At 44.5% G+C, this 553,731-nt stretch overlaps 5 protein-coding genes and 2 pseudogenes across 14 annotated transcripts in view; 3 read left to right on the top strand and 4 right to left on the bottom strand.

The window, feature by feature from the left end:
• Positions 1-12,669: 12,669 nt before the first annotated feature.
• Positions 12,670-51,062, bottom strand: LOC136649439 (quinone oxidoreductase-like protein 2). Its single transcript, XM_066626054.1, has 10 exons — positions 50,925-51,062; positions 43,558-43,714; positions 37,844-37,940; positions 31,723-31,781; positions 30,610-30,675; positions 28,189-28,298; positions 25,967-26,048; positions 25,403-25,584; positions 23,835-24,063; positions 12,670-14,703 (listed from the first exon to the last, which is right to left on the bottom strand). The coding sequence occupies exons 1-10, from the start codon at positions 50,999-51,001 to the stop codon at positions 14,635-14,637; spliced, it is 1,128 nt and encodes a 375-aa protein (XP_066482151.1). The 5' UTR covers positions 51,002-51,062; the 3' UTR covers positions 12,670-14,634.
• Positions 51,063-85,715: 34,653 nt separating this feature from the next.
• RASAL2 (RAS protein activator like 2) lies at positions 85,716-421,930 on the top strand. 7 transcript variants are annotated; one of them, XM_066622767.1, is made up of 19 exons: positions 85,716-86,345; positions 209,940-210,067; positions 227,171-227,297; positions 294,654-294,760; positions 320,013-320,122; positions 353,463-353,616; positions 356,689-356,787; positions 360,676-361,230; positions 363,953-364,097; positions 369,836-369,980; positions 372,146-372,382; positions 373,439-373,640; positions 377,525-377,718; positions 379,755-380,592; positions 394,932-395,066; positions 407,183-407,385; positions 407,924-408,011; positions 409,781-409,839; positions 415,743-415,758. In XM_066622767.1, the coding sequence occupies exons 1-18, from the start codon at positions 86,168-86,170 to the stop codon at positions 409,799-409,801; spliced, it is 3,666 nt and encodes a 1,221-aa protein (XP_066478864.1). In that variant the 5' UTR covers positions 85,716-86,167; the 3' UTR covers positions 409,802-409,839; positions 415,743-415,758. The 7 variants fall into 7 exon arrangements, with proteins under 7 accessions (XP_066478864.1, XP_066478860.1, XP_066478862.1 ...); XM_066622763.1 differs by having other exon boundaries at positions 85,717-86,345; positions 409,809-409,839; positions 415,743-421,930; XM_066622765.1 differs by having other exon boundaries at positions 85,717-86,345; positions 377,546-377,718; positions 409,809-409,839; positions 415,743-421,930.
• On the bottom strand, positions 161,327-161,446 carry LOC136650592 (5S ribosomal RNA; annotated as a pseudogene).
• PSMD8 (proteasome 26S subunit, non-ATPase 8) lies at positions 196,938-204,468 on the top strand. Its single transcript, XM_066622978.1, is given in 3 exon segments — positions 196,938-196,986; positions 196,989-197,123; positions 204,044-204,468. Coding segments are annotated over 3 exon segments (609 nt in total).
• Positions 421,931-446,381: 24,451 nt separating the features above from the next.
• Positions 446,382-446,503, bottom strand: LOC136649931 (5S ribosomal RNA; annotated as a pseudogene).
• A 68,792-nt stretch (positions 446,504-515,295) lies between these two features.
• LOC136648423 (uncharacterized) lies at positions 515,296-520,673 on the bottom strand. The gene is made up of 2 exons (XM_066624533.1): positions 519,530-520,673; positions 515,296-515,677 (listed from the first exon to the last, which is right to left on the bottom strand). Exons 1-2 carry the CDS (start codon positions 520,671-520,673, stop codon positions 515,652-515,654), a joined length of 1,170 nt encoding a protein of 389 aa, XP_066480630.1. The 3' UTR covers positions 515,296-515,651.
• RALGPS2 (Ral GEF with PH domain and SH3 binding motif 2) overlaps positions 519,998-553,731 on the top strand; it is a 193,099-nt gene continuing 159,365 nt past the window's right edge. Inside the window, exons 1-2 of one of the 4 annotated variants that reach the window (XM_066623551.1) lie at positions 519,998-520,329; positions 524,002-524,095. The gene's annotated coding sequence lies outside the window, so the exon portion shown is untranslated. The remainder of the gene's footprint in view (positions 520,330-524,001; positions 524,096-553,731) is intronic. The other 3 variants (XM_066623548.1, XM_066623550.1, XM_066623549.1) reach the window with 3 other exon arrangements.

Genomic DNA, 553,731 nt, shown 5'->3' on the forward strand with positions numbered 1-553,731 from the left:
ATTATTCACCATCAAGAGGTCATTTTGCTAATCAAAAAGCAAGGAAATTCTCTTGCCCTCCTGGTTCTTTGTTTACCAAAGGCTGGTCCAAAATCTCCCACCACCTGAGCTGGCAGACCAAACGCCATGCCTTTAGCCAGTGCCTTTAGCCAGTGCAGCACCAGCCACTGCCTCTACCACTGAGTAGAATTCCTGAATTCACAAAGAAAGCGAAGAACAGAGCAGCAGAACTGTGGAAGAGAGTGATGGGCTTAGAGCTTCAGGGATATGATCCTCTTCTTTTTCTAATAGAAAAAAAGGAGAGCAAGAAGAAAAGGAGAGGTGGAGGCAAGCAGGCAGTGACCTCCCTCAACCTACTGCCTGAAGCAACTGCCTCAGCAGGTTTTATGGATGGACAAGCACTGCACTTCCTGCTACTTCACTTCTTGCCCAGACATTCCAAGTTCTTTTAAACTCTCAGTGATCTGGAATTAAAGCAATACCATTGAGTCACTTGTTGCAAAACATACTGTAAAGACCTGCATAAATATTTCTTTGCTGTATGTTGAACCTGCAACTTGAAAACTTGAATTTTGACATGATTGATACAGAGTACAGATCTGTACAGAGTACAGATTGATACATGACTGACCCAACATTTGTAATAAATAATAGCTACTACAGAGGAAGAGGAGGAAGACTATATCACGGCATTAAACACAGCTGCAAATATCTCCAGCTGGCCAAGTTTTGTTAAGACTGGTAAGCATTCAAACAAGATTTTTGACCCCTCTGAGCATTTTTTTTTTCTTCACAGTCCCATCTCCATGACATGTCTGGACCTTCTATACCACCCGTCTTTATCTTCCACCTTTAACTGGAAACATCTGACACTGACAAATGTTATAGATTGCATCTAGCCTCCTCTGAACCTGTCTATACAACTTTTAACTTAAATAACTTTCCATATATTTAAATCTACTTCACCCTACCCCTGGCAAATGGCAAATAAGCAAATGGGTTTCAACATAATTCTAAAATATTTTAGATAAGTTGCACAAACAATAATATTCCCATTGACACATGCACGCACACACACCTGTTTAAATGTGACCATCAATCTCAGCTCTCTCTGCCTGGCATCAGCTCTTACCCCTTCCCAAAGGCTGCTGTCAAAGTCCACCTGCCACATCACTTGCTGATGGACTGATTTGCTGCCTGCTCTGGGTCAGCTCCCCCAGATTTCTTTGGTGCCAAAGTCCCATTCCATGTCACAACGCTGATTGAGGAGGGCAAAGAGCACCTTGTCTGCTTGCTTAAGGTCAAGCTTGTCAACAGAAAGTGATCAAAGTGATCTTTGATCAAAACACCAGTCCAGAACAGTCAAAGGCTTCCTTCCTAGCATGTTAAGACACATGCAACTGGAATGTGGAGAATTTAAAAAACCAATACAGGATTAGGATAGGAAATGGTTCAACACTCACAGTTGCATCAAAAAAATAATAAATTTGCCATCACATGCCTCTACAATCATGCAGGTCATTCCTTTTTTTAATGAAAACCAAGATGATCAGATAAAATTGCATAGAATTGCCACAAACTGCCCACCCTGCCCACAAACTGCCCATACCAACATAAAGATAAAACTAAAAATATACAGGAAAGGTTGTATCAGCAATTTGGTGATAGGTGGCCACTATCAGGGAAAGGGGGGGATGAGAATGAAAACTAAAGGTTTTCCACCTACAGGTTCCAACTACAGGTGGAAAGGTTTTTCCACCTCCAGGCTTCACCTCCATGAGTCCACAGATGAGAGAGAGAGAGAGATAGAGAGAATTTCCTAGTTCTTTGCTACTACTTTGGTTTTGTTCCAAAACCAAACACAAATAACACCGAGAGATGCTAAGATCACTTATCTCTTCCAAGTTGCCAGGAATGGCACAGGTGTGGGGAGAAGATTATTTATTTCAGTTTGTGTGTGCAACAGTCAGCAGGTTAAAGGGCTGCAGAAAAAATAAATGAAAACGCTAAGTAAGCAGACAACCCACATTCTAGTACAGGATTCCCTTTCTTGAGTGAAATTAGAGACTTTTCCAGAGCAATAGGAAGAAACTGCTAACAGCATCAGAAACTGGAAGTGCTCCAGGATGAATGTGTCACATCCCCCCCCCCCACTGTTCAAACTACAAACTGGATTTCTCAGCTTTCATCTTTGTCCATCCTCATCTCGGCAAGAGGAGTGTTGCCTCTGCCTGCTTCCTCCAATTCCCACAGCCAAGTTCTAACAACGCTTATACACCAACTCCTAAACTTCGTCCAGGATGATCTGTAGATCCTCCTGGTCAATGCCTTCCTCAATGCCAAGAGGGTGGCCGAAACTCCCTCAGGGTACCTGTACCTGGTTAGAGCCTCCCATTCAACCTCTAAGCTGTCAGTTGGAACACCCAGGTTGAAGGTGCTGTAGAGGGCCCTGTGTGAACAGGTCTGACCTCAAGGGTAGCCTCCAGCTGGAGAAAGTTCAAAAACCATGGGCATCTGGGCCAGAGCAGTGCGATCACCTCTGCCTGCTTTACCCTGATATTTTTCAGACCTAGTCTGCGAACTATTTCCCTGAAGATCTGGAGATGCTATGGCCACTGTGTTTTGCTTACGTGCTGCCTGCTCAGCCATTTGGTGGCTACGTCTGTCGCCCCTGAGATATGCTTGGCCCTTAGAGAAGCCAAGTGTTCCTCTGCCCATAGCAGGAGCCATGATCTTCCTGGAGCGAGTACTGCCCTGGCGGCTGACAAAGGCCTTGGCAGTCATCGAGTCTGTTCTGATTAGCCCATGCCTCCCTGTTATCACTGCTTGGAACCTCTGTGGGGTCATGCAGATGTCCCTCAGTTCTCTTTGCCAGTCCAGGTTCCCTGTGCCACATTCTGATCCTTACATGCACCCCAAACCATCAGACTTGCTTCCGTGGTGACAACAATACAAGGCAGGATCCCCAGATTGGCCCCCTGGGCAAAGTCCCTCCAAGGCCAGCCACCAGCCTAAGTTCAGTCTCAGGTACTCTGGGAGCTTGACCTGGATCTGGGCCCTGCACTCTATCTGATGGAGGTGAGGATATCCTAAAGATATCGTAATCTGAATTGGGACCATGAGATGACGGCCTATCAGAACACCAATGAGCCCCTGTAGCCTGGCCAGAGACATGAGGTCCATCTTGTTTGCCTCCCTTGTCCTGTTGACCAACTGGGACAGTAACTGTTAGTACTCTATAGACAGAGAAGCCAAGAATGTCCTCATGTTGATCAGGAGACCTAGTTATCCTATTGCTTGGGTGGGGACAAGCGAGCTCTGCTTCTCGCCAACCACAAGGAGACAGTCTAGGGTGATCCTGACCAGTGGCGTAGCTACCCTTAGGGGTGCAGGGGATAGCAGTTGCACCAGGCATCAAGCTTTAGGGGGATAACAAGCTAAGCTTGACACTAGTGACCAAAATTATGAAACTCTTGGTATGTATCATCATGTTATATATCATTGGAAAGGTAATTTAATGCAGAATGCAATGAAATAAACTGCACTGGAGTATCTGTATTCTATCAACATAACAACATGTTATTATGTTATTGACATGTTATCATGATAAAGCATGAAACCAATAAGATGTTAATCTGTCAGCTCTCATTTCCATGTATCATAATACAATTACCCCTGCTAACTAGGTAAAAAGGCATGTTTTTCAAGTGGTGCTCCTCTTATATTTAGCAGTGGGGAAATAATCATCCCTCTTCACCCCAGCACAGTGTGTTGAACCCATCAGGGACACAATTTTCATTTATTTACTTAATTAAACCTGCTTTTTTCTGGGAGAGGCTACAAATCTTCTATGACTCCAGGTAGCAGATAGATGCCTTAGCTATGCCACTGAGGCAGCAGAGCAAGTGGGTGGTGAGCTGCTGGAGGAAGGAGATGGGTTCCTCCCAGTTTTCACTTTTTAAAAGCCTGGATGTGGCATCACTGCCAGGGTTACATTTTGAGCTTGGCACAGGGCTACACAATCATTAGCTATGCCACCGTTATGCTCTATGACCTGAGATTCTGTGGGGGACCTGATCCAGAGGACATCCAGGTAAGGAAACAGTGAAATGCCATGAAGGCGCAGATGAGCCACCAGGATCTTGGAGAAGACCTCAGGTGCTGCAGTTAAACCAAGTGGCATCAATCTGTATTGGTAGTGCCACTTGCCATAGCAAAAGCACAGAAACTTGTAGTGGCAGTGCGGGAACTTGGATGTATGTTTCTGTCAGGCTGGATGCCAGAACATGTTGTTCCTTGAGGGCCGCCACTACAGACCTCCAGGACTCCATCCTGAATTTCCTTTTCTTCAAAAACTTGTTTAGCCATTTTAGGTCCAGGATGGCCTTCAAGTCCTTGTTCTGATGGGAACCAAAAACAGAATATACCCCCTTGACCCTCCACTTGGGTGGCACTATGTCGACAGTTCAGATGCCAAGGAGATGTTTGATGGTCATCAACTTCTGATAGTGTTTCACAAGATCCCTTGATACTTGCCAAAAACACTCTCAGAGAATCCTGATAAACTCCCGGGCAAATCTCCATGACACCATCTGATGGACCCCTGCATCAGAGGTGGACCCTAGCCGGTGGTCTGCGAATGCCAGAACACAGCCACTGATGGGGATGGACTCATCTCCAGGCGTTTCTCTGGTCTTTACTGGATCTTTACTGGGGGTTTGTGAGCTGGCAGAGCCAGTTCCCCTGTCTCTAGGAACACCCCTGGTCCTGTTCCACCTGTTCCTTCCCCTCTGTGAGGACTCTCCAGCACAGGGACCTGAGGAGAAGGGCTGAAAGGAATGAGCCTTGATTTTGGTGGGTTCCTTCTTCCCAGAGGGTAACCTTGTGCTTGTCTTTAGTTTCAATTAAGAATGGATCAAACACTTCCCCCAAAAGCTTGGAGCCTTGGAAAGGGACTCCTACCAACCTGGCAATGGACGCTGAGTCCCCCTCCCAGTGTCGGGGCCAGATATTGTGTCTGGCCATCAGGTTGGCGGCCATAGCCCTAGCCCTCAGCTGCATGGAGTCAGAGGACAAGACAGCGCAGAAAGCAGCCGCCAGTGAAAATTCCTTCAGGCAATTCTTTGCTGTCTTGGGAAGCTTATGCTCAGAAGCAGCTGGTTCTTCCATCCCTACAAAGGTAGCACATGCCATGATGGAATTAGCTGCTGCCGCCCTGAGAACCTGTGCAGACGCCTCAAAGTTTCTTTTAAGGGAGGTGACCACCCTCCAATCGCAGGAGCCCTTAGGTCCCCCTCCCCCTCAGATAAAAGGACTACCACAGAAGAGATGGTTATGATGGGCCCAAGGGGATCCTGAGACACTGCACAGTCTTATCAGGCAGGGTGTATAACCTGTCGAAGATACTGGAGGTGTGCTTGGGATGTATGGGATGGGCCCACTTATCCAAGACACACTGAAGGGCTTGGCTTGGCTGGCCCCTGAAGAAAAAACAAAAACAACAGTTATGCCCAGTATGCAGCTCCACAAGCAGAGGGTTGCTGAGCTGAGCCTGCTTGGAGGGCTTAAGATGAAGGGCCTGGGGGTATTTGACCACACCCTGAGAAAGATGAAGAACAGTCTGGCCAATTATGAGACTCAGATTCCTCTTCATCTGCCCCTTCCCCAGACAATTCCCTTTCTTCCAGTTGGAGGGTGAAGGAGTGGAGCTAAGGTCCAGAGGCCATTCCTTCTGTTTGTATGCGAAGTCTTAGGTTTAGGCTTGACTTTCCACATCCACCCCTTGGGGAGTTTAGGGGGAAAGGGGATGAATCTGCTTCATCAGAGGAGGAGGAAGCCTCTGCATTTGCTGGAGCATCTGCAGGGTCCCACAGGCCTCCCGCTTCTGTTGGGAACCTATTGAGGCCAGTGCTGCGAGGTGAAATGCGAAGTCCGCAGCAAACTTCAAAGCAAACTTAAAAAGTAAAGTTGACTCAAAATGGACTCGGTAAGCAAGAATGGTGATCATCTGCAAGCTTTATTCATTGCCAGCAATGGCCTCTCAAGAACATCTGTTCAAAATGGGAGCACAGAGAGCTGTGTAACTCTCAGTGCCTCCAGAGAATAGCAGCGTTTCAATGGGTGTCTATTGCTTAAATAGTCCTGGTTCCTTTGTCTGAAAAATCTCTCTGCCATTGGCAGAGAGTGGCATTGGGTGGGTGACATCAGAAATGGAGCTTCTCCTATTTAAACAAGCTTTAAACATCTGGTCACAAGCTTTAAACATTTGATTGGTTGTGCCATATATGGAAAATACATTTTCGGAAGGTGGCACTGTTTCCAACAACCTGTAGGTGGCACTGTGTAATTTTAGAGGCTTCTAAAATTATTCAGAGCTAATTTTTGAATTCTTCTCTATTATTTAATATAAGCCTCTTAAAAACTAAATCTTAGGTTCTTTATGATCCTCAGTAGATGTGTAACTTTAATTTGATACCAAACAATCCAAATTCTGCTTAAAAACAAGGGTTTTTAAGTGATTTCTTCCTTTGCTAAAGTCTGCTTTCTCTGTTAATTTTAGAATGCAGGCAGTGTTTCTCTGGAATATTTGTGTTAGGTTTGGGCCCCTTATGATATTCTCCAGATGCCCTTGCTAATCGATTCTTGTCAACTAAGATTTGTCTCTTACCAAGTTCCATATCTGTCCTGTCAACCAAAATTAACTATTCTCTCTTTAAAAATGCTCTTGGCGTCTACTAGGCGCCAGGAGAAAGTCATTAATTGTCTAATCCCTCCTTAATATCTGGTTCCATTAAGTTGACAGGCATGATATTTATGCTTAGAATTTATGCTTAGATATTTATGCTAAGAATATTTATGCTTAGATAAGAATTCCAGATCCATGGGCTTGTTTGTATTACCTAACTGTGCTGCATCTGTTTTTCAAGACTATAGGGATATATCTGAGACTTTAAGTCTTTTCCTATTTAGCTTTCCCCCATTCTATGTTTTCATGCTCTGATCAAATTAATTTTAACAACTAGAATCCACTCTCTCATTTATATTGTTAATCCTACTTTACAACTATTAACTTTCTGACTACAACCATTAACATGCTGACTTTCATGATTTCTGTGAACCTTCGGTGTGCCTTTAGCAGCTTCCAGATATTTCTTTCTGTTAATACACAGTAGCCTGCTAGTAGCAGGATCTGTAACATCTTCCTAATTTATTGTTTGTTTACTTGCTGCAGCTTCAGAGACCATAAATGCTCTTATTCTTATTCTTAAATTCAGCAGATCTTCTGTTCAGAAGATCTTTCTCTCTATCTGTTAAAAGCAGGCATTTCAGTTTGCAGCCTAGCTTCATCCATCACTCTTGACACCTGGTAATTGCAGTCTCTCTTTGAAGCTCCTTATCTAATCACCGTGTCAATTTGTTTTAAGACTTGGAGGCCTCATGTACCATCTCAGCAACTGCACTTCTTACATCAGACCCTTTCAGAGAGAGAGAGCAAAATTGCTTTTCTGGTTCTGAATTTAAACATGTGGGCTTGCTTAAGCATCTGCTGAACCAATATGTTTGTGAACATATGAACATAGCAATTTCTTTATTTCTTAGCTAATTCACTCATTCATTGCATAAGTAAATATTTGAGCACTTAAGCTTTTGTTTTAAACTAATACACTACATTCCTAAAACTGCCAATTTGCCTATACTTGTAATTTCAGATTTTTTTTTAGACTCAGAGATGGATTTTAGCTGGCTTCTGAACATGTGATGTGATACACTAAGCATTCAATTTCAAACATATTCACTAAGCATTTGGTGTGTCAGCATAAGTCTGTTTGTGTGTGGCTTTTACCAGCTTGCATCAGCCAGTAGGCCTGAACTGAGGCCTGTAGGTCCCAAACCCTCTGTGCCAAGCCTGTTCCTGGCTAAGGAGGGAGAGGGAAGAGGGAGAGGCCAAGGCAAGAGGGAAGGAGAAAATGTCTTGCGGTGGGGGGGGCAAGGCACTGCCTGGCATGCTGTAGTGATGTCCTGTAAGTGCTATTGTGAGTCAGCTCCCTTTTCCATGCATCAGAGCTAATACTCAAACTCCTATTCAGTTGTGTGAGTATCATCAAGAGGGCCATTGTTTTTTGGTTCATTACTGATTGGTTGGGTAACCTTTACTGCTCTGTAGTAAAATAAATAAAGTTAATGCGTTTGACACCATGAGTTACCAGACTGGGTGACACCAACCCTAGTGAAGCTACTAGTGGGAAGGTTGGGTGTTGTTGTGCATTGGCTTTTAAAGTGGATTCTAAACATTCATGTTGTGTAGCAGTACAATGCTACTTGGGAAGCACCCAGGGTTTAGAACCTTGCTGCCTGAGGGAGAGTGCTAAAAGCAGAAGCACTCTGAGGGTTTGAAAGTTAGAACTAGAGCAGCAAGGAGTCAGAGCAATGAATGAGACACAGCAGACATTCAGAGGGTTGATGCAGGGAGAGCTGAGCCAGAAGTAGGACGGTATGAGATTGAGAGAGAAGTCCGTCCTCCCAGATAGCTTTCTAGCAAAGAATAAAACGACAGACATGTATAGAAGCAAGATGCAGAAGGAAGGCCGCTGGGATTCAGCCTTCTCTGGCTTTTATTCCCTCTCAAACAATACACATCAGGCTGGGGTTTTCCATTCTCTTATCTTGTTTACATATTAAGCAATGAGTCAGAAGTCTGCGGCTTCTACTTAACGAGAACAAGGCAGAGGCTTCTAGATGTGTCCAGATGCCAACGCAGGTGTGCCTGCACTTGTTGCCATGTCTCTAAAGCTTAATGTTCTGTGCATTTTCCTACAGTTGGACTATTAAGCACTATTAAGTAGTAATTAAGCACGATGGCTACATTGAACCTCCAGATGCAGGGGCAGGCACTAATGTTCATCCATTGCTTGTGGGGAATATTCACTGCATTTATTTTCTGGTCATTATTATTATTAATTTCATTTCATGACGATTACTATGTCTCAGGGTTGTGGTGAGGACCAAAGAAGGGAAGCAACCATGCACACCACCCTGAGCTCTTTAGAGGAAGAGGGGTATGTATGTATGTATGTATGAATAAATAAATAAATAAATAAATAAATAAATAAATAAATAAATAAAACGATTTTGCCATATGAGGATTGGCAAAAATGTATGGGCAAATGAACTAGCTATGCCATTGGGGGGAATTACTCTTCTGTGCCGATGTCTGCTGCCTGCAGTGCTTATCTTTAAATTATTTATTTAAATGCATTGCATAGTGAATTGTGGATACCTTTTAAGTTGCTCAAAGGGATTTTTTTCATAAATGATTCAACTGCGCTATCATTCAATAAATATTGCAGTGCTATTTCTCTTATAATTTATTTCTCCTATAATTTTATAGGAAGAGTGACTTAAGGAGGAGGTTAGAAGTACCAGCACAGTGCCACTGGCAAAAAAAAGAAACAAAGATGGGTGATAAGGTGACTGCTCATACTGATTTCCAGTCCTGGAAATTGAGCTGGAGCAGAATAAACTTTCCTCGACTGCACTGCATTTACATTTATTCTGCTCCAGTGCAATATTCTTTTCTTTGGAACTTGGCATGGGATAAAGTTTCAAGTTCATTTATTTTGATGCCAAATTCTAAGGGCTTGAGATGGGTCAAAGCATGGACCAAATATATTTTGAAGTAATAGAAAGAAAAAGAAGCTGGGTCTACCCTTACTGCAGAATAATTACTGTAGAATTACTACTGGTAGAATGGACTGTACCATTTCCAACTGCAGGTTATCCAATTCCTCTTTGTGCTCTCCCATGTATAAACAAATTCCAGCAAGCAGAAAACTAATATAGCAAGCTGATTGAGAAGATACCCTGAGAGTTGTGGAGAGTTGAGGATAATTACAAGTAGTATTCCCTCAGTAGTCTTAAGAGGTACAGCCTTCTCCACCGCTTCAAAATTTGACCACCTCATTCTGCTGTACAGACAAATCCAGAGCTTCGCTGGATATAAATTGGCAGGACTGTAGTCACTTTATACCATACCAGATGAGCATCACCCTCTATGCACAAATATAAGCAGAAGTTCATAATACCCCTCCAGAACCAACTTTATACTTTTCTCTGAATCTTTAATGAAAAAGCACATTTCACTTAAAGCCCAATCCTGGGCTCTGTGTCGTGGCTCTGTGCTGCCATAAGGCACGTTTGTGAGTCTCACTCTCGGGCTCCCGCCTGTGCTAGCCCAGTGTCGGCAGTCTGTCCCCCAGCCTCCATTGCTCGGCAGTCTCATGGACCACCAAGCCATGGCATGGTAATTGGCAGGTAATTGGCAGGGAGGAGGTGTGCCAGGGGAGGGAGGGTGGCGGGTCCTTGGAGCTCCGCTCTGCAGGATCCAAGGTGTTCACGGAGGGCTCAGCGCCCCACACAAACGCCTTTATTGGTGGTAAAGTGAGTAGCCCCATTGTGGGGCTGCTTACCTTACCTGGGAGAAGGGGACAAATCCCCTTTTCCTGAGGTGCTTCCCATGGTAGCCCGGGGCACGCAGAATCCGGCAGCAGCTGTTCTCGGTGCTGCCGAGGCTGGGTGCCCCAGGCTGCTCAGGATTGGGCTGTTAATTGAGCCCAATTAACACTGAGGATTGAGCAGTTGCATTTTTACGATGCATTCTGTAATTAAAAAGGTTCCTTTGGGGTACAAAGTAAGCTAAAAGATCTTGGCACAAGAGCATACATAATTTAAGAGACTACATTAGTTTGGCATTCTCCTTAAATTTTAAAACTGGTTTAAAATGGGAATAAAACTACACCATGCACTGCTCAACAGCTGTTGGTTAAAATGACCCCCTTTATTCTTATCACTTGAAAGAAACCTTGGAAAGTGATGCCACCACCTGGCTACATCAGCAAATGAGGTGAGACAGCATGATCCTTTCCACTGGCTCAGTACAGACAAACTGAGCTCAGACAGTCTTTGTCCATCCACAGCCATTCCACTTGGCTGCATCTTAAAGAGAACTGAAATAGCAAGGTCCACATCATCAGTCTAGTTAAAGACAACTATCACTTGTTCCTACTAGAATTGTCACAAGCAATGGTCATTGCACTCTGGCAGTGGGTGTGCTATAGACTCTTGCAGCCTCTCTGGTCTAGTTTTAAGTAAGAAGATTTGTCTGGGTGTACCACTTCGGACTACACAGGAGAGGGCTCACATGTTCAACAATGTCTCCATAGCAAAGCAAATAAAAAACTTCCATAAAGAAAATTAGGTGTCAGACAAAAATTTCTCACCTAGATATTTCCTAGCTGTTTGGTATGGTGGGCCATTCTATTTATTATTATGCTTTTCAACAAAGACATTCACAAAGCAGTTTACAGAGAAAACCAAATAACTAAAGCTCCCTCCCCCAAAAGAACTCACAATCTAAAATATGCACAAGAAACACCAGCAAACAGCCACTAGAAAAGACATAGTGCTGAGGTGAATAGGGACAATAACTCTCCCCCTGCTAACTATATGACTGTACACAACCTCCAAGTTCTAGCCTATCTGTGAATGCCAGGTAAAAGAGAGTAGCAACAGGATACAGTTTTTGTATTGTGTGCTTGCTTGTGTGCTGGTGAGCCATTGTGAGATTCAGGTAGCTGGACTAGATGAGCCCTTGGCCTGATCCAGCAAGGCTCTTCTTGCGCTCTTATATCTGAAACTTAGCAGATATAGCAGTCTGCAGTGGTACAGCCCACACATGAGCTCACTCCTTCAGTGACAACTAGGCTTCTGTGTCTTTTTATAAGCAGAAAGCTAAAGCCTAGTTCTCACAAACAGCAGCACTGTGTACTACTTCAGAGTACCCATTCATGGGCTTATAAAGAAGAACTGGATAGAAAGAGCCCCATGGGTCAAATTCAGCCATCTCCCACTGCCTCTGTATATATGGTTCCCACCCAGGCAATCTCCCTTCCAAGCCAGGCCTGTTTAGCTGCAGCAGATGATCTGCCTCATACATTCTCAGCCCATACTGTATGTCAATGGTCTGGGCTTGCATACTTTAGGGATATGTTCTGCTGGACAAATGTGCACCCGGATTTGTACACTGACCATCAAAACTGCTGATCCACCAACACTTTCAAAAAAGCCAGGAAAGAGGAAGTAAAACCAGAAAAGGGCACAGCAATCAAAAGTGTTGGATTGTCTGGTGGAAGTTATAGCAATACAGTCGTGCACCACTTAACGACAGGGATACGGACCAGCATACCTGTAGTCAAGTGGGGCTTGATGCTATGTGAAGCCTCTGAAGGTGAGGGGAAGCTCCACTCCCCTCGCCTCCGGGGGCTTTTATGCGCCTCCCAGAGTCTCAGAATGCCAGAATTGCGTGAGAGACGCAACTTCCTGTTTCCTTTGCACGCTGCCTCTGGGAGGCTAATGAAAGCTCCAGGTGGTGAGGGGAGCAGAGTTCCTCTCAGCTTCTAAGGCTTGGGGGATGTGACTTCCTGATCAGTGGTGGCCATTACATATGCAACCTGTCACGGGCTGGAAGGTCATTAAGGGGAGCACAACCTCTATTGGAAACGTAAGATGGTCAAGTTCCAATGGCACTTATCTGTTCTCATTGTCCCAAACTGCCCAAGTCACTTAGAGAATAATGTGGAGATTTCATGGCAACAGTCTCTCTCTCTCTTTTTTTTTTAAATATTTTATTTATAAAGGTAAGGACACAGGTTACACATGAGGGTACTGGCCCTAGATTACAACACGCATAATTCAAATAAAAAAACAAACACAATAATCATCAATACAAAGGCTATCATATTTATCAATATAAAAATTTGGATTTACCGAAACACTCAATATTGTTTAACTAAAATTATCTATCCAGTCATAAAAAGACTTCCAATATTTTCTTACTCTATATAAATCTCTTTCTTTCATTCTTTCTGTTAAAACTTCAATTTCTGCGATTTCATAAATTTTGTCTATTAAATTTTCGCTAGTTGGCAGATTTGTAGATTTCCATTTTTGTGCAAACAATATTCTTGCCGCTGTACCTTATGTACAATAAGGTATTTCTTACATTGGTCTTTAATTTCTGATGTCACATTTAGGAGGAATATTTCTGGTTTGAATGGTAATACACAATTCAGTATCTCTTGCAACAATTTATGTATCCTTTTCCAGTATTTCTTTGCTTTTTCACATGTCCACCACATATGATAAAAGGTTCCTTCAACCTCTTTACATTTCCAACACTTATTTGATAACCCAGAATACATTTTTGCTAATTTCTCTGGAGTTAGATACCATCTATAAAACATTTTATATAAATTCTCTTTAAAAGACACTGTTTTAGTTATCTTAATATTTATATTCCAAATTTGGTTCCAGTCATCCATCGATATATTATATCTGAAATTTTTTGCCCAACGCACCATTGCACCTTTAACTGTCCATTCTTATCTCATTCTTATCTCCATTCTTAACTCATTCTTATCTCATTCTTAACTCCATTCTTATCTCAAGGAGAAAATTGTACATTTTTTTTATATACTTCCCCTCATCAATCAAAAATATTTATCAAAACTTTTATCTTCTTCATAAAAACCTATTTTTTGGTCTTCTCATAATCTTGTTCTTGTTTGCATTTTGTTCCACCAGTCCAATTTTATTCCTTTCTCTTCTAACTCAGGCTTACTTAGGATCTCTCCTTTAATATTCAGCAGATTGCTGTATGATTTATTTTGGTCTTTTTAAATCCAGTTCGGATTAGTTGCTATTTCAAGTGGTTTTATCCATCTGGGTAATTTAGAATATATCTTGTATTTTATCTGATCCCATATCCAAATTAAAGATCTTCTTAAAATGTGTTTAAAATATCCATGCTGTTTGACTTTATCATAAAACAGGAATGCGTGCCAGCCTATTTGTAGATCATGTGCTTCTAATGTTAAAATTTTCAAATTTGGTATGAGTCCCCAATCTTTTATCCAGTTTAAGGCTGCTGCTTGATAATATAGTTCCCAGTCTGGTAAACCGAATCCTGCCCTTTTTTTTATCCTCTTGAAGTAATTTCAGTCTTATTCTCGGTTTTTTACCTTGCCAGACAAATTTTGTAGTAATTTTATTCATTTCTTCAAAAAAGGTTCAATTCAAAATAATCAGAATAGTCTGGAATAAAAACATTAATTTTGGTAATATTTTCATTTTCAGTAGAGCTATTCTTCCCATTAGGGATAGTTGCAATTTATTATATTTCTCTAAATCTTTTTTTTTCTTTCATTAATTTAATATAGTTGTCTTCCATTAATGTACTTGTCTTTTTGGTAATTATAATTCCTAGATATTTTACTTTGTTTGTTATCTGTAGTCCAAATTCTTTTAATCGTTCTATATTTTATATCTGTCTTTTATATTTTTAAGTATCATTTTGGTCTTCTGGTAATTTATTTTTAGGCCTGCTACTTCCCCATATTCTTTTAAGTCTTCTATCAAAAATTCTATGGAATTGAGTGGACCTTCCAGGATAAATACCAAATCATCCACAAACGCTTGTAGTTTGTATTCTTCACTTTTAATTTTGAACAGTCTCCTTTCTCTTCAGCAGGTTGTACCAGCAGTAAGGAGCAAGGGCCAATTTTTCCCCAAATGGAAGGTTTAACTAACTGAGATGACAATCTTTCCCACAGATTTACGCTGGCTCACATGTGCAAAGGCTTCATTTACCTGCAAAGCAATAAAAACAAATAAGTATTTAGGAATTTTTCAAAGATACCAGTGTATACACGACTCTTTAGTGACACCTAAACAAAAATAGGGCAATAATGGACAAAAGAGATTACAGCTATGAAGGTAACCTGTGAAATAGGACTGCATAGGGCCTGTTTTCAGGTAGAGTGGCTTTCAGGATAGCTTACTACATTTCTGGAAAGATACATGATTGGTGCCTTTAGTTTTACAATAATAATAATAATAATAATAATAATAATAATAATAATAATAATAATAATAATAATAATAATAATAATAATAATACATGTATTTATATACTGCCTTTCTTGGTCGTCAGATTTCTCCTCAGACTTTATTCAAGGCGGTTTACATGGGCAGGCTGTTCTAAATCCCCGTAGGGATTTTTACAAAGAAAGGTTCTATCTTTCAAGAACCACAACATTTCAGCTGGATCTTTTTGATCTGGTATCACATTCTGGCCTCCGATTTCCTCCCACACAAGCTGACAGGCAACTCCTTCATCTCTCATATGGAGGGCAGCCAAGACGCTTCTTTGCTCACACCAAAGAACAGGTGGAATAAGGTGGCTCAGCTTATCAGCTGCTTCAAGGTCTCACCATTCACGGTGCCGGTGGCCTCGAACTGGCGACCTGCAGATGTTATCTTCAGGCAAACGGAGGCTCTACCCTCTAGACCAGACCTCCTGCCCAAATGGCCTTCCAAATGAAGTGGAGACCTAGTCCACTAGGCTGGGGAAGCCGAATGTCACCTCATTTTTTCCGTGCTGCCAGTCATGGAAATACCTCTTTTATATGCCAGATGACAATTAATGTCATTAATAACTGACAATTATTAATTAATAATTAATGCCAACTTCTTTGGATAAGTAGCCCTGATTATACAGTCAAGAAAGTCACCTCAGAACAAATATTGCACAAAATCTAGTGAAAGGCATTTTGGTTTTCTAAAAGGAAAATCATTTTAATAATGAAAGTCAAAACAATGGACAAGGACATTGAGACATCGACCCAGATTAAAGTGGTTGGTTGGTTTGTAATTATTTAATGTGATAGTAATAAGAATTGGAGCGTTTCATCAGAGACAACAACAGATGGCTCATTAATTACAGGCTGCACCAGCTCCCTTTGTCACTTTAAGGGCGCTATCCTAACTGCGTTCTATGCCGGCTCAAGTCCCTTGGGCCGGCCTGGGAGGGTCGCAAACGTGCCATAAATGTTTGCGCCTCCTCAAGGGGAAGCCGGGCTAGTGCTAAGAGAAGCACCGGCCTGTGGAGGCTGACATAAGTTGGCTTTCTCCCAGCTTCTTGCGTCGGCTCGGATGAGCAGATGAAAGGTAGGTGTGGGGGAGGTGGGGAGGAGGAGGGAGGGAGGTGTTCCTGAGCAGGGGAAGGGAGGGCGATGGGCGGCCATTTCTGGCACTACAGCAGCCCCATGCGTTGGGCAGCTCAAGATTGGGAGGGAAGATGGCTGGCCAGGAGAGTTGATTGGGAAGGGGTGGAACCAACAGAGGCAACAAGCCTCAAAAGTGGCAGGATCGGGGATGGGTGGGGATCTGGAAGGTGAGAAAGAAGCAGCAGAGGATATAACGAAAGGAGGTAGTGAAAGGAGTCTTTATAAGTCTTTATCCTTATAAAGAAACAAGTTGAAGGGGAACAGAGAGGGAAAGAAAGAGAGGGAAAGAAGGAAGATGGAAAGCAGGAGAGACCTAAGAAGGACGGGGGTGAGGGGGAACAGATGGGGACCTTAAAAGAGAAGCAGGAAGAAAGAGAGGAGGATTCAAAGTAGGCCCAGAAATCAGAGGAAGAAGCATAAAGGAAGAGTGTGGTTCTCTTATGCTTCTTCCTCCTACCTCTGGCCCCAGAGATCAGAAGAAAGGGTTGGCCTCGGAGATTGGGAAAGGGCTGCCCGGTAAACATCCCAATCCCAATCTACCACCAATGGCAGGGACAGCAAGACCTAGATTACTGGCTTCTTCTCTGGCAATTTTCAAAATGGAGAAAGGTGAAAAGCGGTGTGCTCCAAGAATCTGTCCTGGGACCAGTGCTTTTCAACCTGTTCATAAACCCTGGAGACAGGGTTAAGTAGTGAGGTGGCAAAGTCTGTGGCTGACACCAAACCTTTCTGAGTAGTGAAGACCAGAAGAGATTGTTGAAGAGCTCCAGAAGGATCTCTCCAAACTGGGAGAATGGGCAGCAAAATGGCAGATGCACTTCAATGTCAGTAAGTGTAAAATCATGCACATTGGGGCGAAGAATCAAAACTTTACATATATGCTTGGTTCTGAGCTACCTGTGATGGATCAGGAGAGAGAGAGAGATCTTGGGGACAGCTCAATGAAAATATCAATCCAATGTACAGCAGAGATGAAGAAGGTTAATTCCATGTTTGGGATCATTAGAAAAGGTATTGAGAATAAAATGGCTAATATTATAATGCTGTTGTACAAATCGATGGTACAGCCACACCTGGAGTACTGCATCCAGTTCTGGTCACCACATCTCAAAAAGGATATAGTGGAAACAGAAAAGGTTCAGAAGAGAGCAACCAAAATGACTACTGGGCTGGGGCACCTCCCTTATGAGAAAAGGCTACAGTGTTTGGGGCTCTTCAGTTTAGAAAAGAGGTGCCTGAGGGGGAACATGGTTGAGACACAAAATTATGCAGGGGATGGATAGATAGAGAGATGCTCTTTTCACTCTCACACAACACCAGAACCAGGGGACATCCACTAAAATTAAGTGTTGGGAGACTTAGGACAGACAAAAGAAAATATTTCTTTACCCAGCGTGTGGTTAGTCTGTAGAACTTCTTGCCACAGGAAGTTGTGATGGCATCTCGCCTTTAATTGGCGAGATGGCATCTCTGGATTGGACAGATTTCTGGAGATTGTTGAAGAGCTCCAGAAGGATCTCTCCAAACTGGGAGAATGGGCAGCAAAATGGCAGATGCACTTCAATGTCAGTAAGTGTAAAATCATGCACATTGGGGCGAAGAATCAAAACTTTACATATATGCTTGGTTCTGAGCTACCTGTGATGGATCAGGAGAGAGAGAGAGATCTTGGTGGACAGCTCAATGAAAATATCAATCCAATGTACAGCAGAGATGAAGAAGGTTAATTCCATGTTTGGGATCATTAGAAAAGGTATTGAGAATAAAATGGCTAATATTATAATGCTGTTGTACAAATCGATGGTACAGCCACACCTGGAGTACTGCATCCAGTTCTGGTCACCACATCTCAAAAAGGATATAGTGGAAACAGAAAAGGTTCAGAAGAGAGCAACCAAAATGACTACTGGGCTGGGGCACCTCCCTTATGAGAAAAGGCTACAGTGTTTGGGGCTCTTCAGTTTAGAAAAGAGGTGCCTGAGGGGGAACATGGTTGAGACACAAAATTATGCAGGGGATGGATAGATAGAGAGATGCTCTTTTCACTCTCACACAACACCAGAACCAGGGGACATCCACTAAAATTAAGTGTTGGGAGACTTAGGACAGACAAAAGAAAATATTTCTTTACCCAGCGTGTGGTTAGTCTGTAGAACTTCTTGCCACAGGAAGTTGTGATGGCATCTCGCCTTTAATTGGCGAGATGGCATCTCTGGATTGGACAGATTTCTGGAGGAAAAGTCTATCATGGGTTACAAGTCATGATAGGTATGTGCAACCTCCTGATTTTAGATGTGGGTCACCTCTGAAGAAAAGAAAGGAAAGACAAAAGATAGTGTGCGTGAGAAATGAAATGGGAAAAAAGGTTTATAAGGATAGCCAGATAAGAGAGATTTCTGAAAAATTTTATAGCAATTTATTTAAAGCCAAGGAAGGGAAACAATTTGATGAAGTTATAGCTAATAAAATTAAGGAAGAGGATTTGTTCGTATTAAATGATGATTATATTACACAACAAGAAATTTTGAGTGTTATACAGAAGTTAAAAAATAGGAAGTCACCGGTTTAGATGGATTGACAGCAGAATTTTATAAAATGGTTGGAAATTTAATAGCTCCGGAACTACAGAGTTTGTTTAATAAGATATTGAGGGGAGGGAAAGCACCAGATTCTTGGAGAAATACTGAAATTATGATAATTTTGAAACAAACAAAGGACCCGGTGGATCCTAATTCTTATAGACCTATTAGCCTGGCAAATCAGGACTATAAAATTTTTGCAAAAATCTTAGCAAATAGACTGGAGAGACTGCTCCCAAGGTTAATAGGAGAGGATCAATATGGTTTTGTAAAGGGAAGATACATTGGACACCCTATAAGGAATGTTATTAATACTTTATATCATGGAAGTATTGATGGAAGGTTTGCCTTCTTGAAATTAGATGTATATAAGGCATTTGATACATTAGATCATGGGTATTTAGTTCAAGTATTGGTTTTGAAGGTTTTTTTTTTTGAATGCTTTAAAAGAAATCTATAAGGAAGGCAAAGCCATGATTAAAGTTAATGATGGTCATACTAAGGAAATACAAATTCAGAGAGGAGTAAGACAGGGATGCCCTTTATCCCCAATGTTCTTTGTCTTAACGATGGAGCCCTTAGCTCTGGGGTCTGCAACCTGTATTTTTAGAGCCGCATGCGGCTCTTTCAGCGGTCTGCTGCGGCTCCCAAGTGCGGGCTGGAAGCGGGGCGCCTTCCCCGTGGCCGCCACCCAGCCAGCCTAGCCCCAAGGGCGCCTCTCTCCGGCGCAATGTGCTGCGGGCGCTGGCTGCTGGTGAGTGCGGGGTCGGGGCACCGCCCTTGCCCATAGCAGCTCCTTCAGCAGGCAGGGGCAGCGGCGCTCTCCCACACCTGCTCTCCCCGCGCCCCACTGCAAGCAGACGCCGTGGGACAGGGCCGCTGGTGGTGGGCGCGGGGGGCGCTTTGCAGGGACCCCTGTGGCCGGGCAGGGAGAACTGGCAGCGCTGGCATGGCCGCGCATGGGCTCAGCGGGGAAGGGCATCAAAGGAAGGGGCAGCGGCGCTCTCCTGCACCTGCTATCCGTGCCCCACTGCGAGCAGGCACGAGGGGCAGCTGGGCACCTCTTCCCTGCGCCCTTCCTTCCTTCTCCCTGCAGCGGGCAGGGGGCTGAACCACGGGACAGGGCTGCTGGTGGCAGGCGCGGGGGGCACTTTGCAGGGACCCCTGTGGCCGGGCAGGGAGAGCTGGTGGCGCATGGGCTAAGCGGGGAGGGGCGGGTGAAAGTGGGTGAAAGTGGCAAAGGGGGTGACAGAGCACCTCTCTGTCACCCCCTTTGCTAAACTAATTACTATGTTAAAAATACAAAGGCATTTCCGAGGCAGATAAGCTGCGCTCCGAAGCCTCCTCTGACCCCTCCCTGCAACTTGGAGTGCTCAGCCCGAGGTGCGCGTGCGCCTCCCCTGTGCCCAGGCTGGGCTCTTCTCACCCTGGCGCCATTCCCCCCCCCCCACACACAGAGCAGGCAGGGGGATCCTTCGGCTCCATCCCTTTGAGTCTGGCAGGCTTCGTGACGCCCTTTGCCTTAAAATTGCCCCCCCCCACTGCAGAAGAGATGGGGTGACCGACCCTGGAGCTCCCTGGAGTGCGCCTGCAGGGAGTGCACACTTTCCTGGGAGTAAACCCCATTGAACTGAATGGGACTTACTTCTGAGTAGGCATGCTTAGGATTGGGAGCCGACTCCGGAATCAGCCCCTCTGCCCTTCGTGCGATTTCTCTCCTGGTCAGTGCGCCTGAGCATGGAAGTCAGTCCCTCTGAAACTGACAGGGCAGACATCCCAAAAGAAGTCTGAGGGTGGAGGATGCGATCCTAATACTACACACACTGACTAAGGAGGGAGCCCCATGGAAATCAGAGAGGCACTTACTTCTGAGTAAGCCTGCATAAGTCTTCCCATTGCTTCGATTCAGCGCAAAGCAGCATCTGTCAGTTTTTTTTCCCCTCCCCTGACTCCACTTTGGAGTCAAATGAAATCCCACTGATTTTAACACACTATAGTTTTTTTATACATAGCATAAAGGTAAAAAAAACTATATATGCAGTGTTATCTTCATTTTAGATGTCAAGAGGGTTTTGTGGCTCCTGAGATTTTTTTTTTCTCCAGAAAATGGGTCCAAATGGCTCTTTGAATGTTTAAGGTTGCTGACCCCTGCCTTAGCTGATAGAATCAGGAATAGTATTAGAATACAAGGATATAGGGTAGGGAAGGAGGAAATTAAATTGAATTTATATGCAGATGATATATTTTTGGTTCTTGGGAATCTTCTGGAAGCGTAGAGAGAATTAATGATAATTTTAGAGGATTTTAAATCATACTCTGGGTTAGGGGTAAATATTGAGAAATCAGAAATAATGTTTAGGAGGATAGAGTTAAAGGAACAAGAAGAAATAGCAAAGTTAACAGGTATGAAATTAGGAGTTAAGAGAATTAAATATTTAGGAATAATAATAACAAAGAACCCCAAAAACTTGGTGGATGCAAATTATAAAACAACATGGAGGAAGGTACAAAAAAAATTAAATCAATGGAATAATAGATATTTAAGCATTTTGGGGGAGATAAGGGCAATTAAAATGTTCATTTTTCTAAGATGCTATATCTATTTCAGGTGCTTCCAGAGTGGATTCCCAGGAACCAATTAGTTATATGGGATCAAGAAATAAAAAATTGGGTGTTTGGGAAGAAGAAAGCTAGAATTTTAAGGAAAGTTGTATATTCACCACAGGAAGATTTAGGATGGGGATTGCCACATTTGGAAAGTTACTATGAAGCTTTTCAAATTAAGATGTTGATGGAAATAGATGCAAAAAATTTGGATAAATGGGTGAGATGGGAAGATACAATAAATAGAGGAGGAGGTAATTTTGGAATATTTACACAGAAAGTGAAAAAGAAAATTAAAATTACAATAGGACCAAGACAGTTAGCATTAAAAGTTTGGGGGAAAATGCAACCCAATTGGATGCCAAAATTTTCTAAATGGACCCCACTTGAATTTTTTTAAATGAGGAATTTAAAAACATTGAAAAAACTTTTGGGGAGAAGTTAAAGGAAAAGGGTTATTTTAGAGTGAAGGATTTATACAATCCTCAGGGGATATTGACTCCTATACAAGAATTATTGGAGAAAGTGGGAGGAAAATACTGGTTAAGGATCTTGGCTTTATCTAATATTTTAAAACAAAGATACTCCCGAGTTTTGAATGAAGAGGATACTCAATTTGAAAAAATATATAGTCTTAAAGAGGATAATAAAAAGGGTATGGCAAAACAGTTAAACAATTTAATGAATAAAGATAGAGACTATATGATTAGGTTAATACAAATTAAATGGGAAAGAGAGGTGGGAATGTCAGTACAGGAGATAGACAGAATAATAAAAGGAATATTGGAGATTAGAATGGAAAAATTTAGAGAACTGGAGATGAAATTAATATTGAAATGGTATAGGACACCTGCCCAGCTGGCTTATATGATTAAGGGAAGGAATTCAAATTGTTGGCACTGTAGAAAGGTAAAGGGTTATTATGCCCATCTTTGATGGGAATGTTCTAAGGTAATTGATTTTTGGCAATTGATATTTGAAAAGGTGGAGGAATTATGTAACCTTAAGCTGGAGCTCTCTGGGAAAATGTTATTTATGGGAGTTTGGGGAAATAATAAAGTAAAAAAATATAATCAGGATTTATTCAAAGCTATGATTCTAGCTATCCATGGAAAGATGCATCAAAATGGACTGTGGAAAAATGGAACTGGTATTTATATGAATGGATACAATCAGACATAGTATCAATACTGAAACAGGATAAGACATGGGAAGATAAGAAAACCGAGATAAAAAAGAAATGGTTGAGATATATAAGATGGGTAAGGGAAGGGGGGGCCAATACTGTTATAATGGATAAAATCCAAAAGGTGTGCTTATGGCTGCAGATATAAATACTTAATGTTAATGGTCGCTGTTCATGGGGGGAGGGGAAAAAGGGGGAAAAAGATTGTTGATCTATGATTATGTAAATATAAGTGGAATGTATACTTTAAAAAATTAAACATCAATAAAATTAAAAAAAGAAAAAAAAGAAAAAAGAAGTGGGTCACCTCAGAATGCCAGATTCAGGGGAGGGCACCAGGACACAGATTATATCTGTTGTCTTGTGTGCTCCCTGAAGCAATTGGTGGGCCACTGTGAAATACAGAAGCTGGACTAGATGGGCCTTTGGCCTTATCCAGTGGGGCTCTTCTTATGTTCTTGCCATAAGGTTGCCACTTCCATAGCATCCACCTGGGCACATCCTTTCCTCTCAGGCAACTCCAATCATCTGCCCCAAATCAGTATATAGCCAAACTAGGCTATAAATCCTCAACGAGGGTAAGTAGGGACAAAGAATAATAGCCGAGAGTGAAAAGCACAGACAAATGCAAATTACATGGACCAATAAAACCCTGCTACAGCATATATTGGTGCAGAGTGGTCCCTGGAACAGCAGGAACACCAAGTATATCTTACCCCACGCCATTTGATGTTGAACCCCTGCTAAATGGGTAAGAAGCACTTTTTCAAGTGGGTGCTTCTCTTTTATTTAGCAGGGGAAGAGTAACTGGCACATCTCACCCCACCAGTGTCTTTTCTAGTGGCTATTTGCTGATGTTCTTTTATATCTTTTTAGATTGTGATCCCTTTTGCAGCCAGCAGTTTGATTTTCTCTGTAAACCACTGTGTTAACTTTTTGTTCAAAAAGTGAACAAAGCAGTATATAAAAGCGGTTCACAAAGCAGTATATAAATACTGTTATTATTATAACTTCCCCCATGGAAGGGGTGAAACTGCCTTCACTGGAGAGGTCACTTAAGCAATTCAACCATTCAGAAAGAGTACATAGAACGGTCATTCTTGGAACTGTACTGCCTTGCTTTGTAGGTTGTTACTGTTCCCATGTCACAACCTTCCTGAATGCTAGAATGTCAGAAATAAGCACTTATGGGACTTACTTCTGAGTAGGCGTGTCTACTGTTATTATTAAGAATACTTATAAACTGATTTTCTACAAGAGTAGTTCACAAAGTGGTTTACATAAACAGGTACAAGCTTAGGCTTGTTTGTCTATCAGACATCTCCCAAGCCATTTCTTTCTTACCTCCTCCAGTCTGAACACTGCTCCTATGTGAGGTTGGATCCGTCCCTCGTGGCAATACTGAAGAGCAGAAGAGAGTGCAGAGGAAAAGACTGGGAAATCTTGGTCCCTGTACCGACCCCAGTACAGTCCCATGGCAGAAATGTTCTTCAGAAGCAGCAAGTTGGCTGGAATAGAAGGGATTGTTCCTCCAGCAAAACCAACCACCACAATCCTGCCTTCCCAAGTGAGGCTGAAAATAACAGGCAGCAGAAGGTATGAGAGATCAATAGCTGGACCATCTATCCAGAAGCAAAGCAGCTGGATAAAACTTAGAATGCTTTTGCAGAAGACTGCTGGGGTGGGCAACTCATGAAGGTTTATAACAAAACACAAGGTCTGGATAAAGTGGATAGCAAAGCTTTGTCTCACAGAATGCTAGAGCCCAGGATTATCTAATGAACTTGACTGGCAATGGAAAATTAACTTATGGAATTCACTATGACAAAAAGTGGTGATGGCCACTAACTTAGATGGCTTAAAAGGGGGAATTAGACAAATTCACAGAGGTCAATGACTATTAGTCATGATAGCAAATGGGAACTTCCAGATTCAGAATATCACATAGTAGGGAGGAACTCCGAGGAAGGCCGTTGCCTTTATGCACCCCCGTATGCTAGAGAGGGTATACGGGGCAAATGCCGAAGGCAACGACCCTCCTCAAGCCTCCCCCCGCTGCCCGCCCACCTGGCTTTTTCTTTAAAGGGAGAGAAGACAGCAGCTCCGCCCGCTTCTCCCTTTATAAAAAGAACCTCCTCCTGACGGAGGAGGGGCGCCCAGGAGCACTCCTGGAGAGGCAGCAAGAACTGCCCCCCCTTAGGGCGACCCTGCCTGCTTGCTTCCTCCAGAGAGGCCTCCAGAAGCGAGAGGGCGGCCTAAAGCATCAGCTCTGATGCTCTAGCCCAGGCGCCCCTGGTGATAGGCAGGCGTCCAGCAGCCAGAAACCGCTGCAATGGAGAACTGCACGCCACTTACAAGCAGCGCATGAGACTCCGTCGGGGCCTTGGCTGCCTCCTTTGTTCCCCCTTTTTTCCAATGGGGGAACAGAGGAGGTAGGCGCACGGAAGTCATTGTGGCGACGATGACGTCATCACAACTACTTCTGGGTCACGGGTGGGGGTGTGTGGAAAAGGGTGGGGAGCAAGGGATGTGGGAGGGAGCAGAAAACTAGGGGTTGCCCAGGGCACCAGGTTCGCCACTGCCTTTATGCCCTGGATGTCTCAAAAGCGTCTGGTAGGCCATGATGTAAACTAGGAAGCTGCCCTAGGTAGAACTGTGGTCTGATCCCACAGGGCTCATTTTATATTTTTATGTCCTTGGATGGACATAAAACAGTGCTGTCAAGGTGAACAATAGACTTTTCTGAACATAAAGGAACTGATGGGTCTGGAGATTCTGGAGTACATGTTCTGATGAAGTCTCAGGTTAAAGTAGGGAGCTCTGGGCCAGATAATTCTTCAAGAATTTGCTGGCAGAGCAAACTGACATCTGTGCAAGCCTTGCAGGTGAAATGAATCATGACCGAAGCCCACCTGTGCAAAGCTGCCTTGAAGATGTCCCCACCAACTGCATCAATGACCACGTTGACTCCCTTGTTAGTCGTCAGTTTCTTCACTTCTTCCCTCAGGTCAGCCCAGCTATAATTCACACTCTGGAAAGCCCCCTTCTCAAGTGCCAGATTGCATTTCTTGTGAGTTCCTGCTGCTGCTATTACCTGTAATCACAGAACCCCCCTCCCCAACATTGTAGAATTTTCCAGTTAAGAAGATTGTGGTCTGTGTGCTTAAGTAACAGCAGGTGAACTATTTGCATTTGTTCTTACTCTGGAATAAACTGAGAAGAATGGAAAACTGCCCCCTTCAATAGGAAAAAAAGATCACAAAATAAAAATTAGAAGTTGAGAGATTTGTAAATCCTACATAATTGTGGTTGGTTTTTGAACATATTGCCATCAGGCATATTGGCCATCAAGGACATTTTTCTCCAGCTAGATGAACTATAAATTTTTTTTAAAGAAGAGATTTTTCAAGATTCCTCTATGATCCTGAAGATCAACTATTGCTCATCCCAATGGACACATTTGGAAGGGAATATACCTTTGCCTTAAGCACATTTGTTGCAACATCCACAATTGCAAGTCCTGTGGCACCAGCTGCTGCCGTCACCAAAACAGTCTCCCTGTAACCGATAGAACCACCGCAATGAAGCAAGAGAACGTAATGTAGTGTAGCTTAATGTAAGAGCCTGGCTATAAGTTTATACTTGCGTGAGATGACCAGGATCTCACTGTCAAGAACTCTGAAGGTTTCCCTGGAGACAGGCAAAGGACGTTGGAGGGTACTCTAGAGCCGCTGGCTATATTTCTCTGTTGTTCATCTAAGCTTATCTTTATTCTCCTTAACAGTTATCTGTCCCCACTTCTCCCCATCCTGCCACAGAACCAATTAGCTGCTAAGGAGATCAGCAACAACAGATAGAAAAAGGTATTCATGGCTCTACAATCCCCTCCACCTTTCTCTGTCTTGCACTTTGAAGCTCTCAAAATTATATTCAGAGTAATATTTCCATTTATCCAGATTTAACATTATTGACAGATAATACAAGATAATACAATATAGGAAACCAATAGCAAAGGACAACTACATGGCCAGATACCATTTGTGTTCATGAAATGTCCCAGATTCCTTCAGTAAAAACCTAAATGCCTTGATTTGGAAGCACCCTCAGTTTCTGTGAAGCTTACTTCCAAGTAAATATGTTTCTGAGAATATTAAATGTGTAACTGTTGCTGCCAGAAGTGGTAGCCCTGCATTTAGCTCCCCATTCTGTCTAATCTAATCTAATAGTACTAATACATCTAATATATCTAATAGTACTTTTCTTCCGTCCTGATGTCACCATGTTCCATGTTCCCCTGCACCAATTCTACATTACTGGCTGTCGAAAGTAGATAGGAAAACAGGGAATTACTTGGCATTGTGGCAAAAGATAGATGCTGCTTTGATATTATGGAAAACGATACAGGAACTAGAAAGCAGCTGCCGTTTTCACATGTTTAGGCCTATTTTGGCCCCAAGTGTTTCTCTAGCTCCCAAATTTCTTCATACCTCTCCTAATCCTGTTCTGGCAAGAAAAATGTGCCTCCTTAAAGGCTACTGCTGTCAAATGAAGAGTTGAGTTACTCCTAATGCACCATGGGGGTAATGAGAGTGATATAACAAGAACAGTACACTGCAAGTCATAGAATCATAGAATTGGAAAGGGCCTAATAGGTTATCTAGTCCAACCCCCTGCCTTTGGCAGGAAATCCTCCTAGAGCATCTCCAACAGGTGCTTGTTGAGCCTCTGCTTGAATATCTCTAGTAAGGGAGAGTCTACCACCTCTCTTGGCAATCTGTTCCACTGCCGAACCGCAAATGCCGAACTTTGCATTTATCCCTGTTGAACTTCATTGTATTCATTTCAGCCTAGTATTCCATTTTGTCGAGGTCTTCCTGAAGGCTTCTACTGTCATCTATTGTGTTTGCTACTCCTCCCACTTTGGTGTCATCCACAAATTTAATGAGGCTCCCTTGTATCCCCTCATCCAAGTCATTGATGAAGATATTAAAGAGAATCAGGCCCAAAACAGAGCCCTGGGGTACTCCACTTGAAACTGCCCTCCAGGTTGACGCAAAGCTATTGACAAACACCCTCTGTGTACGGCTGTCCAACCAGTTGCGAATCCATCTAATGATTGTATCATCGAACCTGTATTTTACCAACTTGCTGATTAGGATGTCATGTGGGACTTTGTCAAATGCTTTATTGAAGTCAAGGTATATTACATCTACCTAAAGTGCTAAAGAGTAACCAATTCCAACTTGTTCGCCTGGCCCTTTGAGTGGTAGAAGGAGATTACAGTCACTTGAAACTTTATCATGACCAGTGCATGATATGCACAAATAAACACTAAAATGGTTCCTCAAAAATGTCTTGAGATTGAAATTGTTGTGTCCAACACCTTGAAAGTGTGAAAATCACACTTTGTAAAAAGAGTTTTTCCTACAGAAAATCCTACTAACCCGCCCCCTCCATTCACATGAGAACCTTGGTATTTCTAGTTTTTGTAAAAACAAACAAATGAAGGCAGTTTTACTTATATTTCCTGGAATGCATCTCAGCTCAAGCATTGTTCTAGACTAGCAACAGCCCCGATCTATACTCAGAGCACTGCACTGGTTTGGATACTGTTCTCCACCAAGGAAAGGCAGGAAGGCAACCACTGCAATGGGATACAAAATTTTGCTGGTCAGGCAACCTAGGAGCCGCCACTCACCCCAGCTGTGTCTGTGCTCTGTGTTGAAGAGCCAAGATGGCTGTCCCATAGGAGACAGGAAGAGCTGCAGCATCTTCATAAGAAACTCCCTGTGGAATTGCCCAGAGCAGCTTCATGAAAAAAGGACAAAAAAGTCATGAACTTCATTTTGAAGAAAGATTACAGGTTGAGTCTTGTTATTTGCAAGGATTCCTTTCCCAGAACTCATGTGGGTGGCAAAAATCGCACTAAAGCACATCAATTTAAAAACGATGTCCTTTTGCTCAGCCATTTAAAAACAGCCTTGCTGACCTTTTGTAATGCACATGGAAGCAATCAGTCTCTCTCCAGGTACTTAGAAAGGCTTCACTCTGCCCTTCACAAAGGGCAGAGACCCCTCCCTTCCCCAGGAGCTCAACACAGGAAAAGAATGGAGGAGATGATAATGACTTGCATTCTTACTGTCCTCAGGAGGAGGGGAGGGGCTGCTTGTCTTGGAGTGAAGCTGTTCTAAATGCCTGGAGAGAGAATGATGAATGGATTGTCAGCTGGCTGCCCTCTCTCGCATTAACAAATTGGTAAACGACTTCTTTCCTTTACTTGAAAGGGCCCTCATAGCATTGAGATAAAACCGCAGGTGAAAAATCCATGGATAATTAGGTTGTAGTTGTATTTCTTTATAGAAGCCTTGCAAACTCTCTGTAAAAAAAAAGTATGTGCATTTCACTTTGAGACAGAGCTTTTATAAAACCAAAATTCAGAATTAAAGTCATGTTTGGAACCCCATCAAAGCTGCACATGAAGTCCCCAGATCCCGACAATGTATGCACCCAAGGCACTTTCAAAGCACTTGTGACATTATTTATTTAAAATAAATAAAGGACGCCCAAAGCGGCTAACAAAACAATAAAATAAAATAAAAATAAAAAACAATATAAAATACACTGCAAAGTTGCTGACAAAGTCAGTTGCTGTGCTTAAAACTATGATCATTTTAACAGGTCCAAGCTTTCCTTTTTTCAAAAGGCACCCATACTAAATTGAGTCGAGATACAAACTCCTAGAACAGCATTGTAACTGTTGCTTGGGAGTAGAGCCCACTATGTCTTATTTTCTTTGCATGAAATTCACTGAACAAACACCAGTAATCATAATGAGAAGCAGGCTCTAACTTAAAATTATGCTTAGAAGGGACACTTCCTATTTCAAATGGCTTTAAAATTCAGAATTGTGTCAGTGTGAAAATCCCACAGATCTGATTGCTGTTGTCTGAGAGCACAGATCATCAGGTTATTTTCAATGCACTGCATTATTCTCTGTGGTACAATGCAGGGGTGACCTTGAAGGAAAGTGTGGGGAAAGAGCAGAGCTGTTGATGTTCTTTTCTGGTCTCTTGAGGGAAAAAAAAACCTTAGCAGAGAAGAAGCATCAGGCTCAGCAGAAGGCAAACTAAGAAATATGCCTAAGGGCCTACATCCAGACCATCATCTTTCTGTTACATTAAGGTTACAATCCTATGCAAATTTACCTCAGGGCAAGTCCTATTGAACACAGTGGTATGATTTCTTAGAAGTGCTTCTTAGAAGTGTTCAATAGGGCTTATTCCTATGTACATGAGCAAAGGTTTGCAGACTTAGGGCGCAATCCAGAGGCCCTTGGGAGGAAGCTGGGCCGGCACTTAGTGGTGCACCGGCCTGTGGAGGCTGACACAAGCCTCTGCACTGGGTTCTTCTGTGAGTTTTATATCGGCCTCCCTGAGCCGACGCAAGGTTCTGGGGTGGGCGGAAGGGAGTCGTTCCTGGGCGGGGGGAGGGCAGGGAGTGGATGGCTCTGGGGGGGCGGGGAGCAGGGCTGGGACCCGGCAGTTATGCCAGATCCCAACCTCCGTTCCTTGAAGACGCTCTGCTCTCCTCAGACTTGTGCCACCTCAGGAGGTGGTGCAAGTCTGAGGAGACCCATTGGGGCAAGGGTGCCCTACCCAGGGGTAAGGGGAAAAGTTTCCTTTTGCCTCTGGCTGAGCTGCCTTGGGCCCTCTCCTGTGCTAGATACAGTGCAAGCCTCCTGGCTTGCCTATTCCATCGCAGGGTAGACTGAACCCTTAGTCAATTAATCAAATCAACTTGGTTCAACTAATCAATTGATTAACTCTGTACTGATTTGTCATAAAGATAATTGTTTAAAAGAATAATTTATTTTGAAGGAAAAAAGAAAAAGTAAAAGGAATTCTCTTCTGTGTGAAAGTAGAATAGGCTATTCTAAGATGGTACCAGTTGCCCACAAGTACTATGCATGTACCGTATTTAAAATTGTCTTTTTAGTTTTAAAAAATCTGAAGCCTAATTAACCAGGGCACTTTCCTAATTAAAAAAAAAAAACTTTTTGATGGATTGGCTACATGTAGTATAGTGCAATATCTACGTTTTTTCATCCAAAGGCACCTACCTTTTGATCTGCAATGTACTCTTCAGCCAGAGCTTTGGTGTTGGCCACGCCAATGACACGATCTCCCTGTTCAAAAGTCAGCACCAGACAGTCATTAGGACCAGACAAATTCTTGCCCATTCCTGCTGTCTCCAAAATATTCTAGATAAAAGGTTTTTCCATGCTGAAAACAGCATGCTTGATATGCTTGATTGTGTCAAACCCCACACCCACCAGCACTCTCCAAAAGATATGTTTCTATTTGATGGAATACACTTGAATTTATTTTAATTTAAAGCAAGGTATTAATGAATAAAATGAATGAATGGCAGACCCAAGGCTAACAGGATCAGAACAAATAGCACAACCCATGTGTTGGCATCCTTCAGTCTCGGAAGACTATGGTGTCACACTGTGAATGGTAGCTCTGGAACAGAGTGTCCTCTCCAGTGCGCGAAGTCTGGGTAAAGTAGGTATGGAGGATAAGGCTGTTACCCATGCAGCAAATCCCCCCTCTCCACGTCGCTGAAAAGGTCCAATGGAAAGGCAGAGGCCAATACGGTTGGTTCCAGTGGCGTCGCAGGAGTTGCCAGAACGTGACTGTGTTCAGCCATGAACTGCCTCAGGGACTCCGGCTCCGGATTTTGCCTCGAGGTTGACTCCTGAAGCCTTTTCCATAACTGGATGTAGCCACAAGGCAGTGGAGGTTTGGGAGCAGAGTTTTCCTTCTCTCAGATGAGCTGCCTTCCCAGGCTAACAAGTCCCATCTACCCGGTGGCTGTTTAGTCGCCTCTTATGACAAGTACAGCCAAACTGGGGGCCTATTCATATCCTCAGCCCCCAGGGGAACACAACCCAAGAGGCAGCAATTTCAGCACAAGACTCCCACATCAGCAGATACATCTTCCTTATGGGTTCTCTTACTTTTGGCTAAGTGCTAATGTGCTAAATCTGCCCTGAAGAAAGCTCTCGCCTGGATGCCACCTAAATAGTTTATTTTGCTTCTCTCATTTACTAAAACTGTCAGCAGACCAGCGAGCAACTGAACACATTTTCCTCCATCTCAAACCAAGCAAGTTTACCAGCAAGAACAAAATTAACTTTTGCATCTCACGCATAGTACATTCTTCTTACCTTTTTCACACTGCTGACAGCCACACCTGTCTCCATCACATCCCCTGAAAATTCCATCCCTAAAGGGGAAGAACATGTTTGGTGTTTTCCACAGATATAACCAGCCATGTCTGCACCTATAGTGGACATTGTTCTACAGAATGAACATATGGAATACACATGCTAACTCTGGGTTCATGGTGACTTGCCTGCCTGGTGCGAAGGTTGCGGACATCACTTCTCGTCTAGACAGGCTAGTAGACAGTGCTGGGGGAGAGGTAGCGGCTGTGGTGCATGTCGGCACCAACGATGTGGGCAAGTGTAGCTGGGAGGTCCTGGAGGCCAAATTTAGGCTTTTAGGCAGGAAGCTGAAAGCCAGGACCTCAAAGGTAGCGTTCTCTGAAGTGCTACCTGTTCCACGCGCAGGGCCAGCTAGGCAGGCGGAGATCAGGGGTCTCAATGCGTGGATGAGACGGTGGTGTAGGGAGGAGGGGTTTAGATTCGTTAGGCACTGGGGAACGTTTTGGGACAAGCGGGGCCTGTACAAGAGGGACGGGCTCCATTTGAACCAGAATGGAACCAGACTGCTGGCGCATAACATCAAAAAGGTGGCAGAGCAGCTTTTAAACTGATCCCTGGGGGAAGGCCGACAGGAGCCGAGGGGCATCCGGTTCGGGACTCCTCATCCCTATGGGATGAGGATGGGGAGGTTAGAGAACAACAAGACAAAGGCAGGGTAGGAGAAGAAATTGGGAAAGGTAGGGTGATGGGATGTGATAGACGGTTTGGCACAATGAGAGGATGCGGGGACAAAGGAGCGAATAAGCAGCCCATCCTGGGGCATTCCGTGTATAAATGCTTTTATGCGAATGCCCGAAGTCTACGAGCAAAGGTGGGAGAACTGGAATGTCTGGTGACAAGGGAAAATATTGACATAGTGGGCATAACGGAAACCTGGTGGAATGCGGAAAATCAGTGGGATACCGCAATCCCGGGCTATAAACTCTACAGGAGGGACAGGCAGGGGCGTGTTGGAGGTGGGGTGGCCCTTTATGTTAAGGAAGGGATAGAATCCAGCAAAGTAGAGATTGAAGGTGGGTCCGACTCCACCGTAGAATCTCTGTGGGTTAAATTACCAGGCTTGTGCAGCAATGTAATACTGGGGGCGTGCTATCGTCCTCCAGACCAGAAATCTGATGGGGACCTTGAAATGAGGAAACAGATCAGGGAGGTGACAAGGAAGGACAGGGTTGTAATCATGGGGGACTTCAATTATCCTCATATTGACTGGGTCAATTTGTGTTCTGGTCACGATAAGGAAACCGGATTTCTTGACGTGCTAAATGACTGTGGCTTAGATCAGCTAGTCAAGGAGCCCACCAGAGGACAGGTGACTCTGGATTTAATTTTGTGCGGTACGCAGGACCTGGTTAGAGATGTAAACGTTACTGAGCCATTGGGGAACAGTGATCATGCTGCGATCCGTTTTGACGTGCACGTTGGGGGAAGAATACCAGGCAAATCTCTAACAAAAACCCTTGACTTCCGACGGGCGGACTTCCCTCAAATGAGGAGGCTGGTTAGAAGGAGGTTGAAAGGGAGGGTAAAAAGAGTCCAGTCTCTCCAGAGTGCATGGAGGCTGCTTAAACAACAGTAATAGAGGCCCAGCAGAGGTGTATACCGCAAAGAAAGAAGGGTTCCACTAAATCCAGGAGAGTGCCCGCATGGCTAACCAGCCAAGTTAGAGAGGCTGTGAAGGGCAAGGAAGCTTCCTTCCGTAAATGGAAGTCTTGCCCTGATGAAGAGAATAAAAAGGAACATAAACTGTGGCAAAAGAAATGTAAGAAGGTGATAGGGGAGGCCAAGCGAGACTATGAGGAACGCATGGCCAGCAACATTAAGGGGAATAATAAAAGCTTCTTCAAATATGTTAGAAGCAGGAAACCCGCCAGAGAAGCGGTTAGCCCTCTGGATGGTGAGGGAGGGAAAGGGGAGATAAAAGGAGACTTAGAGATGGCAGAGAAATTAAATGAGTTCTTTGCATCCGTCTTCACGGCAGAAGACCTCGGGCAGATACCGCTGCCCGAACGGCCCCTCCTAACCGAGGAGTTAAGTCAGATAGAGGCTAAAAGAGAAGATGTTTCAGACCTCATTGATAAATTAAAGATCAATAAGTCACCGGGCCCTGATGGCATACACCCAAGGGTTATTAAGGAATTGAAGAATGAAGTTGCAGATCTCTTGACTAAGGTATGCAACTTGTCCCTCAAAACGGCCACGGTACCAGAAGATTGGAGGATAGCAAATGTCACGCCTATTTTTAAAAAGGGAAAGAGGGGGGACCCGGGAAACTATAGGCCGGTCAGCCTAACATCCATACCGGGTAAGATGGTGGAATGCCTCATCAAAGATAGGATCTCAAAACACATAGATGAACAGGCCTTGCTGAGGGAGAGTCAGCATGGCTTCTGTAAGGGTAAGTCTTGCCTCACAAACCTTATAGAATTCTTTGAAAAGGTCAACAGGCATGTGGATGCGGGAGAACCCGTGGACATTATATATCTGGACTTTCAGAAGGCATTTGACACGGTCCCTCACCAAAGGCTACTGAAAAAACTCCACAGTCAGGGAATTAGAGGACAGGTCCTCTCGTGGATTGAGAACTGGTTGGAGGCCAGGAAGCAGAGAGTGGGTGTCAATGGGCAATTTTCACAATGGAGAGAGGTGAAAAGCGGTGTGCCCCAAGGATCTGTCCTGGGACCGGTGCTTTTCAACCTCTTCATAAATGACCTGGAGACAGGGTTGAGCAGTGAAGTGGCTAAGTTTGCAGACGACACCAAACTTTTCCGAGTGGTAAAGACCAGAAGTGATTGTGAGGAGCTCCAGAAGGATCTCTCCAGACTGGCAGAATGGGCAGCAAAATGGCAGATGCGCTTCAATGTCAGTAAGTGTAAAGTCATGCACATTGGGGCAAAAAATCAAAACTTTAGATATAGGCTGATGGGTTCTGAGCTGTCTGTGACAGATCAGGAGAGAGATCTTGGGGTGGTGGTGGACAGGTCGATGAAAGTGTCGACCCAATGTGCGGCGGCAGTGAAGAAGGCCAATTCTATGCTTGGGATCATTAGGAAGGGTATTGAGAACAAAACGGCTAATATTATAATGCCGTTGTACAAATCGATGGTAAGGCCACACCTGGAGTATTGTGTCCAGTTCTGGTCGCCGCATCTCAAAAAAGACATAGTGGAAATGGAAAAGGTGCAAAAGAGAGCGACTAAGCTGATTACGGGGCTGGGGCACCTTCCTTATGAGGAAAGGCTACGGCGTTTGGGCCTCTTCAGCCTAGAAAAGAGACGCTTGAGGGGGGACATGATTGAGACATACAAAATTATGCAGGGGATGGACAGAGTAGATAGGGAGATGCTCTTTACACTCTCACATAATACCAGAACCAGGGGACATCCACTAAAATTGAGTGTTGGGCGGGTTAGGACAGACAAAAGAAAATATTTCTTTACTCAGCGTGTGGTCAGTCTGTGGAACTCCTTGCCACAGGATGTGGTGCTGGCGTCTAGCCTAGACGCCTTTAAAAGGGGATTGGACGAGTTTCTGGAGGAAAAATCCATTATGGGGTACAAGCCATGATGTGTATGCGCAACCTCCTGATTTTAGGAATGGGTTAAGTCAGAATGCCAGATGTAGGGGAGAGCACCAGGACGAGGTCTCTTGTTATCTGGTGTGCTCCCTGGGGCATTTGGTGGGCCGCTGTGAGATACAGGAAGCTGGACTAGATGGGCCTATGGCCTGATCCAGTGGGGCTGTTCTTATGTTCTTATGTACCAAGGAAAAAAACAGTCTCTCTTCCCTTTCTACCAAATTATTACGAACACTACGCACAGTACATCTCATGAAATGCATCACTTTGACAAAAAGCAGTGCTGAGCAGTGGCCAGATGGTGTCAGTGTAGTACAAGAAAGAACTCTGAAAAGTAAAATAGGATGAAAGGAAAGATTTCTGTTAGTTTTGTAAATTCTTCCCCTGGCACCTTTTGTATTGTGTACAATTTCTCTATTTTAAATATTTTTGCACTGAGAAAATCATAGCTCGGTTGGAGGCTTCATGTTTTTCATATATACTCCCTCTTTGCAGTCAGACACAACGTGGTATATGGTTTGGCGGGAAAATCCGCAATCACATTGTGAATCACACCAGCCCCCATTTAAACATCGAGTCCTGGCAAACACTATGGATCCTGTTCAAAGTTTTCCAGTGCTGGTAAGGCAAGTCAAAACCTTGCACCTTAAGTGTAGGATTGTCTATATACCTACCTGTTTCTGGGCATTCGACTGCCCATTTAACTTTCCATTGGACAATTTAATGCTGAAATTAATAATGTTGAAATTATTGTGCGAGTGCCAGAGAAGGCTTCCTGGATTTAAGCCTACCAATTGATAGATGAGGATTGATAGATGAGGATTTTAGAATTCTTTGAAAAGGTCAACAGGCATGTGGATGCGGGAGAACCCGTGGACATTATATATCTGGACTTTCAGAAGGCGTTTGACACGGTCCCTCACCAAAGGCTACTGAAAAAACTCCACAGTCAGGGAATTAGAGGACACGTCCTCTCATGGATTGAGAACTGGTTGGAGGCCAGGAAGCAGAGAGTGGGTGTCAATGGGCAATTTTCACAATGGAGAGAGGTGAAAAGCGGTGTGCCCCAATCCTGTCCTGGGACTGGTGCTTTTCAACCTCTTTATAAATGACCTGGAGACAGGGTTGAGCAGTGAAGTGGCTAAGTTTGCAGACGACACCAAACTTTTCCGAGTGGTGAAGACCAGAAGTGATTGTGAGGATCTCCAGAAGGATCTCTCCAGACTGGCAGAATGGGCAGCAAAATGGCAGATGCGCTTCAATGTCAGTAAGTGTAAAGTCATGCACATTGGGGCAAAAAATCAAAACTTTAGATATAGGCTGATGGGTTCTGAGCTGTCTGTGACAGATCAGGAGAGAGATCTTGGGGTGGTGGTGGACAGGTCGATGAAAGTGTCGACTCAATGTGCGGCGGCAGTGAAGAAGACCAATTCTATGCTTGGGATCATTAGGAAGGGTATTGAGAACAAAACGGCTAGTATTATAATGCCGTTGTACAAATCTATGGTAAGGCCACACCTGGAGTATTGTGTCCAGTTCTGGTCGCCGTATCTCAAAAAAGACATAGTAGAAATGGAAAAGGTGCAAAAGAGAGCGACTAAGCTGATTACGGGGCTGGGGCACCTTCCTTATGAGGAAAGGCTACGGCATTTGGGCCTCTTCAGCCTAGAAAAGAGACGCCTGAGGGGGGACATGATTGAGACATACAAAATTATGCAGGGGATGGACAGAGTGGATGGGGAGATGCTCTTTACACTCTCACATAATACCAGAACCAGGGGACATCCACTAAAATTGAGTGTTGGGCGGGTTAGGACAGACAAAAGAAAATATTTCTTTACTCAGCGTGTGGTCGGTCTGTGGAACTCCTTGCCACAGGATGTGGTGCTGGCATCTAGCCTAGACGCCTTTAAAAGGGGATTGGACAAGTTTCTGCAGGAAAAATCCATTATGGGGTACAAGCCATGATGTGTATGTGCAACCTCCTGATTTTAGAAATGGGTTATGTCAGAATGCCAGATGCAAGGGAGGGCACCAGGATGAGGTCTCTTGTTATCTGGTGTGCTCCCTGGGGCATTTGGTGGGCCGCTGTGAGATACAGGAAGCTGGACTAGAATGGGCCTATGGCCTGATCCAGTGGGGCTGTTCTTATGTTCTTAAACCTACCAATTAAAGGATTGGTAAGATTTAAGCCTACCAATTGTTGGATTCAATTACCAATTGATAGAAAATCCCCAAATTTTCCAGTACATTTATAACAGACCTGGGAAAGCAAATCAGTTAATTCCCACCATAGTCACCAAAGACACCAAGACCCAAATAGCCCAGAATACTACCTTTACAAAAAACAAACAAACAAAAAACCCCACTGCCCTCTAGTTGAACACAAAAGCAGGTGTTGTTACCTTGTTTTTCTCTTGCTTTAGTGGGACTCACAATAATGAAGCTTGTGATCCTCCTATAATAGATTCATAAGATCATGCTCACCTGGGGTGAATGGAAGGGAATGCTTTTCTTGGTAAAGACCCTGACAAGCCAGTATATCAGCAAAGTTTACTCCACAGCAATGAACATGAACTCTGACCTGCAAGAAAATGGGGACAACCACAACTCTTTCAGAACAGATGCTTTTTAAAGTAAAAGAAGCAAAGAGTTAGAAGGAACTATCCCCCATCTAGTCTTTTCCTAAACTGGGATATACTGGTTGAAGTCCACTATGCAGTTGTGCTGGTTATCACACTTGCAAATGATGACTTGCCCAGTCACCTGCAGCGTGTAAGAATCACTCCAAAGTGACCATGTAGGAAAACTTTTGCAAGACCTATTTCTTCACTTTCAGGTTTTTTGAAGATTTCTTACTGAAATCATTTGTACAGGTATCATTGGGCCATTTAAAAAAAAATACACAAAAGAGTATGATGACCAGTGCTATCTCTAAACAGCTTGGCCACACAGCTCTAATGGAAGCCATGTGCAGCTTCCCTCTCAGCATTCTGAAGTTCAGCAATGACTATAAACATTGTTGGGTACTCCTTACACAGCTGCATAGGGTTGGGTTGCAACCTGATGATCGCTGTCATGCCACAAAGCATTACTGGGAGCCACTGGAGGTTGGCTCCATGGGCCCCAAAATGCCTTGCAAAAGTGACCAGAAGCAACTGTAACGACCCACAGTTTGAGAAACGCTGCCCTAGTGGCATGGGACGAAGTAGTACTGCAATAGCTCCGATACTGCCATAGTGAGGCAACTATCAGAACTCAACAACAGAAAATGACAGCTCAGAAAAACAACTCCTGCTGGCTCACACTGAAAACATTCAAGAATGAAAGTCAACAGTAGCCAACTACTGTGGTATTTTGCAGAATACTTCACTGTTAAAATAGTTCAAATTCGTTCCAACTTGGATTGTATTTGGAGAGCAAATCCTGTTGATGAGCTTCTGGTGCCTGTTTATCCTATTGAGATGAATAACATTAAGCTTATTCAGCCTGAATATGGGGGCAGGTTGCCTGAATGTTTGCAGCCAACCATTTACCTGCTTGACCCTTGCCCTACTGCTTGTAGAAAGCACATTTTGGGGTATAATTGTTATACCCCAAATCTTATATTGTAAGATTATATGTGTATATATACTGCTACAATGCAGAGTGCAAAGTGCCTTTAACCATTGGAACCCTAGGATGCACGTAGCAGTGCGTCAGTAGAAAAGAAAAAAGATGGGCCCCTAGCTGCAGCCTAGTCAGCCTTGTGAATAACACGGCCCTGCCAAACAATGTTGGGCAACTGAGCTGACATGTCCACCTAAACAAAACAGTTTTGACTAGGTGGCAAGAGTGGCAAGGAGGAGGCCAGATTTGTCTCTCATATTAAATGGAGTGGGAAGACAGGTTCATATGGGGAGAGATGTTCCTTCAAGTTTCCTGGTCCCAGGCTGTTAAAGGCTTTAAAACCTTTAAGAGCATTATCCTAACTTCGAGTTAGGTCAACCCAAGTCCCTTGTGCCAGTTTGGGAGGGTCGCAAACATGCCATAAGGCACGTTTGCGCCTCCTTGGGAGGAAGCCAGGCCGGCGCTCCCAGAAGTGCCGACCTGCGGAGACTGACGGAAGCTTCAGCGCTGGCTTCCTCCCATTGCCTTGCATCGGCTCGAATTAGCAGACACAAAGATGAAAGGTAGGTGTGGGGGGAGGAAGGAGGAAGGCATTCCTGGGCAGGGGGAGGGTGGCGGTGGCAGGCCCTGAGGGTAGATGGGCAGGGAGAGGGAGGTGGGGCTTGGATCTGGCAGTTATGCCGGATCCCAACCCTGGTTCCCAGGGAGAACGGAGTGGCTTGGACTTGTGCCATCTCCAGAGGTGACGCAAGTCCAAGGAGACCCATTGGGGCCAGCAGCCCTTACCCAGGGGTAAGGGGAAGAGTTTCCCCTTGCCTCTGGCTAAGCCGCTTATGGCTCCTATCCTGCGCTGAAAACAGCGCAAGTCTCCTGGCTTGCCTGTGCCAGCACAGGATAGGATTGCACCCTAAGGCTGTTAAAGCTTTAAAGCCAGGTTATTACCAAACTGTGTACCAAGCCCAAAAACATGGCGCAATAAGAATTTTTTCTACTGGCCCAATAAGAATTTTTTTAGTACAAAAACATACTACTACTCGCACAATAAAAATTATTGTTCAACTTGTGTAATAAAAATATTTTTGAAGGGGGCGGAGCCAACACTAGGCGGCGGAGTGTCAAACACTAGGCGGCGGAGTGTTGAAGGGGGCGGAGCCAACACTAGGCGAAGTAGCACCTCGGGGGTTCCCGGGGGAATTGCTAAATAGATGTGTTTTTCATGTGCCTCAACAACTAAGGCACGCTTCGGTGCCAGGAAGACGGTATGAAGAGCTTAGAGCTTGATGGGGGAGTCTTTTGAAACAGGCAATTTCAAGGATTTTTCTCCGTTTGCTCTGTAAGCTGAATCACATCTATCCCAGTCGCCATATTGGAGATACGGAAAGCCAAGAGCTTCCCCTCCCATGGCCTAGATACATGGGAAACAGCGACATAACATAACAACATAACCGCGAAAAAAGATTTAAACTGTGAGTAAACTTGCTTATTAAAAGGCTTTAACGAGAACTGCAGTCAAGGCATCAGAAGGAGGCAGAGGTAATTAAGATTATTTACGTTGGCCGGTAGCCACCCAGAGGGGAAATAAGCGAATTTGGATTTCCCCTACTGGAGTAACACAAGATTACTTTGATGGTATGCACCGAAGAGAAATAAATAAGAGGAAAAGAAATGACTAATTAATATTCAACGGCTCAAAAGGGAAAAGAAGAAAAAGGAAAACACTTTTACTTTCACTTTCCCAGCAACAGGCTTGAAATCTGTCCTGCTCATTTAAAGGCATACTAACCTACTTTGACTCTGTTATTGTTCTGGATTATTGATATACCCTTTTTGGAAGAAGGCAGCCAAGATAAAGATTTGGATGACTCTTTAATGTTTTGACTGATTTGATATTGAGGATTTGGAATATTGACTTATATTTTTTGGATATAAAAATTGGAAAGTAGCCCTATAACAAGCGGCTGGACGATGCTGACAAAAATGGCATTTCAAAATCTAAAGGGTGTTGGTAACAGCCAGAACTTATTAAAGGATTTCTTGATGGATTTTATAAGAGAAATGGAACAACAGGTCAGAAAACTATCTGAACAAATTAAGCAAACAAGCTCCTCTCTTATAAGCACGCAGGAGGGTGAAACTAAAGAAGTGGACTATTTTGAAATCAGACAGGAGACGGAAGAAGTAATTGTTCCTATAACAATTAAGAGTCTTAAGGAAGAAAAAAGAGGAAATGTGCAGGGAGCAAGCTGTCTCAAGAAGAGGAAGAATTTATGGATCAAAAACAGAATGAACAACAGAATGAAGAAGAAGAAAGAAAAACAGGGAGAAGTCAAGAAATTTGAGAGATTCAGGAAGAAAAAGAAAAAGAAGTGGAAGAAACAGTGGGAGGAATAAAAAGGAGCACTGATAAGATAAAGCAAGCATTAAGACAGAAAGTTAAATTGGTTGAACAACAAGTAAAAAAAATTTTTTTAATTCATATTCAAAATAGATGTAAATGAAAATTTGAAATATTAATTTGGTGAAAATTAAGTGGTATTAAGATAAATAAGGAGTATTTTTTTTTTAAAAAGAATTGTAGACAGAGAACAAAGTAAGCACTAAGACAGAAAGTTAAAATGGTTGAATAATAAGTAGAAATTTTTTTAAACTATATTAAGTCAAAATAGATGTAATTGAAAATTGGAAATATAAATATTGTGAAAATTAAGTGGTATTAAGATAAATAAGGGATATTTTTTTGAAAAAGAATTGTAATTGGAGATTTTTTTTTTAGATGTGATATTAGAAACTAAGAATTTGATAAGATATTTTATTTTAGATGTTAGTTTAGTGGTAAGAAGAGTTTATAAGTGAAATTTTGAAACTTTTATGATTGGATAGATATGGAAAATGATATGGAAAATGATATATAATATGTTATAAGAGACATTGAAGTGTGTAATACCATGGTAATTGAAGGTATTCCTTTTAGATGCGATATTAGATATTAAGAATTAGATAAGAAAGATTTTATTTTAGAGATTAGGTCAGTGGTAAGAAGTTTGTATAAGTAAAAATTTGAAGCCTTTTTATGATGAATTAGATAAGGTTAGAGGAAAAATATTGATTGTTTTATTAAACTATTAATCAGCAGATTAATTAATATGATAATCTTTGTATTGATGAATAAATTCGTTTGGATTAATGTATGTTGTAATCGATGGCCACCACCTTGTGTGTAACCTATGTAGTCCCAACCCTAAGTCATTTTCCTTACCTGTAACTGTAATAAATAAATAAAACATTATATTAAAAAAAATTTTTTTTGAAAATTGTGAATAGAATTCTTCAGGAGCCCCTCAAAATGGATACAGTAGTCCAATACCTACCATACCACGGTCAGGCTGTTAGCTATAGCGCGGTGAAAGACTGAAGTGCCAAAGGGGGCCCAACATAGGCCCTCAGGTGAAAGCCTAGAGGCCTGGCAATAGGTTAATATGGCCTTGGTGTTTGGTGTTCTTTGTATTCTCAGTTCAGCCTCAGATTTTGTTACACTATTCAAATTGTTTTGGTTTTTATTAACAGCCCAATCCTATCCAACTTTCCAGTGCCAATGCAGCCCTGAGGTAAAGGAACCTCCTTACTTTGAGGAGGCTTTTGCCACTTTAGAGGCAGAAAGGTTAGTTAGGAGCCCCCAAATAAATAATTAGCTCTTTCTGTTCATGTTTCTATGGTGGGATTTGAACAGGGTGTGATATTTATTAGAGATTGACTCAGAATAAAAGATTGTGGTCTTCTCTGTGTGCCCTAAAAGCCAGGTCACGTTACTGTTCTTACATGTAAATAGTTTCTGGGGGAAGAAGAATCTGGCTGGCCACTGTGAGGTACAGGAAGCTGGACTAAATGGGCCCTTGGCCTGATCCAGCAAGGCTGTTCTTATATTTTTATGGAGTGGAGCGTTATCTAAAACCACAGTGCCCAGGAGCGATTTGAAACCGACAGCACAGTTGGTACTTTTTTTGGTACATTTAAATTACAAAAAAATGTAGAAAATAATGAAAACAGCTATATATTATTCTGAAAATCGATGTTCCAGTAATCAATAAATAGACTAAATTTTTCTACAAATTTCTCTGCTGTCACTTCTTCCACTGATTGCTTAATTTAAGTGAGTTTCAGAATAAAAGCCATTGACCATATCTTACAGAACTACTCAGAGACAGGGCAAGGGTCACAATCTTTCCACTTTACTGCTACATACATTAGCAGTACAGTACTGCTACAGTACAGTATGTACAGTACAGTACAGTACATGCAGTAGCAGTATCTTGTAGTACAGTAGCAGTATCTTGCAGATACCAAAAGACAAGTAACAGATTTTTCAATTATCTCTTAATACCAACAACTTGAGGTAACCAAACAGCACAAGCTTGGGACTGTACAGAAGAGAATATCCAGTAATATTTTGGATGTTTGCTAAATTGCTTTCCAAAACTGTAACATTGATGAACATCCCCCTAAATGTGCATATGCTCAAAAGTTATAAGTATGGTTCAAACACACTTATAACTTTTGGTGATCTTCAAATGTTTTCAAATGTTGTCACCTTTTACCTCATCTCGCTTCAGCGAAGGGGATGGGATGTCTCTAAGAATCAATGGCTTTGTCAGCTCAGTGCAAAGCGCGGCTCGATAGGTCCTTTGTGTCTGGAAGATGATGATGCTGCTCAGAGAGACAGGACTCAGAAGCTCTCGGCCACAAGCATTCCTCCTACAACAAGACAGTGTATACCAACATCATCACATACCCAGTGACTCTTTGCCTAAGCAATTTTACCTGAAGCATCTTTCATTAGATCAATAAACGGATGTGTGGTGGGTGGGAAGTCAGGTGAGGCAGAGCCTCCACACCAGAGTACTTTCAAAAGCGCTACCACCGTGTGAGGCGCCCAAGCACCCACAACCCATGTGCTCTGGGTTGTGGGTGCCTCACACGCGCTTTTCGAAGGACTCAGTCTCACTGCCTCCCCAGTGGCGGATCCAGGGGGGCCATGGGTGCACAGCCCCCCCCAAACTGTCACAGGCCAGCTGAAGTTTTCCAGCTGCCACACACAGACAGTTTCCTATGTGGGGCTTCGCTGGCTGCCTCCTGCTTCTCCTCCTGCAGGGACTTTCCCTGGCTAGGCAGCTCCCCCCCATTTCTCTTCCCCTCTTCCCAGCACGTTGTGCTGTCTCCCTGGCAGTGAGTGGTTGTGTGGTTGGGGCTGCAGCTGGTGAGAGAGAGAGCGAGCAGTTCCCCTGTCCCCTGCACGTTTGTGTCAGGCTGGTCTGGGCGGATGGGGAACGAGGCCGGTTGCTGAGGAGGGAGGTTGCTGGAGCTTCAAGGGGGCGAGCTGGGTGAGGAGGGGAGACTGCCCACTGCCCTGGGCTTCTGTTCTCTGAAACTGCATCTGAATTAAGGCTATGATCCTCTTCACACCTTCCCAGGACTAAGCCCCATTGACTGAGTTTATGAGATGTGCAAAGTCAAGTGAGCTATTCTACATGGTACTTTGAGGGACTAGTGATTCCCAGATTAGATCACACAGCATGCACACAAAAAGCTCCAGGTTGGACACAAGGACCTACCTGTAATGCATCTGCAAATTCACTCCCATGTGAAGTGATGGGGACTGGTGGCTTTAAAGGGAGATTAGATCAGCGGTTCCCAAACTTTTTAGCACTGGGACCCACATTTTTAAACAACAATCTATCAGGTCCCACCTAGGCTTATCAGACTTTTAAAAAAGAAGATCCAGTAAGATATTAGTTACCTTGCAAGCTGGAGGAGCTGAGCTCTTTGCAGCTCTACTGCAGCTACAGTATCCAATTTTTGAGTTGCTTGAGACAAGTACAGCACAATCCTATCTTGCAAAGGAACAGGCAAGCCAGGACTGTATCCAGTGCGAGATAGGTGCTTACAGACTGGTTTTACCTTATCACTCTGATTTAAAAGATACCGATGGTATCTCTGCAGACAAAATGCTACACCACAGTTAATGCTGACTGAGGAAGGATGGGGTGGTTTGTGACAAAGGGAACGGGATGAGGAAAGGAACTTACTGCACCCAATTTCCTAGCCACATGTCAATCACCAGCATTCTCTGTAATGCCAGGCCTTAACTGTGAGTTTCAATAATCAATTAATAATTCAAACCAGAAGCACAGAGTTGCTAGAGCAAAGACCTCTTTTATTCTTTGGGAACACCGAGAGAATGTTTGGCACCAAGATATCCCTTCTAGGAATGGGATCATCACTAGATGAAATGCTGACCTCCAAATCTATATCAGTCTCTCAGGATGGAAATCTTCTAGATTTTTTTCCATGCTCTTTCTTGGTATGTGTTGCATTACTTCCTGCCATAAGCCAGTTTTACTTTAAGTAAGTAGTTTATTTAACGGTCTCAGATCAGCATAAAAGTAGCAATACAGCTTTACAGACATATCGTAACATAATAGTCATAACCAATCTCAAGGGCAGTTTAAAAAGAAAAAATTGATTAGCTATTTCATCAGAATACACTTAAAAATGAACTAAGACTTGCTATGGTTAGTAAAACCCTGTAATGCTAAATTAATAAACTAAAACTATAAACATTATAAGACATTCATCCCATTTATCAAATCTGATAGATAGAAAATTCTCACATGCCAATAACTCCTGGGCTAAATAAGGGAGGCATCATTCTTAACCATCATTCTACGGATATTTATTGCTGCCACGAGGAATTTCGCAACCATGTATGTAGTGGTTTGATTGGTATCTGATAGAAGCAAAGTATTGACTTGTGCGGCCTGGTAATCTGTTCAATAGATAAACTAAGCGCGGATGTCTTTATAAAAGGAGCATCTCAATAAGACATGTTCGATAGTCTCTATTTGTAAAGAAGGGAAGAATAAATGTAGGGCACAAGCAAAAATGAGGGAGTCAAGGTTGAGAAAAGACAAAGGGCCAAGGAGGGAGCTCCCAGTGGGGATAATGGTCCCAGTTGCAGGGGGATGCTGGAACAACGATGGGGTCAAGAACCTAGCTTGGGAACAGTGCAGGATACAAGATCTGAGATCCTGCTTGGGCACAAAGACCAACTGGGAAAGGGTGAGCCAGGGAAAAATTAGGAAGGATTCCTTAAACCTCTCAGAAATGACAAAAAGAGAGGATTTCAGCAATCAAATGTGTAGAGGTGAGAAAAGTTGCACTCAGTGAAGTTGCCCCTTCTACACAACTATTAGGAACAGTAGCTCCACTATCCTCTTTTGCATCTGGTTACCTCAAACTAAAGAGAAGATACAAATTATAGGGAGGCCAAGAATCTGCAGCAGAGGTGCATGAATGAGGCTAAGCAGAACCCCCCCCCTCCTATCTTTAAACTAAATTTGGAGACTGGACAAATGTAGCTCCACTAAGAGATCAAGGATTTAATCAAGAGGAGGGAGAGATAAGGATTGAGGCTGTGATTCTGTGTTTACAGAGGTGTATCTAGGGAAAATGGAACCCATGGCAAGCACTGAAATTGCACCACTATCAGAACACCTGAAACCCATCTTTTAGATCAGGGTGTCCAAACTTTTTGGCCAGAGGGCCGCATCAAATGTCTGGCACGGTTTTGAGGGCTGAAAAAAAAATTTAAATATAAAATTTATATAAATAAATTAGAGATGGAACTTAGATATGTGAATAAATGGGCTCATTCATTCAACCTCTCTGGCCCTTAGAACACCCTCCAGATGGAACCAGAGCATAGTTCCAGTCATGTTCAGCAAAGGTTGGCCACGGGGTGAATAGAGGCTCACTGCAGGCTGCATCTGGCCCCTAGGCCAGGGTTTGGAGACCCCTGTTTTAGATAATGCTACCATAATATCAAAATACAAGTCAAGATTGTTAAACTTTTTATTAAACTTCAGTGAGTTTCCACAAAGTAATTGCAGTCCCTCTTCCACCACCTTGGTAATGTCACCCCTTCCAGGGCCAGTAGCATTTACTGCATACCAAACCCTAACCCTCCCCCCCCCCAGCACTGCCACTTATAGTATATACACACAGGAACCAAATTCCAGGAACTGATTAACTCTGTAGCTTCTACAAACACCCAAGAGAGAGAGACAATGCATAGGATGTCAGCAATTAACCCCTCATTAGCATCCCTGCAAGAAACCAAAATAGCAGCCTTAATAGCAGCCAGTCAAAATAACATTCACAAATAACATTAACAAAAGATCACACTTTTGAAGTTTGTGAATTATCATATACTGAAAAGTCAGTTCCCTAGGACTACAACTCCCTGGATCAACTTTTATGAGGGGAGAATGAAAAAGGGGGAGACATAGTTTCTCTTTTCTGTGAGGTCGAGTAAAGCAGCCATAGCATGACTAACAGCCCAACCCTATGCATGTCTACTCAGAAGTAAATCCCCTTACAGTCAATGGGGCTCATTCCCAAGTAAGTGTGGATAGGACTGCAATCTGAGGAGATGGGGGAATTACTCTGGTAGAAATGTGTTTTTCTGCCAAGATCACTTCATGTTTTATATAACAAGTCATAATTATTTGGTTTATATAATGATACCTTAGATTATTTGGTGTCCTGATTTCAGGATAGGAATTGTTGTCAGAGGATGCATGAACTGGAACTTACTGGATGGATGCTGAAACCAGGGATCCAGCTTGGTGACACATCTGAGATTTTGTGGGATCAAAACTCTGAACCCCTCCCTTCACAAGGAGCCAGAAGAGCTCCACTGGTCTTTTATAAAAAGGATTCACTCATGTAGTTGTAACATGTAACAGTGTGGGAGGGTAATGTTGACTGTGGGACCACTTTCTGTATATTAGAAAAACGTCCTAAGATTGTCAACATTTGAGGAATGCATGTTCTTGGCCAGCACAACCTTTTCTATCTTTCATCTCTATTAATTTATGCCGTCAAAAAGCAGCCCCCTTTCTGGCAGCTTTCATATGCAAAATGTCATCATAAGAACATAAGAACAGCTCTACTGGATCTAGGCCATAGGCCCATCTAGTCCAGCTTCCTGTATCTCACAGCGGCCCACCAAATGCCCCAGGGAGCACACCAGATAACAAAAGACCTCATCCTGGTGCCCTCCCTTGCATCTGGCATTCTGACATAGCCCATTTCTAAAATCAGGAGGTTGCACATACACATCATGGCTTGTAATCCGTAATGGATTTTTCCTCCAGAAACTTGTCCAATCCCCTTTTAAAGGCATCCAGGCCAGATGCCATCACAACTTCCTGTGGCAAGGAGTTCCACAGACCAACCACACGCTGAGTAAAGAAATATTTTCTTTTGTCTGTTCTAACTCTCCCAACACTCAATTTTAGTGGATGTCCCCTGGTTCTGGTGTTATGTGAGAGTGTAAAGAGCATCTCTCTATCCACTCTGTCCATCCTCTGCATAATTTTGTATGTCTCAATCATGTCCCCCCTCAAGCGTCTCTTTTCTAGGCTGAAGAGGCCCAAACGCCGTAGCCTTTCCTCATAAGGAAGGTGCCCCAGCCCCGTAATCATCTTAGTCGCTCTCTTTTGCACCTTTTCCATTTCCACTATGTCTTTTTTGAGATGTGGCGACCAGAACTGGACAGGTGTGGCCTTACCATAGATTTGTACAACGGCATTATAATATTAGCCGTTTTGTTCTCAATACCCTTCCTAATGATCCCAAGCATAGAATTGGCCTTCTTCACTGCCGCCGCACATTGGGTCAACGCTTTCATCGACCTGTTCACCACCACCCCAAGATCTCTCTCCTGATCTGTCACAGACAGCTCAGAACCCATCAGCCTATATCTAAAGTTTTGATTTTTGCCCCAATGTGCATGACTTTACACTTACTGACATTGAAGCGCATCTGCCATTTTGCTGCCCATTCTGCCACTCTGGAGAGATCCTTCTGGAGCACCTCACAATCAATTCTGGTCTTCACCACTCGGAAAAGTTTGGTGTCGTCTGCAAACTTTGCAACCTCACTGCTCACACCTGTCTCCAGGTCATTTATGAAGAGGTTGAAAAGCACCGGTCTCAGGACAGATTCATGGGGCACACCGGCTTTTCACTTCTCTCCATTGTGAAAACTGCCCATTGACACCCACTCTCTGTTTCCTGGTCTTCAACCAGTTCTCAATCCATGAGAGGACCTGTCCTCTAATTCCCTGACTGTGGAGTTCTTTTAGTAGCATTTGATGAGGGACCGTGTTGAACGCCTTCCGAAAGTCTAGATATATGTCTACGGGTTCTCCCGCAACCACATGTCTGTTGACCTTTTCAAAGAATTCTATAAGGTTCGTGAGGCAAGACTTACCCTTGCAGAAGCCATGCTAATTCTCCCTCAGCAAGGCCTGTTCGTCTACATGTTTTGAGTTTCTATCTTTGATGAGGCATTCCACCATCTTACCCGGTATAGATGTTAGGCTGACCGGCCTATAGTTTCCTGGGTCCCCCCTCTTTCCCTTTTTAAAGATCGACGTGGCATTTGCTATCCTCCAATCTTCTGGCACCATGGCCGTTTTTAGGGACAAGTTGCATATTTTACTCAAGAGATCAGCAACTTCATTCTTCAATTCCTTAATAACTCTTGGGTGGATGCCATCAGGACCTGGTGACTTATTGATCTTTAATTTATCAATGAGGTCTGAAACATCTTCTCTTTTAACCTCTGTCTGACTTAATTCCTCGGTCAGGAGGGGCCATTTGGACAGCGGTATCTGCCCAAGGTCTTCTGCCGTGAAGACAGATGCAAAGAACTCATTTAATTTCTCTGCCATCTCTAAGTCTCCTTTTATCTCCCCTTTCCCTCCCTCACCATCCAGAGGGCTAACCGCTTCTCTGGCGGGTTTCCTGCTTTTAACATATTTGAAGAAGCTTTTATTATTCCCCTTAATGTTGCTGGCCATGCGTTCCTCATAGTCTCGCTTGGCCTCCCGTATCACCTTCTTAGATTTCTTTTGCCACAGTTTATGTTCCTTTTTATTCTCCTCATTAGGGCAAAACTTCCATTTACGGAAGGAAGCTTCCTTGCCATTTACGGCCTCTCTAACCGTAAACTTTAAATCATAGAGTTTAAAGAGTTCTGCACAGTAAAAATTTCTTATAAATGTGGGAGCAAGTTGGGGGGGGGGCTGATTATTGTCCTTTGTAGCCATGACCTGAGTTCGAGCTTCCTGCACTACACAGCAGTGGGGAGGGGAAGTGACTGACCTCCCTGCCGCCTCCCCCAGCTGCCTGACTGTGATCAGCAAGACAGGCAGCCTCCTGTCAGTGAGATTTACAGCTTCACCTACTTCAAGGCGAGGGGAGTGGCGGGGGGCCGCACCAGGGGCCTCTCCCACCTCCTCAGGGCAAATATCCCAACTGAGAAAACATTCTGTACAAGTCCATTCAGTGCATGCACACTTCTCCCCCAAGGGACCTGGCGGGGCAAAGGAAGGCTTGCTGGCTTAATTTGCCTGAAGACGTGCCTCCCGGGCCCCAGTTTCTTGGAGTGTTTGTGTGACTCCTGCTCACTAAGCCCAGAGGCAGCTGCGCAGCTGGGAAATGAACCGGTAAGAAAAAGGGCCGCGCTGGCGTGAAGAGGGGAAGTGCCGCCTCCTGCGCAGCACAAGAGGAGCTCCCAGCCAGAGGGAGCGGACGAGCAGGCAGGTCCCCGCCCGGAGAGCCTGCAGACTCTCAAGAGGAAGTGATGCCAAGCGACAGCAGCAGATCCTCGCTCGCTCGCAGGCACTTCCAAGTCTTGTTCTTGCCGGGACAGCAGGCGGGTGGGGTGGCAGAAAAGCCCCTGTCAATTCCATGAAGCCCTCCAGTTCCCTCCCCTCCTCCTTCCAGGTTCCCTCCTGAGCCCTCTGCTGGCCCCAGGAGCCTCCCCTCCCCCGCCCACCTCAAAAGGGGCTTCCGGCTGGCTGGCCCAGGAGGAGAGCGAGCGGCGGTCGCACCTGCAGCTGGCCGGTCGGAACACGCTCCTGGCCCCCAGGCACCCTCGCAGCCCCGCAGATCCGCTGGCGCCCGCCATGCCGCGCTTGCCCTGCGCCCCCTGCCCCGCTCCTGACCACGCGGGTGGAAGCTTCCCGCCAGCAGACTCCGCCCCGGGACGAGAGTCTGCGGGGCTTCCTGTCCTGTCCTCCCCGCTTCGATCACCGCCCTTCCGGCTCCAGCATCGTTTTAAGTCTCCATCCAAGAGCGCGGAAGGCTCGAGTGCAGAAGGCAGTCCGGAAACACGCCCAGGATCGAGTCGTGACAGTGTGGGGGCGATCAGGATGCGACTGGGGTGTTCTAATATGCCCCGGCGATGTGCATTTTGGGAGTCTCATATGGGCCAGGCGTATCCCATTTTCCAGTGCTGGTGCAGCTGTGCCAGTGGGGTGTGCACTGCAGGCTGTGGTGGAGGGGCAGCCACAGACCTTCTCAAGGGATGAGAACATGTGCTCCCTTACCATGGGGCTGCATTGTGGCTACACCAGAGCTCAAAAGTTGGAGAGGATTGGGCCCTTATATCCCGCCTTTCCCATGCCAAAGCAAAAGCCCAAGGTGATTTACAGCCCAATCCTATGCCTGCCTACTCAGAAGTAAGCCCCGTTAGAGTCAATAGGGCTTATGATGGGGCTGTCAGGAAGCTCCATAGTACAAATGAGTCCATTACAATAACTGTTCTACAGGCAGCTTGCAGAACCCTTCTCTTCCAGATGGACATCTTCAAGTATACTCTTTAGGGGGGCTTGCATATCTTATAGGATACACTGGCATTTTAAACTGAAGTATTGCTGTACTGTTGACAAAACAACACTCACAGAGGGCTTTAACTTACAGCCCTGTGTATCATCCCTTAAATATATTGCATTCAGAACAGTTGATGGTCTAATACCTGCATCATAGATATCTGGACTAGGAAGGCCTCTGTTTTGTCCAGATTTAATTTCAGCTTCTTTGCCCTTGTCCAATGAGACACACTTATTTCCAACAACATGCTCATATTAATCAGAGACTGAGGATTGCTCAAAGTTTCATCTCTTTGCCATGCATCACATTCAATAAACATACAATCTCTGTACACTCAATGTTCAGATGATTGTTCATCTGCATGCACCCTTATTCATGCATATTATCTGTATTCTACATTTTTGTGGGAGGGGAATCCAGTCCCTGTGTTGACATTTAAAATGAATAAGTGTACAGTAATTCACTCAAAAAATTGAGCACACATAGGCACCAATATGGTGAGCATGTAGTAAATATACATACACAGGCACTAAGATGTCTTAGCATATTTGGCATCAAGGACAGTCAGGCACACCTGCGCAGTTGGACACACTCAACTGCCCTTGAAAATATGTTGGGTCATTGAACTCTGTGCCTGTGAGCAGCAGAATGCTAGGAAGAAGAATCTTATCTAGGAATGTGTTTGCAGTGAAGCTAGAACTAGCTAGTAGACAGCCGGTATGAAAAGTAGTATCCTTGTGGAAATTTCCCAACTACGTAATCTTATATTATGTGTTTTGAGACTTAATAAAAGGCTGGGTCAGGAGCTGGGAGGGAGCACTTTACTTTTCCCTTGATTTCATTCTTGCTCCTGCTTCCAGCACTTTCAACCTCTCTGAAACCTGTGTCTGTTGTCTAATTCTTGCCATGGCTTTTCTGCCACACCAACGCAGCATCTCAGGCTGCTCCTCAAGTAGCACCAAAATGCTACAGAGCATTATGAATAGTTGTCACCTATCAAGTGTATACTTGGTCACAAATCTGGGTTTGCTTTATGGAAAGAGTGAGTTGCCATTTATAGAGAGAATATGTTTTAATTTAAAATAGTTTTCCCCCCATCTGGCCACTAGAGGGACCACAGAACTCCCTGAAAAAGCAGCATGCCATATGGCACAAGGCATAGGATAGGCACACTGAAGAGGCACACTGAACAGGTCTCCCAGCCTACCCTGAGCCCCTCCCTGACACAGCAGCACAACCGTTCCACTAAACCTGGCAGTTTCCTTTCAGCTGGTAGATACGCCCCCAAGGCTATAAACCTTTGTCACAGAGGGACTGCGTACTTTGTTTTACCTCCTGGCTGCCCTCTTCCAAAGGAACTACCTTTCTATACTTGCTCTTCTCTTCTCAGAAAGGTATTCCTTGTGTTTACATGGGAGGATAAGGGGACCTGAATTCCGTACAGGGATTCCTAGCAGGTCTTTGCATTCACCCCTTTGCTGCTGACACCACTGCAGCTTCTTATACAGGTAGGGGTGTGTGTGTGTGTTCATTCGTGGGGCATCTCAACACTCCTGCCAACGGTGTTGCTCATTTTAGGCATCACCCACTGCATTGGCTGCACATTGTCCTTGGAACCGAGCAATGCCCTGCTCGGTTCACCTTTGTAGCACTTCTCTGGTCACCAGAGTTGGGGCTGGATGGATGTGATGATTGGCTCCTTGGACACCAACGGCATACAGATGTCACACTGATGATGCACTGACCTCAGAACACCACTGAATGAGACTATTAATGCTTTTTGCATTTAGAACTGAATTAGGTCAAGGATGGAATATTTGCTACCTGGAAGTGTTTGTTTCTCTCTCTCAAGTTGTATTTGGTAGCTTACATGCTAGCACAGTGCTCTTTTTTGTTTTTACTGTGATTACCCCTATGGAACACAACCAAGCAGATTCTGAAAATAACTTCTCAGCTCACTAGTCTTCTCTCCAGGGTGGTTGTGTTTGTTGTCATTTCACAATACATTCACAATACATTTGCACTTGTTCTCAGAGGTGTGAAATGGCCTTCAGTCTTTGCAACAGCACCATTTTTAGATGTGGCTTCCTGGAAGCACAGAATCATTTAATGAGGCTGGTTATCCCTGTTGAGCCTCCAGGAACAAATGTTCCTTGACTATACCTTTTGTTATGAACCCAGGGGGTTTCCTTTGCCCTCATGACAATTCAACATAGGGGGCCTCAAAGAAGCACCCTGTAGCATTCTTGCTGTTCTCATAGCCTGGGTGTGAAGCCCGGACTTTGCATGGACTCCACTGTACCACTTTAGACATGGCTGATGAAGATGCAGGTGGGAGAATATTTGTGACATAACAAGTGCTCCTGAAGAGAAGTGAAGGCCAAGGAGGGGGAGAAGTTCAGGTGCAATTTGAAGATGAGAAAATGCTGGTTTAGATGTTGGTCTGCAAACAATTCTGCAGGTGAGCCAGGGTGGTGTAATGGTTTGGGAGGTGGACTTAGACCTGTAAGATCCAGGTTCAAATCCCCCCTCAGTCATGAATCTTCCTGGGTGACCTTGGGCCAGTCACTTTCTTTGGGAGTCACCTACCTCACAGGCTTGTTGTGAAGACAAAAGGAGGAAAGCAGCTGTGTATACCGCCCTGAGCTCTTTGGAAGAAGAGTGGTATAAAAATATGAAGAAAAAAAAATGTGGGCTTCCCAGCAGTCCACTGCATTCCATTCTCAGTCCTGCCAAGACCCACGCTTTAGCTTCCTGCTACCTGTGGTGCAGAGTTAACAAGGTGCAATACACACACAAGTATGCCACTTCCACCCACCAGTTGACTATAGAAACACTACAGAAATAGAAACACTGATTATAGCATGAAGTTCTCAACTTGTATATTCAAGAATGTTGATGTTGCACTAAAAACAGAGCCCTGTGGTTCCTTTCACGACTAACAAATATATTGCAGCATTAACTTTCAAAAGGCAGAGCCCACTATGCCAGGTGATGAAGGCTTGTACATGTTGTCCCCTTTATTATAATTCAGACATGTTCTGTGGAAGGCAATGGGAGTTTGACCTTTACATCAGGAAAGGAGCATGGGGAAACCCTTTTCTCTAGAGCTTAGAGAGAAGGCTCAAAAGAGCAAACAGCTATGAGTTTCAAAGGCATACTGCAGTCTGTTTTGTGAGTTAGAAATTCAGAGTGAGAGTATATATGCTGCAGACAGTAGGCAAGAGATGAAGGGGGAATGGCACATGGCAGCAGCTATGGAAGAGACTTGGCTTTCAAGTGTTTAACCCTCTCTGCCACCAGTTGGCTTGCATATCAGTCTCCCTCCTAGTTCACAGTGTTTATTTTCCCTTGGAGATGGCAGATTTCAATATCCTGAGCTTTAAGTCATGCTGTGTCTGCAAATGTCTTACTAAATGAGTAATAATTGTGACTTTCTCCCCAACAGAGTAATTAAGATTCCAGAAATTGTTCTGCTTGTCACTGATCTCTCTTAGGGTCAGCCTCTTTATTCTCCTGATGCACAAAAGTAAGCAGAACAGCAATCTAAAAGCTGATTGACACATGTACATTTATAGTCTGAGAATTACAGCACCATGTGAATCTCTTGCATGTGTGAATGAGACTCAGCAGATAAAATGTCAGTCTGAATTTCCATGCACTCAAACACTTGCAGTTCACACATACAGCTGTGAGTCATTGAGTGATGAGAAATCAAGCAATTACCAGCCAAATCCTAACCAACTTTCCAGCACTGATGCAGCCACTAAGCAGCTCCAAGATAAGGGAACAAACATGCTCTTACCTTGATGAGGCCTCCATGACTGCCCCCAGCACCAGAGGATGCAGTGCGCACCCAGCTGACATGGCTGCATCGGCACTAGAAAGTTGGTTAGAATTGAGCTGTACAAGCATATGCAGATGAAATAAGAACAAGTGTCCAAACCAATTGGAAGAGATATTTTTGTGGTTAAAGCCCTTTGCACAATGCACATCTCTCTGTGCATCTTGTGCTAAGTTTCTTTTCCCTGTTCCTCCCACTTGGTCCCCTACACCGGACTTTCCATAACAAATCTGAATGGCACATTTTCCAGCAGGACTGAAAGGAGAAAGGGGCTGCCACAGCTGCAAACCTCTTCTGACCTGATGTCAGCAAGTCAGAAGAGGATAGGAGCACCCAATGGAGTGGCAGCTTAGAGAGGGCAGTGGACAAATGGACAGTTCGCTGCCCCCCACAAGGGCGCTGCGCCATGCTACCATTTCAGATTGCCCCATGGCAGGGCTGCCCTGGTCAGAGAAAGATGGCAGATAGGAAGCCAGGTTTATTTACAAATGTACAGGCTGAGCAGATGGATAGAAATCATAGACTTACAGAGTTGGAAGGGACCTAATAGGTAATCTAGTCCAATTGCCTGCCTGTAGCAGGAAATCATCCTAGAGCACCTCCAACAGGTGCTTGTCAAGCCTCTGCTTGAAGATCTCCAGTGAGGGAGAGTCCACCACTTCCCTTGGCAATGTGTTCCACTGCTGAACTGCCCTTACCATCAGGAATTTTTTTCCTGATGTCCAGTTGGAATCTCTTCTCTTGCAGTTTGTACCTGTTGGATCTAGTTCTATTTTCAGAGGTGGTTGAGAACAAATTTGTCCCTTTTTCCATTGACAGCCCTTCAGGTATTTGAAGAGAGCTATCAGATCCCCTCCTGCTTCTGTCAGCCAGAAACCTCAGCAACCTTTTCCAGTGCTAAGAGTATGAGGTCACTCATATTTTTTGTTAAAAGGGATTAAGTGTTTGCAGTTAAAGGATATATGGCAGATCCAACATCCAGATGAAAAATTTTATCTTGCTTACCAAGGTACATCATAGCTACTGGCAGACAGATGTTTTTGCTTTCCTCTCAGTTGATTAGCAAAATTCTTCAAGCAGAAATAGGAAGTTCATTATAAGCAGATGAACTGCCTTAAGCTCCAGCTTTCTTTCTTTTGAACATGTACAAAGACCTTACAAAACATTTGCCTATGTTTAGCCTCACCACAGCATGCAAGCAGCTCCTCTCCTCCCTTTGGAGCCATTGGGAGGGGGGGGGGAAACAGAGGCAAATGGTTCCCAAGGGGAGGGGCCGCTTGCACACTGCAGGGAGGCTCCCTGCAAAACTTAGTGCCCCACCCTCCCTCTAGCTATGCCAGTGCATCCCTCCATATAATAATATTGTAGTCAGATAAAGCTCTTCAGAGAAAGACTACAGAAGCTCTTCCTGTTTCTTTCCAGACTGGAAAACTGTACTGCTTCCCTTCTACCCTCTTAATTTTGGGGAGAAGTAAGAGAATCTCAGGGAAACACAAGCTGCACACACAAGCTGGGGCCACAAGCTGAAGCCCAGACTTCATTTAGGCTAGGGTTTCAAGCACCCTGGAGTAGCACCACTTACATTTTCAACTTTTAAATATCCCATCATGTAGATTTTAATTGATTCTGAAGAAACCACTGATTTCCCAATGATATTTGATGCCCTCCTGTGCCTAAGGTGACATAGCTCATTGCCTTCACCATCCCCCATTGTGCTGGGCCTTTTCTTCCATAATAGAGCCTGGCTCTGTGTGCATGCCAGGGCAGAAGAGAAGGTGCTCTATCACCCCTTCAGTTGCCTGCTCTTTCCACTCCTGCAATTTTAAAAATATAGAGGACGCAAAGAGGAAGCATTTGGGGGACATAAGAGTTGTGAGCCAGAGCATCTCCTGGGATTCCTAATATTCTTGGAAATAAGTCTCACTAATTTCAACAGGGCTTATTCCAATCACAACTGAGAATAATACTTCTTTATCTAAACCAGTGGTTGCCAACCTTTCAAGTTCAGGGCTCCTGGAGCTTTAACACTTGGTGGAGAACAGATAATTTCAGCAAGTGCAGATGACAAGCTTGTTGCCTGGTGCAATTGCTACCCCCTGCACCCCCTTAGCTACACCATTGAACATGGGACCCAGCTTCAGGAGCCAGCATGAGAAAGGGCTGTTCAAATGAGTGGCCAGACTGACACAGGTCCTCTTCCGTCTCCTTTTCTTGATGTCAAATGACATTAAATCAGCATGCACTGCAACGGGCAGCCCAGTCTTAAGACACACTGCAGTGTGGCCACATGGCCTCCGCTGTATTTAATGTCATTTGTCCGCTGATTTAATGCCATGTGAAAAATGGAGCAGTGGCTAAGCCATCTGCTACCAAGGGTCAAAGCCTGCTTTAGAGCAGGCTGGAGATCTCCTTGAGGTAAGTGGATGTTTTTTTCCTTACCTTGAGTAACATCCCAGCCTTCCCTATGGAGCTACTTGGACCTGCACCAGCTAAATAGCAGGTACAAGTCCAAGCAGCCCTGTGTAAAATTGGGAGGGCAGGGAGAGGGTAGGGAGGAGACGTGCCAGGGGGAGAGGAAGGAGCAGGGCGGGAGGGAGACAGGACCTGTATCTGATCAGGCCGCCCACCCGACACAGAGGCTCTTTATTCTGTGCCAACCCTTGGGTCACTGAAGAATCGAGTAGCCGCATTGCAGGGCTACTCACCTTACAAGGGGGAAGGGGGACAATAGTCCCCTTCTCCCAAGGAGGCAGTAGCAGCTGCCTGGGGCACGCTGGATGTAGCGGCAGCCATTTCCAGCCAGGCAGGTCAGGATTGGGCTGCAAGACTACATTTCTTTAAATATCTTCATATTAGAGTTTTGTTTATTTAAAAGAAAAACACTGCATAGTAAGACCTGTTAACAGCTTTGAAAAATTAGCTACAGAGGAATAAAAAAATGTCTTCTCTAATCTAAAATGGAGTATATTTTGTTAGACTTCTATAGAGAATAACCTTGTATTGTGAAATAGGGCAAAGATATATATGACATACCTAATACAGCTTGGCAGTTTTTCCTTACCCAAGGGCAGGGCTTTTCAAACTGGGGCATTGCGACTCCTCAGCCTGTGAGCCCTGTGAGCCCTGGCCTCTGCCCCCTTAAGGGGTGGGGGCAGCCTGGAGGCAGGGAGGAGGCAGCGGTGTGATCTGGTGGGTCAATTTGTGTTCTGGTCACAATAAGGAGACCGGATTTCTTGATGTGCTAAATGACTGTGGCTTAGAGCAGCTAGTCACGGAGCCCACCAGAGGACAGGTGACTCTGGATTTAATATTGTGCGGTACACAGGACCTGGTTAGAGATGTAAATGTTACTGAGCCATTGGGGAACAGTGATCATGCTGCAATCCGTTTTGACATGCACGTTGGGGGAAGAATACCAGGCAAATCTTTCACAAAAACCCTTGACTTCCGACGGGCGGACTTCCCTCAAATGAGGAGGCTGGTTAGAAGGAGGTTGAAAGGGAGGGTAAAAAGAGTCCAATCTTTCCAGAGTGCATGGAGGCTGCTTAAAACAACAGTAATAGAGGCCCAGCAGAGGTGTATACCGCAAAGGAAGAAGGGTTCCACTAAGTCCAGGAGAGTGCCCGCATGGCTAATGAGCTAATGAGCCAAGTTAGAGAGGCTGTGAAGGGCAAGGAAGCTTCCTTCTGTAAATGGAAGTCTTTCCCTAAAGAGGAGAATAAAAAGGAACATAAACTGTGGCAAAAGAAATGTAAGAAGGTGATATGGGAGGCCAAGCGAGACTATGAGGAACGCATGGCCAGCAACATTAAGGGGAATAATAAAAGCTTCTTCAAATATGTTAGAAGCAGGAAACCCGCCAGAGAAGCGGTTGGCCCTCTGGATGGTGAGGGAGGGAAAGGGGAGATAAAAGGAGACTTAGAGATGGCAGAGAAATTAAATGAGTTCTTTGCATCTGTCTTCACGGCAGAAGACCTTGGGCAGATACCGCTGCCCGAACGGCCCCTCCTGACCAAGGAATTAAGTCAGACAGAGGTTAAAAGAGAAGATGTTTCAGACCTCGTTGATACATTAAAGATCAATAAGTCACTGGGCCCTGATTGGCATCCACCCTAGAGTTATTAAGGAATTGAAGAATGAAGTTGCAGATCTCTTGACTAAAATATGCAACTTGTCCCTCAAAATGGTCACAGTGCCAGAAGATTGGAGGATAGCAAATGTCACGCCTATCTTTAAAAAGGGAAAGAGGGGGGACCCAGGAAACTATATGCCGGTCAGCCTAACATCTATACTGGGTAAGATGGTGGAATGCCTCATCAAAGATAGGATCTCAGAACACACAGATGAACAGGCCTTGCTGAGGGAGAATCAGCATGGCTTCTGTAAGGGTAACTCTTGCCTCACGAACCTTATAAAATTCTTTGAAAAGGTCAACAGGCATGTGGATGTGGGAGAACCTGTGGGCATTATATTTCTGGACTTTCAGAAGGCGTTCGACATGGTCCCTCACCAAAGGCTACTGAAAAAAACTCCACAGTCAGGGAATTAGAGGAAAGGTCCTCTCATGGATTGAGAACTGGTTGAAGGCCAGGAAACAGAGAGTGGGTGTCAATGGGCAATTTTCACAATGGAGAGAAGTGAAAAGCGGTGTGCCCCAAGGATCTGTCCTGGGACTGGTGCTTTTCAACCTCTTCATAAATGACCTGGAGACAGGGTTGAGCAGTGGGGTTGCAAAGTTTGCAGACGACACCAAACTTTTCCAAGTGGTGAAGACCAGAATTGATTGTGAGGAGCTCCAGAAGGATCTCTCCAGAGTGGCAGAATGGGCAGCAGAATGGCAGATGTGCTTCAATGTCAGTAAGTGTAAAGTCATGCACATTGGGGCAAAAATCAAAACTTTAGATATAGGCTGATGGGTTCTGAGCTGTCTGTGACAGATCAGGAGAGAGATCTTGGGGTGGTGGTGGACAGGTCGATGAAAGCGTTGACCCAATGTGCGGCGGCAGTGAAGAAGGCCAATTCTATGCTTGGGATCATTAGGAAGGGTATTGAGAACAAAACAGCTAATATTATAATGCCATTGTACAAATCTATGGTAAGGCCACACCTGGAGTACTGTGTCCAGTTCTGGTCGCCGCATCTCAAAAAAGACATAGTGGAAATGGAAAAGGTGCAAAAGAGAGCGACTAAGATGATTACGGGGCTGGGGCACCTTCCTTATGAGGAAAGGCTATGGCGTTTGGGCCTCTTCAGCCTAGAAAAGAGACGCCTGAGGGGGGACATGATTGAGACATACAAAATTATGCAGGGGATGGACAGAGTGGATAGAGAGATGCTCTTTACACTCTCACATAACACCAGAACCAGGGGACATCCACTAAAATTGAGTGTTGGGAGAGTTAGAACAGACAAAAGAAAATATTTCTTTACTCAGCGTGTGGTCGGTCTGTGGAACTCCTTGCCACAGGATGTGGTGATGGCGTCTAGCCTGGACGCCTTTAAAAAGGGATTGGACAAGTTTCTGGAGGAAAAATCCATTATGGGGTACAAGCCATGACGTGTATGCGCAACCTCCTGATTTTAGAAATGGAGGGCACCAGGATGAGGTCTCTTGTTATCTGGTGTGCTCCCTGGGGCATTTGGTGGCCGCTGTGAGATACAGGAAGCTGGACTAGATGGGCCTATGGCCTGATCCAGTGGGGCTCTTCTTATGTTCTTATCCCCAGGATCGCGCCCACCAAAGGGGGCTGCAGGGGCTTGGGTGCTCTTACCCAAGCCTCCTGCAACCTCCCCAGGCTGTGGGGAGCCCGGTGCGACCTGCAGCAGGGCTCCCCACAGCAGTGAAAGTAAATGTGGAGTGATTGCACCCCACCTCCGCTAAAGCTATGAGACTATGAGATTCATTACCTTATGCCCTTTCCTCGCAAGATTGACTTTTCCCAGAGATTAGGAAGTACGTAGAAAGAACAGATGGCTTAAGAAACTGGGGGACTTTTAAACTTTGGCTAAGCTCACAGGTTCCGAAAGATTGTTTTCACAATAACAAATGATACGAAATTATTGGAGGAGAGAAAGAGAGAAGCAGGCAGGGGCTTCAATAAGCAGCTTTGCATTTGTCCCATTTCTGCCTTGCTCTGCTTCATGTTGAACTCTCCCCACTTCTCCTCATCTTCAGCTTGACTAGATCTAGATGTAAACTAACATCCCCTCCCTTGGCCAAAATTGAGGACAGGACTTACTTATATGATTATCTACATTTTCACACCATATACAATGATGACATAATAATAATAATAATAATAATAATAATAATAATAATATAATGTCATACAGTAGTCATATAATGATACAGTAGTCATTCAGTCAGTGTCAGGGTCAAGAGCCAAAGGCATCCTTTGACATAAGCATACATGCCCTTTGGTGGATGATGTCACCATTCCACCCTTTTTGTCAAGTCATGGTCACTGGGCATTCTTACCTGACTTCAGACCCTGGTCAGGTTGGCAAGGCTACCAAATCTTGGCTCTCCAGTAAGAAGGATGCACTAAACCAATGCCTTCTGGGATGAACAATAGACCAAGTGGTAGCTTCTAAGGGTGATAATCCTAAAATGTCTACTATCAATTTTGGCACAGGGGAAGAGGGGGGAATCCAGAAAATTTTGCCACTCAGTGATGTACAATTGTAAGGTTGTTGCAAAGGCAGACGCAGTAAAGACTGACATCCGCAATACCACCAGTACCCCATCCTATCCAGTATGTCCAGTACAAGTTACAAAGGTATATTAAATACGTGTAATAATGTTACAACTTCACTCAATATCAAAATCCTATTGTACCTGGCCATTGAAAATAATTTGGAATGTGCTCTAGTTAGTGACAGCAATTTTGGGGGGGGGGAGCAAATGGGCTGCAGGCCCACCTCTGCGGCATGCTATTAAGAGGTTAAGGAATTTAGTGCTCTAGACAACCCTACAAAATCAGTGCAAGGACAGTTCAAATCCCAGCATGGAGAAAACCATCAGTGGGGTCAGTGAAACAGCTGGGCTTTGGAGACTGCAGACTCCAACCCCGTCCTATTGTGCAGGTGGGTATATTAAAGCTCCAGTAAGAAGGATCTTCTATACAACAGTAGTTTTGAAATTTTTTGTCTCTAGGGAACCTTTTCTACATCAGCTGCTCTGCCAAGCAGAGTTACCAGGTGGTCAAAATGACCTTTTTTTTCCTCCAGCTATTTATGGGCACCAAAAGCTCGAGTATGGGGGGCTGGCACTAGGCTCTCCCTTCCCCCCCCCCTTTTACCACTGGACTCACCACTGTTCTGTGTGAACTGAGAGTGAACATATCTAGTACCCCCACGTAACATGGAAATTCGGCAGTGACAGACAAACTACCTTTCAGGGAAGGTTATCTTGCTGTCTTCTCAGAAAAGATTGCCATGACAAGAGAATTCATCTTCAAGAAATGCGTAGTTCACTTATGTTCACTTATGGAATACACTGGCACAAAATATGGCGATTGCAATAGATGGCATTGAAAGGGGGGATTAGACAAATTCACAGATGAGAATGGGCTTAACAAAATTGTGATACCTAAACAGAATCTCCAGGTTAAAGGTACTGTATCTCAGAATACCAAATGCTGGGGGGCAATACTGGGGGGAGCTGTTGCCTTCAAGTTCTACCTGAAGACTTCCACACCAGGAAGGAGAATGCTGGGTTGGATGGACCTTTGGTCCGATCCTTTGGCAGAGCTCTTCTTATGTTCTTAGAGACAGAACTGTGGCAGCTCTGTGTCTTTCCCAACATCTAGTTCTGACCTCAGTTGGTTCTCCTATGCAGTTAATATATCTGAACCCTCAGAACTACAGGACGGGCCACTCTTGTTGACCCAAACTCCAGTGCTACTAAAAGGGAAGGGATGTAGGGAGGAGGGGAGACCCCATCTTAAGGGTCTTCTTTCCATCCTTTCTGGATAAATGGACACTGGTTAAAACAACCCCAGTGGCCCCTAATAGAGAAAAAACAAAGGAGCCTCGTAGGGGAACCCAACTCATGCTGGAAGGATGAGGGAACATCAAAGGCACCCAGGATGGTTCAAAGCTTCAACTTTAATTGTCAATTAAGCATGCATAACTTATATGATTATCTACATTTTTACACCATATACAATGATGACATTATATTATTATTATTATTATTATTATTATTATTATTATTATTATGTCATCATTGTATATGGTGTGAAAATGTAGATAATCATATAAGTAAGTCCTTTCCTCAATTTTAGGAAAGGAAGTCCTTTCCTAATAAATAATAATAATAATAATAATAATAATAAGCTCAGTGTGGTCCTTCCAATGCCAGCACCCCTTGATGGCATGTTGAACCTTCACTCTCTCCCCTATTTACTGGTGAGTAGAGAGGAAGGTGGGATGGGTAATAGGTAGCAGCTCTTCCCCCTCCCACCATCTGAGAATGAAGGAAGAGCGGCTGCACCAACTGCAAAGTCCAAATTATGCAGGGGATGGACAGAGTGGATAGGGAGATGCTCTTTACACTCCCACATAATACCAGAACCAGGGGACATCCACTAAAATTGAGTGTTGGACGGGTTAGGACAAACAAAAGAAAATATTTCTTTACTCAGCGTGTGGTTGGTCTGTGGAACTCCTTGCCACAGGATGTGGTGCTGGCGTCTAGCCTAGACGCCTTTAAAAGGGGATTGGACAAGTTTCTGGAGGAAAAATCCATTATGGGGTACAAGCCATGATGTGTATGTGCAACCTCCTAATTTTAGAAATGGGCTATGTCAGAATGCCAGATGCAAAGGAGGGCACCAGGATGAGGTCTCTTGTTATCTGGTGTGCTCCCTGGGGCATTTGGTGGGCCGCTGTGAGATACAGGAAGCTGGACTAGATGGGCCTATGGCCTGATCCAGTGGGGCTGTTCTTATGTTCTTCAGTGGCTTTTGTGGGAGCTCCTTCCCCTTCCAGTAATCTCTCCCAAAGACCCCTGGGGCAACACAGGGGCCTTTGAGAGAAAGTCCTTTTTTTATGGAGAGGGTGGAAGGAGGATCTGCAATATGAGTATCTTGGTCAAGGGACCTACTGAGTGGGCAGGCATGGGCCCAAATCTGGCTCATCTCAATGAGCCAGAGTTGGCAATGCTCTGTGTACAAGAGTTTCTCATAAAACTGGGTGGTTACAGTGTTGCAGGACTTGCAAGTCAAGCAGGACTGCTTTTGCTTCTTACAGACAAGGAATTTCAGGCATGTAACTTGCTTGGCTATAAATAAGAGTTGCCTGAATGAATCCCCCACTCCTTTACTGTTGGTGTGGGACCTCCCAGGTCAGAAGAACAGCTGAGCACAGAAAAATGAAGCCCTGGTATCTCCAATTTCGAAAGCATCTTTTTACTATATATGCTACTGCATCTCTTAGACTTGCAAGGTTACACTTTTAAAAATATTTGCCTTTGCTTACATCTTTCCCAAAATAACAGTAATTACCATTGTCATCTTTCCCTGGCAGAGAGAGAGAGAGAGAGTGAGCGTGTGTGAACAGTTTCCTGGCAACAAAGAGTAATACTGTACTTTGATTGTAGCCCAATGATTTGCCCTACAGTCTTTCCTTGGAAATGCTGCTGTATTAACTGGTAGCATTTTATCAACAACAAACAACAACAGTATTTATATACTGCTTTTCAACTAAAAGTTCACAAAGCAGTTTACAGAGAAAAATCAAATAACTAAATGGCTCCCTGTCCCAAAAGGGCTCACAATCTAAAAAGATGCTAAAAGAATACCAGCAGACAGCCACCAGAACAGACACTGCTGGGGTGAGATGGGCCAGTTATCAGGACCACATTCAGAACTGGTGAGTGTGCACTATTCTTCAATTAAAGACTGTAAGGCACGTGCTGGTGTCAAAAAAGAAGATTCTGCCAGCAAGATCCAAGACATTTACTCACTGTACTACTGGGATCACTTACCAAAAGAGGGAACTGCTGGCCTGTTCTTCACTGTTCACTTCACTGCTACCACTATTGCTGGCTGGAAAGTGGTATTGCAGCTATCAGCTAAACACAGGGTAAGGAACACGAGGAGCCAATAAGAACCCATCTGCCCAATCAAGTTGCTGACAGAACTGTATTCAGGCAATCCAGTTCCATTTTCCTGCCTCTGGCCTTATTATCAGTGCCAGCCCTGTCCAGGTCTCCAAGGACAGGAGCTGGAGCTAGGAGAAGATACTGCTCTGAGGACCAAGCAAGCGCTCCACTGTCAATGTTTCAGGCATGGTTCAAGAGGCAAGGAAGCTGGGCCAGAGACCAAGGTAGGTGCAGAATCCACAATGGGTGGCAAGGCAGGCAAGTCAAGGTCATAAGCAGAGAATTGGGAAACAAGACTGGAGACTATTGGAGGCAGGAATACAGAGCTATGGTATAGCTGAAGCACACAGCCTGGACAAAGGCTTTCCAAAGAGCTCTCCAGGTGAACTGGTTGGCCTGAACTGAACTACTTATATAGGACAGGAAGCCCCATCCCTTGCTAGAATTAACCAAGCATGTATTCCCCTGTCTCCCAGAAAGTCCTATAGATAGTAAGTCCTGGACAGCCAGGTGAATGATCTGTTGATATGCTCATGCTGTACAGAAATTCCTCAGTAGGAGGAAGTCCCTCTGAGCCTTTCGTCTCCATATGGCTAGCAAATCTTTTATATCTATTTTATTCTATTAGAAGAGCTAACACTGGCCTTGATTTCCTTTGGCAAATAGCAGCTGGGTTGTCCCACCCCATGAACTAAGTGTGGAAGAAGACCTGGCAAGGTTTATCCTGGTGCCAAATTCATGCCACTTTGGTACATTCCCAGCATATATGAACAAGATTAGCACCAGATGTTTGACAATACTAACAATTATCACATTCACTGTTTTGAAGATGGTGAAATGCAACTGGGTATCACTGAACATAGACTGGAGTAATGACGAACAAGGCTAAGGCCCAAGTGTATGTAGCCATCCTAATATTTCAGTTAATTCTGAAGCTGAAACATTTTAAGTGACATGCATATTTCCTGATTCCTCCAGCAAAGAACATGATCTAGCATTTGAGTTTATTTTAAACTTTGCAAATTTGCAAATCCAGTATTTGCTGGATGGACTAATACTGTAATGTACTTTTGAACTGTGCAAGGATCTCCCTAACATAGGTGCTAAAAGTAAAACAAATGGGGATGTTGTATATCAACAATAATACTTGACCTGGAAAAGCTAAATAATCCTTCAAAACAAAGAAGAAAATGCAACTACTGCAGATACCCAAGTATAAGTCAATCGTATAGATAGGATCAGAGCAGATTTTTTGAATCAGAAAATTTTCTGTGTCACTTGAATAAGTCAGGGGGGAAATAGGGAGGGTGTCCAATTATAATTTTGTCTTATTATAAGCCAAGGCCGTATCCTAAAAAAAATAACCTACCAGTAATTGTTACCTATGAACTGTACAGTCTCTAAGAGACCAATCCTATGCAGTGTGCATAGGTGCAAGTGCTAGCTCAGAGCTGCGCTAGTGCTGGTGAAGCACCAGCTGTCCACCACTTGGTGGTCATGTGGATCACCGGGCAGCAGAGAGGTAGGTGGGAGTGGGGCAGGTGGAGCTTTGCTTCACTGGATCCTGAGCCTCCGTGTTCGGCTGCCTGCCCGACATTGAGACTCTTAATTCTAAGCCATCTGTTGGGTTGTTGTAGAATCAAGTAGCCCCAATGCAGGGCTACTCGTCTTACCTGGGGGAAGGGGACAAAAGTCCCCTTCTCCTGAGGAGCCACTGGTGCTGTCTGCAGGATGCAATGGCAGCCATTTCTGGTGCCGCTGCAGCCCTGTGCACCTGGCAGCTCAGAATTGGGCTGTAATTTATTAAACAAATTACACAGTCAACAAAAAACAGAAAAAGATCATAAGATACTTTAGTTAACTTTTAAAATTCTGGTCTTCACAACCTTTTTGTAAACACTATCAGAGTAAGTGCACTGGAAACATACCAGTAGAACTATTAATTAAATCTTCTTTAAGATGCCTGGTGTGTTTAGCTAGATGCTCTACATATAACATATAACATACAACATATAATACAAACTGGAAGTGTGCAGTTCAATTCACAGCAGAGAGACAAGCGACAGGGACTGAGCATGAGCAAGTGCAGCTACACATAGTTGCAACCCAATTTACTCAGAAGTAGACCCACTGCTTTCCATAGGTGTTATTCTTAAGTAAAGGTGCGCTGAATTGTAGCCAGGGACTTTGTTTCAGATGGAAATGAGGATTACATCCTGTATAAAAATGAGACCTCTACCAAACATTTACAAAATAGAAAGAGGGTGCAGAAGGGTGCAGGAGGATGTGATCCTGCCAAAGAGAATGAGGTGTGCTTGATTTAAATAGAAGCATTGAGCTCCTGCTTACTTTTTTCTCAGGAGGAGTGAAAATGTTAACTTTGGCTACAGCTTGTCCTGGAGCCTTGTTGTCCTGGAGACTAGTTGCCCTGTAGCCCAATTGTAAGGGAGAAGAATCTGAGCCTCACCACTCTTTTTGAAGAGATCAACAAAGTACAAAGGGCCCAATCCTATCCAACTTTCCACCACCTATGCAATTGTGCCAAAGAAGTGTGTGCTGCATCCTGCAGTGAGGGGACAGTCACAGATGCCTCCTCAAGATCAGGAAATGTTTGTTCCCTTACCTTGGAGTTGCATTCGGGGTTGAATCAGTGCTGGAAAGTTGGATAGGATTGGGCCCTTAAGCAGTACTGTGTTCTATTCCCCCCCTTCTGTGTAATGGAATGGCCTGGGGGGAGGAGGAGAAGACTTAGCAATGAAGCTCTGCATTCTTCTCCATGTCTTCTTGCCCTCCTCTGGGCTTCTTCTGGCAACATGCCTGAACAGCCCCGACCCCTGAGTGATTCACAGATAAGGCAAGTTTATTGACTGAAATTTCTCACCTTATAGGTGAATATCTACAGTAAATTAAAATTGGATTATAAACCATTTGGCAGGATAGGTGGGATCCAGTTACACTACTTCCTAGAAACAAGGAAGCAAAACAATGTCAACATGGTGTTTAAAAAAAAAAACCTCTGTCAAGGAAAATACAAATAAACCAGGGGCATTTTCAGACATCATGGGATGCTACCCTGAACTCTAGAAAATTATGGGCAGTCCAGGCATTCTTGCATAAGTGGGGCTTTGCACAGCTCATTGCAACACTGTATAATCATGGATTCTCCAAAACAGTAATTACTTTCATTATTAAATACCCTGTTGGAAAGCAGAACAGTTATGCCTAATGGTCATTACAGCCCCTTATTATCCAACACAGTAATTTCAATCTTCGAGTGGGCAAAAATAACATTATGCATTATACGACAGTGACACAACCTACATTGCATTGATGGCAATGGAAACTTACCTCTACTGTATACAACTTTGGGCTCAATCCTATCCAACTTTCCAGTCTCAATGCAGCTGCAATGCAGCCCCAAGGTAAGGGAACAAACATTCCCTTACCTTGCTTCTGCAACTGCCACCTCCCACCAAAGGATGCAGCACATACCCTGTTGGTATGGTTGCACTGGGAAATCGGATAGAATTGTACCCTAAGAATTTTTGCCTTCCTTTTCTCAAAATATTCAGACTCATTTAACACTGCACCTCAATGTCAATAATATATTTCTGCTGTAAATAAATACAACCCTTCACAGACTTCTGATGTATCGTTATCTTAATGCATATTTTCTTTCATTGATTCTGCTGCCTGATTGATCAACCTTAGGCACTGTGTACTTACACAGAGAGCTGGCTATTGAGATGGGAGTTCTGCAGGCTGAAAAAAGAGAAGGGATGGGGAAAACCCAGTGCAGCTTGAGTCGAGTTGAGCCCCCTGCAGCTCGACTCAAAAACTAGGCATAACAGAGGCACTTTCCAAGTCGACAAGTCACCCTTTAGTGCAGGGGTCTCCAAACTTTTTGGCCAGAGGGCCACATCAAATATCTGGTGTGGAGAACTGGAACAAAAATTTAAATATAAAACTTAAATAAATAGAGATGGAACTTAGATGAGTGAATAAATGAATGAATTGGCTCATTCATTCCATCTCTCTGGCCCTCAGAACACCTTCCGGACACAATCAGAGAACAGTTCTGGTCATGTTAAGTTGAGTGGGCCAGAGGCTTTCAGGGGACAAGAGGCTGGCTGCGGGCCGGATAGAAGCTGGCTGTGGGCTGTATCTGGCCCCCAGGCTGTGGTTTGGAGACCCCTGCTTTAGTGAGTCTAAAAGACTTGAGTCAATTCGCCCACCTTTAAAAAGCCCGCCATGGCTCCACTGAAAAACCAGGGCTGCTACTGGGTGTGTGTGTGTGCATGTGCGTATGCAGGGGTGTTCACTTTAAACATTCCCCTGATGACCCCACCCATCTGTAAAGAGGGCAGGAGGGGTGGGAGGGACAGCAAGACAGCAGGGATGGAAGTGGCAAGAGGAAGGAGGGTCAAGCGCAACAGCTGCATGGCTTACCAGGATGACCCAATCTTTGGTAGCTCTACTCAGCTGTAGAGGTGTACCCACTGTAGCCAGTTACTCAGTGCTCAAGATGGCCTGGGCATCAGAGCCCTGGTGTGCACATCTTAACAGGTAAGTGGTCAGAGGACAAGAGGAAGTGCTCAGAGAAGAAGGGAAGGATAAAGGGTTAGGGCCACACCCCACAAGGATCACAGAGAGAACAGGTAGAAAGGTCAGAGTCACTGGGCCATAGCTTGACCCCTTCCAACACCTTCCTCCTTTCCTCTCCTCCTCCCTGGGCTTCTGCAGCCAATAGCAAGGCAAGAACACCCTTGGCTCCTCCTCCTGCCCTCTCTCAGCTAAAGACAATATGAGAACACCTATCCTTTGTCCATTGATAATACAGGTCAACACACATTTTGCTTCCTCAAACGTTACACCAATTCCTGGGTATATTTGGGGTGCTGATTCCAAAAATGGCATCTGTTTTGCTCTATCACATCTAGTTTTGGAGACATGGCATAGCCTCTTTAGTGCATGGTTCAAGCAGCTTCCTCATGAGGAAGCCTACACCATGGGGTGTGAGAAACCCCACAAGGTTTCTCACACCACAAAAACAGTAGGCAAGCACACCCAGACACAGGCAGATTCAAGTCAGCATGCATGGAGATAAGGGCAAAGTTAGGGGGGCCCTGACTTGAGTCTTTTTCATAGTCTTCCACATGTGTGACTCATGAGTCACAAAGTCAGCAAAGATCACCCATTTTCACAGCTTTAGTCCAAGTCACTGACTTGAGTTTCCAACCCTGAAAAAGATAGATTAGAAGTAATAACAATCCATGGTTTAGTTTAGCATTATGAGAATGAGTCTTATAGGCACACATTTCTTTCTGCTCTTATACACTCCAATTTGGGTATGGTCAAAGCAGTTGTCGGCCTGCCAGGTGAGCTTAAAGCAGAATGTGGATCACGTTGTCTTTTTATATCCAAATACAGCTTTTGATCTGGCTCTTCTTGACCATGGTCAAGAATACTTTTCCACTGTGCCACCCAGGGACTTACCCTGGGTGGTGATCCACAGCTGAGGGAGGAGGAGCCCAGCCCAAAGAAACCCCCAGGGGACTGCCCGGGGGGGGGCACGGAGCCACCCAGGGAGAGTACGGCTCCAGGGCTACCACTACAGACAGACTACTCACCCATTGGACCGAGCAGAAGCCTCCCAAGAGACAGGGCAGCCCAGCCGCAACTACCCCTTTTAACAGGTAGGGCGGGGCATGCAATAGGAAGACCAGAGATCTCAGGACCAGGCAGATCAGGAAGAGGTGGGGCCTGAAGGGCTGATCATGAGAATAAGAAGGGATCAGGCAGCTACAGCAAGAGGGAGCACCTTCCTGAGCTCTGTCAGGGTGGAGAGAAGCAGCGTGGAGGAGTGGAGAAAGGCCTGGCTTCCTGAGGAGGGAGAGGCTGCAGCCTGGCAGCAGCTGCACACAGAGGAGGAGGGAAGAAGAAGGAGGAACCTGCCTAAGGTGTAGCCTGGCTTGCTAAGACAGGAGATCCTTCCCAGCATCCTTCCCTGGAGGGAGCCCTGGGAGCACTTCCAATCTGACCCCACTTACCTGACTACTCCCATCTGTTGGGACAAGGAACCCAATGACAGCCGGGCAGGAGACAACCTGTGGGAGCGAGAGGGGGGCGACAGCACAGCCACAAACCACTTGAAGCCAGCCTCAGTTCCAAGGGGACCACCAAGGTAGACCTACCAGCCAGAGGAGAACCTGGTGCAACTCCAGGTGAGAAGATAAGTGAAGTAACTGGTTCCTTTTTGTGGACTTTATTGTGGGCTTTATTTGTAACCATAAACAGGGTATGCCCCGGGGAGCCCTGTGACGGAACAGGGCCTCAGATGAGTGTGAAGTCCTTTACTAACTTAAAAAGGGTCAGAAAACTTGCAGCTCCTCTTTTTTCCCACCGGCGAGGGAGGACCTGGACAGTCTGGAATCTTACAGCAGACCCTGCACCCCTTGACTCCGCCCCTAAGATGGACATCACACACTATCATATCCAAAATTGCCCCTTGCAATCTTTGCCCCTAGTTGCACCAATCAGCTCCTTGCTACAAATTTTTGGTATGAAAATGGCTCAGGGAGAAAATGTCGACAACAACCCACATGAATCAGATCAAGGGTCTTATGGTTCTTTGGGGAGCAAAATGGTATGTTACAAGAATGCACCACTTGTTCTGCCAGATTCGCAGTCCAAGCTCCGCCTGGAGAATTATGCCCACTAATTAGTTATTACTAATTAACTCCTCCCACTTACTGTTGGAGCCATTCTAGACAGTGACAGCAACACACAGGAGCTGGCCGAATCAAATAGCTTCTGCTGCTACTGCCACCCACCCACCAGTAAGTCATGGTGGGGCTTGCAGTTCACCATGCAATGAAGGCCCAAGGCCCATACCTGCCCCAGGTTCCAGTCCTCCTTGTCACTCCTGCCTCTCAACCTTTGCTCCAGCTTCAACCTTCCAAGCAGCATCCTGCAGAACTTATGCCCACTTTAAGCTAATTAGTTCCCCTTCTTTCCCCACCAATGGCCCTAGTTTTGCACTGCTAGACCCCAACACCAGAATGGCTCACCTGTTCAATCTGCAGAGGTCCTCCTTCCTTCTCTCTCACACCAGCTGCTTCTCTGGCCACCACAGCAACACCTTGGTTCTCAGCAGCTCTTAAGTATGGCAGCCACACACTAGTCTCCAGCAGTCTCTGTTCCAGCAGTTTCCCACACTCTCCATTCATTCATTCCATCAGTTAGCCTGTCCATCCATTACTCTGTCCTCTTTACTCCAAGCCCCTTTCTTCAACACCTCCTCATCTTTTCCAAGGCCAAGAGAAGCAGACTGTGTTAAGCAAAACCAATTCCATCTGTCTCATATATACATATCATTGAAGTCAGCTTTGCCTGGTGCAGAATTTGGATTCCTTTGATTCCGTCCTGCAGAGCGCGCGCGCGCGCTCTCTTTCTCTCTCATTTGTACAGCACTTATAAGTATTTAAATGAGTCACATTTATTACCTCACTGCAATCCTTATGTCTGCCCTGTAAAATATTATCTGTATATTACAAATGTGGCGCTAACAGATTGCTTTGCCTAAGGCCATCAGATGTGTTCGTAGCAGAGATCTGAACCATTCATAATAGATAGCTCAGGCGGTAACCCTACATACACTTCACTGGGAGTAAGTCCCATTGAAGTTAATGGGGCTTACTTCTGAGTAGAGATGCATAGGCTTGTGCTGTAGGGTTGCACTCCAATGCATATTTTCCTGGGACTTACTTCTGAGTAGGCTTGTGCACAGGCTTGTGCTGTAAGTCTCTTAACCAATATGCTGCACCAAGCCTCAAAATACTTTGAGCATACCTTGCTGCTACTATTGTGCTACATTTATTCTTCACAGTGTGTCAGAGTTAATGGGGGAGCAGCTTCCCAAGTGGCATCAGAGTCCCAAGATCAGGAGGGAGCAGCAATTCTGCCACCACACCTTGCCTTCTCTAACGCCAAACTTGCTGAAGGATTTACAGGCTGAACTATGTTACCCAGAGGCACCTACCTAGGCAGCATGAGGACTGACAGCCCAATCCTGAGTTGCCCGTTGTGCTGTGATTGCCATGGTGCCAAAACATCACCCTTGCAGCTGCATGCACCAGGGCAACCACCAGCAACTCCTTGGGGGAAAGCAAGTAGGTAGTGGGGTCTACAAGACCTGCAATGGGGTTACTGATTCTGTGGCAACCCTTGGGCTCCGTCCCAACTTGCTCCCTCCCCCAGTACTCCTTTTCCCCACCCTCTCTCTGCCCTTCCCGCCCCAAAATGCCTCCTTCCCACCTCCCCCCACACCCCCACCTACCTCTCTGCCACCTGGTAGTTTGGGCAGCCGCACTAGCTTACCGCACGTTTGCAACACTCAGCGCCAGTGAAGGACCAGCAGTAAGAGCTCAGCATTGGGCTCTTAGCCCCTGATCAGGTGACCCCATGTGGTTCTTCCTGGTCCAGTTTAGCTTCTGTTGCAAGGCCTTGCTCTTCCATATGAGCAGCATTTTTCCATGCTGCTTGTCTCTGTTGTTCCTCCTGGCTGGCAGCTTGAACAGAGACATGTAGCATAGTCCAAGTGAGTCCTGATTCCTGAAGCTGCAGCTACTGTGGAGATAGGCCAGAGGCATGCACTGAGGTGCAGGCAGGCTCAAGGGTTAGAGTGTGAGGAAGGCTGAGGCCAGGCATTTCATCTGTCAGGATTTTCTCATGTGGATAAAAAACTCAGCCTGGAAAGCAGTGCCTGGAACTGGAACTATATAAGGCACATTGTCACCTGACCAGGGGCTTATGCTGCCCAGTTGGTACCTTTGTGTACTGTGATTCAGCCTGCAAATCCTTCAGCAAATTTGAGGGGACAGGAGGCAAGGTTTTCTAGCTCAGCTGCTGCCCATCCTTGTTCCAGTCCCATTTCTTACAGGATATCAAAGGTTTAGCCTCTCCGATCTAAGACTGAAGTTAGGAAGTTGCCAATAGGTAGTTCAAGGCTCCAGTAGCATTCCCTAATTTTAAAGATGGAACAGGGGTTGCTACTGACATGTATCATATTTTAGAGTTTTAAAATACCGTAGATACTCACCTACAGGGCAAGACATTTTTGTCAGGAAATCAAGCTTAGATCATCACCTTGCCTTATTTCTGAGGTCACTTGGGTGGCAGAGCTTTTCAACTTCAGAGAAGTTGCTTTTCAAATGGCACAGGTAATGTAGAGATAATTAGAGGCTGAATTTCCAAGGCAACCAAGGTTGGAAGGCAGCAGCCAAAGTTAACCTTTTCACTGCTCTTGAGACTTCCCCTGAATTCCATTGAATTGAAGGCAGCCTGCTTCTCTAAATTTACAGAGCCTGCTGCATCCTTGGTCTATTTTGCAAATTTGCATTTTGCAGAGGCCTGTTTTTTTTAAACATCAGGATGTCATCTTCATTTCCTTTTAAAACAAAGTCCCAGGCTACAATTCAGTGTACCATTACTTAAGAATACAGGTCCAGCCTTGTTATACACAGATTTGACTCAACACGAATGGCCCCTGCAACTGAGAAGGAATGTGCTGATCCCTGGAGAAGGGGAAAAAATGTACCCCTTTAAAACCACAGTTTAAAAAACGTTTTACTGTTGCAGTCATACAAGTGAGTACAATCATACAAGAGATTACAGGTATAACCTAACTATCCACAGATTTTTCTGTCTTAAAGTTGATGAGAAAGGCCTTTTAAATTAAAGGAAAACAATCCTTTAATGCCAGCGAGGGCAGCTAGCTGACAATCCATCAGTCATTCTCTCTGCAGGCTTCAAGCCTCCCTTCCCCCTGAGCACATGAAAGAAGGCTAAATGGCAGTGATTCACCTCCTGTCACCTCCTCAATTCTTTCCCCCTTGCTGGGGCTCCTGGTGAAGGGAAGGATTGCTGCCTCCTAAGTGCCTGCAAACAGACTGATTGCCTCTGCATGCATTCTGCATGCCTCTGCATGCCTCTGCATGCAAAAGGTCAGCAAGGCCAGCAAGGCTGTTTTAATCACCAAAGCTTTGTTTTTTAAGTTGCTATAGTGCAAATATAGTTTTTTGCCATCCTGAGTGGAACCCTTTCGAATAATGAGTCTTGACCTGTAACACCCATGGAAAGCAATGGATCTGATTCTGAGTAAATAGGGTTGCAACTATGTGCAGATGCACTTACAGTCATTCCTTGTTGCTTGTCTCTCTGCTGTGAATTGAATTGCACACTCCCAGTTATGTGTTATACATTGTACATTATATGTTGAGCCTCGGGCACCTTAAAGAAGGATTGAATTCATGGTTCTCCTGCAGTGATGGAACAGGGGTTCCATCTCCTGCATGGTTCTCCTGCAGTTCTTCAACCTTTTACACTTGCATATCCCTTGGCAGCCCATTTCCATAAACTGTATTAAATTGTAAATGTTTGTATTTAATATTAATATAAGCCCTCATCTCCTCCATATGAAAATCCATACTTCATGTATTTATCACATTTTCTCTTTTCATCTGTTTGAAGAACAAAACTATGAACATAAGAACATAAGAACATAAGAACAGCCCCACTGGATCAGGCCATAGGCCCATCTAGTCCAGCTTCCTGTATCTCACAGCGGCCCACCAAATGCCCCAGGGAGCACACCAGATAACAAGAGACCTCATCCTGGTGCCCTCCCCTACATCTGGCATTCTGACTTAACCCATTCCTAAAATCAGGAGGTTGCGCATACACATCATGGCTTGTACCCCATAATGGATTTTTCCTCCAGAAACTCGTCCAATCCCCTTTTAAAGGCGTCTAGGCTAGACGCCAGCACCACATCCTGTGGCAAGGAGTTCCACAGACCGACCACATGCTGAGTAAAGAAATATTTTCTTTTGTCTGTCCTAACTCTCCCAACACTCAATTTTAGTGGATGTCCCCTGGTTCTGGTATTATGTGAGAGTGTAAAGAGCATCTCCCTATCCACTCTGTCCATCCCCTGCATAATTTTGTATGTCTCAATCATGTCCCCCCTCAAGCGTCTCTTTTCTAGGCTGAAGAGGCCCAAACGCCATAGCCTTTCCTCATAAGGAAGGTGCCCCAGCCCCGTAATCATCTTAGTCGCTCTCTTTTGCACCTTTTCCATTTCCACTATGTCTTTTTTGAGATGCGGCGACCAGAACTGGACACAATACTCCAGGTGTGGCCTTACCATAGATTTGTACAACGGCATTATAATACTAGCCGTTTTGTTCTCAATACCCTTCCTAATGATCTCAAGCATAGAATTGGCCTTCTTCACTGCCGCCGCACATTGGGTCGACACTTTCATCGACCTGTCCACCACCACCCCAAGATCTCTCTCCTGATCTGTCACAGACAGCTCAAAACCCATCAGCCAATATCTAAAGTTTTGATTTTTTGCCCCAATGTGCATGCTTTGCACTGTTTTGCACCAGAAGTGTCCTGAGAAATTCTTGGATCACTTTCCATATTATGTTTCAGCTTTTTTACTGTGCTGGTTTTCAATCACTGATTGATACACGAGTTCACCCATGGCAGCTGCTGGGACTAACCCAGGATACATTGCCCTGTTTATGTGGGCAAGTGCACAAGAAGAGAAGTGGGGGGAAATGAAAATGCATCACAACATTACATAGGAATGAGGAGCTGGGAAGAATGACATTCAGATGTACTGCTTCATAGCCCTGCTCACCCATTCATTAAATAAAAAGTTAGATAAAGATAAATGAATCTGTTCAACTACTTTTCAGTGCTCAGTTTGAATGTAGCAGGGAATCGGAGCACTCCTGTGTGTTGTTCCTAATACTGTACTGTAATTGTCCTTAGCACTATTATGAAGTAGAATGGAAATTAATAAATAATAATAATAATAACTTTATTTTTACCCCGCCTTTCTCCCCGAAAGGACTCAAGGCGGCTTACAACAGGTTAAAACAGATTAAAAACATAATTTAAAAACAGATAAAAACATATTAACATATATCATAAAAAACAGTAGTCAAATAAAAAGTAGTCAGGTAGAAAGAGTATAGAGCAGCAAATCATAAAAGAATCAGGCCTGTAACCAAGTATTTAAAAATATTAAAAGATGTTGAAAAGATGTTAAAAAAGGCCGAGAACTCAGAAGTCTTGTTTAAACAGAAGGGTCTTCAGGCCTCGCCGAAAAGTCTCAAGAGAGGGAGCCATTCTTAAGTCAAGGGAAAGGGAATTCCATAGTGTTGGTGCCACTACTGAGAAGGCCCTATTTCTTGCCGCTGCCCCACGTACCCCTAGGCGGCGGCACTTGTAAAAAGGCCTTCTCTGATGACCTAAGAAGACGAGCTGGATTGTATGGGAGTAGGCGATCTCTAAGGTACCGTGGCCCAAAGCAGTATAGGGCTTTAAAGGTCAAAACCAGCACCCTGAATTGGGCCCAGAAACGAATGGGCAGCCAATGCAGCCGCTGGAGAAGCGGACTGACAGTCAACCCGCCTACCTCCAGCAACTACACGGGCCGCCGCATTCTGCACTAATTGCAGTTTCTGAACCTTCTTCAATGGCAGCCCCACATAGAGCGCATTACAATTACCTTGATGTCACCGTGGCATGGATCACCGTGGCCAGGTCTGCACGATCCAAGTATGGCCGCAGCTGGCGCACCAGCCCCCCTAGCCAAAGCTGCCACCTGGGAATCCAGGAGCAGCTGCGAGTCCAGGTGGACCCCCAAGCTGCGGACCTGCTCCTTCAGGGGGAGTGCAACCCCATTCCGCACAAGCCGATAGTCCAGCACCTGCATCTGCTGCTGCAGATTAACTTCCATTAATCCCCCTCTAAATCTTTTTTTATGGATTTTGATACTAATATTTGCTGAATATTCAGCAATCTTACATCTAACATTCCAAATCAATATTCAACATCTTACGTTCCACAGTTTTTCACAGCTGACAGGCCACAGCATATGCTATAACGTTTGCATTTAACAGTATTTGATATTTGATAGCCATTGGTATTGAACATTAGGTTTTCAATCTATTTATGCACAAATACTAACTCCACATCTACTGCCAGTACAGATGTGATCGTCAAGCACTTAATAAGCTCTGACAAATTTTGTTCTGATGTTGCCTGAAAGCTTTTATTTCAGAGACAGCAGGAAAAGAATTACACAAGGGCTAAAACTAGTACTCACATTGAATAAATGTCACCCCTAAGCACCTAACTATTCTCCAATCCAAGCAGTAGAATTGCTTCCATTCTATGGGATCCATAGGTATAATGACAGGAGAGAACTTTTGGCAATTTGGAGTGTGTATTCATTTATTCCATCCCATTAGTAGACATTAGGGATGGGAAAAGCCAGCGTGGCTTGAATCCAGTCATGACTTGACTCAAAAAAGAGTCCTAATGGGGGCACTTTCCAAGTCTCCGAGTCATCCTTTAGTGACTCTAATGGACTCAAGTTGCCCCTTCCCATTAAAAAGCCAGCTGTGGAAAAAACAGGGCTGCTTCCGCTAAAGCGGAAGTGGAGCGCGATTGCTCTGCTTTCACTTTCACTGCTGCGGGGAGCCCTGCCAAAGGTTGCGCCGGGCTCCCTGCACACCCGCGAGGCTGCAGGAGGCTTGGGTAAGTGCACCCAAGCCCCTGCAGCCCCCTGAATGGCGCGATCCTAGGGATTGCGCAACTGCCTCCTCCCTGCCTCCAGGCTGCCCCCACCCCTTAAGGGGGCAGAGGCCAGGGCCCACAGGCTGGGGCGTCGCAATGCCCCAGTTTGAAAAGCCCTGCTTTATCCATTCATCCGTTCCTTCCTTCCTATCAGAGACTGTAAAAGAGAGCCCAGTCCTGCCTCCTCTCTCCAGCTCACATTAACCCTTTTTTGCCTCCAGGCTGGAACTCCCTGCCGGTCAGAATTATGACCCACAAGTTTTTCCACATGTCGATAACAGTAAGCAAGCACTCCCAGACGCTTGTATTCTCAAGTCAGCACACATGGGGATGAGTGCTGAGTTGGGGGGACCTGACTCGAATCTTTTTCAGAGTCTTCCATGTGCGTGACTCACGAGTTGCAGAGTCACCCAAAATCACGCATTTTCGTGACTCTAGTCCAAGTCACCTGACTCCTTCCCAACACTAGATGTCAGTCTCCAGTTCCAAGAATCTTCTCACTATCTACTCAATCTACAGTCTCAATTCTATCTATTCTCTTAATCTATACTACCCAATTTCTCTCTCAATGAAACATCCTATCTGAAGAACACCCTTCAAATCTAAAGTGCATCTTTTAATTTTTAAGGAGATATATAAATAATTAAATGCACATTCATTCATTCATTGTAAAAGGTCAGCAATTAATTGAATGGTAACAAATACGAGCCTTGTGTGAGCCAAGTGTAAATATGTATTCCTGGTTCTGCTAATAAATAATACAAGAATTCCAGTTCTGAACAAAATGATTCCTATTCACTAATTTAAAACATTTGTCCTTGTGTTTCAGCCAGCTGGCCCATAAATTAGGCTCATATGAAATTATCAAATGAGAAATCATTACAAAAGCAAAAGGGTGTGGGTGGGTAATGTGTCTTCAGCTTTTCCTCCCATCTTCTCCTCACAGAGCAGTTAGTGTTTTTATAGGCCCTGTGAGAGGGAATGAGCACAGTTTCAGTATAAAAGGCATTAGTTGGTTGCTTCATGATTAGGTTTATTGAATGCAATTCATTGATATGTACTAAATACACAGGTGGAGCATTGTTATTTGTGAGGGTTCTGTTCCTGGAATCCACATGAATACCAAATTTTGCGTGAAACCAAGTCACATGAAATTCGGGCTCCATCAAGCTCCAAACACAACCAGAGCTGTCCTTAGGCCTGTGGTAGCAGCACACAGCCTCTATGGGCCTCAAAATAGCCTTCGGAAGTCCTAGTACTTCCGATTTTTGGGCGAAAACTGGAAGTGCCCTTCTAGGGCCTCCAAAGCCCTTTCCGAGGCCTCTGAAAGCCTCGTAGGCCAGTTTTCCAGAGGTCCGAGAGAGGCACTTCTGGTTTTTGCCTGAAAACCGGAAGTGCCTCTGTAGGACCTCCAGAGGCCATTGTGGGGCTAAGGGTTACAACATTTTGGCACTGCTGCACCTGGCAGCCCCACTGGGGATAGGATTGGGCCAGTGGCGTAGCTAGTGAACATGTAGCCCGGTGCAGAGCTCAAAATGATGCCCCGGAAGTGATGTCACAACCAGAAGTGACATCACACTTGGGCTTTGTAAAAAGTGCAAATTGGGGGGAAACCTGCCTCCTCCCCCCAGCAGTTCACCACACACTTAATCTGCCATCTCTCCCCAGCCAGTGGCATAGCTAAAACATCTATCTGCTACCTGGGATCAAAGAAGATTTTGTAGCTCCTCTCCATGACAAAATAAAATTTAATTAAGTAAATAAAAGTGTGCCCCTTATTGGTTAGAGACATTGTGCTGGGGTGAAGACAGATGGTTATTCTCTCCCTGCTAAATGTAAGAGGAGCACCACTTGAAAAAGTGCCTATTTACCAGTTAGCAGGAGTAGCTGTGTATATATGGAAATGAGAGCTGACACATATTAACTCCTTATTGGTTCCATGCTGTATCATAAGATTTCATTTCAATAAGACATTTCATTGGCTCTCAGAACAATCAGTCTCATGGGTCAGTTTTGAGTTAGGAAAATCCACTTTTTGTTCCATAAGGCGTTTTTGTTTTCTGGTTAATTGGCCATAACTTTTGGTAGAATACAGATATTCAAATGGGTTTCTTTCATTGCATTCTGCTTTAAATTACCTTTCCGATGATATATAACATGATGGTATTATTCGTACATACCAAATTTTTTTCGCAATTTTGGCCACTGGTGTCAAGCTCAGCTTGTTGCCCCCCTAAAGCTTGTTGCCCAGTGTGACTGCTACCCACTGCACCCCCTTAGCTACGCCACTGGATGAGGCTGCCTGTCTTATATGGATATTGTCTCCAGAATTAAAGAGATCTAACTCAATGTTGCTATTAAATTCAAGATCAAATAGAGATGGCTTATAGCACAATCCTATGTATGCTTAATTAGACATAAGTCCCACAGTGTTCAATGGAATTTTTTCTCTGCAAGTATGTACGGAATTGAGCCTAGACCAGGGGCGTCCAAACTCTTTGGCAGAAGAGCCACATCATTTCTCTTATACTGTTGGGGGACGGGGAAAAAATATTAATTTACATTTCAAATTTGAATAAATTTACATAAATGAATACATTAGAGGTGGAACTTATATGAATGAATGAAGGTCTTGCAATAGCTTATGGCCTATAAAAGGCCTTGGACAAAGCAAGCAGTGGAGGGAGCCCTCATCTCACAGCTCCCACGAGTTGGCCGTCACGCTGTGAGCAGTTGTGTTGGGCCAGTCTGGGCTTCAGCACATCTCCTGCAGGCCAAAGCTCATTAGAGATTGGGGGCTCCCAATTGGGAGCCCTCGAGGGCTGCAAGTGGCCCCAGGGCCAGGGTTTGGGCAGCCGTCCCAGACCTATAGCAGATTGTTAAGTGCAGGAAAGCATTTATAATGCTTTGTACAGTATCACCTCTATGACTTTATTGATAAAAGAGTTTGTAATTTACATAATAATTTCTATGTATTTATATCTCACATTTCATTAGATTGTCCGAAGGCAGTTCATTATCAGTTATAAGCTATAATTATTTCTATGTATATGTATTGTGACTAGCTAGTCACTATTCCTTGCTAGTCCTCAGGTTGCCAGTTCCCTATAGTTTGGGGGCAGCAAGATGGGCTCACCTACCCTGCCTTTTTAGTTGCAAATTATGGTGATCATGGGATATGGTTTTCTAGTTGTAAAACCCACAATCTCTGTAAGGAAATGATGCCTGTTCTGCATTGTAGTGTTTCCTGCTTCCCATTATCCCCTTCCCCAATAAGCTTTCCCCTCTCTGGGGGAAGATGGAAAGGGGGCTAGATAGGTGACATTGAACCAGTCCAGATAATGATTCCTATACTATACTCTAGTCATACAAGAAAAGGAAGCATGCTGGGGTTAATGATGTGACAGATTCATACCTTGTTTTGTTCTAAGTGAATACTTAAAAATGTACCATGTGCTTGTAAAAAACAATCAGCTCAAGATCTCACACCTGAGACAGGACACCAAATGCTGCCTTCCCTTACTCAATTGCTGCTGCTTCTCCTCTCACACTTCATGGATTTGAAAATAAAGAGGAGCAAAGAGTGGAAGTCTAGAGGAAAGTGTTGGGCAAGAGAGTCTCCTGGGAGTCCACCACTCTCCCCTGCTCCACTTCTTCTTTTGCTCCATCACCTTTCATAACCCATCACAACCCATTCTTTTGCTCCATCACCCTTTTCCTTTCATAACCCAGCAAGTATGGGGAGAGGAGTAGGAGATAGTGCTCCCACAAATCTGCCAGCTGAGCCAACCACTTCAATTGTCCAAAGGTGGCTTATTATAAACTAGACTGGCTGACTTTTAAGTAGTTAGGAAGACTCTGCTCTTCTAGTTTGCATAGAAAATGGTAGAATTCAGGGAATGATAGACAGCTATAATGTATCAAAGAAATAGCAAATATAAAAGGAAGGGAGAAGGACTTAAGAGGCAAAAGATTTTGAGCAAGGGAAAACAAAGAGACACAAATTAATATTGTATTATATAGCAAAATTGATAGTCACGGTAAGAGGGGAATGACCATCACGGAATTGATGGTCATTCCCAGCCACAAACATCAGTGACCTTAATGTTACCAGAACAGCTACCTTCTTCCTTCTCTGTCTCACAGGACATTGAGCATTTCAAATCACTAAACATGCCACATTTTAAATCTCTGATCAAAGATGTAACTCACTGAGCGCACCAACCAATCTATTAATGCAATCAACCCAGTAGGAATTGACTCAAGCTGAATTTTTTTCAAATTCAAAGGAATTTTTTCAAGCTGAGAAAGGGCATTTAATCTGGAAGTGTTCGTATCTTCCACCCTGCTGCATATAAGCTTGGCTTTGTGGAAATATGGGCAGAAACTGGTTATAATGAAAATGGACATATTCATTGTACTCTGCTGCAAATCAGGAAAATAACTAAAGACCAAATCCTAACCAACTTTGCAGCACTGGCATAGCTGTGCCAATGGGTCATGTGCTGCATCTTGCAGCTGGATGGCGCTCATGGAGGCCTCCTCAAAGAAAGAGAATGTTTGTTCCCTAACTTCAGTGCTGCATCACCCTTATGTTGGTGCTGGAAAGTGAGTTAGGATTGTGCCCTAAGATCTTCAAATGTCCTGTGGAATTTGAGAAAAGTAACAAAAATAGAAATGTTTGTCTCCCTGCCTTTCCCTTCTCCAAATCTCTTTCTCTTCCTAATTGTCTTGTTGTTGAAATAAAACAGAATAAAACAATAATAGTGATGCCAGTTGTCTGACTGCATTCGATCTGGGTACAACTCAGTTGTTGGACATGATCCACCAGCTGATGCTAAGAGAAACAGGATGTTCCTACTGGGAAAGGATTGATGGCATTGCTCTAATATTTTTTTTGGGTCACCCTGTATGAAGCCAGATGGCAAAAAGTAGCCACACAAAGAATCTGGTACTAAAACATAGGAGGTGGGCTACTGTTAATTATTTTGTGCCTAGGAAGGCCAAAGCCTGAAAAAAAGGTAGGGTGGGAAGAAGGATCTAGACCAGAGAAGGCCAACTTCTCAACACTTGTGGGACAGATCTGTGGGGACACATTTTCTCAGGGTCCCATACATAATATTACTTCTATCTGTTGGGCAGCCGAATCCTATCCCTTGCGGCTCTGCCGGGTGCAGCAGCACCAAAATGGCTACTGCTGCATCCAGCAGCACCACCAGGGCCACCAGAGATGTCCTGGAGGGAAGGAGACTGGGAAAGCCTCAGCCCCACAATGGGGCTTCTCAAGTTTGCACTGGTTACTTTGCAACCCAACACAGAGGATAGGATCCAGCAGAGAACAGCTCCATTGGTCCCATCTCCCTCCTGAGTTCATCCCCCCCTGCCTCGTTCCACCCATTCCCCACCTCTCCCATGCCCCCAAAATACTCACTGCTGGCTGGCGCTGCAGGAATGCTGGTCAGCCCTCTATGCAGCGCTGAGCCTCAATGCCAACATTTTCAAACGCAGACAACCTTTGTGTGCTGAGGTGTATGGCATCACCTTGCCAGGTTCCTCCCTCCTCAACCTCCACACGTTCATTGCAAAATCTGGAAAGAGTTCCACATGTACAACTGGGTGTGCAGAGTGCTTTCTGGGCACAATCAGGACCACTCCTTTTCCAGCATTCTTAACTGAGGATGCTGTCTGCACAAGGGCTCTTTTCTGACTGCAGAATGAACAGACAGGTTGGAGGCAGAGCTTGCCAGCAGGGTCCTACGCCCCCCTTTTGTGTTCACTGACCGGCAAAAGGCCAGAGAAGGGCCAGGGAAGAGGACAAAACGGAGAAGGCAAGGCAGGCACGCCGGACGTAGGGCCGTGGGGGGGGGGGAGAGAAGCACTTTACTCCACAATAAAGACTTCCCTGGCATTTCCTCCCTCAAACTGCACCAGGTCACTCCCTTAGAGCCCCATCCTGTGCCTGTCTACTCAGAAGTAAGTCCCGTTAGAGTCAATGGGGTTCACTCCCAGGTGAGTGTGGACAGGATTGCAGCCTTAGGGCCCAATCCACCCTGCTTTCCAGCGCGGGGCAAACTCAACGCAGCCCTGAGGCGGGGCAGAAATGTTCCCGTCCCTCGAGGCCGCTCCCTCCCCACCAAGGGCCCAGCCTATCCCATGTTCCAGTGCCGGTGCAGCTGTGCCAGTGGGCCAGGCGTCTCGTGGAGGGGCAGCCCTGAAAGTACGGGAACCTTTGTCCCTGCCCTGGGGCTGCACTGCGGCTGCCCCGTGCTGGAAGACTGGGCGGGATCGGGCCCACAGGGGGCGGGGCGCGCCCCACTGGCACAGCTGCACCGGCGCTGAGAATGGGGAGGGCGGCCGCGCTGACCTCTGCTGGAAGTCCGCGGGAGGAGGCAGGCGCGGAGGGCGAGGCTCGAGGGCCGCTCCTGAAGCCAGTGGGGGGGGCAGCCGGGCACAGTCCGGGGCAGCCGGGATCCGACGCGCTGCCGCTCGGCTGCCGCGTGCGCGTCGATGGGCGATTGAGGGAGCCTGGCCGGCGGCTCCTTCCCGTCCGGCCTCCGCGCGTCCACGCCTGCCCGAGGCGGGGAGACGGTGCGGCCCGCGGCTCGGCGATCCATTGCTCCTGCCTATCTCCCTGGGATGCCGCCCGTCGCCGCCGAGGCTGAGAGAAGCGGCGGGCGGGACGTGGGAGCGCCGGCCGCGGAAGTGGAAGGGGAGCCGGCGGGCGGCCTCGGGATGGAGCCCGAGCGGACTCGCGCTCAGTGACCGCCGGGCGAGAGCGGTCGAGCGACCGAGGCTGCGGGAGCCTCGCCCGGGCTGATCCGATCGCAGGGCAGCGGCATTGGTGGTGGCGGATGGAGCCCGTCGTGTCCTCGGCGCGGCCGGCCGGGGAGGAAGGAGGGGGAGGCTCCTGCTTGGAGCGCCTGAAGAACTCTCTGCCGGGACCCGCCGACCTGGCCGGGGCGGCCAGCACGCTGGAGAGGATCCTGCGGGAGTCGGTGTGTCAGCTGCAGGGCTGGCTGCGGGTCTACGGTAAGGAAGGAGAGACTCCCGCTCCCGGCCGCTCTCCCGGAACGTGCCCCCCCCGCCACCCACCCCCCTTCCTTGGCTGGGGGGAGCCGCTGCGGGACTCGCCTCTGAGGAGACTGCCCAAGACTCCTCGCCCCCCCCGTTTCCTCTCCTCTTTCCTCCTTGGGGGAGGGGTCCTGTCTCTGGCAGTCGCGACTCTGCTCCCTGCTTGGGAAGTGCTATCACGTGCAGACCTCGCCCGACACACGCGTTCAGCGACGTCCTTGAAAATGTGGGGGTTAAGCCTCTTCCTTGCATCCTTTGGACTCCTCCGTCTCTGTCAATGCCAGCGGTGTTTAGGGGCTGACTGTGGCTCTTGCACCCCCTCCAGCTGGACTGCTCTTTGGCCTCTGGGGCGTCACAGCCATCTAGATGGTGCTCCCCATGTCTCTTCATCGTCCCAACCAGGTGTCTCCAGACTTGCTGCTTTTTGGAACACCCAGAAACGTTCCCAAGGGGCAAACCTTGGAATGTGAGGCTCTCTCTTGGCACACTTGTGAGTCTTATTCCCTGATTAGGCAGCCAGTTTACTTGAGCAGGGGTGGGAAGAGGGGACACGTTGCCCTGCCGCTTGTTCAGGGAGCGGGCTCACATGTGCTCTCTCACCATCGTTGATTCTTCCTTAAGAGTAGCACAGATTTGTTCTGGCAGACTTGGCTTCTTGGTCTCTTGTAACCCAGTGGCAGGTTCCAACCCATCATTTTTGTCTTCATTCCATTGAAGTAGTACTCAGGGACAATAATTACTGCCTTATTGCTCCCCTCATCTTTTCTCATTCCATTTTCAGGCAGCATTTCTGCTCAGATTTGTTTCTCTCAAATTCTCTTGTTTTGCTCAAATTGTGTGCAAAGGCTGCCACAACGTTTCCTTCATTGTCCCTCAAGTTCAGTGTTAGTTGGATAAATAATACAAACAGTTCCCCGTATTCCACCTTGTGCTTCTGGACTGAGTAGTGAACTTCACTTTTGACAGGAATGCAGTATTTCCTCATGGATGATGATGACGATAAACTTTGGTTTGCAACTTTTGCTCTATCTTGGACCTTTCATAAGTAAGCCTCCTGTCACCCCTATTTCTGTCTTCACAAGAAGGGATTTCCTGCCCTCCCGCCTTTTCAAGTCATTTCAGTGGGAAAAGTATACTTATTATTATTATTAATTATTAACAGTATTTATATACCACTTTTCAAGAGAAAGTTCACAAAGCGGTTTACAGAGAAAATCAAATATCTAATGGCTCCCTGTCTCTAAAGGGCTCACAATCTAAAAAGATGCAAAAGAACAGCAGCAGACAGCCACTAGAAAAGACACTGCTGGGGTGAGGTAGACCAGTTACTCTCCCCCTGCTAAAAAAAGGAGCACCCACTTGAAAAAGTGCCAATTAGCAGGGGTTACTTTTGTCTATGAAACCTCTCCTCTGTTCAGGTGTTGGTCTTGCTCTGTATAACTGTCTCAGAAATGACTGGTCACCAGTCAGAGAATTAAAAAAATGTCTTTGCCAAAAGAAGAACTTAAAACAAAGTAACTTCATGTGAGTGTGAGGGATGTCCACCTCCTGGCACAGCCTCTTCCCAGTCCCCCCATCTCAATAAGAATCCTGTTAGCTGAAAAACTCCCACAGATTAAGTTTCAGAATGTGCTATTGTTAACTGTCCCATTGTCAAGTCTCTGGATATCTATTCCACCAGACCCAGCCATAGGTTTAAATACTGATGAATGGACAAAAATGTTTTGTGTTTGGGTTTGCTTTGAGCTTGGGGAAATTGCAGCCACAGTTGAATTGTCCCAGGGTAAGATTTGTGAGTAATGTCAGTTTGAAAGTGTCTCATTCACTTTAAATGTGTAGGCTGTAAAGAAAACTCTGCAACATAAAAATGTGCTGTTAGGAAACACTACCCTGTGGTTATTCTACACATGTTAAAATGTCAAGATGTTGATAATTATTGCAAGCTGCCCTTTCTGCTAATTTTGTATAAGTCAACTACAGGGAGCTCAACTGAAAGCACCCCAGGACCTAGCAAATGCAAAAACGTGAAATGCTATCATTCTGTAATCTTTATTTGAACCCTTTTGTGCTTGCAAGGAATCAGAACTGGTCACAGTATGAGTAAAGCTTCATTTTCTTTCTTCAATCCAGCTGGATTTTGGATGACTATTAATGAGTTGCTAGAAGCCTAGAAGATACTGGCATTGTTCATCTTGTGGTTTTGTACTTACTGACTTGCATTCAGCTGGCATTCTTATTTATAGCAAAGGTTGATGAGTGGCTGGAAAAAGGATGTTAAATTCTTTAGTGATCTGGCTGATGTACAAGACTTGTTGTTATTTCCTATTTCTTTCTGAAACCCTCCCTGGTATGTAACTGCCTAAAATAAATTTGTATCAGTACGCCCTGCCTATTCCCAGGCTCAGATATTTTTTTAACTACTATGTTCTCTAATATAGAAATGTATTGTGACATGGTCTTAAAACAAGTGATTCAAGACAGAATATAGGGATTGGATATTTTGGTCATTCTGTGTGCTTGTCTATTTTTCTTTAAAGTGTCATGTACTGGGTTGTACTTGGCCTCTGAGGAAGCAATCATACATTGTCTTCCTTCTCAGGTTAGGTTTCCTAGTTCATATCTTTTCCTGAGCACTTATGTGTTGCTGGACTTCAGGCAAAGTTTCTTCTTAACTGTGGACAGTTGCCACTTCAACTCAGTGCTAAAAGAATACACTGCTATTTGTTATTGGACTGGTGTCGGTTAGTGTAGGAGACAGTGTATTAATACTACATATGATACTAGACAAACTGCCTGTGAAATTGTTTGCAAGGTGTCCAACATTATGATAGACTACATTTGCTTTGTCCTGTGAAAATGAATGTTTCTTCACTTCTGTGGAAGAAACTTGTGTAAAAGGGCTGCAAGCAATGACCTCATTAATGCAGGATCTCAAAGCATGTCAATGATGTTGTCCATTGCTAGTCCTTTTCGTTCTTCCATTGAGCTGAATAGTCCTCACTGATATCTGGGACAAAAGCAAGTGGGTAGTTGTTTTGCATAAGAGGTAGGACAGAAACTATTCTGTGCCAGGCAGTGGTGGCTCTACTATCTGGGATGGGGTGCTTTGCCATCCATAGTCTTCCAATTGTGGTCTTTTGTGTATAGTATCTCCCATTGAAGTCAGTTTGTGCCACTGAATATTTCTATGGAAGAAAGAGAAGATCAGTGAGAACTCTGAGGGGTATTGCCAAACAAGGGGCATCAGTGTAATTGTGTGTGGTATATACAAAGAACCATTGCTTTCTCTTCTGCTTCATTGTCTTATTGGATGTCTAATGCTTGTGCACATTAATGGAGGCTCAGATTTTTTTTTCTACAGCATGACTTATATTGGTATAGTATAAACTACAGAGGAATCTGAAAGAGGAATAAGAGGAATAAGAAAGAGGAATCTGAAACATCTCATGTTTAGAACAAAAGTTCTTACATGAAATTTCCTTTGCAAGGTTTGTTTAGATGTCAGAGAAGATGTAAGTGCTTTTATATTTCTTACTACTGTGTATGACAATTGGATTTGAAGCCAAATTGTCTTTTACTTCCCCAGAAAAGAACAGTGCTCAAAACAATACTGTACTGCTGCGGTTTTCAAACTCCCAGGGAGTTTGAAAGCCACAGTAAGTTCTTGCGGGGGGGGGGGGAACGGTGGCAGGGAGAAGGCAGCAGCGTGATCCCCAGGATCATGTCGCTTGGGGGGGGCTGCAGGGGCTTGGGTACACAGGGGCTTGGGTACACTTACCCGAGCCTCCCGGGGGTGCAAGGAGCCCTGCGCGGCTGTCCGCAGGGCTCTCCGATGCTTCACAAGTGAAAGTGGAGCGATCACCCCAGGATCGCGCCACTGCCTCCTCCCTGCCTCCTGGCTGCCCCTGCCCCTTAAGGGGAAACAGGCCAGGGCCCACAGGCTGGGGCGTCATGGCTCCCCAGTCTGAAAAGCCCTGCTATACTGGTTATTCTACTCCTTGTATTAACTGTTTTTGGTAGATGCTTTATTTCCTTAAGATTCCTCTCCCAAGAACATGATGGCTACTCTAGGCCTACATGATCTCTGCTTCCTCTATTTTCTTGTGGTGTTATTGCTATAAGCTCTCTTGGTAGTGAGCAAGATGAGCATGGTTAGGCAATACTCTAGTCCAGTGGTTCTCACACATTTAGCGCCAGGACCCACTTTTTAGAATGAGAATCTGCTAGGACCCACTGGAAGTGACATCATCAAGCAGGAAAATTTTTCACAATCCTAGACTGCACACTTAACTATCCATACTTAATCAGGAGTAAGTCCCATTTACTATCATTGTTAAAAGAATACACAGAGTAGCTTGTTAAAAGTACGACGTGTAACATTTCCACAAATGCAGTCACATTCCATGGTAGTATTGTCTAATATATTAAAAATAAAATATTGAAGTGAATGGGGACCCACCTGAACTTGGCTCACAACCCACCTAGTGGGTCCCGACCCTCAGTTTAAGAAACACTGCTCGAGTCATTCTTGAGGAAGTTTTAATTGTGTTTTTGCCTTGGGGAGGCTTGCTGTATAGAGACTTGCTTACTTCAGAGTACAGAATTTATAACCTGAGTGAGAATCTGTTTGGTGGAAAATGTGTATCATCGGGAACCCTCAATTAAATGAACTAATGAGAGGAAGTGATGCCTGTTAAATTAAATGCATTTGTCAATGGGCATGTGCATGTGCAAAATGCATTTAACTAGCTTTTTAATGAAATAGGAAATGCCAGTTATTCTAAAGACTGTTCAATTGAGATCTGTTAAATTAAGGGTTCACTGCACTCATGTACACACAAATGAAATTGGGCTTGGATGAAGCTATTAGAAGATGTAATGTTAAGGACTTACATAGAGATAGATAAAGTCTACAGTGTAATACTGTATTTTGCAGACTGTAATGATTTTGATTGATAGCTTTATTCCCCAAGAGCAAACTGTTGAGATGGCTAGTTCCACTGTTCCGATAAGGAAAGCATATACTTTCTTCCCTCCGCACAGGATGCTGTTGTGCTTAAGTGGTAAGGATAGTGAAGTAAATGTTTTAATTCCATTCTTGTCTTGCAGAGATTGACCTGGATATGTTCTTGTGAATTTAATCAAAACTAAACAATTCCATGCTAGTACACAACTAAATGTAGTTTCTAAGAATGTTGTATGTAAGGCATGTAATGCCATCAATATTTGTAGAACTGAGGAGCTTTTCATAGTTGTTAAAAGTACTCTGCTAGCGTAGCAGAGGCAAATAGGAACTTGAGAGACTGGGCTTGTGGCCTGTATTGCCTGGAAGGTATTGGGCATGGTGAATACCAATTTTTGCCATAAATGATTCTGGAAGTCTGCCTTGCATGAGAAAAGTTAAGTACCACTTGTCTAGCATTGCAGTCAGGGGAGCTATTAATATAATGGCCACCCAAGGTTCATTATTCCCTGTTTGTCCATATAGACGCAGAAAGCTTAGTGTATTTTTAGATTGCTGGAATTGAAAGCCACTTAGCTGTAAAGAAGACTGGTTAGAGGAAACAGTTATTTAACTTGAAATAAATTTGTTGGCCGTTTCTCAAATCTGATTAATTTTGCACATCCACGTTCTAAGAACTCTATCATTCAACTTGCATCTGTGTGGGGAGCTTATTCAGGGACATCACAGGAAACTAGTCCAGTTGCAAAGGCTATATAGCTATATATATATATAGCAAAGGCTATATAGCTTGCACTGGAGAGTGGATTTAGAAATAATGTATCATAATAACCAACTGCTGTGGCAGGCAAAAGCATAGCAACGATGGGTTCACTCTCAAATGTACTTTCAGTGTGACTGTGAGATCTTTCCCTGTCTTCTGTTGAGATCCTAAGGGCGCCACTGGCGGGTCTAGCCATGGGGCAGATGGGGCAAAAGCCCCAGGCGCTGAGGCCAGGCAGCCTGGAGGGGGTGCTGAAGCTGAGTGTCACTTTGAAAAACATCGTCCCTGGCAGCTCCTTTGAGGCTTTTTTCAGAGCCTCTTGTGTGGGGTGGGCAGGCTGGCTTCCCTCCGCCCCCTGAGCTCACTGCCCACCCCCCAGCCACTGCCCTCCTGTCCTGTCACTCCCCCCACCCCCACCTGCTTGACTCTTTGTTCCCTTTGAATTCTGCAGGGCCGGCTCAGCCAATCACTGCCCAGCAGGCTCCTGGCTTTTTCCTCTTGGAATGGCTCAGGGCCCTTCACTGGCTAACCACCAGCCAGTCCTGAGCTGCCCTCCTTCTCAGCCATTGCGAACCTTTGCAGCCCTTTCCGTGAGCAGTTCCCCACTCAGCACCAGGAGAGGCTTTTCTGCCACAGCAGAGGAGACAAGTCCTGTGCGTCTACTCAGAAGTAAGCCCCATTATAGTGCATGAGGCTTACTCCTAGGAAAGAGCGCCTGGGATTGGAGCCTGCTCCTGTGCATGTCTACTCAGAAATAAGCCCCATTATAGTGCATGAGGCTTACTCCCAGGAAAGAGTGCCAGGGATTGGAGCCTTAGAGCCTGCTGCTGTGCAAGCTCTTGGTTTTAGAGGCAGTCTGCCTGTGATTGCCAGATGCAGGGCACCAGGACGCAGGTTGTGCTGTTGTCTTGTGTGCTCCCTGTAGCATTTGGTGGGCCACTGTGAGATACAGGAAGCTGGACTAGTTGGGTCTTTGGCCTGATCCAGATCTTGGGGTTGCTCTTATGTTCTTAATAATAGAAGCTACTAAACATTCATAATCTGCTGAGAGGCAGGGAATTGGGTCTATTATTACACTGTTATTCTGTGCTACTGCTAATACTCGTAATAATAAATATATATGCAGTAAAAAATGAAGACCTGAACTTAATGAGTACTGCTGCTGATGCTTTATTCTAATGCTCTAACTCCAATGCTCCTTACTGTTGTTTTACATAAACAAATCATGCATTTGCTTGCTGTAGTGCTGTGTTCACTAATATGCTATTGTGCTATCTTGGCCTTCACTGTTATTTAGTGTTATTTTACTTAGGCAGCTATCTGTGGGAAATGGAGATAAAGAAAGCAGGACTAAATTGACCTTGACTTAGGTTGATTCACACATGTCTCTTTTGCTGGCCTTGTGGTTTTCACCATGCCCAGATGTATGGGTTTGCTTGCTACAGTGGTATAGCCTTGAAATCATTTATCAGATGTGAGATAGCTTGTGCTGCTTCTCCAATGTAATGTGTCTGCCTTATGCTGCTTTCTGTGGGAAACAGAGATGCAGAAAGCTGGGCTAGATAGACCAGGGCAAGGCTAGTTTCCAGTATGGCTTGTTTCCATGCTCTCTTGTGAACCACTCACACAAGTCTCTTTTGCTTTCAGTGAACTAACATGCACATGTCTGTTTTGCTGTCAGTATCTCACTAACACTGCAAATGTGCTCTTGTGGTTTTATGCCATAAATATCTATGTTGCTCTTAGTGTGTTCAGCAGGATTCTTTCCTATGCTCTCAAGCAGTCCAATGTTGCAAATCGAGCCTTCTGTGCGACATTAATGTGCTGCTTGTTCAATGTGGTGCTGTCTATCTTAGGCAGCTGTGTGTTAGGCAGCTTTTTAAAATCACATAGTTTTGCAAATAATAAATTAAATAAATTAAATTAAATTGTGGAGGGGGGGTGCCAAAATTTTAGTTTGCCCCAGGTGACAGATGGTCTAGGTATGCCACTGAAGGGCGCAATACTAACTAATTTTCTAGTGCTGGCATTTTCTAGTGCTGGCATAGTGCTGGCATGCCCAGTGGGGCATGTGCTGCATCCTGCAGTTGGGGGAGCAGTCACGGAGGCTCCTCAAGGTAAGGCAATATTTGTTCCCTTACCTTAGAGTTGAATTGCCCTTACCTCAGTACTGGAAAGTTGGTTAGGATTGTACCCTAAATCAACTTACTAAGGAGTTTTTTGTCCATTTCTTCATTTGCTCTTTATCTTTTTGACCTTTACATGATCTTTGCTAGTGGTTGATTACTACAAGTGAATGAATAGCTTATGTGGATCACCTTGGATTTTTAAAAATCCATTGTGTGTGTGTTTCCTTAGGCATGGGAAGGGGTTATCTGTTTTAGAAATTTTGTTCAGCTGGTGGTAGGAAAGGACAATCTTCTTCTGAATACCTTTATGGAACACAATCATGCTAATCCATGCACAGTCATGGTTGATTTGTGGTAATGAGCCTGTTTCAATGTCCTTTTGCCTTTCCCAAGCTGCTTCTTTCTGCGGCAGCACACAGTCCATTTTTAAAGCAGTACACACACACATATGGAGGGACCAAGGAGGGCTGTCAATCAGCTCAATTGCTGTGGTGGCTTACAAGGGACAAAACAGGCAGGGATGCCTGTGTGAACCAGGGAGAGCCACCTCAATTTGCCCAATTATAAAAAAGACAGTGCTTGTGTCATCAGTCTCTGAGGAGGCATCTGGAAGTATTGCCTCACACAGGTTGGGCTGTATTCATAGCTAGCTACCAAAAAAAAAAAACAACCCCAGAAAAAACCAGGTCAGCTGGCTAGTCAATCATAAAATAGAAGGATGCCTGCATCATCAAACTCTGGGGAGGCAGCTGGAAGAGTTACTTTTCTTCTGAATAAAAATAAAAAGCTCATGAAAAAAGCAAGGAGGAGGTAATAATGGACCAGCTCCGTTCTCTAAGCACCAGGAGCAGCCATTTTCTGGTTGCTCCAGGAGGCCTGTGCTGAGCTCTTCCCAGCTCAGAGTGGGGGGAGAAGAGGTGAGTGTTAAAAAAAAATTATTGAGGGATGGGAGAGAGTGTTCCAGAGACTGAGCTTTAATTGTTTTTTTGGGGGGGAGGAGAGTGTGTGTTGCAGACAGTGGCGTCGCTAGGGGGATGCGGCTGGTGCAAGCTGCACTGGTTGCAAGCTGCACAGGGGGGTGTTGCCCATGGGGGGTGACATGCTAAAATTGCAGTGGTTAGCAGTAATACTGTCATGTTATATACCGTTGGATGAGGAATTTCTAGCTGAATGCAATGCAAAAAACCAGAGTGAAATATCTCCTTTCTATCAAATGTTATGGCCAAAAAACAGGAGAACAAAAATGCATGGAGCCCTCTGGAAAGTGAAACTGAGTGGTATTGCGCATTTACTCGCGAGTAGGAGAACTTGCCTTAGTCCGTCGGAAAGGGCAGGATGAGAAGAATCCAAGGATACCAGAATGGTCCTGATCCAATGAATGCAGCCCCCCAAAAGGAAGTCCTTCCCTCCAAACAGACAAATGTATCGACCCCTATGGAAAGCGAAACTCAGCCTCATGGTTGCGTTTACTTGCGAGTAAGCAAATGTGTCTTGGCTGGTGGTCAGGCCAGGCAAAGGGGAATGTGAAGCCACCAGAATGGTCCTGATCTGATGGAACTGGAGCTCAACAAATACTGCAGAAGGCAGCCTCCCCCACCCCACTAAAAAGGATCAAAACCGAGGCTTCAGCTGATAAGGTGAGCTTTTTGGAGACTTGCAAAGCCAGGTGGATCCTGACAGTGATCTGGTTTAAACAGAAGTTCTTAAATTGAAGTGGGCACTGGGTAGGGCTGAAAACCTTACTGATTTTGGAGGGGGGGGGGGTGTTATTGCAGGCAGGCTACAGAGGAAATTCACTTGGTGGACCAGGACTGACTTATTATCCTTATTTATTTTAATTTGCCTGATGATGTCATAAGAACATAAGAACATAAGAACAGCCCCACTGGATCAGGCCATAGGCCCATCTAGTCCAGCTTCCTGTATCTCACAGCGGCCCACCAAATGCCCCAGGGAGCACACCAGATAACAAGAGACCTCATCCTGGTGCCCTCCCCTACATCGGCATTCTGACTTAACCCATTCCTAAAATCAGGAGGTTGTGCATACACATCATGGCTTGTACCCCATAATGGATTTTTCCTCCAGAAACTCGTCCAATCCCCTTTTAAAGGCGTCTAGGCTAGACGCCAGCACCACATCCTGTGGCAAGGAGTTCCACAGACGACCACACGCTGAGTAAAGAAATATTTTCTTTTGTCTGTCCTAACCCGCCCAACACTCAATTTTAGTGGATGTCCCCTGGTTCTGGTATTATGTGAGAGTGTAAAGAGCATCTCCCTATCCACTCTGTCCATCCCCTGCATAATTTTGTATGTCTCAATCATGTCCCCCCTCAAGCGTCTCTTTTCTAGGCTGAAGAGGCCCAAACGCCGTAGCCTTTCCTCATAAGGAAGGTGCCCCAGCCCCGTAATCATCTTAGTCGCTCTCTTTTGCACCTTTTCCATTTCCACTATGTCTTTTTTGAGATGCGGCGACCAGAACTGGACACAATACTCCAGGTGTGGCCTTACCATAGATTTGTACAACGGCATTATAATACTAACCGTTTTGTTCTCAATACCCTTCCTAATGATCCCAAGCATAGAATTGGCCTTCTTCACTGCTGCCGCACATTGGGTCGACACTTTCATCGACCTGTCCACCACCACCCCAAGATCTCTCTCCTGATCTGTCACAGACAGCTCAGAACCCATCAGCCTATATCTAAAGTTTTGATTTTTTGCCCCAATGTGCATGACTTTACACTTACTGACATTGAAGCGCATCTGCCATTTTGCTGCCCATTCTGCCAGTCTGGAGAGATCCTTCTGGAGCTCCTCACAATCACTTCTGGTCTTTACCACTCGGAAAAGTTTGGTGTCGTCTGCAAACTTAGCCACTTCACTGCTCAACCCTGTCTCCAGGTCATTTATGAAGAGGTTGAAAAGCACCGGTCCCAGGACAGATCCTTGGGTCACACCGCTTTTCACCTCTCTCCATTGTGAAAATTGCCCATTGACACCCACTCTCTGCTTTCTGGCCTCCAACCAGTTCTCAATCCACGAGAGGACCTGTCCTCTAATTCCCTGACTGTGGAGTTTTTTCAGTAGCCTTTGGTGAGGGACCGTGTCAAACGCCTTCTGAAAGTCCAGATATATAATGTCCACGGGTTCTCCCGCATCCACATGCCTGTTGACCTTTTCAAAGAATTCTATAAGGTTGGTGAGGCAAGACTTACCCTTACAGAAGCCATGCTGACTCTCCCTCAGCAAGGCCTGTTTGTCTATGTGTTTTGAGATCCTATCTTTGATGAGGCATTCCACCATCTTACCCGGTATAGATGTTAGGCTGACCGGCCTATAGTTTCCCGGGTCCCCCCTCTTTCCCTTTTTAAAAATAGGCGTGACATTTGCTATCCTCCAATCTTCTGGTACCGTGGCCGTTTTGAGGGACAAGTTGCATACCTTAGTCAAGAGATCTGCAACTTCATTCTTCAATTCCTTAATAACCCTTGGGTGGATGCCATCAGGGCCCGGTGACTTATTGATCTTTAATTTATCAATGAGGTCTGAAACATCTTCTCTTTTAACCTCTATCTGACTTAACTCCTCGGTCAGGAGGGGCCGTTCGGGCAGCGGTATCTGCCCGAGGTCTTCTGCCGTGAAGACAGATGCAAAGAACTCATTTAATTTCTCTGCCATCTCTAAGTCTCCTTTTATCTCCCCTTTCCCTCCCTCACCATCCAGAGGGCCAACCGCTTCTCTGGCGGGTTTCCTGCTTCTAACATATTTGAAGAAGCTTTTATTATTCCCCTTAATGTTGCTGGCCATGCGTTCCTCATAGTTTCGCTTGGCCTCCGACTGACAATCAGCCTGAAGAAAACACAGGTCATGGTTCAGGATGTGGACTCACCTCCCTGCATTACAATCTCTGAGCATGAACTGGAGGTTGTCCATGACTTTGTGTACCTTGGCTCAACGATCTCCGACACTCATTCTCTCGATACCGAGCTAAACAAGCGCATCGGTAAAGCAGCTACCATGTTTTCCAGACTCACAAAGAGAGTCTGGTCCAACAAGAAGCTGACGGAACATACCAAGATCCAGGTCTACAGAGCTTGCATCCTGAGTACACTTCTGTACTGCAGCGAGTCATGGACTCTTCGCTCACAGCAGGAGAGGAAACTGAGCGCTTTCCACATGCGCTGCCTCCGACGCATCCTCGGCATCACCTGGCAGGACAAAGTTCCAAACAACACAGTCCTGGAACGTGCTGGAATCCCTAGCATGTATTCACTGCTGAAACAGAGACGCCTGCGTTGGCTCAGTCATGTCGTGAGAATGGATGATGGCCGGATCCCAAAGGATCTCCTCTATGGAGAACTCGTACAAGGAAAGCGCCCTACAGGTAGACCACAGCTGCGATACAAGGACATCTGCAAGAGGGATCTGAAGGCCTTAGGGATGGACCTCAACAAGTGGGAAACCCTGGCCTCTGAGCGGCCCGCTTGGAGGCAGGCTGTGCAGCATGGCCTTTCCCAGTTTGAAGAGACACTTTGCCAACAGTCTGAGGCTAAGAGGCAAAGAAGGAAGGCCCATAGCCAGGGAGACAGACCAGGGACAGACTGCACTTGCTCCCGGTGTGGAAGGGATTGTCACTCCCGGATTGGCCTTTTCAGCCACACTAGACACTGTGCCAGAACCACCTTTCAGAGCGCGATACCATAGTCTTTCGAGACTGAAGGTTGCCAATACAATACCATGTTCCTTTTTATTCTCTTCATTAGGGCAAGACTTCCATTTACGGAAGGAAGCTTCCTTGCCCTTCACAGCCTCTCTAACTTGGCTGGTTAGCCATGCAGGCACTCTCCTGGATTTAGTGGAACCCTTCTTTCTTTGCGGTATACACTTCTGCTGGGCCTCTATTACTGTTGTTTTAAGCAGCCTCCATGCACTCTGGAGAGACTGGACTCTTTTTACCCTCCCTTTCAACCTCCTTCTAACCAGCCTCCTCATTTGAGGGAAGTCCGCCCGTCGGAAGTCAAGGGTTTTTGTTAGAGATTTGCCTGGTATTCTTCCCCCAACGTGCACGTCAAAACGGATCGCAGCATGATCACTGTTCCCCATGACATGTCACTTCCACCATGTCACTTCCACCATGTCACTTCCACCATGACATCACTTCTGGTGGGTCTTAGACAGATTGTCATTAGAGTGTTAGACCCACTCTAAAAAGTGGGTCCCAGTGCTAAAAGTTTGAGAACTGCTGCAATAAGGTGTTAGTAAGTTGAGTAAGGGTAATCACAATTGAGTGATTGTAATTGAGTAAAATCACAATTTGGAAGAATAATACCATAATGTTATATATCAATCAATGTGTAATTTCATGCAGAATGTGTTCTATCTTTGTTCTATCAAGTGTTAGTTGGCAACCTTCAGTCTCGAAAGACTATGGTATCGCACACTGTTCTATCAAAAGTTACAGCCAAAAAACAGTGGGGGTGGAGTGATGGTACATCACCATCTGGGGTGTTGCCCACTGCATGGGGGGGGTGGCACACTGGCATCCTGCACCAGGGTGGCTCAAACCCTAGTGACGCCACTGGCTGCAGAGACTGAGCTTAAGGTCCAGCTATAGTGCAAAAACAGAAAACTTGTTCTTCATAACAGAAGGGAAGCTCTCTTAAGGAAAGACAGATAGCAATTAAGGGATGTACAGTTTTTTCCTTGACTTCAAAAGGTTCACTGTGACAAAGCTTTCAAGAACTCTGCATAGGGACTAAATTACCTGCAGAAGAAACTACTAAAGGAGATCTAGAGCAGTGTTTCTCAAACTGTGGGTTGAGACCCACTAAGTGGGTTGCAAGTCAATTTTAGGTGGGTCCCCATTCATTTCAATATTGTATTTTTACTAGTTTTTAACAGCAGTTCTCTCATGTACCCTTATGTGGCTACATAAGCATGTGCTCAGAATCTATGGAGGACATCCATGTGTACAGGAAACTATTCCAGAGACCACAGTGTCTCTGACATGACAGGCAGGGAGCATGGGGTGAGGGAGGGGTTTTGCCGAAAGAAAATGTAATGCAGGGTGTGGGGACTGGGATGGAAAGGGCTGGAGGAAACCTCCAACCCCTCCTGCTTTTCCAAGTCCCCGTTCCCGTTGCATGAGCTTTCCCATTTTGTGGTGAGGAATGACAGAAAGAGAAAAAGATGGAGGCAAGGAAATAGTACCTTACCTCTTGTTTCCTTCCTTTCTTCCTTTTATTTTTAACAGGGGTACATTTTAATGCTTCATTCATTAATATCTGTGTGCTTATTAAATTGTTGGCAGGAAGATTGCCTCAGCATACCTGCTGCTGCCTAGCTCATAGCTGTATGCGCCCCACACTAATGGCTGCTGTAATGGATCAAGAGCCAAATCCTAAGCATGTCTACTCAGATATAAGTCCTATTATGGGATAGTAGGGAGTAAAAGCTCCTACAATGGGGCTTACTCCCAGGAAAGTGTGGATAGGACTGTAACCCAGGGGTGTCCAAACATTTTGGCAGAAGGTCCACATCATCTCTATCTGGGTTGGGGGCCGGGGGAAAAAAAGAAATTAATTTGCATTTCAAATTTGATTAAATTTACATAAATGAATATATTAGAGATGGAGCATATATGAATGAATGAAGGTCTTGCAGTAGCTCACAGTCTATAAAAGGCCTTGCACAAAGCAATACCAACCTTTCCTTCACTGCCACTGCTGAATCACAGATGTGAAACAGCAAGTAGTGGAGGGAGCCCACAGCTCACAGCAAATTTGGCATCTTTTGTAGCCATTATTTCTTCAAATGGAAATAATACTGCCTTGTTTCACAGTAGTGATTTAAAAGAAAGCATTGTTTCTACAAAAGATGCCAAATTTATTTGTACCTCCAATAGTTGTCTAAATACTCTTTAGCACTTGGTTTTTCCCAATTTTTCAGTCCCCCACTAATCTAGATATGAAATTTGATATAGAACATACTATGAAGGAAATTTATTTTTTGGTGCCTCCCAAAGACAATACACTGAAAATGCAAGGTTAATGAGCCAGTACTCTATGCATGTTAGATGCCTTTTATATCTCCAGTACAATGAAGTTTCATTTACTGTACTTCCCTCTGTTGCACATCACAGAGCAAAACAGAAGCACCCTTAAACAGAGATTATCCTGAAACTGGTACTGCCAACATGTCCGGCATCAATTCATAGGTATTTGACAGCCCAATCTTGAGCTGCCTGGAGTGTGGGGCTGTAGCAGCACTGACAACGGCTGCTGCAGCATCCAGCATGCACTGGGAAGCTGTCACCGCCTCCATGGGAGAAGGGGACGTTTTGGAGCTGCTGCAGAATTAGAATTCTGTGTCGGGCCACATGGCCCAACACAGGGCTCCGAATCCAGTGGAACAGAGCTCTGCCAGTCCCACTCCCTCTCTCACCCCGCTCCCTCTTCCACCACACCTCCTCCCTGCCTTCCGCTAACCCTCTCCCCCCACCCTAGAACACCTCCTCCCTGCCTTCTCCCACGCCCCCACTCACCGCCACCCGGAGCTCAGGATTGGGCGCTGAGATCCATTGCCAGTGGGTAGCACATCTATATTGAATTCTGTTTGCCAGGAGTCTTCACTGACAGCAATTATGGTAGTTTTCTGCATTGGTTTGCATTTTGTGTAGTCTCCTTTATAAGCTCTGTAACGAGTAAGAAAACTGAAGGCTTATTGAGTAACCTGAATTTCTTGGTCATTCAGGCAAACTGAAAGTACCTTAAAGTAGTTCAGCAGTCACATAGTCCTTGTCCCAAACAAGAGATTGGTACATAGTGAAGGTTATTTTCCTTAAAGCAGCGGTTCTCAAACTGGGGAGTCACGACCCACCAGTTCATGTAAAGCTTCCCCTGTCCCTTTAAGGAGTGGAGGAAGAGGAAAAGCAGGGAAGCGACCCCCAGGATCATGTCCCTAAGGGGGATGAAGGGGGGGCTGCTTGCACTTACATTTAAGTTGTTAGGGCTGCTGGATACTGCCGGAGGTGCAGGGAGCCCTGTGCAACCCTCCCCGAGGCTTGGAATGTTCAAATGGAGCTATTGTGAAGCTGGAAGTACTTTGCAATCACTCAGTTTGAGCATTTTCAAGCCTCAGGGAGCCCTGTGGAGGGCTGCACAGGGCTGCCTGCACTTCCTGCAGCCTCCAGCATCCTTAACGACTTAAACATAAGTGTAAGCAACTCCCTTTGTCCCCTTGAGCAACACGATCCTGGATATTACTTCACTGCCCTTTCCCCTCTCATGTAAAGACTTACTAGGGGAGTAAGTTCCCTCAAAGCTTGAGAACCACTGCCTTAAAGAAATGCATCTGGGAATGGCAAATATGTTCCTCTCTCATGTTTGCTCACCAATCGGCAAATACTTGGTAGCCCCTTTTGTGAATTGTGAGTAAGACAAATGGCTGGGATGTCCTTATGCTGCCTAGCAGCTTGCCACCAAGTCAGGACAGGATGCTGGTGACAAATGTGCATCAGCTTATAAACTTTCACACATGGTAACTTTTTCCTACTTAAAGCTGCTTCTACTTTGCTGAAAATTTCTTCTAATACAGTGGTTCCCAACCCTTTTTCATTTGTGTACCCCTTGGCAACCCATTTCTATAAATTGTACTTCTCATATTGGGTAAATGTTTGTAATTAATATAGTTGCTGTAATTTCAGATTTATATTCTTGTTTTTTTTAAACTTAACTTGAGATTCTCAGGTGTACACTTGAGTACCTGGTGGTATTGGCTTATTGTGGGAAAGTCAGTTAAAATAAAACTGTCTTATAATATTTAGCTAATTCATGGAAAATTCAGTTATCTGTAGATGTCTTTGTTCTTCATATGATCCTTTTTAATAACACTTGGGAATTATTTGCTTCAATTCAGTTATCTTTTAAGAGATGTACAGTCTCAAATTAGAATTTTTTTTAAAGAAAATTCATATTGCTCCTTAGTGAAAATGTCATGAATAAACTTGTAGTGGTAATACAGATTGGTTGCCATATATTGTAGGGATAATTTGTTGTTGGTTGAATATATTTTGGTAATAGTCATTTGCTTCTACAACTATCATAGCATATGTCCATTTTAATTTTGGGACCTTGATTTTGAAGACCTGCTTTGCATTTATTTCATTAGTTGTGATGATTTTGTTGTATATCAGCAGTGCCTCATCTATCTTTGTCTGTAATAGGCAATACTGGCTGAATCTTGTGACTTGAAGAAAGTTTCGGCCTCTTAGCAGGTTGATCTCTTGTGCCTCTTGTTACTGCTGATTGCCTGATTGGAAGTGTCAGAGGAAGGGTAATTAAAAGGACACTTTATGGTCTGTTTTGTTTTTTGGACTCTGTTCCCCTACCTCCACCCAGTTTTCTCCTATCTTCTTTCAATCATGACTCACTTTTTTAGCTGAGTCACTACTGACAAAAATGAAGAAAACTTATTTTCCTATGGAGGGGATTCCCTCCCATTCCTATTTGGGACACTTAAGAGTTGTGCGTGTGTGTGCATCATATACTTTATGCGATATGTAATTTCAGCTGCATAGTCATAATGTAGACATCGTTTTTTAGAGTAAGGATACTGTATGCAAGTGACTACCAGTTAGCCCTGTAATTTTAAGGTGCTTTAAAACCTGCTGCTCCCTACTCCTAATGGAGGACTGAATTGTGTCTGATAATAGTAATGATATTACTGTTACAGCAGTTTAAGACTTCAGCAGGGTTGCTGTCTTTCTCAGGTGCCTTGCCAAGAGGCAAGGGAGACAAGGGCCACGTTAAGTTCTACTAGGGTTGGTTCACTGTCAAGCTCCTCCAACATAGGCAGGCACTCAATGTTGTTCAGTGCTTCTTCAGTTACTATATTTTTTCTGGAATATAGTAGTGCTGCACCTCGCGTTCCATCTGCTGCGCTCAGTCCAGGATGACCTCACCTGTGGCAGATTTCAGAGGGGCAATTTTCTTCTGTGTTGGACCTAGGGCCTGCTTGATACCATCATACATCCCCTTGATGTTGCCCGTGTCAGCTGCTATCGGTATCTGGGAACAGAGCTGGAGCCAGTAGTCATTAGCACATCTCCTGGCAATCTGCTGGACTTTGCTGTGAGCAGCTTGGAGGACCTGCAGGTTGCGCTCACTGGGACAGGCCTTGTATGCTGCTTGAGCTCTCCTCTTTTCCTCAATGACTGGTTGTAACTCCTCAGAGTGGGCTTCAAACCAGTCTGCCGTCTTGTTGGTCTTCTTGCCAAATATGGACAAGGCGGTGTTGTAAACAGCATTCTTGAAATGTTCCCATCTGTTGGATGCATTTGCGTCAGCTGGGCCTGGAAGAGATTCTTCAAGAGCTTGTGCAAATTCCTTCACTTTTCTCTGATCCCGGGTCTTGCTGGTGTCAATGCGAGTTTCACTCTGCTGCACACCAGGGAGCGGTCAGTGTCGCAGTCAGCACCCTGATAGCTGCGTGTAATCTTGATGCTGGGAAGGCTGGAGCATCTGGTGAGAATCAGGTCGAGCTGGTGCCAGTGCTTCAATCTTGGGTGTCTCCAAGAGACTCTATGTTGGGGCTTCGTGTTGAAGAATGTGTTGCTGACGCAGAGACCGTGATGACAGCAAAACTCTAGCAGGCGTTGGCCATTTTCGTTCATCTTCCCAGTGCCAAACTGACCTAAGCAAGTGGGTCACGAACTGTGATCAGCAACTACTCTAGCATTAAAATTGCCGAGGATGAACAATGGCTCTTTCTCAGGGATTTTCTCGATAGTGATGGTCAGGTCGTCGTAAAATTTGTCTTTAGCTTCTGCTGGAGACCTCAAGAGTCGGTGCATATGCACTGATGAGAGTGACCAGTCCTGCTGATGATCGGAGCTGAAGGGGCAAAATTCTTTCATTTCCCGCAGTAGGTGGGATGATGAATTTCAGCAGGGTATTTCTGACCACAAAGCCAACGCCATTAACCCTGGTCTGGTTTAGTGGTTTTCCCTGCCAGAAAAATGAGAAATTTCTCTCCTTGACAGATCCTGAATCTGGCAACCTCATCTCTTGAAGGGCGACGATGTCCATCTGCAGTCTGCTCGGTTCTATGTCGATGACAGCTGTCTTGTGTGCATCATCTATTTCTTGCAGATCATCAGAAAAACCAGGTGTCATTGTCCTAACATTTCAGGTGGCCAGATTTAGGGCAGGAGTTTTCTTTTTTCTGTTGCATGGTGCAGAGTTATTGATCCGCTTGTCGGTTTTCACCCTAAACCCCATGCACCCCATGAGGTTAATGGACTGTGGCAAGGCAGCACCTTACTGGCTGGGGACTGCCAAGCTTTAGGCAGGCGGTAGCTGCCCAATGAGATGCAATGACCTCCCCCACCATTGGAAGCAGCCCCTGGCATCACACTGTATGCGAATCGAGCGAAGACTTATAACCAGTAAACTGCAGCTTCCCGTGTTGTGCTGATGCCATATGGTGAAGTTGGAGTGTCCTCTCCATTGCCCAAAGCCTGGGTAAAGTAGGTATGGAGGATAGACTGTTACCAATGCAGCAAATCCCCCCTCTCCACATCGCTGTAATGCTTCAATGGAAAGGCGGAAGCCAATACGGTTGGTTCCAGCAGCGTCGTGGGAGTTGCCAGAGCATGAACTGCCTCAGGGACTCCGACTCCAGATTTTGCCTTGAGGTTGACTCCTGAAGCCTTTTCCATAACGGGATATAGCCACAAGGCTGCAAAGGGATAATTGCCACTGGGCTGCATGAAGACCTCTGTTTCTACTGGAGAGAAGGTGGAGTACCACAGGATATGAGGGATGCAAACATTGTCAGACTGTACAAGAACAAAGGCGACAGTGGTGACTGCAATAACAGTCGCGGCATCTCTCTCCTTAGCATTGTAGGGAAGCTGTTTGCCTGAGTTGCACTGAAGAGGCTCCAGGTACTTGCAGAGAGCGACTACCCAGAATCGCAGTGCGGATTCCGAGCCAACAGGTCCACCACTGATATGGTATTCTCCCTTATGCAGCTACAGGAGAAATGCAGGGAGCAACGACAGCCACTCTTCATAGATCTCATGGAGGCTTTCAACCTGGTCAGCAGGTATGGCAGCCATTTTCATCCACTGTGCTGTGGCACACTAGTGTGCCATGAGTGATTCACAGGTGTGCCACTGGAATTTGGAGGAAGGTCATTTATTAGTAGGGCCAATGGGGATGTGAGCCCCCTACTGGCAGCATGGTGTGCCTTGTCAATTGTAAAAAACCTGATGGTGTGTCTTGACAATTTTAGTGTCTTGTCAGTGTGCCATGAGATGAAAAAGCTGAGGTATGGCCACTTGAAAATCACTGAGGTATGGCCACTTCAAGATTCTCTCCAAAATTGGATGTCCACCCAGGCTCCTCAGCATCATCAGGTATTTCCATGAGGATATGAAGGGCACTGTAGTCTTTGACGGCTCAACATCAGACCCCTTTGACATCCAAAGTGGAGTGAAGCAGGGCTGTGTTATTGTGCCGACCTTGTTTGGGATTTTCCTCACTGTTCTGCTGAAGCATGCCTTTGGAACTGCAGCAGAAGGCATCTATCTCCAGACCAGATCAGACTGAAAGCTCTTCAATCTCTCCAGACTGAGAGCAAAGTCCAGTTGAAATGTCTGCATGACTTCCTCTTTGCCAACGATGCAGCTGTCACCGCCCCCTTACGCCTGCTTTGGCTTGGTCATGTTGTGAGAATGGACGGTGATCGCATCCAAAGGATCTCCTCTTTGGAGAACTAGTGCAGGGAAAGCGCCCTACAGGTAGACCACAGCTGCGATATAAGGAGATCTGCAAGAGGGATCTGAAGGCCTTAGGAATGGACCTCAACAGATGGGAAACCTTGGCTTCTGAGCATCCCGTTTGGAGGTAGGCTGTGCAGCATGGCCTCTCCCAGTGTGAAGAAACACTTGCCTAACAGACTAAGGCAAAGAAGGAAGGCCCGTGGCCAGGGAGAAGAACCAGGGACAGACTACCTTTGGTCTCGGTGTGGAAGGGTTGTCACTCCCGAATCGGCCTTTTCAGCCACACTAGACGCTGTTCCAGAACCACCATTCAGAGCATGATACCATAGTCTTCCGAGATTGAAGGATGCCAACAACATCATTACTGTTACATTACAGCAAGTAATGTTATTACTTTGTTGCCAAGAGTAAGAAGGAAAGCTGGAGGAGCCTCAGTCTCAGAGAGGGAGGACATGTTTCACCTGAGCTCCATCTAAAAAATTTATTTTCTCCTGTTTATGTGTGCCTTATTATGACATATCCTGTTCTGTGGCACCTTTGAATGTAGGTCTGCAAGCCAAGTGTTTTGGTTTGCAAATGTCCTTGGTGGGGATAAGAAATCAGTGTTTATCTGTTGGTATGAAGAAACGAAGCAAGCGACAGAGAACCAGCCCAGCTGCCTCCGGGGAAACCATCCTGAAAAAGAAACGCAGTCTCAAGGTTTCTAAACAGCTGCTGCTATCTGAATGCCCACTTAATCATGTAAAAGTGAGTAAGACTGTGGAATTAACTTCAGAGGGGGTCGAGGAGATAGAAGAAGGGAGTCAAACATCGAGTCATCCTGGAGAAAGGAGTGAGACGCCATTATCCCCCTGTGTACTTAAAGGGGCAGTGAAACCCAATTCAGCGTGCAATGTAGCTACTAATACAGACAATTTGGAACTGATAGGTCTCAAGGAACTGAAAGCCTTGTTTGGTAAACAATGTGCTCTCTTTTCACAAACTCTGCATACTATCTTTAGAGGCCAGCAGTCTATGGCCTGCAAGTTAGAGGCTTTGAGTAGGCAGATGAAAGCACTCACAGTGAGGGACAGGTCTCCCTGTGGGGGGTGACATTCCTGCTGTTTCCTCAACATCTGAAGTAAGGATGAGAAGAAGACTGCAACCTTGCAAGATCTCCCTCTCCATTTTTCAAAGCCAGTTAAATTATGGCAGGTGGCATACAAAATTCAGAGCAAAATCCTCTCTGAGCAGTCTTCTACGCTGTGATTTGCATGAAGTGGACCTGCTGAATGTGACTAGGTTAAGTTCTTCTCCCAACTGGCAAAATATTCTGCTGTCTTTTCGCCAGGATATAATACCTCAAATGCTTTTTAAGTTATCTTCTCTTTTATATCGTTTTGGAATACGACCTAAGAAAGTCTATTATGAACCTCCCATTATTGATTTTACCCAATCTTGGGGAGTTGGACATCCTGATACAGTTAGGGCAGAGGCTTCCCTTACCAGGCCTAGAACCTCTGAGCATATGGACTCTCAACTTTTGGACCCCACATTCGAACTTCAGCTGAAAGAGTCATTTTCAGAGCTAGCTCTGTTAGAACAGGAGCGTTTGATCTCAGCTTTGAAGGAACTGGTGCAAGACTTTGAAAACATACAAGATACATCAGTTTCTACTCTACTCCAGAAGCAGGCTGCCCCTACAGAAGATTTGATGGAAATGGATGTACCTGTGAAACAAATACCTCCTTCTAAGATCGTTCATCCAGATCTACAGTGTCTAATGGACTTTAAAGAACAGTTAGTGGCACCTTCTCTTTCTTCAACCTCTCTGCTGCTTCCTTCTCAGGTTGGAAAGAGTACTTTGGAAGAAGTAAAGTCTGCTTCTGTTGCCCATGGCCGGGCGCTCTTGTCTGCACAAAGTGGATGTCAAACCCCTGGAATAACAGTAACTGATGTTTCACAACAAAGTTATCTTTCTAGTGAACTGACCATTATGGAGGTTGTTGAATCTTCATCTGGTAATGACCAGACAATTTTGGATTGCCCAGCGCTGTGTACTCGTTCTTCTCCAAATACTACAAATTTGTATCCAGCTGTGAAGTTGGGCTCAAGCCCAGTTGGGATTCAAAGAGTCTCCAAGGGGGTTCCATATAGAAATGTGGGGGCTGAGTCCCCTGTACTGAATCCCTGTGTGGCAGATGATATAAGTTTTACCATCTCTCCTTTTGCAAATAGTCAGGTCCCTTCAGTGGGTATTTGACCCAAGTGCAGCTAATGTATTTCATCTTGTTTCATGGAACGTGGCGGGGTGGGCGGGGAAATTAGGGCAGTCTGATTTTTTGGATTTTGTCAAGAAATGGGATATTTTATGTTTTCAGGAAGTCTGGTTCTCCTCTCCCCCCCAAGTAGATGGCTTAAGAGCCTTTTTAACTCCAGCAGTCCCTGGTTTGGGAAGGGGTAGACTTAAGGGGGGATTACTCTCATTGATCTCTACGAATTTGTCTATTGCAGTGGAATCCCTGCCTGCTTTTGACCATTATACTCTGGTGGTAAAACTTAATTTACAGCCAAGTCCCCTAATTTTGGTTAATGTGTACTTCCTGCCACTTGTGGGTTTAGTCACTATAAGGCAAATATGGACCAATTTTGAGAAGCATCTTGGGGAGATTCAAGAGGCTCAGCTGGTCATTTTGGGGAATTTTAATGCAAAAATGGGCAGAAATTATTTTGAACTCTTTACAAAATTTGGAGCTTTTCCTCCACCTTTTTCTGACCCTTCTCCATTGTGCAAACGGGTATCAAATGACTGCAGGTGTAATCGTCAGGGCTTATTTTTGGCCCAATGCTGCATAAAGCAAGATCTAATAATTCTTAATGGCTCATGGCCTGAGGATCACCCAGCTGTGTGCTCCTTTTGGAGGGGGGCTAAACCCTCACTTCTAGATTATGTGGCCATTTCTAGGTCATTGCTCCCAGATTTGCTGAATTTCAGGTTACTTAGTAGATCAGAGAGTGATCACCTCCCTTTATCGCTCAAATTTTCAACAGCTGGGCAGTTTAAGTCTAAAGAGATCCATCACCCTACTGATCATTCAGGTCCTGTGACAAGATGCGTGAAATGGACCAGTCATGTCAGTGTTAAAATTCAGGGGCTTCTGAGTTGTGAGCGGGTAATGGGCTTTAGGGATGCGATTATAACTAAGGAGGGTGACCCTTTATCGCATTATAATAATGTTGTTGCTGCCTTAAAACCTTTTTTAAGTAGTTACACGCGCAACAATATCAGTCTGAGACACAGATCTTATGATTGGTACGATTTTGAATGTAGGATCCTGAAGAAGCAGGTTACTGCTGCTTTGATTATGGCAAGAGAATCTCAATTGGAGGCTCATTATGTGCGTCTAAAAAATTTAAAAAAGCAATTTAAGGAAACCATCAAACTTAAGAAGGAAATCTTCATAAAGAAAAATTGGGAAGTCTTAATTAGTGCGGCCATTCAGAAAAATACTTCTCTTTTCTGGCATACTACTGAAAGTGTATGCCATACTACTGAAATCCACTACTGAAAGTGTCTCCCTCGGGAGCTTCTAATCATATTACAGCATCAGAATGGGTGGAACACTTTCAGGGGATCTATGCATTGGAGGAACCCCCCTGTCCAGATTTAAGATCAAAATTATTAGCTGAAGATCTTCCATCCTGGGAACCTGTAACTAGTGAGGAGGTTGTCTCTCTTATTAGGAGAGTAAAAAGTGGAAAAGCTCCAGGGGAAGATTTTATTAGGAGTGATTTGCTTAAAGAACACCAGGATTGGTGGGCTCCAACTTTGGCTGCTTTATTTTCGTATATCGATGAAACTGCTAATATGCCTTCAAATTGGGGTTGGGCAATTATAGTTCCCATTTATAAGAAAGGAGGTCATGAAATTCCCTCAAATTACAGGCCTATTAGCCTGCTAAATGTTATTAGCAAACTCTGTGCTTTACATCTAAGAGATAAGCTATTAGCCTGGATGGAATCTCAAGACATTATAGCTGATATTCAGGCAGCCTTTTGCCCTGGAAGATCACCCCTTGATCAGACTTTGGTGCTGCAATTCCTTGTCGAGAAACATCTGGCCACTAGGGGCTCTAGACTTTTTGCAGCCTTTGTTGATTTTAAGGCTGCTTTTGACCTAATCCCTAGATCAAGGCTATGGGATAAGTTTGCAGCTTCATCTATTGATCGTTGTTTATTGTTGCTTATGGTTAGCTTATATAGCAACTCGGGCATAAGGATTAGGTGTTCATCTAGAGGTCATTTAACGAAACCAATTTTTGTTAATAAAGGGGTCAGACAGGGCTGCGTTCTTGCCCCCCTTTTATTTAATTTTTATATAAATTCACTGATTACCTCCTTTGATGATCTGGCTTTACATCCTCCAAAGCTTGCTGATCGTCACATCCCTGTTCTGGCATATGCTGACGATGTACTTATATTATCGAGAACACAGGTCTGCATGAGGAGGGCCCTTCGCCATTTAGCCCTGATTAGCTTACAGGAGAAATTGATCATTAATTCTGATAAAACAAAGGTGTTGGTTTTTGCCAGACGCTATAAGGCCCATCGATGGCTCCTAAATGGGAAACCCATCGAGCAGGTTAAATTAATAAAATACCTGGGGGTGATTTTTCACTATCAAGGTGGCCGTTTGGCCCATAAAAACTATGTCGGTCAATCAGCACAGAAAACATCTGGTGCCATTTATCGTTTTTATTCATCCAAAGGCGCCAAATTTCTCCCTGCGGCTCTAAGGCTGCATAATGCTAAAACTAGGGCTCAATTGCTTTATGGTTCTGAGATTGCCCCATATTTAAACACCAGGTCTTTAGAGGTGATCCAGACTAAATTTTTGCGTCAACTGATGTATGTCCCCCGATGTGTGCCGAATACCGTGGTTAGGCTGGAATCTGGTACCCCAAGTATAGAGATGTCGATGTGGCTAAATGCCTTGCATTATTTCTTGAAGATTCTCTCAAGACAGTGTAATTTTACTCATTTGATCTTTTTGGATCCCTTTATAGGCTCCTGGGAAAAGAGGTGCCTGGATTACTTTAATTTTTGCAATCTTTCCCCTGAGTCTTTAACAATGATGAACCTGGGAGACGCAAAAGAAATCTTGCGTCAGAGGTTGGTGGATCTTGAAATGAGATCTGCGAGAGCCAGACTTTCTACATATGTTTTTCTTGGGGATCAAGCTCTTATGCTTTCTCCTGCCAGGTATTTTTATAACATTGTTATTCCAAAATTCAGGATTGCTTTTACTAAAGCCAGGTGCAATGCACTCCTATCAGCAGTTCTTTTGGGGCGTTACGCAAAGCATCCTTATTCAGAGAGACTGTGCCCCTGCCATAATAATGTGGTGGAGACAACTGCCCACATTATTCTGCAATGTCCAAATTATGATGATTTGCGATATAAATTTATTTCCCCGGTTTTTGGCGCTGTAACGGGAATGCAGGTGGAGGAGCAGCTTGCCTTTCTGCTGTCTGATGTAAATCCTGATATATCGCTCAGGGTGGCCCGTTTCTGTCATGCTGCACAGTTGATAAGAAAGAAAATTGAGAGTATAAATTGATGATTTTATGATTTTATATATGTGTAAAGGGATGTTGGTTTTAATTTTGTGTATTTTGTTGTGTTGTTTTGTGACTAGCTGGTCGGATGACCGTTAATAAAGTATCTATCTAAGAAGGAAAGCTACTGTTTGTGCTCTTTGAATTTAATGAAGATGTAAAATAGGTGATGCAATATCTTTTGCTGAATCCACGTCTGATGGTTTAATTCAGGGCTTTCCAAACCGAATCCAAGGGCTGAATCCAGTGCCCATGCTAACCCCTCCCCACATGAATGGAGCATACCATTACACGGGGGAGCCTCTTAATCTTCACACCCTATCTCCCCCCAACCTCACACTCGCCAGCCTCTTCTGCTTTTTTGCTCCAGCAGGCTTTGCGCCCATCTGGCTGGTGCGAGGTTTGGGGGAGATCGGGAATGAAGATAAGAGGCTCCCCACAGAATGGTAAGCTCCAGTCATGCCAGATAGACTGTTTTTGGCATGCAACAATCTCCAGTTTGGAGGCTACTGGTTTCTTTTTAATATACCTATATGGAAATGTAGCTAATTTTAGCCACAGGGAGAAAGAAGTGCTTCATCATACTTATATAATGCCCTATAAGACATCTCTCAAGATTTAAAAACAAAAGTATTTGAAATTAATGATGAGACTAGAAAGGACTAAAGAAGGAAACAATGTTAAACATTTTAACAGTACAGGTTGAGACTACTTATTTGCTTGGGTTCTGTTCCAAGCACTCACGTGGATGGCAAAAAACACACTATAGCAAATCAATTTAAAAAACAAAGTTTCTTGCTCTGGTGATTTAAAAACAGCCTTGCTGACCTTTTGACTCAAAGATAAGAGTCATTAAGAAGACTCATCAACCAGTCCTCCTCCAAGAGCTTAGAAAGCTTCACTCAGCCCCTCCCTTCACCAATGCAAAGCAATCACCTTTCTTTCATGTGCTCAGGGAGAAGGGAGAGGCCCCACTGGAGAGAGAAGGACTGATGGATTGTCAGCCAGCTGCCCTCTCTCTTTCTCTCATTAAGGAGGCTATTGTTAAAATCAGTTTAAAAAACTGAACAGTCCTTTAAAGGGGTGTATTTTCCCCTTCTCCAGGGATCAGCACGTTCCTTCTCATTTGCAGGGGCCATTCCTGTTGAGTCAAATCCGTGTATAAAAAATCTGTGTATAAATAGGCTGAACCTGTACAGTAGTTAGCATTACTGAGTGAGAGGATTGGATTTGTATTGTGATTGGGAGGAAGGCTAGGGCACAATGGGTGTCCAGTCTGCATCTTTATTATGGTGGGGGTAGCGGAAGAAGGCAATGAATTGCATCATGCAGTAATATGTAACAACTTGAAAAGAGAACTTGTAGGTCTTCAGTATGCCAAATCTGAGTGTTATTGATAGAGAGAGATGTTGTCAGGGTGGGGTACTTGGCATTGTACAGATTTTAGAATATTCTTATCTTGGATTGTGGTTTAATTTTAGGATGCTAGATGTTTTGGACTTCAGATTGGAAATTCAAATTCTCACAGTTATTAGCAGAAAAAATTATTTGATTCTGCTTGTAGGAAACTAGTTTGTGCTCTGTAATACCTATAAGTTTGGTGGTAATACCCTAGTTGCTCTTGTAGCTGTCTCACAGCCCATTCTTGTCCACACTTTACTGGGAGTAAGCCTCACTGGCACTAATGGGACTTACTTCTGAGTAGACATGCAGAGGATTGGGCTGTCACTTGGTGGGTGGGTGGGTGGGTGGGGGGAGGAACCTCTTAGCTTTTAAGCCTTGAGAAGAGTTTCTTAAATTGTTGACTGCAACAATAACTAGCTCATTTGAACAGACACACTCTATCTGAATAGGATTCCTGTCTGTGGAACTGGGCTCTCTCTTTGGTCTCCTCTTCCCCACCCACCCCCACCACATTCTACATAAATCACTGGCGTGCCTGGAGGGGGCAGACAGGGCAAATGTCCTGAGCGCTGACCCTCCGGGGCACCTCTTGGAGCCTCGCCCCTGCCCCCCAGCGCCCAGGAGCGCTGCGGAGAGGCGCCAACTGAGCCGCCTCCCTCCCCTCTACTTTTATAGGAGGATAGGAGACAGGTGCCCTAGAAAGGCACTGACTATAAAGGAGGAGGGGAGGGGGCAGCCCAGTCAGTGCCAAGACGTTGCCTAGGAGGCAGTTCCCCGCTGCCCCCCAGGAATGCTCCTGGGCGCCCCTGCTCCGCCTCAAAGGGTGTCCCTCTGAGGCGGAGGGGACGTTCCCGGCCCGGGTTGCCCCTGCTCTGCCTCGGTGTCCCTCCAAGGCGGAGGGGAAGCAGCACGCGCCCCCTCCGACTTCGGAGGAGATGCGTGCCGCTTCCTGGCCCCCAGGGAGCCTTCCGCACAGCTTACAAGCTGCAAGGAGGTTTCCACTGCAGTGGTCTGGGGCCTCTGGAAGCAGCCCCAGACCGCTGTCATGGAGACCCCTGTGGTGCGGAAGGCTCCGTGGGGGCCTCGGCTGCCTCCTCCGTTCCCCCTTGTTTTCAAATGGGGAACGGAGGAGGCAGCTGTGCGGAAGTAATTGTGGTGATGATGACACCACCACAATTACTTCCGGGTCAGGTGCGCAGGGGGAGAGAAGGGGGGCGAAACGGGGTGTGGGGGTATGGAATACTGGGGGTTGCCCTGGGCACAGGGACCCCCAGGAATGCCACTGGCATAAATCTAGCTGGAAGTGGAATAACAGCCTGCTTTCCCGGGGTCTGTTTTTGTAAGGCTGGGAGCCTTGGTAAGCCTGGCATCACTCTGAAGAGATGGCCACATCTACATGTGTTTCTTTTTGGAAACATGATTTAAAAAAAAAGGAAATTCCTTCCTTTGTTGTCATTATGTCCAAGGTTTTACTTCTTCATAGGAAATAGCGGTCCTGGAGCACAGTATGGAGGCTGCTGTGTAACTCAGAACTGATTAAAGAGAATATTAGAAGTGAATATTTTTAGCCAAACACAAGTAATACATTCTTGATACATTTCCTATCGATTTAATCTAATAAGAGGTAGGTTTATGAAGCATAAAACCATAAGTGTACATAAGATGTTAATAACTTCATTGGTTTGGAAATTTGCTTTAGCTGGCAGTTTCTGCACGAGTGATGAGTTGTAAAGGGATCACCCGGGCAGGTGGGTTGGGGTTGATATGTTTGATAGCTGGAAGGAGCTGCTATAACCCTGTGGCCACAGGGTATCTCCTGGTTACTGACCAGAAAGCCCTCACTTTGGTGTGCTTCTTGGGAACTTATTCCAGCTTTACCGCATAGATACAGATGTGAGCAAGCCCCTCCACAGGCAACCCCTGTTCTGTAGGCTAGAGGTTATTCTGCAAGTTGTTATGTAGTTAGAATTTTTTATTTTAATTGTTGAGATTGCATTTGTATTGTGTCCTTTATGGAAACAGGGGAGAGAGATGATTGCATTTCATATTTGCAGCAATGCTGTATGGTAGGCTTTTGTATTGGCAACCTTCAGTCTCGAAAGACTATGGTATCGCGCTCTGAAAGGTGGTTCTGGCACAGTGTCTAGTGTGGCTGAAAAGGCCAATCCAGGAGTGACAATCCCTTCCACACCGGGAGCAAGTGCAGTCTGTCCCTGGTCTGTCTCCCTGGCTATGGGCCTTCCTTCTTTGCCTCTTAGCCTCAGACTGTTGGCAAAGTGTCTCTTCAAACTGGGAAAGGCCATGCTGCACAGCCTGCCTCCAAGCGGGCCGCTCAGAGGCCAGGGTTTCCCACTTGTTGAGGTTCATCCCTAAGGCCTTCAGATCCCTCTTGCAGATGTCCTTGTATCGCAGCTGTGGTCTACCTGTAGGGCGCTTTCCTTGTACGAGTTCTCCATAGAGGAGATCCTTTGGGATCCGGCCATCATCCATTCTCACGACATGACCAAGCCAACGCAGGCGTCTCTGTTTCAGCAGTGAATACATGCTAGGGATTCCAGCACGTTCCAGGACTGTGTTGTTTGGAACTTTGTCCTGCCAGGTGATGCCGAGGATGCGTCGGAGGCAGCGCATGTGGAAAGCGTTCAGTTTCCTCTCCTGTTGTGAGCGAAGAGTCCATGACTCGCTGCAGTACAGAAGTGTACTCAGGACGCAAGCTCTGTAGACCTGGATCTTGGTATGTTCCGTCAGCTTCTTGTTGGACCAGACTCTCTTTGTGAGTCTGGAAAACGTGGTAGCTGCTTTACCGATGCGCTTGTTTAGCTCGGTATCGAGAGAATGAGTGTCAGAGATCGTTGAGCCAAGGTACACAAAGTCATGGACAACCTCCAGTTCATGCTCAGAGATTGTAATGCAGGGAGGTGAGTCCACATCCTGAACCATGACCTGTGTTTTCTTCAGGCTGATTGTCAGTCCAAAATCTTGGCAGGCCTTGCTAAAACGATCCATGAGCTGCTGGAGATCTTTGGCAGAGTGGGTAGTGACAGCTGCATCATCGGCAAAGAGGAAGTCACACAGACATTTCAGCTGGACTTTGGATTTTGCTCTCAGTCTGGAGAGGTTGAAGAGCTTTCCGTCTGATCTGGTCCAGAGATAGATGCCTTCTGTTGCAGTTCCAAAGGCCTGCTTCAGCAGGACAGCGAAGAAAATCCCAAACAAGGTTGGTGCAAGAACACAGCCCTGCTTCACTCCGCTTCGGATGTCAAAAGGGTCTGATGTGGAGCCATCGAAGACAACAGTGCCCTTCATGTCCTTGTGAAAGATCTGATGATGCTGAGGAGCCTGGGTGGACATCCAATCTTGGGGAGAATCTTGAAGAGGCCGTCCCTGCTGACCAGGTCGAAAGCCTTTGTGAGATCTATGAAGGCTATAAAGAGTGGCTGTCGTTGTTCCCTGCATTTCTCCTGCAGTTGTCTAAGGGAGAATACCATATCAGTGGTGGACCTGTTGGCTCGGAATTCGCACTGCGATTCTGGATAGACGCTCTCTGCAAGTACCTGGAGCCTCTTTAGTACAACTCGGGCAAACAGCTTTCCTACAACGCTAAGGAGAGTGATGCCGCGGTAGTTGTTGCAGTCACCCCTGTCACCTTTGTTCTTGTACAGCGTGATGATGTTTGCATCCCTCATGTCTTGAGGTACTCCACCTTCTCTCCAGCAGAGACAGAGGATTTCATGCAGCTCAGTGACGATGATCTCTTTGCAGCATTTTAGGACTTCAGCAGGGATGCTGTCTTTTCCAGGTGCCTTGCCAAAGGCAAGGGAGTCCAGGGCCACGTGAAGTTCTTCTAGGGTTGGTTCACTGTCAAGCTCTTCCAGCACAGGCAGGCACTCAATGTTGTTCAGGCAGGCATACAATGTTGTTGTATGGTAGGCTAGGTTACAAAATAGTGATTTATGTCAGTACATACAAAGAGTTTCAAGGATGAGCACATAAAGAAAGACTTATATGCCAATTCCGCCATTTTATCCTATATGCAAGCCACTGTGACCTAGTCCTGATCTTCCCATCTCCCACTGTGGTTACGTCTTATGCTTCTAAAGCTTGTAGTGGAGAAAATTCTTCACTGATTGTACTTAAAGGCAGTCATAAACCAGTGTTTCTCTAAACTGTGCAACCATGCAGCTCACAATCAAGCTCTTTAGAGTTCGGTGGCCCAGAGGTTGCAATGACATAGTTGCTGAGCATCTGGAGATGCCCCCACACAGTTATAGAAGGGTTTCATGCATCAGTGTGAAAAATCAAAGCAAATACTGATCATAAAGCTTAAACTTTGTATTGATTTGGAGAGAGCATCTGGGTAAACATTAGGGGGGAAAGCAACAAAATGCAACATTGTGGTGGGTGTCTACTAGAGACCGCCAGGCCACGGGGAGGAGGTGGATGATGCTTTCTTGAAACAACTGGCAGACATTGCTAGGAAACATGAGGTAGTTGTAATGGGGGACTTTAAATATCAGGATATCTGTTGAGAGACTAACTCAGCCAAGAATGGGAGTGCCAATAAAATCCTGTTGTGCCTGGAGGATTCGGGTTCAAGTTATCTATCTTTATACATTTGCCTCAGATCCGTAGAGCTTTTACCTTGGCCAGGTTTAATAACATGCCTACGAACGTGCTGAGAGTAAAGTTTAATAGGTCATTGGAGAGTTCCCAGTCACGTTCTTGTGATGTAACCTCAATTGACTCTTTGACCCATGTGTTACTTTATTACCCCCACTGTACTGATCTACGTCATCAATTCCTATTTCCATTTTTGGAAAACTTTCACGGATCGGATATTGACACTGTTCAATATCTGCTGGATGGGAAAAATGAATGTTGCTTGTTATATATTGCAAGATATTTGCACTCAGTGTTGTCAAGGTGTAAATTTTTATGTATTTCTGTTTCCCTACGTAGTGATCCTGAACAAGGGTGGTTTAAACGTTAGTTGTTTTTATTCCTCTGTTTATTGTATTTATGTTGATATTACTATCATTTATTGGAAATTTTTTATGCCAATAAAGGTAGAATAAAGGTAGAATGAATAAATGATAACTTTATTTTCCAGAAAATGGAGAAAGGAACGAGGGGAGAGGCTATCCTTGACCTGAATACACAATAAATGAATAAGGAGGAATTGGTTGATGAGGTTAAAGTAAAAGGAACCTTAGTGGAAAGTGATCATAAACTGCTAGAATTCTCAATCTTATGGGAAACAAAAGGAATATGCAGTGAAACCAGTACTTTGGAATTCAGGAAGGATAGTTTTAATAAGCTTAGAGAAATGATAGATAGGATCCCATGGGTTGATGAACTAACGGGAAAAGGAACCCACGTTGGGTGGGAGCACCTTAAGAAGCAGCTTCTACAGGCGCAGTCAAACAATTCCTATGAAAAAGAAAAGGGGAAGACATCTCAAAGAGCCAGACATCTTATTGTCAAATTGAAGATTTAAAAAGACATGTCGAACCGTAGCTTCCATGTCAGGGGAAGTTATAATTCTGCTTTACTCACCTGGACTGCTATGTCTAATTCTGGGCACCTCACTTTAAGAAAGATGCAGCCTCAGATCCTTGGAGCGGATTCAGAGGAGAGTGATGAAAATGATCATGGGGAGAACAAGCTGTATGAGGAAAGGTTGAGGGAACTTGGTATGTTTAGTGTGGAGAAGAGAAAGCCGAGAGGGGATATGATAGTGCTCTTCAAATATCTGAAGGGCTGTCATATGGAAGAAGGAACAAATTTCTTCTTAACTGCCTCTGAAAGTAGAACTAGATCAAATGGGTACAAACTACAAGAGAAGAAGTTTTGACTGGATATCAGGAAAAAATTCCTGGCTATAAGGGCAGTTCAGCAGTGGATCAGATTGCTGAGGGAGGTGGTGCACTCTTCCTCACTGGAGATGTTCAAGCAGAGGCTTGACAAGCACCTGGTGGAGATGCTCTAGGATGATTTTCTGCTACTGGTAGAGAGTTGGACTAGCTGACCTTTTAGGTACCTTCCAATTTTATGATTTCAGTTTGTTTAGTGAATGTATACATACTTCTTTTCCCTACAACAGTGTCCAAAGTATTTTATGATAAGTATTCATACTTGACACCTGCATCTATGCCAGGTTTCTGGTCTTCTCTACTTGTTAGGATCTTTTGCTTGCTAGAGTTAACCCAGCAGGTGCTTCAGTGATTGAAATAAGGTACAGCTAGCTCAAATTCTTCCAAGCTTCAGTTTCTAATTTAGAGGATGAGCAATGTGCTAAAAGTGGTATTTCTAACTACCTTCTTGCAAACTTTTCTCTCTTTTCTTGTCAGTTTGGATGAAGTAACAGAAGCAGCAGCAACAGAAAGCTATAAAAATGTTGAGATGTAACAGGAAATTGTGTCTTCATGCTCTCTCTCCTCTTCCCCTTTCTGTGGAGAGGGAATGCTTTTACTTTCACTTCGAAGTACTCCACAGTTTCTGAGCTTGGGCGGAACACAGAACTGTGGCGTACGTCAGAAGAAAAGTGTTATTTTTTTTTAAATTGGAGGAAGGGTGCATTCCTTAGCGTGGATTTGCCCCTGTGTTGCTAGGAGGCAGGGTCTAATCAAGTCACATAACTACCCCTGCACAGATGGCTCTCATGTCTCAGATCAGCCCTGCCTCGCTGGTGAGAGACAGCAAGTTTTGCTGCTCTCTCATTTGAGGAAACTGTTTCACTCCAGCCTTCTGTTTTCACTGAAGTAAAACATTTTTCTTTTTCTGTTCTCCCTCCTCCCCTTTCGTAGGGGCTATGTCCTTTAAAAGACTGGAGGGAAAACAAGGTGAAGCTCCCTCAAGGGCTCCACTTTGATGTTGGGGATCTTAAATTTTTCATGAGCTGCTTTTGCGCTGGGAGCTTCATGACTCACCTGCATTATTTTTCCCTGAGTCTGTCAAGCGGCAATGGCAGCAGCATTCCAGAGAAATCACACTGCCAGCTGTGGGGTTCCTGGCAGCTGCACCTCCCACTCGCCTGCACCCGGCTGGTCCTCCCCGTTGCGATGGAAGCTGTGGAGCCCCTAAGGAGGCAGGACATGCAGAGGCAGTGGCCTGTTAAAACTGCAAAAAGAAGTTATTTACTTACCGTTCCGTTGAGTGTATATTTACAGCATCTGATTAGGATCAGAGGTTCAGCTAACACTTAGAGATAGCAAGGCCCTGGAGCTGCCTTGCCCTGCATGCCTTATGCTCAAGATGGTGTGGGCATCAGAGCCCTGGTGTGCACATCTTAACAGGTCGGTGGTCACAGGAAAAAGGGGATGTGCTCAGAGGAGAAGGGAAGGATAAAGGAGCCACACCCCATAAGGATCACAGAGAGAACTGGTAGAAAGTTCAGGGTCACTGGGCAATAGTTTGACCCCTTCTGGGCAGCATCCTACCCCCCTCTGGACAACAGATGGAGTTGAGCCAGCTCCAACACTTCTCATCCTGTAACCTGTCTTGTTCATCAACTTTACCTGATCTTGCATACTCATATTTTTTGTTAAAAATTTTGTTTTCTGTTTATTAATTTTAATACCTGCTAATGCTCCAAATTTTTTCAATTTAATTATCAATAACTCTATCTCTCAAGGGATTTTCTAACTCAATGTAAAGGCTTCATTTTTAATTCTCACCCGTTTTGCCTGATATCTCTTTCAGTACAGGTCCAGCCTTGTTATACATGGATTTTTTAGACATGGATTTGACTCAATATGAATGGCCCCTTGGATTGAGAAGGAATGTGCTGATTCCTGGAGAAGGGGAAAAATGCACCCCTTTAAAATCACAGTTTAAAAAACTGATTTTTACTGTTGCAGAGAGACAGTCGTACAAGTGATTACAGGCATAACCTAAGTATCCACAGATTTTTCTGTCTCAAAGCTGATGAGAAGGGCCCTTTAAATTAAAGAAAAACAATTGTTTAATAATGCCAGAGAGGGCAGCCAGCTGATAATCCATCAATCATTCTCTCTGCAGGCTTCACTCCTCCCTTCCCCCTGAGCACATGAAAGATGGCTAAATGGCAGCGATTATCACCTTCTGCATTCTTTCCCCCTTGCTGGGGCTCCTGATGAAGGGAGGGATTACTTCCTCTAGTGAAGCCTAAGCTCCTGGAGAGAGACTGATTGTCTCTGTGTGCATTACAAAGGTCAGCAAGGCTGTTTTTAAATTGCTAGAGCAAAGAAACTTTGTTTTTTAAATTGATTTGCTATAGTGCGTTTTTTTGCCATCCACATGAGTTCTTGGAACGGAACCCTCGGAATAATGAGACTCAACCTGTACTTCCAATACCAATATAAATAAGAGTGGTGATAATAGACATCCGTGCCTTGTTCCTTTTTGTGCTTCAAAAGTTTCAGCCACCCCATCTGCCCATAAGCTGATCTCACAGATAAGTCGAGGGCAGGCTTTGAGAAAAAAAGTTATGGAATTTTCTATGACCCTTGGATAAGTCAGGGGTTAAACTTGGGTGTGTGTGTGTGTCTAAATCTGACTAATTTTGTCTGCTTTTTACCTGAGGCCAGATCCTGAGAAATAACCTACCAGTAATTGTTATCTAAGAACTGTACAGTCTCTAATTTTTTAAAAACATAGCAAGCAAGTATTAAAAACACAGCATACATACATGGTATGTGTATATATAGCATAGTAAAAATAGTATTAAAAACATAGTCTCTAATTATTAAAAACTGTGATTTATCTCATAGATCATAAGATACATTTTTATTGATTAGCTTTTAAAATTGTATTCTTCACAACCTTTTTCTAAACAGTATCAGAGTAAGGCCACACTTTCTTGGAAGTAAGCACCATTGACTTTAATGGGACTTACTTCTGAGTAGACAAGCCTAGGATTGGGCTCTAAGTGCACTGTAAACAGCATACAACTATTAATTCAATCCTCCTTTAAGGTGCCTGGTGTGTTAAGCCAGAGGCTCTAAATATAATACACAACATAGAACACATAACTGGGAGTGTGCAATTCAATTCACAGCAGAGAGACAAGCAACAAGGAATGACTGAGCAAGTGCAGTTGCACATACTGTAGTTGCAACCTGATTTACTCAGAAATAGACCCTTTGCCAGAGAATAGGTAGTGGTGCCTTCTCCAGGCCTCATGTGGGGTTTCTGGCAGCTGCACCTCCTACCCGCCTGCGCCCAACCCCAGTTGCGCTGGGAGTCGGAGGACCTCTGAGGAGGTGGGATGTGCAGAGGCACCCTGCTGGCCTGGCACTCCTCTGCGCCCTCTCAGAGCCCACCTCATGCGATGGGGGGACTGGTCGGGGGCAGGAGGTAGAGCTGCCAGGAACCCTACATGAGTTCCACAGGAGGTACTGCTCCCCCCTGCAGAGTTTTGTCCCCCCCACCTAGGCCGGGTGCAGATGGCCCCCTCTCTGTCTGGTGACTGCGGAGATAAGGCAAGGGGTACCCATGATTTTGGGGTACAAATTTCTTGCCTTATAGGCGAGTATCTACAGTAACTTCCATTTACCACCACACGTGCTGATTGTAAAGTATAAATTGATTTTATCCATTTCAGAAAATTACAAACTTGCAAATGTTCTTAAGGCAGTTGTTGATTCTGAGCTAATGTTATCTGATTAGTAAACGCAGAGCGTAGATCAAAAAACACTTGCCAGTAGGAAGCCACGTTCTTTGAACTAAAATAAATTTATTTATACAGGTATTTATATACCGCCTTTCTTTGGTCATCAGATTTCTCCTACATAGGCAGGCTGTTCTAAACCCCCGTAGGGATTTTTACAATTGAATAGTTCTAGTCTTTCATAGAACTCCTTGTTTCAGCTGGATTCCTTCCCGGTTGGTCTCTCTCTGGCCGTTCATCTCCCACACTCCATTTGATGGCAACTCCTCTCTGCCACCAAGGGTCAGGTCATCAGTATATCAGTGCGGTCAGTTCTCGGGTACTTCCGGTTGTTTCGAACTGGCAGCCTCAGATCTTCAGGCATACAAGGCGGCAGCTCTACCAGCTGAGCCAGACCTCCTGCCCTTAAATCCTTAACTGATCAATAACTGATCAAATAAATTCTTAACTGATCAATCAAGGGCCTTGTTACATAGTTGCCTACTTTGCTGGCTTAATTAATGTGTGTTCTAATTATTTTTCCTTTTCATTGATTATTGAGGCTTGTCCTAGATTAGACTACGGGGCAGGCCTTTTACTACATTCTGGAGCACAAAAAATAATGAAGCCTCAATGTTGCTGTGTGGGCACCTTAATAAAAATCACAAATACATAAAGATCTTTCTAATGTGGCTTTTCACTGCAACTTATTTTAAAAATAAAATCTTTATTCAGTAATTCTTTAAGCAGCTCACTCTTTTACCTTCTCAATTTGTTGTTCCTCAGTGCCTCCCTTCTTAATTTTGTTAATTCCTGTCTTTTATTAAAGTCCATGAGGTATAGGGTGCTTGCATGGAAGCAAGCAAGCATGCATGTGTGTATTTGTTCTTCAGATTGTGAAATCCCTCTGAGATCTATATTTAATCAGATGCATTTAAAGTAAAATTTAAATAACATATTCTTACATAGCCAATCACCTTGTCAGTGATGACATTCAGGCTACAAGACAGTTACTAAGTGAGGGAGGAAGTAGAATCATTTAACAAAAATTCCACTAACTTGTCAGGAAGAATTATGTTGTCAGTTGGCTCTTTAAAGGGTGCCCATTGTTTTGGGACAAAGTTCACTGAAGGATGTGGGGGCAGAACATTTGATAGGCAACAATGTACTCTGATTACAAATCCTGGAATGGAAAACTGTTGGAGATATATATTGGAATGTTTGAGAGAGTTCTAAATGTTTGGTTTGGGCTGCAAGATGTTTTGTGTTGCTTTGAGAATAACAGTTTCAGACTGATATGTACAGAACAAAGTTGTAGTGATGTCAAGTTTTGGAATTGGAGAGTCAGAAACTAGGCTCCTTAATCAGGGGTGCAAACTATTCTATTCCAATTTGTTAATAAGCTTAGTACTTTTGTACTAAGTTTATTTATAAACTGGATTAGAATCTCTTCTGAATGTCCTCTCAGTTTGTATATAACCTTGTTCCCATTCTGAGCTGCTCTTTTCCCCAAAAGTTGTCTTACAGGAGCAATGAGTGGGAGGGAGGCATGGAGGGAAGGGTACCTGCTCAGGTCTTCGTTAGGCTATAAAGGCCTTACCAATAGGAATTTCCTAGCACAAACATCTTAGGGAATTATTACTTGTCAGGGATGAAGGTTGAGGTTTTTCATACCTAGTGGAGCAGGCCTTTCCTCTCTACATAATCACTGCTGCTGGGGGCAGAGGTGAAGGGGGACTTACAAGGGAATTGGGTAAGAGAATTAGGGTGGGGGTTTGGAAGCCACCTTTTTGCCTGGTTTCCCTCCTGCCTTCCCTCTTGGAGTTTGAAAAAGAGATTGATGAGGGATAGCAAATGGCTAACAAGGAGCTCTTGAAGGGGTTTGAGATTTCAGAGAACTCTTGGAAAGATCCCAGCTTTGTCTAAGAATTATCTGAAAAAGGTTGGAAAGAATTAGTTTACTCCAGGTTGAAATGAGTAGGTTTCATGCATTTTGTTTTAAGAAAAAACTGCTTTTATAAGGAAGGAGAACTTTTCGCTTATAAGCATTGAATGTTTTTGGTGTCAACAGAGCACTAGGTGTTGTGTGGATTGGAGAGATAGTTATAGTCCTTGCTTAAATTATAAGCATGATTCAAAGGATATTGACGTTGGGAAGTGGATCAGTAAGAATAGCAAAATGGGTAGACTGAAGAAGAGCTTTGTGGAGGGATGTCACAGGATGGTTTAAAGAAAGGATGAAGTTAGTTGACTTTACAAAGAGGAGGGGAGAGGTTATACTACATGGGAGTGAGATGTGAGAACCAAGTGGTTTTATCTCCCCATTTCCAACAAGAGAAGAAAGATGAGTATAGGTGAGAATAACAGTAAAAGCACAACAATAAAGGTGGTACACAGCACAACCAAAACACATCCAATTACCTATCCTTGCTAGACTGAAAAAGCTATCATGAATTAAAAAAGTATTCAACCCTGGCAGAATATATCTAAGGAAGGAAGGGACAACTCTTAAATTGCAAGGGAGTGAGTTCTATAACTGTGATGCCACCATGGAGAAGGCCCCACTTCCTGCTACCACCTCTCTAGTATCCATCAAGGACAGCCCTTGCAGATGGGCCTTCTTATGTTATTTTGGGGTGAGCCAGAATATATGGAAGCAAACAGTCCCTCAGGTACCCTGGTCCGAAGCTGTAAAGGGCTTTAAAGGTTAAAACCAGCACCTTAACTTGTGCCTGGAAACAAATTGGCAGCCAGTGTAGCTACTGGAGCACCACCAATAAAGCTCAAGTGCCTGCACAGGCCACTGTATTAGTTACATCCAGTCTGAAGAAAGGCCCAGCTCTTGCCTGGGCCTCCCATGCCTATAGACCCCTACCCAAACTCTGCCCACAACCCTCCACCATGAGATTGCGGGTTGGAAAAGGAAAGTGAATAGGATCCTTGCTTTCGATGCTCACCAAAGGAGCAAGTATGACAAATGTATATCACACAAGCACACTCACTGGGTAGCCAAGATTGGCTCACAGTGACAAACCCAGGTTTTCCATGTGCAGCCTGTGAAACAGCCCTTGAACTACTCAAACACACTCTGTCAGGAGTACTTTCAATATAAATTCTGGTGAAATTAATTGCGCAAGCACAATTCCTGCTGACCTGAATATCTCCACTCTTTTTAGATAGAAATCCTCCTTTTCTTCTTACTTTTCTCTGTCATATGAGGGACTGACTGTTGCTTCCTGGCAGAGGAATTACATCTGTATCTCTAAAGGAGTTAAGAACTATTCTCTACTTTCAGAAGCTGTAAAGAAACACAAATTTCTTTTTTTTGGGTGGGGAGAACTAAAATATGATCAGTGAACCTCCCAGGATGACAAAATCTTTGTTTCACCCACTGTGTCGTCTCCTCATCGCCTTTATTAGATTGTACTGAAGACTTGGTTGAGGACTCTGAAGTATTGAAGCAAATGGATGTGCCTTGGTTCCATTATAAAAAACACTGCTACCTTCACTGTGAGATGTGGGACCTGTTCACCCAGGCTCTTGCTTTCCTCTTGTGCATAGAACAAATGGAATATTTTTAAAGCCCTTTCCATTGTCCATTTTCAATCTAAATGAAAACAAAGCTTGCAGCTTTTGGTTGGCCTCCAGTAGGTTTCATGTGTGCCTTCTGTTTGATTCGCTCCTTTAACATTTGAGGCAATTAGTACTGTGTAAAGGTCTCGCCTCCAGAAATTGGGCAATGTGAAGTTGGCACATATTGCCCTGTGCCAGCTTTGGATTCTTTTCAGCACTTGGTGAAAAGATTAATTTGCACTGTTCTCCTTTCTTTTCCCTCCAGGGCCACTTTGTAAGATTGTCTCCCCATTTATAAGTTTAATCTTCAGCCGCTGCAGTGATTGAGGTTTGAAGCTTCAAACAGTTTTTTTAAAGACTTGTGTGGGAGAACTAGCTGAACTTAAATGTTTTGTGGAGGAGAGGCTGTGAGAGATTTAACTTTAAACACTTTCTGTTGCTATCATGTATCTGTTTCCCTAAGGGCGCAATCCTAACCAACCTTCCAGCACTGACATAGCTGTGCCAATGTGGCATGGACTGCATCCAGCAGTGGGGAGGCAATCAAGGGGACCTTCTCAACGTAAGGGCATGTTTGTTACCTTACCTTGGGGCTGCACTGTGGCTAGGTCAGTGCTGGAGAGTTGGTTAGCCCTAAGGTTTAGCTTTCTTTTTTTTAAGGTGGCGGTAATGTCCAGAGTTAAATTGTGCTGAAAGACAATACATGTTGGACCTTGTCATCTGTGGATTTGACTCAAAGTGGGTCCACTGACCTGCGTTGAGATCTGACCTGTACCCTTCAGATGTGACCCGAAGCAGTTCTCCAATCATACCTGGAAGGTGTTCTTTTTATCCCCAATAAAACAAAATGTGTTTTGTATTAGGGCTGTGGTAAAATTCTATAGGAGTTGTTAGAAGCAGAGACTTTTCATAAAAATTGTAAATTTTTTAAAATAAAAATATCAAAGATTGAAACATACAGACTTGGTAAATTAAAAATACAAAGTAGAAATAAATGAAAATAAAAAGGGAAAAAATAAAAATAACTATTGACAGTTGTGTGGTGGGTGCAGTGTTCTCAATCTGTGTTTCTTCGTTCTACAAAATCATGTAACATATTGGTTTTCACATCTTAAATGGTCTGACTATTCTAAAATAAATTTTTAAAAAGTTATATATTCATTGTCTACTCATCTAATCCATAGTTCATTTGGCCCATTCTCCCCTTTGCATGCAGGAAGTTCATGAATGGTTTCCAAGTAAATTTTTACTGACTTGTCTTTAAGAAGGATTTGTTGGAGTTGGTGCAGCTGCTTCTGCTGTCCAGAAGGGGTCAAGCTATGGCCCAGTGACTCTGACCTTTCTACCTGTTCTCTCTGTGATCCTTGTGGGGTGTGGCCCTAACCCTTTATCCTTCCCTTCTCCTCTGAGCACTTCCTCTTGTCCTCTGACCACTGACCTGTTAAGATGTGCACACCAGGGCTCTGATGCCGAGGCCATCTTGAGCGCAAGGCATGCAGGGCAAGGCAGCTCCAGGGCCTTGCTATCTCTAAGTGTTAGCTGAACCTCTGATCCTAATCAGATGCTGTAAATATACACTCAATGGAACGGTAAGTAAATAACTTCTTTTTGCAACTTTAACAAGCCATTGCCTCTTTGTCTTTTTTATTGATTAGCAATCAGCTGGGTGAGGGAGGTTCCCTTGGGTGATACCCAAAGGGGGGGTCTGCTGCTTAAGATACTCTGCTTCCCCCCAAAAGAGGAAACTATTTTTAATTTTCTGCAACACCTTCAACCACTATTCTTCCACTGAAGGTATCTCTGGAACCTTCCAGTATTGAGCATACAGGTTGAATCTCGTTATTCATGAGGGTTCTGTTCGCAGAGCTCACATGGATGGTAAAAATCATGGCAAATTCATTTAAAAAACAATGTCCTTTTGCTCAGTGATTTAAAAACAGCCTTGTTGATCTTTGTATTGCACAAGGCAGATAATCAATCTCTTTCCAAGTGCTTAGTAAGGCTTCACTCCTAGCTGGGGGGGGGAGAATGGAGGAGGTGATAATCACTTCCACTTAGCAGCATTCTTTCAGATACTCATGGGGAAGGGAGGGGTTGCTTACCTTGGAGTGAAGCTGTTCTAAGTGCCTGGAGAAAGAATGATTGATGAATTGTCTGCCAGCTGCGCTCTCCCAAATTAACAAGGCTATTGTTAAATGACTTTTCCTTTAGTTGAAAGGGCCCTTCTCATTGCATTGAGATAAAACTGCAGGTGAAAAATCCGTGGATAATTAGGTTATTAATCAGGCTTTAATTAATTAATTAAATTAATTAAGAGACCTTAATTAATTAGGTCTCTTGCGGCAGTTGTCATATATAAAAATGTGATTTCAGACTTTTTCTGAATTGAATCATCCAATATTCCCAACAAAAAGCTTCTGGTTTCATTTGTAAATTTACCTTAAGTATCAATTGCATTTGCTGGTGTATCAAAATCCAATACATTTTCACTTTGGTACAAGTCCACCACATTTGATTAAACATTCCTTCTTGTCTTTTACATTTCCAACATCTATTCAGTACATTTTCATACATTTTTGCTAATTTAGCAGGTGTCAAATACCATCTATACATAATTTTGTAAACGTTTTCTTAAGATTTACATTTAATGTAAATTTTAATCTTTTGATCCACAAGCTCTCCCGTTGCTCCATTGATATCTCATGGCCAACTTTTCTTGCCCATTGTATCATAAACTCTTTAACCTGTTCCATTCATATTTTAACAATAGCTTATACATTTTGGTAATGGCTTGTTCTTCTAAATATAGTTGACGCTCCAATATAGATTTATAGTCTTCAAAACCATACATTTTCTTTTTAAAAAAACTTTATTGTAATAAAAGAGAAAAAAGAACGCATACAATAAAATGAAAAGAAAAAGAACATTAAAAATATACAGAGAAAGAAAACCTCTAATAATGTAGCATGAGCAAAGCTGAATATTCTAATTACTTAAATCTTTAAACCTGCTCTTTAAAATCTAATCTTCAAATCTGCAATTCGCTAAAGAGCCCAATCCTGAGCTTGAGGCGCTGGCTTATCGGTGCGCACTGTTGTAAATGTGCCATAAGGCACATTTGTAAGGCTTACCGCCAGGTGAGCTGGCCAGTGCTGGGCTAGTCCCAGGTAGGTGCCTAACCTCCACCACTCAGTGGTCGCACAGACCGCTGTGCTGTGGTAAGATAAGCAGGGGCGGGGGAGGAAGTGGGGAGGAGGCATGATGGGGAAGGTGGGAAGAGGGCAGGTGCAAGGCATGCATGGGGAAAGGAGTGGGGAGAGAGGGAGGCAGGTCCTGTGGAGCTCTACTACACCGGATCCAGAGCATTCTTATGGGCTCAGTGCCTTACAACAGGGGTCTACAAACCCCGGTCCGGGGGCCAAATGCGGCCTGCGGCCAGTCTCTATCAGACCCGTGGCCAGCCTCTGATCTACTGAGAGGCTCTGGCCAGTTGTGGGGTGGGGGAATGGGGGTCTGTTTAAGTGTGTGCTTTATTTCTTGGGCTGTGTTGGTGCTTGGAGAAATCCTGGGCATTTGAGCCCATTCATTCATTTACTCATTCATCTAAGTTCCATCTCTAATGTATTTATTTAAATTTTAGTTTTTTATTCTGGCCCTCGACAGTGTGTTGATATTTGATGTGGCCCTTCAGTCGAAAAGTTTAGAGACCCCTGCCCTACACGAATGCTTTTACCTCATCGCCGACCTTTTCGTCGGTGGTGAATTGAGTAGCCCCATTGTGGGGCTACTTCCCATACCCAGGAGAAGGGGGCGAAAATCTCCTTCTCCCGAGGTGCTGCCTGTGGTAGCCTGAGGTGTGCAGGATACGGCGGCAGCCGTTTTCGGTACCGCTGAAGCTGTGTGCCACGGGAGCTCAGGATTGGGCTGTATTATTCTCTGTTTCATGCAGAAAGTCAACAGTTGGTTTCCAATTCTTCATAAAATTTTCTGTTGATTTCTCTTTAAGGAAGGTCATCAGTTTGTCCGTTTCTGCAAAGTCCATAACCTTCGTCCACCAGTCCTCTATTGACAGAGTGTCTGTAATTTTCCAGTATTGTGCATAAAGTATTCTAGCTATACTACCATATGTAAAAATAAAATTTTGAATTTTTTTCGTCATATTCATCTATCATACCCAACTAAAAGACTTCAGGTTTCATTTGCACATTTGTTCTTAAAGTCAGCTGCATCTCCGTGTGTACTTTTTTTGCTTTATTTCATGTCCACCACATATAGTAAAAAGATCCCTCCTGTTTTTTACATTTCCAGCACTTGTTTGACATATTTTTGTATATTTTAGCTAACTTACATTATATCGTATACCATCTATACATCATCTTATAAACATTTTCCTTGATATTGACATTTAAAGTAAATTTCATATGCTTTTTTCATAAATTCTCCCATTTTTCCATAGAAAATGCATGACCCAAAATTTTGCCCCAACGAATCATACGTTCTTTAAGCTGTTCTTCTTCCGTTTCAAATTTCAGCAACATAAATCTTAGAAATTATCTGATCTTCTAATTTTAATTGCTGTAGTCAATCCAAAGTGGTGAAGTTGATAGAGGAATTTTACTGTAAAACCTATTTTTATATCTGTTCCATATTCTCCACAATGCATGTCTAACATAAAGATTCTGAAATTCAACATTTACTTTCACTTTATCATACCATAAGTATCCATGCCAACAAAATCTTAAATCATGTCCTTCTAGATTCAGCAGTTTTCTATTTTGCAATAACCACCATTCTTTCATCCACAAAAAACAGTATGATGCATAGTTAATTTTCAAATCTGGCAGCCCTAGAGCTCCTCTTTCTTTGGCTTCCTGCTAAATCTTAAATTTTACTCTTCATTTTTTCACTTTCCATATAAATTTTCTCATATCTTTCTGCCATTCTTTAAATGGTTTATTGGAGAGTAAAAGTGGTATAGTCTGGAAGAGAAACAACATTTTCAGTAATATATTCATCTTAATTACAGAAATCCTTCCTAAAATAGATCATTCTTTCCTATCTTACAAAATCTCTTTTGATCTCATTCCAAACTTTGACATAATTGTTTTGAAATAGCATACAGGTCCAACCTTGGTATGCACTGATTTTTTATACAGATTTGACTCAACACAAATGAAAAGGAATGTGCTAATTCCTGGAGAATGGGAAAAATTTATCCCTTTAAAATAGCATAAATGCTTTTATGCAAATGCCCGAAGTCTCCGAGTAAAGATGGGAGAACTGGAATGTCTGGTGACAAGGAAAAACATTGACATAGTGGGCATAACGGAAACCTGGTGGAATGCGGAGAATCAGTGGGATGCTGCAATCCCAGGCTATAAACTCTACAGGAGGGACAGGCAGGGGCGTGTTGGAGGTGGGGTGGCCATTTATGTTAAGGAAGGGATAGAATCCAGCAAAGTAGAGATTGAAGGTGGGTCCGACTCCACCGTAGAATCTCTGTGGGTTAAATTACCAGGCTTGTGCAGCGATGTAATACTGGGGGCATGCTATCGTCCTCCAGACCAGAAATCGGATGGGGACCTTGAAATGAGGAAACAGTTCAGGGAGGTGACAAGGAGGGACAGGGTTGTAATCATGGGGACTTCAATTATCCTCATATAGAGTGGGTCAATTTGTGTTCTGGTCACGATAAGGAGACCGGATTTCTTGACGTGCTAAATGACTGTGGCTTAGAGCAGCTAGTCACGTAGCCCACCAGAGGACAGGTGACTCTGGATTTAATATTGTGTGGTACACAGGACCTGGTTAGAGATGTAAATGTTACCGAGCCATTGGGGAACAGTGATCATGCTGCGATCCGTTTTGACATGCACGTTGGGGGAAGAATACCAGGCAAATCTCTCACAAAAACCCTTGACTTCCACGGGCGGACTTCCCTCAAATGAGGAGGCTGGTTGGAAGGAGGTTGAAAGGGAGGGTAAAAAGAGTCCCATCTCTCCAGAGTGCATGGAGGCTGCTTAAAACAACAGTAATAGAGGCCCAGCAGATGTGTATACCACAAAGAAAGAAGGGTTCCACTAAATCCAGGAGGGTGCCTGCATGGCTAATGACAAGGAAAAAACCAAGAGTCAAGTTTTTGCAGAATGTGGAGAGAGGAGGATTAAAGGTACCAGACCTGAAGCTATATCATACAGTATGTGCCTTTATTTGGTTAAAAGAATGGTTGTTATGAAATAGGAGACTGCTGAATCTAGAAGGTTTGGATATAAGTCTGGATACCATGGATGGTATGACAAATTAAAAGTAAATTCAGAATTTAAAAATCATTATGTTAGACAGCTCACACAAGAGGTTGAACAGTTGGCCGTCACGCTGAGAGCAGTTGCATTGGGCCACCACAGGCTCCAGCAAGTCTCGGAGCGCCAGAGCTCATTGGAGACTGGGGGTTCCGTGAGGGCCGGATTGGGAGTCTTCGAGGGCCTTCGAGTCTTTATCCTCTGCCTCACATCTCTCTTTTCCTTTCATTTTGCCCCCTCCCTAGCACTCCCAATTCTATCTCTCTCCCCCATCCACTCTTGTGTCAGGGGGAGAGTCATTGGGGCGACCAGATGCCCTTCTCCATGCAGGCCTCATCAGCCCATTCTGACCAGGAGGCCTACACTGCTTGAAGCAGAAAGAGTAGGTGGCAGAGGAGGCAGGTGCAGATGAGTGCATCCCACTTGGGAGTGTTGCCCATTTCCCACCTATGTGTCCAGTGGTTTGGCATGGCAGTTGCCCTGGCCCTAAGCCGTTACCGCACCATTGCAGGTAGTGGAACGGCAGAGCAGCAGAGTGCAGGAGCAGCCACAGGCACATGGGGTGCAACCCCATTCTGTCCTCCACTGCCATTTCAGGTATAGAGGAGGCTGGTCCCTCTAAGGCAGAGGTTCTCAAACTGTGGGTCATGACCCAATTTTGGGTGGGTTGCAAAAAGGTGCACAGCGCCATCTTGGATTCTGTCAAAATGTGCTGGCGGCACAATCTTGGATTCTGGCAGAGGTCGCCGCCATTTCCCAAGCCTGCATCAGTTCTGGGAGAAGCCTCTCTCCCTCGGGTCTAAAAGAGCGGCATGCACAGGCGCAAAGGAGCAATGCAGCACCTGTTTCATCTCTCCAGTGAGCATGGCTGTATTGGCAGAGCATAGCCTGTCCCTTGAATTTCAGGTGGGAGTCTGAAGCTGCCCCTTCCCCACCCTTGCCTCGGATAGGTTCCTTTGAAAAGATTCTTGCACAATCTTTTTTGTTTGGGAGGGAGGATTCAGGGCTCAGAAAAGGATCTTCCTCCCATGAAGGATTCACTTGGGGAAAGTTTTGATGTGCAGCAAATACAGAAACTAAAGCACTGAGACACCCAGGAGAGGGAGGGGTGGGGGAACTGGGACCGAGAGAGAGGGTGGGGGGAACTAGGGTGAGTGGACTGAGCATGTGGCTGATCTGAGGGCTAGGAGAGATGGGGTGGGGTGAATGGACTGAGTGTGTGTCTGCTCTGGGGGGCAAGGAGAGATGGAAGACTCCTGTCTTATAGGTGTGGAGAGAAGTCTGGTTTTGCTGGATCTGTAGGAGGCTTTAGGTTAGTTTGCAAGGTGCCATGCACGCTGATGGCCATATTCAAAATATATCAATGCCATGCTCAACACTAGCAAGAAGCAAGCTCACCCTTCCCACACACCTCATTACAAGAAGCATATTGAATTTTACAGGTGGAATGCTTGGTAGCAATGGTAGCATGGGACAGAGAATTGGGAAAAGCTTCTGTGTTGGAATATTTTCTCTTGTCATTTGAAGTTTGAGTTCCTAGGTGAGAACCTGGAAGTAATGTCACTTCCTGCTTAATGACATCACTGCAGGCATCAGCACCACAGTGATGTCCTTCCTGCTTGATGTCACTTCTGGGCATGACATCACTCCTAGGTTAATGACATCATTTCCGGTGGGTCCTGGACAGATTGTCATCATGACAAGTGGGTCCTGGTCTAAAATGCCCGAGAACCACTGCTCTAAGGGAAAGGGGGGAGGCTTCCCTTTCGCAGACTTCAGGGGCAAAGGGGAGTAAAAAGGGGGCTGCCATTTCCAAAGCGCAATTAAGTGAAATGGTGAAGAGGTGGAGGGACTTTTCCAAAGCAGGATTGGGGATATTGTTAAAACGTGTAAAACCCCTGATTTCCCCCACCCTCCCTCACAAGCCTAAGTGTAAGAAGTCTCCTAGTCCTCCTGGCCAGCCTGCTTCCCCCACTTCTGACCCTGGTTCTGAGGGATCTTCACCCCTCCCATGAGAAGGGTTGAAGAGAGGAATAAGAAGTCATCCATCAAGCTTTTGGGTGATCTTAGCTCAACCCCCTGTTCTTCAGACAGGGAGGAGAGGTCGGGAGATAATGGGGAGGAGTAGGAGGAAGCTCAAAAGATGGATAGACTTTTTCCTACTGATTTGTTGCCAAGGGTAACTTACAAGGCCTCTCAAGCCCTGGATTTGACCCCTTCCACTGATCCTCCCAAAGATTCAGGGTCCAAGGCTAAGGCAAACTATCTGTTTCCACAAAGGTTTGCCAAACCAGATGTGGTCCCCTTTCCTGAGACATTTGAAAGGGTCCTGGACCTTGAGTGAAAGCAACCTATCAATGCCAAACATAGCTCCAGGATTGTCAATAGGTTCTATACCCTTCCTTAAGGTATTATGAAATGACTCAAAGTGCCTATTGTGGATGCCGCAGTGGTGGCCGGACTCAAAGTGCCTATTGTGGATGCCGCAGTGGTGGCCGTTTCTTCGTCAGCTCTGCTACCATCAGAGGGGGAAAGTGGGTTCAAAGGACAGTTGTGATAAGAAGGTGGACAGGTTCCATTCCTCTGGCTCAGGCTGTTGCAGTAAGGACGCTACCCAATGCCCAAAGCTTAACTGGAACCGTAACAGAATGCTGTCCAGAGGCAGAAAGCCTGGCTCCATTAATTCCAGTACCTCTAGGTCAGGGAAGGAAAAACATACAGCATGACACCAGTGTGGGAGCTGACTCCTTGCCAGTAGGAGCTCGACTCTTGGCCTGTGCAGAAAACTGGCAGTCTATAACCTTGGATGCCTGTGTTCTTCAAACAATGTTCAGAGGTTATGTGTTGGAGTTTTGGTGTTCTTCCTGGTTCCCAGTGGGGACATGAGGGCCATTCTAGATTTGAAATGGCTGGATACCTTCCTGGTAAAGAAGAAATTAAGGCTGGAAACGTGGAAGTCAGTAGTGGCTTTTTTGGAGAAAGGAGATTTCCTGACCTCCACAGAATTGACAGAAGTGTATCTGCATGTTCCCATCCTGAAGAAACATCGACAATACCTCCAGTTCTGTTATGGAAGTCTTCCAGTACAGATCAGTGCCTTTCGCCCTGAAGGCAGCTCTTTTGTGAAGGGTGTTCACAAAAATCTTGGTGTTGCACCTGCGCTTTCAGGGTATTGCCCTGCACCCCTACCTGGATGGTATTTTAATCAGATCTCTATCCACGGACAAGGCACAGGTGGACCTCCAGGTTACATTGGATTGCTTGCGCAGACATGGTTTCGTATTGAACAAGGAAAAGAGCTTGTTCACGCTGGATCAACAGATAGAGCACTGCTTCAGACACTCATTCACATGAGACACAGCACTCAGGTGGATCTGATAACTCTAGCTAGGTTTGCAGGGACTAATGGTATCTTATCAGAACATAGCCCCTTGTTCCCCATTCAGACTCCATCCGTTGCAGTGGCTTCTGCAACCATGTCTCCTCAGCATAGAACAGAGAAGATTCATTCAGATCAAAATTGCACAAGAAATACATAACAATGAACTGGTGGCTAACACTGAACAGAGTGTCGCAGGGTGCCAGCATGCTTATGCCGACTTGGAAAGTCCTCACCACAGATGCGAACCTCTTAGGTTGGGGGGCAAATCTGGACAGTGTCCTAGCACAGGGCAGGTGGACACCAGAGGAGGCAAAACACAGTATGAGCTGGTTAGAACTGAGGCTATCAGTTGTTCAGGAAGTACAGATATGGTAAAAGGGGAGGTGGAGTGGCATTATATGTCAAAAATATATACACCTGCTTGGACGTCCAACAAAACAGTTCTGGTACCCCTGGGTGAATGTCGTGGGGAAAAGCAACAGGCACAACATTGTGGTGGGTGTCTGTTATAGACCACCAAGTCAACGGGAGGAAGTGGATGATGTTTTCTTGAAACATCTGGCAGACATTGCAAGGAAACATGAGGTAGTTGTAATGGGGGACTTTAACTATCCGGACATCTGTTGGGAGACTAATTCAGCCAAGCATGTCAGCTCCAATAAATTTCTATTGTGCCTGGAGGATAACTTTACCTTCCAGAAAGTGGAGGAAGGAACGAGAGGAGGGGCCATCTTTGACCTGATCTTAACCAATAAGGAGGAATTGGTTAAAGAGGTCAAACTAGTAAGAACCCTAGGAAAATCGATCACGAACTGCTGGCATTCTCACTCTTATTGGAAACACAAGGAACATGCAGTGAAACCTGTGTGTTCCTTTCAGGAAGGCTGATTTTAACAAGCTCAGAGAATTGATAGGTGGAATCCCATGGGTTGATGAACTAATGGGAAAAGGAGCCCAAGATGGGTGGGAGCTCTTTAAGAAGTGGCTTCTACAGGTTCAGGCAGAAATAATTGCTATGAAAAAGAAAGGGGAAAGACACCTCAAAAAACCAGGATGGCTCAACAAGCAACTCAGCAGTGAGTTGAAGATTAAAAAAGACATGTATAGGAAATGGAAGATGGAACGGTGTTGGGGAATAACAACACTGAGTAGTGGTTATCAGTTGAGTATCTGGTTCTTTATAATTGAAATTGTATGTGGTCCCTTTAATGGTCTTTCTAAAGGGTGTGTCTCCTTGCTGATTCCTCCTTATGTATATATAGCTTCTTGTTTGCTGACCTTTGTAGAACAGGAGAGTGTATTTTAATCTCTGTTTTTAACTATTATTATATTTGCATGGGCAGCTTTTTAGGGCTCCTGGTCTTCCAGTTTTTAGAATCTTGATGTGAGAAAATGTTTGTATAAGTCTGCATCAGATTGTGAGTAAGCTGCCTTTGGTCTTAACTTTTGGATCGGAGTTTTTGTGCCTTGGTTTGCAAGCAGCCTGGGTAGAAGACTTTAAGAGTTTTTGCCTGAACCAACAAACTGATCACCAGGGAGGAGTACAGACAGGTAGCCCGGTCTTGCAGGGCAAGGGTCAGGAATGCTAAAGCCCAGTACGAGCTAAGCCTGGCCAGGGATGTCAAGAATAACAAGAAGGGTTTTTTAAGATATGCCCATAGAAAGAGGAGGAGAAATGAGGGGGTGGGATTGCTCCTGGACAAGGATGGTCAATTCGTGTCTGGAAACCAAGAGAGGGTGGAGCTGCTCAACTCCTACTTTGTGTCTGTCTTCTCTCAGGAGAAGGATTGTGCAAATGTGGGTGCTGGGTCCTTGGCTGATGGGGGATATGCTTACATCCCCAAAGAGGTAATGAAAACCTGGACAGCACAGGACTGCAGCTTAGAATTGACAGGGAACTAGTTAAAAAGTAGTTAAAGGACTAGTTAAGCCACTTACTTGGCCTAAAAGTATTCAAGTCATTTGGAGCAGATTAACTGCATCCTAGAGTGCTAAAGGAACTTACAGATGTACTTGCAGAGTCTCTGTCAATTATCTTTGAAAAATCCTGGAGGAAAGGGGAGGTGCCACTAGACTGAAAGCTGGTAATGTGGTCCCAACGTTTAAAAAGGGGAAAAAAGGAGACACTGGGAATTACAGACCTGTCAGTCTGACTTCAATACCAGAAAGATATTAGAACAATTCATAAAGAAAAACCAGCACACATCTGGACAACAACTCGGTGATCAACATGGATTTGTCAAATATAAATCTTGCCAGACAAATCTCATCTCCTTTTTGGATCGGGTTACTAGCTTACTGGACTGTGGGAATGTGGTAGATAATAATAAACAATAATAAACTTTATTTATATACCGCCCTTCTCCCCAAAAGGGACCCATGTATACCAAGATGTAATATATCTTGACTTCAGTAAAACATTTGACAAGGTGACATCCTAATCAGCAAGTTGGTAAAATACGGGTTCGATGTTACAATCGTTAGATGGTTGGATGGCCATACATAGAGGGTGTTTGTCAATGGCTTCGCATCAACCTGGAGGGCGGTTTCAAGTGGGGTACCCCAGGGCTCTGAAGGGCTGTCATATGGAAGAAGGGAATAATTTACTCTCAACTGTCTCTGAAAGTAGAACTAGAACCAATGGATTCTCCTCTCTGAAAGAGAGGAGATTTTGATTAGACATCAGGAAGAAATTCCTGACCGTCAGGGCAGTTTGGCAGTGGAACAGATTGCTGAGGGAGGTGGTGGACTCTCCCTCACTAGAGAGATTCAAGCAGAGGCTCGACAAGCACCTGTTGGAGATGCTCTAAGAGGATTTCCTGCCTAAAGTAGGGGCTTGAACTAGATGACCGATCACAGAACCGATTCACCAATGACCGAACCTTGAGATCACAGAATCATAGAGGTGGAAGGGACCTAAAGGTTTCTCAGGTGGACCTCTTCACCACAGAGACCAAAGCGCAGCTCCCAAAGTTTTTTGCGAGGGCACTAATGGGGAACAAAGGGAGTAGATGCCTTACAGTTTTAGTGGCCGGGGGGGGGGGGTTTGCTTTCATCTCGATACAGCTAATGTTGCAATTTCTAAAGAAAGTGAAAGTCTATTAATTGGAAGTCATCTTGATAGCTCTTTTTTGGCTGAGATGCCCTTGGTTTTCAGAGATTCTGTGGCTCAAAAAGGGGGAAGAGTGGCAGCTTCCATTCAGGCCAGATTTATTGTGACAGGGTCCACTGCTATATTTGCAACCAGAGCTGTTCCAGTTGACAGCATAGAAATTGAGAGGCAAGCGTTAGCCAAGAGGGGCTATTCTGATAAGGTTTAGTCAACCCTACTACCTTCCAATAAAACATCAACTAAAAGAATATATGGGTCCATTTGGAAGAAGTTTAGAACCTGGTGCCTCAACAGAGGCCTATCCCCCCGAAATAGATTTTGGAATTCCTGCAGGAGGGTTTAGATATGGGTCTCAGTACCAATACTTTGAGAAGGCAGGTAGCAGCCCTCAACAACACTCTGGGGACAGGTCTAGGGAATAGTGCTCCTTCTCACCTTCATATCAAAAGGTTCCTGAAAGGGGTGGCACAGATAAATTCGGTTCACTGATTTCTGTCTTGGAATTTGTACCTAGTGCTATCGGCCCTCATGTCTTCTCCCTTCTATGGCTATGATCAAAGGCTGTGATTCCTCTAAGAGAGCTGATGTTGAAAATGCTTCTTCTGATAGCAATCACTTCAGCACGTAGGGTGTCAGAGTTGGGTTCTCTTTTGATCAACTCTAATGTATGTGGTTTTACAAGGATAGGGTAGTTCTTCATCCAGACCCTGCCCATACCCAAAATTAACACATGGTTTCATAGGGCTCACCCTCCTTCTGCCCTAAACCACTTCATCCCAAGGAACGGACCTGGCATATGCTGGATGGCTGTAGGGCTCTCTGCTTTTATATTGATCGTACCAAAGAGTTTAGAAAGACGAATTTCTTTTACATTCTGTTCCAGGGCTCATCCATGGGCAAGAGGGCTTGGACCACACTGTCCAAGTGGTTAAAGCTGTCCATTGAGTTAGCCTGCAGGGCAGCTCATTCCATCAGGGGTGCAGCCACGTCAGCAGCCTTTGAGGGAGTGGTTTCCCTCAAGGAAATTTGTAGGGCCACCACCTGGGTGACACCTTCCATGTTTACTAAACACTACCGAATTGATCAGGCTGCCTCAGCTGAGGTGTCATTTGGCAGGAAGGTGCTACAAAAGGCAGTGGTGTCATAGGGATGCCGTGTCTGGTCCCACCCCTTATATAATACAGCTCTGTCATATCCCATGCTGTGACAAGTGCCCTCCCTCCCTCCCTCCTACAAAGAAAAATGAATTATTACCTGGGAATCTCCTGTTCTTGGGGGAAGGAGGAAGGGCACTCAACCCACCGCATCGAATCAGTTATTGTCCCTTAAGGACACAATGCAAGGGTGGTGGTTCTGATGTAGCCGTTGGGGATTAGAGGTCAGTTAGCTTCGTATATGTTCTCCATATTTCTTCCAACCTTCCTTTTCAGCCTCCTGTTGCCAGTTCTCTGCTTGGTTGGTTTTAACGGTTATGTTTGTTGAGTTATCAGGTTTCTGGTGCAATCCAGGCTCTGGTGCAAATTTCTGGTGCAAATCCCCTGGGGGCTAGGGGATAAGAGTAGGCCCTCAGTTTGGCTGTACTTGTCGTAAGAGGCGACTAACCAGCCACTGGGTAGCTGGGACTCATTAGCCTGAGAAGGCAGGTCATCTGAGAGAAGGAAAACTCTGATCCCAAACCTCCACTGCCTTGTGGCTATATGCAGTGGTGGAAAAGGCTTCAGAAGCCAACCTCGAGGCAAAATCTGGAGCCAGAGTCCCTGAGGCAGTTCGCGGCTGTATACAGTCACATTCTGGCAACTCCTGCGACGCTGCTGGAACCAACTGCATTGGCTTCTGCCCAGTGGTGTCACAAGGATTTTTGTCACCCCATGTAGTGGGTGGGGCAATGCCCCAGGTGGGTGTGGTGATGTACCATTGCCCCACCTCCACTGGTTTTTTGGCTGTAACTTTTGTTATAACCCAGGTATTTCAGTGTGGTTTGTTCATTGCATTCTGCATGAAATTACACATTGATTGATATGTAACATGATGGTCTTATTCCTCCAAATTCTGATTTTAGTGATTTTGAAAACTTGTAGGGTCTCTCTCTCTCTCACACACACCCACACACACCCACCCCTACCTGTTTCAACTTACTAACACCTTATTGCAGCAGTTCTCAAACTTTTAGCATCAGGACCCACTTTTTAGAATAACAATCTGTCCAGGACCCATTGGAAGTGATGTCATGGCCAGAAGTGACATCATCAAGCAAATTAAAATAAATAATTATAAATAATTAAAATAAAATAATTAAATAAGGAGGAGTCCATCCTGTTCCACCAAGTGAATCTACTCTGAAGTAAGTCCTATTGTGGTCAATGGGGCTTACTCTCAGGAAAGTGTGGGTAAGATTGCAGCCTGTGAGCCCAAGCCTATGCATGTCTACTCAGAAGTAAGTCCCATAGTGGTCAATGGAGCTTACTCTGTAGTCTGCCTGCGATAACAACCCCCCAAAAACAATCAGTGAGCTCTTCAGTGCCCAGTTCAAAGTTTTTCTATTTCAGGCACATCAAGATAAAACCCCTCCTGGCTTCACAAGTGCAAAATAGAAAACTTTCCCCTCTTTTCAAGCCTCTTTTTTGTTCTTTTTAGGGGGGGACGGGACGCTGGCTTCTGGATCAGCTCCATTCGATCAGGACCCTTCTGGTGTCCTCACATTCCCCTTTGCCTGGCCTGACTACCAGCCAAGGCACATCCGCCCACTCGTGAGTAAACGCGACTGTGAGGATGCTTTGCTTTCCATAGGGCTCCATAGACTGGGAGTGAGGCAGCTGAGAGGGAGGAACCTCCTTCTTTAGTGTTTTTGGGGGCTGCACTCATTGGATAAGGACCATTCTGACGTCCTTGGAGCCTCTCAGCCTGCCTTGACTAAGGCAGGTCCGCCTACTTGCGAGTAAATGTGACCACATGGCTTTGTTTCTGGCTTAGACTTGCAGCTGGGAGGGTGTTCACCGCAGCTTCTCTGGTGTTTTTTGGGGGCTGCATTCATTGGATTGGGACCATTGTGGTGTAGTTGGATTCCTCTCAGCCTGCCCTCTCTGGCAGACTATGGCAAGTACGCCTACTTGCGAGTAAACACGAGATACGGCTCACTTTCACTTTCCATAGGGCTCCATGCATTTTTTCCTTCCAGTTTTGTGGCCATAACTTTTGAACGAAAAGAGCTATTTCAGTTCTGTTTTTTGCACTCCACTCCACTGGCCATTCCACATTCAACAGTGTATGGCATGATGTGGTAGCTCCAAACCCCACGATTTTAGTGTGTCCTCCACCAAGGGCGTGTCACCCCTCCAGCGTGTCTCCTGGTGCAGCCCATACCCTCCGCACCCCCTAGCGATACCAGTGCTTCTGCCTTTCCATTGGACCATTCCAGCGATGTGGAGAAGGGGGATTTGCTGCATTGGTAACAGCCTATCCTCCATATCTACTTTACCCAGGCTTTGCGCACTGGAGAGGACACTCCAACTTCGCCATATAGCGTCGGCACAACACAGGAAGCAGCAGTTTACTGTTTATAACTCTTCGCTCGATTGGCATAGAGCGCGATGCCAGGGGCTGCTTCCGATGGTGGGAGAGGTCATTGCATCTCATTGGGCAGTCCCCAGCCAGTAAGGTGCTGCCTCGCCACAGTCCATTAACCTCATGGGGTGCATGGGGTTTAGGGTGAAAACCGTCAAGCGGATCAATAACTCTGCACCATGCAACAGAAAAAAGAAAACTCCTGCCCTAAATCTGGCCACCTGAAATGTTAGGACAATGACACCTGGTTTTTCTGATGATCTGCAAGAAATAGATGATGCACACAAGACAGCTGTCATCGACATAGAACCGAGCAGACTGCAGATGGACATCGTCGCCCTTCAAGAGATGAGGTTGCCAGATTCAGGATCTGTCAAGGAGAGAAATTTCTCATTTTTCTGGCAGGGAAAACCACTAAACCAGACCAGGGTTAATGGCGTTGGCTTTGTGGTCAGAAATACCCTGCTGGAATTCATCATCCCACCTACTGCGGGAAATGAAAGAATTTTGCCCCTGCAGCTCCGATCATCAGCAGGACTGGTCACTCTCATCAGTGCATATGCACCGACTCTTGTCGTCTCCAGCAGAAGCTAAAGACAAATTTTACGACGACCTGACCATCACTATCGAGAAAATCCCTGAGAAAGAGCCATTGTTCATCCTTGGCAATTTTAATGCTAGAGTAGTTGCTGATCACAGTTCGTGACCCACTTGCTTAGGTCAGTTTGGCACTGGGAAGATGAACGAAAATGGCCAACGCCTGCTAGAGTTTTGCTGTCATCACGGTCTCTGCGTCAGCAACACATTCTTCAACACGAAGCCCCAACATAGAGTCTCTTGGAGACACCCAAGATTGAAGCACTGGCACCAGCTCGACCTGATTCTCACCAGATGCTCCAGCCTTCCCAGCATCAAGATTACACGCAGCTATCAGGGTGCTGACTGCGACACTGACCGCTCCCTGGTGTGCAGCAGAGTGAAACTCGCATTGACACCAGCAAGACCCGGGATCAGAGAAAAGTGAAGGAATTTGCACAAGCTCTTGAAGAATCTCTTCCAGGCCCAGCTGACGCAAATGCATCCAACAGATGGGAACATTTCAAGAATGCTGTTTACAACACCGCCTTGTCCATATTTGGCAAGAAGACCAACCAGACGGCAGACTGGTTTGAAGCCCACTCTGAGGAGTTACAACCAGTCATTGAGGAAAAGAGGAGAGCTCAAGCAGCATACAAGGCCTGTCCCAGTGAGCGCAACCTGCAGGTCCTCCAAGCTGCTCACAGCAAAGTCCAGCAGATTGCCAGGAGATGTGCTAATGACTACTGGCTCCAGCTCTGTTCCCAGATACCGATAGCAGCTGACACGGGCAACATCAAGGGGATGTATGATGGTATCAAGCAGGCCCTAGGTCCAACACAGAAGAAAATTGCCCCTCTGAAATCTGCCACAGGTGAGGTCATCCTGGACTGAGCGCAGCAGATGGAACGCGAGGTGCAGCACTACTATATTCCAGAAAAAATATAGTAACTGAAGAAGCACTGAACAACATTGAGTGCCTGCCTATGTTGGAGGAGCTTGACAGTGAACCAACCCTAGTAGAACTTAACGTGGCCCTTGTCTCCCTTGCCTCTTGGCAAGGCACCTGAGAAAGACAGCATCCCTGCTGAAGTCCTAAAGTGCTGCAAAGGGATCATTGTCACTGAGCTGCATGAAGTCCTCTGTCTCTGCTGCAGAGAAGGTGGAGTACCACAGGACCTGAGGGATGCAAACATCGTCAGACTGTACAAGAACAAAGGCTGTAGAAGAACAAAGGGGTGACTGCAACAACTACTGCGGCATCTCTCTCCTTAGCGTTGTAGGAAAGCTGTTTGCCCAAGTTGCACTAAAGAGGCTCCAGGTACTTGCAGAGAGCGTCTATCCAGAATCGCAGTGCGAATTCCGAGCCAACAGGTCCACCACTGATACGGTATTCTCCCTTAGACAGCTGCAGGAGAAACGCAGGGAACAACGACAGCCACTCTGAAGCCTTCCTAGAGGAGGAAGGAGGAGCCTTCACGAAGGCTTTTGACCTGGTCAGCAGGGATGGATTCTTCAAGATTTTCCCCAAGATCGGATTTCCACCCAGGCTCCTCAGCAACATCAGGTCTTTCCACGAGGACATGAAGGGCACTGTAGTCTTTGATGACTCTACATCAGACCCCTTTGACATCCGAAGCGGAGTGAAGCAGGGCTGTGTTCTTGTGCTGACCTGGTTTGGGATTTTCTTCGCTGTCCTGCTGAAGCATGCCTTTGGAACTGCAACAGAAGGCATCTATCTCCGGACCAGATCAGACGGAAAGCTCTTCTACCTCTCCAGACTAAGAGCAAAGTCTAGCTGAAATGTCTTCATGACTTCCTCTTTGCCAACGATGCAGCTATCACTGCCCACTCTGCCAAAGATCTCCAGCAGCTCTTGAATTGTTTTAGCAAGACCTGCCAAGACTTTGGACTGACAATCAGCCTGAATAAAATACAGGACTCACCTCCCTGCATTGCAATCTCTGTGCATGAATTCGAGGTTGTCCATGACTTTGTGTACCTTGGCTCAATGATCTCCAACACTCTTTCTCTCAATACCGAGCTAAACAAATGCATCGGTAAAGCAGCTACCACGTTTTCCAGACTCGCAAAGAGAGTACGATCCAACTAACAGAACATACCTAGATCCAGGTCTACAGAGCTTGTGTCTTGAGTACACTTCTGTACTGCAGTGAGTCATGGACTCTTCACACAAGACAGGAGGGAAGCTGAATGCTTTCCACATGCACTGCCTGCTACGCATCTTCGGTATCACCTGGCAGGACAAAGTTCCAAACACAGTCCTGGAATGAGCTGGAATCCCTAGCATGCATGCACTGCTGAAACAGAGATGCCTGCGTTGGCTCGGTCATGTCATGAGAATGGACGATGACTGGATCCCAAAGGATCTCCTCTATGGAGAACTAGTGCAGGGAAAGTGCCCTACAGGTAGACCACAGCTGCGATACAAGGATATCTGCAAGAGGGATCTGAAGGCCTTAGGAATGGACCTCAACAGATGGGAAACCTTGACTTCTGAGTGTCCCGCTTGTAAGCAGGCTGTGCAACATGGCCTCTCCCAGTCTGAAGAGACACTTAGCCAACAGACTGAGGCAAAGAGACAAAGAAGGAAGGACCATAGCCAGGGAGACAGACTAGGGACAGACTGCACTTGCTCCCAGTGTGGAAGGGATTGTCACTCCTGAACTGACCTTTTCAGCCACACTAGACGCTGTTCCAGAGCCACCATTCAGAGCGCGATATTATAGTCTTCTGAGACTGAAGGTTGCCAACTCAAGGTGCAAGTTTGGCGCCCTAATGGAGGACTCCTAGGTACCAGCTCGACAATACCAGACTGGGCTCAAGGGCTCCCTCCTCTGGAAGGAGAAGACATAAGTAAGTCTGGCCTGCCTCTTGAGGAGGAGGGGCAACTATGCTGTGATGAGTGTCCTCACTCCCCCCCATAACAGGAGATTCCCAGGTAAGAATTCCTTCTTCTGTGAGGTGCAGCAACTCCTTTGGTAGGGATGCAGGATCAAGGGAGTGCTCTGTGCATAGTCTGATTTTATGTTTATATGCACATTACCATTGGGCTTGTTCTGAAGAGGTTACGGAGCTTATCTAGGCCCTTTTCTTCTTAAGACTGGCAAATAGTGGGCTGGATTTGAGCTGTGGCTAGGCATCATGGCAACAGTAAAAATAATTTCCAGCTGGTTGTTTGGTAACTCTCTAAAAGGGTGAGCATTTGCAACAAATTACTTATTGGCGCATTGGCTTGAGCAAGGCAGGCTCAATTACTTATGATTAGAGGTCTTTGATCTGGTAAGGTGGATTACAGCCTAAATCTTACTTAACACAGGGTGCAGTGCTAACCAGCTTTCCAGCACTGACATAGCTGTGCCAATGTGGTGTGCAGTGGGGAGGCAGTCAAGGGGGCCTCCTCAAGGTAAGGATATGCTTGTTACCTTACTTTGGGGGTTGCATTGCGGCTAAGTCAGTGCTGGAAAGTTGCTTAGGATTGCGCCCACAATGACCTTACTTCTTAGTACAATAAATAACACTATTTTCAAACACCTCTACTTATGATAAACTATGCATTTGATACACAGCTCCAATAATATGGCGTTCTCCAATACAGAAGACTGAAATCGGGTCTCTACAAATCAACTTACCAGCTCACCAAAAGCAAATGCGCATGTGCCTCTAATCAGGATCTCTGCTTAACAGAACAGTAATTTCTGTCAGAAGAACATAAGAAGAGCCCTGCTTGATCAAGCCAAAGGCCCGCCAGGTCCAGCTTCCTGTATCTCACAGGGGCCGACCAGATGCCTCTGGGAGCCAGTTTTGCTCATATAATGCTGGGCAGAATCCTATTCCATAGCTTGGTGCAATATGAGAGGCCTCTTCTCTAGTACTGGGGGGATAGGAAATTTTCCATGTCAGTCTAAACATTTGTAGTAAGCGCAAGTAGACTCAATATTTCTGCCTCTTCCACAGCCCAGTATGATATGGAATACCCCCTCTCATTCTAGCCCTCACTTCTTTGGCACATACAGGGAGACCCCTGTATCTATGGATTCACTTATCCATTGATTGGGGACCATTGGGGACCCCCATGGGGCTCCCCTGCACGTATTGCCTCCAGAGGGTCCTCTGAGCCCAGCAGTTAAAAAAAAATGCAGCTTCCTGTTTCTCCATGAAACTGGAAGTGACATTTTTATGTCTAAAGGCATTAGGAGGTCTGGGGAAGCTTCCTGTATTGAAGGAAGACAAATGGGGGAGAGAGGAAAGGAAGGAGGGAGAAAAGACATACTCCTTTCATAGGACATGGGAATGGTAAAGATGGGATGGAAGGAAGAGGGGCCCCAGAGCTTGTCTGGTGGTTTTTGTTTGTTTGTCACCCCAATGTTGAGCTTTCCCTTTGGGGAGTGATCAGATTCTGATCATGGAAATCTAACCAGATGCCATTGTGACCTGAGAAAATCTAGAGTTTGGCTTTGCCTGGTTAACGCCTGTTTGCATGACTAGAATAGTATCTGGTATGTCCCGTGGCAGGATGGTATCTTGCTTTTGGTGATTAGGTTCCTTCTAATGGAATCATGATTAGAAACAGAGGATTCTCTCTCCTCTTTTCCTGCCTCCCCCAAATTTCCTGTTTCAGTACCAGAAATCTTACATTACTGATGATTTTATTATAGAACATTTTTTCCCAGGCCTCGATCCTTTTTTCTCTTTCAGAAGTTAATTCAGGGTTTCTGTGGTGCTTTTTTGCCTTTGGTTTGTCATTTTGGCCTGTTTGTGGGAATTACCAATACACACATATCCAAGCAGTGATGCAGAGTTTGAAACCCTTCCAAGCACATTGGCAGCCTCCAGTTCCAAGACATCACGCTTCACTTTCAGGTCAGTTCAGATTCCTGTGGCCTGTCTCACTCGGACAGCAGTGTGAAAACTGCCACACTGAGAAGCTGTCTCAGAAGGAGAAGCTGGAAGCTGCTGCACACTAATTGGCTGGAACAGTGCATTGATGGGCCTTAAAATTTGCTGAATTGTCTCCTTTCTTTCTTTAAGTTTTATTTTTAGATTTGGCAGTAAGGTTTTGCACATCATTTTAGTCAAGTCACTGACTTGTAGAGCTTGTTTGAGTTTGTTAACTGTCTTATTTCAAAAATTAAACTGTTAAGAGATTCCTTAGGTTGCAGCTACTGAAATATTTTTAAACTTGATGCCTGTTAGATTTGGATTATAACTGTAAGGAAGAAATAGAGTTTGGACTATCTCAACATTTAGATACAATCAAATAATGTCTGCAGCAAGCTGAAGGGAGAGCGTTAAGGGTCTCTTAGACCTTGCCTGATGGCCTGCCATTCCTCTGAGGAGTGGGAAACTCTGAATAAGAGATGCATCCCCTAGAATTTCTGCCAGTCAGAGAAGAAAGTGAGCAACCTGAAAGAGAGAAAGTAGCAAGGTGTGGTGGCAACAGCTTCACAATGCATCCCAAGTTCAATAAGTGAGAGAGAAGGGCAACAGCAGAGACATCCAGTCTAGTGAGGAATCCCTGTCCCCTTGGACTGTCAACTTCTGGGAATGGGGCATTTCCCTGGCCTGGCTTGCAACCCTGCCAGCCCCTGTCAACAACAGAGGACTCATGTACCAGCCCTCTGCTTAGCTGCAAGGGGAAAGGTGGAAAACAGGGTAAAACCATAAGAACAGCCCCACTGGATCAGGCCATAGGCCCATCTAGTCCAGCTTCCTGTATCTCACAGAGGCCCACCAAATGCCCCAGGGAGCACATAGGCTAGTGGTGATGGTAGCAACAAGCAGCAATGAGAGAGGCTGCCAGCTCAGTGGAGAAGCCACATCCCGTTGCTTCAACTCCCAGGGGTTGGGCCTTTTCCCCTAGCTAGCTCATGGTGCAAGTTGCCACCAGCAGGTTGGTATCAAAGGAGGTCACCCCTTTGTATTGTCCTTTGGGGAAACTACAAGGGTGAAAGCCTCCACTTCTGTTCCAGTTAATTAAACTAGAGTGAGGTGGATGTAAAGTTATAGGGATGGAATGCAGACCTTCATGAGAGAATAGTTGTCTTTTTTTTCTATTTTCCAACAGGTTACAAGAACCCAGGTGTTGTGTGGGTCATAGCTGTTGGGGTTGCTGTGTTGCCTTTCTGCTGTTGTCTTGTTCTTCTCTTCTTTAGTTGGGGTGTGCTTTATTTTGTTGCTGGTCATGGAAGGCAAGAGGAGAAAGATGTGTTGCCTAAACAGGGAGGGAATGGAGGAGGGAAGACTGGCATTGCCAATGTAAGAGTGAAGGTCAGAGGAGGGTATGGTGGTGAGTGGATCTCTCTCAGCTTTGTCCATCAGGTCTCCAAGTGATGCAGCAGCCACAGCTTTGGGATGGGGTGGTGGGTTTATGACAGTCTGTCATGATGCCAGCCCCCGACCCAGGAGTCCTGTGCAGCAGTACTCTATATTTGAATATCTTTATCTAATGCAAAACAGAATTGGGTTTCTGTTGATGTACCACCCACCCTGCTACCCAACAGTATCCTTGCCTGGATGATTTTGAACAGATACTGCTTTTTGGGGTTGGGAGAAGGAAATTACAAGGAAAGACCATTGCGATATTTTTTTATTTACCTGGGACCTGTCCTATCCTGAAGGCTTGGAGAAGAAACAGAATTTAGACCTGGCGCTATGATGGTAGAATTGTACTAGGAGGCAAAGTAAGTTGTGTCTTGGTTCAACTGCGCAAGCAGCAGGCCCATTACCAAAAAAAGTAATAAACAACTTCACAGTTGTATTACAAAAATTCCCAAGCCTCCGAAGGAATTTTTGTTGCTCTGCTAGAAAGAGAGGGAGAGAGAGAGACGTCCCAGCCCACCTGGCCAGAAAAGAAATGGAATGTCTGAGGAGCAGTTGAAACTAGTAACAATATTTATGAACTGACCAAATAAAGGTCAGTTCATAAAATATGAAGGAAGATAAATGTAAAGGCTTGGAAAGGTAAGTACAAGAATAAGTGAAACCACTTCCTTTCTTTCAGAGCAACCCCATCTAATTACCTGAGGCTAGGCAGCTGCTCAGATAAGCCTGTTACAGCAATTGGCTCTCTGCTACCTGACTCTCAATGATTGACTCTCCAATATAGCCAGGCTTCCCCTTTTAGGGAGCTCTTCCAACATTCCCCACTTTAGGTAGTTCCCCTTCATCCAACAGTTGGAATCTAACTGCCTTCTGCACCATTTTGAAGACTTCTGCCTACTGTAATTGAAGGTGAAAGTGCTGAGTTATATGGAAGAGTGAGCAGCATCCCTGTTGAACCTTTACATTTCAAAGGTTTGAGAAAGCAAGGATGTCAGGAGGGGCTAAAAGGTATGATTTCTTGGAGAAAACTTGAACCTAGGAAGGAAATATTAGAATTACAGGTGATGCCTCGGTATCCACCATTTGACTCACCATTGATACCGGGGACCACATTTAAATGCCTTGTAACAAGGAAAAAGAAATCCAATTTCCTACCTTCAGGCCGTCAAACATGATGGTTCATCTACGGTGAACCAGGAAAGGCTATGGCATTTGGGCCTCTTCAGTCTAGAAAGGAGGGGGGACATGATTGAGACATACAAAATTATGCATGGGAAGGATAAAGTGGATAGAAAGATGCTCTTTACACTCTCACATAAAACCAGAATCCTGTTACATGACTTCTGATCTTCTCTCTTGTCCTCCGAAGTCCTCTTGTTCCTGTTCCTCCTGTTCTTTAAATTTCTGAATAAAATCTCTTGCCTTTTGAACTGTATCCAGCCAGTAGATTCTTTGTTGAAATCTGAAAATAACACCCTCCAGCTTTCCCCATCTAAACATAACCTTCCTATTTTTCAGCTCCTCTGTCAAAAATACATAATCCTTCCACTTCTATGGAATTCTAAGAGGGATCTCCTTGAAGATTATAATAAGTATTCCTTCAGTCTGCAGACTTGTTTTTGCATGTTGCTGTAACATCTTATCTCTCAGTTTCCTCCTAGTAAAATGGATCAGAATATCTCTAGCAGATTTATGTGGCAAATCTTGTATTAACTCTATAAACCTGGTCAACTTCTGAATCAATTTGTTCATCTGTTAGCAAATACTTAGCTAGAACTTGTACCATTCACTATCTCAAATCTTCTCCAGGTCCTCCAAAATTCTCTGGTGCAGCTCTGAATCTCAATATCTTTTCTTTATTTGCTTGCTCCATCAGAGATATCATATCCAATGTTTTCTCTTGTTCTGAACTCGGGACTTCCATTCTACAATCAATGACATTGACTCTGTTCTGCATGTCTCTTGTTTGATATGTTTGACAGATTCTTCCAGCTGAGCCATATCCTTTCGCTGTAAGAGAGAAGGGGGGCATTCCTCACTGATGGGGTAGTCCCTCCCACTGCAAGAGGCAGGGCCGAAACGAATTTGGTCTCCTCCCAGGGGGAGGGCTTCCCAGTCCCCAGTTTCTGCCTTGCCTTGCACAGAGCAGGTCATGTGGAAGCTGAGCTCTGTCCAGCTCAGCAGTCTGCTCCGGAATTCTTCAGCATTTTCACCTTCCCTCTTGCCTCGACCGCTCCTCTCCCTCCTTAGCCAGGAACAGGCTCGGCACAGAGGGCTTGGGGCCTACAGGCCTCAATAAAGCCTACAGGCCTCAATAGCTTCCCAACTGAAGCAGGAGGCCTGAGGGATCCTGCAGACACTCCAGCACAGTTCCATGAATTGGCAGCAGCAGTTCTCGGCAGAGTGAGGCCTTACCGGAAGAGTGCGGATGAGCGTTGCCCCTAGGGCACGCCGCTGCTGCTCAGAGCCTCCCAAAGGTCCAGAGTGGCTGAAACACCCTCAGGGTACCTGCACCTGGTTAGAGCCTCCCATTCAACCTCCAAGCTGTCATCTGGAACAGCCCAAGTTGAAGGTGCTGTAGAGGGCCCTGTGTGAACAGGTCTGACCTCAAAGGTAGCCTCCAGCGCTCTCTCCCTTCTCCAGCCGGAGAAGGTCCAAAAACCATGGGCATCTGGGCCAGAGCAGGGTGATGAGAATCACCTCTGCCTGCTCTACCCTGATATTTTTTAGACCTAGTCTGTGAGCTATTTCCCTGAAGACCTGGAGATGCAATGGCCACTGTGTTTCGCTCACGTGCTGCTTTCTCAGCCGTTTGGTGGCTAGTCTGTCACCCCTGAGAGATGCTTGACCCTTATAGATGCTGTTCTGTTTAAATTCTTTAAATTTACTTAATTGGCAGTCTTATCTTGAATATCCAAACAACCTCTATAAATCTTATAAAACTTCTCTGCAAAAGTGAAAGTAATAAATTTCAGGGAACCAGTCAGGCTTTGTCTCACCACTGAAGACCCGAGCTAGAAGTCTGTCCTACTCTTCTGTTGTTGAAACTAAAAAGGGGTTCCCCAGCCTTCGACAAAAATCCTAAAGGAGCAACCTCTGAAGAGTTGTAGGTAATCTCTTGTTTTCCCTTTGACCCAGGATTCCTCATCTGCAAGCTGTCAACAGCAGCCGGGTTTAAGTCTCCTGGTGCCTTCCCAAGCTGGAAAGTTCAGCCTGCCATGTTGACTCCCCCAGATTAATTAACGTTTCATACTTCCTTCTTCTTTTTGTTTTTCTGCATGTTCACCTGTGGGAATTTAAGTCTTCAAATTCCCTATAATGCAAAATATGCTATTCATTAATCAAGAATACTCTTGAGTTTGTGCCTTTCTCACTAAGCCTACCATTGTTTCATTTCCCCTTCCACCCTTGATTTTTGTCTGCAGCTATTTTCTGCCTCTTCAGGCTCTTGTTATATCAATCTGAAAAGAGAGGGACACAAATAGGTTTACTGCATTCATACAACAGAGTGGGCTTACAACACTTATGTGCATGAAATCTCGCATAGAGACATTGTTAGTATTGATCCCAGGTGTGCAAGAGATAAGAAATAATGTAACTCAGCTCTGTGCACTCAGTGTGGCTCTTTCAGTCAACATTATGGATTGTTCTGTTCTTCCCGTTACACACTATCTAGATATTGTCTTGCAGCTTCTGCTAACTAGATGACCTCCTGTTCACCTTTCCAAAAAAAAATTTCTGCTATCCATTTTCAGAAGTTACTCAGGTAGCAACCCCATGAGTATGTAGCCCCTATTTAAAATACTGCAAAGGCCCTGTGCAATTTTTAATGAGATGGTTTATTAGCTGCAGTGTACCTCTTGCTTCAAGGCATCTGTTAAGTTCTATACTGTTAATAAGGTCACCGGTGCCCTTGGGTTTTGAATTTTGAGGCTTACTAGTTTTGAGCAAAACAGCAAATTACAGAGGTGTGTGGCAAGGTAGGAGGAGAATTAAGCAACTGGAAGCTGGTGATTGCCCTGACATACCATATGTTTTGGATCACTATGCCCAAGTGATAGAAGGTGGAGTGAAAAATCCAGGGACAGTGCTATAAAGTAGTCAGATGCTTGTGATTTCGTAGACTGTGGGTAAAAATGTAAAAATAGCAGAAGTGAAATTCTAAGCCAGGGGTCGGCAACCTTAAACACTCAAAGAGCCATTTGGACCCGTTTTGCAGAGGAAAAAAAAACCTTGGGAGCCACAAAACCCTTTTGACATTTAAAATGAAGATAGCACTGCATATATAGTTTTTTTTACCTTTATGCTCTTGTAGGTCCCATTTTTATAATGTAGCCCCCTCCTGTAGCTTTTAGTTAGTTTTGTCATACATTCTTGTCCTGTGTTTTCAGATGCCTGGTCCTCTATGGTGTTTTGCCTGATTCCAAGGCCATTCTCTGCCTGGAGAGTTATGTCTACTTTAAGCAAATTAGCTCCCCTTCTTTCTCCCAACAAATGACCCTGGTTCTGCCCTGCAGTCCTGCTGGACCCCACCTCCAGGGTAGCTCGCCTGTTCAACCTGCAGAGGTCCTCTCTCCTGCCAGCAGCCTCCCACCACTACAGCAGACCCTGGGTCGTCAGCAGGTCTTGTGCACAGCAGCCACACTTCAAACTCCAGTGTCTCCAGCAGTCCATTAGTCACAAAGTCAGTCAGAGTATCCAGGGCAGAGTCCAAGGTCAGATTCCAAAGTAAGTCAGCATATCCACGTCAATAAGGCAAGTCAGTCTCCTCTCCAACCCACACCTCCTTCCTGCCTCAGGTGCTCTTTATATCCCTGAGGGCCCTATTGCCTTCAGGTGGCTGCAGCTGTGCAGCACACTCTGCTGGATGCCCAGGCCTTACCCTTAAAGGGGCCACTGCTGACACCACATCTACCTCCTCACCAGATCTTCCAGGATTCCAATACATATGTTGGTTATGACATCTGCTTATCTTACATGGATACTAAAGAACTCCCCCCACCTTCCAGAGGCACCCTGCTGGAAGGAAAAAAGGACACAGACTCCAGAGGTGGGGAAGAGAAGAAGCCAGAGCTGGGGGGGAAGGTGGGGGGGCAGCCACAGGCCAGCTTCTGCCCTGCCTGCCTGCCTGCCCTCCCTCCCTCCCTCAGGCTGCAACCCTCTCTACACTATCCTGGGAGTAAGCCCCATTGACTACAATGGGACTTCTGAGCAGACAAGTTGGTTGGAGCTCTCAGGTTGCAGTCCTCTCCACACTTTCCTGGGAGGAAGCCTCACTGACTACTTGTGAGTAGACCTGCATAGGAGGGGGCTGAGGCTGCAGCACTCCACACCTTCATGGGAGTAGCCCAGGGACTACAGTGGGGCTTGCTCTCGAACAGACCTGCCGGGCATGGACTCCCACTCACCTGTCCTTGTGCTTGGCCTTGAGCAGGCTCCAAGGCTGCAATCCCAGGCACCCTTTCCTGGGAGTAAGCTTCATCCTCTGTAATGGGGCTTACTACTGAGTAGACACACAGGGTGTCTCCTCTGCTGTGGAGGAAAAGCCTCTCCTTGCACTGAGTGGGGACCTGCTCAGGGAAAGGTGGGCTGCAAGGGCTCACAGTCGCTGAGGAGGAGGGCGTCCTGCTGGAGAGTTGGGGAAGGGAAAAACAGGGAGCTTAAGCCTGCAGAGCAGGCAAAATTGAAAAGGGAAACCAATGCGGGGCAGGTGGGGGTGAAGGGAGAGGAGGGCAGTGAGCTCAGGGGGTGGAGGGAAGCAGCCTGCCCTCCCAACACAGGTGCCTCTGTGAAAGAGCTGCATGTGGCTCCAGAGCTCCAGGGGTTGCAGACCCCTGTTCTAAGCTAAAGAAATTATGTAATGAGAATAAATTAACAGTTGCATCCTTTATTATATCAGCAGTCTGGGAATATATTTTTAGTCAAAATTGTGGCTAATATTTCTGTCATGCAGTTGAGATAGAGAGTTGGATTTATGCATCCTTGGTAGCTGAGGCAGATGGTTTGAATGCTCAGCAGGATGAGAAAATGTCATCCACTGACCTCCAAAACTGAGCTTGTTCTGGGATAGTTTTCTAGATTTTTAATTGGACTGTATTTTTCTCTTTTGTGTGTAGCTGCAGTGGTGCAGTGTCTAGATTCCAGTCCATATAAGTTGATAATGGCGAAGAATGCAATATGCTATGCATCTACCCAACTGGTGCAGAAACAGAAGGTGGGCATGAGTTTAGACAGAGGATTTTTGATTGGAGATTGTTACACAGCAGGCGAATAATTATAACACAGCAGGTGGACCTTACCTATGAATATGACTGAAATGTTTCCATCTTTAGGCTATAATAAAATGCACTTCTTAGTAACACTATTAACCAAGGTTCATCACAGTGCTCTTAGAATTTGGGATCATGCTGGCCACAACATGACTCAATTTTTCCCCCCTGTAAAAGACAGTTTCACAGTCTCTTATTTGACTACTTTGTACTTATGAAGAGTACATGCAAATTATGGGAAATGTCTGTGAATAGCTAACAGATGCACACAGAAAACACTGTATTTGGAGTTAGGCAATTTTATTGCGTTTAGGATGAAAAAGATTTAACTGTACTGAGCAGCTAAATATTATTTGAAGGTAGTGTTGTACTTTCTTACTTCCTAAATATAGTTGGAGATTACCCTGCAGTTGTTGCTTATGAACAGGAAGCTCAGCCTTCCTCTTCCTACTTGCAGCCAGCACTGTTTGATGTCAGCTGTACGATGTCCTGTTAGCCTGCTGTGTCTTTTAATAGCTTCTGTTTGAAATGGAGGCTGCCTGCATTGGCAAGCCTTTTCCATTTGATAGATTATTTGTGTAATATGTGTTTGGTTATTGCTGTGTGAAATGAGATAGGGAGGAAAAGGGGACTTCAAGACATAATTTGACATGTTTCTTGAGTCTTTAAGCCACTAATTAAAGCACATTGTAGGATGCAGTCCCAATGTTTTCCTTTCAGCTGCGGAAAGCATCTTCAAGGGTTACAAAAAATTTGCATCCTCTCAACTCCTAGCTGACCACCAGCTTAACGGCCAGTTCCTGCTTTCCAGTACCGACATAAGGGCAGTTCAGCTCTGAGGCAAGGGAACAAACATTCCCTTACTTTGAGGAGGCCTCTGTGAGTGATGCCCAACTGAAGAATGCAGCACACATCCCATTGGCACTGCTATGCCAGTGCTGAAAAGTACTGACATCAGGGGTTAGGATTGTGCCCTTAGACTTCCAGCAGATGTCAGAATAGTTTAAGTCCCCCATTAGTGCTATGACTTGCTTCTTGGATTGTTTGGTATTCTGATTTAGGAAAGCATCATCTGTTTGGCCAGGTGATCTGTAGTAGACTCCCATGATGATATTACACTTGTCTCTCCTTTTATTCTTACCCAGTCCCTTTCTATCCAGTTTCTATGATCAGGTAGGTTCCTAGGTTTCCGTGCAGATATATACGTTCTTTACGTACCAAGGCATCACCCATATCCAATGAACCTGTATCTGTGGTTTCAGTTACCCAAGGTTCAAATTTTCCTCCCATTGCACATATGACTTACCTACCTGTGATTGTAGTCATAGAATCATAGAGTTGGAAGGGGCTAATAGGTCATCTGAACCCCTTTCTGTAGCAGGAAATCCTCCTAGAGCATCTCCAACAGGTGCTTGTCAAGCCTCTGCTTGAAGATCTCTAGTGAGGGAGAGCCCACCACCTCCTTCAGCAGTCTGTTCCACTGCTAACCACCTTTTCCATCAGGATTTTTTTCCTTATGTCCAATTGGAATCTCTTGCAGTTTGTACCCATTGGATCTAGTTCTACTTTCAGAGGCAGTTGAGAACGAATTTGTCCCTTCTTCCATATGACAGCCCGTCAGGTATTTGAAGAGCACCATAATATCCCCTTCTCAGCCTTCTCTTCTCCAGGCTAAACATACCAAGTTTCCTCAATCTGTCTTCATAAGGCTTGTTCCTCCAACTACTCCTCCTGTTATTGTCTCCTGCATCTTGCTTGCTGGCTCTTAGTTGTCTGCAAATACTAGCAGGAAGTGGGTTGGAGGGCTGAAAATAATGCGAATCTAAGCATTTGCAGATAGCAAAGGGCCAGTGAGACTAGTGGTGTCAGTAGGGTTTGCGTCACCCAGTGCGGGAGGCCAACGCATCACCCTATGCAGTGGGCGGGGCAACAATCCCACTGGTTTTTTGATTGTATCTTTTGGAAGAACAAAGATATTTTAATGCTATTTGTTTCATTGCATTCTTCATGAAATTACACATTGATTGATATATAACAAGGTGGTATTATTCTTACAAACTGTGACTTTAATGATTTTGGTCACTCGTGGTGTCACCCCCCCAGGTGTCAACTTACTAACACCTTATTGCAGCAGTTCTCAAACTTTTAGCACCAGGACCCACTTTTTAGAATGACAGTCTGTCCAGGACCCATCGGGACCCATCAGAAGTGAAGTCATGGCCAGAAGTGATATCATCAAGCAAATTAAAATAAATAATTATAAATAATTAAAGTAAAACAAATAATTAAATAAGAGGAAGCCAGCCTTGTTCCACCAAGAGAATTTTCCCTGTAGCCTGCCTGCAATACCTCTTCCCCCTAAAAAAAAATCAGTAAGATTTTCAGCCCTACCCAGTGCCCAGTTCAATTTAACTTTTTCTGTTTAAACCTTATCACTGTCAGGATCCATCTGGCTTTGCAAGTCAAAAAAAGAAAAAAGTTAGCCTTACCAACTTGAAGCCTCTGTTTTTATCCTTTTGGGGGCGGGGCTACCTTCTGGAGCATTTGTTGAGCTCCAGTTCCATCAGATTGGGACCATTCTGGTGGCTCTTTTCGTGGCCTGACCATGAGCCAAGGCACGTTTGCGTAATCGCAAGTGAATGCAACCATTTGGCTTAGTTTTGCTTTCCATAGGGCTCAAGCCATTCACCAGCTTGAAGGGAGGGACCTCCTTCTCTGGTGTTTTTAGGGGACTGGCATTAATTAGATAAGAACCATTTTTGGGTTGTTGGATTCCTCTCAGCCTGCCCTTTCCGATGTACTAAGGTAAGTTTGCCTACTCACGAGTAAACACAAGGTATGGCTTGGTTTCACTTTCCATAGGGCTCCATGCATTTTTTGTTTTCTGGTTTTTTGGCTATAACTTTTGATAGAATGGAGATATTTCACTCCAGTTTTCTCATTGCATTCTGCTGTAAATTCCACATCCAGTGGTATATGATGGTATTATTCCTAATGACTACAATTTTAGCGTGTCACCCCCCAGTGTGTGTCACCCCCCGCATGTCACCCAGTGCGGCCTGCACCCCCCTAGCAACGTCACTGAGTGAGACACAGGAGACAGCAACAGGAGGGCTGCAATCCTGAGCACACAAGTCATTTGCATGATGGGAGCAATTTTTGAACCACTTTTGGTTGGGTTTGTTGCTATCCCTGGTTTTTGGTATCTGTGGAACCTACTCCCCCACAGGTACAGAAGGGATGCCTGTTGTACATCTTTTTGTTGGGTCTATTTCTTTTTGAACAAGTTATATCCTTCAAGTATTATGTTTACTCATGAGTTCCAGTCCACCAAATTTCCATGTTACTTATCAGATCATATTTGCCTTCCCAGACTAGGGTTCCTGGTTTGTCCTATTTGTCATCATAGGGCTGGCTCCAGTTTTGAGGGGGCTCTATATAATAGGTCTTCTGCTGAGCCCACCACGTACGTCTTTCCTCAACTATCTGCCCTGAGGAATATTACGTATTTTACAACCCTTACCTCACCATACTTTTTAGTAATGTTGTGAAAGGTTCTTGAAGTCTATGGGCCTAGATTCTCTTAAAGATTCTCTTCTTGTTCACTTAAAAGTCCTTACACCCAGTGGCATAGCTAATGGGGGGGTGGACCACCCCTGGTGCCACCCACGGGAAAGATGACACCAATAGTGACCAAAATCACTAAAATCGTGACCATTGGGAATATTGCCATCATGTTGTATACCATTCGATGCATAATTTACAGCAGAATGCAATGGAACAAACTGGAGTTAAATATCTCCATTCTTATGGCCAAAAAACAAGGAAAAAATGCAGCTGCCTTATGTAACAAAAAGTACAATTTCCTTAACTCTGATTAGTCCAATGAGACTGATTGTTCAAAGAGCCAATGAGATTTTACTATGACACAGCATGGAACCAATAAGGTGTTAGCAAGGGGACACCCTAGGGTAGTGACACCAAGGGTGGATCCAGTGTTTGTTGGGGGGCCATGAACAGTACCTTAACTCCAGAGCCCAGGTCAACCAGACAGGTAGACCTGGGCTTCCTGTTGAACTTTGGCCTTTGTGGCCAAGGTTTGCTGGGCAAGTAGACCTGGGCTCCTGTTCAGACTTTGAGCCCAGATCTACCCGCTGGGTAGACCTCGGCTCCCATCCTGACTGCCCTCTGGAACCACCTCTTCCAGGTGGGTAGATCTGGGCTCCCAATCCTACTGGTGCCCAGTTTTGCTCCCCATCCTGGCAGGCAGGCACCCTTATCCATTGACAAATTAATTTTGTCAGATGGGGAGGTGACAAACTCTATGCCACTGCTTATATCATCCTTGTTTTTTGCTCTAATATTCTGAAAATAATCCTTCGCTTGGATGCAGGGAAGGAAGGAAACCAGCTCAATGAAGATGAGCTCAGATAGAAAGGAGTAATAAAATTGCTTTCTGGTATTGTGTAAGTCAGCATTAGCTAAATCTCAATTGAGGCATGACATTTCTGGTTGGCAACCTTCAGTCTCGAAAGACTATGGTATAAGCCTACAGCACCCAGTATTCCCAGGTGGTCTCCCATCCAAGTACTAACCAGGCCTGACCCTGCTTAGCTTCCAAGATCAGATGAGATCAGGCATGTGCAGGGTAACAGTTGCTGTCAGTGGGGGAAGTGCAAAGTATACAGTTCTTTGGGTGCTAATTACACCCCTAAAACATTAGTACAGTAGTAATGGAGACACACCTTAAGCTACTGAGTGCTGGAAAGTTGCTATTTTGTTACATCAGCTTTGCCTCCCCTTTTCCTATTCATGTCAGTGTTTGAATCATCAGTTTATAAGGTCCATGAGTCAGGATCCTGATTTTTGACTGCGGTAGCAGAAGGAACCTTCTCCTAGTGGTTTGTGTGTGTGTGTGTTTTTTTTAAAAGAAAACTTATCTGTAGTATACAGATATATCTTTAACTGCCAGCTTATGTAAACAAATTTAATCAATTTTATGTTTATTTCAGTGAAAAGCTACCTGTCATCTAATTCCTATAACTTTGGTGTTTTCCAACCAAATGGAAATAATTATTGCTGGCATTGTAACACTCTTTTAAGGGAAATTATCTGAAAATTTTAAGAGAAATTAGATATAAGGAACCCCACACAGTATGGGGTTTTTACAACTAGTTTTCCATCCCAAGTCACAGTGAGGACAATTCTCTTTGTACCACTTACTGACACCACAAACCCCATCTTACATGGGTTAATATGAGTACATGTTAGGAATGTGCTGAGTATTTTACCTGTTTTGATATGTGACCCAAAAGTAGTAATTGCACGAGTGTGCTCTCTCTCTCTCTCTCTTGCTCTCTCTCTCTCTCTCTCTCTCTGTGTGTGTGTGTGTGTGTGTGTGTGTGTGTGTGTGTGTGTGTGTGTGTTTGAGGGATTATTTCCAAGGAACTACTCTTAAATGATGCAACTGCTCTTTCAACTCTCTCCCCCCCCCCCAATTCCTGTTTTGCTGCTGTTTCTTCTTTCTGCCTACTATTTTGGTGTAATTTTTTCCCCAGGTAGTCTTCTTCCTAGGAATAGTCATGGGGCAATGCCAATTTTGGTTAATGGAATGCATTTGAAGATACCACAATGCCAAGTTACTGGGGAACCTGGGGCAAAGCCCTACATTTACTTTGTAGGAGCCCTTGGCTCCCCCATTCATCTTCAGAAGGCACACTGAGCACTTCCACTGCCAGCAGTATTGAAGATTAAGGAATTAGCCCAGCCAGGTGGGCTTTGAGAAGCATGGGGCCTTGGCCAGTGCCCAACCTAACCAATGCCAACACCCGCCCCCCCCCCCACATACATAGCCAATCAGATTTGGCTTGTGATGATGTGACTGAGGGCCAATGAAGAAAACTGAGAGCAAGGACAAAGCTTCCTAGGTCGGTATTATGCTTACTCTGAAAGGGTGAACACCTCTGCTCCCCTTCAGAACAATCTCTGAAAAACTGCTGAAGGGAGCTGCTTCTTGATGTTGCCAATTTTTTTTCCCCATGGAATGTTTCATTCTCCCAGTTTTAATCTAACAACATACCATTTTGATAATGCTAATTGTGAAGTGCCATGAAGGTATATGTACCTGAAGGTATTATATCAGTAAATAAAAACATTGTTACCAAAAACCAAAAAATAAAAAATTCCAGCTTGGCAGTAATATTGAACTTTTATCTTAGTTCAGCTAACTGTTATAATTCATTTAGCACCATATTTAATTTATGTCAAAGGAAGTGAAATATCAAAGGTTTCTTGGTTATGGGATATCAAGAAGCAAAATAATAAGTTGATGATGAAGACTGAACTAGACTCATTCCACCATCTGTCTCATTAAAATACTCCACTGTTCTGCAGTATGTGTCTCTTCCTGAAAATCAGCTTAGCTTCCTGATTTGTGCAGAAATGCTGTTACATCCTGTGACTGCTTTCAAATGAATTCAGTCTATGAATGTGTGTAGGGACCTTCCCCTGGAGGGGCCTGGAACAGGCTTGTTCCTCCCCAGGGAGGCCTCAGATTGGCTGGAGGGAGAGGGGGTTCCAGCACCCTTGTCCTCCTCCCTAGCAGAGCTGCCAAACCTGGCCTAGGAGCAGGAGCTGTTGACCTCACAGCTCCCTGCTTCACACTGACTGCCTCTCATCCCTGGCCTCCCTGTTTTATGGAGCAAGCCTGCCCCCTTTGGCCCCTCCCCTTCCTCCAGGTGGGGCAGAAAAGGCCTTTCCTGTTCCTGGCTTGTTTCCTTCTGTGTTCCTTGTTTGCCCTGCCAGCCCCTTCTGGCTGGTTGAGGTGAGCCAACCCGCTTTGCCCCCTTTGGGGGCAGTGAAACCTCCCCACCCTGGGCAGGGGGTGCCTGCTACCAGGTAAGTCGGGGGTCAGGGCCTCTGGGAGGAGCCCTGACAATGTGATTTCTTAGTTATAGTGATTTCTTAGCACACCCAAGGGCTCATTATTCTGGTGGTATGCACACTTTGCTGGCGTAATATGCTCTGTGGCTGTTGGGAGGGGGTGGAAAAGGGCTGGTGTGGCAGATAGGATGGGGAGGAGAGCAGATTGAGCCTGGGAAGGGGGTGGGTTCAGCTATGGCAGCTGAACCCTCAGAATCCTAATCCCCTTCCTGGGCCTATTCCACCTTCACTGGTCAGCGCGGACTTGTGTCAGCAGTATGGCACAGATTCGAGTTGACCCATGTCAGCAGTGGGAGCTTACCCCAGGAAAAAGGAACAAATGTTCTCTTCCCCACCCAAAGAGATTCAACATGCCAAAACTCCCCTGTGAGATAAAGGAGACACCACACTGGCGCCACTGCATCAATGCACCGGGACTTGTGGTGAATTGAGCTGTTAGCAACTTTATTCTTAGTGCACAATTCATTCAAGATTCTGTTGCCTTGTATTTCACCTCTGAAATCTGACCAGTTCTTGCCCAACTGACCTTTTAGTGCCAGTAGCAGAGGGAGATATGTTTTTAAAAGACACTCTTGCTTTTTTCTCTTTTTCTATTGTAAGTTTCATTTTTGTTGTGAAGCAACAAGTAGAGCATATCAGGTGTGATTTTTCTAGACACTGCTCCAAGAAGCAATCTTACCTTCAGGAAATACCACAGCAGGAAGCAGATGGACCCATAGATAGGAAGTGGATGTTATGTCATTAATTACCATGCATGTAAACAATACAAAGTCTTCTAAAATACGTGTCCTGACACCTCATGTTTAAGTTTTTCTTGTTGGGTGTAGCAAATAATTGAATAGCATTTTGTGATTTCTACTAATTTATCAATCTTTTCAAATTGGGTTACTGTATCATTCCAGGGATAAGACCAGTATTTTGGGAAGTGTGGCTTCTACAGAATCCAGGCTGCGTGGTCAGAACCAATCTGTCAGATGCTAAGACAGTGATTTTCAACCTTTTCCATCTCACAGCACATTGACAAGGCACTATAAAGGTCAAGGCACACCACCAGATTTTTGACAATTGAGAAGGCACACCATGCTGCCAGTGGGGGCTCACATCTCCCATTGGCCCTATTAATAAATGACCTTCCCCCAAATTCCTGTGGCACACCTGTGGACCACTCACGGCACACCAGTGTGCCACGGCACAGTGATTGAAAATGGCTGTAATAAGGAAGAAGAGAAAAGACCAAATTTATTTATTTAAAAACACTTGTATTCCGCCTTTCCTTCTAAAAAATGAAACACGCAAAGCAGCTAGTGATTAAATAAGATAATATGATATGCAAGGAAAGAACCTGCCTCAGGTTAAGTTGAGGGTCATTCTGAGGGTCATGTATTTCCCTGAAGAGATGAGATGGGTTTGAATCAGTTTACCAAATTTTTAAAAGCTGTATTTGGCTAAAATGCCACCATATTTGCATATAAACAATGGATATTTGGAAATGTTGGGGTCATAGGATAATTTTTTTGGGGGGGGTAAGCTGTGTTGAGATCAAGTTTGAATTTCCTTTTGAAAAACCAGGTTCTTTGTCTACTGCTGTTTGATGACAAATGCTGCTTATTTTTCTGTAACAGGAGGCACAAATGCTGCATGTGATTTGGAACCCAATACAAATCTTAAGTACACATGCTCCACTCAAGTACACATGTGGGGTACACATAGCCCCACATATCTGAGGGCTGAGAGCATCCTGCTTTCTGCCTTGCCTCCCCCCAGTTTATGTATTAAGAATGCTTCAGAATCTGGAATTAAACTGCTTTCCTGTAACTTTTCGGCAGCTTTCAGGAATCCTAGGTTCTGATACTCCACAATTCTGATAGCATTGCTCTGGTCAAAACTGGTAGATTTGTTCTCGAGGACAACCATTCATATGTTACTTACCTTGATGCATTCTTAACTGATTTTTTTTTTTTAAAGTATCTTGGAGGGTGTTTGATTCCAAAGGTTCTTGCATATAAATACAACTGTATTGCACAGGAGTCCTTAACAATGGGTTTTTCTACATCAGGGGTCTCCAAACTGTGGTCTGCAGGCCAGTTGCAACCTGAAGGGACCCCCAATCCACCCTGTGCGGAGCCCTTGGTCTCCGACAAGCCTCTGGCCTGGTGGAGACCTCCACCTGCACTTGCCGGCCTAACTCAACTACTATCTGTGCAAGGGCTGAGTAGGAGTCCAACCTCTTGCGAGACCTGCAGAGGGAGAGCAAGCGAGTGGGAAAGCAGCGCGAGGGAGCTCTCCAACAAGACTGCAGCTTCATGCCTTCCATGGTTGCTGCGCATGTGCTCGCCTGCAGGGCTGCGGCCAGCATACCCATGGACTGAGCAGGAGCAGGAGAACAGCAGAATGGACCTCTCCAATGCCTCCAGCATATAAACCATGTGATCTGAGGTATCTGTTCTTTTCATTGTCTGCTTTCCAGTTTCTTTCACTCCCCTTCACCCCCTTCTGAATTTGTCTCTCTGCTTGGTGAAATGAAAGCCCTTGTACATCTGATCCTCCTAGATCTCCCCATGGGTGCAGCGTTTCTCCCTGGGCAGGACGTGTGCTTTCCAGTTTTTCACTCCTCTTCCTTCCTCCTTCTGAATTTCTCTCCCTGCTTGATGAAATGAAACCCCATATGCACCTGATCTTCCTATATCTCCCCATGGGTACAGTATTTTTCCCTGGGCAGGACATGTGTTTTTCTGTTTCTTTCACTGCCCTTCCACCCCCCTTCTGGATTTGTCTCCCTGTTTGATGAAATGAAATCTCATGTGTTTTTAAGAAAGAAGAATACCTGTATTAAAGTTCTCATGTGTTTTGTATGAAAGTTCTTAAGTTCTTGTGTCCTCTCTAGTGTCATAAGCTTAGTAAAATGCATTCATTCATTCAAGTTCCATCTCTACTGTATTCATTTATGTAAATTTTATCAAGTTTTGAATGTAAATTAATTTTTTTCCAGGCCCCCAAAACAATGTCAGAGGCCCTACTGCCAAAAAGTGTGGAGACCCCTGTTCTATATAATTGTAGCAGACAGATTGTACTTTCATTTCACTTTCAAGTGGCAAAACTGCTGTTTTTCACCAAGGCCTTTTCAGTCCCAAAGAGGACTGGAACCAAAGATTATTTCTTCTATCTCAGCTCTGCTCTTTCTGCTGCATTACAATCACCTTGGCTTAGAATCATAGAGTAGGAAGGAGCCTAATAGGTCATCTAGTTCAACCCCCTGCCTTAGGCAGGAAATCCTCTTAGAGCATCTCCAACAGGTGCTTGGAGCCTCTGCTTGAATCTCTCTAGTGAGGCAGAGTCCACCACCTCTCTTGGCAATCTGTTCCACTGCTGAATCACCCTGACCATCAGGAATTTCTTCATGATGCCTAATCGAAATCTCCTCTTGCAGTTTGTACCCATTAGTTCTAGTTCTGCTTTCAGGACAGCTGAGAATAAATTATTCCCTTCTTCCATATGACAGCCCTTTAGGTATTTGAAGAGAGCTCGCATATTCCCTCTCAGCCTTCTCTTCTCCAGGCTGAACATGCCAAGTTCCCTCAACCTTTCCTCGTAGGGCTTATCCTCCAGCCCCCAGATCATCCTTGTTGCTCTCCGCTGAACCTGCTCCAGTTTGGCTGCATCTTTCTTAAAGTGGTGTGCCCAGAACTGCACACCGTACTCCAGGTGAGGTCTAACCAGTGCAGAGTAAAGCAGAACCACAACTTCTCGTGACCTGAAAGCTACGGTTCTGTCCATGCAGGCTAAAATTGCATTTGCCTTCTTTGCAGCCGCATCACACTGCTGCCTCATGCTCATCCTGTGATCCACCACAACTCCAAGATCCCGCTCACATGTAGTGCTGCCAAACCATGTAACTGCCATTTTATACCTGTATCTTTGGTTGTTTTTGCCCAAGTTCAGATCTTTGCATTTATCCCTGTTGAACTTCATTGTATTCATTTCAGCCCAGTATTCCATTTTGTCTAGGTCTTCCTGAAGGCTTCTACTGTCTTCTGTTGTATTTGCTATCCCTCCCAGTTTGGTGTCATCTGAAAATTTGATGAGGCTCCCTTGTATCCCCTCATCTAAGTCATTGATGAAGACATTAAAGAGAACTGGGCTGGAGACAGAGCCCTGGGATACCCCACTTGAAACCGCCCTCCAGTTTGTTGCGAAGCCTTTGACAAACACCCTCAGCGTACGGCCGTCCAACCAGTTGAGAATCCATCTAACAATTGTATCATTGAACCTGTATTTTACCAATTTGCAGATTATGATGTCATGTGAGACCCTGACATGTCATGTCATATGACCCTGACATATGCTTGAAAGCATATGCTTCTGTCTGTCTTCATCTCAGCTGTAGCTTCTCAGCAGTGAAGCCTGATGCAAAAAACAAGGAGCTTCATTTGACTTTCCTCCTAAGGGCATAATCCTACCCTGCACTGGAACAGGCAAGTCAAGAAGCTTGCGCTGTATGCAGCGCAGGATAGGGGCCCAAGGCGGCTCAGCCAGAGGCAAGGGAAAACTTTGCCTCCCTTGCCCCTATGAGTCCCCTTGGACTCACGCTACATCCTGAGGTGACACAAGTCTGAGGAGAGCAGAGCAACTTGAAGCCGTTCCGATCTCCCTGGGAACGGGAGTTGGGATCCAGCATAACTGCTGGATCTCAGCCCCGCTTCCTGCTCCCCACCCATCCACCCCTGGGGTTGCCCACTGCCTGCCCTCCCCTCCCCTCTTCCCACCCAGGAACACTTCCCTCCCACCCATCCCAGAGCCTTACATCGGCCCAGCGAGTAAGCCCCCACAGAGGCTGGATTCAGCCTCCATGTGTCGGCTCACCTGCGTGTGCTGACGCAGCTTACACCTGAGGAGGCGCAAACATGCTTTACGGCCTCATTCTCATGCAAATACATTCTCAGGATTGCGTCCTAAGTTGGTGAAAGTTTGTCACTGCTTTTTGCTTGGTTCCAAGTTATTCCAATGAATATTACATCATGAATAAACACTGGTTTTCTTATCTTCAGTTTCCATTTAGAGTTTGAGTAGCACCTATCTAAGCAAAGGCATGGATTCATATTGAGTGTGTTCTCATATAGAAAGAATGACTTCATTCTTGTTGGAAACTGGCAGTACGTGTTTCTTTTGTTATACAGTGGTTGGATAGCAAAACAATTACAACTAATGCTGCAATCCTATGCTTTGAAAGTAATGTTGCTTCAAATGTAGCATTATTAATGCAGAGCTTACACATGTCTAAGGCCCTGTTTCTAACCTTCTTTTCCAAAGTCACACAGACATATTTTCATGTATCATTTTTTGGTTCTGAGTAATTAGACTAACAGTGCAATCCTGACTGCATCCCTTGCGTCGGCCCAGGAGGGTTGCAAATGTGCCATAAGGCACACTTGCGCCTCCTTGTGAGTCGGCAAGGCTCCGTGTGCTGGCCTGTGGAGGCTAGAATAAGCTTGGCCGACGCAAGACTCTGGGGTGGGCAGGGAGGAGGCGTTCCTGGATGGGGTAGGGCAGGTTGTGGGCGCCCCCAGGGGCAGGTGGGTGGGGAGTGGGAGGCAGGGCTGGGATCCTGCAGTTATGCTGGATCCCAACCCCCGTTCCTGGGGAGTTCAGAGCGGCTTCAAGCTCCACTCTGTTCCCTTTGGACTTCTGCCACCTCAGGAGGTGGCGCAAGTCAGAGAAGACCGATGGGGCCAGGGTACCTTACCCAGAGGTAAGGGGAAAAGTTTCCCCTTACCGCTGACTGAGCCACTTTGGGCCCCTATCCTGCACTGGATACAACACAAGCCTCTTGGCTTGCCTGTTCCAGTGCAGGATAGGACTGCACCCTGAAGTGGATCTCAGTGAGACCCAAATGAATTACTTTCAGAATACTTGCAAGCAAAGATTTCCCAGCAGTTCAAAGATGCCATGACAAATGTGAATTTTCTCATTTGTTTGATAGCCTTTGACTATTTATTAAGCAGGTTTGGCTTTATATTAAGCAGCTTAATATGCACACAAGTGAATACTGAAGATTTGGGTTGTTCCTGCTAGCAAGACTAGCTTGAGAATTTTCTCTGCCCATTTTCATAGTAATCTTATTTGTACACTACTTTTTTTCTCTTTACAAAATGTTGCACTTGAAACATTAAAAAGGAAGTCTGTTGTCTAGAATCCATCTAGACAGATGTTGTCTAGAGTCCTCCCATGGCACAATGTGGGGGTCTTGCTTTGAAGAGACTGTCTTAATTCTGCGGCATCACTACATAGCTGACAAAAAGGGCAGTTACTCAATCTGTGATGGATTGGTCTGTTTTTATTAGTCTGCCAAGCTAAATCATTGTTTCAAATAACCAAAAGTCATTTTGATTGTCATTGCTGCAGTGTTTGCCAAGGGCCTGTCAGCATTTCCATTTTAAACCCTATATTTTCTAGGATTTTGTGAGCACATTGTTTAAGTTTGGTCTGATCCTTGGCTTGCGTCTTTTAGCAGATATGTTTTCTTTAGCAAATTTAATATAGTCAGCTGTTTCTTAACTTGTTGAGGTGACCGTTTTTCTTTTACTTAACTAGATAGGAATATTATTTTCCAGTCTACTGACTCCAATTAGATTTATGAAAACAAACCCCCTACTCACTTAAAAAATATGCACATTTCCATGTTTCGCTTGCCACAAGATCTGGCCTCAAAGCAGTCTGTTTCTTTGCATTGGTCAGTGATTGACTAAACACCACCTCCCTCCCTCTTAGTTTACTCCTCCTATGTGCATATTTTCCTTTAGCGTGTTTGCAATATTATTCCTTTCAGCTGCTGCTTCCTTTCTTTTGCTGCAGTCCATTTGTATGCTTCTTTGAAAGAATTGCTGCACTGAGCTTTCATGAATTTGGCTTTTCTTCTGCTCTGTACTTGAGGATAGTTATGGGTTAACATCAACTTATTTTAATTGTTCTGGAGATGAAATGCCTTCAGCCACTGTTGTCGTGCAGTCCTCTTTGGTACATCTTATTTTTAAAATCAGAACCCTTGTGGTTGTGAGTTTTAGTTCTAGGTAATATTGCTGTGTGGAAGCTTAAGGTACTTTCATATTCTATCTTAACTTGCTGTTGCAAAATGAGGCTGAAACACAATTGGCCCAGTATTTAATTTGTGGGGGATTTTTTTGTTGATTAAAAAGGAGTTTTGCTTTGTAACTTCCTGAACGTCTGTTGCAGAAATGTGACAGTCCAGGAACTGAAAATTGACTTTCCAAGATCTTTCTGAATCTTAATTTCAAAATGGGCCTTATGTAGATGCTGATTCTACTTCAGTGTAGACACAGAGTTAATGGAAGTTGGTGTGAAACTGAGTCCAAGTCACACTTGTCCAGTAGGAAGTCTTCAGGAAGGACATCTGCTACCATTGTTCAGAAGGAAGTAGCTCAGATGATCTCAGTAAGTAGGAGCATATGCAGTAAAGTAAGTGGAAGTTAAGGAACTTGAAAGTGAAAGGTAGAAAATGAATGTGTTTAAAAAGCATCCTGGTCCTTCACCTGCAATCTTTCAAAGATCTTTGTCAGAGCAGGATGGTGATTCTACAAAAATGAGAGCTAGCTTGAAGGACTACCATTGGTGTTACCAAGCAAAAAGCAAGGGAATGTATGAAAAAGCAAGTTTGGATTTAGAGAATCTACTTGGAAAGTACAGATGGCAGACTCCTTCCAGACTTCATTGGAAATTGACCAAGAGAGCAGATGTACTAAAGACTGAACAGCCTTTGAAAGTGCACAATTTAATTGCTGAAGGCCACCAGGAAGACCCAGAAGAGAAAGCTGTCATGCCAGCAATCAGGCCATTTCGGGTTCCGTTCTGCAGATCTGTATCAGAACCTGCAGCACATTGGAGAGAAAGAAGCACAAAATCGGAGGGTGGTGAGCAGCAGGAGAATTATTTCATCCGTGGCTTCTTCTCTACACTCTCTGGTAGCTTTTCAAAAGTGCTTAATCGAAAAGGGGAACAGAGTACAGCAGCGATGAAGGAGGGAGTGGAGAAAGATCACATGGATTTGACTTCAGGTATTCTAATGTTTTAAGGTTGAGTAGAATTGCTAACTTTGTAGTGGTAGTTAAAACTACTTTGCCTGTTTAAACTATTTTAAAAAGGTTGTTTTCTGCATTTGCCGTTCACCATGGATCTTTTGAGGTCTCTAATAGCATGAAGAACCTGCTATTGTGTTTTCTGGTGCATCTATTGCAACTAGATTTTCCCCTCTGAAATGTGTCATTTTCTCAGTAGAAGTTCAAATTGTCTGTAACCCTGCTGGCCCACTGGAGTAATAGATACCAAATAAGTGAAATGATTTTTCATAGTAGCCAATCTTTATACAACTGGAGAGCTTTTACTTTCTCCCCACTCTTAATCTGTATTGAGAAAACCGTGGCACATTTGGTTGTCTATGTTGAGGGCTTTTAGCTGGGTTTGCCTCCATTGCAACATAGGTGGCTAACTGCACATGATTAATTCAGTGATTTTTAAGCTTTGCAGCATTGAAGACTATGCTGTTGATTTTCTGGACCATTGCATCTTGTTGGTATTGGACCATTGCAGGGGCCAATACCTGAAAGCTTTTTGTTGCAATCCAGTAAAGCTCTATGTACAGATAGAGAAGAACTATATGTGTAGTTTCTTTAACTTCTCAGTATAGCTACTTGTCTTGCTAAAGTGGCAAGCTGCTTTTCTTATTTACTTAAACTGAAGATAAGACTGAAGATAAGTCTGTCTTATCTGAAGATAAGACTGAAGATAAGACTGTCTTGTTGACATGTAAATACAGTCCTGAAAGAAACAACACTTCAGCATTTCCCTCTGTTGTTTTCATTGAGATTTCATGGACTACCTGAAAGTGTATCAAGAGCAGCTAGTGGTTTCTGGATGATCATTTTTAGAAATTCTGGCTTGTGCCCAAGGTCCAATTAACACTTTGCTCTTGCTTTTGTATTCAAATAACACAGTGGCTAGCTAGCTCATCACCTCTTTTGTGTAACAAACCTGTTCTGTGTGTGTTCTGATCCTTGTGGGTTCAGAACGTTCTTATGTTGGTAGGATCATTACATTTTCCTTATTCTATCTATTCTTGGTTTCTTACCCTTCCACACATCCCACTTAATGCTGTTTTTATGCAAAGAGAGAGAAGTGATTACAGTTGACCATATGCTTAATGTAAATGCTTAGAACTTAAACTGAAGCTGTTGAGAAAGTACTAGTTCTTTGCCCAACAATTAAAAAATTAGAACTCAGTGTCTTAAAGAAGAGCAGATGCCTGAGATTTGTAATGACATCATGGCATTTCAGACGTCTACTGAAAAGGCTCTAAGCACAGAGGAAAATACAGCTGTCTTTAAACCGCACCTCAGGCAGGATCCAGTTAGATTTTGTTAGATCCAGGATCTAAGATTTATGTGATCAATCAGCAACTGTGATCAGATTTATGTGATCATACATGCTAAGATGCCAAGACCTGTAGATGCCAAGACGTGGGTTTGAGGTTGACAGACATCATAATTCCAGATCCTGGGATTTCAGGTACATCTTCTCCACTGATGACTGTAAGACTATTGTTCAAGAGATCACATTCTGAGTTTTGTTCCCCATTTAGATCCCTGGTTAGACAATCTTAGTGTGGCTACTGATTTAGCTGTGGAAAAATGGTTTTAAACTCGTCCTTTAAACACTTCCCGAAATGGTTCTGATTATCACACTAAACCTCTGGAAACATCTGGAAGCCATTGAGCCCATTGCTGGACTGGCCCTCTGCAATCAGAAACCCTCTTATTATTATAACCAGGCTATGCTGACGTGGGCATCTAAAACCTCTTAATCACAGTCTAGCAAAGCTTTCCTATGGGGTAACCCTACAATTACTAGAAACAAAACAGTAACTATTTAAACCAGATAATTAAGCTGTACTTGAAAGGAAAGCAAGAAAGCATGCTTCTCTTTTGTTACTAGTGGACATGAGGTTCTCTAGCATTGTAAATACTGTTAGAACCAATTTTCTAAATGTTGGATAGGGAGCTGAAAATCAGAATTAACAAAATTGCAGAATTCAAATTTTGTTCTAAAAACCTTCAAGCTTTTGCTGTTTAAATGCTCCTACACCTCATCTGTTGAGAAGGGAGAGCTCTCGGGGGATGGTTTGGAACCTGGACAGTAGGGCTCCCGGCATTTTGTCCCTGAGCAATTCCACAAAATGATTTCAGGCATCCTTGAGGTTCTGGAACTACAGAAAGACCAGGCACTAGCTGATGGCCCCAGTCCTAAGCCCAAATGGGCCGCTTCTGCCATCTTTCCCAACCAGTAGGAGTCACTCCAGTGGTTCCCCATGCCCCCCCTTTTAAGCAGTTAATCAATAAGGAGTGGGCCAATCCAGCCAACACTAGCAGGCCATCCACCAGATTCTGCAACCTGTCCCTGGAGGACATGGCGTGGCTTAAGTTGCAGTCTTGGGTGCCTATTCTGTCCTGCCTGCAGACAGTGATTGCCTGCCCCCTAAGCACCCCACCAATTAAAGGGTCAAGCTGGTATCCAGAAGGACCTTTGAAACCTACTCCTTTACCCTAAATCAGGGCTGTCCAAACTTTTTGGTAGGAGGGCCACATCATCTCCCTGACACTGTAGCGGGGGCCAGGAATAAAATTTGAATAAATTTACATAAATGAATATATTAGAGATGGAGCTTATATGAATGAATGAAGGTCTTGCAATAGCTCAAGGCGGATAAAAGACCTTGCACAAAGCAAGGCAGGTGTTTCCTTCTCTGCTGCTACTGCATCACAGATGTCAAACAGCAAGCAGCCCTTGTTGCACAGCTCACGTGAGAGGTCAAACAGTTACCCTCACACTGAGAGCCATTGCGTCGGGCCAGCGTGGTCTCCAGCAAATCTCTGGAGGGCCAGAGGTTCACTGGAGACTAGGGGCTCCCCGTGGGCCAGATTGGGAGTGCCTGAGGGCCGCAAGTGGCCCCCGGGCCGGGGTTTGGGCACCCCTGCCCTAAATGCATCCCTGGCCACTTCGAAAGCCATGGTCCTGTGGGTGCAGGAATTCATCGGGAAATACTCTCCCCTCCAAGATGCACTTTGACCTTAGGAGGATAGCCTCCACTGCCGCCTTCATGGCAGATGCCACGGCCGAGGCAATGCAGTTCTTTGCCAGGTCCTGTGGTCCTGTGGGTGCAGAAATTCATCAGGAAATACTCTCCTCTCCAAGACCTGGTCTGACCTTAGGAGGATAGGCTCCACTGCCGCATTCATGGCAGACGCCACAGCCGATTCAATGCAGTTCTTCGCCAGGGCTATGGCTGCTGGGTTGGCTGCCAGGTGTAGCATCTAGCTACGCAATTCAAATGTGGATGCTTCCTCACAATCTCGAGTTCTCAGTGTTCCTTTCTAGAGAGGCAAGCTCTTCAGTGAAGCCCTGGACTGGTGGAGTCAAAGGGGAAGAACAACCGGGGCCAACCAGGGACAAGCCTGCAAGGAAGCCTCAAAGGCATCAACATTGGCCTTTTTGTCCCTCCAGGCAACCTTCATCCAACCCCCTTCTGGGGGTTACTACAGAGGACAGCACCCCATGTGGCAGCCGTGCAAGCCTTCCTCCAAGCCGCGCAAACCAGCAGCTCCAGCACTTTGGCTCCAAGGGCACAAGCCCCAGTGACGCCCAGCAATCCTTGTACCAATCAATAGGAGGAAGTCTGCAACACTTCGTCAACAGATGGGACAAAGTCACCACCAACAAATGGGTCCAGGACACTGTGTGCATGGGCTACTCTCTGGATCCCTCAAGACTGCTTCATTCAGGTACATCGACCCAGCTGTGCCCTGAAACACGCTGAGACCCTCGCAGCCGTCCAGCATCTCCTATGGTCAGTGCCATAGAACTGGTCCTGAGGGACCAGCAGGGCTCCGGGGTGTACTCACACCTCTTCACAGTGCCCAAGAAGCCCAGGGACACCAGATCCACCCTGTACCTCAAATGGCTCAACCCTGTGGATGCACAGGCAAAGGTTCAAGATGGAGACTCTCTGATCCACCCTCCGCACCATTAGGCGAGAAGACTACATGACCTCGCTGGACCTCCAGGAGGTGTACCTGCATGTGCCCATTCTCCCCACCTGCCTCTAGTTCCTGCAGTTCTGCTACCAGGGGGAGCACTACCAGTACTGGGCCCTTCCATTTGGCCTTTTGTCAGCACCCACACAAAGATCCTCATCGTCCTGATTGTGCATCTCTGCAAGGGACATGACTGCTTTCCTGTACCTGGACAACATCCTTCTCAGAGCGAGGTCGCTGGAACCTGGGGCTCAACACCTGCAGCAGATCATCCACTGCCTAAGTCACCATGGCTTCATTGTGAGCCTGGACAAGAGTCACCTGACACCTTCACAGTCAATGGAGCACCTGGGGGCATACATTGACACTCACCAATTCAAGGTCTTCCTGTTCCAGGAGGTCAGGGACTAGACAGACGCCCTGATCTCATCAACACTTCAGTCCTCCAGACCAGAGATCCTGGCCCTGGTGGGATTGCTTGGTATGATCACCTTCTGCCAGGACATCATCCCCTGGGCCTGAGCCTGAACCCGTTCTCTCCAGCACCTGCTTCTTCTCCTCCAGGACTTTATCACGTCAAAGGAGTAAGTGTATTAGGCTGAACCCACTGACAATCTCCAACCTCCGCTGGTGGATGCGTCCACGCAGACTGGACAAAGATTCAGATACACTGCAGAACCACTCTGTGAACCTGCAGGGCTGGGGAGCCCACACCGAGGGTGCAGTGGCACAGGGGTGCTGGTCTCCCAGCGAGAGCATCAACCTTCTCGAATTGGCCCTGAAAGCCTTTGCCCAGCAGATCAGATGCAAAGACTTCTTGATCTACATGGACAACATGTCCACCAGAGCGAACATCAGGGACGCATCAGATTGCCCGACCTCCAGAAGGAGGCTCGCAGTCTGTTCCTCTGGGTAGAGAAGATCATCAGCTCCATCAGGGTGGAGCACATCATGGGCCTGGACAACACGAAGGCAGACTGGTTGAACTGCCAGGAGCTGGACCAGTCGAAGTGGAGTCTTTGTAGCCATCAATCGCAGCTTTGGCCAGCTGGTCATGGACCTGTTCACCAGCAGCCTCAACCACCGCCTTCTGAGGTTCTTCTCCCGTCAGCACTGCCTGAACGTGGAGGGGATTGACTCCCTGCATCTCCCCTGGCCCAAGGGCACCGTGTACGCATTCCCTCCCATCAGGCTCCTTCCAAGGGTTCTCATAAAGATCAGACTCGAGCAGGCCAAGGTCCTTCTCATAGCTCTGATCTGGCCCTGCCATCCTTGGTATGCAGACCTGAGGGAGATGGCAGTGGAACCGCCCATGCCCCTGTTCCAGCGCCCAGACCTTCTATCCCAGGGCCCCATCCTGCACCCTCAGTTAGCCATGCTCCACCTTGCTGCCTGGAGGTTGAGTGAAAAAGCTGGCCTAGCTGGCTGAGCTAGGCTATTCCCTTTGGTGCTTGCCACCTTACTAGTTGACAGAAAGAGATCCACCAATAGAGTCTACAGTGGGACCTGGCGGGCCCTGGTTGACTGGTGTGCTCCACACAGGTCCCTGAAAAAGTTTGGGTCAAAGACTTCAGTTCGGCCTGAACAAGGGGCTCAGCGTGGCCACCCTCAAAAGGCAGGTATCTGTCATTTTCTTGATTCTGGGATTCCCCAAGGGCAGGGCTCTGGCAACTCATCCCCATGTACTAAGTTCACTCTCACCCACACCCTCACCCAGAACACAGCCTTCGTAGTGGGAGTCACCTCTGCCAGGAGGGTGTCCAAGTTGGCAGCTCTTTCCATTGCCAGAGACCTTTGCATGGTCCAGGAGGACAGAATCATCTTCTGCATAAACCCAACCTTCCTGCCCAAGGGGAAGTCTGTCTTCCACAGGTTCCAGGAGGTGATCCTTCCAACCTTTTGCCTTAAGCCCTCCCACCCCAGGAAGCGGGACTGGCACACACTCAATGTGCGTGGGGCTGTAAGCTTTTACCTGTCCAGGGCCATCACTTTCAGGCAGAGTGAGGCCCCATTTGTATCCTACAGGTGTAGCAACCAGGGCAAGAAGATGTCCCCTTCCACTTTCTCTAGGTGGGTTAGGGAGGCTATTGCTGAGGCCTACAAGGCCACTGGCTGCAAACCCCCAAGGGCATAGTGGCGCACTCCTTGTGAAGCAGCACCACTTCGGAGGCATTCAAGGTACACCCCTTGCTGGAGGCAGTATGCAAGGCAGCCACCTGGAGCTCACCCAACATATTCAGCAAACATTACAAAATCGTCACCTTCACTTCAGGGGATACAACCTTCATTAGGCACATCCTCCAGAGCGTGGTCTCACAAGCTCCTGGCAGCTCCCACCCAGCTTGGGCATGTCCCAGATGCTATGATGACCCTGACATGAATATCCCACTGGAGAATGGGAAGATTTGTACTTACTGTGAATCCCCCTTCTCGTTGGTCACCATGTCAGGGTCAGTTAGCCTTCCCCCCACAACCTGAAGCTTGTGAGAAAAAAAGCGGGGAGAGGGACGAAGGACAGATAGTTAGTCCAGGCCTTTGAGGAGAGAGCAGCTGGAACTGGAAGGATGGCTGTCTAGCAGAGGCTGCAGACTCGCCCCCCCCCCCCGGGTGGGTGGCTGGACCGTTGCCATGCTGTTATCACCAACAGGAGCTGCTATTGGAGGAGGTCCCTTTTTTGTGAAGCCAGAGATCCACACACTCCATATCAGAGGCAGCAAGTCTCCAGGGATCTATGCCCTCCATCAGCACCTTAGCAGGCATACATCCTGTCCCAACCTGGGGAGGGGCCTTAGAGGCTTGGACAATTCTTCTCCTCTCAGGAAGACTTTCACTTGACCTGTCTACCTGAGTGGAGGAGCTACCCAGATGCTATTACTGATCCTGAAATGGAGACCACCAAGAGGAGGATTCATGGTATGTACAAATCTCCTCATTTTCAGAGTAAACCAAACCGCCTTTCCCTCTGCATTCACTACACAGGATCAGTGCAGTAAAGATGAACAGAGACATTGAGCATCAGAAATGCTTGGCCACCAGCCCTTAGAAATGCTAGGATCCAGGAATTTGGAACAGGAAAGGAACTGGGTTGCAGAAATAAAGTGCATAGTCCTTTAAGGAACACACGGGGAACAAGATCAGTGGACAGTTATTGTCCGTTGCTCTGGGGTGAGGCGAACAATCTGTGGTTCTCACTTCTAGTCCTTTGAAAATGCCCACCATAGTTGTGGGTGAAACATTAGGAAATGAAATGTTCATAGACCATGGTCAATAAGCCCGGACGGTTAGTACTGCAACACTATCCTGGTGCAGTTTTTCCACCAATCAAATTTGTTCATTTTGTTGGTTGTGTTTCTTGGAACCAATTCACAAATAGGTTTTCACCACTTGATTCACAGCTGGGGTGACCTGAATGTTAAGATGAATCATCTGTTTGTAACACACTCAAAAAAGCACTCTCTGTTTGTTTGTTGGACCCAAAGTAAATACCTTTGCCTTTTCAAAGATTCTGGTGTGAGCTACAGTCAGACCTCAGTATCTGAGGGGGATCTGTTCCAGGACCCTCTGTGCATACCAAAACCCACAGTTAAGTGAATCTGCGGGTCGGTCCAATATAATCTGCTGATGTGCTCAGAGATGTTCTGAAGGCCACAGGGGCTACATGCTGCCTCTGTGGGCCTTAGAAATGCCACCAGACGTGCAGGAAAGGCACTTCTAATTTTTGTGCATGGCCTCTGTGGGCCTCAGCCTCTCAGATGCCTCCACAGAATATGTCTGATCTCACCTGGAAGTTCAGGTCCAACCCTCCTCTGCGGGTTCATGAGTTCAATCCATGGGTCCCAAATCTGCAGATAAGGAGGATGGACCTGTATATTCTTGCTCATCCTAGTATTAACTTAAAGCAGTCTTTGCTGACTTGTACACCAAGTGTAAACTTTGTGTAAGCTGTGGTTAGAGCTAGCTGTAGTTATAATCTACACACAAACTCTATAGGAATGAATGGTAGTTGGTTCAATTGTCAGTTCAGCCCCTGTGGCTAATCCCTTCTCTGCAGTGGCATTGCTATGGGGTGCAGGGGGTGTGGGCCACAACAGGTGATGCGCACTGGGGGGGTGACGCGCACGGGGTCACACATGCTAAAATCAGGTGGTTAAAAGGAACCCCATCGTGTTATATACTGTTGGATGTGGAATTTTGAGCAGAATGCAATGCAAAAAACCAGAGTGAAATATCTCCTTTTTATCAAAAGTTATGGCCAAAAAACTGGAGAACAAAAATGCATGGAGCCCTATGGAAAATGAAACTGAGCCATATTGTGCGTTTACTCGTGAGTAGGTGAACTTGCCTAAGTTCATCAGAAAGGGCAGGCTGAGAGGAATCCAACGACACCAGAATGGTCCTGATACAATGAATGCAGCCCAAAAAAACACCTGAGAAGAAAGTCCTTCCCTCCAAGCAGACAAATATATTGAGCCCTATGGAAAATGAAAGCCTCATGGTCGCGTTTACTCGTGAGTAAGCACACGTGCCTTGGCTGGTGGTCAGGCCAGACAAAGGGGAATGTGAAACTACCAGAATGATCCTTATCTGATGGAACTGGAGCTCAACAAATGCTCCAGAAGGCAGCCCCCACCCCACTAAAAAGGATCAAAACAGAGGCTTCAGCTGGTAAGGTGATCTTTTTGGAGACTTGCAAAGCCAGGTGGATCCTGACAGTGATCTGGTCTGGCTCAGCTGGTTGAGCTGCCGCCTTGTATGCCTGAAGATCTGAGGCTGCCAGTTCGAGACAACCGGAAGTACCCGAGAACTGACCACACTGATATACTGATGAGCTGACCCTCCGTGGCAGAGAGGAGTTGCCGTCAAGTGGAGCGTGGGAGGCAAAGGGCCAGATAGAGGCCAGACCGGGAAGGAATCCAGCTGGAACCAGGAGTTCTATGAAAGACTAGAACTATTCAATTGTAAAAATCCCTATTGGGGGGGGGGTAGAACAGCCTGCCTATGTAAACCGCCTTGGATTAAAGTCTGAGGAGAAATCTGATGACAAAAGAAAGGCGGTATATAAATACCTGTATAAATATAAATAAATAAAATAAATTGAACTGGGCACTGGGTAGGGCTGAAAACCTTACTGCTTTTGGAGGGGGGTGTTATTGCAGGCAGCCTACAGAGGAAATTCATTTGGTGGACCAGGGCTAGCTTCTGCTTATTTAATTATTTGTTTTACTTTAATTATTTGTTCTTATTTTAATTTCCCTGATGATGTCACTTCCACCATGACGTCACTTCTGGTGGGTCTTGGACAGATTGTCATTCTAAAAAGTGGGTCCTGGTGCTAAAAGTTTGGGAACTGCTGCAGTAAGGTGTTAGTAAGTTGACACGGGGTGTGTGTGTGTGTGTGTGTGACTCTACAAGTTTTCAAAATCACTTAAATCACAGTTTGGAGGAATAATACCATCTTGTTGTGTATATCAATCAATTAATGTGTTATTTCATGCAGAATGTGTTCTATCTTTGTTCTATCAAAAGGTACAGCCAAGAAACCAGTGGGGGTGGAGTGATGGTGCATCACCTGGGGTGTTGCCCTGCCCACTGCATGGGGGGTGACGCGCTAGCATCCCGCACCGGGTGACATGAACCCTAGTGATGCCACTGCTTCTCTGGGGAGTTTATTGTCTCCGGGCCCTCTAAGTCACCCTCAGCCACACAAGTTCCAGCTGACTGTGTGGAAGTTGAGAGGTTAGAATTTCAACTCTTAGGGTTTTCAGAAAGAGTGATCTTGACCATGTTGTCTTCCAGATGACCCTCTATCCGAAGAGTGTATAGAACTAAATGGAAAAGGTTTTGGTCTTAGTGTAGTGAAAAGTCTTTTGACCTTTCCTCTCCCTCGGTGTCTGTGATTCTCAATTTTCTCCAAGACGGCTTAGATAAAGGCCTTAGACTTCGACCTTGTCACGACAAGTCACTACCATTCAGGAGACCTTGGGTGCAGGGGGCTACCTCTCCTTTAGCGAATCCTCTTTTAGCGAATCCCCATGTTATAAAAGGTTTCTCAAGGGAGTGGCCTTGATTAATCCTCATTCACAGGTTCCCTAACTGGGACCTGAACGTGGTGCTTTCAGCTCTGACAATTGTTCCCTGTGAACCCATGGCAGATGGTTCCTCTAAAGATCTTATTGGTTAAAACTACCTTTTTGGTGGCCATCAATTCTGCTTGGAGGGTTTCCGAGTTGGGAGCATTATCTATTTATCACAAGTTGTGCGTTTTCCATAAGGGCAGTGTGGTTCTTCAAACTGACCCCTCCTTCTCACCTAAAATAAATTCCATTTTCCGTTGTCAACAAGAATTGATTTTACCATCTTTTTGCCCTAATCCGAAACCTGCTAGGGAGAGGTCCTGGCACATGCTGGACGTTCGATGGGCTAATAGGTTTTATTTGAAACACACTAAATCCTTTAGGGAAAATGGATGCTCTCTTCATGGCTAGCCAAGGGCAACACTGGGAGAAAAGTTTCTCCTGTCACCTTAGCTAAGTGGTTGAGATCCTGTATTTCTATAGCTTATGAAGCATTGGGTCTACAGCCCTCAGAAGGGATCCTAGCACACTTGCTCAGGAGTGCCACTACCTCGGCAAACTTTGATGGCATAGCATCCTTGTCAGAAATTTGTCTGCTACTAGGTCTTCCTCACATACCTTTCTGAAACATTACAAAATCAAATCTCAGGCCTCTGCTGATCTGGGTTGCTTCAGGAGGACCTTCAGAAGGTGCTTAAAGATTGACTCGTATTGTGTTTAGTCCCACCCATAACCGGGGATATTGCTCAGGGAAATCCCATCTGTATAGGAATGCCCCCATCTCCACCAGGGGAATCTGGAGTTTGGCTTACCTTGATAAGTCCTGCTCCAACTTAGCTGCATCTTTCTTAAAGTGGGGTGCCCAGAACTGGACACCGTACTCCAGGTGAGGTCTAACCAGTGCAGAGTAAAGCAGAACCACAACTTCTCGTTACTTGGAAGCTACAGTTCTGTTAAAGGAGGCTAAAATTACATTCACCTTCTTTGCAGCCGCATCACACTGCTGACTCTTGTTCATCCTGAGATCCACCACAATTCCCAGATCCCGCTCATCTGTAGTGCTGCCAAGCCATGTATCTGCCATTTTATACCCGCATCTTTAGTTGTTTTTGCTCAAGTGCAGAACTTTGCATTTATCCCTGTTGAACTTCATTGTATTCATTTCAGCCCAGTATTCCATTTTGTCTAGGTCTTCCTGAAGGCTTCTACTGTCTTCTATTGTATTTGCTACTCCTTCCAATTTGGTGTCACCCACAAATTTGATGAGGCTCCCTTGTATCCCCTCATCCAAGTCATTGATGAAGATGTTAAAGAGAATTGGGCCAGAGACGTAGCCGAACAAGAATTTGAACCTCAAGTCTTCCCAGACTAAGATGAGCAGTCTTATCCACTACACTTCATTAGCTCTTGTGTATATCTTTTAATTTAAATATGCTTTTAAATTATATACTGGTCGCATATTTGGCCCTGTTGGACACCAAAGGTATGTTGCACAATTTCAGCAATAACCAGTCACCATCTAAATTAAAATTTGATTGAAAAAACTTGCTTGTTTTTGGTTCAAAGTGATGAGAACCAAAGTCTTCTGGGAATTTTTAAGGAGAAAATTTCATTAGCAGACAGTTCTGCTGTCTGAATCTGGAACCTGCTAGTTTTCTTCCTGGTTATTTGTATATAAAGTGGTCACTGGGACATGTGTGGACATGTGCAAAATAGAACCCCTTAGCATTGGTTGCTGCAGTACAACTGTAGGTGTGTGGTATGAAGAAATATGTTTAGGTTAGGTGAGAGAGGCTGCACAATTGTAGAGAGAGTGTGGGTAGAAAAAACAACAGTTTGAGACTTTCCCTGTCCAAAGAAGGCATATTACCACTGCCCTTTAAACCTCATTGAAAGATTTCTTTGACACATCCCAGTTATAATTGATGCTCTTTTGAGATTGCCTTCTGAGGATCTGAGCCATGTAATCTTTTAAGCCTCTTGTGTTTAATAATTACTTCTGCTTGATGAATATGTTTTGTAATATGTACAGTACTTCACAAGTTGACGGATAAAGGCATTAAACAGATAAGAGATGAAGACACATTTTTATAGCCCCAGGTGAATGATGGAAGTATGGGTCAATTGACGCAGCCACTTCTGAGCTGGAATAGTATCTCGGAGGTGTTCTTTTTCTCTTCAGTTTTGTGTGTTCATGAAAAATGGATTCAAATAGGCAAGGTTGCCAGTGACATATTGTGAATGACATCAAAATGGAATTGATGTTGACTGCATGGTGATGGTTTCTTAAAGGTATGTTAATTTTCAAGTAATCAAGGCCAACCCATGGTGATGTTATTGTAGTGGTGACTTTGAAGTGAAGCTTAGGAGCTCATGACACCACCCCACTCAAGCCACACACTCATATTTTGCCATGTAAACTCTTTGTGAGCTTTTTTGTTGTTGAAAAGCAGTATAAAGTATATGAATATTCTTATAGTCACTTTAAAAAAAACAAACTTGTGTCCATTTTTAAATGAAATTATCATAAACTGCAGACTTTAGAATTATCACACCATACCCAGCTGCCTTCTGCTCTCTTTTTGTTTTGCTTACTGGCAAGGGGAGATAATAGATTTTCCAAACTTGAGGCAACATCACAGAGCATTTAAGTTTATTTCAAACAGAAGAAAAGAAAAAGAATTTGGGGATAGCATGCAGTCAAGGCAATTAGCTTGGGAGGAACTAGGCTTCCAGGTTTGTAAGAAGGGCAGCTCTGTGTGTGTATGGAAAAGATGCCAGTCTCAGAGAGAAAATGCACCCCCCACCCCCCAAAAAAATACCTGCCTGGAAATCCCTCACATACCTTTCAGGCACATGCACATCCTAGTCCCTGTCTTCTGTGGGGGCACCTTCTGTCATCGCATGTCTCCTCTTCTGTGGGGAGTATCTGACTCCAGCACACACCTCCAGAGACATACCCCATCCCAGCCTATGGATTTTTTGTTGTTCCTGCTGCACCATTGCCACTTCATGCCTGTTCTTCTGACTGGCAGTATTTGGGTGCCCAGAGCTGGGTCCTCCTTTGCTGAAGCACTCTACCTGATAACATCAGCATGCTGCTGCCGGTGGGGGGAGGGGTACTCTGGTGTGCCTTGACACTTCCTCATCCCTAGTTCTGTCTCAGAAATAATAGTGAGCATTGACCTTGAAGGGGTGGGGAGGTCCAGTTGGCACACTGGATAAAGACATTCTGAGGTTCTGAATGACTGGGTTATTTCAAAGTTAGAGAATAGTTTGCACCTCTGCAAGAGTCCACAGATGTTGGCTGGCTTCAACAGCCAGCCAAAACATGTGCCCTCCCCCTTTCCTTTCCCAGTTCAGAGAGGATCAAGCATTGTATTTTGATGTCATGTTGTGCTTTGGAGGCACTTGAAAGCAGCTAGGAGTCTATAATGTCCATTGACTGTGGGGGTGAGTCACTGCCTGACTTGAGTTCCAAGTTTGGGAGAAGGTGAGGGGATCATTCCTGCTTTCATGCTGAACTTCTGAAAGCTTCCAAACCCCAGTACAAGATCAGAAACAAACCTCAGTCCCTCTCTCATCACTATGCACTGGGACCCATTCTAGATTAAAAGACTGTTCTCCATATGAGGAGGGGGCAACTGCAGGGATTGAGTTTATGGCTGGGGTGAGATTTGAACTGGGTCTTGTTAACTCGCATTCTTAGCCATCACACCAGCTTTATTTTAAATTTCTGCTTGTTGGGCTATGACATGAACTTTTGTTTATATCCGAAGTCTCGGATTCTTCTCTCTCTGTTTTGTGAACCTTGTGTCCATGATTGTTGGTGCCTGCAGATTTCTACAAGAAACTCTGAGGGAGACTGATGACAAATGGAGATTATTGACTCTTTTGAGTTTAATAGCTATGTAGCATTGTAAGAGGCTTACAGGACTCAGCAGTATTCTGACTAATTGCCCTGCTTTAAAACTGCCATTAAGATCTTCTTCACCTTTTACTGAAGGGAGCTCTGTAGTCAATTAAGGGCATTTTGTTTTAACTTGAAACAGTACTGTCATACTGGGAACTGAATTTCCTGGCATAAAGTGGGACTGTCAGCATTGGCAGACCAACAACTGTCAGATAAGATTTTAAAAGTTAGGCGAAGGCCCTGGGTTGAAGCTATTCTTTTTTGAAGCTGTTTATATGCAGGAGAACCGAAGAATCATGTTGCTGTGACTGTATACGCACCCTAGACACCCCCCCATGCACATTGCTTGAGTCATAGGGCATAGAGTGGGTATGTACACTGTTTTGCACAGTAAGGCTTCCAGTCTCTCCCCAAGTTGCCAAACTCCTATGCTATCTTTGTTGTTCAGTCGTTAAGTCATTTCCACACTCTTCATGACCCCATGGACCACAGCATGCCAGGCCCCCCTGTCTACCACTAACTTCGGGAGTTTGTCCAAATTCATGTTCATTGCCTCTGTGACACTAACCATCTCATCCTCTGCCATCCCCTTAGCCTTTTGCCTTCAGTTTTTCCCAGCATCAGGGTCTTTTCTAAGGAGTCCTCGCTTCACATGAGATGACCAAAGTATTTAAGCTTCAGCTTCAGTATCTGTCCTTCCAATGAAGAGTCAGGGTTGATTTCTTGTAGGATTGACTGATTTGATCTCCTTGCAATCCAGAGATCTCTCAAAAGTCTTCTCCAACACCATAATTCAAAAGCATCTATTCTTCTGTGCTCAGCCCTCCTTATGGTCCAGCTTTCATGGCCATACATTACTGTTGAGAAAACCATACTTTGACTATACGGACCTTTGTCAACAAAGTAATGTCTTGGCTTTTCATTGAGTTGTCTAGGCTTACCATAGCTTTCCTCCCAAGAAGCAAGGGTCTTTTAATTTCATGGTTGCAGTCTCCATCTGCAGTGATCTTGGAGCCCAAGAAGACAAATTCTGTCACGGCTTCCATTTCTTCCTCTTCTTTTTGCCATGAGGTGATGGAACTGGATGCTATGATCTTAATTTTTTTAAATGTTAAGTTTCAAGCCACAGTCATTGGCTTGACTTACGGCCCTTTAATGACTTTAAGTTGTTCTCATGTCCTGAAGGCTCAGAAGGAGTAAGTGCCATAGTTTTGAGTTTCCAAAAAAATGGAGCAAATAACAAACTGTGTAGACACAATAATGCATAGGACCTAAATAGAGAAATGCTCAGCAAAGGTTGGAAATGTCCTTGGAACACTAGCAATTAAGATGAGTTGTAGTTGAGTGGACAGAGTGTAGTTCATTTTCCCTACTCACAGCTGACTTTCCCTACTTTCCTTAGCTTCTACAGTTCTTTGTTTTTTATATACCTCAGTTCCTTCACCTCTCAATCCACTGTCATCGTCCCTCCCCAATTGATTACTGTTCATTATTCATATTTCCTCTCCACAGTATTAAATAAAAATAAAAACTGCATTCTCATAAAAAGAATTGAAGAGGGAGGAAGTGTATAGAAGGGAGTTGGGACTAAGTTTCAATGAATGGGCATGAAATTTAATCAGAAACATTTTCTGTGCTGTAATTATCAGTTTCAGTTTCAGTCTCTGCTTCTGCAGCTACTCTGTTGTGTCTGTCATTATCACAGTTATTATGAACTTCTAAAAACCGAAGGTTGGCCCAGATTGAAACCAGCTTCTCTACCCTTTCACATGTCAGTTTATTTCTTGATTTAGTGTGAGTGTTTCCAAACATAAACCAGATTCTTTCACATGCTGCAGAAGATGGAGGAATCTGAAGGCGAGAAGCAAGAGAAGTCAGAGGCTGGGTTGTGCAAAGACCTTGCCACCATGTTGCAGGAGGAATATGTCTGGCAGAATCCCAGATTGCATTCCTGGACCAAATCCCTGAAGATGTTCTGGAACATTTGAAAGTACCTTCCCAACCTCAAGTCCTAAATGTGATGCTTGTTTTGTAATCCAGTCAAATGCAGTAACAGTGCTGTCATCACTTCTATTTCCACCTTTGAATCTTGGATCCAGCAGATTTGCAGCAGCATGAATTGAATGGCAACAAAATTCTTCCCTTTTTTAAATAAAATCTTTCTCTTTACTTTCTTCTATAGTTGTAAGTGGAGATATACTGAGATTTTCAAAAACAGTTGTTTTATCTTGGTCATTAGATAAGGAATTTCTGACAAAAGTGCCCTTTCTGATTCAGATGCAGTGATTGCTACAGCAATTGGCTTTAGAATCTTCAGAGAATTTTGCAGCTGAACCCAGAAGATATCCTGATAAAAAATAGTGTTTCTTACACTCCTGGGTACTTGAAGATCTTCAACTATTACTGTTTCTTGAAGGGCTTCTTTTTTTTAAAGTAAACTTTCAAAGGAGATCACCAGCCCACCAAGTTTTACTATAGAGCTTCAGTGTCACTATTTTATTCTTTGCATTTTTTTCTACTTGCTTCTTCTTGAAAACCGCAGATACAATATGAGTACCTTTTACATGTTTTATAACTTCTTTTTCTCATCTATAGATCATTTGAAGGGTGTCCAGTTTCATAATATTATTCAGAAGCAAGTTTAGCCCATGAGATGCATATCCTATTGCAGTAATATGTGGATACTTCTCCATTATGATCTCCCATGCTGCTTTCATATTTCTGGCATTGTCAGTCAGCAAAGCAAATGCTTTACCACTCCCAATTTTCTGTAGGACTTCACATGTTTTACAGCTGATATACTCTGCAGTATGGCTGTTCTCTTCTGTTTTAATACTTTTGTAAAAAAATGGGTTGAGGTGTTGTTATAGCAAAATTTATAATTCCTTCTCCTCTCACATTTGTTCATCCATCTGTAAGTAGTGCAAGACACAGCACTTCATTAATTTTTCCTTGCACAGATTCCATTACACGTTCATATTTCAACTCCAAAAGAGGCTTGCTCAAAGAATGTCTGCTGGGCAAATAGTATGATGGGCTTAGTAATTTCAAAGCTTCCTGCCAATCTGTATTTTCAGTTATTGAAAATGGTGTTTCAGAAGAATTTTTTTTATTTATTGCTCTTGCGAGAGCATGATCAGTTTTTTCCGGATCTTCAGGTGTCAAGTGAAGTTATTGTATAATTTTTGGATGCAGCTGTCTTCAGTATCTGTTCACTTTAAGATGCTTGCTGATGGGACTACACTTTGTGTTGCTGCTGATGTTACAGATGGGGTAGAAAGAGGCTTCTTGAATGAGAACGTTGAGAAACACTTTGTGCATATTCATCACTATGGTCTTCTTCACCATGAAGAAGATGAAAGATGAAAGAAGATGAAGATTTTTTCATGAAAAAATCCATGAAGGATTTTTTAAATATCTACAGGACACTTGTTACATACAAGAATGTGTTTTGTCATCCTGGTAGCATTTGGAAATGCATATTTCATGTGACAATATTTGCAAATCACATTTTCTTCTCAGAAGAACTTGTAATGTGAAAATGCCTCCATATGCTAGAAGTTGGTCTCACCATTTTCCTGAGGGGAGTAGGAAAGAAAAATAATTTAATGGCTAGTTTGCAAAAAAAAACACTAATCTATGGTTGTGGGTGGGGGAAGTAAAGAACCAGATTAGTAATAATTAAATTATTATTGATACAAAGGTTATAAAGATAAACTAATGTAGCTAAATGATTCAGTTTTCTGGAATCAGATAAATGTAAATTCTTACCTTTTTAAGTTAAGTATATACGTACAGGTCCTTTTTGTTGCTCTGTATTTTCTACCAGTTGTTTGAGGCCTAGTGAAGAGGACAGAACAGAACAGAACTAAACATACCCACCCACTTGCAAAAACAGAACTGAAACCTTTTTTTTGTGACTATTGCAGCACCTCCTAAAGGGGGAAATGCATCTTGTTCTTGCATTGGAGAGTTCAGTCTGTAACCTAGAACTTGCTTGTCCTCAGTGCACAGAAATTAGAATAATCTGATACCATACATACTTTTTAGAAATGTTTTAGAAAATATTTGAACAGCTTGTCTTAAAATATTTTATTCATCATGTTGAAATAAAACATTCCATAATCAATTCTTTTCTTTTTCTTTCTTTTTTCAAATTTTCCAATTTTTTGGAAAAAAACAAAATAGGCTTCAGGAAAAAGTTGTTTTTCCCAATTTTTCCAGTTTTTTTCCAGGACTTCACATCTCTAGTTTGTACCCATTTGTTCTAGTTCTGCTTTCAGAGACAACTGAGAATAAATTATTCCCTTCTTCCATATGACAGCCCTTTAGGTATTTGAAGAGAGCTCTCATCTCAGCCTTCTCTTCTCCAGGCTGAACATGCCAAGTTCCCCAACCTTTCCTCATAGGGTTTTTCCTCCATCCCCCAGATCATCCTCGTCGCTTTCCTCTGAACCTGCTCCGGTTTGGTTGCATCTTTCTTATAGTGGGGTGCCCAGAATTGGACACAATACTCCAGGTGAGGTCTAACCAGTGCAGAATAAAGTGGAACCACAACTTCTCATGACCTGGAAGCTACAGTTCTGTTCATGCAGGCTAAAATTGCATTTGCCTTCTTTGCAGCTGCATCACACTGCTAACTCATGCTCATCCTGTGATCCACCACAACTCCAATATCCCGCTCACATGTAGTGCTGCCAAACCATGTATCTGCCATTTTATACTTGCATCTTTGGTTGTTTTTGCCCAAGTGCAGAACTTTGCAGTTATCCTTGTTGAACTTCATTGTATTCATTTCAGCCCAGTATTCCATTTTGTCTAGGTCTTCCTGAAGGCTTCTACTGTCTTCTATTGTGTTTGCTACTCCTCCCAGTTTGGTGTCATCCGAACTTGATCATCCTGGATTTGATGTCTTCATTATATTTTTGTTTGAGTTTGATATAGTTGATTTTTTTTTAGTATCAATTACATTTTCTCCACAAGTTGAAAGAATGCAATTCATTATTGGAGTGACTGTAGTGGTTGGATGCTTGATTGGTCACTGCAATGATTGGATGCTTATTTGGACTAAGGGCGCAATGCTGAGGCGCCCATGGGCCAGTGCAAGTCCCTTGTGCTGGTCTAGGAGGGTTGCAAAAGTGCTGTAAGACATATTTGCCCCTCCTCGGGAGGAAGCCAGGCCGGCATTCAGAGGTGCACCGGTCTGCGGAGGCTGACACAAGTCTCTGCGCTGGCTTCCTCTGCTTGCTTTGCGATGGCCCAACTGGGCCGACCCAAGGCTCTGGGGTGGGCAGGATGGAGGCAGGAGGTAGGCGTTCCTGGGCAGGGGGGAGGGTGCACAGTGGACAGCCCCAGGGTGGGTGGGTGGGTGGGGAGCTGGAGTTATGCCAGATCCCAAACCCTGTTCCCAGGGAGATCGGAGTGTCTTGAAGCTGCCCCACTCCCCTTGGACTTGCGCCACCTCAGGAGGTGGCACAAGTCTGAGGAGACCCATTGGGGCCAGGGCGCCTTACTCAGGGGTAAGGGGGAAAATTTCCCCCTGCCTCTGGCTGAGCCACCTTGGGCCCCTATCCTGCGCTGGATACAGCGCAAGCCTCTTGGCGTGCCTGTTCCAGCGCAGGGTAAGATTGCACCCTAATTCTTCGTATTTGTCCCAAATTTTGAGCAAGTTGGTGATCAAAGGTGTTTGTTTACACATTTTTAAAATATTTTTTAAATACTCTTTTAAATTGGTCTAAAAAAGAGCTGTATTCTTTTACCAACTGTACTAGATTTGTTCTATTTTTTTAACATGCTTTTTTAACATTCTATTTTTTTTTATGTTCCTTGTTTTTCTCTTTTCCCTATTTCAGAGGTTATCAGACTGGGGCATTGCGACACCCAGCCTGAAGGCCCTGGCTTCTTCCCCCTTAAGGGGCGGGGGCAGGGAGGAGGCAGCAATGTGATCCCCAGGATCGCACTGCTCAGGGGGCTGCAGGGACTGGGATGCACTCATCAGTCCCTACAGCAGCTTTCCTTGGGTGAGGGGAGCCCTGCGTGAGCATCTGCAGGGCTCCCCAGGTCAGCAGAAGTGAAAGTGGAGCGATCATGCTTCACCTCCACAAAACTGGAAGTGGAGCACGATTGCTCCACTTCCACTTCTAACGGGGATGCAGGGACTGGGGAGCACTCAATCTGCCGGAGAGTTTGAAAACTGCAGCACTATTTGATCTTGTTCCTTCTTTCATCCCTCACAATCAAGCTATTCTGGAAGACATCTGTATGTGAATTTTGATGTTTCTTTCACAGGGAACAAAGGCTTAACACACAGGATGATCAAGGGAAAGTAAAATAACAAAAGGGAGTGCTAATTTTGCCCATACACAACCCATGTGAATTTTCACAGCATTAAACTGTAGAATTTAATATTGAATTAGCCACTGATAGGGGCAATTTATGTGTGGAAGCTTCCACCAATAAATACATCTCCAGTAATATACAAGTATGCACAACACTTAATTTTTTGTGCTTCATCTGCAGTCTGTCAGCTCTCAAACCATTTTAGAAACCTTGTACGTCTTCATAATGGTTTGTCTAGTACCATTCTGTTTTAGTCTGGTGCTCACAGCTCTCCTAGAAGGTAGTTGCATCTTTAAAATGCAGGTATAGCATATGCCTTGCATTATACTACTTGTCTCAATTTGTTTTTGAACAGACATTTTTATTTAGGTGTAAGCAAGCAGACATAAAAGTTGGCTCGTGGTACACACAATGGATATTATCTTTCACAAAAGATTAGAGATACAAGTATCAATTCACACACGGTAATATTTATTCAGATAATACATTTATAATAAAGGAAGAGAAAAAGAAAAGTGTGATTTGTAACAAATGAAAGCAGTTTTCTAAACAACTGTACAGTATTGCTAGCATTACTGAAGTGATGTCATATAGTGTCTTAGAGAAAGGGGAAGCTGGAGATATGGAAGGAGTGATGCTAATGTCTTATGCAGAATAGTCTGCTTACTCAGAGGAGTCAAGAGGTTTGAAAAGGACATGCAGGTTCCTGATCTGAATGAGAGGAGGACAGAGAAAATCTGGAAGTTTGGGGAAAGAAAGCAGAAATTTATGCTGAGATGTGAGACCATAACTGCGACTGGAATTCACCCTAACTCAGAGCTATTCAAACTGGGGCATTGCGATGCCCCAGCCTGAGGGCCCTGGCCTCTGACCCCTTGAGGGGCAGGGGGAAGGCAGTGACGTGATCCTGGGGATCCCCAGGATTGCATCACTAAGGGGGGCTGCAGGGACTGGGATGTACTCACCAGTTCCTGCAGCAGCTTGTGCAGGGTGCAGGGAGCCCTGCGTAAGTGTCTGCAGGGCTCCCCAGCCTTCTAAAAGTGAAAGTGTTGTGCTCCACTTCCGGTTTTGTGGAAGTGGAGAGCGATAGCTCGACTTTCACTTTTGGAACGTCGAGGAGCCCTGCAGATGCTTGCACAGGGCTCCCCACACCCTCCACAGGCTGCTGCAGGGACTGGTGAGTACATCCCAGTCCCTGCAGCCCCCCTTAGCAACGCGATTCTGGGGGTTGTGTTGCTGCCTTCCCCCCGCCCCCACTGTCTCCCTCCCCTCCTCTGCAAGGATTTACTGCGGTCTTCAAACTGAGAGTTTGAAAACCACAGCCCTAACTTGAAACAGTGCCTAGAGGCAAGAAGTAAGCCCCTTGATGGGTTATAAAGCACCACTCATTTGCAGTGGGCAAGCCAGTCTCTACCGCTGTACAATTACAGGTGCTGAAAGGGAGCTGATGCATGCATTTTTTGATTAGCTGCTGTGTAGGGGAATAGCATAGGTTTCCTATCCTTTTGGTTATCATCTTAACAAGTTGAAAAGATAAATTTAGAGTGTCCCAGGCTCAGGGCTCCCCCTGCACTAAACATAGAGTGTAGAAAAAGTCACTAAATGTAGTGCAGCATACCTTGGAGTAGGGAATTCATTCCCTTACCCATGTTGCTCGGCAGCTGCCCCATGGGGCTACTTGGATCTGCGCCACCTAAATAGGTGGCGCAGATCCAAGCAGCCCAGTGTAAGGCCGGGCCACCTTGGAACGGGGTTAGGATCCGGCCTAAGTGCCAGATCCTGGTCCTGCACCCCTTCCAGGCCTGGTTCTTCCACTGGCCCACCTGCTTCTCACCCTCCCCCCACCCCTGATAGCCCCTGAAACACCCTCCCCCCTGCCCTTCCCAGCCCCCCACACTGGCCTGACTTAGCCAGCGTGAACTCACCTGTCCGCCGGCGCAGGGGAGTCGGATTCAGCCTCGACTCCTGCAGTGGTGCAAAAGTACTTTATGGCACTTTTGCGACACCGCCGGGCTGGCCCAAGAGCACATCTGGATTGTACTCTAAGGCTACTATGAAATGTAAATGCAGAAAATAACAGTGCTCAAATTTATTTTTGGAAGCAAATTATTCTGCTGTAATATTATTCATGAAGGACCAGACTCCATTTCTTTTATTGGAATAGAGTGTCATCAAGAGATAATGGGGCACAAGAATGATATTTGAGATTAGAATTCAGAAGCTTTGTTATAAAATGCATGCCATGGAAGTATATACAGTATGATAATTAATGCCCTCTTGTGAATCTAATTTTGTCTTGATCTGTTCAGTCTCAAAAATGATACCAACTTTGTCTTTGGTTTTTATTTAGTACTTTATGTATTTTCTCTCTTTGTCATGGTGTCAGGGTACTCTCTTTTTCTTGCTTAGTTAATGTACGATTTGTTTGCTAAATATTTTATATTTATAACAAAGAAAATTATGAATAACAAAGGCTTACAAATAAAAATGGGAGAAGACAGCAAGTTGATAAGAGATGAACTTGAGGAAAGACTTGTAACTTGATTTGAAGAATAAATAAATCAAGGTACTCAGAAAAGTTAAAAGTCAGAGCTAAAATGTTGACTTTAACAAAGAGCTAGCAAGATCTTCATAATGGGGAGTGAATTCAGCCAGTAGTATCTGGAGACTGAAAGGCAATATGCATGTTTTAAAGTAAACAAAATAGAAAAGGCTTGGGGCTTGGGTCTCCATGCTTTCATATCTATTTATACTTCTTTTCAGGGCCATACCTGAAATATTTAGCTTTTCTTGAACTTCCTTCCTAGAAATAGGCACAACTATAACTGCATTTACCACCCCCTAGTGGCAAAATCATGTTTAAATGCCACATTTCTGCCTTTTGTTACTGTGCATATTCTAGAGGACAGGGAAACATTATGGAATGTTTGCGATTTACAGAGTACTATAACCCAGATTCTGCAGAATAGCTTTGAGGTTGTTCTCATATACATGCTTGTAAAAAGTCAACAAAACGGATGTGCATTTCTTTCCATTTTTGTACTTCAGTGGCAGTTTTATGCCAATCCATCAGTTTCATGTTTCTGCCTTGTATTAACATAAGTTTCAGTAATAAGTCTTTTTGTTTGTTTTATAGAAAGATATAATGCACCATTCCGCTTTAAAGTGTTCTAAATGATTCACAATAATCAAAGCAGCAAGGGTAGTAGCAGTCTATGAAACAGGGCTTAACATTTTTTTTCTTTTGAACCAGACCAAAAAAGTTAGAAGCCAGAACATTTTTTTCCAGTTTTCAAGGTTTTGTGTTTTATCAGCAGTCAAAATTTTTTTTCACTTGCCACTAGTGAATGAGATGAATTGGATTTTATTTGAGCGGGAAAAGAAGATCCTGCTTTGTGCTTGACACTCTGCCTTCCTGCCCAATCACAATTTTGAAATAAAAATCAGGTGTGGTAAATCCAGTGTGGCCTGAGTCGAGTCATGAGTCTTCACCCCCCGCAACTCAACTTGAAAGTGGGGCACTTTCCAAGTTGCTGAGTCACCCTTTAGTGATTTGATAGGACTTGAGTTGGGTCGCCCCTCGACTGCCTGCCATGGCTCCATGGAAATATCTAGTGCACTTTCCAAGTCTCCCGGAGCATTTTCATGGCTTGAAAAGACTCGAGTCTTGAGGAGTTCCATTTTAAAAATCTGCTGCAGCTCCACAAGAGAAAATGGGGCTGCTGCTGGGCTTTGTGTGTTTCAGAATTTCCTTTAAACACTCCCCTGCAGGGACACCTGCCCATCCTATCTGTCAGCCATAGTGCAGAATGCGCCAATCCTTTCCCTTCCCACCCCAGCTGTGGCAAAACCTATCCTCACATCAGGGGCACAGCAGGGAAGATGCATTCCAGCTCGGCAAAGCAGGAGCGCACAGGATAGGATGGAGGGGAGCCCAGGAAAGCCCCTGTGAGCTTAGCTTGCGCAATGAAGGCAAGGCATGTGACCCCCTTGGACTTAGCAGCACAGGCAGGCTGAATCAAGGGAGGCTAGAGAGGGAACATGCAGCTCAGACACGCAGTGACTGACAGTTACTGTTCGGCATGTTTTTAGAAGAAAGGAGGGGGTGTTGTGTGGAGCCAGAGTACCCACTATCCATCCAGATGTCCCATAATAACAGCAGTCTAACAGGCTGGACGTGGTAGATTAACCCTTTGCATGTCAAGTAAACAGCATACAGGCAGTGAGGAATGAAATACCTTAGTTCTGCAACCCACTTCATCTAAGCTGCCTGGCCATGAGTTGCACTACTCAGAGACATACCTGACCTGTACTGTGGACTGGAGGTGTCAGAGGGTTGCTTAACCCTCCCACCAAACTGTTGTCTCTAAACATAACATATGCTGCTATAGGTGCTGCTGCTTGCTTGAGCAAAGCCTGGCTTCTGGATTGATGCAAGAGGTTTTTTTCACTCAAGCGAATGGCGACTCATGAATTAAGGGCCCTAACTAAAGTGTTTTGCCTTTGACTCGAGGCTTCATGAGTCAGTGAAAAATGCTGATTTTTGCAACTCAGACTCTAGTTACCTGACTCGAGTCCACATTCCTGATAAAAACTCTGAGCCTGCCTCCATTCGGGTGTTCAGCCTTTCTCCCTAAACAGTTTTTTCCCCCTTCTCTTTTTACAAATGGTAGTGGGGGCACATGATGCTGTCTGTTGCTTGATGAGAGAAACCTCATCTTGCTGCTTGCCATTCCACCCAGACACAGTTCCCCCCCCTTGAAAACAAATCTAGTCATTTCTTAGATATTCATGATGAAATATATAAAAATAGGAGCATAGTGGAACATCCTGAAGAAGGACATCTTTTTTTCAAGAAATCCGTAGCCCATCTCAAGAGCTACTCCCTTGATTACAAGGATGAATTACTAGAGTTGGCCTACAAACATCAGGTGCTGGACTTGAACCTTCTCTCTTTACTGTCCCAGAACTGCATGCTGAGTTTCACATGGAGTTCTTTAAAAAAAAAAATCATTTTTTTATATTACTAAAAGAAAAAGTACAAGGAAAAACACACTAAAAGAAGAAGAAAAAGGAGAAAAACAACACAGACAAGAACAGCGTGGGTGATACCAAATATTCTAGTTAATTACAGATTTCTACAGGGTTGGGAACTTTAGTCAGTGACAGCCTCAAGTTGCAAAAATGCGTGTTTTTTGGTGACTTGTTGACTCATGAGTTGTGCACGTGGAAGACTGAAAAACACTTGAGTCAGGGCCCCCCGACTCGTGACTTGCATTCCACTGCAACTCAAGTTGCGTACCAACTAACACGGGTTGCACCTCCTCCCTCTCACAAGAAGAAGCTCTTGCGTTCATTTGGGAAGTCTTTTTTGGCACGCACAAGCTCCAGCGCCAGCAGCTAGCAGGGTACACTATGTTCAGAGATGGACTGGAGGGGGGGGAGTGAAAGGGTTAACTTTTTTTGTTTGCACTCCAAAAAATTGACTGAGCCTTGTGATTCTGTGCTTTCTGCAAAATGTAACAATTTTACCTGGGTTTTGCACAGAACCCTGGTGGCAAGGTGCCTCCGCTGGTAATCCACTGCAACCATTGGCCAAAGGATGCATCTCCAGAGCATCTATTGACTGAAGGACATGTCTCTGGGAGAGGGAGGGGGTGAGGGGGGCAACAGCAGCCCTTGTTCCCCATATGGAAAAGTGGGTTTTGTGAGCAGATGGAGGGGTGCAGGAAGCTGGAACAAATGAGGGGAGGGTTGTTCTCGGAGGGTTGAAAAGCAGCACCCCAAGCCTCGCCCCCTCATTCCATTTGCATCAGCTGAAACAAGCAGTTGTGTCACATGCGTTCTCTCATGTTCCCAGCTCAGACACGTAACCTTTCTAGTATTTGAGCAGGCAGGCAGGGCAAAACATTGTTGGTCATCAGGATAATACTTCTGCTGCTGCAGCAGCCATGGCAGAGGTGATTGTTTTTTTGGGGGGTGCTTCTTATTCTAATGGGAAGGGTTGTTTTATTCTACTCAGGAGTGGCTTAGCGGTTGCTTACAGAGTTCCAAAAAGTATTTTGTTAGCAGCCAGATAGGTTCAGGCTAGCTTTAGCTTATATGAGTTTCCTGGCATCCAGTACTTTCAAGATTTTCTTATCATTCATCTGCCAGCCTAGGCAAGGATATAGACTAGAGCAGTAGTTCTCACACATTTAGCACTGGGACCCACATTTTAGAATGCGAATCTGTCAGGACCCACCGGAAGTGGTGTCATGATCAGAAGTGACATCATCAAGCAGGAAAATTTTTCGCAATTCAAGGCTGCAATCCTACCCACACTTATCCAGGTGTAAGTCCCATTTACTATCATTGTTAAAAGAATAGACATAATAGCTTGTTAAAAGTACAGGTCTATAACATTTCTCCAAATGCAGTCACATACCATGGTAGCATCAAGTCTAATATATTAAAAATAAAATATTGAAATTAATGGGGACCCACGAACCCATGAAATTGGTTCGTGACCCTCCTAGTGGGTCCCGACCCGCAGTTTGAGAAACACTGGACTAAAGTATCAGTACAGGTGGAGCCTATTTATCCACGTTAGTTCCGTTTCGTGACTCGGCGTGATTAACAAAAAACGTGTTGTGCTAAATTCCATAGAGTTACGCAAATACACTGCAGCCTGACAATTCCGAATGGAAGGAAACTAAGGCAGCTGTTATCAATCCCCTCTCCTCCGCTCTGTACTCAGCCCTCCCCGTTGCCAGTTGCCCTGCTTCTTTCACATGGGATGCTGACCTTTTAAGAGTCCAGCCCTATGCGTTTCTGCTCAGAAGTAAGCCCCATTCCAGTCAATGGGGCTTGCTCCCAGGAAAGTGTGGAGAGGATTGTAGGCTATGTCTCATGCTTTGCTTGGTGGGAAGGCTTGCTTGTGTCGGTGATCTCAGTGGGGGGGAATTTGGCAGACACTCCCTGAGTTTTTTAAAGCAATCCCCTCTGTTGCTACCACACCTACCCCTGTGTGAGTGAGTGAGAGAGAGAGAGAGAGAGAGAGAGTGCGAGTGCGAGTGCGAGCGTGCTCCACCTTGCTGCAAGTGTTCTGGCTACAGAGATTTTCGGGCCCCCTTCCCCTCTTTAGTCTCTTTGCTGGCTCAGGGGAGCCAGGAGTGTTACTGTTCCTTTGCAAGGGGAACCTCTTCCAGGGCTCCAGGGCTGTTTCCCTGCCTGGGCAAGGCAGAGCCTTTTTGTAGTGTTTTGGGTTGCCTGGAAATGGAGTGAGATGCCAGTGCAGGGCAAAGGTGTGTGTGACTTTCGGTTCCCCCACCCCATTCGTGTTGAGACAAATCAGCAGATAAAAAATCCATGGATAAATAGGCTGCACCTGTATACTAGTACATTTCCTTTTAGAGATTGACTGCAGTAGGCAGGCAAAGTTTGAACTCGAAAGATAGAAGATAGTGTTAATTATTATTATTATGTTCGTTTACAGCTCCATCAGACAGTTTTCTACTGTGCTTTCCTTTTCTAGCAGCCAGACAAGCTTTCTGATTCAGGGTGTGGGGGGGTCACTCTCATAGTATGCTTTGCACAGCTACAGGGCAGAACTCTAAGAAGTTACTGTAGTCTGGAAGAGAAAGTCAGATTGCTACAGCAACTCACCACCTCACCTGCTTACTGTTCAGTTGTTATAATATTGTTTTACCTGTTGGAGCACCCACCTAGCAGCACTCCCTCTTCTGCTCTAGCGTGGTCCAGCTTTGGGGGGAGGCAGGCAAACTTGGTCCCAGAACACCCCTCCGTTCTTCTAGAAACATGCCTGGAAAGGAACTTCCAGTCATTGTGTGTGAGCAGCATGTTGCTCTCCCCCCCAGCCACCTGCATTCAGCGTGCCTGTGTGGCTAAGCTGACAGGAGCTTACCTGTGGGCTTCCACTGGGCTTGTCCACTCCCTCCCACCTTGCCTGCAGAAATATACAAGAAATATACTTGCCTGCATATATTGCTCCTATGTAAAACTCAGTATTTCTGTATAGTAACCATTTATCTCCCTGTACTATACCTAGACCAAAGTATGCTTTTTGTAGTGAGGTTGATAGTGGAATTTTACTGTAAAACCTATTTTAGTATTGATTCCATTTCATAAGAACATAAGAACAGCCCCACAGGATCAGGCCATAGGCCCATCTAGTCCAGTTTCCTGTATCTCAGCTGTTGGCATCCTTTAGTCTCGGAAGACTATGGTATCGCGCTCTGAATGGTGGCTCTGGAACAGTGTCCTCTCCAGTACGCGAAGCCTGGGTAAAGTAGGTATGGAGGATAGGCTGTTACCCATGCAGCAAATCCCCCCTCTCCACATCGCTGAAATGGTCCAATGGAAAGGCAGAAGCCAATACGGTTGGTTCCAGCGGCGTCGCAGGAGTTGCCAGAACGTGACTGTGTTCAGCCATGAACTGCCTCAGGGACTCCGGCTCCTGATTTTGCCTCGAGGTTGACTCCTGAAGCCTTTTCCACAACTGGATGTAGCCACAAGGCAGTGGAGGTTTGGGATCAGAGTTTTCCTTCTCTCAGATGAGCTGCCTTCCCAGGCTGACGAGCCCCATCTACCCGGTGGCTGTTTAGTCGCCTCTTACGACAAGTACAGCCAAACTGAGGGCCTATTCTTATCCCCAGCCCCCAGGGGGTATCCCGGTACCCCCAGGGGGTACCCAGGGGGTATACAGCCCCCAGCCCCTGTATCTCACAGCTCCCAAATGCCCCAGGGAGCACACCAGATAACAAGAGACCTCATCCTGGTGCCCTCCCTTGCATCTGGCATTCTGACATAGCCCATTTCTAAAATCAGGAGGTTGCACATACACATCATGGCTTGTAACCCGTAATGGATTTTTCCTCCAGAAACTTGTCCAATCCCCTTTTAAAGGCATCCAGGCCAGACGCCATCACCACATTCTGTGGCAAGGAGTTCCACAGACCAACCACACACTGAGTAAAGAAATATTTTCTTTTGTCTGTTCTAACTCTCCCAACACTCAATTTTAGTGGATGTCCCCTGGTTCTGGTGTTATGTGAGAGTGTAAAGAGCATCTCTCTATCCACTCTGTCCATCCCCTGCATAATTTTGTATGTCTCAATCATGTCCCCCCTCAGGCGCCTCTTTTCTAGACTGAAGAGGCCCAAACGCCATAGCTTTCCTCATAAGGAAGGTGCCCCAGTCCAGTAATCATCTTAGTCGCTCTCTTTTGCACCTTTTCCATTTCCACTATGTCTTTTTTGAGAAGCGTCAACCAGAACTGGACACAATACTCCAGGTGTGGCCTTACCATCGATTTGTACAATGGCATTATAATATTAGCCGTTTTGTTCTCAATACCTTTTCTAATGATCCCAAGCATAGAATTGGCCTTCTTTACTGCCTCCGCACATTGGGTCGACACTTTCAGGAGTGGGTCGGGGGGGCCGTTCGGGTAGCGGTATCTGCCCAAGGTCTTCTGCCGTGAAGACCCTCCTGGATCCTCATAGTCTCGCTTGGCCTCCCGTATCACCTTCTTACATTTCTTTTGCCACAGTTTATACACAGTTTATATTCCTTTTTATTCTCCTCATTAGGGTAAGACTTCCATTTATGAAAGGAAGCTTCCTTGCCCTTTACAGCCTCTCTAACTTGGCTCGTTAGCCATGTGGGCACCCTCCTGGATTTAGTGGAGCCTTTCTTTCTTTGTGGTTTACACCTCTGCTGGGCCTCTATTACTGTTGTTTTAAGCCGCGTCCATGCACTCTGGAGAGATTGGACTCTTTTTACCTTCCCATTCAACCTCCTTCTAACCAGCCTCCTCATTTGAGGGAAGTCCGCCCGTCGGAAGTCAAGGGTTTTTGTGAGAGATTTGCCTGGTATTCTTCCCCCAATGTGCATGTCGAAACGGATTGCAGCACAATCACTGTTCCCCAATGGCTCCGTAACATTGACATCTCTAAGTCCTGTGTGCCGCACAATATTAAATCCAGAGTCACCTGTCCTCTGGTGGGCTCCATGACTAGCTGCTCTAAGGCACAGTCATTTAACATGTCAAGGAATCTGGTCTCCTTTTCGTGACACAAATTGACCCAGTCTGTATGAGGATAATTGAAGTCCTCCATGATTAGAACCCTGTCCCTCCTTGTCACCTCCCTGATCTGTTTCCTCATTTCAAGTTCCCCATATCCTTGCTCCCCGTATCCATATCTCTTCCTCCATATCCTCCACAGATATCCTCCATATCTAGCGTAATGATTTTTATATTCAAAGAGCTTGTTGCATATCCTCTTGTTCTTCCAATAATCTTTCTCCTTCTTTTCTGCCTTCTTCAGGTTTCCTCATAAATTCTCTTGCTTTGTGAACGGTATCCAATCTAAAAGTTCTTTTCTGAAATTAAAAAATAACACAAATATAACACAATTGGCCCCATCTGAAAACCATCTTCCTCTGTTTTAACATGTCCACTAAAAAGCCATAATCCTTTTCCTTAGAATTCTAAGTGGGACCTCCTTCAACGTGATGATTGGTACTCCATCTACTGTGAGCCTTTATTTTGCATGTTGCTGTAAAATCATATCTCTTGTTCTTCTCTGTATGAAATGCACTAGTACATCCCTAATGAGATTCCTCTATCTTACAAATCTTGTGTTTACTCTACAGACCTTATCAAGATCAATCTCCAGGTCTTCCACATCCAGTTGAAGAAATTCTGCTAAAATATCTCTCATTCTTATTAACTCCTCTCCCGTCTGCTCTGATATTGCCCTAAATCCTAAAATTTTATCTTTTTGTGCCTGCTCCATCAATTTAAGCATTTCTTGTCTTCAACTTCCAAATCCTTAAATTTTGCCTCATGGGCTTTCATTCTGTCATTTATCCCTTTTATCTCTGGCTTTCTTTCTTTCTTTCCACATTGCATCTAAATGTAACATATTTTACATCTGGGTTTTCATCCATTGTAGTTCTTGGTATAATGCTTTAAATTTCCCATCTATCTTCTCTAATCTAATTTCCATCTTTTCCAGTAGTTTTTGGATACTATCCATATTTATCTTATTATCGATTTAGGAGGCGATTTCCCTTTTTGTAGCTGTTTGTGTGTTAAGCCTTCTTCTTGTAACCACTGTTTCTTTGTTTGTAATTTAGAAATTTGAACATTACACACAACTTGAAGTAGCTTAGTCCCAATTCAAACATTTCTTTTTTATTTCCCTAACTCGCCACTAGATGTCTGTGTTGCTCCATCTTGAATGTCTGCTGAAAGAAAAACATGCCAGACATAAACAGAGGTGAATTTTTTTTTTTCTGGAATGTCCAGAAACCACAAGAATGGTAAACAAGTGGCCGAGGTAGTCTTTCCGTAGTTCACAAATTACCAACAGCAATCTTTAAAAACGCCTCTCACATCCCTTTTCTTTTGATTCTCAGTATTTGAAATCACTGCTGGATAATTAAACTTTACTGCATATCATCTATTCTGTGAGTAAACTCTCTCCTTTACTGTAGTCTCATACTGGAGTTACTATATTTTGATAGTTCTTTAATTATTTCTTATCCCAGCTGTTAGTATCCCTTTTATCTTTTAAATCCACATGCTTTCTCTTTATCTACTAAATCCATTCTCCGCTACATGCCCCAGAAAAGCAAGCTGCGTGGAGGAGGTCAGACTTACTTTCCATCTGCTTCTTGAGCTCGATGTTTTCCTTCTCCCTTGTTCTAAACTGAATTAGACCCATGGAGCCTTCACTCTAAGAGGATGGAACAGGAGCATTTTGGGAAATTTTTGGTTTTTCTCATTGTATACCCTTTCCATCCAGGGGTATCTTGTTTAATTCTGCAGATGTACCCTGCCAATGCGGAGCTAGAAGTGAGATTGTCAGCCTACCATTCCTCCTGACCAGAAACCGAGTTTCACATGGAGTTCTAAGGGCTGCCAGCAAATGACATCCAGACCAATGTCCTCATCAAGCACCCTGTATCGCTGGAGCAGTACCTGATGAACAGCAATTATCACTCGGTTTTCTTAGAAAGTGGGACATCCCAGCAGAAAGTTATTTTTTCTTCAATAACATGTTATGAACACACAGTCAGGGATTAAATCACCTGCTGCTTTGAGAAGATATATGAGAAGATCCTGCTCAACAAAGCCTCTTGGATGCATTTCTCATCCTTCATGGGCTATGCCAAGAAGCATGATTAGGTTGTAGGCCCAAACAACCACTATTGTTTTGTGGATAAGCAGCAGAAAACCAAGTATACCAGGGCTGGCCCAAGACCTCCTGATATAGCATGCCAAAGGAACAGAGGCTGGCACATCATCATGTAAAGGGTGATGATGATCACCCTTTACATGATGATGTGCCAGCCTCTGCTACTCCCACTCACAGGAAGGATAGTTCTAGCTCCTCCCACTCACAGGATAGGATAGTTCTAGCTTAGTGCTCCCCTCCCCTCCACATTTCCTTCTCTCTTCCCCCCTTCGTCTCCAATCCAGGGAGTAGGCGGAGGAATAGCAGCAGCAGTGGAGACAGGTAGGCAAGCAGAGAAGGGCACTCCCTCACCAAACTGCTACTTGAGGTGACTGCTTAGTTTGGCCTTATGGATGGACTGGCTCTGATCCTAACAAGTTAGCTGTATTCAACTGGCATCTGGAAATGTTCTAGTCTAGTGTGTCAACACCATCATGACCTGGGACTGTTCCCCCCCCCCACTGCTTCCCTACTTTAGACTTTTTGACTCAAGTTGCTATCCAAGCAGCAGTTTCTTTACACATATGGAAATGGTTGGGTGTTTCATTGTTGTTAACATCCCTCATTGTGCAATTTCTGTCATGACCTTGGTGTGGTGGGAAAGGGTTAAATACTCCCTCTCTGTGTGCTTCAGTCCCAATCCTGATTGAACCCTCCTATGGCTACTATTTAACTTAAAACATGTAGCTTGGATATGTGTGTTGGGTTTTCATTGTTTTAGCATGTAGTTTGGCTTCAGTATATTAACTGTGCTTGCTCAGCCTCTTCCCTTCCATCTGCAATGTAGCAATGATGATGATACTGATTTGCTTGTGGGGTTGTCAGAATTGCTGCAGTCCTGTATGATAAGCATTTTGAAAGCTGCAGCAAGGTACAAATGTTAGATGTTATTAATTTTTACTGCTGCTGTTCAGAACTGTCTGCCATGAACCATTTGAATGCATGAATATGTCTCAGCCCTAGTTTCCATTTGTAAAATAGAAGTACCGGGGAAGACCCACATCGGCGGATCCTGAGAACATAAGAACGCTAGCTTCACTGGATCAGGCCATAGGCCCATCTAGTCCAGCTTCCTGTACTCACAGTGGCCCACCAAATGCCCCAGGGAGCACACAAGACAACAAGAGACCTGCATCCTGGTGCCCTCTCGTGCATCTCACATTCTGACATAGCCCATTTCTAAAATAAGGAGGTAGCTCGTACACATCATGGCTTGTAACCCATGAAGGATTTTTCCTCCAGAAATTTGTCCAATCCCCTCTTAAAGGCATCTAGGCCAGATGCCATCACCACATCCTGTGGCAAGGAGTTCCACAGACCAGCTATATGCTGAGTAAAGAAATATTTTCTTTTGTCTGTCCTAACCCTCCCAACACTCAGTTTTAGTGGATGTCCCCTGGTTCTGGTGTTGTGTGAGAGGGAAAAGAGCATCTCTCTATCCACTCTATCCTTCCTGTGCATAATTTTGTATGTGCCAATCATGTCCCCCCTCAGGCACCTCTTCTAGGCTGAAGAGGCCCAAACGTTGTAGTCTTTCCTCATAAGGAATGTGCCCCAGCACAGCAATCATTTTGGTCGTTCTCTTTTGCATCTTTTCCATTTCCACTATGTCCTTGTTGAGATGTGGCGACCAGAACTGGACACAATACTCCAGGTGTGGCCTTACCATCGATTATTATTATTATTAACAGTATTTATATACTGCTTTTCAACTAAAAGTTCACAAAGCGGTTTACAGAGAAAAATCAAATAACTAAATGGCTCCCTGTCCCAAAAGGGCTCACAATCTAAAAAGATGCAAATGAATACCAGCAGACAGCCACTAGAACAGACAGTGAGATGAGGTGGGCCAGTTACTCTCCCCCTGCTAAAAAAAGGAGCACCCACTTGAAAAAGTGCCTCGATATGTACAATGGCATTATAATATTAACCGTTTATTCTCAATGCATTTTCTAATGATCCCAATCATAGAATTGGCCTTCTTCACTGCCACTGCACATTGGGTTGATACTTTCATTGAGCTGTCCACCACCATCCCAAGATCTCTCTCCTGATCTGTCACAGACAGCCCATTAGCCTATATGTGAAGTTTTGAGTTTTTGCCCCACTGTGGATGATCTTGCACTTACTTACATTGAAACACATCTGCCATTTTGCTGCCCATTCTGCCAGTTTGGAGGGATCCTTCTGGAGTTCCTCACAATCGCTTCTGGTCTTCACCACTCAGAAAAGTTTGGTATCGTCTGCAAACAGCCACCTCGCTGCCCAACCCTGTCTCCAGGTAATTTATGAACAAGTTGAAAAGCACTAATCTCAGGACAGATCCTTGGGGCTTTTCACCTCACTCCATTGTGAAAATTGTCCATTGACACCCTCTCTGTTTCCTGGTCGTCAACCATTTCCCAATCCGTGAGAGGACCTGCCTGCTAATTCCCTGATTGTGCAGTTTTCTCAGTTGCCTTTGGTGAGGGACCGTGTTGAATGCCTTCTGAAAGACCGGATATATAATGTCCATATGTTATCCCTCATCCACATGTCTGTTGACCTTTACAAAGAATTCTAAAAGGTTTGTGAGGCAAGACTTACCCTTACAGAAGCCATGCTGATTCTCCCTCATCAAGACTTTTTTTGAGATTCTATCTTTGATGAAGCATTCCACCATCTTACCTGGAAGAGACATTAGGCTGACCAACCTATAGTTTCTGGGGTCCCTTCTCCTTCCCTTTTTAAAGATCGGTGTGACATTTGCTATCTTCCAATCCTCTGGCACCATGGCTGTTTTAAAGGACAAGTTGCATATTTTAGTCAAGAGATCAGCAACTTCGTTCTTCAGTTCCTTAATAACTCTTAGGTGGATGTCATCAGGGCCCGGTGACTTATTGATCTTTAATTTGTCAATTAGGTCTGAAACATCTCTTTTAACCTCTATTGAACTTAATTCCTTGGTCTGAAGGGGCTGTTTGGGCAGCGGTATCTGCCCAAGGTCTTCTGCCATGAAGACAGATGCAAATAACTCATTTAATTTCTCTGCCATCAATGGGTCTCCTTTTATCTTCCCTTTCCCTCCCTCGCCATCCAGAGGGCCAACTGGTTCTCTGGCAGGTTTCCTGCTTCTAACGTATTTGAAGATGCTTTTATTATTCCCCTTAATGTTGCTGGCCATGCGCTCCTCATAATCTCTCTTGGCCGCTGGTATCACCTTCTTCCATTTCTTTTGCCACAGTTTATGTTCCTTTTTAGTCTCCTCAATAGGGCAAGACTTCCATTTACGAAAGGAAGCTTCCTTGCCCTTTACAGCCTCTCTAACCTGGCTCATTAGCCATGCGGGCACCCTCCTGGACTCACTCAAGCCCTTTTTCCTTTGCGGTATACACTTCTGCTAGGCTTCCATTACTGTTTCAAACAGCCTCCACGCACTCTGGAGAGATAGGACTCTTTTTCCCCTTTCAACCTCCTTCTAACCAGCCTACTCATTTGAGGGAAGTCCGCTTGTCAGAAGTCAGAGTTTTTGTGACAGATTTGCCTGGTACTCTTCCCTCGATGTGCATGTCGAAACGGATCGCAGCATGATCACTGTTCCCCAATGACTCAGTAACATTTACATCTCTAACCAAGTCCTGAGTACCGCACAATATTAAATTGAAGTCCCCCATGATTACAACCCTGTCAGACCTTGACACCTCCCTGATCTGTTTCCTCATTTCAAGGTCCCCTTTAGGTTTCTGGTCTGGAGGATGATAATATACCCCCAAGATTACATCTCTCCTCAGGCCTGGTAATTTAACCCACAAAGATTCTATGATGAAGTTGGACCTGTCTTCAATCTCTATTTTGCTGGATTCTACCCTTTCTTTAAAATAAATGGCCACCCCACCTCCAACACACACCCCCTGTCCCTCCTGTAGAGTTTATAGCCCGGGATTGCGATATCTCACTGATTCTCCGCATTCCACCAGGTTTCCATTATGCCCACTATATCAAAGTTTTCTGTATTCACCAAACATTCCAGTTCTCCCATCTTTGCTCTGAGACTTCGGGCATTTGCATAACAGCATTTGTACATAGAATCCCCCAAGATGGGCTGCTTATTAGCTCCTTTATCCCTGCAACCTCTCATTGTACCAAAACATCTATCACATCCCATCATGCTACTATTCCCAATTTTTTCTCCTAATCTGACTTTACCTTGTTGTTCTCTAACCTCCCCATCCTCGTCCCATAGGGAAGAGGAGTCCTGAACCGGATGCCCCTCAGCTCCTGTCGGCTTTTCCTCAGGGATCAGTTTAAGAGCTGCTCTGCCACCTTTTTAATGTTATGTGCCAGCAGTCTGGTTGTATTCTGGTTCAAGTGAAGCCCATCCCTCTTGTACAGTGATGCTTGTCCCAAAATCTTCCCCAGTGCCTAACAAATCTAAACCCTTCCTCCCTACACCACTGTCTCATCCACACATTGAGACCCTCAATCTCTGCCTGTGTAGCTGGCCATGTGCATGGAACAGGTAGCACTTCCAAGAACACTACCTTTGGGGTCCTAGCTTTCAGCTTCCTACCCAATAGCCTAAATTTGGCCTCCAGGACCTCCTGGCTACACTTCCTCATGTTGTTGGTACCGACATGCACCACAACTGCTACCTTCTCCCCAGCACTATCTATCAGCCTGTCTAGACAAGAAGTGATGTCCGCAACCTTCACACCAGGCAGGCAAGTCACCATGCGGTCCTCACATCTGTCGCAAACCCCCCTCTCTATGTTTCTGAATCCTGTATTCGCAGATTCACTTTTCTGCAGATCAGGTCTGTGGGCCCTACCAGTGTACCCCCCCTCTGGAGGTGAGGGAGGCAGAGCCAGAGGGTCCAGAGGGTCGTCTGGGCCCTGCAGAGGCCATGGATGTCTGCCAGGCTCAGACTGAGTCCTAAAGGTGAAAAAACATCACTTCCAGTTTTTCATAAAGCCTACTCCATGGCTTCCTCATGAAGAAGATGCTTGAACCATTCAGTAAAGAGGCTATGCCGTGTCTCCAAAACTAGACGTGATCGGGCAAAACGGATGCCATTTTTGGAATCGGCACCCCAAATGCATATCAAACCACCATAATGTTTGGGAAAAACTTTTCTGACCCTCAATTTTGTAGGCCTGTATTTGTTGTTGTGTACCTTTATGTTTCAAGCCAAGGGAAGTTCAGAAATTTCCAGCTTAGAAGAGATTAACTTCTAGGGCTGTAAAGCTTTTGTACCTGCCAATGTCATCGCTGTCAGGAGGAAGATATTTGAGTGGCATCTTTATTTGTTTCTTGACCTTAACTACATCCATACTGGTAATTATGGTATGGCTGTGAATTATAGTAATGACTGACACGTTGTGTCCATGGAGAGTGGTTTTCAATATACTTTTTTTCTTTTTGTAGATATGTCAGTAAGTGAATCTTATCATAATACCTGATCTTTAATGTGAGAAATACTCTTCTTCAGTACAAGAAGTACTGTTGCAGCTTCCTTCACAAGAGGCTCCTGAACACACAAACCATTTCAGTTTTATTCTCTTTTTTTCAGATGTGAAAGGACCACCAACCCATAGGCTATCTTGTGGGCAGTTCTCTGATTCAGAAACTATAATATGGGAAACAAAGTACTCCATTCTGACAGACAGCCAGCTTGTGCTGCTGAACAAGGAAAAGGAGGTAAGAGACTAAATATGCAAGAATTTCCTTGTTTCAAAGAGTATTTTGGCCTCAGTAGGGATTAAACTACTTCCAGTTTTACTGCATATGTGATGGGAAGTAGAAAAGTTTTTTTTTAATTTTTATAAAATGAAATACTGTAATTGGCCTTCATAAGATTTTGCAAATAGCCAGTCTTTAGAAATTTTCACTTTCCTAGAGTTCTGGTTTAAGTAGTTAAGTACATTAACAGAATTATTCCACATTTTTTTTAACTCTATCGCTTTAATTTTTAATTTAATTTTTAATAAACTCTACCGCTTTTTAATTCCCCCAACCCCTCTTGCAGTCACATGCAGAGCCCCATGTTCTCATACTCATACTTTTCTTTCATCAGGCCGGTTCACAGAAAGCTGCTTGGGCAGGGAGGATCTGTTGGTTGGATGGGGGAAAGAGGAGGAGAAACTGAAAATGGTTAAAAGCTCCCATGTGGTCAGAAGGTCGCTAGGCGGGTACGGGAGGTGTGGACCACACTGGGTGACGCGCCCTGGGGGGATGATGCGCTAAAATCGCGGCTTTAGGAGCTACACTGTCATGCCATACACTGTTGGATGCGGAATCCCCAGCAGAATGCAATGCAAGAAACAGAATTGGAATAGCTCCTTTCCTTCAAATCTTATGGCCAAAACCCCAGAAAGAAAAAATGAATGGATCCCTATGGAAAGTGAAAGTGAGCCGTATTGCGTGTTTCCTTTTGAGTAGGTGTACTTGCCATAGTCTTTCAGAAAGGGCAGGCTGAGAGGAATCCAACGACACCAGAATGGTCCCAGTCCAATGAATACAGCCCCCAAAAAACACCTGAGGAGGTCCCATCCCAATCTATTGAACCCAAAACGAAGCCACGTGGCCGCGTTTACTCGCGAGTAGGTGAACTTGCCTTAGTTCGTCGGAAAGGGCAGGCTGACAGGACTCCAACAACATCAGAATGGTCCTGATCCATTGCAGTCCCCAGAAACACAAAAGAGAGAAAGAGGTCCCTCCCTCCCAGCTGCAGTGTATTGAGCCCTATGGAAAGCAAAGCAGCCTCACGGTTGCGTTTACTCGCGAGTAGGCAGACGTGCCTTGGCTGGTGGTCAGGCCAGGCAAAGGGGAATGTGAGGACACCAGAATGGTCCTGATCAGATGGAGCTGGAGTGCAACAAATACTCCAGAAGGCAGCCTCTCCCCCCACTAAAAAGGACAAAAAAGAGGCTTGAACTGGTAAGGGGAAAGTTTTCTATTTTGCGCTTGTAAAGCCAGGTGGGTCTTGATCTTGATATTCCTGAAATAGAAGAACTTTAAACTGGGCACTGGGAGGGATGGAAATCTCACTGATTCTTTTTTTTTTGGGGGGGGGGGTGTTATTGCAGGCAGACTACAGGGTAAGTTCCATTGACCACTATGGGACTTACTTCAGAGTAGACATGCATAGGCTTGAGCTCACAGGCTGCAATTCAGAGTAGATTCACTTGATGGAACAGGACTGGCTCCCCCTTACTTATTTCTTTTATTTTAATTTAATTATTTATAATTATTTATTTTAATTTGCTTCATGATGTCACTTCTGGCCATGATATCACTTCCAATGGGTCCTGGACAGATTGTCATTCTAAAAAGTGGGTCCCGGTGCTAAAAGATTGAGAACTGATGCAATAAGGTGTTAGTAAGTTGACACGTGTGTGTGTGTGTGTGACTCTACAAAATCACTAAAATCAGAATTTGGAGAAATAAGACCATCATGTTATATATCAGTCAATACGTAATTTCATGCAGAATGCAATGAAACAAACCACATTGAAATGTCTGTGTTCTAACAAAAGGTACTGCCAAAAAACCACTGGGGGCGTGATGATGGTACATCACCATGCCCACCACCTGGGGTGTTGCCCCGCCCACTGCATGGGGTGACAGGCAGGCCTCCCGCACCGGGTGATGCGAATCCTACTGACGCCACTGCATGTGGCTTCTGCTTCTCTACAGCTTTTGTAGTTAGCAAAAGCAATTTGGGAGTTTGCAACATTAAACCTCTACTACTTGAAAGAGAGTGGCTCTGTCTGCTGCAGGCAGTGACGTAGCTAATGATCGTGTAGCCCGATGCAAAGCTCAAAATGTTGCCCCTGAAGTGATGTCACAACCAGAAGTGATGTCACATCCGGGCTTTTTAAGAAGAGAAAATTGGGAGGAACCCACCTTGCTCTGCTGCCTCCCCCATTCAGTGGCATAGCTAAGGCTACCTGGAATCAAAGAAGATTTTGTAGCTCCCCCTCCATGACAAAATCTGATTTAATTAATTAAGTATAAGAACATAAGAACAGCCCCACTAGATCAGGCCATAGGCCCATCTAGTCCAGCTTCCTGTATCTCACAGCTGCCCACCAAATGCCCCAGGGAGCACACCAGCTAACAAGAGACTTGCATCCTGGTGCCCTCCCTTGCATCTGGCATTCTGACATAGCCCATTTCTAAAATCAGGAGGTTGCACATACACATCATGGCTTATAACCCATAATGGATTTTTCCTCCAGAAATTTGTCCAGTCCCCTCTTAAAGGCATCCAGGCCAGATGCCGTCACCACATCCTGCGGCAAGGAGTTCCACAGACCAACCACACGCTGAGTAAAGAAATATTTTCTTTTGTCTGTCCTAACCCTCCCAACAGTCAGTTTTAGTGGATGTCCCTTGGTTCTGGTGTTATGTGAGAGTGTAAAGAGCATCTCTCTATCCACTTTATCCTTCCCCTGCATAATTTTGTATGTCTCAATCATGTCCTCCCTCAGGCGTCTCTTTTCTAAGATGAAGAGACCCAAACGCCATAGCCTTTCCTCATAAGGAAGGTGCCCCAGCCCAGTAATCATCTTAGTTGCTCTCTTTTGCACCTTTTCCATTCCCACTATGTCCTTTTTGAGATGTGGCGACCAGAACTGGACGCAATACTCCAGGTGTGACCTTACCATCGATTTGTACAACGGCATTATAATATTAGCCGTTTTGTTCTCAATACTTTTTCTAATGATCCCAAGCATAGAATTGGCCTTCTTTACTGCCGCCACACATTGGGTCGACACTTTCATCAACCTGTCCACCACCACCCCAAGATCTGTCTCCTGATCTGTCACAGACAACTCAGAACCCATCAGCCTATATGTAAAGTTTTGATTTTTTGCCCCAATGTGCATGACCTTACACTTACTTACATTGAAACACATCTGCCATTTTGCTGCCCATTCTGCCAGTTTGGAGAGATCCTTCTGGAGCTCCTCACAATCACTTCTGGTCTTCATAACTCGGAAAAGTGTGATGTCGTCTGCAAACATAGCCACCTCGCTGCTCACCCCTGTCTCCTGGTCATTTATGAAGAGGTTTAAAAGCACCGGTCCCAGGACAGATCCTTGGGGCACACCACTTTTCACCTCTCTCCATTGTGAAAATTGCCCATTGACACTCTCTGTTTCCTGGTCTTCAACCAGGTCTCAATCCAGGAGAGGACCTGCCCTCTAATTCCCTGACTGTGTAGTTTTTTCAGTAGCCTTTGGTGGGAGACTGTGTCGAACGCCTTCAGAAAGTCCAGAAATATAATGTCCACGGGTTCTCCCACATCCACATGCCTGTTGACCTTTTTAAAGAATTCTAAAAGGTTTGTGAGGCAAGACTTACCCTTACAGAAGCCATGCTGATTCTCTCTCAGCGAGGCTTGTTCCTCTATGTGTTTTGAGATTCTATCTTTGATGAGGCATTCCACCATCTTACCCGGTATAGATGTTAGGCTGACCGGCCTATAGTTTCCCGGGTCCCCCCTCTTTCCCTTTTTAAAGATTGGTACAACATTTGCTATCCTCCAATCCTCTGGCACTGTGGCCGTTGTGAGGGACAAGTTGCATATTTTAGTCAAGAGATCAGCAACTTCATTCTTCAATTCCTTAATAACTCTTGGGTGGATGCCATCCGGGCCCGGTGACTTATTGATCTTTAATTTATCAATGAGGTCTGAAACATCTTCTCTTTCAACCTCTATCGAACTTAATTCCTTGGTCAGGAGGGGCCGTTCGGGCAGTGGTATTTGCCTGAGGTCTTTTGCTGTGAAGACAGATGCAAAGAACTCATTTAATTTCTCTGCCATCTCTAAGTCTCCTTTTATATCCCCTTAACCTCCCTCGCCATCCAGAGGGCCAACTGCTTCTCTGGCGGGTTTCCTGCGTCTAACATATTTGAAGAAGCTTTTATTATTCCCCTTAATGTTGCTGGCCATGCGTTCCTCATAGTCTCACTTGGCCTCCTGTATCACCTTCTTACATTTCTTTTGCCACAGTTTATGTTCCTTTTTATTCTCTTCATTAGGGCAAGACTTCCGGTTTATGAAAGGATGCTTCCTTGCCCTTTATGGCCTCTCTAACTTGTCTGGTTAGCTATGCGGGCACCCTCCTGGACATAGTGCAGCGCTTCTTCCTTTGCGGTATACACTTCCGTTGGGCCTCTATTACTGTTGTTTTAAGCAGCCTCCATGCACTCTGGAGAGATTGAACTCTTTTTTACCTTCCCTTTCAACCTCCTCCTAACCAGCCTCCTCATTTGAGGGAAGTCCCCTCGTCAGAAGTAAAGCGTTTTTGTGAGAGATTTGCCTGGTACTCTTCCCCCGACGTGCATGTCGTAACGGATCACAGCATGAGCACTGTTCCCCATCGGCTCTGTAACATTGACATCTCTAACCAGGTCCTGTGTTAATCCAGGATTAACATATTATATCCAGACAATATTGAATCCAGAGTCACCTGTCCTCTTGTGTGTTCCATGACTAGCTGCTCTAAGGCACAGTCATTTACCATGTCAAGGAATCTGATCTTTTCGTGACCAGAACACAAATTGACCCAGTCTATATGAGGATAATTGAAGTCCCCCATGATTACAACCCTGTCCCTCCTTGTCACCTCCCTGATCTGTTTCCTCATTTCCTCTTCTGGTTTCTGGTCCGGAGGACGATAGCATGTCCCCAGTATTACATCGCTCCTGAGGCCTGGTAATTTAACCCACGGAGATTCTGTGGTGGAGTCGAACCCACCTTCAATCTCTACTTTGCTGGATTCTATCCCTTCTTTAATGTAAACAGCCACCCCACCTCCAACATGCCCCTGCCTGTCCCTCCTGTAGAGTTTATTGCCCGGGATTGTGGTATCCCACTGATTTTCCGCATTCCACCAGGTTTCCGTTATGCCCATTATGTCAATGTTTTCCCTAGTCACCAGACATTCCAGTTCTCCCATCTTTGCTCAGAGAATTTGGGCATTTGCATAAAAGCATTTGTACATGGAATTCCCCAGGATGGGCTGCTTATTCGCTCCTTTGTCCCCGCATCCTCTCACTGTGCCAAACTGTCTATCACATCCCATCATGCTACTATTCCCAATTTCTTCTCCTAATCTGACTTTACCTTGTTGTTCTCTAACCTCCCCATCCTCGTCCCATAGGGAAGAGGAGTCCTGAACCGGATGCCCCTCGGCTCCTGTCGGCTTTTCCTCAGGGATCAGTTTAAAAGCTGCTCTGCTATCTTTTTAATGTTATGCACCAGCAGACTGGTTTCATTCTGGTTCAAGTGAAGCCTGTCCCTCTTGTACAGGCCCCGCTTTTCCCAAAATGTTCCCCAGTGCCTAACAAATCTAAACCCTTCCTCCCTACTCCACTGTCTCATCCATGCATTGAGACCCCTGATCTATGCATTGAGACCCCTGATCCTAGCTGGCCCTGCGTGTGGAACAGGTAGCACTTCAGAGAATGCTACCTTTGAGGTCCTGGCTTTCAGTTTTCTACCTAATAGTCTAAATTTGACCTCCAGGACCTCCCGGCTACACTTGCCCACGTCATTGGTGCCAACATGCACCACAACCGCTACCTCCTCCCCAGCACTGTCTACCAGCCTGTCTAGACAAGAAGTGATGTCTGCAGCCTCGCACCAGGCAGGCAAGTCACCATGTGGACCTCACGGTCCTTCTCTGCCTGCCTCTGCTTCTCCAGGTTGGTCACCAAGGCTTCAAGGGAGCGGACGCGTTCCCTGAGTCCCTGGAGCTCCTTGCACTGAGGACGCACCCATGATTTATGCCCCAGAGGCATATAGTCATACATGTGGCTCTCGATGCAAAACACTGGATAGCCCGCACCCTGCTGCTGGCTGTCTGACTGCATAGTTTTTTTGTTTGTTTAGGGGTACCTAAAAACCCTTCACTGGTTTGCTGCCCTCTTCTCAAGGGAAGAGAAGGACAGTGTTTGGGTCCCTGGCCTCCTCGCCCTGCTGCTGAACTCGCACTGAGGCGAGTGGTTTACACTGTCCCTTGGAAGTAGTCAACTTGACTTTGTTTGTAGGATGGTGTTCTCCATCAGGACAGGGGAGAAGTCACTCCTAAGCTGCCTACTATTAGCTCCAGAAGTAATCCATGTCCTTCCTGAATTTTCTGCCCACTTGCATCTCAGTGGTTTGAGTGTTTGTGTGTCCTCCCTGTGCTCAGAGACCCAGTTTTAGGTGCCAACCCAGCCTTGTGTGGAACATACTGAGCTGACTGCACTTCTTAGGTTGCACTGTGTGTGTTAAAAAAAAATAAATGCCATCCCTGATCTAGATGTGCACAACTTGTACCTTTGAATAATATGTAACTTACAAAGAGAGAGAGAGAGAGAGCTCACAGGAAAGTTGGAATGCGGAGAAGCACACCTTTCTAATCCTTGTTCCTGAAAAATATGCTTGAAAGTGTCTGGCTAACGCCTGCTGAAATTCAAAACCATAAGAATTGCTGAATAAGGTTCCCTGTGGTCAGGATTGAGGCTTCATTGCCTGCAAAAACCTTGCAAAAACCAGAATAAATTATGCAAATAATATACATTATTTTAAACATTCTTGCCTTCTGTTGAGCTGACACGACTCCCAGAGAGACTTAAAAAGGATAAAAACAGCAAATTGTTAAAACAATAAAAAGTGGTTGGGGTCCCTGTATATACAGGTTGCAGAGCTTGGTTTTACCTTGGCTCTGAGTCTTTTTGGTATGTTTATTTTAGCGCAGAGCACATGCCACCTTAGCTATAGTTCTGCTTATGACTTTGGGTGGCTATGTAATGTTCCTGTTCCAGTTGTGTGTTTATCGGTACAGCAAATCTTTTTTTAAATTGGATCAGTTAATATTTGTGTGGTTTTCCAGCTGAATGGCTGTAGAGCATTCCAAGAGACTGAGTGAAGCTGAGCTTTGATGGTTACCTGGTTTTGGACATTGTTAAACTGCAAAATGCTTCAAGAGCTGTTTTGTAGACCTCTTTGGGGCCATCAGGAGAAGTTAACCAGACAGTTGGCAACAGCTGTTTGCTAATTCTGTAACTGAGCTGAGGGGTTACTGCAAGGGATTGCTCAGGCTTTCAATTACAAAGCCATTGTATGTGTAGGGAGGATACACCATTGTGGCTTCTCCACAATGGGTTTAGTCAGCAAGATTTCACTGCTTGCCTTATTCATAGTAGTTTCTCATTTTGCCCCAAGCAAAGACTTGTAGTATGTTTACTCTGGAGCTTCTGATTGTGAATTCTAGGTGTTACAGAGAAATGCAAGATAATTATGCCAGTGGTGTAGCTAATGATCGTGTGGCCCGGTGCCAAGCTCAAAATGTTGCCCCAGAAGTGATGTCACAACAGGAAGTGATGTCACACCCAGGCTTTTAAAAAAGTGAAAATTTGGAGGAACCCACTTCCTCCCCCCAGCAGCTTGCCATCCACTTGCTCTGCTGCCTCCCCTCTTTCAGTGGCATAGCTAAGGCATCTATCTGCTACCTGGGGTCAAAGAAGATTTGTAGCCCCCCCTTGACAAAATCAAATTTAATTAAGTAAATAAAAAGTATGCCCCTTATTGGTCAGAGACACTGTGCTGGGGTGAAGAGGGAAAAGGGATGGTTATTCTCCCCCTGCTAAATATAAGAGGAGCACCACTTGAAAAAGTGCCTTTTTACCCAGGGATAAAAAGCAGGGATAAATGTATTATGATGCAAGGAAATGAGAGCTGATTCATAAAAACACCTTATTGGTTTCATGCTGAATCATGATAACATTGTCATTGCAACATGTCAATAACATAATAAACATGTAATTGTCTCTCAGAACAATCAATTTCATAAGTCAGTTTTGAGTTAAGAAAATCCACTTTTTGTTCCATAAGGCAGTTGTGTTTTCATTTTATGGTTAATTGGCCGTAACCTTTGATAGAATACAGATATTCCAATGTGGTTTGTTTCATTGCATTCAGCATAAAATTACCTTTCCAATGATATATAACATGATGGTATTATTCATACATACCAAGATTTTCACAATTTTGGTCACTAGTGTCAAGCTCAGTTTGTTGCCCCCCTAAAGCTTGATGCCTGGTGCAACTGCTACCCCTTGCACCCCCTTAGTTATGCTACTGAATTATGCAATAATAACATTTTAAATACTAAAAATATTTGGTGGGGTGTTTTGGTATAACATACAGAACTGGTTAGATAGCTGGAAAACATGTTTTGTTACCTACTGGATGGAAGGTGTGGAAGTGCTAATCCAGTTTAGTCTATTCTTACTGTATACTGTTCTTTTTAGTTCCCTAAAAGAACTAAAGTTTTAGTTCCCTAAAAGAACATTTATATCCTATCTTTCTCCTTTCTAACAAAAGGCTCAAGGCAGCTGACAACAAAATTAAAACACTAAAAACCAAATAAAAAACAAAAGCCACCACAAAAAAGGTAACATAATAATTATAGCAGCAAGACAAAACCAGAAATCATGTCTTAAGCCTCTGCTAGAAGGCTAACTGGAAGAGTTTAGTTCTTACTTCAACTAGGAGTTAGCTTTGTGGTTGTGACACCACTAGGGAAAATGCTGCTCCCACCAACTGAACTTCGGATACTGGCAGCACATGTAGGAGGGCCTTCTGGATAACCTTGGGAGAAAAGTATATGGAAAGAGGTGATCTTTCAGATTCCTCAGCCAAAAGCTGTGAAGAGCTTTAAAGGTCAACACCAGCACCTTAAACTATGCCCAGAAACAAACCAGCAGCCAGGGCAGCCGGAAGAGTGGCAGTCTCACAGAGCCAAACTACCTAATGATAGTAGCATTCAATTCTGGTACTACAAGCTGCAACAGGAACATGGTGCCCTGGGGCTATATGTTGCAAGGAATTCCCTTTGTTCAACCCAGTTCCTTAAAGTAGTGGTGGCGGTCTGAAGCTTGTTTGGCACTGTATACGATTGGCACAAGCCCTGTTCCTGGACTTGCAAGTGAAAGGGATGTATAAGACACATTCAGGAGGGGAAAGAGAAAGAGAGGTCATTTGGAGAAAGCCAGATAAATAGATGTTGTCCTAAGGAGACACTGAAATGCAAAAACGGAGGCAGTCTCTTTGGTGGATGGGCATTCCAGTGGGAAAACTTCGGAGCTGGGTTAAAGGAAGGGAAAGATTGGGTAAATAACAGAGTTCTAAGTCATTGACATAAAGGTGGTATTGGACCACGATAATGAATTGTGGGACCAAGAAGTAGAATGGAAAGAGTAGAGAGAATACAGGTATGGACCAATACTTATCACTGAGGAACTTGTACGGAGACAAGAAAAATGAAGAAATTAAATAATTGAAAGGGCCTTAGGTTAAAAAATATGATTGAAACCATAACAAGACATTGCTTGAAAAAACCTGGAGAACTAAGAAGGGGGGAAGAGAAATAGCGGTCAGCTGTATCAAAGACTCAGAATATAGTATTCTATAGTACAGTATAGAAATTAAGCCATTAACATTTGTTCTAGGAAGTTAATGGAAAATGCCAGTTAGAGCAGACTCACAGCCCAATCCTATGCATGTCTACTCAGAAGTAAGTCCCATTAGAGTCAATGGGGCTTACTCCCAGGAAAGTATGAATAGGATTGGGCTGTCAGTTGATTGAAGAAAACGGGAAAGGATGACGAGAACTTGTCGTGAGAAAAGTAAGACATTGAGAATGACATTGAGTTCTTAAAAACTTTGGGGTGTGGGGAAAGAGAGAGAAAGAACAATAGGTAATTGATTATTGATATTGTATTTATTGATAGTGTATTAAGTTAATAAGAAGTCATCTCCACACATAGTACAGAAGACATAATGACTATGATGGGCAATGTCATGTCTTCTGTTTGCATCATGACAGTTCTCAATTATCAGAGAACTAGACTACACAGGTGCTCACCCCTCCTACATGCAGCAAAGAGGGTAAATACATACCCTCTTTGTAAGTACAAAGAGGGTAAGTACATTATGATGTATTAATTTGCTGCAACACCAGAGGGATGTGAGTAATATCAGCCCTTTTGTTGTGAGGTGTGAAGTTGTTTCCGCAGCAAACTTCAAGCAAGCTCAAATTTGAGCTTCAAAAGCAAAGCTGAAAACAAACTCAGAATAGACTCGGTAAGCAAGCATGTCGATTATTAGCAAGCTTTATTCATTGCCAGCGATGGGCTTCTCTTGGTGGTTCAAAATGGGAGCACAGAGAGCTGTGTTCTCTCAGTGTCTCCTGAGAAAAAGCAACTTTCAATGTGTGTTTTAGTTTATATAGGTCTTTTCTTTGTTCTAAAAATCTCACTATCATTGGCTGAAGAGCTGGTGATGTCAGAAATGGAACTTCTTTTTTGATTGGCCACAGGCTTCTAGCATCTGATTGGTTGTGCCATATAAGGAACATGCATTTGAATATCTCAGGTTACTGCTTGTGCCAAATATGGTAATTGCACTTCTCTCAAAATCCTAGTAGGTGGCACTGTTGACCCTTTTTGATTCAAAGCTGATTTCCTGAATAATTCTCTATTCATTTATTTATGCATCTTACATACTAGAGTTTAGATTCCTTTTATTTGTCTTGGGATGTACTAACTTATTCTAATCTTGAACGGTCTAGTTTTTTAAGCGTTTTCTAAGTCTTTGTTTCTCTATTAACTTTAGAATACAGACTGTGTTTTTTAAAGAATATTTTCAACCTGGGCCCCTTCTGACATTCTTCAAATATCTTTTGCTAATGGTTTTCTTGTCAACTTAAGATTTGTAGTTACCTAATTATCCACTAAGTTTCATATCTGTTCTGTCAACCAGGATTTACTATTTTCTTATTAAAAATACTTTGGCACCACCAGAAAGTCATTAATAGTCTGGTCTTCCCCTTAGTTCTCTATATGTCTTGTGTCTTATCTGTAAGCTATAACTTCTCTAGAGTCTCCTGTCAAACTCTTAATTAACTCCAGGCTGGCATTTGTAGTTGACATATCTGAGACCTAAGTCTTTTGATTTTAGCTATTTTCTTATTTAGCTTTCTTGCTCATTCTATGTTTTGATATGTTTTAATTCAAATAATTCTAAAAGCTAGAATCTACCTTTTTATCTATATCTTCAATTGTATTCTTTAACTAGTGAAGAATTCAATATACTTGCTGACTTTCATGATCTAATTATAAGTCTGTACCTACAGAGTTTTCTATCTGTGGCATGCCATAAATTCTGGAACCTTTGGGGCAGGCTGAGACAGATCTGCTTGTTAGCTGGCTAAGTAAACTTAATAGCTTTTCTCCTTTCTTGTGGATTTTATATTCTGGCTTCTAATAACATCAGCAATCAAACTTTTATTCTTGACTTATACTGATTAAGAATATCTGCAAACATCCTATGTATTTCATACTGCATTTAGTTCTAAGGAAACTTGAATGCAAATCACTGGCTCTCTACTTAGTCACAGGGATTTAAGTTCAAAAGTGTCTTTAAAAGACTGCTTTGTTCAGTCTACGTTTTAATCCATTACTTTTGACAGTTTAACTGGTAACTGCTAATTGCAGTCTCATAAACAGTAGCTACAAAATACAATCACACACTATGTTGTTGCTGTGGTACCACATGAAACTTTTCTTGATGGTTGTACACATTTTGGGTTTCTAAAGAAAGTTTCCTTTAAAATCCAGCATATTTAGTTATATTTAAAATATTGGATTTGTTTAAATCCTACTTCTCTTTGTCTAAGAGCAGTTTTGGAATTGCATTCTTAACTTTCTTTTGAAGCCGCCTCACTCTCATTTATCACTTAATTAGCCTGACAGTTACTAACTCTTATCTCCTCCTGTCTGATTGTTTTATGACTGGTGCCTCTTGTATCATCCTAGTTTTATTACCTCTGCCTTCATCCAGCTCTGACTCAGAGAGGTAACACAGAGTTCATTTGATTCTCCTGTATTTCTTAATCCATATAACTATTTCCCATTGCATTATTAAACATTTGTTTTATACTTATTAAATGACTTAGGTGTTCCCTGCAATTTTGTCTTTATAAAAGATTAAGAGGAATGTATTTTGTTCCCTGTTTCCTTTCAAAGGAATCTCTCTCACATTCCTTTCTGATGACACCCAGCCGGTAATTTGCAGTTTGCATCTTTTACAGCAGACACTAGAACTCAGTGAAAGGCCTTTGTTCTGAATCAAACATATTTCAGACTTCAGAGATGGTTTTTAGCTGGTTTTGGTCATGCTAAATACATATCCTTTTCCCCCTAGTTGGCAACCTTCAGTCTCGAAAGACTATGGTATCGCGCTCTGAAAGGTGGTTCTGGAACAGCGTCTAGTGTGGCTGAAAAGGCTGATTCGGGAGTGACAATCCCTTCCACACTGGGAGCAAGTGCAGTCTGTCCCTGGCCTGTCTCCCTGGCTATGGGCCTTCCTTCTTTGCCTCTTAGCCTCAGACTGTTGGCCAAGTGTCTCTTCAAACTGGGAAAGGCCATGCTGCACAGCCTGCCTCCAAGCGGACCGCTCAGAGGCCAGGGTTTCCCACTTGTTGAGGTCCACTCCTAAGGCCTTCAGATCCCTCTTGCAGATGTCCTTGTATCGCAGCTGTGGTCTACCTGTAGGGCGCTTTCCTTGCACGAGTTCTCCATAGAGGAGATCCTTTGGGATCCGGCCATCATCCATTCTCACGACATGACCGAGCCAACGCAGGCGTCTCTGTTTCAGTAGTGCATACATGCTAGGGATTCCAGCACGTTCCAGGACTGTGTTGTTTGAAACTTTGTCCTGCCAGGTGATGCCGAGAATACGTCGGAGGCAGCGCATGTGGAAAGCATTCAGTTTCCTCTCCTGTTGTGAGTGAAGAGTCCATGACTCGCTGCAGTACAGAAGTGTACTCAGGACGCAAGCTCTGTAGACCTGGATCTTGGTATGTTCCGTCAGCTTCTTGTTGGACCAGACTCTCTTTGTGAGTCTGGAAAACGTGGTAGCTGCTTTACCGATGCGTTTCTTTAGCTCGGTATCGAGAGAAAGAGTGTCGGAGATCGTTGAGCCAAGGTACACAAAGTCATGGACAACCTCCAGTTCATGCGCAGAGATTGTAATGCAGGGAGGTAAGTCCACATCCTGAACCATGACCTGTGTTTTCTTCAGGCTGATTGTCAGTCCAAAATCTTGGCAGGCCTTGCTAAAACGATCCATGAGCTGCTGGAAATCTTTGGCAGAGTGGGTAGTGATAGCTGCATCGTCGGCAAAGAGGAAGTCACGCAGACATTTCAGCTGGACTTTGGACTTTGCTCTCAGTCTGGAGAGGTTGAAGAGCTTTCCATCTGATCTGGTCCGGAGATAGATGCCTTCTGTTGTGGTTCCAAAGGCATGCTTCAGCAGGACAGCGAAGAAGATCCCAAACAAGGTTGGTGCAAGAACACAGCCCTGCTTCACGCCGCTTCGGATGTCAAAGTGGTGTGATGTGGAGCCATCAAAGACAACAGTGCCCTTCATGTCCTTGTGGAAGGATCTGATGATGCTGAGGAGCCTGGGTGGACATCCAATCTTGGGGAGAATCTTGAAGAGGCCGTCCCTGCTGACCAGGTCGAAAGCCTTCGTGAGATCTATGAAGGCTATAAAGAGTGGCTGTCATTGTTCCCTGCATTTCTCCTGCAGTTGTCTAAGGGAGAATACCATATCAGTGGTGGACCTGTTGGCTCGGAATCCCCACTGTGATTCTGGATAAACGCTCTCTGCAAGTACCTGGAGCCTCTTTAGTGCAACTCGGGCAAACAACTTTCCTACAACGCTAAGGAGAGAGATGCCACGGTAGTTGTTGCAGTCACCCCTGTCGCCTTTGTTCTTGTACAGCGTGATGATGTTTGCATCCCTCATGTCTTGAGGTACTCCACCTTCTCTCCAGCAGAGACAAAGGATTTCATGCAGCTCAGTGATGATGATCTCTTTGCAGCACTTTAGGACTTCAGCAGGGATGCTGTCTTTTCCAGGTGCCTTGCCAAAGGCAAGGGAGTCCAGGGCCACGTGAAGTTCTTCTAGGGTTGGTTCACTGTCAAGCTCCTCCAGCACAGGCAGGCACTCAATGTTGTTCAGCGCTTCTTCGGTGACTACATTTTCTCTGGAATATAGCTCAGAGTAGTGCTGCACCCAGCGTTCCATCTGCTGCGCCCGATCCTGGATGACCTCGCCTGTTGCAGACTTCAGAGGGGCAATTTTCTTCTGTGTTGGACCTAGTGCCTGCTTGATACCATCATACATCCCCTTGATGTTGCCCGTGTCAGCTGCTATCTGTATCTCGGAACAGAGCTGGAGCCAGTAGTCGTTAGCACATCTCCTGGCAGTCTGCTAGACTTTGCTGCGAGCACCTCGGAGGACCTGCAGGTTGCGCTCACTGGGACAGGCCTTGTATGCTGCTTGAGCTCTCCTCTTTTCCTCAATGACTGGTGTCAACTCCTCAGAGTGGGCTTCAAACCAGTCTGCTGTCTTGTTGGTCTTCTTGCCAAATATGGACAAGGCGGTGTTGTAAACATCATTTTCCCCCTAACATAACATCATTAAGCTTATGAACTATAATGTGTGATAATGATATTACATTGTATTAGCTTCACTGAACACAAGCAAACACAAACACCTAAATACTTCCCCCCAAACTCCCTAGACATTTGCTCTTGTTCAGCATGGCTACAGACATTCATGGCTTTGGTATTTCTTAGCATAAGTTTGGTTTTACCCAGCCTGCATTACTTTGGTTAGAAATGCTAAGATGTGGGATATACTGTGAGTTGAATACGTTGCTAGTATGAGATACTGACTTCTGATAAGAACTGCTAGACAACAAACTTTTATTATTGGGCAGCTCAATTATTACATGGGATTCAGAGTCCTCTTTTTGCATGGTGGCACTTGTGTTGCCAGGACACTGTATTATCTCAGCACTTCAGCAGCCATATATTATTTTTGAGAAAATTCACTTGCTACCAGCACCCCACATCCCATTATTTAACTACTATGTGTAATGTGGTTGAACAAGTGTAATGGGAGCCTATTGGACAGTGCCTGTCACATCATTGTGACAAGTTACACAGCTCTTCCACTCATATCCCTGCTATTTTGAGCCTTTATAACAGTTTTCCTATACAGGTTGAGTCTCAATATTCTCGAGAACTCAGGTGGATGGCAAAAAACACACTAAAGCAAATCAATTTAAAGAACAAAGTCCCTTTCCTCTGGTGGTTTAAAAACAGCCTTGCTGACCTTTTGTAATGCACATAGGCAATCAGTCTCTCTCCAGGCTCTTAGGCGTCACTTGGGGCAGCAATCCCTCCCTTCACCAGGAGCTGCAGTGAGGGGGAAAGAATGGAGATGATAATTGCTGCCATTTAGCCTTCCTTCACATGCTCAGGGGGTAGGGAGGGGTTTGCCTTGTGCCTGGAGAGAGAATGATTAATGGATTGTCAGCCAGCTGTTCTCTCTCGAATTAAGGAGACTATTGTCAAAGGACTGTTTTCCCAGATAAAACCTGAAGCATTCTAGGACAGAACATGAAGTGAGGAGCCAAGTTACTGGCTACCTTCCCACATCCCCCTTGTCACCAGCTGAAAGGTCCAGATCACTGTCTCCTGTAGTCAATTATAAAGGACTTGGCTACAAATCAACACTGAAGTCAGTAGAACCATGTAGGTGAGCAGTGAGCCAATTGGTGGTCACTTGTAAGATCTGGCCCATGATCCACTAATCCACCCCCATGATCCCCCCCAAATATAGGAGGATGGGCTTCTACAAAAAATAATCCACTGAGAAGACGGGCAGCCTGAACCTGAGCTGTCACCTTCTCAGGAGGAGGGAATTTTTGTCACCTTCCCACAAGTAAGGGAAGTAGCCCCACAATGGGGCTACTCAATTTTGCCGTGGCTCTTGAGCCAGCGCAGAATCGAAGAGTCCTGTGTCAGACCATGCAGTCTGAAATGGGGCTCTGGATCCGGTGGAACCAAGCTCCACTGGTCCTGTCCCCTCCCGCCCCGCTCCCTCCTTCCGCCTCTCTCCGTCCTGGAATGCCTCTTCCCTGCCTCTCCCCACACTCTCACACACCTCTCCACTGCCCAGCTGTCCAGATGACTGCTGCGCGGTGGAACACAGTCCCAGCACTGGAGCTGGCCCAGAGGAGGCTTGCGCTGGGCTAACTTTGGTGCTTGGCTGGTGCTAACCCTCACAAATGTGCTTGGTCACATGTTTGCGATGGTGCGCGTCAGCAGTAAACCAGTAAAGTGGTGCACACTGCCAAGCTCAGGATTGGGCGTTTAGTGTTGTATACCTAATTCTGGTGGTGCCTGAAAATCCAAACCTACAAATTAATCTAGTCAATGACCAGAAATTTTGAAGGGAATGGGTGTGGTTTTTTGCATTTATGTACTGCCCTTCCTCCAAGGAGCATAGGACAGTGTACATGGGTCTTCCTCTTTTGATCCTCACAATAAACCTGTGAGGTAGATGAGGCTGAAAGACGGTAACTGTCCCAAGGTCACCCAGTAAACTTCATGCCTGAGTTGAAACTGGAACCTGGGTTTTCCTGGTTCAAATCCAACGCTCTAACCGCTACTCCATACTGTATCTGAGATGCTTCAGTAAAAACTAGAATGTGAGTTATTCTTTTCAAACCATGAAATTTCAGTTTTTGAAAACCTGTGCTACTTTGGAAAAACAAAAATTGGTATGGACTTCTGAGTTGCTGTACAGGGCAACTTCTTGTCTCTAGCTCCAAATTTTGAAAAAAAGAGAAAATTATAATGTGACCTTTTTGTGTGTAGATGACTGTCGAAGGAGGACAAGAGCAGTTGACGGAGTCTATCAAAGGGCGTTGTCTACGGCGTACTGTGAGTGTTCCTTCAGAGGGTCAGTTTCCTGACTATCCACCAGAGGGGGCTACTAAGCTTGGTAAGTTGCACAGGTAGACTAGTCAATGTAGCATTCTTCCCTGTTCCAGAAATTGTATCCTGGCCAGCAGCGCTGTAGTCCTCTTATTTGAATTGGCAATCTTTTGAGGGTTTTCCAGTGAAGGTCATATAGCAGCAACCTCTTTGATTAATGTCAAACAGCTCAATTACTTCAAAGCTTAGGATTTATCTGAATATTAGTGAAGTTTATGTTGTGTTCCCAGGCAGGGGGCTGTTATATAACACTGAACCGTTCGTGTTGGAGGCTACTGAGCAGCCCTGAAATGTGTAGCCATTTATCCCAGCTTGTGTCAGTTGTGCAGCATCTTTTACAGTCAATTTAAAGTGGCTCCAATCCCTTGTTTGAGCTGCTGAGTTACAATTTCATCAAGGTTTTGGTTTTGCTAGGACTCAGCTGCAATCTGTTCTTAGATAAACGACTTTCATTGGTCATTGCCACAGTGCCCCCCACCCAAGTCAGCATAAAACCTCTGGAACCTCACCCACGTCATCTAGTAAATCTATGATAAAAGCATTCGTGTCCTGCAAGGAAAAGAGTGGAAAGTGTCTCTCAAAAAATGTGAGGGGGGAGCTGCATTGAAACAAAAAGATCAGATGGCCAAAGGTCCCCACAGCTTGGCTTGGCTGTGAGAGCCTCACCCTCTCTGACCAGCTCTCATAGTGGTACCATGCATAAGGAGCTGGTGTCCAAGGACTATGAGTTCAAGCCCCTTCTGTCAAATGTCTTGCTCTTCATTCTGGCAAACAAGATATTGTACAGGCAGTCATGTTTGCTGTTTGTATGAGGTCTGCCTCATTCCTGTGTAAAACAAAGCTAGGAAGCAGTTCATTTTTAAAACAGCCTAAGTAACTAGTTGCTAAGAACCAAATGGGAGCAGCCATGTTTTTCTGTTGGCACACAAAGTGATGGGTGAAGGTTTGGTTTTTAACAATAAAAATGTGCACAGCTAAATCTGGAAGCAGTCATTGGAAGCTGAGGTAGACATTTTTAGCATTGATCAATAAATTCTGTCCATCCCCTCACCTTAACTTGCCACACTCACTTCAGGCACATTTTTCTCCATTCCGGCTCATTTCTAGTACTGGATGTAACTCAGACTAGGCAAAAATGTAAGGAAGGGGAAGGTTCAGTTAACCTAATCTGCATGCACTTTTTGATTTATAAAAGAACACAGCCATCTCCACCTACCACTTATATGCAGACACGTAAATATGGCTGGCCTCCTCTGCTCACACGTGAACCTTTGCAACAGATCTCCAGTCATCCGCTTCTACATATTTGTCAAACACACATGCACAGCACACACATGTGCTCTCCCTGTGTGTCCTGTTTGCCTGCCACCTGCTTCTACTCAAGTAACTGTTGCTATGAATGGCCCTTCCTCTTGGAAATGACAGCACAGAGTGACTCCCTTGAAATGCATCCAAATAAACTCCAAGGGCCCTTGGATCTCTGCTGCTAAGAGACACCACTAGACAGCAGTCACTTTCTGTGGTTGGGAAGAATGTACAGAAGAGGTTGTTGCACTCCAGCTTTGCTTTTCCATGAACCTTTTAATCAACTATCATCTGAGTAAGAAACTGCAGTTGTGGAGTAGAAGCATACTTGTAGTTTCGTAATTAGCAAATTCCAATAATAGTAATTGTGGCAGCATTTTTTGAAGCAACTGCCTTGTGTTTCTGTTAACAAGGTACTCATCTCCATAAGCATTTTTCAGAGGCAGATTCTAGGCACTGTTGAGAGAATAAAGTGCCATCTTGATTTTCTGAGATGGAAGTCAAGAGGCACAGAAATACAACTATTAAGTGAAATTTGGTGTTAAGCTGGGTGGAAAATGGGCCATATAGCTTTACTAGATCTATTAAAAGATATAGAAAGAAAGCACTTGTTGAAGTAAAGAATAGGAAGTTACTAAAAGCTAAGCAAACTAAACAGGAGTATAAGAAAAATGCTATAAAAACAAGAACTGAAAGGTGACACAATAAAACACTATATGGCCAATATATGGAAAAGATCAAAGACAAAATAGATAATGAAAAAACCTGGCTATGGTTAACATCTGAAACCTTAGAAACAGAGTCCTTAATATTAGCAGCCCAAGAGCAGTCTATTTGAACAAATGCAATAAAGGCTGGAATTGAAAAATCATCAAATGATGCAAAATGCAGATTGTGCAAAGAAGCCAAAGAAACAATTGACCATATACTTAGTTCCTGCAAGAAGATCGCAAACGAATTATAAATCCAGACATAATACAGTGGCTCAAATGATCCATTGGAATTTATGCGGAAATTACAACATCAAAACAGTCAAGAATTGGTGGGAGCATAAGCCAGAAAAAGTGACAGAAAATGAGAGCGTGAAGATCTTGTGGGATTTTCGAATACAAACTGATAAAGTTTTGGTGCACAACGCATCAGACATCACATTAATAGAAAAAATAAAGTGACCATTATCAATACAGCAATACCTGGTGATAGTAGAACTGACAAAAAGAACATGAAAAAATTAGTAAATATCAGAATTTAAAAATTGAAATCCAAAGATTATGGCACAAACCAGCAGTGGTTATCCCAGTGGTGATTGGTACACTGGGTGCACTTCCAAAAACGCTTGAACTGCATTTGAAACATCTGAACTTTGACAAAATTACTATCAGTCAAATTCAAAAGCTACCCTGCTTGAATCAGCACACATTATAGGTATATAATGTATTTACATTATGATGTCCTAGGCCCCTTGGTGGCGCCAGACTAGTAATTAACACCAAGTTCAGCTAAAGAGTGAGCAGCTGTGATATGCAGAAGGATGGTGATGATGCTGATAATCGAGGTCCTGTACCCCGAAGCTGCTAGAGACTTTATACGTAGTGTGTGTGCATGTAAATGTTTGCTAGACTCTCCTTAGAAATGGAGTTGAAGGACTTTTCCTCCAAACCTTTACAGTCATTCTAGGGTACCCAGAAGACTGAACTGGAGAGCAAGATGTGGAGTTAGGGACTTCCAGGCCATACAAAAGGCTGAAACTAGGTTCACACATGATCTACAGCATGCCAATTACTAGAAGTAATCAGAAAATGTGACATTTTAATTTGCGGGCATGAAGATAACCTTGTACCACAGGTTAGCATTCCAGCCATGAGAACGTTCTCTCCATCTGGATTGCCCACTGCTGCAATTTTCTTCTGCAAACTGAGCAAGGGTGCTTGTAAATTTTTTAAAAAGTATTTCAGAAACTTTTTGTGACTTACCAAAAATTGGCTCACGACCCACTAATGGGTCCTGACCTACTGTTTGGGAAACACTGCTGTAGTCCATTGACTTGAGTGGAGAATGTGTAGTAGGTGTGCTCAGCAAATTGTATCCCAAGTATACTTTGCTTGCATCTGTGATATTTGTCCCAGTCAGAACTGCAGAACCATTTGTACAGAGAGTGAACAATATTTTAATCCATTACTTCTAATGACAATTTAATAAGCTGCCTAGAGATTGAGTGTTGTCCTAAAAACCTTGTTAACCTCCTTGTTGATCTTGTTCATGTGTACAGCTTAATTGGAAAAAAGTCTACTGAGATAACAGAATAATCTGTTTTTGGCTACATATTTCATTTGGGTTATTTAAAGGCTTGCAGTGCTAATAATGCATCCAATATTATCGGACACAAGATCTTTTAACAGACAGTGCTTTGACAGGAAGGAACGAGCAGACGGGATCCAAGTTAAAGGAAAAGACTTTGATTTGAAGGCCAAGGCTTTGGATCTCACTATTTTTTCATTTATTTTAGTTAGTTCCTGATAAGTTGCACATAAGAATCTCCCATTGGCTGAACATTGTACCTCACAGTGGGCTGGATGCTTAAGCGCCTCTCTTAAAAAACAAAAACATTACAATGAGAGTTGTTATCAGAGAGTACTGGACACGACTGAAGGGAAAAGAGAAAACAGATGGCAGCCAGCGGTATGTGCTACCAGCAGTCCAGGCAACAGCCACACTCAAAATAGCTTTGGAATGGACACCAAATGCTGAAAAGCCCAAGAGGGTGGATAAAATAGCCAGGAGAGAAATAGCAATACAGAGATTCCCCCCTCCTGTGCCCCCTGTCCTGAAAGACACAGAAATAAAAATCTGACTTGTCTTAATAAATGAGCATTATGTTTTATGAAGGATGACAGCTGAATTTATTATCTTGATTATGAAGTGCATAATTCTGTATGGGCCAGTGGCCAGGCTGTTTAATTTGGACCTTGCAATCCTGGGTTCAAATCCGTACTTAGTAATGAATTTGGCTTTGGATAAGTTAGGATTTTAGGATCATTCTCCAAGCACCAGGCACGCAACCCCATCTTCCATTCAAAAGCCCCGCAACCACCCTTCTTTCTCCAGTAACAGCCCAGCATCCCAGGAGATCTTCCCATTCAAAAATCCCACACCCCCTCTCCTGCTTTCCCCAGCAACAACCCAGCATCCCAGGAGATTTTCCCATTCAAAAATCCCACACCTTCTCCCCCTCAGTGCCTGCCCAACCCCGATACAAAGCAAACTCAATGCAGCAGCATTCAGTCCCGCGCCTTCTCACCCCCATCAGCCTCAGCTGGGGCCTCCCCAACTCCTCCTATTTGGATAGGTGGGGCTTCTGCAGAGCGGGAAAGCTCTGCAGAGTGTGCCTTGCCCTCGCTGCTGCCACTGCAAAGACACTGACACTGGTCGCGTCAGGTCTCCAGGTCTCCAGCGGGCTGAGTGCCCATTGGAAATGGGGGGCTCCCTGGGGGGCCAAACTGGGGATCCCCGTGGGCCGCAAATGGCCCCTGGGCCGGAGTTTGAGCAGCCGTGCTATAAGGTATTGGGAGGCCTGAGGAAGTTGCCTTACACACAGGCGGACACGTGCGGCTTCTGAAGGCTTCAGAAAGCCCTCCCGAAGCAACCAGAGTGCAACTCCAGTCACCTTCAGAGGCTTTAAAGGGGCCGGAACAATGGATTTCGGTATATGCAGGGGGTCCAAGAACAGACACAAAGGCCCCACCTGTACTCCCATTTCCTTCTTTATTATCAGCTGCATGGCTGGGGAAACTGGCTGGGGAAAATTACCAAACTGCAAAAACTTTGCATTTGGTTATTTTTAGGCTATGTTTACACCATATGGTTATAAATAGGGGCCCAGTGTTTGTCAGCCTTAGGGCGCAATCCTAACCAACTTTCCAGCACTGGGATAGCTGTTCCAGTGGGGCATGTGCTGCATCCTGTAGTTGGGGGGCAGTCATGGAGGCCTCCTCAAGGTAGGGCAATTTTTGTTCCTTTAACTCGAAGTTGCATTGCCCTATATCAGTGCAGGAAAATTGTTTAGGATTGCTGTCTTATTCTTGAGCACCTGTTCCTCATTTTAATGACATTTGGCTTCAGGAGTAAGTGTCCAAAACCACTTAATAATTCATACAACAACAACAACAACAACAACAACAACTTTATTTTTACCCCGCCTTTCTCCCCGAAGGGACTCAAGGCGGCTTACAACATATTAAAAACATAATTTAAAAACAAATAAAAACATATTAACACATCATAAAAAACAGCAGTCAGAGAAAAAAATAGGTAAAAAGAGCATAGAGCAGCAGCAAGTCATAAAAGAATCAGGCCTGTAAAAAATATTAAAAGATTTTTTAAAGATGTTAAAAGGCCGAGAACTCAGAAGGCTTGTTTAAACAGAAGGGTCTTCAGGCCTCGCCGAAAGGTCTCAAGAGAGGGAGCCATTCTTAAGTCAAGGGGAAGGGAGTTCCATAGCATTGGTGCCACTACTGAGAAGGCCCTATTTCTTGCAACCGCCCCACGTACCTCCCTAGGCGGCGGCACTTGTAAAAAGGCCTTCTCTGATGACCTAAGAGGACGAGCCGGATTGTACGGGAGTAGGCGATCTCTAAGATACCCTGGTCCAGAACAGTATAGGGCTTTAAAGGTCAATACCAGCACCTTGAATTGGGCCCGGAAACGAATGGGCAGCCAATGCAGCCGCTGGAGAAGCGGACCGACAGAGTCGAACCGCCTACCTCCAGTAACCACACGGTCCGCCGCATTCTGCACTAGTTGCAGTTTCCGAACCGTCTTCAAGGGCAGCTCCACATAGAGCGCGTTACAGTAATCTAATCTCGATGTCACCGAGGCATGGATCACCATGGCCAGGTCAGCACGATCCAAGTACGGCCGCAGCTGGTGCACCAGCCAAAGCTGAGCGAAGGCCCCCCCTAGCCAGTCGCCACCTGGGAATCCAGGAGCAGCTGCGAGTCCAGGTGGACCCCCAAGCTGCGGACCTGCTCCTTCAGAGGGAGTGCAACCCTCTTATACTTACAATGTTGGTCATTGTCCCCCATGCAGGAGGATTTTTGTTCTGGTTTGAAGCCTGCTGTATGTTTTCCTGTTCTGCTTCAAGGAATTGTCATATGAAAATAAAACCAAAATTTTTAGAAACCCCTTTAGAAAGCTCTTTGCTCCTTTGTTTCTACCAATTCTTCAACCCATAAAATCCAAACAGTTTGCAATTTAGGCTGTCCTATAGAAACCTTCCTGTATGTAAGCCACATTGAATTCAATGTGACTAACTCTTGCGTGCAAATGCATAGGGTTGCCTTGTTATAATATCTATCCTTCATTAAGGATAGAAAATGAAATCCTCATAATCTTTCCTTTGGTGTTGGAGAACTTCTGGAGTTTTTTAGACAACAACAAAAGTTATTCCCTAGAAACTATTAAAAGTGTAAAAAAGTGTGATAGAAGCCGATGAGTCTCTTTAATGAAGGCCTCAGTTACCAGGAAAGAAATAACATACCAAAACAAATCTGTTATTAGTAACAACACAGCCTGCCTTCTCTCTAACTGGAAGGAAGACAAAACAAGACTTTGGGATGACCTTCTACTTTGGACAGCTGGAAGTATTACACATGAGAGAAAACCTCCTTAAAAATGAGTCCTTAAGAAGATAAATTAAATTACTGTGGCCTATCAAAGGGAGTTTACCTTTTCCTCATCTTTGTATATTCTGAATGTCAGTGTTCATTCATGAGGGGCTGACAGCTCTAGCTGTCAAATGGAGTGAGAGCAAAAAGGCAAATGGAGTGAGAGCAGGTATTGCAAATCTTCTGCTTGACACAAGTTCCTCAAGGTTTGTTAGCCCAGCAGCCCATACCAAAGCTAAACACCTTAGTCACTGTGCCTTTTTGATATGGATCTTCCTACCTGGGAGGGGGCACTATTTGCTGTCCAGATGCTTGCAGGTTAGGAGCTGTCTCAATTTTCCAAATTAATAGGCAAGCTAGCAGAAGATGTTTGTTTTCTAACCTCTCTGGTTTTAATCCTATTCCCTGTTTTTGTGTCTGTTCCAGTAAGTGCTACATTGGCAATCTTCTCTGATTAATTTGCTCCCCATAAAACTTTCCCTTCCACTCAGCTACTCTCCCTCTCACTACGAGATAAAGTAGTTGGTGGGGACCATTTGAAGTCACGTTCATTGGATACAGAGAGAACAGACTGTGTTTGCTTATACATACCTCACATATTGATATGGAATTGCAAACGAGACAAAATTAGCAGCAAACTATATTGGAATAAGCAGAAAGCTCAGAGGGCTTTTTTAGCTCAGCCCACACCAGAGCTAAGCATCCAACTTTTTTTTTTTTTAATGTGGATCTTACCACCTTGGAAGGAGGCACTATTCTGGAGACAAAGCACCTCTCCTTTTCCAAGTATGTCAGTTGTGAAAGTTTTCACTTTGGAATGTGAGCAGTTCAACAATTGTTGTGCACAGTTTTTGAAATGTTACAGAAGGAGTGGAGAAGGGTAAGGTTTTAAATCGCTTCCCTGTTGTTTTGCATTTTGCAATATGAAATGATGCCATAGAAACATTCAGATAACAAAAAAATGTACCAGTGTTCAAAAACTGGAAAGTGCACTCTGTGCCACAGGAAAGTCAGAAATGTTCCAAAGCAGGTTTAAAAAAAAAAAAAAATCCTTTTACGTCAAGTGTTGTATTTTATAATCACAGTTATACTGTTCAAAGTCCACCTGTAGCCAAAAACACATTGTGGATAATTTCTCCAGTCCTGCTCTGCCCTGTTTTTTGTATTTCATTTTGAAACAAAGTTTAATTCCACAAGCAAAATAGGAGATCTACTAACTCAGTGGTTCTCAAACTTTTTAGACCGAGACCCACTTTTCATAATGGCAATCTGTCTGGGACCCATTGGAAGTGGTGTCATTAACCTGAAAGTTATGTCATGCCTGGATGTGACATCATCACACAGGAAGTAACATCACTGTGTTGCCAATGCCAGAAGTGATATCATTAAGCAGGAAGCGACATCACTGTTTTCACCTAGTAACTCATAAACTTCAAATGACAAGAGAAAACATTCCAGCACAAAAGTTTTTCCAGTTCGCTCTCCCTTGCAAGCATTGCTACCAAGCATTCCACCTGTCTGCAATCACAGTGATACAAGAATAAAAATAAAAGATTTGGAACGAAATATATTTGTGTATTTACAAGTACTATTTTTATTTACAAAAAATTCAATCTACTCGTAATGTGTGAAAGGTGAGCTTGCTTCCGGCTAGTGTTGAACCTGGCATTGATATATTTTGGATATGCCCATCAGCATTCATGGCACCTTGCAGACTAACTAACCTGAAGCCTCCTGCAGACCCAGCAAAACCAGGCTTGTCTGCACACCTATAAGACCAAGTCTTCCAAGACCAATGTCTCTACTGGGCATTTGCTTCCATTCATTCCTTATCACCCTTGAACCTTCCTCCCCTCCTTCTGTTGTCCCCTCCACTGTCCAGAGTTAGACTGGAAGCTCTTCGGGGCAGTAACTTCTCTTTCGGTTCTGTTAGGTAGTCTGCAAGATGCCATGAACACTAAGGGGTAAATCCAAAATAAATATCTTATTGTAAGCTCTTGGGGGAATGCTGTCCCATTTCACCCTGAGGATCACCGAAATGCTCAATCCACTCACCCCAGTTCTTCCACCCCATTTCACATACCTCTGGTGATCACCAAATCACTATTTTATTCCCGTAAGTACCGTAGATACTTGCCTATAGAAATTTTTGCCAAGTAATCAAGCTCAAATTATCACTTCGCCTTATCTCTGGGTCAATCAGAGGGCAAAGCCTTTCAACTTTTTTTGCGTTGATTTTTTTTGTAAACCGCTTTGGGAACTTTTTGTTGAAAAGTGGTATATAAATACTGTTAATAATAATAACTCTGAAAAGTTTTGTTTCTCAAGCAGCAGACAGGTACAGCTCCTTAAAAGCAATTTGTTAACCTTTTATTCTCTTTCCTTCCTGCTGCAGCCTGGTTCTGCTTTGCAAATGCTTGCAAAGCAGGCCTGTTTTTTGAAACACCAAGATGGGAATCCTCCTTTTCATTTGAAGCAGGCTACAGTTCAGTGCACCCTTACTTAAGAATAACACCCATGGAAAGTAGTGGGTCTACTTCTGAGAAAAAGGGTTGCAAATATATGCAGCTGCCATCTCTCTGCTGTGAATTGAATTGCACACTCCCAGTTATGTGTTATGGGTTGTATGTTGTAGGTAGAGCTTCTGGCTTAACACACCAGACACCTTAAAGGTGGATTTGATTCATGGTTCTCCTGCAGTGGTTCCCAACCCTTTTTACTTGCATCCCTTTATATGCATCCCTTGGCAGCCCATTTCCATAAATTGTACCCTTCATATTAGCAAAATGTTTGTAATTAATTACAAGCCCTCATCTCCTCTATATGAAAGCCCAGACTTCATGTATTTATCACAGTGTTTTCTCTTTTTATCTGTTTGAAGAACAGAAGACTCTGCCTTTGCACTGTTTTGCACCAGAAGTGTGCTGAGAAATTCTGGGTGATTGATCACTTTCCATATTATGTTTCAGCTTTTTTACTGTGCTGGTTTTCAATCACTGGTTCATACATGAATTGATGACCAAAAACTAGCTATTGGTGGGGCTTTCACAGCCAACTAGCTACCACCCTTCCTGCCTTGCTGGCCCTTGCAAGGCATTCCTGTCTTGCAAGGCATTCTGGAGCATGACCTGCCTTTTTCTACCATTATTCCATTCTTTTTCAAGTACCCCTAAAGGTCCTGTTGAGTGTCCCTGGGAGTACATGAATACCAGATTAGGAACCACTGTTCTACTGGTATGTTGTTTACAGTGCACTTACTCTGATAGTGCTTACAAAAAGGTGGTGATGACCAGAATTTTAAAAGAATAAAAATGTATCTTATGATCTTTTACTACATTTTTAATAAATTAGAGACTACAGTTCTTAGGTAACAATTAGTGGTGGGTTATTTTTCAGGATCTGGCCTCGAGTAAAATCAGACAAAACTATAGTCAGACACCCCCCTAAGTTTAACCCCCGACTTATCCAAGGGTCATAGAAAATTCCATGATTGATGGCGCAAAACCTTCCCTCGACTTTTCTGTGGGACTTATAGGCAAGTATCTGCGGTAAATCCACTGTCACATTTTTTTACAAGAATCTTCTTCACCTCCTCAGAAAATCTGTTTGCAAATGTGTCCAGACTTGGAAGTCTTGCTCCAGTCCTAACTACAGAGCTGACTACTAAGCTAAACCATGAGGTAAAGGCACTTTGTACATGCCCAGAATAACACCCCTGGATATCATTCCTTCTCGTTATTGATTGTTATTTACCACACATTCTATAGACAGGCTTGAGCTCCGGAAATAAGGATGGCACGTCCCTGTGTACCTCCTTTCCGATGGAAAACAAGCATGTCAGGGATAGGCTATATGAGAAATCTCTCTCTCTCCCCCTTCCCTCTTCTGGGTGTGCTCAGTGCTTTAGTTTCTACATAGGAAGAAATGTACTTTTCTACATTTCACTGCATATCAAGACCTTCAACAAGTGAATCCTTTGTTATGGGAAGGAAGATTCCTATTCTTAGTCCTAAATCTTCCTTTACCAAACTTTGTTGGACAAATCTTTTCAAAGGAGTCCAGCAAGGAAGGGGAGGCTCAACCTGTACTGTCGTACCCCTGCCCCGAAGGGCAGCACCAGTTGGTAGACAGGGGTGGGTTCTGTCCAGTGCCACTGAGACCGAATAAGCAAGACACTGAAAGGTGGAAGGCTATGAAGGCTGTTTATTGTTTCAGCAAGGCATGCCTGTGGCCTCTGGGAGCCTCAGCTCAAATCCAAAAGGCACCCTTCAGTTGGGTGGGACACTTTTTATACATTTCAGTTGTAATTCAAACAAAGCGTCTCCCAAAAAGGGAAGTTCCCGTGGTAACTTTCCAATGTCTCTCTCATGCACTCACCCCCTCCGCTGTCCCTCTCTTGCACTTGCCCCCACCTCACTCTCAAGGGAAGTAGACCTGTCTTGTTTTTGACCATTTTGCGTATGTTTGCTTTTCTAATTTTATAAGTGTCTGAAGGATATGTCTGGCTTGCGGTTTTAGGCACTTTGTTAACTTGTCAGTAAAAAGGTTTGCCATTGATAAGATTAGCAAAGCAGTAAGTTTTAAGCTTTCCCCCTAAGTTCATACTTTTCCTGTCTTTGTTTGTTTCTGCCCCCTCCCTCTTTGTTACTCTGTATTGATGGTTGCTACAGGTTCTTGCTTTGGAAAGAGAGAAGGGGTCTGAGACAGGTTCACAGGCGTCCGTTTAATGGGGGTTCCACACACAATGTAACACTGTACTGTTTATGCTACTCGTTGAGTCAAATCCATGTATAAAAAATCTGTGTATAACAAGGCTGGACCTGTATAAATAGACCTATTTATCCCTGATCCCTGGAGAAGGGGAAAATGCATCTCTTTAAAATCAGTTTAAAAAACTGAACAGTCCTTTAGCAATAGCCTCCTTAATGAGAGAGAGGGCAGCTGGCTGATTGATGGATTGTCTTCTTAATGACTCTTATCTGACATCACAAAGGTCAGCAAGGCTGTTTTTAAATCACTGGAGCAAAGAAACTTTGTTTTTTAAATTGATTTGCATATATATAGATATGCATTTTTTGCCATCCACTTTGAGTGCATGGAAAGGAACCCACAGGAATAATGAGGCTCAACCTGTAATTGTTTTTCTCACTGAGTGCAGAAAAATAACCCCTCAGCAAAACTAGAGACCTAGGTCGGCAAAACTAGAGAGCTTACCCTGGCCTATAGCCTGCCTATAGCCACAGCTGCCCCTCAACTCTCTGCAGCAGGAGCATGGAGGAGTTGCAGAAATGTGTGCGGGAGGGAAGAAGTGGGAAGGAGCTTGATATAGCCTTGAATTCCTGTACATCCCTGTACATTAAAATGCAGTCAGTTTCTGGTGTCTTTTGCTGCACCATTTTGCCAACAAGCTCACAAGTTCTAAGCTTGGTATTTTCCAACTTTGTTCACTGAATGCAAATTCTATTTCTTGCTGTAGAAGGGGGACATGATAAAACAGAGCCATTGGTTCATTCAGCTGCCATATCCATACTGTTTGGTATCGGTGGTCGGCTGGCTCACAGAAACCCTGCCTGAATGCTAGGGGAAAGAATCTCTCTAGGGGCTGGGGACAACAGAATAACATTAAATAATGGTTCCTGTTTCTTGGAGTGTGTGTCAAAAACCCATTTCTGTATGCTGCACTCCTAGCTGGTGGCATTATTGCATCGAGGAAGTGTACAGCAAATGCATCTCTGTAAGATAAAAACTAGGCAGGAGAGCAGTCACTTGAAAGCTGTTTAGCAATATTTCTGAAGTGTAAGATTCTGTGTTATCTGGAACAACTAAAACTGAGTTGTGCTCCTTGTTTATTCCAGCAGAAATTAATTCTTAATGTTACGAATGAATAAGCTTGCAAGGCAATAGATTTGCTGTGTGGGTGCACTCAGATGCTGTAATCCTTAGCTGTGTGATGCATTTATGTCTTAAATGACCAGCTGATAGAGGGATGGAACTTTGCCTCACTAGAAATCAAGCCCTTTTTCTGAAGAGATACTATCTGTGAACCCTGGTCAGTGAAGGCATCTGCAATGCACCAGTTGGGTTAAGTCAGCAGAAGGAAAAAAGCCAACTTTTTGAAACAGTAGTATTACATGTGCAGAAGTAAGAAGATACTTCTCTTCACACTGTTCCACATCAGTACTGTTTCTGGAAGTGGACAGGAGCTGTAGGTTAAGGCACCTGGTAAGCCAGAGAGTTGAAGTTTTTTGTTGTTGTTTTTTAGGTGCCATTCTGTTGTCATGTTTGTTGGCTTAGGGAGCAAAGATCTCTAATTTTTGTCAAGAGTCAAGCCCACATGAATAGGAGGTTAGGTTTCTGTGCTAGGCTATACAGCATCACATAAATAAAAACAACCAGTCCTCTTGGGAAACCTAGAGCACATAAAGTTAATTTAATTATCTCAAACTGATTGCAAATGTCATAGGAGCTTGTGGGGCTGCTCAGGATTTTATCATCAGACATAGGTGTTCACTGTGAAATGAAATAAAATGAGATTGCTCTGACAATAATTTTTTTTTATAATAAGTATCAATAAGAGCCAAGGAGTTGCCAGAACGTGACTGTGTTCAGCCATGAACTGCCTCAGGGATTCCGGCTCCGGATTTTGCCTCGAGGTTGTCTCCTGAAGCCTTTTCCATAACTGGATGTAGCCACAAGGCAGTGGAGGTTTGGGATCAGAGTTTTCCTTCTCTCAGATGAGCTGCCTTCCCAGGCTGACGAGTCCCATCTACCCGCAGGCAACTCCTGCGATGTCGCTGGAAGCAACCGTATTGGCCTCTGCCTTTCCATTGGACCATTTCAGCGACGTGGAGAGGGGGGATTTGCTGCATGGGTAACAGTCTATCCTCCATATCTACTTGACCCAGGCTTTGCGCACTGGAGAGGACGCTCAGTTCCAGAACACTGTTCAGAGTGCGATACCATAGTCTTCTGAGACTGAAGGATGCCAAGAGCCAAGATATCTTTTGTTGTTGTTGTTGTTGTTATGATTGACAACATTAGATTTGCAATCCTAGTAGAAAAAGAGAGCTGAGTGCCTTTTCTAGGAGATGTGGGCAGGTTAGAGATCTTTTAAAATGGATGTTAAAAATGTTTAAATCACATTAAACTCACATGTAGCCTTGAGGGGAAATGAGATTGAGAGAGAAAGCAGCTGTACCTGGTGTATTTCTCAGTTGTTCCTTTGGGAAGTTTTAATATTGTTGCTGAAACTGTGTGGGGAAGGGGGAGAGAATAAATGATGGTTCTAAAGTAATCATTCATGAAGATTGTGAAATCTACAATTAATAAATTACAATATATGAACATTTGTCATTGCTCATATGTCTCTTGAAGATACCATGTAGATGTGGATCTGTATTCTCAGTGCGGTTCTCCCTCTCCCTCTTCTCCTTCCTTTACTGCACCTTTGCCTTATTCCTAGAGGTGTTTGTTTCCAGTGAGTAAGACAGGATCTAAGTCCTACTGAACACAATGGGTAAAATAAAAAACACCATTTTCACACACCTCTAATTATTTATCAACACTCCAGTTTCCCAGGTATCAACCCTCTACAGTCCAAAGCACTTAAACTGTGAGTTAAGTTTCTGCCTGACATTTGACCAATGAAAAAGTGTGGTGTAAATCTAATGACTGAATAGTTTTGTCATCTCTGTATGAAAGTTCCTAACCCTATTCAGGGCTTTTCTGACTGAAATGTGTATTTAATTGGTGAGTGAAACTGGAGCCTACTTTAAGCTGTAAACAGTCCAGCTATGGAAGTAGCCTATATTTTCATTTCACATTTGAGTGTAGAAATTGGAACTCTCCAGTGTTCTGTTTCTCCCCATGCTTAGATTCCTGAAGAGTCAGTCTCACACACACTCATCCAAAATAAATAATTGTTCATTGGTGTTTCACAAAGCAGATACATAGCATTTAGAAGGGGTAAGGGTGAGAAAAGCAACACTGTTATTGTTAATAACACTATTATCTGTGCTTAATAATAACTTCTGAAAGTCTTTCAGGAACTTTTGGTGCTCTTTTTAAGACCTAAATAACTGCCTCAGGTTTCTCGAAGTTGCATCCTCCAAGGCTAAAATCGATGCATCTTGTTTCTAGTACATATATATGTGAATGCACACACATCAGCATTATGGCACCATAGTGCAAACAACCATTTCACTCTAAGTGCTGGTGCATATTCTGTTGATAACACATTAGAAAGACAATTATATTCTCCAATTGTATCTTTAACAGGGAGGAGAAAAAGGCCCTTCACATTTAAATCAGTGGAGTAGAGGTGCTTGAAGTATAGAAGTGCAGTAGAGCTTTTTGCAATGTGCATTGCAGGGCAGTTGGGCAGAGTGCGAATGAGGATTCAGATGTTGTAAGTAATATCCCTGTTTTGATCATGTGAATGTTGAAGGGTGTCCTTCTAAATCCCTGCCACCTTAATAATCACATAGAGCCATTAACTTTTTTGTATTATATGCTATGCAGTGGAAATAAATATTCCTGGCTACAGTCCCTGAGTACCTAATGTCAAGTTTGGGCCTGGAGCAAATTTATCTGTTTAAATTGTAAATCTTTGTACAGCAAGGATTAACTAGTGTGTGGACACATAATCTTAACTCCCAGTACATTGGACACATAATCCCTGCAGTTTTCTTCTTAGAAAAGCATTTACCATCCCATGCTAAAACAAAAACAAAATCTCCTTAGAACAGTGGACTTTTAGCACTGGGACCCACTTCTTAGAATGACAATCTGTCTGGGACCTACCGAAAGGGATGCCATTAATCTGGCAGTGATGTCGCGGCTAGAAGTGACATCATCCAGCAGGAATGTGTTCCTGAGAATGCAACAAGTACTGAAATTACCCATGGCAAGCACTCAAATTGTGTCATTTTCCCTAAATAGGCAGGCTATAAATAAATTAAAATGAATAATTATAAATATTTAAAGTAAAACAAATAAGGGGAGATGGGATGGGAAAGCGAGCCCTGTTCCACCAAGTGAATCCGCTCTGCATTAGCATCACTAGGGGGGTACGGATGGTGCAGGCTGCACCGAGTGATGCACACTGGGGGGTGACACGCTAAAATTGCAGAGGTTAGGCGTAACCTGATCATGTTATATACCGTTGGATGCGGAATTTCCAGGAGAATGCAATGAAAAAAACCGGAGTGAAATATCTCCTTTCTATCAAACGTTATTGGCAAAAAACAGGAAAACAAAAAATGCATGGAACACGATGCAAAGTGAAACCAAGCCATATCGCACGTTTACTTGTGAGTAGGCGAACTTGCCTTAGTCCGCCGGAAAAGGCAGGCTGAGAGGAATCCAACAACACCAGAATGGTCCAAAGAATGTAGCCCCCAAAAACACCCAAGAAGGAGGTCCCTCCCTCCAAGCTGGCGAATGTATTGAGCCCTATGGAAAGCAAAACTAAGCCACATGGTTGCGTTTACCCACAAGAAAGCAAATGTGCCTTGGCTCCTGGGCATGTCAGGCAAAGGGAAATGTGAAAATGGTCCTGATTTGATGCAACTGGAGCTCAACAAATGCTCTAGAAGGCAGCCCTCCCCCCAAAAAAGAATGAAACAGAGTCTTGACAGGGTAAGGTGAATTTTTTTCTGTTTTAGGCTGCAATCCTATCCACACTTTCCTGGGAGTAAGCCCCACTGACTATAATGGGACTTACTTCTGAGTAGACAGGCATAGGATTGGGCTTTCAGACTTATAAAGCCAGTTTGGTCCTGATGTTGATATGCTTGAAATATAATAATGGTCCTCACACATTTAGCACCCGAACCCATTTTTTTAGAATGAGAATTTGTCAGGACCCACCGGAAGTGATGTCATGACTGGAAGTGACATCATCAAGTAGGAAAATTTTGAGCAATCCTACCCACACTTACCCAAGAGTAAGTCCCATCTTTGTTCATTGAAATTCATTGTTAAAAGAATATACATAGTAGCTTGTTAAAAGTACAGGTCTGTAACATTCCCCCAAATGCAGTCACATACCATGGACTTCCCATATGCATTTCCCATATCCTCCCATCCTCCCTTTACGTTCAAAAAAAGTGCCTTTGTCCAAATTATGTTATTCTTATCTCTTGTTCTGCTGCTGAGAGATTCCCTGACATCCTGCCAATTTTTGCTTGCTTGCAGTTTCAAACCAGAGACAGTTTTTTTCAATTTTCAAACAGAGACAGGAAAAATGGCTTTTTAAGCTTTTCTTAAGCATGTGAGCATCTTTAAGCTGTACTAATGGTATGACTTTCATTACCCTGTATTATCTCTGCTGTGAATTGAATTGCACACTCTTAGTTACGTGTTATGTGTTATGGGTTGTATGTTGTATGTAGAGCTTCTGGCTTAACACACCAGACACCTTAAAGGTGGATTTGATTCATGGATCTCCTGCCATGGTTCCCAACCTTTTTCACTTGCATATCCCTTGGCAGCCCATTTCCATAAATTGTACCCTTCATATTAGCAAAATGTTTGTAATTAATAATACAAACCTTCATCTCCTCCATATGAAAGCCCAAACTTCATGTATTCATCATATATTTTCTCTCTTCATCTGTTTGATGAACTGCCTTTGCACTGTTTTGCACCAGAAATGTTCTGAGAAATTCTGGGTGATTGATCACTTTTCATATTATGTTTCAGTTTTTTTATTGTGGTGGTTTTCAATCACCGGTTCATACATGAATTGATGACCAAAAACTAACTATTGGTGGGGCTTTCACAGCCAACTAGCTACCACCTCCCTTCCTGCCTTGCAGGTCCTTGCAAGGCATTCCTGCCTTGCAGGGCATTATGGAGGACAGCCTGCCTTTTTCTGCCATTATTTTATTCTTTTTCAATTACCCCTAAAGGTCCTGTTGAGTGTCCCTGGGAGTACATGAATACCAGGTTGGGAACCACTGTTTTACTGGTATGTAGTTTACAGTGCACTTACTCTGACAGTGTTTACAAAAAGGTGGTGAAGACCAGAATTTAAAAAAGAATAAAAATGATGATCTTAAAAGATTAAGAATAAAAGAAATAAATAAAATTAAGAATAAAAGGATCTTATGATATTTTACTATGTTTTTAATAAATTAGAGACTACAGTTCTTAGGTAACAATTAGTGGTAGGTTATTTTCCAGGATCTGGTCTCAGGTAAAATCAGACAAAACTATAGTCAGACACCCCCTAAGTTTAACCCCTGACTTATCCGAGGATCATAGAAAATTCCATGATGGTTGGCTCAAAACCTGCCCTCAACTTATCTGTGGGGTCAGCTTATAGGCGAGTATCTGCGGTGAATATTTTCTGTGGAAGTATCAAGTTATAGCAGGTGCATATTTTTGTGTTTTATAATAGCTTATTATTTGAAGCGGTGATATTGGATCCTTTAAAATCTGTCAAATTGAATGGCAGCCTCCCCTCTGGAACATACATTATGAACATCCAGTTTTGATGAACTCCATCCCTGAGATAGCAGGAGTAATTACTGGCATTTGTAGCTATACATTAGCTGTTGGAATGCTGTTTTAAATGCCAGGCACAGCCAGTTAGCACTGGTAATAGAGCAGTGCCTGGAGTGATGCTGAGACCAAAGTATAGTGAATCTGTCAAGCTTAGTCAGTAAACCATACCAAGTTTTGCCTTCCTAGCATGTCTGCAAGATGGTGAGAATTTAGGCAGCATATTTCTCCCTCCACCTCCCCTGTTTTGTCCTAAGAAACAGTTATTTTCTTATCAACCATGAAGTTTACTAGATAACTTGAGGCAAGTCTCTCTCTTTCTCAGTCTGTCGTAACAGGCTTGTTGTAAGCAGTGTTTACATGCTGATGTTTTAGCCTGGAATGTTCAGGTGCTCAAATAACAAAGCAGTTGCAGTCTAGCTTCAGCGAGGGAATATTGACAGTTTGATTGGGATTAAAGTGCCATACTGGAGATGGTTGAGGACTGAGAAGAAGTCCTGGGATGTAGGGAAATAAAGGGACAGGATGACCGGGGCAAGACAGCTGAAGAAAATCTACTGATGAAGCAGTGGGCTAAGAAAGAAGAGTCTGAAGAAAGATTAGTGGAGGTGGCTTGAGTAAAAACAATTGAGAAAGGGAACTGAGAGATCTGACCACAAAAAGGAGCTCTGAAGAAACTTCAGGCATTTGTGATTGTGAGAGCCTGCATGATATGGAGCAGGGAAGAAAGAGAGGAATTCAGGGGAACTTTTTAAATTACAGAATAAGAACATGGGACAAAGTGACACACGGACTGAAAACAAGAGCCTTGGGAAACCAGAAGGACACTGGAAGCATGATAATGAAGTAAGAAGATAGCAGAATGAGGCAAAACTATGCATAAGGCCTAGAGACAGGAGATGGACAGGAAATTCTGATAGGTGGCATTGGGAATCCTGCTCATTGTAACATCTAGTACCACTGAAGCATTGTGATCTGGCAGTTGTAAGGACATAAAACCTTAGGACTGTCAGACCTACTGCCTAAATGGCATTAGATCTCAATGCCACAACTTAGAATAATAGAATCATAGAATTGGAAGGGACCTAATAGGTCATCTAGTCCAACCAAGGCAGGGGCCTTAGGCAGGAAATCCTCTTACAGCATCTCCAACAGGTGCTTGTCGAGCCTCTGCTTGAATATCTCTAGTGAGGGAGAGTCCACCACCTCTCTTGGCAACTTGTTTTTGAGCTAACAATTCTTTGGCTGAACATTTCTTATATACTTTTGTTTTGGGAACTTTTGCATGCCTACCTCTGTAAAGTAATGTCTACCTCTGTAAAGTACAGGCATGCATTGCTTAATGACAGACCACATATACGATGGTGGTCAAAGCACAACAAAGAGGCTCTTAATGAGTCAGTCAGGACCAGTGGTGTAGCTAGCGGGGGGTGGGAGCGTTTTGCCCCGGGTACCACCCTTGGGGAGGTGACACACCACAAATGCCCCAACATCGCTAACATTGTGAAGGTTTGGAGTACCCCTGTCATGCCATATACGAATGGATGTGGAGTTTCCATTGGAATGCGATGCAAAAAACTGCATTAAAATATCTCCTTTCCATCAAAAGTTATGGTCAAAAAACCGGAAACAAAAAATGCATAGAACCCTATGGAAAAAAGAAACCAAGCCATATCACATGTTTACTCGCGACTAGGCGAACTTGCCATAGTACGTCGGAAAGGGCAGGCTGAGAGGAATCCAATGACACCAGAATGGTTCCTATCCAATGAAAGCAGCCCCCAAAAACACCCTAAAAGGAAGTCCCTCCCTCCGAGCAGATGTATTGAGCCCCATAGAAAGCAAAAGTAAGCCACAAGGTCACGTTTACTCATGAGTAAGCAAACTTGCCTTGGCTCCTGGTCAAGTCAGGCAAAGGGGAATACAAGGCTGGATGCATGGTCCCCATCTGATGAAAGTGGAGCTCAACAAATGCTCCAGATGGCAGCCTCCCCCCTCCCAAAGAATAAAACAGAGGCTTCAGCTGGTAAGGTCCATTTTATTTGTTTTTACACTTGTAAAGCCAGGTGTGTCCTGATAGTGCTATGTTTGAAATATAAGAATTTACACTGAACTGGGGAGGTTCAGTGGGGAGGGCTGAAAATCTCACTGATATTTTTGTGTGTGGGGGGGGGTGTTCTTACAGGCAGGCTACAGAGAAAATTCATTTGGTGGAACAGGGCTGGCTTCCCCTTATTTAATTATCTGTTTTTCTTTAATTTAATTATTTATTATTATTTTATTTTGCTTGATGATGTCACTTCCAGCCATGACATCACTTCTGGTGGATCCTGGACAGACTGTCATTCTAAAAAGTTGGTCCCAGTGTTTAAAAGTTTGAGAACCACTGCCTCAACTCAAAACAGGCCAGTGACACATCCTGGGGGGGGGGGACACCCTAGTGACCAAAACTCTAGGAATCGTGGCTTTTAGGAATAATTCCATCATGTTATATACCATTTGATGCAGAATTTCATCCATTGCTTGTGGGGAAATATTCACTGCATTTATTTTCTGGTCATTATTATTATTAATTTCATGTCATGACTATTACTATCTCTCAGTCTCACCTACCTCACAGGGTTGTTGTAAGGACAAAATAAGGGGAGGAACCATGTACACCACCCTGAGCTGCTTAGAGGAAAGGTGGTATAAAAATGTGAATTAATTAATAAATTATAAAATAATTTATAATTATTATATATAATATAAATATAAATAATAAAATAATATAAGTAATAGAATTAATAATTAATTAATTATGTTGTATGGGGTGACAAAAATTTATGGGCCCCGGGTGTCAAATGACCTAGCTACGCCTCTGGTCAGGACTCCCAAAGCCTGCAGCACTGTCTGTTTATACAACAAATAGGCTCTTAATGCAATGAAGAGGCAGTCTATCTCCAGGAGCCTATGCAGCCAGCTAGTATCTGGCAGGGAGTGTCTCTGTACACAATAAAGGCACTAGATTGGGCTGAATGTTTGCTTAAGGACCTAATCGAATGTATCCCTGCATGTATCATGAGCATGTGTCTACAAAGTTGCATCTTAGAGTAATATTACTCACTCTGTTTTATAGTGTTTTGATCGCGGGAAATTGTACTATTATAATGTGTACACCTTTTTGGGAAAAGCAGTCTGAGAGCAGAGTGAGCAACATAGCAGAAAGCAGTTGTTCTTGGTACCTGCTCTGGTGTTTGATGCACTAGAGCAGTGGTTCTCAAACCTTTTGCACCAGGGCCCACTTTTCAGAATGACAGTCTGTCCAGGACCCACCAATAGTGATGTCATTAACCTGGAAGTGATGTCATGGCTGGAAGTGACATTATCAAGCAGGAAGTGATTTCCTGGGAATGCAGCAAGCACTGAAATTGCCCATGGCAAGCACTGAAATTGCACCATTTTCCTTATATGGGCGTGCTGTAAATAATTAAAAATATTAAATCAAAGTAAAACAAATAATTAAATAAAGGGGAGATGACATGGGGAAGCCAGCCCTGTTCCATCAAGTGTATTCTCTCTGTAGCCTCCCTGCAATAACCCCCACCCCCAAAATCAGATTTTCAGCCCTACCCAGTACCCAGTTCAATTTAAATTCTTATATTTAAACCAGGTCAGAGTGATTTTGGACAAAATCATTTTTTCAATTCTATGTGTTTTTTGTTTGGGCTAGATTGAGATTCAGAGTTTCCTTCTTAACACCGTTAAAACCCCAGAGTCATGAGGAGAGGAAATGAAGCTCCAAAGAGGGGAGGGGAGTCTGGAAAAGACAACTACCGTTTCCAATAAAGCAGTGGTTCCCAAACCACTGAAACCCACTTTTTAAAATGGCAAACTATTAGGACCCATCTAACTTTGAATGACTGAAAAAGAAAAAAGTTTCACCTTATCAGCTGAAGCCTCTTTTTTTTAAAATCCTTTTTATGGTGGGAGGGCTGACTTCTAGAACATTTGTTGAGCTCTACATTCATCAAATCAGGATCATTCTGATGGCCCTGCATCCCCCTTCCCCAACCCTCAACACACGCCAAAGCATGGTTGCTTACTCATGAGTAAATGCAACCATGTAGTTTAGTCTTGCTTTCAGTAGGGCTCAATACATTTGTCAACTTGGAGGGAGGGACTTCTTGGGTGTTCTTTTGGTGCTGCACTCATTGGATTGGGGCCATTCTGGTGGTGGTGGATTCTTCTCAGCCTGCCCTTTACAATGGACCAAGGCTTGGTTGTCTACTTGCAAATAAACGCATGTTGTGGTTCAGTTTCACTTTCCATAGGGCTCCATGCATTTTCCTTCTCTCTTATCAGTTTGTCAGTTTCACAACTCACCAGCAATGGGGTTGTGACCCAGTAAGTGGGTCGTGATCTACAGTTTGAGAAACCCTGCACTAGAATGAAAATAACCCATACCGGGACTCATAATAAGCCTGCGTTCCTGGCGAGCTTGATTGCGCTGCAGATCATCTGGGGTTACAGCACAGTGTGCAATTGTGGAATGGTCTGTTATTGATGCATAACATTTTAGAAGCGGCTCTAGTGCAAACTTTGCCCTAATGCCCCTCACCGAATTCCCTGTGCTGAATTTAATACATATGCATATGTTACATTTTGTAATCTTCTTTGATAACTTTTTTTTTAACAGAATGGAGCAAACATGCATGCATGCTTTTTCTGGGTGTAGAAAGTGTGACATCTAGGTCTCCCTTGTATAAAAGTTTTGTAGCTAAATTTCTAATAAGTGCACCTTTAAAAATGTAAAATGTGATGCCACAAGCACACAAATAACATATAACTACACCAATCAGGGAATGGTGATTTGCTGCTGCTTCATTTTGAGAAAGCATGAAAAAAAAAGAAAAAGAAAGTTTGAGAAAGATAGTTTCTGACTACAATCCTATCCACACTTTCCCAGGAGTAAGCTCCACTGACTATAATGGGACTTACTGAGTAGACAAGCATAGGATTAGGCTCTAAGTGTAATGTGTTAAGTTGTCCATAGTCACAGTATGGTTTAGGTACACCTGCAGTTTCCTTTAAGACAAACCAAGCAACTCTCTGTTCCCTGCTTGTCACAAATATTGTTATAGGGTTCCTTTTAGGCACTATAGGTCTTGTAGACCTGTCAACTATTCATATCTAAGTAAGAATTACGAGTTATTCACTAGGTTGAACAAGGTGAACAAGGTTGAACTAGGTAAACAACCTCGTAGTTCACTAGGTTGCTATCCTGTCTGAGCCTGTCTTCTCCACTATTCACCAAGCATCATCTGCTTGAGAGAGGGGGGTAAAGGGGGTCGTTTGTTCCCGGTCCCAGGAGCCAAAAAAGGGCTCAGAAATTTCCTGGAATCTTAAATTTTCCTCTCTACTCATACTTGTTGCCCGCACAGGATACTGGGGACACTACCATGATTGCAGCTACTGGCAAGATGCTGGGCTGAGAATGCATACATGACACTCCTTAACAGTGTCAAATCTGGGAGGAAACTGGACTATTACAGTAGCTCTTTGGCTTGTGGATCTCCTTACCATGAAGGAGATACACAGGAACACAGCTGCAAGGCTACAGCTGCTGCAGAAGCAAGTTTTGGTAAGCACAGGACACTTTCCATTCTAGTATGAGCTTAAGTACTATGATGCTAATTTTCTGCCTGATTTTCTATATTTAAAAGATTTTAGAGAGACTTAGCAGTGTGTTTAGTTTTCCATATTACTGTATCTAACTGCCAATGCCACATGGGAGACCTGGGATCCAAAGACTTTTCCAGCTGTCTCCACCCTCTTCCCCACCCTGTTTCACCCCTTCCTGCCCCATCTACTCACCCATCACCATCCTCCCCTGCTTTGTTTCCAACCCGAAGGAAACCCTTTTCCAACCTCCAACCTTCCAACCTTGTTTCCAACCTCCTTTCCAACCCGAAAGAGGGCCCAAACGAAACTTTGTACTCCCTGATAAAATTCCTCTCAGAGGTCCTGTCTGTACATAACCATCTTGGGGTGCTGTCCATGAGCAGATTTCTGTTTTGAATGAACAGTTCTGTTGACAGTATTTGTGAGGAAGCTTTGACGTTTAATTACCTGAGAGTAGGGTTTTTGTTTTTCTGGAGAACTTAATATGGCTTATCAACAGCCTTTGCATTTCCTTTTCTACCTTTTCCTCTCAAGCTTGCCCCAAGTCTTTGTGCTCATTTTGCAGTGTCTGGAATGAAAGGCTTTGTGTTGGATCTTTGGACCCTCCACAACATGGCTCTATTCCCTATTGTAACTTGATTTATAGAAAGCTATCTCCACCCTCCACCTGAAGTGGAGTATGTTGAGAAGATTCAGTGGTATTTCAAGAATCCCCCTTTTCATTGCAGATTAGGGTTGACAAATGGAATTTTTCAGCCTCTCAGATTACTAGAAAGTGGTTCCATTAAAACTGACTTAACACAGATGAAACTAGAGTTTAACTCATTCCTTTCTGTAGTCTGCAGTATTTGTCTGGGAAGGCCATAGTCATGGTGTATGGAGGATTTACAGGTAGATGTATCAAGAGCAGTGTTAGGTTAACTCATCTCCTGAAGATTACAAAATAGCTGCAGCTTTTTTAGTTTTAATATATGAACTCCTGATCAAATTCTCCAGTGCACTTTGAATTCATTCTTGTTTTCAGTACATGTGAATTCCCGAAGCATGCATTGGGAATGTTTGTATCGTAGCCACTGTCAAGTCAACCACACAACTTTTCTTTCTCCATGCCTCATGTCCATGTCATACATTGCAATGAATCAACCCTTGATTTGCCTCAATCACATTCTTGTTTATCTCTGAAGTAAATATGGCTCTCTGGCGGAGTGGTGACTGTAAGGGAATGGGCAGAAATATCTGCCATCTGAGAGGAGGGGCCTCCAGATTTTACTTAAGTAAGGCATTTTCTTCTACAAGGGCATTGCTTTGATTTCAAGATGTGACAGCACAATCCTTTGTTATCAAAAGTAAATTTCATTGTGTTCAGTGTGTATAGGATTGCAATCTTAACAGTATTTTAGAGTTGGCAGGTCTGAAAGACATTTTCATTTGACTTTCATTTTGTGTTAATAATGAAATGATAAGAACTCCTGGAGTTTGAGTTCAGGGCTCTTTATACAAATGGGAATTTCACACAGTGTAGAAGGTTCATATAGAGGCATTGTGGGTTGGGGGGAGGGTAGGATGGGGGAAGGAACTGGCCTGGGAGGATGATGAGACCGGCGGAGACCTCCTCCATTAGATCCTATCCTCCATATCAGGCTGAAAAGCCCAACATGGAGGTTCTCAAGTCTGTCTCAGCAAAATAGCTGATGCAAACTTGAGAAGCACCATTGCAGGGCCTGAGCCCTTAACTCAGGGGAAATGTATGAACATCTCCATCTCCCAAGGAGATCTCTGACAGTTTCCCGGATACAGTGGTCACCACAGGATACAGTGGTCACCATTTTGGCACCGCTATTCCTCTGGGCACCAGGAAGCTTAGGACGGGGCTGCCTGTAAGAGGAGGGACAGAAACAGTGGAGCACAATTCAAGGACTGCTAATAGTGGAGGAGAGAGTTGGGGGAGTGCCTTGTGGAGGGGAGCCATTCAGACCCCATCATGTAGTTACATACTTGGGGCATGACAAACTTTTAAGTTTCAGAAGTAGGCTTAGAAAACTATATTTTTCCTGTGTGTGTTGAGGAGGCAGAAAAGATCTTATTAGCTGAGCTTCATTCCAAATCTTGTAAAGGAGAGTTCATCCCTCAGTACTTGGCGTTAGAAGTTTTTAGTCCTGTGGAGCAGTTCATAGTGGAATTGTTGGCCACAATGGTCAAAAACTATGAACAATGGCCACAACCATGGTCTGTCAATTCAGATAATATCCCAATATAAACTTCTTTAATCATATTTTGGTTTGATGTCTGAATTGCAACATATGCTGGCCCAAGGTTAACAGTGAGCTTCACAGTGTAGTTTGGACTTGAATCCTTCATTTCAGCAATCTGCCTAGCTCTAACATGCGGGCTCTAATTTTTGTGTTGGTATAATTAGTATTTCAGAGGGAGATACTTTCCAATCTGTACTTATCTGCCTTGGGAGCTTTATATGCCTGTACTTTCAGCATCCCAAGATCTGTCCCAGGGCTTGGATTTCCCTCATGAGCCATAGCAGATGATTGGATAATCAAAACTGCTATTCCTGTGAGGAGGGGGGGGGAACCAGTCTGAGGATATAAGAGCTGTTGCATAAGAGGCAAAAGAACAGAAGCTTGTCACAAGTGAACACAGAGCAATGCATGGATTACTAGAGAAACAGCACAATGAAGAAATAATGTTATCCAGGGAATCAGAAGAAAGAGAATATGAATACCCAAGCTTTGAAAAACACTGCAAAAGGCGTGGGCAGGGAGAGGGCAGAGAGTGAATGAAAGAGGGTCTGTGCACATGCATTTATTCACTGTTTCTCCAGCTTGTGGTTAAATTGCAGCAACAGGCAAGGAATCGTCTTGTGTGTGTTTTCTTCTGGTCCACATAGGTAGCTGGGAATCAAACTGAAATTTAAAAGAATGGATGAAATTGACATTCTATCCTTAGCAGTGACATTATCATTTCTTTAAAGCAGTGAGTCACAAGCAGAAGACTGGGGAAGGGTAGATTTCTCTGAACTAACTTCTTTCAGCGCATTTGAAAAACAGAGGCTTTCACTCCTGTAGATCAGCCATTTTTAACCACTGTGCCATGGCACATTGGTATGCCACGAATGGTTCCCAGGGGTGCTGTAGAAATTTGGGAGAGGGTCATTTATTAGTAGGGCCATTGGGGGATGTGAGCTCCCATTGGCAGCACAGTGTGCCTTGTCAATTGTCTGATGAGCCTTGTCAAAAACTGATGAGCCTTGACCATTTTAGCACCTTCCCAGTATGCTATGAGATGAAAAAAGTTGAAACTCACTGGTCTAGATGATGTGCATCAAAATGTTACTCCCAGGCTTTTTGTAAAAAATAAGACAGCAGGGGTGTTCCCAGACTGCTTCATTTAACTTTTTTTAAAGCACCTGTTCAAAACTCATGATCAAGCTGGGTAAGTTGCCAATGCGTTTGTCAGCCTTTCACTTATTTTGTTGGGAGTTGTTTTCCCCTGAGTTGTAGAAGAAGTGCTGAGTTGGGAATAGATCTCTCTTCAGTTTCATGTGAAACCTTTTGACATGCTGTTTTGTTTCCTATTTACAAGCCTGGTTACTTCTTACTTCGAATCCTCCTCCATTCATTGTGATGATGGCTTAGAAGACTTTGCATTATTTGAATTGCAGGACATGAATTGTCAAGCAGCAATCTAAAACAAGCTGATCTTTCATTAGCTGAGCTCATGTTTTGGCTGCCTGAAGCCGCCTGCTGTTCTTTGCTTGCCCACACCCCTTTTTGAAAGAGGAAAATGAAACGTCTATCCTGGTTAGTTTGCCTCCTTCACACACAGGGATTCCAGCACACTCCCATGCAGTGGAAGAGAATGCAAGCATGAGAAAGGACAACTATTGTTTAACTGTCCCAAGCCAGGAACTGAATAAAGAGGCTTGGCCTTAGTTTTTGTGCCAGCTTTTCTGCATTCCAAACTGTCTGAGGCAGAGGACGGGTAAGGAGCCTGGCTGCTGAAAGTGGTGCTGTTAGACTGGGGCAGGTATGCTGACAGAACCATGATTGAGGCACTAGCAAGATCACAGCATGCAGGTTTCAGGTAAGGTCCCCTTTCTTGTGGAGTCTGCACCTCAGTAGCACTGCAGTTGTGAATTCTGGGAAGGCTGTGACCCAACAAGAGTGAATGACTGTCTTTTGAAAACATGAGTAAGTTTTTGGCTAAAAGGATTGTTCTATTTCTCTTTTGTAAAAATAGGTGCTTTACTAGTTCATCACGATGCATAAAAGTGCTCTTTTTCTTTCATTTGTGTCTTTTTTATTTGTGTCTTTTATTCTTTTATTTGTGTTTATTTGTATGCTAAGGCAGTGGTTCCCAACGTTTTTTCACTTGTGTTCCCCCTGGCAATCCATTTCTGAATGGGGAGGGGAGAGTTCTGGCTTCTTTTGCAAGAGTCAAGGGTGTGGTGCAGGGGCCAAATTTATAAAATGTCAGGTTTTGCAAAAACTTTCTGTGTCCTCAGTGCTGGAAGTTTGATCAGTAGAAAACGTCACATTATTTTTTCCGGATGTGTTCAGTTCCTGGTGCTATCTCTTGTTAGTACTCTAAGGTGTTTTTTTGCAAGTGACACTTAAACTGCTTTCAGCATTTACCATATCAGTCAGCTGAATGAAAAAGTTAAGACAAGTGCAGTTTATATTTAACATCAAAACAGTTTTTTGTACCTCATTAGCTACATTCTCATTCTAGTTTAAAGCATGTTAACCCTAAGATAAAACATGTCAGTTTGTTTCTTTTAAAAAGGATAAGTAATTATGTGTGTTTAAATCATGACAAACCTTTAAAATAGCATTTTTAACTCCAAATTCCTTCATGGTTGGAATGTAAAAAGGTAAAAATGCACCTTTTTACCTTTAATACAAATACATGCAATTGCACTCAAAACATGCAACCACGAGCTGGCATGATTAACTTGTAGTTGGTGTTGAATTGTAACCTGTGAGGCTTCTTGCTCTTCTGGGAAGGTGGAAAAATAAAAGCTTTCCCATAAGTTGCCAAGTGTATAGAAATATGAAAATTCAGGTATATATTTCTTTGCAGCCTGTGTCATGACAAAATAAAATTCTAGAACTTCCCTATCAGATATATTAGAATTTGTCATGCGTGTATGTTTGACCTTGAGAGATCTCAACTCACACTAAATTTTTAGAGGTAACTAAGGCAATTTAGAAGGTAGGTACTGTAACAGCAAAATGGCTGCCTCTGTCATATACTGGAATGCTGTTCTCTTCAAAACATGCAACCACATTAAGTTTATTTACTTAATCATTTCTATGAGTTAAATGGTAAATCTAGAGCTTGTTGGGTGTAAGATCCTGTTCCTAAAGCAGGAGAGTAAGGAATATTGAGGGGGAAATGACCACCTTGTACAGTCTGCCTGAAAAGTACTACCTGTCTTCTGGCTATCTTGGGAAGTGTCCCCCTTCTTAATAAAGCCCCCAAGTGGTACTGCTGCCATGGTGGTCCTGGTGGTGTTTTTGTACATACTGGCTTCCTGTCTACTCCCGTGTCCATTGTGTCTACTCCTGTGCTTCATTTTCGGAGCCCTTCATGACCTAGCCCCTGTTATCTCTGCTTTCATCCTCTCATATGCCTGCCTGTGAACTTTGCTCCTCTGACTTCTTTTCTCTGCCCTCTCTCCCTTGCTACCTCTGATGCTTGGAACCCCTTCCCATAACATTTGCATAATGTTTGCATAATGTCTTCAAATTCCTCATGAAGAAAATTCCACTTTTTCCCTGTCCCTGTTGGCTAAGTTCCATCCGTCCTCATCCCTGACTGAAACAAAGCTGTAAATATATACAACCAAACTAAATGCACATTTTCTACCTGTGTACCCTCACCACCATCTTTCTGCCTTTCCTCTCTGGTTCCCCATTGTTGAACTCTATATTGTAAGCTCCTTGAGGGCGGGAGCCAGTGTCTTCTTTGGTTACTTTTTAAATTGCCATGTGCATTACTGACGCTATATGAACAATATTGCAGCTCCTCCCATCCCTCTGGCAGAAAATCTGCTCCAGCTACTGTACTATGTAGCTACTAAAGACAAGCAACAACTGGCCCATGCTTAGGTATATGAGTCCACCTGGGTACAGGCAGTGAGGCAACTGATGATTTCTCCAACCCTGTGTGCTCTCAGATTCTGTAGCTTCCTTTTTTATGACCCTGCAAAGCTGCAAATGTGTTAGTAGGTTGGGAAGGGGATGGACACCATCATCTCATCTGTACCAGTGGCCAGGAGTTTTCCAGTGTTGTTGTGAGTCTCCCTATCTGCAGGAAAAACCTGTTTGAGCTTTCCCAGGGCAAAGTTAAGTGCAGAAATAGTGAGTTTGTTGTGGACATCAAAGGAGGGAGCAGGGCTACTGCCAGATGCATTCTATGACAAGAACAAGGGAGGGGCATCTGGGAGCACATGGATGTGCACATGTTGGGTGGTGCACATCCTGTGTAAGCCTGTCAGCATTCATGCCATAGGCTCTCTTCTGCTTTACAAAAAAGGCTTTCTTTGTTTTGAAAAACTGGAGGATTGGCTGGTGCTCTTCAGTATCCCTTTGTTTAAGTTCCTAACTTTTCTGGATGCCTGATTTATATTTACATAGTCTGACATAGCCATAGGGTGTGTATGTAGATTAATTATGCTCAAGTGACAAATGCCCTATAGACACTGTTCCTTGATCTAATATCTGTTTTTTCTAGAGATCAGAGGCCCAATTCTTTTACCCAGATGCGTTCTGAGGCTGGTAAATCTGATCTGCAACACTGACTTTTACTGACCCGCTCTGACTATTATGATATTTATCCCTGCATTCTGCTGCCCTGTCTCTGCTAGAACTTAGGAATTCTGGGACTTGTAGTTTCAAAGTCAAAAAGTGTACCACCTTATGTGACATGCTGTCCCCAAAACAATCTAGCAGCACATTAAAGATTTAACCACTAGATTTCAACATAAGCTGAAGTAAGTCAATGAAAACGTGTCTTGGATAAATTGGCTAGCCTTTAAGGCAAAGGTTCCTAAACTGGGGGGATTGCAATGCCCCAGCCAGGGAAGCCCTGTCTCTTCCCCATTAAGGGGCAGCAATATGATCACAAAAATACAGAATTGTATTCTGCAGGCAGCAATAGAAAATCCATGTATGTTAAGAGGTCTTTTGGCCCTATCAGCTGAAGCAGTTCCTTGAATATATTGCATCTTCTCTTTTTGAACATTATGTTTGTCAAATTTGACATATACTCAACACCTTGCCAATGTTTTCAGTGCGATAGGTATGCAGACTCCATATTATCTTTCCTTTATGTGCCAATGTAAATATGAACAGGAAGTACAGGTGTATTTACCATACTTTTTATTGCACCAAGTGATATAGAGAAACAATAAGAAGTCAGGGAGTACATTATGCACAGGCTCATCTTAGCAGAATGTCTCTGTGAAAACTGTAAATATGGTGCGGGGTTACCTGGCTGGTCCCATGTGTTGAGGGTCTACAATGTTCTATTAGCAGATCACATACCTAGATTATCTGATTCACTTTATAAATGGTATGAATTGCAGCAGTGTTTCTCACACTGTGGGTTGGTACCCACTAGGTGGGTCACGAGCCAATTTCAGGTTGGTCCCCATTCATTTCCATATTTATGTGACTGCATTTGGGGAAATATTACAGACCTGTACTTTTAACAAGCTACTATATATATTAACAATGATAGTAAATGGGACTTACTCCTGGGTAAGTGTGAGTAGGATTGCAGCCTAGAATTGTTAAAAATGTTCCTGCTTAATGATGTCACTTCTGGTCATGACATCATTTCTGGTGGGTTCTGACAGATTCTCATTCTAAAAAGTGGGTCCCAGTGCTAAATATGTGAGAACCATTGAATTACAGAGTAAGAAAGAGTTGATGAAAAATGGCAGTCATATAATATGTTGCGATTCCCAGAGATGGGTAGAACCCTCAGTAGGGATTGGTAACTTGGACAGCACCAAGACCATGATGAATGCAGCCATAAACCAATTGGTTACCACATAATCAGTCACTCTTCAGTGGCAGGGACGTAACGTTCTGTGATGTTCCAAAGCCCCACTGAGTCCCCAGAAGTCAGGGGATGCTCTGGAATGGTAGCCATTTCAAGATACCTCGCAGTGACATGATCACTAGACACCTCAGGGAGAAGGACCCTGGTTGACTTCCATAGTTGCTATTGATAACCCTAGCCTTTGTAAAAAGTGGACTAATTGTGTGGAGCCACCTTTGCGTGGAGTGGAAAGGTGATGCTGGCAGCCATTTTCTGTGCACTGCTGCAAGATGCTGCAGCACAGGAAGAAGTCTGTCAGACTGCCACACCACAGGTACAGGTAATCCACCAGTGAGGCAGGAGGTAGGCAGAATGGGGTCGGGAGCCCTCTGGAGGCCCGGAGAGGCAGCGCACACCCTCCCCGACCTTCTGAAGGCCTTGTAAAGGCCTCGGAGGGCCAAAAAACATAACTTCTGGTTTCACTAAGGAATCTGGAAGTGGTTTTAATGCCCCTAGAAGGCATTCTGAGGGCCAGGGAAGCCTCCCAAGCCCTCAGAAGGCCTTCTGAGGGCTTAATAACATCATTTCCAGTTTCCTCCATGAAATCAGAAGTGATTTTTTTCAGCCCTCTGAGGCTTTTACGAGGTCTTTGACGGGTCAGGGAGGCATTGCAATGCTTCCCCGGCCCTCAGAATGCCTCTGGGCTTTTTCCCTGAGTGGCGCAAGGGGGATGCCATGGGGGATGAATGCTGGCCCAGTGCTGCCCCCAGCCTGGCACCCAGGACTTTTGTCCCCCTTGCCCCCCTCAGGTATGCCACTGAGGCTATGTGAGAGAAGCATTTGGGGCTTTTACATCTCCTCCTGTAAGGGCATATTTCTCCTGCCAGTCAGTTTCAACCTACTGGTGTGGCCTCTCAGCCCACTTTTCCCAGCAACAAGTCCAGTCTACTTTGGGATATACAGTATACATACAACACTGGCTTCAAAACTCCACTCCAAGATGTGTAGTGATGAGGTGACTTCTGTTGTTAAGATCAACATGTAGGTGGAGATTCCCTTCAACGCTAGTCCTTCATTAACCAGGGAGTTTGTGTTATGGCATAAGGGCACTTCTTTTTCCTTTTATTTGCCTGAACCTGTTTCATGCCAAGCAGATGGATTGAAAGACTGATTTTTGTGATGTGGGTGCCAGCTCAAAAGAAGTGAAACTAACTTGGGTAATGCATGGTGGATCCATTTGTCACTACAATCCAGAATTAATAAAGCACTACCTAAATCCTTGAAAGTAACGACCAGTAAGAAGAAGAGCCCCGCTGGATCAGGCCAAAGGCCCATCTAATTCAGCTTCCTGTATCACACAGTGGCCCACAAAATGCCCCATGGAGCACACAAGACAACAGACACAGCCTGTGTCCCGGTGCCCTCCCCTGCATCTGGCAATCAGTGGCAGCCTGCTTCTAAAACCAAGAGCTTGCACATACCTACTGTGATTTGTAACCAGTAATGAACTTTTCCTCCAGAAATCTGTCCAATTCCCTCTTAAAGGCATCCAGGCAAGATGCCATCACTACTTCCTGTGGCAAAGAGTTCCACAAACTAATTAACATGCTGAATAAAGAAATATTTTCTGTCTGTCCTAACTCTCCCAACACTCAACTTTCATGGATATCCCATGGTTCTGGTGTTATGTGAGAGGGAAAAGAGCGTCTCTCTATCTACTCTGTTCATCCCCTGCATGATTTTGTATGTCTCAATTATGTACCCCCTCTGGTCTTTCCCATTACTTTCCCAGTCTTTCCCATTACTGTGTTGACACTGCCCTAGAACTCCCCACATAATGGTTTTAATCTCGTGATGAGCTGGCTGTCAGTAGCCATGGGCCCCATAGCAAGCCAAACATCACTGCTTTCTTGAATGTCTCAGATTGAGGGAAATGTAGGAGGGGGGCATTTAGTGCACCATATAGTCAGTGGATACTGGTTACTGTTTCTCCAAACAGTTGAAATACCCTGTTACAGCAATGGTTCTCAAACCGGTGGGTCGCGACCCACCAGCTCGTGTAAAGCTCCCTTGGTCCCTTTAAGGAGCGGGGGAGGGGCGAGGGCAGCGATGTGATCCCCAGGATCACATCACTAACAGGGGTGAAACAGGGGTGCTTTCATTTACTGATGTATGCAGGACTTTGCAGGACGAGCAGGGAGCCCCGCACAGCCCTCCGCAGGGCTCCCCAAGTCTTAAAACTTTGGAAAAATGTGAGTGCAAAGCACTTCCTCTTTGCATTCACAATGAGGAAGTGTTTTGCGCTCACGTGTTTCCATCCGGAAAAGTTTTGGCGCTTCCTAGTGTGTTGGGTGTCAAGGGAAGTTTTGCAGCTGGCTTGCTGGCCCTTCATCTTGTGGGTGAGGAGGAACCGAACCAGAACTGGGTGAAGTCCCCTTGTTTCAGTGTTCTTATGGGGACATGATCAAATCCCAAAGCAAGCAGGCAGCCAAGGAGCAACTTCAACCAGTGCTTCAACCAGCACTTTGCAGAAGTGCTGCTGGGGTGTCTCTTTAAACTTTCCTCTGAGCCAAGACCAGTTTGTGAGGACCCATGAGGAGCACAGCATGGCAGGGGGAAGGGAATTATGCAGGGGATTGATAGAATGGATAGAGGGATGCTCTTTTCCTTCACACAACACCAGAACCAGGGTCAATCCACTAAAATTGAGTGTTGGGAGAGTTAGAACAGACAGAAGGAAATATTTCTTTACCCATTGTGTAATTAGCCTGTGGAACACTATTCCTCAAGATGTGGTGATGGCATCCAGTCTAGATGCCTTTAAAGGGGATTTGGACAGATTTCTGGGGGAAAACTCCATCACAGGTTACAAATCATGGTGGGTATGTACAGTCTGAGATTAGCTGGTCACTCATTATGAAGGCTGGGTAGGAATTTTTTTCTGTCATCCAAACTGACTGTGGATGGCAGTTTTTTCACCTACCCCAGACTGGCAAGGGAGCGAAGGTATATTCAGTAGGTTTCATGCAATAAAAATTGGTCACTGTGTTTAACAAAGTGGCACAATTGCAATCTGGTGTCTTTGCTGGGGGGTGTGAGTGTAAATAGAATGCTGGATGCAGGGAGGTGGCAGCAAGATGCAAGTATCTTGTGGTCTTGTGTGTTCTCCCTGAGGCATCTGGTGGGCTGCTGTGAGATACAGAAAGCTGGACTAGATGGGCCCTGGGCCTGATCAAGAAGGGCTCTTCTTATGTTCTTAAGGGAACCACAGGGCTTTAGGAAAGCAAGCCTCCTGTGTGTGTGTGTGTGAGAGAGAGAGAGAGAAAGACAGACAGACACCAGCAGGAACCAAGGTGGCTGTGCTGCAAGGTGCCAGGCAACTCCTTCCATGGGGTAGCTTCCATAATGGAGGGTGAATGGGGGGGGGCGCAGCACAATCTGGAAATAGCTTCCCAAGTGCCTGGATACTGCCCACCAGTTTCCTGCTCAAGGTAAGGGATGCTTCCCCCCCACACACATTTATTTCTTGTTGAGAAATAAATGTTTCTGTGATTGTATTTTTCCCAAAGCTGTAATTAAGAAAGAAGCCCTGATGATCATCAAAGTGTGCAACTGTCCCCAGATGATTTGTAAACTTTCTGTTAGGGCCATTTCATATATTGTGCTGTAGCAAATGGAGGTTAGCTGCCAAGTGCATATTCAACAGGGAGCTGCAGCCAATCATGCCCCCCCCCCCACTAGCATATCATACATACAGACTCGTTAGGGAGATGTGATTGGTGGGCTGCAGCTCTCTATTGAGTACACAAGTGGCAGCATGCCTAGGGTTGTCCTGGCACATTGTTGTCAGGGATCCTTACTTACAAGTCAAACCTCCTTATGCACAGGGGTTTCATTCCCCAAACCCCTGCTGATAAAAAAAAATGCATGTGTAGCTAAACTAGAAATGACATTTTTCCAGCAGTGACAGAAATCTGCTGTAAAAACTATGTTTTCACCCCCATACATTGGGTGTAGGACCATAGAAGAGGAAACCCTTGGACTATTTGCAGGGCTTCAGAGACTGACCCTTCTGGCACATGATTGAAAATGTAAACAGTAAAAAAAATTGCAAGAAGAACAACAGAAAGTTTGCTCGAGATCACCACTTAAGCACTCTGAAATCAACCATGCCTGCTCAGGAAAATGTGACTACTTCTAATCTTGTTCAGGTTTTCCCTCACATTGCCCTGAGTTCATCAGTTTTCATATTATCCCCATTTACACAAGGGAAAACAGAGAAAGGGAAACAAGTGCCATGTGGTGAGTGTATGCCAGTGTTCTCCCATCAAGAACTGATGCAAAATTCTCCAGTGACTGTCAGAATAAATACTTAAACGGAGCAGTCTGAAAGAGCATGAAACATCTATCTAACATACATAATAAAATTTGGAGAGACTATTTCTGGCCTGTTAAGCTCAAATGTAGTAGCTAGAGCAAACTCTTATCTTGTTTGCAAAGGCATCTGGGTGGTTGACATTGTCTCTGGGGAAAAAAAAACCTAGAAAATCATAATAGATTTAGAATATCTAAATCTCTTTGAAATGTTGTGGGTCAGTATAGAAGTGGATTAATTTAATACTATTATTAGCAAAGATGTGGAATTGGGAATCATGGGGGGGAAGTGAGGCCTGTCTTGGTCTCTGTGCTATGAAACTTTTTCAAGGGTTTTTTTTTTTGGGGGGGGGGGGTGTCATGGTATTAAGACATAGAAGGCATTTGCTTTTTCCTCAAAAAGCAATGTAGAGCAAAAGCTGCTCTACATTACTACTGACGCAGTCTGTGCCTTTCTGATCGTTGCTGCTGAGCCAGTTGTAGCACAGCAAAGGAGGGACTTGGCACTCAGTTCATTCTAGCAATCCTGTAATTTCCCCAGCATCTGAAAGGAGCAGGCAAGGACTTCAGGGCTGGAGCAGAGATGATGATTGACACAATGTCTCAGCACTACGGGCGGAGAACTTCATGTGCCTCATTCAGAGTAAGCCAACGAGTTCAACTTGTTATGTGTATATTAACAAACATTGGGTCTGAAGGAAGTGCTTTAAAGCATAACATATTCCTTTGTGGAAATATAGTAGGTAGCTGAAGACTGATGGGTTTTTCAGATAATACAAAAGCAAATGTAGTCAATGCAACACGACACAGCCACAGTGGGACTTTTTGAGAACATGGCCTCTGAATTTGGGTTTAGGCTGAAATGTGTTGGGTACATTTTCAGACAATTCTTAGTTTCCATGAGAACTAGAAACTTGCTGATTCTTTGTTTTCTTTTAGGGCTGTTTGTTTTTTCTTCACTTAACTCTGGTTGCCACCAGGGTTACCCCCACTTTGTGTTTCATATTTCATATTCAGTAGAGTTACTGTTATGGTGCAGATCCCTTGACCTCCTGTCAGTTTTCCATTTAGAACATCGGTTTCCAACCTGTGGTCTATGGACAAGAGGAGGTCCACAAGACCCTGAGAAGTGGTCTGCAAGAGGAAAAAAATTTCACTTTCAATCACTTCCAGCATCTTGCCAAGCAAGCACTGCCCACCACAGATAACCAGAGAGGATGGGGAATGGATTGCCCACAACTGCAGCCGGCAATAAAAACAGCAACCCACAAATCTTCTCTATAAATAATAAATCTAATAAATCACCTCTAATTACAGGATTACAAATTTAATTGTATTTTTTTGTATTCAGAGGGTGGGGGGTTTGCTTGGGGTCCGTGATGCTTTCCATTTTTGTCTCAGTGGTTCATGGGCTCCTAACAGTTGGGAACCATTTAATTTTAGACCATCATGAGGCATTCTTAGCTCAGCCTGCTCATCTACTTGTTGGAGTGGGTGGAAGCAGACCATTTCCAGTACACTACATATATCACTTTCCTGCAGCACTCAGTTTGCTTCAGACATTTTAATAAGAATGACTTCAGTGATATTGATTATGCATATTGCTATGAGAGGAGTCACTGACTAATAAGGCTGGTCAATCAAGACCCTTGGAATGGTTTGAGTCTGAACCACCTTCTGACGCTTGAATATCCAGAATGCTAATATGCTTTGATTTACAATATTAGCATTTCTTCTTTCTGTGCATACTTACATCTCTCTCTCTCCACGGCTGTGTTTGCATACAATATGAATGATGATTTTACTAGATTGCTTTATGAAAAGCTCACACTCCAACTTCTGTGAATCTGTATCTATCAGGAATATGAATTCTAAATCCATAGGTTGGCAAAAGCCACTTAGTTTCATAGGTTTCACTTGTGTAAATTTCCTAATTTATTAAAGTCACTAATTTATTAAAAACATAGTATTAAAAACACAGTATACATACATGTATACATAGTATGTATACATACATACACTATTTTTAATACTAGTCTACTATTAAAAATAGTCTCTATTAAAAACTATGATCTATCTCATAGATCAGGGGTGTCCAAAGTTTTTGGCAGGAGGGCCACATCATCTCTCTGACACCTTGTCAGGGGCCAAATTAATTTACATTTCAAATTTGAATAATTTTACATAAATGAATATATTAAAGATGAACTTATATGAATGAATGAAGGTCTTGCAGTAGTTCAAGGCCTATAAAAGGCCTTGCACAAAGCAAGGCTGGCCTTTCCTTTCCTGCTGCTACTGCATCACAGACGTGAAACAACAAGCAGTGGAGGAAGCCCTCATTCCACAGCTCACTCGAGAGGCCAAAGAGTTGCCCTCACGCTGAGAGCAGTTGCATCGGGCCAGTGTGGGCTCCAACAAATCTCTGGAGGGCCAGAGGCTCATTGGAGGCTAGGAGCTCCCTGAGGGCCACATAGAGAGGCCTTGAGGGCCACAAGTGGCCCCCGGGCCGGGGTTTGGGCACCCCTGTCATAGATAATAAGGCACATTTTTATTCACTAATTTTTAAAATTGTATTCTAACAACCATTTGTAAACACTATCAGAGTAAGGCCACAATCCCATCCACACTTTCCTGGGATTAAACCCCATTGACTTTAATGGGACTTACTTCTGAGTAGACAAGCCTAGGATTGGGCTCTAAGTACACTGGAAACAGCATACCAGTAGAACTATTAATCAAATCCTCCTTTAAAGTGCCTGGTACCTTAAGTCAAAGGCTCTATGTAGAACACAGCATAGAACACACAACTGGGAGTGTGCAATTCCGTTCGCAGCAGAGAGACAAGTAACAAGGAGTGACTGAGCAAGTGCAGCTGCACATAGTTGGACCTGATGTACTTGGAAGTAGACCCTCTGTGGAGGAAGGGCAGTGGCGCCTCCGGGCCTCATGTGGAGTTCCTGGCAGCTACACCTCCTGCCAGCCTACAACCAGCAGCTCCCCTCATCATTCCTGGAACTGGAGGAGCCAGGGCTTGCGGGCAGGCTCCGTCACCCAGGCAGACGAAGAGGGCCATTTGCACCTGGGGGGACTTAGTAGGAGGATGGGCAGCTGCGCCTTCCCCCAGCCTGCACCCGGCTTGTGGCGCCTGGAGCCTCGGAGGAGCCCTAGAGGGGGCAGGGCATGCGGGGACAACCTATCAGCCAATGCTCCCTCACCTCTCACAGCCCTCTGTGCCCTCTGTCTGCACTCCCTGCCACAGTCCTGCTGCTTGCGGGGGCAGGGAGTGGAGCGGGAGCGTCCTGGCTACTGCCGCTGGACCAACGGAGAGCAGAGAGCACTCGGGGAACAACCTGCACTGCCCACTCTCAAGTGCGTGGCTGCGGCCAGCAGGGAGGGAGGAGCTGCGGAGCCGCGGAGCACCTGGCAGGGAGTGAGCAGCACAGGATGATCCCTGCGTGCTCCCTGCCCTCCATTGCTCTGATGGTGGCGGTGGCAGCTAGGACACCCTCGCTCTGCTCCCCCCCCCCAAAAAAATATCAGTGAGATTTTCAGCCCTTCCCAGTGCCCACCTTACCAGCTGAAGCCTCTGTTTTATTCTTTGGGGGGGGGGGGTGCTGCCTTCTGGATTTGTTGAGCTCCACTTTCATCAATTCGGGACCATGCAGCTAGCCTTGCATTCCCCTTTGCCTGACTTGACCAGGAGCCAAATTACATTTGCTTACTCGCGAGTAAACATGACTGTGGCTTAGTTTTGCTTTACATAGGGCTCAATACATTCGTCTGCTTGGAGGGAGGGACCTCCTTCTTGGGTGTTTTTTGGGGGCTGCTTTTATTAGATAGGAACCATTCTGGTGTCTTTGGATTCCTCTCTGCCTGCCCTTTTGGAAGCATTAAGGCATGTTCGCCTACTTGCAAGTAAACACGCAATATGACTCGGTTTCACTTTCCATAGGGCTACATGCATTTTTTTTGTTTCTGGTTTTTTTGGCCATAACTTTTGAAGGAAAGGAGATACTTTACCCCAGTTTTTTTGCATTGCGTTCTGCAGGAAACTCCACATCCAAAGATATATAGCATGATGGGGTTACTCATAACTTCTGCAATGTTAGCATTGTTGGCTCATTTGTGGTGTCACCCCCCCTTAAGGCTGGTACCTGGGGCGAACCCCCCCCCCGCTCCTCGCTAACCACGCTGCTGCTCAGGACATATTTTTCTGGAAAACTTGTTTTCAGACAAAGGGTGATTAAGAAAATTTGGAAACAAGTATATACGGAAAGCAAATGGTTTAAAGAAAGATTTTAAGTTTTATTTCATCACATGTAATTATACACTCAGTTTTAGTGGATGTCCCCTGGTTCTGGTGTTATGTGAGAGTGTAAAGAGCATCTCTCTATTCACTTTATCCTTCCCAAGCATGATTTTGTATGTCTCAATCATATCCCCCCTCAGGCATCTCTTTTCTAAGATGAAGAGGCCCAAACGCCATAGCTTTCCTCATAAGGAAGGTGCCCCAGTCCAGTAATCATCTTAGTTGCTCTCTTTTGCACCTTTTCCATTTCCACTATGTGCTTTTTGAGATGTGGCGACCAGAACTGGACACAATACTCCAGGTGTGGCCTTACCATCGATTTGTACAACGGCATTATAATATTAGCCGTTTTGTTCTCAATACCTTTTCTAATGATCCCAAGCATAGAATTGGCCTTCTTTACTGCCGCCGCACATTGGGTCGACACTTTCATCGACCTGTCCACCACCACCCCAAGATCTGTCTCCTGATCTGTCACAGACAACTCAGAACCCATCAGCCTATATGTAAAGTTTTGATTTTTTGCCCCAATGTGCATGACTTTATACTTACTTACACTGAAACGCATCTGCCATTTTGCTGCCCATTCTGCCAGTTTGGAGAGATCCTTCTGGAGCTCCTCACAATCACTTCTGGTTTTCACTACTCGGAAAAGTTTGGTGTTGTCTGCAACCTTTGCCACCTCACTGCTCACCCCTGTCTCCAGGTCATTTATGAAGAGGCTTAAAAGCACCTGTCCCAGGACAGATCCTTGGGGCACACCGCTTTTCACTTCTCTCATTGTGAAAATTGCCCATTGACACCCACTCTCTGTTTCCTGGTCTTCAACCAGGTCTCAATCCAGGAGAGGACCTGCCCTCTAATTCCCTGACTGTAGTTTTTTCAGTAGCCTTTGGTGCGGGACCGTGTCGAATGCCTTCTGAAAGTTCAGATATATAATGTCTATGGGTTCTCCCGCATCCACATGTCTGTTGACCTTTTCAAAGAATTCTAAAAGGTTTGTGAGGCAAGACTTACCCTTACAGAAGCCATGCTGATTCTCCCTCAGCGAGGTCTATGTGTTTTGAGATTCTATCTTTGATGAGGCATTTCACCATCTTACCTGGTATAGATGTTAGGCTGACCAGCCTATAGTTTCCCGGGTCCCCCCTCTTTCCCTTTTTAAAGATTGGTATGACATTTGCTATCCTCCAATCCTCTGGCACCATGGCCTTTTTGAGGGACAAGTTGCATATTTTAGTCAAGAGATCAGCAACTTCATTCTTTAATTTCTTAATAACTCTTGGTTGGATGGCATCCGGGCCCGGTGACTTATTGATCTTTAATTTATCAATGAGGTCTGCAACATCTTCTCTTTCAACCTCTATCTGACTTAATTCCTTGGTCAGGACGGGCCGTTTAGGCAGTGGTATTTGCCTGAGATCTTTTGCTGTGAAGACAGATGCAAAGAACTCATTTAATTTCTCTGCCATCTCTAAGTCTCCTTTTATCTTCCCTTTCCCTCCCTCACCATCCAGAGGGCCAACTGCTTCTCTGATGGGTTTCCTGCTTAATTGTTTCCCTTAATGTTGCTGGCCATGCATTCCTCATAGTCTCGCTTGGCCTCCCATATCACCTTCTTACATTTCTTTTGCCACAGTTTATGTTCCTTTTTATTCTTCTCATTAGGGAAAGACTTCCATTTATGGAAGGAAGCTTCCTTGCCCTTTACGGCCTGTCTAACTTGGCTGGTTAGCCATGCGGGCACCCTCCTGGACTTAGTGGAGCCCTTCTTCCTTTGCAGTATATACCTCCGCTGGGCCTCTATTACTGTTGTTTTAAGCAGCCTCCATGCACTCTGAGGAGACTGGACTCTTTTTACCTTCCCTTTCAACCTCCTTCTAACCAGCCTCCTCATTTGAAGGAAGTCCGCTCGTCGGAAGTCAGGGGTTTTTGTGAGAGATTTGCCCGGTGCTCTTCCCCCGACATGCATGTCAAAACGGATTGCAGTTTCCCCAAGGGCTCTGTAACATTGACATCTCTAACCAGGTCCTGAGTACTGCACAATATTAAATCCTTTGGCTAGCCTGCTTTTACAACCCTTTATCAATCGGGAGAGACCATTCCCATTTTGAGTTTTGCATAACTGTTTATGGGCAGAAGAATCTCCCATTGCTTTTATACAGCAAGTGTGACTCTTGAAAGAGATTTTTAGATGCTTCTAAGTGGTTGATAGATGCTTTAAACATGAAAAAGATATTTTCTGTCTCTGTTCTCCTGGAACAATTTGGTTTATAAACTTCAGGCAATTCAAACTGAGTAAGAATCAAAACAACTTTGATGAACTGAAAGTTGGAAAGTTATTTAATGCTGTCATTTGTGTCTGGCACTGATTAAAGGGAGACTCTTTAAAAAGCAGATTGGTTTGATAATCTTCTAATAGTTACATACCAATGTGGGGAAAAGAATTACAAAGTTGTAATTTAGCAAAGACATAAATAGAACCTAATGGTTATAAAAAAAAGAAACAAAACAAATTACTAGAAGGGAAAAGGTGAAGGTTTTAGAAGGTGATTTAGTTGTGAGAGGAGCTTACCAAGCAGTGAACTGACTGCTCTTTTGTTAAAATTCTATACATCATACATTGTTGCCTTGCTGACTTGGCTGTGGTAAAACAGGTCATTTATGAGCAGGCAAGGCAGCCTTGCGAACAAGCCTACAGGAGAGCTCACCCCAGGAAAAAAATTATTATTAACATAATTGTTGCCACTTTGTCAGCCAGTAGGGTGGGGATTTTTCTCCTGCCAGCAATCCCTTCAGCCCGTTGGTCAATTGGAAAAAAGCAGTGGTACTCAAACTTTTCCAGCCTGTGGCTCCCTTGACCCCCCAGTGGCTGTTGGCCGCGGCTCCCCATCATGTTCCTGAGGGCTGGAAGTGACATCATTAAACAGGAAGTGGCCAGAAATATTAACTATATTAATGTTAATTATATTAATCATATTATTAATTAAATGCAGATCTTAAAAATATATTATTAATACACAGCAATATACATGCTTTATAAATGATCAGCTGCACTGCTGATCACTGTTGGAGACAGGATGCTGGAGTAGGTAGATTTTGTCTGGTCCAGGAAGACTCATTTTTTTAAACTTTCTAAGTATACTTGTAGTAATTAGAGCAGAAGCGCTGGGCTTTGAAATGCTTTGGCATATTTGGCAACAACAGCAGGCACGCCTGCGTTGCGCAGAGCACACTATGCTAGCCTTGGAACTATGCTGAGTGTCCAAGCCCAGTGCTGTAAACAGCATTAGAGATAAGGAAGCAGTCAGATCTAGGAATGTGTTGTGGTTAGCTAGAGCCAGCTAGTTGTAGTTAGTGTTATCAGTAACCCTCAGTATTGTTTTGTACTGCTTGAGAGTCAATAAAAAGCTTGGTGGAGGCTGGGCAAGGGCTCTTCCAGCTTCTGGCTTCCTCCCTGCATCCACATTTGAATCCTGCCTGCCGTCTCATTCTTTGCTCCTTCCCTCAACCCTCAGAGTGCTTCTGCTCTTTGCACTCCATCAAGCAACAAGGCTCTAAGCCTTAGGTGCTTCCCAAAGCAAAGTAGCATCTGCTACATATACTGGCAGAATTGTTTTATCAAATGAACTTTGTGAACAACCAGTCTGACCAACATTACACACACACACACACACACACACACACACACCCATCCAACTAGTCATTTCTCCCATTCTCCTTGGATAGGATTGAACCCTTTATTAATTAAATGCAATTAAATTTTTCCAGCAGCTGGTGGGGAAAACAAAAACAGACCATGAAAATATATCAGAGCTGATAAGGGTTTGGTTAGGAGGCTGATTTGTCTCCTCTAGTAGGAGATGCACAGCCCAATCCTGTGCATGTCTACTCAGAAGTAAGTCCCATTAGAGTCAATGGGGCCTACTCCCAGGAAAGTGTGGATAGAATTGGACTGGCAATCACTTAATCAATGGCTGATAAGTATTCCCTTCAAATAGCAAGATTCATCACTTTAAAAATACTGCCTTTCCTCTTCAGTCAAACAACAAGATTAATAAATCACTTTAAATACAGTACCCTTTTTCTGCTCCTGGCCAAGTAAAGTGTGTGCTTGTCTCTTCTCCCCCCACCCCCCCCACCCTTTGCCAACTGCATGGAAACAACTTTAAGACCCTTGGTGACTGGTAAAATAGGAAGCATTTTATTTGGGGAGGGGGAGGAAAGGGGGAAGGTTTGGAGATCAAAAGGGGGGAGTGGAAGGGGGGGGTTGGAAAGAGAGATTTCACTTTGATGAGAAGAGATCCCAGGCTGGGAACTAGGAACCAGCCGGACAAGGATCAAAGAGGGTTTCTTTCGGACAGTCAGCAAGGGCAAGGACTGCAAACTGAGCATGCTCGGTACTTGCTAGATGGGGATTGGAGTCGAAGAGCTTTGGAAACAACATGCAGCGAACACAGAAGGCGGCAGCCTCGGAGAGGAGGGAGAAGTATTCCCTTCAAATAGCAAGATTCATCACTTTAAAAATACTGCCTTTCCACTTCAGTCAAACAACAAGATTAAGTGTTGTTGAAACAACAAGTGGCAGCAGCCACTCTCGCAGTCACTCTCAGAGGTAGCAGCTGAGCAACTCCCGTTTCTTCTGCTTTAAAAAAAAGCGCAGAAGATGGAGGGGCTCGTATTCTGCCCAGGGGTGTGACTGTATTGCTGTGAGAGGACATTCCGCGCCACCACTGTGCATTTGTGGTGCCTCTCCAGGGAGCCCCGCCTCACAATTTGAAAAACAATGGAAAAGAGGAAGGAGCATGCATAAACACACAAAATTCACATTTGCTCTTTCCCCTTTTCTTTCCATCTATGAGATCATTTTTGCTATTTGAGCTGGTAGCTTGTCAGTTGGAAAAGCTGACGCAGACTCGAGAAGTTCCATTGTGGGGTTTAGGGCTTTCCCCGGGGAAGGGGACGAAAGTGGATGCAGTGGTAGTCATTTTGGCACCACGTTGGCGCCACTAGGGATAGGATAGGGCTATCTTACTAAAAGCCTTAAAGGAGGCTTACCAAAAGAAGGAGAAGGTAACTCCTACTTAACTGTACTATATATGTTCGTAGGTTTTCATGGCCAGCAATAATCCAACAATTTAACATATATTTATTCAGGTGACAAGATCATGGTTGTGTCAAAGAAATAGAATCCATGTTATTAAAAAAGTCCAACGTTTCGTTCTGTTTTTTTTCAGAACTTCATCAGGGAAAACGTGCCTAGTTTGCATTCTTAAAGCAAACTCAGCCTAATCACAGTATCCCATCTCTGCTAGAAACCTCTTCCTTGTAAAGCTCTTTAATGTCTGTTCTTTTTAGGACGAGAAGCCAGGTATTGCTAATATGTCGATCCTCTTCTTTTCTGTTGATGTTTTGGGGATGTTTAACTATTTCGATTGCTTCTCTGTAAAGCCTTGGGAAATAAAATCTATTACAGGAAAGAACCTGTGTGGCTTGACCCATTTCTGTTGTGTGTGGTGCTATTGCTGATTAATCCAGGTGCATTAAACGGCAGTGCCTCTCATGTTCTGCAAGTCTGGTTTTTATAGAACATTTGGTGGTTCCTGTGTAGACACATACGTATTAGCAATACCTGGCTTCCAGTTCTAAAAAGAACAGACATTAAAGAGCTTTATAAGGAAGAGTTTTCTAGCAGAGATGGGATACTGCAGTTAGGTTCAGTTTGCTTTAAGAATGCAGCAGTGAAAAGGAACTCTAAGCACCTGGAGGGTACTGGTTTTTTAACTGCTGTTTCTGGCTTGCTCTCCAGCAACGTGTCCCATCTAGGCACATTTCCCTGATGAAGTTCTGAAAAAACAGAACGAAACATTGGACTTTTTTTAACAACATGGATTCTGATTCTTTGACACAACCACGGTCTTGTCATCCGAATAAATATATGTTAAATTGTTGGATAACTATACTGTCTTTATCAGAAAGTCTGCGGCCTCTGTATATAAACAAGCTGCTTCTAGATTTGCACTTCTTTAAAGGGAAACAAGTTGCCTTTGAAATCAGTGTAGATTACATTACGGGAAAGGGGAGAAAAGATACTTATCTCAAGATAGTTGAAAAGCTGGAAAGGAAGGGGGAGAATCAGATGTTTGGGCTCTGTTTTTTTCTAGTTAAAAGCCCTTAAATTCACTCTTAGGCCTAAAAGTTAGTCAGCCACCAAGTTATCCAATTAAATCAAGATTTTTTTATTTGTTGGACATTCAGGCAAGTTTCCTACAGAAACTGGCAGCATAATGAACACCTAAATTCTCTTGGGAGGAGGAAGAAGCATATTAGAATAGCCAAGTTTGTGGTTTTAGGGCAATATACTTGTCATCTCCACTATCAGAACTTCTCCATTGGCGCAAGAAAGCCATGAATGTAGCTTCAGTTCTGCAGTGGCACTCCCACTTCTTCAGCAGTGTCCTCACCCTACCCCCATTTCCTCATTAACTGTGGAGTTTGCATAGTGTCAGCTGGGATGGTGTTTTATGAAAATAACTGCCCCATACCCAAATAGCATGGACTACAGAATGTTGAAGTAATTGGAATTCATTTCCTGCTGGGCACTGATGCCATTTCCTCCTCCTCTAGAGCTTTGCTAGGCTGAATGAAATTCTTTGCTTTGCTGATCTTCATTTTTCTTTTTTAATTCCCTCCGTGCCATTAAATTGGCCACTTTGCTTCTCCTCCATATTTTTGCTACTGAGAAGCAGTCAATAATTGCAGCTGAAGGCAACATAGCATCTGGAGAACTTTTTTTTTTTTTAATATGGCTTTGCTTAAAATAATAATAAAGGGATCCTGTTCCTTTAAAGAGAGCAGCTTTACTCAGAGCATCAGCCTGGTCCCTGAAGACAAAGATGTTTTTGATATGTGGGGCCCAGGCGTCCCTCATTTGTCAGAGCTCGTCCTTGCTTGCATTTGTACAAACCTGGGAAGTGACCCTTTAGGTCATACGAAATATCTTCAGAATCCTCGCTAGCTAGCAGTGCTCCCCATCCTGTGTTGCAGAGGGACATTGTGAGTGCCTGCTGCACAGCTGCAGGCCACTGGACATGCTCGCTGATGAGGGCAGACTTGTTATGCTCTCTTCTTTCATCAATTAAACGGATTCTCTTTTGGTAGTTATGGCTCCTTTTGATTTCTCCTCACAAGACTCATTTCTCCTGACCCCTATTTTCTTGTCCTCCCTGAAGGGTGGGGGTGAGCCCTTATTAACTCTGGAGGCTGAAGTCGAGCTGGGCTCATGTTGGCTGCTTCTCATTCTGATCAAGAGAAGCTGTTCTAATATTCTTAATGCTGCTGTTGGCAGTCAGAAACAGATTCCATTATTGTCGATCAATGCAGCCGCCATGCAGGAGGGGAGAGGCAGAGGGAGTGGGGAGGGGTGCTTCCTATTCACAGATTGATCAACCTGCCATTGCATGAGCAAATGCGTTGTAAGAAGGGCTGGGATGCTATTGTAATTGCTGGTGCAGGAAAGGGACTGGTGGAGATGCCGGTCTCTTTGTTTGTTACAGGGTTTTAAGCAGTCTTTAAGCTTTCTTTGGAAAGCTGAAAGAAAAACCTACTGATGTTTTATTTTACTTTTCTTTCTTTAAAAGGAAGGCAGTTCTGGGTGGCTTGCTAATCTTTCCTAATTTGGGACCAGTTTCTTTTGTCTTTCCTGTTATCTTTATGTTTTCAAATCCTGTTTAATCATTATAGGCCACCCCATCACAGTATTTTTTTTTAATCTTTCTGTTTGACCTGAGAAACGGGCATCAGATCTTTTCCCTGCTCCCACCCACGCCTCCTTCGTCAGAAAGGTCTGTTATCTAAAGTGTCAAGAGTAGGGCTAGGTTGCCCTTCCCTCCCCCCTTTCATATTGATCTCTCCAGTCAACCACCTAAGTACTGGACTCCCAGGACCATCTGCACTTTCCCACCTTCCCTTCCCTGCTTTGTTCAGCCATTGCCTTCTGTATGGAAAAGTTTTCTGGCTGGAGAATGAGTCTCCTTTCTCCTGGGGACGCGGCCGAGTGGCTGGATAGCACCACTGAAGATGAGAGAAGCCTCCTGTCATTTCTTGGTACGGTAGGCTTGTAATTCTTCATTCAAACACTTGATTGGCAGAGACTTTTTAGATGAATTTGTTTTTCACTCGGGAATAGACAAAAAAGGAGTATGTTTAAGCATGTTCTGTGATAAGATGTTAGTTTTAAAGTTGGGCTATAGATTAATATTTCGTCATTAAATCACATAGGCAAAAGTTGAAGTGGTAGGTTTGGAGCACAGTGGTACTTACACGGTCTTTTAATAATCAGATAGCTCTATTTACTCAGCTCCTATCTAAATCTGTTGGCCTACTACTACCTGCTAATTTGAACACTTTCTACCTGTGAAGACATATTATTTTGCTGATTGATTAAATAAGGTCTCTTTCACGTTTTCCTCCCTGCACTGAAATTCCTGGATGACTTGTTGGGATATTGAGCATTCTACTTTCCACTATATATTCCTTAATCCAGAAACGGAACTTGGATATGAAATATAACAGTAAAGTAGCAGATAATGGCTTTTGGCTGCTTTTGACAAGCACGAGCAGGAAATTTATTCAACTTAAATTTTTTTGTTGTGAAATGTTGCCTTGCATCTACCTAGCATCCATTTAGTCTAGTGAACTCTTTCCAAAAGTAGCCAGTCATGTGCTTTTAGGAACACACACGTAGGGTGTGAATGATCTGGCCTACCGTGTGATTTCTCTCAGATATATGGTATCCTGAATAAAATTGCTTTGTTCATCAAGGTGTCATTTAGTTATCATGGCTAATGTATATGGAAGGCCTATTCTTCATTACTTTGTTTGAAGTCTTTTAAAAAGCCATGAGAATTTCTTTCTGCATCGTATGTTTTGGCTCCTTGGTGTTCTTATGGTATGTGCAGAACATAGCTGTTCAATATTATCATAGGTTTGGAATTGAACTCCGAAGTACTGTTGTGATTATGTTAACATATAATGATTGCTCATAGTGTATACCAGTGCCTTTCAGCCAGCGATTCTTCCTGGTATGTGACAGCTGATACTTGGCTCTACTGCCATGGTGACCATGTCACACTGGAAGTGGTGATAGCTGGTGTGGTGGTACATCAGTATGCAAGATGTGGCTATGCAGCTGCCTGATTCGTCAAAAGAGGCATATTCTGAGGAAGGAGGGCTCAGGGGTATAGAGAGACCAGGAGGCAGTAGCAGCTAAAGAAGCTTTTCTGTTGCTGCAAGAACAGCTATGAGGCAAACCATCCACTCCTGTATGCAGCAGCCATGTCTGTTAACAGTGGTGGTACAGTCAGGTTGCATCATATGCACATTTTACTTACATAAATTCAAGTACAGTGGTGCCTCGCAAGATGAAATTAATTCGTTCCGCGAGTCCTTTCGTATTGCGAAAATTTCATCTTGCAAAGCGTGGCTTCCCATAGGAATGCATTGAAATTTAATTAATGCGTTCCTAAGGGCAAAAAAAGTCAGAACAAAGTCAAATTTGGTTTACAAAGTGTTTATTAAGTGCTCTTTAAAGGCATACCGTATTTTTCGCTCCATGTAAAGTGAACAGCAGTCAACAGTGGCATTAAGAACCATTATCACTGTCATTAACAAATGGAGAGACTTAAAGGTTTGAGTACTCTAGTTTTCTGGAAAACCCAAGAACTCATCATCGCTAGAGTCAGAATTTATGAAGCTCATTTGCTCACAATCACTGACATCACTTTCTTCGCTGTCTTCCTCCCCCTTCCTTATTGTGAATGTGAGCATAAACTGGCATGAAGATCCCCCCTTCCTTAGGGTGAATGTGAGCATAAACTGGCATGAAGATTCTCCCCCTTCCTTAGTGAATGTGAGCATAAACTGGCATGAAGATCCCCCCCTTCCTTAGGGTGAATGTGATCATAAACTGGCATGAAGATCCCCCCCCTTCCTTAGGGTGAATGTGAGCATAAACTGGCATGAAGATCCTCCCCCTTCCTTAGGGTGAATGTGAGCATAAACTGGCATGAAGATCCCCCCCTTCCTTAGGGTGAATGTTAGCATAAACTGGCATGAAGATCCCCCCTCCTTAGGGTGAATGTGATCATAAACTGGCATGAAGCATAAAAAAAAATTCATCTTGCGAAGCATGGTCATTAAAATTCGTCTTGCGAGTCACCAAAAAATCGCAAAACGCTTTTGTCTTGCGAGTTTTTCGTTGCGCGAGGCATTTGTCTTGCGAGGCACCACTGTATATGCATTTAGCAAGAAAACATTGGAGAGAAAAAAAACAGTTTATATGGTGTGGGCGATTCCACCTGCCATTTCACTGCTGAGTATACGCCCTGGAGTAAGTATGAGATGGGGGAATGAATCTGCTGTTCCCTCATAGTTCCTGCATGTCTCTCATAGTATGATTTTAGTTTTTAAAGAGATGGTATATTTTTTTCAGATTTAAGGATAATTTTGACTAATATGCAATTTTCATGTTACTTGCTGACTTCAGAACTATGTAAGCGTTGACTCATGTAAGATGCAACCTGATTGTACTCCCAAAAGTAGTACCTGCATAGGTGGTATTGTCAAGCAAATTATATGGATAACTCACAAACATGACACATGAATATTGTTCATGGCCCTCAAAGGCCATGCCAGAAACTGTACTGTGGCTACAAAGTATTGCATCAGAACATTTTTAGATCCTCAAAAATGAGTAGTCAAAATACAATAAATGCGGGAAATTTTTCATTTATATTCTGCTTTCTTCATCTCTTAATTTCATCTCTTAATTTCTTCGATCCCATAATTTTCAAGCTTTTTGCTGCAACCATGAAGCTTTGAAAAACACCTGTAGACTCAGGTAAATGTGCAGGGACCATACAGAAATCTTGGAACTGCTCAGTGGTTTGTGTAGTTGTTGTAGGCTGTACCTCAGTTGCATGATTTTGGTTCAGAGCAAAGACTTGTTGGGTGCTGTACTTTAAATGAAGCATTTCTATAAGTAAGCATATTTGATGCTCCAAAATTGCAGCTGTAACTTTTGAAAAGTCAGGCTTGTTGTGCAGTGTCTGGCAGTTGTCATTTTGCCATATTTTAACAGAATTTCACCTTTTATTCTTTTATCATATATTTATACCCTTTTACCAGGGAAGTCAAGGTAGTATATATGGGTTTTTCTCCATTTTATCCTCATAACAGCCCTCTGGGGTTGATTAGACTGAGTGTCTTGGGAGCTCATCTTTTTATATGACAGAGAATTGGGCTGAATCTCAACAGCTGATACATATTCCACATACCATGGGTCCTAGGTTCAATCTTTGGCCTTTCTAGCTTAAAAGGATATTAAGTAATAGATCCAGGAAAGACTTCTGCCCAAGAGCTTGAAGAGCTGCTGCCAAGTGAGCAGAGGAAACTGAGCTATATGGACCTGTGATCTAATTTAGTATTAAGCCTGCTTCACATTTTCCTATGTTGTATTACGCCTCCTTTGGTTAAGGAGATAATAGTGCAGTGGCAGTGAATAGTATTGAGCTAAAGAATTGTCAGCTGGGTGGAGTGGGGTGTGAGGATAAAATAGCCCTTATACACCCACACCCATTTGTCCTTTAATTTGCCTTTCTGTAACTGTTCGCAAACTTTTCAGCCACAGGCGAAGCCAGTTTCAGCGTAATGCATGCAGAAAGAAAGGGAAGTGTCACTTTTTGTTGCTTAGGCAACACTGAGATGTGCTCTCTTCTCCTGTAGTGAGGCCAACTTTGCCCATCTTCAGAGTCCCCCTCAAAAGCATTAATGAAAAGAAGGTGAAACACAGTCCACGAATGAGACTACAAAGTAGCAGAGAAGTATTTTGCTTTCAGGAAAATAGTTGCCAACCCTGGCGTCTCCACTTAATAAAGGATTTCAAGTGAGAGGAAAAAATCACACACACACACACTGGAGGAGAACCACTACCAGTCAGATCATTAGTCTGACTTGGAATAAGGCAGCATGTTCACCTAGTGATGGGCTTAGGTCAATCTGGTGAGGCCAATGAATAGAACTTGAACCTGGATCTCCGAATGTATGAATAGCAGTCTAATCACTTCACTGTTCAACGCAATGGTTTCTAACCTTGAAATTGGAACCTACATTAGAACCTACATTTTATCTATCAAATAATGTTTTGATAAAGTACTTCACCAGCAGATTTGTTTGGGATGCAACTAGTCATCCAAAACCTTGCAGGCTTTGTGAGGCTGCGTGTGCGTGTGTGTTTAGGATACTTTAGTAATTGTACATGTTTAAATTACACTGTCTCCTTGAAATTAGTAAGCTATCATGGAAGAATCATTATCCATTTAAACGTTCACTTTAAAAACCTGTATGATATTTCTGAAGTTTGAAGAATTCTGTGCAAGGGCACTGCTATCTTATTTACACACACATTTATTTTCTCTATTGCCCTCTGATATTCATTCTTTGACTTTGTACAGGGGCATAACTTGTGCTGAAGTAAGGGATAATGTAACACAGAGCTTGAGAAAATGAGTGGATATAACTATTTTAGGGAAAGAAAAATGTGGGTACACATGCAGATTATTATTATTATTATTATTATTATTATTATTATTATTATTATTATTATTATTATTATTAACAACAGTATTTATATACCGCTTTTCAACGGAAAGTTCACAAAGCGGTTTACAGAGAAAATAAAACAAACAACTAATGGCTCCTTGTCCCAAAAGGGCTCACAATCTAAAAGGATGCAAAAGAACACCAGCAGACAGCCACTAGAAAAGGCAGTGCTGGGGTGAGGAGGGCCAGTTACTCTCCCCCTGCTAAATAAAAGAAGAGTACCCACTTAAAAAGTACCTCTTACCCAGTTAGCAGGGGTTATCTGTGTCTATAACTCAGTTATATTCCCATGTTAAAGCACTTTGGCTGAATCCTATACACACCCTTGCCTGAGTGTAAACCCCATTGAACACAGTGAGATGTCCTTATTGAAGTTCATTGTATAGGATTGTGCTGGCTAGCTGCCAATTTACAATAGGCCCCAGTTCAGACAAACTCCCTTTTAAATTCTCTTTTAAAGGAGATTGGATAGATTTATGTAGGTAAAATCCATCACAGGTTACAAGCCATGATGACTATCTGGTTTTAGAAATAGCCTGTCTGAGAACACCAGATGCAAGGGAGTGGCAACAGGATACAGACATCTTGTTACCTTGTGTGCTCCCAAAGGCACAGTGGACCTCTGCAAACTAGATGGGCCCTTGGCCTGATCAGCAAGATTGTTACTATGTCATTAAAATGGAAGCTCGTTTATTTTCCTTAAATTGGACTGAACATTATGTCCAAACACTACCCTGTTAAATTTTCTCACTTGCTATAAACCTAGTTTGAGCCATTTGTTTGTAGGTTCTTGGTCTAAGAATGTTACTAATTTTTCAGCTGTTTTTATGCATCTGAATAGAGCTAACACTGGTTGTGGAGAACCCAGGTAGTGAGAGGAAGCCACAAAGGTTAGCTGACGAGCCTGCACTGGCTCAGTGGCTTCAGTTGTGCTCAAAGGGATAGAAGGAGAAAAAGAGTAGAAAGGAAGGGGGAAGCAAGATATTACCAATTCTGGCATGATGTCCTTGGATACTGGCTGGAATGGGATGGCTTATTGTAGCACCAGTGGGTTAATGTTCCACAAATGGAAGCAAGGCAGGATGAACCATTTATTGATTTATTTTATTGTATTATCTGCTGTGTGAATTACTTTTGCTGAAAAGTATTATATAAATATGCTTATTCTTGATAAGAATGATGATGAAGGTGAAGGTGAATCAGGAATTGGGAGAACAACATGTCGGGAAGTGAAGAATTCAAGGCTCTGGTGCCTTGAAGGTTTATCGACTCTTTCCCCATAAAATCCTATGGGATCCTATATGGAATGAGCTAATCGAGGAAGTCTCCTTTACTAGTTAAAGACCTCCCTGGTGGGTGCTGCCTTGTCTTTTGCACCACACTGAGGATGTGGTGGCTAGTTCAGAAGGTCCATTAGCTCATTAACATGCCTCTTCAATTAAGTTTAGCCATGGAGTTAGTGAGGAGTAAAGAGTTACAGAGCCTTCTTGTGTTAAACTTGTTTTCCCAAAGTCAGGATCTGTTAGGAGGTGGCTGTGGTCACAAGGTATAACTGTGCTGTTCCAGCAGAAGATCTGAATTTTAGAACAGACACAACTTCATTAGTTCTAGCATGATCAAAAAAAGGGGGGGAAGGATGACTACTTAGCTAAGCAGCAATATGGTCTTTTTGGCTTGTTGATCTGAGGCCTCTTGCCAACATCATATTACTGATCTGGGACACTCATATTACTGACCATATAAACACTCATATTACTGACCTGGGACATGCTCTCCTGGCAGGTATGCAGCATCAGGTACACATGTATGTATTCATGTGTCCTGCCTAGAATGTGATTTTTGTCACACATGCATGTCTCTGCTGTCTCTATTACTCTTAAGGTATTCCAAACAGGTTTCTTTCATTGATGGACGAAATGCACTATGACAGTTTGGACACTAAGAATTCTACTTAGAACTGCACCACAATACCAGTTACACAGAATAGTAATGTCCTGAAACAGAACTGCCCGAAGTTGTCCTTTGCTGCTTGAATTATATTTTGCTTTCAAATAACCAGCACCAATTAAAATTTTTTAAAAGTTTTAGCCGTGTCAAGTCATCTTTCTTCTCAGAAAAATTATGTGAATAGGAAGTTCCATTTGCAGAGTTCTAAAAAGCAAATACATTTTTAAAGACTTCACTCATGGATAGCATGTCTCATTGTAGGGTATCCTTATAGCTGAGCCAGAGGGATACAGCAATTGTAGTTCATCTGGGAATTGGGGAAATAAAATGTGCAATACACGAGGGTCCATGACTGACTCTCCATCTTTTTATTAACAGTTTGCCTAGCAGCCATGAGGGTGCCCATATCTGATTTGAGCTATTGGCAGTGGATGGACTACCTATGCATCCCCTACAGTGTGAATAGTTGTGGTGTGGGGTGGAAATTAAAGGGGGAAAATTACATGAGAACACCCCCCCCCGCCATTGTCCAGTTGGATTGGGGGTCTTTTTTGACCAGAGCTGCTATTTAAGATCAAGAGAAAGTGGGGGGGGGGGAACAGTAGAAGGTCTAATGCTGGACCTTCCACTGTTGCATCTAGCGGTACCTTGAGAGATGTAAATATTTTGGTTGTTTGTTACATTTTGTGCCACAGGATATTGCCATAATTGCTGTAAACCTCAGTGGTTTTTCTGCACTGAACTGGAACTCAGAGTTATCTCTTTAGCCTCCATGCCAAATGCTTCAACTTCTCAGCCATGGTATTTACTCCTGTGGTTCGCTGGGCTAGGATGGGGGGGGGGCCCTTTTCCTTGCTGCAGGCCATCCTGGGCTGCTGTTTCCAGATCTCTGTCACCACGAGCAGCCCTAGCCCTTAGCTTCACCAGATCCTAGCCCTGGATCACCAAAGGACAGATCCTGTTCACCCACCCCATACCTCACCATTGCTGCTGCCTTATCAGACCTTGCCACACTTTCCTCCTCCAGTTTGGGGATTATTTGAACTCTACCTGGCCCTTGCCTTATTTCTCTGCCCTGCAGAACCTCCATCCATTCTTGTACCTGAGTATCAGGAAGCATATGACTCTGAGAACTGAAAGTCCTTCCCTCTCCTGTTGCAATAAAAGGGCTGCCCTAAGAAGCCACCTAAGTTCGGTGCAGATGTAAAACTCCTAAAATGCTAACACTCATTTGGTCATAAAGAGCAAGCTCATGTGCTCCCTTACTTTTCACATTCTAGTACCTTCTGCCTCTCTTAACCCATGGCTTGGCATTCAATCTAATCATTGCTAACTCTGATACTTCTAAACTCAAGTTTGGAAAGGAGGGGATGTAGATGCCCTGTCAGAATAGCTTTAGCCCTGTCCATAACATTGAACTAAAGCACTCATGGTTGCAGGAGGTGTGGTCTGGAGTTTGAGCTGTTTCTCTGCCTGAAGATGCTAAGTAGGATCAGCCTTGGGTTGGCCTCAAATGGGAGACCAGTAGTTGCTGACAGAGCTTGCACAGGAATGCATGGAATGTGGTGGAGTCAGCTGACAAGAAACAGATAAAATCTTGAGAACTGGCCTAGATGTGATCTGCTACTGCCTGTAAAGGCTCAGAAGGTGTTGGAGTGCAGCCAAGTTAAAGACCACACATTGAAAGCAAGAGATCTGGAGGAATTGAGGGTTCTACTAATAGTATATAGAACAATAATTGTAAAACCCATTTGAAAAAAATGGGGTTTATGAGCATCCTGCCAATTTTAAACTGTCTTGTGTCTTGAGAAATCTTGAGAAAGGTGGTATAAATATCTTGATTGATGTTTGTCCATCGTTTTCGAAGAGTCCTTGACATCTAACAGGTTGTAGACTGTCCACGGTGTGTCCGCAGGTGGCTAATAAGGCCGATATGAGCACGAAATCGATTTTACGATTTTAAATATCTATTAAATAAATAAATACATCAGAACACTTATTTGCATGGAATTCACATTCCTAACGGACTGGACCTTTTGAAGAGGGTTGATAGAGTGTCACTTGGTGCTCCAACGATTAGACTCTAAGAACTAAATACAGTGGTGCCTCACAAGACAAAATTAATTCTTTCTGCAAATCGTTTCGTATTGCGAAAATTTCGTCTTGCGAAGCGCGATTTCCCATAGGAATGCATTTAAATTTAATTAATGCGTTCCTATGGGCAAAAAAAGTCAGAACAAAGTCAAATTTGGTTTACAAAGTGTTTATTAAGTGCTCTTTAAAGGCATACATACTGTACAGAGGATTTCAACAATTTCAAGCACAAAACTTCAACTTTTTAATTTTAAAAATTTGTCTTGCGAAGCATGGCCATAGAAAAAATTCATCTTGCGAAGCATGGCATAGAAAAATTCGTCTTGCGAGTCACCAGAAAAAATCACAAAAACGCCTTCGTCTTGCGAGTTTTTCAGTGTGCGAGGCATTCGTCTTGCGAGGCACCACTGTATCATATCCATATTTTATCACTGCCTTTTGCTGGAAGCATTTTTATGATATGGTTATAACACTTTGAGTGAAAGAAAACAGCTCCTCCTTGTTTGCTCCTGACCTGTAGTGAGTAATCTGTGAAGCCCCTAGTTCAGGTTTCACCTCTGGTGGTGTTGGGCAAGCAGCTATGTCTCCCTCCCACACCATCATATGGAAATAATTGCAATGATCTAAATTCCAGGGCTAAGGAAAACATTGATATAGTGGGCATAATGGAAACCTGGTGGAATGAGGAGAATCAGCAGGATGCAACAATCCCAGGCTATAAACTCTATAGTCAGGCAAGAATTCTACCGCTAACCTACCAATGCGCTATAAACACTACAGGAGGGACAGGGAAGGGAGTGTTGGAGGTGCGGTGGCTATCTATGTTAAAGAAGGGGTAGAATCTTGCAAAGTAGACATTGAAGGCAGGTCCCACTCCGCCATAGAATCGCTGTGGGTTACATCACCTGGCTCAAGGAGCGATATAATACTGGGGGCATGCTATCGTCCTCCAGACCAAAAACCTGAAGGGGACCTAGAAATGAGAAAACAAATCAGGGAGGTGTCAAAGAGGGATAGGGTAGTAATCATGGGGGACTTCAATTATCCTCATATTGACTGGGTCAATTTAGTGCTCTGGTCATGAAAGTGAGACCAAATTACTTGACATGCTAAATGACTGTGCCTTAGAGCAGCTGGTCATGGAGTCCACCAGAGGACAAGTGACTCTGGATTTAATATTGTGTGGTACTGATTTGAGATGTAAAAGTTACTGAGCCATTGGGGAACAGTGACCATGCTGCAGTCTGTCTTGCCATGCATGTCGGGGGAAGAGTGCTGAAAAAATCTGACAGAAAAACCCTTGACTTCCAAAGGGTGGATTTCCCTCAAATGAGGAGACTAGTTAGAAAGAAATTGAAGGGAAAGGTAGAAAGAATCCAATCTTTTCAGAGTGCGTGGTGGCTGTTTAAAACAATGGTAATAGAGGCCCAGCGGACATGTATACTTTAAAGGAAGAAGGGCTTGACTAAGTTCAGGAAGATGCCAGCATAGCTAATGAGCAAAGTTAGAGAGGCTGTAAAGGGCAAGGAAACTTCCTTCCATGAATGGAAGTCTTGCCCTAATTAGGTAAATAAAAAGGAACACAAACTGTGGCAAAATAAATATAAGAAGATTAGGGCAGTCCAAGAAAGACTTTGAGCTGCACATGGCTCCTCAGAGGGAGGGAAAGAGGGGACTTGGAGATTGCAGCAAAGTTAAATGAGTTCTTTGCATCTGTCTTCGCAGCAGAAGACCTCAGGCAGATACCGCTGCCTGAATGGCCCCTCCTGACCAAGGAATTAAGACACACATTGGTTAAAAGAGGAGACGTTTCAGACCTAATTGACAAATTAAAGGTCAGTAAGTAACAGGGCCCCAATGGCATCCACCCAAGATTAAGGAACTGAAGAATGAAGTTGCTGATCTCCTGACTGTAATATGCAACTTGTCTCTTAAAACTGCCACTGTACCAGAGAATTGGAGGATAGCAAATGTCACACCAATCTTTAAAAAAGGAAGGAGAGGGGACTCGGGAAACTATAGGCCTAAAATCTGTTCCAGGTAGATGGTGCAATGCCTCAACAAAGATAAAATCTCAAAACACATAGATGAACAAGCCCTGCTGAGGGAGAATCAGCATGGCTTCTGTAAGGGTAAGTCTTGCTTCACAAACCTTTTGGAATACTTTGAAAATATCAATTGACATGTGGATGCAGGAGAACCTGTGGATATTACCGTAGATACTTGCTATAGGGCAATAAATTTGTCCCAACAGATCGCTCCTGAATCAACCCTTCGCCTTATCTGCAGGGCCACTAGGGGTCAGGAATGTTGGTGCTGCTGGGGAGGGTGACGTGCCATGCACTCCCCCACTGCGCGCTTCCCACCTGGAGCAGGGAGCCTGATGGAGCTGCTTGGGTTGCCTGCCACTCCCTCCTCCTTGCTGCTCCTGGGCATTGCAGTCCCACCTGCTCAGGCTCCCCAGCCTGGTCTCCTTGGCTCTGACTTCCTCCTCCTCTGTCCCTGCTAGTCTTCAAAAGGACAGGAAAGGGGAGCGGGAGCCTGGAGTGCATGGGGTCAGTGGGGCTTACTCCCAGGAAAGTGCACATAGGATGGCAGCCTTTGAGCCTTTGAGCTCATACTTTGAGCCTTTGAGTAGGCCTGTGCATGCCTACTCAGAAGTAAGTTCCATTATTGTCAATGGGGCTTACTCCCGGAAAAAGATTGTAGCCTGAAGATGGGGAGAGAAATGGGAGGACTGCTTCTTTATGCAGAGTCTACAGCTCTGCATCTGCTTCTTCCAAGTGAGAGGGAGGAGGGGAGTCCCCCACACAGCCTCCCTCCTGCCCCCCCACTCCTGCACTGCCTGTGTCTCTCTGCCCTTCAGCCCCAGCCCCTCTCTTCCCTCCACCAGCCTTCACTCTGTTGTACTGCTTTCTCCCCCTTCTCCTTGCCAGCTGTGCCTCTCTTCTCCCTTCCCAGCTGTCCCTCTTTCTCTGCCCCCTATTTACAAGCCATGCAATCAGGGAAACTGACCAGGAAACCGATCAGAGCAGCAGACAGCAGTTTCCATTTGCACATCCCCCCAAGACAGAGAGGAGAGCTCCCCAGAATCACCCCACTTCTTTAAGAGTGAAACCACCCTGATAGCCTTGATCCTGCTGTAAATCAAGAGGAGGAAACAGCCCTCAGACCAGGTGAGGGTGGGCTTGTTGCAGCTGCAGGATGCACCTTCCCTGAAAGTGGAAACACTCCCATCAAATGTCTCACAAACTACAATTCAGAGTACCATTACTTAGGAATAACACCCAGGGAAAGCAATGGGTCTGCTTCTGAGTAAATAGGGTTTCACCTGTGTGCAGCTGCACTTGGTCACAGCTATTTGCTGTTGCCTGTCTCTGCTGTGAATTGAATTGCACACTCCCAGTTGTGTTCTAAGTTGTATGTTATACGCATCGGTAAAGCAGCTACCACGTTTTCCAGACTCACAAAGAGAGTCTGGTCCAACAAGAAGCTGACGGAACATACCAAGATCCAGGACTACAGAGCTTGCGCCCTGAGTACACTTCTGTACTGCAGCGAGTCATGGGCTCTTCGCTCACAACAGGAGAGGAAACTGAACGCATTCCACATGCGCTGCGTCCGACGCATCCTCAGTATCACCTGGCAGGACAAAGTTCCAAACAACACAGTCCTGGAACGAGCTGGAATCCCTAGCATGCATGCACTGCTGAAACAGAGACGCCTGCGTTGGCTTGGTCATGTTGTGAGAATGGATGATGGCCGGATCCCAAAGGATCTCCTCTATGGAGAACTCGTGCAAGGAAAGCGCCCTACAGGTAGACCACAGCTGCGATACAAGGACATTTGCAGAGGGATCTGAAGGCCTTAGGAGTAGAGCTCAACAGGTGGGAAACCCTGGCCTCTGAGCGGCCCACTTGGAGGCAGGCTGTGCAGCATGGCCTTTCCCAGTTTGAAGAGACACTTGGCCAACAGTCTGAGGCAAAGAGGCAAAGAAGGAAGGTCCATAGCCAGGGAGACAGACCAGGGACACACTACACTTGCTCCCAGTGTGGAAGGGATTGTCACTCCCGAATCGGCCTTTTCAGCCACACTAGACGCTGTTCCAGAACCACCATCCAGAGCGCGATACCATAGTCTTTCAAGACTGAAGGTTGCCAACAACCATATGTAGAGCATCTGGCTTAAGAGCAGAAGACTCTGCCTTTGCACTGTTTTGCACCAGAAATGTCCTGAGAAATTCTGAGTGATAGATCACTTTTTTATGTTATAGTTTTTTTCCTGTTCTGGTCTTCAATCACTGGTTCATACTTGAATTGATCACCAAAAATTAGCTATTGGTGGGGTTTTCATAGTCAACTAGCTACCTCCCTTCCTGCCTTACTGGCCCTGCAAGGCATTCTGGAGCACTGCCATTATTCCATTCTCTTTCAAGTACCCCTAAAGGTCCTGTTGAGTGCCCCTGGGGGTACATGAACCCCACGTTGGGAACCACTGTTCTATTAGTATGTTGTTTACAGTGCAGTTACTCTTTGATAGTGTTTACAAAAAGATGGTGAAGACCAAAATTTAAAAGTTTATGAATAAAAATGAATCTTATGATCTTTTACTATATTTTTTAATAAATTAGAGACTGTCGGTTCTTAGGTAACAATTACTGGTAGGTTATTTTTCAGGATCTGGCCTAGGGTAAAATTAGGCAAAACTATAATCAGACACTCCCCCAAATTTATTACCCTGACTTATCCGAGGGTCATAGAAAATTCTATGATTCTTGCCTCAAAACCTGCCCTCGACTTATCTGTGAGATCGACTTATGGGCGAGTGTCTGCAGTGTATATCTGGATTTTCAAAAGGCATTTGAAACGGTCCCTTGCCAAAGGCTGCTGTGAAAACTCCACAGTCAGGAAATAAGAGAACAGGTCCTCTCATGGATTGGGAACTGGTTGACAACCAGGAAACAGAGATTGGGTGTCAATGGGCAATTTTTACAATGGAGAGAGGTGAATAGAGGTGTGTCCCAAGGATCTGTCCTGGAACTGGTGCTTTTCCACTTGTTCATAAATGACCTGGAGACCGGGTTGGGCAGTGAGGTGGCCAAGTTTGCAGACAACACTAAACTTTTCTGAGTGATGAAGACCAGAAGGAATTGTGAAGAGCTCCGGAGGGATCTCTCTAAACTGGGAGACTGGGCAGCAAATGGCAGATGCATTTCAGTGTAAGCAAGTGTAAAGTAATGCACATTGGGAGAAAAAGTCAAAATTTTACATACAGGCTAATGCAGTGGTTCTCAAACTGGTGGATCACGACCCACCAGTTCATGTAAAGGTTCCCTGTCCCTTTAAGGGGAAGGGGAAAGGCAGGGAAGTGATCCCCAGGATCGTGTCCATATGGAGGGCGAGGAGGGGTGCTTTTGACTTACATTATGTAGGCAGTGCTGCAGGAGGGTGCAGGATGTGTGGAGATCTGTGTGCAGCCCTCCGCAGCGCTCTCCAAGGCTTGGAACATTCCGAAAAAGTGGGCGCAAAGCACTCATTTTGCAGGAAGTGCTTTGCACCTGCTATTTGAATTTTCCAAACCTTGGGGAGTGCTGCAGAGGGCTGCGCAGGACTCCCTGCACCTCCTGCATCTCTACATCGTTCACAGTAAGTCCAAAGCATCCCCCTCGCCCCCCCCTTAGCAATGTAATCCGGGGGATTGCATTGCTGCCCTAGTCCTTCCCCTGCAAGAATTTACTGAGGGAGCAAAGCTCCCTCAAAGTTTGAAAAACGCTGGGCTAATGGGTTCTGAGCTGTCTGTGATCGATCAGGAGAGAGATCTTGGGGTGTTGGAGGACAGTTCAATGAAAGTGTTGACCCAATGAGCTGCTATGGTGGAGAAGGCCAATTCCATGCTCGGGATCATTAAAAAGGGGATTGAGAATAAAGTGGCTAATATAATGCCATTGTACAAATCGATGGTAAGGCCATACCTTGACTATTGTGTCCACTTCTGGTTGCCACATATCAAAAGATATAGTGGAAATGGGAAAGGTGCAGAAGAGAGCAACCAAAATGATTACTGGGCTGGGGCAGCTCCCTTACAAGGAAAGGCAACAGCGTTTGAGGCTCTTCAGTCTAGAAAAAAAGAGCCTGGGGGGGGCACACATGATTGAGACATACAAAATTATACATGGGATGGATAGAGTGATATTCTTTTCCCTCTCATGTAACACCAGAACCATTACACATCCACTACAATTGAGTGTTGGTACAGTTAAGACAAAAGAAAGATTTCTTTACCCAGCAAGTAATTAGTCTGTGGAACTACTTGCCACAGGATGTGGTGATGGCATCTGGTCTGGATGCCTTTAATAGAGAATTGGACAAATTTCTGGAGGAAAAAGTCCATCACAGGTTACAAGCCAGGCTGGGTGTGTGCAAGCTCCTGATTTTAGAAGTAGGCTACCTCAGAATGCCAGATGCAAGGAAGGGCACCAGGATGCAGGTCTCTTGTGTTCTCCCTGAGGCATCTGTTGGGCCATTGTGAGATACAGAAAGTTGGGCTAGTTGGGCCTATGGCCTGATCCAGCAGGGCTCTTCTTATGTTCAGGGTTTTTGTAAGGATGACTTACATGGATCATGAAGAACATTGAATACTCAAAGTCCTTTTAACAAATTATTAGTACTGTTTGCCCCAACACGTATGTTAAGACGAAAGGGGCATGTATTTGTGTGTTTTGTCTTTGAGAGCTTTAGTGATTTATAATTATTTGAGTTAGCTTCCAGCTTACTAATGTTGCTTTAACAGCTAAACAAATATTTGTAGCAATATTAATATTTAATATTTATTGCAGAATATTAATGTCTATACAATGTTAATGTGTTAGTAATTTTAAATTTTCTATCTAAGTAATAATGACAAAATATCAGTATTTTTCACTGTAATATGTTTCCACAGTGAAAGTGTTTGTGTGTAATATATGCACAAACACTTCCATTGTGGAAACATGCACATACACACATGCATGGTGAGTGTGGAGGAGTTGCATTCTTTTATAGCTGCTGAGAGAGAAGAGATTAAAGGTTCTGGGCTCTTATTTTGTTAACTGTATTGTGATCTGTGCATGAGCTTTGGCCCTGGTGAGTGACTCATGCAGTAGATTGTGGTAATTTAATATTTAAGATGGAGAGATGCATTGATTTTTACAGCAGGTGAAAATAATGCAAAAGTATAGTGTAGCATGCATTGGAAGAAGAGGGCAACAATCTAATTTTGACCTTAGTGGTAACAATTTAGATTTTCCACCTAACTCAGCAGAAAATCCATTTTAAGGGTACAGAAGCTGCATCTGCAGTACTCTTGGCATGTAGACGTGCAGCTAGAAGTACAGTACCTGGGATATCTAACTGCAGTTGTCTTAGTTTGCTGTGCCTTGTGGAGAAAATCAAATCCTGAAGTTTCCTCTCATCTTTCACTGTCTAGAAGCATTTTCTTCCCCCCTTTAATTCATGAAGCACTGATTAATACTATGGTCTATGGCTGTTTCTGAAATCTGAAGCTTACAGATAGAAGCTTACCCTACTGGTTTATCTCAAGGTCACTTATCTCTGGCAGGTGGAAGTTGTGAGCAACTGTGGATTTTCCTCTACTTTTCTCTTGGCTTCATAAGTTTGATCTAGCTCTGTTTGCCAACTATTGACTTCTATGGCTGAGAATGTCAGGAGGATTCAGACGTCTTTTCCTTCATTTATGAGTCAGCAAAATCTAGCAGACTGTTAAATTACTGAAGCTGCTTTAAGATTGGGAAGAATTTTCCTAAATGGTAACTATGCAACAGGACAAATTGGGCCTTATTGCATTGCTTGACTGTGCATGAATTGGTTAAGATATGTACTTTGGTCTTTTTCTCTGCGAAATAAACAATTTTGTTCTTTTTTCCCCAAATGGTAAAATAATGGCTGAGAATATTATCCAGTGTGCTGCCTACAAGAATATTTGCTTAAAAAATTTTCAGGGCTTAACACTAGCAACCTCTGCAGAGGAATTTGAGACTCAAAAAAGAGTAATGCTGAAATGAGGAAATAGCAAAGAGCATGTGCATTTTGAGTAGAGTGCCCGGTGCCAGTTTGTGCTAAAGGATTGTTTATAGTTAAAATCTGCATCAGAGCTCCTTAATAGATTTATTCCACGTGAACAGAGATGTCTCCCCTCTGGCAGCTTAAATTTGGTATCTTGCTCATTTTTGGAATTCTACTTTTTTTTGGCTTCTAACCCAAGTAATTTTGGAAACTCTACCAGCTGGGTGTTTTGGCCCCCTTGCAGAGTGGTTAGAGAGTTGAAATTGCTCCTCAAACTTAAAGGAAGTACCTTCCAGTGTGAAGCTCTTTGCAGTTCAGTAGGATCCAGTTTTCTCATCCTAGCTTTTATTATGCTAAATTTTTTTCTCTTTGAGCCTTTGTGGATGCATTGTGCAGTAGAGCTGGTAAAACCAGAAGCTGTTATTCACAAGCATCACAAAAAGATATTGCAGATGGCTCTTGTGGGAATTTCTTTTGGCTGAAGAAAACCTTGCTCTCTGGAACCTGGCTGGCTTGCACCGTTTTTGGTGCCTTGGATCAGAATAGATAGGGAAATACTCTGTAATTGAGAAGAGCTGGCCATTGGGTATCTGTTAATAGCCTGAAAGTAACTGATGAGGAGGATGTGCATTTGGAACAATTGATTGAATAGCTGCAGTCTTCTCTCATGCATTTCCTCCTTGCTCTCTGCAAGGGTGGGGGCAAGGGGGGAAGAGTGGGAGAAAACCGGCTTTCTCTTAAGTGGAAGTAGCACGGATCCCAAGGGCCAGGAGGCCAGAAATGGAAGTTTAAACTGCATCTGTGTCTTAAAAGGAGAACAGCAGGAGTAAAAATTGCCAGCTTCCAAATTCATAGTTTGTTCATTTCCTTTTCAATCTAGAAGATAACAATGGATTTCTTTTTGGGGTGTGATTGTTCCTTTTCTGTGTGGACTATCTTCTAGTTAAGCTGGATTCCTGTAAGCTTAGTTTTTTTAACTGGAGATGGGCGGCAGTTGTGACAAAGGTAGATGTGTTTTCTTTCTGTGAAATATGTGCAAATAATATTGTGTTAAAATCAGGTAAGAAGCTAGCTTTTCGTCTAGGCAGATTATTGTGATCACAAAGTCATAGCTTAGGTCATGCTGTCAGTATGTACAAGGAGAAAGTGACCTATTTTTTCCTATCTGCAGAGAGATATTTTTTATAATATATTATGCACCATCAAGTGTATGAATCTTTTGCTGGCCTTAAGCTACAGTCCTATGCATGCATAATTTGAAGTAAATACTACTGAACATAGTTTGACTTATGAGTAAACATGCATATAGTCGGGCTGTCACTATCTGAAGTAGCTATTCAGACCATATCATTTGCATGAGACTGAACTTTAACCTTTATTAAAGTGTGTTCAATCGTAGCTTAAGTTATAATCTTCTCTATCACAGACTGCATTTGGCAGAATTAACTCTTTGCATTCCTGACTCTAAGCAGAGTATTTCTGATTTGCCAGCAGTATATGTGTGTTGTAACTTTGCCAATTGAGCAAAGCAAAATCTTTTAAATTGCCTGCTTGTTAAAGCCAGTGTTTGATTCTTACTTTGCAAACAGGAATAAAGTTTCCATAACTTGTAAATAGTGGGCAATGTGTCTGCATTTTGAGGTGAGACATACACTTAGGAACTGTTTCATTTTTCTCACCAATTTTCTTTTTCCTCCCTATTCTTTCCCCAGAGGTCCCAGCAGAGAGGTCTCCTCGCAGACGGAGCATCTCCGGGACCAGCACATCAGACAAGACCAACCCCATGGATGCATCAAACACATCTCCATTCAAAGTACCGGTAAGAATTTCTTTTTTTTTGAAGAGGAAGATTTTTTCCCCCCTATCTGAACTTGGTATGATTAAAGTTGCTCATCAGATATTTTTTGTCAATCTTGGCCTGAGAACTCAGAGGGCTACAAAAAGGCAGGCTGTTGAAATTTATCAGATAGTTTATTTATTTATTTATTTATTTATTTATATCCCGCCTTTCTGTCCCAGTAAAGGGCACTCAAGGCGGCTTACAAAAGAAATCATATAAAAACATAAAATATATAAATATGTATAAAAATAAAACATTTCAAAAACAATAAAACTTGGAACCCAAAATTAAAATAAATAAATAAAAATTAAAAAATCTTTATCTTCTGATGGGTCTCACATTTTATCCTTGGAGATTTTTTAAGCTTGACCTAAAGCAATAAGTGTCTTCAAAGCATGTGATAAGGCTTTCTATGGACAGATTTCAATATTATTGAAAAAACATCTGAGGTGGCTGTCTTGACATTGTAGTAAATATATGACCCCTTTGCCAGATGAAAAGGTGAAGTTAAACAAGAGCCTGGATTTTCTTTCCAGCATTTTTGACAGTATATGATGAACCAAGTTGACAGCATAGCCATTCTCAGATTTCTGTGCTTTTTCTATTATGATACTAAAGGAAAAGGACTCAGTTACAGCACAAATCACATTAAATCAGAAGTGCTTTTTATACAGTACACCACATAGAATTATACTTTTCAAAAAGTAGCATTCAGTTACAGTATGCGAAGTGGTTATTTTATTATCCATTTAATGATCTGAAAAAACTGAGGAAAGGACTTGTTCACAGAATGTTGAGACATTTCAGTTGAATGACCATAATCTCTCTTTCTCTACCCAACCCCCCCCCCCAGTAGGTGTTTCTTAACCAGCATTTGTGTTTCCTCTTCTTTATTCTTAATTTTGAGTACACTAGATTTTCGCTGTTGTTTAGCTAACTGATATTTATATTCTTGTCTATTAGGTCTTTAAAAAAAAATTTGCTTGTTAAAAATGTCATATGTAGCTAACTAGTCACGATGAATTCCATTTTTATTTTAGTTTACCTCAGGGTGAATCAAGCTTTAATTAAAAATTAGGTATAGAGTCTAAGCCAAGCCATAAACTCAAAATTTGAAGCTTTCTTAAAATAAAAGCTGTGGTAAAATTAATGGTAGCTCCATTTCAAACAGATTTGAGCACTCAGTTGCCCCATTCAGACATAGTAAGAAAATGACAATACACGCACGTAGGTAGAATGAGAGCTTCCACTTTGGTTTAAGCCACAATTCTGCATTCCGTATGCACTTGTAACTATGGTTTCTGTGTATCCCAGTTAAGTAATCAGGATACAGTACTAGTCCCCGAGTTTCATATGTAACATGGAAATGTGGTTTAGTTTAAACTGAAAGTGGAAGCTTTCACTTGTGTGTGAAAGACAGGGAAGGCAGTGTTCTCTGAAATTTGTTAGCTGATTTGTTAGTTTCTCTTCTCATAGCAAGAAATTCTAGTATCCCATTAGTTTCCCACTTCCTGCATCTTAGGTTTGGCTTATCCAGGGGTGCTCACACTTTTTTGGCTCAAGAGCTACTTTGAAACCCAGCAAGGCCCGGAGATCTACCAGAGTTTTTTTTACAATGTTCGCGCCATCATAACATATAACATTTATGTGTACAATGTATGTTGGTGTACCTTGAGCCCCACTGAGTATAACAGGACTTACTCCTGAGTAGACATGCCTAGGATTAGGCTGTGAGGCTGCAATCCTAGCCACACTTACCTGGGAGTAAGCCCCATTGAGTACAATGGGCCTAACTCCCGGTGTTTCCTCCCAGAGGCACCTGAAGGGGGGGGTCGGCACTCCGTGATCTACTCGTTTTGCCTCGCAATCTACCGGTAGATCGCGATCCACCTATTGAGCACCCCTGGGCTAATCCATATGTGTATTGAGAAAGTGATGGATCTACATATCAGGTAGGTTGGCCTGTGGATCTTATGTTGCAACATGGAGGGCAAGTTGAGTAGGACAAGACCCTTTTATCCCCTCCTGAGAATACATATTTGAGAATGGGACCATCCTTCGACCTCTTTTTTGATGCTCTGCGCTGCATGGGGAGCCCTGCTGAGGCTGGCGCTGGGCTCACCTGACCCCCTGGGAAGCTCCTGCAGGCAGCGGTGAATGGCAACGCGCCCCTGCACCGGGATCAGAGGCTCGCTGCTGATCTTGTTCGCATCTCCGCCTTCCCCCCACCCCCACTGCCTGCAGCAAAGACTTAGTGGCTCTCAAACTCTCCCTTAGTTTGAGAACCACTGCCTTACATGATGATCAGTAACTTTGAAGATTAGTACTGAGTAATTCATACAATAATTTTGGAGGGACAGAAGCTGCAGGATGTCCTAGTCTTGCTTACCCAAGGCAACTTTATGTGTTTATGTAATGCTACATCAATTTTCAAGTAATTTCAATATTACACTGTACATTTGGTCTCTATATAGTGCAAACAGTGTTTGAAGCAGTAGAGGCTGTCCACATAATGTGACTTCTTACACACAGGAAATTGCCTGAAACGGGATACATTTGCTTGAGTGGCTCATTTGTTGGTCGGGCTTGTGAGTTGCTGTTCATGAGGCTGCTGAGGAGTAAAGCCATCATTGAGCTATTTGCTCAACATTTTAGATTGTCAGTCTTATTTCAAGAATTATTAGCAAAAGTCATCCCCTGTCTAGAAATCACAGTACCAGAGACGTGACCTAAAACTCAAAGGTCCCCATTCACACTTTGAAAATTCTGCAACACCCTGCATGTGATAGGCCAACAGCCTCACATCCGTGCCTTTGCCTGTCTATAGATGAGACATGCATGCAGCTGCATGCTTGGTGCCCCAGATTTCCATGATGCTCCTCTGTGAGTTTTTTAGGGTTGTATATCATAGGAATGAAGCCTATGCACATAACAGATATGGGCCACTCTCCACATTTTCACAGATTTCAAACATATCCTGATGGTTTCATGGATTTACTTCCTTCATCTGTTTGTTTGCTCTTCAGCATTAGTGTCAGTTACTTGGTGTTTCCCCACAGAGTATTTAAGAAGCTGGGGGCTATTTGGGAGAGTGGTGTACATGCCCTTGGTTCTGTTGAGTTCTAAGTGTTCTGTAGCAACAGTGTTCAGCCAACTATCTTGCAAGAGCTAGTTCATAAATAGATGGCCAGCCAGAGTGCTTGGGAGCTGTTGCCAGGAAAACTTTGAAGAAGGTTCCCAAGAATACATGCCAGTCTTTGATTCTCAGGAATACTGCCACTTGTTTTGAGGCTATTTGGAATACCTTAACTTCATTTTTGTATCAATAGCTTTGCATTCTTGTGGTCTTATTGACAAGGGTGGTGAGTCTATTTTGGTGTAGGGCAGGGGTGCCCAAACCCTGGCCACTTGTGGCCCTCAGGGACTCCCAATCTGGCCCGCAGGGAGCCCCCAGTCTCCAATGAGCCTCTGGCCCTCCAGAGACTTGCTGAACCCATGCTGGCCTGACGCAACTGCTCTCAGCAAGCGGGCAACTGTTCTACCTTTCATGTGAGCTGTGGGATGAGAGCTCCCTCCACTGCTTGCTGATTCATGTCTGTGATGCAGCAGTGGTAGCAAAGGAAAGGCCAGCCTTGCTGTGTGCAAGGTCTTTTATAGGCCCTGAGCTATTGCCAGACCTTCATTCATTCATATAAATTCCATCTCTAATGTATTCATTTATGTAAACTTATGTAAATTCATTCAAATTTTAAATGTAAATTAATGTCTTTTTTTCCCCAGCCCCTGACACAGTGTCAGAGAGATGATGTGGCCCTCCTGCCAAAAAGTTTGGACACCCCTGCTATAGAGAGATAAATGGCATCCCTGTCATCAGATGGAAATCAGTGATGTAGGGGAATCTGGGACTGGAAAGGTTTGGAATACAAACTCTCCCAGTTTGGAATGCTATGCTGCATTATGAGCCAAGCCCAGATTCATCACATTCAGGGTTCATTGCCTGTCAACCTTTCCAGTTCTCCCCATTCTGTGTGCACACAAGCAAATTTACTTTCACAAAAAGGAAGGGGAAACTGGTAGCAAAGTTACTAGAGTTAGCTGGAGAAAGTTGTCTTTAACTGATCTGGATGCTTCTGAACCTGCTCAGGAGTATTATTTTGGGATCAGGAAACTACTGTGCACCTAACGGAAAACCACTCTGTCATAAGTATCCGGTCAAGTTAAAGATGCAGGCTGCAAGCCCTCACTGTTGCCAAATCTCCTTGGTGCAAGGGAGAGAGGGAGGACTCTGAAAAAGCCACTTCCTACCCCTTCCTCTGCCAGGAAAGTGGAGGGTAAGGGCAGAATCCTAACTGGCAGTTATGCTGGTATAGGTGGCCCTGGAGGGTCACAAATGTGCCACAAAGCACATTTGCGCCTTCTTAGGCGGGAGCTGCGTCGGTGCATTCAGATGCGCCGATGTGCAGATGGAGGCAGAAGCCTCTGCCGTGGCTCCTGCGCTGCCGCTTGTGTTGGCGCAAGCGCACCGACATAAGCAGCAAAGGTAGGCGTGTGGGGTGTGGGGAGGGGGCGGGAGCAGGAGGGGGCATTACTGGGTGGGGGGAGGGCGGGGTAGGGGAGACAGGGGCGAGGCTGGGACCCAGCGGTTATGCCAGATACCAACCCCTGTCCCTGGGGCGAGCGGAGCGGCTTCAAGCCGCTCTGCTCTCCTCTGACTTGCGCCACTCTGGAGGTGGCGCAGGTCCGAGGAGACCCATAGGGGCATGCAGCCCTTACCCACGGGTAAGGGGAAGAGCTTCCCCTTGCCTGTGGCTGAGCCAATCCCGCGTTGGATGCAGCACAAGCCTCCTGGCTTGCCTGCTCCAGCACACAGGTTAGGATTGCGCCTGAAGGTAGTGATGCACATTATTTGGAATCCATTGTGCTCCTAATGATAGCAGCAGCAGTGCAACAAAGTTCAAATTGGGTTCAGACTATTTTCTGATTTATTGGAGGAAGGATAGAATAGTTCAGTTTCTACCCCAGTTTCAAAATCAGCTAATGAGGGATCACCCCCACTAGATAGCAGATTAACTATTAACATTTCTATTAACTATTAACATTTCTCTGTACAGCTCTGTTTTAATGAAATTAAATTGGAACTTCCATGTGCAAAAATGTTATCAAGCTTTTCTTGCTTTCAGATTCATTTAACTACAGCCTAAAATACGTGATTTTTTTTTTAATTAAAACACTGGCTTGTCCAGGCAGAGGAGCATGTCTCTGTCCTGCAATAGGTACCACATGGATCATAAGTAGCCTGCTTCTGGCAAGAGAAAGATTCCTGGTTTCTGGCAAGAGAGATTATTTTGCTGAGTCCCCTGTTCATCACAGGACACCCAAAGTAGCCATGGGGAAAGAAAACATTTTATTAGTGTTTGCAAGAACTTTGTATAATTTTCGTGCTGCAAAATACCAGGAAGATCTAGATTCAGATCACATCTCAGCACTGAAGTTCTTTGGATGATTGTGGTTGACTCACTGTGTCTCAGTCAATGTGTCCTCACCATTACTATAAAATGGAACCAACTTGAAGCATCCTGTTTGGAGGATGGACCAAGATTTAAAAAAACAACTGATACACTGAAAATGCAACCCTTTCCTGGGACTTAAGCACAACATATAATATCCAGGAACAAATTAAGTCTCAAAGTAAAAATTTTAAAAATTAAAACTAAATTGAGGGCACGTGCACTTTAATTTTTACAGCCAAGCTATTTTTAAAACTCAGTTCTGAATAGAACATTCATTTCTCACACATTCCCTGCTGTTGTCCATCAACACTTCAGATAGTGGCATCCATACAGAGAGAGCTGCTCAACTGTACGATTGTTAATGGGCCTTTGTCCAGCACTTGGAACTTTGATTTACAGTGATGTAATGTACTGCAAGTCAATGTGTTGTTTTTCCTTTTCTTTTTAGAAGAAATTCTTTAAATAGCCTCTCAGGCTGCTTGAGAACCGTGCCTATTTAAGGGACTGAAATTTTGAAAAGCAGTTTCAAAGAATCATGGAATCATAGAGTTGGAAGGTACCTAATAGGTCATCTAGTCCAACCCCCTGCCTTAGGCAGGAAATCCTCTTAGAGCATTTCCAACAGGTGCTTGTCGAGCCTCTGCTTGAATGTCTCTAGTGAGGGAGAGTACACCATCTCTCTCGGCAATCTGTTCGACTGCCGAACCGCCATGACAGTCAGGAATTTTTTCCTGATGTCTAATTGAAATTTCCTCTCTTGCAGTTTGTACCCATTTGTTCTAGTTTCCCCTTTCCCCTTTTCCCAAATATTCCCCTAGTTTCCCCTTTTACCAAATATTTGAGGGTACTTAAAACATAAGGGCACAATCCTAACCCAGATTCCAGCACCGACAATGTAGCTCCAAGGTAAGGGAGCAAACATTTCCTTACTTTGAAGAGGCCTCTGTGAATGCCACCCAACTGCAGGATGCAGCACACATCCCATTGGCACTGCTATGCCAGCGTTGGAAAGTTGGTTAGGAATTGGGCCTAAGTCTGCTTATTATTGCTTGAGTATCATCTAATGAGCTTTTAGTACCTTTGGTTCTTTTTTTGGTCTAGTCCTTTCTGCATAGGGTGCATTTTAATATCTGTATCAGCAGGCACAAATCTGGAAAAAAATGTATTTTTGTTTGCTTACAAAATAAAGTGAGAGTTAGTGTACTGACTGCACTGAAAACCAAGAGTCTTAAGTTGAAATTTTGCCTCAGTCATGAATTCATTAATTGCCTAAGCAAGAAAACACCTTCCTCCTTCAAACGCATTCCATCCGAAAGACTAGAGATACTAAAGCTGGTCTACTTGCAAGCTATTGTATTTGTAAGAGGGGATAAAATAACAATAAGTACAGGTACCCCCTCTATCTTATCTTATCTTATCTTATCTTATCTTGCAGGAATTTGCAAGATAAAAAGGCATTTGCTAGCTAAAAAAGCATTGGAAGCAACATTTGTAAACTAAAAAAAAGACTGGGTTCTGCTTTTCAACATTGCTCCGGCCCCTAACCTATCAAATGAGCAGGGTATGCCTGTAGTATAAAGTGCTGGTAATGGTGATTACCAGCTTGGACAGAAGACTAACAGATATTTCAGAATTGTGTGATGAGCAGTGAAATCTGTCAGCATTTGTGAATATTGCAATTAATTAACATTAGATAATAGGGAAGTTATTGGAGGGAGGAAATTAAAAAAACACAAGCCCAACAGGTATCTGGAGGGAGGAAATTAAAAAACAAAACACTAACAGGTATCTGTTAGTTGTTTTTTTTTTAATTTCCTCCCTCCAATAATTTCCCAACTATTTATGGTTAAATAATGGCAATATTCACAAATGCTGACAGATTTCACTGCTTATCACAAATTCTGAAGTGCCCAGGCTATAGAAAGGATGGCTAGAAAACTGGTAAAAGCATCATTTTAAAAAAATTATTGGAATACCTTTGTGTGAGCTATAGTGAATATGAATATTGAGGTGTAGAGAGGCAGGAAAGAATGCCTAAAGGCAGATGTGGTGTTTGGAGGGTAGGTTTAATGCCAGTTAATCCTTCCTATATACACGTGCAAGTTTCTTAACTTCTGTAATCCTCTGTGTCGGATTTGTGCATTTATTTTGAAATGCTGGGAATACCAAAATTTAGCAGCCCTAGCCTCTAGATTCATAGTTAGCCCCTAAATATAAGCTCTTCAGTCTGGGATTATAAATGGGGGGACATATTATATCTCTTCCATTTTTCTGTCCCTGTCCATTCATCCCTCCAATGAACAGTTGATCTAAATAGGAAGTAAACTGAAAGAAGGTATTCGTTTAGGAGCTTTAACGGCAGTGTCAATCCTTGAGAGCTGGCTTCCTCAGTTGGGTTTTCATTTCAAAACATTTGTCTCAAGAAGAGTGCTTGTCTGCCTTTTAGCTCTCTGAGGTATTCTAAGTGAAACAAAAAACGACCAAGCATCCTAATTGAAGGTCAAACTTTGGTGACCTTTGGTGAGTATCGCAACTACTCCATCTTGTTTTGTATTACATTCAAGAAGAACACTGGCCCTCTGGAGTATTGTGTCCTTTTGTAGCATTTTGTATCTAGAAGGCATTTCTGATCTTTCCCTGTCACCTTTCCCTCTGGACTCCACATAGCATGCATTATAGGTCTAGGAGTTTTGTATAACAGGTTCATTTTGAACTGATAGCTGCTGCATTTATATGTTAAAATATCTAGCTCGGAGAGAGCCAATATGAGATGGAGAGCCTTAGGAATGTTTGTGTGTGTGTGTTTAATTTATTCCTGGTAAAGTATTTGTGTCGTACTTTAGGTGATTTAGGTGAATACTGTTAATTTACAATAAAAGATTATCAAATATCAGATCATCAAAATGCAAGGAACGTAAAGCACAATATAACTAAAAAGAAGCCCACGAAGCTACCAGTAACTGCTGTAGGAACTGCTGTAACAAAAAGGAACTCTGGTTTAATTAGCTAGCCTTGATACTCAAAATAATAATGCCTTTGCTTGTCAAAAGAGATGTGAACTCAAATCAAGTGCTCTAGAAAAAAATTTGGCACCACCATAGAGATAGCTAAGGGTAGCAACTCAACACGCATGTGAAATAAATGGAATATGCATCAGGACCTTGCTAGATTATCCCAGTTCTAGCATTACTGTATTTTGTAGTTGCATACAATATCATGGAAGTTGCTTTTAAATGTCTCGTTTTACAAGGCTTTTGTTGCAAATAGACCTCAAAGCTTTGAGGTTTCTTGCCAAAGGTAGAAGTTAGATGCAGTTTAGAAGCAGGCCAAGAGATGGCCAACAAGAGGTTGTATGATAAGCATCAGGAGCAGCATCAGCCATTTATTGGGGAAAACACCAGGTGCAGGGGCAGTTATTGAGGCTTTTCAAGCACAGCCTTATGCAGTCATGATGTGGCAATTCATCTGCGGTCTGATCATTACAGGAGCACAAGGTTCAAAAGATCACATGTAGCATCCACCCTTAAACTGCCTACCCTTGGTTTACACATACGGGTATGGCAGAAATTAAATAAATGCATAGAAGATTGTTGCACATAACTTGACTGTAAATCTGCCAAAAGGTCCAGGACTTCCAGTGGTAGTAAAGTGTGAATCTTTGAGTATATTTTTCACTGTTTGATCATGAGGCTGGTGGCATAGTGTATAGCATTTGAATAAAGACCCTGCTGTCCCTTTATAATATTCTGTGGTGCTATTCTGAAATACTGTTTTGCTCATACCTTCAAAAAGTCAGGGATGCAGAAGACATGACATATTGTTTATCCTCCCAGCTGGTATAACGTGGTTCTCTATCTGACTATTCAGTGGAGAATTCACAATAAAGAGCACTTTTCCTTTTTTTTTCTTGCGAGGAGCTGCCATCATCTAATGGACCATAACATTAGGAAATCTTTCCAGACATGTAACCTGAATTTTTCTTTCAATATGCTACAGTTACTAATTTGTTGCAGCTTAGCATCTTCCTCTTGCTTTGATTTCATGCCTTTCAGATACAGCAGAGTTGATCATCATCCACCACATCTTTAATCATAGTTTTACCAAGCAGAAAGCAGCCTTCCCAAATTAATTTTTCTACCTGTTTAATTATTTGAGAAGCTGTTCCCTGAATTTCCTCCAGCTCACTGGCCTTGAAGTTCCACACTACTTGGAGCTTTTGTGCATGAAATCTGATTATTGCCTTATGAATCAGCAAAATCTTCCTTCTTTTTGCATTATATATCTTTGCATGTACCATATGAATAAAAAGAGCACATGAACTTTTGTTTATTCAAATTACTCTGCAAGGATTTTCCTGTTACCTTTTTCAGTCTTACCCTAGTACTTGCCTGTTTCTTTAGTGGTTTTTTTCATTTTCCAAAGTTGAGTGAATTTAATCATTCCTTTCGGTTGGTGGCTCCACAGAACCCTTGAGTCAAAAGTATTTTTTCCCCTCCCTCCCCTTTTTAAGCGGATATGATTTACTTAACTTTTTAGATCTTCTATAGTAATGTCCCACAGGTCTGTAATTTTCTGCCCACCTTCTCCTTGAACCCCTTTGATGGTGCGAAAGGGAAAAGTACAGGCAAAAAGCATAACGGAGATAGAAAGTAATAGGCTGTGAGAGCAATCGAAACCTGCACTGGAACAGGCAAGCCAGGAGGCTTGTGCTGCATCCAAGGCAGGTTTGTGGCCAGCAGCGGCTCAGCCAGAGGCAAGGGGAAACTCTTCCCCTTACCCCGGGTAAGGGCTGCTGGCCCCATCGGTCTCCTCTGATCTGTGCCACCTCTGGAGGTAGTGCAAGTCTGAGGAGAGTGGCTTGAAGCCGCTCCATTCTCCCCAGGGACCAGGGTTCCGATCTGGCACGACTACCCCGCCCTCGGGGCCACCCATCGCCAGCCCTCCCCCCACCCAGGAACGCCTTCCTCCCTCCTCCTCCCTGCCCCCCCATACCTACCTTGTCGATTGCATCAGCTCTCAGGGGCCAATGCAAACAGCCGGGAGGGGGCCGGCACAGAGGCCTCCGTCGGCCTCCGCAGGCCAGTGCTTCTCAGAGCACCGGCCTGGCTTCCTCCCACAGTGGTGCAAATGTGCTTTACGGCATGTTTGCAACCCTCCTATGTTGGCCCAAGGGACTTGGGCTGGCCCAAGTCATTGTTAGGATTGCACCCTATATTTGGTAAACCTTTCACCCAGAAGATAAACCCCAAATACCTCATTGCCTTAGCAACTGCTGGGGAACTATCACTGATTTAGGGAGTCACTACTGCTTTTATGAAATCAGCAACTATTACATATTCCTGGGGCAGTACATGCCTTCACACCATCTGAATGTCACCCCGAATGTCACCTCTGCATGCGTGCACACTCATGTTCATTCACATATAAGCATCAAGTAGGTGGGCAAAAGTAATTTGGGACTGCTGCGGATTTTGTTTTCCTTGTCCTCTAGTAGCACAGGCGAGAGAAGAAGGCTGCTGCAGTCCTCTTCCAGCCTGCTCTCAATAAGTTGGAAGAGGATCAGAGCTCTCAGTGGAGCAGCAGGTTGGACAGGGTGGTTGATAGGTGGGCTGGGGACTCATCTGTTTGCCATCTCTCCCAGAGTTCTGCTCCGTGCAACTGTTTCAAGTCACCTTGTAGCAGGGCTGGACCTGCCTAATATTAGGCTTATTTACATGTCTAGCAACTAGCAGTCCTCAAACTAAGGGGCAGCAAATGCTCCTGTACTTGATAGACCTGGAAGTAAAGGGTCAAGAATGAGCTTGAATATGCAACAACCAGTCCAGTTCATGCCTGGAAACTAAACTTCCTGGAGCATCAGGGACACATTCTCCAAAGTTGTTGTGCAAGAACTTGCTCATGTCAAGGGTAGATTTTCTTTGTTTAAAAATATTTTTGTCCTACCCTTAAGCCACAGTTCTCAATATGTAACTTCTACCTTTTGGAGAGGGGCTGGGACTGGCTGCAGCTGAATAGGCCAGAAAGGAAGAAAAGGAAGAAAAGGAGGAAGAAGGTAAGGTTGCAAGGGATGCTGAAGTCAGTAGAGTAGCTTGTCCACTCATTGCTTCTGTGCATTTGCAAGTAAGATTAGAACAAATGGTTTTGGCAACAGGCCTTATTATAAATACCTTCCCAGTAAATTTGGCAATTCATACTAAGATGTTGGGCTCACAGTCCATGAAGGGAACCAGCAATAAACTTGTTAGTCGCCTAGTAAAACAGGTGCGATTTGTTAAAGTTTTTGGCACATTGTAAATAGCTACATCAATAAGAGTGTCACTTCTTTGCATTTCTGAGGTACTTGAGGCATAAAAGTACAAACAGAAATGCAGGGTTAAACTGATACTTTGCATCTTTGTTCTAAAAGTCTTTCCACGATGACATGTAGCCAACAATGTTTTTTATAATTGGAAAAAATCCCCAAACAAACTTTTAGTGCCAGGAAGTTTATCTTCCATGTCATTATTATTATTATTATTATTATTATTATTATTATTAACAGTATTTATATACCACTTTTCAACTAAAAGTTCACAAAGCGGTCCACAGAGAAAAATCAAATAACCAAATGGCTCCCTGTCCCAAAAGGGCTCACAATCTAAAAAGATGCAAAAGAATACCAGCAGACAGCCACTAGAACAGACAGTGCTGGGGTGAGGTGGGCCAGTTACTCTCCCCTTGCTAAAAAAAAGGAGCACCCACTTGTCATATCCTAGCAAGCATCATTTTCCCTTTTCATCAGCAAGCTGGGTGGATGAAAGTTTAGCTTTGAGCATGTGCAGAATGACTCTTTCTCTCCCCCCCCCCCAATACAGAGTTCACCTCAGCTAGTTCCCACCCATTTAGTATTAGGGGATAGCATTTCTGGCACTGAAGCAGTGAGCCATGTTGGTGCTGCACAGGGATGTCCCAACTGAAACCAACACCTGATGCTGGTCCAATCCATCACCAGCACCACATGCCCCCCCCCCTTAAAAGTCCAGAAAAAAATAAACAGCCATTTACCTTCTTCCTTCCCATGCAATCCTTTCAACAAAACAGGAAGTGCAAGTCATGGTGGGGACTCCCAGCATGTCCCACACTTTCTGTTTGATTTAAAGGGATCACAAGGAAGGAAAGAGGAGTGGATCATTGCTGGTTGCACCCTAAAAAGCCACATAGGCAGCGGCAATCTGCATTGCTCCCTCCTTGTGTGGTTCCCTTAAACTTACACTTTAAAATGGTGCTGCAACTGGTATTCCCTGGGAAACCAGAAGTAATGTTTTTATCCCTTTTAAAGCATTCTGAGTTCCAGGGAAGCCCTCTGGGGAGGATTCGATCTCAGACTCCCCCCCCCCCATTGATACTGAAAATTGCTGATGTGAAACTGATTTTCGGCCCCTTGTGCCCTCTAAAGGAGACCAGTGCTGCACTCTGGTCCCCTTTGGTGGGCTTTCTGAAGCCCACAGGGAATGTGCGTGTCTGCCTGCTGTGTCTGTGGGCTTCTGAACGGCCCTTAAAGGTGAAAAATGCCACTTCCGTTTTCCCTGGGCTTCCCTGAGCCTCAGAATGCCTTAAATGGCATAAAAACCTCACTTCTAGTTTCCCTCGGGAAACTCAAAGTAGAGTTTTTCGCCTCTGTCAGTTATTCTGAAACCCACAGAAGCAAGTGGGTGGATGCACGTTGTCCCTGCGGGCTTCAGAAAGCCCACCGGAGCGCTCTGGTCCCATTGGAGGGCATAAGGGGCCAAAAATTGTGGATTTGCTTATCAGTGATTGTTGGTATCTGCAGGGGGTCCAAGGATAGATTCCCCATGGATACCAAGGCCCCCCCTTAAAAGGTTCTCCTTTTGGTTTATATGTTATAAAGGGGAGAGGGTGAGCCATTGTTGCATTTGCTAAACTAGATTCTAAATTGTTTTAACCTTCCTTTGAATTTAACCCATTTGTGCCAGCCCTCCAGCTATACACATTTGATCCCTGTTGCATATATGAAATACTGAGCAAAAATGGCTCAATATTGATAGAGCAATACAGTCCCCCCCCTCAGATGGAAAATGCAGCCTAAAGTGAAACATGATTGTATTTATATTTTGCTTTGCTTTTTGTAATTCTATCTCTTCCCAAATGCATACAACCTTCCTGTCCTCTTCTCCTGCAGTACATTGATCAAGCTGCTTCATAGAGATGTTTACGCTTCCTTCTAATAATATTTTAAAATGAAATTAGAGGTTCAATAATTACATATCAGTATGTGCCTATAGTTTATTTCATTTTGTCCAAATCTGCTTCCATGCTATCATGCAGGTGTACCTGGTGAGTTTCATCTGTTTTTATCTGCCTGATCAGCTAGTTTTGCTAAATGCCTCCTGTTCTTCCTTCTAGTTTTGTAGACTCCAAGAAAGTTGTCACTCAGCAGATTTCTTTACCTTGCACTTTTCTTTCAGTTAAGGTTAAGGTCTGTGTTTTGTAGCACTAATTTCTGGGAGAGCCTTCCCTCCCTCCTATTTTTGCTTGTTCATTTCACCTTCTTGTAGTTTGAGAACTGATTGTTCTCTTCCCCTACCCCATGTTGTACATCTTTGTGGATCTCAATTCTGTGACATCCTCTGGAAAAAAACTACCAAAAATTTCCTTCTCCAGCAACCCCTATGCCTAAATAGTAGTATGGACATGAGATCAACTCAGAGAAGCATCAGCTTCATCATAGGCACAGCTCCTCTGACCTCCAGCTTAAGGGTCTCTATGCCGTTCCCTTCATAGTCTCCTTGCTGTTGTGCCATGAGCACCAGCAGTGAAAGGTGGCAGGAAGGACAGGGTTCTTGCACAACTTGTGAGTCACTAAGTAAGCACAGTCCACTAGACCTGTGGAGCCTATGAGACACATTTCCACCCCTCTTCTTTTGACAGTCATAATGGCCAGAAAAATTGGTTTGCTGAGCTACTGCTGAGCTGCATTCTCTTTGGATCAGAATTCGTTCAGACTTGGCTGAAGTTTACAGTGAGACACACTTAGGACATGATGGACACAATCCCAACTGGCAGTTATGCTGGTATAGGTGGCCCTGGAGGGTCACAAACATGCTGCAAAGCACGTTTGCACCTCCTTAGGCAGGAGCTGCATCGGCGCATTCAGATGCACCGATGCGTGGACGGAGGCAGAAGCCTCTGCTGCGGCTCCCGCACTGCTGCTTGTGTCGGCGTGAGCACACCGATGTAAGTGGCAAAGGTAGGTGTGGGGGGCATGGGGAGGGGGTGGGAGGGGGCATTACTGGGCGGGGGGAGGGCGGGCCTGGGGCGGGAGCGCGGGGAGCCTATAGCTGCCTGCTATCCCTGCAATATTAAAGTCATTTTTAGCACAGTTTTGCTTTCACAGTTCTTGCCAAAATGCTGGCAGTTTTAATCATAGAACTTACATTATTTAACAACAGAATAGCTGCAGGAATCTAATATGCAGGTGAATCCTTGTTACCCTTGGCTTCCGTTCCTGTACCCCTCCTGGATACTGAGTTCCACGTGATATCAAATCAGGCAGATTTTGGGGTCCACTGAACTCCGAATGCGACCAGAGCTCTGGTCGTGTCCGGAGCTGTTCTGGGGTCCTAGAAGGGCACTTCCAGTTTTCTGTCAAAAAAAAAAGTTTTCTAGGACTTCTGTCTGTTTTCTGTCAAAAAAAAGTTTTCTAGGACTTGGGGGTGTCGTATTCTTTGTCACACTCCCAGGGTTTTGGGGTGCTCAGAGTTGTTGGTTCTGAACCCTAGAGCCCTCAAAGATCCCTGTTCGGTAGTACTGCCACCACCCTGTAAGAGCCAGTGTCTCAGTCCAGGGATACTGAGACCCTCTAGGCTTAACTATATCCCTTGTAGGCACTGAGCACTTTCTTTAAGGTCTCAGTCCTCAAGTTACTAGTCCACAGTGAGGATTTTTGGTAGCTTGCTGAACGGCTAGGCAGGATTCTGAACCTTTGTCCCCAACAGACAATAAACCAACATGGTAAAAGGATTTTTACTTTATAGGGTATATAGGGTTACAAAAAGTTACAAAAGGCAGCAAATGCTAGAGGCATAAAAACTTCTAGGAAACATATCAGCATAAAATAATAAAGCTAACTGGCTATCTCTATTATTTCCTAACTCTCACCTGGGTCAGCTTCTTTTGTAGATCCTCAGTTACCTATGAGGCCACATGGTCCTGGCGGGGCAGGATGTGCACCCACCACCTTTTCCACCAAGAGACAAAGACCCAAGACAAAGACAAAGGGCACCCTTTTGGGCTTTTCTTATACCTCTCATGCTACAGGATGATGTGACTCTGTACTTTTTTTGAACTGACCAATCAGAACTCTTGGGGACAGAATCTTCTCGAAGTGGGGCTGGATGCTAGTTCTCTTAGTTCTCCCCCTCCCCACTGGGGATTCCTGGGCGCCTCTCTGGCTACTGAGATGCTACATTTATCACCTTCCATTGAGTTGTAAATTCCTTGCAGCTAGGACTCAAGCCACTTCTATGTTACTGGGTTACTTTGGTTCAGGCTTTGCAATGCTACTAGCCCTAAACTGCACATATTCATGACAGGGGGCCCTTTCTGAGGCCTGTGGATGCTGCGTGTGGCCTCCAAGAGCCTCAGAAAAGCCCCCTGAAAGCATCAGAAGGCAAAACCAGAAGTCCGCCTTCCTACACCTTTCTGAGGCCTGTGCTGGCTGTGCACAGCCTCCACGGGCCTCAGAAAGACCTTCAGAAGTCCTAGAATTTTTCACCCCAAAACCAGAAATGCCCTTCTAGGACCTCTGGAGGCCACTCTGAGGCAAATGGAGGCTGTGTACAGCCTCCACAGGCCTCAGAAGAGCCTTTGGAGGTAACTGGTCACCTCCAGAGGCTTCAAGTTGGGCTGAATATGGCTCAATGGGGGTCCTGAGGACCCCAGTTGATCCAAATCTGCTGATCAAAAATCCATGGATAAGTCAACCTGTATTCTTCTCCAATCAGATAATATTTTGCCAATTGTTAAATATTCACCCTCATCCTGTCTCTTTGCTAACCAGAACTGTCACACTTGTTTATCTTGCTCTTTCACTACAGAACTCATTTAAATAGAATTTTCCCGTTTTATCCATCGCAGTTTGTTTTATTGATGTATTCCTGAATTGAGAAGGTTGTACTTAGCTGTATGTAAGGGAAGTATTAAGCGTACAATAGTAAAATATGTTGATTTGTTTCATATATTTATCTAGGGTTTCTTAGTGCCCCATGTTTGAGCTGAAACAATTACCTATCTTTAGTTAATGAGGTTTTATCAGATATTGATTTTGACTATCAACCAGGGCAGTTAAAGTCTATAAAATCTGTATCCCCAACTTTATTGCTTTTAAACTTGCAATCACAATTACACAGCAATCTATCTGTCTGTCCCATTTCTTTTCAGCTTTCAAATATTTTCCAGGAAATGCAATCAAAGCCATTGTCCAATCTCCATGAAAGGGAGATTACTGGAGAATATGCTACTTTTCATGTCTTTAATCTTATATAAGGGCTGCATTAAGTACAATCAAGAAAATATAATATTAGGTTTGAGCAGAAAGAGAAAGGCTTATGCTACCAAACAAAACATCACTACCAATGGCATTGAAAGAGCCAATGTCTTTTGGTAACTTTCCAGATATTGTTATGATCGGACTGAGAAAGTGTTCAACCGTTTTAAAAACGAATATTTCAAATAACGTCTTTAAAAATTCAGTCCATGGGCGCAGGACCCATTTCCTCTGGGTTTGGGATGGCCCTGTGTGAAGAGAGCTGGTGATCTGCAGGCTGTTTCATGAATTTTGAAGCAGTGTTCGGTATATTCACTTTTTCATATTCTTTTATTGCAAAACAGCCTTCTCACAATGTAAGTACCTGTGTTTTTAAAAGTTTCAATTTACCAAGGTTAATTGGATGCAAAACCAGTGTACTGTAGCAGCTAGGAGGCTGGTCTACAATTAGGAAGTTCCCATTTTTGGTCTTGACTTTGCTGTGAACTCAGATGTCTGTCTGTCTGTCTGTCTGTCTGTCTGTCTCTCTCTCTCTCTCTCTCTCTCTCTCTCTCTCTCTCTCTCTGCACCTCCTATTACTTCATGGGGATATTTACAGGGTTGTGGTAAGAATTACAAAATTATGTATGTGAAATACTTGGAACGCTTTATAAATATTTTTATTTTTCTCCTTAGTTGTTCCTTTTTCATGCAGTCTCTTATGTACCTTGACCTTTCCTTTACAAAAGTACCTTGATTATTCTAGCTGAGTTTTACCTCTAGTCCCGAGAGAGCCTGAACCGGGTATTATTATCTGCCTTTTAATGGCACTTTCAAAGCCTCTCCCAAAAAGTCCAGCATGCTGGACTGAGTGTCATGGCTGTAGATGCACCTCAATGAACACAGCTGCCATTTCTTCTTTATGGATTCCCACCTGATACATCCTCATTCCTTCCCACCTCTCACAGCATTTTAGATGAGAGGACATCTTCTCCTCTGTATTCTCTTATCACCTGTTCTGGCTGTTGTTCGGTTTAACAGTCTGAGCCCAAGCCATGAATTAAAGCACTGAATTTATGTGAGAGCTGAAATTTATTTTCCTTTTTACCCCACTTTAAAAGGCCCTCAAGGTTGGCTATGGTGATGATAATAAAATGCTTTAAAAAAAATAATGAAATTCTTTGAAAAACAATAATCATTATGTTAAATGAGGAAAAAAGTCCACCACTTAAAGCAAGCACACACCTGGGGCATCAAATGAGAATGTAATCTTGAATTTATGGCACATTGCTGGTGGAGTTTCTTCTTTCTACAGTGATGTGGGATTGATCACAAATAGACGTTGGTTGCAATTTGATGTAGTGGTACTGAATCCTTTGGAGTCTACAAACCAAAGCAACATATGTTAACTCAACCGATTAAGGGCCCAGTCCTATCCAGTTTACCAGTTTACCAGTTTACCAGTACTGGTGCAGCTGTGCCAATGGGACATGCACTGCATCCTGTGGTGGGGAGGCTATCATAGAGGCCTCTTCAAAGTAAGGCAACTGTTGTTTCCTTACCTTGGGGCTACATTGTGGCTGCACCAGTGCTGGAAAGTTGGATAGATTTGAGCCTTAAATTAGGCAAATTAATCTTTCTCCATAAACCGAAAACACAATTGCTCAGAAATATATTTGCTCAATTAGCCAGGCTGACCTAGCAATAATGCTGACCTAGCGTAGGAAGTTGTATGTATGCAGTATGCACAGCAAGGTTCTGTGTGTGTGTATCTTTTCTTGAGATGTGGTAATTCAACCCAGTGAAATGTTTTTAAATAGCCTCCTACAGCACAAACTTGCTTGCTTAGGCCAAAATGCGTGCATCTGTGTACACAATAGAAATCTTTTGGCAACGTGCTTCTCGAAGGGCTTTTCTTTGAAGAAGTAAGTGACATGGACCCCTCAGACTGGGAGCTCACACTCATAGTGTTTAAAGAAGTAAATAAGGCCAGGTGTGGTTTCAGAAAAAAAATGAATAGGGCAAACAGAGAAGGGGGCACAGTAGTTTCTTGTAGGATGAACTATACCTGTCCCAGGGACAGGCCTATATTTCAACTTCTGTAGGTTGTATCCTAAGAAAGTTAGTCATAAGAACATAAGAACAGCCCCACTGGATCAGGCCATAGGCCCATCTAGTCCAGCTTCCTGTATCTCACAGCGGCCCACCAAATGCCCCAGGGAGCACACCAGATAACAAGAGACCTCATCCTGGTGCCCTCCCCTACATCTGGCATTCTGACTTAACCCATTCCTAAAATCAGGAGGTTGCGCATACACATCATGGCTTGTACCCCATAATGGATTTTTCCTCCAGAAACTTGTCCAATCCCCTTTTAAAGGCGTCTAGGCTAGACGCCAGCACCACATCCTGTGGCAAGGAGTTCCACAGACCGACCACACGCTGAGTAAAGAAATATTTTCTTTTGTCTGTCCTAACCCGCCCAACACTCAATTTTAGTGGATGTTCCCTGGTTCTGGTATTATGTGAGAGTGTAAAGAGCATCTCCCTATCCACTCTGTCCATTCCCTGCATAATTTTGTATGTCTCAATCATGTCCCCCCTCAAGCGTCTCTTTTCTAGGCTGAAGAGGCCCAAACGCCATAGCCTTTCCTCATAAGGAAGGTGCCCCAGCCCCGTAATCATCTTAGTCGCTCTCTTTTGCACCTTTTCCATTTCCACTATGTCTTTTTTGAGATGTGGCGACCAAAACCGGACACAATACTCCAGGTGTGGCCTTACCATAGATTTGTACAACGGCATTATAATACTAGCCGTTTTGTTCTCAATACCCTTCCTAATGATCTCAAGCATAGAATTGGCCTTCTTCACTGCCGCCGCACATTGGGTCGACACTTTCATCGACCTGTCCACCACCACCCCAAGATCTCTCTCCTGATCTGTCACAGACAGCTCAGAACCCATCAGCCTATATCTAAAGTTTTGATTTTTTGCCCCAATGTGCATGACTTTACACTTACTGACATTGAAGCGCATCTGCCATTTTGCTGCCCATTCTGCCAGTCTGGAGAGATCCTTCTGGAGCTCCTCACAATCACTTCTGGTCTTTACCACTCGGAAAAGTTTGGTGTCGTCTGCAAACTTAGCCACCTCACTGCTCAACCCTGTCTCCAGGTCATTTATGAAGAGGTTGAAAAGCACCGGTCCCAGGACAGATCCTTGGGGCACACCACTTTTCACCTCTCTCCATTTTGAAAATTGCCCATTGACACCCACTCTCTGCTTCCTGGCCTCCAACCAGGTCTCAATCCATGAGAGGACCTGTCCTCTAATTCCCTGACTGTGGAGTTTTTTCAGTAGCCTTTGGTGAGGGACCGTGTCAAACGCCTTCTGAAAGTCCAGATATATAATGTCCACGGGTTCTCCCGCATCCACATGCCTGTTGACCTTTTCAAAGAATTCTATAAGGTTCGTGAGGAAAGACCCTTACAGAAGCCATGCTGACTCTCCCTCAGCAAGGCCTGTTCGTCTATGTGTTTTGAGATCCTATCTTTGATGAGGCATTCCACCATCTTACCCGGTATGGATGTTAGGCTGACCGGCCTATAGTTTCCCGGGTCCCCCCTCTTTCCCTTTTTAAAAATAGACGTGACATTTGCTATCCTCCAATCTTCTGGCACCGTGGCCGTTTTGAGGGACAAGTTGCATACCTTAGTCAAGAGATCTGCAACTTCATTCTTCAATTCCTTAATAACCCTTGGGTGTATGCCATCAGGGCCCGTTGACTTATTGATCTTTAATTTATCAATGAGGTCTGAAACATCTTCTCTTTTAACCTCTATCTGACTTAACTCCTCGGTCATGAGGGGCCGTTCGGGCAGCGGTATCTGCCCGAGGTCTTCTGCCATGAAGACAGATGCAAAGAACTCATTTAATTTCTCTGCCATCTCTAAGTCTCCTTTTATCTCCCCTTTCCCTCCCTCACCATCCAGAGGGCCAACCGCTTCTCTGGCGGGTTTCCTGCTTCTAACATATTTGAAGAAGCTTTTATTATTCCCCTTAATGTTGCTGGCCATGCGTTCCTCATAGTCTCTCTTGGCCTCCCATATCACCTTCTTACATTTCTTTTGCCACAGTTTATGTTCCTTTTTATTCTCCTCATTAGGGCAAGACTTCCATTTACGGAAGGAAGCTTCCTTGCCCTTCACAGCCTCTCTAACTTGGCTGGTCAGCCATGCGAGAATCCTCCTGGATTTAGTGGAACCCTTCTTTCTTTGCGGTATACACCTCTGCTGGGCCTCTATTACTGTTGTTTTAAGCAGCCTCCATGCACTCTGGAGAGATGGGACTCTTTTTACCCTCCCTTTCAACCTCCTTCTAACCAGCCTCCTCATTTGAGGGAAGTCCGCCCGTCGGAAGTCAAGGGTTTTTGTTAGAGATTTGCCTGGTATTCTTCCCCCAACGTGCACGTCAAAACGGATCGCAGCATGATCACTGTTCCCCAATGGCTCAGTAACGTTTACATCTCTAACCAGGTCCTGCGTACCGCACAAAATTAAATCCAGAGTCACCTATCCTCTGGTGGGCTCCGTGACTAGCTGATCTAAGCCACAGTCATTTAGCACGTCAAGAAATCCGGTTTCCTTATCATGACCAGAACACAAATTGACCCAGTCAATATGAGAATAATTGAAGTCCCCCATGATTACAACCCTGTCCCTCCTTGTCACCTCCCTTATCTGTTTCCTCATTTCAAGGTCCCCATCAGATTTCTGGTCTGGAGGACAATAGCACGCCCCCAGTATTACATTGCTGCACAAGCCACAGAGATTTTACATTTAACCCACAGAGATTCTACGGTGGAGTCGGACCCACCTTCAATCTCTACTTTGCTGGATTCTATCCCTTCCTTAACATAAAGGGCCACCCCACCTCCAACATGCCCCTGCCTGTCCCTCCTGTAGAGTTTATAGCCCGGGATTGCGGTATCCCACTGATTCTCCTCATTCCACCAGGTTTCTGTTATGCCCACTATGTCAATATTTTCCCTTGTCACCAGACATTCCAGTTCTCCCACCTTTGCTCGTAGACTTCAGGCATTCGCATAAAAGCATTTATACACGGAATGCCCCAGGATGGGCTGCTTGTTTGCTCCTTTGTCCCCGCATCCTCTCATTGTGCCAAACCGTCTATCACATCCCATCACCCTACCTTTGCCAATTTCTTCTCCTACCCTGCCTTTGTCTTGTTGTTCTCTAACCTCCCCATCCTTGTCCCATAGGGATGAGGAGTCCCGAACCGGATGCCCCTCGGCTCCTGTCGGCCTTCCCCCAGGGATCAGTTTAAAAGCTGCTCTGCCACCTTTTTAATGTTATGCGCCAGCAGTCTGGTTCCATTCTGGTTCAAATGGAGCCCGTCCCTCTTGTACAGGCCCCGCTTGTCCCAAAACGTTCCCCAGTGCCTAACGAATCTAAACCCCTCCTCCCTACACCACCGTCTCATCCACGCATTGAGACCCCTGATCTCCGCCTGCCTAGCTGGCCCTGCGCGTGGAACAGGTAGCACTTCAGAGAACGCTACCTTTGAGGTCCTGGCTTTCAGCTTCCTGCCTAAAAGCCTAAATTTGGCCTCCAGGACCTCCCAGCTACACTTGCCTACGTCGTTGGTGCCGACATGCACCACAGCCGCTACCTCTCCCCCAGCACTGTCTACTAGCCTGTCTAGACGAGAAGTGATGTCCGCAACCTTCGCACCAGGCAGGCAAGTCACCATGTGGTCCTCACATCCGTCGCAAACCCCCCTCTCTATGTTTCTAATAATCGAATCCTCCACTACAAGAAGCCCCCGACCCCCCTCCCGCCGAGGAGTATCCCGAGTGCGCTCGGATAGGGGCCCATCCCCTGGAGAAGGGATCCCCCTAGGGGATTGTTTCCCTCCTCTCCAGGATGACGTCCTCCAGTCCCGAGACTTCCCACCCGGGCAGCCGAGGAGCTGCACGCCTGAGGTTGGGACGAAGCCTGATCGTCCCCGGAAGTCTCCCCACAGTCCTCCTCTGGCTGCCTCCGCTTCTCCAGGTTGGCCACCAAGGCTTCAAGGGAGCGGACGCGTTCCCTGAGACCCTGGAGCTCCTTGCACCAAGGACACACCCATGACTTATGCCCCAGAGGCATATAATCATACATGTGGCACTCGATGCAGAACACTGGATAGCCCCCACCCTGCTGCTGGCTGTCTGACTGCATAGCTTTTTTGTTGTTGTTGTTGTTGTTTTATTTAGGGGTCCTTTTAAAAACCGTACACTGGATAGCAGCCCTTTTCTCAAGGGAAGAGGAAGGGCAGTGTATGGGGCCCTGGCCTCCTCACCCTGCTGCTGAACTCGCCCAGATGCTAAACTCTCGTGCCTTACCTGGCACTTAGTTCCCGAGGCACTGGGTTCCCAGAGGCCACACGCGTCTGCAGAGAGCCTCACGCGATGGCCCGCCTAGCTTTATACTCCTGGCTGGCTCCTCCTCCCTCCTTCCTTCCTGATTGAAAGGGGGCTGGCCTTCCCAGGTGAGTTTACAAAAGCTCAGGAAGGCAAACGGCTGCTGATGGGCATGACCTACTCTGCAGGCTCCTGAATGGACTGCTTGGATTAGCCTAATGGGGCTCTTAATGGGTTGGGAATTGGCCCTTCCTAGGTTCTTTCCCTCCTAGTTCTGTTCTCTTAGGCTGGACTGTTTTTGTAACCTCAAGCTAGTTTTTATTTGGGTTTGTTTAATTATTTATTGCTCTCTAGATCCTGTGTCCCAATTTACTGACCTGTTTAGGTTATGTTCTAACTTAGATTAAGTTTAACCTGGGTTAAGTATAGGTTTAATTTAAACAAGTAGAAAAACCTGCTTTCCACTTTATCCTCCTCCCTTCCTTCTATTAGGTGCTACCTTAGGTGCAGCTAACTTTCAACTTTGATTTAAATGCCTGACCCTTGGGCTCTTACTCACGAGTAGGACTCTGCTCTTACAAGTAGGACTCTGCTCTTACTCACGAGTAGACCTATGTACCTCCCTTAGGTGCTAACTTTCAATTTTGATTTAAGGTTGCTTTAAAGGTAAGGTTAAGGTTAGAAGACAGGGAGTTAGAAAGACAAAGCGTTAGAATGAGTACACTTACCTCCTCCTCCTGCTCCTCCTCCTCTCTTTCTCCAAAACTCAGAGGTCTCCTTGCCTTCTCCTCGCCCAGATGCTAAACTCTCGTGCCTTACCTGGCACTTAGTTCCCGAGGCACTTGGTTCCCAGAGGCCACACGCGTCTGCAGAGTCATGATTAAGTCATGATTAAGCAATATTCATGATTAAGCAATAGTCATGATTAAGCAATATTGAAATCAACAGGACAAGTGAGTCATGACTAATCAGTCCCATTGATTTCAATAGGACTCAGAAATCATGATTTTTAATTCAAACACTGTATTGGTAAGTAGATAATATGGTTAGTATTTGCCCATGTTTCCCAACACCATCTGTGCAAAAAGCCAAAGAATCAAGGAATGGCTAATGAGGTACCAATGTCTCTGGATTGCACCACAAACTCCAAGTGGGCAATTGCATGATTGAATTCTTACCCATGAAGAAACATTCCTGTGCACGGAAAGCTAACTGCTCAAGGAGAAGGATAGACTAAAACCCTTCTTTCTGGTATACTGTGTTCGTACATGTTGAGGATTTTTTTTGTATATAGGAACATTCTTTCGTGCAGATCTCCATGTGCAGTATGAAGTGCCACAGGGTGGACACAGGATTACCAACTCATTTTCTAACCATAGGACTTTATTCTGACTTTATTAAACGGCAAACATTACTGCTAAAATGTTCCAGGCTGTTTGCGGGGCCCTGTTGTTGACATTAACCTTTTGCTTCCTTAGACTTTTTATTTTACGTGTTTAAAACACACCCTATTCCTTCCTTCATTCCCCCTTCCATTGGGCTGGATAGGTCAGCCCAACTGTCCTTATTATGTGTAGGTAGTGCAAACTATATTTCATCTTTGAGGACCTCCCTGTATCTTGCATACTAAAACATTTTGTCACAAAGGATGCCTTATATGATCACCAAGCTAGTTATTACCCAATGACTGCTCCTTTAGGTGAGCAGCCACTTAGAAAAAAAAAAAATTATTTTCACTGTTTCATTTCCTGTGACTTTCTTTCCCCCTTTTAGGGCTTCTTCAGTAAACGGCTCAAGGGCTCAATAAAAAGGACAAAAAGCCAATCAAAGTTAGACAGGAATACCAGCTTTCGTCTTCCATCCCTTCGACCTGCTGATGACAGGTAGGAAACCAAATGGAGAGCAAAGTGGACCTTGTTTCTCTTCTTCCAAACATTTGACAAGCTGCATTAATCTGTGTATGCACACATATTGCATAGAAATAAGCCACACTGTAACTAAGATACTTTCTGTGTTTTTTTTAGCAGAAACATCCATTTATAGTACTAGAGCCCCTTTAAAACCTAGTGATACCTGTATGACACTCTCCCATGTACGCCTGTCCCTATAGTCCAAATGGCACATCTCATCCTTTGCCATAATATTATTCCAACCACGTGGGTGGGACAACGTATGAGAATTGTGGGAATCTACTATGCATGCCACAAGAGCATATGTAATGGTGCAAGGGATGGCTAAATACCAGGGCTGTCCACCACTACTACATTGGAACTACTGGTGAATAAAATTGAACATGGGATCTCCTGTATCCTGGGTAGTTTAAAGCTATTTAAGGAGGTTTTTATCTTCTGAGATCAAAGGAGAATTGTTCAGATGACTACAAGATCTCCCAGTTGAGTCATTCACCTCATCCCAAGGCAGAGAGTGTGGGGAAAAGAGTTTACAGGCCTGAGGACCAGCTGCTAAGCAGTCCCCTGGGACCATTCTGGATTAAAGTATTACTAGAGCCACATCTTGGCAAACTGCTTGAGTTTTCACTTTAAGAAAGATGCAGCCAAACTGGAGCAGGTTCAGAGGAGAGGGATGAGGATGATAGAGAGCTGGAGGACAAGCCCTACGAAGAAAGGTTGAGGTAACTTGGTATGTTCAGCCTGGAGAAAAGAAGGCTGAAAGAAGCAACAAATTGTTCTCAACTGCCTCTGAAAGTAGAACTAGAGCCAATGGGTACAAACTGCAAAAGAAGAAATTTCAATTGGACATCAGGAAAAAATTCCTGACGGCAAGGGTGGTTCAGCAGTGGAACAGATTGCTGAGGGAGGTGGTGGGCTTGACAAGCACAGTCTCAACAAGCACCTGTTGGAGATGCTCTAGGAGGATTTCCTGCTATAGGCAGGGGGTTGGACTATTTGACCTATTAGGCCGCTTCCAACTTTATGATACTATGATTTACAGTGTTGTTGTCTACTATTTTCGCCTTCTAATCAGAGCCAGTTTCACTATTTGGCATGGTCATGCTGTGCTGCCTCAATCAATAGAACTATCTTTTTTGTTTAAAGAGCTGCAAAGTAAAATCATGGTGACAGAAAAGCTTTACAAACATCTAGCTGTCTTGTTAATTCTGTGATTTATGGAGATCCTGTCCACTGGTTGTGACTCTCAAAGTGGATTGCATTGCTTAGTTAATCACTATATGATCACTCATACTGTCACAACTACAGGTGAACACCTGTTAGAGTGGGGCTTATAATTGGACTATTAAGAGTGATTGCTATGGTTTCGCTCACAGTCAACAAGATAGATAAGAAAGTTAACTACTGAATTGGTTTTAACTTAATGAGGAACAAAGAGCAAGTGTGTTTGATAAATATCTTTTTGAACCAGCTAGCAGGGGAGAGAGACAGTTCTGGTTTTACAGGTAGGCTTGAAAGTGAGGGACACCCTCTGTTTCTTTAGGAACTGATGCTGTTTTGCATGCTAGCACTGTCTGTATGTGCACCTGTCTGCTTCCCCCAAATTCAGTGTGTATGTTTATAAATAAGCAGATAAGTGGCCACCTGTAAGGAGCTGGGTAGAGGGCAAATGACTCTCTTATTCCTTTCTCCAACAGCAAATTGATCACTAGACTTCAAGATATCTTCCTCTGAGTCCATTCTTTCTCACAGTGGTTGCTTTGGAAACAAATGGAAAGCCCATTCTTTCCTCTCCCCATGGTGGTTCAGATGCAATGGGAGGGCTTCCTGCCATCTCTGTAACTCCACGCTAATGGTCTCTAGTCAGCAGAGACCGTCTTCTACCCTTTCCTCCCATTTAGGCCCTCGGACTCTCTACACAGACTCTCACCTCACCCCAGCACTGTCTCACCTCACCCCAGCACTGTCTGTTCTAGTGGCTGTCTGCTGGTATTCCTTGGCATCTTTTTAGATTGTGAGCCCTTTTGGGACAGGGAGCCATTTAGTTATTTGATTTTTCTCTGTAAACCGCTTTGTGAACGTTCAGTTGAAAAGCGGTATATAAATACTGTTAATTAAATTAATTAATTAATACACATGAACACCTGAGTTTAATCATACAGATTACAAATGGCATCACAAAGGTAGTTTGCATTTTCATTAAAAAAAGAAGTAAAAACCTATTAAGATGCTTGTGGAACTTTTCTGGGAAGCTTCTTTGGGAAGCTTAAGTTCATTAAGCTTCACTCTCCAAAGTAACTTTTTAAAAATAATGTTGCATGTTCAGGCTGATTTTGATGCTTGATTCAACTGTTCATTAGGATGACAGAAAAGAGGAATGTTAGGGCTTTTTCTTTGTAATGTGGCCTTGCTAGAGGAATCAAGTTACTGAATTCCACTTAAAAAGCAATAAGAAAAATTTTACACAAATAGTTATCCACCCAACATGTCTTTTAGAAATGCTACAGCACAATCCTAACCTGTGTTGGAACAGGTAGGCTGGCGAACCTGTGCTCTATCCAGCACAAGTGTGGGGCTGACTTCTGACCAGCCTGGGGCAAGGACAAAAAATTCCCCTTACCCAGGTAATGCTGCAGCAGTCCAATGGGGCTACTCGGATTCATTCCACCTAAATCGGTGGTACAAATCAGAGTAGCCTGGGGCTGGCCCAGGCTGCCTGGCAACGGGGCTAGGACCTGGCATAACCGCTAGTTCCTAGCTCCACTCCCTGCCTGTCCTCCCCCGCCACAGCCATTGTGAATTTTTATTGAAAAGCGTATATAGATACTGTTAATAATAATGGTAGGCCCTTTGTTTGAAATGGCTTTGGTATTGTTCATATTTTTGTCTCTTTCTTTAAAAAATAATTGACATAATTAGCCAATGTGATGCACTTGGAAGTTCAATTGGCTTCAGTAAGGGACTGTTAAATATGTGCTTGTCAGAGTCTTTGGCCCATGGCAGTTTTGTGTCTTGGTGTGTCCACTTAACGACAAGGATACGTTCTCCAATCCCCTTTGTTATACGATTAGGTCACTAAGTCACATTCAATGCAATCTATTGCCTTTGTTGTGTACTCCCTGCCAGATACTAGCTGGCTGCACAGGCTACCAGAGATAGATTGCCTCTTTGCATTAAGAGCCTTTCTGTTGTGTAAACAGACATTCTGCTGCAGGCTATGGGTGACACGATTGCTTCATTAAGAGCATCTTTTTGTGCTTTGACCACATATATGTCATATATGTGGTCCATTGTTAAGTGAACAATTGTTAAGTGGTGCTTGCCTGCAATTGTAATGCAATAAGATTCTATAAAACTATTGTGGAAAATTGAGAGGAATTCAAATTCTACACCCGATATCAGATTTCTCTCAGTATATACCTGTGTGTTATGCCAGAGTCATGGACAAATGCAATCGTGGTTCCAATTTTCAAAAACGGTGACGGCTTCAAATTATAGACTGGTCAACTTGTTCTTGACTATAGGGAAATTGTATGCTAAATACTTATGTGCCAAGCTTATCTTTTGGATATCTGACCAGAAGATTCTGGGCCCGGAGCAGGTGGGATTTCAACAGGGTAAATCTACCCTGGACCATTGTACCATCCTTTCACACTTTTTTGAGAAATGTGTTAGAAAGACAAGATCTAGGTTTTACACAATCTTTCTAGACTTAAAAGCAGCCTTTGATTCTATAGATAGGGAGATACTTTGGAATAAATGAGAAAAGCTACAAATCAACAAGATACTACTATTCCTTATAAGGAGACTCCATCAAAACACCACATGCCAAATAAAGTGTGCCTCTGCGTAGAGATGTAAAATTTTCGGAAAGCTTGGAAAAGAACCCGTTTTTTTTCTAAGAAAATGGAAAAGAAAACGGAAATTTTTGGAAAAATTGAAAAAATGCTACATTAGCACTTTTTTTTCTTTTCCTGATTGAAAGTCATTCTGTTACTTTAGGAACATAAAATATGACTATGGACAATTTGACTTGGCATAAAATTATCACAACTAGCATATTAAAAATATAGTGTATCCAAACAGAATTTACTTTTTAAATAATATTTAAACAAATGGAGCAACAATCTCCTGAACTGTTTACTAGTTTATGTGGAACAGACAAGAAAACCTTCACAAAACAATTTTTAAAAATCCAGAAGTAACAATTATTCATATTTCCTCTCCACAGTATTAAATAAAAATAAAAAACCCATTGTCATAAAAGGAATTGAAGAGGGGGGAAGTGTATAGAAGGGAGTTGGGGCTAAGTTTCAATGAATTGGCATGAAATTTAATCAGAATCATTTTCTGTGCTGTAATTATCAGTATCTGTTTCAGTCTCTGCTTCTGCAGCTACTCTGTTGTGTCTGTTATTATCACAGTTATTATGGACTTCTAAAAACAGAAGGTTGGCCCAGATTGAAACCAGCTTCTCTACCCTTTCACATGTCAGTTTATTTCTTGATTTAGTGTGAGTGTTTCCAAACATAGACCAGATTCTTTCACATGCTGCAGAAGATGGAGGAATCTGAAGAAGGCGAGAAGCAAGAGAAGTCAGAGGCTGAGTTGTGCAAAGACCTTGCCATCATGTTGCAGGAGGAATATATTTGGCAGAATCCCAGATTGCATTCCTGGACCAAATCCCTGAAGATGTTCTATATTCTGCAACATTTGAAAGTACCTACCCAACATCAAGTCCTAAATGTGATGCTTGTTTTGTAATTCAGTCAAATGCAGTAACAGTGCTGTCATCACTTCTATTTCCACCTTTGAATCTTGGATCCAGCAGATTTGCAGCAGCATGAATTGGATGGCAACAAAATTCTTCCCTTTTTAAAATAAAATCTTTCACTTTACTTTCTTCTATAGTTGTAAGTGGAGATATACTGAGATTTTCAAAAACAGTTGTTTTATCTTGGTCATTAGATAAGGAATTTCTGACAAAAGTGCCCTTTCTGATTCAGATGCAGTGATTGCTACAGCAATTGGCTTTAGAATCTTCAGAGAATTTTGCAGCTGAACCCAGAAGAAATCCTGATAAAGAATAGTGTTTCTTACACTCCTGGGTACTTGAAGATCTTCAACTATTACTGTTTCTTGAAGGGCTTCTTTTCTTTTTTTTTAGTAAACTTTCAAAGGAGATCACCGCTCCAGCCCACCGAGTTTTACTATAGAGCTTCAGTGTCACTATTTTATTCTTTGCATTTTTTTTTCTACTTGCTTCTTCTTGAAAACTGCAGATACAATATGAGTACCTTTTACATGTTTTATAACTTCTTTTTCTCATCTATAGATCATTTGAAGGGTGTCCAGTTTCATAATATCATTCAGAAGCAAGTTTAGCCCATGCAATGCACATCCTATTGCAGTAATATGTGGATACTTCTCCATTATGATCTCCCATGCTGCTTTCATATTTCTGGCATTGTCAGTCAGCAAAGCAAATACTTTACCACTCCCAATTTTCTGTAGGACTTCACATGTTTTACAGCTAATATACTCTGCAGTATGTCTGTTCTCTTCTGTTTCAATGCTTTTGTAAAAAACGGGTTGAGTTGTTATAGCAAAATTTATAATTCCTTCCACTCTCACATTTGTCCATCCATCTGTAAGTAGTGCAAGACACAGTGCTTCCTTAATTTTTCCTTGCACAGATTCCATTACACATTCATATTCCAACTCCAAAAGAGGCTTGCTCAAAGAATGTCTGCTGGGCAAATGGTATGATAGTAATTTCAAAGCTTCCTGCCATTGTGTATTTTCACACTGAAAATTATTGAAAATGGTGTTTCAGAAGAATATATTGCTCTTGCAAGAGCGTGATCCATTTTTCCTGAATCTTCAGGTGTCATCTTGTCTACAACTGAAGTTATTGTATAATTTTTGGATGCAGCTGTCTTCAGTATATGTTTACTTGAAGATGCTGCTGATGGGACAACATTTTGTGTTGCTGCTGATGTTACAGATGGGGTAGAAAGAGGACTTCTTGAATGAGACATTGAGAAAAACCATGTGCATATTCATCATTGTGGTCTTCTTCACTTAGATCCATGAAGGATTTTTTCATATCTACAGCACACTTGTTATATACAAGAATGTGTTTTGTCATCCTGGTAGCATTTGGAAATGCATATTTCATGTGACAATATTTGCAAATCACATTTTCTTCTCAGAAGAACTTGTAATGTGAAAATACTTCCATATGTTACATGTTGCTCTCACCATTTTCCTGAGGGGAGTAGGAAAGAAAAACAATTTAATGGCTAGTTTGCAAAAAGACACTAATCTATGGTTGTGGGTGGGGGAAGTTAAGAACCAGATTAGTACTCTCATCCTCCAGAAAAGCCTTTGCCTTTTGATCAAGCCAGGAGGTTCACTTAACACGACATCCATCACATGTTGAGGGCGTAATAGATGTTATGGACAGATCTTGGAAGTGAACTGATTGGGATGGCAAAGCCAACCTCAGTAAAAGGGGTAGATGGTCACTGTCTAAATCAGGGAGTACCTGAAGGCTTTCTACCCAGGCATGGCTCTGTATTTTCTTCCAATGCTTTGAAGCCTAGTGAAGAGGGCAGAACAGAACCAAACATACCCACCCACATGCAAAAACAGAACCGAAACCTTTTTCTTTTCTTGTAACAATAGCAGCACCTCCTAAAAGAAGAAATGCATCTTGTTCTTGCATTGGAGAGTTTGGTTTGTAACCTAGGACTTGCTTGTCCTCAGTGCACAGAAATTAGAATAATCTGATACCATACATATTTTTTAGAAATGATTTGGAAAATATTTGAACAGCTTGTCTTAAAATATTTTATTCATCATGTTAAAATAAAACATTCCGTAATCAATTTTTTGCCTTTTTTTTTCTTTTTTCAATTTTTCCAATTTTTTGGAAAAAAACCCAAAAAAAGTCTTCAGGAAAAAACCCTTTTTCCTGAATTTTTCTGGTTTTTTTCCGGGCCTTCACATCTTGCTTCTGCAAGGCACCTTACAAGGAAAATTGTGTCAAACAAGGGAGTCAAACAAGGGTGTGTTTTGGCCCCCACCCTATTTACTCTATTAATGATTTGGCTCCCTCTCTGTCTGAGGTGGATGGACACTGTCCCAGATTAGGATCCACTCAGGTACCGATCCTCCTATATGTGGATGATGCCATAATAATGTCTCGGACCCATTTGGGTTTAAAACACCTTTTGAAAAAGTGTTTGAAGTACTTGACAGAAAAAGAGTTTCAGCTGAATTTTGACAAGTCTAAATTACTTGTATTCTCTAGAACGTGGAAGTTGTATAATTGGCAACTAAATGGACACAAATTAGAACAAATTAACCAGTTTAAATACCTTGGTCTAAATTTACATTATAATCTCTCCTGGGCTATTCACAGAAAAATGGCAATTAATGTAGCTAACATTACCTTTCAGTCTATCGCTCACTTTTTCTGTGCAAGAGGGAACCATTACATACCAGCAGCCTCGAAAACCTTTAATGCCAAGGTGATTCCCAATTATTTTATGGAATTCCCCTTTGGATTGGGGTGTTAAACAAAGCCCTGGAGTCTGTCTAAGGTAAATTTCTGCAAAAAATCTTGGGTCTTCCAAATTGTGTAGCTTATGCAGCCCTATGTCTAGAAATGGGCCAATCTTTGTTAGAAACCAGGGCCTGGCTGATGGCCATCAAATATTGGCTGCGCATATATTACAACTATGGCCCTCAAAGCTTGCGCTATATGATGTTACGTGAATCTAATAGTCCCCTTGCCATTACCATTTTGGAAAAGAAAATTAATTCAGTCGGGCTGTCTTTTGAATGTTTAGGCTCACTTCCATATCAAGAGGCATATCAGTGCATCAAATGCAGATTTCTTGACATTGAAAGGCAGGATCTTTATAGGATGGCAAACACAGCATGTTCCCCATTAAGTCTGGAATTCCTATATTTTATGGTCAAGTAGCCTCATATCTTTACTTGCTGCACACTTATCAAAAAAGGAAAACTTTCTTCCTTGCTAGATTTTTTTCTATTTTTTTTTATTATTTTCCAAAAATAAACAGACATCACAAGAGGTCAAAATAGCTAAAATCATAGTGGTTAGAAATAACTCCATCATGCCATATATTATTGGATGTGGAATTTCCAGTGCAATGCAATGGAAAAAAAACTGGAGTGAAATATCTCCTTTCTATCAAAAGTTATGGCTGAAAAACCTGAAAACAAAAAATGCATGGAGCTCTATAGAAAGTGAAACTGAGCCATATCATATGGTTACTCGCGAGAAGGTCAGCGTGCCTTAGTCCATCGGAAAGGGCAGACCAAGAGGAATCCAACACCAGAATGGTTCTGATCCAATTAATGCAGCCCCAAAAACACCCAAGAAGAAAGTTCCCTCTCCAAGTTGACCAATGTATTGAGCCCTATGGAAAGCGAAACTAAGCCACAGAGTCACGTTTACTCACCAGTAAGCAAACATGCCATGGCTCTTGGTCAGGTCAGGCAAAGAGGAATACAAGGCTACCAGAATAGTCCCAATTGGATGAACATGGAGCTCAACAAATGCTCCACAAGGCAGCCTCCCCCCCCCATTAAAAAGAATAAAAGAGAGGCTTCAGCTGGTAAGGTAGGTGAATTTTTTTCTATTTTAGACTTGTAAAGCCAGGTGGGTCCTGCTAGTGTTGTGGTTTAAATATAAGAACTTAAAGTGAACTGGGCACTGGGTAGGGCTGAAAATCTCACTGATTTTTGTGTGTGAGTGTGGGGGGGGGGTTATTGCAGGCAGGCTACAGATAAAATTCACTTGGTGGAACACGTTGGCTTCCCCTTATTTTATTATTTATTTTTCTTTAATTTATTTATTTATAATTATTTATTTTAATTTGCTTGTTGATGTCACTTCCAGACATGACATCACTTCCAGTGGGTCCTGGACAGATTGTCATTCTAAAAAGTGGGTCCTGGTGACATCCTAGGGACCAAAATTGTGGAAATCATGGCTTTTAGAAATAACACCATCATGTTATATAACACTTGATGCAGAATTTCATTCATTGCTTGTGGGGAAATACTGCATTTATTTTCAGACCATTATTATTATTCATTTCATGTCATGACTATTACTATCTCTCAGTCTCACCTACCTCACAGGGGACAAAATAAGGGGAGGACAAAATAAGGGGAGAAACCATGCACACCACCCTGAGCTCCTTAAAGGAAGGGTGGTATGAAAATGTAAAAAATTAATTAATTAATGTCATACGAGGGTGACAAAAATTTATGGGCCCCGGTTTCAAATGACCTAGCTATGCCACTGATCCAAAAAGACAATCTGGCTGCTATTGTGGTATAACAGTTAATGGATGAGCATATTTTGAGGATATTTTGTGTCATAATGTTTGATGAAAGTGTGGGGGTGAGCTTCAGGTTGCTGCCTTACACACTGACTCCAGAGAAGGGACGGCACGAAATGCTGTGGAGGTGGCAGCACCCCTAAAGGAATGGGCTACAATCCCCTGTGGGGGAGAGACTTCTCATGCCCTGTAAGTGTCTACAATGGTGTTGCAAAGCTGCCTGGAGATGGTTGAGGGGGAGACCTTGTGACCCTGGCTGGGAGGCTTGTAGGATACAAACAAGGCCTCCGAATGCCCTGGGTCCCTTTAGGGAGAAGGGCGGGATAGAAATAAAGTTTATTATTATTATTATTATTATTATTATTATTATTATTATTATGGGAAGGTAGAAACTAACTGCTATGCGTACATCCAGGTTGTGCCACTCTCTCTCCCTGTGATGAGAAGGATTGGGACAAAAGGACAGAAAGACCACCTCCTCTGAGTGATGAAATGCAGAGTTTATCTTAGAAAGGAAGGTGGGGTCTTTTCGCAGGATAAGCCTGTCCTCCTGAAAAAAGGAGAGATCATTGGTTATGGAAAAGAGCAGAGATCCTTGGCTATGGAAAAGGCCACTATCTCAGAAACCCTTCTAGCAGAGGTGATGCCAACTAGAAAGGTGGTCTTTAGAGACAGTAGTCTCAGGGAACAAGTTGCCATGTGTAAAGGGACGCCTGGCTAGGGCCTTTAAGACCAGTGGTAGGTCCCAGGTAGGGGCCCTTGGAACAGGAGGGGGATTAAGCAGGGAAATCCTCCTCAGAAACTTCCTGACATGGGGTTGAGAGGTCAAAGAGCTACCCCTTGGAAACCCCAGAACTGAAGCAATGGAAGAAACTTGTCTCTTAAGAGTGGCTGTACTGAGACCCTTGTCCAACCCTGATTGCAAAAATTCCAGAAGGTGTTTTACTCTGGGTCTAGTAGGCTGGACACTGTTCTGCTGACACCATTAGGAAAAAAACCCTCCAGGTGGTAGAATAGACTCTGTTGGTAGACTTCTGTCTATCACACGTGTCTCCAAACCCCGGCACAGGGGCCAGATGTGGCCTGTGACAAGTCTCTATCTGGCCCACGGCAAGCCTCTGGTCCCCTGCAAGCCTCTGGCCTGCTCAACCAAATGTGCCCAGACCTGTGCTCCAGTTGTGTCTGGAGGGTGTTCTAAGGTCTGGAGAGGCTATGCGCCTCCCCTAGAAATGCCTTCTAAAGGCCTAAAAACATCACTCCTTGGTTTTCCTGAAAAACCAGAAGTGACGTTTTTGGGCTGTCTGAAGCCCTTAGGCTTTTTGAGGTTTTCTAATATATTTATTGAAATTTTATATTTAAAATTTATTTATTTTTCTGGCCCTTGACACCATGCCAGATATTTGATGTGGCCCTCTGGCCTAAAAGTTTAGAGACCCCTGGTCTATTGGATAGGAGAGTCTTTAGAACAGCTTCGAAGTAGCCTAGGTGGAGGAGACTGCAGAAGATGCAGCTGAGGATTTAGAATGGGTCCTTGGCTGAGAAGGCCCAGCATGGTCTGGAGACTAAGCGGACTTGCAACAGACAACTTCGGAAGGTCTGGGAACCACAGGCATCTCAGCCAGCATAGGGCCACTAGTAAGACCTTGGCTAGCTCCTAATGAATCTTGAGGACCACCTTCTGCAACAGCTTGATTGGGGGGGAGGCAAAGAGGAGACCTTTGGGCCATGTGATGTTTAGCGCTTCCAGGCCTTCCATGTCGCAACATCTTTTTTTTGAATAAAATCTTGGAAGCTGATGAACTTCCTGGCTGCCAAAGAGGTCCAGAGTCATCCTCCTGAAGTGTTTCATGATCAAGCTGAAGGTCTCGGGATGGAACATTCACTTGGACTGATCCAGGTCCTGACTACTGAGCCTGTCTGCTACATTGGATACCCTGGGAACATGCTCAGCCCAAATTGACAACATCTTCTTGATCAACAGAAACATCTGACACACTAGCTTCTGAAGAGAGATTGACCTGATCCCTCCCTGCCAGTTGATTTAGGCACACACTGTCATGTTGTCCATGTAGATCAAGAGATCCTTGCCCTTCAGGTCCAGCGCAAGGGTCTGTAGAGCCAGAAAGATTGTCTTCAGCTCCAGCCAGTTGATGCTGTTCCTGACTTTGGCCTGGGACCAATGACCCTCTGCTACTTGGCCTTGGAGCAAGCTGGTGTCTGTAAAAAGGACTGCCACCTGAGTAGGGAAACTGGTCTCCCACATGAAAGGATGAATGGACCATAGGAGATCCCTTCAGACAGATGGAGTAAGGCTGATGAATTTGCTGTAGCACAGGAAAATGTAAGATTGAAAGGGATCAGATGCTGTACCTGTACCTGAAGATGCCTTCACCTTGTACCATGCCCAAGGGACAGTGTCCTGGCAGGATGAAAACATTCCCAGAAACCTAGGGACAGAACATCGGAGTGTTAAGACTGAAAGTCCAAGCGGGCAAGGAAAAGAATCTTGTCCTTGAGTTCCTGAGAGAGGTAGTGTGACACTCGGTGTTGATGACTGCTCCCAAGTACTCTAGAATCTGAGTGGGGTGAAAGATGACTCTTCTCCAGATTAACCAGGAAGCCGTGTTGGTGGAAGGATATGTAAGATCAGATCGAGATGTGTCTTTCTCTGAGAGGTAAAGGAGGCTCTCAAGAGGATGTCATCTAAATAGGGGAAGCTCTCAGAATCAAGGGCAGAACTGATGGAGATCCAAGTGCAGCCACAGGAGCATCAACCAGGGGCACTTGAAGCATTGTATGTCCTCCTGGGTTAAATTATAGAACCTAATGTATATAAATTTCTTTCATTAAATCAAGTGTAGTTCATCTCCTCATCTGCGAGGTCAGTGGGGGTCAGGGCTGTTCAGGCACATTGCAGCAGCAGAGATAATGAGAGGGTAATCAGTCTCCATGGTGATGGGCTCCAGGGCAAGCTGCAGCCAAAGTTAACCTTTTCATTCCTCCTGAGACTTCAATTTAAATCAGGCAAGCCTCATTCTCTTTGGCAGGAGCACACCCAACCGTTCTGCACCCTCTTTCCATTTTGCAAATGTTGGCAGAGGTCTAGTTTTTAAAACAGGATGTAATCTCATTTCCATTTGAAACAAAAGTCCAAGGCTACAGTTCAGTGCACCTTCTAAGAATAACATCCATGGAATAACATCTAAGAATAACATCCATGGAAAGCAATGAATCTACTTCTGAGTGAATCGGGTTGAAACTATGTGCAGCTGCACTTGCTCACAATCATTCCTTGTTGTTTGTCTCTCCACTGTGAATTGAATTGCACATTTCCAATTATTTGTTATATGTTGTATGTTCAGGGCCTCTGAAAGGAATTTTGTCAGGGGGTACAAAGTTTCTTTTGGGCCCATTCCTAAAGGGGGAGGGGGGGCAATGGCAGCAGGCAAAACAGGGGGCAAAATAGGTCCAAGTAAACCAGGGAGCCACCCTGACTCAACAGCAAAGCTGAGGTCATTCAGGAGCGATCAGACCTGATGCTCTAGCTGCCTACCTATACCACAGGGCAGCCAGAGCATCAGATGAATCGCCAACCTGGGAGGCTGAGAAAACCCCCAGAGCCCTCAGGAAACCATCTGGATCCATCAGTCTCCAGGGGCAGACAATGTAATTCAGTCATCCAGTTCTACTTGGGTTAGGTGTGCCAACATTTTCTGCTCATGAAAACCGCATATGTGTTTAAAAATCAATTATGGCATATTTATAAGATCTGTTCACCCAACATGACTTGGTTTCTTGTATATACTGTATATGATTTCATTATCCTGATAATTATTATAAAAGGAGAACTGAAATCCTCTGCCGTTTAAGCTCCAGAGATCCATCATTGGACTTAGGATAGTTGGACAACTGGTAACTATTGCCCACTTCCAGTCTGTCTTGCCCTGCAAGAGGGTTTAGATTTTGACAGTCCTTTTTGCTGCTACCACCCAAGGCCCAAGAAAATTAAACAGAGAGAGGCTCCCTTAAGTGTAAGCCCCCTGCCCAGAAGAATAGAGAACCCCCAAATCCCTGTGAGGCCCCTTAAAATCTGGACAATGGTGAAGGACTGACAGGCTGGGAAGGGAAGGTAACCAGCTCCCTCTCAGTGAACTGACAGCAGGCAGGCGAAACAGTTAAATAAAGGACATTATTAAAATAATAAAAACAAGACAGGGTAAAGTAAAAAAGACAAAAATAAGGCACTTGAGGTTGTGGGGAGGATTGGGCAAAGGAGGGTCTGGAGCTCCAAAAGTAAACTGAACACAAAAGTAACCACTAATACAACTTCTCTACATACTTTCGTTATACCAGGTTCATGGTCCTTGCACCTGTATCTGGCCAGATGGGCCAACCCCATGAAACATCAGGTGCTCCTGACATTGTACCAGAACACATGTGGAAAGGGGGGGCGGCTTCTGACTCTACTTTTTCCAATCTGTGGACATTAACTAGGCTTTCCTGATTATTTGGATTGGGATAGTCACCTGATCGCTTCACCTCTCTGCTTTTGAAAATTGGGTGTACCTTGAAGTTCAGTGAACTGGGTCAAAGCCAAGTCCTCCGTTTACCAGTCAGAAGAAGAAAGCCAACAATACAAGGGAGCAATAGCAACTGCATCTGCATGCTTCAGCAGTCCCTGGGGGATGTTGACACCTATTGGAGCCTCCCCCCAAGTGATAAGAAGATCACGCTGCTACCTTTTGTCCCTGGCAGCAGTGTGATTGCAGGAGTGACATCACCTCCCCGTCCTCCTTCTCCACAACTCCCTGAGAGTTTGGGAGCCACTGGTCTAATCTAACAAGGTGCTTCTTCTACTCATAAGGCATCTGCGGCCTTTGAGGACCCCCAATCTGGCCCATGGGGAGCCCCCAGTCTCAAGTGAGCCTCTGGAGACTTGCTGGAGCCTGTACTGGCTGGAAGTGACTATTCTCAGCATGAGGGTTGACTGTTTGACCTCTCACATGAGCTGCAGGCTGAGGGGTTCCCTCCGCTGCTTGCTGTTTCATGTCTGTGAAGCAGCATGTTTGTGAAGCTGCAGTGGCAGCAAAAGAAAGGCCGGCCTTGCTTTGCGCAAGATTTTTTTAGACCTTGAGCTACTGTGAGACCTTCATTCATTCATATAAGTTTCAACTCTAATATATTCATTTCTGTCAATTATGTAAATTTATTCAAATTTAAAAAGTAAATTAATTTTTCCCCCAGCCCCCAACACTGTGTCAGAGAGATGATGTGGCCCTCTTGCCGAAAGGTTTGGGCACCCCTGCTCTAGAGATTAGGCAGCAACATGGGAGAGGGAGACAAACATGCAGGCAGACTTCTGACTCTATGCCAGTGATTTTCAACCTTTTCCGTCTCACGGCACACTGGCAAGGTACTAAAATTTTCAAGGCACACCATCAGTTTTATGACAATTGAGAAGGTACACCATGTTCTTGGTGGGAGGCTCACATCCTCCAATGGCCGTAGTAAGAAATGACCCTCCCGAAACTCAGTAGCACACTTGCAAACCATTCGCCGCACACCACTGTGCCACAGCACAGTGGTTGAAAATGGCTGCTCTATGCCATAGGTTGGTCTGTGGACCTGACTCCTCTCTAGGAGCCCCCCAAGCTCCTGCTGTGCCAGCTGTCTGCAGTACCTGTGCCACAGGTTGGCTATCAGTGCTGTGGTCTAAGGGAACCTCATGATCAGCAGAAGTACTGTCCAAATAAGCATAATTATTTTTGACATAAGCTCCAGAATGAGAAGTGTGTGCTCATTGAAGCAGCAAAGCTTTGTTTTTGTTTTTTCACTTGCAGTGAACAGCTGTTCCCAGCTATTTGTGTTTGGCAAACATTTTCCTATGTGGTTTCCAGTGTCTTAGAAATCCCCCTGCTATTCCAAGACCCTCTTAACAGAATCTTATGCAAATTATCCTCCCCAATACACTGTTAAGCCTCATGCTCCCTGACTTGCTCCAGCTTGTGCCTTGAGCATATTTTGAATGGTCTTCTGCTCAGTGAAAAATTACTTTGGGGGCCACAGTATCAGCCACAGTATTCATCATGTCAATGGGTATTGTGTGTTCATTTTTGAAAAACTATGAATAGTAGTCGGGGTGGGAAGACCACAGTGAGGGGAAATTGGTTTTTTCAACTTCTAACCACCGTACTGCAGTCCAAATGAAAATGGACTTTCATACACAAACCCAGCTTCTGCACAGTATTTGTTTGTTTCAGGAGGCGAGGTGACGGACCATTTTTGTCAGGACAGTGGCATGAGGGAAAAGGATTAAATGCCTCCTCCATGATCACCCACACACCTCAGTCGTCATCTGCAGTTTAAACATTAGCATGCAATGACCAGTGACACAATGAATATTACATCTAGTTTGGCCCTCAGATGTGTGGTGATTATTTTTCCCCTGCTGCTGCTTGTCCCCTGCTGCTGCTTGTCCTGCTTTTTATCATTCCAGCCTCCACATCTGCACCTTGTTGTATGTGGTGTTAGTGTGTCAAAATATGAGAACTCTTCTAAGGATTAAAAATGAATAATATTTGTCCAACTACTGAGGAAAGCTTTGACAAATTTATTGAGGAGGGGAAGCAGTTTTATTTTGCCAGTTTTGGAGCAGGGATTGAAGGCTTTTCTACTGTGACCCTATAATCCTTCCCTTTAGTTTTGGTTATTGTGGGGAGGGGGGAGTGAATGATGGCTGAGGCATGTTGCATACACTGTCAGAGGTTGCAGCTTAAGCTCTATGGACAGCTGGGAGGATTTTGCCTTCCTGGGATTTACTGCCATGTGGGAATCCTCCTGATTTAGTAAAAGTCATTTTATGGCATCATCAGACAGCTGTAGATCGTCGGAGGATTCTCTCCCTGCTTCCTGAGAATGGTCTTTCTTGTGCACTGGGGTATTAAGTAGCCATGGCTCTGGGGTTTGTGGTGAAGCGATACCGCTGTGCGCATGCGAGTGCTTTCTACTATAGGTGGGTGTTTTTCTTAAAAAATTTATGCAAAACAGAATGATGTCAGGTCAACTAAAAGAAAAAATTATCAGAGAGGGTTGATTTGATCCTATTCTTGCTTGAAGGGGTAGGAATCTGCTGATGGCTTGCCTTACATGGGAATTTGCCTTGCATTCAACATATGTTATTTCTGCACACATTGTGTATGCAGGGCACAGGGAAAATTATTATTTGTTCCTCAGTTACCAACTGCTTTTACTTACATTCCTCCATAAAGATACAGTTGCAGATCTTAACTGCTTAAAGTTATATTTAAAAAAAATAATTCAATGTGAGAATTGCAGTGACTATGCCAGAGGCAACTAACTCCAGAGTTTTGCTACATGTATGTCTTGTCTTCATATGAATGAGTTTATTATAGTTTTGACACTATTTTTCTGCATCTTCAAGATGGGATAAACTCTTGAGATAAGTTAATAGTACAGTATATGCATCTTTTTCTGAGATATTGTGTATATATAAAACTTCTTCATGAAGTTTATGCATCTTTATTTTCAACATAGATTGAATTATTATATTATAATTTTTGCATTTCTTTTCCCAAGTACTATTAGGTATGAGATGAATGGACCACTGCATTTTAAAAAAAGATTGTGAGGATGGTTATCCTACTTCTGCTTGCAGATTAATTAGTTGCTTTTCTTGAAAAGGAGAAAAAAACAGGTCAATATTTTCTGTCACAATATTTTCACCACAGATATCTTTGCTGGGGCTACTCTGACCTCTCTACTTGCACAGAAGCCTAGCATGTGCATTTCCAGAAAGTACAGCACATTATTTTCAGGCATGCAAGATGAGAGACTCCACCCTGCCAAGTACACTTCCGTAAATAGCTTTCCAGTGCAACATGATAGGGGCAAAATATGTCTGTTATCTAGAGTAGCATTTTTAGCAGGTAGAAACCAGGACTGCAATACAGAAGTCTGATTCAGCAGTCCAATTTCTGGCACCCTACAAGGTATCTGTTTAATTAGCTGAAAGGAGTGCTCAGAAGGTGTTAGTCCACCAAACATGCCAGAAGTAAACACTGTTTGGGGGTTTGGTTAAAGTTTTACTTTTATATTACAACTTCACCTCTCAAGCAAATTCAGCATAGTGTTTGCAGCTGAAAATGAGTGGAACTCAGTAGTTAATAACATAAACCAGACTGATCTTTCCAGGGCCGGCTTTTAGGCAACTGGGGTGATTTTGCCCAATTGGTCCCCGTGCATGGTGGGCGCCCCGCACTGTCCTTCCCACCCACCGCTGCTTCCAATTGACCTGATATTGGGTCACTTCGGAAGCAGCTCCCATGCACCGCTGCTTCCAATAGGCCTGAAATTGGCACCATGCAGGTAGCTGCCTGCACACCTCGCTCTTTCCTTGTCCTAACGTCTCCCAGGAACATCCTCTACTTCTCTCACTCTGGAGCAGGCTGCTGCAGACGGGATGGTGACAGGCAAGAGTTGGAGAGCAATGCTCCCTCTCCCTCTGGCTGATCTCCCAGGTGCCTATTCTGCACAACTACTAAAGGTACAGGAGTCTTATCCACCTGCACAGAAGTAACAGATTTTTTTTCTTCGTCTCACTCCAGAGGAAGACACACACACACACACACACACACACACACACACACACACAAATTAAAAGGACGTTGTAAATTATATGACAAGTGCGTAGATCTCGAGCGACATTTCTTTGTTCTACTACAAAACCATACAAAAAATTAACTATCAAATCTTTAAACAGTCTACACTTATTATAGAGTACATTTTCCACACAAATAGAAAAATAAAAAAAACATTAAAATTAACTCCTAGCTACTCATCACATCCATAGATTTGACCATTTTCTCCTTAGTGCACAGGAACTCCTTGAATGGTTTCCAGTTGTCCATAAAAGATTTTACTGACTTGTCTTTAAGAAGAATTGTAAGTTTGTCCATTTCTGCCAAATCCAATACTTTTAAGCACCACTCTTCCAATATAGGTATTTCTGAAATTTTCCAGTATTTAGCATACAATATTTTTGCCGCAGTTGTCTTATATAAAAACGTAATTTCATAGTTTTTCTGAATCGAATCATCTAATATTCCCAACAAAAAAGCTTCTGGTTTCATTTGTAAATTTACCTTCAAGCAACTACATTTTCTGATGTATCAAAGTCCAATATTCTTTCACTTTTGTACAGGTCCACCACATATGATAAAACTTTCCTTCTTGTCTTTTAGCCGCAAAAGCATTTTCAATTGGGCCCTGCAGCTCCTATGGCCGGCCCTGGATCTTTCACATCTGAATAAAAATTGAACTATGTAAGAAAGCAGTTAAACCTGCAGGAACATTTATTAATGGAGTCATTTGCCAGTTGTTTGGAAAATCAAGCAGGGTATATTTTCATTGTCCACAAAGGCTTTTTCTGTTGGTTTGTTGATATTTTTGCACCCCTTTACAAAGTGATGCAAATGACTGTTCACAAGAGGTCAGGTGTCAGAGAAAAGAAGGAACACATTCCAGTTGCCCAAGAAGGCTAATCCTTCTGGCTTCATTCTAGTTGTGTGCAGTTGACTAGTTGAATGTGGGTGGTGCCATTCAAATAATCGTCCTTTTGAAGGCAAATCAATGTGAAAGCTGTCCAACCACACCATGTTCTGTTCTGTAGGGTGCCGTTTTGGATAGGGATGTCCACATTACTTAGGGATAGATCAGGCTGAAGTGCTTGCTACGCAGCACTTACAGACAATGAAACTGTCTGTATATCACAGCTGGGGAGGGGAGGTGAGCCTCAGTGATTGAGCCATGCATGGAGTGAATTTCTTCTCCTCGCCGTCTTTTCCTCTCAACTGAGGCCAATATGGTGGGGAAGTGTGCTTGCTCTCATCACCAGATGTGATTGGTTATATGGTGCCATTATGTTATATTCACTACATGATCCATAATTGGCTAGGGCAGTGGTTCTCAATCTCCTCAGGAGTAGAACTCCCAAGGTAAGTCTTGGCAGGAGAGGGGAGAATGCAGTGACACAGTCCCCAGGATTGCGCCGCTATTGGGGGGGAAGGGACTTTCTTTTACTTACAAGACTCTGCAGCAGCCTGCCAGGGGTGCAGGGAGCCCTGTGGAAACCTCTGCAAGGATTCCCCAAGGCGTGGAGAATGTAAAAATAAATATTGAGGCCCACTTCTGGTTTCACAGTTCTGCACCCTTGGCAGGCTTCTGCAGAGTCTTTTAAGTAAAAGAAAGCCCCTGGCCCCCTGTCAGCTGCATGATCCTGAGGATCGTGTTGCTGCATTCCCCTTCCCCACCCCTTAAAGGGGTGAAAGCAGAGGTCCTTAGGTTGGGGCATCACGATGCCTCAGTCTGAGAATCTCTGGACTAGGGTCATGCACTGAATAAGCACATTAGATGCTTTGTGTTAAACTACCCAAGTAACAGCATGTCAGTAACAATTGCTATAATCAGGCACAAAAAATACACAGGAATGGAAAATAAGAAGTTGTCATGAACCGCCGCCCCCCAGGCAATTTTCTCAACAAAAATCAGCACTTGGGCAAACTAATTTGCCACCTTGTTCTCACAATGGGCTCTTGCAAGCTAGACCTCTATTACTCCCAATTTGTAGATGAGTAGAGAGAAAGAGGAAAAAGGTGCCTGAGCCCATTGTGTGATTTAGATCTTGATATGGTCTGCTTCCTGTCCACTGAAATATATTAATCTTGGACAAATCAAGTTCCTATGGGAGTCTTAGGAAAGGACACACCTCTCCAATAAGGTGAGAAAACACCATGTGGTGTTTTTAATACCTTATTGGTATACGTTATTGGTGTTTTTATAGGCAGACTGGGAAGAATCTACCTATGTGAACTAACACATCCTATAATTACCGTAACTTCCTTTTGATTCTTCTATATAACAAGACAGTGAATGAATTAGACGATGGGCTTTGTTGGTTCAGTGCACGTGCCTATGCCATATTTGCTTTCTGAAAAATTTCCAATTTTATGACTTATTTTAAGAGCAAACCCATCTACCCCCCCCCCCATTCCTGATAGTAATCACAGTAATTGGAACATGTACTTGGAGCTTGGCTTTTAAATAGGTCAGAAATGGCAGGAGAACTTCATAAGCAGAGAGCAATTTGATTTTTGACCTGTCCCCCTCCCTTTGTTTATTTGGCACTCAAGTAGGCCTGGAGTAGGCCTGTCAGGCAACTACTGGATGCCCGAGGGACTTTTTTTAGTTTTCCAGTCAAAACAGAGACCTTCCTGGAACACAGGCTTGTAGCCTCATGTGCAAGGCTAAAGTTATTTTTTGTGGAATTGGTGTGGCCTGTTGGCATTCCTGGAGCAATACTAATATGGGAATCCTGCTTCTGAATAAGTGCTCATGCTGTTGCTGGAACAGTGATGTGTCTTGTGAGTAGCATAACTTAAGTGTAAGGGTTGCTAAACAATTTTAACAGATAACCGTCCTTGTCTCAAAGTGAATCATTTAAATTATTTCAGTGTCTCACAGCCCAATCCTAACCAATGTTTCAGCAGAAATGCAGCCATGCCAACAGGCTGTGCACTGCATCCTGTGGTGGTGGTGGGATAGTCATGGGGGGTCACCTCAAGGTGGATTAACCAGAGCAGCAGTTTTCAACCGCTGTGCTGCGGCACACTAGTGTGCCGTGAGGCTGCCTCAGGTGTGCCGCGAGACCAGAGCAGACAGACAGCAGCTGTGCACGTGGGGGAAGCGGCTGCTTTGAGCCTCATGCAGCAGCAGAAGAAAAAGGAGCAGGCAGCCAGCAAAGGGGCTGGTCGCTGCTGCTTTGCACCTCCTGCTGTCTCTTGCTCCCAATCAAGATGAGGGCTGCACCCCTATCCTCATTTACCTGGGAGTAAGCCCCATTGACTATTATGGGGCTTACTTCTGAGTAGACATGCCTAGGATTGGCGGTTACGTCCATGTTGCCTCCTCTGCGTGCTGAGAAACCTGGAGGGGGTCTGGGCAGGAGGAGTGAGTGAGAACGAGGGAGCCAGGAGCAGGCAAGCAGGTATGAAGTGAGCGAGTCTGCTGAGACCACCAGCCTAAGAACTGGCTAGCTAAAAGGGTCTGAGAAAGTCCCTTTTCCTTGCCACAGTTTGCCTGCAACTCTCCAAAGCAACCCTTCCTGCATTGCCTATTGCCTTTTAGGGGAAGGGCATTGGGCCACAATCCTATCTACACTTACCTGGGAGTAAGCCCCATTGACTATAGTGGGGCTTTCTTCTGAGTAGACATGGATAGGATTTTGGTCGGACTCTTTTTTCTCAAATACACGAGCAGGCAATTGGCACTTCTTTTCTCCTCACCCCACTCCCGCCCACAGGCACATTCTCCCCCCCCCCAAATCTCATAATCATAGTTAGCACCTCTCTTACTGTCCCTCCCCTCAACTTGTCCCCACCTTCCAAAGGTCCAAAATCACTTGCCTCACATTCTCTCTCTTCCCCCCCCACTCCAGCTGAATTCTGCAGTTGTTTCAATCATGTCTCTTCATTGCTCCTCACCCCACATCTCTCCACTATGTGCTCAATCTGACCTCTCTTTGCCAGCACTTCCTGGCATGACACTTTAATAATATTTTTCCTCCTTTCCAGAATCACATATACTTTCCTCTCCAAGCTTCTTGCAAGTTTCTTTGTCATGTAATGATTTATTTGTATTAATTATATTAATTAAAAATTAATTGAAATGTAGTGATTTAATGTAAGTAAAAAACTGGTAGTGTGCCTTGACAATTTTAGTGCCTTGTTGGTGTGCCATGAGCTGAAAAAGGTTGAAAATGGCCGAATGAGAGGTTAATTCAAGCTGTACTGCAGTTGCATTGGTGCTGGAAAATTGATTAGGATTCGGCTGTCAGGTGTGCAAGGATGCCAATATAAAATACAGGATGAAGAACAAGAAAAGAGTTGGCACAATGAAAGATGCTGTCTTTACCAATTCTCTACCTCATTGTATGAGATGAAAGATATTGTGCAGCTGTAAAACTCCCTTCTGTCAGATTATTTATACTCTGGTTAGGTAACCAAGGAAAGGTTAATAGTCCAAGTTAAGTGTAATTGGAATAGGGATTTGGGTGTTTAATTGAGCTGTTGAGAAGAAACAGATCTGTGCAAACATCCCCAGCTCCCTGACAGCCTCTCTGCCACCCTGTGTGCCTGCATGATCTTCCTGTTTACAGTAATCCTACTTCCCCATGATTAACTGCAGTCTTCACAGAGACACTAAGCACCACTCATGTTTCCAATATCTTTGTCTCTAATACGGGAAAGACTCTTTTAATCTACCATCATCACTGGTCATTAGAAAACAAGTAGAGTGGCTTTGATTTATTATCTGGGTTCTCAAAGATGGAGGGGTTGGGCAAAACCTTCTTGCTAATTGCAGCCCTGGAACATCAAATGAGATTTCTGCTTTGTGGTAGGACCAAATTATTATTTTTCAAGGAAGACAGCTCTTTCATAAAGCAGTGACCGTATACAACCTGAACTGTGTTTGAACCAGGAGGTTTTTACAATTATAATGCCTTTTTTATATATAATTATAATGCATGGTGTGATAAAGAGTGGAAGCGGAAGATGCAGTCTTGCCCTTGATTAAACCATTTTCACAAGCTCTTGTCCTTGCTTCACCCCTTCCTCATCATGTTTGGTTCATCTCCTCTTGTCCCTACATCAACTCTGCTTCCCTCTGCATTTTGTCATCCTTTCTGGACCCCTCTTCCTTTTCCAGTCATGGAGTGGAAAAAAGAGGAGCAGTTGGTGGGCAACCCCCACCAATCTGCTGGCTAAGGCAACTGCTTCAGTTGGCCTCATGGATGGGCTGGCCCTGGAGCTAAGACGTCAACTCTGAAGAGGTCAGGAGAATTAGGACATACTTTAACATTTGTCTTATGAACAGTATCACGAATCAAATTAGAATGATGTTTTGCTAACTTCAAACTGCATTGTGTATTGTACTTGTATCAGTACTGTAGTTGTATCAGAGCTGCTGCTTCACATGGTGAGGGCTATTTGTCTGCCTCAGTGATTAGCCTGACTGCTTCCATGTTTTCTCCATTCTGCTTTGTGGTGTTATGGAGACAAACATTACGATATGGTTGCTTTGTGTGGGAAACCATTTAGTGGGTTTATCACTGTAACCCTAGGGTTCCCAACCCATGGTCCGTGGACCACTGGTGGTCCGCAGCGTCCCCCAGGTGGTCCACGATGTCTCTGGTGAAAAAAGAAGAAAAAATGCCCTTGCAGGCAGAAGAAAATTCTCTGCAGCGCTAGCAGCCAATCAGAGCAGCTCAGAACCAATCAGAGCGTAGCCTTTCTCGTCTCCTGCCTCCCCCCTCCACCTCCCTTCCCTCCTTGTCTGTGAGTGCCCAGACAAGCAAAAAAGTGAAGCTCAGGCGCCTTTGTAAGGTGCGCGCGTGTTTGTACAACCTCGTGGCTCAGCTGCATGCAGAGGAGAGGTGCCCTGCCGCCCACTGCCTCCAGCCTACTGCCTCCATTCCTTGACCATGTGCCTTCAGGTGAGCCCTGGCAGCCTGGTTTCTCAGATCAGAACTCCAGCCAGCCTGGGAAGTCCCTTTTGTGGGTGGGCGGGAGCGGGGCCTGAGGAGGAGGGGGGGAGGAGAGGGACCTGAGAAGGGGGAGGAATGGGAGTAATGAGGAGGAGCAGGCTCCCAAAGGCATCGCTGGCTGGCTGGGGGGGTTTCCCTGGGAGTGGGTTTCCCTGGGACTCCAGCTGGCCAGGGAACACAGAGGAAGGGAGCTGGAGGCAGTGTGGCAGCAGGAGAGGGGAGAAACAATATGCTCAGCCCTGGTACCCCCTCCCCAGTTGGCAGGATTGGGCCCCCTGGATGTGCTCTTCTAACGGCCAGGGGTGGAGCAAGGGATCCAGGCAACCAGGTTTTTGCACCCCTTTTGGAGAGGGAAACAGGCAGCATCTCTGCTGTCTTACTGCAAGCTGCCCACCTGGGGAGAAGCAATTCCAGAAGTTGCAGAACAGGCACCACCGTAGCCAAGTATAGCAGGTATAACCCCTGACTTTTCCTCCTCAGAGAGCAGCAGCAGCTTTGTCCATGGGGAGCCCTCCCCCACCCCACACTTGGCCAGTTCCCCTATCTCCTCAGATTGCAATCCTATGCATGCTTACCTTTGGAGTAAGCACCATTGACTATAATGGGACTTACTTCTAAGTAGACATGCATAGAATGGGGCTGTTAGTCACACTGTGGCTGTGATGGACTTCTCCAGAAATTTCTCCAATCCCCTTTTAAAGGCATCTAGTCTAGACACCATCATCACATCTTGGGGCAAGGAGTTCCACAGACTAATGGCAGAGTAGGCAGCAGTTGTTTTGTGACTGCAGCCTACCTATAGGCTTGCTCACACTCTCTTAGCTACAACCAAAGTAGTCCACAGCTAGAGCATCACAGCAATTAGAACAGGAAGTGAAGAGAGGCTTTATCCCCCTAAAGACCTTGCAGTGCACACCAAAAGGACTTTTCTTCCTGAGACATGCAGCAGCCATTCTGAGATGTCGCTCTGAGCTGGTGCTTCTCCTTCAGGACCGACCTGCCTAAATTGTGTTGAACACTTTCCTAAGGACTCTGGACTCACATGTGGGGGGAGCAGGGCCAGGGCTGTGTAACAAAAGAAACTGTGGAGGGATGTGTGTGCTTTTTGTTAGCTCATTTAACTACCTTGCATGACTTTTCTATAATCCCCTTGTGCTTACCCTCTCCCTTTTTGAGGTGTTTTTTCACACTTAAAAGAGGCAAGGGCTGTGTGTAATGTGGTCTGGTGTGGGGGAAAAGAGACTGGATTGAATTGGGTGGGTATGAAAACCTCTGAGTTGGGGGGAAATTATTTTGTGTTCCATGTATTCCATGTAAACTCAAGACTTTCACAGCTAGTGAAGCAAATGCAAGCACAACCATCACATTAATTATTAAATAATATTCTTATGTATTACAAATTTAATTGTATTTTTTGGGTACAAGGGTGGGGGGGGGTTGCATGTGGTCCCCTCTGTCTCCAAATTTTGCCTTAGCTCCTAAAGGTTGGGAACCACTGCTGTAACCAAAGATGGAGAAAGCAGCAGTTTTCCTCACATACTTAAGACTCCATCTCAGTCTTGATCAAATGAATTCATTCACATTTCAGTGGATCTGGCACCTTAGAAAATAGTATTCATGATGAGTGGTGAATACTGAAGCTGAACAGGAAGCTGAACAGCTGTTAGGGTTTAACCCCTCTGGTGGGATATCATAAATGCCTCCCAGTGGGGGGGGGGAATCATATGTGAGGCAAGGTAAACAGGATGTTTCAAGTGTGCTGCTGTTCTGCCCCACAAGACCATGCAAAGACATGGTTGTTCCCTCCCTGCCTCCCTCTCTTTTTGATCTCGTGTCTGGTTAGCGTGCTGAAATGAAGGGAAGGAACTCATTCCTCTTCTCTGAAAGGTCACCTTTGCAGAAAGTCTCCCTGAGCTCTGTAGGCTGCTGCTTCTCCCTGCTGTCTTCCACCTCTAATCTCCTTATAGATACAACACCATGGCAACAGGCCCAGGGCTGAGTGAGCTGGGCACACATTAGGAACCTTGTTTGTGTCACCTTAGGGACAGAATACAGTGTGTGCAAGATGAGGAGAAAACGGGTGATGACTTTTGTCTGTGCAGACCGAGTGGTTTTCCTCCTGCCCATTTGTTTGTTCTAGCTCTTTCAGGAGGCTTGTCTATGAAACTTTAGACTTGAAACAATTGCAACTTGTCTGCTTCTGGATTTGGCCATTGCTCCCTTTGCAGTCAGGAATTCCTCTTCTGAGATGTAACCAAACAGGAGGAGGTTTGCGGGTATCAGGACACATGGCACTGCTATGATTTGGGGCTGCACAGTCAGGTGGCTGTACAATTGCTTCATGTAGGTGTGCTGGATTTATCAAAATGAGTTATTTGTAAATGGAATGTTAATGATATGAGCTGTATATAAAAATGTGTGCTTTGTAGTTATGAGCTTCTTTATCCTCCAGTACCTCCCCGTGGTGCAAACTGGAGTTTGTGATGGAGGCAGGTTTTTGATATCAATCCTCACTGTTTTACAGTTCTTTTGGATTCTGGAGGCTGGGTAAAAAGGGATTTCTAATCTTAGCAGTCCTTAGCTGGGAATATTCAAAATGGAAGGACTGATAAGTGTGTATATTTTCAAAAGTATTTTAGGTATGATCTGTCTAATCACAGCTGGTATTTAAATATACATGGCCAAGGTTTTATGTTTGCATTGGCACAATCAGCTTTTAAAATGATGCAGATGGACATTCATATAGGTTGTCATCTTTTTTCTGAGAGCTTTTTCTGAATTAATGGAGTGTTGTAGTACCCTAACAATTAACAAATGTAAATTGGTTAATCCTCCAGGTTGTGTTTGCTACTGCTGGCTAAAATGGCTACCCCTCTGGATGTTGTTTTTGCATGGTTTGCTTGCAGAGGTATTTAAGGTTTTGCTGTCTTTTATTTATAATGTACTTGGTGTAAATTGAAATGTCAGTTATTTCTCTTTTAAAGGATTCTTTAAAGGATATAAATCAGAGTGGCTGGTCCCAGGCAAGATAAACAAGATTTTTTGGAGTGTGTTTAGCATTAAAGGCTTTGTCTTAAAAATGCTTTAGGGCCCAATCTTATCCAATTTTTTAGGGCCAGTGTAGTTGTGCCAACGAAGCGTGAACTTCCTTCTGTGGCGGGGAGGCAGTCACAGAGGCCATCTCAGGGTATGGGAACATTTGTTCCCTTACCTTGGGCTGCAAGGGTGCTGGAAAATTGGATAGGATTGGGCCCTTAGTTAGTAATGTTTGGTATTGACATTTGGGTGAGGGCAGGAAGACAGGGTTGCCATTTTTTGGTTTCACTTGCCTTGCTGCCATGCTTTCTGAATGCCTGACTCTTGGAAATTAGGCTGGTAAAGTCATACTGTCATGGAGGAAGAAGTAATAGGAACCGCTGTTAAAAGTATAAGACTTGTGCCAAAAAAAATGTACCAACTCTACAGGAGAGAGGGAGCAGTGATAAAATGTTATCTGCTGTCTGTTAGTTTTATTGAAGACTATTATTGCATTAAGAATTTAACACTGAATTATATAAAGTATGCCTGTAGAAAGAAATTTCAGTTTTCAATAAGAGACTTTTGACATTAAAAACTACAGCAGTATTACAAATAATCCCAAACCCAGGAAATTTTTTATTCTTTTTTTTTTTTAACTCCAGAGAGATATGGAAATGATCCAGCATTGACTTTCTGCTTCTGTTTAACTTATCATTATGATGTCCACTAATAGACTGGGGATGCTTTTCTAAAACTGAAATACAGTGAACTGGAATATTGTGTCTATTGCACGATGACACAATATTCCAGCCTTTATCTAATTGTGACACAAGGAATTTGGGCTTGATGAGTTAGTAATGATTCCAAACAAAGAACCTTGTGGATTTAGGATTGTATCGTAACTTTTTCTTAGGTTAGATGGTGTGAAAATTCTCACCAATCTGCCCATAATCCTGCAACACTCAACAGAACTCTTTTCTCAAGGATCTCCCAACCCACCAGAGCAGTTTTTCAGGGGACAGAATTCTTGAGCCGAGGGGGGAAAGAGGAAATTTTGCTTCAGTGAGCATTCTGCCCTTACAAATACCTTGTGGCATGAGTTTTAGCAAGTGAGTGCCTACCTGAGAGAAAGAAAGATGAGTAGCTTTTTGACTACAAAAGCTCATGTCCCAGAAAACAAAACTTTTTGGTTTTTAGGTTGCAATAAATTAATGTAGTTGCTCTTCTGAAACTAGCAGTCAACAGTTTTTAATGTTTTCCTCACATTTATTTTTCATTCTTTTATCCAGCTCTTCAGCGTGGTCGACATAGTAATTCTTATCTACTACTGGTGTTTGTTTTTGTTGATAACGGCATACAAACATAAAACATTACATTTGGTGTTTAAGATATTTTCCAGAAATTAAAATAGATTACTTATTAAGTAATCTTAAAATAGAATACTTAGAAATAATGTGGCTGCATGTGCTGACACTATATCACCTACCTACTTTTAAAGCATTTAAAATTAGTAAAAGTGAGAATTTGGAATGAGAATTTATACACATACACACAAAATTCCCTGCAAGAAGAAAACTAGCACAATCGGGAGAAGAATTCTCCCCCAACAGTGAATATGTTTCTGTAAGGGACCATTAAGGGCAGGAGGTCTGGTCTAGAGGGTAGAGCCTCCATTTGCCTGAAGATAACATCCACAAGGTCCCCAGTTTGAGGCCACCGGCACCATGCGACCTTGAAGCAGCTGACAAGCTGAAGCCGAGCTATTCCATCTGCTCTGAGCGTGGGAGGATGGAGGCCAGGATGTGCGACCAGATCGGAAAGAAACATCTGAATGTTGTGGTTCTTGGAAGATAGAACCTTCTTTCAATTGTAAAAATCCCTACTGGGATTTAATCAGCCTGCCTATGTAAACCGCCTTGAATAAAGTCTTGAATAAAGACCAAGAAAGGCGGTATATAAATACCTGTATTATTAATATTATTATTATTAACAACAACAACAAAATAGTACCTGTCTTAAACCTGAACCTGGTACAGTGCACTCTACCACTTCACTCCCACTACTCTACTTCTTCAAGTCTAGTCAAGGAGTTCTCAGAATGACTTACATATGGTTTCCTCTGGTCCTCTCTGGTCCCTCTGTCAGTGTTTACTGTACTATAAGTAGGGGCATTCTAAAATGGAATTTGTGAAATAACACTGTCATAATGTGAAATTGAGTTTATAAAATGACAAAATGTGATATCCTGCTCAATTAAAGAAATAACTCCACCATGTACCTATTAAAGTGGCTGTGGTGCTCCCAAGTGGATCTGTGGATCATCCCAAGTGCTTCTGACTATGTTTCTAAGCCCCTGACTCCTCAGAACTGTATTGCTTGAACTGGTGGTAGAGTCTTCTGAGCATGCTCAGAAGCTGCCAAAGAAAATGCATGGAGCCCTATGGAAAGGGAAATTGAGCCACAGTGAGTAGGTGACCATGCCTTGGTCCATCGGAGAGGATAGGCCGAGAGGAATGCAACGCCATCAGAATGGTCCTGATCCGATGAACGCAGGCCCCAAAAACACTCAAGAAGGAAGTCCCTCCCTCCCTCCCAGCGGATAAAAGTATTGAACCCTATGGAATGTGAAACTGAGCTACATGTTCACATTTACTCATGAGTAAGCAAATGTTTAATGGTTCGTTGGTCTTTTTTTAATCCTGCACTTTAAACCAGATTGTTTCCATAGCAATTCATATACCACCTATATGTCAGTGATTACAGTTGATAAAAATACTTTAAAATTTATTAAAATATTAATTTGGTATAAAAGCACATAACACCATTATTACACTGCTTTCAGCGCTTTTTTTGGATAACACCGGCATCCATGAGAAAATAAAAGCGTTTTAGACTGCCTCTTTAAGATTAGATGCATGATGAACATTCACTGTCAGGTCATTAATAAAGAGATATACTGGCTTTATGTTTGCTGTTTCAAAGATATCTAGAGGACATTGAGGTTGCAGTCCTACTTACTTGAGAGTAAGCCTCATTGAAATCATTGGAACTTTCTTCTAAGTCAGCATGCTTAGGGTTACTCTCCTTCTTAGGTTCTTAAGCAGTATTGCCCGTTTCTGAATATGTTAAAAACAGAAAAACAATGTTAATATCTGGATAAAGTTTCCAGTTCCTCTTTATGGAACACACAAATGGAAGGAAACATTTCCCTATCTTGCCTGTTGCTTCAAAGTAGGGTGTGTTTGAAGTATTCTCAATGCTTTGCAGAAGAAGAAGCCTGTTGTGCTAATGAAGGTTTTCATGTTGCTTTCATGCAGCTGCTTGGTGGTGATGCCACAGAAGTGGTATTTATCCTATGGCAGCAATCAAGACAAGCACACTCATAGTCAGCCTTGTTTTTGCTTTATTCTTGACAAAAAAAAATGCTTTAAAGGGCCAAACATTTCCAGAATGTAATTGCCGACCCAGCAAATCACTTCTAGTTGCTTAATTGGTGTAGTGGTGTAGTGTATTATCACTACAGTGATACACTAAAGTGGTGTAGTGTATTATCACTACACCACTAACAGTCTGGTACCTAGAGACAACCGTTCTTTAATCTATTTCATTCTTAGATTTAAATAGATTGGGGGGGAGGATAAAAACAGTCAGCTGATCAGTCAGAGACAGATATAGATTGAATGAGATGAAAAAGGACCCAAAATAATTAGGGTTTTACTGGCAGCTGATTCAGGTCAATGGGATGCAATATAAAGAAAAGCAAAGTACCGCATGGGCTAGAACTAAGCTAGACCCACTTAGCTATGGTATTACCATTTCTGCTATCTTCAGACTTTTCGAAGAAACAATTGCATTTTGCTCATTTTAAATTACTGTTATATATTTTGATTTTATCACTTAAGGGTGAGTGTGCCATTTTTATGACTAAACCATAATAATAGTAATACTATCCAAGGAGTAGGCAAGGAAAAATGGGTGCTAGAGGAAACTCTGAGTTGTTGGTAAGAAGCTGCACACATAATGTCTAGGAATGGCTCAGTTCATCATGGCCTAGGATGAGTACGAGAAAGAATTTGAATGCTAATACTGGTGGAGGCATTTGCTATGGACCCAAAGGAAGCAACAGATGAACTGGAAGAGCCAGAAGCCCGGGGGCTGTTACCAAACTTGGTTGAATCCATGTAGGTAGGGTAGAACAGGGGATTTCATGTTGTAATAAGTATGGGTTTTTTCTTCTAATTTTCTTACATTTGTATCTTTCAAAGAAAATCTATATAAAATACAGGCACACCTCTGATTAAAGCAGCTTCTTTCAGCTTAGTTTTTACAATGCTCTTTGTCCTGACCTGATTGACAGCCATTCTACCCAATGGGAGCAGGGCATTCTGGGCCAATCAGTGCCTGATTCCTGCCTATTAATGTGTATCTTATGGCATAGTTTTGCACTGTGCTCACATTATTGGAGGTATTGCTATAGTATAAAACTATGCATTATGACAAGATTGCATAGTGTTTCATATTAGAAACCTTTTGAAGATGTGGCAATTGTAATCCACTCTTTCAATTTTGAATTAATACTATACAATGTATAAAAGTTATATTTATAACTTTGGGTGTGCAAGTCAAATGAACCCAGTAGTTCTACTATCAGGTTCTTTGCAAGGGCACTTGTGTCCAGGACATTATGTATTGATTAATTATATGCTGGCTGCAGCAAGAATATAATTGACAAAATACACAATTACCGTTAAGTAATTCATTGCATTCAGTAATGCAATGGGAAATGAAAATTTGGAAGCCTATGCTGTTAGTAAGTTGACATTACATAATCAGTTATGAAAAAGGAAGCATCAAATATCTGGTAACTGTTTATTAATTTTTGGAATCAGACTGAAACAAAAGAACATATGATGCAGGGAGTTCTAATATTAGTCTGACAGTGTTTCACTTCATCTCTGTTGTATGTTTCTATTTGATAAAAGACAGAGGGGTGTGTATATGAACATTAATTTTATTTTGGTTTTATTCATTTTCTATCTGGTAGTTGTAAGCCACCTTGATTTTTTTAAACAAAGCGCATTTAATTTTTTTTAACGAAAACGCACTTTTTCTATGGTATTTATTGATAAATTTTAATAAAGCTTTTGGTGTTCTGTACTGCAAAAAAGAAAAGATAGAATGTTTACCCTAGTACAGGGGTGCCCAAACCCTGGCTCTGGGGCCACTTGCGGCCCTCGAGGCCTCTCAATGTGGCCCTCAGGGAACCCCCAGTCTCCAATGAGCCTCTGGCCCTCCGGAGATTTGTTGGAGCCCGCACTGTCCCGACGCAACTGCTCTCGAGTGAGGGCGACTGTTTGACCTCTTGTGTGAGCTGTGGGATGAGGGCTCCCTCCACTGTTTGCTTTTTCATGTCTGTGATGCAGTAGCGGCAGCAAAGAAAAGGCCAGCCTTGCTTTGTGCAAGGCCTTGTATAGGCCTTGAGCTATTGCAAAACCTTCATTCATTCATATAAGTTCATCTTTAATATATTCACTTATGTAAACATATGTAAATTTATTCAAATTTTAAATAGAAATTAATTATTTTCTTCCCCGGCCCCTGACACAGTGTCAGAGAGACGATGTGGCCCTCCTGCCAAAAACTTTGGACACCCCTGCCCTAGAAGATAGAAGATAGCCCTTCTTTTAAAAACAGTGTAGCTTCCTGAGTTACCTTGAGCCAACTGTCTTTCAGCCAACTCTGCCTCATGGGATTGTAGTGAAGATGAAATTGTCAGATGTATGTTATCCTGCTCCTTGGAGGAAGAATTGGGTATAAATGTGATATGTAGATATTTAGATCCATATGCTTTCTGTGGTCATGGCAGCCTGCTGCTTTACAGGACATGCACATAGTGTAGTTTTGGAGGGAGAAATTATACAGTATGAGAGAGATCACTTTCTTGTCCTAGCAAGACGATTTGTGTGCAACTTCTAGGAAGAAGTGATTCAGTGCATCAGCAAGGCTTGTTACTAGCAGGATTTTGGATTCTGTGAAATGTTGGCATTTATTTAAGACATGTCTGAACATGTATTATTTTATTTACGGATTATAAAGGCACTTATTGAGTACGAGTGCCAACAAGGAAAATAGTTCTGAATTTCTGGATCTGCCAAACCTTGTCTGGCATGAGACAGTGGTATCTTATTTCCAAAAACTACAGTCAAAGTGAGGCAAGTGTAAAAAGTCCTTTCCAAACACCTCCTTTTTATTCTGTAGTGTCTTATTTCAACTTCTTGCCTTTGTACAGGTCCCGTGGCTTACCGAAGCTGAAAGAATCTCGTTCACATGAATCTTTACTGAGCCCTGGTAGTGCTGTGGAGACGCTGGATCTTGGCACAGAAGACAGAGTCTTTGTCAAGCCCCTTCATAGCAGTATCCTCGGACAAGATTTTTGCTTTGAGGTAGCAACAAAAAGCATCCCTTCAAAAAAACAAAACAGTTGCTTAATCTGCTTGTTATGGTTTCTTATCTCACTCTTTGTGGATTTCAGAAATGGGTGAGCAAATTGGTTGCTTGGGATTTACTGAAACAAGGGCACGGACTCTCTGATGATCAGACAATTCAAAAGTCTATTGACATCAATCCTTCAACAGGAAGAAGTCTTGGAAACAGGAAGTGGAGGAAGGGTGCATTCCGTAGCATGAGTTTTCCCTGTGTTGCTAGAAGGCAGGTTCTAGTCAAATCACATGACCTCCTCCACACAGAGGGCTCTCGTTTCCCAGATCAGCCTTGCCTTGCTGGCGAGAGGTCGCAAGTCACACTGCTCCCTCATTTGAGGTAGCTGTTTCACTCTTCCCTTCTTTTTACACTGAAGTAAACTGCTTTTCTTTTTCTATTTTCCTCTTCCTCCCACCTCTCCCCTGTAGTAGGGGCCAGGTCCTTTAAGGAACTGAAGAGAAAATGTGGCATAGCTTCCTCTAGGGCTCCGCCTTGGTGGTGGAGAGCTTAAATGCCCATGCTTCAGGCTCTGCTCATTGGGGACAAGGCAGGTAACTTCTATAAGTAACAGTCACCACCCTGCCCAACACTCCCAAGCTTCAGTAATTTACCTCAGGTTTCTGAGGTAAAACTCCCAGGTGCCATTTTCCTTTCACACACATTGTCGTGGACTAGCAGGTGCGAAGGATGACCTCCCCTGATTTACCTCAGGCAAGTGCTAAATAATGGCCTCAGATGAGTCTCTGAAGGCTCAGCCTCCAATACTCCATGGGAAGAGGCGAATTTGGCTTCTCAGGCTCAACCCAGACTGTTTACAGGGGAGTCACCTATTTCTCTAGGAAAGATCCCCACCTCTCAAGAAGCCCAGCCACATGTTATGTCGTGAGTTCAGAACATGGTAGACAAAGCTGTGACAGAAAAATCACACCCTGAATTAGAACCTGTGCAGGAACCTCAGTCATTGGGTCCCTGAGTTAAGCAATCTAAACAACCACCATTACCTTCTTCAGGCTCCTTGCTCTCCAGCCCTTCAGAGTCAGATGAATAGTCCCCCAAGCTCTATAAACCTTCCTCATTTATGAGGTCCACCAAGTGCAAGGCTCCTCCTCAGATACATATTTTGAAGGGCTCCGGGGTTGGACAAGGATATTTTTGTGAGTCGGACTTCTCAGAGGTCTCCTCCTCGGTAGAGGAGGAAAAATTCTCAGGAGATCACCAGTGCGTATAACAACTTAGATAGGCTCTTTCCTGTGGACATATTCCCTAGATTATTATCCAAGCCAAGCAGAGCTCTTAGCCTTAATCTTGAAACTAAGCCTACTTCCTCTTCTGCCACTCTAACAGAGCAAAGTCAAAGTTTTTGTTTCCTCAGGTCAGGTTCCTGAGGAACCTGAGGTTCCTTTCCCTGATGCATTTAGATCTGTCATGGATGCAGACAGACTCCTCGCGGGTGTTATCCAAAGTGGGGCTTTCTTGTTGGAAGGCAGGATCAGTGATCTAGATGACCAAAAGGCCACTTGCCACAGGGTCCCCGGCTGGAGCTCCCACCAAGATACCTTCACTGGGGTCCTCCACTTCCATCATCAGGACCCTCATGGTGGCAGGTGGAACCGCTTGCCGAACTAAGGCCCCAAAGTCAGGGGCATCCCATCCCAATAGCATGGGTTACAGCAGGTCTTCTGTGCAGACCAGCTCAACCGCGTGGGTGGTCCCATTGTATGCCAAGGTCGCCCGAACCACTGGCAAGCATTGAGTGTGTTGGTGGAGGCAGGTGACCTCCCTCCAGCGCAGCACTGGGAGGTCTTGGGGCAGGAGGTGAGCCAGAATCATTGATATGGTGCTTCTTAAATCAAGCAAGGCCATCTGGGAAGCCAGACATGACATGCTCAGGGCGGACATGAGAGCTTTTTCAAGCTTGCAAAAAGTGCATACTGGAGTTCTGAGTGCCAAGTTGAGCCTCCTACTGCTGCTTGTTGCATTGCTGATCTCACTATCAGGTGGGTGGGGTGTGTGTGTGGGGAGGATGTCCTGTGCATACCACCAGACACCAAGTACCACCAGTCGTACAAATACCACTGGTCTAGCATAATGTTGCCATCTGTTCAAGGATATGCAAGATTAAAACTACCCAATACCCTTCTACAGACAACATATTTATATTTGTTATTTGTGGAAATAGTTGCTTGTGAAAGTATTTTTTGTTTTTTAATAACCTGACTGCTGTAAAAAAAAAAATTCCAAAAGCCAGTTTTTTCATGGCATGTTCTTAAGTGTGAGCATGATCCAGTCTGTGGTCTAACTAGGAGTGTGTGCGTGCAAAACCCCTCATACCCATACACCTATTTACCTCTGTCCTTGTGTGTAGGAAGTCACTGGGGGAAGGAGATTAATGAAGGCACATCCCATGCATAGAGCACTGTAGGTGGGGCAGAAGGATTCAGCAAGCAATTTGATTAGAGCCTATTAATCTCCTTGGTGCATTTGTGTGTGGTATGCCTAATGTGAAACATTAAAGTATTTCAGCGAACTTGCTAAACTGAATTTGGTTTGTGAAGGATGTGTATAGAGCTGATGCATAGCTGACTCAGAGCCGTGTTCTGACCTTGGTGCACCGGCTCACTGCCGGTGCACGCTGTTGCAAACATGCCGTAAGGCACATTTGCAGACCCTACTGCTGGGTGAGCACTGGTGGTAGCCCAGTGCTGGCCGGCACCGGGTTACCACCAGGCAGGCACCCGACCTCTGCTGCCAACCTCTGCAGATTTCTCCTTTCTAATCTCCTTGACCTTACCCCCCTTCCAAACCCCTACACTTTGCCAGAATCAAAATTCCTTGAGAACCTGATACATGGAAGCAAAATAAATTATGTATACAGTACATACAAAGCTACCCGGTTTTGCTTAATATATTATTAGCAAATATTCTAGGATTGTTCATTGTAAGTTATTGAAGGTACTGCACTCCTTCCTTTCTCATGAAAGTCACTATCTCTCTTGCAAGCTTAGCTAATACTAACTTTTCTGAATATGTCTTAGGTGACATACTCCAGTGGCAGTAAATGCTTCAGCTGCTCCTCTGCCGCTGAAAGAGACAAGTGGATGGAAAACCTGCGGAGGGCAATACAACCTAACAAGGTACCATATAAGGTGAAACTCCTGGAAAACATCCAGCAGTAAAATGCACCCTGTGTAATTGCATTCTTGGCCAAGCAATGTATCAGACTCTTTTCCAAATAAGCACACCCATTTAATTAGTTTGATGGCAGGAGAAGAACTGCTCAGTAGCACTGAATGATACTCTGCTTAGCTTTATATAAAAATGTAATAGATGAAGTCTTTAACACTGTGGTCTTAAGTCACCCTTGCTAATGATTCTGTTGTCGAAACTTGTTATGGTCTGTCATACTGAAGTATGCCTGTTTTCACTGCACAAGGACTTTTTCTTTAGCAGAGTACCCCAGTGGACTAATGTTGAGAATCAAATTGTTTTTTGTGTGTTTGCATTTTTGTAACATGGTTATCTAAAGTTAAAACCTGCCCCAAAACTACCGCAGCTACTTGCCTATAAGTCGACCCCACAGATAAGCCAAGGGAGGCTTTGAACCAAATCATGGAATTTTCTATGACCCTCGGATAAGTCGGGGGTTAAACTTAGGGGGGTGTCTGACTATAGTTTTGTCTGATTTTACCCGAGGCCAGATCCTAAAAAATAGCCTACCACTAATTGTTACCTAAGAACTGTAGTCTCTAATTTATTAAAAACATAGTAAAAGATCATAAGATACATTTTTATTCTTTTTAAATTCTGGTCTTCACCACCTTTCTGTAAACACTATCGAAGTAAGTACACTGTAAACAACATACTAGTAGAACAGTGGTTCCCAACCTGGTTGGGACTCCAGGGACACTCAACAGGACCTTTAGGGGTACTTGAAAAAGAATGGAATAAAGACAGAAAAAGGCAGGTCGTGCTCCAGAATGCCTTGCAAGGACCAGCAAGACAGGAAGGAAGGTAGCTAGTTGGCTGTGAAAGCCCCACCAATAGCTAGTTTTTGTTCATCATGTATGAACCAGTGATTGAAAACCAGCACAGTAAAAAAAGCTGAAACATAATATGGAAAGTGATCAATCACCCAGATTTTCTCAGCACACTTCTGATGCAAAACAGTACAAAGGCAGAGTCTTCTGTTGTTCAAACAGATGAAAAGAGAAAACACTGTGATAAATACATGAAGTCTAGGGTTTCATATAGAGGAGATGAGGGGCTTGTATTATTACAAACATTTTGCTAATATGAAGGGTAAAATTTATGGAAATGGGTTGCCAAGGGGTATGCAAGTGAAAAAGGTTGGGAACCACTGCAGGAGAACCATGAATCAAATCCACCTTTAAGGTGTCTGGTGTGTTAAGCCAGAAGCTCTACATATAACATACAACCCATAACACATAACTAAGAGTGTGCAATTCAATTCACAGCAGAAAGATGCAGCTGCATATATTTGCAACCCTTTTTACTCAGAAGTAGACCCTCTGCTTTCCATGGGTATTATTCTTAAGTAACGGTGCATTGAATTGTAGCCTGAATTGAATTTCTGATGGAAAGGAGGATCCCATCCTGGTATTGAAAAAAAGACTTCTGCCAAATGCCTGCATCTGCAAAAAGGAACCAGGTTGCAGCAGCAAAAGGGAATGGAGAAGAATAAAAGGATTTATGAGACATAAATAAGTATGAGACATCTTAAGTATGTCCCATACTCTCATACTCTTACAGGAAAACTCTGGGTAAGGTTTTCCTAGGATGTGGAGCATTTTCCTCTTCTCTCTTCTCCTAAGATCTCTTGAATGATTGCCTAAACTCAGCATTGGTCTAGATGAGAGTGATAAACTGAAATTTAATCCAAAGAAGAGACAGATGAGGATGTGTTATTTGCTGATCTAGCTATGAGGTTATGCCCATTCTTGATTGGAGAAACTCCCCTTTAGGAGCAAGTTCAAAGCTTGGGGTTGGTCCTGGATTTGGCATTATTTGCAAACATAGCTAGAGATGCCGTAGCCATGAGTGAAGTTCTGTAACTTCAGCTAACTGAAGCTGAGCTTTCATGAGGCTAACCACTATTTTGAATACTCTCAATAACTGCTGTTCACTGTATGTGAGGCTGCCCTTGAAGGCATTTCAGAAAATCCATCTGACTTAGAATGTGGCAGCCTAGCTCTTAAGGAGCAGGAGCAAGCCAAAGTTTTTGTATAACACTGATTCCCTTTGATCTGCATGGATGATACAGGCCTACAAAATTGAGGATCAGAAAAGTTTTTCCCAAACTTTATGGTGGTTTGATATGTATTTGGGGTACTGATTCTAAAAATGGCATCCGTTTTGCCCTATCACGTCTAGTTTTGGAGATATAGCATAACCTCATTAGTGAATGGTTCAAGCAGCTTCCTCATAAGGAAGACATGGTGTAGGCTTTCTCATGAGGAAACTGCTTGAACCATTCACTAATGAGGCTATGCTGTGTCTCCAAAACTAGACGTGATAGGGCAAAATGGATGCCATTTTTGGAATCGACACCTCAAATATTCCTAGGAATTGGTGTAACGTTTAAGGAAGCAAAATGTGTGTTGGCCTGTGTTACCAGCTTCTTTCAGGGTACTAGTTTTGACCTACAATTCCCAAAATGGCATGAATAAAGGACACCTTAAGGAATAGTGTGCTTTCTCAGATATGAACCTGTCATGTGTTAAGGTCACCAAGAAACCTACTAATGCAGGTGCCACCTCTGTTGAAAGTGATGTCCTCAATTTTTTCAGTGTGGATGGGATTTCAGCCTCAGAGCCCAAGCCTCTGCATGTCTACTCAGAAGTAAGTCCCATTATAGTCAATAGGACTTACTCCCAGGAAAGTGTAGAGAGGATTACAACCTCCGAGTCCAAGCCTGTGCTTGTCTACTCAGAAGTAAGTCCCATTATAGTCAATGGGGCTTACTCCCAGGAAAGTGTGATGAGGATGGCAACCTCAGAGCACTACCCTATGCATGTCTACTCAGGAGTAAGTACCATTTTAGTCAGTGAGGCTTACTCCCAGGAAGATGTGGAGAGGATCATAGCCTTAATTCAGATGTAGTTTCAGTGAACAGACACCAAGAGGAGCAGGCAGGCCTCCCCACCCAGCTCACCTCCTTGGAGCTCCCAGCAACCTCCCTCCTTAACGGCACAGCTGAGACCTTGTGCCAGCTGCCTCAGCCAGTGTTCGCCCAAAGTCAAGGGCAGCAAGTTGGCCAGGTCACCTACCCTCCTTGGAGCTCCCAGCTACCATCTCCTCAGCAGCCTCATTCCCCATCCACCACAACCAACCTGACCACAAACCCACTGCCAGACGGGAGACGAAACAACGCACTGGGCAGGGGGGATGAGGAATGGGGTGGGGAGAGCTGCCTGGCCAGCTGGAGTCCATGTGCCATCGCCAGAGGAGCAGGAAGCAAACCCCCAAATAGGCAACTGTCTGTGTGTGGCAACTGGAAAACCTCAGCTGGTGCATGACAGTTGGATCCGCCTCTGTGTTTTATAGATATTTAAAATCTCCTGCTTGAACTATTTGAGGAGGTTCTAGGAGGGAGGAAAGGGGGAAAAAACCACCTTTCCCCTTCCTGTTTGTTCAGGTCTGCACACACACTCAAGCTTTTCTACTAGTCAAATGCTCAGATTCTGCACTGGTACCCCAAATCTAAGTGCTTTACCACTGTAATGCCAAAAAAGTGCTACAAAGTGATGAAGATATTAAAATATATGGTAAGAAAACTATTCACGTCTAAGGGGTATTTAAATCATTGAGAACAGTTGGGTATGGCTAACATATGTATCATTAATTTCAATGGGACTTAGAATCCTAACTTTTTTAGACTACAACCCATAAATGATAAAAGCTGTATACTGAATTGGCTCCTTGTGATAAGTATTTTACCTTTGCAAAAAATTGCATATTATCTGACTGCACTTGCAAACCTGAGTTTGGCTTTTTCTCTTCAGGATAATTGCCGTCGAGCTGAGAATGTATTGCGTCTTTGGATCATTGAAGCCAAGGACTTGGCCCCCAAGAAGAAATATTTTTGTGAATTATGCCTGGATGATACCTTATTTGCTCGTACCACAAGCAAAACGAAAGCAGACAATATCTTCTGGGGCGAGCACTTTGAGTTCTCTGGCCTCCCACCCATACACAGCATCACTGTCCACATCTACAAGGATGTTGAGAAGAAGAAGAAAAAGGACAAGAACAATTATGTTGGTCTGGTCAATATTCCTATAGGCACTGTGACTGGCCGCCAGTTTGTAGAGAAGTGGTACCCCATCAGCACACCTACACCTAACAAAGGGAAGGCAGGAGGACCGTCCATCCGAATCAAAACTAGATACCAGACCATCACCATCCTGCCCATGGAGCAATACAAAGAGTTTGCGGAATTTGTTACAAACAATTACACTGTTTTGTGCTCTGTCTTGGAGCCAGTAATCAGTGTCAGGAACAAAGAGGAAATGGCCTGTGCTTTGGTACACATTCTTCAGAGTACTGGCAGAGCCAAGGTAACATCTTGTACAACTTTGGTCTGAATGCTGCTCCAAACTTGCTGTTGAGATATGGTGGAATTGGGATGTGTCAAGAAATTAAATGCCATCTGTGTCATTCTGATTCTCATAGTGAAGCTAACCTGTCCACATATTCCTGTAAACTGAAAGTGAAGCAGAGCAAGAGGTGCAGCACAATCCTAACTGCACATTAGGCTGGCGCAAGTCCCTTACATGCTGTAAAGCACATTTGCACTTCCTCATGAGCAAGCTGTGCCAGCGCACAGAGGTGCGCTGCCACACAGAGGCTAAATCCAGCCTCCATGACGGCTTGCAGGGTGAGCCTTTTGTTGACCCAGCTGGACCAACGCAAAGTTCTGGAGTGGGCAGGGAGGGAAGTGTTCCAGGGTGGGGGAAGGGAGGGCAGTGGGCGGCCCCTGGGGGCTGGGACCCAGCAGTTATGCCGGATACCAACCCACTTTACCCAGGAAGCTCGGAGCTACTTCAAGCCGCTCCGCTCTCCTCGGACTTGTGCCACCTCAGAAGGTGGCGCAAGTCCGAGGAGACCCATTGGGACTAGGGTGTCTTACCTGAAGGTAAGGTAAAATGTTTCCCCTTACCTCTGGCTGAGCCACTTTGGGCACCTATCCTGTGCTGGATACAGCGTGAGCCTCTTGGCTTACCTGTTCCAGCGCAAGATAGGATTGCTCCCTAAATGTTTTAGTGAAGTATACATGCTCCATTTAAAGAAAGGACAAGCAGAGAAGTCTGCTGGTGTGTAAATTGCTCCCTCTCCCCCCCAAATCTCAATTTATACAGTATAATTCATAATTACACTGCTTTAATATTTTTCCAGAAAGGTCTCCAGAATATTTTTCCAGAAAGGTCATCCAGAATATTTTTCCTGGATGTCTCCAGGTTCTTTTGGTTTGAACAGTTTCAGCTGTATAAATCAGTGTATTGCTGCTTTTCTCTCTTAGCATATTTTTTTTTCTTTCAAGGTAAGCATTAGTTTTTAGACTGTTGAATATTTCAGTTTCAAGAGAAATGTACTACTATATATGTCGAAGTGTTTGATCTGTTTATTTTAAATGTGATCAGTGTAGATCATGCTGAACCAGATGGACCACTGATCTGATTCAGAACCCAATCCTGAGCTCGCACCCCCAGCGCTCTGCTGCCATAAAGCATGTTCGCAGCCCTCAGCATGGTGCCAGATCAGTGCTGGCGGATCACAGGTGCTGTGCAACTTGGTGGTCGTGAGGACCGCCGGGTGGCAGAGAGGTGAATGGAGGCGTGGGGGAAGGCGGGGAGGAGGCATGCCAGGGGAGGGAGCGGGGCAGGAGGGAGGGAGGACTGGTGAAGCTCTGGTCTACTAGATCCTGAGCCTCCGTGTCAGGTCCACCACCCAACGTGGAGACTCTTGATTCTATGGCAACCCATGGGTTGCCGTAGAATCGAGTAGCCCCATTGCGGGGCTACTCACCTTACCTGGGGAAAGGGGACAAAAGTCCCCTTCTCCTGAGGTGCTGCTGTCAAAGCTCAGTTAGTGCTTAGGATGCCATGGCAGCCATTTTCGGCACCGGAGCAACCCCTCACTCTGGGCAGCATAGAAATGGGCTAAGGCCACTTCCTGTGTACTGGCTTCCTTTTGTTTCTAAGGTACAGTTCTGTGCTAACCTATCAAGCACTAAGCGACTTGAGTGCATTGCATACTGTACCTTAGAGGCCATCTTCTCTCCAATCTTAGTTCGTTATCCCCCTGTCTCTAAGGAACTGTGAAGGTTAGAAACAAAAATAAAATGACAGAATGAACCTGAGGCATAATTAATATGGAGACAATTACAAGTTTCTACAAGTATAGAAACAATTACGTCTCTATGTCTTTGTTATTCTTTGTCTAAATACCTCAAGCTTATCTGAACACCAAACAAAAATAGAATGATCCATTGTTTATGACTGACCGGTTTTCAAACTGTGGATCTGGGATCTACCAGTGTGTCGTGCCCCAAATTGTGATGGGCTGTGAAACTGACAGGGCAGATTAGGCCATGTCCATCAAGTGTTAAACAAGCTGCTTACTTATTATAGCCACTCCTTGGCATTTACAAATCAGACAGCAACCTCTTGGGCCTCTAAAACATTTGGGAACTACTTACTTAATAAATTTATAAATGGGAATACATTGGATCAGTTTCTGTTGGTTTCTTGAGCAAATGCAGATCATCAGCTATCTGCCCATTCTGCCTGATTTTAAGAGTTCTGCATTCTTTGCCAGCTTGCTTGCCCTCACACCAGTGAACATCTGTACCTAACAGTTTAGGGATTACATTTTCTCCGCAGTTTCTATTTACCCAACACAATGAAAGCTGCAGCCATCACAATTTTTGAAAATGATAAAATAAATAACATCACCATCACCAGATAAAAATAAAAATGAATGTATTGAAGGAAAAATAAGCAGGTTGAGCTCATTAAAAATGTCAAAAAATGAGGTTTGAGAATTTGAGATAGCAGTTCAGTCAAATGTGTCTCTCAGTCCCTACATTCTTCAGTTTCCCTTTCAGTGGGCATGGTGGCCCAGATCGCAGCCTTGCAGATATTGTTTTTCTATCTTTTTGCTGAGTGCAGTCCTTCTCTTATCCTTTCCATCTGTCACGTCCTGCTCACCCTGCTGTCTAGTGCAGCACAATTTGTCTTAGGCTAAACGCAATCTCCCTACCTGTCTTTTCTGCTTCAGGACTTCTTGACTGATCTGGTGATGTCTGAGGTAGATCGTTGTGGAGATCATGACGTGTTGATCTTCAGGGAAAATACACTTGCCACCAAAGCCATTGAGGAATACCTGAAGCTGGTAGGACAGAAGTATTTGCAGGATGCACTTGGTACGGATATGCCCATTTCTCCATTATTGTTTTGTGTATTTGCAGAAATGAGAGCCATGCACGTGCAAAAGGGTTGGCAACCAGAGTTATTAATGCTGACTGCATTTGTATCTAGTTATCATTTCTTCCAGGGTAACTATATTAGGGACTCTTCTGCTGTTTAACTAGTGGAAAAAACTACAGTGCTTTCAGTGCTGCTTTCTAACACCAGTCTCTCCAGATCATGTGACTGGAGCCCACAATTTCATTCCTTCCTTCAGAAACTGGAGCAGCAATTTCACTGATGTGACCTGAGCTTCTGATGTTACTAGAAGGGCATGGGGAGGACACACAGTGTAATGGTTTCCTTGCTGCTACAGTAGACAGAAGGTGCTCTTAAAAGCATAATCCCAAATCCCTCCTGAACTTGCATGGGGAACAGATATTAAGACTCCATCTTTTGGATGCCAGGGAAGGGTTTTTCTTCCATCAGGCTGGAAAATGTTTCACGCTTTCAGGAATAAGATGGGGGGAGGAACAAGAAGCAGCATTACATTTTTAAGCATCCAGCCAAATCAGGCCCCTGGGATTTTGTGACTTCACCACTATTCTGCTAATTATTCTTCATTACTTCTGGGCAGTCCCCCAGAGTAGGACTGCACAGTGTGCCACTCATAAAAGAGCAGTAGGTGCAACCCTATTTTCTCCTACGTATACAGGTATACAGGTATCTGCTTTCACCTGTAGCCATTTCAGGATTTGATTTAGGTACTGCAGTATGACCTTTTTCTCATTGTGGAGGCTACGTATAATGTCAATTAGTCAGTACTGGAAGAAGAACCCATCTGCAGTGGGTCTTAGTCTGCAGTGAACAAGAAGTATCAATAGTATTCATCTTTTTTTATTGCTGCTTCAAAAACAGAACACTCAGAGTACCATGTTAAAAAAAATCATGAAAACCATCAAATGCTCTTCATATCCTAACATTAGACTGGACAGGGGGGTTTCATGTGCCTTTTGGCGTGCTGTGTATGATGCTTAAAATAACAGGTCCCTCCCATGGGCAGTCTCATCCTTCTCCCCTTAATGTATTTTTCTGGAATGTGAAAAAGGCTATAATCTAATACATGGAAGAGACAAATTTTACACTGGATGTAGAAAAGATAGTGGCCATATTTCTTGGCAAATTGAACCATTAATTCAGTTATCTTCTTTGGGGCCAAAATCAATGGGAAGCGTTCCTGCATGGAGTTGCACAATAGTCTGAAGTGCCATGCCCTTGCGTAAGAGCATGGTAGTTCCCTTGCACAGCCTCCTTTTTTTTCCAGGGATACTTTACGCTTGTACAGCCCAATGGATTGTGCCTTTTGGCACTAAATCCTTTTAATGTGCAGCAAACTACAGTATATAAAGATATTTAAAGCTAAAAATTTTAAACTAAATACATAATCACTGACATTAATGTGCAAGATAAGATTTTAAATCAACTGTATTAAAGAACCAAAACTGCTCATTAGGATCTGCCAGATTATCTGACCAAGACTGCTTTCTTCATAATTCTTTGTAGAATGCTATTTTTTCCTGGTTTAGACTTAACAATTTGATAAGTTTGGTTTGTACAGTATTCTTGTTCTAATGAGGACCCATAGTACTCAGGTTCTCAAAGTACTCAAAATTACTGTTTTAATATAATTTCAAAGAGTAGTTTTTCTATGGCATACCATGTTCAGTATGAATATGGCATGCTATAGTCAGACATTTATATTCTAAAAGTTTCTAGTCTTCTTGTTTTACAGATATCTATTCATAAGATTTGCTGCTGTGATTGCCTTTCACCCTCTTGGTTGTACCTTTGTTTTAACCTAAGACTGGCCTGGTTTAAACTGTGGGTGCAGCTCACATTGGCCATAATGAAGTCTATAACCCTTGCATCCCATGTTTGGGAAAGGAAGTCCTGAACACCTTTAGATTACCCAACAGGAAAAAGGGCAGCAAAATAACATAACTGTCTGGAGCCTGAATCCTTTTGCTCAGAGGGCCAGAATGACACCCCACCAGGATGTGGCCGTTGGTTGCATCTACCCAACTGATCATGGCTAAGGGAAGGCCTGGGAGATGGGATAGGCTTTCCTATCCCTAAACTATAGTGAAAGCAGTAGAATCCCAATTTTCCAACACTCCATTAAAAGGGAAAGTGGGTTTGAGAGGTGACACATTTTTGTTCCTGTTGGTGAAGACTGACCATTCACACCTTTTCAGTCAAGGAAGTCTTCAGTCTGCATAAGTGAATCTTAGTGCAAAGATTGTTTAATTCAGTGTTGTTTGGGATTCTTTTACTTTGCCTCTCAGTTCAAGACAGGGTCAGCCAGGGATGTAACAATGAGAGCCAAGACAGGCTGCTGTGGTGTGCTTCTATCTTTGAGGAGCCCAAGAGTGCATGGGAAGCATGACATGCACAGTGTGGCACTGCTGCACACACAGAAAATAGTCTGGGTTAATTTCCAATCTTTAGAGATGGACTTTAGTACATAATACAGCTATCAGACACCACCTGTGCCTCCCACCAAGATCTGTACCTATGGCTTTGTTCTCTACCTCGACACCTAACTGCTCCTTCCCAGTACCTCCCAAAACACTTGAATACAAAATTCCATGCCTTGTCTCAAAATGTGCTGTTATAGCAATTATTGCCTCAGGTATGTGAATATTTGTATAGTGCTTTTCAACAAAGAAGTTCACAACACAGTTTACATATAATTTGTTAATATACCCATTATCCTCCAAACTGGTGATTCCAAGAATAGTGACATCACATGCTCATTAAAGCATTCCAGGAAGTATTTCATGTGTTTTATGAATGCTGCTGAAAGGTGGCACATAAATGGCAAGCAATAATACCTCATATTGAGGTTTAAGAAAAAAGATCCACCCTGTTGTGTTCCAAACATTAGTTTGTACTGCCCTATAGCTCCTTGTCTGCTTCAATTCAGCTCTGGTTTGCAAAGTGCTCTGTTGAGTAGACACCATTTCAGACAGTACTGCAAGGAAAGATTTTCTTTTGACTGCTGAAATGGTGCTTGCATGTGTGTTAAAAACTGGTCCTGATTTTCTGACCTGGATTCAAAGTACCTGTGAAAAATAATCACAACAATATCAGATGCTGAGGTTGTAGCATTAAGGAATCCACAGTGGCCTCTTACACCAGACTTTTTCTGACAATTGCTTTTTGTGCATAATAAAAGAGAAATGATAGGAGCTAGGAAGCTCCTTTGGTTGTCTTTGGTAATGTCAGGACAGAAAAATTACTGCAGGAAAAAACTGAAAAATATGTAGCCTTTAAAACTGCAGAACAACTTATATACTGATAGCGCTCCAAAGTAATTGTTTGTTGCCAAGTTTACCATTTCTGTTCATATTTTGTCTGATGGTACCAGTAATCTCTGAACTTAAATGTAATGGTTAGTATATAGAAGCAGAAGGGGAAATGACCTGTGTTAAGAGAGGAAGCCACATCCTGGAAACTCCAGGCAGATACCCTCTAGTTTTCTGTTTAGCAAAAACTGGCAAGATGTATTCACGTTTTCCTATGAAACAATGAAACAATGAGGGATATAAATATCTCAGGTTTGCAAAATAGCCAGCAGATTTTTACATGGATCAAACTGATGACTGATGATTGTACACGAAATTTCAGAAGCAGTTACATGCTAGCAAAGATCTGTTCATCCAAGGGGCAGGTGGCTGGCCAACCTTGGGCACCATTTCTGTCTATGGAAATGCGCAAGACGGATGTGAGGGTACCCTCCTTCCCACCAGACCCAGACTTAACTTGTGAGGGGGCCAAGGAGACACAAGGGGAAAGCAGCTTGGCCAGGCAAGAGCTGCCCAGCACAGGCAAGTCTGCCCAACATCCTCCCATATCCCCAGCTTGTGGGGAGAGACCTGGTGACAGGGCACGTCTCCCTGACTGGAGCACCTGGTGTCGGGGAGAAGGTGGAAGGCCAGAAGGACCTGAAGGCCAGAAGGACCTGGCCAGAAGGTCAGGGAGGAGGGAGAGACAAGGGAGGTAACACCAGGAAGAGAGGCCCTGGGCGAGGGGAACAAACATTCCCTCCCTCCATGAGTGACACCCAATTGCAGGATGCAGCACATGTCCCATTGGTACTGCTGTGCCAGTACCGGAGTGCACTGACATAAGGATTGAGCCCTCAGTGTCCAGTTTCGCTAACCATCCTAGCTGCTAGACAGGTAGCAAAGGTGGCAAGCGCAGAAAGCTTGGGACTGTTTGACCTACTTGGAACTATTATAATTGCAGAAAACTATGAGGGACAGGGTGCCATTTGAATTAATCATTGTTTATTCTGTTCTGAAATAAAAGAATCAAATATTACTTGAATGAAACTAATTGGCAGCAAATTTAACACAAATCTGACACAGGAATGTTTTGTTGTAAAATTCATGAACCAAATCAGGTCATAAACAAAACTGGCATGGCTTTAATTCTGAAAGGAATAGTAATCATAAAATCATCTGATTCTGTGGGTGTGTTAATTGAATACCACTCTTCAAATGACAAGCAGATGGCCAAAGGGTGCAGAGAAGATTCTCCACTCCATCCTCTTCCCAAACATACTATAGTGAGGGCACATTTACTTTCTGATGTGAGCATGACCAGTTTTCGCCAGTCTGACCGGCACATTCCCACTTCCCTTCCCAATGCAACAGTCTCCACTGCCATTTTGGATAGTGAGCATGTCTGTGCTCACACACATACTGAACAGTGAGCAAAGTCCTTCTAGAATTGAGAGGTACTAAAGAGGGTGGAAGAGGCTTGCTACTCACTTTAAGGTACCGATTTTCATCCTTTTTCATCTCATGGTACACTGACAAGGTGCTAAAATTGTCAAGGCACACCATCAGGTTTTTTACAATTGAGAAGGCACACCATGCTGCTCGACGAGGGCTCGCACTCGCCAATAGTTCTACAAATAAATGACCCTCCCCCAAACTCCCATGATACACTGGTTGAAAACCACTGCTTTAAGGGGTGAAACGGACAGAAAAAAGTTTGTTGGCACAACTACCACCAAGATATGGAGGAAGAGAAAGCAGTAGCAGATTCCTTCTCCACTTCCAAGCAATGCGAAGAGAGGAATTTCTGCATGACTCTCGAAAGAGCAGCACTGCATGGAAGATCACCTTCCTTATTGTTATCCTACTCCAGCATCTCTCAGTTCTAGAAAATGCTTAGCACGCAAGGAGCTGCCACTGCTGTCCACTGCAGAGCACATACTTGCTACCCCCTTCTCCAGTAACTTGGACTGGAAGGGACAGGAAAGCACTGTTGGAGAGCAGCCAGCATCTCATGTACTGAACACATGATTGGTATTGGGAAGGATGAAGGGAGAGATTGTGCCTCAGGCTCATGTGCTCTCTGGAGAGCTCTTTTGAGCTTGGAATTGGAGAGGGGAGAATAGACACTAACCTAGCGCTGTATTTCAGAGACTTCCCCTGGTGGTCAGCATGTTGTTATAGAAAGGCAGGGTTTCTGTCTAAAGCAGGGTTCCGTCAGCCCCAAACTTTTGGTTGGCTACTTAAGTTAGCCGAAATTTGCTGACCCTGAACTTTGGTTGGTGTGGCATCATGTTGCCCCGTGAAACTATCACAGCTGTTCAGGAAGCGGCATATTATACACTTATGCGGCAAAGCTCTGAGAAGACTTTCTCCTAATTCTTTCTGTCTTGTTGCCCAATTACCAGGTGAATTTATCAAGGCGCTTTATGAATCAGATGAGAATTGTGAAGTGGATCCCAGCAAAAGTTCACCTAGTGAGCTGGCTGATCACCAGGCCAACCTCAAAATGTGTTGTGAACTGGCTTTCTGCAAGATCATCAATTCCTACTGGTGAGTGGAGGTGGGAGAGAGTCTTCCCTTTGATGGTTGATTGTTTCTTAGACTTGTTGGGCTGAGGAAGGTGAAATTACTCTCCCTTTTTTAAAGGTCTCAAGATTATGAATTGTTTCACCAGTAATTTCAGGTTACCAGGGCAATAAGTATAGCTGTATTACAGGCACAGTCAGCCAGGAACTGCTCCTGCGCAAGCCCAATTGAATATATTCGAGGAGACTTTCAGTCAGTTGTGTCTGAATATCAGCACAGAGCAGCTGAACTGCGATGAACTAACTCTAGAGGGTAAATTGGATGGTGACCATGCAAATATAACATTTCATAAACGCATGGTGGGTTACATCAACGTCCTTAAAGGTGCTGGTTCATGGGAAATTGTGCCAGTTTGTGGGAACAGATAAATTATTCTTCTGTATCGGAGTGAGCACACAGGAAAAGGTTAGCTCAGCAATCACTGTCTCACCAAGAGGCCACCAATCAGGTACACATTAGCTCCTTGGTTCTGTTTTTGTTGCATTCCAGTATAACCAGAAGCAGAACCTAGGTGGGGACTTGGCAGATGGAAGGATGGGTGTTGGCAGTACTTAACGGTTCCCATTATGTTCTGTGGGAGAAGTGAGCAATGGTAAGGATATTGGGAGAGGGGGACACCTCATTCTCCCAATAAACTGGATGCAGTGTGGTCACAGAATAAATAAGAATTGTAACAAAAATACTTTGTCCTCTCCAAAATGCTGTAGAAATGAACAAAATTTAATAAATAATCAGGGCATCACAGCTTGGTTGCATTACATTGGTTGGGAAGTGTCAGGCCAATGATCTTCCTGGCCAAAACATGGTTAAAATAAGTTGTAACCCATGAGTTAGGGAATGCCATCTTTCATTTGAGAAATGCCCTCTCAAAATTCGAACACATAATATAGTGATTATGATGATCAAGCTATAGTTGAAAATGGAATAGCACTTTGCTTCAAGAAGTACGATGTCCATAAAATGTCACACTAGGGGAGCAACAATCATCCCCTGCCATCTCCATTTTTGTCATGATTTGTCACTCTAGGACAAAGGGTCCCCCACCCGTGTTTGTCATATTTCTTTGCTTGACATAAACCATCCTTATAAGTGTATAATATGGCACTCACAAGGAGAGAGGAAGTAGAACAAATACAGTCTGCATCAAATCAGCCTTGCAAGTAAGTTCAGAAAGCTTATGAGCCCACAAATGTTTATTAACCTGCCTGTTTGGATCTATTTGTTGGCATTTGTGGGCTAAAAGGAAGAGACTTTTGCAAAGCCTTCTTTACCTGGTTACCTGGAAGTAATTCCTATTTGCCTCAGGCAACCAAGTGGGTGGCTATTTACAACCCCACATGAGTTTGGGGAAAAGGGGGGAGTGACAAGTGAAAACAGAGAAATGTACATGTTGACATACTCTGATACACTAAATGGCTGTGCTGAATAAACTAATAGGTGCGTGTGCAATCCTAACTCTGAGTTAGGCCTGCGCATATCCCTTGTGCCGGCCTCAGAGTGTTGCAAAAGTGCCATCAGGCACTCCTGCGATGAATTGGGACCTGGAGGCCAGCGCATGGATGTGCTCCAGCCTTCTAAGGCAGTCTTCAGTGCCATAGCACTGGAAGAAAGATAAGGACGCTCCAGCCATATTGGGCCAGCATGGGGGTCTGAGGAGGGGGAGAGGACAGAATGGAGGTGTTCTGGGGTGTGCGATGGGCAGGCCCATGGGCAGCTGCGGCAGAGCAGGGGTGGAGCCAGGATCTGGCACTCAGGCCACATTCTGACCCTACTGACCCGGTGCAATTCCGGGCTACTTGGATATGCGCCTGCTCTTTGGGGGCTGCTGTGGCATTACCCAGGGTAAGGGAAATACATTCCCCTTGCCCCAGGCTGTGCTGCAGGCAGCCCCAACCCTGCTCTGGATACGGGACAGGCTAGCCAGCCTCCCTGTTCCTGCGCAGATTAGGATTGGGCTATAACTCTCCTTTGTCAGAAATAGTACCAGCTATGCTGCCCTTCTCCTTCCTCTTTATGAATAAGCCTGTATAACCCAGTGGCAGTTTCTTCCGTGTTGTGGTTCCTAATGATAGGTTTGGTAATTCAGCTTGCTGTATTTTATGTCTTCTTGTTGTTTCATTGATTTACAGTGTCTTTCCTCGGGAACTGAAGGAGGTGTTCGCATCTTGGAAGCAGCAGTGCCTCAACAGGGGGAAGCAGGATATTAGTGAACGCCTGATCAGTGCCTCGCTTTTTCTCCGTTTCCTCTGCCCAGCCATCATGTCTCCAAGTCTCTTTAACCTTATGCAAGAGTACCCAGATGACCGTACTTCTCGGACTCTCACTCTAATTGCAAAGGTTATCCAAAATCTGGCAAACTTTACAAGGTAGGTAACTTTATGAGTTTAAAAACTGGAGTAGTTAAGATAAATCTAAATTCATGTTATCATAGGTTCATTCATTGCATATGAAGGTTTTGATGGCAACAGTTGTAATATGTAACTGATTTGCCTCGTCTCTACTGAAAATATATTGTGATTATTATTATTGCTAACATGTTTATACAAATTTTCCACAAAAAAGTTCACAAAGCAGTTTACTAAACAAAAGAAATCTATGTACATATCGCAACACCAAGCTTAAAATTGTACTTTTGTGAATAGGATATGTTGTCCAAAGAAAGGTTGACTAGTTCTACTCGAGGAAGCAATTTACTTATATTTGATGGAGTGTAATTTGGGAAGATTTGCAAAAAAAATTCAAGAAAATGTTTTGTGGCGCAAACATTGGGCTTGCTTCTGCAAGAATACTCTGTAAGGAGAATGTATCTACCTTAGTTTCTGCATATTAATGGTTAAACGAAGTGCCGCTTTCAATCTGACTGACTTCAGTAGAATTACACTGGAATTTCAGTTGAATTAAACTGACTTTAAATGCTCCTATTTCCACTTAAGTGGACTGTGAGCTGGGCTTATTGAATGTTAATCTTACTTTCTGAATTTCCACCCATACAAATTGATGGAACAGAAATGCATTTGCACAGTACCTTAAAATAGAATTGAAGGTGGCTCACAAAGGCTGGTTGCTGGTTCACTTATTTCTTTTGGCCCGTTATCCTCTCTGATGCAATAACTTATAAAAACCTGTACACCTGATTGTTCAGAGATGATAGTGGAAGAGAACTGAATGAGTATATGCACTGCAGGCACCAGTGGCTCCCTCATACTACTTTCAGTTCTCTCTAAAACACGTGATTCTGGCCATTGTCTGTGTGGAACCCATTCACCTGCAGAAGTCAAGATTCTAGTCCCTTTAATGATAAGGAAAGCATCTCCGTATCCCTTGAAAATTTCCCATCCATCCTCTTAAAGAAAATTAATTGCTCAAGAATTAATTTTTGTTGTTGTTCTCTCTCTTGTGTTTTTCTCTTTTCCAAAATTGAGATTTGGAAACAAAGAAGAGTATATTACATTTATGAATGACTTTCTAGAGCATGAGTGGGGAGGAATGAAACGCTTCCTTGTAGAAATTTCTAATGCGGACACAATCTCCAATACACCAGGATTCGAAGGATACATAGATCTGGGACGGGAGATTGCTGTCTTGCATTCTCTGCTGTGGGAAGTCGTATGTCAGCTGGACAAGGTAATACAGGCTGGAGAGTGAGAAAGGCTGGTGGGATTTGTGATGGTTTCTTAGTGGTGGTAAACTTCATTGAGTGGTGTTGAAGGAATATCAGCAAATGCCTTCAAAGGAAATTACTAAAGTTAGCTTTAAAAAAAAAAAAGACTAGACCCATCAACTCAGTCTTCATTCCCTATATGACTATAGGTCAAGGCCTCATTTCCTGAGATGTCCTGTGAAATCCACAAGGTAGTTTCAGGCAAGTGCATGAGTTTTGTACAGCGTCATGGTCTGCTTTCCCTATGTTTAGCATAGATTTAGAGCAATTATGTCCTTAGTCTCCTAGACCTTGCCTAATGTTGAGAAAGGAAGAGATGGGAAAAGATGTGCAAGAGCAATGGCTAAGAGATCAGGAAATGTTAAGTCTGCACCAGGCCAAAGGTATATAGCAAATGGAGAGATGCTGTTCATATTTTTTCATAGTTATGCTGCTTCCAGAGGTTAGTTACTGTCACTTGTCCAAGTGTTTAAAACCCTGTATTGCTGCCCATTATTCTGCGTCAACAAGCTACTGTGGCTAGGTTTTTCCTTTCAATTGGACTAATCATTGGGGAATTGTTTGGTTGAGAAAAGCAGTTATTCCTCTATCTTTAAGGAAATGAACATTTACTGTTACTTGTTTTTACTGTAGACATTTATGTGCAACAGAAATTCTGTGCAAGCTCATAACATATGCATCTTTTGGTTTAGTTCAGTTGTGGAGTTCCTTGTCTTCCGTCTCCCCCCTCCCCCCCCCCCGCATTTCACAGTCATGAAACCCACTTATCTCTAGTCACTGTTCACTTAGACCAGGGGTGTCCAAACTTTTTGGCAGGAGGGCCACATCATCTCTCTGACACTGTTGGAGGCCTATAAAAGGCCTTGCAGAAAGCAAAGCCGGCCTTTCCTTCACTGCCACTGTGGCATCACAAACGTGAAACAGCAAGAAGTGGAGGGAGCCCTTAACCCGCAGCTCACATGAGAAGGTTGAACAGTCGCCCTCTCACACTGAAAGCAGTTGCGTTGGGCCAGTGCGGGCTCCAGCAAGTCTCTGGAGGGCCAGTGGCTTGTTTGAGACTGGAGGCTCCCTGTGGGCCAGATTGGGGGTCCCCAAAGGCTGCGAATGGCCCCCAGGCTGGGGTTTGGGCACTCTTGACTTAGGCCATTCCATTAAAGTCACTGGAATGGATGCCTATCTTGATGTGTCCTAGCTTCCCACTGACCTACCTGCACCAGACCGCTTAAAACAGAATACTGGTCCCAGCTGAGAATGGAAAAGTGGACTATGTAATGGTTTCTGAGAGCTGATCTTAAAACAAAATGGTCCCAAAACTAGAATGAGAGCCAGGTAGAAGGCCATGGCACACTTGTGCTCTTCTTTCTCCATTTTTGATTTAGGGATGCTCACTGTGATGGAATTTTGAAATCTCCTATATGAAGGAGCCTTTTCATTGTAGAGCAGGGGTGCCCAAACCCCGGCCTTGGGGCCACTTGCGGCCCTCGAGGACTCCCAATCCGGCCCTCAGGGAGACCCCAGTCTCCAATGAGCCTCTGGCCCTCCGGAGACTTGCTCGAGCCTGCGCTGGCCTGATGCAATTGTTCTCAGCGTAACGGCCATCTGTTTGACCTCTTGCATGAGTTGTGGGACGAGGGCTGCTTGTTGTTTCATGTCTGTGATGCAGCAGCAGCAGTGAAGGAAAGGCCGACATTGCTTTGTGCAAGGTCTTTTATAGGCCTTGAGCTATTGCAAGACCTTCATTCATTCATATCAGTTCCATCTCTAATATATTCATTTATGTAAATTTATTCAAATTTGAAATGTAAAGTTATTCTTTTCTTTCCCAGCCCCTGTCAGAGAGATGATGTGGCCCTCCTGCCAAAGAGTTTGGACAACCCTGTTGTAGAGGATGACTTGATAAGAGAGTTTAAAACGAAAACCTAAAAATGCCTTAGGTCATTGTAATAGAATTTCTGGTGTAATTGGTTCCATTCTGTCTCACTTGAGTCCCATGATCAAGCAAAGTGACTTTAAAGACTGTACATGTTGTAAATCAAAGGCTGATGCTGCAGAGCAGAAAAATCTGGCCAGTGATGCTAGTCTGGGGACTTGTTTTGGCAGTGTTCTGTAATAGGGCTAGCTGACTGTAGGGGTGTGGAAAGCATTGCTAAGCTCTGATTTCAGTCTGAAAGGGGTACAACCAAAGTGTCGTGGTTCCCCAAACTTCGGATACCAAGACACTGTTTATCTTCAGTTAAAATTGAAGATACATTCTACTTTTACACTCAAAAAGGTTAATTTTTAAAATTCTAATAATAAGAATTACACGCCATCCAAGGAGGGGGTAGCCTTTTGTTTCTGTAGAAGCCACTTGTCTGGGTTAACTTCCCAACTGTGGAATGATTAGTCCATAGAAATAACTCATACAGAGTTGCATCTCCTCAGAGCTCAGATATTGTTGCCTTATCTCTGCAGTTGGTGTGATTGGCTCATTCAAACAATCTATGCAATAACACAGAACTGTTACCCACCCCCAAAGGAGGTTGATTGCAATCAAGATATTCTGAAGTGACTTGCAGAGGCATAGCTCTGCTGGGTAGTGTTTTGGGACTCTAAGCTTACATTGTATGTTCCTCATGGCATGCTGTCCGTTATCTCATAGCACGCTGTGTGTTCTGGCACACAGTTCCAGAATTTTTAGATATAGATATATTTTAGATGGAACTTACATTTAAGTGCAATGTGTTTGGGATTTGAAATGACTCTAAATTTTGAGGGCTTCTACCCAGAGGTCTCTTGATCCTGGCACATGGTGAAGATGTATCCTGCTGAGAGCCGCAACATGTTATCTCACATACTTAAGTAATCATGGGGAAGCTTAGTTCCTTCCTATGTGCAGAAAGACCCTGAATCCATCACTCATGTAGAGCAGTATCTAAGGCATCTAAGTATCTAGTGGCCTGGACTGCATAGGTTCAGGCCACTACAGGGGGCAGCAAGGTGGCAAGAAAAGTTGAAGTAATATATTCATTGCCCACTTGGAGCCCCCTGGTTGCTTTTTGCACAGCTTAGTCCTGTTTTGTAAATGATGAAAGGGCTGGTGTCCAGGAAGTGGAGCTGGTCTAAGGAAGTGAAGCTGGGCCCTTGGGGTCAAAAAGATCTTATACATTGTAAGATCACTGAAAGAATGATGAATTAAACATGGGAACAGTATCTTCTGCCTGTTTGTAATAATATTAGCATAGAAACAGAAAACTCTTAAAGCAGATAAAGGCTGAATAAACAGAAACCTTCTCACACACGCAGACAGCACTTCCCCATGCTTTTTTTCAGTGCTCTCTCAAATCCCCTGAATGCTAGTTTCCTTGTATATCAGCACGTGTCTCCCTGTACAGTCCTTCCCCTCCTCCCTTTTATTTTGGGCCTGGAAACATCTCTGCAACTGGATGGCTGTAGTTTCTGAATCCTGTGTTGTTTTTTTGAAATAGGTAGCAATTGTAGTATTCCCCTGCCCCCTTGAATGCAGTTTGCTTTGCATGCCAATTTTGTGTTGGAATGGCATTAGTTTGGTTTTATTGAGCATGACCTTTTTATTTTCGGGGGCAAATTTTTAATTTCTATTTCCTTTTCTTTCCTCGACGTCTGCTGCACCCTGTTTCGTCTCCTCCATCCATCTGGTCGCCGTGGTTCCGCTGCTCCATAACAATGCATTGTGGTCCTGCCACACCTGCACACACATGCCCACCTTCTTTCCTTCCAACCTTCACTCTTCCACTCATGTTCATCATTGTTTTATTTTTTTAAAAATGTTCAAAATCAAACAAAAAAACTGAAATGGCTGCTGCCACGGTGCTTATTGTCAAATCAGGGTGAAAATTCCTTCCTACAGGCAACGGTAGAAAAACTGGGGCCCTTGCCACGCATCCTTGCAGACATTGCGAAGGCTACAACAAACCCCACGCCGATTCAGCAACAGTTGAGACGTTTGGCAGATCACAACTCAAGCCCCAACGTCAGCCTCTCCTCAGGGTTGCAGAAAATATTTGAGGACCCTGCTGACAGGTATGAAGTGCCTGGTGATCGCTGGGGTTCTGGGCTGCTAGGGGAGACCCATTCCCATTTTGATTTATCAGCCATCGCAGGTGAAAAGGACAGCTGAACTTCATACTAATAGGTGTGACCATTCCTTGCTGCAAAATCTTGACTTATCTTAAAGTAATGACTTTTAGATACAATCATACCTTTATGTTCTTATGCTTAGGCCATGGGTGCATCTAGCCAGGGTCAACTCTGACTGGCTGCAGCTCTCCAAACCAGAAGATCTTCCCTATATCTAAAGTCCTTTTAACTGAAGGTAGTGGGAATCTGCATGCAAAACTTTAGTCTATTAGCCCTCTCTTGAAATCAGAGATTGACAACCATTCTCTGTGTTAAACAGAACTGGCAGTAAGTTTCTACCTTTGCACATGCTGGAGGAATCATCCTTTTACAAATGCATGTGAGGGGAAAGCTCCCTGCATGTAGAAAACTAGCACTCTGGGGAGCTAGTTTTTCCTAGAATGCTGGTGTACATACACAAAGAATTATTGAGGGAGGGTTATCCCTTGAAAATATGAAGCTCCCTTCCCACCTTCAGTATGAAGTAATATAGTTAAGAATTCTTCCACTTCAGTTTACCCCCTAGTTTCGTGAAATGTGTCAGTAGCCCTACCAGTGCAATGCCAGGCATGTTGACTCAGAAGTAGGCCCTTTTGAATTTAATGGGACTTGTTCCCTGGTCAGTGTGTATAAGATAGCTGCCTTAGTTGTTGTTGTTTTTTAATTTATTGGTTTTCATAGATACAGAACTAATTGTGTGATGGGGGCTAGTATATTTCTTATAACAAGAATTTGTGACCCAGTACCTCCAGGATTGAGTTTTCCCACGGGAGTCATACATTGCAGTTATGGAATACTTAAGAGTGTCCATAGTACTTCACTATGTCATCCTCGCCGTAGGAGAAAGCAGTAGTATTATTCCCCTGTTGCAAATGCAGAAACATTTGAATAGGGGACTCTGGTTCACAACTCAGAGTCTGAGCCACACTAACTTTCATCCTACCTGAGTTCCTAGGTTACTGCAGTGAACAAGGGGCACCTGGCCACATTTTCTGAAGATACCTTAATGTGGGATTGTAACTAACTGGTTGCCTGTGGCAACCAAGGATTACCTCCAGGCAACCATGAGGGCAGGGTATGCCAAAGTTAATTTTCTTTTGAAGCCACAGAGGAGCAGTATTGCTATGTTTGGGCAGGTGTTGTTTCTGAGGGTGGGATTAGGTATCCCTTGACGTGTCAAGTTGCAATGTAAAAGGGTGTTTCTACACCAGCAGCCTTTCAGCACTCATGAATGAGTGGTAAAGTAGGGTGGTTCAACTAGATAAACACAAACAAGCTGGTTGTAGTGACGCTATATTTATCTGGAATACAGAACCTATGAATGCGGCGGCGGCAGCACCTAACAATAGTGGGATCAGGATGCTGTGATGAAAACCTTGTGTATTATTTAGGAATCTTCACCATGCTTCTGTTTAGAAGCTTTTTGCGCTGACAGCCTAGCAAAATGCCTGTCTGCATTTTCCATTTAGTTGGCAAGTCTCTGTTTCCTGTTTCCTGAATAAAGTATGGCAGCAGAGCTTGTAACTCTGGCATCTGAAATTGACTTCAGTTTCATTTTCTGAGATGAATACAGTTTGGGAAACTCTTACGAGCTAAGAGTAAGGAGTGTCTGGGAAAGAGAAACTTGATGAAAGTAGTCTGAGCTGTGTCTGCTCTGCTGAAGCTAAGCTGTTGCTTAAGAAGCATACAGCACACTGAGTGGGAGAAACATAATGGATGCCATCCAGCCAAAGTTATGCAAAATTATGTCCCACTGTTTTTGGCAAGAGAATGAAGCATATTTTACTCTCTCTCTCTCTTGTGGAAATTACAAGCATTTAACTCTGGCCAAATTGCACTCTTGAACTTTCCTTAAGAAAGATGTAGATGAGTGGTACTATTGTGGGGATGGAGATTCTCAGCTCTTGACTGATTAAAACTGTTTGCTTTCCTCTCCGCAGTGAGCTCAAGTTGAAGTCACCACCACAAGAAAATGAAGGGTATTTCAAAGGCAAGTTGCTATTGATCCAGCAGGGCTCCTCACGGAGCGCGACGTACTCAGACAAAGGTGATCAGACGAGCATGCCCAACATCCGAAGCGTTTCACTGATCGATCTCCAGGATCCCAGTGTCGCACAGTGTGACCCTGGATTCATGATGCGTGAAACTCCTGTGCGTTTATCTGGCAGTCAGCTCTCAGTCATCCAGGTGGCAAACATCAAGCAACTCCACAGCACACCTCAGAGTGCCCCCCAGGTCCGGAGGCCTCTGCACTCAGCACTAAATCAGCAGGGCAGCTTGCAGCCCCTTTCCTTCCAGAATCCAGTTTACCATCTCAACAACCCCCCTCCACCAATTCCAAAAGTATCCATGGACTCCAGTCTGGAGAATCTGAGTATCACCAGTTCCCGAAGCCAGAATAGTGAAGACCTTAAACACAGCGGACCTAGCAACAGCAGCATGGAGGACTTTACCAAACGCAGTACACAGAGTGAGGATTTTTCCCGGCGGGGTGCAATGCTGGATAAACATGTTCCCATTGCTTTACCTCACCAGAACAGCACTGGGCAGGCCCAGATCCGCAAAATGGACCAAGTAGGGTTAGGTGCAAGAGCCAAGGCACCCCAGTCGCTTCCCCATAGCGCTTCTCTTCGGAGCACAGGGAGCATGTCTGTAGCATCTGCCACAATGGCAGTGGAGCCCAGTCAGAATGGGAATCGGTCCCAGCAGCAATCATCGTCCTCTCGGGAGAGCCCCGTTCCCAAAGTGCGAGCCATCCAGCGGCAGCAAACACAGCAGGTAAGACCGTTGACAGTGCTTGAGGCTTAAATTTCTTCTTATTTTTGCATAACAGGGAGAGCTGCATTGGGTGTGGGTGACCCACTAATGGCCCAAGTACCATAAAACAGGATCATGTGGCACTCCTAGTTAAGAACAGGAGGGGCTTGTGACCCACTGTGGCATAGTCTGGTTCACCATGCTGGAGACTGTAGTGTGCATTGAAAGGGAACTCTGCCATTCTTTAAGCATGACTTACAGCATGTCTACAAGAAAGTGTGCTGCCATAGGATCAGGAGGTGCAGTTTGCCACTTGCATGTGGCACCACCATGGGCAACTGGCCTAGCAACATTTTAAATTTTCATCTGCCCATTTTATCTAAAGTACTTAAAAATCTGTGCATTAGTTTGTGTAAATAACTACTTGGGGAAATGCTGCAGACTAGAGGTGAAAATCTGCACTAAAAAAAAAAAAGAGAGACACTCTCCAGAAAATGACATGTTCTGCAACATAGAGAGCATATCATGACTAAAGCAATCCAGTTCAGATTGTGGGTCTGCTATGAAATCAGTTGGTAGCCTTTGGAAAGCCACTTAACCAGGGGTGTCAAACATAAGGCCCGGGGGCCAGATGTGGCCCGCAGAAGCATTTTATCCAGCCCTCAAGCTCTCATCTGCTGAGCAGTGCTGAGAAGTTACTGCTATAAGGACAGCCCACATGAAAATTGGGCTCTCCCATAACTTGAAATATGATCAAGATTTGTGTATTTTCTCTTCTGTCATTTGCAGCTAATGAGTTCCTAAGTGAAAAAAGTGATTATTTTTGGTTATGACCTGATTAATGACATCATTTCCTGCCTAATGACATCACTTCCGGCCCTCAGCAGGTACCATGAATGCTGTTTGGCCCTTGGTATGAAACGGGTTTGACACCCCTGCACTAAACCCTCATCTTCAGGAATAACCTACCTTACATAGTTGTAGGAAGAATTATTGGTGCCAATGCATGGAAAGCGCTTAGAGTGTTCTAAGATAGGGGGAAAGCACATTTCATACAGCGAGCCAAACAGCATTCATCAGAAGTGTAGCTGATGAAAGTGTAGCCCTGTGCTGAGTGCAAAATGATGCCTCAGAAGTGATGTCACTTCCAGAAGTGATGTGACACCCAGACAAGTGAAAAATGGGGAGGTGGCATAACTAAGGCATCTGCTACCTGGTGTCAAAGAAGATTTGTAGCTTCCCCCCTCCACAAAGAAATCTAATTTAATTTATTAAGTAAATAAAAGAAAGTTTTATTAGAATACATAGAATACAGATGTTCTGGTGTGGTTTGTTTCATTGCATTCTGCATTAAATTTACAATGATATATAACACAATGGTATTTTTGTCATACCAAGGTTTTCACAGTTTTGGCCAAAAGTAGTGTCAACCTCAGCTTGTTACCCCCCTAAAGGTTGTCGCCCGGTAAAGTTGCTACCCCCTACACCCTCTTTGCTATGCCACTGGCATTCATGGTGCCTGCTGAGGGCCGAGAAGTGTCATTAAGCAGATGATGTCGGATATAAGCACTTTGTTCTCATGTTGGAACTCATTATTTGTAAATGACAGAAGAAAAAATATGCACATCTTGATCATATTTTCAGGATATAGCCCAGCGGTTTTCAAAGTCTCGGGGAGAGTTTGAACTACAGTAAGTCTTGGTGGGGGCAGGGGGGAGGCAGCGGGGGCCAGGGGAGGATCCTGGGGATTGTGTTCCTCAGGGGGGCTTCAGGAACTGGGATGCACTCACCAGTCCCTGCAGCAGCATCCTTGGGGTGCGTGGAGCCCTGCGCAAGCGTCTGCAGGGCGCCCCAGCATGCAGAAAATGAAAGTGGAGCGATTTGCACTCCACTTCCGCAAAACCTGAAGTGGAGTGCGATTGCTTCACTTTCACTTCTGATGAGCTGGGGAGCCCTGCAGATGCTCACGCAGGGCTCCACACACCTGAGGACGGCTGCTGCAGGGACTGTTGAGTGTACCCCAGTCCCTGCAGCCCCGTTAGCAACGCGATCCTAGGGATTGCATTACTGCCTCCTACCTGCCTCCTCGCTGCCCTCTCCCCTTAAGGGGCGGAGGCCAGGGCCTTCAGGCTGGGGCATCACAATACCCCAGTTTGAAAACCACTGATATAGCCCAATTATCACACAGGATGCCCTTTCAGCAGTGGCACCTCAGCAAAAGTGGTTTGGCTGATAATTGGGCTCTCCCAGTGCTGGCGTTTCATCAGTGCCACCTCTGCTGATGCATCACTTTGCGGCTTAGCAATTGAGAGCAGCTGATGGTACCAGGAGAGCCTAATTTTCACGTGGGCTGGAAAAAGAGCTTCTGTGGGCCATGTCCAGCCTGCAAGCCTTATTTGTGACACCTTGACACACATTTATTTTTGATAATAAGCACTCATTATTTGTGTGTGTGTGTGTGTGTGTGTGTGTGTGTGTGTGTGTAAGTATAAAGGATTTATATCCCGCCTTTCTCCCACACCAGAGGGGACTCAAGGCGACTGACAATATCAATGTAAAATAAGACAATATATATTAAAAGCAATAATAATAATAATAATAATAATAATAATAATAATAATAATAATAATAATAATAATAATAATAATGGTATTTATATACTGCCTTTCTGGTCATCGGATTATTCCTCTGACTTTATTCAAGGCAGTTCACACAGGCAGGCTATCTCTAAACCCCCGAGGGGATTTTTATAATAACAGAAAGGTTCTATCTCTCAAGAACCGCACAACATTTCAAGTGGATCTTTCACGGTCTGGTATCACTTCTGGCTCCCAGTGGCCTCCTACACTGGCTGACAAGCAGCTCCTTCTTCTCTCACTTGAAGAGCAGCCAAGATACTTCTTCGCTCACACCAGAGAGCAAGTGGAATAACTCAGCTCAGCTTGTCAGCTGCTTCAAGCTCTCGCCATTCATGGAGTTGCCAGCGGCCTGAAACTGGCGACCTTCAGATGTTATCTTTGGGCTAACGGAGGCTCTACCCTTTAGACCAGACCTCTTACCCATTAAAAACAAATAAACCCCAGGATCACTACAATTAAAAATAAGTCATTAAAAAAGCACCAACCTCCAGTGTCAGTTAAAAGTCTTCATAAATAAGGTCTTGAGGCCCTGCGAAAGGTCCCCAGAGAGGGAGCTGTTCTCAGTTCCAGGGGAATTCCATAAATGGGGCGCCACCACCGAGAAGTCCCTATTCCTAGCTGCTGCACCTCTCACCTCTAATGGGTGGCGGCACAGTCAGAAGGGCCCCCTCAGATGACCTGAGATGTTGGGTAGGATTATATGGATGAAGGCAGTCCCTCAAATACCCTGGACCCAAATTGTACAGGGCTTTAAAAGTCAAAACTAGCACTTGGAATTCAGCCTGGAAACAAACTGGCAGCCAGTATAACTGGGGGCCCCAGCAACTACACGGGCAGCCGCGTTCTGCACTAGTTGTAGTTTTTGAACCATCTTCAGAGGCAGCCCCACATAGAGTGCATTACAGTAATCTAATCTAGATGTCACTAGGGCATGGATCACTGTGGCCAGATCTGAGCAACCCAGGTATGGTCGCAGCTGGCAAATCAGCCAAAGCTAAGCAAAGGCTCCTCTAACCACAGTCGCCACCTGGGACTCCAGGTGAACCTGCAGATGTGGCACTGATTGCACTTCAAGATGACTATGTATATATTAGTTTATTTTGATACAAAGACTGACTTTTAAAGCATTCTTGTTAATGGTAAAAAAAATTGATTTCAAAGTGAAATTTTTAAATAATTAAAAAAATTAATTTCAGAGTGAAAGTAAGCACTGGTCTGTATAGCCAGTTTGCAGCTGATCCTTGGTAAATCATTTACAGCGCAGTCCTAAGTTGGACTTAGGCTGGTGCAAGTCCCTTAAAGCACGTTTGCCTTAAAGCACGTTTGCACCTCCTCTAGTGCAAGCCGTGCCAGCACACAGAGGTGCGCTGGCATATGGCGGCTGAATTCAGCCTCCATGGTGGCTTGCAGGGCGAGCCTTGCATCGGCTGAGTTTGCATTGCAGCTCTGAGGTGGACAGGGAGGAGGCAGAAGGGAGGCGTTCCAGGGCAGGCGGAGGGTGGTCCCGGGGTTTCCCCTAACCTTCGGCTGAGCCACCGGTTTCCTGGCTTGCCTGTTCCAGCGCAAGATAGGTTTGCACCCTTAGCCAGAAAACCGGGCACTTAAACTGGGGGGAATGAGACATCTGTATACCAGTATAATAAGAAATTGCCTTTAGGAAATCCTGCAACTGTTCTTCTCAGCTGTGGGTCTCTAGGGGTTAACTGTGTGCATGCGCACATGCATACATGTATGCGATTTTGCATCTAGAAAGCCCAGCTTTATCAGAATACCCTCTGGAGCTACATTTGTCTCCTGGGGAGTATGTTACTGGAAATGGCTGGAAAATAAACAAGCACTTACTTGAAAACAATAGGGAGAAGAGGGAAATATATAACTAGGACCAGTTTGGTATGCATGTTTGTGTGTTTTTAATAGCTGCTTTTTCCTGACACTGATGCTTCTGCATGTATGGGAAGCCCATAAGCTCAGAACTATGCACATTTAAAGAAAAATATCTCCTTTCTGTAATCTGACTGACTGATGGATCCCCTTGCATGATTTTAGTTGTCCTATTTCTTTGTTGCCAATGAGCACTTGATGTTTGCTTCAGAATGACTGTTTTGGTGTCAAGGGGTGTCCGTGCTACCTCCTTAACCAACCTCCCTCTTATGGAGTCTCTATTGCTACAGTCAGTACAGTGCAAGTGCAGTGCTCAGATTTCCACTTTTGCTTCAGTTGATCCCTTTTGTTTCTGCTCCCAACATGCTTGCAGATTTTATTCCTATTTGTAACTTACTGCAGTGTGTACAAAAGTTGAGAAGCTTCTGGAGTCCAGTGGTCTGCGGGCATAAGAGATGTCTTTGCAGACACCAGTACATCCTTTTAGTTGCAAATTATGCCCTGGGATTCTTGTGGCTAGTTTCTTTCTGGGTATGGCTTTCTGGGTTTTGATGGTCGCCATGTTTCCTGCTCCTTATTAATTGCTGCTTATTTCCAGTAACAGAGGGGGGACCATTTACTGGCTTTCAAGGAGGTAAGCCTGTGTTCTGTGTTTCCGTTGAATTAGTAGGTGGAGGATAAATGCAAACAGCTGCAGTCACAGAATACCCTGGTTAGAAAGAGCAACAAGTCACAAGGGACAGGGTTTCACAGAAATCCTTTTCAGGGTGGATGCTGAGAAAGACGGGGCAAGCAGAAAGAAAGATGTTGCCAATTAAAAGAGTGTGATGGAAACCTCTTCTACAATATGCGGCAGTCTTAAGATGATGGTTCCAAAAATGTTTGCTGACCAAGCTGATTTTTTTGCCCATTGCTGAAGATAACTGTTCTCCCTTTGAAGCTGAAAAGCCATCAATCATCCTGTCTCTTGTACTACTTAACACATTACTCCTGTGTAAGGTAGAGAGCAGAAGCAAAGTACAGGTGAACGTTGCTTATCGGTAAGCCAGGGGACGAAAGTCCCCTTCTCCTGAGGTGCCGTCCACGGCTGCCTTGGGCACATAGGATGCAGCGGCAGCCATTTTTGGTGCCGCTGCAGCCACACATCCAGGCAGCGCAGGGTTGGGCTTTGCGTCAATTAAGTCAATTAATTAGACAAGTTTGCAGGGTTGAGTTTCCTCAGGTGAAAATGGAATGCTGGACTGTAAGGATTTCAGTTTGATCCAGCAGATCAATTCTTTTCATCTGAAGTTACCTGTCTTGATGTAGCATTTTCATCTGGTGTGTGTGACATCCAATTTCCTTACAGTCTTCTGTTTTGATTGCATTCTGCAGGTTGAAATTTAGGATGAAGACAGGTTTAGTATTTAAAGAACACTCACAGTGGGTTTTCTGTTCACGGTGTGAGCCCAATTCACACTTAACATCATGACTGTCATTCCAAATATGACATAGCAGCTGGTCAAAATACTGAATCAACTCTCAAAGTGACCTCTCGTGTTGCGCATCAAGTGACTTGCATGCCATATTTTTTTAAAGCAGAACACTTACATGTTTATATTTTCAACTTTCACTATTTCTAAAAAGCCACGCGCCTTTCTAAAACCAATTGTAAAACTACTCTGGGGATTGTAGTGGAGAGAAATTGACATCAGAGCCACTAGCCCAGTAACATCCTCCATTATCAGGTTTTGTGCTTTGTTTTCTTGAATTTCTAACTTTATTATAATAAAAGAAAAAGAAAGAAAAAAGAAAACACACAATAAAATGAAAAGAAAAACATTTAAAAAATAGTTTAAAACTACAGATAAAGAAAACCTCTAATAGTGTAGCATGAGCAAAGTCAAATATTCTAATTACTTACAGCTTTAAATCTTAATAATCAAAATTTCCACCCATTATATTATATATTATATCTCCAACAGCCTTTTTCAAATTGTTATTCTGGAACAATTTCTCTGTCCCTTAAAATCTAATCTTCCAATCCACAACTCATTAACAGCCCAATCCTGAGCTACCTGGGGCACCCAGCCTTGGCGGCACCGATTTGTAAGTTGTGGATCCTGTGCGCCCTGGACTGCCACGGGCAGCACCTCAGGAGAAGGGGACTTTCTTCCCCTTCTCCTGGGTAAGGTAAACAGCCCTGCACTGGGGCTACTCACTTTACCACCAACCAAAAGGTTGGCAGTAAAGGCATTTGTGTAGGGCGCCAAGCCCCACCTGAACGCTTTGGATCTGGTGAAGCGGTGCTCCATGGATCCACCTCCCTCCCTCCCCTGGCACGCCTCCCACCCATCCCCCTCCCTGTCCCCCGCCTCACCATCACGCCTCCCTGCCGGCCTTCCCCCTCCCCAGAACACCTACTCCCTGCCCCCTCCCCGCTTACCATGCTGGAGCTCAGCGGTTCATGAGACCACCGAGCAGCAGAGGCTGGGTACCCACTGGCCGAGACTGGGCTAGAATGTACAATAGCCCGGCTGTGAGACTCACAAACGTGCCTTACAACACATTTGCGACTGTGCACAGCGGTGCGAAGCCGCAGGACCAAGCCCAGGATTGGGCTCTAACTCATTGTTCTCTCTTTCACGAAGAAAGTCAATAATTGGTTTCCAATTCTTCATAAAATTTTCTGTTGATTTCTCTTTAAGGAAGGTCGTTAGTTTGTCCATTTCTGCGAAGTCCATAACCTTTGTCCACCATTCTTCTATTGACGGAGAGCGTAATTTTCCAATATTGTGCATAAAGTATTATAGCCACACTTATCATATATAAAAATAAAATTTTTACTGTTTTTTCCACATATACCCAACCAAAAGACTTCAGGTTTCAATTGCACATTTGTTCTTAAAATCACTGCTTCTGTGCATTTATCTGTATGCAGTACTTTTTTGTTTTAATACATGCCCACCACATATGGTAAAAAGATCCCTCCTGTTTTTTACATTTCCAGCACTTGTTTGACATATTTTAGTACATCTTAGCTAACTTACGTTATGTCATATACCATCTATAAATCATCTTATAAACATTTTCCTTGATATTGGCATTTAAAGTAAATTTCATATGCTTTATCCATAATTTCCCCAATTTTCCATAGAAAGCTCATGACACACATTTTTAGCCCAACGAATCATACACTCTTTAACCGGTTCATCTTCCATTTCAAATTTCAGCAACAACTTACAAATCCTATAAATTATCTGATCTTCTGATTGTAATTGTTGTTCCAAAATTGATTCCTTCAAATCCATATCTTTTTCTTGATTTTAAATCTTCTTTTCTGAAGAAATAAATATCTTTTCTGATATTTGTACAAATAAAAACCATTGACAATTAAAACCTTCTTCTATTATTTCTTCTCTTACATTGCCCCTGTGTAAAGCTCAATAGATTTCTATATAATAACGATTTATCTCCCTGTGCTGTAGTCAATCCAAAGTGTGCATAATGAGAACATAATGAGTGCATTATAAGAACATAATGATTCTTATATTCAATATTTACTTTCACTTTATCGTGCCATAAGTATCCATGCCAACCAAATCTTAAATCATCTTTAAACTGTCCTTATGCTAGTTGTTGTTTGATGGGCGATTGGAATGCAGTTGTTGTACTGCTTTTTTATCACCCAAAGTTTTCTCCTTCTTCCTTTTTTTAAAAATTTCCTCCTCAGAGCCCAATTCTGTGGTCAGTGGCACGGCTCCGTGCCGCCGACCAAAGTCACAAACACAGTAAGGCACGTTTGCGGGGCTCACTGCCGGGCTCCCGCCAGTGCTAGCCCAGCACTAGCGGTGGCCCAGACTACGCTGCTCGGCGGTCTCCCGGACTGCCAGGCTGCGGAACGGGAGGCAGGGGCATGGACAGGGGCGTGGGGGAGGCTTTCTGGGGAGGGGGAGGCGTTCTGGGGAGGAGGAGGCCGGTGGGGGCAGGGAGGAGGCGTGCCGAGGGGTGGGCGGGAGGCGTGCCAGGGGTGGGCGGGAGGAGGATCTGCGGAGCTGAGCTCCGCAGGATCCAGGGTGCTCGTGGAGGACTGCGCGCCCTACACGAGCACCTTTACTCTACCCGGCGGTAATGTGAGTAGCCCCATTGCAGGGCTGCTTACCTTACTCAGGGGAAGAGGACGAACATCCCCTTCTCCCGAGGAGCATCCCGCGGTAGCACAGGAGGTGCAGGACTTGGCAGCAGCCCTTTTTGGTGCCGCTGAGCCTGGGTGCTCCGGGCAGCTCAAGATTGGGCTGTCAGTCTTTTGAAATTTAGTTGACTCTGTTTTTTCCACGCTGCATTTTTCTGAATGAAGTATTCTCTCATAAAGGCTTTGCTAGCGTCCCAAACTGTTCTTGACTCAGTACCTTTGCACATGGTCACTTCAAAAAACGCTTTTAATTTCTGCTTAGCTTCTTTCATTATACCCTCCTTTTGCAACAATAACTCATTCAATCTCCATCTATAAGTTGTAGCTTGCTTCCTGATGCACCATAACCCCTTTTTCTTATCCTTGAACTTGTTGCATATCCTCTTGTTCTTCCAATCTTCCTCCTCCTCCTTCCTCAAATCTCCTCATGAATTTTCTTGCTTTCTGAACTGTATCCAATCTGAAGGGTTTTTGATGAAATTTAAAAATAACACCTTCCAGTTGTGCCCATCTGAAAATGATCTTCCTCTGCTTTAATGTATCCACCAAAAAACCATAATTAATTCTTTTCTTTAAAATTCTTAATGGGACCTCTGTCAACATGATAATTAGTACTCCATCCACTTTGAGCCTTGATTTTGCATGTTGTTGTAATATCATATCTCTTGATTTTTTTCTTACGAAATGCACTAGAATGCCCCTAGTGATATTCTTCTGTCTTCCAAATCTTGTGTTTTGTTTCCGCACTGTCCAATGAACACTCGAGACAACAGATATGGGAGAAAGGGCAACTTTATTTCATGTTACCAAGAGAAGCAGAGGCTGAGACCTGCAGCATCTGAGGCAGCGAAAGCCCCTGTGGTGCGGGGAGGGACCTCTGGGCGGTACCAGAAACCTCTGCCCCCAGGTGGGCATGCACCCGACTCCAAGTTGCGGCCCGCTGCTGGGGCAGCGCGTCTCATCCATGTCTGTCCCTTAAGGGGAAGGCAGCCGGACCGTGGACTGACCGTGGACTGCACCACCACGAGCCGCTGAGCCTCTGAGGTGTGCCCCGCGGTCCCGGCCAGGGCCCCGTCTACATCCTCGTGCCACCAAGCCCCTGAGGACTGAAATAGGGTTCCGCCCTGCCTATGCCGCCTGAAGGTGCATGCCAAAGTCCCATTCACGCCTCCTAACCCGCACCATCTGCCACAAGGAGGGGTCAGCCTAGCGCTTGACCCCCCCCGCTCCCAAACAGGGGGAGAAACGCCTTAAGGCCGTCCTGCAGGTCCTTAAGAAAAATATCTGCGCCTTCCTCCGACAAATGAACACCATCGCTTGGCTAACCAAGCGACCTGCACTGCCGGGCTGAGGCCCAAGTGCGATCCGAGGAGGGTTGCAGCCGCCCTCTTGCAGGCCCAAAAGACAATGGAGTGGCTGCACATTAATACGCGTACAGGGCTACCACAGTGTCCTGCAAAATGAAAGCAGAGATGTTAATGCAAGGTATCCCTGCTGATGCTGCCGCAGCTTAACACGCACCCCGGGCCACCACAGCGTCCTACAAGATGAAAGCAGAGAGGTTATAGCAAGGCATCCCCTCCAACGCCGCCCAGAACGCCAGCGTCACTAAAGTGAACCGTGCAATACTGGTCGTGAATGCCATTGTTCACCGATGTCCCCATGGGGTAAGACACTTGGTGAATGAGGCCGTATACCCCAGGGGCCTTCTTAGGCACCACCCCCAGCGGAGAACCTAAGGTCAGGCAGGGGGAAAGTAAGAAAAAGGGGGGGCCCAAACTCGCCCCACACCCACCCCTTGGTAATCGTCCTCTAGACTGTGTCCTCCATGCCCGTGACTGACTTCAGGTTGCAAGCTAAACTCACGCCCTTGGGGTGTGGCAAGCGGACACGGAAACCCTGAGTGAAACCCTCCCACAGGAATACAGCTGCAGCGCGATCAGGGCACTCGCGCAGCAGCTCAGCCAACATCGTCAGCCTAATCGGACTTGTCTTCTTTGGAATTGGATGCGTCACCTGCACCTCCTCCCTTCTCCAGGCCTGAGCCTCGGTGCCTAGATCTCCTGTCCTGGTAACCCTTCGGGCAGGAGGTAAGCGGGTGGTCGGCACCGTACAGTTGTGCAGGAACGTACAACTTGACCTAGAACAGTGCCCCGAGGAGGCATACTCATAGCAGATACGCAAGGGTTGAACCCGTTGGCCTGGCGCTCCCGCCTGAGGCAGCCCCGCCAGGTGCGAACTACTGCTCCTGGCAATCAGGTGACCGCTGTCGAAGCGCTCACCCCCAGCAGCCCCACCCGCCATCACGAGTTGAATCCACAGCTCTGAGTTCTTCCTTTCCCAGGAAAGCTGTGGGTTATTCCCCACGCGCATGCGGAACTGCTCATCATAGGCCAACCAACCTGCACCTGAGTATCCCCTAAAAGCCCTGTGAATCAAGTCCAAGTATTTTGCTAGTGCCGGGCCCTTAGACAAGTCTCTCTGCAGCACAACCCCCATGTAGATGGTAAACCCTGCTAGCCAATTGGTCCAATTGCGATCAATTTTGGGCTTACGTAACGCCTGATGTTCCCAACTGCACTCCCCTGGCCTAATCTCCGGCTCTGGCTCCCTGTGTAGGAGGCTAAAGAGGTCCACATACTCGCCCTTCCATATCCTTTCTTTAACTGCCGGGGCCAGATGATCCCCAAGCCTCTTTCCCGTATGGCATGGGGGGAAGAGGGGGAGCCCCTGGAACCACCGCCTTGGAAACTGGCGATGACAGGGGCCATGCGCCGGCCGCCGGCCCGGCCCCTCTCTGCACAGGCAGCCCAGCCTGCCAGGCCTGGGCAGCAATGGCCGGCTGTGACGCTGAGCAAACTTCTCCTTGCGCCTGTGGGAGCTCGCCCGGCCCTGGAACAACCGCAGGGCCCCCGGCACTAAACTGCCCTGCAGATATGCAGCCTGCTGGGCGGCCCAGCCCTGCGGTGAGGCTGGTTGTCTGCCCTCCGTCAGCTGCATAGAAAACAACTGGCGGCAGGGCTGTGGAGTTTCCCCAACTACCACGGGGAATAATCATTCTATCGTTTATCCCTTTTATCTCTGTCTTAGTTTCTTTCTATGCTGCATCTAAACGTGACATATCTTTCTGCATCTCGGCTTTTATCCCTCGTAATTCTTGATGTAATTCTTTGAATTTCCCCTCTGTTTTTTTTTCTTCTAATCTATCCTGCATCTTCTCCAATAATTCTTGGATATTTTACAAATTTAATTCTCTCATTGGAGATTTCGGAGGGGATTTGCCTTTTTGCAACTGTTCAAGAGTATTAAGCCTCCTTCGTGTAGCCATTACTTCTTTATTTGTAATTTAAAAGTTCAAAATGTTGCAGAATCCAGCACAAATTGCTTAATCCCAATTTAAGGAATTCAATCAACCCAAAGTCACCACTAGATGTCAGCATTATCTTCCCATGAATATCTTAAATGTTTTTACCAAAAAAAGAAAAAATGTTCCAGATAAGTAGCTGAGAAATATTTCCAGAATGACAACAGAAAACCACGTAAATTGTAAACAAACAGCAAAGTCAGTCTTTCCTTTGTTCACAACTTACTGACAACAATCCATAAAAACAAGTCCCTTTTCATCTTATTCCCAGTATTTAGAGTCATCACTGAACAATTAAACTCTACTGCATATCTTCTATTTCGTGAGTAAACTCTCTCCTTTGCTGTAATCTCATCTGGAATTTCTATTAGTTGTTAATTCTTTAATCTTTAATTATTTCTTATTCCGGCTGTTGGTTTCACTTTTGTCTTTTAAATCCGCATGCTCTCTCTTTATCTCCTAAGTCCATTCTCTGCTACATGCCCTTGAAAAACAAACTACTTGGAGGAGGTCAGACACTTTCTGTCTGCTTCTTGAGCTTGATGTTCTCCGTCTCCCTCACTCAAAACTGTTCAAAACCCTCAGAGTCTCCGCTCTAAGGGCAAAGAACAGGAGTGTTTTGGAAGATTTGTGGTTTAACTTAACACACACCCTTTCCATCCAAGGGTATCTTGTTTTCGTCTGCAGACATACCCTGCTGATGCAGAGCTGCAGCAGGATTACCAGTTTGACATTCCTCCTGGCCAGGTTTTGTGCTTTGAATATGCAATTAAACTGTGCTGAGAATTTGCAGAACTGGTTTTCCAGAGCTCACCCTGCATGCAGTGATGGGGCTCTTGAACAAGCTGCACTGCTCTGAAAATGCGTGTTTGTTTTCTTCACTCTAAGTGGGGTGGCTGTGCTCATAAAACCATAACAAATGTAGACTAAACCTGCTTCCTGCTGCAGTCTCATCCTTCTCAAAACAAAATCCAGGACTCTCCAGGTTCTAGAGTCCTGACAGCCTTTCCGGTCAAGCCAGATTAAATGCAAGTGCCCTTGTCTTTCCTGAGCAGCGAGTTGGGGGGGGGGGAGCTCATGTTAAACATTCTCTTTCCCTTGTGCCGTGTACCCTGCAAAAGAATGGAAAATGATCTCCAGCAGTAGTGGCCTGCTTTTTGCACAGGGGTGAGTTAATCACAGCCAGCTTCTCATACTGGGTAAGAGTCTCTTGTTGCAGCCTGTTGCATCTTTGTTTTGCAGTACTATAAAAATCTTTCCTTCTTTCCTTCATCCTAAGGAGCTTCATGTTGTAGGGCAGATCTCTCAAAGCATAGTTTAAAGCAGTAGAGGGTAGAATCACTCAGTAGTAGTCACCCATTGTAACTCGTGATGTATTTCCATGTAAAGTATCATATACACTGAGGGTGTTATATAAATCAGTAACAATAATGTGTAATCCAAACCATACATTGACTTAAAAAAGCTTCCTGAAATCATCAGATGCCATTGTTTATTTCGTATAGTCATTGGGGAGGGGGAGTATAATCTGATAACTTTTAGAACATAAGAACAGCCCCACTGGATCAGGCCATAGGCCCATCTAGTCCAGCTTCCTGTATCTCACAGCGGCCCACCAAATGCCCCAGGGAGCACACCAGATAACAAGAGACCTCATCCTGGTGCCCTCCCTTGCATCTGGCATTCTGACATAACCCATTTCTAAAATCAGGAGGTTGCGCATACACATCATGGCTTGTAGCCCGTAATGGATTTTTCCTCCAGAATAATCCATTTGAACCTGCATTTTAGGGTCTGTCTGAAAAGTGGCTATTTGGTAAGACATTGAGTACATTCAAATGGTTCAGCCGTGTGTGTGTGTGTGTGTGTGTGTGTGTGTGTGTGTGTGTGTGTGTTGCTTCTCTGTAGAATCGGAGCGAACAAAGCCATAGTTTCCAGTGGCACCTTTGTTGATTGTTTCTTATGTCTGACCTGAATAATGATAATGTTGAATACCACATTGCTCCCTGGACAATGGAGAGGAAAAACTCAGAATTAATTAATCCTGCCTGCATCTGTCTGCTGCATGAATAAAAATGCTTAGTATTTATATGGCACTTTTCTGAGTGATATTTACATAGGAATTGGCCCTGCCCTATGCTTTCTTCATTTGCATATTACTGGAGTAGGCTGAGACCATGCAATGGGAAACGATTCCTACACAGTTCCCAATTGATTGTTCATCTTGGATATGGTTGAGATAAACTCCTGAATGAGAGAGTTCTCCTGCCATACAGTAACACAAATCTCTGTTCTTTGCTTGCAGATACAGTCACCTGTGGACTCTGCCACAATGTCCCCTGTAGAAAGAACAGCTGCCTGGGTCCTAAACAATGGACAGTATGAAGAGGAAGAGGAAGATGTTGAGCAGAACCAAGATGAAGCCAAACATGCAGAAAAGGTACTGGCCACATGCCTGCTCTGGTCCCCGGCTACTCCCTTTAATCCCTGAATGTGCTGACTTGCTCCAAGAGCATCTGCATTCTTCAAAACACTTGGCTGGGTTGAAATTGTACATTCAGATATTTGGCATACTTTCCTTCTCATGCACCTAGAGGTTTTGTTTTTGATGCTGAAAGCAGCAGTGACTTTTCTCCAGTGGAGGAAGGGTGCATTCCTTAGTATGGGTTTGCCCTTGTGTTGCTAAGCAGGGTCTAATCAAGTCACATGACCTCCTCCACACAGAGGGCTCTCATTTCCCAGTTCGGCCTTGCCTTGTTGGCAAGAAGTTGCTAGTCACTTTGCTCCCTCATTCTGAGGGACTGTTTCACTTTTCTTTTTCCACTGAAGTAAATTGTTTTTCTACTTTTCTCCTCCTCCCTCCTTGAGGGGGCCAGTCCTTTAAAGCACTGGAGGGAAAATGCAGTGAAGCTCCCTCAGGGGCCCACTTTGGCGGTGGGGAGCTTAAATGTTTTCATGAGGCACTTTTGTGTCGGAAGCTTCTCGGCTCCCCAACATTATTTTTCCCCGAGTCTCTCAAGCGGCAAAGGCAGTGACAGTCCAGAAGATTCTTGGTGCCCACTGCCTCTTTCTCCAAGTGCTGCCCGCGACTCAAACGGGTCCCAAAACTTCACACCTCACAGCTGTTGTGGCGGAAGTGAAGGAGCTGACAGGCCTCCTTTTGCCCACGCTTTGAGCTCTGCTCATTGGGGACAAGGAAGGCACCTTCTATAAATAGAGTGCCCATCCTGCCCAGCACCCCCAAGCTTCAGTAATTGACCTCAGGCCTCTGAGGCGAACCTCTCGGGCACCATTTTCCTTTTGCATGCTCTGTCTTGGACTAGTAGGTGCGAAGTACGACACCCCCCCCCCATTTTACCTCAGGTAAATGCTAATAATGGCCTCAGTTGACTCTGCAGGCTCAGCCTCCATTACCTCAGGGGAGGGGAGAATTTGGCTTCTCAGGCTCAGCAGGGGAGGCACCCATTTCTCTAGGGAGGATCCCCGTCTCTCAGGAAGCCATGCTATGTTGTAGACCCAGAACCTGGTAGGCAAAGCTGTGGCAGAAAAATTAGGCCCTGCAGCAGAACCTGGGCAGGAACCTCGGTCACTGAGCCCCTGAGTAAGAAAGCTAAACGACCTGAGCCTTCCTCGGACTCCTCGCTCTCCTGCCATTTGGAGACAGAGGAATTGTCCCCCAAGTGCTAAGTCTTCCTCTTTATGACATCCACCAGGCACAAGACTCATAGCTTGAAGGGGTCTGGGGGTGGACGGCTTGATGAGTCAGGCTCCTCAGAGGTCTCCTCCTCAAGGGAGAAGAGCAAACTGTCAGGAGAAGAGACACCAGTGTGTGCAACCACTTAGGCTCTTCCTGTGGATGCTTTCCTTAGATTGTGTCCAGGGCAACCAGAGCTCTTAGCCTTAATCCAGAGACTGAGCCTCTTCTGCCACTCTAACAGAGCTGGGGCAAAGTTTTTTGTTTCCTCAGGGCCCTCACAAGACAACAGAGGTTCCCTTCTCTGATGTATTTAAATCTGTCATGCACACAGAGTGAGCAGTGCCTGCGCAAAAGAAGCACACTCCAAAATTGATTGGTAAGCTTTATTCTTTACCACAGAAAGCATTGGACACTGCAAATTTCCAAAGTAGATGCACTGGTGGCTGCTTTATCATCCCATGCCATCATTCCTTCTGAGAGGGAAAGGGTCCTAAAGATCCATGCAATAAGAGAGTTGAAGTGACACTTAAAAGAGTGTTTGAAAACTCCTCATTTGTGCTCAGGGCTAGTGCTGCCAACGCTAATGCCCAGGGCTACTTATTACTGGGCAGAAAAACTAGCTGGTCCTGACTCTTTTCTCCCCAAGCCTGGGACGGATACTTTAAAGAAGCTAGCTCTATCCACATTCTTGGCTGATGCGTCCCTCGATGCACTTCAAATCAGTGCACGTTCCATGACCTCTTCCCTAGTTGCCATGCACAATATCTGACTTAGGCACTGGGACGAAAATGCAGCATCCCAAGCCAGACTTGCAGCCCTGCCCTTTATAAGCGATAAACTCTTTGCAGAGTTCTTGATCCTGTTTCAGTCAAAAACAAGGATAATAGGAAAATATTGCCTACTAATCGCAAAAAGAACATTAACCCTCAGCATCAGTCTTTTGAGGCCAAGGATGGTCTTTTCACCCCAAAGGACAACCTGAATTTAGAGCTCAGTTGAGCAAATTTATTTTGCATCACCACACAGCAAAGTCCTCCAACTTTCCATCTTGCAGCCAGTTCTCTAAACAGGACAAGGGCAGAACTACCTGATGCTATGCCACTCAAAGACCCAGTGCTGGTGGGGGCAATTGAGGAGACTGGTGGGGGCAAGTTTGCACACTGGTGGCCCGCTGTGTACTCCGATGTGTGTATTCCGGAGTCTACTCGGTATTTTTCCTTGTTTAAAACACAGCTTTTCTGGATCTCAAGTGGTTAAACTGTTTCATAGTCTACCACAAATTTCACAGGAAAAATATCAAATCAAAGAGATCCTTGGAAATTTCCTCCCCATCAAGATCTCCTCTCCCAGGGGGCCCCTCTTTTACCCACAACCTATGCAGTTCCACCTGACTGTGTGGAGTTTGACAGGATAGGACTAACTCATCTTGGCTACTCTTGATTCCTGCCTTAATGGCATCTAGACACCATTCCACTTACAAAAGTTATAACATCTGGAAAATATTTAGACATTGGTAGCTCTACATTGCTTTTTCTCCATCCAATCCCAGTGTGCCCACAGTCTTGGACTTCTTATAAAATGGCTTGGACAAAGGCCTGCAGACTAACACCACAGACAGGCTGCAGCCTTTCAGGGCATCTTAGGAATGGATCTATTGAGTAGCCTATCAGGGCTCCATAGAACTAAAATATTTCATCCCCACATGTTAACCACATGTTAAGAGATTCCTGAGAAGCAATAACTCTCCTGAATCCTCCTCCTGTCAAGAGAATTCCTACTGGAACTTTAAAAGGGTTTTTGCAGGCTCTCACTGCCCCACGTTGCAAACCCCTGGCCAAAGCTCCTATATGAGAAATCATTTTTGAAGTTTCCTTTCTGGTCAGAATCACTTATGCTCTCAGAGTTTCAGAATTGATTTCCCTATCCATGCTTCCTGACCTTTGTGTGTTCCATAAAGAAAAGGTAATACTACGTACTGACCACACTTATTCCCAAAGTAAACTCTTTATCTCATAGAGAGCAGGAAATCAGTCTTCCCTTCTTTTGCAACAACCAACCCATCCACAAGAGAAAATCTGGCACAGGTTGGATGTAAGAAGAGCACTCCATTTTTATATCTAACATACCAAGCTGCTTCATAAGTCTGAAGCTCAGTTCATTGCCTTTCAGGGAAGCTCCACAGGAAAGAAAATCTCCATTTTCGCATACTGGCTAGTGGAATGCATAATAAAGTGCTATAGAGCATCGGAGCTCTCTCCTCTGGAGGGTGAACACAACCTCTCAGAGGCGTGGCTATCTCAGGTGGGGCTACCTTTGTGAGGTGTATTACAAAGCAGCGATGTGGACTTCTCTCCACATCTTCACCAAACTATCTTTTTTTTGGCGATTCCGTAACCTTTATTGGCATTAAAACAATAAATTACAACTGCAATAATAAAAGCCAGCATAATGGCTGTGTGGCCCACAGGAAAAGTTGTAGCAGGGGGCCAATAAGGAAAAAAGGAGGGAAAACAAGGGAAGGCATACGATCAGGATGGGGGTTTTAACTTGGAAACTACGGAGAGAAATTCTGCTACTACATTGGTAGTGGCCACAGAGTAGTCACTCAGGAGGGCAAGTAAGGGATCCGTGAAAGTACCAGAAAGAGAAGAGAGCAAGGGATACAAGTGTGCTTCTCGAAGAGAAAGGTGGGCTGGGCAGCAAAGTAAAATGTGGTCCACAGTGTCCGGTTCTAAAGAAAAAAAAGGATATAATCTGCAATCACGCGGGATGTTGGAGAATCTGCCAGAGTGAACGACTGAAGGGAAGATATTAGATCTCGCAAGCATAAACGCTCTCCTCTTAATAGGGTTAATCAACATGTTGAAATAATTAAAGGGACGACCAAGTGACGGAAGAAGGCCGAAAAACTGAGGAGAACAGGTGGGGTTGAGATTTGAAGAGAGTTGGTTGAATTCAGATTCCCAGAGTTTGGATTTGATAATTGAATAGGCGCTATGGAGGTTAGCGTCTGCAAGAAATTGAGGGGACAGGTCTAGTTATAGAAGTTTGGAATCAATGAGTTGGAACCACTTGGAGAGGTAAGAATCCTTTAAAAGATCTTTTAAGAGGGACTCATAATGAGTACTTAAGTGTAGATGGAGCCAGAACTTAAAGGTAAGGGACCACGTGATGGTGGAGTGGAGGTGGATCCCTAGTTCAAGCATAAGGGTAGCTAGCCTAATTAAATTAGGGACCCCCAGAATTCATCTAAGGAAAGAGGCTGCAACTTGGTCCAAATCTTAGTTCGCAGCCTCAATCCAGATGGGGGCACCGTACAGCATTTGGGAGAGAATTTTGGTTTTGAATATGTGAAGGGCAGCAGGGACATACTGATTGCCACTGGTATAATGAAAACAGGCAATCGCATTTAAATGAAGTGAAGATGAAGAAATAGCAGATTTTCTGTGATGGAGCCAACTGTGATGGAAATGAAAAATAATCCCCAGGTATTTGAAGGTTTGAACTTGTTGAAAAGAAAGATTACCTATCTTCCAGGGGAACAAAGCCCAAGATTTAGCGAAAACCAAAATTTTCATAAAGAAGGATGGGAAGGAGGACACCGTTGAGGAAGGGAGGGGAATTCTGGCAGCTAGATAAGTGAGAGGGTAAATCTGCCAAAAATAAATTGAAAAGGAGAGGAGCGAGTATACAGCCTTGGCGAACTCCTTTATTAATGGGAATGTTATCAAATGTGGAACCCAGGCCATTAACGTGAACCCTACAGGAATTGGATGAGTGGAGGCAGCGAATTAGGAAAAGAAGACAGGGATCTATCCCACAACTGGCCAGTTTGTTCCACAACATGGCCCTGTTAATAGAATCAAATGCTCCGCGGACGTCTATAAAGGCCGCGAAGAGTTTGGCACCATGGTGGACAGAATACTTCTTGGCCAAGTAGGAGAGCAGAAAGGCATGATCAACAGTAGAGGCACCTGGGTGGAAGCCAATTAGTTCTCTACCCGGTAGGGCTTTGGAAAGAGCCCAAGATGATAATCTGGCGAGTAGATATTTGGAATAGAGCTTCCCTATAAAGGCAAGAAGGTTAATTGGTCTATAATTGCCTGGGTGGGAAGAGTCACCTTTCTTAAAGATAGGGATGAGGGTTGAGGAAAGCCAGGAATCTGGGGAAAAAGATAGGGATGAGGGTTGAGGAAAGCCAGGAATCTGGGAAAAGACCGGTTTGATTAATTAGGGTAAAAAGATTAGATAAGGGTTCCGACCACCAAGAGGGGTTGCTGATTAAAATTTCACTCAGATTGTCATTGGGGCAGGGGGCTTTCCCGGGTCGCAAGGTGTTAATCAGCACTACAACCTCATCAGGGGTAACGGGTGGTCATTTTGGGAGATTTAGAGGGGTAAGAGTAGAAGGTTCACAAGAGTCAGTGGCAAAGAAAATTCCTGAAAAATGGGCTACCCAAATGGATGGGGAGTTAGGGGGAGGAGCGTTATTGAAAGGAGGCGAGTTGCTACGGATAACTAAAGACCAAAAGGATTTATGATTATTGGATGAAATTGCCTCATAAAGTTGTAGCCATTTATGCTGGGCAAAAGAATGTTGTTGTTTTCCAAGAGGGTCTGGCAACATTTCCTCAAGTGGAAATAAGGTCTTAAAGAGGCAGGTGAGGGGTTATGGCGTACTAGAAGACTGCCTGACTCGGCTCTTGGCTAGCCAACACCCCGAATCAAACCAAGTAGGAACATGGTTGTTGGAGTGGGAGGGAAGAGAGGTTCTGAGAAACTGGGTGATTCAGAAAGGGAATCATAAGTTAGGATGGCCATAGAAGGCAAGTCAGTCTCTGACAACGTACGTCTTAAATTAATAGACACATCCAGGCTAGTCCAGTGATAATAAACATCCTCTAACCTAGGAGACCATTTAAGACGGGGTGGAGGCTGTGATAAAGGTTTCTTAGGCGAGATCTTGAAAAAGGGAGGGGCTAAGGATAGTTGAATAGGCAAATGGTCAGTGTCAGAACGGGGATTAACAAAGAAATCAGGGAGAAGTGGTAGGAGAGCCGGGGAGGCAAGAGCATAATCTATAACACTTGTCCCCCTAGGTGCAAAATGAGTAAATTCACCCGGGATATCCCTTCCGGTAGGACCATTGAGAATGACTAGATTGAGCTCGAGACAGAAATCGATAAGATAGGGGGCATAACTATTGATAGCAAGGTCTTTAGAAGTTCTAGCGTCCTGGAACCAAGGGGGGAATTGCTCGTCGAGGTCCCAGTTCATGAAGTGGGCCAGGGCAAGGTTGCTTGGGCCCAATCTAGTGTTAAGATCACCCATGATTAAAAGGAAAGCCATAGGCATGGTAGCCACGTATTTTTCAGCAGAGGCCTTAGCCTCATTCCAAAAAACATGAGGGAAGGGGTCAGAGGGAGGCATATATACAGTCCTGAGCTCCTTACATTGGAATAAGAAAGCCTGAAAAAACCGAGATTGAGAAGGGAGGGGGGATAGAGAAAACCCAGAGGAGGAACTAAACAAACAACATAGGCCTACACGGGGGCAACCCATTTGCTTGCATTTGAAAGCAGGAAGATGATAAGAGGTGAACCCAGAGATGGTTAACAGAGACAGAGACTAAGTCTCTTGCAGGAAAATGATGTCAAAGAGGGACAGATAGTTGATGAGATCTTGATCCAACTTCTTTTTCTCTCAGCCATGTTCCATGATACCGGCTTGAGGGTGGGGGTCAAGTCTCGGGAGGTCTGGAAGGTATCTAATAGTCAGCAAGAGGGGTCAACGATGGTTGTACAATTGGTGGAACCAGAAGGGATTATTTCCATTGCCGAGGAGTACCCACTTGCAGGGACTTCGACTGGCAAAGGAGGCGAAGAATTTGCAGAGGTAAGTGACTGGCTGAAGGCTGGAAGCGTCAAAAGGGTCTCCATAGTGATAGAAAGATTTGCCAGATGCTTGTCACTGACGCAATGCCAAACAGCTACAGACCCCTTAAAATCTTTTTGGAGGTTTTATTTACATAGTTACAAGCCAAATCAGTTCAGTTTTGGATACAGATGTGCACTCCTTCCTTCTCATCTTGCTTCTCAGAGAACTACACTCAGAAAATCATATTAATAACCTAAGACAAACCATGTGACGCTGTATGTCACTTCCATCTCCTTATTTGGCATATCATGCCACTGGTACATGGTTCCAGCTCTAACTAGGAGGTCATTTTGTTCTGAAATCAAGTGTCCTTGGCCCACAACTCTGGTTACACAAGCTCTTGGAATTCCACATGTTCTGTCAATAATTATATCTTTAGGTCACTTTAACATATCGACATAATCTCTTATCTTTTACGGGAAACACCAGTCTTTGTCTTGGTTCCTATTTCAGTTATTTTTGTCCAAGAGAAAATAAGTTAACACTCTAAAATCTCTATCAATAGAAATAGGCAATCTTCCCCCCTCGGAGCCTATAAGATCATAGTTCGGGGGGGTTCGGGTTGAGTTGAGGCATCAACAAGAAGAAAGGGACCACCTTGGGAGCACCTATCCACAATGCAAATAGGAGATAGAGGAGCAACAGGGGAGGAAGGAAAAGCACTCTCGTTGAAGGCAGGTGGTACGACTAAGTTGTCACAAACAGGTGATGTCCTCGAAGGACGACTGGAGACCACAGAATCAAAGGAGCAGAGGTTGGAAGGTGGGCCAGCCGGGCAATCTGAAGCTTTCATTTGAGAGTCATTCAAAGCACCGGAATTGGTGGAAACATCCATCAAAGGGGGGGGGGTGTTGAGCAGAAGTGATCGATCCAAGGAGTGACCATGTTGGATGGTTTTAGGCAGGAGAAGACTCACGGTAGCGGTATTCCTAAAATATCTGGGGAAAAATGCCTGCTCCTTCCAAACTTCTAGCATGTGAAAACAGCAATCTTGGAATATAATCAGAATTAAAGTGCAACACGAAGCAGTCTAGACGCAGGGAAGAAGACAGTCTCTCAATCTTGAAAAGGTTGATAGTAGATGGAGTTACTTTCAGTAACTTCAGATGGCTTCAGTACTTCAGATGGCTCTTGGCCAGATTGATCCGAGACCAGTCAGGAATTCTTCCTTTGAAGGTAGATATATCAACTGCGCATTTGGGTTGATATATTAGGTGAGAAGTAGTTTTGGGAGGAGCAGGGACATGGGGCTCCTCTGGTAAGGAGGTGGTAAGAGTCTGAGGGACACAAGACTTAAGTTCAGTAAAGGTATCAAGATGAGCAGAATACATCATAAAGACAGTTTGATGCAGCCCCTTTAAGAGATCGATACCATGGCCCAGTTGAGAAAATATTTGAAGCACAGTTTTAGCAGTCACTGATGAGTGCTTCGTTAACAAATCAGGCAATTCATGGCTTGTGGGTGTTCCATCCTCAGAAGTTACAACGCCAGGCAACTGTAGATGTTGCTGGTTCCCCTGGGGTATGTTGGAGGGGGTATTAAGCTCCAAACAGGCAGATGCAGGAAAGGAGGGGGATAGGCTCTGTGGTAAAGCAGTAGGCAATGGGGGTTGGGAAGGGGGGAAAAAAGCCTCAAGCCTTGACTGCTTGGTATTAGGCAAAAGCACGCCAGTGTCAGGGTTCCCAGGGGAGAGTATTCTTTTCCCCCCCATTAGAGTAGGGAGGGTAATGCCAGGTAGTAAACAAGGAACACCCACTCACAGTTCAAAGTATGGCATCTGGAAGAACAATCCACTTGACAGAGATAGTAATACTCCCCTTTAGCTCTTATAAATAACCGAAGTCAGTCACAACAGGTTTGGGAATTGTTCCAAAAACATGATAATGTGATGGAGAAGAAAAATAAAACTGTCAAAGAAACTGTTTCTTGAAAAACAAGAAAAGAGCGATAAGGATAGCGGAGCTCCAACTCCGGCATCTTCTTGGCTAGGACTCCCCACGTGACCTCCCCTCCAAACTTTATCAAATTGATACTGCTGGGAGAAGGATTGTTGAAAAGGTCCTTAATCCCTAAGCGAAGGTCCCTATCTCCCACCCAGAGGGGGTACTCCTCTTGAAAATCCAGTACTAAGGAATGCACCCTTCCTCCACTGGAGAAAAGACGAATTCCTTACCTGGGAAGTCTTGTTCTCTGTGGAAGGGTGCATTCCACCCACTTCCTAAAATTGGGGACATTCTCTCTCCTTGGGATTTTTGAGGGCCAGGAGAAAGTAAAGTCAAAAACCTTTATGGGCATAAATAATAAAACCAGGGTGTCAGAAAAATGTCCCTATACATTAATTAGACTCAACTTATTGAGTCAATTCTTGTATAAATGCAATAAAGTTACTTTGCCAATGTTAAAATCTCATTCCTGCTGGTTAGTAACTGGACGGCAGATAGTAGGGTACTTTCCCCTCTATTCCCCTCTCTTATTCTATACAACATTTAACTTGACTCAAGGCTCTTCCTAGTTTCTACTTCTGACTGCACCTGGAGATTTATTTTCCTATCAAGAGTTACTGTAGCTCGACATACCGTCTGGGAAGTGAGAGCCCTCTGTGTGGAGGAGGTCATGTGACTTGATTAGACCCTGCCTAAACACAAGGGCAAACCCATACTAAGGAATGCACCCTTCCTCCACAGAGAACAAGACTTCCCAGGTAAGGAATTTGTCTTTTCCAAAGTATGACTTCTGTCTGTCCTTCTGCATGAATGATGGAGCTGAAGTACAAATTCTTGAGTAGCTGGCTTCTGGATTTGGGGACCCTGAAGCAGGCCCAGTCCAAGGGAAAAGGGCTCTTGAAAGGTCAGGGAAATTCCAGAAGCATCATTTCTGCTGGTGCCACACCATGTCCTTTTCAATTTAGAAGCAGAGAGGAGAGGCAGCAGTGGTGGCCATTACCTGAGCCAGCCATCTCCTATGGGAGTGAATTCCTGAGAAGAAAATGACTCAAGCAACCAAGCTGAGGCATAGGACAAATTCTGTTGTTTTTAAGCCACAAGTTCCCAGGAACAGGCACCCTGTTTCTCCCTAATCTCTGTGCAAGATTGCACATTTTTATACTCATCATTAATTCTGAATGTCAAATTGGAACTGTGCTCTCAGTTGCTAATTAATTGTTCAATCAATCATTAATCACTCAATCCCCAGTTCATTCAAAGAGAAAACATTGTAAGTGTATAGAAAAACATGCACAAAAACATGCCTTTTTGTCACCCTAATTGTGTGTGTAAACCAGGCAAAACAGAGACATTATAATGCCTTCCTTGAATTGTTTAGTGCAGGGGTGCCCAATATGTCGATCTCGAGCTACCAGTCGATCTCGAGGCGAAATGAGTCGATCGCAGGCTTCTCTCCCATCCACGCATCCCTAGGAGTGAGCCCCTGGCAGGCTTGTTAGCCCAGGGAGTGAGCCCAGGGAGTGAGTCCAGGGAGCGAGCCTAGGGAGTGAGCACCTGGCAGGCTCCTCCCTGGGAGAGGAGCTGATGGCAGGCTTCTCTCCCATCCACGCATCCCTGGGAGTGAGCCCCATTGACTCTACTGGGGCTGACTTACCTTTCCCCTGCTTTTGCACTGGTATGTATGGAGATCTGCCCCCCCCCCCAACTTCCATCTGTTGGTTCTGTGTGCAAGGGGTTTTGCACTGGTCTTGCTGTGATGTCTATACAGAGATCTTCCCTCCCCCACACCTTTCCCCTGCTTTTGCACTGGTATGTATGGAGATCTGACCCCCCCAACTTCCATCTGTTGGTTCTGTGTGCAAGGGGTTTGCACTGATCTTGCTGTGATGTCTATACAGAGATCTTCCCTCCCCCACACCTTTCCCCTGCTTTTGCACTGGTCTGTATAGAGATCTGCTTCCCCCCCCCCACTTGTATTGGAATCGAGGAAGATCTGGTGAGGAGGTAGATGTGGTGTCAGCAGTGGCCCCTTTAAGGGTAAGGCCTGGGCATCCAGCAGAGTGTGCTGCACAACTGCAGCCACTTGAAGGCAATAGGGCCCTCAGGGATATAAGAGCACCTGAGGCAGGAAGGGCTCCACTTATTTATGTGAGTCAGCCTTTTCCTACATGAAGATCATTAAGTCCAAGTACCATTCCACCATGACTGATGAACATTTGGAAGTGTGCTTGAGGCTGGCTGTCAGCAGCTACTGTCCGACTATGCATGATTCACTTCAGTGCAAGTCATCAAAGTAAACTCAAGTCATTACAAAAAATGTTTATAGTTAATTATGTTGTGTTGTGCAATATTGGCTCATGCCAATGCAAGGTACACCAACATACATTGTACACATAAATGTTATGTTATGATGGCGCAAACATTGTAAAAAAACTCTGGTAGATCTCCGGGCCTTGCTGGGTTTCAAAGTAGCTCTCGAGCCAAAAAAGTGTGAGCACCCCTGGTTTAGTGCAATTTCCTTAGGTTTCCTCATTGGGGCCCCACTAAATCTTAGAGTCCTGGCATGTGGCCTTACTGTGCAACCTTCTGGAACTTCGGCAGTACAAGGAGCTTTAATCACACTGTGCAAACAAATCCTAGATTGTTTAGTTGGAATAACTTATACTAGTATAAACGTTCCATAATAGATGCAAAGCACAAAATGTTTAGTTCCAACATTTTTGACAGGGATTGGAGAAGAAAGGAAGTTTGGGGATCTTAAAGCATGGGCTATGCAATTTTAGAAGAGGTCTTCAAAGTCTTTACATACCAATGTGGGGCTTGAACTGGAGCCAAATCGTATCCCACTGCTAATCACTGAATTGTGTCTCATCTATAACCTGTCCACAGTTGATCATAGTGGGTGGCTCTGTGCATCCCCTGCCCTGCCCCATTTGTGCTCTTAAAAAAATATTGTACATTGTTCTGCCAATCTGCAGTATGAGCAAGAGATCACCAAGCTGAAGGACCGTCTGAAAGCGTCAAGCCGGCGATTGGAAGAGTATGAGCAGCGTCTCTTGGTGCAGGAGCAGCAAATGCAGAAATTGTTGATGGAATACAAGGCCAGGCTGGAAGACAGTGAGGAGCGGCTTCGAAGGCAGCAGGAGGAGAAGGATACCCAGATGAAGAGCATCATCAGCAGGTAAGGAGGGAGAGGCTGGCAGGCTGGAAGGGAGAAAGGCTTCTCTGTGCTTTATAACCTGAGCATGTAATCTCAGGTGAGCAACTTCCCTGCAAAATGCAACCATACCTTGCCAAAGGGGAAGTGGACTTCATTTGAGGCAGAAGGAGGTGCAGGCACTTGACAAAGGTTCATGCAAAGAAGCTGCCACAGGAATGGAGACGGAGCACTAGAATCCACTTCTCAAGGACCCCCAGTGCTAGACCACACTGTCGAAAGAGAATCGAGAGACCTGAATTCAGATGTCAGCTCATCTTTTCCTCTTTTGGTAGCTAAGGTGTTTGGCTTTGAGTTGAGGCACTCCTCTTTCCTTCAATCAGCTGCTTGAAAGACTTGGACCTGACCCAGCTACAGTTGTTGGGTGAAGAACAGAATGGAGTGCTTCAGGGCTTCCTTCCTTAGTCAATTGCTGAGCTGATTTTTATGTCATTTTTCTCCTGCAATGCCCCAAATACACAGTCAGATTCTTTGTTTCCTAAATATTTTGCTCCTCTCCTAGGCTAATGGCTGTTGAAGAAGAGCTGAAGAAGGACCATGCAGAGATGCAAGCAGTCATTGACACAAAGCAGAAAATAATAGACGCACAGGTAAGTAGCGTGTACCATCCCCACCGTTGCCCTCCCTTATTGTGCCTTGCAAATGCAGTGCGTTGAAGCTGCTCCCGGCAAATGCCCAAGGCAGCAGGGCAAGGCACAGGCAGTCTGCTCCTGTTGCCTTAAACAGCCTAGAGCATGTCAGGGTCAAGTTTGTGCCCCTTGACCCACAAACCATTGTGCAATCAGAATGGGATGCTGAGCTGCTGCTGGGGAGTGCTGTCTGAAATACCAGTGGAGCTTCGGCTTATGATCTTGGCTGGCCAGGGCTTGAGAGGCCCTGTCAGATACTTGTCATGATTCAGGCTGCACTGACACAGGGCAAAATCAAGGTGCCTGTGAACTGCACCTTCAAGGTGCACTGCAGTGCCTGCAGTGACTCCACAGCCTGGTTATCCTTGTGAGAGTGCACTGGGCAAAAATACCTCACTCCAAAGAAACCAAATGGACTGGTTGGTCTCTGACCTAGACAACATTTGCCTCCTGACTTTATTAGGAGATCACTCTTTAGCCTTGGCGAGAACAGTCCTGGCAATATTCCAAGAACTTAAGGAGATCTCTGCCCAATTAGCTATTCTGCAGAAAGAGCTACATGAGCAAGTTGCCGCAAAATTCAAAAGCAACTCTCCAGCAACTTCATGATCTTCTAGGAACAAACAGATAAAACCCAAGGACACTCCTGCCCCTGTGGAAGAACCCAGGAGCAAACCAGTCTCCACACTTAATATAGCTGATCCTAAATCGTGCTGTTTTCAAGCCAACCAAATCATTCTAGAAGTGGGCAGAGTGCCAGTTAATGCGGGAAAATGGAAGGACTGGCGCAGTATAAAATCCTCTCTCAGAAAAATCTTATGTATGGAATTTAATCACATAGATTTACAAAGTTGCCATCAGCTGCAATGTTCTACCGAACTAGCCTTCTTATAAACCAGCCTATAAAACAGCCTTTTTCTAACATTTGAGACTTTTATAATTCCCCTGACTCTGGTTCGAATGAGACAGTTTCTTGAGACACTGAGGAGACAGAGGAGATTCAAAGATCTCCTCTAGGTGGCCAAGCAAGGAAGTCTTTCAACACTAGAGGGTTTATTTTTCTCTCTTAGGCCACAGAGATGCCCTCTGGGCAGGAGGGCTTGTAATTTTGGGAGATTTACTTGCAAAGCTCATCTAACTACTCAGCAGTCAAATGGTCATTTGTTGTAGTTTTTCCCCTGAACAATCAGAATTGCTGTGGGCTGAATAAATTTGATCTTGAAACTGAGAACGCCTGCATTATGGTGGTAGCCTGGCTATGGCCTGGTCTTGGGCCCTGAACAAACTCCCTTTATGTACTCATTGAAAGGGCTTGTTGTATACCATGGCTGGGGGTGGAGCGCTCAGGTGGGAGTATGTTAAAGCTGCCTGGCTCTTCCAGCAACCAAGAGCCTAGCATGACAGGCCACTGCAAGAGTGAAGTGGCAAGCAAAGACCTTGAATTTGGATTCCTGCTGATTCACCAAGGAGCATATGACCCCTCCCCCTGCCTTTGCCTTGCTGTGGAGCAGAAAGAGAAAGCCTTGGTTACATCAAAAGGAGCTGCACAGATTTTGCTTTCTTATCTTTTGTTGAGGATGGCTTTCACCCTACGTTGGCCTCCTGGCAGCCCCTGTTCTCAGTCACTCTCTGTCCCTGCTTGGTGGGTAGAGGGCAACCTGGATGTCCTTACCCTCCCCTGAGAGCTTGCAAAGCTTCAGTATGCGTGAAGCTTTCCTTTGTGATTGCAGGTGACATCTCCACTGTGTTAAATTACAGGTCTTAAATGGGGATGAGATAATTCAAGCAGGCAAGTACACCCAATCAGTTATCTAGCTGAGCACCACCCTGCCCTGGCCTGACGCACTCGCCTCCCCCTACGCATTCCAGCTCCTGCCACTCCCTGCACCTTGTCCAGATGCATTTCAAAATGTTCTTGGATTGCCCTGCACCGTTTTTTGTGTAAGAAGGTATCATTCTGGCCTTTCTCACCATGTACTTCCCAAGCTCGTGCCTTTCAGATGAAGTTAAAAGAAAAACAAAAAACATATTGTCACTAATATTGAGTCAGAGTTATAACCAAAGGGCAAACACGGCTCCTTCCCTAACAAAAGTAGCCTCAGGTTAAAATGAGATCTATAGCAGTGGTTCCCAAACCCCTAAAGGGAAGTTGGGAACCAGGTTTGCATGGGCAGGAAGGGGGCAGGGGGGCAGCGATGGCACAGCAGCAATTGCAGCTCCATCACTACCAAGGGGCTTGTTTTTACCTGAGGGGCAGAGCTGGCCTCTTGCAGGTTTCTAGAGGCTTGCAGCCCCCTCCATGGTTGTGTAAACAGCCCGCAGTTTCTTGAAAACCAGAAGTAACTACTGATAGGAGATAAGGCTGTTTACACAACCACCGAGGACATCAGAGGGGGCTGCAAGCCTGCAAGAGGCCAGCTCTGCCCCTTAGGGCAGAAACAAGTGTCTTGGTAGCAACTGAACTGCAATCGCTGCAGTGCCGTCGCTGACATCAGAGCAGGACCAGTCCCTTTAAGGGGGAATGCCCTGCTTCTGGTTCCCATAGTTTGGGAACCGCTGATCTATACAGCATTATCTACAGCAAGAGATTTTCAGTGGTTTGGCAGTGATTTGTTCCAGCATTACTTTTGAGTGTAGACTTCACTCTACACTCTACACTCAATTCATTGTAGAATTGAAGTATTTTATGTTGGGCGAAGTCCCCCCCCCCATATTACTTGAAATTGATTTGGAAAAAAGCAGATGAATTGAGACAGATGGTCACTAGACATTCCAAAATTAATTCAATTGCCTCCAGATTGATTTTGAATCCAGCCACTGGATTAGGCTACTTGGCACACCTGACAACAATCAGGGCACTTTGATGGTTCTGCACATAGTCAGACCCCAGCCAAAAAGATCCAGCTTCTAAAATGCCCCTTTTGGATTCTAGCTGCTCCTCTTCTATCGGACATTCTCAGTCAGTCTCACAAACCTTAGCTTGCACCTTTTGAGATATTTATTGTATGACAAATCCTTTGGAAATATTCTTCATCTTGAGCAGGGGTCTCCAAACTTTTCAGTACAAGGACCACATCAGAGCCACATTGTATATTTTGTACATTTTTGCGGGCAAAAAAAAAAATCAGTTTTATAAATGAATGAATGAAATTTAAATGAATGAGTAAGCTTTGTTTGGATCTTTTTTTAATATATGTATGATATGATTCAGAACAAAAGAGAAATGTGACAATTTAAAGAAATAATGCCTTGCTTAAACTGAGAAATGATATATAATGAGTAAAAATGTCAAACATTCAAACATTAACAAATTCTCTGATAAAAATGACAAGTTGCTGCGGGCCAGATAAAATCTTGTGGTAGGCCGGGTATGACCCCTAGGTTGCAGTTTGGAGACCCCTGATCCTGAGGATAAACTGTTATGTGTTTTGGCAGGGATGAGGATTCCAGTCAACCACAGAGGTTCTTAGGCAGACTTCCTTTATTTTCATTATATAGGTAGGTAGATGTAGTGCCCCCCAGGAAAATATCATGGGTGTCATCTTCTCCATGGGTGGTAGTGACAACAGCCACTTTGGACATTCCGGACAGAGACACAGGAGACACAAGTGTCTTATGCTTCCTTGTCACACAGTTTTAGGCCTCTTCCAAAAACATCCTACCTGGAATTGTATGTAAAGGAAGCACAAGTCAGCAGTGGCGTAGCTAATGATTGTGTAGCCCGGTGCCAAGCTCAAAATGTTGCCCCAGATGTGATGTCACAACCGGAAGTAACATCACGCCACAGCTTTTTAAAAAGTGAAAATTTGGAGGATCCCACCTTCTCCCCCCCAGCAGCTCACCACCCACTTACTCTGCTGCCTTCCCCCAGTCAGTGGCTCCTTAGCCACTTAGCATCTATCTGCTCCCTGGGGTCAAAGAAGACTTTGTAGCCCCCCCATGATAAATAAAAAGTTATTGGTTCCATGCTGTATCATAATAACATCTCATTGGCACTCAGAACAATCAGTCTCATAGATCATTCTGGAGTTAAGCAAATCCACTTTTTGTTCCACAAGACAGTTGTGTTTTCATTTTCTGGTTAATTGGCCATAACATTTGATAGAAAACAGATATTCCAGTGCAGTTTATTTCTTTGCACTCTACATTAAATTACCTTTCAAATGATATATAACATGATGGTATTAATCATACATACCAAGGTTTTCACAATTTTGGTCACTAGTATCAAGCTAAGCTTGTTACCCCCCTAAAGCTTGATGCCTGGTGCAACTGCAACCCTCTGCACCCCCTTAGCTGTGCCACTGCAGGTCAGGCAAGCTTCCATTCTCACTGTTTCTCTGAACATCCAAGTCAGCACCAAGGTGACTGAACCAAAATGCTTTGTCAGGGCTGTGAGAGAATTGCTGTAGGCAAACAATCACAATGCTTGAAAATGCAAGTTGCTGTTTTCAGAAATCTAGATCTCAAATTACACAACAGCCCCAGCTGTAAGGAACAGCTAAAAAGTTTCTTAGTTAAGTGTGGGCTGCATCATTACTGTGCTGGGGGTTCCACCCTCTGGCAGAGGAATGCCCCCACATCACCTTTGCAGGCTGCCCCTCCACTCTCAGAAGGCTTATGGAGAATCACACAAGCAGAGATGATGCAGCAACAGTAGCACTCAGTGGATTTGACAGCCTCCTAGAAGAAGCAATTTGTTCTTCACGTTTGAACCCCTTCTATGCATCATTTCTCCTTTCCCCATTTATGTTGTGCCATGCAGAGTCATTGCATGCTGCATCAATTGCTGTTGAGGTAGGAATGCCAAAGCACAGCTCTGATTTTCTGCTAAAAGGCTCCATACTTGTACTTGTCTTCTTCATGCCCTTGGCATTTCAGTTTTACATTAAAGTTGTAAGGTGAAGCTAAAGCAGGTCCTATGGCCTACTTTGATTTCTTCCCTGCACACACAGCACCACTGACATTCATTGGTTGTTCCTTCAAAGCAGGAGCTTTCTGTAACTGAATAGAGCCAAAAGGGGTGCATTTTTATTGATTCTGCCATCCTGGAGCTGGAATGGGTCTAAGGAGCCAGGCGCACTGTTTGTTTTTTGTGTCTTCTTGATGGCATCTCGTCCCTTACACACCCCTCCCTTCACATGAACTTCCCACTTTCTTCTTCCTTGGTCCTTCCCATCACTCATAAGTATAGGCAGTCTAAAATGGTTTTATTTTTTCATGGATGCCTGTGTTATCCTAAAGAACAAAGCTGAAAGCAGTGTTATGTGTTAGGTGTTATGTGTTTTTATTCCAAATTAATATATTAATCAATTTTAAAGCATTTAATTGAGTGTAATCACTGTCATATAGGTGGCTTATATGTATTTATGCCTGTGGCTGTCAGCACACACACAAAAGCACACCTGCTTCCGAAGAGCACAACTACAAAATCAACTACAGGTCCAGCCTGTAGTTTTTTCAGCCAGGGATTGTCCAGCCAGGGATTTTTTATACATAGATTTGACTTATCACGAATGGCCCCTGCAAATGAGAAGGAATGTGCTGATCCCTGGAGAAGGGGAAAAATGCACCCCTTTAAAATCAGTTTAAAAAACTGAACAGTTCTTTAACAATAGCCTCCTTAATGAGAAAGAGAGAAGGGGCAGCTGGCTGACAATCCATCAATCCTACTCTCTCCAGGTGACCCCTCCCTTCGCCCTGAGCGTGTGAAAGAAAGGTGATCATTTTGCATTGGTGAAGGGAGGGACTGAGTGAAGCCCCTTTCTAAGCCCTTGGAGGAGGACTGATTGATGATTGTCTTCTTAATGACTCTGATAATAATAATAATAATCATACAAGTATTTATATACCGCCTTTCTTGGTCGTCAGATTTCTCCTCGGACTTTAATTCAATGCGGTTTACATGGGTTTACATGGGCAGGCTGTTCTAAACCCCTGTAAGGGATTTTTACAATCAAAGAAAGGTTCTGTCTTTCAAGAACCACACAACATTTCAGATGGATCTTTTCTGGTCTGGTATCACTTCTGGCCTCCAGTTGCCTCCCACACAAGCTGGCAAGCAGCTCCTTCATCTCTCACTGTTTGCCAAGACGCTTCTTTGCTCACACCAAGGAGCAGGTGGAATAACTGGGCTCGGCTTGTCAGCTGCTTCAAGGTCTCCGTTCATGGAGCTGCCGGTGGCCTCGAACTGGCGAACTTTGGATGTTATCTTCAGGCTAACGGAGGCTCTACCCTCTAGACCAGACCTCCTACATCACAAAGGTCAGCAAGGCTGTTTTTAAATCACCTGTGCAAGGGAACTTTGTTTTTTAATGGATTTGCAATAGTACGTTTTTTGCCATCCACGTGAGTGGTTGGAATGGAACCCACGCAGATAATGAGGCTAAACCTTTACTTGAATTAAACTTACAGGAGCTATTTAAGATTTGCATGCTACTTGTATGAAGTACAAGTACTTCAAGTACTATTGGGTTCAACTACAATGAATCCAAGACTGTCAAACACAAACAAATTAAGAGTTGCCAAATATTAATTTGCCAAATATGTTGAGGAACAATTGTTGGCAACTTGTACCAACAATATTGAACATAGCATTGAATTGCTATGGTGCAGGAAACTGGTGCAGGAAAAAAAAAAGACCAACATAGCAAGGAACCATTAAACATTTGCTTACACATGAGTAAATGCAAATGTGTAGCTCAGTTTCGTTTTCCATAGGGTTCAATACATTTATCAGCTTGGAGGGAGGGACTTCCTTCTTGAGTGTTTTTGGGGCCTGTGTTCATCAGATTGGGACCATTCTGGTAACGCTGCATTCCTCTTGGCCTGTCCTCTCCAAGGCATGGTCGCCTGTTCACAATTAAAAGCACACTGTGGATCAGTTTTCCTTTCCATAGGGCCCCATGCATTTTCCTTAGCAGCTTCTGAGCCTGCTCAGGAGACTCCACAGCCAGTTTAAGCAACAGAGCTCTGAGGGAATCAGGTGCTTAGAAACACAGTGAGAAGCATTCAGGACAATTCACAGGCATGCCACAGCCACTTTAATAAGTATGTGACAGTGTTATTTCCTTAATTGAGCAATATATCACATTTTGTCATTTTATAAGCCCAGTTTCGCATTATGGCAGTGTTGTTTTGCAAATACCATTTTAGACTGCCCTACTCATAAGTTCTTATTTCCAGCTTCTGGCTGCTTCCCCCCCCCCCATGTTGCTGCTGCACCCACACACTGCTGGCATCTGTTTGCAAATATAATTTCCAGTAATCCAGAAGTGTACTATAAGCCTTCTTTAGGAGGTTGGCTGTGGAGACCCACTCCATATACGCTTCCTGCATTCTAGAACAAATCCACTCTTTTGTATCCTTCTTCTGCCTTTTTTTGTTTTCCTGTGTGTCAAAACTAATTTTAAAGCCTCTAAGAAGCTTCCTGCTAGCTTCTGCCTCAATGGCTCCTACACTGATCCACCACTAAATTAGCTTTAAATAATGGCTGATTGGCAAATTTTGCAGAAGAGATGCTGGACAGCAGAAAGAGGCAGACCCCTTCCATTCTGCAGCTAGGTGGGCTCAGCCTCAAAACAGACTCAATAGTCAACTTGAGATGCAGACATTTGCAGGTGAAGAAGCTTCTCAGGCCATGCTGAGGTGAAGTTGGACAGCTCTGATCTCATGCTGTGTGTTTCTTTGCAGGAAAAAAGGATCCTCTCTCTGGATTCAGCCAACACACGGTTGATGAGTGCCCTAACGCAAGTGAAGGAACACTACAGCATGCAGGCCCGCAACGGCATCTCTCCCACCAACCCCACCAAACTTTCCATCACGGAGAATGGTGAATTTAAAAACAGCAGCTGCTAACAGCAACTTCTTTCCACCATCAAAACTGCCATCTTCTTGTTTCTCCCACCCACTCCAATCTGGACCACAGAGTGCCCTCAGAGTTCTCCAAAACAGCTAGTTTCAAATTGGAGTGCTTTGGGGAAACTGGAGGATATGGATACAGGGATTGTGACAACCACCCTAGTCATTTGAGAGGTGGTGTGTCCCCGTCCCCCATCCCCCGCCTGCCACAATGACACATGCCCACAGTCCTGGCAGGGTTTCCTTTCAGACTTGCTGCCAACAGACAGGGCTGCCTTCCTTTGTTGTGTGTTGCAGGGTTTTTCAGCACGCCTCCTAGGATGTGGCAGCAGCCTGCAGTGTACTTGGGTGCATTTGAGGCAGAACAGGCATCAACCATTACCAGTTGATGCAGCTGCATCAACCAGTTGAATGCAGCACAGGCTGCTAAATTTGAGGTGGTGAAGAGTTAGCTGCCTCCTTTGAAAATGATGCAGTGGTTAGTGTCCCTGAATCCCCCCCTTTCCCTGGAACCTCCTCCTTTAAAGTGTGATTCTTAAGGCAAGTTGGGACAAAGAGAGAATATCTATGGCAGTTAGTCGCGACTCACCAGTTAGTGAGTCCCCAGGATCACGTCACTAAGGGGGAATGCTTTGGACTTATTGTGAATGATGTAGGGCTGTAGCAGGCTGCAGAAGGTGCAGGGAGTCCTGCGCAGCCCTCCGCAGTGCTCCCCGATTCTTGGGATCTTCAGTAAAAGCTTCACTTCTGTTTTGCAGAATTCAAAGCACCCTTCCCTCGCCCCCCCCCATAGTGACACAAACATAGGGATTGTGTTACTGCCCTAGCCTCTCCCCGGCAAGAACTTAGTGAGGGAGTAAAGCTCCCTTGAAGTTTGAGAAACACTGGTCTATGGACTCCTCACTGCCACCTTAGAGTTCAGGTCAGGGGATGATGTTTACAGAAATCTTCCCCTCCTTTCAAAGCATCTCTTTTCCATCTGTCCCTCCTCTGGTCCCAAGGCACATGCCCAAACTGTTTGCACACCATCAAGGGCAGTTTCTTCCACCTCACTATTCTCCTCTCCAAATATGAAAGGTTATTTCTCTTATTTATTTATTGTTGTTTTTTTTACTTATTTTAAAAAAAAAAATTAGTGATATAATATGTAAATTGCACCCTCCAAAACTGAACAAAATCCTCCGGTTGTTTTAGTTTATCAATTGCCTACATTAAAGCAGTATTTGTGATTGTACCCTTCTTCTTCAGGTTTGTTTTCATTAAAAAAACAAAAACAACATGAATTGTTGCCAGTTTTCTAGGAATATATGTACAGACCTTTTCTTGCTCATCCACATCTCTGTAATAGCAGTAAGCCATCACATTAACCAACTTTCCTACACCATTTTCAACAGAATGTTTTCCTGTGTGTTTCAATATTTTTTACAATAAGCATGTTAGCAGCTCTTGTTAAATTTCCAGACAGCTCTCTGGCCCAGGTCAGTTGTAATGGTTTGTGTCAGTGTCCAAACTAATTCCAGTCAAACCATAATTTGTCTAGGGCTGACTACAGTTTGAAGCTGCTTTGCTAACCACAAGTTATCATAAGTGTTGTATGCCATGATGTCCAAATTCAGAATTTGTTTCTTTTTAATGCATTTCCTTACACAATTGGAGGGCCAAATTAAATTCTTCATTATAACTATCAAGCAGCTACAAAGTAGTAGAGGAGAGTGCAACAGGAAGCAGAAAAGTGGTGAGTGCTTAAGGGTTGGAACTTAATCCCAGGGATGGGAAAGTCCAGCATGGCATGACTTGAGTCAAGTCACAAGTCACCACCCCCCTGCGACTCAACTCGAAAATGAGTCATAATGAGAGCATTTTCTGAGTCGCCACCATTTCGCAACTTGATAGTACTCGAGTTGCCCACCTTTAAAAAACCCACTCCATGGAGGGAAACTGCTGCCAGGCTGTGTGCATGCTTCAGGATTCCCTTTCAATTCCCCACTGTTCCTGCCCACCCCAATGTCTGGGAGCAGTGCAGAATACGCCCACCCCTTCCTTGCCCCTGCTCAATCCCACTCCAGCTGCAACAAAGGAAACCCAGAGGAAATGGGCATGGCAGGGGAGCAAGCCAGCTCACTCAGGCGGAGGGTGCACGAGCATGCACACAAGCCAAGCAAGCGAGGAAAGGCCTGCTGCAGCTCCATGGAGGAAAATGGGGCTACGCCAGGCTGTTGGTGTGTCTCAGCATTCCCTTTAAACATTCCCCTGCTGTCTCCACCTCCAACCCACCTGTCAGACAAGCAGTGCAGAACATGTGCACCCCTTATGCAAGAGAAAAATGCAGCTGCAAAAACAGCAGGAGGATGACAAGAAAAACTCTGCCAAGAGAGACTTAGAGGTGTAGGTGATATAAGTCACTCCCCTGCTGTCCCCACCTCATGCATCCTTCTTGCAAAACCCACTTGTTCCTATGGGGGAAAAAACAGCTCCTCCTGTTCCCCTCTCTCTCCCGGAGACACATCCTCTCTGTCCAGTGGATACGGAGAAGGCTGCTGCAGGCTCCTCGCTGTCTGGGTTTTTTTGCAGCATCCAGATCAAATGGATACATTTTGTAGAGAAACCGTAACAGGTGCGGCATCATGAGACCCAGCCAATTTTTTGGAGCACAAACAAAAAGCAGTTAACCCTTCGCTCCACCCCCTCAGCCCCTCTCTGAACATAGAACACCTGCTAGCTGCTGGTGCTGGAGTTTGTGCACACAAAAAACGGCTTCCCGGATGAATGCAAGAGGGAGGCAATCCAACCCGTGTCTGCTGGCATGCAATTTGAGTCGTTGGGGTGGAATGCAAGTCACGAGTCAGGGGCCCCTGACAAGTGTTTTTCTGAGTCTTCCACCCACACAACTCATGAGTCCACGAGTCAGCAACAAACGCACATTTTTGCAACTCAAGTCCAAGTTATCTGACTTGAGTTCCCATCCCTGCTTAATCTGCCTCTGTCAGTTGCATTGCCCTTGCAAGCCCCTTCATTTTCCAGCCCCTTTCCCAACACTGGAGTTCTGGGTGGGTGCTGGCTGCATTGAAGAGGAAAACAGGTGAGGGAGAGGGCCCTGCGGTAAATTGGTGAGTGGGACAAAGGTGACTGTCGGGGATTGGCCTGCCCCCAGCAGGACTTCAGGGGAGGATGGTTCATCCAGGAGGTGGCCCTTTGCCTTTCCCCCTGCAGCTGAGTTGACCCCCAGTGGAGGTCTGAAACCATGGTCAAGTAGTGTTCGGCCCCACCCCTGGCCAAGAGACCAGCTGCAACTTAACCCCCGCAGCCGCCTCTGAGAGCCAGCCGGCACTCGCACCTGGCCAGTGGGGGGGCGAGACGTGGAGCATCCTCCGGGGAACCTCATGGCCTCCGGCTGGGAGACACCAAGAAGCTCCACAATCTCCAAGGGCGTCCCCCCATCGATGACATCCCCAACTGGCAACACCCATTGCAGGCACTGCCTCGGTGGGGCCATGGCACCACTTGGACACTGAGTGGACTGCCCTGAGGCAGGGACAGTCAGCCCCAGCTGCCTCCCACAGTGCCCCTACCCACCAGGGAGGATCAGCCAGGGCAGGCGCCCTTTTGAAGGATCTGGGAAGGGGAGGAGTTGGGTGGAGCCTGGAGGCTTATAAAATAGGAATGGTGTGATGATGGGCAGAGGCAGGCAGCATGGTGAGGGCTGCTTACCTGAGAGCCAAACCAACAATACCAGAGAGGGGGGCCAAAGGTGCTGTAACAGCCTCCCCCCATCCCGACAGACCACCCCGACAGACCGTAAACCCCAAGGGGCGTGGCTGAGTCCTATGGGCCAGACCCTCTCCAGGCACCAGCTATTGGCCCCAGGGCCCAACAGTGACATATCCCACTTATCACTTCTCTGCCACAAAATGCCTCCTACTCCTCTGTGTTGTAGCTCTTCAGGAGTGACCTAAGTTCCCAGACATGGGTTTGCTCCTGAGTACCTGATTTGGCCTTCAGAGAACAATGTACATTGTAGACTAAAGTGCATCCCATTATTTCCTGCATGACCATTAGCATTTTCTTCCAGTAACTACTGATAATTTAACACTGTCACCAAATCAGCAAAATTCAGTCTGACATCTCCAGTATGGAGATGGAGATACTATACATTTTAAAAATTCTTGTAGCTGTATTAGCCCTTCTGGAAACAAAATCTTACACTTTTGTTTGTTTTCCTTTATTGCCTAATTTAATTACACCATTGGCCTGCTTTCCAGATGTCGTTCTGCTGTTTTACTGCTATTTTCAGTTTCAGACCCTTTTTTCATAGCCATCTTCATGGGGTAATATAGACTTTGGAGAGAAGGCCTTTAAAGAAATCAGTAGACCTTCAAACTCAGATTCCTCGTTTCAAAATTTCTTTCACTTTTATCCAGCAAATTCCTAACTTGTAAATACTGGAAGAAAAAAGGGAGGCTGATCTTGCTTTTTATATCACTTCCTTGTACATCAAACCTTTTTACGCTATGTAGATCTCAAAACTTTGTCATTTTACTCTTTTCCCATGTGCCCAAATTACTTAATCTTCTAATTACAGAAAACTCCTTGTGATAAATTACAGAAGGAAGCAGTGATGATATATAAGTGATTGTATACTAGAAAATTTTAAAGATTATGCCCTTTTTTGTCTAGCATGATCCATTACCTTATGGGTATAACAAGACCGTACTGTTCCATGAGCCAACTAAGATGAATGCCCTTCTTTACTGACACATCACAGTCAAAATTGCAGGAGGCTATTTCATATTTGGGACTGCCAATCCTCCTTTAGTACCTTCTGCTCCATCGTACTCTTCATTGCCCCCTGGGAATTTATGTTCCAAATAAAACAACGTATGAAGGATTGAATTAAATCTTTAACTTCTGCTGTACAAATTTTACAGTCATGGGTAGACAAAAAAGAACAGAAACATAGGCAGTGTGGTCATTTTTATCCTTGCAATCCTACCTAGCCACATGATGTGTTACTTTGACACCATATATTTTATTTTTGTCTTATTGTATGAATAGAGTAATTTGGGAGCTAGCAGCCGGTTCCTCAGGAGGGGCGATCCTTATCCTTCCATTGTGCTTTATAGTGACACCCCAATGTATCTGTGGCACATGTGTGAGTGCATGGTGGCAGCAGATTGGAGGAGGTGGAACAGTTACTGTCTCCAGACTCTCGTGTTTCATACTTCGTTGAAGCCTCTTGCTTGGAAGTAGAGTGTTTTGTGGCATATTGAAATGGAGGAAATGTGCATATCACTATCAATATGACAACTCCAAGGGATGTTCTCCAACATCTCAGTTGCAGAAATGCTTGCCTCTTTGCAGCTCCCACACCCACATACATGCATGAAAAGACTGGTGCATTTCCAGAAATTGACATTTACTGGTAGCCATCTTGACAGCAAATCATGATCATGACACCAACACACAATACCTACCCTTTTGATCCTGGTATAAAAATGCTTCTGTTGCTTTCCATTAGCTTCATTCCCGTGAGAGAAGTGGTGAGAACGCATGTGTTGGTGAGACTCTGTCAGGCATCCTTCCTCAGTTATAGATTTAATGTCTCCAGGCTCTTATTAGGAATGTTATTTTACAGGACTCTTCTTCTTTTGCAGCACTAGCTTTGAATAATTTATTTCAATGAGGTTTTCCCTCTTAAACAATTTTTGCCTGGTCCATGGGTGTACACATTTGAGCCCTATTGCATATATGCAATGTTGGACAGAAATGGCTTATTTCCAAGACCTTATTTCCTTCCCCACCCCCAGTACCCCTGTGGCCTGTACTTTTGTGCCAGTAACACTGGACTCTTTGGGTCTCCAGGATCCACTTCTGCATTTCATTGTCTGGGTTCTAAAAAAGATTTATTTTTGTTCTGTGAATATTTTTGGACAGTTTCTTGTATATGTACAGATATAGATACATTTGAGGTCTTTTATTAATATTCCTACAAAGAATTACAAAATAAAATTTAACTTTAAACACTTTGGACTCGGCCTGTGTCTGCACTGATTGAAGCATGAGTGGTGGGAAGAACTCAGTTGTTGAGGCACGATTACCGGAAATATCTTTCCTAAGGGCTGTGACCTCTGAGGTTCATACAGCTCAAGAATTGGAACAACAAGTGTCTAAAGAGAATATTAAGAGATGAAGCTCTAGGATCTAGTCTAGATCACAGGGTCATGAGGGTAATGGCCACTATGGGACTCATTAAGGACAGGCAGATCTGAGTCTTCAGTGGTTTCTTGCACAACTTGTGCAAGAACTTGTGGAACAATAAACACTGTTCCAGTTTGGTTAGTGTGGGGAATCCTACCCTAGGGATACAATCACACTAGTTTAAGACAAATCGACTGAGACCAGGTTTACCTAGAGGACACCAACATATCGAGCCATTTCTATCCTGCTTCCAGACTGAAACTGCCTTGTTTACCTTCCTGGTTGACCTGTGCCAGAAAATGAACTTTGAAGCTTGCGATTCTCCTAGACCCCTCAAAAGCTTTTGATACTATCAGCCATGATATTCTCCTGGGATATTTTGCTGTCTTGGAACTAGGAAACACCGTGGTTCAAATTTTTACTGGAGCATAGTTTTCACTGGGTGCTACTGCTGCAGTTTCACTCCATTGTGTTTTACTATCTACATGAAACCAGTGAGTAAAATCATCCAGAAATCTGGATTTAGATACTGAATCCCAAGCTCTAGGGGGTTAGATATGACATGAATCAGGTGCCTCAGATATAATGGACTGGGTATGAATGATTGTACCAAAACTTAATCCAAGCAAGATGAAAGTAAGGCTGCAATCCCTTTCTTGGGAGTAAGTTCCATAGAAGATAATGAGATAGACTTCTGAGTATATATGCATAGGATTGTGCCCTATATGTATTTTTTATTCAGTCTGAAAATGCAGGGAATGAGACAAGGTGACCTTTGACCCTAGAGCCACTGGATAGTCCAGTAATACTATAGCATACACTAGCATACATACAAAGAGCTGCTTGATTTTGAAAGCAATAAGGTTAGTCTGACTGATTTTGGGGCTTCAAAGGCTGTGTTACACATTTTGGAATTTTGTTTAGATAACACTATCAGGCAATGGCTGGAGATGTAAGCCTTGGCAGAAGTTAAACACACCTGTGCCCCCCAAAAAAACACTGTATACGTTCATGCTTTTAGGGCAAAAGACATATGGAAACCAAGTAATCCCTTAATACCAATGTACTCAAGGTAACTGGTCACAATAGAATTATAGAAGTTTTAGTAAAGCTTTTGAAAACCCCTTTTAATAAAAGGAACTAAAAACTACTTTGCTGTGTTATGTTAGTTACAACAGGTGTAAAAGATAAGAGGCGCACTAACGCCCTTGGGCATGCCAAGAAACTGGTCTAAAGTTCTGCCAAAGATGAGGTCTTCACACCTGCAATACTTAAGTATTTTTGTACCCTCTTTTAATGAGGTTAGTAAGAGGACAATGTCAAAAACACTCTTAATTGAAATTTTGTATTGGCAACCTTCAGTCTCGAAAGACTATGGTATCGCGCTCTGAAAGGTGGTTCTGGCACAGTGTCTAGTGTGGCTGAAAAGGCCAATCCGGGAGTGACAATCCCTTCCACAACGGGAGCAAGTGCAGTCTGTCCCTGGTCTGTCTCCCTGGCTATGGGCCTTCCTTCTTTGCCTCTTAGCCTCAGACTGTTGGCAAAGTGTCTCTTCAAACTGGGAAAGGCCATGCTGCACAGCCTGCCTCCAAGCGGGCCGCTCAGAGGCCAGGGTTTCCCACTTGTTGAGGTCCATCACTAAGGCCTTCAGATCCCTCTTCAGATGTCCTTGTATCGCAGCTGTGGTCTACCTGTAGGGCGCTTTCCTTGCACGAGTTCTCCATAGAGGAGATCCTTTGGGATCCAGCCATCATCCATTCTCACAACATGACTGAGCCAACGCAGGCGTCTCAGCAGTGAATACATGCTAGGGATTCCAGCACGTTCCAGGACTGTGGAACTTTGTCCTGCCAGGTGATGCCGAGGATGCGTCGGAGGCAGCGCATGTGGAAAGCGCTCAGTTTCCTCTCCTGTTTTGAGCGAAGAGTCCATGACTCGCTGCAGTACAGAAGTGTACTCAGGACGCAAGCTCTGTAGACCTGGATCTTGGTATGTTCCGTCAGTTTCTTGTTGGACCAGACTCTCTTTGTGAGTCTGGAAAACGTGGTAGCTGCTTTACCAATGCGCTTGTTTAGCTCGGTATCGAGAGAAAGAGTGTCGGAGATCGTTGAGCCAAGGTACACAAAGTCATGGACAACCTCCAGTTCATGCGCAGAGATTGTAATTGAAATGATGAATGTGAATAAGGTTCAAAACTGAGTAAATGGTAAACCCTGCAGGTTTTTGAAAACTTTTGGGAATTGTGTAATTTTGGCTAAGTTTTAAGGTGAAACCCCACCTGTATGTAAATCAGAGTCGATCAATGGTTTTGCCCACTTATTTTCCATCTTTAATGCAAATGGTATCTTATCTATATTAGGAATTAGCCCCATCTATGACGTCAAATTTCAGCCAATGGGAAGTCGAAATTTTCAGACAAAGGGCTGAGAAATTTATGAAGGTTCTGGACACAGTCTGGACTGCTTTGGACATGAGTCCCATGGACCAATTGCATGCAATTCAAATAAAAGCTTGTGAACCTTCATCCCTGAGTACCAAGTTGTTATTGAATCGCTCTATCAACCTTGCAACAGCTTATGGGATGCTGCCAGTGGCGTCACTAGGGTTCACGTCACTCAGTGTGGGAGGCCAGCGTGTCACCACCATGCAGTGGACGGGGCAATGCCCCAGGTGGTGGGTGTGGTGATCTACCATCACCCCGCCCACACTGGTTTTTTTGGCTGTACCTTTTGATAGAATAAAGATATTTCAATGTAGTTTGTTTCATCGCATTCTGCATGAAATTACACATTGATTGATATATAACATGATGCAAACATTGATTGATATATAACATGATATATTTTTGCAAACTGTGATTTTGGTCACTAGTGGTGTCACCTCCCCCCAGGGTCGCCTCCCCCCCACCTCCTCCCCAACTTACTAACACCGTATTGGAGCAGTTCTCAAACATTTAGCACTGGGACCCACTTTTTAGAATGACAGTCTGTCCAGGACCCATCATAAAGCAAATTAAAATAAATAATTAAAAATAAATTAAAGTAAAATAAATAAATAAGGGAAAGCCAGCCCTGTTCCACCAAGTGAATTTTCTCTGTAGCCTGCCTACAATAACACCCCCCCCAAAAAAGAATCAGTAAGATTTGTACCTCTACCCAGATTTGTACCTCTACCTGTACCCAGTTCAATTTAAGTTCTTGTATGTCAAGCATATCACTATCAGGACCCACCTGGCTTTACAAGTCTGAGAGCCCAATCCTATGTCTGTCTACTCAGAAGTAAGTCCCATTATAGTAAGTCAGTGGGGCTTACTCCCAGGAAAGTGTGGGTAGAATTGCAACTTAAAAAGATTCACCTTATCCTGTCAAGCCTCTTTCATTCTTTTTTTTTTGGGGGGGGGGCTGCCTTCTGGAGCATTTGTTGAGCTCCATTTGCATCAAATCAGGACCATTCTGGTGGCCTCACATTTCCCTTTGCCTGAACTGCCCAGGAGCCAAGGCACGTTTGCTTACTTGCAAGTAAACGCGACCATACGGCTTAGTTTCGCTTTCCATAGGGCTCAATACATTCGCCAGCTTGGATGGAAGGACCTCCTTCTCGGGTGTTTTTTGGGGGGCTACATTCATTGGAACAGGACCATTCTGGTGTTTTTGGATTCCTCTCAGCCTGCCCTTTCAGACGGACTAAGGCACGTTCACCTACTCGCCAGTAAACGCATGATACGGCTCAGTTTCACTTTCCATTGGGATCCATGGATTTTTTGTTTTCTGGTTGTTTGCCAATAACTTTTGATAGAAAGGAGATATTTCACTCCCGTTTTTTGCATTGCATTCTGCTGAAAATTCCGCATCCAATATGTTATATATAACATGATGGTGTTACTCCTAACCACCACGATTTTAGCGTGTCACCCCCCCTAGTGCTGTCTGCACCCCCTGCATCCCACTAGCAACACCACTGGGTGCTGCAAGAATCTATCTTTCCTCCCATTGTGTTTTACTATCTACATGAAACCAGTGAGTAAAGTCATCCAGAAATCTGGATTTAGATACTGAAGCCCTAACGGGTTAGATATGACATGAATCATAAAGGTAAATAATGGACTGGGTATGAATGAATGTACCAAAACTTAATCCAAGCAAGATGAAAGTAAGGCTGCAATCCCTTTTTTGGGAGTAAGTTCCATAGACGCTAATGAGACAGACTTCTGAGTATATATGCATAGGATTGTGCCCTCAGTGTAGTAAGGGTTGGCTGCTTTGGGATTAGGTGTGCAGCCTGTTCAAAGAAGAGTGCAACACCACCCAAACAATCAACTCTGCAGCTTGGCAGGGAATGCTCCTGAAAGCCCAAGTGCTAGAAATAATCAGAGCGCCTTTTACCTATTTATGTCAGCGCGCTAGCTGCATCTTTTCCTGGAGAAAGCAACCTTGACTACAGCCATGCAGTCTAACACCATGCAGTATAACCATGCAGTATAACACCAATAACACAGGCCTACAAAATTGAGGGTCAGAAAAGTTTTTCCCAAACTTTATGGTGGTTTGATATGAATTTGGGGTGCCGATTCAAAAAATGGCATCTGTTTTGCCCTATCACATCTAGTTTTGGGGATATAGTATAGCCTCATTAGTGAATGGTTCAAGCAGCTTCCTCATGGTGTAGGAAGCTGCTTGAACCATTCACTAAAGAGGCTATGCCGTGTCTCCAAAACTAGACATGATAGGGCAAAACGGATGCCATTTTTTGAATCGGCACCCCAAATATACCCAGGTATTGCTGTAACGTGTGAGGAAGCAAAATGTGTGTTGGCCTGTCTAATTGATGTAATTTCTTATCTTTTATATTGTGTTAAGAGCTATTTGTATGTCACCTTGCACACTTTGCGACAGAAATAACTAAAAGCATCTTCCATCAGAAATGCTCATGCCTGGTGCTAGTTTGAAGTTATATCTAACTTCATAACAAAGTTGTGCATGTTAATTTCAAATGTATGGGTTGTTTTTTTAATTAAAAACCTGATTTGGTTACCTCTTGAAGATGATCCAGCAAAAGTATAAAGCATCCCAAGAAAACAGTGGAGCACATAATTATTGGTTTTGTAGTAACAGGAGAAAACAGGTTTTGTCTGCAGGAGAAAGGTCAGAAAGCACACTGGAAGGTGGAGATTTGTGCACACTGAAAGCAGAAAGTCATAGTCAGATTATTAGGGGCTCAGAGAAAACCCTCAGAGACATTAGGTTACTCATGTCTCCCCCCTGCCCAACTCTGATGGTGCATTGGCCACTGTCATCAGGATCAAGGGTTTATGGGTCAGCTTAGCCAAGTGGACTGTTGGCCAGCAACTAACCATGTTGATCTCCCCACATGAAAGTGGAGTAATTAACGCACAACAAATATAAGCTGAGCATGCATAATTAAAAACAAAAAAAACTATGTGTCACTCTTGTATCAATTGTCACATCACTCTCAACCCTTTCCATTGGACCATTCCAGCGACGTGGAGAGGGGGGATTTGCTGCATGGGTAACAGCCTATCCTCCATACCTTCTTTACCCAGGCTTCGCGCACTGGAGAGGACACTCCAACTTTGCCATACAGCGTTGGCACAACACGGGAAGCAGCAGTTTACTGGTTATAAGTCTTCGCTCAATTGGCGTAGAGCATGACGCCAGGGGCTGCTTCTGACGGTGGGAGAGATCATTGCATCTCATTGGGCAGCTACCGCCCGCTTTAAGCTGGGCAGTCCCCAGCCAGTAAGGTGTTGCCTCGCCACAGTCCGTTAACCTCATGGGGTGCGTGGGGTTTAGGGTGAAAACCGACAAGCGGATCGACAACTCTGCACAGAAAACTCCTGCCCTAAAGCTGGGCACCTGGAACATTAGGACAATGACACCTGGCTTCTCTGATGACCTGCAAGAAATAGGCGACACATGTAAAACAGCTGTCATCAACATGGAGCTGAGCAGACTAAAGATGGACATCATCGCCCTTCAAGATACGAGGCTGCCAGATTCTGGATCTGTCAAGGAGAGAAATTTCTCATTTTTCTGGCAGGGAAAACCACCAAACGAAACCAGGGAACATGGCGTTGGTCATATTTGCAGTCAGAAATACGCTGCTGAAATCTGTGGGAAGTGAAAGAATTTCATCAGCAGGACCTGTCACTCTCATCAGTGCTTATGCACCGACTCTGTTGTCTCCAGCAGAAGCCAAAGACAAATTCTACGATGACCTGGCCACCACTATCCCAGAAGATCCCTGTAAAAGAGCCATTGTTCATCCTCGGCTATTTCAACGCTAGAGTTGGTGCTGATAACAGTTCATGGCCCACTTGCTTAGGTCAGTTTGGCACTGGGAGGATGAACGAAAATGGCCAATGCCTGCTGTTTTGCTGTCATCACGGTCTCTGTGTCAGCAACACGTTCTTCAACAAAAAGCCCCAACATTGAGTCTCTTGGAGACACCCAATTTGGGATCAAAGCACTGGCACCAGCTCGACCTGATCCTCACCAGACGCTCCAGCCCTCCCAGCATCAAGATCACACGCAGTTAATAGGGTGCTGCCTGCGACACTGACCACTCCCTGGTGTGCAGCAGAGTGAAACTGCAAACAAAGTGACTGTATCACACGAAAAAGGAAGGAAGACCTCGCATTGATACCAGCAAGACCCAGGATCAGAGAAAAGTGGAGGAATTTGCACGAGCGCTTGAGGAATCTCTTCCAGGCCTGGCCGACGCAAAAGCATCCAACAGATGGGAACATTTCAAGAATACCGTTTACAACACCGCCTTGTCCATATTCGGCAAGAAGACCAACAAGACGGCAGACTGGTTTGAAGCCCACTCTGAGGAGTTACAACCAGTCATTGAGGAAAAGAGGAGAGCTCAAGCAGCATACAAGGCCTGTCCCAGTGAGTGCAGGTCCTCTGAGCTGCTCGCAGCAAAGTCCAACAGACTGCCAGGAGATGTGCTAACGACTACTGGCTCCAACTCTGTTCTGAGATACAGCTGACACAGGCAACATCAAAGGGTTGTATGATGGTATCAAGCAGTTCCTAGGTCCAACACAGAAGAAAATTGCCCCTCTGAAGTCTGCCGCAGGCGAGGTCATCCAGGATCGGGCGCAGCAGATGGAACGCTGGGTGCAGCACTACTCTGAGCTATATTCCAGAGAATATGTAGTCACCAAAGAAGCGCTGAACAATATTGAGTGCCTGCCTGTGCTGGAAGAGCTTGACAGTGAACCAAACCTAGAAGAACATCACATGGCCCTGGACTCCCTTGCCTTTGGCAAGGCACCTGGAAAAGACAGCATCCCTGCTGAAGTCCTAAAGTGCTGCAAAGAGATCATCTGCATGAAATCCTGCATGATGAGCTGCATGAAATCCTCTGTCTTTGCTAGAGAGAAGATAGAGTACCTCAAGACATGAGGGATGCAAACATCATCACGCTGTACAAGAACAAAGGTGACAGGGGTGACTGCAACAACTACCACGGCATCTTTCCTTAGTGTTGTAGGAAAGCTGTTTGCCCGAGTTGCACTAAAGAGGCTCCAGGTACTTGCAGAGAGCGTCTATCCAGAATCGCAGTGTGGATTCCGAGCCAACAGGTCCACCACTGATATGGTATTCTCCCTTAGACAACTGCAGGAGAAATGCAGGGAACAACGACAGCCACTCTTTATAGCCTTCATAGATCTCACAAAGGCTTTCGACCTGGTCAGCAGAGACGGCCTCTTCAAGATTCTCCCTAAGATCGGATGTCCACCCAGGCTCCTCAGCATCATCAGATCTTTCCACAAGGACATGAAGGGCACTGTTGTCTTCGATGGCTCCACATCAGACCCTTTTGACATCCGAAGCGGAGTGAAGCAGGGCTGTGTTCTTGCGCCAACCTTGTTTGGGATTTTCTTCGCTGTCCTGCTGAAGCAGGCCTTTGGAACTGCAACAGAAGGCATCTATCTCCAGATCAGACGGAAAGCTCTTCAACCTCTTCAGACTGAGAGCAAAATCCAAAGTCCAGCTGAAATGTCTGCGTGACTTCCTCTTTGCCGACGATGCAGCTGTCACTACCCACTCTGCCAAAGATCTCCAGCAGCTCATGGATCGTTTTAGCAAGGCCTGCCAAGATTTTGGACTGACAATCAGCCTGAAGAAAACACAGGTCATGGTTCAGGATGTGGACTCACCTCCCTACATTACAATCTCTGCGCATGAACTGGAGGTTGTCCATGACTTTGTGTACCTTGGCTCAACGATCTCCGACACTCTTTCTCTCGATACCGAGCTAAACAAGCGCATTGGTAAAGCAGCTACCACGTTTTCCAGACTCACAAAGAGAGTCTGGTCCAACAAGAAGCTGACGGAACATACCAAGATCCAGGTCTACAGAGCTTGCGTCCTGAGTACACTTCTGTACTGCAGCGAGTCATGGACTCTTCGCTCAAAACAGGAGAGGAAACTGAGCGCTTTCCACATGCGCTGCCTCCGACGCATCCTCGGCATCACCTGGCAGGACAAAGTTCCAAACAACACAGTCCTGGAACGTGCTGGAATCCCTAGCATGTATTCACTGCTGAAACAGAGATGCCTGCGTTGGCTCAGTCATGTTGTGAGAATGGATGATGGCTGGATCCCAAAGGATCTCCTCTATGGAGAACTCGTGCAAGGAAAGCGCCCTACAGGTAGACCACAGCTGCGATACAAGGACATCTGCAAGAGGGATCTGAAGGCCTTAGGGATGGACCTCAACAAGTGGGAAACCCTGGCCTCTGAGCGGCCCGCTTGGAGGCAGGCTGTGCAGCATGGCCTTTCCCAGTTTGAAGAGACACTTTGCCAACAGTCTGAGGCAAAGAGCCAAAGAAGGAAGGCCCATAGCCAGGGAGACAGACCAGGGACAGACTGCACTTGCTCCCGTTGTGGAAGGGATTGTCACTCCCGGATTGGCCTTTTCAGCCACACTAGATACTATGCCAGAACCACCTTTCAGAGCGCGATACCGTAGTCTTTCGAGACTGAAGGTTGCCAATATACCATAATCTTTCGAGACTGAAGGTTGCCAACAACAACTCTCAACCCAAGAACTCTAGATAATTTCTAAAAATCTCATTCATTATAACTTTTTGCTGCCTTGGGGACTGGCTGAAATGGTACAGTTATGAAATACATAGAGCAATATCGACACCTTGTGGCAACCTGGGTAACATACATATTTACCCCTCACTGTTTATAGGGATTATTGTGTACACAGCTTTACGCACTGGACCACTTCAGATACTGCAAGCACTTCTGTGTAGGAATAATTGCCAACATGACAACTGCTGGGTGTGTCAGTTGCAATACATAGGTATGTATACTGAAAAGCCACAATTGGCCACAATTTGTGCCTATGCAACAAAATACAATACATGCATGCATTGTCATTGAAATGTATTCAAGGTCACACCTGAAGAGCTTTCTTTTCATTGAGAGATATTTTCAGAGGCTTGATGTAGCCAAGATATTGGCTGGTTATTCCAGATGAGTGCATTCAACATTTGATGTGAATTGGTTCTTAGGCCCCACTCCTTAAAATTTAGGCCCAGCACTTTAAAATTGCGTTGTCATAGCATTTTTAACATTTTAAAGGTCCTTTAACACATCTGAAGACAGATAACTGTATTTATACCTCTAAAAATACAGATGGATATAAAGTAGCAAGCACATATCTAGAGCTTCCTGATGCTCATTCTTCCATCTTCACACGATTACTCTTAATCTGTGATCTACTCATTTGCTGTTCAAACTATCGTGTTGGTTTTTACTCTATGAGTGATATCTGAGCCAAAGGCCTTTGCTTAAAAGTATATCACTCTGCTCAGGCTATTGACCATAGGTGAGCCATGTCAGCTGGAAGGTCTCTCTGGGAAAGCCTGTTGCTAGTAGCTGTTCCACCTGGCACATTCAAAAGGAAAAAGAATATTCTGTTGTATGAATCCCAGAACCAACTTCTCAGACAATTTCTTGGGGTATTTCAGTATATCAATATAACATGATCTGAGCAATCAAAGGGTTTTTATTTTCCCATGAATTTCGGTATGCACAGATGGACAGGTAATGAAGACCAAAATGGCTCTTAAAAAATAATAATGAAGAAATGGTGCCCATTGGCCAGGAGCCACCACCCTTTGAGAATGGCTACCAATCATGAGGTCTACATGGTCTGGAAGTACAGTATGTTGATTCTCCGCCGTTGCACAACTTCAGTGAGGTTTGTGAGGTAGAAAGCTAGCCATTCTCTTCTGTGTTAGAACCCGATTCTGTGGTCTGCGCCACTCCTCTGCGGCACGGACCAAAGTCACAAACATGCCGTAAGGACTCCCACTAGAGCCGGGCTCCAACTAGAGCTGGCTCAGCTCCGGCCAGTGCTGAGCCAGCGCACAGCGCGCGCCCGGGTTCCATGGCTCGGCAGTCTCTGTGACTGCCAGGCTGTGGAACGGGAGATAGCGGCATGGTCAGGGGCGTGGGGGAGGCGGGTCTGTGGAGCCAAGCTCCGCAGGATCCAAGGCAGGGCTGCTCACCTACTCACTTTAGCGGCCACCAAACAGTCACCGCTAAAGTGAGTAGCCCCATCGCGGGGCTGCTTCCCTTACTCGGGGGAAGGGGACGGACATCCCCTTCTCCCGAGGAGCCTCCCGTGGTAGCGTGGGAGGCGCTGGATCCGGAGGGAGCCCTCCGTGGAGCTGCCGGGTCCCGCAGTTCCGGGTAGCTCAGGATTGGGCTGTTAGTCTTTTATTTTTATGCAAGAATGATAATTTAGGCTTTCTCGCTTGGGATGAAAAGGGCAGGGGAGCCCAGTTTTGCAGATCAAGATTTGCCCTCTTTGTTGGCACCTCCTTTCTCTTTGCCCAAAAATGTTAATGGCTGCTATTCATTCCTGCATTGCACTTGGGCATATTGTTGCACTGTGGGGTGGGGTGGGAGGAACATGACCTGTAGCTATGTTCTGTAGACCTGGCTCCTAGGGAGAAGGACACTTCCAAGATATTCTATCTAAAGTTTATAATTCTCAGCATCCATATTGCGTATTGTAGAGGAGATCCTTTGTTGGCACCTGTTGAAGTCACAGGTTATGCTAGCCTTGATATACAGCTCCTTAAGAGTCTTCTGATTATAGGGCTCTGTCAGCAGCCAATAGGACTTCTGAATGACAGAAATGGCACTTATCCTGCATTAGCCTTAGAGACTTAGTGCCTTAGATGTGCAAGAAACACATCCTACTGTCAAGGTAGCTTTACACTCATGCATCATGCAGCTCTTGCCCTAAGCAAGAAATGCATGAAGCATAAGTATAAAGCTACCTTGACAGAGATGTGTTGCTTGCAGGACTTGCACAACCAAGTCTTTTGGCCAGGAATGTTCTAGGGAAAGATGTTTATAATATATACATTATTTAAGGTGGTGGGTTTTTTGCTAGTATTCCGCTGCTCCCCTGGATTGTTTCCATGGCTCCCTGGGGAGCCATAGCTCACAGTTTGGGAATCACTGGGTTAGAATGAAGCAATAGTAAAGTGTGTCCAAAAGGGGCCCCCATAGATTGCATGGTTTTACATATCTATGTTTATGTTTCACAGCTTTATGCTCTTTCCCCTTAAGCTTACTTTGACTTAACTCTGAAAAATTGGAGAAATACCAATAGGGTTTGCCTACTACAATACCAATAAATATTGGCTTTCCCAGCACCTCACCTCCCTCCGGAGTGGCTCAATCAGAGAAGAAATGTCAGTTGCATTAGGAGAAACCAAGTCTACTTTCACAACCAGGTACTTGAAATCTGCATGGAGAGAGCATCAGTGATAAAAGGAGAGTTAGCTTCAATGTGGAGTTCAATAGAGTGAACTTTCATTAACCATGTTGTGCAGAAAAGCAGGTGCTGTCCCCACCCTGTGCGCAAACACTCCAGGATTGTCCTGCAGTCTTCAGCTTAATGCAATGGTTTTAACAGCATCCAGGCATATCCAACATTGCATCTGCTTGGAAAATAAATATCCAGGAATAACTTTAGTTAGAGTTTGTAACCTATCCTATATAACCATATATTGTTCAGACATTTTGAGCTTCCATGTTATAAGGTTAAGAAAATATACAGAGGAGACTGTTTGAATAAAGAAAACTGTCCCAAATACCTGGCTCAGACGTGGTGGTCCCAGGATCACCTCCTGGCTGTGCAGAATTCCCTCCAGAACCTCCCAAAAAGCCAAAGCGACTTGCAAGACTGATTCTGCTTTCTGGACGTATCTTGTCTCCAATTATTCCACCAAGGCCAGTTTTGCTAGCAGATTCAGTTCTTTCATTGACAATACTGCAGATTCCAAGTCTGGTTCGATGACTGATGCCTATTCCAGAAAGACATTTGAACCAAGTGGGAGACAGAATTCTAAATGGAACCACTGAAGGGGATGTGCTACAGTGTGATTCAATGTGTTATCAACAGCAAATAGTCATTTACAACTTACCTTAGGTGCTCAAAGTATATCAAATGTGTTGTGTGTGATTCTTACTACAGCCCTGGTGGTGAACTTCCAGAATGCATCCACCTGATCATGGTGCTGTCTAGGATCTTGGACTAGATGAACCTTTGGTTGGATTCAGTAGCCCTCATCCTTTGTGCTTGAGGGCGCAAACCAAACCTGCACTGGTGTAGGCAAGACAGCACTGCATCCAACGCAGGTTCATTGGCTGCAGCGGGTAAGGGCTGGGTAAGGGCTGCTGGTCCCAATGGGTCTCGGACCTGCGCCACCCAAGGTGGCGCAAGTCCAAGGACAACAGAGCAGCTTGAAGGGTTGGGACCCATTATAAGGGTTGGGAGCCCCATCCCCGGCTCCCTGCGTGCCTGCCCCTGGGGCTGCCCAATGCCCACCCTGAAACATCCCCTCCTGCCTCCTCCCAGCTGCCCCACGCCTACCATTGCCGCTTGTGTCAGCGCGGGTGCGCCGACAAAAGAGGAAGCTGCCACAGAGGCTTCTGCTGGCCTCCGCGCATGGCTTCCTCCCACTGAGGAAGGAACACTCCTTGCCGGCCCAAGGGACTTGGGCCGGCATAAGTGTCGTATACAAAGGGGGGTTTGGGAGCTTAGGGTTCTTGGTTTTCAAACCCTAAAACCCTCAAGGTCCCTTGCCCAGTACCCTGCCACCACCCTGTAAGTGCCAATCCCTCAGTCCAGGGACACTGAGACCCTCTAGGCTTAATATTATCCCTTGCAGGCGCTGAGCTCTTTTTAATCGAAGCCTCAGTTCTCAAGTTACTAGACCTCAACGGGTACTTGATAGCTTGCTGAACAGCTAGGCAGAATTCTGAACCTTTGTCCACAACAGACAATGAAACAACTTAGGAAAAGATATTTTAGTTTATTAAGTATATAAGGTTACACACTCTACAATAAGGCAGCAAATGCTATAGGAAACTAGGAAACATATCAGCAATAAAAAAGCTAACTGGTTATGTCTATTAATACCTATCTCTCACCTGGGTCAGTTACTCTTGTAGATCTCTTAGCTTCAGGGCTACCTACCTACAATGGAGCTCACACGCATGCAGGATGTTGCACCCAAAACTCTGCTCAAGAAGGACCCCACACCCCCCCTGGGCACTCATTATTATATCTCTTATGCTAATAGTACTGAGGTGACTTCATACTTATTAGACTGTCCAATCAGAACCCTTGAGGAACAGAACCTTCTTGAAGTTGCTGGTTAGTTCTTACCCCTTCCTCCCCTCCTTCTTGCTGCTGGGAGGGGTAAGAAACATATCCCACTTTGTCTTATTGTGCCCTTAAAACTCCCTAACATTTGGCAGTTCAAGCTTATTCTACCTTTTGGAGCCAACTACAGAGGGTGGTGGAGTCTGGCAATCCCTGAACTTTCAGACTGGGAAAGGGCCCTCTTCCCCAACAATGTTGCAATATGGTGCACTCAAAAAAATACAGTGGCAGATGAGAGAAATCTTGGTTTCCATGCCTCACCTCGTCCAGTAACCTGGAAGACCTTGGTAAACACAGTGGGGTTTCATTATACACACTGAGGCACCTTATAATATACACACCTTATAATTATACATTATAAGGGTTTCCCACATCCTGGAACTGGGACTGTTGCCCTTTTCTCCCACTTTTTTGTCTTATGCCACCACTGATGGGTTGAGATGTTTGAAAATGGTGCTATTCACCTTACTCAGGAGTAGACCCATTGCGTTCAGACTTAGGCTTAGGCCTGCGGTTTTCAAACTCTCTAGGAGTTTGCAGGGGGGAGGCAGCAGGGGCATGGAGAAGGACCTGGGGATCATGTCGCTCAGGAGGCTGCAGGGACTGGGATGCACCCCAGTCCCTGCAGCCCAGTCAGAAGGGAAAGTGTTCTGGTTTTGTGGAACGGGGCGCAATCGCTCCGCTTTCACTTTTCCTGACCTGACCGGGAGGCTGCAGGAGGCTTGGGCAGCTCCCTTGTCCCCTGGCTGCCCCCGTCCCTTAAGGGGGCAGAGGCCAGGACCCACAGGCTGGGGCGTTGCAATGCCCCAGTTTGAATACCACTGACTTAAGCTATAAACCTGTCTTACTCACTGGAAACATCTCTACTGGGTGAATCCCATCCTATCCTGTTATGTTATCCTCTCTCCCCAGGATGAGAGATCTTTGTTTTTTTTCCTGCTGATACTGTATAGTATGAGATGAATTTTTGTTTCTTGTCTCCTTCAGCTTTGACCACTAGAATCTAGTGTTTGCTGATTTGCTGTCTGTTTGCTGTCTGCAGTGGGGTAGAGGTAAATTTGGAAGTGCAGCAGTTCATCAGTATACTCACATCCCAGTGCCTATACAAAAAGGAAAATCCATTCTAAATTTCTCCATTAGGATGTTTTCCTTGCCACATATTCCCATTATAGTTCATCATTGAAAGCTCTGACTCATTCCATCCCCAAGCTCTTGGAGCTTAAAGTATGGTTTAAATCCATAGTTTAAAACAAATTATAGCAATTAAAAATGCAATTAAAAAATCCAAGATAGATCTGCTGGAGTGCTAACCTATAAACGTTTACTGAGGAATTAGTCTCACTGTGATCAGTCTCACTGTGATCAGTCTCACTGTGATTAGTCTCACTGTGGCTTACTACTAGGTAAATTTGCCTAGTCTTAATTTGACAGTCTACATGTGACATGAGCTATGTACTCCTCCTCATCTCTTGAGAAAGATGATGGCCGAGCCCTAGACACTAGCAATTGCCTCTAGGCAAATCTCTCAGGCAAATTTCCCCATTGTGTGCCTGATGCTGCTTCTGACCTGATGCTCCTGAGAAGTCCCAGAGCTCTGCTCCCCCTTCACTACACCTCTGGCTGCCTGGAACATAGCAAAAAAATTTCCTGCTTGACCTGTGATTCATTTAAATCCTACTTTACTTATCCTCACCTTTGCAGGAAAGCATGAATTCACATGCATGTGATAGTGTAATCACAAAGCATGTAGGATAGTGAAGTGATAACAGAATGGATGAATAAATTGAATAGGGGGGAGGGTAGCCCAGGAGGGTAGCCCTGATGTCCAGTGTGAATGTTACCTGAATCTTGACCAGCACCCAGTTCAAAGCATCTTGGGGCTGTGGAAGGTGAGGGCACATTGTTAGCAGAGGGTCTTTTATCACCTGCTGTGGTGCTGCTGGTGTCTGTGACATATGAGAGAGAAGAATTAGTGTTTTGCTCTGGAAATCTTTTGTACCATGCACATTTTAACTGTGGCTGGGGGAGAGATGTAGCTCAGCTCCCTTGAAATTCAGGAAACCCAAACATTCTGTAATTTGTATTTTGTGCTAGTATTCTACTAGAACCAAAACATCTATTTTTTAATGCAGTGGTTCTCACACATTTAGCACCCGAACTCCACTTTTTAGAATGAGAAGATGTCAGGACCCACCGGAAGTGATGTCATGACCAGAAATGACATCATGAAGCAGGAAAATTTTTAACATTCCTAGGCTGCAGTCCTACTCACACTTACCAGGAGTAGGTTCCATTTCCTATAACTGTTAAAAGAATATACATAGTAGCTTGTTAAAAGTGGGGGTCTGTAACATTTTCCCAAATGCAGTCACATACCTTGGTAGCATCAAGTCTAATATATTAAAAATAAAATTTTGAAATAGGGACTGTAATGGAAGATCAGAAGATCATCAGGTGGATGATGAGGTGTTGACAGTGTTCCCATGTTTTGACAGCTGGTTGACAGCTCTGGGAAGGGTAGGGCTGGCTCCACAGCTGTAATCCAATGGAGACCTGGATGGACACCTGAGCTTCATTTGACTTTGACTTGACTTGATGGGACTTTGAATGGACATGGACTGAAGAAATGGCTCACCTGAGCCTAATTTGGACTTAACAATGAGCTAATGAGGTAGCTCACAGCTGAGCTGACTATTAAGTGTTACCAGCAGTGATTGAATTAAGTAAAGTGTGACATTTAGTCCTAGAGTTATGATGTCCAGATGCATTTTCTCAAAAATAACCATAAGAATGATTCTCCAATGTTGGTGGGATAAGCTTCTTCATCAAATGAACTGATGCCCAGAACACTGAAGTTGCTTTCCTTACGGGAATGAAAGACTGAGGCTGCAATCCTATCCACACTTAGCTGGGAATAGTCAATTGACTATGGTGGGACTTACTTCTGAATAGACATGCATAGGATTGGGCTCTCAACCTCATTTCTACAAATACAGGTTGGGTCTGGTTATCCACTGATTTGACTCACCACTGATACAGGGGTCCACCTTTAAATGCCTTGTAACAAGGGAAAAAAAGCACCAAAATCCCATTTCCTACTTTTGCACTGTTAAACTTCACTGGCTGCAAGCCTCTCAGGGTTAAAGACAGCTTTAAAGATCCACTTCTGGGTTTCTTGCTCCTCCGTTGTCACCCCAGAATGCTATATCAGCTGTGCAGTATAGTTTCTATTCCAGTGCATTCTGGGGAGCATTTTGGAGTGACAATGGAGGAACAAGAAACCTGGAAGTGGGTCTTCAAAGCTATTTTTCCACTGATTTGGTATCCACTGATTTTTTTTTTTTTAATCCACTGAGGGTTCTGGAATGGAACCCAAGTGGATAACAAGGCATAAAACCTGTATTTTATGCCTAATAAAGGTTTTGTTGACTGACTGACTGTATCTGTTATGTCCTGCTTACTCTATGCAGTAGAAAAGTATGATGGTGAGCAACATAAATAAGATCTCCTCTACAATACGCAATATGGATGCTGAGAATTATAAACTTTAGATAGAGAGAATATCTTGGAAGTGTCCTTCTCCCTAGGAGCCAGGTCTACAGAACATAGCTACAGGTCATGTTCCTCCCACCCCACCCCACAGTGCAACAATATGCCCAAGTGCAATGCAGGAATGAATAGCAGCCATTAACATTTTTGGGCAAGAGAAAGGGGGAGTGCTAACCTGCACATGGGGAGAATTTTGGGATGGAGTGTAAACTTTTTCCTGTTAACTGGTGACTCCAGCCAGAGGGAACCAAGTGATCTCCTGTCTTTATTAACTCCTCCCAAATTGTATTTGTCATGCCCCCAAAATGTAATGGACTGTTGGGAATGAGCATTCAAACTCCCAATCATACAAAGTTGATTCATCTTTAAGGTGCTATAACATTGTTTGCACCGTTTAGATGCATAGATTTAATTAGTGAATAATAATAAATATTTTAAAAGAGAAAAGAGAAAAATACATATAAATTACATAAAAATTACAAGAGATATTAGTAAACAATAACCTAGCAATGGGAGCATCTTCCTCCTTCTCAAACCACTGTGTCCCAGAAGTCATGAAAAATATGCCACAGATATGCCACAAAATCTAAGCATGAAACATTAGCAAGCAGTAGGGGTGTTACGTGAAAATCCCCTTTTTCCCTTCCAAGTTGTGATTTTTACTAAAATGCAGGCCTAAAACTTCTCTTTTAGGCCACAAAAGGAGTCAAATCTTAAACTCACTCATTTCTCATGTTGTTTGTCAGTCTGGGGAGACTCATTTCCTCTAGAGACACTGGAAATGTCTTTATTGTTTAAGTCAATCACTGAATAAGCAAACACCTTAAAGGAGGAGGACTTTGGCAGCAAAGTCTACCACCTATTGTTAATTAAATCACAACCATTAAGCCACCTCCAGACTCAAATCCAGTAGCAACAGGAAGTAAGCTACTCCCCCTCCCCCAGAGTCAAGCTTTGCTGATAACTGAGTTCTGGACCCTTCCACCTTTTCTTTACATACTCCAAGTGTTACTGAGCATGCCCACAGCTCTGGGATACTTCCGGTCAGTTTGGATTGACTTCCAGGTCAAAGACAACTCTTAAGAGAGAACTCAGAGCACATGCGGTCTCTCTCTGATTGCTCTCTTGCGAGAGTGGTCCTGCGGGACACTTCCTCCAACTGCTCCCCCCCCCACAGGTAAATATATCGTGTGTCTAAACTTCCCCCCCTTCTTCCCTACCTATTCCTCCCTTCTCCCCCCATCTTTAGTCAGCAACTGGGTTTAGCAGATTAAGGAACCCCTAAAATACCTTCCTACACCCTAACCATTTCTGTTTCCTTTTCGGATGCACACAAATACATGCATCCACAAATACATGCATCCACCAAGAGTTAGGTACACCAGACAAGTATATACTTATCGATTCTCCATATGTATTATGTTACCTTTGTGTGTTTTTGCAATAAAAATATAATCCTTTGATTGAAAGTGACCTTCCTCCCAGTCTCCTCATTAAGCTAAACAAGGGATTTCTTTGCTCTACGCTGTCTTGTATCCAGCCTATGTTCCCAAAAGTTTCCAGAAGGCTAATATAAATAATTCCCCTAAGCAAAACAGTCTTTTTGGTAACAGGGGAGGAATCCCAATTGAGACTTCTAGGTCTCTCTTCTGCTTTGGATCTGATCAGTTCAGGCTTTCTCCCCCATCCACTCCCCATTCAAACTCGAGTCCTTGCAGAACAGTCTCCTACTGTACCTGCCAAATACAGCAAGATGGCCAGCAGTTCCCAACACATCCTCCTCATGCCAATATTCCTTTGGTGCCATCCGTGGGGACAGAACGGATGACAGGAAGAATGGAGCTCTGTGTTAAATAAAGAAAGGGTGATTTGACTAATGGGGTCATGCTCTTGAATTGGATCTCTCCTTAACCATCATCATCACTGACACTGAGTGGGGGTGGGGGGAGGTGTCCCAGATTGGGGCGGTGGGGTGAAAATGAAAGAAACAGCTAGTTAGTGCTGGAGGCCTGCCAACTCCAGCCTTCTTTCCCAAAACAAGATACAAAGGAACTGCAGCCCTTTTAAAAATATGCTTTAAAACAAAATCTGAATTTAATACAAACATGTTGACATTTACGCTTACAATTTATTGAAACTGAATCATGGTCATCTATGATTAGATGTTAAAGGCTGAGTTAAAGGCTTTCTAGGTAAAAATTGATTTAAATTTTCATTTTTATTGTTTATAAAACAATATATTGTTTATATATCATAATAGAGGATGAAAAATTGTCCTCTGACAGTAAATATTGTTACCATGGATGTCCCAGGATACATATGGAGCATTTCATATTTGTTTTAGAAATCTTTTCTTTAGAAATATTTGTTTTAGAATATTTGTTTCACCCCAGCAGTGTGGTTCTGGTGGTTGTCTGTTGGTGTTCATTTGCATCTTTTTTAGATTGTGAGGTTTTGGGGACAGGGCACCATTAATTATTTGATTTTTTTTTGCAAACCACTTTGTGAACTTTTCATTGAAAATAATATATAAATATTATTGTTATTGTCATTGTTAACAACAACAATAAAGCAATTTGAAAAGAGGATGAGTAGCTGTAAAAATAAACATGGACAACACCTGAAAAACTCTGAAGTGATAACGACTTGACTTGGGCATGGCTGAAACTGGGCACCATCAAGAAAGAAACTGAAGTTCTGATTTTTCCCGCACAAGAAACAAATGCTATGAAGGTTAAAATTCTGAAAATAGGTGAAAACCCTAAGTTCAGACTTTGCCAGGAAAAAGATGAGACTGTCTCATCTGATAAGCAAATGCAGTAAGATTGTGCAGACGGATTACGGAGTCAGACACAATAGAGTTGCAAAAGTAATCCATTGGTCATTATGTAAAAAGTACAATGTCACAGAGTTGGAAGGGGTCTAATAGGTCATCAAGTCCAACCCCCTGCCTTAGACAGAAAATCCTCTTAGAGCATCTCCAACAGGTGCTTGTCAAGCCTCTGCTTGAATTTGCCAGCATTGAAAAATGTTTGGGAACATCAGGTTGAGAAGGTTGTTGGCAACTTTCAGTCTCGAAAGACTATGGTATCGCACTCTGAAAGGTGGTTCTGGAACAGCGTCTAGTGTGGCTGAAAAGGCCAATTCGGGAGTGACAATCCCTTCCACACTGGGAGCAAGTGCAGTCTGTCCCTGGTCTGTCTCCAGGGACAGGCAAAGAAGGAAGGCTATGGGCCTTCCTTCTTTGCCTCTTTGCCTCAGTCTGTTGGCCAAGTGTCTCTTCAAACTGGGAAAGGCCATGCTGCACAGCCTGCCTCTAAGCGGGCCGCTCAGAGGCCAGGGTTTCCCACTTGTTGAGGTCCACTCCTAAGGCCTTCAGATCCCTCTTGCAGATGTCCTTGTATCGCAGCTGTGGTCTACCTGTAGGGCGCTTTCCTTGCACGAGTTCTCCATAGAACTCCTATGAACTCATAGAACATAGAAAGTTCTCCTTTGGGATCCGGCCATCATCCAAGGTATTGGAGAATGAACAAGTCAAGATCCTGTGGGATTTTGAAATTCAAACGAACCATCAGCTCGAGCATATATCTGGTGAGATATAATAGAAAATCAGAACATCTGGCTAATGGATATCACAATTCCTAGAGATGCCAAAGTTGATGAAAAAGAGCCATTGAAATCACGCAACTATGGACAAAACATTCCAAAGTGGTCCCTATTGTCATTGGGGCACTTGGAACAATCTCAAAAAGTTTTGGGAACTACTTTAAACAACTACAGCTTGCTGAAATAACACCCTCAGATCTGCAAAAAATGGTGCTTTTAGGAACATCATAGTTGATACTAGTTGATACTTAGGTCTCAGGCTCAACACCAGTTTACAGCTGTTTTTCATGACATTTGGATAACAATAACAATAATAATAATAATATATGCCTATTTTCCCAGGACCTAGAGGTGATAGGCACCACACATTCACCAAAAATTGAAACAAGATAGTAAAAAGACATCATCTCAATACCGGAGGAGTTCAGAATAAATGAATAAAGGAGGATGGGAATTGGTTATAAAACCAAAAAGGGGAAATTTATTCATTTATTTGAGAGATTTATATCCTGCCTTTCCCTTGCCAAAGCAAATGCCCAAGGCAGCTGACACAGCTTCAGAGATGCTGAAGTACCTTTCTACACAGCAGTAGAAATGAGTTTGTTACATAACGGTTCTATGGGCAACTCATAGAACCCTTCTCTTCCAGATGGAATCCTTCACGGTGTGGTCATCCCATCTGGCATCTGGGTGTCCTGGCTCTGTTGTCTCATGACAGCCTTATCCTATCCAAAATTCAACCAAAACCTGCTTAGCATTCGTCCAGCAGCATTCTGCTCAACCACCAGACTGCACCTGCTGCCAAGATAAAAATGATAAGACAAGAACAATAAATATTGCAATGTAGCTAAAATAAAACCTGGTTAACCAGGAGCCAAAAGGCTCAAGAGAGCGGGTTAGGGGGACAGGATGGAAAAGAGTCAGGGATACACATTCTGGAAGGAGGGGATTCAGGGAAATGAGCTGTATGCGAACTGGAAAGGAGAAGCAAACAGAGCTGAGGTGCGCATGGAGAAACATCTTGCGTTCACACAAATATTTTCCAAAATATGTCTCAGGTGGGGCGAGTGTAAGTGGAGAAACTTATACGAGGGTAGCCCAGAAAGTAATGCACCACATTTTTTTTCTCAGCCTACAGTAAGGGTACGAATGCAAAACTTTAGATATACATTATTTGAATTTTCAGGAGTGCGCACACAAATTTTTGGTTTCTTCAGACAGATAGCGTAGCTGCAGCAGTGTTTCAAAATGGAATCTGTAAGTGATGTACGTTACAAGCAGCATGTCGTCATTGAATTTCTCACTGCGGAGAAAGAAACTGTTGGGAACATTCACAAACGTTTGTGTACAGTTTATTGAGAATCTGCAGTCGACAGAAGTACGGTTAGTCACTGGGCACAGAGGGTGAGGCCATTAGAAGGTGGTTCGGCAGAGCTCCAAGATTTGCAGCATTCGGGGCGGCCATCCACGGCTGTCACACCTGACAAGATGCAGCTTGCTGATGTGCTCATTCGCGAGGACCAACGCATAACGACTAGGCAGTTGGCGCTGAAGCTGTCAATCAGCAAAGGAAGTGTGGATGCAATCATCCGTGCTCTTGATTACTCAAAAGTGTGTGCACAATGGGTTCCGCGCTGTCTTACAGTGGACCACAAATCTCTCAGAAAAAACATTTCTTCTGAGTTGCTGAAACATTTTGAAGATGAGGGGGAAGCGTTCTTGTCCAGGATTGTGACAGGTGATGAAACCTGGGTTCACCATTTTGAGCCCGAAACAAAACGACAGTCGATGGAATGGCGTCATCCTCAATCTCCACAGAAGAAAAAATTCAAAGTAACTGCTTCCGCCAGTAAGGTCATGATCACTGTGTTTTGGGACTGTGAGGGCGTCATCCTCATTGATGTGATGCCAAGAGGCAGCACCATTAATTCTGAAGCTTATGTGAAGACATTAACCAAACTCAAGAAGCGCTTCCAGCGACTTCAGCGCCGTAACAACCCAGGTGAATGTTTGATTCAACATAATAATGCTCGGCCTCACACAAGTTTGAGGACTTCGGAACACATCACTAAACAGGGTTGGACTGTGTTACCCCATCCACCCTACAGCCCTGACCTAGCTCCCTCAGACTTCCACTTGTTTGGGCCATTAAAGGATGCCATTCGCGGAAGACATTTTGAGGATGGTGAAGAGGTGATTCGCACAGTGCAGAAATGGCTTCGTGACCAGAACAAGGAGTGGTACCGACAGGGCATACATGCCCTTGTGTCTCGCTGGAGGAAGGCCATAGAACTGGACGGAGATTACATGGAAAAATAGGGAGTGTAGAAGAAACATCATTCTTTCTTGTGTGTAAGTTTCATTGTGTTCAATAAATAATTGTTGAAGAAAAAAAATGTGGTGCATTACTTTCTGGGCGACCCTCGTAGAAAGAGGAGGGGGGAAAGTTTCTTCAGAGACAGGAAGGTAGATTTTAAAAAGTACAACACGAGAACTAGTTTGTTCAGCCAGGAGGCTTCAGCTTTATAGCAGCACAGACAAGAATTGTGCAAACAATTCAACAGCAAACAAATTGTGCCAGCATTTGCCCCCGAAACGGACTAGATTCCTGAGCCATGCAGGTGGAGAAACACATACAAAAGAAAGGGGATGACAGAAATGAAATTACCAGTGGAGATTTCTAGTGAAGAGAGAAGAAAAGAAACCTTAAAGAAAACCTTAAAGCAAATAATATTTTTGATGCATAGGTACTACTTGATTCACCTGATGAATAAAAAAACTGAGTTCAACAGTCTCTCCCAGGCCTCATCTAGCTGAGAAAATGGGAACAAAATTTGCACAAATGTTTTGCACAAAAAGAGAATGATAAATTTCCCACACGTGGAAGTGAAGTGGGGCACTCTGATTATTTTTTGCCTCTTACTGCTGGATTCCTTTTATCTTTTTAATTAACCAAGGAAGGAAAAGGAACTAGGGATTTAAAGTTTGGGCTGGAGACTCTTTGCCCTCTAATGGCCTAAGCTTTTCCAGTGTTCAAATTATGATTGTTGTACTCAAAATACAATACTTGTCCAGCTCAAAAGCACTGGCAAGTAAAGCAGACTGGCAAATGCTGCCCATTCCTACCTGATGATGTGTCAACCTCTGGACCTCCCTGTTTTGGAAAAGGAAGAGGACAGAATGCAAGGAGGAGAGTGCCTGAGAAAATTGCTTAATGGCCCAAACCTATCCAATTTTCCAGTGTCGGTGCAGCCATGCCGAAGGGGCATGCACTGCATCCTGTGGTGGGAGGCAATCCCAAAGGTGATGGCAGTGATTTTCAACCTTTGTCATCTAATGCAGGTTGGTTGGCAACCTTCAGTCTCGAAAGACTATGGTATAAGCCTACAGCACCCAGTATTCCCAGGCGGTCTCCCATCCAAGTACTAACCAGGCCTGACCCTGCTTAGCTTCCAAGATCAGACGAGATCGGGCATATGCAGGGTAACAGTTGTGTTTTTGGCTGGAGGGCCACATCATCTCTCTGACACTGTGTCGGGGGCCAGGGGAAAAAAAGAATTAATTCACATTTAAAATTTGAATAAATTTGCATAAGTTTACATGAATGACTATATTAAAGATGAACTTATAAGAATGAATGAAGGTCTTGCAATAGCTCAAGGCATATAAAAGCCCTTGCACAAAGTAAGGCTGGCCTTTGCTGCCTCTGCTGCATCACAGACATGAAACTGCAAGCACTGGAGGGAGCCCTCATCCCACAGCTCACACAAGAGGTTGAACAGTTGGCCATCATGCTGAGAGCAGTTGCGTCGGGCCAGTGCGGGCTCCAACAAATCTCCGGAGGGCCAGAGGCTCATTGGAGACTGGGGGCTCCCTGAGGGCCGCATTGAGAAACCTCGAGGGCCACATGTGGCCCCAGGGCCAGGGTTTGGGCACCCCTGATCTAATGGCACACTGAAAAGGTATTAAAATTGCCAAGGCACACCATCAGTTTTTTCATAATTGACAAGGCACACCATGCTGTTGATGGGCACTCACATCCCCTAGTGGCCCTACTAATAAGTGGCCCTCCCCCAAACTCATGTGGCACACCTGCATACTATTCACGGCACACCAGTGTTCCATGGCACAGTGGTTGAAAAAGGCTACCTTAAGGTATGGGAACATTTGTTCCCTTACCTCAGGGCTGCATTGTAGTTGCACCGGTGTTGGAAAATTGGATAGGATTGGTGGACAACCACATTGGTGAGAAATCTCTAACTACTCTAATTGTACTAGCCAAACAATATGGGCAACTAGTTTCTCTCCAACTGGAGCAACATTCATTGCTCCAAATACTACCAGTTTACTACTTTGATTACAGAAGGTTCTAGATACCTAGTTTTCAAGCAAATGAAAGAATTTCAAAATAGGAAGCCTAATTCAATCTGATTGTAATTTAATTTAATTACCATATTTTTCGCTCTATAAGATGCACTTCCCCCCCCAAAAGTGGGGGGAAAAGTGTGTGCGTCTTATGGAGCGAATACTGAAAAAAAAACTCCGCCCCTGGCCCCACCCCCTGCCCGCTCTGCTCGGCTCCGCTTCCCAGGAAAGCGTGGGTGGGGTGGCAGTCTTGCTGAGCAAGCCCGCGTGTCTACTCAGAAGTAAGTCTCAGAGTCACTGGGGCTCACTCCCAGGAAAGCGGGGGTGGGGTGGCAGGCTCGCTTGGCAAGCCCAGGTGTCTACTCAGAAGTAAGTCTCAGACTCACTGGGGCTCACTCCCAGGAAAGCGGGGGTGGGTGGGTGGGATGGCAGGCTCGCTGCGAAAGCCCAGGTGTCTACTCAGAAGTAAGTCTCAGAGTCACTGGGACTCACTCCCAGGAAAGGGGGGGGATGGCAGGCTCGCTGAGAAAGCCCACATGTCTACTCAGAAGTAAGTCTCAGAGTCACTGGGGCTCACTCCCAGGAAAGCGTGGGTGGGATGGCAGTCTTGCTGAGCAAGCCCCTAGAGCAGGGGTGCTCATTATGTCGATCCTCGAGCTACCAGTCCATCTCCAGGCGAAATGAGTCAATGAGACAGGCTTCTCTCCTGTCCACGCATCCCTAGGAGTGAGCCCCTAGCAGGCTTGTGAGCCCAGGGAGCCAGCCTAGGGAGCCAGTCCAGGGAGCCCAGGGACTGAGACGGGCTCCTCCCTGGGAGAGGAGGCGCTGGCAGGCTTTTCTCCCGTCCACTCATCCCTGGGAGTGAGCCCCATTGGCTCTACTGGGGCTGACTTACCTTTCCCCTGCTTTTGCACTGGTATGTATGGAGATCTGCACCCCCCCCCCACTTCCATCTGTTGGTTCTGTGTGCAAGGGGTTTTGCACTGGTCTTGCTGTGATGCCTATACAGATATCTTACCTGCCCCACACTTTTCCCCTGCTTTTGCACTGCTATGTATGGAGATCTGCGCCCCCCCCACTTCCATCTGTTGGTTCTGTGTGCAAGGGGTTTTGCAATGGTCTTGCTGTGATGTCTATACAGTGATCTTACCTGCCCAATGCTTTTCCCCTGCTTTTGCACTGGTATGTATGGAGATCTGCGCCCCCCCCCCCACTTCCATCTGTTGGTTCTGTGCGCAAGGGGTTTTGCACTGGTCTTGCTGTGATGCCTATACAAAGATCTTACCTCCCCCACACCTTTCCCCTGTTTTTGCACTGGTCTGTATAGAGATCTGCTCCCCCCCCCTTGTATTGGAATCCAGGAAGATCTGGTGAGGAGGTAGATGTGGTGTCAGCAGTGGCCCCTTTAAGGGTAAGGCCTGGGCATCCAGCAGAGTGTGCTGCACAGCTGCAGCCACTGGAAGGCAATAGGGCCCTCAGGGATATAAGGAGTACCAGAGGCAGAAAGGGTTTGTGGGTTTTGAAGGAGTGCAGGTCGGAGGTAGGGGAGCTGGCTGGCTGGCTGGCTGGCTGGCTGGCTGGGTTTATTGAATTTGGAATCTAACTGTGGATTGTGACTGGACTTGGATACCCTGATGGATTTAACTGATCTACCTGGAACCTGACCTTGGACTGTAATTTGGCTTATTGGCTCTGGACTCTGATTTGGTAACTCTGAATGATGGGACTGATTTACTTGGCATCTGTGGACTGGAACTGGACTCATTTTTGCTTGCTGCACTGGTGAGTTGCACAAGGGGGACTGATCAGCCTTAAGCAGGCACGAGGCCCAGTGGATTGGAATTTGGCAGAACATCATTGTAGCAGAAAGATAATGTGATCCCCTATTTGTGTGCACCTGCTTTTGTGAGCTTCATAAATTCTGACTCTAGCGATGATGAGTTCTTGGTGTTTCCAGAAAACTAGAGTGCTCAAACCTTTAAGTCTCTCCATTTGTTAATGACAGTGATAATGGTTCTTAATGCCACTGTTGACTGCTGTTCACTTTACATGGTTCAAATGTTATTCTGTTATAGTTTATTAAATATTTTATTACACTATTTGGTTCAGAATATTTTTTTCCTTGTTTTTCTCCTCTAAAAACTAGGTGCGTCTTATGGTCAGGTGCGTCTTATGGAGCGAAAAATATGGTATTTGTTTACAAATACAAATTAAATTACAAATTTAATTAATTTGTTAAATTACTTAGAGCCCAATCCTAACCAACTTTCCAACTCCGGTGTAGCCACAACACGACACATGTTCCTATACCTTGAGAAGGTCCCAGTGACTGCATCTCCACCACAGGATACAGCGCACACCCCACTGCACAACTACACCAGCACTGCAAAATTGGATAGGATTGGGCCCCCAGGCTGCAATCCTAACCAATTTTCCAGCACTTACCTAGCTGCAATCAGCTCCAAGGTTGATTGAAGAGATCCCCTTGACTGCAGGATGCAGCGCAGTAGGGAGTGCTATGCTATGCTATGCTAGCTTTCCAGCTATGTCAGTGCTGGAAAGTTGGTTAGGGATGTGCCCTTAAAGACACTGTTAAAATGGGTTTAATTTAAATCTGTCTGATGGTTATGAGGAAGCAAAATCATGCAAGCACAACATATTTCCTCAAACTGCCCTCTCTTTTCGCAACTTGATCCATTAAAGATGTGCCCTCACTTGCCCTCAGCTTGTCCTGGAAAACTGACATTTTAAGGTGTTTCTCAGATTAGTCAGGCCAGATAGGAAAAGGATGTCCACATGCCTGCCCACACCTAAATAAATCTCCCCCTAGCCCTCCTGCATGTTTGTTATGAAAAACCGGTTCCTACTCCAAACTGTTGCTCTCTCATGAGTGGAAATAGTTTGTCAAACACCGGTTGCCTTTTGTCATAGAAAGAAAACATTTACAGGATGTCATAAGCAAAGCAATAGTCAAATACTGGCTCTGATTAGCATCTTCAAATTTGACTCTGGAGAGAGCAGGAAGGGAATGCCTCCCATTTCCAAGTTTCCTGCTACCCCAAAGGGAACCCATCTGCAGTTTTGAATAATGTCAGTTTTCAGAGCAAACTCTTTGTTTGTTCCCCAGATTTCTCTGAGTGGTGAGAAGTTCCAGGAGCTGCAGCACAACTTGGTCTGGGCTTCTTTTGGAAGAGGAATGGAGCCTAAACAGCTGTCTTTCAAAAATACACAGATTTGAGCACTGGCTGGAGCAGGCAGCTCTCAAGTCTTTGAAGCATATCTGCAACTGCTTGCTGTCCACTCTGTCTCTTGGCATCCATTCCAGCCTCTGCCAGATCAAACCTGAACTCTTTCTGTCTCTTCCAAAATCTGCCAGCTCCCATTCACTCACTCCCAAGAAGAGAAAAAAGGTGTAGTTTGCTCATCCATAAGGCAAACTGAAGCAGTCACTTCAGGCAGCATACTGGTAGTAGTTCCAGCTTGTTCTCATGAGCAGGTGACTCACAATCCTGGTGGCTCACAACACACAAAAATCTACAACAGAGATTTTCAATCTTTTTCAGCTCATGGCACACTGACAAGATGCTAAAATTGTTAAGGCACACCACCAGTTTTTTTTTAATTACAGTAAATTACCACATAAGAATTAATAAGTACAATTAATTAATTAAATCATTACATGACAATTAAAGATGTCACGTGCTGAAATCATACTTCTCCATACTTGAATAGATCTTTTCTCATAAAGTTACCTGGGACCAAGGGTGCCCAAACACCAGCCCTGGGGCCCAATGTGGCCCTCAGGGAGCCCCCAGTCTCCAATGAGCCGCTGGCCCTCTGGAGACTTGCTGGTGCCCCCACTAGAACAAAGCAACTGCTTTCAGTGTGAGGGCGACTGTTTGACTTCTTGCGTGAGCTGTGGGATGTGGGCTCCCTCCACTGCTTGCTGTTTCATGTCTGTGATGCAGTAGCAGCAGAAAAGGAAAGACCAGCCTTGCTTTGTGCAAAGCCTTTTATAGCTTTTATAACTATAGCTTTTAGCTATAGCTTTTATAGCTACTGCAAGACATTCATTCATTCATATAAGTTCATCTTTAATATATTCATTTATGTAAACCTATGTAAATTTATTCAAATTTTAAATGTAAATTGATTCCCCCCCCAGCTGAGATGATGTGGCCCTCCTGCCAAAAACTTTGGACACCCCTGCCTTAGTCATGGGGGAGAGAGATGTGCCAATATACAAGTCAAAAAGTGCTGTCAGTGGAGGTAATGCAAGGAGGGTCACTTTTGGGGCAGACAAAAGTTGACAAGGAGATGGGACTCTCAAGGACCCTTTTCCAACCAGCCAGTTCTTCAGTAGGTGGCCCCTGGAGGACTCCTGCTTGCTCCTTACCTGGCTGGCATGCTCACTCTCACCCACAGAGCAGTTCCCACCCAGAGCTCCTGAGCTTCTCCAGCTACCCAGTCAGTGTGTTGCAGCAGAGTGGCGCCTCCCCCCCGCCCCCCCCCCGGGCTGGAAATGGGCACCGGCTGGGAAGCAAGCCCTGGCCTTTCTGTTGCAGCAGCCACAGCTGCCCCTCACTAGCAGACAGAACTTCTGGCTCTTCCCACAGCCATCCTGGTCCCCGCGCTGTTGAATCTGCAAGGGAAGGGCTTGGGAGTGGATGCTGCAGGGCTGACAGACTTTCATTGGCAGCAGCTCCCAGAGGTGGGCAACTGTCACGTCCATGGCGGGCGGTGGACCCTTCCCTGGGGAGGTAGGTGAGCGCGAGGGGCTTACCCGGTCCTTGGACGACAGTCGGCGGCGCGCTAACAGACGGGAGGCAGGTGCAGATGTTTGGTACAGCCGGTTTAATAGGGTCAGTCGCTTTACATTCATTAGGGCTGTTCCTTCACAGCCTTACATGCATTATGCCGACTGGTGCCGTCGGCGCTGAATGGTCCCTGGAACAGGCCCCTCCCGTCCCTGGAGGTTCTCCGTACAAGCCTTCAGTTCTGGTTCCTGTGGGCCTAGGTCTGGGCTCTTGGGGAATACCCCCCTGCTGGCCTGGGTCAGGTTGTCTGACCTTGGGAGGGCCCCTGCTGGCTCTGGGCTGGTTCCCCAGCCCCCTGTTCCCCACTGATTGTGGTCCGCTTCAACCCCCCCTTTCCACGGTCCTGTTTCTCCAGAGGTCGCTCGCGGAGTCCAAGCGGGCCCTGGGCCAGGGAGGCTTTCCCTCCAACTTCCTCTGGTCAGGGTGGACCCCCGTCCCCTGCCTCTGGGGGTCTCCAGCCTTGCCCCTAGACTGGGAGGCTGTTTTCCCTCTAGTTGTCCATGGGCCTTGCTCTCCTCTGGAGAGGAGCCACCTCTCTCCTTCCCTTCCAGGCTCCTTATGAGGCCTTTTCCCTCTTGGGCTGGCCCCACCCTTCCAGCCCACGTGCCTGCCAGGTGTTCCCAGTGGGCCCTCATTCCCTCTCCTGGGTAAGTGCTCGGGGCTGGACCCCAGTCCTGCGCACACTCTGGTTTTACTCGCGAGGAGGTCTCTACCCCAGAGGAGACCCCCACTCCTGGGAAGTTCCCAGCCACCTGGGCTGGATCCAGGTGACACCCCCCCCCGCCAAGACCGGGGCCACAGAGTCAACTGGCCACGGGTTCCGGGTGTCCTGTCGGGAGAGAAAGTCAGCGTTAGCGTGCGCCCTTCCCTTTCGATACTGCACTTCGAAGGCGTATGGTTGCAGGGACATGTACCACCGTGTCAAACGGGGGTTGGTGTCCTTCATCCTGTGCAGCCAGACCAGCGGGGCATGGTCTGTGACCAGGGTGAAGGGGGCACCCAAAAGGTAATACCGGAGGGACTGGAGGGCCCACTTGATGGCCAGGGCCTCTCTCTCAATGACTGAGTAGCAGCGTTCAGCGGGAGTGAGTTTTCGGCTTAGGTACATTACTGGACGATCGTAAGGGGGATCCCCTTGGGCCAGCACAGCCCCCAGCCCAACGCCTGAGGCGTCCGTTTGCACTATGAAGGGGCGGCCGAAGTCAGGTGCCTGCAGCACCGGTTCGGAACATAATGCCGCCTTGATGTCCTGGAAGGCCTTTTCGCAGGACTCAGTCCATTCTATCCGCCTTCCGGGCTTCCCTCTCAACAGGTCCGTGAGGGGGGCAGCCTTCGAGGCGTAATGGGGGATGAAAGTCCGGTAATACCCCGATAACCCGAGGAATCGCTGGACTTCCCGGCGATTTCGGGGCCTTGCCTGGCCCCGCAGCGCATACACTTTGTCCATCACGGGCCGTACTTGGCCCCCCCCTACCACATGTCCCAAGTATTGGGTCTGGTTCAGTCCGATGGCGCATTTAGCGGGGTTCGCCGTCAGCCCCGCTTGTCTTAGCGCTTCCAATACGGCTTCAAGGTCTCGCAGGTGCTGTTCCCAGCTCGGGCTGAAGATGATGATGTCATCAATGTACGCTGCCGCGTAGGCATGGTGTTCTCGCAGCACCTGGTCCATCAGCCGCTGGAACGTGGCCGCTGCCCCATGCAGCCCAAAGGGCATGCGTGTAAACTGAAACAGCCCTTGGGGGGCGGCAAATGCCGTCTTTTCCCGAGAGGACGGAGTCAGGGGAATTTGCCAGTATCCCTTGGTCAGGTCTAGTGTGGAAAGATACCGGGCACCCCCTAACCGCTCTAACATCCCTGGGACGGCGGGCATGGGGTAGGCGTCGAACCTCGACACCTCGTTAACCTGCCTGAAGTCAATACAGACCCGAGTTGAACCGTCTGGCTTGGGCACCATGACCGGGTGGCTGCGCCAGGGGCTCCGTGAGGGTTCTATCACCCCCAGGAGCCTCATCGCCTCTACTTCATGGCGGAGGGTCTCCTCCAGATGTTTAGGCCACCGCCGGGAGGGTGCCCTGACCACCCGCCCTTCCTCAGTAGCGATATGATGGGATGCCAGGTGGGTATGCCCCGGGGTGGTCGAGAACACGTCCCGAAATCGGGTCTCGATGTCCCTTACCTGGTTGATTTGGCTGGTGGTCAGATCTCCTCCCAGCTTCACGGGGTGGACGCTTCCGGCCTCTGCTCCAGAGGGTCCAAACTCTTCCCCCTCGCCGAGGAGGCAATCCTGCTCCCGCCAGGCCTTCAATAAGTTTACATGATAGACCTGTAAATCTGGGTGGTGATCTGGCCGACGCAGTTCGTAATCAACCGGGCCCACCTGGCGTACCACTTCATATGGTCCTTGCCACTGAGCCAACAGTTTGGAGTCTGTGGTGGGCAACAGTAGCAGCACCCGATCCCCAGGATGAAAGACCCGGGGCCTGACCCGGCGGTCGTATTGGCCCTTTTGGACTAGCTGGGCCTCTCTCATATGCAGCCCTGCCCAGTCAGCCAGACGGGCCAGCCGTTCCCTCAGCTCTGCCACATACTGGATGTAGGACTTGGGTTGACCTCGGGGTTGCTCCCAGTCCTCTCGGACTAAGTCCAGCACGCCTTTGGGCTTACGCCCAAACAATAATTCGAACGGGGAGAACCCGGTGGAAGCCTGTGGTACCTCCCGGACCGCGAATAACAAGGGGTCTAACAACTGTGCCCAACTGCCAGGCTGCTCATGGACGAACCTGCGTAGCATCCCCTTTAAGGTGCTGTTAAACCGCTCCACCAGCCCGTTCGTCTGGGGGTGGTACACTGAGGTCCTCAATGGCCTTACTCGGAGGAGGTCCCAGAGTTCCTTGAATACCCTGCTCATAAAATTGGTACCCTGGTCTGTTATCACTTCCTCTGGGAACCCCACCCGCGAGAAGACTCGTAAGAGCTCTCGGGCCACGGTTGGAGCCCCCGTCTTCCGTAATGGAACGGCTTCCGGATACCGGGTGGCATAGTCTACGATAACGAGAATGTGTGTAAAGCCGCCTTTGGCAGCTGGGAGTGGTCCCACCAGGTCGATCCCTACCCGCTCAAAGGGGACCCCTACCACGGGCAAGGGGATCAAACCCCCCCCGGGTGGTCCACGTGGTTGTACGCGCTGACATTCCGGACAACTAGCACAGTACCTTTGTACCTGACCGTGGATGCCCGGCCAGTAGAACCGCTGTGTCAACCGTTGCAGAGTGTTTCCTGCTGCCAGATGACCGGCGGTGGGGATGCTATGCGCTATTCGGAGGGCATAGGCCCGCAGGGACTGTGGCACTACCAATTGGTCCACCTCCCGGTTGGACTGGGGGTCACGACCCACCCTATAAAGAATATCCCCTTTGAAAACGAATTTGATGCCCCCCTCTCCCGGGGGAGGGTTAGCTGCCTGGGCTAGTGCCGGCCCTAGCGTGGGGTCCTCCCTTTGTAGTTCCCGTAAGTCCCTGCTGGGGTGCAAAGGGTCCCCCATGGTCCCGGCCGCGCCGTCCCGTACTTCCTCCCCTAGTGCCCCTTCCTGGTCTTCGCCGTGTGGTAACAATGACTGGTAGCGAGGCCAGTCGCGTCCTATTACTGCCCCATAATTGAGCTGAGGCACGACCCCGACTGGCAGGGACTGGCACTTTCCCCCGACCCTGATCTCCGCCCACCTAAGGCTATAGGGTCGGACATCTCCGTGTATGCACCGGACCATCAGGGTGTCCCCCAAGGGGGGGCCCTGGGCTTGCTGGACTAGGGTTCGGGTGCAACCCGAGTCTACCAAAGCCCACACGGGTTGCCCGTCCACCCATGCCTTCACCAGTGGGCGTGAGTCCTCTCGGGTCCCCCTTACCTGGGCAGCGGCCCAGGTGTCGGCGTGCGAGCAGTCCATCACTGGGCAGTCCCGCCTTATGTGACCCGGCTGTCCGCAGGTAAAACAGATGACTGGGCTGGCCTGGGGGTGTGCACGGGGCGCTGCGCCTTCGGACCCTCGTTCCAGTCGAGGCCCAGCATGCGGAACTCGTGCGGGCGGAAGGGGTGGCGGCACCCCGAGATGGCGTGTCCGTTGCTCTTCGCGGTGTCCGCCTCGGACCACAGATGCTGAGACGGTTGCTCTCCCGCTGCAGGGCCTTGGGCTAGTTCTGGGCTGTAAGCCTTGTACTCCGCTGGAGAAGCTGGTACTGGTCGCAGCGTCGTAAGTTTCCATCAACGTGATGGCTTTTTCTAAGGTGGCGGGCTGGTTGCAAAGTACCCAGTTCCGGGCGGCTTGCGGTAGGATCGATAGGAAATGCTCGATCATCACGAGCTCCGCTACCTCTTGTGCCGACCGTACAGCTGGCTTGAGCCATCGCAAGCCGTTGCTCCGGATGCGATTTCCCGCCAAACGGACACTGCCCCCTCGAGGCAGGTCGACTTCGCGTAGCCGTCGTCGATACGTCTCCTCGGAGATGTTCAGGGTCCCGAGGATAGTGGCTTTGACGGTGGCATAGGTGGAGGCCTCCTCGGGAGTGAGGGTATCCACGGCCTCCTGGGCGACCCCTGTAAGGCAAGGAGTCAAGATGGCCGCCCATTGCGAGGGGGGCCAGGCCGCCGCTGCCGCGATCCGCTCAAACGTATTTAAATAGGCCTCGGGGTCATCCTCAGGCCCTATCTTCATTAGGCGGATGGGAGGGGTACGTTCAGGCCCTCCAGCGGGGACGGTCGGCATCGCCGGGGTTGCTGGGGTTGCCAGTCTTTGCAGCAGGGCCTGTTGTTGGTCAGCTAGAGCGGCCAGCAGCCGCTGCTGTCCCTCTGCCAGGTTCTGCTGTTGCACCATCCACCAACGCATCCACTCCGGTGGTCCCGCCCCTTCGGGCTCCCCAGGGCCTGCAGGGGCGGTGCCCGCATTCTCCACCATTGTCACGTCCATGGCGGGCGGTGGACCCTTCCCTGGGGAGGTAGGTGAGCGCGAGGGGCTTACCCGGTCCTTGGACGACAGTCGGCGGCGCGCTAACAGACGGGAGGCAGGTGCAGATGTTTGGTACAGCCGGTTTAATAGGGTCAGTCGCTTTACATTCATTAGGGCTGTTCCTTCACAGCCTTACATGCATTATGCCGACTGGTGCCGTCGGCGCTGAATGGTCCCTGGAACAGGCCCCTCCCGTCCCTGGAGGTTCTCCGTACAAGCCTTCAGTTCTGGTTCCTGTGGGCCTAGGTCTGGGCTCTTGGGGAATACCCCCCTGCTGGCCTGGGTCAGGTTGTCTGACCTTGGGAGGGCCCCTGCTGGCTCTGGGCTGGTTCCCCAGCCAGCTGTTCCCCACTGATTGTGGTCCGCTTCAATCCCCCCTTTCCACGGTTCTGTTTCTCCAGAGGTCGCTTGCGGGGTCCAAGAGGGCCCTGGGCCAGGGAGTCTTTCCCTCCAACTTCCTCTGGTCAGGGTGGACCCCCGTCCCCTGCCTCTGGGGGTCTCCAGCCTTGCCCCTAGACTGGGAGTCTGTTTGTCCTCTAGTTGTCCATGGGCCTTGCTCCCCTCTGGAGAGGAGCCACCTCTCTCCTTCCCTTCCAGGCTCCTTATGAGGCCTTTTCCCTCTTGGGCTGGCCCCACCCTTCCAGCCCACGTGCCTGCCAGGTGTTCCCAGCGGGCCCTCATTCCCTCTCCTGGGTAGGTGCTCGGTGCTGGACCCCAGTCCTGCGCGCACTCAGGTTTTACTCGCGAGGAGGTCTCTACCCCCGAGGAGACCCCTACTCCTGGGAAGTTCCCAGCCACCTGGGCTGGATCCAGGTGACAGCAACTTAGGGAGAGCTGCAGACACAGAGCTGAAGACTGGGAAGGTGGGACAGGGGGCACAGGCTAGGGACGGCTGTCCTTTAGCGGCTGGCTGGGGGATCGAAAGGGGAAAGGGCTCCCTAATGAGCCCAGGGATGTTGCTCTTGAAAAAACAGGGTTGTGGTCAGTCACAGAGAGCCATGTGGAGAACAGAGGAAGGGAGGAGGAACTTGGGTGTTATGATCCACCTTCCCCATCTGAAGCCCGTTGGAGGGGGTTAGCCTTCTGCCCCGCTTCTTCAAAGCAGCAGGCCTCCAGCAGAAGCACATGACCATGCGAGGCTTAAAGTGGCTACTATCCTGCACAGCTGCTGCCTGTCTCCTCTGGCTCCACAGCACACCTGAGGCCCATTCGCAGCACAGCAGTTGAAAACCAATGATCTACAACAAATGATATTAAAATAATAAATGATAGTGTTTGGATATTAAAATAACAAATGATACCCCGATAGTGTCAGAGAGATGATGTGGCCCTCCTGCCAAAAACTTTGGACACCCCTGGCCTAACATATGGCTTGCCAGTAGGCAAAGTAGCTGCAGCTGCACTCTCGTGGTAGTGTTCCCAGCATCCTGTGTGGGCAACAAGTCTGAGTAGATAGGAAAATGTAAGATCACAGGAAATTTCTGGGCCCTGGGAAATTTCCTCCTTTGGCTCCTGGGCCCCCTTTTTGACCCTGGACCTGGGTACAAATTACCCCCCTCTCCTAGGCCCTGGACCATTGGTAGGGAATTTGAAAAGCTGAGCACCACCACAGAAAAGGTTGTGTAATGGATTACCATCAGTTGAAGATAGAACCTGTAGCAGGTGAAGAGATCTCCCTGTGCCTTCCTTTTAATCTTTGAAAGTCATTTTGGAGAGTTATAATTTGAACTGTATCTAAAAACCATCATCAGGTAGAATGTTTGTTAGAATCAACCAAAATGACAACAAGCTGTGAACAGCAAGATTTCCAGTTACTTTTTATCCCTGACTGGGATAATAGTGGCAGCTTTTGAGGCTGGAACAAAAAGACATTGTGTGCGTCAACCATGTTTCTCTTTCTGGAAGAAAATAGTCTCTTAATCTGAAGTGAGCTGTGCCTAGATCTACTATGAGAGAGAAGAAGCACAATGAAGAAGCACAATCACACTCAGATAATATTGGTTGGCAACCTTCAGTCTCGAAAGACTATGGTATAAGCCTACAGCACCCGTTATTCCCAAGCGGTCTCCCATCCAAGTACTAACCCTGCTTAGGTTCTGAGATCAGAGGAGATCAGGCATGTGCATCTGCAGCTGCTGTGGCTTCGAGAACAAGATGCACAACTTGCCTTGCACTTGGCAAAACCCATGTGCTTTCTGCTTGTTGTTTCCTGTGAAATTTCTTTTTTCTTCCCATTCCCTCCCCCATCAGCATTTTTCTCAGGCTGAGAGCTACATCTGGGCTGGAGAGAGGATGAAATGCTTATTTATGGATTATGAAGACAACCTTCTCTGAATCAACTGTTAGTTTAGTAGGCAGATACATTACTTCCTTCCCAAGCTGAGGTTGTATGTCCTTGCATGCAAGCAGCAAGAGTGAAAAAGCAAGAAACTAGAAGAACTGCTAAATTTTTATACAGTAGCAGCCCCCTCCCATCCATGGACTTGGTTTCCACAGTTTTAGTTATTCGCAGATAAAAAATACTGTATTAAAAAAAAAATCCTACCCCCTGCTTGCTTGCTCGCTCCCTGGCCTGCCAGCACTGCCCTTGTGAACCATTTTGCCTTTTATGAGCAAGACTTGTACACTTTTAGAGCAGTGCTCCCCTAAGAGGTAGTCTTAATAATGTAACTTTCAACTTACAACCCGGCAAAAGCCTCTTCCTGTTGCACTTTCCTCCCTTTCCTCCTGCAGTCTGATGAAAGTGCAGTGAAGAAGGCCAGTTCTATGCTTGGGATCATTAGGAAGGGTATTGAGAACAAAACGGCTAATATAATAATGCCGTTGTACAAATCGATGGTAAGGCCACACCTGGAGTATTGTGTCCAGTTCTGGTTGCCACATCTCAAAAAAGACATAGTGGAAATGGAAAAGGTGCAAAAGAGAGTGACTAAGATGATTATGGGGCTGGGGCACTTTCCTTATGAGCCGTAGCGTTTGGGCCTCTTCAGCCTAGAAAAGAGACGCCTGAGGGGGGACATGATTGAGACATACAAAATTATGCAGGGGATGGACAGAGTGGATAGGGAGATGCTCTTTACACTCTCACATAATACCAGAACCAGGGGACATCCACTAAAATTGAGTGTTGGGCGGGTTAGGACAGACAAAAGAAAATATTTCTTTACTCAGTGTGTGGTCGGTCTGTGGAACTCCTTGCCACAGGATGTGGTGCTGGCGTCTAGCCTAGACACCTTTAAAAGGGGATTGGACAAGTTTCTGGAGGAAAAATCCATTATGGGGTACAAGCCATGATGTGTATGCGCAACCTCCTGATTTTAGAAATGGGCTATGTCAGAATGCCAGATGCAAGGGAGGGCACCAGGACGAGGTCTCTTGTTATCTGGTGTGCTCCCTGGGGCATTTGGTGGGCCGCTGTGAGATACAGGAAGCTGGACTAGATGGGCCTATGGCCTGATCCAGTGGGGCTGTTCTTATGTTCTTATGTTCTTATGAAACCAGTGCTGTTGCTCGTTTGCAGGATTATTAGCCAGTCAACCAGCCAGCCCTCCCCCCCTGCAGACCTGTCACAGAACAGTCCCTCCCCAACAAGTTGGAGGAGCAGGAGCAGCCACAGACCTCTGCAGCCCTGCGCCCGGTGCAAAGCTCTGTGATGGTACCCCCCCCTGCAGGCTATCGCTGCCCCCCCGGGCAGAAATCCATCCCCCCCTCACAGAGGCTCACAGAGACCTCGCGCAACCTGGTTGGAAGCACAGTTTCCGCCCCCGTCAGGAGCCTCAGAGAGGCTTCTGCAGGGTCCCAGCGGCTGACACCTGGGCATTTGCACCTAACTGGGTAGGCACATAACTGCAGATAAGGCAGTCTGTGGCTCCTGCTTTGCACACCCAGTTCAAGCTGAGGCTTCCAACCTCAAAAAGCAGGAAAGACAGACAGTACAGCTGAGAATGCCACTCTCTATGCCCTAAAAAAGGGGTGTCCCAACTTTTTGGCAGGAGGGCCACATCATCTCTCTGACACTGCGTCAGGGGTCAGGAAAAAAAAGGAATTAATTTACATTTCAAATTTGAATAAATTTACATAAATTAATATATTAGATTCATTCATCATTCATTCATTATATGAATTATATTCATCAACTTATATGAATGAATGAAGGTTGCAATAGCTCAAGACCTATAAAAGGCCTTAGACAAAGCAAGGCTGGCCTTTCCTTCGCAGCCACTGCTGCATCACAGACATGAAACAGCAAGCAGTGGAGGAAGCCCTCAGCTCACAGCTCACTCAAGATGTTGAACAGTCACCCTCACGCTGAGAGCAGTTGTGTCAGGCCAGCAAGTCTCTAGGCAGGCCTGATTGGCCCCCAGGCCATGGTTTGGGCACCCCTGCCCTAATCTGTAAACTGGCCTCCCACTCTCTGACAGGACAGGTTCACTGCCAAGGCTGAAGCTCTTTGTCAAGTGCCTGTCTCTCCCTTTCCTGCAGAAGCCAAGGGACTTTGCTACTATCCTAATTTTAGTAATAATAGTAAATAATAAAATAAAAAAGTAATAATAAAAACCACTATAATCTGTGGTTTCAGGCATCCATGGCAGGTCTTGGAACATATCCCTCATGGGTACGGGGGGGGGGGGGGATTTGTTTTTATGCTTTGTTTTTATGATGTTTTAGTTTAAACCACCTCTGGTGTAATTCTCAGAAAGAGGAAAGAAGGTAATGAAATAAATAGGTAGCGCCCTCTGGCTTGGAATGGATAATTTAAACCATATACATTTCAATTAAAACAAAAAAGGCACCGTACAGACTGATAACATGATTGTAACATAAATTTTTGTGGACTAGGACTACAGTCCACTTCATCAGATGCATGAAGTGAAATCCTTCCACAGGTAGGATACCCTTGTGTATGTAAGAAAAAAAAACAAACAGAAATTGGAGTGTCCAAAAGCAGGAAATGGCAGTGGCTCTCACTCTTGGTACTTAAAAGTCCCGGATACACAGCAAGTGGGGTGATATCTAACAACAGCAGCAATAGGCTCACAGAGCCTTCTAGTTGTGCTAGAATTAGTTTAGTACTGTGACAGAAATGGTTGGCCAGAGATTCAGACCAGAGATGTAGTAACAAACATTGTTATCAACTCTTCATTCAGCTGTTCATCGAACAAATCTACTTGTGAAATTCTTCTGATGAAGAACTGCTGTTCCCAGGCACAATGTCCTGGAAGGTTAGAATATCCTCCCACTGATTTTCTGGATATTTTCATTTCTGATAAACAGCTGCTTGGCTATTTTTTTTTTTAAATCTGGGTTCTGACAAGTTATATTGTTGTTTTTTATAATCAACCTATGCCAGTGTTTCTCAACCGGTGGTACACGTACCACCAGTACACCAGTGGTACACCAGTGGTAGGTGAGGTGGTGTCTGGTGGTACACAAGGCACCCCTAGTCACTTGCCGCCTGGCAGCAGGACTTGTCACATGACAAACAGTGGTAGGAGGCTTGGCTTGGCAGGCAGAACTCCCACACGCAGCATTCACAAGCTTGAAAAAAGCCCACCCTGAGCTTGGTGTTTGTCATGTTGCATCTGGCCTCCCAACTCAGAAGTAACATTTCAGAGGATTCATTTTTTCTCAGCTCTCCTCCTAATTCCTGCTCATGCTCTCTAATTCCTGCCCTTTCTCCAGCAGACATTTGGCAAGTGAAATTTTCTACATCCCTTATGCTTCCCTTGCTAGAGGTCTGCATGTCAGGCTGCTTGGAAAAGGAATAGGATCACAGCAAACCGAAAAGGAAAACAGTCAGTCCTGCCCCAAAACTTGAAATGTCTCAGCTACACAGGATGGGATGCCAAGGATGGGAGCTTGAGTCAGGTGATTTATGTCCGAGTAGTGAAAAAACACATTTTTCAATTCCAGTGTGTTTACACAGGGTCTCTGTTCTCTGTTCTTTTGCTATTTGGGAGGGCAGCTTCAGCTAGTAGTAGCCACAGCAGCTACAGGCAAACATTCAGTTTGGGGCATGCAGAGGCCCCAAGGCGTAGCTAAGAGGCGTAGCTAAGGGGCGTCAGGGGGTAGCAACTGCACCAGGCAACAAACTTTAAGGGGGTAACAAGCTAAGCTTGACACTAGTGACCGAAATTGTGAAAATCTTGATATGTACAAATAATAACATCATGTTATATATAATTGGAAAGGTAATTTTAATGCAGAATGCAATGAAACAAACCACATTGGAATATCTGTATTCTATCAAAGGTTATGGCCAATTAACTTCTCCCACTAAGTTAAGAGGAGTACCCTTTGAAAAAAGTGCCTCTTTACACAGTTAGCAGGGGTGATACATAGAAATGAGAGCTGACTCATATTAACACCTTATTGGTTCTCTGCTGTATCATAAAAACATCTAATTGCCTCTCGGAACAACCAGTTTCAATGGTCAGTTTTTACTTTAAAAATCCAGTTTTTGTTACATAATGCAGTTGTTTTTTATTTTCTGGTTATTTGGCTCTAACTTTTGATAGAGTAGAGATATTTTGACATGGTTTGTTTCATTGCATTCTGCATTAAATTCCACATCAAATGGTATATTGATACCATGTTGATATTATTCTAAAATACCAAGGTTTTCACCTTTTTGGTCAGGTGAAATATTTTTGGTCAGGTTGTTTCCCCCCCTAAAGCTTATTGCCTGGTGTAATATGCCACTGGATCACACTTCTGCTCAGTGCATTTTCTACCAGACCACCATCGATGACATATCCTCCAATTTCCTCAGACACTCCAAAGTCCTGGTGAAGGTGGAGGAGTTGAATGTTCCCTATGTGTAGAGTCTTCTAGCCGTGCTGCTGCAGACCTCACTGTTTGATTTCTTGTCCTCTCCTGCACAGAGTGTGGATCAGAGCCAAATAAATGCTTACACGGCTGCCAACCAGAAGCAGAAGAAAAACAGACCACAGTCTGTTATTTGTGAATTAATCATTGGGTGTTCCCTGTCACCAATGACAGCTGGCGAAGAGGCAACAATTTTGACACTCCTGCAAGGTGCTTGACCCTTGTTGTTGAGAGATGAATCAAAATCTGATCACATTGAAATAGATAGACAGTGGCTAAAGCCACTGCAGAAGTCTGCAGCCTTCTGGCCCAGGCAAGTGATATGGCTCTGACCTTCAATATCTGGTTGAAGAGTGTGTGGCTTCCTCAGGGTGATGGTGCAAATGATTGTGAACTTTGAGCTAAAGACCAGATTGCTTGCTTGTCAGCAGTACAGTACGTGGTGATGGACAATGTGGGAAACATGGTGAAAGGATTCACAGCAGACTTCCCTTCCTGGGAGAACTGGGCCAAACAACAAGGCCAAGGAGGATGAGGCCGACATCCCCAAAAGCGCAAGCATGGAGAACATGGACCTCTTGGTCCATGGTTTATTCCCTCATGCAGCAGCAGAGTCAGCAGACCCAAGCACCCCTTTGAAGAGGCTCTTGTGCTTTGTGTATACCCTCCAGCTCTGTGTCAGTGATGGCCTGAAAGAGGCCAAGATCCAGACTGCCTTTGCCAAGGTCTCAAAGCTGTATAGCCTGCTTCACACCACCACTGTCTTCAAAGATACATTTGAGAGGACCTTTGGTCCCAATGTCAGCAGCACACACTGAAACAGCAGACTGCATCACATCAATTACTTCCTGGATCTGGAGGAAGTTACTGAGGACAATGCTGGACAAAGCGAGCCAGTCAAATTTGAAATCTTCCCTCAGGAAGTACTCACAGCTGAAAGAACTCAGCGTGGTTCTGCAACTTTTTTAGAGTGCAGTCTCAGAGGGAGGCAACCATTTCCATGGTGGTGCCCTCTGTAGTTGGACTCTGTCGCCAACTGTGCAATCTGCAGCCCATCCACCTGATGCAGATGGTGACCACTCTGAAGCCTGGAAGCCCACTTTGGCAGCATTTTGGTGATTGCTGGTTTGATGCCCATGCCACAGAGTCTGGGGGATAAACCACTCAAGTTCAACGAATACCTATACTTCAAGGACTGTGTTGGACTCCCACTTCTGGTGGCTGCTCATGATTAGTGACTTAGAGGAAGACACCCTCTCAGTGAGGGAGAAGGGAGTCTCCAAACTCCAGCAATTCTATGGCCTTATTCTTCAAAATATTCTGAAGAGGTCTCTGCAGTCCATGACCACCACCGAGGTTCACACTCCTCAAAAGAGAATCTGCACCTCCTCTTCTTCCTCTCTGTATGACTACCTGGACAATGGTGGACAATGCTGAGAATTCCACCATCCTCTCCAGCACAGTTTGTATAAGTTATGTATCTATAGCAACCTGGTCAAGCAAAGCATCAAGTGCCGTCCCATCCAAGTGCTAGAGTTTTGGAAAAGTCATTGCCAGGAGCTCTGCCTGCTCAGCACTGCCACTCTGAGCCTGTTCCTGCCAGCTCTGTTCCTGCCGTTGAGCAGGTCTTCAACAAAGGTGGTCTGGTGATGAGGTCTCACTGCAGTAGACTGGGGGCTAGTCTCATGGAGATTGTTTTCATGGAGTGCAATGCAGAGACGTTTGCCTGAAAACAAGTCAGTGGTTGTGTTCAGTGAAACTCTGTTCTGTTCTGGCAGTAGTGTCACTCATGTCTGACTGCTTCCTGTTCATTGCATTGTGGAAGTGGGTGACTTGAGGGAGGGGGAGTGTGACAGGTCTGTGACCCTCTCCTGCACTGGGCTCTGCCATAGTGGACAAGCTGGAACCAGCCATGGTCACCATCGTTCTCCCTCCCTCCCTTCCCGAGTGGCCCACTGCAGTTACTGTCTGTTTTTCCAAACTCTCTACCAAGGCACATAGTGCCATCTCACTGGCTGTCACCGGGTGGGTCTGCTTCACTGAGCCCAGCTCTGAATGATCCAAATGTGTAGTCACAAGCGGGGCCCTGGCCAAAAACCAAGACAAAGGCCCTGCCACTGGTCACAGCTGCCTCCTGAAAAAGTCAGGGAGTACCTGACACACATCCTGTCTTTGCAGAAAGGATGGCCTGCTGCCTGTGCTGAGCTCACAGCCATTCCTTGCTCGGATCCATCCCTTGCAGGCAGTCAGCATCGCACTACCCTCTCCTCTTTCCAGGGGTTTGTTGTTCATTGTCCCTTTTAAAGGGTTTCTATCTTCCTCTTCCAGGTGGTTTTGGAGCACACCCTTCCTGTATTCCAGAAACACCAGACTGGCTATATGTTGAACCTGGCCTGCTGTGCCATGAGGAACCGGCGCCAGTGTTGTCATAAATGTGCAGCTGGAAGTTGTGCGCACTTGGCAGTCCCTGTTGGTCCATATCATTCAATCATATCTGACCACTTTGAGATGTGATTCCACAGGGCCACTGGCCTTGGGCCGTCCTCATTGTCTCCCCATTGTCAACCCTTCGCTTCCTATTGTATCATTCCTATCTTATCACACCCCTCCTGTATTCCAGAAACACCTTCCTGTAAGTTGGACTGGGCCTGCTGTTCCACGAGGAACCACCAGTGCCTCAGTCATACACACATTTAGGGCAGTGGCATCGCTTCGGGGTGTGGGAGGTGCAGGCTGCACCAGGTGACACGCACAGGGGGGGTGATGCGCACTGCAGGGGTGACACGCTAAAATCACGTTGGTTAGAAGTAATACCTTCTGGCATGTTATATACTGTTGGATGCAGAATTTCAAGCAGAATGCAATGAAAAAACCAGAGTGAAATATCTCCTTTCTATCAAAAGTTATGGCCAAAAACCCGGAGAACAAAAAATACATGGAGTCCTATGGAAAGTGAAACTGAGCTGTATCGCACGTTTACTTGCGAGTAGGTGAACTTTCCTTAGTCCTTCAGAAAGGGCAGGCTGAGAGGAATCCAATGACACCAGAATGGTCCTGATCCAATGAATGCAGCCCCCGAAAACACCTGAGAAGGAAGTCCCTCCCTCAAAGCAGACGAATGTATTGAGCCCTATGGAAAGTGAAACTAAGCCTCACGGTTGCATTTACTAGCGAGTAAGCAAACCTGCCTTGGTCAGGCCAGGCAAAGGGGAATATGAAGCCACCAGAATGGTCCTGATCCGATGGGACTGGAGCTCAACAGAAGGCAGCTTCCCTCCCCCCCACTAAAAAGGATCAAAACAGAGGCTTCAGCTGATAAGGTGAACTTCTTGGAGACTTGCAAAGCCAGGTGGATCCTAACAGTGATCTGGTATAAACAGAAGTTCTTAAATTGAACTGGGCACTGGGTAGGGCTGAAAACCTTACTGATTTTGGAGGGGGGGTGTTATTGCAGACAGGCTACAGAGGAAATTCACTTGGTGGACCAGGGCTGGCTTCTGCTTATTTAATTATTTGTTTTACTTTAATTATTTATACTTATTTATTTTAAATTGCCTGATGATGTCCACCATGACATCACTTCTAGTGGGTCTTGGACAGACTTTCATTCTAAAAAGTGGGTCCCAGTGGTAAAAGTTTGAGAACTGCTGCAATAAGGTAAGTAAGTTGACACCCTCAGTTGTGTGTGACCAAAAATCACTAAACCACTAAACCACTAGTGACCAAAATCACTAAAATCACAATTTGGAAGAATAATACCATCATGCTATATATCAATCAATGCGTAATTTTATGCAGAATGTGTTCTATCTTTGTTCTATCAAAAGGTACAGCCAAAAAACCAGTGGGGGCGGAATGATGGTACATCACCATGCCCACCACCTGGCACCGGGTGACACGAACCCTAGTGATGCTGGAGTGGGATTATATGGTGGGATCATATGGTGACACGATCCCACTGCTGGAGTGGGATCATATGGAAGGAATAAACTGATTGGCGCAATCTGCACTGCTGCCTTCACAGCATGGGTTTTGTTTATGGATGGGATGGGTGAGAACAGCAGAAGAGTGTTTAAAGTGCTGGACTCTGACACAGTCTAGCAGCAGCTCTGTTTTTTTCCACAGAGCCGTGGCTGGCTTTCAAAAGGGCAGGACCCGTGTCTTTATGAGGTGCAAAAACATGGGAAAGTCTGCCCATTAGGACTCATTTTCAAGTAGAGTTGCAGGGGGTGGAGACTCATGACGTGAATGAAGTCAAGCCATACTGGACTCGCCCATCCCAGGAGCACCAGCAACACTAAGTACTTACTCATCCAGATTATTATTATTTTTTGAATTGTTGCCTTCTGGCAAGTTATACAGATCTATTAGGACACACACCACATGATTTACAATGATTTTATCCCATGATTTTATCCCAGAGCTATAACCATATTGAACAATGAACTTAAAAATTACTAGGAATGTGATAACACAGCATCTTCAAATGTTTACTGGGTTTTATTATTTATTACATCTCAGAGTAATATATATGTATAAGTAGTGGGATGTGGGATAAATTTAAATGTGTTGTATGATTGTTACTTAAATGTTTTATGTCCGTGTCTTGGAGTGCGTTGAAATTTCGTTGTACCTGATACATTGAAGTATCTATCTATCTATCTATCTATCTATCTATCTATCTATCTATCTATCTATCTATCTATCTAAGTAAGCAGGTAGACTTAATTAAAACTCTGTTCTCCTACCTTGGATAACTATTTGAACCCATATACTGCATATATACAGGGAAGCCTACAACCAGGTCCAACTTACAAGAAGTGCCCAGAAAGTTTCTCTGTGCTGTGCTGTACTATCTACAATCTGCTTTCTCTCCCTTCAGTTGCCAACAAAACCAGTACTGAGATGAAGATGTGGCAGAGACGAAAGCTCATGCTAACAAAGTCCACCTGTAGGTTAATTATTTTCAAGGTCTTTAGGATTAAGGCAGCTAAAATGGTACACAGGATATTGACAGGTGATGGGGATAAGCACTTCAAAGTCATGCTTAGTACTGTGGCACTTAGATCTCTGTGGAGATCAAAGGCACAGATTAATGGGAACAAGATATAGCCTCCCCTTCTGGCCAGGGTGCTTCTGATGATACAGGCTGTACCTTGATTGTTGGGTGGTTGTTTTCATTTAGTGCTTCCTAGACTGTGAGGTCTTCCACTGCATGGCCTGGACAGCAAATGGGTAGCCTGCCTTATAAGAATGCCATTCTTTGCATTTGTGCCACAGATAGGCTGTCTTTTCTTCCATGGGGCAGAAATTGTAGTTTCCTTTTCATTTCCTTCCACTGGATGGAGCCAGTGTGTCTGTTTTGGTTGAGCTAAATCTAATTATCTTCATTTAAAAGTTCTTTCTATCATACTGACTTTGGGTTTGGTTTTGAGCAGAGCTGTTGCTCATCTGTTGTAGAAAATCTAGATGCATTATGCTTTTGTTGGAAGGTATCGATTTTCCTAGCATTACTGGGAAAAAATTATTATTATTTTCCTGACCATTATTTTCCCGATCCATGGTGAGTGGTATGTCAATTGTGAAGTGCAAGAGTTATGGTACCTCTTTTCTCTAATCACCAAAGTATAATATGTATTATTATAATGCCATTTACATCTAGAGGTACCATATTCACCTTCTAATTCACCTTCTAATTAAGGTGATAATCTTAATCAAATCTAATTAAGGCTGCAAATCTATACTTGCTAAAAACTAAGCTCCATTGAGCTCAGTATACTTCTGAGTAAACATATTTAGGTTTGTGCTGCAATCCCCAGCACTCCATGAAGATTGTTACAAACAGCAGATTTCTAGCCTGAGGAGGGAAATGTGGGGAACAAAAGTGCTTGCTCATTACATTACTTTCTGATGGTTTTGTTGGTTCTAACACAGGTATTGTGGTAAACACAGGTAACACAGGTAAAAACCTACACTCCTCTTAGTTTATCTCCACTCTCATTATATTTATAGCCAATACATTATAATATAATATATAGCCAATACATTATAATATAGCCAATACAGTGGTGCCTCGCAAGACGAATGCCTCACACACCGAAAAACTCGCAAGATGAAAGCGTTTTTGTGATTTTTTTCTGGTGACTCGCAAGACAAATTTTTCTATGCCATGCTTCACAAGACGAATTTTTTCTATGGCCGTGCTTCGCAAGACGAATTTTTAAAATTAAAAAGTTGAAGTTTTGTGCTTGAAATTTTTGAAATCCTCTGTACAGTATGTATGCCTTTAAAGAGCACTTAATAAACACTTTGTAAACCAAATTTGACTTTGTTCTGACTTTTTTTGCCCATAGGAACGCATTAATTAAATTTCAATGCATTCCTATGGGAAACCGCGCTTCGCAAGACGAAATTTCCGCAATACGAAACGACTTGCGGAACGAATTAATTTCGTCTTGCACCACTGTATAATCCAAACATGAAATATAATCTAAAAATGAACCATAGGTGCACAGTTATACAATTCCAAATGTTATAATTAACATAATTATAATTATGATTTGGATATGTTTCAACTAAATAGTCTTCATCAGCTCATATTTGGATTTGTTTCAACTAAATAGTCTTCATCAGCTCTTTCTATTCTATCCCAAGCCTGAAACCTCGTTGATATATGTTTTCTTCAAGAATCCCTGGTATTGTTTTGCTACCACATGCTTGGCGAACTTGCCTAAGAATGAAATGTTAGACACAGGCCTAAAATTGTTTCAATCCCTGGCATCCAAAGATGCCAAACATGAACTGGTAGACTGACTCACGGACTAGCTGACTAACAAACTGGCTAATGGACTGCCAGTTTGACTGCCAGTTGCCTGGCAAACTAGCTGAATGGAGACTGCTGAGTGGTGGAGAACTGAGGGGGCACTGCTGTACCTAGAAGAGCTGCTGCTCTTGAGACTACTCTTTGAGGACTGGGAGGAGGGACCCTGCAGGCAACCTACGAATTAGTTGTCTTTCCATTGGTGTTGGGGTACAGTGGTAGCTTTGTATGCTGCTAGATCTAGCCATATTTGAGCCAAGAGAACTAATTAGCTTAAAGAGGGCATAAGTTCTCTAGAACAACCTTGGAAAGGGAATTTGGCAAAACAGATTGTTAACAGACCCGCAAAAGCGAGGGGACAGAACTATTGCCAAGACAGACATCATGCTGAGAATGGATTTGAACCCAGGTATTCCACATACATATCATTGACCCTTCTGCCAAAGACTTTTGAAGAAAAAGTGGGATTTTGTATGCTGTCCTAATTTTCAATGGAAGTTCAGGTTGAGTCTGAACTTTTCTGAACTGAAATTTTCGAGGGTTCCATTCCCAGAACTCACTTGGATGGCAAAAAATGCACTAAAGCAAGTTAATTTAAAAAACAAAGTTCCTTTGCTCCAGTGATTTAAAAATAGCCTTGCTGGCCTTTTGAAATGCAGACAGAGGCAATCAGTCTCTCTCCAGGCATTTAGACCACTAGGAGGCAGCAATCCCTCCCTTCACCAGGAGCAAGGGGGAAGGAATGGGTGATAATCACTGCCATTTAGCCTTCTTCTTTTAGCACGTGCTCAGGGGAAGGGAAGAGTGAAGCCTGGAGAACGATGGCTGATGGATTGTCAGCCAGCTGCCCTCTCTCGCATTAACTTTTTTTCTTGAATTTAAAGCAGGGGTGCCCAAAGTTTTTGGCAGGAGGGCCGCATTGTCTCTCTGACACTGTATTGGGGGCTGGGGAAAAAAAAGAATTTACATTTAAAATTTGAACAAATTTATATAAGTTTACATAAATTTACATAATATAAATGAATATATTAAAGATGAACGTATATGAATGAAGGTCTTTCAATAGCTCAAGGCCTATAAAAGGCCTTGCACAAAGCCTTGCTGCCGCTACTGCATCACAGATGTGAAACAACAAGCAGTGGAGGAGCCCTCACTCTTTGACCTCACACAAGAGGTCAAAGAGTCACCCTCATGCTGACAGCAGTTACATCGGGCCATCTCCGGAGGGCCAGAGGCTCATTGGAGACTGGGGGCTCCCTGAGGGTCGCATTGAGAGGCCTTGAGGGCCACAAGTGGCCCCAGGGCCGGGGTTTGGGCACCCCTGATTTAAAGGGGTCTCATTGCGTTGAGATAGAAAAATCCTTGGATTTTTCCACAGGTGAAAAATCCATGGACAATTTGGTTATACCTGTAATCGCTTGCATGACTGTTTCTCTACAACAGGAAGAAAAGCAGTTTTATTAAACTGTTATTTTAAAGGGATGCATTTTCCCCTTCTACAGGGATCAGCACATTCCTTCTCATTTGCAGTGGCCATTCGTGTTGAGTCAAATCCATGCATTAAAAAATCAGTGTATAACAAGATTGGACTTGTATGTTCTTGTTCACTCAGGAAAAAAAAACCCATATCTATGTAATTCATTATACTACTCTTGTTCCCTGGGGGCTGGGGAATAAGAATAGGCCCTCAGTTGCCTGTACTTGTCGTAAGAGGCGACTAAACAGCCACTGGGTAGATGGGACTCAGCCTGGGAAGGCAGCTCATCTGAGAGAAGGAAAACTCTGATCCCAAACCTCCACTGCCTTGTGGCTATATCCAGTTATGGAAAAGGCTTCAGGAGTCAACCTCGAGGCAAAATCCAGAGCTGGAGTCCCTGAGGCAGTTCATGGCTGAACACAGTCACGTTCTGGCAACTCCTGTGATGCCACTGGAACCAACTGTATTGGCTTCTGCCTTTCCATTGGACCATTTCAGTGACGTGGAGAGGGGGGATTTGCTGCTTGGGTAACAGTCTATCCCCCATATCTAAGCTTCACAGTTGGAAGCATGAGCCAAAAACTGTAATTGTTTGACAGTCCAGTGAATTGCAATGATAAAGTAGTTGGCTTTATCTTAATGTTAACAGTTAATAACCAGCTGTGAGATATACAGTCTCATTTAGTTACTTGCAGAACTGTATCCCCAGAGCAAAGTATGATGAGATAATCTACACAGATCCCATGGAATGCATAGAATGCAGCAGTAATGATCTTTGTTGGATGCAATAGTTGGCTTTTAAGTTATGGCAAAAGCCCCAAGGCACATGATCTGTCTACTGTCTACTGAAACCTTTACTGGCATTAAAAAAAAACAAGCAATGACACAAACAGTAACAAGCCAGCAAATCTGTAAAGATAAAAACAAACAAACAAACAAACATACAAACAACAGAAAACAGGCAGAGAATAAAAGACTATTTAAATCAGGAGGGGAATTTTAACTTAGAAACAGCGGAAAGATAATCTGCTACAACATTAGTGATAGCTGCAGAACTATCACTTAATAGGACAGATAGAGGATCAGCAGAAGAGCCAGAAAAAGACAATAGGGTAGGGATCAGGAGTGAGTCTCGGAGGGAATGGTGAGCAGGACAGCGAAATAGGATGTGAGCCACTGTGTCCGGCTCGAGAGAGCAAAAAGGGCATAGTCTGCAATCATATGGAATCTTGGAAAATCTACTGGAGTGAACGGCTGAAGGAAAAATGTTAAATCTTGCTAACATAAACGCTCTCCTCTTAATGGGATCAGTCAACATACAGAAATAAAGAAAACAACCACGTGAAGGGAGAAGACCAAAAAACTGAGGAGAACAGGTAGGGTTGAGATTAGAAAAAAGCTGAGTAGATTCAAGTTCCCAAAGTTTGACTTTAATAATTGAATGGGCCCTATGGAGATTGATATCGGCGAGGTGTTCGAGGGACAAACCCAGTGATGAAAGTTTGAGGTCGATAAGATGGAACCACTTAGAAAGGTAAGAATCCTTTAGTAAGTCTACCAGAAGGGACTCAGAGTGGATGTTTAAGTGTAATCGAAGCCAAAATTTAAAAGTAAGGGACCACGCAATAGTGGAAGGGAGGTGGATCCCTAGCTCAGGCACAAGGGTGGATAGTCTGATTAAACTGGGGACTCCCAGAATTTGCCTAAGGAAAGAGGCAGCGACTTTGTTGCGATCCTGATTCACAGCTTCTATCCAAATAGGGACACCATACAATAATTGGGAAAGAATTTTGGTTTTATATATATGGAGAGCAGCAGGAACATACTGATTGCCACTGGAGTAATGAAAGCGAGCAATCACGTTTAAGTGCAATGATGATAAGGAAATAATAGATTTCCTATGAGAGTGCCAGGTGTGACAAAAATGATCCCTAAATATTTAAAGGTTTGAACTTGCTGAAAGGAAAGGGAGCCTATCTTCCAGGGGGATGGGGCCCAGGATTTGGCGAAAACTAAAGTTTTAGTTTTCTCCGAATTACCGCAGATACTCACCTATGTCGATCTCACAGATAAGTCGAGGGCAGGTTTTGAGCCCAAAATCATGGAATTTGCTATGACCCTCAGATAAGACGGGGGTTTAACTCAGGGAGGTGTCTGACTATAATTTTGTCTGATTTTACCTGAGGCCAGATCCTGAAAAATAACCTCCCAGTAATTGTTGCCTAAGAACTGTACAGTCACTAATTTATTAAAAACACAGTATATATACATAGTATGTATACATACATACACTATTTTTAATACTGTTTTTGCTATACTATGTACATTGTATAAATAGTATACATACATTGTATACATAGTATAGCAAAAACAGTATTAAAAATAGTCTCTAATTTATTAAAAACTATGATCTATCTCATAGATCATAAGATACATTTTTATTCACTAATTTTTTAAATTGTTCTCTCAACAACCATTTGTAAACACTATCAGAATCCCATCCACACTTTCCTGGGAGTAAGCCTCATTGACTTTAATGGGACTTACTTCTGAGTAGACAAGCCTCGGATTGGGCTCTAAGTACACTGGAAACAGCATACCAGTAGAACCATTAATGAAATCCTCCTTTAAAGTGCCTGCTGCCTTAAGCCAAAAGCTCTACGTAGAACACACAACTGGGAGTGTGCAATTCAGGTCACAGTAGAGAGATAAGCAACAAGGAGTGACTGAGCAAGTGCAGCTGCACATAGTTGGACCTGATGTACTTGGAAGTAGACCCTCTGTGGAGGAAGGGCAGTGGTGCTCGTGTAGAGGTCCTGGCAGGGGGATACTGCAGAAGCAAGCATGCTCTCCTAAAAGCTTACTACATAAGCAGCTGTTGCAAGTGCTTCATAGCTCCTGCCAGCAAGCAGCTAAGATCTCTGGCTAAAATACCTGTTGCTGCAGAATAATTCTACTTTAAATTCTACTCTCTGCTTTTCCTATGTTTTGCATCTTTGCAAGGTCTCCAGGACTCTTCCAGTGAAAAGGACACACACACAGGGAGATTGCTTCTCTCTCTCACAGATGCTCCCCCCCCCCCACATACACAAATGCAGGGACTTTTCCCCTCCAGTCCCCTCACTTCATTGGTGAGGATAGGAGGAAATGAGGTTAGCAACAAGATTTGCAAAAAGTTTTGCAAAGGAGAAACTGAAGTGTGACTGTATACAGTAAGGGAGAGGAAAGCAAGAGGAATAGACTAGGAGCCCAATCCTAGGCATGCCTACTCAGAAGCAAGTCCTTTAATAGTGGGGCTTACTCCCATGAAAGTGAGGCTAGGATTGTAGCCTTAACTGTTTTAAGTGCTCTCTCTCTCACACACGCACACACACACAAACTTTTCCTTTTATAAAAGTTAACTCTTCCTCTCCCCCCCAGTACAACTTCATCAGTGGTGAATGATTATGGGGAGAGGGGCTAGCAAGCCTCAGCTTCACAACAGAGAATTTCAAGTTTGGAATCAATAAGGGGGAGGGGGCAAAAACAAGAAGGAAAGAAGAGATGGACTTAACCCTTTCAATGGCTTGAGAAACAAAGGTACAGCCTTCTGCAGGCTGCCTCTCTCTCTCTCTCTCTCTCTCTCTCTTTAAAAAGATCACTCTCCCCCCTTCCCCACCCTGTCCAACTTCATCTGTGGGGAGATGGGAAGGGGGTTAGAAAGTTGGGCTTTCCAATGGAGTGCTTGAAGTTTAAATACAGTAGGAAGGGGGAACAAGAAGGAAAGAGGAGATGGACTCAGTTGTTTCAAATGACTGCTTCTCCCTCGCTCAGACGCCCACACACAGCTCATTGCCTCCTGCTCTGTCTTGGGTGCCACTCCAGAGTTGCCTCCGTGGGTGCTGGTGCTGAGCGAGGGGGGCTGCTGATGGCTGCAGTGGCAATTGCCCTGCCCTTGGAGCTTCTGCAGCTGGGCAACAGCCTGAAGGAGCATGTGGAGCACACCTGCAGGCAGCTGGGAACCCAGTCTGCACAGCTTTCTCTCAGCAGAAGATCACTTGCTCCTTCCCTCCCACAATAGTGATTGGCTGGCTCACTTACCTCCCCCCCCACCCTTGCTGCTTGCCTGCCCGGAGATAAGGCGGGGCAATGATTCAGGCTGCTTTTCTGGGAAGAAATTTTTCACCTTATAGGTGAGTATCTATGGTAATTGTCAAATCATTGGATAAACAATAATCATGAAAGGAAGACAGCAGGTGGCAGAGGCCCGATCTTGTAATCATGCAAGACTGCATCATCTGCATAAAGGAGAATAGGGATAGGAACACCATTGAGACAGGGAGCGGAATTCTGACCACTGGAGAGGTGAGGGGGGAGATCTGCCAAAAAAAAGATTAAAGAGGAGAGGGGCAAGTATGCAGCCTTGGCGTACTCCTTTGTCGATGGGAATTCTGTCCGAAGTAGTACCCCGACCATCCAGCCGAACCCTACAGAAATTAAATGAATGGAGCCGGTGGATTAGAAAAAGTAGGCGGGGATCTATTCCAAAGCTGGTCAGTGTAGTCCACAACATGGCTCTGTCGATGGAATCAAAGGCTCTGCGAAGATCTATAAAGGCCGCGAAGAGTTTAGCGCCATGACGGACAGAGTACTTCTTGGCCAGATAAGAGAGCAGAAATGCATGATCAAAGGTGGAAGCACCAGTACGGAACCCAATTTGTTCTCTGCCCAGAAGACCTTTAGTAACAGGGTAGGGTTGCCTCTGAGATTGGCCTGCAGTCTCCAGGAGTCAGCATCAGTCTCTAAGTTAATGAAAGCCATCCTGGACACCCAGGAATTTCCAGAGTATATCCTGTTGGGGAAAATCATCTCCAGGAATAGCTTTAGTCAGCTTTATTTATTTATTATTTATTTAAAAGATTTATATCCCACCTTTCCTATGCTGAATTAAATGCCCAAGGCATCTTACAAATACCTCATTGAAAGCATAATATGTAAAACAATAAAGGTCATAATAAGAACTTATTATGTCAGAAATAACATGACTTATTGGGCACAATCCTAACCAACCTTCCAGCATTGAGGTAACAGGCAATGCAACTCTGAGGTAAGGGAACAAACATTGTCTTACCTTGAGGAAGCCTCCATGACTGCCCCCCAACTGCAGGATGCATCACGTGCCCCACTGCCACAGCTATGCCAGTGCTGGAAAATTGGTTAGGATTGTTTCTCTTATGTCTCAGCTTTAGACACAGATGACAACCCTTCTTGTGGGAAAAGGCAAGACTATAGGAAAGAAAGAGCTGAACCCAACAAGTTTTCAGTGAGATTCCAGCCTGGACCTCCCCCATGTCTTACTGCTATGTCAAATAGAGCCTCCTCTCTTCCTCTCCCTCATGTGCTAGTTTTTCATGGGCAGAACATTTTTGTCTTTGATGGAACATGTGAATACAGATGTGTAACTGTGAATACTTGTAAAGCAGGGTAGTGTGGAGTGTGGGATAAATACCTATCATATCTGGATAACTGATCTAACAGAAACAGGTATACGAACAAGCCCTTGGAGCAGTGGCATCACTAGGTTGGTGTCACATAGTGTGGCCCTGGCTCCACCCCTGCTGTGCACATGTGACCTTTGAGGTAAGGAAGGCCATGAAGGCCTTCATGACAAGCTTTGCAGGACTTGGGGTGTAATAAGCCCTCCTCAGTTACCCTCCCATGGTGTCACCTGGTGTGGTGTGGTGTCCCATGGTGTCACCCTACGGACACCACTGTCTTGGACTCTGTTTAAATGCATGGCCTAATCTGATCAGATTAGTTCTGAATGTCAGAATTCTACTCTTGAATATGTGAAAGAATAAACAGCTGAGAGCTTATGAGCATGAACAATTGACCCTCCTTCACTGACAAATGAGAGCCCCTTCACACACATTTGGAACTATGATGGTCTTAGTAATGCAGGCTGGATAAAACCAAATGTATGCTAAGAAATGCCAAAGCTAATATGTTTGTAGCCATGCTGAACAAGAGCAAATGCCTAGGGAGTTTGGGGGAAAGTATTTAGGTGTTTGTGTTTGCTTGTGTTCAGTGAAGCTAATACAATGTAATATCATCACACATTATAGTTCATAAGCTTAAAGATGTTATGTTATGAGGAAAATATATGTTTAAAAGCCTAAGTACTTAGCATGTCCAAAATCCAGCTGGATCCATCCTCTGAGCATTTCCTGTACCAGAATATTCAATGTTTACAGGCTTAGCAGCTCAATGAGAGAAAATGAAGGCTTTGGATCCATTTCGTTTCTGTCTCAAAAGCAGGCTGACAGTTTTGCTGGGACATATGGCCTCAGCCTGAATATAAAGAAATCCCTTTGATTCTTTAGTACCTATGGCAAGAAAAGGCCTATAAGTAATATATTAAGTTTCTTCTAAAGTTAAAATACATCAAAGTTCCATTTTAAAGTTGGTTAGATGTATTAAGAAATAAGGCAAAATCAATGAACTTTAATTGAACCCTCCAAAGTGCTGGGCTAGGATGGCACGGGAGGCCCCAAGTAATAAATCTAAGATAGTTTACTATCAAGATCACATCAAGATAAGAGTTAGTAACTGTCAGGCTAATTAAGTGATAAATGAGAGTGAGGCAGCTTCAAAAGAAGTCTGGAATGCAGCCCCCAAAGCTTGAAATTCAGGCAGAGGGAAAATACACAGAAAAGCAAAGATTTTTGGGGAAAGGTTTTAAGCTTTCTAAGTAACAAATAAGCTTTCCAAAATAATGCAAAATATTAGGAGTCTTGTGTAAGCATTCAGCAAAAGTAACACCATAATGTGTAAGAGCCTTAGAAAGATGTTAGAGACCCAGCTACTGGCACTAATAAAATCTAATGAGAATTACCTGAGGTCATAAAATCATTAGCAAAGAGGTATCTGGAAGCTGTATGAGCTTCACAGAATTAAGAAGCTAATTAAGATGGATTAGAGTAAACTAGAACAGAAGCAGAAACTTTTAAAGAGATTGCAATTACCAGCTACCAGTTAAACTGTCAGAGACTGAACAGAGCAGGATCTTTTAAAGACACTTTTGAACTTGAATTCCTGCATTTGAATGTGAGGCAGTGAGTAGAGTGAGCTAAGTTAGGCAAGATCGTTTATAAGAGCTGTTAGACAGAATACTATGTTTGCATGCATTCTTTAATAGTTATTGCTTTGTTAGTAATATTAGAAGTGAATTCTAGCTGTTTAAAATTAGATGGATTAATAATAGGAAAAGACTTGGGTCTGCCTCAGATGAGCCTTGAAAAACAAATGCAGCACAGTTAGTTTGGAACATGGGACCCCTTATCTAAGCAAAGAATATTTATGTCTTTCTCCTGGTGCCAGGGGCAGATAGTGAACACAAGGAGCAGTTAGAAGGTCCAGAACAGTTAATTTTATGACAGAAACCAATTAGCAGGAGATCTGTTCATTGTCAGAGACCCAGGTTGATAAGAAACATTCCAAAGACTGGAATGCTTGCATTTTGAATTAACAAAGAGAAAGCAAGCTTCAACAAAGAAAATGCTTAAAAAATGCTTAAAAAATGTTTAAAAGCAAAATATGGAGTTTTTGGTATTAAAATAAAGCTCTACATCCCAAGACAAATAAAAGGAATCTAAACTCTAGTATGTAAGATGCATAAATAAATAAATAGATAATAATTCAGGAATTAAGTTTTGAATAAGATAGACGCAGGGGTGCTCAATAGGTGGATCGCGATCTACCGGTAGATCACGAGGCAAAATGAGTAGATCGTGGAGTGCCGACCCCCCCCTTCAGGTGCCTCTGGGAGGAAATGCCGGGAGTAAGGCCCATTGTACTCAATGGGGCTTACTCCCAGGTAAGTGTGGCTAGGATTGCAGCCTCACAGCCTAATCCTAGGCATGTCTACTCAGGAGTAAGTCCTGTTATACTCAGTGGGGCTCAAGGTACACCAACATACATTGTACACATAAATGTTATATGTTATGATGGCGCGAACATTGTAAAAAAAACTCTGGTAGATCTCCGGGCCTTGCTGGGTTTCAAAGTAGCTCTCAAGCCAAAACAGTGTGAGCACCCCTGAGATAGAGTCAACAGTGCCACCTATTGAAGCTTAGAAAATCATACAGTAACCTGAGATATTCAAATGCATGTTCCATATATGGCACAACCAATCAGAAGCCTGTGGCCAATCAAAAAAGAAGTTCCATTTCTGACATCACCAGCTCTTCAGCCAATGATAGTGAGATTTTTAGAACAAAGAACTAGACCTATATAAACTAGAACACACATTGAAAGTTGCTTTTTCTCTGGAGACACTGAGAGAACACAGCTCTCTGTGCTCCCCATTTTGAACCACCAAGAGAAGCCCATTGCTGGCAATGAATAAAGCTTGCTAATAATTGCCATGCTTGCTTACCGAGTCTATTTTGAGTTTGTTTTCAACTTTGCTTTTGAAGCTCAATTTTGAGCTTGCTTGAAAGCGGACACAACTTCACACCTCGCAACATTAGTAGTAATGTGGAGTTTACTAGCACCTTTTTCTTTTCAAATTTAACCTCTACAATAAACAGCTTCCAGGTGCTGCATGTTACAGCTAGGATGAAAGAGTCTCTATAACAAGTTGTGACTACACTGTCTGGCTTGGGCAAGCTGCTGTCTTTAACTCTACCAGGAGTAGAATGGAAATAATATTGGCCTTCAAAGGGTGTTTTGATGACAACTAATGTAATGAGTTTAAAGTGTGTTGCACACTTACTGGAACTGTGGGAGTAATAAGTAAAGCCCAATGCAAAGATCTTGTAACTACAATGCAAACTGTTAGATGCTGCCCTCCCCATGATCTCTGAAGACAGGCAATTCTGTATCCCTAGAGCGTGGTTCTGAAACTCTCTGGGAGAGTTTGAGAGCCACTAAGTTCTTGTGTGGGTGGGAATGGGGAGGCAGCAGGGAAGCAGGGAAGCAGCTGGGAATGGGGAGGCAGCAGGGAAGGCAGCAGCACGATCCCCAGGATCGCGCCGCTCAGGGGGGTTGCAGGGGCTTGGGTACATGTACCCAAGCCCCTGCAGCCTCCCGGGGGTGCAGGGAGCCCAGCGCGACCTGCAACAGGGCTCCCCACAGCAGTGAAAGTAGATGTGGAGTGATCGCGCCCTGCCTCCGAAAGCGGAAGGTGCACTCCACCTTGCTGCATGTGTTCTGGCTACAGAGGTTTTCTGCCCCCCTTCCCTTCTTCAGCCTCCACTGGCTCAGGGGCTCCAGGAGTCTTACTGTTCCTTCGCAAGGGAAATAAAAAATCCATGGATAAATAGGTTGCACCTGTACTTTAAGGAATACTTCTAGAAGAAAGGAGGGGTGTTCTGGGGGGCCAAATTACCCACTATCCATTCAGGCATCCCATAATAACAGCAGCCTAACAGCCTGGACATGAGAGATTAACGCTCTGCATGTCAAGCAAGCAGTACACAGGCAGTGAGGAACAACACACCTCAGTTCTGCAGCCTACTTCATCTAAGCTGCCTGGCCATCGTGTGTTGCACCACTCAGAGACACACCTGACCTGTAGTATGGACCAGAGGTGTCAGAGGCTTCACCCACCCTATCCCTCTCCTCCCCATGATCCCCATGAGGCAAGCAGCTTGCTTGCCTGCCTGCCATTAGCAGGGCCAGACCCCCAGGGGTGGAGAGGGCACTGGTGGCACTGCTGACTGGCAGCACCAGGAGGAGCTCCACAGGCCCCATCAGGCAGGGAGGCAGGCTGGAATACAACATGCTGCTCACACAATACTGCTGGAATACAACATGCTGCAGGCACACAATGACTGCATGCAATGCATGCATGGCATTTCCAGAAGACAGGAGGATGTTCTCCAAGATGTGGGGGGGGGGAAGGTTTTCAAAAAACTGTCCATGCACCAGATCGGTTGAACTGTGCTGCTCCAATGCAAAATGCTGAGTCATTGCTGGAAGATGGGGGAGTTCTGTTCTCTGAGATGGGAAGTTTGAATGTCTCTCCCAATCCTCCTTCACAGGAAGGAAACAAACCCTGTGGCATGATGAAAGAGATAAATGATGATGATGATGATGATGATGATGCAGTCACTCCAAGGACTAAGCCACCTTCCATGAAAAATCTGGGAAGAATTCTTGCAACATAAAGCATCTGTAAGAACCTGGGATCACTAGGCAGGCGTCCGGTCAAGGCCAGGGCGGCAGGCCAACTGTTATTGGGATTACAGGAGGTTGCCTGCTGTCATTTCCAGAAAACAGCTGTGTCGTACACTCCCAGGGTTTTGGGGTGCTTAGAGTTCTTGGTTCTCGAACCCTAGAGCCCTCAAGGACCCCTGTTCGGTAGTACTGCTACCACCCTGTATGTGCCAGTGTCTCAGTCCAGGGACACTGAGACCCTCTAGGCTTAATTCTATCCCTTGCAGGTACTGAGCACTTTCTTTAATTAAAGCCTCAGTCCTCAAGTTACTAGTCCTCAATGAGTATTTGGTAGCCTGCTGAATGGCTAGGCAGAATTCTGAAACTTTGTCCCTAACAGACAATGAAACAACTTAGTAAAAGGATTTTTACTTTTTACTTCAGATTCAGACACCTTTTTTAGGCATTATTGAGCATACAACAAAAAAAACAAACATACAGAAGTGCACAAGCATAACATAGCAAACTACAAATAACACCTATAACCAAACACTTCAGAGAGTAGGGGCACGCTTCAGATTAGTCGCCACGATTTGTGAGATAAATTTAGCTATCTGAGAAACAATGTCAAAATCAGTGGAGGTTAATAAAAATTGCAATCTAGCAGAATCCTCAGCAAGGGTGTTAAGATGAAATTGAAGGGCCAGATATTTCCTTCTGGCCTCATTGTGAAGCGGACAATGAAGAAGAAGGTGGTCTAACGTTTCTACAGTCCGCTGAGGACAGGGACAAATTCTTTCCTGGAAAGGAATGCCATTAAATCTACCCCAAAGAACAAAAGATGGAATAGAATTACAACGGGCCATAGAAAAGGCCCTTCTAATCTTTGGGCATTCCAAAATATAGAGATAATTGGGAATTTCGCCTACTTTAACTGGTAAGTGATAAAATAAAGGTGAACAAGTTTTATTGGCTGCAGATAAAATATTGGAGGAGTGAATATCCAGGAGTCTCCCTTTAATGAGCCTAAAAGCCTCGGCTTGGGGCAAATGACCAAGTAAGTCAGGTTCAACTCCCAATTGTTTTATTTTTGCACTCCAAAGTTTATCAGAGAAGTAAGGGTCAACAAGGAGGTGATATAAAAGAGTGTTAGGGTCAGAATTATAGAATATTTTGAGCCAAAATTTAATCGCTCTAATCCATGCAAGTGTTTCAAGTTGGATTTGGCCTGATTCAAGACAGAGCACCGCATAAGACACACACCGGGGCAAACCCAGTGTGCGTCTTAAGAAAGTTGATTGAATCTGCTCTAGTGAATTATTGAATGACCCAATCCAAAGTGGGACCCCATATAATAATTGGGGGGAGCATTTCGCATTGAAGGGCTTCAACGCCGCCGGAATAAACTTGCCACCTTTACTGTGAAAGAAGCTGACAATGGCTTGCGAAGAGGCTTTAGCAAGAGAACGAGCCATATAACAATGGGACGTCCATGCTAAATTGTACGCAAAAAGAATGCCCAAATATTTAAATGTTTTAACCTATAATTTGGCCATTGAATCTCCAAACACTTGGACTCCAGGATCTTCCAAAAACTATAATTTTAGATTTGGTATAGTTAATTTGTAACTTGTTAACACAAAAAAATTCTATACACTTACCGATCAGACGTTTGAGACCCAGGCTAGAACGGGATAAAATGACCGCATCATCAGCGTAAAGTAAAATTGGAACCTGCAAATCCCCCAACCTAGAGGGGTGACCGTCAACAGTAGCCAGGGAAGGAGCCAGGTCATTTAAAAAAAGATTAAACAGTGTGGGAGCCAGCACACAGCCTTGCTTCACCCCCTTGTTGGTGGGGAATTTATCAGTATAGTTGCCTCCTGGGGTGTATCTGACCTGGGCAGATGTGTTGGAATATAGGCCCCAAATAAGAGCAAGTAGTTTAGAATCTAGCCCCATACTAGCTAGTTTTGTCCATAAGAGATTTCTATTCACATTGTCAAAAGCCCCTTTAAGGTCCAAAAATGCAACAAAAAGTTTTGATTTCATTTGAATAGAATACTTTTGTGCTAGATGTTGAAGAATAAGGGCATGGTCCAAAGTGGATTGCCCCTGTCTAAAGCCTATTTGTTCTATACCCATGATATTAGAATGGGTAATCCATTGGGTAAGGCGCTGAAGGAGAAATTTAGCGTACAACTTACCAACTACAGAGATAAGACTAATGGGTCTGTAGTTATCCGGCTTACTAGGGTCGCCTTTTTTAAAAATGGGAATCACTGTGGCTTTAAGCCAAACTTTAGGGAAACAACCAGAGGCATTAATGGATGAAAAAAGCGGGGCGAGAATAGATGTCCAGAACGAAGGAACTTCTTTGAGCCAGATGGTAGGAATGGCATCAGGCCCCGGAGCCTTGCCCGACTTTAAGGCTACAATTAAATCAAGGATTTCCTCTTCTGATACCTCAAAGCCTCAAAGCCAAGCCTCAAAATTAGAGAAAGAAATCTCTGGGCCCCCATTGCAGACATCCGCCGGATCATAAAAAAGATCCGAAAAATGTTGGTGCCAGATGTGATTAGAGATCAAATTAGGCTTACCTATACCTTTATTGGAGGCTCTAGCGACAATGTCCCAGAATAACTTATGGTTATTGCTAATTGTGGCTTGACTCAATCTTCCCCAGGACTTTTTAATAAACTCATGCCACTTGGACTGAGTCAGATCCTTTAGGAAAGCAAGGGCTGTAAAATAAGTTTTTAAATCATCCTTAGAATTGCTGGCTCTAAAGTTCCCAAAACACACCCTGGCATGGGCCTTAGCACGTTTGCAGTCCTGATCATACCATCCTGGGTTATCATTATTGGGTCTGCCTTTAGCCTCAGTCACGGCCGAAGAGTTGGCAATATTAACATGAACATAGTTCATTAAGGATTCAAAGGCAGACACAATAAGTTCAGGTTCTGTTAAAGTCAGAACATGTTCCCACAAAATCTTACCACTCGAGTTGTTCAACAATAATTGAATTTCAGAAAGAGTGGAGTCATTCCATCTAATTTTAGCCAGACGAATAGAACTATCCCCATCACACAAAGGAGGCTCAATACAAGGTAGACCTACGTTAAAAACAGTACATAGAGGCAGATGGTCACTCAATTTAAAATCATCAACTTTAAAAGTAGAAACAAAAGGCAAAAAAGAAGCTGAGATTAAAACATAATCAATGACACTGGTACCTGCTGGGGAAACATAGGTAAATTCCGAAGCCCCAGAAAAATTACATAGGCCATTAAGCCAAATCAAATTAAACTGGAGACTAAAATTTGCCAGAGAAAACCCGGCAGCATTAAAACTGGTGTCTTTAGAAAATCTCACTAAGTGTCCATGAGTAGATAAAAAAGGTTCACAGTCCTCACAAGCCATCTTAAGAAAAATCTCATTACCAACTCCAACTCTTGAGTTAAAATCTGCGCCAAGAATTACTATAGCATTGGGAAAAATACTAGTCATCGCATTACATTGTTCTGAAAGAAAATTCCAAGCTTGCTCCCTCTGTGAACTATTTTGACAAGGGGGTAAATAAACATTAAAAACAAGAAATGTCCGGTGCTGAACAACCAATTTGATGATTAATAAATTACATAAGTTTTTTGATGCCTCCACCAGAATCGCTGGCAGAAGCGGGTTAATTAGTACTGCTAAACCCGCTTGAGCGCGGCCCATTTATTAAGTCTATATGCTGGTAGATAGAAAGTTTGATAATCCTCAAAGAAAATTGGTTCAGTAGACCACATTTCTTGCAAAAGTATAATGTCAAAGGATACTAAATAAGTTAAAAATTCCTTGTCGAGGCACTTCCGTTTCCAGCCCGCAATGTTCCAGGACACCAGCTTTACCTGCTTGGGTAAGTGTATGGCAACATCGGGGCTATTAAAAGAATGACTATCAAGTTGCCTAAGAAAGTTGCCTTAGTCACTGTTGAGAAACATTAGAGTTCAGTGAAGGCGTAGCAGGGCGTTTGAAGAGCCAGCCAGAATTAGTTATTACTGGATCAAGATAACTTCCAGCTGGGTCAGGCTTCATAATAAACATATTAGAACTACCTAACAGTTCCTTCTGCACTGGAGAAGTTGGGCAGAAGGATTGTCTAGGAGGAGATCGATGAAAAGATGCCTTGGGACGGGCATCCAAATCAGGTGTGAGCGAAGAAGTTGCAATTGGCAAAGGCTGACACGCCACGATCTCCGAAGAAGGGAGACGCTCACACTGCTGGAACTCAAACACCCCGAACACATTAGTGTGCAAATTCCCCGGATCATTTCTGGCAAAATGCACACTAGTCCTCTCTAGTTGTAGATTAGGGCCCATAAAATTAATCAGGTTGTCAGAGGTTGAATTAGACAAGGAAGGCGGAAGTAGCGGCCTGTCAGCTATATTGGGCATCAAAGGCTTGTCTGAAGTCTGTGAGTTTGAGACCAAAAGAGGATCATTCCAAGGAAGCGTTCCTGGACCAGCACGAGGGGGATGAATCAGGGAGTCCTGTTGAGGACAGGAGAGGGTCTTCGTATGTTGACATTTCACGGACATAATACCTGTATCCACAGGATCCATCACAGGTGAGGTTCGACTAATGTCGTGCACTAAATTGCATGAGGGGATCCTGGAAGAAACATTTGTTCGAGAACTGGAAGACGATCTCCTAGTTGGGACAGATTGCTTGTGAGGTTTAGATTTAAAAAGCATTTGGCTTCCGGACTGTAAAAAAGTTCTCTGAATAATTATATTAAAATTCCTAAAATGTGTTCTAGCATTAAAAATAAGCTTAGGTACTGCATCTGAATTAAAAGCCAAGTAAAGTCTTTTAAAATAGTTCCTGGAGGGCAAAAAGAAAGATTCCCGGAGTGCAGGCAAATCAACTTGTACCTTCAGCAATTGGGACAGAGCCTTGACTGTCCTGAACTTAGAAGACCACAAAAAAAATCTCCAAAAGGAATATTAAGAACCACAGCTGAAGGAATTAGTCTCAGGTGTGTATTGCAAACAGTAGTAGTTGGGCTACCCCCTCCCAGTAGTGGATTATAGCAAGACTTAGCTCTTAAAGGAGAAGATGGCACTGGAAGAGAGCTAAGCTGGTGTAGCTGAGAGTTACTGCCAATTTGGACCTTGTTTTCCAAACGCTGTAATGCCTGTAGAGCAGTTTGCAAATGACCTTCTAATATAGTAAACCGTTCGTAAATTGTTTGAAGGGTCTGGGCAGAAAACAAACAGGCATCACCCAAGGTTTTTAGTTGCACCACAGAGGATGCACTAACGTCCAAACTTGCCTGTGCTCCACCTAACATCGCAGAAACTGAATTCTGGATAATTTCTTCCTTATCAGGAACAGGTAAACAAACTGCTGATAAATCCAGGGAGGAGGAGCAGAGAGGAGTAACAATTGTAACCTCCGGCTGTTGTTTGGAGTTAGTGGGCAGGGAATGCAATTTGGTTTGGGAAAGAAAGGGCTCAATAGACGGAGAAACTTTTACCGCGTTATTAAGGTTCTTTTTTTTCCTTTTGGCACCTTTCTTATCAATCCCACTTAACACCGGACTGGTTCTCCTTCTCTTCTTTGAGGAGGCTGTCGGCATTATTGGCTTTTCCTTAGAAGAGGCTGTTGGCATTATGCCCTTCAGGAACTTTGCTATGCTATATTTTGACACGAAGACTACTCAGTATCTCACTTGGTTTGCAAAAAGTAAAATAAACTGTAGATAAGCAGTAAGGGAGTAAAAAAAACAACAACAAAAAACAAAACAAAATTGGGAGAATAAAACAAATATTTATAAATTAAAGCCGGAGCACTCTAAAGAAACAGCTGCACCGGCAGCCATCTTGGAACCACCCTACTTTTTACTTGTAACATAGGGTTACATAAAGTTACAAAAGGCAGCAAATGCTAGAGGCATAAAACTTCTAGGAAACATATCAGCATTAAAATAACAAAGCTAACTGGCTATCTCTATTATTCCCTACTCTCACCTGGGTCAGTTTTCTTTTGTAGATCTTTCAGCTCCTTTCCCTATGAGGCCGCATGAACCTGGTGGACCAGGGTCTCCCTGCAGGATGTTGCAGCCACAACCCACAACACCAAACAGACAAAAGACCCCAACACACCCCTTGGGGTTTGTTCTTATATTTCTCAGGCTAACAGGACTGAGGTGACTCTGTACTCATTTAAACTGCCCAATCAGAACTCTTGGGGACAGAATCTTCCTGAAGTGGGGCTGGATGCTAGCCCTCTCAGCTCTCCCCTCCCCACTGGAGGTCCATGGGTGCCTTTCTGTCTGGTAGGTGCTACATTATCACCTTCCATTGAGTTGTAAATTCCATTGGCTGTTGTTACTCACATCCTTGCAGCTAGGAACTGCAAGCCACTTCTCTGTTACTGGTTAGTTTGGTTCAGGCTGTACATGCTACTAGGCCTAAACTGTACATATTCATGACAAGCTGTTATGAGACAATTCCCCCCTCCCCATTTTATTGTATTTCTGGTTATGCTACTTTGACATAAAGCAACATTTTATAGGCCTTCAAAAATGGATGCCAGCACAAGATGAACTCTGACATATAGGCCTTGTTTCCACTTTGGTCAGGCCTCAGATTCTTGGCTGTTTGTTTGCGTCATCCCCCACTCCTCAGTCACACATCCTGGAAGGAAAATGATAATTTCACTTTGTGTCTCCAGGATAACTTGGTAATCCTGTCATGCAGCTTTCCATCATTTCTAAAGTTTGTGTTTCCTCTCTTGAATGCAATTCCTGTATTTTATACCAAAACATTGGATTATACCTGTATTAACTTATGTAAACCTCATTTTAAGTTGCCAGACATCCTCTGGCACCAGGTGGTAATCTGAATTTTTAGCTGACATTGCTACCTCTGTTTACGTACATCCTACTTGATTAAGAGGAATTTCCTTCATTCATACCCATTGACACATTAAACCCATTAAACCCATTGACACATTAAACCCATTGACACATTAAAAGCAAGCACCCCAAGTTACACATTTATCCCCAAATATTTTACCTACATGTAATATCCTTATATATTAAGGGGGCTTAAATATCCGTTCAATATCCTTAAATACTAAGGGGTTTGACTAGCACTCTCCTGAGTGTCCAGACACAGGGTCCACTCAGGGGAGTGACCACATGCTGCTCACAGAAACTGCTGCTCATGGACAGCTGGACAGGTAGTTATTCTTTGTGCTTTGAACTCTTTCACTTTGCTCACATACCCCCTCTTCCCATCTTTAGTTAGCAGCTGGGGTTGGCAGAGCAGGGACCCCTGAAATCCTTCCCTACAATTCCCCTTTTCCTAATTTCTTTCGATGCACCAAATACACTTCACGTGCAACCACCATGAAAGCTAGGTGGTTGCATTCACTGTATTCAATTAGTAGGAGGACAAAGAAACATACCCCTATCATTTCTCTATGTGCATTATTTTTACCTTTGTTCTTATGTAATAAAACAATAATAATTTATTGGAGGATTTCCCTCAGTCTCTTTTTTTAAGTAAAAGGAATTTCTGCACAATGCCAGTTTACATCCAGTCTTAAGGTCCCATGTTCCAACAGGGCAGTGTAATAATTCCCCTAAACAAAAACAGCCCTTTTGGTAATACAGGAGGGGTATACTCTGATATGTACAGGTTGATTCTCATTATTTGTGAGAGTTGCGTTCCCAGAACTCACCTGGATGGCAAAAACTGCACTATAGCAAATCAATTTAAAAAACAAAGTCCCTTTGCTCTGGTGCTTTAAAAACAGCCTTGCTGACCATTGTGATAGAGTCATTAAGATGACACTCCAACAATGATGTATACCTACTTATTTGTAGGTATACATCACTCACTACTCACTACTTTAATTGTAGTGAGGATCTTATATGTTAGATATTGGAAGGATTCTAAAAGACTAATGATAAATGAATTAATAGAGAAAATGAATGTGATGGAAATGGACAGACTTTTAGAAGTTTTGGATTAACAACGAAAACCGACACAAATTGAGCAAGGGAGAAAACTTTTTTATGCTCGGTTGAAAATGAAGTTTTAGAAATATATGATAGGGCATTTAGATGATTGTATTACATATATATCTTTGATATGATATGATACATGTATGATGAATGAAAAATGATATTGAGGTAAATTTAGAAGAGGAATTGATCAAGGTATGTAATGATTTATTAGTTTTAGTGATATATGATAATGATATGTTTTCCTACACCCTTTGTGTTTTTTGTGTAGTGAAGTGTGTTTTTTTGTGTGTTATGTGTATTTTATAGTTGTTGTTTTGTTTTTTTTAAAAAAGACGACACTCCAAAAAGGATTATCTTTCTTTCACGTGTTCAAGGGGAAGGGAAAGGGTCACATGGAGAGAGAATGATTGATGGATTGTCAGCTGGCTGCCCTCTCTCTACCTATTGTAAAGAACTGTTTTCCTTTAATTTAAAGGGCCCTTCTCATTGTATTGAGATAAAAATCTTTACAATAGTAAGAAAAGCATTTTAAAGGGGTGCATTTTTCCCGTTCTCCAGGGATCAGCACATTCCTTCACATTTGCAGTGACCATCCGTGCTGAGTCAAATCTGTGTATAAAAAATCTGTGTATAACAAGGTTGGGCAATGCAGCTCTGCGGTAAGGGAACAAATATTCCCTTACTTTGAGGAGGCCTCCATGAGTGACATCCAACTGCAGGATGCAGCACATGAATCATTGGCCAGTGCTGGAAAGCACATAAGGGGTTAGGATTGCACCCTTATAAGTTCTCTGAATACCTTCAGATAGAGTTGTGTGCTGCAGCAGCCTAAGCCACAAAGGAAGGGCTGCACCAGGGTCAGGAACATAAGAACAGCCCCACTGGATCAGGGCATAGGCCCATCTAGTCCAGCTTCCTGTAGCTCACAGCGGCCCACCAAATGCCCCAGGGAGCTCACCTGATAACAAGAGACCTCATTCTGGTGCCCTCCCTTGCATCTGGCATTCTGACATAGCCCATTTCTAAAATCAGGAGCTTGTACATGCACATCATGGCTTGTAACCCGTAATGGATTTTTCCTACAGAAACTTGTCCAATCCCCTTTTAAGCCTTTAAGGGGGTGATGGCGTCTGGCCTGGATCACCAGGCCAGACGCCATCACCACATCCTGTGGCAAGGAATTCCACAGACCAACCACATGCTGAGTAAAGAAATATTTTCTTTTGTTTGTTCTAACTCTCCCAACACTCAATTTTAGTGGATGTCCCGGTTTTAGCGGTTCTGGTGTTACGTTAGAGTGTAAAGAGCATCTCCCTATCCACTCTGTCCATCCCCTGCATAATTTTGTATGTCTCAATCATGTCCCCCCTCAGGCGTCTCTTTTCTAGGCTGAAGAGGCCCAAACGCCGTAGCCTTTCCTCATAAGGAAGGTGCCCCAACCCCGTAATCATCTTAGTCGCTCTCTTTTGCACCTTTTCCATTTCCACTATGTCTTTTTTGAGATGCGGCGACCAGAACTGGACACAATACTCCAGGTGTGGCTTTACCATAGATTTGTACAACGGCATTATAATACTAGCCGTTTTGTTCTCAATACCCTTCCTAGTGATCCCAAGCATAGAATTGGCCTTCTTCACTGCCGCCGCACATTGGGTCGACACTTTCATCGACCTGTCCACCACCACCCCAAGATCTCTCTCCTGATCTGTCACAGACAGCTCAGAACCCATCAGCCTATATCTAAAGTTTTGATTTTTTGCCCCAATGTGCATGACTTTACACCCACTGACATTGAAGCGCATCTGCCATTTTGCTGCCCATTCTGCCAGTCTGGAGAGATCCTTCTGGATTGTGAGGACACAATCACTTCTGGTCTTCACCACTCGGAAAAGTTTGGTGTTGTCTGCAAACTTTGCCACCTCACTGCTCAACCCTGTCTCCAGGTCATTATGAAGAGGTTGAAGAGCACCGGTCCCAGGACAGATCCTTGGAGCACACCGCTTTTCACTTCTCTCCATTGTGAAAATTGCCCATTGACATCCACTCTATGTTTCCTGGCCTTCAACCAGTTCTCAATCCATGAGAGGACCTGTCCTCTAATTCCCTGACTGTGGAGTTTTTTTAGTAGCCTTTGGTGAGGGACCATGTCGAATGCCTTCTGAAAGTCCAGATATATAATGTCCACGGGTTCTCCCACATCCACATGCCTGTTGACCTTTTCAAAGAATTCTATAAGGTTCGTGAAGCAAGACTTACCCTTACAGAAGCCATGCTGATTCTTCCTCAGCAAGGCCTGTTCATCTGTGTGTTTTGAGATCCTATAGATAGAGATATATGAGAGATATGATATGATATATGAGATATATGATAATAGATAGAGAGGTCCTATAGATAGAGATCCTATCTTTGATGAGGCGAAACACATAGACGAACACATAGACGAACAGGCCTTGCTGAGGGAGAGTCAGCATGGCTTTTGTAAGGGTAAGTCTTGCCTCACGAACCTTTTAGAATTCTTTGAAAAGGTCAACAGGCATGTGGAAGCGGGAGAACCCGTGGACATTATATATGTCCAGACTTTCAGAAGGCGTTTGACACGGTCCCTCACCAAAGGCTACTGAAAAAACTACAGTCAGGGAATTAGAGGACAGGTCCTCTCCTGGATTGAGACCTGGTTGGAGGCCAGGAAGCAGAGAGTGGGTGTCAATGGGCAATTTTTACAATGGAGAGAGGTGAAAAGTGGTGTGCCCCAAGGATCTGTCCTGGGACCAGTGCTTTTCAACCTCTTCATAAATGACCTGGAGACAGGGTTGAGCAGTGAGGTGGCTAAGTTTGCAGACGACACCAAACTTTTCCGAGTGGTGAAGACCAGAAGTGATTGTGAGGAGCTCCAGAAGGATCTCTCCAGACTGGCAGAATGGGCAGCAAAATGGCAGATGCGCTTCAATGTCAGTGGGTGTAAAGTCATGCACATTGGAGCAAAAAATCAAAACTTTAGATATAGGCTGATGGGTTCTGAGCTGTCTGTGACAGATCAGGAGAGAGATCTTGGGGTGGTGGTGGACAGGTCGATGAAAGTGTCGACCCAATGTGCGGCGGCAGTGAAGAAGGCCAATTCTATGCTTGGGATCACTAGGAAGGGTATTGAGAACAAAACGGCTAGTATTATAATGCCGTTGTACAAATCTATGGTAAAGCCACACCTGGAGTATTGTGTCCAGTTCTGGTCACCGCATCTCAAAAAAGACATAGTGGAAATGGAAAAGGTGCAAAAGAGAGCGACTAAGATGATTACGGGTTGGGGCACCTTCCTTATGAGGAAAGGCTATGGCGTTTGGGCCTCTTCAGCCTAGAAAAGAGACACCTGAGGGGGGACATGATTGAGACATACAAAATTATGCAGGGGATGGACAGAGTGGATAGGGAGATGCTCTTTACACTCTCACATAATACCAGAACCAGGGGACATCCACTAAAATTGAGTGTTGGGCGGGTTAGGACAGACAAAAGAAAATATTTCTTTACTCAGCGTGTGGTTGGTCTGTGGAACTCTTTGCCATAGGATGCGGTGATGGCGACTGGCCTGGACGCCTTTAAAAGGGGATTGGACAAGTTTCTGGAGGAAAAATCCATTACGGGGTACAAGCCATGATGTGTATGCGCAACCTCCTGATTTTAGAAATGGGTTATGTCAGAATGCCAGATGCAAGGGAGGGCACCAGGACGAGGTCTCTTGTTATCTGGTGTGCTCCCTGGGGCATTTGGTGGGCCGCTGTGAGATACAGGAAGCTGGACTAGATGGGCATATGGCCTGATCCAGTGGGGCTGTTCTTATGTTCTTATGAGGCATTCCACCATCTTACCCGGTATAGATGTTAGGATGACCAGCCTCTAGTTTCCTGGGTCCCCCCTCTTTCCCTTTTTAAAGATAGGCGTGACATTTGCTATCCTCCAATCTTCTGGCACTGTGGCCGTTTTGAGGGACAAGTTGCATATCTTAGTCAAGAGATCAGCAACGTCATCCTTCAATTCCTTAATAACTCTTGGGTGGATGCCATCAGGGCCCGGTGACTTATTGATCTTTAATTTATCAATGAGGTCTGAAACATCTTCTCTTTTAACCTCTATCTGACTTAATTCCTCAGTCAGGAGGGGCCGTTCGGACAGCGGAATCTGCCCGAGGTCTTCTGCCGTGAAGACAGATGCAAAGAACTCATTTAATTTCTCTGCCATCTATCCTTTTATCTCCCCTTTCCCTCCCTCACCATCCAGAGGGCCAACCGCTTCTCTGGTGGGTTTCCTGCTTCTAACATATTTGAAGAAGCTTTTTATGATTCCCCTTAATGTTGCTGGCCATGGTCCAGAGGCAGGCAGACAGTCAGGCACTCTGGTGGGCCCAGGACAGGCGAGGCTGACACAACAGTGTACGTCTTCACGACTGAACACCGCAGTACCACACTCAGCAGCAGCACAAGGGAGAGAACTTGCTTCCTTGCCTGCCTGCCTGCCTGCCTGCCTGCCACCAGTGTTACGTGAAAATCCCCTTTTTCCTTTTAAGTTGTGATTTTATATCTGGTTATGTATTATGGACTAAAACTCATGCAGGCCAAACCTCAAAACACAGGACACACTTCTCCCAGCACACTTTTCCAAAAACCCTGGTCAAAACCACAAGCACATAGATTACAGAACCCCCATTTCCCTGTAGGTCAATGTATGCATTATATTGTTTTAAGAGATATAGGCAAAAGTGTCTCCTGATCCAATCACTGTGTATGCAAAACAAGTCGGAGTGAACCTCCAGAGGAAGAAGTCTAGCATCTTAAATCATTGTTTCAGTATCGCCTATTCTTTGTATTGTCTTAACTCATCACTGCTTAAGTGCTCTATGCAAATTTGAATTGCCTTCCTGAGCTGCTGTATTTACTGGTTATTGTGTAAGGTCCCCCAGGTAGAAACCCAGCCATTAGACACATTGAATTCTGCTGATAAGGGACATCTGGACCCCAAACACCCTGGTGGGTGGTAGTTTTCCCCCAGCTCAGCTCAGCTCACCCACCTGGTGGGTGGCAGTTTCTCCCCAGCTCAGCGCCCAGCCCATTTTGGTCACAGAAAAAACCCTTTTAAGAGAGAGGCTCCGGCCACATGGTCGCTCTCTCTCTGCTCCCCCCCTCCAAGGACTAACACGTTGTGTTGGGTCAGAGGACACAGGACACTCCCCCCCCTCCCATCCAACAGCTCTACAAGACAGGTAACTATATCGCGTCTGGAACTCCTTCCTTTCTCTCCCCCCCTCCTTTTCTCCCCTTCTCTCCCCATCTTTAGTTAGCAACTGGGTTATGCAGACCAGGGACCCCTAAAATCCTTCCCTAAAATCTTTCCCTTTTTCTAATCTTCTCGGATGCACCAAATACACTCTACATGCAACCACCATAAGCTAGGTACACTAGATGCAAATACTAGGACCAAGGCTCATCATTTTTCATGTGCATTATGTTTACCTGTGTGCTTTGTAATAAAAATATAATCTTTTACTGAAAGTTATCTTTCTCTCAGTCTCTTTTCAAGCTAAAAGGGAATTTCTCTGCAGTACGCCATCTTGTTATCTAGCCTGCGATCCTGAAGTTCCAAAAGGGTAGTGTACTAATTCCCCTAAACCAAAACAGCCCTTTTTGGTAACACCAGCATGCCCGGACCACCATGAGTGGAGAGGGCAGTGGTGGCGTCACTGTATGCTATTGGCACCAGATGGTGCCTGGTCTGGTTGGCAGCACTAGGAGGAGCTCCACAGACCCCACTGGGCAGGAAGGCAGGCTGAATCAGGCAAGGCAGTCTGGAAATACAACACATGCATGCATGCAGCTTCCAGAAGACAGGAGGGGTGTTCTCATCAAAGATGGGAAGTTTGAACATTGGCAGGACCAATTCGGACACAGATGCAGTCACTCCAAGGACATAGGAGGGAGGCCACCTTCCATGGGAACAAATCAGCAAAAATTCCTGGATTATAAAGCATCTGTAAGTGCCTAGGATCAGGTCTGAGACCCGCTTCTTCAGAACAGTCTGAGCAGCCTGGCCAGCCTGTGTGTTTTGTGCTCAGAGACACACCTCCAGTCTGAACATAATGGTGGGGGTGCCAAGGAGCAGAAACACCTCCAGCATTCCAGAAACACCAGTCTACTTGTTGTCTGGACCGGAGGCAGGGGGGAGCCACTATCCCCATGGTGCCACTCAGGCATACGTTTGGTCTTTAACAGTGGGGTACCTGTAGTCAGGACCAGAGGAAGAGGGCAGCCAGTGCCCCCCCCTGGAGCCACTCAGACACACCTTCGATCTTCTTGAAATAGTGAGGTACCTGTAGTCAGGACTGAAGGCAGGGGGGAGCCAATGCCCCCCCCCAGTGCCAGTCAGTCATGCTTTTGGGATCCAACTGTCACCCAAAGGATGTGACTTTGCAGCAGCAGGGCATTCGTGATTTCATTTCCTTTCAGGTGGGGGACAACCAGAATGACAAGAGCTAGGCTGTCTTTCCTTGTGGCGTGAAGTGTGCAGGATCAGGGGAGGTAGGTGGATAGGAGCATCTCGCTGGTGAAACCCACCCAGGGCAGCAAGGTCAACAGTTCAGCCAGTACCGCTCTCATGATGTCTGACCAGCTCAAAAACAGGCTTTAGGAACTGGAAGTCCCTTGAAGAGAAAGGACAATGGAAATGAAAGTGAGTTCTGGGCAGGAGGTCTGGTCTAGAGGGTAGAGCCTCCGACTGCCTGAAGATAACATCCACAAGGTTGCCAGTTCGAGGCCACCGGCACCGTGCGACCTTGAAGCAGCTGACAAGCTGAAGCCGAGCGATTCCATCTGCTCTGAGCGTGGGAGAAGGAGGCCAGAATGTGAAACCAGATCAGAGTGAAACACCTGGACTGTTGTGGTTCTTGAAAGATAGAACCTTCTTTCAATTGTAAAAATCCCTACGGGGATTTAATCAGCCTGCCTATGTAAACCGCCTTGAATAAAGTCTTGAATAAAGACCAAGAAAGGCGGTATATAAATACCTGTTTATTATTATTATTATTATTCTTAAGACAGGAGAAAAACTGTTAAAGAAGAAAGAAACTGACAGTGCAATCCTATCTTGTGCTGGAACAGGCAGGCCAGGGGCCCTGCACTGCATCCAGCACAAGATTGGGGCCAGCAGTGGCTCAGTTGGAGGAAAGGGGAAACTGTTCCCCTTACCCCTAAGTAAGCCACCACAGCCCCAATGGGTCTCCACCTCAGGAGGTGGTGCATGTCCGAGGAGAACGGAGTGGCTTCAAGCCAGTACTCCCAGTACTCCCAGTATTCCCAGTACTCAGGGAATGGGGTTAGGATCCAGCATAACTGCCAGGCCCACCTGCCCCCCCTCCCTGCCCACCTGCCCCCTGGAACGCCCTCTACCTGCCCAGAATGCCTCCTTCCAGCCTCCTCCCTACCTCCTCCCCACCCTCCCCAGACCCCTGTGTTGGCTGAGCAACCCTACCTCCCCAGTTTGGTGGGGAGGCTGGATGCAGCCTTCGTGGGCTCCCTGCACCTTCCCAGCCAACTCCTGAGGTGGTGCTTAATGGCACATTTGTGATCCTCCTGGGCCAGCACAATGGGGAGTTAGGATTGCACACTGAATTGATTATGTCGTCAGTACAGTGACTGTTTCTGACAAGCTGACAGACTGTTTTTCTGAGCAGAAACAAGATGCAGATGTAGACAGTAAAAATCACATTTCTATTTTGATAAGGTTTGATACGAAACAACTCGATAGGAAGGGTCGACAACAATGACAAGGAGAACAGCAGCATGGCTGGAAGACTGTGCAAATTAAGACTGTGCACTTTCAAACTCCTCAACCTTGATCAGATGACAGGCCTTGAGGTGCCTGAGGAAGTTGGAGATGGTGGACCATTTCTCACTGATGGTGGTCAGGCAGAAAACGCACTGAGCAGAAGTACTTTTGTCCAGTTTCTGAAAGTTGGTGAAGCCAAAAGACATAAGTTCCCCCCTCCAATGGAAGAAGAACTCATGGCAGCGAAGCAAGTAGAGGGCACTATGCAGCAGTGGTCTACTCTGTCTGTTTGGCCTGGAAAGCGGGGTGGTGATGTTGGAATGCACTACAGCCAAAGATGGGCTCTGCTCACCCAGCCTGGACGGAGGGTGAGAACAACAGGTCTGCAAGGATGATTGAACTGCTGGACTTGTCCTCCTAAGAAAAACCAGACAGCACCACTCAGATACATTGACTGATTTTGAATTATTATGTATCCATCTCACTGCAGTTGGGAAGGAAGGAAAAACATAATTCACTGTTTCTCTGTAAGAGTTTCTAAGCCTGCCTAGTGCCTGCCTCTTTGTGTCAGGAAAGACAAGTGGAGAGGAAACAAACTGAACAGTCAGTTAGCAAGTTGTGATGAGGATCTGAGAGATTGTTGAATTATATATCTATATAGAGCGGTTCTCAAGCTTTTAGCACTGGGACCCACTTTTTAGAATGAGAATCTGTCAGGACCCACCAGACATGACTGGAAATGACATCATCAAGCAGGAAGAGTTTTAACAATCCTACCCACACTTACCCAGGAGTAAGTACTATCATAGTTAAAAGCATATACATAGTAGCCTATTAAAAATACAGATCTATACCATTTCTCCAAATGCAGTCACATACCAGGGTAGCATCATCTAATATATTAAAAATAAAATATAGAAGTAAATGTGGACCTATCTGAAATTGACGTGAGACCCACCTAATGGGTCCTGACCAATAGTTTGAGAGACACTGACCTACAATAAATCTTTCTCCCTGGGTTCTCTTCTCTACATGTCTGTCCACACTAGTATTTTGGTAAAGCCTCCCCCCCCCCCCCGAAAGAGAAGTGTTTTTTGGCAGATGGAAAGAGGCTGTGTGTAGCCTAACTCCAATGAAACAAAGGGGGGGGGAGACCAAGCTTGCCTGCCCCCCCCCCAACTGGACCATGCTAGCACAGAAGTGGGAGTGCTGCTAGGTGGGTGCTCCAACAGGTAAAACAATATTAGCAGGGCAGGAGGTCTGGTCTAGAGGGTTGAGCCTCCATTTGCCTGAAGATAACATCTGAAGGTCGCCAGTTCAAGGCCACCGGCACCCTGTGACCTTGAAGCAGCTGACAAGCTGAGCTGAGCTATTCCATCTGCTCTGAGCATGGGAGGATGGAGGCCAGAACGTGCAACCAGATCAAGAAAGAAGCATCTGAATGTTGTGGTTTCTTCAAAGATAGAAACCTGCTTTCAAATTGTAAAAATCCCTACGGGGATTTAAATTGCTTGCCTATGTAAACCACCTTGAATAAAGTCTAAGGAGAAATCTGAGGACCAAGAAAGGCGATATAGAAATACCTGTATTAATTAATTATTATTATTATTATAACTGAAAAGTAAGCAGGTGAGATAGTGAGTTGCTGTAGGGATCTGGTTGACTGATTCTCTTCTGGACTATAATAACCTCTCTGAGTTCTGCTCTGTAGCTGTGCAAGTACACTATAAGGGTGAACCCCCCCGTCAAACAGAAAGCTTGTACGGCTGGTGGAAAAGGAAAGCACAGTAGACAACTTTCTGATGGAGCTGTAAACTCACCTAGTAATAATAATAAAAAATGCTATCTTCTTCCTTTTGAGTTGTTCAAACCTTGCCTGCCTCATGCGATTAATCTCTAAAAGGAAGTGTACTAAGTATACTGATACTCAGGGGTGTCAAACGTTGTTTCATACCAAGGGCCGAACAGCATTCATGATGCCTGCTGAGGGCTGAAAGTGATGTCATTAGGCAGAAAGTGATGTCATTAAACAGTTCATAACCAAAAATAAGCAGTTTCCCTCACTTAGGAACTCATTAGCTGTGAATGACAGAAGAAAACATACATAAATCTTGATCATATTTCAAGATATGGGAGAGCCCAATTTTCATGTGGGCTGCCCTTACAGCAGTAATACCTCAACACTGCTTAGCAGGTGAGAGCCTGACGGCCAGATAAAAAAGCTTCCATGGGCCACATCCGGCCCCTGGGCCTTATGTTTGACACCCCTGCTCTATGTCGTTACCTAGGCTGGCTGATAAATGATGACAGAATCTTAAAAGTACTGGATGCCAGAAACCTCACATAAGTTAAAGCTAGCCTGAACCTATCTGGCTGCTAACAAAATACTTTTTGAAACCCTGTAAACAACCTCTAAGCAACCCATGAGTAGAATAAAACAACTTTTCTTGTTAGAAGAAGCACCTCCCCCAAAACAGTTGCTGGTTGCTGCAGCTGCAGAAGTATCTTTTATCCTGAAGACTAATGATGCTTTGCCCTGCCTGCCTGCCCAGATACTAGAAAGGCTGTGTGCCTAATCTGGGAACACAAGAGAGTTAGTTGGCAACCTTCAGTCTCGAAAGACTATGGTATCGCGCTCTGAAAGGTGGTTCTGGAACAGCGTCTAGTGTGGCTGAAAAGGCCGATTCGGGAGTGACAATCCCTTCCACACCGGGAGCAAGTGCAGTCTGTCCCTGGTCTGTCTCCCTGGCTATGGGCCTTCCTTCTTTGCCTCTTTGCCTCAGACTGTTGGCCAAGTGTCTCTTCAAACTGAGAAAGGCCATGCTGCACAGCCTGCCTCCAAGCGGGCTGCTCAGAGGCCAGGGTTTCCCACTTGTTGAGGTCCATCACTAAGGCCTTCAGATCCCTCTTGCAGATGTCCTTGTATCGCAGCTGTGGTCTACCTGTAGGGCGCTTTCCTTGCACGAGTTCTCCATAGAGGAGATCCTTTGGGATCCGGCCATCATCCATTCTCACAACATGACTGAGCCAACGCAGGCGTCTCTGTTTCAGCAGTGCATACATGCTAGGGATTCCAGCACGTTCCAGGACTGTGTTGTTAGGAACTTTGTCCTGCCAGGTGATGCCGAGAATGCGTCGGAGGCAGCGCATGTGGAAAGCGTTCAGTTTCCTCTCCTGTTGTGAGTGAAGAGTCCATGACTCGCTGCAGTACAGAAGTGTACTCAGGACGCAAGCTCTGTAGACCTGGATCTTGGTATGTTCCGTCAGCTTCTTGTTGGACCAGAACTCTCTTTGTGAGTCTGGAAAACGTGGTAGCTGCTTTACCAATGTGTTTGTTTAGCTCGGTATCGAGAGAAAGAGTGTCGGAGATCGTTGAGCCAAGGTACACAAAGTCATGGACAACCTCCAGTTCATGTGCAGAGATTGTAATGCAGGGAGGTGAGTCCACGTCCTGAACCATGACCTGTGTCTTCTTCAGGCTGATCGTCAGTCCAAAATCTTGGCAGGCCTTGCTAAAACGATCCATGAGCTGCTGGAGATCTTTGGCAGAGTGGGTAGTGATAGCTGCATCGTCGGCAAAGAGGAAGTCACGCAGACATTTCAGCTGGACTTTGGACTTTGGACTTTGCTCTCAGTCTAGAGAGCACAAGAGAACACACGTTATATAACTGCTTACTTCGGCTTGAATGGAATGAGAGTGCGAGGCACGGCGTGCTGCTTTTCTACCCTCAGAGAACAGCTGCCCCCTCCTGCTTGTCCTCCTGCACGCCTCCTTCTGCTCTCAAAACTCACTTGTCCCTATGGGAAAAAATGGCTACTCCTGCCCCCCCTGCATCTCCTCCTGGAGATGCATCCTTCCGCCAGCGGATGGAATGAGCAGACAGACACGCATCCTTCTGCCAATGAATGCACCGGACAGATACGCATCATTTGGCCAATGGATGCAGAGAAGGATCAATGAAGGTGCCTTGTTAAAGGGTTTTGTGCAAAACCCAGGTAAAATTGTTACATTTTGCAGAAAGCACAGCATGTGCAGCATCAGGAGACCCAGCCAGTAGCACGATAGCATGCTCTCAGTATGACATCGCTCCTTGAGCCTCATACTAATTGTACGCCATCCAAGTCATCTCTGCATCCCAGGAGTGCAAACCATGACAACGGGCAATTTGGCAATTCCTATGCTGGAAAGTGCTCCTACCCAAGGAAGAGTTCAATTGTATGGTTGCCATTTCTAATTGTTCAAAATATGTGAAGGCAGCAGCAGCAGCAGCTCTACCCACTTCTGAGAGTGAAGTAGAGAAACCAATTGCAAAACTCCCCTGGTTAGCACCTGTAGTGGAGCAGCAGCCAAGGCCTCAAATCAAGAAGCCCACTGAGAAGGTCTGAGGGAGATGCACAAAAAAAGAAAAAAAAAGCACAACCCCAATTGATTTTTGCTCTCCCCTTAATCTTAACTAGGCTTGTAATAAGACTCCAGAACCAATCATACCGTATTGGCAGGTCATATGACTTGGCCAGCCTTTAGGCATTGTGTACCTTCTGACAGGTTTATTTTTGCAAGGGTTGCTTGTAATGCAGAGATGCAAAAAATGACACCTACTGACATTCCCTCTTCTTTACAGAAATATTGTAATCTACATTTATGAGTCTGTGTTAATGAATGATTTCTGCTCTCCAAATCATATCTTATAGCCTACCTTTTAACAAGGACTTGAAATTGGATTTGTACACAGTGAATTCATTAACATTAGCATTAACAATCACTTTGTCTCTGAAGTGGTCTCACTTCCACAGTGACATCTGTGGTGTTAAATCTAATTTGTCACTGGAAGATCCTGATATAATTCTGAAGAAAGCTGTGTTAAAGGAACAGTGTTAATGAACTTGGAGAAATTGCTTCCACCCGTCCAAGCCTTAATTTGGATGGCCTTTTAAAAAATTAGACAAATGCATGAAAGATTGATATGAGAATCATGGCTAGAAGTGATTACTAGCCATGACAGCTAAACAGAATCTTATATCTATGGAGGGTGTATAATGCTACTTATTTTCATGCCCTAATGTGGGCTTCCCAAAGGTCATAACTGGAAATAAAATGCTGAACAAGATGAACCATTTGTCCAGTGAGCAAGGCAGTTCTTTTCTTCTTAACAAAGGAGGGCCCAATCCTATCCAGCACTGGTGCAGCCGCAATGCAACCCCAAGGTAAGGAAACAAACATTCCCTTATCTTGAGGAGGCCTCTGGGACTGCCTCCCCACCACAGGATGCAGTGCATACACCATGGGCACTGCTACACTGCAATTTGCAAAAGGGTGTGGGCTAGCCACTGTTGCTTACATGAAGTGTGAAAAAGAGGATTCTGCAAATTGGAAATAATTATGACATGTGTGCAATGGAAGGTAAGTAGTGTAGCAGAGAAGAACAAATGGAAGTACATGGAGAAGAAGTTTTGAATGAGATTATAAAACCTTATTGTACTCATTTTGTTAAGAGTTGCCCTTTGACAAGGCTGTTTTTTTTTTCCTGTCATCATTGCATGCATGTGTATGGCAAGATAGACCCACTTCGCAATGAAGCTGAATTGAAGACCTACAATTATTTAACAGTTGTTGTTGTTATTTTGCAGTCATGTTGTTTTTGACTGGATTTTGTTTGTATCCACCTATTGAGTCCCTCCCAAGGACCTAGGATAGGTAGCTATTTTTTGTCTTCATGACGTTGCACTATAAATATCGCCATACTTATATCCTTACTGTTATATCCTTACTGTTCCTAGAGAGGCCTTTTGTAATGGACTGATGGTGTTTGTGCTCATCCCGATGGTGTCCAAGTGCTTTTCCAGGTGTTTCAGGATAGCACCGAAGGCCCCTATGACTATTGGGATTACTCTTGCTTTTCTTGTGCTACAGTCTTTCAATTTCCATTTGTAGGACGTTATACTTGGTGATTTTCTCCTGTTCTTTATTTTCTACTCTACTCTCACCAGGTACTGCAACGTCTACTGTCCAGACTTTCTTCTTCTTCTTATCAATGATGGTTATGTCTGGTGTGTTGTGTGGCACATGTTTGTCAGTTTGTATTCTAAAAACATAGAATCATAGAGTTGGAAGGGTCATAGAGTTGGAATAGGTCATCTAGTCATCCTGCCCCGCCTTAGGCAGGAAATCCTCCTAGAGCATCTCCAACAGGTGCTTGTCAAGCCTCTGCTTGAATGTCCACCACCAGTCTTGGCAATCTGTTCCACTGCCGAACCACCCTGACCGTCAGGAATTTTTTCCTGATTTCTAATGGAAATCTCCTCTCTCGCAGAACGAAGAAGTCAAAGTGCTCTGGGATTCTCTACTACTTTTCAGTTTTGTGGCTCCATCAGTTGTTACTTGAAGGCAGTTTATACTTTTTACACATGTTCCAGTGAATTATTGTTACAACTCTGGAGGCAGGAGCCTTTCCTTTCTGTTCTGTTGGCAGGATATGTTTTCTGCTACTATGCCAGTAAGCAGTTTAAAACATTGTTGGCAAGCATGTTATTGGTCTGTAATTTCCTGGTGTTGTCCCGTTGGTCTGATCTTTTTGAATTAAGTATGTCATTCCAGTTGTTAGCCATTCATCAATTTGACTTTTTTGCAACATTTCATTAAGAGCCCAATCCTGGGCTCCATGCCGCAGCTCCATCCTGCTGCGAACTGGCGCAAACATGCCGTAAGGCCAGTTCTGGGCTAGCACGGGACGGTCCCCCAGGCTTCGTGGCTCAGCGGTCTCACAGACTGTAAGCGGGGGTGGGGACGAGGCGTTTGGGGAGGGGGAAGGCTGGTGGGGGGCGGAGAGAGGGCAGGGGGAGGTGTGACACGAGGGGGCGGGCAGGAGGCATGCTGGGGGGAGGGAGGGAGGCAGGTCCATGGAGCTCCACTCTGCAGGATCCAAAGCATTTGTGGAGGGCTCGGCGCCCTACACAAATGCCTTTACTTTACCGCTGACCTTTTGGTTGGTGGTAAAATGAGTAGCACCACTGTGGGGCTGCTTATCTTACCCGGGAGAAGGGGATGAAAGTCCCCTTCTCCCTAGGCACCTCCTGCTACTGCCCAGGGTGCGCAGGATCCGGTGGCAGCTGTTCTCAGTGCTACCTAGGCTGGGTGCCCTGGGCAGCTCAGGATTGGGCTGTAACTTGTTTAGGTAATGTTGAGTGCAAACTGGTCAGATGTTTAAGCCAGAAGCCATGTAATGTCCAATTCTTAATTTTCTTTACCCGTTCTGTTATCATTCTAGTTATTTCTAGTTCTTGCATCTGTTGTTTTTTAAAACTTTGGTCAAAATTTTTTATCCATTGTGCTTCCTTATTGCAATCTTTCTGATCCTCCCAAAAGTTTTCCCAAAATTGTAATGTGGCAGGTTTTTTTCTGGTTTTTCACTTTTCACATTATTATTTGCGATAAGGCTTTGGTAGAAACGCCTTTGATTCGCGTCAAACTGCTGGTTTTGCTTGAATTGAATGACTCTTGTTTCATATTGCTTGATTTTTCTTGTTGTTGCTGTTATCTGTTGCTTATAATCTCAAATGCTTCTTCAATCTTTCTTGTAACTAACCAGTATCTTCTGATTAATTAATTTATAATTTTATCATTCTTCAACTTCATGTTTTTTAAATTGCTGGCATCTACGCTTAATTTTTTAATTTTTTGTTCTAATCAAATTATATTAAATCAAATAGCCAAATTTTGGCTTTGATGCTTTTTGCCTTTTAGGTGTAGATATTTTAGGACCCAATCCTATCCGGAAAGGATAGGTGTAACCTCAATACAGCCTTGAGGAAAGGGAACAAATATTCCCTTACCTGGAGGAGGCCTCCATGATTGTGCCCCCCCCCCCACTGCAGGATGCAGCACATGCCCCATTGGCATGGCTGCACCGGCACTGGAAAATTGGATAGGATTTGGCCCTAAATACCCAGTTCTCTAGTGACAATTACTGCTGTACTGTACATGAGCTGATTAGTTTCTTGGATGGATATTGTTTCAATTGTTGTAAGTGCCTTGTTAACATCCTTTATGATAGTTGACAAATCTCTTTTTTGCCACAATTTTTAGTGCTTGCAAGTGCACCCTTTCTTCATCTAATTGTGTTCTATAATCTTTTCTTTCAGTTACTTTTGCTTTTCAGTTAGTTCATCAGTTCATCATTTATTATCAATACATTTTGTTGCAGTGGTAGCACATTTGTCTTCTTCAATGTATTTTCTTGTGGCAGTTCTTGTATGTCTCCTGATGTTTCTTCAGTTTGCATTGTTATTTCTACTGGTATTGCTATTTGTTTCTTTTTGCAACTTTTTTCAATTTCTTTTAATTAAATCTCACTAAATACTTTATTTTGCATAATAAACCGTATTTGATCTGCTAGTCTTTGTTGCTTAATTGTTGTATCAGGACATTTTTCTTTCCACAGTTGGTACATTCATTTCAAATTTATCCTGGCTCAGAGTTGTAGTAACATGCCATTATGGTGCAATTTTTAGCAACACTATACTTTTGCCACTTTAGGGCCCAATCCTATCCAATTTTCCAGTGCTGGTGCTGCTGTGCCTATGGGGTATGCACTGCTTCCTGTATTGGGGATGCAGTCCCAGAGGCCTCCTCAAGGTATGGGAACATTTGTTCTTTTACCTCAGGGCTGCATTACAACTGCACCGATGCTAGAAAGTTAGATAGGATTGGGCCCTTAGTTGTTCTCCTTCCAGGACTCAGCCCTGATTCCCTAGCTGTGGCTCCCTTATCACCAGGTGCCCAGGAACTCCAGCACCTGGTGCGGTCCTTGTTGAGGACCTATACCAAGCTGGTATAGACTTTCTATTTTTCTCACTATATTAAGAATGGGTTTGGGACACATTTAGTTTGACTTTTCCGCAGAGGCCTGTCTGGTTTGGGTGGCCCTGTCCAGCTAAGCCCTTGCCTCACTGAAGCACACAAGGCCCACCACCACTATAAGAAAGTGTTCCATGGGGGATTATTATTGTTATGTTAAATTTTCCAGTTCTGTCATGAAAATTCTTTCTTTCAAGCAGAAGATAAAGGAAGAGGTAGAAGTTTACCTCAAGTCCCTCTTGGTGACTTGAGAATATGCAGTTGTCATTTATTCAGTGTTGGCGTTTTTATCCTCATTGTTATGGGTCAGTGGCCAGTTTGAGGGCATGTTTTCCTGTGCTCAGGTTGCATTCTGCTGCTGTTGAAAGATAAGAGCTGCACTGCTTCCCAGTGTTAGCTCATTTAATGGCTGCCAACTCCTCAGAGGCCCCAGTCTCCTGAGCATCCATCCAGCTTGCTTCCTTGACACACACCTCATTGCACAGTTTTAAATCATGATTAGCAATTTGCCTAATAGAATGTGGGGGGGGGGGGGGAGCTACCGGAAGAACAAGATTCACTCAAACTGAAAATGTCTTGAAGAATAATGAGTCCTTGAATTTAAGTCAGTAGCACTAAAGATGAATGAATCAGAGGATGCTGAGGCTATAAAGGAAACAGAGGCCCTTTTTGTCTGCCTCTAAGCCATTTAAGAATAATCTGAGAAACCATGTGTACATGTATGTTTTGGATCAGTGGTTCTCAAACTGTGGGTCATGACCCACCAAGTGGATTGTGATCCAATTTCTGGTGGGTCACAAGAAGCTGATGGCTGCCATCTTGGAAGATAGCAAAAGACCTGAGGGGGGCCATTTTGGAAGTGGGCAAAGCCTGGGTGCTGCCATTTTAAGCTTTCCAGCATTGAGAAATAAACTAAGAGCTGCTTGCACATGCACAAAGTAAGCAGCGGGCTGCTTTTCCCCAGCAAGTGTACTGCTGCCTTCCAGCTGGAGCTCCCTCTGCACTAGGAGGCTTCCTGCAGGGGGGCCAATTGCAGAGCATGGGCTCAGAATGAGGCAAAGGCGGACAGGAAGAGACTCAGAAGAGCCAGCCAGGCTTCTTCCCAGCAACCTCTGTTGACTCAGGACGGGCTGCCTCAGGGTTGCAGCTCCCCCCCACCAAGCTGGACTCGGTTGCAAAACATGGGGGAGACCTGAACATTGGGCTCGGGTGTATAGAGGCAGACCCATGCAGTCTCCCCTCATGCAAGCCTGCCTTGAAAGCAGGATTACCACCATCAACCCCCCCCCCCCCGCTGCTCTCCTTACCCCTTAGGGTGCTGCTGCCCCTTTTCTACCAGCACTTCTTCTAGGGCTCTTTGCAGGGCTCTTGTCCTCTGCATCATGACCTCTCTCTCCCTCTCTGGAATCACCTGGAAGCAGCGGTCCTTTCCTGCCCTGGCTAGCATGTCCTCTCTTTGCATCTTTGCCAGGGTGAGGGGATTTCTGTGGTTGCCTGGCTGCCAAGAGACCAGCGGGGGGGGGGGGGGAGGGTGCTGCTCCCCCAGTTGCTTCTCTGATGTGCACCCTTCACCTGTTCTTACTTACCTGGGAGTAAGCCTCATTGCCAATAATGGGAGTTAATTCTGAGCAGACGTGCTTCAGCTTGGGCTCTTAAGCAGCTGGGGGAGGTGAGGCGTCCCTGCTTATCTTCTTTCTGAGAGGCATGCTCCACTCTCCCCACCCGACCCCCTGATGTGCACCCCCTGTACTTCTCTGTTAGGCTGCAATCCTGTCTACTCTTATCTGGGAGTAAGCCCCATTACCAATAATGGGAGTTAATTCCGAGTTCATTCTTAGGCTTGGGTGAGCAGCTGGGGGGAAGTGAGGGGAGGAGTCTCTGCTTATCTTCCTTCTGAGGAGGATACTACTGTTTGTATTTCCTTCTTTATTTACAAAAACTCATGGTGTTTCTTGGATTGAGGTGTGTGAATAGGGTGCACTTGCTTCTGGCTAGTGCTGAGCACAGTATCAACACACACATCAAATGTTTGTTAGTTTCAAGTGCAAGGGAACAAACAAAAATTGATGTGGATGTTGAGACTGTGCTCAGCACTAGCCAGAAGCAAGTGCACCCTACTCACGCACCTCAAGTAGCTTGAGTTTTTGTAAATAAAGAAGGAAAAACAGTAGTAAATAAATACACAAATATTTTGTTCCTGATGTTGTTTTATTTTTATTATTTTTGCTTGATAGCAATGGTAGCGGGGGAGGGGGAATTGCAAGAAGCTTCTGAGCTGGAATATTTTTTCTTGACATTTAGTTTGAGTTCCTAGGTAAGAACAGTGATGTCACTTCCTGGTTGATGACATCACTTCCAGCACTGGCATCACAGCAATGTCTCCTCCGGCCATAGCGTTCATGACATCACTTCTGGTGGGGACCAGACAGACTGTCATTCTCAGAAGTGGATCCCAGGCTTAAAAGGGTGAAAACTGCTGCTTTGGATTGTTTGTTGCAGAATCTGCCTTTCAGCAACTACACTTCCTTGAAGCTAGTAGGATTCTCCCACTCTACCTCTTCAAGCAAAACTGGGGCTGGAAGGGGCAAACAGCAAGGAATTTTAAAAGAAAATATGATTTATGATAGGTTACAATCATAAGAGGACACCGGCTCCTGATTAAGCCTGCAGTTGTAACATTTTTTTCTTTAGAATCAGGAATCAGTGTGGATAGCATAGAAAGGGATCAATATTCTTCAGTCTTTTTAGTTTTGGGATTCCAGTCTTCCAAATAACAGCCACTTTTAATATAATTCATATTAATATAACTTCTCACGCAGTGATGCCAGAATAGCTTCCGCTGTAACTAATACCTGAAAAGAGGCCTCTGGAGGTCTTCTCAAGATAAGGGGACTTTTGTCCCTATGCCCTGGAAAAAGCCCCAGCATGTATGGGCTACTTGGTATGGGGCTACTTGGGCTAGTGCCAGTAAAATCACTGGCACAGTTCAGGACTTCAGGCTCAGGAGGGGGGACTAGGATATGATGGTAGCCCTGCTGCCATTCCCATCTTCCTCCACTTCATTCTGTGTCTCGTTCTGCCCTCCCCCTCCACTCTTCCATATGGAATGTGCCTAATCCAGAGTGCACTGGTGGTCCAGCACAGGCCTTCCCACTGGTGCCACAATCATTGCTGCTGTGGCAATGTGCTTTATGGCACATTCACAATAGCATGTGCGCTTGCACTGCCAGTGCTAGCGCAGATAAGAGTACGTTGTCATTTTCTCATTATATCTCCTTCCTTCCCCTTCCCGTGCTTTTATTTTATTTTTGGGCTTTCAAAATATCTTCAACAAAACATAAGAAAGTGTGTGTGTGTGGGGGGGGGGGGAATGGTGGTGGCACCACTGATGCATGTTAGTAGTTAAATTGGAGAGCAGCAATGGCCCAGCCAAAGACTGATGCTTTAGCCCAGGGATGTCAAACTCATTTCATACAGAAGGCCAAAGACAGCATTCATACTTCCTGGTGAGGACTGGAAGTGACATCATTAAGCAAGAAGTGATGTCATTAAGCAGATGAAGGTCAGAAATAAGCCCTTTGTTCTCACATACAAACTCTTTAGCTTCCAGTGACAGAAGAGAAAATGTGCAAATCTTAAGAACATAAGAACAGCCCCACTGGATCAGGCCATAGGCCCATCTAGTCCAGCTTCCTGTATCTCACAGCAGCCCACCAAATGCCCCAGGGAGCACACCAGATAACAAGAGACCTCATCCTGGTGCCCTCCTTTGCATCTGGCATTCTGACATAGCCCATTTCTAAAATCAGGAGGTTGCACACACACACATCAATCAGGAGGTTGCCAATACACATCAAATGAACAAATCTTGTTCATATTTTCAAGATATGAGAGAGCCCAATTATAACAGGGGCCAAATAAATTGCTTCCAGGGGCCACGTTTGCCCTGTAGGCCTTATGTCTGATACCCCTGCTTTAGCCTGTGCATTGTTTTAGATTAGAATGTGTACCATTACTTAAGAACTGTGAACTATGTAGATGTCTAGGGGCACAATCCTAACCCCTTATGTTAGTGCTTTCCAGCACTAACATCCAGCCAATGGAACCTGTGCTGCATCCTGCAGTTGGGTGTCACTCACGGAGGCTTCCTCAAAGTAAGGGAATGTTTGTTCCCTTACCTCAGAGCTGCATTGTCCTTATGTCAGTACTGGAAAGCACTGGCATAAGGGGTTAGGATTGCGCCCTAGGTTGTATTAATTCAAGAATGATATGGTGAGTAAATGGAAACAACAACAATGCAACAATTCTCAAGGAATGTGTTTTCAAAGTTAACTGAAAATTAGGGATCAGGTTTGTAGCATTTCAGAATAGCTCAAGATAAGAACGGATGTGCTTGATCCAAATATTGTTGGGCATCTTTTTTGCAAATAAGTTACAACAAAATTAAAATAAGAAAACGTTGAAGAAAACATTAATTGTCAGGACAAAGTGAAATTGTTAAAGCTCATTCACAACATGCAGAGTAATTTACAATCTAACAAATTAAAAAAAGCAAATAAAAGGTTCACAAAAGACAGATATGTTTCTGGTATCTCTGTGCCCCATTGTATGTGTGGGATACTGATGTTGTTTACAACTTTTTGATCGAATAAGACCCAGTGCTCTCACATGGGGGAGGGATACAGCAAGGGAGTGCAAAGCCTAGAATGTTTCAGGGTGCAATTCTAACCAACTTTCGAGCACTGGCATAGCTGTGCCAGTGGGACATGTACTGCATCCTGCAGTTGAGGGGCAGTCATGGAGGCCTCTCAAGGTAAGGCAATGTTTGTTCCCTTACCTTGGAGTTGGGAACTCTAACCTCAGTGCTGGAAAGTCAGTTAGGATTGCACCCTCAAAGATACAAATCTATGGTAAAAGGGTCATACTATAGTGTGGACACAAGGGAGGAGTGTAATTCTGGGAGACAGCACTAATGTTGTCAGAGGAACAATCTGGCTGTGACACTCATGCATCATTCTACGCAACAACCTCATTGATAAAGAATGGGGGTGGGGGAGGAGAGAAATTGCATGTTTTCAGCAAAAAAATATCATGCTTATATCATAAACAGCATGTATTTCTTTCTTCAAAGAAAATGTGAAGTTAAGCCTTCTAAGTTCTTGTCTATAAAAAAATCAAGTCTAAACAATACATTGAATTGCCACCCCACCCCAAGGTCTTAAGCTTTTGTTTGCTATGAATTATTTTTAGGAGTCAAGGTTCACATTCCTAGATGATACAGCTCCTAGGAATTTCACCTAACCCAAACTGAAATTTATTTTTAAATGTCATTTTTTCCTTTCCCAGCTAGGGTTACAAGGTGTTTGGCAGGGACCAATTAAGACCAGCTAACTGTAGTTTGGTAATCATTTGGGGGGGAATGCTTTGTGGCATTTTCAAAATATACAGAAAGAACCCTCCACCAATCTATTTCAGCAGCTGTCCCTAGGGGTAAGTAGAAGTTACGGCTGCCAGAGCCTTTTGCCCAGCTGTTGCAGGTTGGATGAAATACTACAACACAGAATTAATTCAACCACAAACTCTCACGTTGTCAGCATTTCTTAAATGCTGCTGCTGGTGTTGTCTTATTCATTAGAAATAAAGTTGGCGAATAATTGTGAGATTTGCTCCCAAACTGGAAGTAGGCACAATTGTTCTGCTTTCATGTTCTAAAGTGGAGGGAGCCCTGCGGAGAGTCATGAAGGGCTTCCCGCACCCCCAGGAAGCTGCTGCAGGGACTGGTAAGTACATGCCAGCACTGTGCCCCCCTTAGCAACACAATCCTGAGGATCCTGTTGTTGCCTTTCTCCTGCCCCTTCAGGAGATTGCAATCTCCCCTTCAGGCATTGCAATGCCCCAGTTTGAGAACCACATGGCTACTGTGTATATACTTTTAACAATGATAGTCAATGGGGCTTCTTGCTCAGTAAGTTTGGATAGGATTGCAGCCTTGGATTGTCAAAAATTTTCCTACTTGTCACTTCTGGCCATGGCATCACTTCCAGATTAATGACAACACTTCAGTAATGACCGGACAGATTGTCATTCTAAAAAATGGGTCCCAGTGCTAAAGGTTTGAGAACCACTGCTCTAGAGCAGTGGTTTTCAACCACTGTGCTGCGACACAGTGGTGTGCCGTGAGGTTGCCTCGGGTGTGCCGCAGGGCCAAGGAGTCAGGCAGCAGCTGCATGTGTGGGAGAAGCAGCGGCTTGGAGCCTTGTGTGGCTCTTGAGATGGAAAAAGTATGTGAGAACAGATGGTGAGGATTTAAGCAAAGGGAGAGATATGCTCATATCTGACAGCTTGGGGGATAAATCTCTAGAATTCTTGTAGCAGACATACCTAATTGTGACTTTGTTTACTTAAATGCTGAACCTTGACCATGTACAACTGGCAAGAACTATTGTCTTTTGAGATATTGCCCTCCAGATAGAGAATAAACCCTATTGTATGTAATTATGTTAGTTATTTGTCTGCATGGTACATGGCACTATATCAGTCTTAATTGAAAGGATCAGTATGTGCAATAACTGCAGTTTTCAACAAACATATTTGACAACTCACAATGATTTTTCTATGAAACATTGCTCAAAGAAGTAACTTAAGAGTGATGTATATGTGAGACTTCCTTGGCATGAATTACACTTGTATGTCATATCAATCTGAACTGGAAGTTACGGGTGACCTGGTTATTGAGCTCACTAGATTCACACATGCCTATTCATCACTTAATGTTTAACATTTCTTTAGCATTTTTGGAATGCAAAGTGCTATACAACATTGTAACCATCATAGAGCAATCACCAGAGAACATTCATATTTTGCTTCATCATGCAAATACCATGTTATATACTGCTCTGGGTGCCACGTTTTTGACAAAGTATGTGGTGTATATAAATATTTAAATAAAGAAGTAAAATAAACAATGCTTTTCTACATTCACCCATGAGTCACAAATGCTGATAATCAAATGATGTACATGTCCAGTTAATCAGTCCTGGATGACCTGCTGCTGGAGTGCGCATATGGCGCCTCCTCCCTTTCCACCTTATTATTTATTTACTTATACAGGTATTTATATACGACCTTTCTTTGGTCATCAGATTTCTCCTCAGACTTTAATCCAAGGCAGTTTACATAGTCAGGCTGCTCTAAACCCCTGTAGGGATTTTTACAATTGAATAGTTCTAGTCTTTCATAGAACTCCTCATTCCAGCTGGATTCCTTCCCGGTCTGGCCTCTCTCTGACCCTTCGCCTCCCACGCTCCACTTGACGGCAACTCCTCTCTGCCACCGAGGGTCAGCTCATCAGTATATCAGCGTGTTGTCAGTTCTTGGGTACTTCCAGTTGTTTCGAACTGGCAACCTCATATCTTCAGGCATACAGGGCGGCAGCTCTATCAACTGAGCCAGACCTCCTGCCTATCCTCTCAAAGCTACCCTCTATTAGGAGGAGCTAATTAGAGCTCCTAATAGAGCTATCCTCCAATCTATTTTATAGAACGGGACTGTAAGTGTTCTCCACATCAGATGTCAACTCCACGTAGATGCCTTAAAGTGCCTTCCTAGGCAAGTCTACTCAGAAGTAAATTCCAGTGAGTTAAACAGAACTTACTTCCAGGTGAGTGTGTATTGGATTACAGCCTTATCTTGTACTGCTGAAACATAGCGGACTTGGAAACATTAAGGTTAAAGTAGTATTCTGCTTGTGAAACAAGAAAATGAAATTAAATCAATCTAGGAGTACTGCTCTGCAGTTAAACCTGAGTATCATGCCTGTTCACCTTTTCAAAGAATTCTAAAAGGTTTGTGAGGCAAGAAGCCATGCTGATTCTCCCTCAGCAAGTCTTGTTCATCTATGTGCTTTAAATTTTATCTTTGATGAGGCATTCCACCATCTTACCTGAAACAGAGGCTAGGCTGACTATAATTACCCTGGTAACCCTATAATTACCCGGGACCCCCCTCCTTCCCTTTTTAAAGATTGGTGTGACATTTGCTATCCTCCAATCATCTGGCACCATGGCTGTATCAAGGGAAAAGTTGCATATTTTAGTCATAAACATAAAAATGTTTAGTCATAAACAAAATATGTTGATATTTTTATTATCAACACACCAAAAATACCAACATAAAAACAATGTAGCAGAGAAAAATTAATAAAAGTCCTGAAATAATTACCTGATTTACATTAATTGTGTGAGACAAAGTGAGCTGGATACCAAAGTTCACTATGTGCTTGGTCTGGGGAGCTCATTCAGACATGCTTGTAGTTATCAAGGAATGAACACACATACACATGATTAGAAGAGGCAACTCCCAGCTTTTTCATGGTAATCTGGAAACATACAGGGTGACCCGAAAAAAACAGAACCCATAAAAATTTTATTAAATCCTACAAAGGTCCAGTAAAGACGCAAAATGTCTTTTCCTTGGTTGACCAATACATATTGGGGAAGATTATTGTTCCAATATTTCATGCACAAAGTCGACTTGTATACCCTGAAAGAAAAAAGAAGAAAAATTAAAATTAACAGTTTTATTGAAAGATTTGTGGGTTCTGTTTTTTTGGGTCACCCTGTACTATGATCATAAACTGGAGTGTATTCATATGATGCCTATGTAATCAGTCTGATTTGCCCACATAATTGACACAATTCAACAAAATTTAGCTATTTAAATCTAAGATTTCAAGAACAGAATTAAGCTCATGTCCATGTCTCTTAATGAAACAATAGGATGCAGTCCACTTTGGTTAGTTCTTACCCAAAATGTTTAGGATTGGGCTGATGATACTTAATTGTCTCCCCACAGATAAATATTTGAAACAGCTCTATAAATGATTTTTGAAACAGAATATCTGAAGGGGAGGATAATGCTAATCTGTATTTGGCTATTTGTTATAATTTAAAATTGTGTTGTTTTGTCAGGCAATTGTTGAAAAAAACATTCACTCAAATATAATACTGCTTTGATTTATACCTCAAGTGATTTGTTAGAAAACGTTATATGTTGTATTTCTGCCACAGTATTTTAAAATTTGTTCAGTAATGAAAACTCATGAAAAATTGGTTTATAGCCAGTTTAAACCTGTAGTTCCCAACCTTTAGGAGCTCAGGGACCACTAAGGCAAAATTTGGAGACAGCAAGGACCACATGCAACTCCCGCACCCCCATACACAAAAAATACAATTAAATTCATTACATAGCAGGAAAAACCAAATAAAATAATACCCAGGTCACTTAAGGCTTTGTAGGAGTATTTCTAAGTGACACTTGTTTCATTCCCCTTCCATTCAGAGGTTTGCACACCCACCTACCCCCAACTCAATCCAGTCTCTTCCCACCCATCCCACTAAACACAGCCCTTGTCTCTTTTAAGTGTGGAAAAACACCTCAAAACCAGTGAGAGAAAGCCTGAGAGGAGCATGGATGAGTCATGCATGAGGTAGTGAAATGAGCCAACAAAAAGCGCACACACCCCTCCAGTTCCTTTTGTAAGGCTCCCCCCTGTCCACACCACTTATGAGAGTCCAGAACGATTAACAGCCCAATCCTAGGCATGCCCAAGCCTAGGCATGTCTACTCAGAAGTAAATCCCATTATAGTCAATGGGGTTTACTCCCAGGTAACTGCGTATAGGACTGCAATCTGAGGAGATGGGGAAACTGCCCAGCGGAACTTCCCCACTGGCACTGCCCTAGTCCCAGCTCCTCCTCAGCTGTGCAGTGTGCTAAAAGGGCCCCCCAGTTCTGTCTACATGACTTCAGAAAAGAAGTCATTATTTAAAAAGAAAGGGAGTGCCTGGAATGTGCATCTTGCAGCCCACATTCTGCACCAGGTGGCCAAGTGCAGGTGGGAAGGCTCCTCTTTGCACAAAGCCACTGCTGCTCTCTGAGGGGGAAGAGGCAAAAGAAATGTAAGAAAACTGTGGCAAAAGAAATGTAAGAAGGTAATATGGGAGGCCAAGCGAGACTATGAGGAACGCATGGCCAGCAACATTAAGGGGAATAATAAAAGCTTCTTCAAATATGTTAGAAGCAGGAAACCCGCCAGAGAAGCGGTTGGCCCTCTGGATGGTGAGGGAGGGAAAGGGGAGATAAAAGGAGATTTAGAGATGGCAGAGAAATTAAATGAGTTCTTTGCGTCTTCACAGCAGAAGACCTCGGGCAGATACCGCTGCCCGAACGGCCCCTCATGACCGAGGAGTTAAGTCAGATAGAGGTTAAAAGAGAAGATGTTTCAGACCTCATTGATAAATTAAAGATCAATAAGTCACTGGGCCCTGATGGCATCCACCCAAGAGTTATTAAGGAATTGAAGAATGAAGTTGCTGATCTCTAGACTAAGGTATGCAACTTGTCCCTCAAAATGGCCACGGTGCCAGAAGATTGGAGGATAGCAAATGTCACGCCTATTTTTAAAAAGGGAAAGAGGGGGGACCCGGGAAACTATAGGCCGGTCAGCCTAACATCCATACCGGGTAAGATGGTGGAATGCCTCATCAAAGATAGGATCTCAAAACACATAGATGAACAGGCCTTGCTGAGGGAGAGTCAGCATGGCTTCTGTAAGGGTAAGTCTTGCCTCACGAACCTTATAGAATTCTTTGAAAAGGTCAACAGGCATGTGGATGTGGGAGAACCCATAGACATTATATATCTGGTCTTTCAGAAGGCGTTTGACATGGTCCCTCACCAAAGGCTACTGAAAAAACTCCACAGTCAGGGAATTAGAGGACAGGTCCTCTCATGGACTGAGAACTGGTTGGAGGCCAGGAAGCAGAGAGTGGGTGTCAATGGGCAATTTTCACAATGGAGAGAGGTGAAAAGCGGTGTGCCCCAAGGATCTGTCCTGGGACTGGTGCTTTTCAACCTCTTCATAAATGACCTGGAGACAGGGTTGAGCAGTGAGGTGGCTAAGTTTGCAGACGACACCAAACTTTTCCGAGTGGTGAAGACCAGAAGTGATTGTGAGGAGCTCCAGAAGGATCTCTCCAGACTGGCAGAATGGCAGCAAAATGGCAGATGTGCTTCAATGTCAGTAAGTGTAAAGTCATGCACATTGGGGCAAAAAATCAAAACTTTAGATATAGACTGATGACAGATCAGGAGCGAGATCTTGGGGTGGTGGTGGACAGGTCGATGAAAGTGTCGACCCAATGTGCGGCGGCAGTGAAGAAGGCCAATTCTATGCTTGGGATCATTAGGGGAACAAAACGGCTAGTATTATAATGCCGTTGTACAAATCTATGGTAATGCCACACCTGGAGTATTGTGTCCAGTTCTGGTTGCCGCATCTCAAAAAAGACATAGTGGAAATGGAAAAGGTGCAAAAGAGAGCGACTAAGATGATTACAGGGCTGGGGCACCTTCCTTATGAGGAAAGGCTGCGGTGTTTGGGCCTCTTCAGCCTAGAAAAGAGATGCCTGAGGGGGAACATGATTGAGACATACAAAATTATGCAGGGGATGGACAGAGTGGATAGGGAGATGCTCTTTACACTCTCACATAATACCAGAACCAGGGGACATCCACTAAAATTGAGTGTTGGGCGGGTTAGGACAGACAAAAGAAAATATTTATTTACTCAGCGTGTGGTCGGTCTGTGGAACTCCTTGCCACAGGATGTGGTGCTGGCGTCTAGCCTAGACGCCTTTAAAAGGGGATTGGACAAGTTTCTGGAGGAAAAATCCATTACGGGGTACAAGCCATGATGTGTAAGCGCAACCTCCTGATTTTAGAAATGGGTTATGTCAAAATGCCAGATGCAAGGGAGGGCACCAGGATGAGGTCTCTTGTTATCTGGTGTGCTCCCTGGGGCATTTGGTGGGCCGCTGTGAAATACAGGAAGCTGGAATAGATGGGCCTATGGCCTGATCCAGTGGGGCGGTTCTTATGTTCTCATGTTTTATGTTCTTATGAGGCAGGAGTCTCATCTGCCGCACCTGGCGGTGGTGGTGCTTCTGCTGCTGGCATCACTAGCGGTCAGTCTTGGCTGCCAGCAGGCAGGCAGCTTGCAGCAGGCCAGCAGAGGCACTGCCTGTTCCCCCTCCTAGAGGGGTGCAAAAACCTGGTTGCTGAGATCCTTCGCTCCTGGGAGTTAGAGCAGCGCATCCAGGGGCCCCAATCCTACCCACTGGGGTAGGGGGCTGGCTTCTCCTGATGCCTCCAACCGCCTTTTCTGGCCAACTGGAGTCCTGACTCCCGGAAGCCAGTCATGTCTTTGGCAAGCCCGCTGCTGCTGTTCACTCAGCCCGAGGAGGAGGAGTGGGTGTGATGAGGAAGAGGAGGAAAACGGGCTTGCCACAGGTGGCACAAACGGAGCTTCGAAAGCCAGGCTGCCGAGGCTCACCTGAAGGCTGCGGTCGAGGAAAGGAGGCGGAGGGCAGCGGGGCACACAAGGCGGGCACCTGACAACGCACCTGTGCCCTGCACCTTCCCGTCAGGTGCCTGGTGCTCCCGCTCTGTCTCTCTCTCTCGCGCGCGCGGCGTGCTCTGCGGGGCGAACGCCCCGCAGAGGCTGCTCTTTCCTCCCTGGGACGAGGCGTTCTCCGTGATGGCCCACCTGGCAGGGCCGGGCTGAGCGCGGAAGAGCGCCTGGGCACCGCCAGCGTGCGCGGGGAGGCGGCCTGCTTCTCAGAGCTGGTGGGAAGGGGCGTCCCAGGAGCGGTCGGGAGCAGATCGAACCGCTCTCGGCGTGTGGAGGGTGTGACCAAACGGAGCTTCCACGTTCCCTTCCCCTTTCTCAAAGCGGAGGCACCCGAAGGGCCGTTGGCGTCGCTGTTGTGACCGTTGAACTGTGGGGGGGAGATCTCGGCGGCGAACGGCCCCTCACCGCAGCCATCTTCCCGCCTCAGAGGCCTGCGCGTGCACCGTCTTCGCAGTGCGCCTGCGCGCTCCTCTTTCCCAATCAGCAGGATTCCTGGAGAGAGGAAAGTGTGCGCAGGCGCGTCGTCCCTTCCCTTCCTCTGCTCTCCCCTCCTGTGCGGGCGTGTGTTGGGAGACCCCCCACCGCGTGCCTCGCAGAAGTAGCTGCCGGTGCTGACAGAGAGCGCAGCGGCTGAGGGCGGCCGGCGGGCCGGGACGCGCCGCGCCTGCTCGTAACGTTTTGCTTCCTTTCCGACCCGGCGCCTGTCCCTCAGCGAGCGAGCGGTGAGTGCTCCGGGCCCCGTGGGCGCCTCGTCGAGGCCCTCAGGACTGGCCAGGCGTTCCCTCCACCCCCCCCCCCCGGTCTCTGGGGTACCCGTCGGTGGCTTTGCGCCTTTGCCCCCGAACTGAGCTGCTTCTCGGCACGGTGTGTCTCCTTTCTTGTCTCCGGCAGGAGGTTGCAGTGCGGGGGAAGCTGTGCCTCTGGGGGGCCGTTCCTGTCGGGGTCGTCGTGCTCCTCTCCAGCCACCCCACCCGTTCGCCCAGCAAACGCAGGCCTTGCGATTCCTGGGAAGGGCTGGGCTGGGAGTCGCAAAAGTTCTATTGGCCCTTGTTGGGCTTGGATTCATGTGATGAACACGAAGTTTATGGGAGCTCTTAACTGAGTACAAAGCATACTGCGTGGGTGCCAATTACAGCAGCCTCCTGCAGCCACAAGTGCAAGTCCGTTACTTGCACTGTCCGTTCACAACTTGCAATTACAACAAAGAGATGGACAGTGCTGGGCTCCTTTTTTTTCTGATCCGCTCTCATCTATGGCTGTCCACAAAAGCTGGTTTCGATTCTGCACTAATATTTGTGCTTTGCATAGTATTGTAACACACCTTACACTGCTTGACCTTTTGGCTTCACTTTGCTTTAAGAAAGTGTGTGTGTGTGTGTGATATTTATATATACTCACCTGCCAACATAAGTGATCATGTCATGCATGTTACAAAGTGGGCTCTGGCTAATGAAAGCTTATGCCACAGCGAATTTGATAGCCTTAGGAGGACTGCCTTTTAAATCTTTTATCACCAGGTGATTCTTACTGTGTTTGCAGCTACTGATTGCAGTTAGAAGCATCCTTTGCTTGTCCTGTGGACTACTCTCTCTCTTGATCTGTTCATATACAGATGTATGCATGTATTTGGAACTTTCTCTATCTACATAGACTTATTAGAGCTTTACCAGTTAGTCCCCTGCCCTTCCTCTGGAATTTAACAATGTAAGCTGTTGTTACAGTGCTTCTCCCAACCTTGACTTACAACCCTATAGCTGGTGTTAGTGCCCCTATGTTCTCCTGTACTTCAGGATGTTAAACATGCATTGCATCAGGGACATAGTATAATTCTTTTCTTTCTCTTCCCACATTGCATGAAACAAAAGACCAAAAGGGCATTTCTAGTTCCCACCTTTGCCTTTCCAAGATTAGGGGCCTTAGTAGGTTTGTAAGCCCTCCAGGTTTGGCCTATAGTCTCCAGAAATCAGCATCAATTTCCAGAAGAACACTGAAAGCAAAAGTGGAGATTTTAACAGGGCCTCCTTGGCTTAATAACATGACATGTTGGAACAAAACATCTCCAGGAATAATTCCAGTAAGAGTTGGCAACACAAGGCCTCTGTTGCCATGGGGGGGGGGGCAGAAAATTTCATTTAAGCCCCATGCTCCACAAACACAGGATAATGAAGAGCTTTAAGAGATGTTGCTCACCGCCATAAGATGTTGGCACAGGATAGAAACTAGTTTTATTGGAAGAGAACTTTAGTACTGTTAATGATAAACAGGGGGTGGAGAATTGCTAGAGTCCTCTGCTTCCTTGCCAAAATGCACTTCTAACAAGTTCTGTGGGTGCAGCTGCTGCTCCTTTCAAATGAGCCTTTTGGTCTCTGAGTTGGCATCGGTTGCAGGTGCTGAATTTGCTTCACAAGCCACTTGGTGCTGATCCCTAATGGACAGCTGTAGCTGTGTTGATGGGCCCCACAAACACAAAAAATACAATAGCTACATTTATGGAACTAGCTTCTGCTGATATAATATAAGTGTTTGAGATAGTTTTTACAATGACAACAATTATAGTATGTTGGTCAATTAAATGTTAGAATATTTTTAAAGAATGAACCACTCTTAAGATCATATCCCATAAGAGTTTTCTGTAATCCTGAAACTTGTGTTGCATTGGCATACTAGTTTTTGTTCAAGACCACTCAAAGAGGCTGTCTGGGGATATGGGCTGAGGTGTTGCTAGTATGCAGATAACACCCAGCTCTATCTCACTATGTCATCTGATCTTAGGGAATCAGTTAGTGTTGTGAGCTAGTGTCTGGAGGCAGGGATGGACTGGATATGGACTAACAAAATGAGATGTAATTCAAACGTGCTGATGGTCAGCAGGAGAGCTGATTTTGGGCTCTGAATTCAGCTCATTCTTGATGAAGTAGCACTCCCTCTGAAGGAGCAGGCATGCAACTTGGGAATGCTCATGAATCTGACCTTGCTCCCAGTGGGGCAGGTAGCATCCATGGCCAGGAGCACCTTTGCCTAGCTTTGGCGGCTTTGGTGGCTGTGGCCCTTCCTTGGGAAAGCAGGTCTGGCCACTGTTACCCATGCATTGGTCACACTTTGGTTGTGTTATTGTAATGTTCTCTATGAGGGACTGCCTTGTTTCGCAAAGTATTTGCAACGGGTTCAAAATACTGTAGTCAAAATGCAAAATTGCAGCGGGTTCAAAATACTGTAGTCACACTATGATGGGGGTTGCCACTTCAATCTTGTGAGAATTACTTTGGTTTTCCATCTCCATTAGAGTTCAATTCAAGGTGTTGTTAATAACTTTTAAAGCCTTTTATCATATAAATGTACCCATCTGTTGAGAGCTTTGAGGAAGACTCTGGTCTGTGTGCTGTCATTGACTAAGGGCGCAATCCTACCCTCTGCTGGAACAGGCAAGCCAAGAGGCTTGTACTGTATCCAGCATAGGATAGGGACCCAAAAGTGGCTTAGCCAGAGGTAAGGGGAACCTTTCCCCAACTTTTGGGTAAGCCACCTTGGCCCCTATGGGTCTCCTGGGACATGTGCCGCCTCCTGAGGTGGCGCAAGTCCAAAGAGAGTGGAGCAGCTTCAAGTCACTCTGAGCTCCCTGGGAACAGGGGTTGGGATCCGGCATAACTGCCAGTTCTGAGCCCCGCCTCCCACTCCCCACCGGCCTGCCCCCAGGGCCAGCCATCCTCCTCCCACCCCAGAATGCCTCCCCCCGCCACCTCCCTGCCCACCCCAGAGCCTTGCGTCAGTCCAGCTCTACCAATGTAAGGCTCGGTGCCTCTGTTGGCGCGGAGGCTTATGTCAGCCTCCGCAGGCCAGCACACCTCCGTGTGCCGGCCTAGCTGACTCATGAGGAGCTGCTAACATGTCCTCCTGGGCTGGCACAAGGGACTTGTGCCGGCCCAAGTCTTCTCAGGATTGCGCCCTAAAAGCCCAAACCTAACCAACCTTTCAGCACCCATGTTGCTGCAGCACAGCCCCAAGGAAAAGGAACAAATTTTATCTTGCCTACAGAAAGCCTCTTTGACTGCCCCTCCATCACAGAATCACTAGCATGGGTGCAATAGTGCTGGAAAGTTGATTAGGATTGGAATGGGAGGCTCAGTTGATATTCATGCAGGATGAAGTCTTCTCTGTGATAGTCCAGAGAAGTCCACTGGACTGTAACTCCCTTTTTTGCAAGGTTTGTGATGTCCTGTCTATCCTGTCTTTTAGGAACTCAGATACTTTTGTTTCACCAGATTTTTTTTTTTTTGAGGAGGGGGGGAGGATGCTGATGGCCCAGGATTAGTTTGTCTCTGCTGCTGGAGTTTTCATTGCTTTGCTGCCTGAGTAGTCTTATTAACTTGTTTTTATTTTTTATTTTTTTATCACAGTTAGCTGCCTTGGAACTTTTAGTGAAATGCAAGATAAAAATGGAAAAGTAACACTGCTGCAACTTTTGTGAACAGATGTTCTCAACTGGTGCAGGTGAGACCACAACATATCCTGTAGAACATATTCCTATACCAATAAAGTGTGGTAATACCAGAAGGTATCAGAGTATTTGTTTTGTTTCTCTGCATGGTTGGGTAGTTAAAGAGGAATAAAACTGGTAATGGGGGGGACTCACGGAACAATAAGCTCTGTTTTGTCTTGATGGGTGAGTTGGTTGATTATGCAGGCATCATGAAAACACAGGGCGCAATCCTAATCCATTTTCCAGCATAAGGGCAATGAAACTCTGAGGTAAGGGAACATACATTCCCTTACTTTAAGGAGGCCTCTGTGAGTATCACCCAATTGCAGGATGCAGCACACGTTCCATTGGCACAGCTATGCCAGCGCTGGAAAGTTGATTAGGATTTGGGCCTTAAAAAAACAAACAACAACAAACAAAAAAAACTGTTCCTCTCTCAGGCACAGGGCAAGCCAGTGCCAGTAGGCTTTTGTATCTATTTCCTTCTGTGGTTAGAATGGAGCTGGGCAACTAGAGAGGAGCAATGGGGATGATGAGACTCTGGATATATTAGTAGTTCTGCCGGCTGAAGATTAGCCCATTTGTTCTCTATCTTTAATGTTAATGCAGGAAGTTAAATGACGTACATGAGTTGAGAGAGACTACTGCTCAAGCATTTATTTGTTCATGCATCAGAGCGATAAAAGGTTGAATTTTCCCCTCTCTGCCTTTCATTGTATGTTTATATTCAGAGTGATGTTTGTAATCTTTTTCTATTTAATAAGAATTTTAATTTGCCTTTCCATACAAAATTCCCAAGATGGGCATATTCACACTGACTGTGAATAGAAAGCTGAGAAATATTAATTAGTCCCTGTTAATTTAATCTAGAATAAAGGAGTGTTGTTTTGTGTAAGCATGTTTTAGAAGTCTGTTTCTTTCTTACTTGTACTTCTCTATGTGTGAGTATTGGAGAGGGTAAAATAAATTTGCTTAGCCCTATAAAAGTGCTTGTAAACCCTGAACTCCCCTGTTCCAGTGTAGAGTGAGAAACAGAAATAAATGCTTCCTGAATAGTATATCAGTTTCAGCATAGAGGAGCATTATGGTAGTGTGTAGTTCAATGTTCTTTACAGAATGTATTGGGTTTGGTAATGTGGAGTGGAAAACGTTTCACTTCTATGTTTTTTCTATAAGAATGGGGGCTGCTGCTTTCTTTGAAGCGGGCAGTGCTTTGACCCCTCCTGAAAAAGTCATCTGGGGATTTGGGGCGATGTGCTATCAGTATGCTGATGACTCCCAGTTCTATCTCTCCTTTCCTCCATATTCTAGGGTGGCAACTGAGGTCCTGGAGCACTGCCTGGAGGTGGTTGGGTTCTGGATGAGGGCTAATAAGCTGAAATTAAATCTGCATTTAAGATTTAATTAAGCACTTAAATTAAGTCCTGCACTGAATGGTACTGTACTTGCCCTGAAGGATCTGTTCTGCAGCTTAGGGGGTTTACCTGGACTCACAGCTGCTCCTGGATTCCCAGTTGGCGGCTGTGGCCAGTGGCGCTGTTGTTCAGCTTTGGCTAGTGCACAGCTTTGGCTGCAGCTGTACTTGGATCATGCAGACCTGGGCACGGTAATCAAGGTGATATCAAGGTTAGATTATTGCAACAACTTCTATGTTGGGGCTGCCCTTGCAGATGGTTCAGAAACAGCAATTAGTGCAGAATGCAGTGGCTCGTGTAGACACTGGAGGTAGGCAGTAAGACTGCCAGGCAGCTTGTCGATAGCTGCACTGGCTGCGCATTTGTTTCTGGACCCAATTCAAGGTGCTGGTTTTGACCTTTAAAGTCACTTACAGCTTGCCAGGGTATCCAAGAAACCTCTGGCATTCATATAATTCAGCTCATTGCCTCAGGTCACTGGAGAAGGCCCCAGGGAGGTGCATGGGCCTGCTCAGTAGTGGCACCAACATGATCGAACTCCCTCCCCCTTGGTTTACGAACTGTTTCCTCCCTAGAAGCCTTCTGGAGAGGCCTGAAGATATCTCTTTTTAGACAACTCTTCTGAGTTCTCGGCCTTGTAAACATCTGATTTTACAGGCTTGGGGTTTTTCTAACATTGCTGTTGCTGCTATTTTTATTGTATTAATGTGTTATTGCCGTTTTTAAGATATTCTTAATTGTGAAGCGTTTTAATTGTTTTAGTTTGTGTATTTAATTGTGATTTGTTTTGTATTTCTGAACTTTGTTGTAAACTGCCTTGAGTCCCTTCAGGAAGAAAGGTGGGGTAGAAATGCAGCTAATAAATAAATAAATATTTAATAGTGAAACAATAATAGTCAAATTGAGCAGATTCTAAACTGTAATTAACATTGTAAGCATATGAAGGAGGCAGAGGTTGTGGATACTGCTTCCTCCCATACCCTCTCACCTTACCTCCATGTATGTGTATAGTAGAGGGGGAGAACAGCTGTAGGCACATATGTTCTGTATCACCCCTTTTCACCTTGCACTGAATGTGTAAGGTTGGGAGCATAGCCAGTGAATGCAGCTATAAGTGCAACTCCCTGCGACATGCTGATTGAATGTCTGGATAGAATATGAGAAAAGAATTTATAGCTAGGAAATACCTATATCTGAAATGTGTAGCTCTTTGGTTGTGCTAAAATTAGTATGTTAAGTTTTCAATATCTTCAACTGATTTCCTTAAGTTTATAAAATGTAATGGAAGGGCAAACTATTGAATGGTCTTAAAATAGTTAGTAATGTTAACAAAAAATTTTAAAGTCTTGAATTCATTTGAAAATGATATTTAAAAAAGATTTAATGTGCTTTGAATTTTTGTAACCAAATACTTCAGCTTAAATACCTTTTGGATACTGAAAAAACTTTTTGAGATATTTATACAGTATGTAAAATTAACATGACGGGCAGCCCAATCCTGAACTGTCTGGAGCTGCTGGACCCGGTGGCTCCACAAAGGGCTCCCGCTAGATCCAGCGCTACTGCGGGAGGCTCCTCAGGAGAAGCACATTTGTCCCCTTCCCCCGAGTAAGGGAAGCAGTCCCACAATGAGACTACTCACTTTAGCGGTGACTGTTTGGTCGCTGCTAAAGTGGAGGCGCTCGTGTAGGGCGCACAGTCATGCCCGAGCGCCCTGGATCCTGCAGAGCTCGGCTCCATGGATCTGCCTCTCCCCCGCCCTCTGACACACCTCCCCCACACCCCAGCCATGCCTCCCCCTCCCTGGCTCCCCCACGCCCCTGGACACGCCCCCATTTCCCGTTCTGCAGCCCGGCAGTCTCAGACACCGCTGAACCGAGGAACGCGGGCACCCGCCATGTGCTGGCTCAGCGCCGGCTGGAGCCCGGCAGTAAGCCCTGCAAACGTGCCTTACAGCATAAATGCTTAGAAAATTCTCAACACTACCATGCATATATATCGTGTATTTCCTACTGATGCTAATTCTTCACTGTTATGTACTAGATATCAGCTTATACATTCACCCCAACTAGCAATATTAGTATTCTGCAAAATTTTGGAAAAGTTTTCCTGAAAAGTTTGTTTAAAAAAAACCTCCAATCATCTAGACTGGAATCTAAACTAGCATGTTCAACTTATTTTTGGTCTACATAACTAAGAAGTTAGAAGTATCTGTGGTCTGCGCTGCGCCTCCGCAGTTGGAAGATGGCAAGTGAGCTAGGTAGTGAAAAGTGGAGGTGGAAAACCTTACTTCTGCCTAGAAATCACTTGAAATTGTTTAGCGCTGGAGGTGGGAAGGTGCATCTGTTGATCGTGTGCAAGGAATGGTCTCTGAAATACAAGGCAGAAATCTGTCCTTGGGCTCTCTTTTGCAACCTTGCTGGTGTGTGTGCAAGACACAGTTTTGTAAGACTGACTTGGGATTGGTGTAGTAGGTAGCCCTTGCTTGCCAGTGTGGTTTTGATAAGCTGGCTGTTTTTCTGGGCTCATGAAATTGTAGCTTACTGTGGCTCTGATAAGCTGAGATGCTTACTTTCTTCCAAGTTGAGTATAATTCGTCTCCCTTTAATACATTTTAATACATGTGGTGTTGACTGTATTAAAGGGAGATGTCACTTCCTGCTTGATGACATCCTTCTGATGCTGTCATCACAATGAGGGCACTTCCTGTTTGATGTCACTTCCGGCAATGACATCACTTCCAGATTGATAACATCGCTTCTGGTGGCTGCTGGACAGATTGTCGTTCTCAGAAGTGGGTTCTGTGCTAAAAAGTTTGAATACCACTTCTCTAATTTATTAAATTCAAAGTGATGTATTGCTGTAAAGAACTTTAAAGTTTAGTTTAAAGTGTAATTTAATTTTCTAAACAGTCTGTCATTTCTAATTGCTATAATTGGTAGTATGGCACATGTTGCATTATGAGGTGGCTGTGGCTCTAATTCTGTCCACACTTTACCTGGGGAGTAAGCCCCATTGACTATAATGGGACTTACTTCTAAGTAGACATGCATAGGCTTTGGCTCTGCCTCAGTTGTATGAACTGCAGCTTATAGCGCAATCCTATATCTGTTGACACAGAAGTAAGTCCCTTTGTGCTGAGTGGACCTTACTCCCAGGAAAGTAAGTGTGGATAGGACTGCAGCCATAGTTAAATTTTGTTGTTGTCATGCTATACATCCAAAGAAGCAATTTTCTGTAAAAATCAGTATGGTTTCCATGAGTGTTATTGCTTTGATATGAACTAGATTGGATACAGAAATTTGATCTTCCTTGTAGTCTTCAAAGACACATCTTGAGCAGTGGTGGATCTCCCATTATGTCCAATGGGGCAAATGCCCCAGGTGTTAGCCTTCAGGACCCTGCAGGAGCCTCTCTGAGGCTCCTGACAGGGTCGGAAACTGTGCTTCCGGTTTTCCAGAGGCATAGTTTAAAACAGCTATTTTCTACCACTGTGCTGTGGCGCACTGGTGTGCTGCAAATGGTCCCCTGCTATGCTGTAGAAAATTCAGAGAAGGTCATTTATTAGTAGGGCCATTTGGGGGTGTGAGCCCCCAAACTGCACAGCACAGCACAGTCAATTGTCAAAAAACTGATGGTGTGCTTTGACCATTTTAGTGCCTTGCCAGTGTGCTGTGAGATGGAAAAGGTTGAAAATCACTGGTTTAAAGCCTCGGGGAAGACTCGGGAAGCTTCCCCAAGGCAACCTGTGGTCGCGTGAGGCTCCATGAACCTCAGGTGGGGGGCGAATTTGTGTGCAGGGTTGGTGACAGCCTGCGGGGGACGCTATTGCAAACCTTTGCACTGGGGTGCGGAGCTGGGGAGGTCCACCACTGATCTTGAGCCTTTTGTAAATTGTTGGAGTCCTGTATAGATAGAAGGGGGTGTTCAGGAGTATAAAAAGAAAACACCAGAGCAACTTTTATTTTGGTACAGGGGGTACCGCCATATCCATGGATCCCATATCCACTACCCTCCCCTTGCCAACTGATGTTGGCTCCACCCATGGCCTCTGCGGAGCTCAGAATGACTATTTCAAGTGAAAGTCACATCTGGTTTTTTTGCAAAACTGGAAGTGGCATTTTTTTGTCTTTTAAAAGGCATTATGAGGGAGCTTCCCTGGCCCTCATAATACCTTTTTAAAGGCATAAAAATGTTCTGGTTTTGCTGAAAAACTGGAAGTGATTTTTTTCCACTTGAAATCATCATTTGGAGCCCTGCAGAGGCCGTGGGGCTCAGAAGAGCCCATGGAGGCTAGGGGAGTACAGCTTGCCTCCAGAAGCTGGGGGCATCTCCTGTTTCTGCGAATTTGTGCATATCTGGGGGGTTTCAGAATAGAACTCCTGTGGATGCAGAGGCATTCCTGTATCTGTGATTCTCTTTAGCCAGCCTGCTACTGGTTGTTAAAAGAGGGAGCCAAAAAGGAACATCCATCTAGCTTTGGAAATATTCACTAGGTTGTAAGTTTGCATGAGGTCAGACTACCCCTCCCCCAGTTCCAAGTTTGGGTCAGTGATTATCCCTTCAGTTGCATAACCTCAGCATAACTATTGGAATTCCTGCCCCTATTCTAGTCTGAATGTGGAGCCGAAAAGATGGTTGTGTTGACTTTGAGAAGCTGATGTGCTTGGAGTTAATGTGGTGTCATGGAAGGTGGACAGGAACAGGCTAGACTAGGAGTTGTTTTGGTGTTGTACTGCTAAGACACTCAGAGTGTTTGCTGGTAAATGGAATTGTGAGCCTATGGTGGCTTGCAGGTTATGATCTAACATGCTTAGAGAAGAAATACTGTTTAGGCATTGGGAGTGCTTGCACAGATCACTTTACCTCAAGGTGGGAGCTAATGTTTGCTTTGCAGACATATCTTTAGTCAAATGGGAAACTATTGGTAGCTTTGTTAAAAGTACAGTATGGTTGCTCTGCCTCTTCTACAATCACACTGTTGTCTTTATTGATGCATCAGAGTGCATTGTCAAAGTCACAGATAAAAGAACAAAAGTGAGGTGAATCTTAAAGGTGTTGTGTAACAGTTAAATTGTCAGGGTTCTTCACTCCCCCATCACTGCATTTTAGTGCTGCTCCAGCTTTTTTGTTGCAATTTAGGTAGGATCGGGCTGTAAGTTTGTAATAGAACTTCATTTTCGGTTAGGACTTTGCCAGCAACTACTCGTATAGTGTACAAGCTCAGTAAAGAGACTGCCTCCAGCAACATCAAAAGTAGACATTGAGAAGCAAGCTTATATTGGCATTCAAGTTTTAAACTCAAAGGGTTGATTCACAATTAGACAGAAATGGGAAAAGTAGAACTGTGAGGTTCTGTGAAGAAGGGACTCATGGGTTGATGTTATGGTGATATTTGATCACTTTCTACATTGAAGCATAAGTGGGGAAACCAGAATTGCAAATCCCTTGCATTCTGCTTTTTCACCCTATGTACGGATCAGCCTATAGAGTTCCATGTCTGCCAAACAGATATTTAGATCATAGAAACATAGAGTTGGAAGGGTCCTAAACGGTCATCTAATCCAAACCTCCCCACCTGTAGCAGGAAATCCTCCTAGGTGCTTGTCGAGCCTCTGCTTGAAGATTTCCTGTGAGGGAGAATTCACCACCTTTCTTGACAATCTTTTCCACTGCTAAACTGCCCTTACCATCAAGAATTTTTCCCCCTGATGTCCAGTTGGAATCTTTTCTCTTGCAGTTTGTACCTGTTGGTTCTAGTTCTACTTTCAGAGGCAGTTGAGAACAAATTTGTCCCTTCTTCCATATGACAGCCCTTCAGGTATTTGACAGACGAGATCTCCTTGTGCGTTCATCAGATCAGGACCATTCAGTTGGTGTTGCCTTCTTCTTGGCCTGCCTTTCAAAGTGGATCAAGGTATGGTCACCTACTCATGAGTAAACAGCAATTGTGGCTCAGTATCATTTTCCACGATCGATACTGTGTATTTTCTTTTCAGCTATGAACTTGTTAGTTCTGTAACCTACTGGTGGGTTGTGTCCCACAGTTCACAACACATCTTGCTGAATTAAACTATAAAAATACAAACATAAAAACATAAAATCATTCTCTTCCTCCTCCTACTCCATAGGGCAGTTGGTGTTTCTGCTCACTGTAAGGGGAACCATCCATGCTTTTAAGAGATAACAGCAGGTAGTGATGACAACAGTGGTTCTTCTCCATGTTGGCTTTTCTTCTTCATGGCAGTTGATGTTTATGAAGTTAAGCAGTGTTTCCCAGCCTGGGGGTCATTACCCATTCCAGACATGCATTCATGTTTTCATTTGGGACGCTACCCCTTAAGGAGGGTAGCGACCTAACCAGGGACCAGTAGGTGCCATTAGTACAGCACTTTAGATTCTCACCGTTGCCTTACATGGTGCATTTGGTAACTTGTGTTCGGTGGTAGTGGTAGTAGCAGTGAAAACCAAGAAGTGCCATACTAACAGCTCCTGTGGGTCACTACCCTCCTTAAGGGGTAGCACCTGACCAAAGGTTGGAATCACTGGAATTAAGCATCTGTCTTGAAGAAAAGCTTGGTTAATGCAACAACCGTATTATTATTATTTATTAGTTGTAGGTTTGTCTTCTTTAGGGTGTAGGGTGCATGTTCTTTAGATTCATTTCCTCAGTTCAGACTATTTTTTTCATTCAGTGTTCATTCCAGGTGTCTCAGGGTCCAATCCTATCCAACTGTCCAGCTCTGGTGTAACCACAGTGCAGCCTTGTGGTAAGGGAATACATGTTCCCATACCTTGAGAAAACCCCAGTGTCTGCCCCTCCGCCACAGGATGCAGTGCACACCACACTGGCACAATTGCACTAGCACTGGAAAATTGGATAGGGTTGGGGCCCTTAGTCCCTTGGATTCAGTCTTGGAACAGATATGTTATTGGCCCCTATGTATTGTACCCACAGCTGGAATTGTGAACATATAAACTATATAAGAAGTTAAGTGGGAGATGTTACATGTTCTGTTGATGTAACTGTGTCCACGTTGGGAGGTGTGTTCATGTGAATGTTCACCATTTAATTCAGGTTGGACTGAGCAAGCCCAGACTCTTTGTGCAGAGCTAGTAAGTACAAGTAAGTACTAGTGCAACCACAGAGTCCCAAGATGCCTGTTTCTGTAGTGGACCCAAGAACTATTCACACTATAGGAAACATGGATAGTGAAGTCAATCCAGTGCATACTGTTCCTACTTTTAAGAATACTGGCCTTATTGAAATTACTGCTGTTCTGTCAAGAGGAGGATTATTTTCTTGGGTGCATAAAATCAAGCTTTTATGGTTAAGTCTTCATTCAAAAGCAACTGGTTACATTTCAAAATACAATGCAAGATTGTTAATTGAAATATGGGTAGGTTCCCAGGGAGCCCCCCATCCCAGGTGACTGGCCAGGGCCCCTGCTGTCCGGATGCAGCTGCTCGTCGAAGCGGCAGTGAGAGAGTAGCTGGCCCTGCAGAGCTCTCCTGCTTTTGTGGGATTGTTCTACAGAAGCCCTGCCCATTTGGCAAACACATCCAGTGTGCAGGAGGCCACTGCTGAGGCCACGCGTTGGGTGGGGGTGAGAAATCGCAGGTCGCTTGAACGTGCCACTTGGGTGTGCTGGGGGGGATGGGTGCTGAGGGGAGAAGTCACAGGTCTGTCTGAATGTGCTGCCTGAATGTACCTCATGTTGGGGGACTGGCTGGGCGGGTGAGCTCTGAAGGGAGAAATCGCAGGTCTGTTCGAATGTGCTGCTTGGGTCTGCTCGGTGGCGGGTGGGTGGACACTGAGGGGAGAAGTTGCATGTTCCTTCCACATTTATTTGCTTTGGTGTGGTGCGGGGCCCATTGAACAGGAGGAAGTAGCGCGGGTCTGTTTCTGAAGGGGTAATGTGCTGGCTTGACTTTATTTGCTTTGGTGGGTGAGGGTGCTGCTGAGTGGGAAGGAGAAACTTGTGAGAGATTTATTCTGTGTTAAGTTACTCCTAGTGTGTTTGGGTGAGTGGGTATTTTCCTGCAAGTCAGAAACATTGCCCCCCTTTACTATGTTGCTTGTAAGATCCTTATTCCATGTTAGGTTACTCCTGGTGTGTTTAGGTGAGTGGGTGTCTCCTGCAATCCAGAAATGGTAGAACTCTGTTGGTTCTGAGAAACTTGGTTCTGTGCATTTTTGTGAGGTGGTGGGGGGTGTGTGAAAAATTTTTCCTGATGTGTCTCTGCCTTGCTAAGACATGTTTCTGCATAGAAATATTTGTATTATAAATAAACTCAGTAGAATTCATTCATTCATATAAGTTTTGTCTTTAATGTATTCATTTATGTAAATTTAGGCAAATTTGAAATGTAAGTTTTTTTCCCTGGCCCCCAACACAGTGTTAGAGAGATGATGTGGCCCTCCTGCCAAAATGTTTGCCCACTCTTGGGCTAAATAAAGAGCTTCAGGGGGCTGCATCCAGCCCACAGGCCTTATTTTTTTATATTTTTATTTTTTACTCTTCTGACCTAGAGGAAATTGGTAAATTCTTAATTGTCACATCAGACAATACCTATTTCTTGCTTCCGCTTGCTCCAGAGCAAGCTTCCATTTTATAAATTCTTAAGATGTAGGCAGGGAGATACGTTTATGAAGTCAGTGACTCCCATCTGCAGGATCAGGAGGTATCGCTGAAATTGGTGGTTTGGAAAAATACAATCTGCAGAAATAACTGACAAGAAATAACTAACAAGAGATTTTTGATAAAGTTGAAGAAGTTACACTGAAGAGCAGTGAATGCACAGATCTCTTATTAAAGCAGTTGCAAAGCATTTTAAAAGCTGTGTTAGGAAGGAGTCCTGATGCGTTCCACACTGAGCACTCTGCCTCCAATGCTGTAAAGCATGTTGCAAAATTACATATTAGCGTATCATCTAGCATATCATCTAGGCCTGGTGGCGGGAAGGCCAAAGCCTTTGGCCAATGCCAGTGCGAAGAGCAGCATCCACCAGAGCAGGCAGACTCCGCACTGAGCAGTGCAGGAGTGGGGGAGGGTGTGGAGGGGTGTAACGAGGTGGGAAGGGCAGCACTGGAGGCACAGTTGGGTGGACTGTACCTGAGACAGGTGGGATTGGTGCATGTTGTATCCTGTTCCTCTTCTTGGGCCTGATCTGCCAACATGGGTGTTCATGGACTTGTGCCAGTGATAGCTACTGGGGCTGCACCATTGCACCCCATGGAGGCCTCTGGCAGCCAAAATTTCCCCACAGGATGCAGTGGAAGCCACACTGGCACTGCTGCATTGATAGGATGGGGTTGCCTGTTTACTATGACAAAGAAGTGAAGAAGAGACAAAATGTTGATCTTAAACTTTAATGTAAGTAGTTCAGATTCTTGCTGTTTTAACGTAAGTGTACGTTTTCATCATCTTTCTGTTGCATTTAAAACTAGTTAATTGTGTTCAACTCCTAGTGGGTGTATGTTTGTATGTAGCATGTGTGTGTATCCACCAACCTTCCATTACACAATTATATGCAAAACATTATGTGCAGCACTCTGGATCATATCCAAAGTCTGAACCAAGTGGTACAAGAGTCTGAATTTCTGCTCATTCACCTAAATCCAGCATGGCTAATTAGATCTGCCCAGGGGGGACTGGCCAAGTGGACAGGGAGGGTGGTGAATTCTTCTCTGAGGGAGGGAGTACTGCCACCGACCTTGAAGCAGGCAGTGGTTCGCCCCCTCCTGAAGAAACCCTCACTGGATCCTACTAACTTGAACAACTTTCGACCAGTCTCTAATATTCCATTTTTGGGCAAGGTGATCGAGCGGGTGGTGGTGTTACAGCTCCAGAGGGTCTTGGATGAAGCTGATTATCTGGATCCTTTTCAGTCTGGCTTCAGGCCGGGGTTTGGGACTGAGACTTAACTTGGTTGCCTTGGTGGATGACCTTGCGACGGGGGGTGGACAGGGGAAGTGCGTTCCTGTTCGTCCTGCTGGACCTTTCAGCGGCCTTCGACACAATCGACCATGGTGTCCTTCTGGGTCGGTTGGCTGAGTTGGGGCTTGGAGACACTGTCCTGCAGTGGTTCCGCTCCTTTCTGGCTGACAAATCCCAGAAGGTGGTGCTGGGGGATGCTTGTTTGGCATCCTGGCCTCTTATGTGTGGGGTGCCGCAAGGCTCCATTTTGTCCCCCATGCTGTTTAACATGAAGCCACTGGGAGAGATCATCCGGAGGTTTGAGGTACGGTGCCATCAATATGCTGATGACACCCAGCTCTTTATCTTCTTTCCTCCTGATTCCAAGGAGGCAGTCAAAGTTCTTGACCGCTGTCTGGAGGCTGTTGGGAGCTGGATCTGGGTGAACAAGCTGAATCCTGATAAGACAGAGGTTCTCCTGGTCCAGAAGTCCAAGACTCAGGTATTGGATTATCCTCCTGCTCTGAATGGGATTGCACTCCCTCTTAAGGAGCAGTTCCACAGCTTGGGGGTGATCCTGGATCTGCAGCTGCTCCTGGATTCCCAGGTGGCGGCTGTGGCCAGGGGAGCCTTTGCTCAGCTTTGGCTGATTCGCCAGCTGTGACCATACCTCAGTCATTCAGACCTGACCACAGTGACCCATGACCTAGTGACATCCGGATTAGACTACTGCAATGTGCTCTATGTGGGGCTCCCTCTGAAGATGGTCTGGAAACTACAATTAGTGCAGAATGCGGCCACCTGTATGGTTGCTGGGAGTCATCTGTTCGACTCAGTCAGACCGCTGCTTTGGCGGCTACACTGGCTGCCAGTTCATTTCCGGGCTGAATTCAAAGTGCTAGTTTTATCTTTTAAAGCCCTATATGTCTCGGGTTCCAGGGTATTTTTAAGGACTACCTCCTTCCATACAATCTGACCTGTCCTCTCAGGTCATCAGAGGGGGCCCTTCTGACTATGCCGCCACCAGTGGAGGTGAGGGGGATGGTGGCAAGAAAGAGGGCCTTCTTGGTGGTGGCTCCCTGTCTGTGGCACTCCCTCCACCTGGAACTGAGAACAGCTGCCTCTTTAGAGTCCTTTCGGCAGGGGCTTAAGACCTTTTTATTTAAAGAAGCGTTTTAATGCTGATGCAAGGGGGCATGGAGGGGGCACTCCGTTGTCATGGACAGATCACTTCCTGGTAAGGTTTAGACTTCTTGTGGCCTCCTGTCTCTGCAGAGGTGGAGGACTTTATTGTTTGGTTCGCCCCCCATAGACTGATGGATCCGAATGGTTTCCTGAGGGCCCTGGGGGATTTTCCTGCTGCTAAGGCCTGTGACTCATCTGAGGCTCTGGTTGATCTCTGGAACACAGAGATGGCCAGGGCTGTGGATGAGATTGCTCCTGAGCGGCACCTCCCAGCCAGCAGAGTCAAAGTGGCTCCTTGGTTTACCGAGGAGCTTCGAATGATGAAGCGGCAGGGTAGGCGTCTTGAGCGACGGTGGAGGAAGACTCGTGACAGATCTGACCAGACACAGGCTAAGGCCCACTACAGGGCCTACTCTGTGGCGATAATGGCAGCGAAGTGCTCTTTCTTCTCTGCCACTATCGCGTCTGCACATAGCCGGCCAGCAGAATTGTTCCGTGTGGTGCAGGGTCTCCTCCATCAGACCCCATCAGTGGATCAGGAGGACCACACGGAGGTCCGCTGTAACACCTTTGCCAGGCACTTTGCGAATAAAATCGCTCGAATTCGCCACAACTTGGACTCCCATGTTGACAATGTCTAGTGATGTCCCCGTGGCACCTGTCAATCCCATTTTGTGGGATTCTTTTCAGCTTGTAGTACCTGAGGATGTGGACAGGATCCTTTGGAGTGTGAGGCCATCCGCCTGCCTGCTGGATCCGTGCCCAGTATGTCTGGTTAGATCTGCCCAGGAGGGACTGGCCGAGTTGACAGAGAGGGTAGTAAATTCTTCTTTGAGGAAGGGGGTGGTGCCTCTGGCATTAAAGCAAAGTGGTTCCCCCTCCTGAAAAAGCCCTCTCTGGACCCCTCTGTGTTGGACAACTATCGGCCAGTCTTGAGCCTCCCGTTTCTGAACAAAGTGATCGAGCGGGTGCTGGCGTCTCAGCTGCAGAGGATCCTGGATGAAGCTGATTGTCTGGATCCCTTTCAATCTGGCTTCAGGCCTGGCTTCAGGATGGAGACGGCCTTGGTCGCCTTGGTAGATGACCTACACCGAGGACTGGATGGAGGGAGTGCATCCTTGCTAGTCCTTTTGGACCTCTCAGCGGCTTTCGACACCATTGACCATGGTGTCCTGCTGGGACGGTTGGCCGAGGTGGGGATCGGGGGCACTGTTTTGCAGTGGTTATTTATTATTATTTATTAACAGTATTTATATACCGCTTTTCAACTAAAAGTTCACAAAGCGGTTTACAGAGAAAAATCAAATAACTAAATGGCTCCCTGTCCCCAAAGGGCTCACAATCTAAAAAGATGCAAATGAATACCAGCAGACAGCCACTAGAACAGACAGTGCTGGGGTGAGGTGGGCCAGTTACTCTCCCCCTGCTAAAAAAAGGAGCACCCACTTGAAAAAGTGCCTCTTACCCAATTAGCAGGGGTTAATTCCAGTCCTTCTTGGCCGACAAGTCTCAGATGGTGTTGGTTCCAGTCCTTCTTGGCCGACAGGTCTCAGATGGTGGTTTTGGGGGACTCCTGTTTGGCACCCTGGCCCTTGAGGTGTGGGGTGCCACAGGGGTCTATATTGTCCCCCATGTTGTTTAACATCTACATGAAACCGCTGGGAGAGGTCATCTGGGGATTTGGAGTTGGGTGCCATCAGTATGCTGATGACACTCAGCTCTATCTCTCCTTTCCACCTGACTCCAGGGTGGCTATCTCTGTCCTGGAGCGTTGCCTAGAGGCAGTTGGGATCTGGATGAGGGCGAACAAGCTGAGATTAAATCTGGATAAGACAGTGGTCCTCCTGGTGCAGAAATCCACGATGCGGGTGCTGGACTATTGCCCTGCTCTGAATGGGGTTGCAATCCCCCTGAAAGAGCAGGTTCGCAGCTTGGGGGTTCTCCTGGACTCACAGCTCCTCCTGGATGTCCGGGTGTCAGCTGTGGCCAGGGGTGCTATTGCCCAGCTTCGGCTGGTGCGCAGCTGCGGCCGTACCTGTCTCAGGCGGATCTGGCCATGGTGGTCCATGCCATAGTGACATCAAGATTAGATTATTGTAACGCGCTCTATGTGGGGCTGCCCCTGAAGACGGTCCGGAAGCTACAGCTAGTGCAGAATGCGGCGGCTCGTGTAGTTGCTGGGGGTCGGCGGTTTGACTGTCACGCTGCTACTCCGGCGGCTGCACTGGCTGCCCATTCGTTTCTGGGCTGAATTCAAGGTGCTGGTTATGACCTTTAAAGCCCTAAATGGCTTGGGACCAGCGTATTTGAGAGACCGCCTTCTTCCATATAATCCGGTCTGTTCCCTAAGGTCATCAGAAGGGGCCCTGTTGGTTGTGCCGTCATTGAGAGTGGTGAAGGGAATGGCGGCCAGAAACAGGGCCTTTTTGGTGGTGGCACCTACACTATGGAATTCCCTCCCCTTTGAATTGAGAGCTGCTTCTTCATTATTAGTGTTCCGGCGGGGCCTGAAGACTTTTTTATTCAGGAAAGCTTTCGAGGCACCATAAGGGCTGTTTTTATAAATTTGTCTTTTACTGCGTGCTATGTATTTTATCCATGTATGTATTTTATCTTTAAAACAAGATAAGATTAAAACAAGATTGTTTAACTGTTTTGTATTTTTAATCTTTATCTGCTGTTTTGTATTTTTAACCTGATTGTTAGCCGCCTTGGGTGCCCTTCGGGGAAAAAAGCGGAATATAAATCGAATAAATAAATAAATGGCTGTTTGTTTGTTTATTTATTTATTTATTGGGTTTCAAGTTTTATTGTTTTATTTTTATACATATGTATATGTTTTATGTTTTTATATGATTTATTTTGTAAGCTGCCTTAAGTGCCCTTTACTGGGACAGAAAGGTGCGATACAAATTCTATAAATAAATGCATGCATGCATGCATGCATGCATGCATGTGCTTCCTTTTTATGTAAGGGAGAATGGAGTCCAAATAGGGGCAAAGGTGCTGTTGCTGCCTGAATGACTCTGAGGGTGAGTGCAGGAGGCTGCCTACACTCACATTCAGGAGCCTGCACTACTTACCGTTTTACTACTGCTCAACAAACAATAATAGCTACTGCAACTGGCTGACATTCAGCAACTTTTTTGGAATGCTGAGACATTGCCAGGTAATGGAAATGTTCAAAATGGGTGAACCACTGGAGATTTTCATCATAACTTAAGTACAGGTCCAGCCTATTTATACATGGATTTTTTATACATGGATTTGACTCAACAGGAATGGCCCCTGCAAATGAGAAGGAATGTGCTGATCCCTGGAGAAGGGGAAAAATGCACCCCTTTAAAATCAGTTTAAAAAACTGAACAGTTCTTTAACAATAGCCTCCTTAATGAGAGAGAGAGAAGGGGCAGCTGGCTGACAATCCATCAATCCTTCTCTCTCCAGGTGACCCCTCCCTTCCCTCTGAGCACGTGAAAGGAAGGTGATCACTTTGCATTGGTGAAGGAAGGGACTGAGTGAAGTGACTGATGGCTTGTCTTCTTAATGACTCTTATCTTATGTCACAAAGGTCAGCAAGGCTGTTTTTAAATTACCAAAGCAAAGAAACTTTGTTTTTTAAATTGATTTGCTTTACTGCATTTTTTTGCCATCCAGGTGAGTGCTTGGAACAGAACTCAGACAAATAATGTCTCAACCTGTACTCTCCTGCTTTCTCTTTCCATCAACCTGTCTTCAAATGCCTCTGGAGCATCATTCCTCTGTTTACACATGCATTAGCTTCTCTACATTCTATTCTTTGTTCTTGGTCAGAAAGATAGTAATCAAACAGTATTCTGCTTCAAACTATTATTTATCATACAGCATTCCAGAGCTAGATTATTGGATTTCACATGAAACTTCTGCTTTTTATTTGCTGAACTGGAATTTGTTCAAGTTATTATGAGAATGATTTTGTCTTCTGAGTAAAACTGAGGCTCAAGTTTTTTACTCTGTCAAAATTGGATTAATCATTTGCTCAAATCACTTACATCAGGGAATAGATGAAATCCACCACACTGAATTTTTGTTCCCTTTCTGTTTGATGCATGGATTGCTGTTTCTTAATCCATAATTTATGCAGGCTTCTCCTCTGAAGTTTTGGCACTTGCATTTTACTATTATCTAGTATGAAGGGATTTAATATAACATACATTCATTTATAAATTTGTGTCTCTGTTCTCTGAGGTTTGAGAATGGAGGTAATGGATATTCACATTGGGTACTTTGAGAGCATGTGTTTGTGTGAAATGCTAAAAATAAAAATTTTATCTACTGGAAATAGTGGAAAAGCTTAATCACATTAGAAGCTTGAATCTATGGCACCTCAATTAGCATTCTACACTACCTCTCTGTAATGTGTTTTATTCTATTCATGAGTACAGGCGTGCCAAGAGTACAGGCATACTTTCTGGAACCCCCTGTGGTTACATGGAATTTGCAGATACCAGAGATGCCCCCCTGCCCTCCAGAGGCGGGGGGAAGCTGTGGTTCCCTTGCCTCTGGAGGGTCCTCTGACCTCTCTGAGTCAGCACCCTATTAATGCCTTTTAGGCATAAAAATGTCACTTTCAGTTTTATGGGGAAAAAAACAGAAGTGGTTTTATTGGGCTTAAATGGCCACTCTGTGACCTGCACAAGACCCTCTGGAGGCAAGGGGAGTGCAGCTCCCCACCTGCCAGGGGGTTGCAGGGGGCCCACTTCCAAAGTGAAACCGTGAATCCGTGGATATGGGGCCTCTCTGTACATAAACAAAATCTCATCTTCAATAACAATAGCAGACTTATTTCTATCTAGACAGGTGAGCCATGCACTGTGAATATAGCCTGTGCAACCTTATTCCCACCACTCTGGAGAATTTCTCCTTATGAAAAAACTTAGGGCCCAATCCTGTGGAGTGCGCGCTGGCTCACCACTGGCGTGTGCTGTTGCAAATGTGCCATAAGGTGTGTTTGCAGGCCATAGTGCCAGTACTCTGCCAGTGCTAGCCCAGCACTGGCTGGTACTGGTGGAGTGCCGGAGCTCTGGCAGTAGCACAGACTGCTGAGCAGCAGAGAGGTATGTGGAGGTGTGGAGGTGTGGAGGGAGCCTGGGAGGAGGCATTCTGGGGTTGGGGGGAGGTGGAGGGATGGCTTGGAGGGAGCAGGGCAGGAGGGAGGCAGGTCTGGTGGAGCTTTGCTGCACTGCATCCAGAGTCTCCATGTTGGGCTGGCCGCCTGACACAAAGGCTCTTGATTCTACACTGATCTTCGACTTGCTGTAGAATCGAGTAGCCCCATTGTGGGGCTACTCGCTTTAGCAGGCGAAGGGTCGAAAGTCCCCTTCTCCCAAGGAGGTGGCAGCGGCAGTCATTTTTGGCACCACTGCAGTCCCGCATGCTGGGCAGCTCAGGATTGGGCTGCCCATACTTTAGAAAGTGGGACTTTTCAGGAAAGTGGGGGCGCAATTAATGTCCAAAAATAATTGCAAGAAGCTAATCCAATTAGTTGAACCTCTGTTTATAGTGGCTATGGATTTCTGCCTAATGTCAAATTCAAGACATTGGAACTCCCACTGGATTCTCCTGTTCATTAAGAATACATAACTGAGGAACATATTCTGAACATTTTGGCAGTTGCTTGGAAAATTGGGACACTTTTTTGGTGGGGGAAGGAGTAGGGAAAAACTATGTTTGCTTCTTTAAAGTTCAGATTTGGCTAATGTCCTTAACTTTTAAACTGAAACATTATAGAAATGGAAATGCTTTGAAAATGTAACCTTGAATAATGTTTAATGAAGTTCAGTCATTAATTTTAAAGATACTTTAATATCCCACTGCATAGAAAATATGTGGCCTAATTGGCTCTGCCTGTATGATGATCAGGAGGCAGAACTTGGGTATATGTGAAGGAGCTTGCTGTTGTCTGAAGGAAAAATCCCAACTGCCTGGTTTCCTGGGTACTTAGAAATTTCAAATATTTTCCAGACCTGTTTAACTTTTCGACATAGGCTTAAAATAAAAAAGTAAGTTTATATGTGTTAAACAACTTTGTATACAGAAGCCAGGAGAAAAGGCTTTGGAATTCTGCTGTAGAAAACCTTGTTTTTTTTCCTGTCTGTCTCATTCTCTTTTTGTGTCTCTTTTTGTGTCTAAATTTGGACCTGATGTGTCCAAATTTTAGCTGTCACTTCTGAGGAGTCTGTTCAAATTACCTGTCTTTGGCATTAGAGGGCAAACTTCACCATTTCTAGCAGTTCTTGAAATGTCCCAGATTTGTGGTCATGCAAATACCTGGAATTTGCTGCTGTACTTGGGAATTTGAAGTACTTTTTTTATCTTTGCTGTGCAGCAAGATCAGATGGTAAAGATTTCCAGACAGAACCCACCCTCATACTAGAGATGTTACAAATGTTATCCTTAAGCTGTCTCATATTATTGGGGCATCAATTTTTAAAAGTTAACTATTCCAGTATATAACCACATTTGTGTGCATAGTTGTGATAACTGATAATTAAATATCTGATTACACAGGCCAACACACATTTTGCTTCCTTAAACGTTACACCAATTCCTGGGTATATTTGGGGTGCCGATTCAAAAAAATGGCATCTGTTTTGCCCTATCACGTCTAGTTTTGGAGATATAGTATAGCCTCTTTAGTGAATGGTTCAAGAAGCATTCTCATGAGGAAGTCTACACCATGGCTTCCTCATGAGGAAGCTGCTTGAATCATTCGCTAAAACTGTATCTCCAAAACTAGATGTTATAGGGCAAAACAGATGTCATTTTTGGAACCGGCACCCCAAATTCATACCCCAAACCACCATAAAGTTTGGGAGAAACTTTTCTGACCCTCAATTTTGTAGGCCTGTGTTATTTAAATTCTAGAGCACTGCTGGTTGCCTAGTGTGAGAACAGTCTCATAGTACTACTCACAAACTTAGTATGTCTGTCTGCAGATTAAGTCCTGATTAACTTTGTGCAGGATTCTAGAGTGCCTTGTAGGATGCAATCCTAACCCCTTATGTCAGTGCTCTCCAGCACTGGCATAGAGGTGCCAGTGGGACATGTGCTGCATCCTGCAGTTGGGTGTCACTCACAGAGGCCTCCTCAAAGTAAGGAAATGTTTGTTCGCTTACCTCAGAGCTGCATTGCTCTTAGGTCAGTGCTGGAAAGCACTGACATAAGGGGTTAGGATTGCGCCCGTAGTGAGTTAATGATAATAGCTCTCACCACTGATGAACAATTGGCTCTTTTGTAGCTCTTTTGTTAGCTGTTTGTAAAAATGCCCCACCACAGAATTTCTGAATCACGTAATCCAGAATGATTTGCTGAGCAGAGTTCTTTTTATAAAATTTGCCTAGGATTTGATGCTGTTCTAACATGTTTAGAGGCTTATGTAATTCAGATGTTTGGCATAGTGTAGTGTCTGTTTGGATTCAGAAAGCTGAAATTAGTCATTTTTAGTTATTGGGTGAATATTTGACCATATTTCATTATATTTAGAGGTGAAAGCTTGGTAGGAGCATAGATAAGCATGGTCAGCCACCCTCCATGGTTCATCTTTAGGATTGGTGGGTCTTCACTAAATTGGAACTAGGAGAGCTAACTCAAATGGTACTTCGTTGTTGGGAGGAGACTTCAGGGTCCTCTCCATAAAAGGTCTTGCAGTAGCTGAGGCCAGGCTTCAGTAATCACTACAAACAGGAAAGGAGCTAGCAGAAAATGACAAAAGGGAACAATGTTAGCACCAGGTTTTGGGGGGTCCCTGAAAAACACCTGTGCTTGGATCCCCGTGGTGCTTGGCATGTATGTGTGCAGAGCAGTTTGGATACAAGTTGGAGGGCTGAAAATAATGTGACGCTTATCATAGAGCTTAGCTTCATGTTCTTTTCAGTCCTCAGACCATTTCCTGTGAGCACTTCCTGCTTCCTGTTAGTATTTGTAGACAGCAAAAACTCAGTGAGACATAGGTAACAGTGACAGGAGGACTGTAGTCACAGGAAGATACCGTAGAATTTCACCTATAATAGCAGTTTTCAGCTGCTGTGCTGTGGCACACTGGTGTGCTGTGAGGCTGCCTCAGGTGTGCCACAGGGCCAAGGAGGCAGGTGGCGGCAGCAGCGTGTGCAGGAGAAGCTTGGAGCCTCACGCGGCAGCAGGAGAAAAAGGGGCAGCTCGTGAAGGGGCTTGGACGCTCCTGCTGTTGCTGGTGCCTGCCCCACGTGCTGATTGGGCAGCCAGGCAGGCAGGCAGCTAGAGAAGCCTGGAAGAGCTCCCGGCGGGCCGGAACGTGGAGGGAGTGAGGGTGAGCCTGAAGGTGGAAGCAGGTAGGAGCCAGAAGCAGTGGCTGGAAAGGATCCTGGAGAGACCCTTTTCCTTGCCAGCAATGCCCCACCGTGCCTGCCTTGCCTCCCCTGGCAAGGCTTTGGCTTTAAGGGTATGGGCCACAATCCTATCTACACTTACCTAGGAGTAAGCCCCATTGACTATAATGGGGCTTACTTCTGAGTAGATGTACAGAGGCTGGGTCGCACTCTTTCTTGAATACATGAGCAGGCAAGTGATGCCTTTCTTCCCCCCCCCACCCACCTCCTCCCCTCCTGCACACACATCCCCCATCATAATTGCAGTTAACCCCTCTTACTGCCCCTCCCCACCCCTCCCTCTTCCCCACCTTCCAAAGTCCAGTCAGTTGCCTCCCATTCTCTCTTTCTTTCTCTCTCTCCCTCCTACCCAGTGAATCCTGCACTTGTTTCAGCCACATCTCCTCACTGCTCCTCACCACCCCCCGTTTTCTCCAGTATGCTCAGTCTCATCTCTCTTTGCCAGCACCTCCTGGCATATCAGAGTAAATCAATTGATAACAGTTTGAACAGACCTGCTTCAAAACATTGTTCTTCCTTTCCGGAAACCACATACACCAGGGGTGCTCACACTTTTTTTGGCTCAAGAGCTACTTTGAAACCCAGCAAGGCCCAGAGATCTACCGGGGGGAAGGAAGCGTCTGACAGACACCCCCTTTAATGTATGGAGCCCCTGCTGGAGTCTAGTCAGTTTCGTCAGTTTTGTTGCTGCATGCCTGAAGAGCAGCTACAGTGTCAGTTTCAGTGTCAGTTTAGTGTCAGCTAAATATGTCAGTTTCATCTAGTCACTAGACGAAACTGACATATTAACAGTTTGGAGAGACAGGGCTCCGCGATCTACTCATTTTGCCTCGCGATCTACCGGTAGATCGCGATCCACCTATTGAGCACCCCTGACATACATCTTCCTCTCCAAGCTTCTTGGGAATTTCTTTCATTGTCGTGATCTAAGGCTGCAATCCTAATCACACTTTTCTGAGAGTAAGCCCCATTGAACAAAATCGGACTTACTTCTGAGTAGACCTAGTAAGGCTTGTGCCCTTAGTTATATCAGTTAAATTAATTGTAACATAATAATGTAATTAAAAACTAGTAGTGTGCTTTGACAACTTTAGTGCCTTGTCAGTGTGCCGTGAGCTGAAAAAGGTTCAAAATGACTGACCAATGAGAAATTCCTACCAATAAATCCAGTGTAAATCATCTCCCAACCTTCTCTGTGGGTCACTTAGGGGTCAGCGTTCAGGTGTGTCATGGCAACCAGGAGAAGCCCAGAGGAGCTCAAGAGGTCATGGAGGAGAATGCAGATTGTCACTAAGTTCTCTCCTCCTTCCCACCAGGCCAGTAGTTCTCAGGCTTTTCAGCATGGGACCCACTTTTTAAAATCTGCCCAGGACCCACCGGAAGTGGAAGTGATGTCATGGCCGGAAGTGACATCAAGCAGGGAGTGTCATCTTTGTGATGCCAGTGCCAGAAGTGATGTCATCAAGCAGGAAGTGGCTGCCATAATGGATCAAAAGCAAAATCCTAAGCATGTCTACTCAGAAATAAGTCCCATTATAGTCAATGGGGCTTACTCCCAGGAAAGTGTGGATAGGATTGTAGCCTTTGAGAGTGGCAGTCTCTCATTGAACCCAGCCATAGGCATGTCTATTCAGAAGTACATCCATTTTAGTCAATGGGGCTTACTCCCAGGAAAGTTCATCCCTTTCTAAATTTTCACACATACCCCCCCCCCAAAAGAGCAGCTACTGAGCAGGGTGGGAATCAGTGAGCGAGGGGAAACCCCAAACTCATCCGAGCCCCCAGCCAGAAAGCTACAGGGGCTTGGGGCGGTGGCGGCGGCTCTCCTGCTTCTCTCTCCCTCCTCCCTTCCCCCCTCAGACTGCTTCGGAGTGTTCTCTCAGAAGGTGGAAGAAGCTCCCGGCACTTTGGGTCAACAGGCCCCTGCCTCTGCCGCTCTCCCGTCCTCTTGCTCGCCTGCCCGCAAGTCATTCTGGAGTCTCCCTTCCAGGCGGCGGCTGCTGGCGCCACTTCCCCCCTCCCTCTCCCCCTGCCTGCCTGCTGCTCTCTCCCCCCTCCCCACAAGCTGCTCTGGAGTCTCCCTTCCAGGTGGCGGTGGCAGTGCCCTTTTGTAGGCAGCGGCAGAGCCATTGCCCCTTGTGGGAAGCTTCCACCAGCTTCTAAGATGGCGATACCCACGCAGTTGCCAGCTTCCCAGATGGCGGTGCACTGCTCTTTGCGACCCACCAGACATCAGATCGCGACCCACCAAGTGGATCGTGACCCACCGTTTGAGAAACACTGCTCTAGGCTATTCCATTACACAGAATGACACAGTACTGCCTAAGCACCTTCAAAAAGTGTGGCGAGGCTCAGATTCTTTCCCCTCTTTCAATCAATCTCCAGGGCAACCAGGCTCCAGTGCAAGCTGCAGCCAAAGTTAGCATTTTCACTTCTCCTGAGAAAAGAAGTAAGCAAGGGCTCAATGCTTCCATTTAAACCAAGCATGTTCTCTTTGGCAGGATCACATCCAACCCTTCTCCATCCTCGTTCCATTTTGCAAATGTTTGGGAGAAGTCTGGTTTTTTAAACACCAGCATGCAAGAGATACACACAACATTGTTCCTTTCCATGACCTCCTGCTGATTTGTTTCAGTTCTGTCTGAAACCTTTATTGGCACATCAACACAACACAATTAAGACATACTTTACAATTGTCGCAACAACTTGCATACCGACCCAACGACTTAAAAACAAGATACCAGAATTATTTAAATTCTGACAATGTTATTTTAAGAATCTCAGATAAATAACCAGCAACAGCTGCGGTTAAAGAGTCACAAACATCACTCATGAACCTAGAGAGGGTAATATCAGAAGGGGTTAGGTCAGGAGAAATCCAAGAATTTAAATAATGATTACGAATGTCAAGATGGACTGGACAAAAAAAGAGTATATGAAACAAAAAATCAGGTGACTCATGACAAAAGAGACAGAGCCTTTTCTCCCGTGGAATGTTAAAAAAACGGCCAGAATGAACTGTCGAGGGGAAGATGTTAAAACGAGCTAACATAAAGGCTCGCCTATGTAATGGATTGATTAATGTATAAAAATAATTTGATACATGATTAAAGGATGGGGCCAAGCCAAAAGAAAGAGGGGAACAAATAGGGTTAAGATTAATACTTAAATAATTAAATTCAAATGCTAAAAGCTTGTCTTTTATCAAAGAGTATGCTCTTGTAAGACTCAAATCTGCCAAGGATTCTAAAGAGAGATCAAGAGAAACAAGTTTATTTTCTATCAACCGAAACCAAGGAGAAGAATAAGAATTGCTTAACAAATCATATAAAAAAGAACCTGAATGAGAATTTAAAAACAATTTAAGCCAATATTTAAAGGTGAGTAACCAGGCTGTAGTTGATGGTAAATGAATACCTAATTCTAGGATAATTGTGGATACCTGAATTAAATTTGGGATCCCTAGAATTCTGTGAAAAAAAGATGTTGCAATCTGGTCAATATCCTTGTTAATTGCTTTAATCCAAATTGGAACACCATAAAACAAATGGGAGAGAATTTTGGACTGAAAGATCTGGATAGCAGCTGGAACATATTGATTACCTTCATTGTAAAAAAATTTTAATATTGCTTTAAGTTGAGGGGAAAGAGACGAAATGATAGCTTTCTTATGAAGAGACCAAGAAAGTTTGTAATGAAAAATAAGACCTAAATATTTATACGACTGGACTTGTTTATATATGTTTGGACCTATCGTCCATGTTATAGGGGACCAAGAACGGGAAAACACCATAATTTGAGTTTTGTTCGAATTAATTGTTAGGTCATTTAGTTTGCAGTACTCCTGAAATGTAGCCAAGATGCAGCGAAGTCCCGATTTAGTTAAGGATAATAGTACTGCATCATCTGCATATAAAAGAGTAAAGACAGGGACCCCATTTAAAACCGGAGTAGAATGAATAGAAGAAGAAAGAAAAGAAGGTAAATCGGATAAAAATAAATTAAATAATAAAGGAGCAAGAATACAACCCTGGCGAACACCATTGTGAATAGGGAATCTGTCAGAGAGAGTATTAGAATTTGGAATTCGAACCTGACAAATTCTGGGAATGTAATTGGCGTAACAAAAATAATAAGCGCAGATCTATTCCCCATTTGAGTAGTTTGGACCATAAAAGGTCTCAGTTCACGGAATCAAAAGCACCTTGGAGATCAACAAAGGCAACAAAAAGGTTAGCTTTATTATAAATGAAATACTTCTCAGCTAAATGAGTCAATGTAAAAATATGGTCAAGGGTAGAAGCTCCTGCCCGAAAACCAATCTGTTCCTTTCCAGGGAGGTTTTTAGAGGTTGCCCAGGAAGAGAGTTTTGTTAAAATGTACTTTGAATACAATTTCCCAATATTAGATAATAAACTTATTGGGCGAAAATTTGAAGGTAATGAAGGATCACCTTTTTTATAAACTGGAATAAGGATGGATGACAACCAGGCATCGGGAAAACGACCAGTGGAATTAACCAAAGTAAAAAAAGATGCAAGTGGTTCAGCCCACCATTTGGGATTATTAGTCAAAGTCTCATTCAAAATGTTATCGGGCCCAGGAGCTTTACCAGGTTTTAAAGAAAGAATTAACTCATGTATGTCATCGGGGGAAACTGGAGGCCATTCCAAAAGATCCTGAGGAACATTATTAGAGGAATAAATTGGAGTCAGAGATGAAAATTTTTTTGAAAAAAAATCAACCCAAGTAGTTGCAGAAATAGATGGAAACAAATTTGAGATTGAGCGGGTTGATCTGGAGACTAAAGACCAGAAGGCCTTATTATTATGAGAAATAATTGCAGAATATAATTGATCCCACTTACGCAGCGCGTACTGATGTCTTTTCTCATCAAATAAATCATAGCATGATCTGCGCAAATAAAAGTAATCTCTTAAAAATGATGGGATTGGATGGGAGCGAATGAAAAAAAAAAGGGAACGTATTTGTTTCTTTAATTGCCAACAGTCAGCATCAAACCAAGAATTATGGTTAGAAGGAGCTCTGGATGACTGAGAGGGACTAGAGGAACTAAGAAAATTAACTAGAGAATCAATTAAAGCATTATAATCTCTTATAGCTGAGGATGGGGAAGAAAGGGAAAAAAGATTACTAATAAGAACAGTAGTCTCCGGGAGACGAGTCCACTGAGAAAAAGCTTGTTGTGAAATAGAAGACCATTTATAAGAACGACTGGTGTTAACAGAAAGTGAAGAAGAATAAGGGACATCATAGGGAAAAGAAAATGTTAATATAAGTGGAAGATGATCTCCCTCAGAACGATGACCCACTGAGAAGTCAGAAAGAAAAGGTAAGAGATCAGGGGAAACAAGGCCATAATCAATAACACTCAGGCCTCTCACTGAAAAATGGTTAAACTCTCCTGAGGAATCATTACCTCTAGAACCATTTAATGTAACTACATTAGCAGAAGCACATAGATCAATAAAGGAAGCAGCATAACTATTAAAAGATAAATCTTTGGAAACCCTTGGAAAATGAAACCAAGGGGGGATTTGGTCATCCGATAACCAATTCATGTGTTGAGCGAGCGCAGTATTACTGGGGCCTATTCTAGTATTAAGGTCTCCTATTATTATCAACAGAGCAGAAGGAAAAGCTTTTAAATTATCTTCTATAAGTTTTTCAAGAGATTCCCATAGATTAGAAGGAGTAATAGCAGCAGGGGGGATATACACATTGAACAACAAAATCTTAAAAAGATTAATCTGTAAAAGAAAAATTTGAAAATACACAGATTGAGTTGGAATATGAGAAAAGGAAAAAGGTAATGATAACTTTACAAAACAGCAGAGTCCAACACGTGGACGTCCCAAGATGTTGGTTTTGAAAGCAGGTAAGTGATAGGGAACATAACCAGGGATGGTCGGAGAAGACAAAGACCATGTCTCTTGAAATAAAATTATATCAAAAGTTTTCAGATAACAGATGAAATCTTTATCTGAAGCTTTTCTGGACCACCCCGAAATGTTCCAGGAGCTTAAAGTAATAGTCATAACATTATGCAAAGAAGAACAACAACAATCAGTTAGTCAACAATTAGAAGAAGGAACGATATAACTTTTAGGAGAAGCTTGAGGATCATAAGAAACCTCTAGCTGGTTTATGGTTGGAATAGGGGAGGTGTTCTGGATATCTAAAGGAAGTCCAGATGTAAAATTGTTACTCACAGTATTATTTAACAGACTAGATCCAGTAAAATTGAAATTTAGAGGTGGGGGATATTGGGAAGTTGCATCAATTAAACGAAAAGAATCAGTTAAAGAAGTTTTCTTAATAATACAGGTAGGAAAAAGGGATGTATGTGGAAGGGGTATAGGATTAGGATTAGGGGAAACAGCTGGAGGAGATAAAACATTTAAAACCATAACATCAGAAGGGATTTCTAAATTCGACATAATAGGTATTAAAGGAGGCTGACTGGAACAAGGATCATTCGACCCTACAGAAAAAATGGACAACAATTTTTTTTTTTTGAACATACAATTTCTGGTTTAGCAGCCTCCAGAGGGCAAGGAAGGGGAAATACTTTGGAAGCAGACAGAGAACAATCCAAAAGAGGAATAGAAAAGGAACAGTTCTTTGGCGAGCAGGGAGACTGTACTGTCGCAGGAACGTCCATATTTCCTCCCTGAAGAGAAGTTTTAAATGGAACCAGTTTAGTTATGGTGGAATCACGAAAATAACGATGAGCAGATATACCTACTTCCTGAAGAGATCTAGTGGAAGCAAATAAAAGTCTTGGAATATATGAAGAACGAAATTCCAGGAGGAGACGAAGAGGGCGACGAAACGAAGATAAATGAACAAGATTCCGTAAATCAACCTTAAAAACAGGAATATTCAGCAGGGTAGCTAGATGTCTTCTGGCCAAATAGATTGTTGACCAGACTGGGTGCCTCCTAGGTGCCAGTTGATCGAAAGATAGCACAGCAGCAGAAGCTTGATAGACAAGTTGGCTTGAATGTTCCATCGGAATTGCAGAGGCGAACTTGGGATGAGATGTTAAGGATAAAGCTGAGTGTCTCGTCTCCAATGCAGATTGATTGGAGATTTTGTTAATATGCAGATGTTAATAAGATGCAGATTTTGTTAATATATTATTAACAAAAAAGTTTGATAACTGGGAAATCATTTGGTGTTGCTCCTTTAAGAGTCTCGATATATGGGAAGTCTGAGAAAATATAGAAGATACCGTCTGGGCCGTCAATTGGGAATATTCCTTAAGCTTCTTGAATAATTCGCAAGGCTTTCCATCAATCATTTGTGCACTCCCCTCAGACTGAGCTGGCTGCTGAGTTTCTAAAGTTTCCAGCAAAGGTTGTTCTTTCGAAAGGGGAGACACAGGCTGGAAAAACTCTTGCAGAGGAGGCTGGCTCAAAGGAAGTTCTATAGAGATAGGAATGTAGGAGGACATAAACTTCTCTAATTTAGTTTGTTTCAAAGAAGGTAATGATGGCTCAAGGTTGGGACTTGTCGGAGACAAAGCTCTTTTACGCCTCATTTGGAGAGATTAATTAACCGCAGTTATACAAACAGTTGAGCTCTGCACAAAAAAAAATGGCGGCCAGATAACTTCCAACTGACAGAAACAATCTCAAGGACGGAGCATAACAAACTTGCACATTTGAAGTCAATAAAGCAAAAAAAAGTGCTGGGAAGAAGTTCCTTAGTTCATGAGTAATCAAAAATAAAACAAAAAACTCTCTAATTTGGCAAGGAAAATTTAAAACAGAGTACTGTTACCGGAGCTCCAAATTCCAACGTCCTGTGGCTTGGACTCTCCCACGTGACCAGTCGATTTGTTTCAGTTTGGAGGTGTTGAATCTTACGTTTCTGTGATTTTCAAATCCTCCCTCTTCTTTAAATCACTGTGTGTTAAAGAGGGTTTAGAGGGGTACGTACGACTTTTATTCCATACCTGGAATACTGACAGTGGCAAAGAAGCACCCCTTCTCTAGTTCAAGCACATTTACTTAGAAACAAGTCCCCTGACTCCAGTGGCACTTTTCCCAGGGATACTCACTTGCTCAGAATGGATATGTGTTTAGCCCTCAACCATGAACAGAATTGAAAGTCATGTTTTAATCCTCATTCCCGTCTGAAAAAAGTTTGAGGCTACAATTCAGTGCACTGTTACTTAAGAATAACACCTATGGAAAGGAATGGAGTCTATTTTTGAGTAAATCATGTTGAAACTATGTATAGCTGTGCTTTCTTATGCTCATTCTTTGTTGCTTGTCTCTCTGCTGTGAATTGAATTGCACACTCCCAATTTTGTGTTATATGTTCTGTGCAGAGCCTCTGTCTTAACACACCAGGCACCTTAAAGAAGGATTTGATTAATGGTTCTAGTGGTAGGTCTTGTAGAGTACACTTACTCTGATAGTGTTTACAAAAAGGTTATGAAGGCTAGAATTTTAAAAGTTGAATAAAAATGTATCTTGTGATCTTTTACTAAATTTTTAATAGACTGTACAGTTCTTAGGTAATTACTGGTAGGTTTTTTTTTAGGATCTAGCCTCTGGTAAAATGGGACAAAATTATAGTCACACACCCCTCTAAGTTTGAAACCCCCCCCCTGACTTATCTGAGAAAATTCCATGATTTTTACTCAAAACCTGCCTTTGATTTACCTGAGAGATAAACTTATGCTTGA

This window comes from Tiliqua scincoides, chromosome 4 (genome assembly GCF_035046505.1).
Source record: "Tiliqua scincoides isolate rTilSci1 chromosome 4, rTilSci1.hap2, whole genome shotgun sequence".
Lineage (NCBI taxonomy): Eukaryota > Metazoa > Chordata > Lepidosauria > Squamata > Scincidae > Tiliqua > Tiliqua scincoides.

Coding starts and splice junctions, on each gene's coding strand:
- LOC136649439 (XM_066626054.1), bottom strand. CDS start 51,001: ATGGCGGGCGCCAGCGGATCTGCGGGGCTGCGAGGGTGCCTGGGGGCC. Junction 26,049..28,188: donor AGAGCACAGACACAGCTGGG/GTGAGTGGCGGC, acceptor TATCGGTTACAG/GGAGACTGTTTTGGTGACGG. Junction 14,704..23,834: donor CAGTGTTCAGACTGGAGGAG/GTAAGAAAGAAA, acceptor ATTGCTTTGCAG/GTAAATGAAGCCTTTGCACA.
- RASAL2 (XM_066622763.1), top strand. CDS start 86,168: ATGGAGCCCGTCGTGTCCTCGGCGCGGCCGGCCGGGGAGGAAGGAGGG. Junction 372,383..373,438: donor AATCTGGCAAACTTTACAAG/GTAGGTAACTTT, acceptor TCCAAAATTGAG/ATTTGGAAACAAAGAAGAGT. Junction 377,719..379,754: donor TTTGAGGACCCTGCTGACAG/GTATGAAGTGCC, acceptor TCCTCTCCGCAG/TGAGCTCAAGTTGAAGTCAC.
- LOC136648423 (XM_066624533.1), bottom strand. CDS start 520,673: ATGAATCCAAGCCCAACAAGGGCCAATAGAACTTTTGCGACTCCCAGC. Junction 515,678..519,529: donor TCCTCGACCGCAGCCTTCAG/GTGAGCCTCGGC, acceptor TTTTTCTTTCAG/GGTATACAAGTCGACTTTGT.